General features: G+C 39.8%; 5 protein-coding genes, 1 long non-coding RNA gene and 2 pseudogenes across 61 annotated transcripts; 5 read left to right on the forward strand and 3 right to left on the reverse strand.

The window, feature by feature from the left end:
* The first annotated feature begins 30,216 nt into the window (after nucleotides 1–30,216).
* Nucleotides 30,217–306,570, forward strand: TTN (titin). 50 transcript variants are annotated; one of them, XM_070798610.1, is made up of 352 exons: nucleotides 30,217–30,431; nucleotides 32,630–32,733; nucleotides 34,985–35,188; nucleotides 36,619–36,906; nucleotides 37,373–37,458; nucleotides 37,553–37,797; nucleotides 41,880–42,195; nucleotides 42,752–42,904; nucleotides 43,548–43,685; nucleotides 45,176–45,307; nucleotides 47,278–47,415; nucleotides 47,891–48,028; nucleotides 51,869–52,162; nucleotides 52,259–52,381; nucleotides 53,796–54,077; nucleotides 54,331–54,396; nucleotides 55,099–55,357; nucleotides 55,547–55,610; nucleotides 55,726–55,941; nucleotides 56,862–57,004; nucleotides 58,112–58,317; nucleotides 58,867–59,100; nucleotides 59,211–59,455; nucleotides 60,555–60,796; nucleotides 60,916–61,080; nucleotides 61,180–61,348; nucleotides 61,450–63,143; nucleotides 63,286–63,567; nucleotides 64,769–65,035; nucleotides 65,131–65,403; nucleotides 65,505–65,768; nucleotides 65,861–66,121; nucleotides 67,729–67,989; nucleotides 68,741–69,004; nucleotides 69,097–69,357; nucleotides 69,467–69,727; nucleotides 70,065–70,325; nucleotides 70,833–70,974; nucleotides 71,063–71,228; nucleotides 72,325–72,556; nucleotides 74,033–74,317; nucleotides 74,548–74,673; nucleotides 79,359–79,547; nucleotides 85,097–85,141; nucleotides 99,942–100,220; nucleotides 101,995–102,558; nucleotides 103,093–103,374; nucleotides 103,474–103,752; nucleotides 104,329–104,607; nucleotides 104,699–104,977; nucleotides 105,095–105,382; nucleotides 105,495–105,773; nucleotides 105,859–106,140; nucleotides 106,235–106,513; nucleotides 106,623–106,901; nucleotides 107,004–107,282; nucleotides 107,397–107,684; nucleotides 107,810–108,088; nucleotides 108,223–108,504; nucleotides 108,605–108,883; nucleotides 109,003–109,281; nucleotides 109,395–109,673; nucleotides 109,775–110,062; nucleotides 110,307–110,585; nucleotides 110,799–111,080; nucleotides 112,207–112,485; nucleotides 112,607–112,888; nucleotides 113,633–113,911; nucleotides 114,025–114,312; nucleotides 114,464–114,742; nucleotides 114,835–115,113; nucleotides 115,217–115,495; nucleotides 115,613–115,900; nucleotides 116,023–116,310; nucleotides 116,854–117,135; nucleotides 117,394–117,672; nucleotides 117,792–118,073; nucleotides 118,226–118,504; nucleotides 118,599–118,886; nucleotides 119,077–119,355; nucleotides 119,450–119,728; nucleotides 119,828–120,106; nucleotides 120,246–120,533; nucleotides 120,675–120,962; nucleotides 122,321–122,602; nucleotides 123,044–123,322; nucleotides 123,878–124,159; nucleotides 124,276–124,554; nucleotides 125,258–125,545; nucleotides 125,656–125,934; nucleotides 126,048–126,326; nucleotides 126,416–126,694; nucleotides 127,430–127,717; nucleotides 127,855–128,142; nucleotides 128,663–128,953; nucleotides 130,681–130,968; nucleotides 131,693–131,785; nucleotides 131,906–132,191; nucleotides 132,966–133,149; nucleotides 133,385–133,474; nucleotides 133,568–133,835; nucleotides 133,944–134,204; nucleotides 136,155–136,364; nucleotides 136,573–136,650; nucleotides 136,757–136,783; nucleotides 137,191–137,250; nucleotides 137,790–137,873; nucleotides 139,729–139,803; nucleotides 140,951–141,004; nucleotides 141,852–142,256; nucleotides 142,715–142,777; nucleotides 143,136–143,213; nucleotides 143,823–143,900; nucleotides 144,486–144,578; nucleotides 144,807–144,887; nucleotides 145,911–145,988; nucleotides 146,385–146,468; nucleotides 148,697–148,780; nucleotides 149,005–149,085; nucleotides 149,231–149,311; nucleotides 149,486–149,569; nucleotides 149,818–149,919; nucleotides 150,349–150,450; nucleotides 152,240–152,320; nucleotides 152,509–152,577; nucleotides 152,807–152,890; nucleotides 153,049–153,132; nucleotides 153,692–153,775; nucleotides 153,998–154,081; nucleotides 154,835–154,915; nucleotides 155,218–155,433; nucleotides 156,352–156,429; nucleotides 156,634–156,708; nucleotides 156,916–157,008; nucleotides 157,785–157,862; nucleotides 158,060–158,212; nucleotides 158,422–158,505; nucleotides 158,879–158,956; nucleotides 159,460–159,564; nucleotides 159,821–159,904; nucleotides 160,344–160,427; nucleotides 160,622–161,014; nucleotides 161,344–161,427; nucleotides 162,506–162,580; nucleotides 162,742–162,825; nucleotides 163,354–163,428; nucleotides 164,055–164,147; nucleotides 165,002–165,079; nucleotides 166,048–166,116; nucleotides 166,270–166,374; nucleotides 166,515–166,808; nucleotides 168,112–168,192; nucleotides 168,967–169,044; nucleotides 169,584–169,667; nucleotides 169,819–169,893; nucleotides 171,231–171,314; nucleotides 171,423–171,506; nucleotides 171,627–171,710; nucleotides 172,037–172,111; nucleotides 174,439–174,513; nucleotides 174,630–174,713; nucleotides 174,830–174,904; nucleotides 175,054–175,137; nucleotides 175,249–175,332; nucleotides 175,438–175,521; nucleotides 175,633–175,716; nucleotides 175,800–175,883; nucleotides 176,092–176,175; nucleotides 176,335–176,412; nucleotides 176,524–176,607; nucleotides 176,723–176,806; nucleotides 176,920–177,003; nucleotides 177,119–177,202; nucleotides 177,317–177,400; nucleotides 177,515–177,598; nucleotides 177,712–177,795; nucleotides 177,911–177,994; nucleotides 178,110–178,193; nucleotides 178,307–178,390; nucleotides 178,482–178,565; nucleotides 178,681–178,764; nucleotides 178,878–178,961; nucleotides 179,077–179,160; nucleotides 179,273–179,356; nucleotides 179,468–179,551; nucleotides 179,663–179,746; nucleotides 179,858–179,941; nucleotides 180,051–180,134; nucleotides 180,246–180,329; nucleotides 180,439–180,522; nucleotides 180,634–180,717; nucleotides 180,828–180,911; nucleotides 180,995–181,078; nucleotides 181,212–181,301; nucleotides 181,432–181,515; nucleotides 181,640–181,723; nucleotides 181,857–181,934; nucleotides 182,324–182,407; nucleotides 182,867–183,037; nucleotides 183,312–183,389; nucleotides 183,595–183,672; nucleotides 183,886–183,969; nucleotides 184,944–185,027; nucleotides 185,263–185,343; nucleotides 185,829–185,906; nucleotides 186,361–186,474; nucleotides 187,950–188,018; nucleotides 189,876–189,956; nucleotides 190,858–190,932; nucleotides 191,536–191,625; nucleotides 192,064–192,126; nucleotides 192,455–192,544; nucleotides 194,280–194,330; nucleotides 194,881–195,282; nucleotides 195,452–195,730; nucleotides 195,973–196,248; nucleotides 196,379–196,518; nucleotides 197,042–197,168; nucleotides 197,261–197,524; nucleotides 197,968–198,234; nucleotides 198,368–198,631; nucleotides 198,721–198,860; nucleotides 199,027–199,153; nucleotides 199,272–199,538; nucleotides 199,650–199,916; nucleotides 200,853–201,119; nucleotides 201,211–201,350; nucleotides 201,760–201,886; nucleotides 202,694–202,836; nucleotides 206,600–206,723; nucleotides 207,446–207,712; nucleotides 209,559–209,656; nucleotides 210,609–210,777; nucleotides 210,867–211,133; nucleotides 211,235–211,501; nucleotides 211,591–211,869; nucleotides 211,961–212,369; nucleotides 212,476–212,600; nucleotides 212,705–212,971; nucleotides 213,715–213,984; nucleotides 214,075–214,377; nucleotides 214,476–214,778; nucleotides 215,056–215,243; nucleotides 215,333–215,447; nucleotides 215,554–215,838; nucleotides 215,929–216,080; nucleotides 216,772–216,919; nucleotides 217,199–217,376; nucleotides 217,668–217,789; nucleotides 217,884–218,171; nucleotides 218,282–218,578; nucleotides 218,700–218,886; nucleotides 219,344–219,459; nucleotides 219,551–219,850; nucleotides 219,966–220,265; nucleotides 220,360–220,465; nucleotides 220,554–220,750; nucleotides 220,834–221,139; nucleotides 221,235–221,513; nucleotides 222,057–222,356; nucleotides 222,466–222,768; nucleotides 223,099–223,461; nucleotides 223,745–224,047; nucleotides 224,178–224,477; nucleotides 224,970–225,266; nucleotides 225,370–225,654; nucleotides 225,748–226,041; nucleotides 227,112–227,411; nucleotides 227,522–227,830; nucleotides 227,919–228,109; nucleotides 228,503–228,932; nucleotides 230,515–230,823; nucleotides 230,957–231,105; nucleotides 231,192–231,224; nucleotides 231,321–231,450; nucleotides 231,540–231,839; nucleotides 231,927–232,244; nucleotides 233,295–233,591; nucleotides 233,701–234,000; nucleotides 234,086–234,400; nucleotides 234,487–234,635; nucleotides 235,843–235,993; nucleotides 236,082–236,363; nucleotides 237,589–237,891; nucleotides 238,386–238,688; nucleotides 238,792–239,073; nucleotides 239,178–239,477; nucleotides 239,571–239,873; nucleotides 239,969–240,277; nucleotides 240,392–240,673; nucleotides 240,795–241,094; nucleotides 241,178–241,471; nucleotides 241,579–244,545; nucleotides 244,873–245,193; nucleotides 245,289–245,573; nucleotides 245,671–245,970; nucleotides 246,281–246,583; nucleotides 247,013–247,288; nucleotides 247,392–247,691; nucleotides 247,784–248,086; nucleotides 248,246–248,545; nucleotides 249,030–249,317; nucleotides 249,679–249,975; nucleotides 250,064–250,366; nucleotides 250,463–250,768; nucleotides 251,717–252,004; nucleotides 252,099–252,389; nucleotides 252,481–252,768; nucleotides 253,122–253,709; nucleotides 253,810–253,914; nucleotides 254,342–254,539; nucleotides 254,646–254,942; nucleotides 255,043–255,630; nucleotides 255,722–256,024; nucleotides 256,126–273,231; nucleotides 273,821–274,117; nucleotides 274,222–274,809; nucleotides 274,902–275,204; nucleotides 275,318–275,614; nucleotides 276,934–277,221; nucleotides 277,333–277,632; nucleotides 278,318–278,620; nucleotides 278,710–279,015; nucleotides 279,125–280,891; nucleotides 281,197–281,490; nucleotides 282,180–282,467; nucleotides 282,587–282,886; nucleotides 282,982–285,048; nucleotides 285,172–285,474; nucleotides 285,572–285,877; nucleotides 285,976–286,266; nucleotides 286,362–286,658; nucleotides 286,795–287,100; nucleotides 288,387–288,692; nucleotides 288,779–289,060; nucleotides 289,245–289,838; nucleotides 289,962–290,249; nucleotides 290,351–290,650; nucleotides 291,124–291,426; nucleotides 292,012–292,314; nucleotides 292,416–293,000; nucleotides 293,129–293,434; nucleotides 293,523–293,822; nucleotides 294,450–295,025; nucleotides 295,127–295,432; nucleotides 295,797–296,390; nucleotides 296,513–302,265; nucleotides 302,412–302,568; nucleotides 303,305–303,996; nucleotides 304,089–304,242; nucleotides 304,817–305,119; nucleotides 305,256–306,570. In XM_070798610.1, the coding sequence occupies exons 2-352, from the start codon at nucleotides 32,643–32,645 to the stop codon at nucleotides 305,552–305,554; spliced, it is 103,809 nt and encodes a 34,602-aa protein (XP_070654711.1). In that variant the 5' UTR covers nucleotides 30,217–30,431; nucleotides 32,630–32,642; the 3' UTR covers nucleotides 305,555–306,570. The 50 variants fall into 50 exon arrangements, with proteins under 50 accessions (XP_070654711.1, XP_070654912.1, XP_070654719.1 ...); XM_070798811.1 differs by lacking the exon at nucleotides 304,817–305,119; XM_070798618.1 differs by lacking the exon at nucleotides 189,876–189,956.
* On the reverse strand, nucleotides 194,247–253,525 carry LOC139185806 (uncharacterized). The gene is made up of 3 exons (XR_011569328.1): nucleotides 253,396–253,525; nucleotides 253,152–253,233; nucleotides 194,247–252,606 (listed from the first exon to the last, which is right to left on the reverse strand). It is a non-coding gene; the product is annotated as an uncharacterized lncRNA (long non-coding RNA).
* An 11,771-nt stretch (nucleotides 306,571–318,341) lies between the features above and the next one.
* LOC109576334 (oxidation resistance protein 1-like) lies at nucleotides 318,342–321,477 on the forward strand (annotated as a pseudogene).
* Nucleotides 321,478–357,607: 36,130 nt separating this feature from the next.
* Nucleotides 357,608–384,885, reverse strand: PLEKHA3 (pleckstrin homology domain containing A3). Of its 3 annotated transcripts, none has more exons than XM_019970055.2 (8): nucleotides 384,743–384,885; nucleotides 379,174–379,290; nucleotides 373,717–373,872; nucleotides 371,255–371,391; nucleotides 369,589–369,753; nucleotides 364,399–364,442; nucleotides 362,668–362,783; nucleotides 357,608–358,905 (listed from the first exon to the last, which is right to left on the reverse strand). In XM_019970055.2, the coding sequence occupies exons 1-8, from the start codon at nucleotides 384,780–384,782 to the stop codon at nucleotides 358,778–358,780; spliced, it is 903 nt and encodes a 300-aa protein (XP_019825614.2). In that variant the 5' UTR covers nucleotides 384,783–384,885; the 3' UTR covers nucleotides 357,608–358,777. The 3 variants fall into 3 exon arrangements, with proteins under 3 accessions (XP_019825614.2, XP_019825623.2, XP_019825629.2); XM_019970064.2 differs by lacking the exon at nucleotides 384,743–384,885 and adding an exon at nucleotides 381,432–381,462; XM_019970070.2 differs by having other exon boundaries at nucleotides 358,773–358,905; nucleotides 362,619–362,783.
* On the forward strand, nucleotides 377,724–378,435 carry LOC109574811 (small ribosomal subunit protein eS26 pseudogene; annotated as a pseudogene).
* A 3,593-nt stretch (nucleotides 384,886–388,478) lies between the features above and the next one.
* Nucleotides 388,479–396,213, forward strand: FKBP7 (FKBP prolyl isomerase 7). 4 transcript variants are annotated; one of them, XM_019970087.2, is made up of 4 exons: nucleotides 388,479–388,793; nucleotides 390,123–390,274; nucleotides 394,635–394,765; nucleotides 395,879–396,213. In XM_019970087.2, exons 1-4 carry the CDS (start codon nucleotides 388,585–388,587, stop codon nucleotides 396,038–396,040), a joined length of 654 nt encoding a protein of 217 aa, XP_019825646.2. In that variant the 5' UTR covers nucleotides 388,479–388,584; the 3' UTR covers nucleotides 396,041–396,213. The 4 variants fall into 4 exon arrangements, 3 of the variants coding, with proteins under 3 accessions (XP_019825646.2, XP_070659088.1, XP_019825639.2); XR_011570694.1 differs by lacking the exon at nucleotides 395,879–396,213 and adding an exon at nucleotides 393,287–393,400 and having other exon boundaries at nucleotides 388,480–388,793; nucleotides 394,632–394,769; XM_019970080.2 differs by having other exon boundaries at nucleotides 388,482–388,793; nucleotides 394,632–394,765.
* Nucleotides 396,214–399,363: 3,150 nt separating this feature from the next.
* On the reverse strand, nucleotides 399,364–407,535 carry PJVK (pejvakin). Its single transcript, XM_019970099.2, has 6 exons — nucleotides 405,474–407,535; nucleotides 404,552–404,747; nucleotides 403,890–404,031; nucleotides 402,690–402,807; nucleotides 399,965–400,063; nucleotides 399,364–399,776 (listed from the first exon to the last, which is right to left on the reverse strand). The coding sequence occupies exons 1-6, from the start codon at nucleotides 405,682–405,684 to the stop codon at nucleotides 399,484–399,486; spliced, it is 1,059 nt and encodes a 352-aa protein (XP_019825658.2). The 5' UTR covers nucleotides 405,685–407,535; the 3' UTR covers nucleotides 399,364–399,483.
* A 100-nt stretch (nucleotides 407,536–407,635) lies between these two features.
* Nucleotides 407,636–424,626, forward strand: PRKRA (protein activator of interferon induced protein kinase EIF2AK2). 2 transcript variants are annotated; one of them, XM_019970111.2, is made up of 8 exons: nucleotides 407,636–407,843; nucleotides 408,380–408,549; nucleotides 411,904–411,985; nucleotides 414,433–414,511; nucleotides 415,551–415,668; nucleotides 417,164–417,258; nucleotides 420,875–421,049; nucleotides 423,960–424,626. In XM_019970111.2, exons 1-8 carry the CDS (start codon nucleotides 407,779–407,781, stop codon nucleotides 424,115–424,117), a joined length of 942 nt encoding a protein of 313 aa, XP_019825670.1. In that variant the 5' UTR covers nucleotides 407,636–407,778; the 3' UTR covers nucleotides 424,118–424,626. The 2 variants fall into 2 exon arrangements, with proteins under 2 accessions (XP_019825670.1, XP_019825678.1); XM_019970119.2 differs by lacking the exon at nucleotides 407,636–407,843 and having other exon boundaries at nucleotides 408,415–408,549; nucleotides 411,904–412,034.
* Nucleotides 424,627–450,383: the final 25,757 nt, after the last annotated feature.

Genomic DNA, 450,383 nt, shown 5'->3' on the forward strand with positions numbered 1-450,383 from the left:
ACATCCTGGAATGCGAAGTCAAGTGGGCCTTAGGAAGCATCACTACGAACAAAGCTAGTGGAGGTGATGGAATTCCAGTTGAGCTATTTCAAATCCTAAAAGATAATGCTGTGAAAGTGCTGCACTCAATATGCCAGCAAATTTGGAAAACACAGCAGTGGCCACAGGACTGGAAAAGGTCAGTTTTCTTTCCAATCCCTAAGAAAGGCAATGCCAAAGAATGCCCAAACTACAGCACAATTGCACTCATCTCACACACTAGTAAAGTAATGCTCAAAATTCTCCAAGCCAGGCTTCAACAATATGTGAACCGTGAACTTCCAGATGTTCAAGCTGGTTTTAGAAAAGGCAGAGGAACCAGAGATCAAATTCCTAACATCTGCTGGATCATCAAAAAAGCAAGGGAATTCCAGAAAAACATCTATTACTATTTTACTGAATATGCCAAAGCCTTTGACTGGGTGGATGACAACAAACTGTGGAAAATTCTGAAAGAGATGGGAATACCAGACTACCTGACCTGCCTCTTGAGAAATCTGTATGCAGGTCAGGAAGCAACAGTTAGAAATGGACATGGAACAACAGACTGGTTCCAAATAGGAAAAGGAGTATGTCAAGGCTGTATATCGTCACCCTGCTTCTTTAACTTATATGCAGAGTACATCATGAGAAACGCTGGGCTGGATGAAGCACAAGCTGGAATCAAGACTGCTGGGAGGAATATCAATAACCTCAGATATGCAGATGACACCACCCTTATGGCAGAAAGTGAAGAGGAACTAAAGAGTGTCTTGATGAAAGTGAAAGAGGAGAGTGAAAAAGTTGGCTTAAAGCTCAACATTCAGAAAACTAAGATCATGGCATCCGGTCCCATCACTTCATGGCAAATAGATGCGGAAACAGTGCAAACAGTGGCAGACTTTATTTTCCTGGGCTCCAAAATCACTGCAGATGGTGATTGCAGCCATGAAATCAAAAGACGCTTACTCCTTGTGAGATAAGTTATGACCACGTACACAGCATATTAAAAAGCAGAGACATTACTTTGCCAACAAAGGTCCGTCTAGTCAAAGCTATGGTTTTTCCAGTAGTCATGTATGGATATGAGAGTTGGAGTGTAAAGAAAGCTGAACGCCAAAGAATTGATGCTTTTGAACTGTAGTGTTGGAGAAGACTCTTAAAAGTCCCTTGGACTGCAAGGAGATCTAACCAATCCATCCTAAAAGATCAGTCCTGAATATTCATTGGAAGGACTGATGTTGAAGTTGAAACTCCTATACTTTGGCCACCTGATGCGAAGAGCTGACTCATTAGAAAAGACCCCGATGCTGGGAAAGATTGAAGGTGGGAGGAGAAGGAGATAACAGAGGATGAGATAGTTGGATGGCATCAGCAATGCAATGGACATGAGTTTGAGTAAACTCTGGGAGTTAGTGATGGACAGCAGGCCTGGCGTGCCGCAGTCCATTGGCTCACAAAGAGTCAGACATGACTGAGCGACTGAACTGAACTGAACTGATAAAGGACCAGCAGCATCAGCATCACCCAGGACCTTGTTGAAAATGAAGAGCCTCAGATTCCACCCCAGACCTACTGAATTGGAATCTACATCTTAGCAAGACTCTCAGGTCATTTTTATGCATATTAAAGTTTGAGGAACTTTAGTTTTTAATGACTTCAAGCCTTGTATACAGTAACTTCATGTTGGTGACATCTGTGCTCCAAATTTATAATATTCAAAATGGAATAATTCAAAACTGTCATAGGAATATTAAATAGCTTTACCAGTTTTATAGTATAAACAGTAAAAGAAGTTAGAGTGGTAAGGACCATCCTGGAATCTGTAGAATCCTCTTTGAAAATTAATTAGGTTGAGGGCTTACATGTTTAATCAAAGAGTTTTGACAATGTGTGTGCTCTAGGCAATGCCACCAAGAACTCTGCAAAATAGATTCCAAAAGAATATGTTCTATTCTGTGTTCTAAAGCCCACAGTGCTAGTCAATAAAGTCCTTGAGGGCCATAATAGGTCAGGCAAATTATTAGACAAGGCCAGTACTTGTCTATTTGAAAATATGCCAAAGATTTACTCAGAATGGATAAAATACTCTCAGCATTTAGAAATTCTTTTGGTGGGGGATGGGTGCAGGAAATCAGAAACCATTTGCAATTATATTCAGAGTTGTATGCCCCACCAATGAGCGTAAATAGCCAACAAGTCAATGCCAACATTAAATGCCCTTTGGAAAATTTAGCAATGAAATCCCAGGGCATACTATTTCAAGTGACCTAAAAACTTCAGTTATACTGGGATCACTTAAATTTTTTGCAGTAAAAGTAATCTAAGTCTTAGTATATTGTTAACATTTATTGCTGCCATTTTTATAATCAGACATTAACAAGGAAATTTTGCTATTCATGTTATAAGAATTAAAGTATATTTTTGATGCCAAACACAGTACAAAGTTAATATGGCTATTTTGATAACATTGACAAATATATTAAAATTTGGCATTATTAATATTTAAATTATATGACCTTGGCTGTATACTGCATTGTCAGAAATAAGCAAATTATAACTAAAGTTCATTCTCATTTTAACTATTTGGTGATAGATATGACTTTCAATATCTAATCTGAAATTGCCATTTGGCAATTCTAGATTCAGTTCAGTTCAGTTGCTCAGTCGTGTCTGACTCTTTGCGAGGCCATGGACTGAAGCACGCCAGGCCTCCCTGTCCATCGTGAACTCCCAGAGTTTACTCAAACTCATGTCCATTTTGTTGCTGATGCCATCCAACTATCTCATCCTCAGTTGTCCCCTTCTCCTCCCGCCTTCAATCTTTCCCAGCATCAGGGTCTTTTCTAATGAGTCAGCTATTCGCATCAGGTGGCCAAAGTATAGGAGTTTCAACTTCAACATCAGTCCTTCCAATGAATATTCAGGACTGATCTCCTTTAGGATGGACTGGTTGGATCTCCTTGCAGTCCAAGGGAACCTCAGGAGTATCCTTCAACACAACAGTTCAAAAGCATCAATTCTTTGGCGCTCAGTTTTCTTTATAGTCCAAATATCAATCCATACAAGATGACTGGAAAAACCATAGCTTTGACTAGACAGACCTTTGTTGGCAAAGTAATGTCTCTGCTTTTTAATATGCTGTGTACGTGGTCATAACTTTTCTCCTAAGGAGCAAGCATCTTTTAATTTCATGGCTGCAATCACCATCTGCAGTGATTTTGGAGCCCAGGAAAATAAAGTCTGCCACTGTTTGCACTGTTTCCGCATCTATTTGCCATGAAGTGATGGGACCGGATGCCATGATCTTAGTTTTCTGAATGTTGAGCTTTAAGCCAACTTTTTCACTCTCCTCTTTCACTTTCATCAAGACACTCTTTAGTTCCTCTTCACTTTCTGCCATAAGGGTGGTGTCATCTGCATATCTGAGGTTATTGATATTCCTCCCAGCAGTCTTGATTCCAGCTTGTGCTTCATCCAGCCCAGCGTTTCTCATGATGTACTCTGCATATAAGTTAAAGAAGCAGGGTGACGATATACAGCCTTGACATACTCCTTTTCCTATTTGGAACCAGTCTGTTGTTCCATGTCCATTTCTAACTGTTGCTTCCTGACCTGCATACAGATTTCTCAAGAGGCAGGTCAGGTGGTCCGGTATTCCCATCTCTTTCAGAATTTTCCACAGTTTGTTGTCATCCACCCAGTCAAAGGCTTTGGCATATTCAGTAAAGTAGTAATAGGTGTTTTTCTGGAATTCCCTTGCTCTTTCGATGATCCAGCAGATGTTGGCAATTTGATCTCTGGTTCCTCTGCCTTTTCTAAAACCAGCTTGAACATCTGGAAGTTCACGGTTCACATATTGTTGAAGCCTGGCTTGGAGAATTTTGAGCATTACTTTACTAGTGTGTGAGATGAGTGCAATTGTGCTGTAGTTTGGGCATTCTTTGGCATTGCCTTTCTTAGGGATTGGAAAGAAAACTGACCTTTTCCAGTCCTGTGGCCACTGCTGTGTTTTCCAAATTTGCTGGCATATTGAGTGCAGCACTTTCACAGCATCATCTTTCAGGATTTGAAATAGCTCAACTGGAATTCCATCACCTCCACTAGCTTTGTTCGTAGTGATGCTTCCTAAGGCCCACTTGATTTCACATTCCAGGATGTCTGGCTCTAGGTGAGTGATCACACCATCGTGATTATCTGGGTGGTGAAGGGCATGGCAAACCACTTCAGTATTCTTGCCTTGAGAACCCCATGAACAGTATGAACAGTATGAAATTCTAGATTAGATATGTAGATATACTAGATGAGATAAAAGTAGGTGATAAAACTCATGTTGTAGATAAAGTAGATGAGATAAAATTCAGCACATCTTTTGGTATTGCTCTGAGGAACCTAGAGGCATCAGAATCTTTTTTTTTAATTCGATAAACATAGGCTTTTTGTTGAGGTTGTCGTGTATCTTCTGACCAAGTTAATTGAAATCCTTGAATAGTGCTTATTAAAATAGTGGAACACTGATTTTATAAAATATAGCATGCATTTGAGCCTGTCTTAATCATCTTGCATTCAGATAGAAATAGAAATGTTTTAAAGCACTTGTTTTAAAGATATGGGCTATTCTGAATTACTCTTCTCAAATGTTACTGCTTTGAAGTGCCAAAGACCTAAATTCTAATCCTAGCTCTGCTACAGAAGAGCTCTGAGGATTTAGGCAACTAAAAATCTCTGTCCCTCATGTTCTTTGCCTGTGAATAATGATGGTATAAATTAAACCATCTCTAAGAGTGCTTTCAGCTCTCACTGATCTCTAAGGTGTATTAAACACACAAGTGCATCCTTGGTTTTCTCATTAGAACAGACAGATGATATTACCAAGGACTTGATAGGTAGGGGCCAAATGATCGAGAGGCCAGCCAAGTTTTAGAATAAAATTTCAAGAAAATTTTTCTGGGAAGCAGAAGGCAAATAAGAACTTTCTTTGCTGGGAATAGTATACACTTGGAAGTCATAAAATATTCTCTTTATTCAACAGAGAAGAAAAGAAAATAAATTACAGTAAGACTCCAAATAGAGTCAGTTAAAAACACAGTTAAAAAGCAGTCAGGCTCCTATTCAGTCCCTATAAGTCCCAGCCTCAATGCCCTCTAATGCAGAAATGCTGTTAGCAATCTATGACTCAGTTGAATGATAAAATAATTGAGAACATAGCCCATAGTAACTATTGACAAATTATCCCTATGTTAGAGAAGAGAAAGTTAATTGGCATAGATGTTGTCAATTTTCTGAAAAAATGCAACCTTATATGGCCATCGTCTTTGTATGGAGTGAATATGAAATCGAATAGTAGCATAATAGAACATAAAAAGTCATTTGGACATGTTTAGCATGTGGAATCTTGACCTTCATAGATAGGTAACCTCAGAAGATTGTAACACTCAAAACAGTGTTGTCAGTATGTCCACCCACACAATACCTGCTTTCAAAGAAAGGTCCATGTCAGTTTCAGGAATTACAAATTTTTGGCTTTTATTATATTGAAATGAATCAAATTCTTTTTCTATCATCTCTTTTGAAATAAGCTTGGCTTCCCTGATAGCTCAGTTGGTAAAGAATCTGCCTGCAATGCAGGAGACCCCGGTTCAATTCTGGGTCGGGAAGATCCACTGGAGAAGGGATAGGCTACCCAGTCCAGTATTCTTGGGCTTCCTTTGTGGCTCAGCTGGTAAAGAATCTGCCTGCAATGTGGGAAACCTGGGTTTGATCCCTGGGTTGGGAAGATCCCCTGAAGAAGGGAAAGGCTACCCACTCCAGTATTCTGGCCTGGAGAATTCCATGGACTATACAGTCCATGGGGTCACAAAAAGTCGGACATGACTGAGTGACTTGTACTTCACACATTATATATATCTAATGTTTTCTTCTAAATGGTTCATGTATTTTTTTAATGTATCATTTGATTTCACTTTGATCTATTTTAGCTCTCATTCTCAGGGAGAAGCAACTCTGCTACAGTCATTTTTTTAAACAATGTCTTTTTATTGCATTTAGAGTAATTACAACTAGAACATTTCATAATTTTATTCTAGATTGAACTAAGTGAAAGTGAAAGTCGCTCAGTCATATCCAACTCTGCCACCCCATGGACTGAGTCCATGGAATTCTCCAGGCCAGAATACTGGAGTGGGAAGCCTTTCCTTCCTCTGGGGGTCTTCCCAACCCAGAGATCGAACCCAGGTTTCCCGCATTGCAGGCAGATTCTTTACCAGCTGAGTCACAGGGAAGCCCAAGAGTACTGGAGTGGGTAGCCTATCCCTTCTCCAGGAGACCTTTCCGACCCAGGAATTGAACCGGGGTCTTGTCTTCTGCATTGCAGGTGGATTCTTTATCAACTGAGCTATCATGGAAATTAAGAGAAATTGAATTAAAGCCTGGACATAAATATTTTCAAGTGCTCAACATGTTCAGATATGATTTTCTTATATTTAAAGTTTCACAGGAAGAGATTATATTTTTAGTTAAGAGTACAGATTCATGTTGATATATGTCAAAACCAATACAATATTGTAAAGTTAAAAAAAAAGAGTACATATCTAAAAGGAAAATCTGATTTTGTGAAATTATACTTTCTGGTTTTCAGAGCAAAGATAATCCTGACAGAGAAATAATCTGAGCATTGTCTGCAGCCCCATTCCCCTCCCCCCCATCACAAACAAGACCACACATGCGCACACACAGACACACACACTCACTCACTCACCAGTGTGACCAGTGTGACCAAACGGTGGAGAATGAGGAGCAGGCACATAGTCACACAAGTCAGAGCCAAATAAGAAGAATAAAAATAGCACATTAAGCTTTCAGAAGCACCAGTTTTCAAAGTGAGCCAGTAGACAGAGCAATAGCTTTATTTTCAAACACAAATGTCTTCAACTTTCTAATCAGTCGCCCTGTGATAGAACATAAACTGTAGTATCCCATAAACGAGGGCGGGGGAGTATCATTAGTGTGCTTTACTTGATGAATATGCTTATGCAGATGCTTCATAAACAGATACAATAAATATATTCTACTGTGTCTTTTAATTTAATAGAAAACTTAAAAAAAAACTAGTATGTACATTGACTGGAACATGTTCTACATGGAAACTGCATTTTTCTTGGGTTTTAAGAAGAGTGTTCCATAGCATATCTGTATTGTTACTGAAGTTCCTTAAAGATAAGGGAATGTGGTTTCATGGAATATTCCTCTAAGACTGAGTTTCTCAACCTTGGCATTACTAACATGTGGGGCCAGATACATCTTTGTTGTGGGGATAGTCTTGTGCATCATAGGATGTTCAGCAGGATCCCCAGCTTCTACACAGTAGACACCGTTACCACATCCACCCTCAGTTGTGACAACCAGAATGTCTCCAAATATTAAATATGCCTAGCATTCTATCATCCTCAGCTGGGAACCACTGGTCTAAAGCACAAGTTAGGGTCAAACTATGGTGCTTTGTTAGCAAAATTTAGAAAATAAAATCCAGCAATTAACGTGGCCTTCACACAATAATTTTACTGGTATATCTTTATTTCACCTTTTCTTTTATCAATTTTTGTTTCTTAAGTGGATTACACTATCCTGAATAGATTAATAATGTTTTTGTTTAACAAATTTGTTACAAGAGCTGAAATTTCCAACGTATCACCCCTGCTCCCAGTATAATGATTATGTTCAATCAAATATGCCAAGTAGAAGCCCACAAAATTCATCAGATTAACGTCCCACATCCTCTGGGATTTGAGAGGAAAAAAAAGTGGAGAATATAATTCTTTGGTAGAGAAGTTAGTGGGTGTCCATTTGCCATCAAAGTTTACATGCACACTTCTAAATGTCATCAATATAATTCTATTTAAGTATGTTCCTATAGTATAGTCTCTGAGGATGTGACTTTTTAGTCTGTAAACCCTTAAGTCCACCATAAAGCATCAAAATTTGTAGCTTGTCAAACAAAATTTGTTTCTTGTCAGTTCCTTCCCTCACCCTCCTATGTGAAGAAAACAGAATTTGACAAGATGACTATAGTCAAGAGTATTGACATAAAGTCACTTTAATAGGGTTTTTTTTACTTTTGCTTTTGATTTTTCATTCAGGAAACCTATTGGTGGTTGCTAGATATTAGAAACTGCAGTAAAAAGAAAACTGATGTTGTTTATAAATACTTCTGAAAATAAACACATTTAAAATATTGCACATGTGTGGCTTCTATCAGCAATTGCAAATATCTTTGTATTTTTTAATACTAGACAAAAATTCCAGCATCTCTAGAAAGTGTTGAACCTGCCTACCTCCAGGGAGGAGATTTGATTGCACACTAGTGCCTGCAATATTGGCTTATCAGTGTGACAAACATATATAACAGTAAGGCAAGATGTGCATGGTATGGGGGTATATGGAAACTCTCAATTCTTTCCTCTTAATATTTCTATAAACCCAAAACTTCTCTTTTAAAAAAAAGTCTATTCAATTTTTAAAAGGCTCGGAAAACAAAAAGCGCTTTCCTAGTGGCTCAGTTGTAAAGAATCTGCCTGCCAAGCAGGAGAATCGGGTTCAATACCTGGGTCAGGAAGATCCCCTGGAGAAGGAAATGGCAACCCCTTCCAGTATCCTTGCCTGAGAAATCCCATGGACAGAGGAGCCTGGCAGGCTGTAGTCCATGAGGTTGCAAAGGGTCAGACACCACTTAGCAACTGAGCATGCAGCAGGAAAAGAAAAAACACTAATTTTTGAAGAGATAAAAAAGTGAAATCTAATCAAATTGTGGTTCTTAGGTATAAGATGGAGTGATTGTTTTAAGCATTAGCTTTTACAGTTGTGACACTTTAAAAATAAACAAACCTAGTAAGAGAAAAATATTGCAGGTCTCAAATATTTTGATTAACATAATTTTTAATACTTGATAATTTAAATTTATGCAAATATTAAACTAAATATAAATCCCTTATGTTTATAAACCTAGGAAACAGAAAACCACAAACCAGAGAGAAACAAATCTAATAAAATTATACTTACCAGCATTTGTTAGTGTGCCAGATGACATATTGTTGAAACTAATCACCGCTTATAATGTGAATATAGTTTTACAGCAAGCTACAAGGGAAGAACGACCATTGAAAAGGTTGTTTGGTGAGCATGGAGTTAGAGAGGTAAGTTTGAATTCATTATCATGTGGTTCAGATGGTCTGACATGCTACCCTCACAGTACGATGAGGGTTCTGTGAATGTGTGGGAACTGCCTGCCTTCTTTCAAGGTGGTGCTGGAAGTCATGAGGAGAGCCCCCGCTTCCCCTGGTAACCCCGCTACTGCACTGCATTAATGAACGATGTGTTCATGACTTACTAAAAGTCTTTTGTTCCTTTGCGTTCTCTTATAGCCTGAAAGCCATTCTCATTAAGGTAACTGAAAATCTATCTACCAAACAGGACCAGTCTACTGCTTAACTGTTTCCTAATAGCAGCCCTGCTTCCCTGATTTTTGAGTTCTGGGGTCTGCCTCAGTGTCACCTTCATGCCTCACACACACTGCCACCCTCTCCCACTCAGGGTCAGTGGAGGTCTTTAATAAGCCAACATATGTTCAATCATTTCTCATTCAGTGTCAAAAACCCAGTTAAAACGTTGATTGTCTACAAACAGTAGCAACTGTGATGTGACACTATTCCAGTCATTGGAACTGGGATAATACATGTCTTATGTATTAGAGCATCCACATGTCCTGTACTTTGGGGTGGTGCACCCCTGACATTCTATACAGAAACTGAGCTAAATACCTGAAACAGAAGTAAATGAACTCATCGTAGATGTAGATGCTGATTTTTCACACATCTCTGGGAAAAGTTGGTCGAATGCCTATTTCCTATGAAAAACTCTCCACCTACCCTTCTGTTTTTTCTTCCCCTTCAAAAAAGAAAAATTTTGACAAAGGTTATACACTTCTATCTCCTACCACTTCGTGGACGCAACAGCTCCCTAATGTTAAAATTTTTGACACTGGATCCAAATGGCACATTCCAGCAACATTTGGAACATCTTCCTTATTCTTAAAGAATTAATTTCCTTTGGCTTTTGTGCTACCATTCTCAACCAGATTTCCTCTTATTCATCCTTAATCTTTTGGCATGTCTCCTCCTCCTAACTGTTGTACTTTCTCGGTTATCCATCCTTGTTCTTTTCACTTTCAGGCCTCCCTGTTCTCCTGAGTGACAGATCGCCCAGTTTCAGGTGCCAACCAACTGAGTTAAGAGATGCTGAAGGTTTATTTCCAGTCCAGACTCCTATTATAAGCTCCAGATTCTATCATCTACTCTGCACCTTCAGCTGAATCTCCCACCAGCCCCTCAGTTCTGCCTATATTACAACTTCTTTTTTCCCAAGACGAGCCTGCTTCTCTCTTTAAAAGGCATTATTGCCAACCCACTTGTTTAAGCCAGAAATCTTGGCGTCATCCTTACATGTGTTTTTCTCACTCTGAGTTCTCTAATTCTTAACAAGTCAAAACTCTCAACTTTGATCTCTTCTTTTATCTTCACTGACACCATCATGCTCTGGCCTGGTGAGACAGCCTCCCTACCTGGTCCACCTGCTCCTCAAAGAAGGTCATTCTTGCCCCTCCTTGGGAGATACAGACCCAGAGGGGTTGTGACACAACTGGATAGAAATTAAACTAGGGTAGAACCCAGATTTCATAACTTCCGGCTATGCCATGTATCTGGAGATTTTCCTCTGTTTTAGCCAGAAAAGAAGGATCTCTTCCCTACCCCCGTTCATCTCTCCTTCCCCTTTTCCAGCAGGGCGTCACACTCCAACTGTCCCAACATGCTCTTAGATCCAACTTCTTGAATATCACACAGACTCCTTTCACAAGGGAAGAGATGTTTAAAGACATTGATTATATTCACAGAAGGGACATTATATTTGGGACAGTGGGAAGATGGTCCATCTTTGGCGCAGCTAAAGTATAGGCCGTACTTAAAGATATCTCAGTTCTGAATATTCTTGAGTCAAAGCCAAGTCTGTTTGTGTCTGACTGTCCCAGAAGGGTGACTTCTGCTCATACCCACATCTCATAGCCAGTCTATCCAGCAAGTAGAATTGAATCCACGCTATTTCTGAAGTTATGGTGAACTATTTAACTTAAATTGTTGGCTTTATTAATTTGGAACTGCAAATATATTAATCTTATTCTTACCTTAGTAAAAGTTTATTTCTCTTAAATGTCTTAAATGTAAAAAAAAAAAATCATTTAGTAGAGGAGGTATTACAGGAAGTAACAACTATTTATAGGAATTTCAAGGCAATAAAACAATAGGGTGAACTGTTCTTTACCCTTCAACTCCTATTTTAATATTATTACATGTTTCTATTCTTAATTGGGTCACTGACCTGGAATCATTGAATATAGAATGGCTAAGAAGGAAAAAACTATCGAGTTAGACCTGGAACATTCTATATGAGGTAATGTTAAGTAAAAAAGTGGAGACATGGTTTTAATTTCTGTATATTTATCAGATACTACTTGCAGAATAAAGATGAGGAATGTTGGAATCTGATGAATTAATCAACTTGAACAAAGCTTTCAAAGGACACAGCAGGGGAAGGAATAATCAGAGAACAAGTTGAATTAAAAGATATTAATTATTGTGAGCCATCACCTCATATTTTTATTGTGTTTTTTTATAGTGAAATCAGTAAAATCTAGTTATATTCCATTATAAAACTATCTATTCATTGTGGTTTGGATTATGATTTAAATAAATTTAGATTCATCTAATTCCATTGTAAAGGCTATAATTTCTGAACATGAATGTTTCATTTTTTCAAATACTTTTGAAACATTTTTCTAAAGATAAGAAATTCCTTTCATGTGTATTTCTCTATTTTAAATAGCTTTTCCTTTGTTATATGTAGCAATAATCTTTACTGTAGAAAATGCAAAGAATATAGATAAGCAAAAAATAAGAATATCAAATTAACCCATAATCTGCCACTGAGAGACAATTATTATTAGCATTCTCATATTTATATTTCCAGGCTTTTTGCTGTACATGCATGCATACACACATACACAGGTGTTATAGCTAGCTATAAACATATGGATCATCAATTCTCTCCAGCCAAAGACCATCAGGAGCATATCCAAAGTTAAACATTTTGGGCTTATTGCTTGTTGCAATAACCATAGGGAAGGGAAGCTCATGGCATCTCAGTAACAGGGAGTTTGAAGGGACTTAAGGAGAAGGCAATGGCATCCCACTCCAGTACTATTGCCTGGAAAATCACATGGATGGAGGAGCCTGGTGGGCTGCAGTCTATGGGGTCGCTAAGAGTTGGACACGACTGAGCGACTTCACTTTCACTTTTCACTTTCATGCATTGGAGAAGGAAATGGCAACCCACTCCAGTGTTCTTGCCTGGAGAATCCCAGGGACAGGGGAGCCTGGTGGGCTGCCATCTATGGGGTCGCACAGAGTCGGACACAACTGAAGCAACTTAGCGGCAGCAGAAGGGACTTATGATAGGATTTGGGCTTATGTTATGTGACTTGAGGACTTTTAAGGGAATACGGCCTTGCTGTAGATTGGAGGCAAAGATAAGTCTATGTTTGGGTATCTTAATAAATGTTACCTATAGGGCAGGAATAATGAATAGAGATAGAAGCTACAAACTGGTAAAGAAGCCCCAGTCACTCATATTAGCTAGGATGGGTTTCTGGGTCATTTTTGTGGCTTGGACAACGTTTATGCTTGTGTTCAGACAAGGTGATGGAGTGGTTTTGTTGTTGTCTTGATCCATCATGGTCCCAGAGTGTTTGTGTTAATGTTCGGTGATCTTGTTTACGTTCAACAGGAGGACACAGATTGAGCTGGGAGTGCCCAGCCAGTTTCTGGCTATCAGGGCCTGCTTTCTTCTCTTTCAAAGTTTAGAGAGTTTTGAAACTTCCCGAGGGTTTTATACGTGATACTCCTTTAACCTCTAATGAGTATAGTTTCTGTAGGGTTAATGATTCTGTTTCCCTCCTGCAGCTCCCACAAGCGTCCCCAGCCCATCCCACACTCTACGTACGTGGATGGAAGGAGATGAAGGTTCACATGTGGTTGATAGTGTTTTTTCATTCTGGCCAAGATGAAAAGAACTTGCTAAATATAAAACTTAACTGCTAATGCTTTAGCTTTTTATTGTATTCTATTCTATAGAATATAGATATATTTGTGGGGTTTTTTTTTTTTTTTTGTCTTTTTTTAATGGCCTCACTGCACAGCTTATGGGATCTTAGTTCACCAACTAGGGATCAAGCTCATGCCCTGTGCAGTGGAAGCAAGGAGTCTTAACCACTGGGTTGCCAGGGAAGTCCCTGCTTTAGTTTTTTAAATGGGGGCATAAACATTTGCCTTGGAGGTGCAATGGTAAAGAACTGCCTGTCAATATAGGAGACTTCAGGAGACGAGGGTTCGATCCCCTGGTCGGGAAGAGCCCCTCAAGTAGGAAATGGCAACCCACTCCAGCATTCTTGCCTGGAAAATTCCATAGACAGAAAAGCCTGGCTGGCTACAGCCCATGGGGTTGCAAAGAATTGGACACAACTGAGCACAACTTCCCTGGTGGCTCAGATGGTTAAGCGTCTGTCTACAATGCAGGAGACCCGGGTTCGATTCCTGGGTCAGGAAGTTCCCTGGAGAAGGAAATGGCAATCCACTCCAGTACTATTGCCTGGAAAATCCCATGGACAAAGGAGCCTGGTAAGCTACAGTCCATGGGGTCGCAAAGAGTCGGACACAACTGAGTGATCTTCACCACCGAGCACGCATGCACGTAACATTTAAGACTAAGGTCCACAGTGAGGGTCAAAAGCTGGGGGATGTTTTGCTCCTGGTAGGGAGCCAGGGAGGTCTGTCTTCCTGACCCACTACAACCTCATTTCCTTAAAATGAATCTCAGGTTTCAGAGAAAGTCAGTCACCACATAGTCATCAATGTATTTCTCTGATAAAGTTGTTCATTCCTTCAAGAAATATCTCATTGCATACTGCATTTGTGTGCTGTGGTGACTGTAACCCAGCAGCACAGACTGCATGGCTTAATAGAAATTAACTTTCCCATAGTCCTCGAGGCTACACATTTGAGATCAAAGTGTCCACAGTGTTGGCTTATCGTCTTCTTCCCAGATCTTCACATGGTCTTTCCTCAATGTACGTACCTCAGTCTCCTCTTTTTACAGAGATACCTAATGACCTCACTATTATTTCATTACCTCCTTGAAGACTCCAGCTACAGTCACATTTTGAGGTACTCAGCGTAAGGATTTCATCATGGAAAGGGAGAGGCACACAGTTCAGCTCGGAACGGACGCCCATGATGTGTCATCACGGCCCCAGGCAGAGTCCCTCTCCTGTGCTGGTCAAAGTCAGGAGAGGAGCCAGAAAATTGAGAGCGGAAGGCGGTGGATGCACTCAGTAGCTCAAGTGATGCAAGGTTTTCAAGGGCTGCTGAAGATTGAAATCAAAGAAGCGATGTCAAATGTGTACTGTGTATTTGTATTATTTGGATTTTGGTGTGGAATTTAGATTGGAGGTAGAAAGAGCTAATCCGATAGCACGGTGAGGAATAAGGCGCTGAGGATGGCAGTGGCCACAGAACTGTAACGGTTCAGGATGTATTTAGCTGGTAGAATTAAAGGAATATATTGGCCTCTCAGAAGCAGATATGAGGGAGAAAGAAGAATTGGAAACAATTCCCAGAGCTCTAACTTGGGTGATTGGATAGATTGTGGCATGATTAACTCAGATGGGAAAATTAAGAGGATAAATAGATTCATAAGGAGTTCAACATTGGTGATACCCAGTAGATGGTGAAATGTGAATGTGCAGATGAGAGAGCCAGAGACATCATTTTGAAGTCATCAGGATGTAGCTGAAGCCTTGAACGGAAATGAGTTGACACAAGGAAAGCACAAAGAGTAAGAAGAGACAGAAACTGAGAAAAATCAGCACTTAAAGAGAGGCAGAAGGAAGAATGCTCAATGAGGCAAGAATGTGTTGGGGATTCTCCAGAAAGACTGGCACCTTGGAGTTCAAGTTTGGAGAGATTCTCAGAGGAGGAAGTGCAAACGTTGATAGGCGAAATGGTGAAAGTCATGGAATGCATGAAAACCTTAGTTCTTCATTGATAAAATGTCCTATTAAAGAATCTGAGGCCAAAGGAAGACACAGTCTGGGAAACACTTCAAGGTCAGTGCTATGAACTAATTGATTTTTCAATCACTTGACATAAATAGTTTTCCTTTGAGTGGATTTTATTTGAAGTTCTATACATCATATATTACTGCACATTATAAAAATATATTATTTTTTAGAGTACTCATTGCAACCTGCCAGGGATGTATCAGGAATTAATAACTCATGACAACCAAAAATGTTACATATAAGTAAAAAATGCTCCTTGGACTTAGAAATAGAAATGCCCTAGATATTTTGACTTGAGTATCATCAGAAGAATGATGAGAAAAGCAGCTAATGAGATTCAGAAATGAATAGGAAATGAAGAAATGGACCTAGCAATAAACCCAGATATAAATTAAATGATGAGAAAATGTATATAATGTGTTAACTATCAGAAGTGACACAAAATAGGGACAGATCTTCAATTAATGCAGATTGCTGTTATAGTTGGAGCAGTTACTGGGAGGGAAAAGAGATTGGCACCCACAAGGCATTGCAGAGTCATGGGAAAGTCTGTCTTTTATTATTTGTTAATTTTTAAAACAAGCAGGACCATAATATACTTAACAGCTAAGAAGCAGAAGCTACTAAAAAGAAATGGTTAAACATATCATATGGGTAAGCAGAGACAAGAGGGGAAGGATCCAAAATATTTGTCTAGACATGAAGAGGAAGAGGTTATTTCCCTGTGAGCCTGGAGGAGCAAAGATAAGCATATGTATGTTTATGGGACAAATGTTTGGGCTTTGCCCTTGATGACAATGTTTATAAGGGTTGTAGCTTCAACTTGTCTGTGGATATTAGAAAAGAAGCAATGCCACAGAGAAGAGACCTGGAGAGGGCAAGACATAAAGCACAGCTATAGGGAAAGGAGGGAATGTCATTCAAGACTGGGTGGATAGAGGCTGTGTGGCTGAGGTGTGGAAAAGGCCTTCAAAATAATAACAGTAACCAATACACTATGTTCTGTGATGTGAACAAAGGCTCTTTAATGACTATGATAATGAATTAAAAACCAGCTATAAAATTTAAAAAGTAAATGAGAACTTATAAAGTGTAGTTCAGTTCAGTTCAGTTCAGTTGCTCAGTCACGTCCGACTCTTTGTGACCCCATGAATCGCAACACGCCAGGCCTCCCTGTCCATCACCAACTCCCGGAGTTCACCCAGACTCACGTCCATCAAGTCAGTGATGTCATCCAGCCATCTCCTCCTCTGTCATCCCCTTCTCCTCCTGCCCTCAATCCCTCCCAGCATCAGAGTCTTTTCCAATGAGTCAACTCTTCGCATGAGGTGGCCAAAGTATTAGAGTTTCAGCCTCAGCATCAGTCCTTCCAATGAACACCCAAGACTGGTCTCCTTTAGGATGGACTGGTTGGATCTCCTTGCAGTCCAAGGGACTCTCAAGAGTCTTCTCCAACACCACAGTTCAAAAGCATCAATTCTTCAGTGCTCAGCTTTCTTCACAGTCCAACTCTCACATCCATACATGACCACTGGAAAAACCATAGCCTTGACTAGACAGACCTTTTGGCAGTGTAGTTAATAAACAGTAAAATAAAAATTCTCACTATGAAGAAGTGAGTATTCTCATTTTACAGAGAACAAACCAAGCTTCAGTGATTAATTCAAAGTCATTCTGCTAATAACTTGCACATCTGAGATTTGAGTTGAGGTCTGCCTGCTCCAGAAGCTGTGCTGTCCATCCTTTCCTCTGCTGTCATCACACATGGATGTTGGAGTCCCTCGGGGCAGCCGCAGGGCTTAGAGAAGTAGTGCTAATGTCCTTAATGAAGGTAGAAGAATGACCTGAAAGTCTGGAGGAGAAGAGTAGAAAGAGGTGGTCAAAGAACCTTAGCTTCAAAGGCAAAGTAGACTATGTTCATGAGTCAAAATGCAATGTGTAGAGGTGGTGATGGGAAGCTGAGGAGACCCAGGACACGGCTGAGTAGACACTAAGCAGTTTCTACCAGGTGAGCCCACAAGGAAAGCAGCATCCTCCAGGGAGACCCACATTTCAGGTGTAGCAAGGAGGTGAGACAGCCCTCTGAAAAGACCAGTTATGCAGAATGTTTACAGTGGAATGGAGGTTCCAGACAACCATTCAATAGAGACAGACAGAGCACCAATAGCGAAGAAAGACTTTTCCAGAAGGCTTATTTCCTACTCAACTGTCTTATTTATGTCAGCTATGGGATGATGTCCAACAGCTTTTTGTCAGTGTTTGAATTTTCTTTGCTGTTTATAAAAGTAATTCAGGCTCCTTGTGCCCAGATAACATAGCTTATGCTTCAATACACAAGGCCTCTTTGCCTCTTTTTCCCCCTGCATAGGTGTGATTTCCCTTGTTTAGACTTCTTCAGCTTTTGGTGGCCTTCATACATAGAAAAGCAGTGTACATGGGTATTTTTCATGGAGAAAGTTTTTTGTTTATTATTTGTTTTGATTTTGTTGACTAGATTTTATATTTTTAAATTTCACAACTAGTTTTGGAAAAACTACCATGATAGTAATTAGAGGGTTGTGTGTTTTGTTTTGTTTTGTTTTTTCAAACAAAAGTAATAAATGCTCATGGTGAAAATACAAACTCTTCAGGCAGGTGTAAAGGAAAACTGGAAAGTTATTCATCCTTGTTAGGGAACAACTAGACTGAAGTCAGGAGGAGAAGGAGACAACAGAGGATGGCATGGTTGGCTGGCATCACCAACTTAATAGACATGAGTTTGAGCAAGCTCTAGGAGTTGGTGATGGAGGCCTGGTGTGCTACAGCCCATGGGGTTGCAAAGAGTCGGACAGGAGTGAGCAACTGAACTGAACTGAGGCCCAACTATCTAAAGGAAATCGCTCTTAACAGATTTTTAGTGTCGTTCCAAAAGTTTGCTATAGATTCTCATCAGACAAATATTTAATGAGCAACTTCTACCTAGTACAGCACTGGGTCAGAATTCAGGGATTTAAAGGCCAACTAAACAGATTCTGTTGCTTAAAAAAAAAATGTACAGAATTTATAGCCTAGTGGAAGAATCAGGAGAAAGTTAAGAAAACATTAAAACATACAAACAACAACAAGCAAATAAGAACTATGACTGAAATAAAGATTGCTATGGCCAAAAATAATATGCATTTTATATTATTTTGGAACTTGCTCTTCATCTACTGCCTTAGCCATCTTTGTGGGGCAATATGGTTCTAACTCACTATCTGTAGTTGCTGGATGATATTTTTATCATGGTTATATGATCTAGCATTCAACCATTCCCTTGTTGATCGATGTTCAGGTTGTTTCCAATATTTTTCCACTTAAAACATTACTAAACTAATCATCTTTATACTCATACCTCTACATTTTGAAGCATTTGACCCTTTACTGACACATGTATGCAAATATTTCCCTCCATCTTTGGAATTTGACTAGGATAGATCGTGCCATCCAATTATTTACTTGGTGACTCATTCAGGCCTCTGAGTTTCCAGTCTTGCTTAAGATTGTCTGTCCAACCTGAGAGGTTCCACAAGTATTTTTCTTTGTGTAGCTAGTTTATTATGATCTTTTTACTTTTAGATATTTAATCCATTTGAGATTTATGTTACATGGCATGAGGTGCTTTCTTCTGAATAAATATTCAATTATATCAGCACCATGGTGAACTAAACCATCATAGATTCATTCCTCAGATTTCCTTGGATCTAGTTCTGGATACTCTATTCTATTTAATAATTTATATTGCTGTGCCAATACCTGGCAGTTTGCTATAGTTTTATTGTAAGGTGTAATTTCTGATAAAGCAGTTTCCCTTTTCACCATTCTTCTTTTTCAAGAGCTACCAAATGGTCTACTGTATCAGTTTAAAAACTCCCTATTGGCAGACATACTTTTTCCGTTTATATTTCCTACTGCTGCTGCTGCTGCTAAGTCGCTTCAGTCGTGTCCAACTCTGTGCGACCCCATAGACGGCAGCCCACCAGGCTCCCCCGTCCCTGGGATTCTCCAGGCAAGAACACTGGAGTGGGTTGCCATTTCCTTCTCCAATGCATGAAAGTGAAAAGTGAAGTCGTTCAGTCGCTCAGTTGTGTCTGACTCTTAGCGACCCCATGGACTGCAGCCTATCAGGCTCCTCCGTCCATGGGATTTTCCAGGCAAGAGTACTGGACTGGGTTGCCATTGCCAAATTTCCTACTACAGATTTCTAAAACAACTGTTTTTTCCATCATTTAATATATTTCTATGTTGCAAAAATAGAGAACAAAAGCCACATATTAATGTGTGTCTGACCTGCTATGGCCCACTTATTAGTAGGTGACACTGTCATACATAGCTGTATTATAAACAATTGAAATTCACATTTTCCCAAAATTAACTGCCATGATTCTGTAGCGTTACTCGCAATGTGTCAAACCCACAAATGTTAAACCCTCAATGTCATGAACCTATGTAAACAATTTTCATCCCACTGGATTTATTTTACTGGTATGCACAGCCTTCTGACCCTTAGAATTTCAAGGATCAAATGCTTAAACTGACTAATCCCTTTAATATCTTTTTCTAGTGGTAATTCCTGCTCATACCCACTGCCAAATATTAACCCCTAAAATCTTTAAACAAAACTCTTAGAAACAGAGGTATGAGGCAGACAACTTGGCTGGTTCTGATATTGACATGCGACATGGTTTCATCTTCAAAGCCCTTTTGTGTCACTAACTCATGGAAAACAATGTGTAGCTAGAACCTTTAGCCTTCTCCTATAGCAGCAGATTCTTACTCTGAGAGAGAGATTTGCGTTCCATGCTGACCTTCCCCAGGGTATTTGCTTGCCTCTTACACATGTACAAAGAGAAGATCTACTCAATGTCCTTAAGGACTGTTCTATGTCAATAGTCTGCAATCAAAGAACATGATTATTGAACTGGATTTGCTTACAAAAATGTAAATGACTTGGTAAAGTAGTAATTGTTGTTCGTGCCGGTGAAACAACGTGGGAAATTTTCAACGGGGAATGTGAACTGTGTTTAAAAAAATACTCTTAAAAATAATGATAATAACCTGTCAATCAAACACACAGACAACCAGGATCCCAGCCGGAGTACTCCTAGCTTTCAGTCTCAGTGCCTGTCAGAGGAACACCTAAGAGGTGATATTAATAGTTACCAAAGATCTTTTGAATATTATAAATCCTATTCATGGGTCAAGAGGTAGAGCCCCATTTCCATTTTTTTTTTAAACTTGCCCTATAGCTCCTCTATGCCTCATTCAGTTGCATTTAGTGAGTTACCTTTTAGTGTTATGTCCTTGACTTTAATTAAAAGCTTCTACCAAAAATATCAACTTATAAATCAGTTCACTACATCTGCAAAAGATATATTATTAAATACTTTATGTTCTATATTATCACTCAATACCCTCTCTGTAAAGTTGTACCTCATAAATTTTTAAAATTCAGCATTAAAAAAATTGCACTTCCCCAAGGAACTGATATGCTTCCCTCTGCAGATTGACAATCATGTCTCTTTATTCTTTAACTTTTAGGAAGCTCACCATCAAACATAATATAGTAAGTAGAGTTGCCTTTTTGGTATGTGAGCTTATGTTCTTCTTGACATGGGTTTAGTTTTCTACTCTGTTTTTATTTCTCTGAAAGGCATTCTTCATTTCTGTTTCTGTTTTGTCATATTTTACCTGATTTTGCTGAAATGCCTCAATATTGGGGCGGCAGGGGCGGGGGGTGGTGATGAAATGTAAAGTTTCTGGCCCAGGTTATCCTCTCCATGAGTGGTTCTACTTTTATTGCTCCTTTCAGTGGCCTCCTCCATCTCTGGGTTCCTGAGCACTTAGTATCTTAATCAGTCATTTTTGGCTCTTCCCTTCCACTGTCTTTCCTTGAATTGTTACATAGCTCTCTTGTCTTTCCAATTAGTAAGGGAAGGATATTACCCTTTCCATAGCCTCCATAGTTCTTGGTATATGGAAGACCCTCAAAAATAACTTGAGAAGAAAAGATATGAGAGAGAAGAAGGGAGGAAGAGAGAAGGAACAGAATAAAACTCTGAAGTTAATATTAAGCCTGTCAGGTAAAGGAATAAGTCTGTTGGAAATGGAAACAATTATCTAGTAATAAGGTAAAGGCTTGGTTGGTTTAGCTTGAAGTTGGAAGAGAAGTTTTTATTTTTTTTAGTTTATTTTATTGAAGTATAATACAATGTGTTACTCTCTGCTATACAGCAAAATCATTCCATCATACATACATATTTTCATATGCTTTTTCATTATGGTTTGTTACAGGATATTGAATATAGTTCCCTATGCTATACAGTAGGACCTGTCCTTTATCCATTCTATATATAATAGTTTGCATTTGCTAATCCCAAACTCCCAATCATCCCTCTTCCAACCACTGTTCCCTTGGCAACCACAAGTCTGTTCTCTCTCTGTGAGTCTCTTTCTGTTTCATAGAAAGAGGTCATTTGTGTCATACTTTAGATTCCACATGTGATATCATATGGTATTTGTAAGAAATTTTTATTGTTGTCTCTATACAGGTAGGTTAGGTCAGAGTTGGGCAGGAAGCACATGCAACCCTGTAGCATAACTGAAGAGAGTTGAGTCAAGGGACTCTTACAAGGTGTGGACAGGTTTGTGAGCACTAACCTTGGATGGTGAAGAGCCCTGGGAAAAGGCCAGCTAAAAACCCACGGGAAAAGAGCAGTTACCAGAAGCCAAAGAGTTTACCTGTAGGAAAGGGGTCCCCAGTAAGAGCATGGTCACAAGTAGGACAGGGCCAAACTACAGCCAGACAAGGAGGGAGCCAAAGGAATACATACCCCAAACTCTCTGCTGCAAGTACATCCCATAGGATGGAAGGAGGTGGGCAGTGGATGCAAGGGCAGCCAAAGAATATTCACCATCCTGCCTTTTGCTTCCACAGTAAGGCTTGCTTCAGAAGGACTCTATGTTTATAATTAGGTGAGGAAATGTGGGTGGAGGGGATGGTATCTGACTCGGAATTTAAAATAGATAGGGTAAAGCAGAGGTAGAAAACCTACATCTCTTCAACAGACATAAAAACACTTCAGAATTCCAAAAGAACATAAATCATCATTTAAGGCTCAAAGGGTCTTTAAAATACTTCAAAGCTCACTTTTATCTTTGAGAGAGTAGAGATGCCTTCCGGGTCATTTTTAGGTTTCTGTCCCACACAGGCTCTTTTACTTTTGGAGAATCCATCCCTTAAATATCAACCATATTAAAAAATGAAAAATAATAGATGTTTATCCCATGCCTAAAGGCTAAGAGTTCAGCCAAGAGAACGCACTGGTCATAGCAAACACCCTCTGCCAACAACACAAGAGAAGACTCTACACATGGACATCACCAGATGGTTGGCACCAAAATCAGACTAATTATATTCTTTGCAGCCAAAGATGTAGAAGCTCTATACAATCAGCAAAAACAAGACCGGAAGCTGACTGTGGCTCAGATCATGAACTCCTTATTGCCAAATTCATACTGAAATTGAAGAAAGTGGAGAAAACCACTAGACCATTCAGGTATGACCTAAATCAAATCCCTTATGATTATACAGTGGAAGTGAGAAATATATTTAAGGGTCTAGATCTGATAGACAGAGTGCCTGATGAACTATGGATGGAGGTTAGTGACATTGTACAGGAGACAGGAATCAAGACCATCCCCAAGAAAAAGAAATGCAAAAAAGCAAAATGGCTTTCTGAGGAGGCCTTGCAAATAGGTGTGAAAAGAAGGGAAGCAAAAAGCAAAGGACAAAAGGAAACATATACCCATTTGAATGCAGAGTTCCAGAGAATAGCAAGGAGAGATAAGAAAGTCTTCCTCAGTGATCAATGCAAAGAAATAGAGGAAAACAATAGATTGGGAAAGACTAGAGATCGCTTCAAGAAAATTAGGGATACCAAAGGAATATTTCATGCAAAGATGGGCTCAATAAAGGACAGAACTGGTATGGACCTAACAGAAGCAGAAGATATTAAGAAGAGGTAGCAAGAATACACAGAAGAACTGTACAAAAAAGATCTTCATGACCCAGATAATCACGATGGTGTGATCACTCACCTAGAGCCAGACATCCTGAATGTGAAGTCAAGTGGGCCTTAGAAAGCATCACTACGAACAAAGCTAGTGGAGGTGATGAAATTCCAGATGAGCTATTTCAAATCCTGAAAGATGATGCTGTGAAAGTGCTGTACTCAATATGCCAGCACATTTGGAAAACTCAGCAGTGGCCACAGGACTGGAAAAGGTCAGTTTTCATTCCAATCCCTAAGAAAGGCAATGCCAAAGAATGCTCAAACTATCACACAATTGCACTCATCTCACACGCTAGTAAAGTAATGCTTAAAATTCTACAAGCCAGGCTTCAGCAATACGTGAACCGTGAGCTTTCAGATGTTCAAGTTGGTTTTAAAAGGCAGAGGAACCAGAGATGAAATTGCCAACATCTGCTGGAACATTTAAAAGCAAGAGAGTTCCAGAAAAACATCTATTTCAGCTTTATTGACTATGCCAAAGCCTTTGACTGTGTGGATCACAATAAACTGTGGAAAATTCTTCAAGAGATGGGCATACCAGACCACCTGACCTGCCTCTTGAGAAACCTGTATGCAGGTCAGGAAGCAACAGTTAGAACTGGACATGGAACAACAGACTGGTTCCAAATAGGAAAAGGAGTATGTCAAGGCTGTATATCGTCACCCTGCTTATTTAACTTATATGTAGAGTACATCATGAGAAACACTGGGCTGGATGAAGCACAAGCTGGAATCAAGATTGCCAGGAGAAATATCAATAACCTCAGATATGCAGATGACACCACCCTTATGGCAGAAAGTTAAGAAGAACTAAAAAGCCTCTTGATGAAAGTGAAAGACAAGGGTAAAAAAGTTGGCTTAAAGCTCAACATTCAGAAAATTAAGATCATGGCATCCAGTCCCAGCACTTCATGGCAGATAGATGGGAAAACAGTGGAAACAGTGGCAGACTTTATTTTTCTGGGCTCCAAAATCACTGCAGATGGTGATTGCAGCCATGAAATTAAAAGATGCTTACTCCTTGGAAGGAAAGTTATGACCAACCTAGATGGCATATTAAAAAGCAGAGACATTACTTTGCCAACAAAGGTCCGTCTAGTCAAGGCTGTGGTTTCTCTAGTGGTCATGTATGGATGAGAGTTGGACTATAAAGAAAGCTGATCACTGAAGAATGGATGCTTTTGAACTTTGCTGTTGGAGAAGACTCTTGAGAGTCCCCTGGACTGCAAGGAGTTCCAACCAGTCCATCCTAAATGAGATCAGTCCTGGGTATTCATTGGAAGGACTGATGTTGAAGCTGAAACTCCAATACTTTGGCTACCTGATGTGAAGAGCTGACTCATTGGAAAAGACCCTGATGCTGGGAAAGATTGAAGACAGGAGGAAAATGGGACGACAGAGGATGAGATGGTTAGATGGCATCACTGACTCAATGAACTTGGGTTTGGGTGGACTCCGGGTGTTGGTGATGAACAGGGAGGACTGGTGTGCTGTGGTTCATGGGGTCGCAAAGTGTCAGACATGACTGAGCGACTGACCTGAGACAGCATATTAAAAAGCAGAGACATTACTTTGCTAACAAAGGACCATCTAGTCAAGGCTATGGTTTTTCCAGTGGTCATGTATGGATGTGAGAGTTGGACTATAAAGAAAGCTGAGTGCAGAAGAATTGATGCTTTTGAACTGTGGTGTTAGAGAAGACTCTTGAGAGTCCCTTGGACTGCAAGGAGATCCAACCAGTCCCTCCTAAAGGAGATCAGTCCTGAATATTCATTGGAAGGACTGATGTTGAAGCTGAAACTCCAGTACTTTGGCCACCTGATGCAAAGAGCTGACTCATTTGAAAAGACCCTGATGCTGGGAAAGATTGAGGGCAGGAGGAGAATGGGACGACAGAGGATGAGATGGTTGGATGGCATCACCGACTTGACGGACATGAGTTTGGGTGAACTCCGGGAGTTGGTGATGGACAGGAAGGCCTGGCGTGCTGTGGTTCATGGGGTTGCAAAGAGTTGGACACGACTGAGTGACTGAAATGAACTGATCACTTGCCGACAAAAAAATACATGTTAACTACTAAAGTGCAGAGCTAACATTTCTTTTTTTTTTTTTTTTTTTTTGGTAGGCATGTGATAAACATCTATTATTTTTCATTTTTGCAATGTTTTTTGGAACAAAACTTATTTTTCATCTCCAAAGACATTTTTGGCCCCAAAAGAGCCCTTAATCCTTAGGTCTGTGCCTGCAGTAGTTACTGGATAAAATAAGCTTATCTCTTTTTGGTGTATGTAAAGCTTATTATTTGACAATAATATTACCACCTGTGAGCATCTGCTTGTGGTTGGGTTTGATCTGGTTTAAGGTTTCCTATGCCAAGGTCCCAGAAACCCAGCTTATTTCTTCTTTAAGATACCAGTAGTTCTTGAGTTTTGCTTTAATTCCGCATATAAATGTCATGTCACCTTCTGAGATCCTTCAGGGACAGACATGATGTGTTTCTATGAGCTAACTTTTAGATTTTTCAAAGATTCCTTGGAGAACACTATTTTGGATATTCAGCTGGGTAGATAATGGATTAAATTAATATTACCAAACACAGAAATGATTTTCTTTTATGTCATGGTTGGCAGCAGCAAACAAACTAAATGCTTATAATCTGTCACATTCTCACTGTCCTGGACCCTGTCATGTTCATTCTGTCATTTAATCTTCCCCCCAAACCCTTTGAAGTAGATATTATAATCCCCAATTTACAACTGACAAATCTGAGACTCTGAGATTCAAGCGAGCTGCCTAAGCCCGTGTAGGGTGAGACTAAAATGCCACATGTCCCTGGAGTCAGGGCCACCAAGAAACACAAGAACAACTTTTTGATCTTTCTTATTTTGATAGAAGTGCCACACGTGTCTAAAATAAACTTTTTGTACTTAAGGTGCCATTAAATGTGTGCGTGACTACTAGCACACCTGTAAACAATTGTAGAAAGCCAGTTAATTCAATCTTACTCCTAAAGCAATTGTAACTGCTGCTGCTGCTGCTAAGTCACTTCAGTCGTGTCCGACTCTCTGCGACTCCATAGACGGCAGCCCATCAGGCTCCACCGTCCCTGGGATTCTCCAGGTACGAGACAGCAAAAGAGACACTGATGTATAGAACAGTCTTATGGACTCTGTGGGAGAGGGAGAGGGTGGGAAGATTTGGGAGAATGGCAATGAAACATGTAAAATATCATGTAGGAAACGAGTTGCCAGTCCAGGTTCGATGCACGATGCTGGATGCTTGGGGCTGGTGCACTGGGACGGCCCAGAGGGATGGTATGGGGAGGGAGGAGGGAGGAGGGTTCGGGATGGGGAACACATGTATACCTGTGGTGGATTCATTTTGATATTTGGCAAAACTAATACAATTATGTAAAGTTTAAAAATAAAATAAAATTGGAAGAATAAAAAACAAAAAAAAAAAAAAAAAAAAAGAACACTGGAGTGGGTTGCCATTTCCTTCTCCAATGCATGAAAGTGAAAAGTGAAAGTGAAGTCGCTCAGTCGTGTCCAACTCTTAGCGACCCCATGGACTGCAGCCTACCAGGCTCCTCCGCCCATGGGATTTTCCAGGCAAGAGTACTGGAGTGGGTTGCCATTGCCTTCTCCAGCAGTTGCAACTAGAGGTAGTAAAATATCAGACAGAGAAGTCTGGAATTTCAAGCAGCACTTCCTTGCTCCCATGTCTCTGCTGTAGCTTTGCCTCCCTTTGTAATTCAAGGACCACAGATCTTAATCCATCAGAATGGGTTTTTTGGGTCAGCAGATTCTTTCCTATGCAATTCCTGAATTTGCTTTTCTACTTCCCTATGTAAAAATAGCTCAATGATAAGCCAATATTTCAACTTTGAAACACTTTATGAGTGGAAGGGACTTTATAATCTCTTACTAGATATTACTGTGCTTGCTAAAATGCAGACTCCTTGAGAGCAGAGATTCTGTCGCACATATTGCTATAATCACAGTGCTTGAGTTGTGTTTAATACAGTAAGAACATACACACACACACACAAATTTAATGGATTATAAGAGACATCAATTTTACTCTTTTCTGTCAGAAATGACTCTTACATTAGCCTTAAAAACTGTATTCATTTCTCAAATAACCCCCAGTAAGTCCTTCCTTTGGTAACTTGTCCTATGGAATATAAATAAAGTCTGACAACAACCACAGTTGTGTAGATGGAGATACTACCTGAGTTTTACACACATCCTAGTCCAGGTTTCAGTTGTAGAATACTGAGAATTTATTAGGAGTTTATATGGACCATAATCTCCAAAAGTACAGGAACCAGAACTTCTTGTTGGTCACCACTGTTTAGCCATCATCTAGCACAATGCCTGGCAAAAATCACCACTCAATAAGCAATGTTTGTTGAGTAAATACGCAATGATAGAATCCCAAATTATAATAATTTAGCACATTATTCAGCACTGAGCATATACTTAATTATTTATTGAGTAACCTTGACTATAATGTTCAAAAAGCGAATCACCCCACGCATTCCAAAACTAAGTAGGCATTATATTTGAATTATCAGCTGTTTTGGATTATCTTTGGGACTCCTCTCCACTGTTAGGGTGATAAATTAAGATCTTACTGCATCAGCAAGCTCCCCCAATCTGAGTAGTATTTAGTTTCCACTGGGATAGCTTACTATATTACAACTATGGAAGATTTCATTTTAAAACTAATGCTTACCATAATACCATGTATTGTCCACTGTTCTTCACTAATCCAATAACATGGCCTCTTGCCAGAGTAGTAAATTAGCTCTTTACCTACTGGTCTCTTCTTCCTTTCCTTTCCTTCTTTTCTTCCTTCCTTCTTAGCTCTGAATGTCATATAAGGATGGACATGCCAAAAGGCAAGTATCTTGATAATGCGGCAAAGTCTAAAAACATCCAACAGCAGTGAATAGATAAGCAGCTTTGGAGAACACCTGACCTTATGTCTATAATACATAAGGTCCACTTTCCCCGCTCTTGAACTCTCGGTTTTACACCAGGTCAAAATGACATACGCTTCAAGATTCTATTTATTCACTCCCTCTAATTCCCATAAGAATTAAAGTGGTTTGATTTCGGTTCTAGCAAACCTAACAACACATTAACGTGCTTCACATTAGGTCAAGTGAATCTAAGAGCGTATATACATACACAGACTCACCATACACACACGTGCACAAACACATTTTAAACAGATAACCAGCTGGTGAACACTGCAAATCAGAAAGATCACATGACATTTCTGGTCTTGCTTTGCTTTATGACTGGCCAGTTTCCTGTAACATAGTCTGTAATTGGGAATTATATGTAACATGAAACTAGTTGTTTCTGAGTAAAGCAGTCAAACAGGATTTTGGCAGATAGCATCTATAGTGGGAAAAGTAATACCAGCAATATAGATATCACCGCTTAAGAAAATAAAACAAATGTTTAAATATGTCACCTTGTCTATATAACTATATTACATAAGTTGTCCCGTATATTTTAGTGCTGTTTTGTGTTAATAAGTTCAAATGTGTTAGTCACTCAGTCGTGTGTGACTCTTTGTGATCCCGTGGACTGTAGACTGCCAGGCTCCTCTCTCCATGGAACTCTCCAGATAAGAACACTGGAGTAGGTAGCCATTCCCTTCTCCAAGGGATCTTCCCAGCCCAAAGACTGAACCTGGGTCTCCTGCATTGCAGGCAGATTCTTTACTTTCTGAGCCACCAGGGAAGCCCTGTTAATAAGTTAATCACAACTCAGAAAGTTGAAAAATCTAATGCATGGCCTTCCACAGCAGGGGACATTTTAATTACAGACATAAACTTAACTTAAAATTTAAAATTTTAGTCTATTTTATTAAGAAAAGTCTTTTTTATTATCAACAAGACAATTTTCTTCCCTTTTAGTGAAGCTTTACAAATCTCTCAGCTGAACTATTATAAAGCTCTTTGGGTATGCTCTTTTGTATTTGAAATATCTCTTGCTTGAAATTAAATTCGGTCTTAAAATAGCAACTATATCATCTCCTAACTACTTCCCATTAGTAACAGCAAACTCCAGAGATTAGTAAGGCAGCTTTCATGTGCCTGAAAAAGAACCCTATGGATGATTTAAACAAAACACTTGGCTACTCAGTAAGGATCAGTGCATGTATATTTGTAAATATTAATGCCAGAAAAAAAAGGAATCTGAAAAAAGAAATCATTACACTGTACAGGCTAAGCTTAAGCCAGGTTCAGATTTTGTCTTTCAACTGTTATTTCTTGCAGGGCTGTAACACACAGCTCATTAACACTGGCCTAACTCTGCAAAGCACAAGTAGACTCTGGAGAAGATAGCATAAATTAACTCTCTTCATTGCTGAGGTTTTTAGACACTGATTCTTTAAAAAAAAAAAAAAGGTGAAGTCTTATGCATGAGATAAACTCCCTCATCTGCTTGTGATGATTGACAGGTCCATTTGGTTGATTGTAAGGGGGAAGGGAACAGGCACCAGACCTGACTCAGGGCAGAGCCCTCATGTTTGGAACTGTTTTGTATAATTGCCCACAAGTGTTTTCTATTGTTAAAAATTCTCCTCGGACTCATATTTTCAGATAGTATCAGGGGCGACAAGGGCTCTTCCCCAGGCCTCAACAGAGTTATTCTTTAAGTACGGTTGTTTCCTTGGTAAAGCCCCTTTGGAGATGCTAAACTTAGCACTGCCAATCAGAAGAACAGGTGGTCTGCACCCCTACCAAATAGGCCCCGCTCCCATCATGCTTTCCTCGGACGGCCAATCAGCCGGCGCCCTGCCCTGAGACGTGGGGCTGTCAGCAGATGTAGCAAATATAAGACCCGACCCGCCCCTGGCTCTTGAGCAGTCGTGCATTCCCAGCCTCGCCTCGGGTGTAGGGATTGCATAGAAAAGCAAAACTACACAGTCTTGACTGTGTAGTTTTGTTTTTAAGTTAGAGGCTCACCGATTCATGTTGGAGATGGTCGAAAAAACCAACTCTAAATAGGACGTCGTTTCAGAAGCAACCTTGGGCTTAGTCCCACCCTTTTTGGGCACTCCTGAGAAATCAGGTGAGCAGCATCTTTTCTTTCTTATTCGTAGAGGCCCGTCCTTGTTAGTTTCTAGTTCCCTACTATCTTTGTGTGCTCAATGCCTATGAAGGTGTTTGTCGGACTACTTGGTGCTATCTACTCTGCTTTTAACTTCTGTTTTAAAATATGTAAACGCTTTTCTTTTAAAAAGTTCAATGTTTTAGCATATCAGCAGTTAGTGATTCAAATTGTTTAAAAGTATTTAATTCTAAAAGTATTAAAAGTTGAGGTCTGAAATGATGTAAAACGTTTGCGTGTTTTATGGACTTTTTTTTGTTGAGAATGTTCAAGGTTATATTACTCAGTGATAAAGTGAGACACACCAAGAATAGCTCTGATAAAATGCATGTGGTATCAGCTACACCCGATGACTTTTTAAGGGAATCCACTGCTGAGGTATCAGTTGCAGAGCGGTGACAGAACACTTGCCTGCTGTCAGTCATCTGCTGAAGAGTTTATTTTGGGAGCATGACATTTTATATGCCTACCTTCAGCCCTAGTTAGACAAAGGTCTCTCAAGACCAAGTGCTAAAGCAACAAATTTACCTAAATAATGGGAATAGAAGACCCCTTTAGGCCAGTTAATTGCAATATATTTAGAAATTTTGAAAACAAGAAGAGCTATATAATTGTTTTCTAAAACACTCAGAATTTCATTATGTGTTTTAATTTAACTCATTATCAAATTATATGATATGAAATAAATGTTTGATGTTAAGGACAAGAAGTAGTGTTTTAGAGACTTATTTCAAATTATGCCTTGATTTCTCATCTTCCTGAAATTAGATGACTAACTGTAAATGCCTATAAATACATAGGTATATAAATGGTACAAGAATACAGCTATTTTTAGAAGATGCACTCACTTGGAAACAGAAAAAGTGAGCCACAAAAAATTGTTTTTGTGTCCTAAAGAGAATATGCTACACTAAGGAATTCTTGGCAACAGTTAAAAAAAAAAAAAAAAAAAAAACCTTTTGGATATTATCAGAATCTTTCAAATATAAATGTTATTATCTCAGAATTCTAGTTTTATTTTCTTTTTAACTCAAGTAAAAAGTTACAAGACAGTAATTATGACTAGAAAAAGTATTGCTCCATAAGCTTTTAATTAATACAGAATTGTATGAACACTAGCAGTGAAACAGTTGACAGCTGAGAATCTGCTTTTTATGTCAGAATAGTGGAATAGTGACGTTGAATAAGAAGGTATTTATGCATCAGAAAATGCTTCTCATAATCTAAAACTAATAGGCAAAATACTTTCTTGCACTTAACAAAAGAACTTAACTGCCAGTTTCATGTTATTTTCTTTGATTTTTTTTTTTTTAATATTTGTGCTGTAAAAGCAGAGGTGCTTTCACTTCAGCTACACTTCACTCAGCCTTCCATTTTTGCATTCTGGACATTTGTTCTTTATTAAGAACTCAAGTCAGTATTTTTCAGATCTGTAATAAATTTTGGCCTGCTCAGTTAAATTTAAACTTTGTGAATATTTACTTCAGCAGTAGCAACATTTAGTGAGCAATTACAATATGAGGAAATATTAAGAAATAAAAAGCACTGTATGCTGTCTACAGAGGGTTTGTGCTTGGTTGACAAAGCTTTCCAAAACTTTTCAAATAAGGAAAGAAATTATAAAGTTTAAATTTTAGTTTTGGTTATGATTTCAAACATTTACCTGGATTACTTAAATTCATAATGCCTGAATCTGTGTCAACTTTGTAAATAACAGTGTGTGAAAAATCCTGGGAGGAAGGACATTTTAAAAAAATAATTCCTTCAGACATTGATGGGATGCAAAAATTCATTTTATACTTTTCACACGTTTGCTTTTATTTGTCATGATCCCTAGTTTCCTCCAGCTTTCCCTTTCTCCTGACTCTCTCCCGGGTTTCCCACCTTTCATAAGACTGAATTGCCCTCTTTGACCACTAGCATACATTCCTTGGTCTGCTTTCTTCAATTTTTTCCTCCATCTCCCCTTAGACTTGCTTACTCTGTTAAGCTGCAGATCAACTCAGAAGCCAAATTCAAGCCACCAAAGAGACCACTCTGGGCCCACAGATGATCTGAGAAGCAACCCATTTGGAAAATGTGTGTTTCTGCCGTCGACAGAGTAGCTCCACAATGGCCCTCAGTTGTGACCCTCTAACTTCTTTTCTCTTCCTTTCCAGAGTGCCTGAAAAGATGGCAACTCAAGCACCGACGTTTACGCAGCCGTTACAAAGCGTTGTGGTACTGGAGGGTAGTACCGCAACCTTTGAGGCTCACATTAGTGGTAAGCTCACACATTCGCATGTTCCTCTGTCTTCTGTGCCTCCTCTCTGTTAACTTTTTTGTAGGACTCAACATTAAGCCTAAGCCTTGCTTTCACTTTGTGAAATTGGCCCAACTCTCTGGAAGGGTCATTATAAGAGTATACCATTCCCAGAGTGCTGACAAAATCTGACAGTATAATAGTTAGAAAATGTTTTCTGCATATTTATAATTCCACAAAGCAAAATAATTAGCATTGGATTAAAACTGTTGTCAGAATCCAGCTTCTGAGTAGGACCAAATTTGGTCATTCTATATTTGGATTCAGCTGCAGAGCCAGAGTGGAAGCCAAGTACTCCAGACTGATAGGGGCCGGTCATGGAGCTACCGGGCGAGCAGCCTGGTGCTGACTGTTCCGTGTGCCTGAGCCTCTGTGGTTTCACGTGGAAAATCACAAGACAACTGACTTCTCTCAAAGGCAGAACTTTCAGTGACGAGCTAACTCCTAAGTATTTCATTCTTGTATTCTCAATCTCTAGTCAGTGAAAAGAGTTTCCAGTCATTTTGAAATGAAACTCCAAAATAATATCTGACACTCGTTTCACGTATTAAAGAGAAACAAACACTAACCCTAGAATTATATTTAATAGAAAGTTCTTTTGTCTCATTTTTTCCCCTTCTCTTTTTTCTTTATAACTCAGTTAAAGGATGATTTTGAAAATGGAAGATTTCTGGGACCTGTCATCATGTGACAAAATGGTGGTAGTCTATGAACCATATTGTAAATAATCTGAAAATTATTTAATCCACATTTTCTCCTTTTGTAATATAATTGGTTATGTAAGATATGAATTAAAAGTTGGAGATGTTTGATGCACCTCCATGGTACATGGTTCCTCTTTTTTTTTTTTTTTTAACTTTATGGCTTATAATAAAGATATAAAATAAGATTTCCTTTTCCTTTCTCTTTCCACATTTTGTTTTCTATTTTATGTGCCAATCTTATTCATAACTGGGTAACACTTTTATAGTACACAAATACCATATGTGATATTTTGACATATCATATGATTTGACATAAATATCATAATCATTCTTCGGTTTCTATTGTATATGTATATAGAGACCCATTCAATTCTTCTCATACATGACAAACTCTGACTGACTTCCAAATAATTTACTTATTCATCTTGTAACACTCAGTAACTCTTGAACAAGCAGATCACATGTAGCTTTACTAGGAAGTTCACCTGCTTGTGGAGTAATGGAATCTGGCTTCCTCACAAGCTTCTTGTTCCTTCACACTTTATGCTAGTAGAATTCTTAGGAAAACACCACTGAAAATATTTGACACCTATGAATTCGTCAAATAAACTATTCACTCGGCCACAGTGGGAGATTGACTAATGTAAAGACAACAAGATAAAGTTTCTCTTGCTCATCTTCACTTCCTCAGTTGAAAGAGATCATCCACCTTCATGCCAAAGGCAGAGTAAACCATGCTCTGAATTTGCCTCATGTTTCTGAATGCAGAATTTTAGTGTATTTAAAACATCCAGCCGCATACATTTAGTCCCTAGTGCCACGATCCATGGTGGGTAAAGAGAACTGTACTTTTCTACCTGTGACTCCAAGTATCCATGTTGTTCTGAAAGACTGGGTTCAGCTTAGCCTCTTACTGTATGAGCATGGCATTTTTACTGAAGTGTGTTTGAAAGGCAGGAGACGTCAGGCAGACTGTGTCCCCGTAACCAAAGAGGAGGTAAAGAGATGAGCGTGTCCTCTTGTGCCTGTTAGGCTGAACTTTCAGATCCCTTTGCTGCTTTTGTTCTTATTTGTTTTTGAAGAGGACAGCAGTCACTGTTTTTCTCAGAATTTCCTTGGCTCTTCACTTTAATAAATCTCTTTTATGATTTTAATGATGTCTATTAAATTGTCTTAGATAGACCCCTGGGCAGGAGGGCAGGTGATAGCAGTTCTAGCCCTCTGTGTGCCACTGCCCGCTGAGGGACCTTGAAAGTATTATTGAGATTTTTTTGGCCTCAGTTTCCTCCCCTGTAAAATGAAGGTGCTGGCCTCTATGTGAACCCACAGACCTTCCTAATGGTCTGCAACTTTGTACTTTTCTCACACAGCTGTCAAATTTTCACTGTCATGGAATAGCATAACACTCTGGGTCGCTTTTGTGGTTTAAGATAAGGGAGTGGACATACGGGACAGAATGGAGGGCTTGGCAGTGCCCCAGACATAAAGATGAATTCTTTGTTTCCTAGGTTTCCCAGTTCCTGAGGTGAGCTGGTTTAGGGATGGCCAGGTGATTTCTACTTCCACTCTGCCCGGCGTGCAGATCTCCTTTAGCGATGGCCGCGCTAAACTGACGATCCCCGCCGTGACAAAAGCCAACAGTGGACGATACTCCCTGAGAGCCACCAATGGATCTGGACAAGCGACTAGTACTGCTGAGCTTCTCGTGACAGGTAGGCAGGAGGGGCCCTGCCCATCCCCTGAAACACGCCGCCCAGAAGGCCTCACCAGGACCTGGGGTGGGGGTTGTCCACCAAGAACTAGTGAGCACAAGCAGCTGGAATCCAGAGCAGGGCTCCCCGGACGCTGCATTGACGGCAAAGTTGTTTGTCTTGTGGAATGTAAGTTTCCTCAAAAAGTGGCTGACAACGACTTCCTTTATGCATGTATCAGGCACCTAAAAGTAGACTAAGGACATGTTAAAATTGTGTTTCTGAGCAAGTAGAAAGGCTTGGAGCCTTGTGTACGCACCTACTAAGGAAATACGCGTATCTCCAAGAATTCCCACTTTAACAGGCACCTATGATTCTGACGCTAGTTGTCCACAAACTACCCATTTAAGAAGTACTGCTGTAGGTTATGATGTTTAATAATTCTTCATTTACTTCCTATTTCTAAAAAAAATTGCACTGCAAGCATAGAAAAAGGGCAAATTTATGATTCAAGTGCATGACACAGTTTCCCCATAAAAGTTACCACCCAATCTTTATGGCCTCTGTCATTTTTCTCCATCCTTTATTTTGTAAGATATTAATACATAGAACATCACACTACTTTACATGTTACAGAACAATATCTTTCATGAACTGCATAACATTACATATGTTTATCCAATAAACTATGTATTTAGCACTGTTTAAGTATAGGGCTATCATTGACCAAAACAGACGGAACATCAGGTATGAACTTTAACTTTTATCCAGAAAATTCAGAAGGGACAATGCACAAGGTTGACAGCATCTGCTATTGTTTATTACTCAAAAACATGTCAAAATTAATCCCACTCACCGTTCACATCTATTTTATTAAAAACTTCCAACATAATTTTAAAAATCCACTTTCTGTAGCATAACTAACATTAAAGCATGTCATTGTTTGGATTAACATTTTAAATGCAAGTAAATATTTGAGTTATTTGAATATTGATTAAGTTGGAACCAATTTAGGATTTTATGTTTAAATTAAAATGTAATGATTCTGTAAGTTATAGGTATATCCAGCAAACCAACCATTGGAATTTATTTTAATGCAACCTACTGAAATATGTAAAGTTACCTTAACATATTAAAAAGTGCTAGATGTGAAGTTGGGAGTAACTGGTGGAAAAATTCTCTGAAAATATAATAACATGATAACATTTTTAAAATGTGGTGACCTAGAACAGCTAAACAAAACAATAAAGTATGGTGGTGGGTGCCCTCTGCCACCTCTTGGCTCCACGCTTGCGGTCATCTGATGGATGAGCTGGGCTCAAGGACAGTCAAGGATGTTTGAGTCAGCGAGTCATGACCTGGTTTCCGAAACAAAGCTGTGATTACTTAAAAATAGCTTGTTGGGAGTACCCCACTGGCACTGGTCCTGATTTTCTACCCTTCTGCTGCAGCGGAGACAGCGCCACCCAACTTCACTCAACGGCTGCAGAGCATGACTGTGAGACAAGGAAGCCAAGTGCGACTCCAAGTGAGAGTGACTGGAATCCCTACACCTGTGGTGAAGTTCTACCGGGACGGAGCCGAAATCCAGAGCTCCCTTGATTTTCAAATTTCACAAGAAGGCGAACTCTACAGCTTACTGATTGCAGAAGCATACCCAGAAGACTCTGGCACTTATTCAGTAAATGCAACCAATAGCGTTGGAAGAGCTACTTCCACTGCCGAATTACTGGTTCAAGGTATGCCCCGGAGGTCGAGGAACAGGAGGCGGGAGAGGGGACATTTAGGACCGAGTGGGACCAGGGGTCCACCTGCCCCCACTCTGAGGTCATGGAATACTGTGAGCTGAAATCAAAGCTGGCTTTTCAATACCCATGAAAAGGAGGAGTTTAGAATCATTGAAGCAATCTGTAATTTTTACCACCACTAGAAATTGGAAAGTTTTTCAGTTAAGTCATCTACATTTTCAAATTATTGGCAAATAATGAAATTTTTCAAAAGGATTCTAAGCAAACTCATATCTAATAATAAATATTTTCATTGTTTAAACCTAATTTCTATTTATACAAAATCAAAATCTTACTGCAATTTTCCCCATTGGGATACCTAGAAAATCCTATTGACTTTGTAGTCAGAATCAACATAACCCCTTTAAAACTGGGTCCTTGTGCTCCCTCCTAAATATTTGTCTTTCCCTTCCTACAGGTGAAGAAGTAGTACCCGCTAAAAGGACAAAGACAATTGTTTCGACTGCTCAGATTTCAGAAACACGACAAACTCGAATTGAAAAGGTTTTCTTGAAATATATACTATATATACTGCCTTTTAAATTGTTGCTTCGCCAACTATTTCTCCTCACCGTGGTCTTTGTTTTTCTCTTTGCAGAAGATTGAGGCCCACTTTGATGCCAGATCAATTGCAGCAGTTGAGATGGTCATAGATGGTGCCGCTGGGCAACAGCTGCCACATAAAACACCTCCCAGGATACCTCCTAAACCAAAATCAAGGTCTCCCACACCACCATCCATTGCTGCCAAAGCACAGTTGGCTCGACAGCAGTCCCCATCGCCGATAAGACACTCCCCTTCCCCTGTCAGACACGTGCGGGCACCGACTCCATCTCCTGTCAGGTAAAGCTTTTTAAGAGAGATCAGGTCATTATGCATTTTAATTAGGTTTAATCTGATAAGAAGAGATGTAAAAGGAAGGAATAAGGAATGTTGTGTGTGATAAAAAGAGTTAAACCAAAAAGATATCGTTTATGATTTTCACAAATCTTTACTGTCCATGGGTAAATTGGAAAACTTTATAAGCTGTAATTCTACAATCTTATTTGTATGCCATTCAATATCTGCTGTAGGAGCTAAGAGAATGCACAGTGAGATGAGAAGAGCACAGAATTTAAGGTTGGAAGCCCTGGGTTCAGTCTTCTTGATCACTGGCTAAAATGTGACTTACAGAATAATTGTAATAATAAAATATTAATATATATTGACCAGTTTCTCTGTCAGACATTCGATTGCACTCTGTGTATATTATCTCATCAAATAATCATAGCAACCTCTAAGAAGTATCACCCCTAATTTTTTAAATAGGTGACCAGAAGTTAAAGAAGTTTAAAGAAGTTAAATTGCTTAAGGTCTTAGTCATGTCATTTGTAAATTATAGAGAATCATAGGAAGAATGATTTCAAGATGTGAGGGTTCAATGAGATAATTAGTTGAAGGAATCTTCTAAATAGGAGTTATACAAATGTTCTTATGCTCTAATAGTAAGTAAAACCCTCTAAATATTTTGCATGTGCTTATGTTATTTTATCCAGAATATAAGCTGGATTTCTTTGCTTAGTTAATATGGAGATATTTTAGAAAGTAAGCATGTATCATCAGAACTCAGAAACTATATCAGCAAGTGTAAACTATCCATAGCAAATTTGAACTTTTGAGGTTTAGCTTAACATGCTGAGGTGTTTTTTGTTTTTGTTTTTTTTAAATATTATAAACTAGTAAAAGGGGGAAGTTTGTGTGTTTTTTTTTTTATAAAAAAAACAGTGTTTCTTGACCAATTAAAATTTTTTTAAATGTAGAGAAAGTTCCCCTGCCAAGAAAAATTTTAAAAGAATAAGTTAATAGTTGATTCAAAAAATATTCAAACTTATTGTGACGTTACTGTCATCAAAAAGTGTGATATTGGTAAATAGAATGTACATGGGGAAGCGGAACAGAGGATCCACAAATTAATCCAGGTACCCAGGACATTCAATTTTTAATCCAAGTGACTTTTCAGTTCAGTGGGGAAAAGAACATTTTGTACAATAATGCTGGCCCAATTAGCTATCCATTTGGGAGAAAACAAATGTAAACCTGTATCTCTCACCATTTACAAAATAAGTTTCATGTTGACCACAGAGCTAAATTTTTAAAAAATTAAAAAAACAAGAAAAATGAGGAGAAAATTTGAGAAAACATTTGTTGGGCAGAGCTTTTAAAAATAGATTTACAGATTCAACTACATAAAAACAAAAATTTGTATATGGCAAAAGCAAAATCATTGCTACACCAAATAGTGCATTTGTTAAAAAAAATTTAAGGATGCCTCTTCCTCAAGATATGTCATTGCCTCTGCCATAAAATATTTAAAGTAAACATACAAGGCCTTCAGTGTGAACGGTACAAGTCTAGAAACCATGCATAACCTACACAACTGAACATGTTGATGCTGGCTAAGACCCCATAAGAAATAAGCAAATACAAACAGTAGATCTTGGGAGAAATATTTGCAACATTTCATGGCAAAGCTCTAATATACCAGATGTATCAAGAACTTCCACAAACTAATTATTAAAGGAAAAACAAGCAACACAAATGAAAAAAGTGGAAAATAACAAGTATTTCATACCAGAGGCAATGTCAATGTCCAGCAAATATATGGGAAATGCTAGATATTTTCCAGTCTTTATTATAGTGCCCACTTTAAAAATTAAAGATACTGATAAATACTAATGTGAAGCCTTGGCCAAAAAGCTCAGTTTTTAAAATGGGTCTGGCTATCAAGTTTTAAAAGTGTTCTGTTTCAGGCTAACTCCAAGTTTGCACACCACAAAATCACAAGACAGGCCAAATGTGATTGCTGAAGGAGATAACAACCTCACCATATATTTAATCCAAGCCCAAGAGTCATTTAGAATTACAGAGTTTCCCTGATTCTGTGGAGCGTTTTGACTGTCTTAGAAGTACTGAGAATTCATTAATAGCAATTCCAATTATTTAGCCCCCCAAATTTACTTTAAAATGATTAAGAAATTAAAATGTCAATTTCTGGAGAAAATAACAGTTATACAGGATGGACAATTTCCTGAATCTTGATTTTTGTTGTAAAGTAAGGCAAACATATTTCACTGAATAAGGTGCATTATATCTCGCTGTGACCAGATGATTATTTTTTGTAAGAGCAGAAATAAGCACTTTCCTATAATGACTCAAATTACGTTGATTTTCACAGTTACAGGCTTACCTGCAACCTGCTGCTAATCATTCATGTCATGCTAATCATGTCTTTAAGTCTATTTGAATTAGACCCATTTTACTAGGACAGCAAGAACAAGACATAGGTCGAAAATTGGAAATACATGTCACTTTGCTTTTCTTCAATTAGTGTAAACCCTACATTATTCTAAACTGGTCTTTGTTATGTTCAAAGGCAGTCACTTTCAAAATAGAGACATGTTCCCCTACATCTCCCTTTTGTTGATTACAACTCCATTTATAAAATGTAAATTGATTTTCACCCAAAAAACCCTTCTTCAAGAAAATGATTAAGCATTTCTTCATGAAACTCATCAATATTGTAATGTACTATTAATTTACTCTACAATTTAGAGTATATATCAACTGTACCTTGAGTCTTAATTATAATAATTGTTTTATTTATGATTTATATAAGTTAAATACCCTATGTAATGTCAGAATACATTTATAAACATTTTTCCTGTATGCAGAAGTAGTTAAATGCAATGATAAGGCAATACTGCCACCTAGAGGGAAAAGTATATTAAACCCTATCAATTAAAAATTAAATTATGAAAAATTTCATCTTAAAATAGTTGACTGATGCCTGGAATTATTATTGTCAATTAGAAGCTGTCTCTTATTTTGACTGTAGATAGATTTATTCAGTACCCAGATTCTTGAGCTGATGCTGTTGCATTTGAACACAAATAAAAAATGATGAAAACTGTTTTGGAAGAAACTATCAGTTTAACCAAAAACTATATAATCCTTACTTTAGTCACTAAGTCGTGTCTGACTCTATGCGACCCCAGCCAGTCTCCTCTGTCCGTGAGATTTCTCGGGCAAGAATACTGGAATGGGTTGCCATTTCCTTTTCCAGGGGATCTTCTCAACCCAGGGATTGAACCCGAGTCTCCTGAATTGGCAGACGGATTCTTTACCACTGAGCCACCTTGGAATTATGGAATCCATAGGTTTCAAATTATCCACTATAAGGATATTCAAAAGAAGTTCAGAGTACAATACAATGAGGATGTGAGGGTGAACAAATACAGAAGATATTTAAGACAGCAGTGCACCACACTTGGACCAGAACAGTTTCCAAAGCACAGCTATAGCCCTAGAATTCTGCAAAATGACTAATGTGAAAGCCTTGCAATTCACAAGGGCGTGAGGGGCATGATGAAGGCTGTGGGAAGTCTTACAAGAAAATGAGAAAGGTTTATCGTGTTTTAACCTCAAGTTGCACAAGCACGTTGATTACAGAAATCTTGCTTCCTTCAACACCTGTTTGACATCCCCTTGCCCCCCAGAATTGGGAGTACAGAGAAATTTAGAGTTATGTTACCATATTCCCAGTGCCCTTTCTTTAACCGTATTTTGAGGAAAGACCTGCTGCTGTCTTGACTTTTCTAAACATGAAATGGTAGGGCAGGGCACGGAATTCTTGAGGATTAAATCTGATTCTCATACAGAATTACAGCAGATGAGAATAAGGCTGACTGAAATTTAAAACAAATTACTTTCAAGTACAGTACTTGTCTCTGTGTAGGTTAAGATCCATACATGGCTCAATGCGGAGCCATGGATTTTAAAACCCTGCCTTAAACACTTCCAGATTGTTCTTCCTTCATTCAAATCTAATGACCCAGAGAGTAGTTCCTTGCCTTGGCACTCTTTGACCTCTGCCATTTGACTTTCAGGTCCGTGTCTCCGGCGGGGAGGATCTCCACATCCCCCATCAGATCCGTCAAGTCTCCCTTACTCGTCCGGAAGGCTCAGACACCCACCATGCCCCCAGGCCCTGAAGTGCCCCCCCCTTGGAAGCAAGAGGGCTACGTGGCTTCATCTGAGGCTGAGATGAGAGAGACCACGGTGACCAGTGCTACTCAGATCAGGACAGAGGAGAGATGGGAAGGGAGATACGGGATCCAGGAGCAAGTGACCATCAGCGGAGCTGCAGGCGCCGCCGCCAGCACTACCTTCGCAGCAGGAGCTGTCGCCGCTGGGGCTGCAGAGGTACTGCTGAAGCTTCCTCCTTCCTTTCCTGTTCTGCTTTCTCCCACCAGAATCCTGCCATGAAACAGTCTGTATAGGTTGAAGGAAGATGCATACGAACATAAGAATACAACAGAAAGTGAAAACCAAATGTGGCTTATACTCTGTGAAATTGCTCTGCGTGCATGCATGCTCAGTCACTTCAGTTGTGTCTGACCCTTTGCGTCCCTATGGTCTGTAGCCCGCCAGGCTCCTCTGTCCATGGGATTCTTCAGGCAAGAATACTGGAGTGGGTTAGCATGCCCGCCTCCAGGGAATCATCCCGACCCAGGGATCGAACCCAGTTCTCGGCAGGCACTTTACCACCAGGGACACCTGGGAAGCTCCACAAAAGCTGTGTTCTGTGAGATGTTTATAAATGTAGAGTTTAGCAATACATACCGTATCTCTCTTCACGGTGATAGGTGCTCATGCACGTGTCTGTTTTACTCTTGATGACTTCGTTTCCACTGTGTTTTGCAGTTTCTACTAGGCATGTCATTTCAGAAGGTAATATGCTTGCTCATTGCCCATCCAGGTGAAACAAGAAGCTGACAAAAGTGCAGCTGTGGCCACCGTTGTTGCTGCTGTTGATATGGCCAGAGTGAGAGAACCAGTTATCAGCGCTGTAGAGCAGACTGCTCAGAGGACAACCACGACTGCCGTGCACATCCAACCTGCTCACGAACAGGTGGGCGTGCGGCCGCGCAGACCGAGCTCTGTGTGCAGATTTCCCAGGCTGAACCAGGGTTCAGATTGTTTTGAGGGCTGAGCCCTCCATGGCCCAGACTTTTAGGACATTCTGAGCTGGTGGTCTGACACCAGAGGTGTTCACGATATAAATACTCTGTGTCAGGTCTCTGTCAGGCAGCTCGGCAGGTAAGAGGTACCTCTCAGGAGGTCAGACAAGGGGCATCCCTGAGTTAAGACGAGTAAAGGGTGGCTGAGAGGTTAAGCTGAGCAAACAAGGTACCCGGCACCTGGAGCTGTAGTTCCAAAATGGTCCATCCAGAGCTCCATCTTTCCAGGATCCAGGCAGGGAAGCCATTATTTGAGGGCTACCGTTAACGTTTCTCTAAGCTTTCCCTAAAGAGCTTTGCTTTTACTTTCCTCAAAACCTATGTGACATTTGATTCATGGCTGGAAGGTGTTATAAATCCAAGATAATTTCCCACCTCGTATTTGAATAGATTTTCTGTTATAGTTTAAAATCACTCTAGCTTTCCTCCTTATCCTCTCCTGTGTGACATTTATGTCTTTATCCTGATTTATCATTGTACCTTTTTATATAAGGCACATTACAGTGTTTCTTTTCTCTCCCCTTTGAAAATCAGATAAGAAAGGAGGCAGAGAAGACTGCTGTAACTAAGGTGGTAGTGGCCGCCGATAAAGCCAAAGAACAAGAATTAAAAGCCAGAACCAGAGAAGTAATTACGACAAAACAAGAGCAGGTGCACGTAACTCATGAACAGGTGAAGATGGTTTTTGATACGAAATCGTTGCTGCTGCTGTTATCAGTGTCAACCCAGATAGTGCTGTTTACAGGGAAAGGTGTTTTGTGGGCAACATGGTTGATTCACAATGTGGTTATGTCCCTGGGTACTAGACACCAAAGTCTCCTAGAGTCCCCAAATGCTTCCCTTGTGTAGACAAGAGGGGGCTCCGGGAACACACACTGGAAGTGGAAGCAGGGGTCTCTTCTACACTGACGTGGAGATGCACCGACTACCTGTGAGACTACGAGGGAGGGAGAAGCAGATGCTGAAGCGGGAACTGGGAGGAGCGGCAAAGGACACCGAACCCACAGTGCTTTGAAAATAGCTTCGCAACTGCTTCCTGAGTCTTTGGAAAAACATTTGAGCATGGATTTGAAATGAGGTGGAGAATCTGGCCCTCTCAGGTCAAATGACCAGACAAAAAGCGAAAAAGACAGCCTCGTGATTGCAGGCACTCAGGAGCAGATTAGATAAGACCACCTGATAGGGCTGTTGGCCGGCACTGCCGATTGTCAGTGGGGTGGTTTGGGAAGATAACTTCCAAGCCTGTTTTAACCCTGAGATCCTGAATTTCAGTGATGATGGCTGAAAATGACAAAGAGGAAAATGGAGAAAACTGCCCCTCCCCAAGTACCCCACTTTCCCCTCGCATACACCTTAGGTGTCCAGATCCAAACACAGTATTTCCTGGGCTCCCCAGGTGGCACTAGTGGTAAAGAACCACCTGCCAGGGCAGGAGACTTAACACACGTGGGTTTGACCCCTGGGTCGGGAAGATGCCCTGGAGAAGTAAATGGCAACACGCTCCAGTATTCTTGCCTGGAAAATCCCACAGACAGAGGAACCTGGCAGGCTATAGTCCATAGGGTTGCAAAACGCTGGACACGACTGAAGCAACTTAACTCACAAGGGTTTGGAAAACATTTTACCTGGGATATGGACAAAAGTGTTCTCCCCATAATGTCTCAGTTTTAGAAAGGTTAAGTCTTGATATTCCAAACCTTCATAATATTTAGGACGTTTTCAAAGCAAATGCAAAAATATTGTATGAATGTGGATTACAAATCATCTATGTTTGATTTTTCATTTGTAAAAGAATCAGACAGTATTACTTATAAAGTCTTCCATTCTTATAGCCTATGCTCTAGGATTTCCTTTAGATGACAGAGTGGCACAGAATAATACTGCCATATACACATTTATAAACATTGGAAGTCTTTTTAAAGAAGACTACACTCTCTAATTCAAAGCAAAGGGTGTTGAATCCATTTCTTTTTCTCTGAGCAGCATAACTTACGGTTTAGACAAAGAGCATGGCTCTATTAATGAAAATGAGATCATTTCATTTAGTGGGCATCTGGAAAAGGACTTCTTTGATTTCCTATTTTGTTATATTTATTAAACATTATGTCAGCTTTCATTAGAGATCAGCAGACAATAAGGTTTGTTTTTATTGTTGATTTCAGATAAGAAAAGAAACTGAAAAAGCATTTGTACCAAAAGTAGTAATTTCCGCAGCTAAAGCCAAAGAAAAAGAAACTAAAATAACTGGAGAAATTACTACAAAACAAGAACAAAAACAAATAACTCAAGAAACAGTAAGTCCAGTTTTGTAAATGCCTTGTAATTTGTTGACAAATATCACATCCCAGACAGCTACATGTTCCCTCTAACCAAAACCTCTAAGTGGAGGAGTCTTCTGTGTATGTTTTCTTTTTGTTGTTTCTCTATGTCTAGTATTGAAATTCTTTCATGATGGAAATTCTGCTCTCATTGCATAATTTTCCACTCAGCTGATCAGTTTCAAGAAGATTACCTATCGACTAGAATAGTTTGGGGCACATCAATGACATTTCTAGAGCACACTTAACCAGAAGATAGTGATCACTCCAGCCTAGTTACCCACTGGTACAATCAGTTTTTCCATGCATAGCCCAAGCCCTTGGGCACTTAACCTGTAACACACAAACTTTACATAGTTGTAAGGCATGCATGCATGTCCACGCCACTGCCCCCCCGCCCCCGCCCCATACACACACACACCAGCCATGAACACTTCAACTAAATATCAAGTGAAAGTGAGGAATTTCAACGTCAGGGAAAACCAGTACTTGTGAAAAAAGTGAATTCCTGGTTGATCGACAGTGACGCAGACGTGTTTGCTGGTTTTATGCCATAGACCCAAGTTGGAACAACCTCAATGTCACCAAAATCAACTTCTCTCCCATGTATTGAATCAAGCCTTAAAGGGTCTAGGAAGAGGCCCTTTCTTGTTCAAATAGATTCTTTCATGTTCAAGTAGATTTCAGTGACATTGAGGTTGTTCCAACTTGGCCAGCCTCTCTTAATCTCAAGCTTTTTGTTCATCTCAGAACTACTTTTTTTAAAAGGCGCAACTCAGACTTAAAAGGCTGGTCAGAGGCCATTGAATGAACTTTTCTCTCCTACAGTGAGTGAAAGAGTTTGAGTGCACAAGAACCTAAGTTGCATAATCAAGAGCATAGAAATCCTTGTTGCCATTGCAAGGCTGATAACTGACAAGTTCAGTAACCGTAGTTGTTTAGCCATTTGCCAGTGAGTACTCACTAAGTTCCCTAATGTGTCAATATATCTCAAAGATGAGGACTTTTCAGTTTCCAAGACAATTTACTAAGGGGCAGGTGGGCAGAAAAGAAATCCATTTCTGGGTGTTAAACACAAGTGTAGGCCCTTAAAACAGAACCATGGTAGTTCCTCTCTCACCACTAAGCATTCTATATCCTCCTGAATGTTACAAAGTTAACTCACCATTTCTCCTGTGCCTTTTGAAACTCAAACCTTTACTTTACTCTGAAAATCAGATAATACAGAAAGCTGAGACAGCTGCTGTGTCCATGGTGGTAGTTGAAACTGCCAAGCCCACAACACTAGAAACAATTCTGGGAGCCCAAGAAGAAATTGTCACACAACAAGATCAAATGCACATAACTCATGAAAAGGTGACAGTTCTTGCTGGTGTGAAATTCACTCTTGTTTCATTCCGTTTACAAGCCACCTACATTTTCATCCTGGGTCTTAAAATGATCACTTTTTCACCTTCTCCTCTTCTTATAACTCACACGGGAAGCTTCACAATCTCTCAAGAACCTTTTGCTATCTGTCTAGCTTTCACCGCCACTTTTCATTCCTAACTTTTGTATTTCCTTTGGACTGTTACTAATATAATATTATAATTCATTTTAATATTTAACATGTCTCTATTGAAGATTCCAGTGTACAAGTCAATTGATATAATGCAAAGTTATGTGTTATTGATGGCTCCATTGGCATTTCCCATAAATTATGAGAATAATGTGGATAATGCATCCTTTTATTGCTCATCATATTTTTTTGTTTTAGACTGAACTTACTTTGATATTGCTACTAATGAAACAATATTGATGATCAAAGCAACTCAAATGACAAAATGTCCTTGAGTAGGAAGAAATGTTCTTCCTTTCTCAACTTTGACTTACCTTTTTTTTAATTAGAGCTGAATGAAATTTAATGACCATTTTCTCACCTTTTTTTTTTTTAATCATATGACCAGATATTGAAAGAAACTAGGAAAACAGTGGTACCTAAAGTCATAGTTGCCACACCCAAAGTCAAAGAACAAGATGTAGTATCAAGAACTAGAGAAGGCATCACTACCAAAAGAGAGCAAGTTCAAGTAACTCACGAAAAGGTGAATACAGATATTCAAGATGGGAAAAGTTCATCTTTAAACTAATTTCGAGTAAACCATTAACTGCGATGTGATATGAATTATTAATCTGTATTTTCCTTTTTGAATCCCCAACTAAAAACCACATGGTGAATGTATGACTTTTTCTCATTATCTTTATCTGCACCTTTGATTTTCATTCATCTGTAACATTTGTGATTCATTTTATTCACCATTATCCTTTGCATGAAGATTAGCCTGATTTCTAGAAAGCAATATAGGGAATCATCTGGAGATTTTTTTTTGTAGTTAACATTTCTAAGGTTTGTGATTCCCAGTCAGTGTGTGCACACACTGCCCCAGTGAAAGTTAACTTCTCTTGTGTAGTTAACCCTGAATAACTTCGTCTTGCATCCCCACTAAGAGGGGGGAAGGGTCATCCCATATTCATCTAAAGCCCTGTGCAATTTAAACTTGATTTTACTGTGATAATCAGATGAGAAAGGAAGCTGAGAAAACTGCCTTGTCTACAATAGCAGTTGCTACTGCTAAAGCCAAAGAACAAGAAACAATACTGAGAACTAGAGAAGAAATGGCTACTAGACAAGAACAAATCCAAGTTACTCATGGAAAGGTGATTATTGCTATTCCAAGTGTGAAATCCCCTGTTATAATACACTGATACTAAATCTCATGTGAAATCCTCTATTATAATACTTTAATACCAAGTCTCAGAATTTCTTATGAGACTCTATTAACCTAGTTTATTTTTAGTTATACAATTGGAAAATTAAATAACAAATTATTTATTATTGTTAATATTACTACATGATCCTTTCCTCACTGACTGCTTTACTATTATTTTCCACTTTTTATTATTAATGTCTAGAATTCTCCAGAAGTTGATGATGGAAACTGCATGCAGACTGTATAAAATTATAGTATTTTTATCTTTAGACTTGTACACATGGACTATTCAAAACTAAAAGCAGGGGTTTCATTAAGGTAGTCAATTTATGAATATATTTTTTTCACTTTTAAATGTGTTTTTTTCTTGGTTTTATGGGTATGAAGTTTCAGTTATGCAAGTTGAGTAAGTTCTAGAGATCTATTGAACAACATCATGCCTAGAGTTAACAATACTATATTATGCGTTTAAAGAGTAGACATCATGTTAGGTGTACTTACCACAATAAAACATGAAATCATGGGAAATGGGGAAAAAAAGAAATTTCATGCAGGCTAATTTTAAGAAATGCCATGGACATTTAAAATATATATATATATATATGTAAATAATGACTTTTACTGTTAAGAAGATATAGATTTTGAGGGGTTCATAAATTCGGTATCTTGCGTTGTATAGTATGGGGTTATTTTAAGAAATAACCTATAATTTTCATCATGTGAAACTTTATCTTTTTTCTCTCTGCAAATATCAGATGAGAAAAGAAGCTGAGGAAATCATAGTGCCTGCTATAGTTACTCTCACTAACACTGAACAAGATGCAATATTACAATCTTGAGAAGCAGTTATCCAACCAGAATAAATACACACAAGCTATGAAAATGTTGTTTATAACATCTATTTGTGGCTATGAAATTTCCATGAATTAACCTTCTTCCCATAAATCCATGCCTCGGGTACTGAGTAAACTATTCACCTGATTTTATTCTTCATTGCTAATATAGTAACTGGATATTAGCAACTAAAGCTTTTCAATCTCTTTAGTATCATAACATTCCTTTCTGTATTTCCCTCAATGCTGTTTTCTATGTTTACATCTTTGGATTTTTTCCTAAGACACAATTTAGGATGAGCTGTTAAACATTACCAAAGTCTAATATTGGGCTTCCCTCATAGCTCAGTTGGTAAAGAGCCCTCCTGCGGTACAGGAGACCCTGGTTTGATTCCTGGGTTGGGAAGATCCGCTGGAAAGGGGATAGGCTACCCACTCCAGTATTCTTGGACTTTCCTGGTGGCTCAGCTGGTAAAGAATCTGCCTGCAACGTGGGAGACCTGGGTTCAATCCCTGGGTTTGGAAGATCCTCTGGAGAAGGGAAAGGCTACCCACTCCAGTATTCTGGCCTGGAAAATTCCACGGACTATATGTATAGTCCATGGGGTCACAAAGAGTCAGCCATGACTGAGTGACGTTTATTCCACACTCAAGTCTAATTTTGAATGGCATATCAACCTTTTCGAAGTCTCATTGACATCAGAAATTCCAATATGTAACATAATCTCATTATTTTGTTTGTTCTGAATCCCACAAATTTGACTATCTTATTTTTGTTATTTAAAATTACCTAAGAATGGAAGCTAAGAAAATGTCTACACCCAAAATAATAGTTACTAGTGCAAAATCTACTGAATCAGCCACACTGCCAAGAACTAGAAAAGGATTTGCTATTAAGTAGGAACAAATGCATCTTTTTCCTAAGGAGATGAAAACTGATGCAGTGGAGGTGAAAAGCATTGTTTCATCCCATTTCATCATCAGTTCTCCTGCCTTTTCATCTATCAGGAGTCACTGTGCTCCTGCTGTTCCTTTAATTGCTTAACTGATCAACAAAACATTAGCGCCAATTAGATTCAGTCCAGTTCTTTCAGTGGAACAGCATTTCTAGTTATGAAAAGTCAGATTAAATCACACTATTCTAATTATTCTCAGCTTAAATTGATAGGAATTGAGATCTCCAATTCTAGTCCAAATCTTCCTGATTATCTAGTTTAGAAAAATATGAGGGATATTAGAGTCAGAAAGAAATAAAAGTGGCTATCAGCCTAGAATATTCATTTGTGATTGTCCACCAAAATGAGGGTATGGGTCCACCAGCGTATGTATATAGAGTTGAAATATGTTAACCCAGAAAAAACATATAAATGCTTCCCCAATTTAAAATACCTTATCATAGTTAGGATTCTTTTTCTGCATAAGTTTTAAATTAAGAATGACATCCGTCTATGTCAGTTGGTGAGTGACAGTTTCTTTGAACCTAAGGTTTCTCATTATTAAAATAGAACAATTTATTTCATAGTCTGGTTGAAAGATTCAGATGAGATATAATGTAAATATAATCATTTTACAGGCAAAGTTATTTATTTATATAAACAAATATAAATCTGTTGAAGATGGTAACATTTTAAAACATCTCTAAAATTAAAGTCAACTTACGGCCCATGTGGTTTGAAAAAAGAAACAACCAGATAAATTAACTTAAACCACCTAATCCTCACGTGTATCTTACAGTTTATTTTAAGATGCAATCTAAAGTGAAAATGGTATCTATCCTTCTTCAAGGCAGATTAGGTTGTTTGTGGCTTCCTAGAAGGAGAGCTGGATGAAGCCTGTGATCACTAAAGGCCCAATTTTATCTCAAAAATACCTCATTTATATATTAAATGGTTCAGATCATTTACCATTTGAACAGATATGTAGAGGTAGTACACTTGAAAAACATTTCAGATGCAATCTAGGTTCTACTCACAGCAGCAGAAAACTGGACGTTAATAAAATATTCCAGCATTCTTTTAAACAGCTCTGATGGACATGGTGATGTGATGTTTGCAATATGCTGTTTCCAAGTATTGCACAGAATCATAATATATGAGCCATATCAACTGGCTTGCTTTCTATAAAAGAGAAACTCCTTTGCAAACTGTGTTCGCATTTGTGATAATCATATTCATGGAAATGAGAAAACAACATTTCGTTTTCCTTCTTCACTTTAACTTTCTGTGGTAATAACAGCAAATTGAACTTTGCTGTGAAAGGTTGTTTTCTTGAATCCAAATAGGATAACACTTTGATTTTCATCACAGCATCTTCATTCATGTGTTTTAAGAAAGATACTGTCTAATAAATTAAAAATTTCTTATTCCTGGGGAATCATAAGTAAATTAATATGTTCCCTGTCTGTTTACAAGCTTTCTTGTTATCTCAGATTTGCATGTGAGTGTACAATGCTGCAGCAGCTGATGTTTTCTGGATGGGACTGTGACAATATTTGAGGGCATTTTTATCATCACTGTCATTGCACCTACACCAGACTGAATGATTGGCAATAAAGAATAATCAATTAAGATAACCAGCCCCAAAGTTCTGACTTCACAAGTGCTATCTGTCTGCCATGGACAAAATACTGGACAAACTCATAACTTCTTTCCTATTTTATACACATATTGTGTTGTCCTGTGTTGTGTTTGTGTGATTTAATGTCTAATTAAGCCAGGCTTCATAGAGTGTATCTAACTAGACATCTATGCATTATAATGATCAGTGAAACATTAAGTTCCTAAATGCAATTCTAAGTCACATTTCTAGAGACATTAACATAGTTTTGTAACATAGGCACCATCTGCCCATCACGCCTTATAGGCATTGTCTCTTCTCGATGACTATCCCAGGAGGAAAAGTCCCAACCTGACTTTGACATTACTGAGTGTTCATTCTGGAAACCTTGTCTGCAGGTGGGCGTTGGGAAAAAGGCGGAAGCTGTAGCAACAGTGGTTGCTGCAGTCGACCAGGCCCGAGTTCGAGAGCCCAGAGAACCCAGGCATGTTGAAGAATCATACGCTCAGCAGACCACTTTGGAGTATGGATATAAGGAGCACATTTCCGCCACAAAGGTAGCTGAGCAGCCCCCACGTCCAGCCTCAGAGCCCCAAGTTGTCCCTAAAGCAGTCAAACCTGGAGTGATCCACGCTCCTTCTGAGACTCATATCGCAACTACTGATCAAATGGGAATGCACATATCATCACAGGTGAGTTTGGGCCCACTGCCTGTTTCTGGGAAGGCACGCATAACTGCTGTGGTCATCTGGTGAGCAAGGGCTTCACTGAGTTCCATTTCCATGCAGATCAAGAAAACTACAGATCTAACAAGCGAAAGATTAGTCCATGTGGATAAACGCCCCCGCACAGCGAGCCCGCACTTTACTGTTTCAAAAATTTCTGTTCCTAAGACAGAACATGGATATGAGGTAAGAAGTTAAAGAGCATGACAAAGAAATGTTAGAGTTAAAGGAAGACAGTAGGTTGTGTGATATGGAGTATCTTTGGTGAAGGCAGTACAGGCTTGTTTTTGGTGATGTCTGTTTACCCTCATGTAGACTCAGAAACCCCTAAGGTTGGATTACTGGAACTTGCCCAGCAGAGAGAGCCTAGACTCTCAGATAGTTTCCTGACACCTCTGAGAAGACACAAATCCATACCGGCTTCTCTCTGTTTCACATTCTGTAAAAGGTTCAGTTCAGTTTTCCTTATGCTGTGAGATATTTCAGAATAACATAAATGAGAATGGATACCAATACCAAAGACAGACACTGAGAAGTCATGTGTTTATATACTCAGGATAACAAGATGGAGACGTGTTACCGTGTGGTGGTTGGGCTGGACTGTGGGGTCACACAGGCCTGGATTAGCACCCTAACTCTGCCCCTTATTAGCTCTGTCATCAGGAACAAGTTAGTACAAGTGAAAACCTTAGTAAGTTGACAAGATCTAATAATCCTCAATATTAGTCACAGCTATTCTTATTTTGAGGTTTTTCCCAGGTGGTGCTAGGGGTAAAGAAGCCACCTGCCAATGCAGGAGACATAAGAGACAAGGATTCAGTCCCTGGGTTGGGAAGATCCTCTGGAGGAGGGCATGGCAACCCACTCCAGTATTCTGGCCTGGTAAATCCCATGGACAGAGGAATCTGGTGGGCTAGAGTCCATAGAGTCACAAAGAATCAAACATGACTGAAGTGACTTAGCAGGCACACATTCTTATGTTACACACCCGAGTCGTAGAATCCAAACTGCATGCTTCAGAGAATTATAAGGTATATTTAATACCTGCATTTGGGATAATCTCAAATACCCAGACAGCAACAGAGTAAAAAGAGTAAGGAAACTCTTAAAATATTCTTCTAAGCTTTTTCACTTTCACCTCTCACACAGATTTGTGGCCGAAGCCTAAATGTTCTATTTTAAAGTAGTTCTTAGGAATTAACCAAGTAGTTAAAATTTTTATTATTTTTGAATTTCCCACTGTTGTATTTTCAAACACAGCTTCCTTGGCATGATTTAATTGAAAATTCATGACCAAGTTTTAGAAGACCTTCATTCCCTTTATGATAAGAGCCTAAAATAAGAAGTTCTAAATACAACTCTATTAGGAAGACTTTCAAATTTATTTTAGAAGCTGGCAGGAATGACAGTGAGCTTTATAACTAGCTTATCTCTAACTTTTCATTAACTATAAAAGTGATAATGAGAACATTAAAAAGGGGACCACATAGAAATTTGACTCAGACTTACCACAAGAGCGGTAGTGGAGAAGGACTTCTGGGAGGCAACTGGGATGGCAGTTAAGTGACTATTTTCTGACTCTGTTTCTGATGCTATTTAGGCATCAATAGCCGGTAGTGCTATTGCCACACTACAAAAAGAGTTGTCAGCCACACCTTCTGCTCAGAAGGTCACCAAATCTGTGAAGGCACCCACCGTGAAGCCTGCTGAGGCTAGAGTGAGAGCGGAGCCCACTCCTTCACCCCAGTTCCCCTTTGCGGAAACACCAGAGACTTTTAAGAGTCAAGCTGGCATTGAGGTGAAGAAGGAGGTTGGGGTGAGCATCACCGGTGTTGCAGTCCGTGAAGAGCGCTTCGAAGCACTGCGTGAGCGTGAAACCAAGGTTGGTGGTCACTGGAGCCCCTGCTGTCACTTAATCCATTCCCAGGGAGCAGCACCAGGCTCTAGGCCAATCTGTGCTACAGAAGAGGTCAGCCAGATGCCCTGCCTTTCTCCATTGCTCAGACTTCATTTTATCGAGCATGGTGTGGGTCAGAACTCTTCTCGAATTACTTTTATAATTTTGCATGTGCTAAGAGTTTGAGACTTCCCCTAATTTCCTGAGCATTTTGTAACATCCTTTGTCAAAATTGTAGGTAACAGAAACAGCAAGAGTACCTGCACCTGTTGAAATCCCTGTTACTCCACCAACTTTAGTCTCGGTGAGTAAAGTTGATAGTGTTGGATCACATGCATATCTAGTCAAATAATGTTCATATATGCAAAGATCAGCTTCTCAAACTTGAAAATTCCATGAGTGTGTCTGCAAGTATGTAAGACCATATACTATTAGGCAAGGAGAGGGGGAATTCTGTGTGACAGCCTCAGTCACATAGCCAGCAGATTCGATGAGTTTCTGTTATGTGTAAGGCATGATTGCAAGACTAGTCTAGCCCTCTTTGAAATCTGTCTTACTATCTGAAAAAATGTACGTAAATAAGCATAATAAAATATAAAATGTGATAAGCACTTCAGTAGAGGGAGGGTGCAAAGGAAAGTTTGATTACTTCTAGTTGAGGATAACATGGAAAGCTTCGCTGAAGAGACAACATTCGCTGCTGAGACTTCAAGCTTTGTTAGGATTTGAATATGTGCAAACAACGGAGGGTACAGGGATGCCCTCTTATATGACATCAGTACAGTTCCACCTTATGAAGTTGGAAACACCTTACATTTATTTCAAATTGGGAGTATTCCAATTTCCAAAGGAGTTTCTTTACGGATAGTTCCACAGTCTTGATGTTAAGAAAGCATTTTATGACAGTTAGAATGTACAAGGTCAAACCTCCACGTTTGGTACAACATATAGAGATGATTCATGCATCTGCACACGTATCAATACTTCCTGTTTCTTCTTTCTTTAGGGCTTGAAGAACGTGACTGTTATTGAAGGTGAATCTGTCACCTTAGAGTGCCACATCTCTGGATACCCATCCCCCAAAGTGACATGGTACAGGGAAGACTACCAGATAGAAAGTTCCATTGATTTCCAGATAACCTTCCAGAGTGGAATTGCTCGCCTTCTGATTCGTGAAGCCTTTGCAGAAGACAGCGGGCGGTTCACTTGCACTGCTGTGAATGAGGCTGGGACCGTCAGCACATCCTGCTATCTAGCTGTGCAAGGTCAGTGGTCACACCCCCACGGACCTTCCACACACTCCTCACTGCCACCTGGCACTTCTTTCTACACACCTGGTAATGGAGCCCCCTTTTAGAATTGAGGGTCAACTTAACTGTCATGCTAAGGAGAGGTCAGTAGTGAAGCGAACTAAATACCTGACTTTAACCAAAGAACCGTCTGTCTTCTTCTAGTGTCAGAAGAATTTGAAAAGGAAACAACAGCTGTGGCTGAGAAAATTACCACAGAAGAGAAACGGTAACACCTTCTTTTGCTAATGATTTTTCACTGTAGCACAGTTTTGCTTGGTTAGTCCCTTTCGTGTTGGCAAATGGCAGTCTGGAAGCTCACATGAAGGGCATTCTCTTTCCAGCTTCGTCGAATCAAGAGATGTGGTAATGACCGATACTAGCATCACAGAGGAACCAGCAGGGCCGGGAGAACCTGCCGCTCCTTTCTTTATTACAAAACCAGTGGTCCAGAAACTGGTGGAAGGTGGGAGCATTGTATTTGAATGCCAGGTTGGGGGCAACCCGAAGCCCCATGTCTACTGGAAAAAGTCCGGTGTTCCTCTAACCTCAGGATACAGGTATTTTCATGGTTGAATGACAGAGTTTTCTGTGATTTGTCTGATGGGTCTATGACGCCAAGAGAGAATAGAATATACTTACCCCACCCTCAGAGGTAGGGTCTTTTGTTATAGAGCCTTCATGGTGTGCTTTGAGGAGTTTTCGTGTTTTTCACACAAAGTTTTATTGAGAAACAGAGTTATGTGACAAAAGTGGATGGGAGATATATATTTTATATTCTGGTTTGATTCATTTATAGTGCTGCTGAAATAGAGAAAATGATGTGGAATTTTTACACATACAGAACATATTTTCCTACCAAGGATCTGAAACAACATTCAATAAAAAGGCATAATAATTAAGTCACTAAAAGATAAAAGAAAAAGGGTAATTTTTGAAGAAAGCCAGTTATATGTGAAAAATCTATGCTAATAAATTTGCAGTTGAGTATAAAATTCAGCTTTAAATTTACTGCAACTTAATCTAAAAATGTATCCATCATATCTTAATAAGAAGAAATGTAGTGTACCAAAGACTTAATATCGAAATGTTTAAAGGAGTTTATTGTTTTCATTATTCATTTGATCTTCACATAAAACAGGGAACAAAATAATGAGCAAAGAGAAGTATCTTAGTATTTAAATGACCTCATCATTTGCAAACATAAACACTGAGGTCTCTTATTTCCATAAGTAGTGTTATAGTCTATTATTTATTTTGAAGAATATATGACTATTATTTAAAATGAAAAATTTAACTCGTTTGGCCTTCATTACTCATGTCCATGCATGTCCCTCAATTTTTAGCGATCTTATATTCTATGGTGGAGCTTAGTGCCATGTTTAGGATCATTGAGTTTTATACCACAGATCCACAGAAGGCTTATTTTACTCACATAAGGGTTATTTATGAACTCTCTCATTTGTTCATTTCCATTAAGATACAAAGTGAGTTACAACAAACAAACTGGCGAGTGCAGACTGGTGATTTCGATGACTTTTGCTGATGATGCTGGAGAATACACTATTGTTATTCGTAACAAGCATGGAGAAACGTCTGCATCTGCCTCCTTGCTTGAAGAAGGTGAGTGCAGCACTAAGTAGTTCCATGTGCATGATAAGAATGGAAATGCAGGGAGGAAGCAGCGCTGTGTGACCGTCAGCAGTCCTGCTGCAGCATTCGGCTGTGATACTGGCTCTGTCCACATCTGCCCTCCTCTTGGCCTCAGCTGTATAGGAAATGTTTTAGACCACATGGCCTCAAAAACCGTACCAGTACTAAACTTCACAGGTTCTGACAATAGTTTATTTTTGGTGCATTTATTTCTAAGTATATAATGACTTTGAAAATGCAGGAGGAACTTTGCAAGCAGTTCCGTGGTTAACACTCTGCCTTCCAATGCAGGGGGTCCAGGTTCAATCCCTGGTCAGGGAACTAAGATCCCACATGCCATGTGGTTTGGCCAAAACAATTACATTAAATTAAAAAATGAAAACGTAAGGATTCTAAATCCCATGGCCCTCTAGATCCAGACAGATATTAGTGAGTGCAGTGAAGACAGTGGAGAAATTGAAGAGTATATGCCCTGCCCCAAGGGGTCAATAGCTCCCCACCTCCAGTATGTTGTTGCCAGGCACACACGTACCAGGCTCAATGTTGCTAGAGCTTCCAATTTTTTTTTTAAGCTAGAAATCAGGATTTTCAATATTCATAAGTAATTTGAAAAAAAAAAGTGAAATAGCATTTAAATTAAACAAAACGTACCTGTGGGTCCCTATTATCTTTGCCAAGATGTTCACATTTATAGTAGACCATCCTATGTTCTGTACAAAATCCCTTAGGGTTAGGATGCTGTCCCCATTTTGCAGATGAAGCACTCAAGACCAAGGAGGATAAATGAATTGCCAGAAGTCACATGACAAATTAGGAAGACCTCTAGGGTTGATCCCAGAGGACTGACTGCTAATATAAAATTTTTTTCTATAATAGTAGTGGCTGCTCTGACTTATTAATGTAAGTTTGGGTTTGAAATTCAATCTACTTAGTCTATCCTGAGCACTTTTCATAAAATTTGGAAAATCTGGCTTTTGTTTATCAACTTTCCATAGGGTAGGACTTGCTTGAATGAACAGTGGCATAAAGGCTTTTTCATAAGAACATGAAAAATTCACGCATATTCTTAACCCCTAGCTGATTATGAATCACTGATGAAATCCCAGCAAGAAATGCTTTACCAAACACAAGTGACTGCATTTGTGCAAGAACCTAAAGTTGGAGAAATAGCGCCTGGATATGTATACTCTGAGTATGAAAAAGAGTATGAAAAAGAACAAGCCTTAATTAGGAAGAAAATGGCCAAAGATACTGTAATGGTCAGAACTTTTGTGGAAGACCAGGTAGGTATGACAATAATGACCAAGTAAATCACTTCACACATTATTCTTTCCTCCTGCGGTGCCCCGGTTTTTGTTTGATATTTTCATTTTTGAGTGATGGGCCAGGGTTATATTACTATAAGCAGATGCAGGTGCACTGCCGATGAGCTTCCTTAATCTTCATAATATTAATATGTTGCACATATGACTTTGGAAATAAAGATTACATGTAAGTAGGAAAAACAATTACTAAAACAACAAAGCTCATTACTGCCGACATTTTTTCATCGGTAGGATAGACATCACACGTATAACCCATACTCTGAGAATACCATTGTTCAAGACACCACAGCATGAACTTCCAAAGATGACTGGGAGGCAGATTAAAAAATAATGACTCATCTAAGTCTCACTGAAAAACAGATAAAAAAGCAAAATTAAACACTTCTAGATGTTTCTTCCTGTTAAAAATTTTAATCAAACCTTATTTCTGAAAACAAATACTCTTAAAGAATTTCTGTCAGTCAGCAGTTATCTTTTTAACAGACTGTCATCTTTTTTACTACATAGGAATTCCACATTTCTTCCTTTGAAGAGAGACTTATTAAAGAAATTGAATACAGAATAATAAAGACTACATTAGAAGAACTTCTTGAAGAAGATGGAGAAGAAAAGATGGCAGTTGACATTTCTGAATCTGAAGCTATTGAAGCAGGATTTGATTTAAGAGTCAAGAATTATAGAATTCTTGAAGGGATGGGTGTTACATTTCATTGCAAGATGTCTGGGTATCCATTACCCAAGGTAAAATATAAGCATTGATCATACCTCCATGCTACAGTAAAGACACGCATAGGTTATAGTGTAAATCCTTTATGTAAATCTTACTTACATGTGCATGATATTATTCACAGATTGCATGGTATAAAGATGGCAAGCGCATCAAACATGGAGAGAGATACCATATGGACTTTCTACAAGATGGCAGAGCTAGTCTGCGAATACCTGTTGTTCTTCCGGAAGATGAAGGCATCTATACTGCGTTTGCCAGCAATATGAAAGGAAATGCGATTTGCTCAGGGAAATTGTATGTGGAGCCCGCGGCACCTCTTAGTGCTCCGACTTACATACCCACGCCAGAACCAGTGAGCAGAATCAGGTGAGAATCATACTAGTTCAGGTTGATCAGTATTTAAATCGTTTAAAACACCAAATATCTCAGTAGCAAATTGCTGTCATGTAGTGGGGGGTATGAAGGCTAAAATAACCCAGAAGTATACCATTCTCCATACTGGCAATTACCCAATTTTTATTTCTTACCCCTGTGTAGAATGAGCAAAGCATCTTTCATCATGTATCATAATATCTGTTTTGCCAGTGCCATAGCTAATACAGTGAAAGCCATAAAGAGTTGTTTAATGTCTGATTTTACGTGTATTATCTCTAGTTTATGAGGAAGGCATGGCAACCTGTCCATGGGGTTGCACAGAGTCAAACTCGACTGAAGCGACTTAGCATGCAAGCATGCACTCATGGCAATCCACTCCAGTGTTCTTGCCTGGAGAGTCCCAGGGACAGAGGAGCCTGGTGGGCTACAGTCCATAGGGCTGCACAGAGTTGGACACAACTGAAGCAACTGAACACAAGCACACATCAGTAATTTAAACAACAACCGTGCAATGGAGGGATTATTATTGCTATTTTGGGAGTGAGAACACTAAGTTTCCCAGACCCTGTGAAAATTGCCTGAGTTCCCCCAGCCTGTGTGGTGGTGTCAGCACTTGAAATCCAATCCAAGCCAATCTGGCTACAATGTATAGGTAGAGTTTGGGACTTTTTTTCAAATACCTTTCATTTGTTTTTTCTCTTCTGGGAATTGTAAGTTATTTTTCTTTTTCCATATTTATGTTGGTGGTATTTAACCAACCAAGATTCATTGAAATATTTTGGTAGTTGAATCAAAAAGGTTCAGTAACTCATTAAACCCAGTTGGTGAGGGAGGGACAGTATTAAGGACCAGTCTAAGATTTTGAGGATGGGTTCCTGGCTGTGTTGAATAATTCCTGACTGGGATTGGTGGTATATGAACAATATAGTTTTGGGAGCAATAATAATGTATTCTGTTTTGGATCCCAATGAGTTTGAGGTACCTTTTAATACACAAAATAAATTCTAAAATAATGTTAAGAAAGAGATTTATTGTGGTGAGTTTTCTCTATGCCTCATGAAAACATTCTTTTTTGCATTTTGTTTTTCAGATCCATCTCTCCACGTTCAGTGAGCAGATCTCCAATACGCATGTCCCCTGCTAGGATGTCCCCTGCACGGATGTCCCCTGGACGCAGGCTGGAGGAAACAGATGAGTCACAACTCGAGAGACTGTATAAGCCAGTCTTTGTGTTGAAACCTACTTCTTTCAAGTGTGTAGAAGGACAGACTGCCAGATTTGACTTAAAGGTTGTGGGTCGACCCATGCCTGAGACCTTCTGGTTTCATGACGGTAAGTGTAAGTTTTCGCTAATAAGTTATTAAACACAAAAATAAACTTATCTGTGTGTCTAACCACTTTTAAAAACAACTATTTTAACGTGATTCCTTTTTTGCTTATTTTTCTGATAGGCCAGCAAATTGTCAATGACTATACCCATAAAGTAGTCGTTAAAGAAGATGGGACCCAATCACTGCTTATTGTTCCTGCAACACCCAGTGATTCTGGGGAATGGACGGTGGTTGCCCAAAACAGGGCAGGGAAATCTTCAATTTCAGTGATTTTAACTGTGGAAGGTATTTGCTCCGAAGACTCAAAATAAATAACCTTATCACTTGGGTTTTACACAAGTAGTTCAGCCCTACTCACTCAGAATCACAACCTTTCTCTTTCAGCTGTGGAACATCAGGTAAAACCAGTGTTTGTGGAAAAACTGAGGAATCTCAACATAAAGGAAGGTTCCCGACTTGAAATGAAAGTCAGAGCTACGGGCAACCCCAATCCTGACATTGTATGGTTGAAAAACAGTGAAATCATTGTACCTCATAAATATCCCAAAATCAGGTAAGTTGGCTTAAAAAATAATTAAACTCATTACACAAATCCAATACTCGAGGAAGTAACAACTACTTTTGTATTGATGATTTATTTTCTACTTTTTATAGAATTGAAGGAACCAAGGGAGAAGCTGCCCTTAAAATTGATTCCACTGTCAGCCAAGACTCTGCCTGGTACACTGCAACTGCTATTAATAAGGCTGGCCGAGACACTACACGATGCAAAGTAAATGTTGAAGTTGAGTTTGCAGAGCCTGAGCCAGAGAGAAGATTAATCATCCCACGAGGGACATATAGAGCAAAGGAGATTGCAGCCCCAGAACTGGAGCCTCTCCATTTGCGATATGGCCAAGAGCAGTGGGAAGAGGGTGACCTCTATGACAAAGAAAAGCAACAGAAACCATTTTTCAAGAAAAAACTCACTTCCTTAAGACTCAAGCGCTTTGGGCCTGCCCACTTTGAATGCAGGCTGACACCAATTGGCGACCCAACGATGGTGGTAGAATGGCTCCACGATGGAAAGCCACTGGAAGCAGCCAACAGGCTCCGCATGATCAATGAATTTGGGTATTGTAGCCTTGACTACGCAGTGGCGTATTCCAGAGACAGTGGTGTCATTACGTGCAGAGCTACTAACAAATATGGAACAGATCACACATCTGCTACCCTTATTGTCAAAGATGAGAAGAGTCTTGTGGAGGAATCTCAATTGCCAGAGGGGAGGAAAGGCTTACAGAGAATTGAAGAGTTAGAGCGAATGGCTCATGAAGGTGCCCTTACTGGTGTGACAACCGATCAAAAAGAGAAGCAAAAGCCAGACATTGTCTTGTTCCCAGAGCCAGTAAGAGTACTGGAAGGGGAGACCGCCAGATTCCGTTGCCGGGTAACAGGCTACCCTCAGCCCAAAGTCAACTGGTACCTTAATGGGCAGCTCATCCGCAAAAGCAAACGGTTCAGAGTCCGCTATGATGGCATTCATTATCTGGACATCGTGGACTGCAAGTCTTATGATACAGGTGAAGTCAAGGTCACCGCAGAAAACCCTGAAGGTGTGATAGAGCATAAAGTAAAGCTTGAGATCCAACAGAGGGAAGATTTTAGGTCTGTCCTTAGGCGAGCCCCTGAGCCAAAGCCCGAGTTTCACGTCCATGAACCTGGAAAACTTCAGTTTGAAGTACAAAAAGTAGACAGACCTGTTGACACCACTGAAACCAAGGAAATTGTGAGGCTGAAAAGGGCTGAAAGAATCACCCATGAAAAAGTGTCTGAAGAGTCAGAAGAGCTGCGTAGCAAGTTCAAGCGCAGGACTGAGGAAGGCTATTATGAAGCCATTACAGCTGTGGAGCTCAAGTCTCGTAAGAAGGATGAATCCTATGAAGAGCTTCTAAGGAAGACAAAAGAAGAACTTCTCCACTGGACCAAGGAGCTAACCGAAGAGGAGAAGAAAGCCCTTGCTGAAGAAGGCAAAATCACTATTCCAACTTTTAAACCTGACAAAATTGAATTAAGTCCTAGTATGGAGGCCCCCAAAATATTCGAAAGAATCCAAAGCCAAACAGTGGGCCAGGGCTCTGACGCACACTTCCGGGTCAGAGTGGTGGGAAAACCTGATCCTGAATGTGAGTGGTACAAAAACGGTGTGAAGATTGAGCGCTCTGACCGAATCTACTGGTATTGGCCCGAAGACAATGTTTGTGAGCTGGTCATAAGAGATGTGACTGCTGAGGACTCTGCCAGCATCATGGTGAAAGCCATCAATATTGCTGGGGAAACCTCAAGCCACGCATTCTTACTCGTCCAGGGTAATTTGAATTTCTTTCATTTGATGGATCTATTTTTATTTATCTGTGAATATCCAATAGTGTATTGTCTTAATTTTCTTTTCCATTACCCAAATTGTGTATTCAATTTAATGTGCTTTATCCCCCCCTTTTTCTCTTGTAGCCAAGCAATTGATCACTTTTACACAGGAATTACAAGATGTTGTTGCTAAGGAAAAAGACACCATGGCAACCTTTGAATGTGAAACCTCAGAGCCATTTGTCAAAGTGAAATGGTATAAAGATGGTGTGGAGATTCACACAGGAGATAAATATAGGATGCACTCTGACAGGAAAGTTCACTTCCTCTCTGTGCTAATGATCGACACATCTGATGCTGAAGACTATAGTTGTGTACTTGTCGAAGATGAAAACGTGAAAACAACAGCTAAACTTATTGTCGAAGGTAGTAAATAATGCTTTTGTTGTTTACTCAAGTTTTAGAGTTACTTTTATTATGTGATAAAATTAGCTATGCAATTGTCACCCCCTAAAAAGGATTCAGTTCAGTTCAGTTCAGTCACTTAGTCATGTCCAACTCTTTGCAACACCATGAACCGCAGCAAGCCAAGCCTCCCTGTCCATCACCAACTCCTGGAGTTTACCCAAACTCATGTCCATTGAGTTGGTGATGCCATCCAACCATCTCATCCTTTGTCATCCCCTTCTCCTCCTGCCCTCAATTTTTCCCAGTATCAGGGTCTTTTCCAGTGAGTCGGCTCTTCACATGAGGTAGCCAAAGTATTGGAGATTCAGCTTCAACCTCAGTCCTTCCAATGAACACCCAGGACTGATCTCCTTTAGGATGGACTGGTTGGATCTCCTTGCAGTCCAAGGGACCCTCAAGAGTCTTCTCCAACACCACAGTTCAAAAGCATCAATTCTTTGGCACTCAGCTTTTCTTTCCAACTCTCACATCCATACTTGACCACTGGAAAAACCATAGCCTTGACTAGACAGACCTTTGTTGGCAAAGTAATGTCTCTGCTTTTTAATATGGTGTCTAGGTTGGTCATAACCTTCCTTCCAAGGAGTAAGCGTCTTTTAATTTCATGGCTGCAGTCACCATCTGCAGTGATTTTGGAGCCCCCCAAAATAAAGTCTGCCATTGTTTCCACTGTTTCCCCATCTATTTCCCATGAAGTGATGGGACCGGATGCCATGATCTTAGTTTTCTGAATGATGAGCTTTAAGTCAGCTTTTTCACTCTCCTCTTTCACTTTCATCAAGAGGCTCTTTAGTTCTTCTTCACTTTCTGCCATAAGGGTGGTTTCATCTGCATTACCTATGAATTAAATATAAGCTTCATACCAAGAATCATGACTGTATAATACTAGTTAAGAATGTTGACAATTGGGATATTTTTAAAGTGAGGTTATTTTGATGTCTTGTTTTAAAATTTTTTTTGAATTATAATTCCTTGCTTTATTAAAAATAATTTAAAACTTAAATCCTTTTATTGACAATTTATTTCTCAATCCAGAAGTTAGATATTAAGAATATGCCTGATGGGGGACATAAGAGATTTACAGATAATTTAATTTTTCGTCTAAGTCTAGATACGTAACTCTCCAGAGAAATTAACTTCTCCTTATCTCGTAATTCAGGTGCAGTTGTTGAGTTCGTGAAAGAACTTCAGGACATAGAGGTTCCAGAATCATTTTCAGGGGAGTTAGAATGCATTATAACCCCAGAAAATATAGAAGGCAAATGGTATCATAAGGGTGTGGAGCTTAAATCCAATGGTAAGTACACGATTACATCTCGCCGTGGACGTCAGAACCTCACAGTCAAGGACGTGACGAAAGAGGACCAGGGAGAATACAGCTTTGTTGTCGACGGGAAAAAGACAACCTGTAAACTAAAGATGAAACGTAAGCCACCTCCTTCTTTTCAGCCTGTAGCAAGCAGCATTATGGTTTATTGATAATAAATCATACCGTTCTTTTCTCTCCCCATATTTTCACAGCTCGCCCCATCGCCATCCTACAAGGACTCAGTGATCAAAAAGTCTGCGAGGGTGACATTGTTCAGCTTGAAGTTAAAGTCTCCTTAGAGAATGTGGAAGGTGTCTGGATGAAAGATGGCGAAGAAGTGCAGCCGGGTGACAGGGTTCACATTGTGATAGACAAGCAATCCCACATGCTGCTTATTGAAGACATGACTAAGGAGGACGCTGGCCATTACTCCTTCACCATTCCTTCCCTTGGACTGTCAACCCATGGGCGCGTCTCTGTCTACAGTGAGTGCGACTTACATGGTCTTATATCTGTGCTGTCAAGCGAGCACGTATTTCCGACAAAAATTTGTATTCACAAATCTTTCGTGTGTGTGATTTTGCAGGTGTTGATGTGATAACACCTTTAAAAGATGTTAATGTGCTTGAGGGCACCAAGGCTGTGCTCGAATGTAAAGTCTCAGTCCCTGATGTGACTTCTGTTAAATGGTACTTAAATGATGAACAAATCAAGCCTGATGATCGCGTGCATGCCATTGTCAAAGGCACGAAGCAGCGACTTGTGATTAACCGGACCCACGCTTCAGATGAAGGACCTTACAAGCTGGTGGTTGGCAGAGTTGAAACCAGCTGTGATCTCTCTGTAGAAAGTAAGAATTCTTCCATCTCACTTAATATTGTCTTAAGCATTCTATTTTCCCAGTGTAATAGTAACCAAGTGACGATTATATTTTTCCCCCAGAAATTAAAATTATCAGAGGTCTTCGTGACCTTACCTGTACAGAGACCCAAAATGTGGTCTTGGAAGTTGAACTGTCCCACTCAGGAATTGATGTCTTGTGGAATTTTAAGGACAAGGAAATCAAACCCAGTTCTAAATATAAAATTGAAGCTCATGGGAAAATATATAAGTTGACAGTTCTAAACATGATGAAAGATGATGAAGGAGAATATACATTTTATGCTGGAGAAAATAGGACATCTGGAAAACTTACCGTGGCAGGTTAGTACAATTATAAATTATAAGTTCTTAAATGGAGCAGTTGTTTTAACTTAAGAAACCATTACCCGTTTCCTTCCTTATTCCCCGCAGTTTCCTGCTTTTGTTGTTGTCAACCAGTAATACCTTCAACACTGCTCTCATCAGCCTAAATTCGAAATATTCTTCCAGGAAGTCATAACTCAAATGCCATCTCCTCTGCACAACCTTCCTTGATCTTCTCATTTGTAGATCTTACTCCTCCAACCACAGTATCGCTCTCTGTGTGTTTCTTTCATGACCCATACTCATCTACTTGCTTTATTCTCCATTTCTTCTTCCCACACTTGAGCAGATACCTCCAAAGTCTGGAGTTGCTTCTTCCTCATCTTCATATAATCCAATACGTTGTACATGATAGATTGATAAATGTTTGTTGGATCAAGTTTGATTGATCAAACTTTCCTACTGTAAAGATGTATTCATTTTTTATGCCCTGTTTCATTCATTTTTGTTCCCTTTACACTATTACTGGGCCCAATGAATATTTTAAAAATATACCTCATTGGGTGTGTCTATATGTCTTTTTCCTTAACATGAAGTAAACCATTCTCAGCAGAAGTCACTAGCTTTAAAATAAGGAATCAAAAGTCTAAACCAATTGTCAAGAAACAACTAGAAGTCATCATTAATTTGGTGCATTACAATTTAGGTTTTGAGGAGATGGAATATGACATTGAGATTAAATTATACAGTCCGTGGCATCTGGTGTATAAGCAAGTCAAATGGGAATGGTGTGTCTTCTTTGGTATAAAAATTTTATGGCTTATACTTTATCACATTATATGATTTCCTCAGAGATTTGACCATGAAAACTTCCAAAAACAAAATTTCAGATTCTGTACTTGATACATGTTTTTAAATGTGTGAAAACAAGAAAAAACTCTGAGCCTGTATGTGATCTTACCCAACATTTTTAAAGTAACTGCCACAGGCCAAATGCTGCTAGGAACTCAGGATACAGAAATTAATAAGGCATGCTATTTCTTTTGAGGAATTCACAATTCAGAGAGGGACAGATACATTAGCAACTAACTTGCTGAAGGAGTAATTATTTCTGCCAGTAGCTGATGGCATTGGAGGCAATGGAGCTTCACGGAAGAGGTAACAGTGACTTTCAGTATATGGGAATCCCCAATCTTTTACAGACGTTGATGACTATAGTTTTGTTGAGCAGATTTTTTTCCCAGTCAAATATTAGACATGTTTTAAGGAAATCATCCTTAGAAGACTAAACAGAATGCTTTTGAAGAATAAACTGAGTTACAGGCCATCCATGAAGTGTGCCTCACATTGGAGTTCTCAGAATTCTGTATAAGTTAACAGTTGCTTTTCCGTTTGCAAACCCTTCCTGATTCTAGTAGTTTCCCTGGGTACATACTTAGAATACATACTTACTTAGAATGAGAGGTTTCTATGATATCTTCTCAGTGTGGGTAAAAATAATTTTATTAGAAATTTTCATGATGTGCAAAATTATGTTTTAAAACTTGTTATTTAGTTGTGCAAAGATCTCTTTATTGTTAAAATATTTTTTAAAGACTCACACTTGTATTTCTCTTGTTCCAAAGGAGGCGCCATCTCTAAGCCACTCACAGATCAGACTGTAGCTGAGTCCCAGGAAGCTGTGTTTGAGTGTGAAGTTGCCAACCCAGATTCTGAAGGCGAATGGTTGAAGGATGGCAAACACCTACCGCTGAGCAAAACCATCAGAAGTGAATCTGATGGCCGCAAAAGGAGACTTATCATTGCTGCCACCAAACTAGATGACATTGGAGAATACACCTACAAGGTGGCCACTTCCAAAACATCTGCCAAACTCAAAGTTGAAGGTCAGTGATATAACAACAGAGTGACCCATTTCAAATCATGTTGGGTTTTTGACAGTTATCTAAAAGTCAAACAGTTTAATCATTTTGGATGCCATAAATCCTCATTTTGTAAAATCATTATAAACTCTTGAACTTTCTGAGCCATATACCACAGGTGCAAAATTGCTTCTGAGTTTATGTGAAGAAGCCATGTCTTAGGTTCCAACTCTATGAAACAGCAAATTAGATGCTCTTATTCTCTAGTCTTCTTTCATCCTCCTCCAATCCATTGACTAAGCTATTGGTATACAGCTAAGTGAAGTTGCTCAGTCGTGTCCTACTTTTTGTGACCCCATGGACTGTAGCCTACCAGGCTTCTCTGTCCATGGGATTTTCCAGGCAGGAATATCGGAGTGGGTTACCATTTCCTTCTTCAGGGGACATTCCCGACCCAGGGATTGAACCCACGTTTCCCACACTGCAGGCAGACTCTTTACCATCAAGCCACCGGTAAAGCCCAGTATACAGCTAAACAAACTTCATCTCATTCAAGTATAGAAAAATCATTGTACAATGTACTTTTCAAACTGTACCCTAGGTTTTCCAGAGTAATAGCAAAGTGTCTTTTAAAAACTCTAGAGATGCTGCATAACTACAAAAATTGTTGATAACCATTTATTTGCAAGATGGCCAGGTAACAATCTTATTCAGGAATTTTCTTACTTGATGGTATCATCTTTATTTCCTAAACCAATCATAAATTTGTCCTCAGCTGTCAAAATTAAGAAGACTCTGAAGAACCTCACGGTGACAGAGACACAGGATGCTGTTTTCACGGTGGAGCTCACACACCCTAACGTAAAAGGTGTCCAGTGGATCAGAAACGGAGTTGTGCTGGAATCCAGTGACAAGTACACTGTCTCAGTCAAAGGAACAGTTTACTCTCTGAGAATTAAAAACTGTGCTGTGGCGGACGAATCTGTTTATGGCTTCAAGCTTGGAAAGCTGGGAGCCAGCGCCAGACTGCACGTTGAGAGTAAGTTGACTTATAAGCACTTGACAAGTCGCCACCTCATGGTTACCATGAAGTGAAGCGTATCTCTAAATGGCTTCATCTTTTCCCATCAGCCGTCAAGATCATTAAGAAGCCAAAGGATGTGACTGCCTTGGAAAATGCCACCGTTTCCTTTGAAGTTAGCGTTTCCCATGACACAGTGCCAGTAAAATGGTTCCACAAGAATGTGGAGATTAAGCCGAGTGACAAACACAGGCTGGTCTCAGAAAGGAAGGTCCACAAACTGATGCTGCAGCATATCTCCCCCTCGGATGCTGGGGAGTACACAGCTGTGGTGGGGCAACTGGAATGCAAAGCAAAGCTATTTGTGGAGAGTAAGTATGAGACAGCCCTGGCTGCATTGCTAGGTGGTCTTATTTGTTTGCTTCATCTTAAAAAAAATTACATATATATTAACCAGAGTGCTCTCTGATTTTTCCCAAGCATTACATATTACAAAAACCATGAAAAACATTGAGGTGCCTGAGACCAAAACTGCCTCCTTTGAGTGTGAGGTCTCCCACTTCAATGTACCTTCCATGTGGCTGAAGAATGGCGTGGAGATTGAGATGAGTGAAAAGTTCAAGATTGTGGTGCAGGGAAAACTCCACCAGCTAATCATCATGAACACCAGCACGGAGGACTCGGCAGAATACACGTTTGTCTGTGGCAATGACCAAGTCAGCGCCACCCTCAAAGTGACCCGTAAGTAAATACATATATATAGAGAATACCCAGTGGACTCATCACCCCATAGCCTGCACTTTTTCTTCCTCATCTGCTGTGTTCACACTGAGTTAGGTATCTGGATAAAATTTTTGCTTAGCATTCAAAGACTGTCTATAAAGATGCTCCAGTGTCTGTTGCTTGCTTTTTCTGTTCCCCTGTCACTTGGCATAATCCTGTAGAGTGGTACCTCTCTGAACTGTGATCACTTAAACAGATGTGTTAAAGACATTCCAAGTTTTTGCTCTGTGCTTGTTATAACCCATGCCATACTGACATGAGATCTCCTTGGGTATATTTGCTTCCCCTTTTGCAGCAATCATGATTACATCCATGCTGAAGGACATCAATGCTGAAGAAAAAGACACCATTACCTTCGAGGTGACAGTGAACTATGAAGGCATCTCTTACAAATGGCTAAAGAATGGTGTGGAGATCAAATCAACTGACAGGTGCCAGATGCGAACCAAAAAGCTCACCCACTCACTGAATATCAGGAATGTCCACTTTGGGGATGCCGCTGAGTACACCTTTGTGGCTGGAAAAGCTACCTCGACAGCCACTCTTTATGTGGAAGGTATGGTTTCATAAATGTCATATCCATAAAAAGAAATGTCAAACACACTACATAAAAATGTTAGTGCGTCAGCTAATGAATGAATAAATAAGGTATATCTATGCAATGAAATATTACTTAGTAATAATAAGGAAGTACTGATAAATATTACAACATGAATGAACCTTAACCTTATACCAAGTGAAAGAAGCTAGTTATAAAGAAGCACATATTATATGAATCCAGTTACAGGAAGAGTTCAGAATGTGCAAATCAATAGAGACATAGATTTGTGCCTAAGTGTCCGGGAAGAGCAGTGCACGGGGTCTGGAAGGTTATGACTAAGAGATACGTGGTTTCTTTTGGGAGTAATGAGTATGCCTTGAAATTGATTATGGTGATGGCTGTACAATTCTAAATATACTGAAAGCCCCTGACCTATGCTTTCAGTGGGTGAATTGTATAGTATGTAATCATATCTTGGCAAAGCTGTTAGAAAGGTTAATTCTTTTACATGCTATCCTGCAGCTCGTCATATAGAATTTAGGAAGCACATTAAGGACATTAAGGTTCTCGAGAAGAAGCGAGCCATGTTTGAATGTGAAGTTTCTGAGCCTGACATCACCGTGCAGTGGATGAAAGATGGCCAGGAGCTGCAGCTAGTGGACAGGTCCGTTGGTGTGTTGTGCCACCCCCAGTGATTCCCAGTTCCCTTTGAGTCATCATACATTAAACCCCAATTTCCATCTCCTCCACAGAATAAAGATACAGAAGGAGAAGTACGTCCACCGCCTGCTGATCCCATCCACGCGGATGTCCGACGCCGGGAAGTACACAGTGGTGGCTGGGGGTAACATGTCCAGTGCCAACCTCTTTGTCGAGGGCAGAGATGTTCGCATCCGAAGCATTAAAAGGGAGGTTCAGGTAATTGTCCACGTGCTGAATTTTTAGAGGTATCATCAATAGCACCTAATCTATCATTTTGTCAAATTTTTTGACTTTAAAATTTTCCAACCACTGTCTTCTAAAAAAATGCAATTAGCTTATCCCTACTGGCTTAACGCTCTTATACTGATAGCAACTTAGTCACAGTTTCCTCTCACTTAGGGGAGAAGTGTGTCCTTCACAGCTGTCTAAATACTTTAATGAAAGCATCTGCAGAAACTTCACTGTCTGATAAGTGGCCACTTGCCAAGCAGCACCAACTTGAAAAGAACTGAAATTTAAATTGTGGTGTTTGCACAGCAACTGGAATTTAGGGACTTCAGAACAAGGTGGCTTTTTCTAGAAGCCTTCTACTGTGGAAAGGCAGTTCTTTAGGGACTTAGCTGGGGACACACCCTCTGAGCAAAGCTGGATTCTCAGCTGGATGCTGAGAAAACACCTTCGCTCTTGACTGCCCGTGTAGAGCTTGTCCTCAGGGGTGCCAGTCTTCCGACACGGTGTAATGTGGGTAATATGTGAACAGAAGCAGTACTTGAGTTCACATTACGATATTGCTCATCCACTAAGAGCCGGGCATCACAGGCCTTAGTCCATAGTGAAAACGCCTTCAGTGAAGACTCAGATGACCTGGATATGTCCATCCTCCTCTGCTGTCCAATTCTGAGCCTTTATTTCCTCACTTTAAAAAATGAGGATAATAGTTCCTGCCTAAGTCACAAGGTTTATTGTTTACATCATATGAAATCAAATTGAGTAGAAACTTAAAAGGGCTTTGTCTGTGATGACAGCCCTCGGAGGTAAAGTGTCATTTCTGTTATGATAAACTAAGAAGGGAACATTTAAGGATGAAATCATTGTCTCTGTGAAGACATAAGCATAATTCTCTGCAAAAGAAGTGTGGGCTCCATTTGTCCAAGGACAGGGAGGGAAAATTGAGAGAGTGCTATAACAAGTCAACTTCCTATATCATCATGTGTGGGTTTGAAATGCTCTTCAAATGAGCTGGTTTAGAAACAGGTTAAAACCACGAGGAAACCAGGACTTCAGTGTTCTTTTTCTGTTGCTCCATCCAAAGGTTATTGAGAAACAACGTGCTGTTGTTGAGTTTGAGGTCAATGAAGATGACGTTGATGCCCACTGGTATAAAGATGGCATCGAAATCAATTTCCAAGTTCAGGAACGACACCAGTATGTGGTGGAGAGAAGAATCCACCGGATGTTTATCTCTGAGACCAGGCACAGTGATGCCGGTGAATACACCTTCGTAGCAGGAAGGAACAGGAGTTCCGTTACTCTCTATGTCAATGGTAGGTGGAGATGTTAATATGTCTGTTCATCCATCTGTAGTGATCCCCCATACTTCAATTTACTAAACTTCTGGTAGTTCCTGGGCAATTTCTCAAGAACCCATGGTGCTTGTGTTTGGGGCTACATGTATTTTCATGTTACACCTGTGGAAAAGGGATGGCAGCTTTGAAAAGGGCTAAAATGTCATTTCTAGAAAGCACCTAATGACTAGGTTCTTATTCGGTCAGTCAACACTGTCAAACCTTCTCTGCGTGTCAATTATACTAGACCCCACATGTCTAGTATAGACCCCACGTGTCTTGCTAGACCCCACGTGGGTCTCTAGGTCGAGCAATCAGTGTTCTGGTTCTCTGCCCTTGGCCCTAACTGCTTGAGCACTCGTAGCTCTAACAAGCAATGGGGCATTTCCACCTCTAGTAGGGTGTGCCAGGGAGAATCTAGAGAGCCACAGGGGAGTTCCAGGGGCTCTGACTTTAGAGGGGAATTTCACATGCTGCCAAATCAGAGGAGCACCGTTAAACCACCGACTTTTCTTAGGAGGAAACTTTGAGCTGAATGAGGCTGGAGTTCTGAGGCTAGCCTCCATACACACAGAAAATGCAACCTCCGTTCCTGTCCTGACCGTGAGTCCTATCTGTCTGAACAAATACTCCTGAGACAGATGAAGGAACGCTAAGAGAAATCTCAAGTTTCATAAAAATGAACCATACTGCCAACATTCCCTCAGGCCCTGGAGGACCAGTCATGGTTCGGTTATTATTATTTCTGTATTAGTGGTAGAGAATCCGAGCACAGGGTAATAAAGGTCTTCCCCCATGACTGTGTCAGAAACCAGCCTCACAGAAGTCATTTCTAGGCTCATGAGCCTCTCAGTTTCCCTCAGTCATCATGACACCAAGAATATGTTCTGATTAGCCCAACAGGAAAGCTGATTTTTTTAAAAATTACCTAATTGCCTTTAGATCTAAAATGACATTCATTCATTCATAATGATTGCACTTCCTTGGCATCAGTATCTTAAAAAATGACTATGACACATACACAAATACTTGCAAAACAGACCTGAATGGGATAAACTAGCTCACCATGGGATTTGCCCAATGACTGTTAAAAATAGGTAGCGTGTGGAAGTGTTCCAGTATTCTTTAGGGGACTGTCCACTGCTCCTCCCCCTCAATTCAGATCCCGGCCAGGAAAGGGGTGATCATATTATATTGAGAAACTCAGCACTTGCAAGCACCTACCTACCCCGAAATATCAAAAGTATTTTTCTAAAGGTATTCCCTCAACTTATGGACAGAATTCCTTTTTTTTTTTCCTTCTTAGTGTGAAGAATATTCTAACATTCTAAGACAATTAAAGATACCACAGTTCCAAACTTCTGTTTCAGGGTACATAACCACCAGGTAGTGAACTAACGTGGATTTTCCAGTGCTTTCCCGTGTTTTCATGGGTTATCTGTCTTTTCTTCCCAGCCCCAGAGCCACCCCAGATTCTGCAGGAACTCCAGCCTATTACCGTGCAGTCTGGCAAGCCTGCCCGCTTCTGTGCTGTGATATCCGGCAGACCGCAACCCAAAATTTCCTGGTATAAGGAAGAGCAGCTGCTTTCCACTGGTTTCAAGTGCAAATTCCTTCATGATGGGCAAGAATATACACTTTTGCTCATTGAAGCCTTCCCAGAGGATGCGGCCGTCTACACCTGTGAAGCCAGGAATGACTACGGAGTTGCCACCACCTCAGCATCACTCTCTGTGGAAGGTAGAAATGCCTTGGTACTTCTCAGCTTAAACTGAAACCTAAGAAACTTGTTTTTGCATTCTCCCAGGGCATTTGAAAAATACAGCTTGGAGGTCCTAAAAGTAGATTGCTATACAACTTGGAAACTTTGGGCTCCACGGCCAGATAAATTAAGAGAAATTGACATGCTTCATTCTGGGAGGTCTGTAGGGTGACTTAGTCCTGACGAGTCTTGTGGTCCCTTTCTTTAGTTCCAGAAGTTGTGTCTCCTGATCAGGAAATGCCAGTTTATCCTCCTGCCATCGTCAGTCCACTTCAGGACGCTGTCACTTCTGAGGGACGGCCAGCCCACTTTCAATGCAGAGTTTCTGGAACAGGTAGGTTTACCAGGAAGGGTAGAGTTGCTAATATTTAAAAAGAATGATGTAAGTGAAGAAAAGGTTTTCTCATCCCTTCCTCCCTTACAGTTATTCATAATTTGAAGTTTTATGGGCATCTTGCAGAACATTTACTTGAATTACTGAATTAAGAATTAGATCAGTGTTTTCCACTACTATTTTTAGGACTATACACCTGAATATGGCAAAGATGATAAATTGCATGCTATGTGTTTAAAAGAAAAATTCAGTGTTTTTCAGTGTTTTACACTTGCAAAAATGCCATATTTTCTTTATGGTTGTAGTTAGACTTTTGTTATCTCTTGAAAAAATACAACAAAACCTACAATCATTATTAAATTAATTATAATAGCATCTATATATGTTTTTAAAAAAGAGTCTATTTATATTTAAGATGTTCAATCTATGGACAGTGCTTGTGGGAAAAGGCACATCCATTTATTTTTTTTAATATAAATTTATTTATTTTAATTGGAGGTTAATTAGCTCCACTGTGTGACCTTCGGCAAAGACATGATTCCTCTGGTTCTCTTTCCCTCATGAATAAAGTGAGGATAATATTGCTGTCATAAAATATACATTTCATGAGGGCAGGGATTCTTAATACTGAAAACCTGGTGTCTGAAAAGCAGTAGTTACTAGAAGGAAAGCTCTGTGAAAGCAAGGGGTAGATCCTTGTCCTAGAATAGCTCTGGACATAGTTGATGCTCAGTAATTGTTGATTGGACAACAGCATGCTTGTTTAATGGCTGATATCCACTGCTTCAGATCATTCATCATGATTGTGTCAGATAACCCACATTAGCACGTCACACAGTGCCCATCCAAAAGTAATCCCTCAGTCTGTTAGCTGTTATGATTTTTCAATTGCTGCAAGTTTCCCAAAGACCATCAGCCCCTCCCGTTCCCCCAGGAGTCTGACCTTAGTAGAGTAAGACAGAATGTTTGGAGCTGTTTTTACCCAATGATGATTTTAGACTGACAGGGTAAGCCAACTTTATCCCAGATGAAAATCCTTCTCTCATTTCCTTGGCTTTTATATGCCACCACAAAGGGAAATTCTCCCAGCTTGGGCATCTCACAGCACTCCTAGTAAGTTTGTTTTGTTTATAGTGCTTCTCCCATTCGTTTATGACCCAGTCTCTACCTTGCCAGAAGCCATTTTCCTTAACAAATTAGTATTTCTATCATACTTCTATCACCTAATGATTTCCTCCTCTGATTTGGAGATGCCGATCTAAAAACCAAATAGACCCATTTGATTTTATGAGCATAATTAAAGGATACAAAGTATATAAAGCACTTATAGGTATGACGTGGCTGACAAGTAGCTGGTACTCAATATATTAATTTTATTACAACCACTGGAAGGAATTATAGAAACATAAAAGTCTGGTAAGGGGGGACCAACATAGATAAATACTATAAACTTTATTACTTCACAACATAGTGTTTGAGAAACCCTAAATATTAAGAAATGAGAATTGAGTTGATAATATCTTACTAACACAAGAAAGAAAAAATAATTTTAATTTTAAATTCACCAAAGTCACACTAAGTAATTTATCAGTTTTTTGAATTTTTAGAGAAATATTTTGATTAATTATATGTAAATATGGATTATCTAAAGTAGTAGTCTTAGATATGTTTATATAGTACTTTTTTAGGTAAGTCATTTTATAGTTTGCTTTTAGGATGTTGTAAAAATACATTCTAATCTTTACCAGACCTCAATTGGGATAGCAAAAGAAAAATCTTTTTTATATGGGCAATGTCTTTAAATGTTTGGACAGACTTTATAAATTCATGTGATCATTAACTCTCTCTTTGTGGTAATATTTAGATATATACAGAGGTTTTAGCATCCTGTCATAAATGTATTTTCTATGTAACAAAAATTAAATTCATTGCATAAAATGCCTTTTTAAAATAAAAGCTTACTGAATCACATTGTTTCGTGCCCCTCGGACTGAAAATATTTACACAGCTTGTCTTAAGAAAGTAAATGCAGCTCTACTTTCTAAAACTGGGTGGGGGAAATGTAGGCAGAAGCCCCAGTCTCATGTTATGGGAAATCAATACTTAGCAAAGCACAGAATGTGGTCCGAGGTATCTGGTCATGCTTTTATGAGTGAAAATGTTGTCAACTGAAGGTCTCTGGTGCCACCTACTGGTAGCAGAGAAATTTGGAAGAGTAGAATTTTGAAACAATAAATCTAGCTCTTTGCTGCTGTTCATTCTGTAATGAGTCAGTATCCTGTGGAGGCTCACAGAGTGGCAACTAGCTAAGTGAAATGATAAAAAATTAGTTAGGCAGTGAGGAATGCCCATCGCTCATTTAAGCATCTCTTTTGTTTTATTCCACCAATATTTGTGTCCTGCTGTTGAGACATCATGCTAGGTTCTAGGGCTGCCACACCTGTCCCTGGCTTCCTGGAGCTCAGTGTGTAGGCGAGGAGATGCACGGCTAGATTCCAAGGTTGTGAGTGCTGTGACAGCCCACCTACTCAGTGCTGTCTGGGGGACAGGTGGGGAAAGATGCATGGATGGAACACTGAAGAAGTAATAGGCTTATTCAGCACATTGGTACTTCAGACAGAAAATGCATTTGCAGAGCCGTAAAGGTTTACCAGAACACTTATGCCATCAACAAGTGGCTTAAATATGGTCTTGTAATGAGGAAGCTGAGAGGCTAGAAAAGAAGGCAAGGGCCAGATACCAATAAAGTATTGGTAGTCTATGGTTAGTTAGGACTCCTGTTTCCTTTGAGGAATCACTGAGAGATTTTTTTAAATCCCTCAGTAACATGATCAGGTTTGCTTTTTAGAAGCAACACTGATAATGAAAGGAGGAATGGACAGTTGTGGGAGATGAGACTGGAGGGGAGGAACCAGCAGAGAGGCTGGTCTCCTTTCATTTCATAAGGATAGGCTTGGAAAGTGTTGCCAATGATGGGAGTCAGAAGAAAGAAGTGGGTAGATTGTGCAAGAGTTCAGGAGGTAGAATGAGTGAGACCCAGGAACCAAATACAAGGGTGTAGTGGGGGTGAGGAGCAGAGGTTGTGGGGCAGCCTCACAGAAGCCAGGGGAAGCCAGTGGCTGACGCAGGTAGTGAAGTCCAGCAGGAAGCACTGGGTCCGCTACCAGGACAGACCTTGCCTTTAGCTCATTTCTTACAGGCAGTCCATGCCTGTCCTCCTGCTTCATTCGGTTCACCAAAGGAAGAAGTTGTCAGGAAAAATAAGCTTTCTTGTGAAGACGAATACTTTCTACCCTTCCCTTTCTGTTGAGGACTAAACAATCCAAGTGTTTGTAGGATGACTTTTACATCCTATGTGATAATATTACTTTTATATCCTATGACCCTGTTTTTTTGGCAAGTTGTTGAAGGTATTGCTGATCCCTTGTGAGGTTAGCTATTCTTGCTTTAATGACTGACGGTGCGTATTGTTTATAAAGCCCTTTCCTCTATGTGTCATGGAATTCACACAGCAATTTTATAGCCTATGAATTATTATGCTTCTTATTTTACAAATCAGAAGACTTATTCAGAGAGTAGCTTGCATGTCTAAGGTCACATGGCTTATAAATTGTATTGTCAGGATACCATTTCCCATCTCACCTTGCTACCTAAGGAAGTGGAAAGATTTGTTTCTTTAAAAGGGGCACTTGTTTATAAAGTGGGGGAAACCATCATAAACTAGTAGTTAGGCAAGAATGCAAGCAAACGCTAAATGATTGGACTGTTGGAAGATCCCCATGGATCATATTGAGATAAGGAAGTAACATAATGACCACATTGCAAAAAGAAGATGCTTTTGATTTTGGCTTTTAAAACAAGTAACTGAATTTGAATCTACATTTGACTTACAAGGTCATTGCTTTAATGAAAGGGTACTAATTTATTTTAAAAGTACACATCACCTTAAACTATAACAGCATATATTATTTTATCCTTGGTTTGGGTTTTTATTTTCTATCATATTAAGATGGTTCAAATCCTGTGTGGAAATAGCTAGTTATATTATTATTTATTATTACTGCTACTTTGAAAAAAGCCACATTTATCTAAGATGCCCAAATTTCATGAATCTTTCTTTCAGTTTTAAAAATTATTTTCTGATGAGTTGAGACCTTCCAATGCTTGCCCATTGGTAACAAAATAGTGGAGGTTTTTTTCTTCAGCCTTCAGTGGTATCTCTTTTAGACCTTATGGAGTGTTGATCGTTTCAGCTCTAATTTTGATGGCTCTTTCTCCCTAAGCAGATTTTCCTCATTTCCTGTCTCAGTAGGCAACCACAGTCTCGGTCACCTTGAGAGGTCACTATTTCTCAGGACAGGCTTTCTCTCAAAGTCACCAAATGTGTAAAAATCTCATCTTTGCTTCCATCGCACGACATGCAAATAATTACAAAGAATATAACTAAAATTGTAAAATTTCAAACATTCTAACCCATCTATAAGCTGGATTTCTCTAAAATCATGTTTCCTTCTTTAAAATGACAAGAAATCATGTACGATCAGATGTGGCATGCCCAAAAGAAAAGTATCATATTATTTAGATAAATATAACATTAGTCAGCTATATAGTCCATTTTGTGTTTGCAGGTAAATAAAAACACCCACTTTGGGTAATTTAAAGATCCTTTTCCTTTTGTGTTACAGATCTAAAAGTGTCTTGGTACAGCAAAGACAAGAAAATCAAGCCATCTCGGTTCTTTAAAATGACTCAGTTTGAAGACACTTACCAGTTGGAAGTTGCTGAAGCTTTTCCAGAAGACGAAGGAATTTATACTTTTGTGGCCAGCAATGCTGTAGGTCAAGTCTCAAGCACAGCCACTCTGAGACTGGAAGGTATGGCAAAACAGTTTTAAGAGCCACATTGAAACATAGACCTCATCTTACAATGTGGGTAACAATCACTAAGGATTTCGTGTAAATCGTCATCAGTCCTACCTTTCTGTTAATGCAACTAATTGTTTCCCTGTTACATGCAATGTTCTCGCTTTTCAGTTACCCCTCTCATTATGAATCACAGAGCGTATCATTTTTTATTTCGCCCTGCTTTGTCTCCATAGTATTTTTTAATGTATTGCTCTCATTACCAGCTTTCATGCTTCCTAAGCAGCATGTATCAGAATGGGGAGAAACATATGCTAAAGAATTGGGTAGATTTGTTTTCTCATCTGGTGAGCATGAACATTTTTAAAAAGAAGTTTTCCAGTGTAAGAGTGTTCCTATCCCACCGTGGTATTGACAAAATTCTGATTTCCCAGAAGCTACTGTGGATGAGTTCGGGTCTGTACATCAGCTGGATGTGTTTTGCCATCATTCAAAGAATGCGTGAGGATTGAGAGGCTCAGTTGTGAGATGGTTTAACATTCTTCTATAACTTGGGGCTCTTAAATTGCATTTAGAAATACTTCCTCAGTATCTGGGCAAGGGAGGGCGCTTTGATTCAAAATGAGATAGTATTTTTATACAGTCAGACTATTTTTCCTGAGCAATTTAGTCTCTAATATTTTTTCGAATGTATTTGTTTTTGGCTGCATTGGGTCTTAGTTGCGACTCGCTGGGTCTTTGTTGAGGCGCGAGGGCTTCTGGTTGTGGCACTTCAGCCCTGTGGTTGTGACACACAGCATGTGGGACCTTAGTTCCCGGACCAGGGATTAAACCCAGGTCCCCTGCATTGGAAGGTGGACTCCTAACCACTGGACCACCAGCAAAGTCCTTAGTCTCTGTAATAGTAAGCATATACAAATACATGAAGAGTTAGGGCAGCTCTCACTTTTTTCCTCAATTTTAAAAACTTCATTTTGATAGCCAGAGGGTTTTTTTAGTAAACAGTGTAATGTGGTTTACCAAAAATAAGAGCTGGTCTTACACCCGGAGGGGGAAAAAATAACAGAAAACAAGAATATCTAACCTGAATTGCATACTCTGCTACTGCCTTCATGAACAATGTATGAAATTCCTTAGACTGTTTATGCCCCAGCGTGTCTGGAGAATGGAAGGGAACTTGTGTGATTTTGAATCAATAGTGGCATATGTTGATAAGGCATCAAGATTGGATTGGATTCTAGTCCGCACTGAAATTTGCACCCTAATGAGTTCTGGTTTCAATGCAGGGTATGCACGACATTAAAGGTTGGCATGCTTCTTTTCAGGATTTAGCACACTTGGAGAAGTTACATCCAACTCTCAATGGCATATCTCTTCATCAGTTTCATTTAAGAAGGAGCCCCTTGGCCAAAAGCCCATCTTCATCCAGCCTCTATCCAGCCTCAGGGTGCACAGCGGGGAGACAGTCAGATTTCATGCCAGGGTTTCTGGCATTCCCAAGCCAGAAATCCAGTGGTTTCATAACCAACAATCAATTCTACCAACAAAAGATGTAGTTTTCTACTTTGAGGAGTCCACAGGCTTGGCTTTAATGCTTATAGTTGATGCTTACTCTGAGCATGCCGGGCAATACTGTTGCAAAGCAGCCAATAGCGCTGGGGAAGCCACTTGTGCAGCTACACTCACAGTGACTCCAAAAGGTAAAGGAAGCCCAGCTTGCTTCAAAGACTTTGACCTGCTGCATCCCTGCTTCTCCCACTGTTACTAATGAGAGTCTCTGCTGTGTGTCTCAGTGCATATGGTGGCTGGTCCATCATTTACTAACAGTTCCCCCTAAGTCCTCAATTATGGTTTAACCAGTATACTTGAAATCTCACTGAAGTATGTGTTCAGGGCATTACACTAGTTATTTTGGGGGAAGATCCCCCGGAGGATGGCATGGCACCCCACTCCAGTATTCTTGCCTGCAGAATCCCATGGACAGAGGAGCCTGGTGGGCTATAGTGCACAGGGTCACACAGAGTTGAACACAACTGAAGCTGTTTAGCATGCAGGCATCAAATTTGCTTGACGTTTTTACTTTTCTAAGCAATATCTCATCATTGCATCATTAAAGATCTATTTGCTACCTATTGTTGATAAAGTATATGGGGGAGGGAGGACAAACGATATCCCAAATAGAGTCAGGAAAAAAGAGTGCTTATATCACTCTGGGAAGCTGCAATGACAACAGAAGGAAGGAAGCAGATACTTCACGGCATCTGCGCGAGCCCCCGTCATCCATTCAGCACTGCATCACTGGGAATGAACTCTCTTTTGTGTAATCCTGACACCCTGGAGCACACTGCATCTGGCAGGCTGCTTCTGAGCGACAGTGATGCCTTTCATCTTCATCTTCCATGCCATTTTATTTTATTAACCTAGCCAAGTGATGAAGCTTAGATCTTAATATTCTTTTCTTTTTCTTGTCACTTAGCATACAGTGCAAGCCCTAGCTAGGCAAAGTTCTGGGAGAGATGTAAGTGTCCCCCAAGTCCCAGGCAGTGGCAGAGCCACTCTTTCACAAGGCAGGACTGGCAGAATATTGCAGAGTGAAATGAAGTCATTTCAAGGATCATCATATGAATATGAATTGCAGGTTTTTGAAAGTATATCTCAAAGTTCCACCCACACAGCTGCATCCGTTGAAGATGTACAGTTGCACCAGGCTGCATCCCTTTCACAAATCACAGAAAGCACTGAGTTATCTGAGAAAAGTGCTGAAGAGACAATGGGTGAAGTGCCAAAGATAATCCTACATCTTCAGGACCTCTCTGTAAAGTGTGGTGACGTGACTCAATTCCTCTGTGTTTTAGAAGATGAGTCTTCTGTTGATATAACCTGGATTTATGAAGCTAAAGGAATATAAGAGAGTGAAGCAGTCACAAAATGGAAATATTCAGTCTCTTACCACATGTAATGTTCAGCTGGTAGACCAAGGATTGTACAGCTGCATTGTACACAATGAGTATGGAGAGAAGACAATGTCAGCAAGATGGCTATTGGATTTTTAGCTCTGACTTGGTTCATTTCATCCTCATCACTTCACACAGCTTTTCCATCATGCAAATTGTATCGATGAATGTATTAATTAAAACACCCTTAAATTAGCACTCTATTCATAAATGACTTATGAAAGTCAACCAACTCATTGGCTAAACTTACGAACATGTAACTTTCCACTCTAGATTCACGGAAGCTTAACTTTCAAATCTGAGTTCAGGAAGTTAAGATTTGTTTCATAGGTGCCATTTTTTCAAATGTTTACCAAACATACCACCTAGGAAGTGTACCAAAGTAGTTTAAGGTATATAGAGCATTGAGTTTTTATTGAGTATTTATTACTGTGTCTGACATTGTCTGGACCAAAATGAGTAATCTTTAGACATTTCTCAACCAATGCTGCTGCTTTACAATCTCAGCTCCTTGCAGAATTGTAGAATTATCTCATAGCAAGATACTATTTTTGTTGTTATTGTGCTTGACTCACCACTGTGTCTAGAAGGACATGAATGTATTTATCTGCGCAGAGGATAATGTCTTCCTTTCATCCTTGGATTGTCTTCTTCACTATTAATGAAGTGAGAAAAGTATTCTTCATGTACTCGAATCCTGTGCTGTGTGTCTGCAGGCAAAGGACCTTCACTGAATCCCATGGAGGAAAGTGGGGGGAAGAAGTTGGGACATCTCCAGGAGTCTGTGGAGCTGTGCCCTTTAGTTCTTCCCCGATCCAGCCATGCTATTTTTGAGGGGTTAGAACTGAACGGGGGGCAACAGAGTGCTATGTGCGTGGCCATCTTTGTGCTGCATTTTGAAACAGATTAATTAACTCACTTAAAGTATCTGCAATCCTCACTCATCAGAAGGAGGATTTTTTTTTCTTTCTTCATCTGACAGTTTGGGTCTATAGCTGTTTCTGATTAATTTTCAAAGCCTAAGAAAGGAATAGTTCAAGAACTGAGGTCTAATTATGCAAATTAGATGAAAATTAGGTAGAAAATTCCACCATCCTGAAAGTCAACCCACACAGTCATCAGACAGGTAACTATCTACCTGGATATGTTGTCTACAAGCCATGTAGGTGACAACTGGGACCATTCCTACAATAAAATAATTGGGAGCTGGCTGTGTTTTGGAGATGAGAGCAATGTAGGCCTTTCAACTTGCTTCCTAAAGAACATAGTGCCCTATGACAGTGCTTGATCACTATGTTCCCAGAGTGGATTTGAACTGGACATTTTTGCCTTGGAATTTCCAATTCACTCAGTTCCAGCAGATTATATTATTAAAATGTTCTTGGCACATGAGCATTTTTTCCCCCTTGGCAAGTCCAGACTGCCGTATTTAAGAAAATTAAGAGATAAGCCATTTTAAGTGTATGAAGAATAAAGGATCAGGCACAGTTATCTAATTATCCAATATGAGCCAGTCTTTATCTGGTCATCTTCTATTTTGCCCTAATGACTTTATATAGGCTACTGAGTTAGCCACGAAAGTCAGGTAGGAATGTGAACCCCCATAAGTCTGTTTGGGTAGAGTTCTCATGTGCATAGTAAGCATAGATAAATATCAGTTTTGAGACTAACATGCTGCTTTCTCTCTCATCCTAACGACATTCCATCTCCTCTAAATTCTGCATACATTTTACAAACACAGCTAATTTATTCCTTTCCCAAACTTTATTCTTACCTAGCAAAAGTATCGCAAATCCAAGCATTTACAAAATTACCCTTGGTTCAGACACTAAAAGTATTAAAACACTCAAAGAGCCCCAAATTAAAACAACCCATGAAATAAAGAGAGCATCATCAAAGAAAACATCACATTTGTCAGTAACTTTATGCCAGAGTCCACAAGGAACTGAGAAGCCAGGGCAGCAGACCTGCGGACTTGTGTCATGCAGACAGAAGAATGAGAGCGGTACCTGGATATCTGCTTCCTCCAGAAGCCACCCCAAGATGATTGTGTCTAAAGGCTGTGACTTTTCCTTATATAATAAAAGCAACTTTGAGCTGACGACTCTCTGTTTTGCTCTTTAATATATAATCGGACTTTGCATCACGTTTTAAAGGTGGTTTCAAATCAAAAGAGTTTTTACTAGTAGGAAACACTGAATTCTTTAAGGAAAGCTGAGTTAAAAGTGGCAAATTAGAAAATGCATGTTTCTTCTAAATGTGATATTTGTCTCTTAGCAAGTATTCAGTCAATAAGACAATTAAAAGAAATATTCCTATCGTTTATGGACTGCTTTTCTCAATGCATGTAAAAGGCATGGGGAATTGTGGAACTAAAAGTGGAAATTTCACCAGAGAACCTAAAATAAAAATGTTATAAAATCTTTCTGTCATCATCATGTACCTTACCAGCTCATTGATTTGTTTGGCATGGATTTTGAGGGGTGCATTTGGGGTATGTAGTTTTCTATTATTATAATAAAGAGAAAAGTGTAATTATATGAATCATGAATTGAGGCAGAAAGTATATGGAATTAATCATGAAAACCTCCTGTTTTTCCATTCTAGCTCCTGAAGCAATGTTGCATGAGCAGATTGAGATGGAGATGAAAGGTATTGTTACATTGAATGTGAGATTTAAATAGAAATTCTGAAGGATTAATAAAATCCTTGAGCTTCCTTCTGTTAGTATTATTGAGGAAAAATGACATAGATGTACAAATATATCTCTTAGAGTATATATTACTATGTCGCATGCCTGGTTTAATATGCTGATGGTTACATGCATTTCACAGTCATTTTTTTATGGTAATTTAAACTTTGTATTTAAAATTTATCAGCCATATTCAACTTCTTGTTTGCAGACATTTTCAATAGCGTGTATTAGAAAAGGTTTTCATCTTAATGCATGAAATCATAAGTAGAAGTTTGTCTTCAAAATCACAGTGAATTAAATTGAACAATAGATAATAACCTAGCTGTCATTCTCAGAATGCAATGTCATGAATGAATCATAATTGAAATGCTTATTTGTTTAGGATGTGTGAAAATGTTACATCCCCATTCTGGTTCACACTTCATGTGCAGACATCATTTTAACATTGATATGTCTCTTACACTGGCTTGCAGATAGCTGCCTTACGTGATCCTTATTGCCTGCTTTTCTTTGCATAACATCGTGACTTTATGGCTGTATTAGTTCGAATAAACGCCTTCTCATTTTATTTTATTTTAGCTAATTATTTATGGTCGTAGTTCTCATATATATTTCTTAAATAGTTAATTCTCCAAAAAAAATAATAATTTAATCTATAATCAAAAGGATCAGAAAGGGCGTTTATTCCACTCTCTGCAAGTCAGGTAAGATTTTCCCCTTAGCCATCAAAAGAACAAAGTTTTCCTGCTCTCAAAACAAATATGTACAGGAACATGTTATTTTGAAATGCATTTTTGCTTGTTCAAGAAGAAATTTCAGCAGTTTGAAGAAAAGACCAGACAACGAACGATTTTCGTGTCAGAATCTTTTAAACAGAGCATGGTGTTGCGTTTATTCGAACAAATATGGTGAGTGAATTTTTTTTTATGGATTTGTGAGAATCTGTAGCATGCACTTTATTTCATTTTCTATTTCGCAATTTCATTTATTTTCAACTTTTTCAGATACTGTGGAAAATAGTAAAATGTTTTCTAATTGAACTCTTCTTTTAGAGTCATCCTCTGAGGAAGAATCTGAGCATTCAGAAAGAGAGACCCGCGATGCCTTCTCAGATTCTGAAGACAGAGACCACAGCTCCATGGCTGCTAAAAGATACGCGAGTAGAATATCATCAACAAGCTCCTGGCCAGAATATTTCAAGCCTTCTTTTACCCAAAAACTTAGATTTAAATATGTTTTTGAGGGTGAACCTGTTGTTTTTACATGTAAATTAATTGCCTGTCCAACTCCCAAAATGACTTGGTTTCAAAACAATCGACCTATCGCAACAGGGCTTCGACGGGTCATAAAAACAGAGAGTGATTTACATCATCACTCTTCCAGCTTAGAGGTTAAAAGTGTTCAAGACCGAGATTCCGGAAGTTACAGATTATTAGCAATTAATAGTGAAGGCTCTGCTGAATCAACTGCATCATTGCTTGTAATTCAAAAAGGGCAAGATGAGAAATATTTAGAATTTCTGAAAAGGGTAGAACAGACGCATGGAAATGTGGCAGCTTTAGCTGAAAGGAGAGAAGGGAGGTTGAAGGTTGACCTGAGGTTTACTGGTTCTCCCTTTAATAAGAAGCAAGACGTGGAACAACAGGGAATGATGCGAACTATACACTTTAAGACAGTGTGCCCTGGCAGGAAAACAGATTTAATGTATGAGGAAGAATATTTAGAAAGTAAGTCTGACATAAGGGGATGGCTTAATGTAGGCGAAAGTTTCTTGGACGAAGAGACCAAGATGAAGTTGCACCGTTTACGGGAGGCTAGAAGAATGTTGATGGAGAAAAAGAAATTATCTCTGTTAGACACATCATCTGAAATAAGTTCAAGAACTCTGAGAAGTGAAGATAGTGATAAGGATGTTCTGTTCTCTAGAGAGGAAATAAAAAGCAGTTCTATGCCTGCTCTAGCTGACGATAGGGAAGAGGTAGATAATCCAACCGAGGGCACTGTCCAGGATCTGCAGGTCCTTCCTAATTTAATGGATCAAAATGTGGAATCTGGAGAAGCTCCCACAACCTTTCAAACTGCTGTCAATGAGGAAATTCTCCAGACTGAAATGAGAATGAGCCAAGAGGCATTTCTGAGAGAAAGTCTATCAAGAGAACATTTATACAGTAAGAGTGTAGTAAATGAGACTACCCAAGCAGGAGAACAACTTGAAGCCATTATGACCCAAACCAAAACTGTAGAGTCATCTGAAGATACCATGAATGTAAGTAAGAATGAGGAAATATTTGAGACCCCTGAAAAGGAGTCTCAAGTTACTACACCATACACTGGTGAATCTTTTGGCTCAATTGTAAATATCCAAGAAAGTGAAGCATTAGATACTGAAATAAGAAAAGATGATGTGAGAGAGTTACAACACTCCACGTCTGTTAAAGGTGATGAATTTGAAACTGAACAGGAAGAAAAAGCCACAAGATATTTTGAAAATCCTTTCCAAAAACGTCTGCAACATTGCCCACCTTCGTTTCTTCAAGAAATAGAATCTCAAGAAGTTTATGAAGGTGACAGCTGTGAATTTGTGTGTCATTTTCAAGGATACCCTCAACCCATAGTAACATGGTATAACAATGATATACCAATCCCACATAATCAAGGCTTTATCACTCAGACCTTCGAAAACTATTCAGTATTAACCTTTTCTTCTGTTCTTCCTCAAAATGAAGGTTTCATTACCTGTGTGCTATTTAACCAATACGGAACGGTAAAAACAACGAGTGTACTTAAAGTGAAGTCAAAACAAAGGCATGATGTGGAAGCATATAGGGTCCCAGTGTTGCAAGACTATACTGATGAGGAAGAGGAACTGATGTTGGTGTTTGACCAAGCAAAAGGCATCCCTCCTTCTCTAAGACAAGAGGGCCAAACAAACCTCCATATGTTAAAAACTAATGCACCAGTTCCTCCCTCTGAAGACACAGATTTGCTTTCCTTTCCTGTAGAAATTCAGATAACGGCAGCTACTCCTACCCCAGAACAGGATAGAGAGTCAAGAGACTTGTTTCAACTGGAGGAGTCAGAACCTAAGGCAACGCCTCAGGATGAGGCGACTCGCTCACCAAAACACAAGTTCGTATTCTCTTCTGACATTACTAACGAGCCACCAGAAGTGTTGCAGGAAATGCCACAACATGCCAGGTGTAGAGAAGGGGATTCCATAGTCCTTGAATGTTTACTGTCTGGTGAGCCTAAACCAGCGGTGACGTGGTTCCACAATGGAGTCCTGTTAAGGCAGAACCGGAAGTTTCAGTTTGAAGAAATTAATTGTTGCTACAGGCTATATATTAATGATGTCAATTCTCAAGATTCTGGGAATTATAGATGCATCGCTGAAAACAATTCAGGCACGGTTGAGAGTGTTTCAGACCTAACAGTGGAACCTGTCACTGACAGGGAATATAGTCAATTAGAAAATATGGGTGGAATTTATGCCAGATATTCCAAAGAACAACACATTCAGGGAGAATCTGTAAGGGCACATTTTTATGATTATCCAACTGGTTCTTTTACTCCCCAATCCAATATAAAAGAATATTCTGTAAGAGAGTATTTTCAAAGCCCTGAGACAGTTGAACAGATAGAGCAGAAAGTCCACGTTTCTTGTACATCTTCTAGAGAAAAACTGCCCAGATTTATGCAGTGCACTTCTAGATCCTTAAGAATCAACCAGCCTCTCCGAGCTGAACTCATACAATGGCAAGATGAAGGGGAAGAGGAACACATAAATGAAAAATCAAAGCCACAGCAAGCAGAGGGGACTGTTTATCCATTTGGTGATGATTTCAGTGAAGTTAAAAATAGAAAAGAAGTAAGAAATTATTTTGAAAAATTCAGTGGACCGGAGAGGGAAAACGTGCAAGAATATGCCCAGACTGACTATTTATCAAATATCCCCTCTGAGAGACGTTCTGATGGTTACAATACAAAAGAATCATCTATCATTGTATGTGAAGAACCCTTTGGTGAAGAGAGATACTCCCCAGGAAAAAAGGTGAGGCATAGAGTCATCGCATTTGAAAAGTTACAACAGGTAGAAAAAGGTGTTCTAGAAAAAAGATCTACCAAGAAACCATTTGTGAATCCTCCTCAAAAGAAGCTTGGTGACAAAGACTTTCCATTAAGACAAAGAAAATCAAGACCAAGTAACCTACACACAAATGTGCATGAGGCAGAGGAAATGTCTCCAAACACTGAACAGGATTCGTCTAATACTGCAATGAGTTTAAAGCTACTTTCTTCTCAAACTCATAAGGAGTCTGAATTACAAGAAAGGGGACAACAGAAGGAAATAGCTCTTACAGATCAATCTGCAGCTTCTGAAAGGGCTGAATATGAAGCACCTGTTACATTTGACCTTAAGCAATTTCATGCTCAAATAGAAACTGCAGATGTAAAATTTCAAGAAGTAAGATTACATGGTGATCAACCAGAAGAAACTTATTTTCAAACCCAGCATCCTGCTTCTGAAGCAGCCAATGCTGAGAACCTTGTATTTGATCTGAAACAAATATATTCTCATTTAGGAGACCCAGCTAAGGAGTTTCAAGGGCAAAATCCTAGTCAAGAGCAAACAACACCATATAAAGAGGGAGTTCCTAGCCCTGAAACCATACAATCTGATACACAGGATACCTCTCAAAGCGTGCAAAGTAACATACTTGCAAATCCAGAGATTTCTTCCAGTAAGGAGTTTTCAGATAGGACTCTGAGGGAGAAAAGTGGCAGTGATGAAAATGCCTTTTATTTGGAAAAACATACACAGGAACAAAATTTAGAAATTTTAAATACTGATATTTCTCTTAAAACTTTTTCTGAAGAGATCTATAGTGAATCATGTACCCTACTTCAGAGCTCATCTGCTGATGCAGGAGAAACTGATACATCTGAGAAAAATGGAGATGGGAGTTTCATCTCACATTTGAAAAAAGCTGCAAGTGAGGAAAAGCTTTTAAAGATTTGTGAAACGGAAGAAGAACATACCTTGGAACCAGAGTTGACATCATTTCAAAAGCAAGATGGAGGCACAGAGGCCTATACCACTGGAATTCTGGGAGACCACACAGGTGATGTTCAGGAAGCAGACGCACTGCACAGGAAAGTGCCCTTCAGTCAGCGCTTTCCCTTCCTGGCGACTGAGGAACAGCAGCATCCAAATGGACAAGTGAGGGAAGAAACGGATGCCCCTGAAAAAGAAAAATGTGGTGAAGAAATTCAAGTACAGGATGAAACTTCTTTCTCCACCACTGAAAGAGAAAAGGTAGAAACTTGTTTTTCTGAAAACCCTCCTAAGTTGGATGAGGCGCATACAACGGAGGTGACGGAATCCGAGACTTCCCTGACACAGTACTTACTTGCTGCTGGAAAACATGAAGTTCCTGAAACTAAAGACACCAGGCACAAGGCAGAACGTGTTCAGACTGACTCAGTCACATCAATGGAGGTGGAAGAAGTAACTTTCAACACTGTGTATGAGTATTACAGCCAACAACAGGAGTCCCTGGGACGCCCATTTTCTCCTGAATCTGATATTTCCATTGATGTGGGAAGTGTCAGCAGTGAAGAAATCTCTGAGCTAGATCAGTTTTATACCCCACCATCCTCTGTTGAACATTTTGAAACTCCAAAGTCTCCTGATCTGTATTTTCCTCCTTTAGATACAACTAAAAAATCCTCAAGAGATTTAGGGGATAAGACTACTGAAAGAACCACAGCTCTAGAGGAAACTACTGACAGGTACTCAACACCTTCTGAAGGCGAGGTAGCAGAAAGATATTCCACACCCCCAGGAGAGACACTAGAGAGATATTCCACACCTCCTGGGGAGGCCTTAGAGAGGTACTCCACACCCCCAGGAGAGACCCTAGAGAGATACTCCACACCCCCAGGAGAGACCCTCGAGAGATACTCCACACCCCCAGGAGAGACCCTCGAGAGATACTCCACACCCCCAGGAGAGACCCTCGAGAGATACTCCACCCCTTTAGGAGGGAAAACAGCTGAACAATACTCTATTCCTACTGGAGGACCAAACCCCACTGAAAACTTTAAAAGGCACCCATCAGAGCTAGGAAGCGAGGACAGTCTGTCAAGTGAACAATTCCACACACCTACAGAAGACAGAAGCTCAGTCTATGAATTATGGCGTTCTGATTCCTTTGGCACACCCAGTGAAGCCGTTGAACCCAAAGACAATGAGATGCCTCCATCTTTTATTGAACCGCTGACCAAAAGGAAGATATATGAAAATACAACCTTGGGCTTCATTGTTGAAGTTGAGGGCCTTCCAGTTCCCGGCGTGAAATGGTATCGAAATAAATCTTTGCTGGAGCCAGATGAAAGAATCAAAATAGAAAGGGTGGGTAACGTGTGCTCTTTGGAAATTGCTAGCATTCAAAATGGAGATGGGGGAGAGTACATGTGCCATGCTGTGAACATCATAGGGGAAGCAAAGAGCTTTGCACAAGTGGACATTGTGCCCCAACAAGAGAGAGCAGTGGCACTGCCGCCTCCAGTAACACACCAGCATGTCATGGAGTTTGATCTGGAAAACTCTGCGTCAAGGACCCCTTCTCCTCAGGAAATTGTCCTGGAAGTTGAATTAAGTGAAAAAGATGTTAAAGAATTTGAGAAGCAAGTGAAAATAGTCACAGTTCCTGAATTTACTCCTGACCATAAAAGCATGGTTGTGAGCCTAGATGTTCTCCCATTGAATTTAGCAGATCCGAGTATGGCTTCAAGGGAGGCAGAGGACAAAGATTTAAAAATCGACTTAGAAGTATTCGAAATGCCTCCTCGCTTTGTAACACCTATTTGTGATTTTAGGATTCCAGAAAACGCAGACGCTGTGTTCAAATGTTCAGTCATAGGCATCCCAACTCCCGAAGTAAAATGGTATAAAGAATACACGTGTATTGAGCCAGATGACCTTAAATATGTGATTAGTGAGGAGAAGGGAAGTCACACCCTGAAGATTCGCAACGTTTGTCTTTCTGACAGCGCGACATATAGGTGCAGAGCTGTGAACAGTGTAGGGGAGGCGATCTGTCGGGGATTCCTCACCATGGGAGACTCCGAAATGTCAGCTCTGGTGTCACAGAGAAGCAAAGTGATGTTAAGCAGTGTGAGGGAAGAGTTAGTCTTAAAGAGCAAATATGCAGACAGCTTTTTTGAATTTCAGGTGGTAGAAGGGCCTCCCAGGTTTATCAAAGGTATTTCTGACTGTTCTGCACCATTAGGTACAGCAGCTTATTTCCAGTGTTTAGTCCGTGGCTCTCCAAGACCCATGGTTTACTGGTACAAAGATGGGAAGTTAGTGCAAGGAGCAAGGTTCAGTGCCGAGGAAAGTGGCATAGGATTCCACAACCTGTTCATAACAAGCTTAGCGAAAGAGGACGAAGGTGAGTACAGGTGTGTAGCTACGAACAGATCGGGCATGGCTGAGGCCCGTGCTGTGCTCACCCTCATTTAAAGTTCTCCATGCGGTGTGCTAGTGCCTCCGTGATGATGAGAACTGATGAGTGCTTTCACTTTTTCCAAATCATGTAGATCTGATAAGTTTCCAAATACATCTGCTCTATTTGAACACACTGCTTTGAAAAAAACCCTGGGAAAACACTTTCTGTATGTGGAAATCTCTTGTTTGTAACACATGTAAATATTCTGTTATCTAAACTGCGGGATCATCACCTGTGTCAATTCTGCCGTGAAGCATCAAGCACTATTAAACATCTCCTTGGCTACTACTTGTTGGCATTTCTGCTTTATCTCCCTTCCTCCTCCATAAAGTATGTCAGCAGCATGCATTCTCTTTTAGCAGATAAACTGTCTATGTAAACTGTGAAATGGAAGACCATGTGAGATGACCACACAGACAAATGGTAAGGTAAAATCTCTCTGCTCGGAGTAGAGGTCATTCTTGAAATAATAACCCCTTTTCATCCAAATTCATGCTTATTTACTCAGACTTTGAATAAACCAAACAGCAATAGAAACCAGCTTTGCCCCAGTTGGTAACTAATTCTATAATTTGTTTTACCTTGTAGTCTTAATATTTACTTTTAGCTCTTTAAAAAATATTTTCCTTATTAATATCCCTCCTCTTAAGCATTTTAACTCTTGCTAGTGTTGAAGGGACCAGTGGTACTCTCTTGGTGATTAGAGTTCACCTAGACATTTGTAGAATATGCAAATATCTTTCCACTTTTGAAACTGCTTCATTTTCTCAATTTTTGAGATAACATTAAGTATAAAAATGCAGCTTTAATTTGATACTGGCCTGGGATGAGGAAAGTACTACTGTATCTCATTTACATATAAATTTTAAGCTGTAGCACAATTTCAGAATCTTTAAAATTAGAAAAAGAAGGTGGGATACTTTTAATATTGAGGCAGTATGGTAATTTGTATTTCAGATTATATACAAATAGTAAGATAATTAGCTTTCCTGTCATTTTCCTGAATTTTATTTTTAAAACGAGAAATTAATAAGCATTCAAATTTAAGATATGTCAACATATATGTTTCTAAAGTGACTCTTTTGGTTTTTCAAAATTATAGTAAATTCACAAAATCCTTAATGTACCTAGGTGCCACTGTGAACTAAATTTTCTCTCGTATAAGATATAATAAATACAAAGAAATTTAGTTTTCCTGTATAAAAACAAAGGGTTAGCCCAAAAGACCTCAGAGGCAATCATTGAACTCTGATTGTATGTCATTCCAGTCAGTAGTAACTTCTCTTAATATAATTCAGAATGCATTTTAGCTTTGCCACAGTTGACAAGAGGAATAATAGAATGTAGTAATTAGATTGTGAAACTTTTCTTCTTCCCGCTCTATAAATTACTCACTATTAGCTTATGGCTGTTTTCCACCCTGAGTTGAGCAATGTTTACATACCATGATCATATTAAGTATACTAATTTTAATTGAATTGTAAAACATTAGTCATTTAAATTTTCAAAAGAATCCGTATATCCAGTTAAGTTTATTATGTTTCTTTCATTTGTCACATTTTTTATTCTCACTGTGGGAATTCCCTAAAAGCCTTTGAAATTAAAGAAGAAACCGGGGAGTATATGTAGGATCCAGACAGAGCAGTCAGGCTTGTACCCCACCCTCCTCACTGCCCCGCAGAAGAGCATCGGCTTTGCTTGCTTAGAATCACCCATAACTTATCAATATAGATACACTGTTGTGGACCTATCATTTCTGTTTCAACCAATGAGCACACAGTATCTGTGGTCATAATTATAGAGATGGTGTTAATATATCACATCATAAATCCCTGAAATTAAAGTAATTCTACAGTTTAGAGACTTGGGGATTTATTCTACTTTTAGTCACACAATGGATGTTTAAATAAATTACAAATTCAGGTTATGACAAGCACACTTTACCCACATGTTATACAGCATCACAATAATTCAAACTTGTTCTTAAAAAAAATAATAAGAAAAGTTTTATTGCCTTTTAGATTGGCAGAAAGAGCTTAAAACTATGCTTTTATGCTTATGAAAAGGTGGGTTTTATTTGATTTTGCTCATTAGAATTCTGTTAGTCTCAGGAGCATTGAACTTGAGGATATTCAAAATAGCAATGACTGAGTAAAAATAAGCCTTGCCACAGTTGGCTTAATTATTGTTACAGATAATTAAATGGAATTTTTTATTTTCCAGCTCAATGGCATATAACTTAAAAGCCTGAGATATTAATTTCTCTTCTGCTAGATATAAAATTCATTGTACTACACATAGTAGAATCTAGACATAATTATTAGGTGTTACTACTGCATGTATTTTTAACTACACCTTTCATGTTGCAGCACTCTTGAATTTCACATAGTATCTTTTTATGGTTACTATACCACGTTTAGAAGAAAGGGAAAACACTGAAAATATTTCAACATGTTAGTGAGTAGGGGATTTTCACTATATTGACCTTCACTCCATTTACAGATACTTTGGGAGTATAAATGAAGGGAAAGCTGACATGAGTGATAACATTAGAGATTAAATGTGAAGTTAAGTGGTCATTGTGAAAGTAATCAATGTTTTTACAACTTACTGATTGAAATGATAAATAATTGAGTATTTATAGATAAGTTTTATCAATATATTTATAGCCAACAGACACTGAAGTCTTGCTCTTTACTGCTTATACATTTGTATTAAGACATAAGACTGTTCCCTGTAATGCAAGTGGAGTGAACTAATACAATAGTCAAACCACTTTTAGGTAAAGTAATAAAACTATTATTAACAGAGCTGTTCTACACACCTAACAAATTTAATGAAAAGCTAATCTCTTGTTATCAAATTACATTTCTTTCATTCTGTTCATGAAACTTTAAAGAATATCTGTTATTCATTGCTTGTTTTTCTGTTCAGTAAGACTGTATAGGTATTTCTTGTGCAATAAAATATAATCAAATTTTTAATGCTGGAGTTTTCTCTCATTTCTGACTCTCCCATTTTCTTAGCATAAGCCTCATTATAAAAGCTTTGCTGAAGTGATGTGGCAATTCACACAGGCAAAAGAAGCCCTGCATTTCTAGTAACTGAAAACAGTGGTTCTCTTACAAATTCAGATCAACCATTTTCTGTAGCCACTTATTTTTAATAATGGCTTCAGTTTATAAGCAGTAACTAAAACATAGATGTTTTATTTTGGAAATAAACAGTCTTCAATTTGACAATGATCATTCTTAAACTCAAGAAAATTCTAAATGTAAGAAATAATTATGGATCTTTTTAGTCATTTATTTAAATAAGTAATATTAAATGATATTAGTTACTTAATATTTGTTGGAATTTTTAGTTAAAGAAAAATATTTGGATCCAGAATTCTTTTATTATAAATATTTAGCCAGCAGTTTTGCAAACTTTAGAATTGAGACTATCACAAAGGAAAACTCATAAGAACATCTTTAAAATTTATAAACTCTAACACTAATGAAATGGATTGAAAGTTGCGTCAGTACAGTATTGATAATCATATGATATAATAAGCTAAGGTTAAAATTTTAGAAATGTGCTTTTTGATAAATCTCATGATAATTAACAATTTCAGGAATAAAGCAGAAGACGACTGTCAATTGGTGTGTAATTCTTTGACTTCTTCGTTTAAGTAAAATTGATAGTAAAATAATAATCATTTTTTCCCATACAGAGTTTTCTATTTCTCTTCTGTCTGCCAAAGAAGAAGGACCTCAAACCTCTAGCTGTGACCTTCAGTTATTTAATAGAAATGAAACACTTGAACCTTTGTCTGAACCTTCAGTTTATTCACCTAAATTTGATTCCAAAAAGGAGGGCAATGCCCCAGTTTTCATCAAAGAAGTGTCAAATGCTGAAATAAGCATAGGGGATGTGGCGAAGCTGTTTGTTACTGTCACCGGCATTCCCACACCCCAGATACAGTGGTTCTTTAATGGAGCAATGTTAACCCCTTCAGCTGACTACAAATTTGTGTTGGACGGTAATGATCACAGCTTAATCATTCTGTTCACCAAACTGGAGGATGAGGGAGAATATACATGTATCGCCAGTAATGAATACGGGCAGGCAATGTGTAGTGCGTATCTGAAAATAAATTCTGAAGCCGAGGGCCATGAAGAGCCAGAATCGGCAGAGAAGTCTCTGGAAAAGCTCCAAGGTCCTTGTCCTCCTTACTTCCTTAAGGAGCTAAAACCAGTGCATTGTGTGCAGGGACTCCCTGCCATCTTTGAATACGTGGTACTCGGAGAGCCTGCACCTACTGTTCTGTGGTTCAAAGAAAATAAGCAACTTTGTACCAATGTGTATTACACTATCATTCACAATCCTGATGGTTCTGGGACATTCATCGTCAACGATCCTCAGAAAGAAGATGGCGGTCTCTATGTCTGTAAAGCAGAGAATGTGTGGGGTGGGTCCACCTGTGCAGCAGAGCTCTTTGTGCTTCTGGAAGACACAGACATGACTGACGCCACCTGCAAAGCTGCGCCCACACCAGAGGCTCCAGAAGGTTTTCCACACACATCGGTAAAGGACCCTGCAGTTGAGACGTTTGACTCAGAGCAGGAAGTTGTAACTTTCGTAAAAGATGCCATTTTGAAAGCTTCTTTAATTGCAGAAGAAAAACAACAGTTTTCTTATGAGCATGTGGTTAAAACCAATGAACTAAGTAGTCAAGTTACTTTAAAAGCTGAGCAACTGCAATCCACAGTCATACTGGAACACGATATGCCCACTCCTGAAAGCACCAGAGAACTTCTTTCCATCAGTGGTACTATTCATGTCCAGCCTATCAAGGAACTACCTCCCAGTTTACAGCTGCAGATTGCCCAGTCCCAGGACACCCTCCCCAGAGAAGATACTCTGATGTGTCAAGAGCCTGAGTCACAGGTAGTTCTATCAGATACGGAAAAAATCTTTCCAAGTTTCATGTCCATAGAGGAAATTAGTTTGTCAACAGTTGAGTCTCTGCAAACTTTATTAGCTGAACCTGAAGAGAGTTATCCACAGCCATTAATAAAAGAAACACCAGCCCATTCATATCCGACCTCTGTGGCTGAGGAAGTACTTTTATCAAAAGACAAGACAGTGTCTGCAGTGGACAGAGGGCAAAGAGAGACTTCTCAAAAGCAAGAGTCGCAAAATGCTCTCTTCCTGAATCAGAACTTAGCTGAGGGACACGCACAAAGTTTACAGGGTCCTGACGTCACAGTCTCCAGAGTCTCTTCAGAACACACGTGCACAGAAAGTGAAATTTTGATGGAAAGTGTGGATCAACTGGATAGTGCAGGGCAAGATTTTGCAGCCAGGATTGAGGAAGGCCAGTCCTTAAGGTTTCCATTAGCATGTGAAGAAAAGCAGGTACTGCTCAAGGAAGAGCATTCTGACACCTTGGCATTGCCCCTGAACCAAACCACTGAGTATAAAAAGGAGCCTATGGCAGTAAATGGTGTGCAGGAGGTGCAGGGAAGTGATTTTCTTTCTAAGGAAAGTTTGCTTCCTGGTATTCCAGAAGAGCAGCGATTAAACCTGAAAACTCAGATCCGCAGTGCTTTGCAAGCAGCAGTGGCCAGCGAGCAATTGAGTCTTTTCTCTGAATGGTTAAGAAACATTGAACAGGTGGAGGTCAAGGCCATAGACTTTACCCAAGAGCCCAACTGCATTATGTGCACCTATCTGATTACCTCAGTGAAATCTCTGACAGAAGAAGTAACCGTCACTATTAAAGGCATTGATCCTCAAATGGCTGACTTGAAAACTGAACTGAAGGAGGCGTTGTGCTCTATATGTGAGGAAATGAACATTTTAACAGCTGAGGAGCCTGGAATTGAGAAAGGAGCCACAGTAGTCTTGCAGGAAGATGTTTCTTTTTCCAGTTCACAGAAGCTTGAAGCAATCACTGAACCAGAAGCTGAATCTAAGTACCTTGTCTCGAAGGAAGAGATCAGTTATTTTAAGGTGGAGAGTCAGGTCAAAGCTGTGGGTACCACAACTGCTTCTGCTGCTGTTTCTGATGAAAAACAGGATGAGCTACCAAAACCATCAGAGGAAAAAGAGAAAGTCTCTGAAGGTGGTACTGAGGAGGTTGGTACAGTAGAGATACAGGAAGCTGAGGATGAGGAAGACAGGAAGCTCGGAGAAGATGGTCCTGATGTACAGACGCCCTTGGTGGACACAATTGCCGAGGAAGGTGACATCATAAGCCTCACGTCATGCATAACAAACGCCAAAGAGGTGAATTGGTATTTTGAGAGTAAACTGGTCCCTTCAGATGAAAAGTTCAAGTGTTTACAGGATCAAAATACATACACGCTAGTCATCGACAAAGTAAATAGAGAAGAGCATCAAGGGGAATACACGTGTGAGGCCTTGAATGACAATGGAAAAGCAACAACGTCAGCAAAACTCACTGTAGTCAAAAGAGGTTGGAATTTTAAGGATTCAGTGGATCAAGCTCTAACATTCACTGGGTTGTAGTGATTTAGGTTTCATCACTGAGTTTTCACTTACCTGCCATTGCCAGAATTTATTTAGAGTAAAAATGAAATCACAGACATAATCATGGTTAGTAACTCTTCTCCTTTTTCCTTACTGCCTTGCTGGGTGGTACGTTATAGTTATCCTGCTATTTATTTTAAAAAATTAATGTATTTTCATATATTTCATAAAACTGATAAATGTTTTCAGTCTATTTCTATATGAAAATACTTTAATGATATGTAATCAAAAGCTGTCAGTGAACACCTAGTTACCCTGAAATCGTCAGTCTCGTTGTTAAATTCAAAATAACCATGATTAATTGTCTGTGTTTCTCATTTTGATGTCTTTTTTTTTTTTTTGCTATTGTTTCACTACATCACTTTATTTAGTACATCATGTTTCTTTCACGTTATTCTGAGTTTTCCTAGTCAGCATGGTATATTAAAAAAAAATATCATGTTGTTATGCATGTAAGCCAAAGCATCACATTTTTCACAATTCACTGGAAAATAACAATTGAATATGTTGAAAGCTGCTCATTGTCTTCTTTTGCCTTCAATGATCTTTCTCATTTTCCAGTCACTTGTCTTAAACTGCTGCAATCCATCTCACCAATTTTCAACTGTTTTACTCCATTAACAGCAACCAAAGTTAGAAGGAAAAGAAAAATGTGAGGTGCCTAGTAAGGAGGCGTGCTAACAGCCTCTGCTTCCCTTTGCAGCTGCTCCAGTGATCAGGAGGAGAATTGAGCCCCTGGAAGTAGCCCTGGGCCACCTCGCCAAATTTACCTGTGAGATCCACAGCGCCCCCAATGTCCGCTTCCAGTGGTTCAAAGCTGGACGAGAAATCTATGAAAGTGACAAGTGTTCTATTCGGTCTGCAAATTACGTCACCACCCTGGAAATCCTGAGAACCCAGGTTGTTGACTGTGGCGAGTACACCTGCAAAGCTTCCAACGAGTATGGCAGTGTCAGCTGTACAGCCACACTGACTGTGACAGGTAAATGCCAAACGCTGACACAGATGTCGTTCCATTTCATATTATTGCCTATTTGACTTCCATACAGGTGCAGGAAGTGTGTGTTCTACCAACTGGAGAGACCAACAGCAACGTGGTAACACAGTGGCTCCTGCAGAGCCTATGAGAGATGAGAAATGTTTGTTTCTCATTGTTTCTCTTGTTTAAGGTCCTATTTCTGACAACAGCTAAAGAAAAAAATAACTTTTTATTTCAAGAGGATGTCAAGGAATCCTACAAGCAGTGACTCCTGATAGTTTGGTTTAGGTTTTTTGTTTTGTTCTCTTTCTTTTCTTTAAATAGTCTGGCTTGCCCCTTAGTATAAAAAATTTTCAGGACACTTTGGTGCTGCTAAAAAAATAAATGATGTCCCAATATATTTCATAACTTGGAATCAATTAACCAATTAAGAACAGGAAAAAGCAGAACAGAAAACTAAGGACAGAGCATAAGACTAAAATTAAACAAATCCTAATAAGAGATAGGGAGGTATTACAGGACTCCAAGCTAGGATTCTCACCCTAGGCTTTATTACTAATTTAAAAATAAGAATAACTACACAAATATTCTTTTCTTAGTTTCCTAATAATATACAGGATGACTGTCAAGTAGGTAACACTCAGGTGTTTGAATTCCCTTATTCGCAAAAAAGATTAGTAGCTCTTTCCTTTCTCTCCCTTCCTTCCCTCTCTGTCTCTCTTGCCTTCTTTCTACTAAGGGAAAATGTGACCGTGAGCTTATGAATGATGGTTTGGGATCAGGGGTAGCAATGATTTGTGCTGTTGATAGAAGCCATGCACAAGTGGGCCTGTCTTTGCTCTTCTTTTTCTTTTTGAAGTTTAGTTGATTACCATATTACCTTGATCATCTTTTCCAATGAGAGCATGGAGGGGAAAGACAAATGCAGCACCTGTCATTGACTTGAAAAAGACGACGTTACCCACAGCTTCCTCTCCTCCACAACTCTTCCATCGGAAACTCCACACCCCAGGCCCACAGTGACCCATTCAGTGGTTTTTGCTTTGTGATCAAAGAATATCTGCACCACCAAGTGCATGGCATTATTCTTAATGACACTTTGGGAAATTTCTTTATCCAAAATAGGACTGTTCAGTAATGGAACTAACACTGTTGCTTCAAGTCACAGAGGAAAGAAGAAAGAGGAGGATTTTTTATTTTTTAACCAAAAAGAGAGGTTCCTAAAGGCTTTCTTCCAAATGCAGAATGGACATAGAAAATTACTGCTATATGTATTTTTACAAGTTTGAAATGGTTTAGCAGATGCATTTATAGTTGAAACATGAGGGTTAGATTTTAAAAAACTATTCAGACCTTTTCTATTATTCACTTAATATCCCTCCTCTTCAGAAAAGTCAAGAACATTTTCTTTATATTCCTTATACAGTCTTCTGATTTGCAGAATTAAGTACCAGTTGAATTGCTTATCAGATAGTTCAAACAATTAATCAGCTACTAAAATGGACAGATCTTTAGCAATTGTAAGTTAATGTTGTGAAATAAAAGAAGAACAAATCTTTTATTTAAAGTTTTAAGTGCTGTCTTGCTCCGCTATAAAAAAAATTCTCGTCCCTTTCCTTTGATGCATCTTTTCATTTTCTTAATAGATTACCTTACTTTAAATAATGTCTCAGGTCTATCTAAAGCTATAACTCATCTCTTCTCTTTCTTGGAATATGTAATTACAGAAGGAGCTTTGTGGGGACAAAACATAACACTGAAAACATTTCTCTTACAGAGGCGTATCCACCAACCTTCTTCTCCAGACCTAAGTCCGTAACGACTTTTGTGGGTAAGGCAGCCAAGTTTCTCTGCACAGTGACAGGCACTCCCGTGATTGAAACCATTTGGCAGAAAGATGGAATGGCCCTCTCACCTTCCCCTACCTGCAAGATTTCAGATGTAGACAACAAACACATTTTAGAGCTCTCAAATCTTACAGTTCATGATAAAGGAGTTTACTCCTGTAAGGCTTCTAACAAGTTTGGAGCTGACACCTGCCAAGCTGAGTTGGACATAATTGACAAACCACATTTCATTAAAGAACTGGAGCCTGTACAATCAGCTATCAATAAGAAGATCCACCTTGAGGGCCAAGTAGATGAAGACAGAAAAGTCACAATTACGTGGAGCAAAAATGGGCAGAAGCTCCCCATTGGGAAAGATTATAAGATCTATTTTGAAGATAAAATAGCTTCACTTGAGATCCCTCTGGCCAAACTCAAAGATTCAGGAACCTATGTTTGCACAGCTTCCAATGAGGCTGGAAGCAGCTCCACTTCAGCAACAGTAACTATCAGAGGTAAGAAGTGTGTGAACGATGTTTCACTCCCTTCTCTGCAGGGATGCCTCAGTAGACAAATTGTTGACACACTGCAGTCGGCGCATTTTGTGATGAAAATGATTTCATCTCAGCAATTGTTTTGGTTTGGGGAAATCCTGAAATTGTTTATATTTTTTAGTCTTTTTCAGAATTCACTTACTCTTGTTCATTTCAAGCTGTCTGCCATTAACATAGCTTGCTTAAAACTACTTCTAAGAACTTTGAGTGTCTAGACAATCCTTAAATATCTTCTTTCATAAAATTGCTCTTTGTCTAAGTAGAATTTGTTTAGTTTAGTTTTTGTTTATTTTTTAAATCAAGAGTCTGGGAAAACATTTTGGAGTCATAGAAATATGGAAAGCTATTAAGTATACCACAACCTGTTCAGGAATTTCATGAAGATATTGTGTGTGTGTGTTGTGTGTGTCTTTTTATTGTGTGATGTCTACTTTGTTTGTGTGTGCTTTATGCTTCAGATGTCTTTTCCTTTTCTTTTCTGTTAACCTCATATAGAGCCACCATCCTTTGTGAAGAAGGTGGATCCTTCTTACTTAATGCTCCCAGGTGAATCAGCACGCCTCCACTGCAGGCTGAAAGGCTCACCTGTGATCCAGGTTACTTGGTTTAAAAATAACAAAGAACTTACTGAGAGTAACACAATCAGAATGTCCTTTGTCAATTCTGAGGCTGTCCTTGACATTACGGATGTAAAAGTTGAAGACAGCGGGACTTACTCGTGTGAAGCAGTGAATGACGTCGGCAGTGACAGTTGCAGCGCTGAAATAGTTGTCAAAGGTTTGTTGACTTGGTCATAGCCCATTGGTTTTTGAGACAAGGTTTTCTTTTTACCTGTTTGTAACAAGTAACTTATACAATCCTTTCATGCTTTTGTAGAACCTCCTTCTTTCATCAAAACTCTTGAGCCTGCAGACATAGTGAGAGGAACAAATGCCCTCCTTCAGTGTGAAATCGCAGGCACTGGACCATTTGAAATTAGCTGGTTCAAGGATAAGAAGCAAATTCGAAGTAGTAAAAAGTACAGGTTGTTTTCTCAGAAGTCCACTGTGTCCCTGGAGATCTTTTCTTTTAATAGCGCGGACGTTGGTGACTATGAGTGTGTGGTTGCTAATGAAGTTGGGAAGTGTGGCTGTGTTGCAACCCACTTACTAAAAGGTTAGTGCTTGAAAAATTCATCTCTCTTTGATAAATTGTCAAAATAGCTTTCTTAGCTCAAGGAAGTAAAATGGGTACATTCTCCTCTTCTCCTAATTTTTGAAAATACGTTTTGCCTTCAGTTTGACCTAGGACCCTGGGAACAATGCAGTCTTTATCTTGAGGCCAGTGTAAATATTGAGTCTCTGATGGTGGTGGTGATTTAGTTGCTAAGTTGTATCCAACTCTTGCAACCCCATGGACTGTCGCCCACAAGGCTCCTCTGTCCATGGGATTTTCCAGGCAAGAATACTGGAGTGGGTTGCCGTTTCCTTCTCCAGGGGATCTTTCAGACCCAGAAACTGAACCCAGGTCTAGAAAAATGAATTATGCAATAAGCGATTTTGTCAGCTGATAGCTGTGTATCTTTGCATCTTCTTCTTGCATGGAAGTGTAATACCTCTTAAATTGGATTTCTTTTTCTAATCAATCAACACTATGGACTAGATAAATGTAATCGAGATAAAATTCTTGCATGCACATGGTGTCAAAGTGTTTGGGAATGATCAATTTTATATGCTGTCTTTCTTTAACTAGAACCACCAACCTTTGTAAAGAAAGTAGATGATTTTACTGCGCTGGCAGGACAGACGGTTACTTTACAAGCTGCCGTGAGAGGGTCAGAACCCATTTCTGTCACATGGATGAAGGGACAGGAGATCATTAAAGAAGATGGAAAGATCAAAATGAGCTTTGCCAATGGTGTGGCAGTCTTGATAATCCCTGATGTGCAGATTAGTTTTGGTGACAAATACACATGCCTGGCTGAAAATGAAGCCGGAAGCCAAACGTCTGTTGGGGAATTAATAGTTAAAGGTTCGTGGAGGAACATTTTGAATTGATATTTCTTTTAAAAACGAAACCTTAATCAACACTGCAGAATTCTAACTATTTAATACCATTGTAGAACCTGCTAAAATCATTGAGAGAGCAGAACTGATCCAAGTGACCGCAGGAGACCCAGCCACGCTGGAGTACACAGTCGCAGGCACCCCAGAACTCAAGCCAAAATGGTACAAAGATGGGAGACCTTTGGTCGCCAGTAAAAAGTATAGGATAAGTTTCAAAAACAACGTTGCCCAACTCAAATTTTATTCAGCTGAACTGCACGATAGCGGCCAGTACACGTTTGAGATTTCCAATGAAGTGGGCAGCAGCTCCTGTGAGACAACCTTCACTGTCTTAGGTTAGTATCCGTAAAAACCTGTGCTCCCATATTCCTTTGAAAGCCAACTGACAACCAACACTAAAACCACTGCGCCTTTCCACATTGTTCTTTCTTCTCTTCTTGTACCATGAACAGATCGAGACATTGCTCCATTCTTTACCAAACCCCTTCGAAACGTGGACAGTGTGGTTAGTGGCACCTGCAGACTGGACTGCAAAATTGCTGGCTCCCTCCCCATGAGGGTGTCCTGGTTTAAGGATGGTAAAGAAGTAACCTCCTCTGACAGATACAGAATAGCCTTTGTGGAAGGCACAGCCTCTTTGGAAATAAGCAGAGTAGACATGAGTGATGCCGGGAATTTCACCTGTCGAGCCACGAATTCCGTGGGTAGCAAAGACTGCAGCGGAGCCCTGATTGTGCAAGGTTGGCTGGAGACTGTGCCTTTCATTCTTATGTAAATGATGTTCAAATTAAGGTATCTTCCTTTCAGTGGCACCTCTTAACTCTTTGAAATTCTTTCTTTACACTCCTTTAGAACCACCCAGTTTTGTAACTAAACCTGCATCAAAGGACATCCTGCCTGGCTCAGCTGTGTTCCTGAAGAGCACCTTCCAGGGGTCTACCCCTTTCACAATCAGATGGTTTAAGGGTGACAAAGAGCTGGTTTCTGGTGGAAACTGCTATATCAACAAAGAAGCTTTAGAAAGTTCCCTGGAACTATATTCAGTAAAAACCACCGATTCAGGCACATATACCTGTAAAGTCAGCAACGTGGCTGGAGCTGTGGAGTGCAGTGCAAACTTATTTGTAAAAGGTTTGCAGAATTTCCTTGACATCTTTGAGCTACCGTTGTTAGTTCTTGCCTCTTTCTCATGTCTCTGAATGACTTCCTTCCACAGAACCTGCCACATTTGTTGAAAGGTTAGAGCTGTCCCAGCTCTTAAAGAAGGGAGACACCACCCAGCTAGCCTGCAAAGTCACGGGCACCCCTCCAATTAAAATAACATGGTTTGCAAATGATAGAGAAATTAAGGAGAGCAGCAAACACAAAATGTCTTTTGTGGAGTCCACTGCGGTTCTACGACTTACAGATATTGCTGTCGAAGACAGTGGTGAATATATGTGTGAGGCTCAAAATGAGGCTGGCAGTGACCACTGCAGTAGCATTCTGATAGTCAAAGGTTTGTGTTCACGTTGTCTCTTGTGTTACCAAAGTTATGGCCCGGGGCACCGACTCCACTCCCATTAACTCAAAATAATTCCTTTCCCCTGTAGAGTCACCTTACTTTACCAAGGAATTTAAGCCCATTGAAGTGTTGAAGGAATATGATGTCATGTTGCTGGCTGAGGTGGCAGGCACGCCTCCCTTTGAGATCACTTGGTTCAAAGACAACACCACACTGCGAAGTGGCAGGAAGTACAAAACCTTCATTCAGGATCGGCTGGTTAGCCTGCAGATCCTCAAGTTTGTTGCTGCGGACGTGGGTGAATACCAGTGTCGGGTCACCAATGAGGTGGGCAGCAGCACCTGCAGTGCCAGGGTGACTTTAAGAGGTTAGTGTCAGTGCTGATGACAGACTGGCTTTTCTTTGGAGTCGATGCTTTTTGTTAAGCTGGTTTCGCTCTGGAGTTGGTATTGATTGAGAATTCGTTCTTCCACTAGAACCCCCAACCTTTGTAAAGAAGATCGAGAGCACCAGCTCCCTTAGAGGAGGCACCGCTGCCTTCCAGGCCACGCTGAAGGGCTCCCTGCCCATCACGGTGACTTGGCTAAAAGACAACGAGGAAATCACTGAAGACGATAACATAAGAATGACCTTTGAGAACAATGTGGCAAGTCTGTACCTCAGTGGCATTGAAGTCAAGCACGATGGGAAATATGTTTGCCAGGCCAAAAACGATGCAGGAATACAAAGGTGTTTCGCAGTACTCTCAGTAAAAGGTTGGTTCAGAAAGCTCACTGTGGGTTCTAGGGAAAAAATGCAGATGTAAGCCTTTAACCAGAGCCATTCACAACCCACACCTATCCCTTTGTTTTCCATAGAACCTGCAACAATCATTGAAGAGGCTGTGTCTATAGATGTCACCCAAGGAGACCCTGCCACTTTGCAGGTTAAATTTTCAGGGACTAAGGAGATTACAGCCAAATGGTTTAAAGATGGCCAAGAACTGACACTGGGCCAAAAATATAAAATCAGTGTCACTGACACTGTCTCTATACTGAAGATTATTTCTACAGAAAAGAGAGATAGTGGTGAATATACTTTTGAAGTCCAAAATGATGTCGGGAGGAGCAGCTGCAAGGCTAGCATTAATGTCTTAGGTTGGTACAGCTTTTCTATGGCGAGGAACTGGGCATTTCTATGCTCTTTCATCTCTTTCAATTTTAGAAAAAAAGTATAAATCAGTAGATTGACTTTTTTTTTTCATTGCATAGATCTTATCATACCTCCGTCATTCACCAAAAAGCTGAAGAAAATGGACAGCATTAAAGGGTCTTCCATTGACTTAGAATGTATAGTGGCTGGGTCACATCCCATAAGCATCCAGTGGTTCAAAGATGACCAAGAAATAACAGCTAGTGAAAAATACAAGTTCTCTTTTCATGACAACACTGCCTTCTTGGAAATCAGTCAGCTGGAAGGTTCAGACAGTGGCACCTACACTTGTTCAGCCACTAACAAGGCCGGACACAACCAGTGCAGCGGCCATCTGACCGTCAAAGGTTGGCAAATTTTGTCTCTGCCTCTTGAGAACTTGCTGCTCTCTGATTTCTTAATTCTTTCCTTGACTGATCAGTTCTAAAATAAACCTTCCTTTCCCCTTTCGCTTCTTCTTCTTTCACCCCAGAACCCCCTTACTTCCTGGAAAAGCCACAGTCACAAGATGTCAATCCCAATACAAGGGTTCAGTTAAAGGCACTTGTGGGTGGCACTGCGCCCATGACAATAAAGTGGTTTAAAGACAACAAAGAGTTGCACTCCGGAGCGGCTCGCTCAGTCTGGAAGGATGACACCTCCACCATCCTGGAGCTCTTTTCAGCCAAAGCTGCCGATTCGGGGACCTACATCTGCCAACTGAGCAATGATGTTGGCACAGCAACCACTAAAGCCTCTCTCTTTGTGAAAGGTCTGGTCTCTCTATCTTCTCACTGTCTTGCTTGCCTAGATTTTCTTCAGGGTAGCGGGCTTGAGAAAACAGTTTTGCTCATTGGTCTTTAGTATAAAAAATGTTCACCATCACACGTTTTTCCCCATCTTTAGAACCTCCTCAATTCATTAAGAAGCCCAGCCCAGTGCTAGTGCTGAGGAATGGACAGTCCACGACATTTGAATGCCAGATAACAGGCACGCCTGAAATCAGAGTTTCTTGGTATCTGGACGGGAACGAAATAACAGCTGTTGAGAAACATGGCATTTCCTTCATTGATGGTTTAGCCACTTTCCAGATATCTGGGGCCAGGGTGGAAAATAGTGGGACTTACGTCTGTGAAGCTCAAAACGATGCAGGCACTGCAAGCTGCAGCATTGAGTTAAAAGTGAAAGGTGCGTTACTGCTTCTCATTTCCATTCTGGCTATGCTCCTGGCTGGTCCTTGGGTCTTCCCTGGAGTAAACGGTTCTCTGTCCCCTTTTTGAATCTTTAGAGCCTCCCACCTTTATCAGGGAGCTGAAACCCGTGGAGGTAGTCAAAGATAGTGACGTGGAGCTGGAGTGTGAAGTTATGGGAACATCTCCATTCCAAGTCACTTGGCTGAGGAATAACAAGGAAATTCGGAGCAGCAAAAAATATACCCTGACTGACAGAGTGTCAGTGTTTAATCTCAACATAAACAGATGTGACCCTTCAGACACTGGTGACTACCAGTGCATCGTATCCAATGAAGGCGGCAGCTGCTCTTGCAGTGCTCGAGTCTCTCTGAAAGGTCAGTTGGATGCAAAGGAGCTGGCTGCCCAGTAAAAATTCTGTAAAGTTTTCATCTTATGATGATGGGTAGGAGTTCAGATAAACTTCCTCTTCTCATACTGTCTACTTTAATCACAGAGCCACCCTCGTTCATAAAGAAGATAGAAAACATCACTACTGTTTTGAAAAGTTCTGCCACCTTTCAGAGCACTGTGGCGGGCTCTCCTCCCATTTCTATCACCTGGCTCAAGGATGACCAGATTCTGGATGAAGATGACAATGTTCACATCTCCTTTGTGAACAACGTGGCCACACTTCAAATTAGATCTGTGGATAATGGACACAGTGGGAGGTACACGTGTCAAGCCAAGAATGAGTCAGGAGTTGAGAGGTGTTACGCTTTCCTTTTAGTACAAGGTGTGTGAGCTAGCCCCTTTCAGAGTTATTCTCTGGAGACAGTTTCACAAGCAATAACCCTTTTTCCATGGAATTATGAGTGCAACTCATCCATGTTTCCATTCTTACTACAGAACCCGCTCAGATCATAGAGAAAGCTAAATCTGTCGATGTAACTGAGAGAGACCCAGTGACCTTGGAGTGTGTTGTGGCCGGAACACCAGAACTCAAAGTCAAGTGGCTTAAAGATGGGAAACAGATTGTGCCTAGTAGATATTTTTCGATGAGTTTTGAAAACAACGTGGCCAGTTTTAGGATTCAGTCAGTAATGAAGCAAGACAGCGGCGAGTACACTTTCAAGGTGGAAAATGACTTTGGAAGCAGCAGCTGCGATGCCTACCTGAGAGTGCTAGGTCTGTACTCTCGGCCCCCGTCAGATCCCTTATGTATATTATGTCCTTGGTAAATGAGTGGCAACGATTAACGGGTGTTTTTTGTTGTTTGCATTGGACAGATCAAAATATTCCTCCATCATTCACCAAAAAGTTAACCAAAATGGATAAAGTACTAGGCTCTTCCATTCATATGGAGTGCAAAGTTTCTGGCTCACTTCCTATTAGTGCTCAGTGGTTTAAGGATGGAAAAGAAATATCTACAAGTGCAAAATACAGACTCGTCTGTCATGAGAACACTGTATCACTGGATGTGAACAACCTGGAATTAGAAGACACTGCGAATTACACATGCCGAGTATCAAACGTAGCAGGGGATGCAGCGTGCAGCGGCATCTTGACTGTAAAAGGTTAGACTTTCTTAACTTCTTCTGGCTCTTCTCTCTGGTTGCTTTTAAATGTAACACTCTTTCCTGGTGTCCTTTAAAACTAAAAATCGCCATAATTCTGTTTCTTTAGATACATCTGTATTGAGTTCAAGAAATATTCAGTCATTACCTCTTTTCAGTAGTGTTTTCTTACATGGCCTTAAAACTGTTGAAATAATCCAACTACAAGGCATTTAATCATATGCATTTCTCTTCAAATCTATAGAACCTCCAAGCTTCTTAGTGAAACCTGAGCGACAACAAGCCGTACCTGACTCTACAGTGGAATTTAAAGCTGTGCTAAAAGGAACACCACCATTTAAAATCAAGTGGTTTAAGGATGATGTGGAACTTGCCTCTGGACCTAAATGTTTCATTGGCTTGGAAGGGTCAACTAGCTTCTTAAATCTCTACTCAGTGGATGCCTCCAAGACTGGACAGTACACTTGCCAAGTTACCAATGATGTTGGTAGCGACTCTTGTACCACAACATTGCTTGTGACAGGTGTGCAAGTTTGATTGTTTTATGTTTCTGTCTGCCTGTGGCTCTGGTCCTTTCTCTAATCTTTTACAATGCATCTACCCAGTCAAGAAAATACCCTTCTATTGGCCAGGCATTGTTCATGTTTCATGTTTTTCTTTTGTACTACTTAACTGAACTTGTGTTATTTATATCTGTTATGTTCCCTCATAATCTCCCCTTTTCTTCACTCTCTAGAACCACCAAAGTTTGTAAAGAAACTAGAAGCGACCAAAATAGTGAAAGCAGGTGACTCAGCACGACTTGAATGCAAAATAACTGGATCCCCAGACATCAGAGTTGTGTGGTACAGAAATGAACATGAACTCCCAGCCAGCGATAAATACAGAATGGCTTTCATTGATTCGGTGGCCGTCTTACAGATGAATTATCTTGGTACTGAGGACACTGGGGATTTCATTTGTGAGGCTCAGAATCCTGCTGGCAGCACGAGCTGTAGCACCAAGGTCATTGTAAAAGGTAGAAACCTTTCTTCTCTTCCTCATTACCTGAAGCCCACCTTCTTCTCCTCTGGCTATCAGAGCTCTTCATTGTTTTACGGTCATCTTTAGCTTCCATTTGAGATCATAGGACATTTTCCCAAATAGTATCATTTCTGTTTTTAGATGTTTTTCTTAAGATTTGCTCACATATAGATAATCATTCTGAGATATTTTTCTTGTTATGCCAATATCATAATTCTTTTTTTTTAATTTTATTTTATTTTTAAACTTTACATAATTGTATTAGTTTTGCAAATATCAAAATGAATCCATCACAGGTATACATCACCTCAACATATTAGCCAAGCAGTTCAAATTTGATGTTTCAAACACTCAAAAAAGGAAGGCATTTTAAAATTAACTTTTGCCTTCAGTCAACTTATAAATATATCATCATCCTCAGCATGATCTTTATCTTTTATTTAAAACAAAGACTATTTGCCACATATATCCCAAGTTTCAAGCAATAGAGGTTTTAACCTTACATTTACAACAGGATAATTATATTGTTTTTTCGCTCTCAAAACTAGTTCCTAGTTTTTAAAATAAGATCACTATACTGTGTTGTAAATAGTACTAGTATTTTCCAGAATTTTTGTCACAGAATCTAAGTTTGTCATATTGTGAGGCAATTATTGCAAAAACCATTTGTTGATGTGGAAGACTTAGAACACAGATGGTGTGATAACTTCCAAGTATCCCAAGAGTAAAGCACATGCAAAAAAATTTCATCCCTGAAGTCAGGACCCCATACCTCATACAGATCATATTAATCCTTACACTTGGCTTTAGAGGTGTGTTTGGTTTTTGTTTTGTTTTACAATTTCACATCAATCTTTACTAAATTAGTAAAGTGGTGTAGACAGAATGTTGAGCTGCTCAGTAAAGTTGTCTGGGGTCTGGTCTGGGTCCTCAGCCAGTGAAGCCAAGTGATTCTGTAAAGGCCCTATTGCTTCTCTGAGGCTATTATTCTTCAGCACTAAAGTCATAGTGCCAGACCTGTGTTAGTAGTTTGACTCTTTCTTCCAATTTTTAAACAAAGAAATAAAAACATTATATGAAGTTAAGTAGCCTAGTTCATGAGGAATTCTTGTTTTTTACAGAACCACCTGTTTTTAGCAGCTTCCCTCCTGTGGTAGAAACCCTTAAAAATGCTGAAGTTAGTATTGAATGTGAACTTTCGGGAACACCACCATTTGAGGTGGTTTGGTACAAAGATAAGCGACAACTCCGGAGTAGCAAGAAATACAAGATTGCATCCAAAAATTTCCATGCAAGCATTCACATTCTCAATGTTGACACTTTAGACATTGGTGAATACCACTGTAAAGCACAGAATGAAGTGGGAAGCGATACTTGCATTTGCATTGTAAAACTAAAAGGTAAGCATTATTTCCTGCACGTGGCAGAAATGGCAGGAACATGCAAAATGGTTATTTGTTTTCTCTTTTTCATTATCTGGACAATCTTTCCAACAATCTCCATCCATCTTTCCCTGTTCAGAACCACCAAGATTTGTCTCCAAGCTGAACAGCCTCACAGTTGTAGCTGGTGAGCCTGCTGAGTTACAAGCATCCATAGAAGGCACCCAGCCTATTTCTGTCCAGTGGCTTAAAGAGAAGGAAGAAGTGGTTAGAGAAAGTGAAAACATCAGAATTACATTTGTGGAAAATGTTGCCACTCTGCAGTTTTCAAAAGCAGAACCAGCTAATGCTGGGAAGTATATCTGCCAAATCAAGAATGACGGTGGAATGAGGGAGAACATGGCCACGTTGACTGTTTTAGGTTGGTACAATATGGTGCAGTAGTTCTCCGATATAAGGAGGTGCCAAACACTGAGATGACTTACTAAGAGATAGTGGCAGAATTTCCTTTTTTTAATTTCTAGAACTATATCAATCCTCACCTATCTCAAAGGTTTATGGAAAAGGACCTTTCAGGCACTCTTTTCTGTGTCTGTGATCCTAACAAAAATTAACCATTTTTATTATTTTCTTGATGAATTAGCAGAGAAAATCACGACTGTCTTTTGTTTAACCATGAAAAAAATGAGAGTCCAACATATGCTACAAGGAGATTTTTTTCTCAAGTGTTACTATTTAAGCTGACAAAAACTCCAAAGATCAAAGTTTGATAAGAATGACTTGCACTTTCATCTTTGGGCATATTCATTTTTAATTTTGCAGTTGTTTGAAAAACAACTTTGAAAAAGCTGTCTTTAGCTCCTTAAAGTAGAGCAACAATACTGAACAATTCATAGGAACATGTGGGCTTTGTTCTAGAGAGGGTCAAGTACAAATCAATATATGACATTAAATTATTTCAGAAGTTGAATAACGCAAAAACATATTTCTTAATAATTCCTATAATTTCATGACAGCATGTAATTATGGATTCTCATTTTAAGGTCTAGAGAAAGAGGGCCTGAAGATATCCATATAATTGAAAGAAACAGTGTTAATGAATTTGATAGTAGAGACAAGGTGAAGCTAACATTTTTTAACAGATGGCTATCACGTTTTATTTCAGAACCTGCGGTCATTGTCGAGAAAGCAGGTTCGATGACAGTTACTGTAGGAGAAACGTGCACTCTGGAGTGTAAGGTGGCTGGCACTCCCGAACTCTCAGTCGAATGGTACAAGGATGGAAAGCTGTTGACCAGCAGCCAAAAACACAAATTTAGCTTCTACAACAAAATCTCTTCCTTGAAGATTCTCTCTGTTGAAAAGCAGGACGCAGGCACATACACTTTCCAGGTTCAAAATAATGTTGGCAAAAGCAGCTGCACAGCCGTGGTCGATGTTTCAGGTTAGTTGTGACATGTTCTTCCCATTGCTTCAGCAAATTCCTTTCACAAGCTTTCTTCCCTCGAGTCTCTGCTGTTCTTCCAAACCTCAAGTCTCTTGCCTCTCCTCATGCAGACCGAATGGTTCCTCCCTCTTTCACACGAAGACTGAAAGATACCATTGGAGTGCTGGGTACATCTTGTATCTTGGAGTGCAAAGTAGCCGGATCATCACCAATCTCTGTTGCCTGGTTTCATGGGAAAACCAAAATTGTCAGTGGAGCGAAGTACCAAACTACATTTTCAGATAACGTCTGCACATTGCAGCTCAATTCTCTGGACTCATCAGATATGGGCAGTTACACATGTGTGGCTGCTAATGTCGCTGGGTCTGATGAGTGCCGTGCAGTGCTGGCTGTACAAGGTCAGTGTCAGACACTCACATCCTTTCTTACAAGTTCTTCTTTGGGTGCCCATCCCTGCTGACACATTCAAAAGGCATCTTCTTTTTGATAAAAATCGCAAGTAAATCTGAAACTTACAGGATCTTTTCATTGTCCTCCTTGCTTGTATAGAACCACCCTCTTTCGTGAAGGAACCTGAACCTTTGGAAGTACTACCAGGCAAAAACATCACCTTCACAAGTGTTATTAGAGGAACCCCTCCATTTAAGGTCGGCTGGTTCAGAGGTGCCAGAGAACTGGTGAAAGGAGACAGGTGCAACATCTATTTTGAAGACACTGTGGCAGAACTGGAATTATTTAATGTGGACATCTCTCAGAGTGGGGAATACACCTGTGTGGTTTCTAACAACGCTGGCCAAACATCCTGCACTACCCATCTCTTTGTAAAAGGTTTGCTCCAGTCTTTGTGCTTCCTGCTTTTTAAGTGGCATCTTTGTTCGTGTTTTTACTGTGTTTAACGGCTATGCTTTGTCACTCCCCAGAACCAGCTGTGTTTGTGAAGAAACTGAGTGATCACTCTGTAGAACCAGGGAAATCCATCATTTTGGAAAGTACCTATAAGGGAACACTCCCCATTTCAGTTACATGGAAAAAGGATGGTTTCAACATAACACCGTCTGAAAAATGCAGCATAGTCACAACAGAGAAGACCTGCATCCTGGAAATTCTGAACAGCACAAAAAGAGATGCAGGACGGTATTCCTGCGAGATTGAAAATGAGGCGGGAAGGGATGTTTGTGAAGCCCTGGTGTCTACATTAGGTGTGTTTCTTATTCTCCAATGATTGGCATTTGTCTAACGTGAGGCGTGGTTTGTGTGGTTTTCTTTAATCCCAGTTGCTGATCGTGAACCTTTCCTCTTTAGAACCACCTTATTTTGTTACGGAACTGGAGCCTCTGGAGGCATCAGTGGGAGATTCCGTTTCTTTACAATGCCAAGTTGCTGGGAGCCCAGAAATTACAGTGTCTTGGTACAAAGGCGATACGAAGTTACGGCCGACTCCTGAATACAGGACTTATTTTACAAACAATGTGGCCACACTTGTTTTTAATAAAGTGAACATCAATGACAGTGGAGAGTACACATGTAAAGCAGAAAACAGTATAGGAACTGCCTCTTCTAAGACTGTCTTCAGAATTCAAGGTGATAATTTTATTTTACGAGTTAAGGAATTTCTTCTTCCTTATCTTCACACTTCCCTTTATGGGGAAATTTTTGTTTCACGTACTAATGCCTCCAGTATTACTTGTCTTCCTGCAGAGCGCCAGCTCCCACCTTCCTTTGCAAGACAACTAAAGGACATTGAACAAACTGTTGGGTTACCAGTTACCCTCACTTGTCGACTGAATGGCTCCGCACCCATCCAAGTGAGCTGGTACAGAGATGGGGTACTTCTACGAGATGATGAAAATCTACAGACATCGTTTGTAGATAATGTGGCAACCTTAAAAATTCTGCAAACAGACTTGAGTCACTCTGGCCAATATTCTTGTTCAGCTTCTAATCCACTTGGAACAGCGTCTTCCAGTGCTAGACTGACAGCGAGAGGTTTGTTCCGATGTTACTCTTTTTCTCTTTGTAAACCATGACTTCCTATTCATTGTCAAAGTAGAAATAGCCAATAAAGAACAACAGCAAAAAGTATGCTGATTTTTCTTCTCATCTTCCAGAACCTAAGAAATCTCCCTTCTTTGACATCAAGCCTGTATCTATAGATATTATTGCTGGGGAAAGTGCTGACTTTGAATGTCATGTTACTGGTGCTCAACCAATGCGAATTACTTGGTCAAAAGATAACAAGGAGATCCGTCCTGGAGGAAACTACACAATTACATGTGTGGGAAACACTCCCCATTTGAGAATTCTTAAAGTAGGCAAAGGAGACTCTGGTCAATATACTTGCCAAGCAACCAATGATGTTGGCAAAGACATGTGCTCAGCTCAACTCAGTGTAAAAGGTATCTCTACATGGCACTGACCAATACTTATTCTCTCCCATCTTACATAATTTTCTTCAGAAAAGTTTCTTTATTTTTTAAATGTTTGGGATGAACTAACTAGATCATATTAGAATTTGTATATTAGTGTTGGAGGCAACATTAATCAAAGTTCTATTTTCCTTTTTATTTTGTTTTTTAAATTAGTGTATCTCTAAGTATAATCTTATCAGAGTGTTGTTTATGTGAAATTTGTTAAATGTCATTTCCTCTCTTTTTTTCACTCTTTTCCTGTTATATGGCATTCTGAATTATCATTTTGATCAAATACTTCTATAATACATTAACTTACATGTTTTAGTTTCTATATCCAGACTACAAGGTTAACTTGTCAATTAAATTCTCTATTAAAAATAGTAAAAGTTTATTTAACAGAAAAAAATATATATTTTATCATGAAATTCTCAGAAAGTACATATATTCTTAATAATAAACAAGATAAAATTAGGTATTTATAAAATCTTAAGCTACAAACATAAGCTGTTTCTTCCTTTGACTTACTAGAACCTCCAAAGTTTGTTAAGAAATTAGAAGCTTCAAAAGTTGCAAAGCAGGGAGAATCCATCCACCTGGAATGCAAAATAAGTGGTTCTCCAGAAATCAAAGTTTCGTGGTTCCGAAATGACAGTGAACTTCATGAGAGCTGGAAGTACAACATGTCTTTTGTGGACTCTGTGGCAGTGCTCACCATCAATGAAGCCAGCGCAGAGGACAGTGGGGACTATATCTGTGAAGCCCATAACGGAGTTGGGGACGCCAGCTGTAGCACAGCCCTGACCATCAAAGGTTAGATACACTAAGTCCCTTGCTTTCTTCCTTCTCCTCTGCTCTGGATTCTTTCTCAGCAGTGTTCTGAGCTCCAAAACAAAAAGGCCAGTGAAGGGGATTTGCTTGCAATTCTTAAACTAGCTTTTATGACTTGTCATTTCTTATGTTCGTTTACTGTCATATGGTCACTCCAGGCACTGAATGATTTAAAGTCTAACATATTTTCCCTTTTCTTAGGCAAATGCGCTCATTGTTTATCTCCTTTTCTTCTGGTAGCACCTCCTGTTTTCACCCAGAAGCCTTCTCCAATAGGAGCCCTTAAAGGTTCTGATGTTGTATTCCAATGTGAAATTTCGGGAACTCCCCCATTTGAAGTGGTGTGGGTTAAAGATCGAAAGCAAGTTCGAAGCAGCAAGAAGTTTAAAATCACCTCAAAAAATTTTGATGCAAGTCTTCATATCCTTAACCTGGAAGCCGCCGATGTGGGCGAATATTACTGCAAAGCTACTAATGAGGTGGGGAGTGACACATGTGTTTGCACCCTCAAGTTCAAAGGTTTGTATCCATGGGCCCCAAAATATATGCCTCTTGCTTTCATCTTTTCTTGCTTGACCAGTAATGTATTTGGCTGTGATTCTCATCTTTCTTCTCTAACCTCAAATTTCTTTCATTAGAACCCCCACGATTTGTGAAAAAGCTTAGTGACACCTCAACCCTGGTTGGGGATGCTGTTGAGTTGCGGGCTGTAGTGGAAGGCTTCCAGCCCATTTCTGTCGTCTGGCTGAAAGATAAAGGTGACGTCATCAGAGAGAGTGAAAACACTAGGATTTCATTTGTTGATAATGTTGCAACCCTCCAACTTGGGAGCCCAGAGGCATCTGACTCTGGAAAATATGTGTGTCAAATCAAAAATGATGCTGGAATGAGAGAGTGTTCAGCAATCTTGACTGTCCTAGGTTAGTAACAAAGTGCAGCCTGAGGGGGAAAATGTCCATTTGCTTGACCTATGACATCGCCTGCAAATCTTATTCTTACCCAGTAATATACTGAGTATACTCTTGGTTTGAAAGATGACTTTGTGTTCAATGCAATATACTTCTTCTTTTAGAACCAGCCAGAATCATTGAGAAACCAGAACCCATGACTGTCACTACTGGAAATGCTTTCGCATTAGAATGTGTAGTGACTGGAACACCAGAACTTTCAGCCAAGTGGTTCAAAGATGGCAGAGAAATAGCTGCAGACAGCAAGCATCACATCACATTCGTCAACAAAGTGGCTTCGCTTAAAATCCCGTGTGCAGAAATGAGTGACAAGGGGTTATATAGCTTTGAAGTGAAGAACAGTGTTGGTAAGAGTACCTGCACTGTTTCTGTCCACGTTTCTGGTGAGTAATATGAGGTTTTCATGAACATATCATTTTCCCTGGGGGAAAAAATAAAGCTTCTCTTTCAACGGAAAACTACGCTTCATCCACACAGATCGGATTGTGGCTCCTTCCTTCATCCGCAAGCTGAAGGACATCAACGCCATCGTCGGGGCCTCAGTGGTTTTGGAGTGCAGAGTCTCCGGCTCCGCCCCCATCTCCGTGGGTTGGTTTCAGGATGGCAATGAGATTGTCAGTGGGCCTAAATGCCAGTCCAGCTTTTCGGAAAACGTTTGCACTTTGAATCTGAGCTTCTTGGAGCCCTCTGACACAGGCACATACACATGCGTGGCCGCCAACGTGGCTGGGTCAGATGAATGCTCGGCGGTCCTGACTATCCAAGGTCAGTGTTCAGGGGCCAGACCGCTGCTTCTCCAGCGCCTCCACCACGTGACTTAGTGCCTGCCTTGTGGGGGATTTCTGTATTTTGTCTTTGTGCATAGTCTTAGTTCCTTTTTCTTCAAGTAGCAAAAAGCACTGCTTACTTGGATTCCTTTTTTCTCTTGATCTTCCCCCTTCCCTGGGGTCTCTAGAACCACCTTCTTTTGAACAAACCCCTGACTCTGTGGAAGTGCTCCCTGGAACGAGCCTCACATTCACCAGTGTCATCAGAGGCACCCCGCCTTTCAAGGTCAAATGGTTTAAAGGCAGCAGGGAGCTGGTGTCCGGGGAGTCATGCAGCATCTCTCTGGAAGATTTTGTCACGGAACTGGAGCTATTTGAGGTGGAGCCCTTGCAGAGCGGGGACTACTCCTGCCTTGTGACTAATGACGCTGGCAGTGCCTCCTGTACCGCACATCTTTTTGTGAAAGGTTTGCCCTTTCCTCCTAAAGCACATATCTTTAACATTTTTTCTGATTCTTCACTTGAAGATGTCAATTCTGCCTCTGTGTTTTCTCCTCATAGAACCGGCCACCTTTGTGAAAAGACTGGCCGATTTCAGTGTCGAGACAGGAAGCCCCATCGTTCTTGAGGCCACGTTTACGGGTACCCCTCCCATCTCGGTGAGCTGGATGAAGAATGAGTTTGCCCTTACACAGTCTCAGAATTGCAGTATTACCATGACAGAAAAATCTACCATCCTGGAAATCCTCGACAGCACAATAGAGGATTATGCACAGTACAGTTGCCTAATAGAAAATGAGGCCGGTCAAGATATTTGTGATGCTGTGGTGTCTGTCTTAGGTGTGTTGACAGTTACCTCTTCTTCTTGCTCTTTTCTTTCTTTCAAAACATCTTCTTTTAGTTAGTGCGCCTGATTGATTATCATCCTTTCTACCTCAGAACCGCCTTATTTCATTGAGCCTCTGGAACACGTGGAAGCAGTCATCGGAGAACCTATAACTTTACAGTGTAAAGTGGATGGAACCCCAGAAATCAGAATTTCTTGGTATAAAGAACACACAAAGCTACGGTCAGCTCCTGCATATAAAATGCAATTCAAAAATAACGTTGCCTCCTTGGTGATCAACAAAGTGGATCACAGTGACGTGGGAGAATATACCTGCAAGGCAGAAAACATTGTGGGAGCGGTGGCTTCTTCATCCGTGCTTGTTATCAAAGGTGATGACAGTTTTCTCTGCAAGTCTCACTGTGTGTTGACAGATTCATTTTCTTAAAAACATCACAATGTTAATGGATTGAAATACGCCATGGTTGTTTTCTCTCTTGTAAATAAGGATTGTCTATAACTTCTTTACAGAGCGCAAACTTCCACCTTCCTTTGCAAGAAAACTGAAGGATGTTCAGGAGACTCTTGGCTTCCCAGTTGCATTTGAATGTCGCATCAATGGCTCAGAACCTCTCCAAGTGTCTTGGTACAAGGATGGGGTACTTTTGAAAGATGATGCTAATCTGCAAACATCTTTTGTTCACAATGTAGCAACTCTTCAGATTTTGCAAACTGACCAGAGCCACGTAGGTCAGTACAATTGCTCGGCTTCGAATCCCCTTGGGACTGCTTCATCCAGTGCGAAGCTCGTCCTCTTAGGTGAGTAACTCATCACATGACCTCTTCGTTATAAAGCAGCTTCACTGCACCCAGCCACCAAGGACTGGTGCCACATAGTGTCTGCTCCACGTCTGAGAGCACGGAAACTGAAGTCACCGTGTTGCTCTTCATTCTTTCCAGAGCATGAAGTACCTCCTTTCTTTGATCTCAAGCCTGTGTCAGTAGATCTGGCTCTTGGAGAAAGTGGTTCTTTCAAATGTCACGTAACTGGAACTGCACCAATGAAAATCACTTGGGCTAAAGATAACCGAGAGATTCGTCCTGGAGGCAACTACAAGATGACTTTGGTTGAAAATACCGCCACTCTGACGGTTCTCAAAATAGGCAAAGGCGATGCTGGGCAGTACACCTGCTATGCAAGCAATGTCGCCGGAAAAGACTCTTGTTCTGCTCATCTGGGTGTACAAGGTACTTGTTGGAGCAAAATAGCAAGGGCTCATTTCAACTTCTAACACTATAGGAGGAAGTGTGTACTTGAAAAATGTGTTTAGGACTAGGGTTTAGGCTACAGTCCATGGGGTCTCAAAGAGTTGGACATGACTGAGCAAATTCAGTTTCATGGGCCAGGCTCTATGGGAGGTGTTGGGCAGGCTACAAGTTTATAGTTTACAGTTTACAGCAAATCTAGGGTCTTCTAAATGGGAGCAAGTTTTTAATTTAAAAAAAAAAATATATAAAACTGGTCAAACATGGGCTGAGGGTCCATTTTCAATGGCTAAAAATAGAGACTAGAGAGAGAACAGGAACTTTTCACAGAATTGTAAGATAATCCAAGTTTGAAAGAAACTATCTTAGGACAATAAAAGGAAGTTGTCTTGAATGATATATTTTTCCACAGTAGTTTGTAAATTAATGGTTTTGTTCCTCACCTCAAACTATAAAGCCCTTCAAGAAGAGTCAGATTGTGTCAAATTCTTCTCTTCTGCTAGCCTCACTTAAATAATAGTGGAAGTCAGGGGACTGGAGAGTACATTAATATCTTACATCATGGAAGGCAACCATGTCTCAAGGTAGCAAAAACAGTTCCTGTCTGCTGTGGTCAGAAATTAACTCAGTGAGCTGCTGGTCTAACTCATGAGAGCATTTTTAAAGACTTTTTGTGGTGACAATTTATAAATAACTTGAAATTAAAATAGAGTTAGATTCAGCAGCCCATGTGCCCTGTGACATATTGCTAATTATTTTATCTCCCTAAACTTGAATTTTCTGATTCAGTTAATGAAGAAAGTGTTGCTCTCCCCACTTCAAAGGGCTATCATAGAGGTTGAAGAAATATCTATTAAAGTCCTATAGGAGAAAATAGCACTTTAAAATATTAAGATATCTGACCCAGTTTTGCTACTCTGACTCTTCCTGGCACATAACTGGTATCTCTGCAGCCATAGGAAACGACAGACCTGTACTGGTTCACATACAAGAAAGTAATCAAATGCTCTTAATCCCTGTAAACCATAGAGTGCTTTCACCAACAGATGCACACTCTGCCTCTCATCTTGCACAAAGAAGTGATTCTTTTTCTGGTAGGATTGCACAAGGATTAATGTCTCTTCTTCCTTCCTTTTGCAATAATATTTAATGTGGGTGCTTACAAAAGTAAAGGCATTTTACTTCAGGATTTAGATTTCACTTACCTATTCTTTCTTGAACTATAGCAAATAAATATGTTTTCCAGAGCTAAAGACCTCTCTTTTTGAGTTTTCCCTTCATCCTGAATTATACATGTCTTTCCCATCTCTTCCCTTGTGTTTTCTTTCTTGCTTCCATAGAACCGCCCAGGTTCATTAAGAAGCTAGAACCTTCAAGAATCGTGAAGCAAGATGAATCTACAAGATACGAATGTAAAATAGGAGGGTCTCCAGAAATCAAAGTTTTATGGTACAAGGGCGAGACTGAAATTCAAGAGAGCAGTAAATTCAGAATGTCGTTCATGGACTCAGTGGCAGTGTTGGAAATGCACGGGCTCAGCGTGGAAGACAGTGGCGACTACACCTGCGAGGCCTGCAATGCCGCCGGCAGCGCGAGCAGCACCACCTCCTTGAAAGTTAAAGGTCAGCTCTTCGCTCTCTTTGTAAATTGGGATATAATTGCTTTGCAGTGTGGTGTTTGTTTCTGCTGCACAACAGTGTGAATCAGCCATAAGTATACAAATACCCCCTCCTTGAGCCCCATTCCCCATCCAACCCTTCTAGGTCATCCCAGAGCACCTAGTTGAGCTCCCTGGGCTATATATACAGAAGCTTCCCACTAGCTATCTGGGACAAAGTGGGAGAGTAGCATTTACCCATCTTTTATGTCTTGCACATCCTAGCTGTCCTCTCAATTCCCTGTTGGACTCTCCAAGGTTCTAAAAGTTTTAAAGGATACAATAGAAAATTGGAAGTGATACTCTCTATGTTGGACTAGACAACTGATTTTTACTTGTAAATACATACTTAGAGAATACAGCCTAATTCCCCTTTCTTTCTAACTTGATTTTCTTCCAACTTTAGAACCACCCATTTTCCGCAAAAAGCCTCATCCCGTTGAAACACTGAAAGGAGCTGATGTTCACCTTGAATGTGAGCTTCAGGGCACTCCCCCATTTCAAGTTTCATGGCATAAAGACAAGAGAGAACTTAGGAGTGGCAAAAAGTACAAGATCATGTCTGAGAACTTCCTGACGAGTATTCACATTCTGAGCGTCGATGCTGCGGACGTTGGGGAGTATCAGTGCAAAGCCACGAATGATGTGGGAAGTGACACCTGTGTGGGCTCCATCACTCTGAAAGGTTAGAGTGACTTCAGCCTCTCGTGCTTACTAGTATTTTCCTTCTAACTTTAATACCCTGTTGACTCCTCAGCTCTGGCTCCATCCTTCTCCACTAGTGTCTCTTCTACTTTCCCCCTTTCTCCTTTCCTAAATCTTTTTATGTTTAGTGTGCATTTCAAATCCTACTAAATACCCTTTTAAACAGTTTTCCCAGTAGATTTTGATTGGATTAGAAAGCTAGAGAAGCAAAGGTGTTCAACTCCTTCTGCTTAACACAAACTCTAGGAGGGTTCCCTGGTGGTCTAGTGGTCAGGACACGACACTTTCACTCGGTGGCCTAGGATTCAATCCCTGGTCAGGAGATTAAGATCCCACAAGCCTTGTGGCAAGGCCAGAAAAGTACAAAACTCTAATGCATTCTTGCTCCCACTCACCAGAAATGCCTCTTTAAGAAATGCAAGGAGTGCATGGTCACTAGTTTGATTCCTGGCATTGATGGCTTTGAGGGAAATACTCTTAGCCCCACACCTTTTAAATCTCTTTTTTTTTTTTTTTTTTGCCCCCTTTTCTTCAGCGCCACCAAGGTTTGTGAAGAAGCCCAGTGATGTTTCTACCATCGTTGGTGAAGAAGTTCAGCTTCAGGCTACTGTTGAGGGCGCTGAGCCCATTTCCGTGGTGTGGTTCAAAGACAAGGGGGAGATCGTCAGAGAAAGTGACAACATATGGATCTCTTATTCAGAAAACACTGCAACCCTACAGTTTTCAAGAGCGGAAACAGCCAACGCCGGGAAATACACCTGTCAGATCAAAAATGATGCCGGAATGCAAGAGTGTTCTGCCACGGTGTCCATCCTCGGTTAGTGCAGAGAGAATGTCATCATGAGTAGAAGGCATACACTTACCAGAACCTGTGTCTTCCTTAGTTTTTCCATGGGGTTTTAACACTTGAATGCAATTTGTATCTCATTCCAGAGCCTGCAGCAATTGTGGAAAAGCCAGAATCCATAACAGTGACCACAGGAGACACCTGTACCTTGGAATGCTCGGTCACTGGCACACCCGAACTCACGACCAAGTGGTTTAAGGATGGAAAAGAGCTGACAAGTGACAACAAATACAAAATAAGCTTCTTCAACAAAGTGTCTGGCCTTAAGATCATTAATGTGGCCCCCAGTGACAGTGGGGTGTACAGTTTTGAGGTGCAGAACCCTGTGGGCAAAGACAGCTGCACAGCCTCAGTGCAAGTTTCAGGTTGGTTGGTTGGGTTTTTGTTTTGGTGTGATCATAGTATAGTTCCTGCTTTACATGTATGTGTATGAGAAGCTCCACATTCTACAGTGTGACATGAGTCTGACATTCTGCAACAGCAAAATTAGAGGTAATATGCCTATCCTGTTGTTGTTCCGTTGCTAAGCCATGTCTGACTCTTGGCAGCCCCATGGATTGTAGCCTGCCAGGCTTCCCTGTCATTCACTATCTCCCGCATGCCAGGCTTCCCTGTCATTCACTGTCTATCTCCCAGAGCTTCCTCAGACTCATGTCTATTGAATCAACAATGCCATCCAACCAGCTCATTATAGAGATAGGAGAAAAGCAAGCCCAAAAGTTCTATTCCTTTCTCTTGGAGGAATTACCACAATTCAGGGTGGTAGGAATAAAACTTAATTCCTGAGTAAGGAATGAGGATACTGTGGTTTTCTACTGTTGGTTATGCTGGAATAATTCTCCACATAATGATACACAGCAAAGAGAGACCAAAATTCCTAAGTCAATTAGCACATCTTGCCCATTGATTCTCAAGGCTCTCCATTGTGTGAAGCCTCGGGCAGTTCTTTGATTCCCCCACAAAAGAGCCAAATGGATCTAGGGATATTCCATCAAAAAGACAATAATTCTCTCTTCAAATCATTTTATAACTGATGTCCCTTGTTTGTTTGATTTTTATCACATTCAGACCGAATTGTTCCTCCTTCGTTCACGAGAAGATTGAAAGAGACAAATGGTCTGTCTGGTTCCTCGGTGGTAATGGAGTGTAAAGTCTATGGATCACCTCCAATCTCCGTCTCCTGGTTCCATGAAAGAAACGAGATTAGCAGTGGAAGGAAATACCAGACCACCCTGACAGATAACACATGTGCTTTAACTGTGAACATGCTGGAAGAATCAGATGCTGGCAACTACACGTGTATAGCTACTAATGTGGCCGGTTCTGATGAGTGCAGTGCTCCTTTGACTGTGAGAGGTCAGTCCAAAATACAGTAAAATATCATTGCATTTCATTATGCATTAAACACTTTTATAATCAAAATTCAAAATTGTTAACCTTTTTCTGATATGTGCTTTTTTGTTTAGAACCACCATCTTTTGTTCAGAAACCTGACCCCATGGATGTTTTAACTGGAACCAACGTAACCTTCACAAGCATTGTAAAAGGAACACCCCCTTTCAGTGTTAGCTGGTTCAAGGGAAGCACTGAACTAGTACCAGGGGACACATGTAATGTGTCTTTGGAGGATTCAGTTGCTGAACTGGAGTTGTTTGACGTGGATACATCACAGAGTGGGGAGTATACCTGCATCGTTACTAATGAAGCTGGCAAAGTTTCTTATACAACACATCTCTACGTAAAAGGTTTGTTTGACTGCTATTCTGCATTTGTACAGTTAACATAGGTGAAGTACTAGATATGCCCATATCCATGTGTATATGTGTTTGATATCGTATTTTCGATTTGTCTGCTACAGCCCCAGCCAGATTTGTAAAGAAGCTCAATGATTACAGCATAGAGAAAGGAAAACCTCTGATCCTAGAGGGCACATACACTGGAACTCCTCCCATTTCCGTGACATGGAAGAAAAATGGCATAAACGTAACTCCATCTCAGAGGTGTAACATAACCACAACTGAAAGATCTGCGATCCTGGAAATCCCAAGCAGCACAGTGGAGGACGCAGGGCAGTACAACTGTTACATTGAGAACACTTCCGGAAAAGACTCCTGTTCAGCACAGATCCTGATACTAGGTTTGTTGTGATTGCACATTCCCATCTTTGCATACACGTAACCCCTGCAGCATGCCTCCTTCATGACTGATTCTCTCTCTTGTCTGTAGAACCACCATATTTTGTCAGGCAGTTGGAGCCTGTGAAGGTGACTGTTGGAGATTCTGCCTCATTACAATGCCAGCTTGGCGGGACCCCTGAAATTGCGGTGTCCTGGTTTAAAGGGGATACAAAATTGAGACCTACTGCTACCTACAAGATGCATTTTAGGAACAATGTTGCTACATTGGTTTTCAACCAGGTTGATAGTAATGACAGCGGAGAATATATCTGCCGAGCTGAAAACAGTGTGGGAGAAGTTTCTTCGTCAACTTTCCTGACTGTTCAAGGTGATTGCAATATTTTTAAAGTGAATGAATGTGTGTCTTTTGAACAAGATTTTAAATATCTGGTGAGGGTTTTCTTTTTGGAGAAATCTTTCCAAATGCAAAGTTTTCTGCTTAAGTAGTTCTACCTACAAATTAGATTATCTTTTTCAATCACCTTTACAGAGAGAAATAAAATGACTAAATCTTCAGTTAGAAGGATCATGTCATCATTTGCCTCTATAATTACATCTTTAAGAAAAACAAATAACCATATTTTTAAATCCTTACTCCCTGAGTGTCTCATTCAGATTGCTGGAAAGCAGTCTTTAAAAGTAAGAGAATCTGCTACATGCCAGAAATATACCTTAAAGTAATCAGTTTTTCTATTGGTTTACATATTTTTACACCTACCACGCATGGGTGTCAGTCACTCAGTCATGTCTAACTCTTTGCGACCCCATGAACTGTAGCCCGCCAGGCTCCTCTGTCCATGAGATTCTTCAGGCAAGAATACTGGAGTGGGTTGTCATTCCCTTCTCCATAACATGTATCAGCATGCCATCAAATTAAAACTTTTGCTCCAAAAATTTACCTGCTTTTCCCTGAGTCCAAGTTAATTTAAGAGTTGTGAATATCTCCTGATATCCTGATGTTTTTATAGGAGTTCTATTATCTAGGTAACAATAATTGTGAGAAGAATATTCAGTAAATTCAAAATGTCCAGAAGTATTCATCACTTTAATTCTCTTCCTACAGAGCAAAAACTTCCACCATCATTTTCTCGACAGTTGAGAGATGTTCAGGAAACAGTTGGGCTGCCAGTTGTTTTTGAGTGTGCCGTCAGTGGATCAGAACCTATCTCAGTGTCTTGGTTTAAAGATGGCAGGCCAGTGAAAGACAGCCCCAACATACAAGCATCATTTTTAGATAATGTGGCCACTCTAAACATTTTCCAAACTGATCGGAGTTTTGCAGGCCAATATTCTTGCACAGCTACAAATCCTATAGGTTCTGCTTCTTCCAGTGCCAGACTCATTCTCACAGGTGCGTGAATCCCTAAAGCTTCTATTTTTGTAAGTAAAATTGTTAGAACCAAATTTGAAATTAGGGGAGGACGATTTGTGTGACCTAGGACGGTCAGGTATGGAGCCTGAAAACTTGTCTTTCTGCTGTCCTCCCAGAGGGGAAGAACCCCCCCTTCTTTGACATCCCTCTGGCCCCTGTGGATGCTGTGGTGGGAGAGAGTGCAGACTTTGAGTGCCACGTGACTGGGACACAGCCGATAAAGGTCGCCTGGGCTAAAGACAACAGAGAGATCCGAAGTGGTGGAAACTACCAGATTAGTTATCTGGAAAACAATGCCCACCTGACCATCCTAAAAGTGGACAAAGGAGACTCTGGACAGTATACATGCTATGCTGTCAATGAAGTGGGAAAGGACTCCTGCACAGCTCAGCTCAATATAAAAGGTATCTTTGCATATCAGTTTTGTTAGAACAGATAATATTTAGGATTTTTTTTTTCATTTAGGACATTTTTGAACCACTGACATAAAAAAAAAATGTTTCAGAAGAAATAAGTTTCTCTAGAGAAAAAAATGATCTTTTAAAATCTGCATTTCTCTAAAGTTTCTCTCCCCCTGCTTTTACTTTTTACAAATATCTGGTTCTGTAACTGGCCATAAGTTATTCTTATCATCCATCCCATAAATCAGAGAACAGTTTAAAATAAACTTGTTAAAACTAAAACATACAACATTGTTAATCAGCTATATTCTGATATAAAGTAATTTTTTTAATTTAAAAATAAAAATAAATACAATAAGCTTGTGGAGGGAGGCAAAATATTTAGGAACATTACACTAATATGCTGTATTTAGTTGGTCAGCATTGATTTTGAGCTTAAAATATGGCTTCTCTCTCTTGAAAAGCCTCCTATTAATAACTTACTTCTGGATTCCACTTCATATGTCCTTGAACTTTCTTACAGAGCGGCTGATCCCACCAAGTTTCACGAAAAAACTCTCAGAGACAGTAGAAGAAACAGAAGGGAATTCTTTCAAACTTGAGGGCCGTGTTGCTGGTTCCCAACCCATCTCTGTTGCTTGGTACAAAAATAACATAGAGATCCATCCAACATCTAACTGTGAAATCACCTTCAAGAACAACACACTTCTGCTGCAAATCAAGAGGGCAGGCATGGACGATGCTGGTTTGTACACATGCAAAGTGTCGAATGATGCAGGCTCTGCTTTATGTACATCTTCGATCGTCATCAAAGGTAAGTCTCCTTGACTGCCCCAGCATGATGCGTTTTTCCTTTCTGTCCATTAGACAGCCATGTGTGTTTCTTCTGACATCTCAACCTACTTCTGGATTCCAGATATATATTATTTAATTGGCTTGCTACAATTTCACTTATGTTTACTAAGATATATATATGTATGTATATGTATTATTTGTCATTTAATTACATGGCCTAGCACAGTAGGTGTCATATTATAGACTATGTATCTTAGCTTGTAAATCACATCCCAAAATGTTGCCAGGTAGTTAGAAGTCTAAGGCTACTTTGAAATTCATGCATAAGTGACTTACAAAATTTTATGAAGCACACTTGTTTTTAAATTTTGAAAAATTTTCATCATTGAATACTGTATTAGCTTTGCTTATTATGAGGTCTATCACATTCTGAAGCATTCTCTTTTCTAAGGATATTTCTAAAGCATTATGTCTGACATATATTTCCCAAAGCATTTATCCTGTAAATTAATATTAATCTCATGTAAAAGGATAAAATTTACTCTAAGAGAAAAAATGGGTGGAAAGATGTATATCATTACAAATATACAGTCATAGCTTGAGGCGAAGAAATAGACTGTATTGTTTAAGGAGATTGTCTCAATCTGATCTTCTAACTGTAATGGCTTCATCCAGATGATTATGAGGCAGTTCATCAAAATCACTTTGCAATCTAACTTCATTGAACAGCTGGGAGTTAATTACCAACTCTGATCATCTAGCTGGCCATTTCAGGGTGCCCAGACAATAGGCTAATATCATCAGTAGGTTAATATTACTAATAAGGTAATATCATTGAATTAACTTGTAATTCAGATTTTATCATTCATTTAATAGGACTTAAATGCATTTAAACACATTTAGTAAGATGAATATGTGCTTAGTGGTGGCTTTTATTCATGATTTACATTCATGATGGTTTTGCCATGGAGTAGATAGATAAATACTTTCTGTAGAATTCTGAGGCTTTTTAATACATAGAATTTTAAAGAGTAAGGCATCAGAAGTTTTCATCTGTGCAATCATAAATGTTGCCTTATTCTTCTTAAATGTAGGTCTCAGAACAGTTCAGTAAAATCATTACATAACACTGAGCTGTACACAGCCTTCCTGTCATGTTACTGATGTCTTCTTCATTGGTTTTCAGTTGAGCACTGAGCTTCAACTCCTCATTCCTTTGGGCAAAGATTGGGTTTTTAAATGCTACTGTAGCTACATATAATAACTAAATCTGAACATCAAGGAAAATCACATATTAAGATGTGGGCTCATGGATCACTCAAATGTTGGCTTTCTTTCCCAAAGGATAGCCAGCATTGCATATCATGCACAGAATTCTCCAATAGGCTCTTAGATTTCAGGGTCCAGTGAAAATACAGCTGCACCCAAGTTTGAGAGAATCAATAGTATACTATGTGACACCGAAGTTTACAGTAACTGCCAGTGCGGTGTTTGTAGTGCTGAATCAGGACACAGACACTTGGGTAATTCATGGGCAGCATGGCATCTGTTCTTTGCTTGTTTTTAAACCTTTTTCTATTTTTAAAATCCAACACGTGTAACCAGTGTTTTCAGAAATAAAGGCACGCGATTCAATTCTACTATATATAGCAATCAGTGCTACCTGTTAGAGGCAAAACGTTCTTTTCTAGAATTTAATACTTTTTTGTTGTTATGTTCCTCATGAAAATACCTTTTTAATTCTAGAACCTAAGAAGCCACCTGTGTTTGATCAGCACCTTACCCCAGTAACAGCAAGTGAAGGAGAATTTGTGCAACTCAGCTGCCATGTCTGGGGATCAGAACCCATCAGGATCCAGTGGTTGAAGGCTGGCAGAGAAATAAAGCCCTCAGACAGATGCAGCTTCAGCTTTGCTAATGGGACTGCTGTGCTAGAACTTAAGGATGTGACTAAAGCAGATGCAGGAGATTATGTGTGTAAAGCTTCTAATGTGGCTGGAAGTGACACTTCCAAATCAAAAGTGACCATTAAAGGTACAGATTTCTTGACACTATTGTTTAGATCAACTGCTTATGTTTGCTGATTACAATTTAAAAAAGAATGAAATTAGATTTTTAGAAGCATCAGTTATTGCTCATTTGCAATTTATAGCCTCTTCATTGTAATTGAAATACTAGATCATTTCATGGCAATAATTTCCAGATGAATTTTCTGAAAGTGCCCAAGTTCACCATCACATTTCTTGACATTTTTTTCACCATATCCAAAAACATAACTAAATGGAGTTCCAGAAATGATCCTGTGTAATAATGTGACATAAGGTAGCCTGACTTGTTGTTACTGTTCAGTCATTAAGTCATGTCCAACTCTTTGCAACTCCATGGACTGCTGCACACCAGGCTGCTTTATCTTCCACTGTCTCCCAGAGTTTGTTCAAATTCATGTCAAGTTGCAATGCTAACTAATAATATCAGATAGCCTGATATTATATCCCTAAAGGAAATCTATGTAATGAAACCAAGTCTAGAGGTATAAAACTTGATGCTATTGATGTGATTGTAGTTCAGTCTGCTTGCGGTAGCTGTCACTGGTTATAAATGTCTGTGAAATTGCTTTATCTTCTGCAATCCACTCATATAGAGTTCATAATATTTGTGACATTGCCAAACTCTTAAAGTCTACTTTTCAAAGAAAATTATTTATTGCAATTTTAAGGTAATTGTGATAACAAAACATGTACATGTGGTTTTTTTTTAGACAAGCCAGCTGCCGTCCCAGCAGCTAAGAAAGCAGCAGTAGATGGAAAACTCTTCTTCGTATCAGAACCTCAGAGTATCAGAGTTGTAGAAAGTAAGTACTTCATGAAAAGTATATCTTCATCTATCTTGTACATTTTACCACTGATTTAATTTCAGAAAAACTGGTTTTGGAAAATTAAATTTTTATTGAATTGTTTTCATTGTTCCTTAGAAACCACTGCAACATTCATTGCAAAAGTTGGAGGTGACCCAATTCCAAATGTTAAGTGGACAAAAGGGAAATGGAGGCAACTGAACCAAGGAGGTCGAATACTGATCCACCAAAAAGGCGATGAAGCAAAGCTGGAGATCAGAGACACCACAAAAACCGATTCTGGCTTATACCGATGTGTTGCATTTAATAAACATGGTGAAATTGAAAGTAATGTTAATCTACAGGTGGATGAAAGGAAGAAACAAGAGAAAATTGAAGGAGATCTTAGAGCAATGCTGAAAAAGTAAGTTCCGTAAAACATCACTTTTGGTAATATTCCCTTTGTGGACCGTCCCCTCCAAGATTCAGATTGTGAAAGAAAATAAGCACAAAGATGTTTTAACAGCTAAGGAAATATATAGTATTTGAGTGGAAGCTAGTGGTACCTTAATGTCAGTTTCTAAATAATCATCAGAAAGTTTTGAGAACGAAGTAAATTTTTATTAAAACTTTGAACAAAGGAAATGGCTTATAGAAAATCTGTGTCTAGACATCAAATTTTTGGTTCTACCTGTAATTTTCCTTACTCTGAATGGCTTTCTAGATCAACTGTTTTAAACATTTTCCATGATTACCAGTAATATCAATACCAATTATGTTTCATCATGATCAATCAATCATTTAATTTCTACACATTTCCCATGATATATATGTGTTCGTTATTAATATTTTCCATGATTGTTATCATTTTTCCTTTTTCTTTCAGTAGCCTCTTTTGTTGTACAGTTTACAAGAATACTTGTTTTCTTTCCTTTCTTTAACTCTTTGATCAATCTCTGTACCTGGCACTATGGTCCAATCTTAATCCACTCCGTCTCCAAACCCACATTTTTTGTTTGTTTGTTTCACAGTTTTGTTTGTTTGTTTAACATGGTAAAACTGGTAGTTATTAAATAAAGAACACAGAACTATAACTTTGTGAATAAAATGTAATTATATTTATAATCATTGAATGATGGTAGACAATTCAGAATAAGTAGAAGAGAGGTAATTCATGTTTATTTCTTATTTCATTTAGGACTCCAGTCTTAAAGAAAGGAGCTGGGGAAGAAGAGGAAATTGATATCATGGAACTTCTCAAAAATGTTGATCCAAAAGAATACGAAAAATATGCCCGCATGTATGGAATCACTGATTTCCGGGGTCTTCTTCAAGCATTTGAACTGCTAAAGCAAACTGAAGGAGAAGAGACACATAGATTGGTATGCTCTTTTGTGTATAGTATAATCTCTAAAAATTCACACTTGAAACATCTAGCTTACACCTTTTGAATTTCCAGACCCTACAATTGTATAATATCTTAATATAACCTAAGCAGCATCAAGAATGGAAGCTGAAAAAAAAAACAAAAAAAAAAGAATGGAAGCTGAATATAATCATCCATCTTCTAATTCAAAATCTTTTCCATATGTAATAATTCTACTGTTTTCTCCTTAGGAAATTGAAGAAATAGAGAAGTCAGAGAAAGACGAGAAGGAATTTGAGGAACTTGTATCATTTATTCAGCAAAGGCTGTCACAGACAGAGGTAAAATGAATCATGCTGATGACAAAATGAACAAATTATTGGAAATTACAAGGGAAGGAGTGACTAATGCATTTTAATTTTTTATTCTCCTAGCCTGTCACTCTGATCAAGGACATTGAAAATCAGACAGTTTTGAAAGATAATGATGCTGTGTTTGAAATTGACATTAAGATTAATTATCCAGAAATCAAGCTTTCATGGTACAAAGGAACTGAAAAACTGGAACCCAGTGATAAGTTTGAAATAAGCATTGATGGTGATCGACATACACTCAGAGTCAAAAACTGTCAACTTAAAGACCAGGGCAATTACAGATTGGTGTGTGGTCCACACATTGCTAGTGCTAAACTAACTGTAATTGGTAAGTAAAATGAGTTTTATTATTAAAAAAAAAACTGATGAGATGAATTTACTTTTGAATACATCACATGTGATATCAAACAAAATATGTACTGTATTATACCCACAGAGCCTGCCTGGGAACGGCATCTTCAGGATGTAACTTTGAAAGAAGGCCAGACTTGTACCATGACCTGCCAGTTTTCAGTGCCAAATGTAAGATCTGAATGGTTCAGAAATGGCAGAATCCTTAAACCCCAAGGTCGATACAAAACAGAAGTGGAGCACAAAGTCCATAAGCTGACCATTGCAGATGTGCGAGCAGAGGACCAGGGTCGATACACCTGCAAACACGAAGACCTCGAAACTTCAGCAGAGCTCAGGATTGAAGGTGGGTGAAAGAGTATGGCTGGAGTGACCACAGCATGAGTCAGAGGCAAATACTATGCACAACCCCTGCAGCCTTGCCTCTCACGTGCCTAAAGTGCTTGTGCGATCCCATTTCCCAACACACTCATGGCAAACCATGCACTCATGTCTCAAAGTCTATACAAAATCAAAAGGGAAGTATTCCCATAAGTGCCGATTCATTTTTATAGCTGGTTTGGACCAGTAGATTTCAATCTAAACAATGACACGACTTTCTAACAGTTATTTCTGATAAATTTCATGATTTCTTCTAAATTCAATTTTTTGCAATTCTACTAAATGCCATAAATCTCACGTCTCTGATTTTGAATCCTAGAAATAAATCTTAGAGAAAGGACCAGATTTCATGGCTATATGTCTTCACTAGGAGATGACATTTTGTTTATAGGCATCAGTTTGACTCTATCTGTATGAAACTGTATAGATAGAATTAATAATATATGTGATATATGATTAGCACTTATTTTTCAAAAACAGTTATTTCACATGAAGATCACATTCCAACCTTCTGAATCTCTGAAATGAAATGGAATGTCAAGATTTAGAAGCAAAGAGTTTTCTTTCCTAAAGACCTACAGCTTTGGACTGTATTCAGCAACATTTGGCTCTAAGGATGGGCTCTACTTCCAGGCATTGCTACCCATTTATAGCTGCTGAAATAACAACTTATGTGCCTTCTTATTTACATAAGCATTTCAAAATCTCTGACTTGCTTTACAGTGGATATCAAGGTCTGGTTGTATTTTAAAATTCAGAAATTTTTAATAGTTTTCCATTTAAAAGTTGAAACCACTTATTTTTAAAATAATTGCCTATTTTTTATATGATCCTATGGTAACAATAACCCTGTGTATGAGACAGCAAAAGAGACACTGATGTATAGAACAGTCTTATGGACTCTGTGGGAGAGGGAGAGGGTGGGAAGATTTGGGAGAATGACATTGTAACATGTAAAATATCATGTAAGAAACGAGTTGCCAGTCCAGGTTCGATGCACGATACTGGATGCTTGGGGCTGGTGCACTGGGACGACCCAGAGGGATGGTATGGGGAGGGAGGAGGGAGGAGGGTTCAGGATGGGGAACACATGTATACCTGTGGTGGATTCATTTTGATGTTTGGCAAAACTAATACAATTATGTAAAGTTTAAAAATAAAATAAAATTAAAACCAAAAAAAAAAAATAAATAAATAAATAGCCTAAAAAAAAAAAAAAAAAAAAAAGCTCACCAGACTATATATGATATCTAAGCTGCTCACAATGCTGTGACACATTGAATTCCAGATGAAATTTTGCCGGAGGATCTCCACTCCAGCCCTGCCTCCTCCTGTACACCTTGCCATTTGCAAGGGGTGGACTCCATGCCTGCCCACTGGTGCTTGCAAAGCAGGTTTCAGAACTCTTCAAAATGAATCCTGTGAAACTTAGAAGAGCAGATTTCCTATTGAGTTTAAAATTATTTCACAAGAAAAGTTATAAAGGTCGCGTAATAAACAGTTCTAGAACCTGAAAGGCAGAATTCTTTTACAGAGGAAAGAATTTCAAAAGGGAATAAAGTGTATAGTAAGATGAAGTTTATGTTCCCTTTCTTTTGAAGCCCCCATTTCACTAGCATCTTTAAGTTTTATCTGGATTATAAGCACCTTGACTATTTTCTTCATGTGAATATTATAAGGACTTGCAGAATTCCTTTACTTTTCCACATTAATCTTACAAGAGTACACTTAAATATTGAGTTAATTTTTTGGTACTGATGCAAAGAAGTGTACTTTCTTCTTGTTTTATATTTTCAGCCCCTTTCGGCTATTCTCCAATCAGATAAAAAGATAAGACACTTTGAACATCTGAGGGAAAAGCACAGTGAAAGAAATTCCTCCCAAACTAAATTTGAACTCTTTTTTATTTAAACAGCTGAACCGATTCAGTTTACAAAGCGCATACAGAACATTGTTGTGAGCGAGCACCAGTCTGCCACCTTCGAATGTGAGGTGTCCTTCGATGACGCCATCGTAACTTGGTACAAAGGACCGACGGAACTGACCGAGAGCCAGAAATACAACTTCAGGAACGATGGGCGCTGCCATTATATGACCATCCACAACGTGACCCCAGATGATGAAGGTGACTTAATTGACAGTGTCCCTGTGAATATATAATTTAAGCTTTTCCTGTTTTATGTATTTCTTCTCTAGTTTACACTTATACTCTATGACTCTGTCTAGGGTAGTTTCCTAGGAAAGAAAAATATAAATGAATACTATGTTTAAACAAAGAAGTGTTGTTTGCAAACATATCAGAACACACAGTTTTCATCATCTTTTTCCCTTAGGTGTCTATTCAGTAATTGCTCGACTGGAGCCCAGAGGTGAAGCGAGAAGCACCGCAGAGCTGTACTTGACAACCAAAGGTCAGAAAACACCCCATTCAAATCACACTGCGGTTCTGGCGACAAAGTAACCTGCCAAGACAATTCTATTAAATTTTTTAATACATCATTTTTTTTTATTTTACAGAAATAAAACTTGAGATGAAGCCTCCTGGTAAGTTAAAAAAAAAGAAAAGAAAATCAATCCTTGCTTACAATACATTCAGTGTAATTTTGTAAGTGATAGAAGCCAAACTAATATAAAATATTATTCAGTAAAATTATCATCAGGAAAATAATACCAACGTTAGGCTTTATGAGTTTGGGAAATTAGAGGTAATGAGGTCACATTCAGCTGACTTCTAGGATCAGGTCAAACAATGTGGCCATAGAACAAAACAGATTGTCACAGGGAATGAATTTGCATGTGTCACTGCTTACAGAAGAATCTTAATATCTTTGATTCTATATTTTAGATTCTGCTGTTGGAAATGCCTAACAACCAAACACATCTTAGTTGTCTAATAAATATCTGAGCTTTCAGTCTTTTGGTTCTTATCATTATTAAATGTCTCTTTTCAGATATTCCTGACTCCAGAGTTCCAATTCCAACCATGCCAATCAGAGCAATACCACCAGAAGGTAAGAAAGAAACCACCACCCCCACCCCCAGCCCCGGTCTTGAATATGGTAGCAGCAATATGCTACCACTGGGCTTCCCTGTGGCTCAGCGGAATCCACCTGCAATGCAGGAGATGCATGTTTGATCCCTGGATTGGGAATACTTCCCAGAGGAGAGAATGTCAATCCATTCCAGTATTCTTGCCTGGAAAATCGCATGAACAGAGGAGCCTGTCGGGCTACAGTCCACAGGGTCACAACAGTCAGACACGACTTAGCATGAGACAAACAAAAAAGAAGCAATGTACTGCCTACCACTAGAAAGTTACCAGTGCCAAACCATAGTATCCTTCTACTTTATCTTCTTCACGGTGTAATTAAAAATCAAAGCAAAAGAGTAGTTGCAATTATAAATAGATGCTATTTTTATGTGGTCTGACTATTGAACTGCTACTATACCACCTTTGAAGAACTGAAAGAAATGCATGAGACTTTTCATTGTATTTCACACAAAATGAGAAACCAAACCATGTTACTTATGATGGCATTTATTTTTTTAGAAATTCCTCCTACGGCTGTTCCTCCCATCCCTCTTTTGCTACCATTACCTGAAGAAAAGAAACCACCAGAAAAACGTGTTGAAGGTATTATATGTTAGCTACCTAAATGCCAGAATATAGGATTTAATTATTGAATATACAGACCTGGAAAATGTTGTTTAGTGCAACTTGTTGGCCCTCTAGTGGTCAGCAGGTTGGATTGCCTTTCAAAATGTAAGTTACATGATTTTAGTATTAATTAAATGTGTTGGATATGTGCCTAAAAGTCTGAAAATAATTAGAAAAAAATATTTTTTAAAAATCACTTAAGCATTAAGTATTCTTGCCAGTATTCTTGCCTGGAGAATCCCATAGACAGAGGAGCCTGGCAGGCTACAGTCAGTCCATGGGGTCGCAAGAGTCGGACACGACTTAGTGCACTGTCTAAGCATTAATAACAAGCTGATTTCCCATTTCATATTTTCCTAACTACTCTGTATAGCAATAAAATAATAAAATCAAATCCTAGTGAAACTTATAGAAATAAAAAATGCTAGTGTATAGTCAGGTTTAAAATTGTGTTTTTCCTCAATTACACTGTTAACTACTCCTTAAAATTCACTATTTCATTATAAAATATGAGTTAGAATATCTTTGATTTTTTTTTTTTTCTAAAGCTAAGGAAAGAGCTCTCCAATAAACTCTTGAGTGTGTCAGGGAATTGTCCCTCTTAAATAGTTCAGTAGATAAATTGTACTGTTTGTGCCTGGAACCTTCTCAACTAATTAATCAACAGAGTGCCTGGACTTTCTAGAGTTCTGAGGAGTTCAGAACTGTTGTCAGAATTCTCCCAGCAACATCAGGAAAAAATTCTGCATGTCAAGGTCACATTTTCCCAAAGTCAAGCCTCCAGGCTAATCCACTAATAGCCATTACAATTGGTGTCAAAAGCTTGAGAAAATTTTCAGCTAGCCTTAGGGGAAATCTAGTTAAAAGACAAAAAAATAAAAAACACTTCTAGTTTTATGATTAAACTATCTCAATAACAAAGAAAAGTATTTTTATAACTTACATAAACTTAGTTAACTATATTTCATCTACTTTCTGATAGTAAAAATGAGCAAGAATCAAATACCAAAAAATAGATTTCTGCTTATATTAGTTGTCAGGAATAATAATTCATCTCAATGAGTGATTTATGCTTTGAGCACTACTGTCAACACGACTAAGTACCCACTGGGAAACTTGAGAAATTAAATCACATTTAAAAAATTCAAAACAGTGTCATTATTCACGAATACTAGGAGCCATAATCAAGTTATGGTCTGGGGCCAGGATCAAGGTATATGTTAGCATTAACAAAAGAAAATTACCACGATATAGCGTAGGTGGAACTTTAATGTTACTAATTCACTTGTTATTCTTATTCCTGACAAATTTAAAGCAGTCTTACCTAAGTGAAACAAAGATGAAATAGTGTACCTTTTCTATACATGACATCACCTGGGTTTGCCCTGGATGTTTCAAAAACTTGAAGCAGGCATAAAATCAGTGTGGGCTTCCTGGTGGCTCAGATGGTAAAGAATCTGCCTGCAATGCAGGAGACCGGGGTTCAATCCCTGGGCTGGGAAGATCTTCAGGGGGAAGATCCCCTGGAGAAGGAATTGGCAACCCACTCCATTACTCTTGCCTGGAGTATTCCATGGACAGAACAGCCTGGTGGGCTACAGTTCATGGGATCACAATCAGACATGACTTTCACTTTCACTTACATATTCTTTCTCCTTCCCCCCAAATTTTTCTACTTTCTAGTCCAAAATCTTTCTGAAACAGGCATCTTACAATAATGTACAGAGTCTCTTGTTATCATCCAAGCATATGGAAAAAATAAATTTCAGTAAGCCTCCCAGTCTCCTGAAAACATTTTAGTAAAATTTACATCTGACATCTTATTTTTTAGTGACCAAAAAAGCTGTGAAGAAAGATGCTAAAAAGGTTGTCGCAAAGCCCAAGGAAGAGGCACCGCCACCTAAAGGTATTATGATTTATCAAAATTCCAAGAATTCCCTGGCAGTCTAATAGTTAGGGCTTGGCACTTTCAGTGCTGCGGGCCAGGTTCAATCCCTGGTCGGGAAAGTAAGATCCTGCGAGCTGCACAGCACCACCCGACCCCACCCCCCAAAATTCAGTCTTTCAGCTTTTCTCTTAGTTAAAAAAATTTAAGTCCAGATAGGGAAGGACAGAGGAAGATTAAGAGTGTGACTTTATAAAATAGTACCTCTTCATTTACTCACCCTCACAGTCTTCTTTGACTCACTCCTCACCTTCTCTTTCTCAACTTTATTTTCCCATTTTTTTTCCTCCCCTGTCCTCCTTTGCCTGTGTCTGCCCTTGACACCCAATGGCCACACCAGAGAGTTCTTATTATCTCTGGATGGTGATTTAAAGAAGGCACTGCCCTCTGGTCCAACATTTGGTCTTACTCTAGTCACTCAAATAGAATGTTTTAAAGGGCTGGTGCTAGCTTTGAGTGGTTGCTCCAGACCAGTTCAGCATCTTTCTGGGTTCAGCTGAGCTAAATGTCAATACCCACAGAAGAAAAATACTTTTTACAGGGGCATCAATTTACCTACCTTAAGTTTTTGTTGTAACTTGGGAAATTTTTAGAAAGAAAAATAGATAGCTAAATTTATGCAAACAGTTTTATCCATCTGGCTAAGATTAGAGTGCAGCAAACTCCTAAAAAGAAGGAAAACTCAGGAGCACAGGGTACCCCTTCACTGAGACTTTTTTCTGAGTGGTCATTTATGAAGTGTAATACAATAAGGAGAAGCTCAAAAGCCATGGATAGTTCCTGAACTTTATCATTAATCCCTGAAAAAAATTATTTTCTTTTAGCATTATGTTTCAGCATCAGACATACTGAATATTCTCTTTATGTTTCATATTAATTGAAATTGTTTTAAATCAATCTAAGCTAGAAAAAAAGTTTTACCCTTCTCATATTTTCGTTTGCATGGCATTGCAGACCATTTCTGGTGAGCAAATTTGCATCTTATAAAAGCATTTGGTATACAAATAGTTTTCACAGATCATACAAATGACTAACAAGGGTATATAGGATTAGTAAGCATTAAAAAATGCATAATCTGAAAATAAACTTGTATTTTATGTTTTCAAAGTTATAGAGGTTCCCAAGAAGCCACCACGTCCTACTGCCTTAATTCCAGCAGAAGGTAAATGAAATTATTAAATATTCTATTTCTTGCTGAGATTTTTATCCCCGCATTGTATTCTTATGTACTAGGCTTCCAACTTATTATAAAATTGCAGTCTCCTCTGCTACAGTAAAATTAGCAGTAGAAATAATGGCTATTTTATATTGGTCAAATTCCAGGAAAGAAACCTTGGCAGATGTTTATGTAGCCTCTTTGCAGTAGACACAGGGAAAGAAGTGGTTAGGGCTAGAAAGGAGGGATCACCTCTTACTATTTCAGCTGTAGCTAACACAGATATTAAGGATCATATGAATAATGTTAGCCTTAGTATTTTTAAAGTTGTCATACAAAAGAAATTAATTGATTTAGTTACAGAATTTCAAATATTATCTTTATTAAACTGACTAAAGAGTTATATTCAATATTAAAAAATGTAGCTTTACAATTAGTACTGTTTTTGAAAGAAGAATTGGAATTGTAAGTAGCTGCAGAAATATTAAATATAAATTCCATATAATGATCAAAGATTAAGATATTCCATGGGAAAAAAAGCTAAGAGTTTTACAAATTGGAGCTCCCACAAAACAATGGAAGATGTGTTCATTTAAGAATATTTACTGAATGCCATTTTGTACACATGGGAAGAATTCTCAGATTAAGAGTAGACTGTCTCTTGTCCCTCCTGATCGTGTTCCATAATCAACAAAAATTTAAGCAGCACCACAACACAAAGAAAACATAAATAATCAAATTGATGCTAAAATCCGAGATGCTGATATTGCTAAATGACATCGACTTTGTTTAGTGAAGTAATTTGTGTGGATATAATTAATATGCTAATCTTTTCTTTTTAAATTTATTTTAGCACCTGAAATTATTGATGTATCCTCCAAGGCTGAAGAAGTGAAAATAACGACCATAACCAGAAAGAAAGAGGTTCAGAAAGAAAAAGAAGCTGTGTATGAGAGAAAGCAAGCAGTCTACGAGGAGAAGAAAGTTTACATAGAATCTTTGGAAGAACCTTACGATGAGCTAGAGGTGGAAACGTATACGGAGCCATATGAAGAACCTTATTATGAGGAACCAGAGGAAGATTACGAAGAGACCCAGGTAGAAGCTAAGAGGGAAGTTCATGAGGAATGGGAAGAAGATTTTGAAGAAGGGCAAGAATACTATGAAAGGGAGGAAGGTTATGACGAAGGAGAGGAAGAGTGGGAGGAGACTTACCAAGAGAGAGAAGTCGTCCAAGTTCAAAAGGAGGTTTATGAAGGTATGTATCAGTTGGGTGATTTATTTTTCTCTTTTCCTCATTGTTGCTCAGTTCTATTTTCAAGGTTATTAACCTGATTCGTAATGAATATGAAATAGATGAAAAGACCGTTTCCATTTTTAAAGTTAGAAATCTCTAGAATCTTTAAAGAATTATTTTCTTCAGAGTTACTTTCATGCTTTGTTATTGTAAATTGAATCATTTAGTCCTGTTACTAAGACTGAATTCCAAGTGCTCTTTTCTAGTGTGGAAGTTCAAGTTTTAGTTTTACTACCTTGCTATCTCTGCTTGATCTTGCTTCTAAATCTGGCCTGAGTAATCCTGTTAGCAATAAAGATCCCAAATGCAATAATTTACACAGTTGTATATTATTCTTAATTTACATCATTTGCAAACTGATACAATTTATTAGAATTTACGTATTCAACCACTCCTTTTTATTACTGTTTTTGTTAAAGAATCACGTGAGAGGAAAATTCCAGCAAAAGTACCTGAAAAGAAAGAACTTCCACCTCCTAAAGGTATGTAATTGGAATTATTTAAATAGATCATATCATCAACACCATGATCATGGCTTGCTGGGCAAAGATGTATGAATCACAAGTTTAATCCAATAGACACAACTTCTTCTCGAAGCTTCATTGTATCAATGATTTTTTTCTAAGAATATCTACCTACTTCATTTAATGTAAACATAAAAAAGATGATAAACAGATTGTTGTGGTAAGCATAAAATAAAGCCAAAATACTTGAAGTACAGAAGCTTGTACTTGAAGTTCAGTGCAACAAACTTATCTCTCTCTCTAAAAATGAAAGAAGAAGAGAGACTATTTTAATAGAAATTCTAAAAGTACTGCAATTTTTTTAAAATGCTTACAGTTGTAAAGAAGCCTGTAGTTGAAAAAATTGAAAAGACTTCTCGAAGAATGGAGGAAGAAAAAGTTCAAGTCACCAAAGGTATTATTATTATTTAAAACATTTCATGCTTCTGGGTAGTAGCTGAATTGGTGATTTTTTTTTCCCCACCACATTATATTTTTTATACCTTCCAAATATTCCATTGTTGTTATTCAGTCACTAAGTCATGTCTGACTCTTTGTGAACCCATGAACTGCAACACACCAGGCTTCCCTGTCCTTCACTATCTCCCAGAGTTTGCTCAAATTCATGTCCATTGAGTCGATGATGCCATCCAACCACCTAATCCTCTCTTGCCCCCTTCTGCTTTTGCCTTCAATCTTTCCCAGCATCAGGGTCTTTTCCATTGAGTCGGCTCTTCGCATAGGTGGCCAAAAGTATTGGAGCTTCAGTTTCAGCATCAATCCTTTCAATGAATATCCATTACGTACATCTATTTTTCAAAAAAAATTTTCTCTGTAAATTGGAAGGAATTTGACTTCAAAAAACTGATAATAAAACATTTCAAGTACCATGTACACAAGTAATTGTTTACTAATATATAGTCACATGTTAGTTATTTATATAGTCCTCTAAATTAAGATTTTTAAAATTTTGTGCAAAACAATATTCTTCACAATACAAATATATTTGTACATATTTTTTAAGTACCTGAAGTTTCAAAGAAGATTGTTCCACAAAAACCTTCTCGGACTCCAGTGCAGGAAGAAATTATTGAAGTGAAAGGTATACATCTTTGTCTTTCAGCTACAAATTTTAAACATTTTTATTTATGTGTATGGATATGTGTACATATATTACTGAACAGTACACAAATATGAAATCACCAAAATAAATACATGTTATATATTATATAATATACATTTTATGTTGCACATTTATATAATTTATGTAAATAATAACTTTGTTTTTAGTTTCACTCTAAAATTGCATAATTTCCTAATTAAGGAAGGATTTGTGTTTAATCAGTAGTTCTCTAACTTTACTTTGCAGTGTTTTCTATTACATATAATATTCCCATCCTCTCATTTATGTAAATAAGCCCTAATGGCTTTGGGAAAACACCGCATCACATGTGAAGAAGTTGTCTCTATTTGATTCCAATTTAATAGTATTTGATAAAGGCTGCATGGTTGTTTGTCCCTATAGATCAAAACATGATTTGTTTCCTCGTCAATACTGAATTTGTTCTTAAGCTATCACATTAACCCACTCATTCTGCAACTAAAAACTTAAATATAGTATACACGCCATGTATTTGATGTCTTTTCCTGGAAAAAGAAATACTAATGTGAAATACTCTCTTTGAAGTACCTGCTGTACACACAAAGAAGATGGTTATTTCAGAAGAAAAGATGTTCTTTGCTGCTCACACAGAGGAGGAGGAGGAGGTGTCAGTCACAGGTACAAGGCAAATTTGAATATGGGGCTCAATTGGAAGGGCTTCAGATGGATTTTTATCTCTCTTCTTATCTAATCTGTGTTCATGTAGATATTTCTGTCTCCTTGTGAATCTTTGTCATCTTTTCATTTCAGTTGTCTGTTTTAATTCGTATTTCAATATTCTTTGTAAATTGCAATATCACCTACAGTACGGCATACCAGGAACTAATATGTACATTTTTTTTAAAGTCCCTGAGGTACAAAAGAAAACTGTTACCGAAGAGAAAGTTCATGTTGCTGTTTCCAAAAAGATTGAACCTCCACCCAAAGGTATTAGTGATTTATTCCAAGTTTAAAATCCTTTAAAAGTGTCAAAGTAACATTTTTTAAAAGTTCCAAATATCTGAATCTGTTACTATTAAATAATAGATTTAGTCACAGTCCACAGACCTACAGCCACTATATACAAAGGAAATCATAGGCAGGTGAGAAGACCCATGAGGAGGATACTAGAGGAAAGAATGACAATTCACAGCAGCTCTGTTTCCCACTTCACTAAGCTTATGATCCAGTGACCAACCATTTAGAAATAGAAATACAGTGTCCTGGAGCAAGCTCCTACCAGCTCACGAGAGCTGATGTTAAGTTTTCAGGAATTGGCTACCCAGCATTTAACACCTCCATGATTAAAAAATTATATAAAATTAAATAAATTATATTTAAAACTATGGTAATAAATGCTCAAAACTCATTAGTTCCCCCTTTTACTATGACTATGTTTCCGAGGTTATGTGGATTGCCTCTGAGTTGTGAAAATACTGGATCATTTTGCACTACTTCCTGTCCCTTCCAAACTCCATGACAGTGACATCATTATCAGTAGCCAGGATGCATGTATTTGCACCACCATGAAAATTGGAACTTGGAAACTGATCCAGACTACAAATTAGGGCTCCCGTCCCCGCCACCACTGACCCTCTTCTCTGCCCAGGCAAAATGTTAAACATTTAGGATACAAACATTATTTAAGATAATTGAATGCAATTGTTCTAGTGCAGTGACTTTATAAAAGTAAAATTTCTAAAACTGGTGTCTGAGAAACTGGCCCTCATACCTCTGAGGAAGGGGCATTCCAACCTGTTTCTGGGAAAGAAGAGATTCCATAGGTAAAAGTGAGTGACAGGCACATTTTCTAACTAGCCCCTAGCCCATTGCCCCTAACCCTTGATTATGACACGTAATTTTGTTGCCTTCAATTGGTGTAAAACCAGAATATATTTTCTTTAAGCCTCAGAACAATATATGCCTTGTCAAAATGCACAGTTTCTCAAAAACAACCCATTTTTTTTGAAGTCCCTGAGCCACCCAAGAAACCAGAAGAAGTGGTCCCTGTTCCTGTTCCTAAAAAGGTGGAGCCCCCACCAGCCAAAGGTAGAATCACGTTTTTGAAAAATATTTGTAGTGTCTATCTTCTTATAGCTTTTTCTGTTGGATCTGTGTGTTAATGAGATAGCATCTGTAAACCAGTTGTAATATAGTTTAATCCTGTGTATATTGATTTCTTTAATTTGTGGTATATGTTATACAAATGTCAGTAACACTTTTAGACTCCAGACCATGCTAATTTGGTCTTTGTCAACTTCATGTAATATATGTAATGTCTCTACGGTATCGTACTTAGCATGTATTTTCATCACAGGTAGAGAGAATTAAATTACTTCCTAAATTCTTTCACTCTTACTGAGGATTTATGATTTAACGTAGTCTTAAGTGTCTCAGAAGGAGACTAGAGTTCTCAATATTGTTTCAACAATCGTGTCTTTCAAGTTCCTGAAGTTCCCAAGAAACCTGTGCCAGAGGAGAAAAAGCCAGTTCCCGTGCCCAAGAAGGAGCCTGCTGCTCCCCCAAAAGGTACACCAGACCTGATCACAGGCTGCCCCTTTGCTCCAAATGCCAGTGCTTCGTTTTACACAGTCTTCGTACTTACTTTGCTGTCTCTCTGGTGTCTTTGATGTCCCTAGTGTTTTTCGTTTGTTTGTCAGCTTTGGGGCTCTACTCTTGACATACATTATTTATGATACTGAACGACAGAAGTCACTTTTAAAAAGTAGCTATATCACACTGCTATCTTAAATTTTTAACATCTTCCCTTAGAGAAAGAAAAAGTATTTGTGAAATTCATTTTCTACAGGGCATGTTTCTAGGAAAAGCTCTTTCACTCCTCAGCTATGTGACCATTTCTTAATTTAAAAAAAAAAAAAAAACACTTTCATGAGTTATGAGAAGATAAAGATTAATAGGAGGGAGTTTGGTAGAACTGAATGTTAACAAGGTAAAGATGTTGCTGTGTTACTGGTAACAGCCACTCTTCTGAAAAGTCAATAAGGCCTACTCTTAAATAATTGGAAGCATCAACTTTGGGCAGTTACTTTCACCATATTTCTCTAGACATTAATTGAGCATAGGCACTTGCCACAAATGTTGCAATTATCTAATTAGTGAGTGAAGGGATCTTGCATACATGTGTGTTTGGATTGAAATGTGTTAATTCTGGCTTCGATTTTGGATTTGGTTGGCGTTGGGGGTTTTAGTGATGGACACTACTTTATGGAGGTGAGGAAGCAACAAAACTGCACACATCTGGTCAGTTATAGAGATCCAGTATCATCCAGCTTGAAAGAAAGCAGGCTCACACATTTTATGTAGTGTTCTCTTTTGCCTGATTTCTCAATTTTCCATTTTCTTCCTGAATCAAGTCTGCTTCTCTGTTTCTCAAACTCTTGGCTGTTTCAGCATCCTGGGGGGAGGAGAGGTATTCTTTTTTTTTTTAATTGAAGTATAGTTGATGCACAATACTATATAACTTTCAGGTGTACTATAAAGTGGTTCACAATTCTTAAAGGTTATACTCCATTTATAGTTATGGAATATTGGCTGTATTCCCTGGGTTGTGCACTGTATCCTCGTAGCTTATTTTATATATAATAGTCTGTATCTCTTAATCCCTACCCCCGTATTGCCCCTGCCTTCTTCCCTCGCCCCACTGGTGACCACTAACTTGTTCTCTATATCTGTGAGTTTGTTTCTTTTTTGCTGTGTTCACTATTTTGTTTTTTAGATTCTACATATAAGTGATATCATACAGTACTCATTGCTGACATTTCATTTGGCATAATACCCTCCAAGTTCATCCACGTTTTTAAATGGCAACATTTCATTCTTTCTTTTATGGCTGAGTAGCATTCCATTGTAAAAATATACCACATCTTTATTCATTCATCTAGAGATGGACACTTAAATTGTTTTGCTATCTTAACATTATAATTCTGCTATAAACATTGAGGTGCATGTATCTTTTCAAGTTAGTATGTTTGTTTCTTTATAGTCTTTTTTTTTTTTTTAACCAAATGAACACTTCAGTGTCATATTGAGAGGACTAGCCTAGCACAAGAGTGTTTCCTGAGTTTTGTAAATACTACAGGTGCACAAGCAAATTAAAAAAAAAAACCCAGAAGAGAAATATAAAAAATTAATAATGATATATATACAACCATTCTAATGACTTATTGGTCTAAGATGTGAAAATGTTAGTCACTTAGTCGTGTCTGACTCTGCAACCCCATGGACTGTAACCTGCCAGGCTCCTCTGTCCATGGAATTCTCCAGGCAAGAATGCTGGAGTGGGTTGCCATGCCCTTCTCCAAGTCTAAGATAGTCTTGGGTAAAATATACTCAAAATATATATGTTGTTACAGATTCCAGTTCTCAATACAAAGCATAAAGAGATTTTTCTGTATACTGTATCCATACTCTATATTGTTTCTGTAATTACTGATTTTTTATCAAAAGTATACCAATATATAAAGAATAAATTGTGTATACATACTTCTGTGTATATAACTCTCCTTTTTAGTTGCCTAAATGTCTCTGTAATATCACATAAGACATTTATCATAGCCTTTAGAACACTGTATCATGGCCTTTAGAACACTGTATTTTAATTTTTTGCATTATTTTGCCTATACATAAAAAAATCTATAACAGCATTAATGAACTACATAAAGATTTGTGTTCATGCTTATATCCATTCATGAAAGTGATATCTATCTGAACTAACATTGTATTTTAACACCTTTAAGTTCCAGAGGTGCCCAAAAAACCTGTTCCTGAAGAAAAGGTTCCTGTTCCCATTGCAAAGAAGAAGGAAGCTCCACCAGCTAAAGGTACAGTGACTTGCTTAGTAAGGAAGCCCTATCTTTATGTCTTGAGTATAAAACATTTTTGTGTTTAATTATCTGTTCATTTAGTTTAATTCAAAATGAATGTTTTATGGTGTAAGAATTCAACAACATTGTCTGTCTACCTGCCTACTTTCTTACAAAATAACTGTGCATAAGCTACTTTGGAAAATTCAAAAGGCAACTCTAAAAATTAATGTCTTTTCAAGTTCCTGAAGTACAGAAGAGGGTTGTCACAGAAGAAAAAATAACCATTGTCACTGAAAGAGAGGAATCTCCACCACCAGCAGGTACCCCATCCCGTCTCCATGAAAGAAATGTGTCTTTTCTTCAGGCTTCTTTAGTTGCATGTCTTCATTAGTGGGCCTGCCAGTTCTATGTTGCTCATTTTCTTTGCCTTTCTGAGAATTTTAAAATCAAATACTATCCTTTAAGTGCCAGAAATACCAAAGAAGAAACTTCCCGAAGAAAAAAGACCTGTCCCTCGGAAAGAGGAAGAAGTTCCACCACCAAAAGGTATTGTCTCTCTCTCTGTCTCTCCAAGAACCATCTTTACAATTTTATGTTCCAAGGCAAATGATGATTTTGTTAGTTCTGTGATATGTGTGGATCGTGAGTGTGTATCTGTGTTTGGTGTTGAGCTTCAGTGAAATAACACTCAAGTTCTGAAAGTGGACCATGTTTTTAAAGTACCAGCTGTGCCTAAGAAACCTGTCCCAGAGGAGAAAGTTCCCGTGCCAGTTCCAGTCGCTAAGAAAGCCCCTCCTCCTCGAGGTAGGATTTGTTTCATGCCTCTGACAAAAATCTTTGAGCCAGTGAATTCTTTTTCCTACCTGATGTCTTCTTGTACTGACCCCTTGTCTCTCTTCGGATAGAATTTCTATGTGCATATACTTGTGATACGTAACTCGTTTCCGACTGTTAGGGAGAGTGGTATACTGGGCAAGTCTTCCCCTAACTTTAGGGAGACTCTTGATTAAGACTCTTGCTTTTTAAGCTCTAATTTCAATGCTTTCTTAAAGCCGAAGTTTCTAAGAAAATGGTCATGGAAGAAAAAAGATTTGCTGCCGAAGAAAAACTATCGGTCACAGTTCCTCAGAGAGTGGAGGTCATGCGGCACGAAGGTATATAAACAGGCGTGAGGGGAGAAATGAGTTTGCGTGTGTTCCCTGCAAGTCTTTTCTTCTTGCCACATCGTTTACTTTAGAAGTTGTCCTGAGTATTGTCTGTCTATTGTAGCCTCTAAGACTGTTTTGTGTCTGCATTGGTCCTGAATCATTCTAAGAAAGTGAATGGGATGGTGAATGTGGGATAAACGTGAACGGGGCCACACTTGGGCATAAGTTGAGTATTCTTCTCGGTCGTGGGCTCTAGCATCCCCTCTTCTGAAACCAGCTCTCTCCTTGTTGCAATGAGGAAGTCCTATGAAGCTCCACCCCTAAGCAGATAGAAGGACATCATCCACCCGTAGGGAACACATGGTTATTATCAGAACTTCAACGGACTCTTCCGGTGGAATTTAAATTAAATCTCATCTTTTAAAATATCTGCAGAGAAGGAATGGCGTTATTCAGAAGAAGAGGAAAGAGTATCCGTTTCAGTTTATAGAGAAGAGGAAAGAGAGGAGGAGGAAGTGGAGGTTACAGAATATGAAGGTAAACAATGCAAATAAGCTAGTGATGACCTGGAGTCTTGATAAGCTGTTTTCCTTCACAGATTGTGTACTCAGATTAATGAAAGTGATACAAATTCAGTGAACATCTACTGGCCTTATTTGATGTGTCTTTTGATCAAACTGCAAGATTTAGAAGCATTAATTAAACATCCAGTGTATTTATTGTCCACCCCCTCTTAACTTGGCTATGTAGGAGACAGGGCTTCATATTTAAACAGGTAACTAAAGGTCCAGGTATCTTCATATACAGTTACCCTTTCAGTAGATGGGACTTGGTTTCAGTATGGTGAGCTGAATGTAGACTAATGTCTAAAACATAGGCAACACAAAACAGTGTTGATAGCACAACTCAATAATGTGGCCTGACTCACATATTTTAAATGAACAAGGAATTAGATGACCTTATTGGCCAGGTTTGAGAGTGAAGCACTGAGCACGTAGGCCTTTCCAGCGATCCATGTATGGAGAGAGCAATCATGAAATATCTTTTATTAGATCAGCCTGTTATTTAGATGTTCGCATGCCTATAATGTTAGTTCTCTATGGTTTAAGGACTGAGCAACAAGCTTTATTTCAACCTTTTTAATGAATTAAGACAGCCCTAGGTTTGCTGCTAAAGTTCAGCATTGTGGCTAAAGCAGTATATCTGAAAAAACTTTACTAAGAAAGTTTTAATGTACCTCTGCTTTAAAGATTAATCAGCAAGTTTCTTAATAAATGTACTGTCTTCCTAATGAAACGGTGAATAGAACTGTACAGTCAGATGCCCTTGAAATACTAATCAAAGGGGTCCGGCCTCTTCCCCACTTGGAAGGAGACACCATGTGAAATCCAGATGTGCAATCTTGATGGAAAGCCTTAGAACAGAGAACACTTGACTCCCTGGAGGAAGCCCTCCAGTTCTGTTGTGCTTCCTGGGAAAGGCCGAGACGTCAGGCACAAGTCAGGAATCTGATGGATCCCAAGGGCCCTATCCCTTCTAGAAATGTTTGGGAAAGCTTAACATGTACACAAGGAAAGTTCTCATTGCATGAATCTAATTTCAGCCTTTGACAGTATGCATTATAAATTTCTTTTAGTACTATAGACTCTAAATTAAAAGGAAAGACACCGCAGGATATTCTTATGCTTTCATTAAGTCCAGAAGATTTAGGGGAAAGATAGGTAGCCTATTCAGTTTACTCCTAATGTTCATAACTAGATCTCTCTATTCTGTAATTAACCTTAGACACCCAGACTCAAAAACCACAGGAAGACTGTTAACCTTGTTCACCATCCCTACTCTTGTAAAACTGGGCAGTGGGGAGTCCTGATTCCAAGTTCTCAGCAGGTTTTTCCTATGTAATCCAGGTCTTTTCTTTCTTATAAACCTACTTACAATTCTTCAAGTATATATTTCTGCCCTGCGCCTTCAAATCTAGTGTCATCGTATTTTTAATACTTGTCTTCAAATTCCTGTGTTCTTGTTAATTCAGCCACTAGAATTGTTCTATGTCTTGTGCTTGTCCTGTTCTTCCTGTGAATACAAGCATTGTTATCTTTATGATACACTGTAAAATTAAGTTACCGAAACAGTCTCTGTACTCTTTATGAAGGCATGTGCTTTGATTAAAGTCTTCTTCTTTGGGTATTATAAATGAGAACACCCAGGGATTTGGCAAGTGTTAAACTTTCACTATTTACTTATTCTTTGACTTAATAAAGTACAGCTAAATTTGAACATGAAAAACACGACAGGCTTATCTTCTTTAAAATTGGTATCTTTAAAGTGATGGAGGAGCCTGAGGAATACATTGTAGAAGAAGAGGAGCACTTTATTTCTGAGGAAGTGGAAGCTGAACCCGCCGAAGGTAGACCAGCTCTTAGATTAGCTCTAGCCCCTGTGTGTTGGGCTTGTCCCATTCTAAATGTTCTCTTATAGTTAATTCATTGCCTGTATTGCAAACATCAGTAAATATGTTTAATTTAAAAATTCCTTAAATTTTTATTAAAAATAAATCTGGACATTTCTACAAATATATTTTATAATCTTTTCAAGTGCCTGAGAAGAAAATCATACCCAAACCGAAAATTCCTGCTAAAGTAGAGGAGCCTCCACCAGCTAAAGGTACAATTCTGTCTCTGAGAAATGGGACCCATTTGTCTTCATAGCTATAATGCTTTTAGTTTGAGTAACTGCCTCAGTTTTGCCAACTTATGTGTAAACATTTTAACTGACTGTAGTCACTAATGTTTGTGTAAATGTTTGATCTTTCATAAAGTGAGCTCTTTGCCCCAAAAGAATGGCACTTCTTCTGCAATGCAGACTAATATTCTTAAACCTCATATTTCTAAAGTTCCTGAAGCACCGAAGAAAATTGTGCCAGAAAAGAAAATTCCTGCTGCAGTTCCCAAAAAGGAAAAGGTGCCACCCACCAAAGGTATATTGGGTTTTCCTTTATTCTTAAGTAATGCCTGTGTTTCAATCTTAAACTGATACATTCTTCAAATTTTTATGACATTAACAAGAAATAAGTGTGCCTGTGTTTAGTGTTTTTCACACTTTTGTGTCTGACCGTGTCGTGCAATGTCTTTTAAGTGCCAGAAGAACCAAAGAAACCAGTTCCTGAAAAAAGGGCTCCTCCCAAAGTGGCTAAGATAGAAGAACCTCCTCCCACCAAAGGTAAACGAAGCCCCCAGCACGGCAACTGGAGACATGTCCTGTCTTTCGTCCTCTCACGGCTGTCCTTCAGTCTCTCCTTCTATATGGAGGTTATTGGTGTATGTTGGCCGCAGTGATGTATTATTGCCTTGTCTTTGGTGGGTTATTACTCACTTGTTGTGAAGCTTATTTGTGTGTACCTTGTAAAACTGTATTCTAAAATCACATAAGCCTCTGGCAAATATACTTAATATAAGTGATGCTGAAGCTGAAACTCCAATACTTTGGCCACCTGATGCGAAGAACTGATGCATTTGAAAAGACCCTGATGCTGGGAAAGATTGAAGGCGGGAGGAGAAGGGGACGACAGAGGATGAGATGGTTGGATGGCATCACTGACTGAATGAATGGACATGAGTTTGAGTAAACTCTGGGAGTTGGTGATGGGACAGGGAGGCCTGTAGCCCATGGGGTCGCAAAGTCAGACGTGACTGAGCGACTGAACTGAATATACTTAATACACTTTTTAAAATTCCACTTAAAGTAATACAACTCCATAATCCTAAAATTATCTTTCAAGTGACTGAGAGGCACATGCAAATTACCCAGGAAGAAAAAGTTCATGTTGCTGTTACTAAAAAAGTGGAGCCTCCAAGACCAAAAGGTACATGCGGCCTTTTGATACCCAGAATGTTCTGCTTACCCTCTTCTCTTTACCAAATACACTAGTTATGGGTGTTGGTTTTTTGTTGTCACTGTTATCATTGTTTTCTGTTTGAAATCATGAAAATGTCAAGTCTTTTATGTTTGAGTTGCTGTTACACAACTACCATTTTGTGATTTGAATGAGGAAAACAATTCTTTAAAGTGAAATCTGTCTTTAAAGTGCCTGAGGAACCCAAGAGAGCTGTTCCAGAAGAGAAATTTCCAAAACTCAAGCCTAGAAAAGAGGAGGAGCCACCAGCAAAAGGTACACCAACTTTTCCAAAAATCAAAATAAGCTTATAAGTATTGAAACTCATCTAGTGGAATTGAGATCCTTAGACAAAATAATTTATGTATTACAAAGTAATTAATATACATATGCTACTCCATATCATCTCAAAACTAAACATTTCTGAATCCAGAAAATGTACTGAAATCTCTCTCTCCTCAAAAAAACAAAAACAAAAAATGAAACCTCACCCAAACGTGTAGATACTTTCCCTTAAAATGTACTTGTCTTTTAATGACTTTTTTTTTTTTTGGTCTATATACTGATTTCCTTTGCTGAAATGCTTGTTTTGTGTGGCAACCTTGGATGAAATTTAAAAATTTTAAAATCCTCAATCTTCTACATTGTGGTGGTAGAAGTTATGGAAATACCTCAGAATTAAAATGAAGAAACTATTCATGTAACATAAGTTTCTGTGTAATGGTTGTTTGATAGTCATTGTTTATGCTGTCAGTTATCTTTTTTAGTTCTCTTATAATTACTACTTGATCTTCCTGAAGTTATTCAATGTCTTTTAAGTATTAAGTAGCTTAGAAAAAAGCATTTATATATATGTTAGACCATGTTTATTTCTGAGGCCATTGAGCTTTCTTACCACTTAAATGAAACATTTAAGCAAGGAACATGGTTATGGTTATCTTTGTCATTGGATTTGTGCACACACAGGTTCTCTTAACACACATTATTTTGAATCTTGCAATTCACTTTCAATAATTACTCTTTTTAAAGTGACTGAACTCAGGAAAAGAGCTGTTAAAGAAGAAAAGGTATCCATTGAAGTTGCAAAACGAGAACCTCCGGCTGCTAAAGGTATATTGTGCTTTGACTAAATAATAAAATGAAGCACGAACCTATACAGCTCTTTGCCTGTTAGTTTCTAATTTGAGTCTCATCCTTCTGGCTTATCATTGACTAAAGGCAGGGAATCTAACATTTGAATTTGTAACTAGCAACTGTACACTCTGTAATACCTTGGCCAGCGAAGGACAGTCAAGGTCTCCTATAACTAGTGCATGAGACCATTACCAGGACATGAAATCACAGCACACTTTCACCATGGTCCCTGTGGGCTTCAAGTACAATTGAAGCTACTGTTGTCAATATTGTTCCAGAAGTTACTGTAACAGCAGAGAAAGAATGGGCTTACACCAAAGAGGAAGAAGCTGTTTCAGTAGAACGGGAAGAAGAATATGAGGAATATGAAGAATATGACTATAAAGAATTTGAGGAGTATGAACCAACAGAAGAATATGATCAGTATGAAGAGTATGAGGAACGTGAATTCGAACATTATGAAGAGTATAAAGAACATGAGGAGTATGTCACAGGTATGAGCAGAACTCTATACCACATTAAATATATGCAAATGACATTAGGTCAGGATAAAATTTTGAATACCCAAAGAAATTTGAAAAGAGCTTTGTTTTGTCTGGGAAACTCAGAATTTTCTTTCTTGGATAACTTTTAGGAAAACAAAATTCTCTATAAACTGTAAAGTTACTGTTAGAGTTTGGTTCTGGGCATAATCTGTTTCCCCTCTCCTTTTTGCTTTTACAAATATCAAACAAATGAAACTAAATTTCTTTCTCCAAAAGGCTAAGTCTGCCTGCAAGTGCCCTTGATCATTCCAATACATGACCAAAACTTTCTGAACTTCTCTCATCCTGAAGCTTGTTATTAACAAGCAGGATAGCCTATTGAGAAAACATCCTACCCTTAGAGCTCCCCTCATTAAGCATAACAAAGATTCCTTCAAAAATAAAGACAGGAAAGTCCAACACAAGCAATTGTGTTTTATCATTGTGCAGGTCAAATTTGTAGGAATAGGATTCTATTGGATTTCAGAATGCATCAATATTATTTCATTTATTCAATTTTTGGTGTTTCATAGCCTCACTTAGAGAATGTTCTATGTAGTTTTACAAATAGAATTAAAAACAAATATTATATGGAGAGGAGTTTAACCATGATGTTGTCTACCTCAAGTGAAATGATAATATGTAAAAGAGTCACAGTTACCTAGCTGAGGTAAATTAGCAAGGAGGAAATAGCAACAAAAGCTTGTTTAAGTCTTTTATACCTTATTCTACTTGAATCTCTAATTCTTACTCACCTCTCAAGGCTATGGCTATGCTGTAGATAAGATATATTATTTTAATCCTTTGTGTCCATTGAAGAACTATCATTTTTTTATGTCCTAACATAAAAATGTCTAACATTAAATACCCTGTATATATTTTTTAAAGAACCCGAGAAGCCCGTCCCAGTAAAGCCTATCCAGGAAGAACCAGTTCCCACAAAACCAAAGGCCCCACCAGCTAAAGGTAGAGTGAGAAAAACATTATTAGTGGTGAGACCTGTGGTTCTCACATGTCTGTCCAGCTACAAATCCATGTTGAAGTAGCAGTGTGCCAACCGTGTGTGTGTGGGATTCCTATGTTGTACGTCGTATTTCTTCATTGTTTTTCTTACTGCTCTTGAGAAGTCTGGATCAGGTTTTTAAATCTGTTAATGTTGATATTTTAAAGTGCCAAAGAAAGTGATCCCTGAAGAGAAAGTGCCAGTGCCCATTCCTAAGAAACTCAAACCTCCACCTCCCAAAGGTACATGGCAGCATGATGACTACCAGAAACATCTTTGTCACTTACATCCTATAAACGTGTCTTACTACCTTGTCTGATGTTCTTTGTTTTTACTGAATGTATTGTTTGGTGCTGATTCTTACCTTTCTCCATGTTTCGTAAATTTTTATTTACATGATATTCATGTGGGTTGGTTTTAATGGTCTTTAATAATTAATATCTTTAAAGCACGTGAAGAAGCAAAGAAAGTTGTTGAGGAAAAAATACAAATTTCAGTTATCAAACGTGAAAAAGAGCAGGTGACTGAACCCGCTGCTAAAGGTATAATTTCCTTCCTCAATTGTGGCCTTTTATAATGTCTCTCTTAAAACTTAAGCAGCTATGTTTTGCTTTTTTCCCTCACTGTTTTGTATCTTTTATATTAATTGTTAGATGGATATTGGATAGAAAAATCTATAAATACAGAATAAAAAGATAATGTTATCTTAAAAGGAAAAGTTATCGCAGAATATATCCGTAACTCCTTATGCAATGGCTGTCCTAACAGACAGCTGCAATGAATATAAAATACAATGTTTGGATTTAAAATCAGTGACCATTTGGCACATTCCTGACTTATCTAAATTGATGTAATGATATAACAATATACACCACCGTTTAAAATCTGTTTGTTGACCCTAAAGTCATTTTGAAGATTGAAGAAAGAGTTAACCCAGTATCTAACCATTTTCCCCTGCTTTTTACTAAGTAGCTCCTCTGCAATTTCAGACAGTATACTTACCCAGAAGTAAATTTAGCTTTTCAGTAAAGGATGTTTCATACAAGAAGAGATATCAGACACTAAGCACTACTTCACAATCTTGGGGTTTCCCCAGACCTCCTTGAGTACTTTTGTATGTTTTTATTCCAGTGAGGTTCAGAATCTGTTCCATGGAAAATATACAGTGTCTTTAGTTGAACAATATATATACTACTATATATCTACTATAGGAGAAACACTAGCAAAATCATTTTATGTCCTTAAAGTACAATAGAGCAAGCATTAATTGGGTGACCTGTTTCTGAAAATAAAATTTCCTTATACTTACTGTTTCAAGTGCCCATGAAGCCCAAGAGGGTTGTCACAGAAGAAAAAGTACCTGTTCCTAAAAAAGAAGTAGCAGCACCTGTTAGAGGTACCTATATGTACTCTTCTTAATGTGTCGTTTGTCTTTTTTGGTATGAAATTCATGTTCATTTCTATGTGTAAAGTTCTTCTGTGGGAAAGATGAAGCCTATTCCTTCTTCTATTACAAATGGCCATGTTCCTAATGTATCTTCATTTTATCAAGTAATTGGAAAAATATCCAACCTAAAAATAATGTCTTTAAAGTGCCTGAAGTACCTAAAAAAGAAGAACCAGAAGAGATTGCCTTTGAAGAGGAAGTTGTAACCCATGAGGAGGAATATTATGAAGAAGAAGAAGAAGAGTACATTCATGAAGAAGAGGAAATCATAACTGAAGAAGAAGTGGTACCAGTCAAAGGTAGATTACATCTCCTACCAAGGGATAAGCAGCAACATCTTTAGGGTCCAGTTTGGTTAAATTCTGGGGTATATTAACACCAATGACCAATTCTGCTTGTTATTAGGAAAAGACACTTATAGGGGCTGAAGCATGATTTCTGCAGTTGCTTTTCACATTTTATATCTTTTTCTGCAACATTTCCAAAATTCTTCATAATATCTTTAAAGTGCCTGAGGTACCCAAGAAACCTGTCCCAGAAGAAAAGAAACCTGTTCCTGTTCCCAAAAAGAAGGAAGCCCCACCAGCAAAAGGTACACCACCACTCATATCATGAGTGTATAAAAAACTTAGTTGCTTGGTCATGTTCAACTCTTTGCAACCCAGTGGCCTGTAGCCCACCAGGCTCCTCTGTCCATGGAATTCTCCAGGCAAGAATACTGGAGTGGGTTGCTGTTCCTTTCTCCAGGGGATCTTCCTAACCCAGGAATCGAACCCTAGTCTCCCGCATTGCAGGCGGATTCTTTACCAGTTTAATCTGCATCTAAATAGCCATCTTCTGAGTTCAAAACTTTTGAGTTGTTACATATCTGTTGTTTGAAACTGTCCTGTTGTTTGTTGCCTGTCCTTTGCGTGGATATGTTGTTACTGGTAGCAAGAACTTATCAATAAACAATATCTTTAAAGTGCCTGAGATTCCTAAGAAGCCTGAGGAGAAGGTTCCTGTGCCTGTTCCTAAGAAAGAGAAGGCTCCACCAGCTAAAGGTACATCTCTTTGTAACACATTAGTGGAATAATGTAATAATTTACCCATGTAGTATCACTTGGTGAGCCACATCTGTTCTTACCCCATAATGATATTAACAGTATTAATGCCAAGACAAAGACCTCCCAGCTGGTAACTGGAGCAGTTTATTGTGTATTCATCTCTGAATTTTACCATCAAAGCATACTGGTGATTGATGTTTGACTCCTCCTCTTTAGTGTCAAGTTCTTAGAATAAAATAAATTTTTATTGTAATATGAAGATGGGCAAAAATCATCATTTACCAGACATCGTGTGTTGTCTTTAATAGCAGTCTGCGTTTATTCAGTGTTCTTTATCTTAATTTTTGTGCATTTCCAGGCCTTTGTTTTGTGGCTATTATTATTTTCAATCTTCAAGTGAAATTGTTCAAATATCTATGATACTTCAATAGGCCTGAAATTACTAAATTCTTACCTATGGGTGAAAAATGTGACACTAACCCAATTTTATGTCTTTAAAGTTCCTGAAGTACCCAAGAAACCTGTACCAGAGGAGAAAGTGCCAGTACCAGAGGAGAAAGTGCCAGTACCAGTTCCCAAAAAGGTGGAAGCTCCACCTGCCAAAGGTACATGAACTTACAATTTCATAAACATTTTTTACACTTAAAATTTGCACATGAGTAAATAATTAAACTCTGTGTTACTTGGAGATGCAATGCTTTAGTATTCCTTCATGGAAAAGAAAAGATTTTATTTTAAAAGTAAAATGCTTCCTGAAACAATGTGGTCATACTCTTATGACCTTGTCATAATCTTTTTGAGACTATGCTTGGATTCAAAGTTCTAGGTTGGATAAACTGTTTCTCTAATTATTTCTTAAAGTGCCAGAAGTGCCTAAGAAACCTGTGCCTGAGAAGAAGGTGCCGGTTCCTGCTCCTAAGAAAGTAGAGGCTCCACCAGCAAAAGGTACATCACTTCACCATGTAAACTAAAGTCCATGGGGAAAAAAAACCCTTACATTTACATATGCATGCTCAGTCACTTTAGGTATGTCTGACTCTTTGCGACCCCATAGACTGAAGCCTGCCAGGCTCCTCTGTCCATGGGGATTCTCCTGGCAAGAATACTGGAGTGGGTTGTTGTGCCCTCCTCCATGGAATCTTCCCAACCCAGAGATCGAACCCAAGTCTCCTGCGTTGCAGGCGAATTCTTCACCATGAGCCACTGGGGAAGCCCAACATTTATATATATTCATATATAAATTCTCCCATAACATTATGTGGTTTAAACAATTGTCTGTCTTGTTAGAAATATTTAAGTCAGATATTTTGTGATTCTTTTTTATGTCTGTTGCTCTAAGACACATAAATGAACACATTCTTAAAGAAAAATAATATCTTTAAAGTGCCAGAGGTGCCCAAAAAGGTCCTCCCAGAAGAAAAGAAGCCAACACCTATTCGGAAAAAAGTGGAGCCTCCCCCACCCAAAGGTACATTAATCTCTAACAAACCCAAAACAAAAAGGCTAACTAACTGGCATTCTACAGCCTCACTAATTATAGTGACTTATGTGGGTAACAGTTGATGCTTTTTGACTACAGAATATTAGCTTTTCATGTTGTCCCACTGTTTTGAATATTGTACATAAAAGTGATGCTTGTCCAATTGACAAATATCTTTAAAGTGCCAAAGAAACGTGAGCCAGTTCCAGTTCCAATTCCTGCAGCTCTCCTCCGGGAAGAGAAAGTTGTACATAAAGAAGAAATTGTTGTTGAAGAGGAATTTATCCATGAGGAAGAAGAAGTTATCCTCGAGGAAAAAGTTCTGCCAGAGGAAGAGGAAATTTCACCCGAGGAAGAAGTTCCGCTAGAGGAGGAGGAGGAGGAGGAGGTTCTCCCAGAGGAAGAGGAAGTTCCTCCTGAAGAAGAGGAAGTTCCTCCTGAAGAAGAGGAAGTTCCTCCTGAAGAAGAGGAAGTTCCTCCTGAGGAGGAAGAATTTGTACCTGAGGAAGAAGTGGTACCCGAAAAAGAAGAAGTTCTTCCAGAAATTAAGCCTAAAGTGCCAGTACCTGCACGAGGTATAGCAGCTCTTCTTGAAGTCCTCAGACCTCTTTTGTGTTGAATTCTGTCTTTCCATCCTGTTGTTCATCTCTAATTTTATCTGTGATGCTATACTCTTTGTGTTTCCTACCATCTAAATCTTAGAGAACAGTCCAGACATGTGTGCTCTTACTGTTTTGTGTCTGTCTTATGTGTCTGTTTTTTGTAAGTAATCTGAGTGTCTTTTCAGATTCCATGGCATAGAACGTTATTTTGCTGTTTGTGGTCCTATTCTCATGTGTCTTTTCGTTGCATATCCAGTACTGCACATGTGATTTTTTAATGTTTTAAAATGAATGTTTTAAAGTGCCTGAAGTGCCAAAGAAACCGGTACCAGAGAAGAAAGTCCCTGTTCCAGCTCCTAAAAAAGTGGAACCTCCACCGCCTAAAGGTACACCTCCCCCAAGTACATACACATTCTTCATCCATAGTTTCACCAGGAAAATTATAGCAGAACTGGGATTTAGGAAACTTTATAAACTAGTCACATTAACTGCTGAAAATGTTCAAGAATTCTGGTATCCACTTTTCATTGGCTATAAAGCAGTATTCAGGAACAAAGATGAAGAGAAGTGTTAAAATTTCCCCCAAAGTTCTACCCAATTCCCTATAATTTTATTAAACATCATAATTTCCATATAGATATTTTACAAGGCCAAGTTATCAATGCAAAAAGCACCTGAAAAATGTGATAAACTGATCTTCCTAAACATCATCCTTCAATCATTTATATAAAGTGTCTTTAGAACATCAAGATGAAAATATAAAAGATAATGCATTTGTGAAAACACTGATTAATAGCGTATGTCTTCTGATACATACATATAAATGGTAGCCCAGCAGGTTTTGATTTTAGCCTTGAATATGTATCTTGCTGTGTTAGCCTGAGCAAGTCCTTTAACTGATCTAAGCCTAAAAAGTGAGGAAACTAATATCAGACCTAGTGGGCTCAGATATTATTGTGAGGATAAAAGAAAGTACGGTATATAGACGGACTCTATGATTGAATAAATAGTATCCAGATTTATCATATTCAATCAGTGCATAGTGTGCGACAATATATATTTATGCCTTAAAGCTCAATATTTTCTGCAAAATTTATGATATTACTACTTAAAATAAGCATGACCTTTCCACTACGTTAAATAGTCTTATAACCAACAAAACAGTAAAGCTGATCCTTTATTGGATTGTTAGAATTTAGAAATATTTTATAGATAATGATTTAATAAATTTCTAGTGACATTTAAGTGGATGAAATGATAGCGTCTATCCTCTGGTATTCAAATAGGTTGCTGATCCCTTCCTCTAAGACACCTAATTCTATCCTTACCTTTGGGGTCCTGACTTACACTACATCCCTGTCCTGAGCGACTGTTGCATGTTAGTCTCTCTCTGTGTGAACTTCTTGTGTTCTCTCTTTTTTGTCCTTTACAATAAATTCTTATCATTAAATGATGTCTTTAAAGTGCCTGAGGTTAAGAAGAAAGTGCCAGAGAAGAAAGTGATCATTCCCAAGAAAGAGGAGGTTCCTCCTGCCAAAGGTACTGCTCTTCCCAAGCAAATTAGACACTGCCATTTCTTTCTTCACCTGTAAATGCCAGAATGGCCCGTTTCCCAGTCTTGGTTAACATAACTTACAATATTGTGGTGTCCATTGTCTCTGTGTTCATGAAACTGAACTTACAAAATAATATCTTTGAAGTGCCCGTGGTGCCTAAGAAACCTGAACCAGAAAAGAAGGCGCCTCCACCCGGTCTTAAGAAAGCAGTGCCTCCTCCTGCCAAAGGTACATCACTCCCAACAGGGATGTGTTTGCGCCCCTCCACTGTGGAACTGTGATGCTCTTCACGTAGGGATGGATGTTCCACATAAGCGTTTGCTCTGTGTGCTCTGTTCTGTAGCCATCACTTGAAACTCTGCGGCACCCATATTTGTTCTATGTCAGTTCTTCTACTCTGTTTCCGTATTTTATGTTGATCTGTCCATGTATGTTGTCTGTAAAAAAAAAAAATAAAAATACTAAACATATATCTTTAAAGAGCCTGAGATAACCAAGAAACCAGTCCCTGAAGTACCCATTGCTCTTCCTAAAAAAGTAGGGGCTCCAGCAGTAAAAGATAGAATGGTGTTTATCTTGAACCACCAGCCTTTGATTTTTGTCTCATTAACAATGCTGTGAAATGTCAGTGTTTCATCTGGTGCATGTGTATTCTGTTATTAGTTCTCTTGTGTTGAAAACTGGGGAACTTGGGTCTTTATGTGCTCCTCCTGGTTCTTGCATTTTAAGTGCCTAAAACAATCAATATCTTTTAAGTTCCTGAGGTGCCTAAGAAGGTGGAAGAAAAACGAATCATTGTCCCTGAAGAAGAGGAAGTTCCACCAGTTGAAGGTAGATGACTTTTTAAGAAAACAGCATTTTCAAAAGCGTTACCATCTTATTTTGTCTAATATTTTCAAGAGGTATATGCATACTTCACTCCAGAAAATAAACATATTCGGACTCTACCAGAAAATATTCTTTACCTAGTAGAAATTGGATAGGCAAAACAAAACCATTTGAATCTCTTTTCTTACATGTGTGATTGTTTGTTGTTTGTTTGTTTTACTTTAATGAAAATCTTTGAAGGGAAACTGTTTGCCATCACATGACTTGGTTGGTAATTGTGGGATTAGCTTCTCCAAGAGGAGTGCTTAGTTAAACCTGAGTAACTGGTACAGAAAGTCTGACTTTGACTCCTAAGTGAATGTTTGACTTCAAAAAAATCCACCTCCATTAAAAATAATAATTTAAATTGAATTCTTTCTGAAGTCCTAGAATTGTAAAATTCTAGGAAGGGCCTACTGTATTTTGAAGACTCAGTAAGGCTTTTTTCAAGGATGAATGAATTTTCACATGTGTTTAGAAGGCTGAGTTACCTATGCTGATCACACAACCTCAGTTTTCAGATGTATCATTTTAGTCTAATATCCAAATGGGTTAGAAAAATAATTTACAAAATAATAATCTTTTTAAAGTGTTTGAGGAGCCTGAAGAGCCTATTCCAGAAGAGGAGATCCCAGAGGAAGCACCTATCGTAGAGGAGGTTGAGGAGGAGGCGCCACCTAGAGGTACAGCTGATTTTATGGATTGGACATTTCGTACGCTATCTTTCCCAGAGGTCATCTAAACCTAATATTCAATGGCACCCCACTCCAGTACTCTTGCTTGGAAAATCCCATGGACGGAGGAGCCTGGTAGGCTGCAATCCATGGGGTCGCTAAGAGTTGGACACGACTGAGTGACTTCACTTGCACTTTTCACTTTCATGAGTTGGAGAAGGAAATGGCAGCCCACTCCAGTGTTCTTGCCTGGAGAATCCCAGGGATGGGGGAGCCTGGTGGGCTGCCGTCTATGGGGTCGCACAGAGTTGGACACAACTGAAGTGACTTAGCATATTAGCATACTTTACTTACATCGTATCTGTGATAAATTGAAGATTACTTATGATAAGCACCTGAAACTCTGTGTCCCTTTTCTTTGCCCAACTTGTTCCACTGCATTTGCAGTACAATTAGAATGAGAGAGAGAATTTTATGTTACTGACACTTTGATTTTTTCTGGTCAGCTGCTATTGTAATACTTTCTCCTAGTTTTCAATCCTTAGTTTTTTTCCTTCAGTAGGAAAGTGGGGGAAAACCTATTTCTATGGTGTTTGCCCTTGAGAATAATTCTTAGGCTTTCATTGCTAAAGACTATGACAGTCCTTTGCGTAGTTTATGCAAACCTTTGTTTGCTTATAGGATTTCCAAGTAATATTCCTCTCACCTTTAGAGTCAGTACTTCATATGTGTAATTACCATGTAGGTTGCTAATATCTTTTGTAAAATAAATCAATGTTTTGTGTTTGGATTTTTTTTTTTGTATATGGTAGTTCTGTTTATTGCATGTCATTTTTCAAAATGTCTGTAAAATATCTTTTAAGTGCCTGAAGTGGTTAAGAAGGCAGTACCTGAAGCACCTACTCCTGTTCCTAAAAAAGTGGAGGCGCCACCAGCTAAAGGTATAACAAATCCTTTTACGAAAGATAATAATATCTTTAAATTCTTATCCATCTTCTTTTTAAAAAACAAAAGTATCTTCTTTCACTGCTTTCTTAGAGTCATTTAAATAGAGAGCTTATGAAATTAATTAAGAACCTGTAAAAATATAATTCATTCGATTGTTTTAGCATTTTGCAATGTTAATGAATTATTATTTGTATGTATGTATGTGTGTGTGTGTGTGTGAATTATTCCAGAACATTCTTATTTTAAATAGCTGGGAATTTTAATGTTAATAGTACATCTCTCAATACTTATATACATTACAGTGGATCTTTATTCTCAACATTCCATTCCTAGATTTTATTAATTATATAAGTAGAATGTTCTCATATAATTATTACAATAATTATATCTGCTGTATTTTTTATGGGGGATATCTATTCTAATACTTAGATAATAATTATTTTAAAGAGCCTAGTGTTCCTTTTGTGATATCTGACCAGAGTATTCAAGGTTATTACAAAGCAACTATTTCTCTTTGCCTCCTAATTAGGCTGATGCTTCAGTAGCCTCCTAATTGTTTAGGTTATGCTGTCTCTATCACAGTAGAGAGCCTCAGCAGACGTGATAGTGCCCAGCAGAATGTGACACCTGTATTGAGGCTTAAGTACTTCATGAGGATAATCACTTAAAAAAAGCCTTCATGAAATTAAAAATAGTAGAATCAGGCTCAATATTGATAATCCCTGCTATTAAAAACAAAAAGATGGCACAGGTTTCTTGTGGACATGCCTTCTTCTAAGGTATGAATAGCACAAATGAGTGAAGACATCTTTATTGCCTCTAAATTTGGTGTCCAATTTTACAGTACAGAGTGACTTCTTAAACTTTGATTGTTGTAATATTGATGCCAATTCTGATGTTTTTATTTCATGTTTATCATTGAGTATTATCAGCTAACTGTAAATGCCTAATATCTTTAAAGTGCCGAAGAAAGTTCCTGAGGAAAAACCACCAGTTCCTGTTCAGAAAAAAGAGGCCCCTCCAGCTAAAGGTACATCTTTTCTTTTTAACCTCAACTTTCTTATAATCTCTTTTCATTAAGAGTTTTATGTTTTATGTCAACGTGTCTTGATTGTACTTGATGTCTTTTGCTTATGAAAGCTTGTTCTTCACAGTCTTAAATATTAAAACTATGTCTTTAAAGTGCCCGAAGTACCAAAGAAAGTCCCAGAAAAGAAAGTCCCAGAAAAGAAAATCCCAGAAAAGAAAGTCCCTGTGCCTAAAAAAGAAGTTGTTCCCCCAGCTAAAGGTACTTTGGGGCAGATCTTTGATGTCCTTGTATCGTTGCATGAAAGCTTTTCTCAGTTGTTTCTCTTTATATTTTGAATTTACATCTTCATTTTTCCTGTGCTTAAAAAAATGAGCCTCTTAAAATAGATGCTTTTTCAGGGAGAGCTGTCCTTGAAGAAAAAGTATCTGTGGCTTTCCACAAAGAGGAAGTAGTAGAAGAAAGAACAGAATTAGAAATAGTGGAAGCACAAGAAGAAGCTCTTGAAGAAGAGTTCCATGAGGTTGAAGAGTATTTTGAAGAAGAAGAGTTCCATGAGGTAGAAGAATTCCTCAAAGTAGAAAAGTATAGAGCAGAAGAAGAAGTACACAGAGCTGAAGAAGTCCATAGGGTAATAGAAGTTTTAGAGGCTGAAGAAGAGGAAGTGTATGAAAAACCCAAAGCTCCACCGAAAGGTATAGAGAATTGTACAGATATTCAAATTGTTATATGTTGCCCTAACTTCTTTTTTTAAAAGTAAATGTCATGTTCAGTTTGGACATTAGAAATTCACTTATTTTCCTTGACAAAATCATGAAATACTTGAAGTATGAGTTTACTTGATAACAATGATTGACACAGAGTAAAGATTAACCAGAGTATAGTTTTAGGCAATTAGATACTAATATCTGATATCTACTTTCCTGAAGAGATAAGAAAATTCACTGTATGAATTTGTGGATTCTTTTTAAATTCCAAGTAAGAATATTACATGATTGTTGCTACTGCTGCTAAGTCGCTTCAGTCGTGTCCAACTCTGTGCAACCCCATAGACGGTAGCTCACCAGGCTCCCCCGTCCCTGGGATTCTCCAGGCAAGAACACTGGAGTGGGTTGCCATTTCCTTCTCCAGTGCATGAAAGTGAAAAGTGAAAGTGAAGTCACTCAGTCGTGTCCGACTCCTAGCGACCCCATGGACTGCAGCCTACCAGGCTCCTCCGTCCATGGGATTTGCCAGGCAAGAGTACTGGAGTGGGGTGCCATTGCCTTACAGGTTCCAAAATAACTAGCCAGTGTTATCAGTTGAATAAAAAGAAACTCCTCAGTGCACTGAGGAACTTATAGTCGAGGCAAAACAGCTGTTGCTTTGTTAGCAATTCAACCAGCTATTCACACACGGATAATTACATATCCAAAGCTTCCACCATTTTATATTTTCAAGAGAAACAACATTAAGAAAGGAAATGAAGTGTGGTAGCAGCACCTGCATTCTAGTATATTCTGAGAATAAACTTACAAATATTTCCTCTACAAGACCACTCCAGTTTTTGAACAAGTTAATCATATGTGTATAATAGGAAGGAGGGGCTTCCCTTGTGATTCAGCTGGTAAATGCGGGACTCCTAGCAATGCGGGAGACCTGGGTTTGGTCCCTGGGTTGGGAAGATCCCCTGGAGAAAGGAGCGGCTACCCACTCCAGTATTCTGGCCTGGAGAATTCCATGAACTGTATAGTCGTTGGGGTCATCAAGAGTCGGACACAGCTGAGCAACTTTCACTTTCAATAGGAAGGAATGTGTATGTGCTTAGTATACATAGTAAATTTACAATCTAGATGAAAGTTAGCAAAATCAAGTCTTTTTTGGAAGTAGGTCTGATGTAAATTTTTAAAATATAAATAGAGAAAGCATCTTACGAGCCCTCATTGTACTAACTTTGGTCATTGAGCACAATTACACTTCAGAAGTTGGTTCTAAACCGAAACACTAATATCTTTAAAGGGCCTGAGATATCTGAGAAAGTCATCCCTCCAAAAAAACCACCCACTAAAGTTGTTCCTCGAAAAGAGCCACCAGCTAAAGGTATTTTATTGGTGAAAAATTACTTACCTAATTTTACATGCAGTAGCAGCTTGGCAGCTTTACAAGTTTGCATTCTCCTTGATGTTTTTCTTCTGTGTTTTGTGTTTTTGGAATGTCTAAAACAAACTAATATCTTTAAAGCAGGTGAGGGGTTAAAGAAAGTTCTATCAAAAAATAGTCACTGTTAAGAATACCCAAAATGAATATCACTACTAACCAAATAGTGAACCCAGTTTTCCTCTTTTGGTGCTCTTTGATTTTATATTCACTAATATGCTTATTGATAAATCCCTGTCTTTATGTTGATTATTAATTTTAATGACCCACTAGATATAAATATATCATGACTTTGTGTTTGATGTCCTTGCTTTGTTCAGGTTTTTAAACTTCTTGAATTTCACAACATAAATAAGAAATAGTATTTAATAAATAATATATACTTATATCTTTAAAGTCTCTGAAGCATTTAAGAATGTTATCACTGAAAATGCCAATTATTCCAACAAAACAGGCGAAAAAAGCAGAGAAGATGTCTTACTCATTTTTCTTATCAAGTTCTTATGACTCTTACATGAGAAATTCCCTTGGATTTTTTTGTTATTGTTTGTGTTATCAAAATTCAACTCATATTAATTACTGTAATGTACCTGATAAAGCGATGTCTGTATTTTATATTGTGGCTGTGTTCTGTTCTGTGTTTACATTTCTCGTGTGCTCTGCTTGTTAAAAATCTTTATGAATGTTCAAAAGTAAATTATTGCTATATCTTTAAAGTACCTGAAGTACCCAAGAAAATCGTGGTAGAAGAAAAAGTACATGTTCCTGAAGAGCCCAAAGTTGCACCAGCTAAAGGTATCTGCCTTTGCTGATTCACCACTAACACAAAACTCCCTTTTATTCACTTATTGCAATGAAGAATGAGAAAGCTCATTCTCCCCTCAACACCACAAAATGGCTGAATGATGTAAATTTCAATTTATGTCCCACAACATAATCCTACCTTTTGCAACAGCCTTCAGGGAACACAGACCTAATCCTAAATGTTGTTATTATCTGTACTGAACCTCTTCTTAAGCAGTATTTAAATGTTGACCCCTCAACCTCTTTTTCAAAAATAATTCATGTCGGAAGCTATTGTCAAGTAGCTTTAGAAACAAACATGTTCCGAATGACGATAGAAAATGATGCTATATTCAAAGGGCGAAGTCTTTCTAATATGGCAAATCAAGGATTCATCAACAAGGCAATCCAGAGAGATGCACTCACTGTGTTTGGATGACTCCTAATTTGGGGATTTTTGATATTCTCCTTGTTAAATGCCCCTTTTTGTCTTGATATTTTATACCCAATGATGCACTTCTTAAAAATAAAATGAACAAATATCTTTAAAGCTCCTGAAGTACCCAAGAAAATTGTTCCAGAAGAAAAAGTTCGTGAAGCTGTTCCTAAAAAGCCTGAAGTTCCACCAGCTAAAGGTATACAGTGATGCTAATCACAACAGGAAATAACACTGTGTCTAAGTATTCATGGTTTACAGTGAGTGTGAGTGATATATTTGTATTTTGTGTCTTTATATTCTTGCTATATTAGTTATTTATTGCAATTAATATACTAATATCTTTGAAGTTCCTGAGGTGCCTAAGGAAAGAATTCAAGAAGAAATATCACGCATAGTTCTTTCTGAAGATGCAACAACTTACAGTGAGTGTAGAAAAATTGGTGGTTCTCTTTGGTTTGTCTGAGTTTGTCTTCATAGCTTTTAAAAGTAAATGTACTAATATCTTGAAAAAGCCCAGCATGCCCAAAATATTTGGCTCAAATTAAATAGTTTGAATGACTGTTTGCCTCAGACAAGGTATATTTCCTTGCCAATTTAAAAAACAAATAGTCCAAAAAAAAAAAAATCCTTTATGTATACCATTGCCCAATTTTAGAAAGTCATTTGTCTTGTTGAATTTATCATTGTCTTGTTAATGTGATCTCTGTAAAAACGTCTTCTGTTTCTAAGCAATTCATTTTCTCAAACCGTAAGGTAACTTTCCTTAACTTCATAATAATATTTTACTTAGATATTGTAGAATCAAAATACTTCACCATTAGTATTTTTTACTTTTTGCAATAATTGTTGGAAACACTTTGGCAGTGCTGCTCAAATACCCATAGATTTATAAGGCCATTATAATTGCAAAAGAATCCTCAAGTCATTTTTGGTTTTGCTATTATGCAAAATTATGATTAATTTAAACAGTAAAATAATATGAGTAATAAAATATTCTAAGTAGAATGCTATTTAATAATCTGAAGAGTGAAAATGCCAGTTTCCACTTATTTGAATCTAAAATTTAAATCCAGTTTTTGTCAACCTATAATAATAGGTTGGGATAAAAATATATGACGACTCCCTTGTTTGAATACCCTTGGTGTACTTGAATTTGGTTATTATTATCAACTAGTCTTCCTTTCTAAAAGCTGGAGAATTCTTTATTTCTTCAGTTGCCTAATTTTTCCAAATATTTAATCATTTTTATTTTTATTTTCTTCTAATCCCTAAATGGTTTTCACATTTATATTAAATATGAAGCCAAGAACTAGATTTGGTTTATATTTTTAAAATATAAGTAACTAGGTTCCTGGAACAGGAAGAGACTTAGATGAATTTCCAGTAGGTCAAATATTCAAGAATTCTTGATGTGCAACTCAACATCAATCCCATTCTTTAAGAAAAAAATGCATAAAAATTAACCATAGGGAATATTTACCAGTAGCTTTCTGCAGACAAAGTAGAAGAATTATATAGTAGTCCCTGACCAGTGAATTCCTCAATTTACCATCATGCTTATAAAGAAGTGACGAGAGTCCTGTACCAGAAACCTGGAAATGAGAGTTTTTCCAGGCCAGTGCGTTATTGTCACTAATTTGGGTCTATGTGCTACTGTTGTTTGAGTTATGAATGTGTATGGTGTGTTATATTTTTCTTAATGATATTCTTCATCCACTTTGAAATGCCTCTAATTATATATATACTAATATCTTTAAAGTTTATGAAGTGTCTGAAGAATCATTTCTGGAAGAAAAAGTGCTTGTGACTCATCCTCAAAAAACAAAAACCAAACCAGCAAAAGGTATATAATACCAATAACCCAGTGAAGAAAATTTACTTTTGGCTCATTTTAAAAACTCAGTACTTTCCTTCACTGTTAATAAACATAACTGTACTCATATCTTTTAAGTGCCTGAACCACCCAAGAAAGTTGTTCCAGAGGAAAAAATATATGTGACTATTCCCAAAGAGAGAGAAACACCAGCAACTACAGGTACATTTCAGCAACATCAAACTTGGATGAATATCTTTGACTTGAAGACTCAAATATTGCATGTTACATAATTTACTGTTTTTACAACTTCTAAGTATAAACCTACTAATATCTTTAAAGAACCTGATACAGCCAGAGAAGCATTTCCAGAGGTGGAGTTACCTGAGGCTATTCCCCAAATTCCAGAGCATCTTCCAACCGAAGGTATAATTCTTAGCTATGAAAATCTAAATAAAATCTTTCCTCATCAGTCTGCAAAATACGTTCACTGCTTTATGTAGATTTTCACAATCTCTAATGCTAAAATACTAATATCTTTAGAGTCCCTAAGGTACCCAAGACAAGGAACTGTCTATGGTTTGCCCCTAAAAAGTCAAATCCCATTCATACAACAAATAATGATAAACTATTAGAACAAAAAAAAATCTCATTTAAAGTTATAATGTCTGTTAATATACCTAACTTTCTTTGTAAGTCATGTCTTCCTGTCTTTGCCTTTTCTCAATTAAAAAATACTAATATCTTTAAAGAGGTGGAAGTCTCTGAGGAAGGTGTTCCAGAGAGACAAGCTCCTGTTACCAGAAGAACAATACCACCACCAAAAGGTACAAGTGAGAAGACAGTCGGCCTTCTTATCCCCTGATTGTTGTTGTACTTAACACCTGTGAAAATACTAATATCTTAAAAGCTCTAGTTGCTACCAGGGAGGCCACTTCAAAGTGTGTCCCCCAAAGTAGCGGCTTGACTGGGTATTATACATGTCTCCATGAGTCATAAGCGGGAAAAGTCCATACCTTTATACACAGGGAGATGCTTGGGCTATAAATTTTATCTATAAGGCCTCTAGGAAAAATATATGTCCATATAATATGCAGATGTGACCCAGGTAGTTTCTTCAATAGGAAATAGCTATTGCTGTTGCCTTAAAAAGTAAAATTCAGAGTACTAGAAAAAAATCTATATGAGAGATCACCTGTAACATCTATATCCCTGAAGCTAGACTGAATAGGCTCACCCCACCCCTCTTTAAAGTGAAAATCAGTGTTGTCAAATGACAGAGGTTCTTGGCTGTAGACTGTAAGTCAGTAATTCAAACGCTCCATGGGATTGAAATTCCAGGATATGGTACCACTACCTATTGGAATTGCTTTTCTATTAAAATAAACTTACCACCAAAAACAAGCACATGAATTTGAAATAATTGATATCCCCTAGGATTTAAATATCAGAAATACTTTCAGAAAACCATGACCTAAAGAAAATAAAATATTAAATTCACTGTGGAACTGTTCTGTGTGTAATATCCTCTCTGAAACCATCTGAAACCAGGGCAGTTAAAACCAAAACCAGTTAGAGTTAGAATTCTGCCCTGAATAATTTATTTGCTCCTCTCCTTGTCTTTTATTTTTAAAGAATCTTAAGTTTTCCCATTTGGAACATTTTCAGATTAATTAAAACATGAAAATGTTTTAGAACATCCAAAATGACAAATTCTTCAAAATGCCCATGATATTCTATGATTTGAAGAATATCTGAGCACTTTGACACTATTTTTTCAGTCTAGAATTTTTAGTTGTTCTCCTTTCTCCTAAAAACAATTACCCTTTTAAAGTACCTAATGTCAGGGTACAAAATAAAGCCATTTCAGATAAGAAAGGAGCTTTTTTATTTTCCCCAAACTAATAGCAAAAGGTACATTGTTAATTATTCAAAATTTAGGGTTTTTTCACCTAAAGGTAAATTTTTATAACCTAATTTTCTATACTCCTACCATTCAAAGAAATAAAATTACTAGCATTGATACTGTCTGAGGTGACTAAGAAAACAGCTCCTGATAATCAAACATTCATACTATTTCCAAAGAATCAGATTCAGGGAGCAAGGAGGTCACCCAGTCTGGAACATTCCTGTAGGTGGGTTATGAGTAAAACTCTTCACTGCTCTTCGTCACTTTGAAGTACAATGCATTAATATCTGTAAAGTGCCTGAATCTCCTGAAGAAGTTGTCCCTATAAAGAAAATACTCATGGCTGGTCCTCCTGAAATTGAAACACCATCCCCTAAAGGTATCATTTATTCTGTCGTCCTTCCTTCATTTAAGGAAGGAAATACTCATGACTAGTCCTCCTGAAATACGCATGGCTAGTCCTCCTGAAGTTGAAACACCATCCCCTAAAGGTATCATTCTGTCCTCCTTCCTTCATTTATTTAACATATGCCCATGTGTATGGTGGTAGGGAGAAGGGAAATAACAAAGACAAGATTTCGCTCCTTTCTTCAGGACTTTATCCCTCATCCAGTTCTTGAAAGAGGCACCCTTATAGTCATAAAGTCACTTTGGTTAATGTCATTAATGTCTCCACTGATTCCTTAACCTCTAAGTAGAATACTAACATCTTCAAAGTAGCTGAAGCTGTGAAAGAAGTTTCTCCTGAAATGAAAGGATCTAAGGATGTTCCTAAAGAGCCAGAATGTCCACCTGGGAAAAGTGCACATCACCTCTGAGAGATATTGAAGAAATTGTCCACCCTCAGTTCTTAAAACTGTTTTTCTAATGTTCTTCCTAACTCCTGAATGTAAACATACCATCTTTAAAGCACTTGAAGCTCCACAAGAAGTTCCCTCTCAGAAGAAAACGTGTGTGACCATTCGTATCAAAACAGAAAATGCTTTTATTAAAAATATTCATTCAACACATATTTCATAAGGAGGGTCTAGTGTCATAGCACCTCAACTTGTCGCTAGAGAAGGGTGAGCCCATCTTCGCAAGGATGCTATTAATACTAATCCCATTCAACTTAGATGCTTGGTGGGGCAAGGGGACAACAGGCAGAGAAGAGATGTCTAGAAAACTACATTTGCTTACTTAGCGTGGTTACTGTTCTCATTAGTCATTTTAACTCCTAAATGTGAAATACTAATATCTTTAAAGTGCCTGAAGCTGCTCAAGAAGGTGTTCCTGCAAAAAGAGTTCCTTCCAAAAAAAGAGAGCCTCCATCAGTTAAAGGTACAAGTTCCCATGCCCTCAAATTCAAGAAGAAATAGCACTTGTAGTCTTGAAAATATTTTGCTGTTCCTATTGACCTTTGAAACACTAAATGTTGAAATACTGATTTCTTAAAGTGCCCAAGACTCTCCAAGAAATTGTCCCTGAAAAGAAAACATACGTGGTTCGTCATGAAAAGGCTGAAGTCCTTGCTGATGAAGGTATATGTTGCCAGAAGCTTAGATGTTTGGGAAAATGTCTTTTCCTATATAAATGTGTTTCCTGTTTGCGTTCATTCTTGTGACTCCTAAATGTGAAAATATTAATATCTTTGAAGTGCCTGAGGTGCCCATAGAAGTTGTCTGGGAAAAAGTCCATACTCTCCAGAAGCTTGAAGTTTTATCTGTCAAAGGTACATCCTAACAGCCCCTCAGGAGGGAATAGGGAGGGCTGTGGAAAGAATTGCCTTGCTAGCCTCTAAAGTGCTGTTGCTATGTAAACGTGATTCTTGTCTGTGTTGATCCTTGTGACTCAAATGTAAATTTACTAATATCTTCAAAGTGCCTGAGGCTCCCAAAGAGGTTTTCCCTGAAAAGAAAGTGCCTGTGGCACCTCCTAAAATGCCAGAAGCTCCACCAGTTACAGGTACTTGTCTTGGATCTTAGGCTTAAGAAGATAAAACTCATCTGCTCTTGAAAATATTTTGTTCTCGTGGTCCTATAACTCCTAAATATAAATTTACTCATCTCCTTTAAGTGCCTGAGGCTCCAAAGGAAGTTGTCCCTGAAAAGAAGCCACCAGTGACACCTCCTAAAAAGCCAGAAGTCCCACCTGCTAAAGGTATTTGTCACTGATCTTAAAAAGACATAATGCTTCTGCTCTGGAAAATATTTGTTCCAGTGAACTGCATAGCTCCTAAATATAATTTTACTAATGTCTTTTAAGTGCCTGAAGCTCCCAAGGAAGTTGTCCCTGAGAAGAAAGTACCAGCAGCACCTCCTAAAAAGCCAGAAGTTCCACCTGTTACAGGTACTTGTCACAGACCTTAGGCTTAAAAAGATATAACCCCTCTGTTCTTGAAAATAACTTGTTCCAGTGCTCTCATAACTCCTAAATGTAATTTTACTAATATCTTTTAAGTGCCTGAAGCTCCCAAAGAAGTTGTCCCTGAAAAGAAAGTGCCTGTGGTACCTCCTAAAAAGCCAGAAGTGCCACCAGCCAAAGGTAGCTGCCTGCATGTTGCTGTGTTTGACAATGTCTGTTTGTCTTCACTCAGTCTAATCCTGAAAATACTAATCTCTTTAAAGTACCCGAGGTGCCAAAGGCAGCTGTGCCAGAAAAGAAGGTGCCTGAAGCTATTCCTCCCAAACCGGAAAGTCCTCCCCCTGCAGGTAATGGCAATACTATACATACTGGGAAGGAAATAATTGCTCTTTTAGCTAGAAGAAATTATGTGTATATATCCCACTATATAAAGGTAAAAAATTCTAAAGAAAAAAGAGGTTTGGGAGTTATCCAAAATATCTTGGTGTATGATTGCATGATACAGTCATTCATTATTTCCACCTTTCTAAACACAAATTATGAATATTTTTTAAGTGCCTGAAGTGCCGCCAGAAGTCATCCCTGAAAAGAAAGTGCCTGTGGCTCCTCCTAAAAAGCCAGAAGCTCCACCAGCTAAAGGTATTTATCCTTCCATGTTGTGGGTCACCTGTTTGGGGGGCTGGGGAAAGGGTGTTTAGAAGTATCCGTCAGTTTTATAAATGGTATTTGCTTGGGCAAGTGTGTTGTCGATATTCCCATTTGATAGTTTCTAACTAATAGATACTAATATCTTCAAAGTTCCTGAAGTTCCTAAAGAAGTTGTGCCTGAAAAGAAAGTGGCTGTGCCCAAAAAGCCAGAAGTCCTACCTGCTAAAGGTATTTATTCCCACTGCTGTGTTAAGAATGTATATTGTCTTGTCTCTTCATAATCATTGTAACATATACCTTCAAATTTCCCAAATTCTTAAACTACTAATATCTTTCAAGTGCCTGAGGTGCCCCAAGAAGTTGTCCCAGAAAAGAAAGCTCCCAAGGCGCCACCCAAAACACCGGAAGCCCCACCTGTCACAGGTACATGTTAGCTCTGACCTCATTCTTCAGAAGAAATGTCTCTTCAGGTTTTGAGTGTGATTCAAGCCCATTGCTATTCATTGACCTAATCATAAAACTACTAATATCTTTCAAGTGCCTGAAGTTACCAAGGAAGTTGTCCCAGAAAAGAAAGTCCCCAAGGCACCACCCAAAACACCGGAAGCCCCACCTGTCACAGGTACATGTTGACCCACAACATTCTTCAGAAGAAATGTCTCTTCAGTTTGTGAAGATGATTTTAGTCCATTACTATTCATTAACCTAACCGTAAAACTACTAATATCTTTCAAGTGCCTGAAGTTCCCCAAGAAGTTGTTCCAGAAAAGAAAGTCCCCAAGGCACCACCCAAAACACTGGAAGCTCCACCTGTCACAGGTACAATTTAGCTCTGACTTCATTCTTCAGAAGAAATGTGTCTTCAATTTTTGAGGATGATTTTAGTCCATTGCTCTTCATTAACCTAACCATAAAACTACTAATATCTTTCAAGTGCCTGAAGTTCCCCAAGAAGTTGTTCCAGAAAAGAAAGTTCCCAAGGTGCCACCCAAAAAACCGGAAGTTCCACCTGTCACAGGTACATGTTGACCCAGAGAAGATTCTACAGAAGAAATGTCTCTTCAGTTTTTGAGAATGATTTTAGTCCATGCTATTCATTAACCTAACCATAAAACTACTAATATCTTTTAAGTGCCTGAAGTTCCCCAAGAAGTTGTTCCAGAAAAGAAAGTTCCCAAGGTGCCACCCAAAAAACCGGAAGTTCCACCTGTCACAGGTACATGTTGACCCAGAGAAGATTCTACAGAAGAAATGTCTCTTCAGTTTTTGAGAATGATTTTAGTCCATGCTATTCATTAACCTAACCATAAAACTACTAATATCTTTTAAGTGCCTGAAGTTCCCCAAGAAGTTATCCCAGAAAAGAAAGTTCCCAAGGCACCACCGAAAAAGCCAGAAGTCCCACCTGTCACAGGTACATGTTGACCCACAACATTCTTCAGAAGAAATGTCCCTTCAATTTTTGAGGATGAGTTTAGTCCATTGCTATTCATTACCCTAACCATAAAACTACTAATATCTTTCAAGTCCCTGAAGTTCCCCAAGAAGTTGTTCCAGAAAAGAAAGTCCCCAAGGCACCACCCAAAATACCGGAAGTCCCACCTGTCACAGGTACAATTTAGCTCTGACTTCATTCTTCAGAAGAAATGTGTCTTCAGTTTTTGAGGATGATTTTAGTCCATTGCTCTTCATTAACCTAACCATAAAACTACTAATATCTTTCAAGTGCCTGAAGTTCCCCAAGAAGTTGTTCCAGAAAAGAAAGTTCCCAAGGTGCCACCCAAAAAACCAGAAGTTCCACCTGTCACAGGTACATGCTGGCTCTGATCTCATTCTTCAGAAGAAATGTTTCTTCAGGGTTTGAGTATGATTCAAGCCCATTGCTATTCATTAATCTAATCATAAAACTACTAATATCTTTCAAGTGCCTGAAGTTACCAAGGAAGTTGTCCCAGAAAATAAAGTTCCCAAGGTACCACCCAAAACACCAGAAGCCCCACCTGTCACAGGTACATGTTGGCCCACAACATTCTTCAGAAGAAATGTCCCTTCAGTTTTTGAGGATGATTTTAGTCCATTGCTCTTCATTAACCTAACCATAAAACTACTAATATCTTTCAAGTGCCTGAAGTTCCCCAAGAAGTTGTTCCAGAAAAGAAAGTCCCCAAGGCACCACCCAAAACACTGGAAGTCCCACCTGTCACAGGTACAATTTAGCTCTGTCTTCAGTTTTTGAGGATGATTTTAGTCCATTGCTCTTCATTAACCTAACCATAAAACCACTAATATCTTTCAAGTGCCTGAAGTTTCCCAAGAAGTTGTCCCCGTAAAGAAAGTCCCTAAGGCACCAGCCAAAAAACTGGAAGTCTCCCCTGTCACAGGTACATATTGGTTCTGACCTCATTCTGCAGAAGAAATGTCTCTTCAGTTCTTGAGAATAAGTCAAGTCTATTGTTCTTCATTAACCTAATCTTAAAACTACTAATATCTTTCAAGTGCCTGAAATTACCCAAGAAGTTGTCCCAGAAAAGGACGTTCCCAGGGCACCACCCAAAAAACCGGAAGTCTCACCTGTCTCAGGTACATGTTGACCCACAACGTTCTGCAGAAGAAATGTCTCTTCAATTTTTAAGAATGATTTTAGTCCATTGCTCTTCATTAACCTAACCATAAAACTGCTAATATCTTTCAAGTGCCTGAAGTTCCCCAAGAAGTTGTTCCAGAAAAGAAAGTCCCCAAGGCACCACCCAAAATACCGGAAGTCCCACCTGTCACAGGTACAATTTAGCTCTGACTTCATTCTTCAGAAGAAATGTGTCTTCAGTTTTTGAGGATGATTTTAGTCCATTGCTCTTCATTAACCTAACCATAAAACTACTAATATCTTTCAAGTGCCTGAAGTTCCCCAAGAAGTTGTTCCAGAAAAGAAAGTCCCCAAGGCACCACCCAAAACACCGGAAGCCCCACCTGTCACAGGTACATGTTGGCTCTGGACTCCTGCAGAAGAAATGTCTCTTGAGTTCTTGAGAATGATTCAAGTCCTTTGCTCTTCATTAACCTAACCATAAAACTACTAATATCTTTCAAGTGCCTGAAGTTCCCCAAGATGTTGTTCCAGAAAAGAAAGTTCCCAAAGCACCACCCAAAAAACTGGAAGTCCCTCCAGTTTCAGGTATTTTTCACCCCAGTCCTTTTTCTATAGAAGAAATACCTCCTCTGCTCTTGGAAGTACTTTTAATTCATTGACCTCTTTAACCTAAGCATAAAACTACTATCTTTTAAGCGCCTGAAGTTCCTCAAGAAATTGTCCCTGAAAAGAAAGTGCCAGTGGCACCTGCTAAAAAGCCAGAGGCCCCACCTATTACAGGTACCTGTCATTCACCTTCGATTTAAGAAGATAAAACTCTTCTGCTCTTGAACATATTTTGTTCTGGTGGTCACATAACTACTAAACATAAATTTACTAATATCTTTTAAGTACCTGAGGCTCCAAAAGAAGTTGTCCCTGAAAAGAAAGTACCTGTGATGCCTCCTAAAAAGCCAGAAGTCCCACCTGTTACAGGTAGCTGTCACTCACCTTAGATTTAAGGAGATAAAACTCTTCTGCTCTCAAAAGCATTTTGCTCTAGTGCTCCCACAACTTCTAAACGTAATTTTACTAAAATCTTTTAAGTGCCAGAGGCTCCCAAGGAAGTCGTCCCTGAGAAGAAAGTACCTGTGATGCCTCCTAAAAAGCCAGAAGTCCCACCTGCTAAAGGTATTTGTCATGAAACTTAGGCTTTAAAGCACATAACTCTTCTGTTCTTGAAAATATTTGCTCCATTGTTCTCATAATACTAAATGTAATTTTACTAATATCTTTTAAGTGCCTGAGGTGCCAAAAGAAGTTGTCCCTGAAAAGAAAGTGCCTGTGACACCTCCTAAAAAGCCAGAAGTCCCACCTGTTACAGGTAGCTGTCACTCACCTTAGATTTAAGGAGATAAAACTCTTCTGCTCTCAAAAGCATTTTGCTCTAGTGCTCCCACAACTTCTAAACATAATTTTACTAAAATCTTTTAAGTGCCAGAGGCTCCCAAGGAAGTCGTCCCTGAGAAGAAAGTACCTGTGATGCCTCCTAAAAAGCCAGAAGTCCCACCTGCTAAAGGTATTTGTCACTGATCTTAGGCTTTAAAGCACATAACTCTTCTGTTCTTGAAAATATTTGCTCCATTGTTCTCATAATACTAAATGTAATTTTACTAATATCTTTTAAGTGCCTGAGGTGCCAAAAGAAGTTGTCCCTGAAAAGAAAGTGCCTGTGACACCTCCTAAAAAGCCAGAAGTCCCACCTGTTACAGGTAGCTGTCACTCACCTTAGATTTAAAGAGATAAAACTCTTCTGCTCTCAAAAGCATTTTGCTCTAGTGCTCCCACAACTTCTAAACGTAATTTTACTAAAATCTTTTAAGTGCCAGAGGCTCCCAAGGAAGTCGTCCCTGAGAAGAAAGTACCTGTGATGCCTCCTAAAAAGCCAGAAGTCCCACCTGCTAAAGGTATTTGTCACTGATCTTAGGCTTAAATGACATAACTCCTCTGCTCTTGAAAATAATTTGTTCCAATGATCTCATAACTCCTAAATGTAATTTTACTAATATCTTTTAAGTGCCTGAAGCTCCCAAAGAAGTTGTCCCTGAAAAGAAAGTGCCTGTGACACCTCCTAAAAAGCCAGAAGTGCCACCAGCCAAAGGTAGCTGCCTGCATGTTGCTGTGTTTGACAATGTCTGTCTGTCTTCACTCAGTCTAATCCTGAAAACACTAATCTCTTTAAAGTACCCGAGGTGCCAAAGGCAGCTGTGCCCGAAAAGAAGGTGCCTGAAGCTATTCCTCCCAAACCGGAAAGTCCTCCCCCTGCAGGTAATCATGAAACTCTCCAAACTAGTATTTTTAAAAAGAAAAACTCTCTTCTGAGCACTGTAAGAATCATTTTACAAAATGTTTCATATACTTGAGTCAGTTCTAGCATTCAAACAAGCTTGTGTCTTTAAAGTGTATGAGGAGCCTGAGGAAATAGCCCCAGAGGAGCCTCCAGTTGAAGTCGTAGAAGAGCCAGAGCCTGTTCCTGCTCCTCCTCCAAAAGGTACTGGCCAGCTGCTATGCAGCCTTAGCCAATCTTTGCCCTTCTTGTCCCCCAGATTCTAGGCGTTATGACTTTTATTGTTTCTCACTCTTCTTCACCGATTCTAAAACATAAATCATAATATCTTTAGTGACTGTCCCACCTAAGAAACCTGTCCCGGAAAAGAAACCACCCGCTGTTGTTGCCAAGAAACCTGAACCACCACCAGCGAAAGGTATTTCCCACTGCCACTGCTTCATACAGAAAAATGTGTCTCTAAAATGCTATGTTCCACTGCTCAGCTTAATGATTTCCGTATGTCATTGAAACAATGAGCTAAATACTAATATCTTTTTAAGTGCCTGAGGTGCCCAAGGAAGTTGTTCCTGAAAAGAAAGTGCCTCCAGTGGTTCCCAAGAAACCAGAAGTCCCGCCTCCTAAAGGTACTTGTAACTGTCTACTGTCTAAGAGAGGTGGATACAACCTCTAGCTCTTGAAAAGCATTTTGTTCTGTGTAAATGTGATGAATGTTTTCACGTGATTCTTCATAATGTTAAAATACTAATATCTTTAAAGTGCCTGAAGTTCCAAAAGAAGTTGTTCCAGAAAAGAAAGTAGCTGTTCCCAAAAAGCCTGAAGTCCCACCAGCTAAAGGTACATGTCACTAACCAATAGATAAGCACTCACTCTTGGTTTCACTTCCAATAGGAAAGCCTTTTGTTTGTCAAATATCTTATATTAACAACTACAAACCTAGTATACTGGCTGTTTAGAGTTTTAAATGTTTTTAAATAGCATCATTGATTGAAAAAAAAAAAAAAAGACTGGTACGTTTGTTGTAAGTATTAGAAGAGTTTTCTAACATGGTTTTGTTGATGTTAATAGGCTTTGTTTTCTTCCGACCATGTGGATCCAAGAACAGATCACTGGCCTCATTGTGAATTTTGTTCATGGATCTGTCCCTGGGTTATTTGAACTAGATATAGTATAAATTTCATGTACTTCTCAACTACCCAGAAGTAAAACTAACTCTTTCTTTTAAGTGCCAGAGGTACCAAAGAAACCTGTCTTGGAGGAGAAACCAGCCATCCCTATTCCTGAGAAAGTAGAGTCTCCTCCTCCAGAAGGTACATGTAATGCTGTTTATGAGCTTACCACTTTTGACTGTTTTTAATGTAGGCCTTGTTCCTCTTCTAATTCAGTATCTCTTGGTCATTTTCTGTCCTTTAATTATTTGTCTTACTTCACGGTTCTTAATTAGCTCCAATCTTAAATCTATTTGAGTCCATAGTCAGCAACTACACTGGCCATCATAAGCTGTGTTACACAAAGCTTCTCTAATGCACACACAAAGCGGGACAGGTGAACTAATGACTATAAATGACATTAAACACTAAAGGGTTTTTCAAACATTCAAAGCAATGGAAACAGAAATCAGTCAAACAAGATGGATTTCATCTTAATATAAGTGATGATATTAGTAGAAACAAGGGAAGAAATCAAGATGACTATTTATTGTGTTTCACATTTGTGCATTTTAGAATACTGTTCCACACATTCAATTAAAATTAACTATATCTTTAAAGTTTATGAAGAACCTGTGGAAATTGTTCCTGAAGAAGAAGAGCCAGTTCCTGTTGTAGAAGAGGAAGAGCCCGTTCCTGTTGTAGAAGAGGAAGAGCCTGTTCCTGTTGTAGAAGAGGAAGAGCCCGTTCCTGTTGTAGAAGAGGTGGAACCGGAAGCCCCCCCACCAGCAGGTACAAGACAAGATTCACTGAATGGAAGAATACACCATTTGATTTTTTATATCTATTATTTATCTTGTTTAAGGCAAACATTTCAGTCTTCTATTTCCTTCTTTAACATTTGACCTTATTGGCAAGAACAAAAGTCAGTTGCACACATAAAGCTTTTGTCCTACAGACACAATGCAGCATAGCAAAGAAATAAGTGTTATCTTTTTTATTCATTCATAGCATTAATCTTTTCATTGTAATCATTTGACTCTAAAAGAAATCCCTATCTTTCAAGTGCCTGAAGAGCCCAAGAAGATTGTTCCAGAGAAGAAAGTTCCTGTCATCAAAAAACCAGAACCTCCACCTCCTAAAGGTACTTACAGTAAAATAAATATTTACTTCTTTTTTGTGTGTTGTCAGAAATTTGGCACTCTTTCTTGTTTTATATCGTGCTATATTATGTGCTGTATTATGAACTGTCATCTGTATGTTACAGTTCTGAGCAGACTTGTCAAATTAATGTGTACATATTGCATCTTGCAATTTTATATTATTAAATACTACTAATATCTTTAAAGTACCTGCGATGGCAAAGAAAGTTGTCCCAATGAAGAAAGTCCCAACTATTAAGAAGCCAGAAACACCAGAAATTAAAGGTATTCACATCATCATTGACATTATATATTTTTTAAGTATTCTGATATCTTCAAGTGGAATCCAATAAGTTGTCTTCAGTGTTAGGGACAAAAATGTCCTTATTTTGCTTTCATTAATTTTAATGCTGCTCTTTAATTATAAGTTCTTTATTCTTAACTCTTTTTCCAATGTCTTTAAATACTCTTTCTAAAATAAAACTAATATCTTCAAAGTGTCTGAGCTGCCCAAGAGACTTGTTCCAGTAAAGAAAGAACCTGAGCCTGTTACCAAAAAACCAGAAATCCAGCGAGTAAAAGGTATCTACCGTGAAGAAAGAAAGAATGTATTTATCTGAATGCTAAGCATCTTAATAGTAGTTCTTATAACAAAAATATGAAGTATAAGTTTATGCAAGAACAGATTTTACGGAAAAACGGGGGGAAATAATGAAGGCAAGGAGAAAATAAGACAGACAAACAGGAGAAACCTAGCTTATCCTGAAAGATAAGGCTGGACGTAATGATGCCAGTCATGTTTTGGAGTTCTTTGAATGCTAATATAAGGCATGTACTTTAGTCTGTGGGCAATAGGCTTCAGTGGTGTATAAATTAACAGGAGTCGAGCTTCAGATAACTGGCAGAAGGTCAAATTCTTAGGACAATAATAGAAAAGAGCCATTGCAATTTTTAAGGTCTTCAAAAATTGAGTAAGATCAGTGGTGACAGAAATGGAAAGGATTGGATTTAAGAGAAGTGGAGATTGAGTGGGTGTCTATTCTTAAAGTAATGAAGGAAATAGATGAGCCCAAAATGATTATAAGAGTTGAAGCTAGGCCATGAGAATGGTTCACTGAACCCCCAAACTAATATTAGAAAGAAGGCAGTGAATATATGTTTTACATTTCAAGTATGGAATTTGAGAATATGCATCTGGAACTTAGGAGAGATTGGGGCCAGAGATGTAGATCCATAAGTCATTACCATGGAAATAAGAGTTGAGAATGGAGTGATTGCTCAAAAAATGTAGATTCAGTTTTTAAAATCATCAAAGTTAGACCAGTGGAAAACATCTATATTTAAAGGCACACAGAGGATGAGAAATAAATGAAGAAGTCTGCAAGGACTTATTTATGAAATTAGGATGTCCAAAAGGGTGCCTTGCCTCTAAAGCTGTTTTCCCCACCGAGTCTTATAAGATGAAGTACCGTACCCATGTATTCTTTGCCTGCTCTTTGCAGTATCTTGTACATCTTCTAAATTCTTAATAGTAAACAAAATCAATATCTTTAAAGTGCCTGAAGTTCCCAAGGAAATCGTCACAGAAGAGAAAGTGTCAGTTCCTATCCCTGAAGAACCAGAAGCTCCACCTGTACAAGGTACATGGCTGTGCTCTAAATCTTGGAAAGATGATAGTCGTCTCATCATCTTGCTTTGGTTGTAGATGGATCTTTTGTGTTTATCTGTTGCCTGTCTTATGTAGTATAGTTATTGGCATTTTGAAATCTTCTGAAGAATATGTTCTAGTGTGTAACTAAGTTGATACATTGAAACTCAGCAGTCACAGTATTCTACTCTGAATTCAGTCTAAAATAAAATACTGTGTTTTTTAAGTTGAAGAGTCGCCTGAGGAAATAATATATGAAGAAAGAGCATCCATAACCATTGGTAGAAAAGAGACTCCCCCTGTTGAAGGTATATATATATGTATAAATATAAAATTTTTAATCTCTTGAAAACTCCTATTAGAAATACAAAAGTATTTATAGGCTAACATTCCTTCTTGAAATTATATGTAAAAGCATTCTAGCACATATTTGACTTGTTTGTTTTTCAAATCATTAAACGTCTTTTGAAGTATAATCTTTGATTATTCTTGATTGTAATTATAAATTCCAAAAGATACAGTTTACTGAGGCAAAACTGGAATCATTGCATTGGATCTTCCAATGATAACCCAACATCAGATTTTAAAAATCATTTCATTTGCCATCAACATACATCAAACAGTAGAAAGCTTGAATATAATAAAATAGAAATATTAACCTCTTTTTCTATGTAAGTGAATATGTATATTTTTGTTTCTGTGACTGTCATCTTTGCATCTGTGTGAAATTTGTATGAGTCTTGTGAAGAACTTTACATTACAACCTCTTATCCTTTGTCAACATTCTCTAAAGAACGTGAAATTGAAAAGTATGTTAAACCTGAAGAACCCGAAGAACCTGAACCACAGCCGGAAGAAACACCAGTACAAGGTATTCAGTTAGTTGGACTTAAATCTTCATCACCATATTCTTCCTCTTGATATATATGTATATGTTTTACGTTGTTCGATGTGTACAGCATGTCTCTCTTCACCTGTATGTAAGGTATTGTTTTAAATGTGCATCTCTGTCGTCTGTGTTCATGTGATTTGTACTATTTATTTCATGTCAGTGTGGCTTATATGGATGCTTCCTTTGTCATTTTCATTAGTGCTTGTGCTGTACTTGTTATCTATGTACAGTGTTGACATTCTTATGTTTTATGTTGAACATTTTTATGTTTTATGTTGGATACCAACATTATGTATCCAAAAAAGCAAACTTCTTACTTAAATATGCTTCTTACTTCTTACATAAGTATCCTTATATTTCTGCTGAATATACTGTAAGTCCACATACCAATCGTTGTATTCATATACTAATACTCCTGAAATACTCTTTTAAGAACCTGAACCTGAAAAGAAGGTTATTGAGAAACCAAAACTCAAACCAAGGCCCCCAGCTCCTCCTCCTGCTCCACCTAAAGAAGATGTAAAGGAGAAAATATTCCAGCTTAAAGGTACAAAATGATAGTTGCAAAGTTTTATTAACCTGCTCCAAACTTCCATCCAAACATCTGAAGTGGTGCTTGCAAGAAATGTATTTTTAAAATGTGTACTTTTGGACATGATCATGCTGGGGGATTTCATACAGACTTGTATTTTATGCTGCCCCGGGTGCGTTGTCAGGCCACGCTTGCTGCCCAAAGTGTCAGAAAGTGCGCCATGGTTAGCTTCATCCTGACCATCTGGATGCAGGGGCTGTCCAGCTAACTTTCTCATGCAGAGTGGGGTGAAAGGGTTTTCTGATTTCAAAGTGTGATTGCTGTGCATATCTTTGGGATCTTGTGCATGTGAAATGTAGAAGAAAACTTAGCAGGATATTTTTAATATTGCACTAATGAATTTATACAAAAGCCAAAACTTTGTCCTTAAAGAATGACATATGCTTTAAAATATACTATAGGCATTATATTTATGGGATCCAATAGCTGATGTGTTCATATACCATGAAAAGAAGGTATATGAACAACTTATCACTGCTTCCCTACTTTTTTTTTTTTTTTACAACTTGATAAAAACCCAACTGTGTTCTGTGGTTGTTCCCCTTGTTAAACTTTCTTTCATTCTCTTTGCATTTAGATTTTTCTTTGAATTCAGTATTCTTAGGCTTTCCTTGTGGCTCAGCTGGTAAAGAATCTGCCCGCAATGCGGGAGACCTGGGTTCAATCCCTGGGTTGGGAAGATCCCCTGGAGAAGGGAAAGGCTACCCACTCCAGTATTCTGGCCTAGGGAATGCCATGGACTATAGTCCATGGGGTAGCAAAGTGTCAGACATGACTGAGTGACTTTCACTTTTACTTTGAATTGATTCAATATTATTTAATTCTTAAAATAACATCTTTAAAAGCTGAAAAACTAGCAAAATTGTATCATTCTTTCTATTTTTAACAATATGTTGTCTATTTGTGGTGTCATGAGATTTCCCCATTTAAAATAATCTAGATATAATCTTAGGTGAGCACTTTTCCCTTACCTACACATGTACACAAAATCAGAGTTTTCCATAGGAAAGCTTGTTTCTTGCCTCTCTGCAACACTCCTGGCCTGTAGGGAGAGTCTTTGGCATTTTAAATCAGACATAGAAAAAGCAAACACTTCTTAAAAGGTTACCCATCTGTTGATTAACATTTTATGAAGACACACACTTAAATATGTTTCCCTTCTTGTAAAATCTATATGCAAAGGAAGATTTCTTACCCCTACAAAGAGTAAAACTTATCTTTCTTCTCAGCCAGACTTTAACTTACTACTCCACTTTGGAGTAAAACTTGAATCTGTTTTCATGGTTTGAACGCTTCTTGTATGTTCTTCAGTGGCTGTTCTTGGCTGTTATTAATGCTTTTGGGTATAGACAATAAAGCAGGTATTTAATAATTTGCTTCAGATCAGTCTAAATAAACAAATAATAAAAGTAAGATCATCTTCTTTAAAGCTGTTTCGAAGAAGAAAGTTCCTGAGAAACCTGCGGTTCCAGAAAAAGTGGAGCTTACACCTCTGAAAGGTATTTCAACAGTCTAGAAAATGCTCATATTCAGTATCCCTTGCTCTAACTCCTTGCTCTTCCTGCTGTCTTCAGTGTTCTTCTTTTTCTTCTTCTTTCCTTTAAAAAAAAAAAAAAAATCAGAGTAGTCTCACTGATTTCTTGTGTTTTTGTAGCTTTTATAGTCCTGGTTCATGAGTGTTGCTTTCATTGTCTCTCATCAGTTTCATGCATTCATGGATAGTTGTTGTTTTGTCTCATCTACATATATCTTTTTGCATTTTCCTAAACTAAAAAATAGCAAATTTTACCGGTTAGCTGACATTAATATCAGGACACATCTTAGATTAAAATGCTGAGAGCTAGCAATAGAAAGCCCTGCGATTTCACTTGAACAACAGTATTTTAGCCAGTGTTATAAGCACCAAAAATAAGTCCTGTTTTCCTTCTATACTGTTAATATGATTCATAGGGATTTCCTTATGGCGTTCCTATCACTCTCTTCTCAGGGACTCCAAAACATTCTCTTGGGTGTACAGATCTCATGTTGTAGGGAAGTTTCTTTCTCCCCGCAGGTCATCTTTTCACAACGCATTTCTCTTTAAACAGTATTTTTCTCTATCTAGGCTTGGACCGAAAAGAAAAATAAATGAATCATAAAGGTTTATAAAACATCTATTGAGAATAAAATTGTTCATTTTTCCAGTGAGCGTAGTAGGGAACAGTGTTCTATTTAAGTAATTAACACATCCAGACTCATAAGTTGAATCTGTTCCTGATTCACTCTGGGATTTTGGAAAAATCACCCATCTGAATATATATTTCCTCATTTATAAAACAGAGATTACAAATTAGTGTTGCTGTGGATGTTAATGTGGATGCAGAGGATGTAATAATCCTCTGCAAAGCCATGCAAACGTTAAATGACATGCAGTGACATATTAGTATATAATGACTTTAAAAATAACTACAATGGTGTGTTCTACACCTGAGTCTCATACATAAGATCTTAAAAATGAAATAATAATATGGAAAAACAGATACAAAGATACATTTTCGCTATATTCATTAGATAAGTAAATGATATTACTGATGGAAATTAAATGTATAAGCATCTCTCCAGCTTGATCAATGAAAATGGTTTACATTACAAATACTGGTAACTCTAAAATAATTATCATGGATAAAAACATTTAATGTTTGTGAAATTTTACTTAAAATACTTGACAGAAAAAATATTTTAAATGAAATATTTACATATTTGCTCTGTATGTTTAAAATTTCAAGAGTTAAGCACATCTATCTTTGTCACATAAAATGAAAGTTATTTAATACATTGCAAATGTCTTATTTAAAACACCAAATGTGAAATTTTATAGAAATATCCAAAAATTCAGATTGTTTAAGTATTTCTCCTTTCCTAAGTCAAGTTCATAATCCATATTATTTGGCTTTCTTCTCTCGTTAGTGGAGAAGATTTGAATAATGTCATTCATGCCACCTATAATTAATGGTCAAGGGGATATCAGTGTAGATTTGAACAATCTACAATTGCATATTGGGGCAAAGATGCTGTCAAGAACCTTGCATTGAATGAAAAATTCATAAAGTCAATATAGAATAACATCTTCTACACCCTTTTAAGGTGAATGAATATATTTGCCTGAAGTTAATGCAATTGAATTTCATCACAAGGTATATAGATCTATGCAGAGGAAACAACTTGTGTGTTCTTGCTTTTAAATTCTGTGATATTTATATGCAACAAGAATTATTACTTATGCATCATGGTTAACTAGTTTTGAAAGAGACAGTTTCTTGTTGAAATTTACTTTTTATATGAATTTACTTCAAAATTTAAAATCATATTTTTTTAAGTGGCTGGAGGTGAAAAGAAAGTTCGCAAATTACTTCCTGAACCTAAGCCTCAACCAAAGGAAGAAGTTATTCTCAAAAGCGGTATAGTATTTTTCAAACATTGTATCAGCTTCAAATAACAAAAAAGAACTTGAAAGCTTACAAAATACTTCTGTTCCTTGGTTTTCTCTTAATTAGATTCCTAATATATCAAAATTCATTTCTAGTTGCTTTGAAAATTAAATATGATCACTTTCATATCTTTTTAAAAAGACAGAAATTTTGTGAGCATTCAGAGTATCTTGAAATTTACAACATTAGTAGACATGACTAAATTGATAATATTCTAAACTAATAACAATGACTATAGCTGCCATTTTCATAATCAAATTATGTAGTAAAATACACTAAACCTATTAAATACTCTAAATTACACCAAATGATTTAAGCCTAAACTCAAAATTCAGTTTTAAAGTGTGACACAGGATTACCACAACTAATAAATAACATTTTCTAAAACCTGAGCATTTCTTTCTACTAATAAAGTATTAAAGAATTAGAAACAAGATATTTGAATGAAGAATCAAATTCTGACTTTCCCTCCACATAGAATTACTTATTTCTTGGCTACATTTCTTTGGCCATCTCCACTTCTGTTAACTTTGTACTTATTTAAATTCTTCTTTTCTCATTAAATTATAACATTGAATTATTAGAATTTTTTGCTCTTTAGGTTATTCATTTTGTGTTTGGATATTTCTGCCATGGATTTGTCTCTGAAGAGACTATCTATATAAAGTGACTCTGAGTGCTGTTTTAATTACCTTAACAACACTTGATCTTTTTCTTAACAGCATTTTTAATGTAAAAGCCAGTTTCCCGGTGCGCTTGATCTCATGCTTTTCACTTTCCTTGCTTTGTACGTTATTTGCATTCATTAAGCTTATTCAACATCTTCATTCGTTTGTCTTGGTTTACATATAAACCTTTTTGTCTTTTTAAGTTCTAAGAAAGAGGCCTGAAGAAGAAGAACCTAAAGTAGAACCTAAAAAAGTAGAAAAAATCAAAAAACCTGCAGGTAGGAATCTCAGTAAAAATCTGTGAAATTATCTTTTAACAAAATTGAGATTTAACAAAAGGTTTATCTTGTAAACATAAATGGAGTTAAATATAAATGTAGCTTCATATTTCATCTGTCTATGTTTTCCATTGTCTGCTTTCTGTTTAAACATTTTTATAGTATTAATAGTTCTCAAATCCATTCATGCATTTCCATGCACTTCATCATCATTATTGTTATTATTATTTGTGAAATAATCAAGTTGGCTGCAAAATAACTTCATGGGAAGGTGTCAGAAATGTTTCATAAAATTTGGGGCTTTTAGTGGGCTGATTTTTATGTATTCTCAAAGAGTATATTTGCTATTTAAGAAGTGATTTAGAAAGGGAGAGCTCACTAATGGGGTTGGGAGGCAAATAGGTGAAATAAGAGAAAGAAAAAATAAATTGAAGCAGAGTCAAGAAGAGAAAACAGAAATTAATTGATAGAATATAAGGGTTTTCTTTCTAAAGTCAACAACAGAGCTTCAGAAAATAGTTTGACCTAATTATTTCAGATTAGCTGATTTCTAAGGATTCAAATCCTAAAATAACACTAGAAAATCATCCTATTATCTTAAAGTGCCAGAACCACCTCCAAAAGCTGTGGAAGAGGTTGAAGCACCTCCAGCTGTTACCAAAAAGGAAAGGAAAATTCCAGAACCAACAAAAGGTACAAACTTCCAGTTGTCTCTAAAAATACAAATATGCATCAATTAAAATATCATTACACTGGCATTAAGATTTGAACACATGACCTCTACTCCTCTTACCAGCTTAATTTTCTTTACAATTCACTCTCAGGTGCAGTTGCCTCATGCCCATCCATTTGTTACATAAATTACTGAGTTTTAAAAACTAAGAAAATTGTATTTATGGGCAGTGAGATGAATAATAACATTAGAAAATCAATAAACCTGACTTGCTGTATTTTCTAAGTACTTTGTTTAAATGTAAGAATAAACTTGGGTCAAGTATTTGACTTGGTGACTGTTTGTGTATAAATTCTAGTATCTTCCAAGATACATTAAACCTGTCCAATTTTGGTTTGACTTTGTGAAAAACTTCAAAAACTCTGTGATAACTTGCTTATTACTATGAATTGTTTTAGTGCCTGAAATTAAGCCACCAATACCTCTCCCTGCCCCTGAACCAAAACCAAAGCCTGAAGCAGGTAAGCAAGCTTATCCTCAATATCAACAGCATATACCTTCATGTTTCACACAAACAATATATAGTTAATAAGAAAAGAGGAGTAAAAGTGTGCATGCATCAAATGATTTCTAATGCCCCAATGTCTTAGATTATACTGTTATATTTTAATATAATGTCACATATTTTCAAATGTTATTATCTTGTATATAGATGTTATTATAATTAGAATATATTGTTCTTTGAAAACCAGTTTATTAGATTTTAAAATTCATTAGGGGAGGCAAATAGGCAAATGGGTTTTAGGAAGTGACAAACGATACATTAATGCAATGAACATCTTTTTGCAGAAGTGAAAATAATCAAACCACCTCCCGTGGAGCCCCCACCCACTCCCATCGCTGCCCCAGTGACGGTGCCAGTAGTTGGAAAGAAAGCAGGTAATTATTCTGTTGTTTTCTTTTTGCTTGTTTGTTTTGGTGGCTTAATGAAAACTTCATTAAAAATCAAGCTTTCTTTTTGTTGAAACAAAGCATCATTTCAATTGTGGGAGCTTATAAATTAATGATTAAATTTTCTTTATCTGCTACCCTGTACCAACCTACTTTCTCATCATGGATGCATATTGTGCAATTGAAATGTGTAATTTTGATTGAAATGTGTATTTCTGCAAAGCATCGTTTATTTATATGCTTTTGAGATTAACTAATGAATATATTCAAAGTTAAGACATATAGATATTCTCTAAGGACATACATATAGGAATCCCATGGAGATTCAAATTTCCCATGTGCCCTGTAAAAATCATTTCTCACTTTTTAAAAAGACTGCATTTTGGGATAAAGAAAAAGTTCTGGAAATGGATAGTGTTGATGGTTGCATAATATTGTGAAGTATTTAATGCAACTGAATTGTACACCTAAAAATGGTTAAACTGGTCAGTTTTATGTTAGGTATATTTTACCACAATGAAAAGAAAAAAAAAGGACTGCATAGTTCTGCCTTTAAATCTATATAAGAATTTAGATCAATAATAATTTTCTTAAATGTACTAACTCAGTATCTTAGGTACAAACTTAAAATACATATTAGTTGAACTACTTAGGAGATAATCTCAAAACCAAAATGATTTGACATGTATAGATCGTTGATAAACATATGTCCTAACTATTTGATCTTTGGCTACTTCCTTCATTTCTTTAAATTTTAATTTCCTAGTCTGTAAAATCAGAATACTTAATAACTCTACTTATTAAAACTATTATGAGGATTAACTATATGCAAAACTTTTAGCACAGTGCTTGGTACATAGCAAGAAATATTTGGTTTTTTATTATGTTTAATAACATGAGGATATACTGTGTTCTTTCATCTATGGTTTAACTTTAATATTATATAACATATGTTGTCACTGATATGGTTTGGGCATTATTCTTTTAAACTTTTATGATTTTTATGTGATACTTTTTTTAGTTCAGAAAAAGATAAGAACTGCCATTGAGATAATTAAGTATGTGTAAGAGTACAGCTTTTCTCACATCCCCAGGGTCTGACACTAAAGAACTGGTTCTACAATTTATACTGCCCCATATTAATTGAATTAAACTCTTAAGTGTGGGAACTGTCTTGGTTTTGCCTTAGTTCATTGTCTAATTAAGGGAAATCGTCAAAGAATTCGTACCTTTGTAGTACACAGACCCTTTCTTTTTCTGGAGTCTTCCCTGGATTTATTTACCCAGCTTAATAAAGAAAGGCTTTGGTAACTTCTGGGTTATTTCCCTTTTGCCTACATTGATTCCTTGTTGACATAAAAAGGTATTTCCTTGATTCACAAAACCAGCACGCACATTAACATACAAAATATTTTACACAGCTAGGTAAGAGTAAAACTCTTCCTCACAAGGTAAGAGTAAGCCTTCCAGAAATGGGAGAATTACTTGCTGAAGGTAATTTTTTAATCCTAGAAACATTGGCAATTTAGCGTGGTCACAGCATTCAGAATATGCCTTGCTGGAAATATCCAGATATTCTCAGTAAAAGTCACATAAATAAGTCCAGTTTTTCTTCATGCATTCATATTTATAATAAAGAGCATTATTCAGCCCACATGGTTTACTACTAAGCATGAAATAAGTCTGAAAATTGTTTAAATCCTGGGTTTTATTTTTATTCCAGAAGCCAAAGCACCGAAAGAGGAGGCTGCCAAGCCAAAAGGTCCCATCAAAGGTAAGATTCATTTCCCTGTACCTGAGTTGTAAAACCTTTCACTCTTTGGAAACTTTACATTCAAGGGCAGTTTTCTGTTTAAGGGGGAACATTTCAAAATTTATATCAATCTTTATGATTTCTAATTGATTCTGCAAAAACTAGTATGTCTTTTGATACCACAATGAATACACCTCTAGTATTACTCAAGTGGATATTACATATGTAACATATACACTTTAGGATAATGAACCCTACAAGTTCCAAGTTTCATTCTCCATATACATGATATTTATACATGATAGATAAAATAATGAGACATTAATCTGGACATTATACATTTGGCTTTCAAACTTGAGAAAATGAGTGTTTATTACCCATGGATTCCTTTTGCCACCTCATTTTCTTTCTGAAAGAAAGCAGGATAAATTCAACTGACCTCTCAGTTGCCTCATCTTTAATTTTCCCCTCTTGTCTCATGGTCACTGGTTTTACCCAGCAGACAGCCAGGTATGCACTTTCTGACCCTTATGGAAATGCCAATTCAACTTTTGATTTTATTTTGAATTAGGTGTAGCCAAAAAGACTCCTTCACCAATAGAAGCTGAAAGGAAAAAGTTAAGACCAGGAAGTGGTGGAGAGAAGCCGCCTGACGAAGCCCCATTCACCTACCAGCTGAAGGCTGTGCCACTGAAGTTTGTGAAAGAAATCAAAGACATTGTCTTGACTGAAGCAGAGTCAGTTGGCTCTTCTGCAATCTTTGAGTGTTTAGTCTCCCCGTCCACTGCAGTTACAAGCTGGATGAAAGATGGTAGCAATATCCGTGAGAGCCCAAAGCACAGATTCATCGCTGATGGGAAAGACAGAAAGCTGCATATCATTGATGTTCAACTTTCTGATGCTGGCGAATACACCTGTGTTCTCCGTCTGGGAAATAAGGAGAAGACCTCCACGGCTAAACTGATTGTTGAAGGTAATTTCCAGTCTTCTGAATATGGCCCCCATGAAGTGTTAACACAGTAAACCTCCGTAGCAATTTTTATTGTCCCTTAAACAAAATTTATTCCCAAGTTTTATCTCAATGAAAATATTGTATGTATTGAAAAGTCTCTGCCACTTCTTAATATCACAATTCTCCATAGAACTTCCCGTGCGTTTTGTAAAAACGCTTGAAGAGGAAGTCACAGTGGTCAAAGGACAGCCACTGTACTTAAGCTGTGAGTTAAACAAAGAACGTGACGTGGTCTGGAGGAAGGATGGCAAGATTGTCGTGGAGAAACCCGGCAAAATTGTGCCCGGCGTCATCGGCTTGTTGCGGGCTCTGACCATCAATGATGCAGATGACTCCGACGCTGGGACATACACAGTGACTGTGGAAAATGCCAACAACCTGGAGTGCTCATCCTGCGTGAAAGTAGTAGGTCAGTACTTCGGTGGGAAATAAGTTCTACTTACTATTAAGAAAAGAGAAGCGAGATCTTCAATTTCCAGTATCAGAATATCAGCAGTCTTACACCTTACCTAACAGGGAGAATATCAAATCATAGCAGACTAATTATGTCCAGTTTTGAGAATTTTTTGCTATTTCTGAAATTTACTAAGGAAGTTTTTGTATTGCTTATTCAGATCATAATTATCTTTTCTGACCTCTTTTATCATACAGAAGTCATTAGAGACTGGCTGGTGAAACCCATACGAGATCAGCATGTGAAACCCAAAGGGACAGCTGTTTTCACCTGTGTTATAGCAAAAGATACTCCAAACATTAAGTGGTACAAAGGATATGATGAAATCCCCTGGGAACCAACTGATAAGACTGAGATAATAAGAGATGGAAATCATATACACCTCAAAGTTAAAAATGCTATGCCAGAAGATATTGATGAATATGCAGTGGAAATTGAAGGGAAAAGATACCCTGCAAAGCTGACACTTGGAGGTATAAAAATCTTACCATCTATTCTTAAGTTTTGTATGTGCCCAAGGCAAAATAACATACACAGGTACACTCACAAAAGTGTCATTAGATTGTTTAACGCCTGATGGTTTTTCATCCTTTACCAATACAGAACGTGAAGTTGAATTGCTTAAGCCAATAGAGGATGTTACCATTTATGAGAAAGAAAGTGCAAGCTTTGATGCAGAAATCTCAGAAGTAGACGTTCCTGGACAATGGAAACTGAAGGGAGAACTTCTAAGACCCTCACCTGTGAGTAATTTCTTCTTTTAAGTTGTTAATCATATACACAAATGAACCTGTCTACAAAATAGAAACAGTCTCACAGACATAGAAAAGAGACTAGTGGTTGTCAAGGGAGAGAGGGGGTGTGGGAGTTTAGGGTTAGCAGACACAAACTATTATGTATAAAATGAGTAAACCACAGATCCTACAATGTAGCACAGGGGACTATATTCAGCATCCTGTGATAAACACTACATTGTAAGTCAACTATACATCAATAAAAAATATTCTATATGACTACATTCTATAACTGATTCTGACACTCGGATTTGGTTCAGTAATGATGGAACTATTTCTGGCTTCTAAAGTCTCAAAGAGGGGAAGAAATTTGATGCACTATTTGTAGACAGCTCAGCAATTTTTTAAAAATGTTTATGACAATGTACTTTATTTTCATTAGTAGTATTACAGTTATTTTATGGCTCTATAGACATCTGTATCTGAAACAATCTATCCCATTCAAATGCTAACTAAAACTATCCTTTTTCAGACATGTGAGATCAAGGCAGAAGATGGAAAACGCTTCTTGACTTTGCATAACGTCAAACTGGACCAAGCTGGTGAAGTTCTTTACCAGGCGCTGAATGCAGTCACGACTGCCATTCTGACAGTGAAAGGTATGGGCCTTTGGAACTCATGGAGTGGGCTCAACTTCATCTGACAGCCCCCTGCATTCTGAAAAGCCTCATTCTTAACGTTTGCCTTCCAGAAATCGAACTTGACTTTGCTGTGCCCCTGAAGGATGTCACAGTCCCAGAAAAGCGACAGGCTCGATTTGAATGTGTCCTCACTCGAGAGGCAAATGTTATATGGTCTAAAGGACCTGATATAATCAAGTCATCGGACAAGTTTGATATCATTACTGATGGAAAGAAACACATTCTTGTCATCAATAATTCTCAGTTTGATGACGAAGGAGTCTATACTGCTGAAGTGGAGGGCAAGAAGACCTCAGCACGATTATTTGTTACAGGTAAGAGCTGGTGAGCTCTGACTCTAACATCCTATAGTTAGGCACATGAATATCTGACTTTACATACAGAACATCAGGAAAAAAAAAAAAAAAAAAAGGAACACCAGGTTTTAATAGCTGTAAGTGACCATCAGCCCCACAACTTTATTTTCACATTGCCATCAAAACAAGCCCCTTAATTTTTTTTTAATGGAGGATAGATCCTTTTGAAAAGGTGACTCAATAAATGCTATGTGGAGGAGGGAGGAGGGTTCGGGATGGGGAACACATGTATACCTGTGGCGGATTCATTTTGATATTTGGCAAAACTAATACAATTATGTAAAGTTTAAAAATAAAATAAAATTAGAAAAAAAAAAAAAAAGAAAGATTCTTTTTGCCAGGGAAAGTGGAATATTTCTGAAAGTAAATTGTATTTCTGAGCATATTACCTTGTATTGCAGGTATAAGACTGAAATTCATATCACCTCTTGAAGATCAGACAGTGAAAGAAGGTGAAACAGCGACTTTTGTCTGTGAACTTTCTCATGAAAAAATGCATGTGGTCTGGTTCAAAAATGATGCCAAACTCCACACGAGCAGGACTGTACTCATCTCCTCGGAGGGCAAGACTCACAAGCTGGAAATGAGAGAAGTGACAATGGATGATATATCCCAGATCAAAGCCCAGGTTAAGGACCTCAGCTCCACAGCAAACCTGAAGGTCATAGGTAAATCTGACCAGCTATAACCAGAGAGCTGACTTTTGGATGGTGGGAGTGGGTAACAGTTAACATTTTGCAATGTGTAACCCTTTAATTTCACTTTGACGTTCTCTGATCATCTGCCAAATGTCCCTTACAGAGGCTGACCCCTACTTCACTGTGAAATTGCATGACAAGACAGGAGTCGAGAAGGACGAGATTGTTCTCAGGTGTGAAGTGAGCAAAGACGTGCCGGTGAAATGGTTCAAAGATGGGGAAGAGCTCCTACCTTCACCCAAACACTCCATCAAGGCAGATGGCCTGCGCCGCATCTTAAAAATCAAAAAGGCAGATCTGAAGGACAAAGGCGAATACGTGTGTGACTGTGGCACAGACACGACAAAAGCAAACGTCACTGTTGAGGGTGAGTTACACATAATTTCTAAAGGTACCCCATCTGAATCTGCGATTGCTTTGTTCAGTCATTCTTACAAAACTCTGTATAAATTTCAGCCCGACTAATAAAAGTGGAAAAGCCTCTGTATGGAGTAGAAGTGTTTGTGGGTGAAACAGCTCGCTTTGAAATCGAACTTTCTGAACCAGATGTCCATGGACAGTGGAAGCTAAAAGGAGAGCCTTTAACTGCTTCCCCTGTAAGTCGCAATGATCTGATCACATAGGTGGGGGTGGGGCGCTTGCTTGCTCAGTGGTGAAAGATGGGTACATTTCTGGTACAAAATCTCTTGATTATTTGTAGGAATAACCAGTTATGAAAATGATGTTTTTCTTTCTCTTTCCTCCTCACCTCACTCCAAACAGGACTGTGAGATCATTGAAGATGGGAAGAAGCATATTCTGGTCCTTTATAACTGCCGGCTGGACATGACAGGCAAGGTCTCCTTCCAAGCTGCCAATGCTAAATCCGCAGCCAATCTGAAAGTGAAAGGTACGTTCTGCTTGCCAGCCACCCTTTTGTATTTTCTTTGCAAGGCTTCCTTTTGAGACCCAGAACTGATGACTGGAAGCATATTCTGGCTTCATCCACACCCTTTTCTTTTTTTCAGAATTGCCACTTATCTTCATCACACCTCTCAGTGACGTTAAAGTCTTTGAGAAAGATGAAGCTAAGTTTGAATGTGAAGTATCCAGGGAGCCCAAAACATACCGTTGGCTGAAAGGAACCCAGGAAATCACAGGTGATGACAGAATTGAGCTTATCAAAGATGGTACTAAGCATTCACTGGTGATCAAATCTGCCGCTTTTGAAGATGAAGCAAAATACATATTTGAAGCTGAAGATCAGCATACAAGTGGCAAACTGATCATTGAAGGTAAGCATTCTTATCAAATAGGTTACCTTTAAACGCTTTTATTTTTATTCTTGCTTTTATATATCTTCCTTTAAGGATTGGAATTAGTAAATTGTTGTTTTTTCCTGATAGGAATCCGACTTAAATTCCTCACCCCACTCAAGGATGTAACAGCCAAAGAGAGGGAAAGTGCTGTGTTTACCGTGGAGCTGTCCCATGATAACATCCGTGTTCGCTGGTTCAAGAATGACCAGCGCCTGCACACCAGCAAGTTCGTCTCAATGGATGATGAAGGGAAGACCCATTCCATCACATTCAGAAACCTCTCTATTGACGATACCTCTCAAATTAAAGTGGAAGCTATGGGGTTAAGTTCAGAAGCCAAACTCACTGTGCTTGGTAGGTGCTTTTTTTAAAATTTAATTTTATTGTATTCATCAGAAATGTATGTAGTATCTACTGTGTAAAATCTTTCAAGTGTTAAATTGCATGAAAGCAATGCCTGCCCTTAAGAAATGACCACATACATTATTAGGCTTGTGTCTGAAATATTTTTACCTAAAACTATGAGGATTTTAAAGGAATAAAGACTCAGGCTCACAAAATAGCCAGTTTAAATCAGAATTAAAACTCAATTAATTATGGAGCCTTGTCATATTTAAAATTAGGAATATAAATACTTCCTCTCTCTTCACTTTATCAAAATTATTTCAGAACAATGTTTCTCAAGTCCCTAAGAAACACAGAACTTACGTCAATAAAGCTCATTGTTTTTCCTGGGCTGCTAGTCTCAGGCAGATTATATACGAAGTCTAACATGTATAATGACTATTAAAGGCAAACTATTAATTGATAGAAGAAAAACTAATAATGTGAACTGGAAAGCTTACAGGTAAACTAGTCATAAGAGATTTGCTAAGAAATTTAAAATTTAGCTGAATGATGGAGAAACATATAATCATTTGAAGCTAAATTTCATTGTGTCTTTCATACTACTGTTAATGAAATACTTCAAAATATAATATAGATTCAGTTCAGTTCAGTCGCTCAGTCGTGTCCAGCTCTTTGCGACCCCATGAATCACAGCACACCAGGCCTCCCTGTCCATCACCAACTCCCAGAGTTTACTCAGACTCACGAGATCTTGATAAATCCCAGGCATCAATTCCTTTTCTAACTTTTAGAGAACTTTTGAACATACATGTTAAGTGAGTGGAAGCATGGTACATTTTCTAAATACACCCAGACTTCTGTGAGCTGCCCCTTAAACTTCCCAAGAGATTTTTATCTCCTTAGGCGGTTAATGAATTTTTTTCAATTATACTTTACTTGCAGAGGGAGATCCATACTTTACAGGAAAGCTTCAAGATTACACTGGTGTAGAGAAAGAAGAAGTGATTCTACAGTGTGAAATTAGCAAAGCGGATGCACCAGTGAAATGGTTTAAAGATGGACAGGAAATAAAGCCATCTAAAAATGCTGTTATTAAGGCAGATGGCAAAAAGCGCATGCTAATCCTAAAGAAACCCTTGAAATCAGATATTGGACAGTACACCTGTGACTGTGGGACAGATAAGACCTCAGGAAAGCTTAACATTGAGGGTAAGGAAATTTCCACAAGCTTTACTCTTGAAGCTGTTGGAGTTATTTCTGCCAGAGGCTAATGACACATGCTGACCCTGCACTTTTCTAGATCGGGAAATTAAACTGGTGCGGCCCTTGTACAGCGTGGAGGTGATGGAGACCGAGACAGCCCGCTTTGAAACCGAAATCTCGGAAGATGATATCCACGCCAACTGGAAACTCAAGGGAGAGGCCCTGCTCCAAACACCTGTAAGGCTATTTCTGAACTTGTCAATGCCCAGAGGAGCTGTGTGAAATAGGAAAAGGACAGGAGAAAAGTCAGAGTGCACACAAGGCATTTAAAACATGATATCAAGTTCATCAGAACTCAAGCCAATGAGAGCTATTAGGGTCTATGAATGGGCTCAGATAGGCACACTTGCGTTATTTTTGATCCAGCATTGGTACAAGGTTCTAGATATTCTGTAAATGCTGCTAGTTGGTGTAGAATGAAGCAGATAAAATAAGTATTGCCATCATGAATAATATTTGTTAGCTTTCTCTCACAAAATAGTCACCTCAAGAGTTTTCCTCGTAAATTCCTTTAATTAAGGTATTTTATCCTCAAACCAAAATACCAAAGATGACTTCCTATGGAATCTTTCCTCTTTTGACACAGGAATGTGAGATCAAGGAAGAAGGCAAAACACACTTCCTTATTTTGCACAATTGCCGCCTGGACCAGACTGGAGGGGTGGATTTCCAAGCTGCCAATGTTAAATCTAGTGCCCACCTCCGAGTAAAACGTAAGTATTATGTCTTTCTGCTGAAAGTGAATCGTATACTCCTACAGCAACTGGATGTGAGTGAAATTAGTTAGATTTATTTAGTTAATTAGAAAACATTATTAAAGTATAGAAACTAGCTTTCTGGTATTTACTTCTTTGTCATCCTCGTATACCTGTGGTTCAAATTCTAAAGTTTGGAAATTTCATCAACCATTCTGTTTGAACCAAAGAAAATTAAGTCTCACACTCCCCCACTCCCTAATTCTTTCAAAGTAGAATATTCATAGAAAAAAGAGTCTAACTCAGAACTCTTAAAGACCCTTAAAGAAAATTTTCAAGTGGCTGTACAACTTTCACACAAAAAAGAAAAACTCTGCTGTGTGGGCATTTCAGACTCAGGAAGGGAGGCGGGAAGCATCAGGCTAACAGTTTTGGAAGGTGCAGAAGTGTTTATGGATTGGACAGGCTGTGTGATTGAGGGGCCCTTGTCCTCTCCCAATCAGAGTCTTAGTTATTTTGGAAGTCACATACCTTATGTAGCAAGAGGAACTCGATGCCTGGCAGAACAACAGATGCAGCACAAACTTCTCGCTGACCTTGCAAATCAGAACGAAAGGGCCCCTGCAGATAGACACCCACTCCCTGGCCACCTGCTCTCCCCTTCTCAGCACCAAGGGGCCATGTTCACATGGGAGTGAGAACAGCGGGCAGTCCTGTGGCTCTTTCCTCCTCGGAGAAAGCATGAAGATCAATAACTAAATCTGTATTTATCCTTTCGGAATTACAAAATGAGTCACCGGGAGCTGTTTCCTTCCCCTCGCACAGCCCGCGTCATTGGTCTCCTGAGGCCTCTGAAGGATGTCACGGTGACCGCGGGGGAGACCGCCACTTTCGACTGTGAGCTGTCCTACGAGGACATCCCAGTGGAATGGTACCTCAGAGGGAAGAAACTGGAGCCCAGTGACAAGGTCAGAGGCAGATGGGTGGTGGCCTTGCCTGCACTTCTTTCTCCCTCGGTTCTTTCATCTTGACATGCGTGCTCTTGTTCTGCACTTTCTTTCTGTTCCCTTGCCTCCCCTTCCCTTTCTTTTCCCTACTCAAGCATGATTTCTGTTGATGTTGTAAAGTGGGTTCTTCTCATTTTTGTCGGGTTTAACCTGATGATATTTCTATTGAAATGGAAATTAAATTTTAAGTATGATCAAGTTTTAGGTTTTTGCAGAAAAGGCAAACATTAATTAATGATCAATGATAGTTTAATTCATTGAAGACAGGAGGGATCAAAAAGGCTTTCTGATTTGCTGTGCAGTACAAGGGTACAGATTAGGTTTCATGGAGAATTCTCTCCATGCTATTTCGTGTTCTGCATATAAGGGGATTAAGAGGAGAGGATGGAAATTCCATTTCAGGCAGTTGATCAAGTAGTTGAGATAACTTCTGGGTGGATCTGCTCTTCAAGCATTTCTCCAAAGCTATTTTTAACCCTCAAGTGCTTTGAGCTGTGCAAATTCTGGAATGCAAATGGACTATTTAAAATGCACCCGATGGTGGTGGCAAGAAAGAAGGACTCTGTGATTAGCCACACGTATGAACAAATATACTTTAAGAAGTTTTAGGAGGTAACTAGCTTGTGGTGGGTATTGAGTATCGAGCTCAATATCCAAATTGAACTATGTATTTTGCTCCCTAAGACAACATGTGTTTAAATTATCTTGATAACTCACCATTACTTTTGAATTCTTGAAATAAAATATATAGAAAACATCCAATGTGTGTTGGAAATAAGCACAGGCCATTATGTCCCTTTTTTTTCCAGTATTTTTAGAAATAGTATCAAATGTGGCATCAAGTCTTCAATATAAATCAAACTGTTAAGAATTATAGGAATATAATTTAAAAGGGATTCAGTTTAATTAAGAGCCATAAAGTTGATTAAAGTATTAGAAGGAAAATGCCTTTGGACAACTATTCTTGAACAAAAATAGTAGTATTTTAACAAAGGAATTGAAGGGTAATCAGTTAACATTTATCTGGGAAACAAAATCTGCCTGCTATACAGACAGTAATGACCAGTTAATCTCCTTTGTTACCAAGGATAGAAAACAGTCATACATTCAATTTGCAGCAAGAGAATTAAGTTAAATGAGGAAACTGTCCTCACTGTGAGGTCTTCAATATATACTGAACTGGGTGATGAAGGCATCTCCACCTTCAAGTTTGCTTTTTCAAAATACACATTTGTCCAGTTAAGTGTGGTTTAATTGTTTCATGTCTAAAGGCAGAACATTGGTTGATTTTTCAAGATCCTTTCATGTTTTGAATAAAGGAACACAAGAGAAAGTGTTAGTCGCTTCAGTTGTGTCCAACTCTTTGAAACCCCATGAACTGTAGTCAGCCAGGCTCCTCTGTCCATAGAATAGTCCAGGCAAGAATACCAGACTGAGTAGCCATTCCCTTCTCCAGGGGATCTTTGACCCAGGGATTAAAACCTAGTCTCCTGCACTGCAGGCGGATTCTTTACTGTCTGAGCCACAAGGGAAGTCCCAAAGGAACATTGCTTAAGGACAAATGATATTACTCTTTTGCTACTACATATCTTTAGCTCAAATTAAGAGCTTTTAATTAAAAGATTAGTCTTATTAGTTCTAATGTAAAACTAGACCATTTTATTTTGAAAAATTTTTGGAGTATAGTTCATTTACAATGTTGTGTTAGTTTCAGGTGTACACATGATAAAACCATGTGTCAACAAATAAGATACATCTGTTGGTAGATTAGAACGGGAGATACTTTTAAAAATAGCCCTAAATCACAGCCAAATTTTTAAATGCACAATTTATACTGAAACATCATCACAAAAACAATCTTTGTCCCATTCAAGCACCATGTCCTTGAATAAGTAGCTGTGTCTCTAGAACATATCTTAATTTCTTTTTCCTACTTATTTTCCCTTATTTTGTTTTGGCTTTCCCAATTATTAAGGTAGTTATTTTAATAGCCCAGCTCTTCATTAAGGAAAAACCTTCATATGAAACCTTATTCCTGACTCTTTTCTTTATACCACCATAATAAACAGTTCTACTGATAAAAATGTTTACATTATTCTTAACTGTAAGTGAACTCTTAAGCAAAATCAATCTCTATGACAGGGCACAATGTCTTGAGGAATTTGGGATAGTTGAACTAGAAGAACCGCCAGTTGTCTTATAATTTACTGTCAAGATAGCTCTGTCTATAGCCTGATAATCAGTTGGCACAAGCCAGTTATGGGACCTAATTGCAGCCCATATCAAGCCAGTGTATTTTTTTTGACAATTCATTTTCCTACAGGTGATACCCCTTCAAACCACCTAAGGTTGCATTTACAACAATAATATAAATCAGATATTAACGGTAGTGGCAGCATTTGTCTTCATACTCTAAGATCGCAGTAGTCTCCTGCTTTCACTAGTTCTGAAGTCTCTTTATCCGTTTGTGCTCTGTGAACAATCATAGCTCTGTCTGATACCTGCTTTTCCCAGTCATAGGTGCAAATACATGACTTTGATATATGAAATGAAGAGCCAACATCTTCATTTGTGTTTTCTAACAAAATTAAAAGACTGTACAAATTATTTTACTTATGTTTAATTGCTAATTTAATCACATTTGGTTTGCAAATAATTGCTAATTTAATCACATTTGGTTTGCAAAATAGTTGCTAAATAAATGGGAAGAATTCTAGTTCATTGCAAGGCAAACACCTTGCATTTAGAACATAAGGTTTACTTTCAGCTAACTATATGTGATCATTTTTCTCCCTTCCTTTCATGATTTAGCTATTATAAGTTCTTCCTTTATATATGTAAACCCAGTAGTAAAATGGAGTCAAATATATATGTATACATATAAATACTTACACACATATAAATTCGCCAAGGCATTTCAACATAGAAGTCCTCCCTGTAATTATATAAAGGTAACTGCAAACTATACAAACCTAAAATGTCCTCAAAAGATTCCAAACTATTGGTTTAAATTATTTTCAAATACATATATGCTATACAAATTACTATAAAGCATTTTGGAAAGCACTATTTCAGACTCTTTACCTGAATGAACTAAATGTACCTACATATATGTGTGTGTGTGTGTGTGTGTGTGTATAGAGAGAGACAGAGGAATGTTATTTCATATATTCTTTTTTATTCCAGTTTTATTGATATATAATTGACATACAGCACTGTATAAGTTTAAAATGTACAGCATAATAATTTGGCTTATGTGTATCATGAAATGATTACCACAATGTTTTGTGAGCACTCATCTCATATTAAAGATAAAGCAAAAAATTTTGTCCTGTGGTTAAGAACTCTTAGGATTTACCTTCTTAACAACCTTCATATATAACATACAGCAATGTTAATTATATCTGTTATGTTGTAGTACATTACATCCCTAGTACTTATTTATCTTTAACAAGAATTTTCTACCTTTTGATCAGTTCATCCAATTAGCCTCTCCCCACCACCCCACCCAGCTAAACAAAGATCTGATCTCTTCTTCTATGAGTTTGTTGGGTTTTTTTGTTTTTGTTTTTGAACTATAATTGACCTATAACACTATATTAATTCCTGATACACAACATAGTGATTCTTATTTCTGTAGATTTCAAAATGATCACTGTGATAAATCTAGTTACCATTCATATATCCTTAAACTGAACTTTTTTTTTTCCCCAAAAAAAACTAGGTGGTTATGCGTTCAGAAGGAAGAGTTCATACACTTACTTTGAGGGATGTAAAATTAGAAGATGCTGGAGAAGTCCAACTAGTAGCAAAAGATTTCAAAACGCAAGCCAAACTCTTTGTAAAAGGTAATAATCACACAGCTTATTTGTTTAAAAACATGTATAATACAGAGTTTCATAAATAATGCCAACTCTTAACTATCTGTATATGATAAGTACCACCTGGTGGTCAGACAGTAAAGTGTCTGCCTGCAATGTGGGAGACTTGGGTTCAATCCCGAGGAGGAAATGGCAACCCACTCCAGTACTCTTGCCTGGAAAATTCCATGGACGGAGGAGCCTGGGAGGCTTACATACAATCCATGGGGTCACAAAGAGTCAGACATGACTGAGTGACTTCACTTCACTTTACTTCACAGATCTCTCAAATCCACCGAATATCAGAAAGGCTAATTTTACTTTTTGGCCTAACAAAATTAGACCAAAGTTTAACTTAAAAAAAAAAAAAAAAAAAAGCCAAACTTGGCTAGAATAGGTTTCACTGCCTTTTTCCATCCCACTGTTTTTATTGCATTCAGTAAACAGTTGGAGGAAATCTCATTATCAATGGGTACCTATCACTCTCTTAACCAAGAGTTGGCTATTATTTCCTTGTTGTTTCATATTCTTTGCTTTTCCTCTGTATATAAAAATAATGATGAAACATCATTATTAGAGGAAAACATCCAGGTGGAATCAAAACTTACAAATGAAACTTAAAAACAGAAAAGCCCTCGAGATACAAGAGGAGAATTGAGGAGGTGCTGAAACTCTTGGAGAAGTTTGGCTAATTAGTATGATTCTTTCAGAACCCCCAGTTGAATTCACTAAGCCTCTTGAGGACCAGACGGTCGAAGAGGAAGCCACAGCGGTATTGGAGTGTGAAGTATCCCGAGAAAATGCTAAGGTGAAATGGTTCAAAAACGGGACAGAAATTCTCAAAAGCAAGAAGTATGAGATTGTTGCCGATGGTAGAGTCAGAAAACTTATTATACACGGCTGTACCCCAGAGGATATTAAGACATACACTTGTGACGCTAAGGATTTTAAGACTTCTTGTAACCTGAATGTCGTGCGTAAGTATTCTTCTTACACAGGACTTTTCACTTGTAACTCTTTGATAAGAACAACAAAACCACTTTTTGCATGCCCTTCTTGGCCTAACTGCATTTCTTGGAGACTTACATTATTGGTACTAATGTAACATGATCTTTTATGTGTTTAAAAAAAGAACTGTCCTTCTGCTATATCTGGTCTGAGAAAGGCAGAGTGATCACTTTTTGCTATGCTTCTCACTGAGTAATGAGCAGATGTGCTCTTTGCCTATGTGGAGTAAGCCTACTGCAGGAATATCCCAATACAGATAAGGACAATTTAAACTTAAAAAGACAAGAAGGGAGTCAGAAAAAAAAAAAAAAAAAAGGAAAGGAAATGAAAACAAGTTCCACTTGGAAGGAAAATGAATTCTCAGGTGTGAGAAACCACTAGAAAATGAGCTTGAAACTTCAGTTTGAAAAGGAGCACCCCAGAGGTCTGCTGTAGTGTGATAAAACCCATTCACATAAAGCTGTCTCTGAGAAGAAGAACGGAAAAGAAGATGGAGTGGAGCCTGGATTGAGCCCTATAAGTGAAGAGAGCACTAATGGTTTTTACCCTTATTTCTTTCTCTGGTGGAAAATATAACATCTTTTTTCAAAATGCCACATGCTGGCTCATTTTTTTCATTCATTCATTGGTCGAGCGGTAACTTTTTTAGACTGTCTTTATTTTTGTGTAGTATTTGCTATTTACTCACCTTAAGATATGTGGGCACCCCCCACACACACCCCTACCATGCCTAATCCATCAAGCTTACTTTCTGCACTCTGCAAACTAGGGTAGTCCCTGCCCTAGCATGGAAAACAGTTTTATTTTTAAAGAATCAAGCCCATTTTTTAATTCTTGTGTGGAATTAGAAAACAATACACTTGCTGTTTGGTTTAGTTGCTTCCCATCTGTTAACAGCTCGTAATGGCTTTGATTGTGCTTCCGTGCATCTTAGTCAGTTTCATTCTTTCCACATTGTGGTTGCTCTACTTTCACTTAAGACAGAATAGCTTCTTGGGTCACCTTCTTCTCTGTCCTCTACTTTGTCTCCACTCCAAGAAGGCTCAGCTACAATGAGCATATCTTCAAGCCTATTAGCCAGCACTTGTGTCCCAGAATCTCACTGATCAAGAAAGGTCATCTTGGGAAGGACTCACAAAGAGCCCTGGAAAAAGGAAGGACATGTTGGCAGCTCTTCAATCCTATAAATCCACCAACTTAATTCTGGAGATAAATAAAACTATAAATAAATAAATATATATATATAAAAGAATCACCCCCTCCCACTCAAAGCTTGTTGCTTAGTTGCACTAATGAACTTTATGCCTTATATTTGACTTATTTGAAGCTGACACACCAAAAAAGCAACGTATATGATTTCAATTGCAGACTTATGCCTCTTAGCTATAGACAAGATTGGCCATAGCTCTCCAAGCTGTACTACAATTGAATTCTTCTAATTTCTCAAAGATTATTCTGCCTGCCTTAAATAAGATAATGATTCTTTGCTACTGGTATTTTCTTTGACAATATCAACTTTCAACTCTGGAGAAGTATCAATGAAGATTTTTCCTTCCAGCTATCATTCAGAAGAACTAAGCTGGTGATAGGAAGAATTAGTTGGGCATATAATATGCTACATAATTTTATAAAAACTACAGAGATGTGTAAAATGCAAAGCATCACAACTGAATGGCAGCTCCAAGTGACTTGCAAATCAGTGGTAGCCTAATATGAAAAAGCCTGCAAAAGACTCACTTTTTCTTAATATGCACTATAGTAATGTCAGAATGAATTTCTAGAAACCTCATTTTGAATTCTGACCTTCTCTTACAGCTCCTCATGTGGAATTCTTAAGACCACTCACTGACCTTCGAGTTAAAGAAAAAGAAATGGCCCGATTTGAGTGTGAAATTTCCCGAGAAAACGCCAAGGTCTGTGATTATGTGGTTGCTAACTTGTGTTCGCCAGTAAATTTGTTTACTTTTGGTCAGCCAAAATGAGAAGAAAAAAAAAAGTGAACCAAACCTATCTCTAATCATTTTACTTTTAGATTAATGGTTTTTTCTCTCGTATGACAAACATACTTGATTTAATTGTTCTCTTAGTAGTATTCACTTGCTATTACTTAAAAAACGCTGGATTTACAATCAGGGCATTTAGATATAATTAATTTGAACCATAGGAGAGAGATTTTTCTTAAGTTAAAAACAATCAAATATCAGCAATGTCCTATCTCTCAACTAAATACTCCTGGTAGCCATTAACTACCATGCTATGCTATGCTATGCTAAGTCGCTTCAGTCGTGTCCGACTCTGTGCGACCCCAGAGACAGCAGCCCACCAGGCTCCCCCGTCCCTGGGATTCTCCAGGCAAGAACACTGGAGTGGCTTGCCATTTCCTTCTCCAGTGCATGAAAGGGAAAAGGGAAAGTGAAGTCGCTCAGTCGTGTCCGACTCCTAGCGATCCCATGGACTACAGCCTACCAGGCTCTTCCATCCATGGGATTTTCCAGGCAAGAGTACTGGAGTGGGGTGCCATTGCCTTCTCTGTTAACTACCATAGGAGAGTCAACTTTAAGTCTCAGTTTACACATTTGGAAAACAAAGGAGTTGGTCTGCATGAAATCCAAAGCCGTCTATGACTCCACACTTATATGATCCCATTATTTTTAATACCTGATAGCAGTGTCACAGCTGTTCACATAATTGTGAAGTTTGTTCTTGTTTTGGGGGGTTTGGTTATATTTATCACTTTAGTTCATCTTAATAATATAAAGTCTTACTGACTGCTTTTAGAAGAGCTTAGGATCATAGTTCCTCTCAAGGACATACATGTGAAGGAATAAGAAAACTGATAAAGGTATTTGTTTATCTTAAATAAAGGTTCATTGGTTTAAAGATGGTGCTGAAATTAAAAAGGGCAAAAAATACGACATCATATCTAAGGGAGCAGTCCGCATTCTTGTTATCAACAAATGTCTACTGGATGATGAAGCAGAATATTCCTGTGAAGTACGGACAGCAAGAACTTCTGGCATGCTGACAGTTCTGGGTAAGAGTGAAGCCTTTCTCTGCAGAAGTATATGTGTTGGGGGAAAAAAACTCCAGTTTAATTCATTTTTTAAAAAATTCTTCTTGCAGAAGAAGAAGCTGTCTTTACAAAAAATCTTGCCAACATTGAGGTTAGTGAAACAGACACTGTAAAACTGGTTTGTGAGGTCTCCAAGCCTGGAGCAGAAGTGACTTGGTACAAAGGGGATGAAGAGATCATTGAAACAGGAAGATACGAAATACTTACTGATGGACGAAAGAGAATCCTGATCATTCAGAATGCTCACCTGGAAGATGCTGGCAACTATAACTGCCGACTCCCAAGTTCTCGAACTGATGGCAAAGTCAAAGTTCATGGTAAGAAAATTACAGTGAATGCTATTTTAAGAAAATCATGCTTGTTGCATTCAAGGTAGAAATGCTAAAGTTTTCAATATCTTGCAACTTTTTCTTTCCAGAACTTGCTGCTGAATTTATCTCAAAGCCTCAAAACCTTGAAATACTTGAAGGAGAAAAGGCTGAATTTGTCTGCTCTATATCAAAGGAAAACTTTGAAGTCCAGTGGAAGAGAGATGATAAGACTCTTGAATCTGGAGATAAATATGATGTCATTGCTGATGGCAAAAAGAGGGTTCTAGTTGTGAAAGACGCCACATTACAAGATATGGGCACTTATGTAGTCATGGTTGGGGCCGCCAGAGCAGCAGCTCACTTGACTGTAATTGGTAAGTGCGTTTGTGCTTCTTGAATTTACTTACATTTGCATCTACCACTTTGGTCCTTCATACTATAAAGTCTTGCTGATTGCTTTCAGAAAAACTCAGGATTATAGTTCCTCTGAAGGACACCCGTGTGAAGGAACAACAAGAAGTCGTCTTTAACTGTGAGGTCAACACCGAAGGTGCCAAAGCCAAATGGTTCAGAAATGACGAAGCCATATTTGATAGTTCAAAATACATTATTCTCCAAAAAGACCTGGTCTACACTCTCAGAATTAGAAACGCGCAATTAGATGATCAAGCCAACTATAATGTGTCTCTGACCAATCACAGAGGTGAAAATGTTAAGAGTGCAGCCAATCTAATAGTAGAAGGTAAGTCACTTATTTGACATCAGAGATTTTAAAAATCAGTTTCTATTATGAGAACAACTAAAATCCACATTCTTCTTCTCCTTTCCAACAGAGGAAGATCTTAGGATCATTGAGCCTCTTAAAGATATTGAAACAATGGAGAAGAAATCTGTCACATTCTGGTGTAAGGTGAACCGGCTCAACGTCACATTGAAATGGACCAAAAATGGAGAAGAAGTGGCTTTTGACAACCGTGTCTTATATAGAATTGACAAATATAAGCACTCTCTAATCATTAAAGATTGTGGCTTCCCAGATGAGGGTGAATATGTTGTCACTGCGGGACAAGATAAATCTGTTGCTGAGCTTCTCATCATAGAAGCCCCTACAGAATTTGTGGAACACCTTGAAGACCAGACAGTCACTGAGTTTGACGATGCCGTCTTCTCCTGCCAGCTTTCCAGAGAGAAAGCAAATGTAAAATGGTACAGAAATGGGAGAGAAATTAAAGAAGGCAAAAAGTATGTGAGAACATCTCAATCTCTTCTTGGCTATATACACATATACATGTTTGGCAATATAGTGGTCCTTATGAAAGCTAACCAATAATTCAATCTCTTCTTTTAGATACAAATTTGAAAAAGATGGCAGTATACATAGACTCATTATAAAAGACTGCAGGCTGGATGATGAATGTGAATATGCTTGTGGAGTAGACGACAGGAAGTCTCGAGCTAGACTTTTTGTGGAAGGTACCTATTAAATGAAAGGACGATGTTTAATATTAGCACCAGTCTTCAAATGTTGTTAACCCCAATACAAACATGTTTGTATTAATTTCATATTTTCTTTTCAGAAATCCCTGTTGAGATCATCAGACCTCCCCAAGACATCCTTGAAGCCCCTGGTGCTGATGTTGTCTTTTTAGCTGAGCTCAACAAAGATAAGGTGGAAGTCCAGTGGCTCAAAAACAACATGATTATCGTCCAGGGTGACAAACACCAGATGATGAGTGAAGGAAAGATACACAGGCTACAGATTTGCGACATCAAGCCCCGTGACCAGGGCGAATACAGGTTTATTGCCAAAGACAAAGAAGCCAGAGCTAAGCTTGAACTGGCAGGTAAGTCCCTTTCTTGTATCTTCAGATAGCCTTCTAAGACTACAGATACTGTGCTGGTTTCAGACTTCATAGTTGTGAGACCCTTTTATTCCTACTAAGCCCTGTCCACATGTTAACTATTCTTATTCCTCTTACCACCAAGACCCTTGCTCTTTACTTGCCAAAACCCAGCACAGTTCCTGGCATGTGGCAGCTGTTCATTAACTCCTAGAATTAACCTATTGCCCTGTGAGTCTCCCCAGCAAACCCAGGCCTAGAGCCAGCCCTATTCTTTTGTACTTTCCAAGTCCCTGTGGGGCCCCTTAGGTCTGTTCTTATTCTGACTCAGGCTTCTAAGACATCCCTGTAGGCTGACATTTTGAAAAAGCCATTAATACACCTCTTGTACATAACAACAAGTTTGTCTGATTTATCTTGAACTAAGTATGAGGTGCCTACTCTGTATAAAACAAAAAGCATGTTTTATGCACTACATTTAGGCCTGATATTATTAACAGCAAAGAATGGAGATTTTATGGTTTCATATCATCCTTAATCCTCTGTTCTTCAGAGTCTGATAATTTGTCAAGTAAGCTGTTGAGAATGCAAAGTCAGCTAGTGTTCTCTCCACTGTGAAGTTACTGTGATATGCTTCCAAGGTTATGTAACTAGTATTTGCTGACAAATGCATAGTAAAACAGCTAGGGCATCTCTGGGCTACAATAAAGCACTCCAGAACATTCACATGTGATTTTTCTCACTAGCTGCACCTAAAATCAAGACAGCTGACCAAGACCTGGTGGTTGATGTTGGCCAGCCTCTGACGATGGTGGTGCCCTACGATGCCTTCCCCAAAGCAGAAGCTGAGTGGTTTAAAGAAAATGAACCCCTGTCTTCAAAAACAGTTGATACCACAGCTGAACAAACTTCCTTCAGAATTTTAAAAGCCAAGAAAGAAGACAAAGGAAGGTATAAAGTTGTGCTTCAGAACAAACATGGAAAAGCAGAAGGATTCATCAATTTAAAAGTTATTGGTAAGCCCTTGAGTCACTTGGACTTTACTGGCAACGCACAACTAAAAATGTGATAATACACTAAAAAAAAATTGTATATGTGAATTTCAGATGTTCCCGGGCCAGTACGTAACTTAGAAGTGACAGAGACATTTGATGGTGAAGTGAGCCTTGCTTGGGAAGAACCACTAACTGATGGTGGAAGCAAAATCATAGGTTATGTTGTCGAAAGACGTGACATCAAGAGAAAGACGTGGGTTCTGGCCACTGACCGTGCAGACAGCTGTGAGTTTACTGTCACTGGTCTACAGAAAGGAGGAGTTGAGTACCTGTTCCGTGTGAGTGCAAGGAACAGAGTTGGCACTGGTGAACCAGTGGAGACTGACAGTCCTGTAGAAGCGAGGAGTAAATATGGTAAGAAGACTTTTTTAAGTCGATTATAAAGTAGCTCATCTCTGCTTTTATCCCTGAGATAACTGAAAGCCCATGTTTTCTTCTGTGATGAAATGCAGATGTTCCAGGCCCTCCTCTGAATGTAACGATCACTGATGTGAACAGATTTGGTGTCTCTCTGACATGGGAGCCACCCGAGTACGATGGAGGTGCTGAGATCACAAACTACGTCATTGAATTAAGGGACAAGACTTCTATCAGGTGGGAAACTGCCATGACAGTGAGAGCCGAAGACCTGTCCGCAACTGTCACTGATGTGGTGGAAGGACAAGAGTATAGCTTCCGGGTCAGGGCCCAAAACCGAATTGGAGTTGGAAAACCAAGTGCAGCCACACCTTTCATCAAAGTTGCTGATCCCATTGGTAAGTTCATCAAAAAAGGAGAAATAAGTACTCCACTAAATCAAGAAACTAAGCCTATCAATTAAAATAAAAGTTAATACAAAGCACATCAGAGAAATTTGAACAAAATTGTAGAAATGCAGACTGTGCCTGCTTTTATCCAGTAACTACGGGGATGATCGAAATGATGACTGCATTGTCTTAATAAATCTGTCACTGAACTAAATGGTGGGTTTCCCAGGTGGCACTAGTGGTAAAAGAATTAAATGGCATACTCCAATTCTTTCTTCCAATCCAGAGAGACCAAGTCCTCCTGTGAACCTAAATGCCTCAGATCAGACTCAGTCCTCAGTTCAGCTCACATGGGAACCTCCTCTGAAAGATGGAGGAAGCCCAATTTTGGGCTATATAATTGAACGATGTGAAGAAGGAAAAGACAATTGGATTCGTTGCAATAAGAAACTTGTCCCTGAACTGACTTACAAGGTAGGGCATGTGTATCTAACATAAATAGTTTATGATTGTGGACTTAAATGTATATATATTTTTTTACAATTATTGTTTCCTAATTTTAGGTTACTGGATTACAAAAAGGAAATAAGTATTTATATCGCGTATCTGCAGAAAATGAAGCTGGTGTTTCAGATCCATCTGAAATTCTTGGTCCTCTAACTGCTGATGATGCTGATGGTAAATGGATATTTCATTGTTAGATTTGGGAACAGCACGTAGCTTCTTTAGGGGTACTGGGATTTAAATATAGTACTGGAAAGTCATTAATTTTTCTCTTTGGTAGCTGAACCAACAATGGATTTGAGTGCATTTAAAGATGGTCTGGAAGTTATTGTGCCAAATCCCATCAAGATCCTGGTTCCAAGTACAGGCTATCCAAGGCCCACAGCTACCTGGTCTTTTGGAGATAAAGTACTAGAAGCAGGGGACCGGGTGAAAATGAAAACCCTGTCTGCCTACGCCGAGCTTGTCATCTCTCCAAGTGAACGTCCAGACAAGGGCATTTACACGCTGAAGTTAGAAAATCGTGCAAAGGCAATTTCTGGGGAGATTGATGTCAATGTAATTGGTAAGGAACTAACCTTTTATCATATAAGGTGATTTGACAGTACTAATATTGGTTCAAGCTATTAATGATTCTGACTGAATTTTTTTTCAGCTCGCCCAAGTGCACCCAGAGAACTGAAATTTGGTGATATAACCAAGGACTCAGTACATTTGACTTGGGAGCCACCAGAAGACGATGGAGGAAGTCCATTAACTGGATATGTTATTGAAAAGCGTGAAGTCAGCCGGAAAACATGGACTAAAGTAAGTTTTGAGCAGCAATGCACCAACTCCAGAAAAGAGAATGGGGGAAATCCTGAGATGCCTTGCAAAGTTAAATGTTTTTACCTTTACACTGCTGAAAAAGTACCTCAATCTTTTTTAAAATGTGTTGATGCTAATGCTTCCTGAGATAGTTCAACCAAGGTATGGTGTAATTGCCTCTTTCTATGAGCTTTACCAGATCTTTTTCAACTAGGTTTGTTAAAAAAAAAATAAAGCAAAACCTACTTATTTACTTAGTACCAGATTAGTATCCAGTATGTCCTTTTAAAAGGGCTATAAGCCATTCTAAGGACACTAAGTACTAAATTAACTCTCTGGTTGTCATACCTCTCACTCCACTAGATAACCTTAGTTGGCCTAACTGCCCTTTTCTCTCCCCAGTTTATACCATTACTTTCCTTTAACCTTGATTTATCATATTTCTACTGGCCAAGCTGGTAGAAAGAATCAACACCTTATTTGCCAACTTTTTAATACATATAAATTATGAAACAATTCCACCTTATATTAAGGGTCAGATATTATTTTGTATCTTTCTTTGCAACTTTTTCCTTAATATGAAATTAACACAGTCATCCTTAGCATTCAAAACTCTGCTCGTGAAAAAACCTTTTGACTTGGGCAGAGAGTTTTTGGAAAACAACTAATTAATTATATTGCTTTGTCCCAGGTTATAGACTCTGTGACTGACCTAGAATTCACAGTTCCTGATCTTCTTCAAGGAAAAGAATATTTATTTAAAGTCTGTGCTTGTAACAAGTGTGGCCCCGGAGAACCTGCATATGTTGATGAACCTGTAAATATGTCAGCTCCTGCAAGTGAGTACATCCTTGATAATTTCTTACCTAACCTCTTGTTACCTGTTTTTGTTTTTATTTTTCACTTATTTATTTTTTGGCCACACTTGTGTGGCTTATGGGATTGAACCTAGGTTATAGCAGTAAAAATGTGGAGTCCTAACCCCTGGACGACCAGGGAATTCACACTTGTTTTTGCTTTAGACCTGGAGTTGAAGTTATGAGGGAAAGACACAGGTTGGCAACAGAGAGATTTCATAGATGGTCTAAGACTGACCCTATCTCTTTAAAACGCTATAGCGGTACCTGACCCACCAGAGAATGTTAAGTGGAGAGATCGAACAGCCAAGAGCATCTTCCTAACATGGGACCCACCTAAGCACGATGGTGGTTCACGCATCAAAGGGTATATAGTTGAAAAATGTCCACGTGGTTCTGATCGATGGGTCGCCTGTGGAGAACCAGTGGCAGACACAAAGTAAGTGTTTAAATTATTTGACATAAGAGTAAATATTTACTCTTACTACATGAGCTTTATTTTGGAAAGTCTAAATGTTAAGTTTAGAACTTCTTTGGTGTGCCTAATTTGTTAAAAGTGCTGCTGAACTTACCCTTTAATCAAGATTTTTATTAATTAAAATACTGACGCAATCCAGAATTAAAGGATAGTATTATACCAGGGGTATTAATTTTGGAAATATTATGAATACTACATAATGGGACAGATGAAATGCCCTAAAGTAAAATATCCTCCTTTGTTTCCTGACAGAATGGAAGTGACAGGTCTTGAGGAAGGCCAGTGGTATGCCTACCGTGTGAAGGCCTTGAACAGGCTAGGAGCCAGCAAGCCAAGCAAACCCACAGAAGAAATCCAGGCTATAGACACACAGGGTACTCACTTTAGGTTTTTGCTTTGTTAGTCAAGACTTCTGACTTTAACTCCACCTGAACTTGCTAACATCTTAAATAATCTTTTCCAATTTAGAGGCTCCAGAAATTTTCCTGGATGTGAAGCTCCTCGCAGGTATCACTGTAAAAGCAGGAACTAAGATTGAACTTCCTGCCACTGTAACCGGCAAACCTGAACCTAAAATAACCTGGACAAAGGCTGACATGCTTCTGAAACAGGACAAAAGAATCACCATTGAAAACATTCCTAAAAAATCCACAGTGACGATCATGGATAGTAAGAGAAGTGACACCGGCAGGTACATCATCGAGGCTGTGAACGTCTGTGGTCGGGCCACCGCCGTGGTAGAAGTGAACGTCTTAGGTGAGGGAGGTGCTCGTTTTAAAAATGAGCAAACTCATTCTAGCTACTTTTGAAAATAAAACATGATTTAAAAATGTGGTTTTTTTCTGAGTGTGTAATGCCATCCACAGATAAACCCGGACCCCCAGCTGCTTTTGACATCACAGACGTGACCAACGAGTCGTGTCTTCTCACATGGAACCCACCACGTGATGATGGTGGATCTAAAATCACAAATTATGTTGTGGAGAGAAGAGCCACTGACAGTGATATGTGGCACAAGCTCTCATCAACTGTCAAGGATACCAAGTTCAAGGCAACCAAGTTAACACCCAATAAAGAATACATCTTTAGAGTTGCTGCAGAAAACATGTACGGTGTTGGTGAGCCAGTCCAGGCCACTCCAATAACAGCCAAGTTTCAGTTTGGTAAGTTTCTCATTAACCAGTTAGTTTAAAGGGAAAAAAAAAGGATACTTATGTTAAATGTATATTTAGTTGTCATATTTATATAAAGGCTATATAACCCATACAATTATCCTGTCTATAGATCCACCTGGACCTCCAACTCGCCTAGAACCTTCTGACATCACTAAAGATGCAGTGACCCTCACGTGGTGTGAGCCAGATGACGATGGTGGCAGCCCCATCACTGGATACTGGGTTGAAAGATTAGATCCTGAAAGTGATAAATGGGTTAGATGCAATAAGATGCCAATAAAGGACACAACATACAGGTACGCCCAAGCTCTCCATCACAGTGTTAAAACAGCAGTGTATACAAATTTTCATTCTTTAGCATTCCTTTTGAATATATCTGATTATATATCACTATAAAACTTTTAATTATTTTTACTTATCTTTTCTGTTACCACATAATTTCAAAAAAGACATAAATTCCATTGAAGGACACAGTTCATAATTTCTTACCATAAAATATCAACTTTATGGAAGTTCCAAAGTGTTTGGTCCTCCAGTATATTAATGATTATTATTATAGATATTATAATTAGATTGGTACATGTGACCAAATCTTGTGTGTGACCATGAAAAGGCAATTTTTAATTTATATTGAAATATTTTCATTTAAATTGCCAAACCAATTTTTAAATAAATTACCTTCTTCTATGTGAAATAAATAGAATTTTCTGCTTTTCATCATGGTATTCAACTCATACTTTGTTCCTAATTCAGAGTGAAAGGTCTCACAAATAAGAAAAAGTACCGATTCCGTGTGCTGGCTGAAAATCTTGCTGGACCTGGAAAACCAAGCAAATCAACTGAGCCAATCTTAATAAAGGATGCCATAGGTATGATTCATTTATTTTCTGTGATTGTTTTGAAGCTTATATTAATTCCTTTGACAAACCTAAATAATGATTTCATTTCATTGGCTTGCAGACCCTCCATGGCCCCCTGGAAAACCAGTTGTGAAAGATATAGGCAGAACATCATTGATGTTGAACTGGACAAAGCCAGAACATGATGGAGGGGCAAAGATAGATTCTTATGTCATTGAAATGCTAAAGACTGGCACGGAGGACTGGGTCCGAGTGGCTGAAGGGGTTCCCACCACCCAGCATTTGCTCCCAGGTCTCATGGAAGGGCAGGAATACTCATTTCGAGTTAGAGCCGTGAACAAGGCCGGGGAAAGTGAGCCCAGTGAGCCCAGCGACCCTGTGCTTTGCCGGGAGAAGCTCTGTAAGTCACTTTTGATTGTTTCATCTTTGCTATCTGGGTTCTTAGTGACTACTAGAAATTTTAGTGAAGACTGAATATTGGACAATAAGAAACGGACTATTCTTTTTTCCTTCAGATCCCCCATCACCACCTCGCTGGCTTGAAGTGATCAATATTACAAAAAATACAGCAGACCTAAAGTGGACAGTTCCTGAGAAAGACGGTGGGTCGCCCATCACCAACTACATTGTGGAAAAGCGAGATGTGCGACGGAAAGGCTGGCAGACAGTGGACACGACCGTAAAGGATACCAAGTGCACAGTGACCCCGCTGACGGAGGGCTCCTTATACGTGTTCCGAGTTGCTGCAGAAAACGCCATAGGCCAGAGTGACTACTGTGAAGTTGAGGACTCTGTCCTGGCCAAAGACACCTTTAGTATGCTCTCTAACTTCATTTTTGTGACACCATTTTATAGTAGATTGTCACTTTTCTCTCTGGTGTTTCTAACCAACGAAAATGTTGCTTTCAGCCACGCCTGGACCACCCTATGCTCTGGCAGTGGTTGATGTGACGAAACGACACGTTGACCTGAAGTGGGAACCACCTAAAAATGATGGTGGAAGACCAATACAGAGGTAGGACCTTAATTAACTCATAAAGAAGAAATTACATCTGGCTGAAGAGTCTTTATTAGTGTTAACAAAATGCTTGTTGTTTCAATAGATATGTCATTGAGAAGAAAGAAAAATTAGGTACCCGTTGGGTGAAAGCTGGAAAGACCTCAGGACCTGACTGTCACTTTAGAGTAACTGATGTCATTGAAGGAACAGAGGTCCAGTTTCAGGTTCGGGCAGAGAATGAGGCTGGAGTTGGTCACCCTAGTGAACCAACAGAAATCCTGAAAATTGAAGATCCAACAAGTAAGTAGTGCTGATTTTACAAAGGATATTGTCCAGAGTCTGATGATGAGATTATGGATGTAAACATTTCACTGTCTTTTAAGGTCCTCCTTCACCTCCTCTTGACCTGCATGTTACTGATGCTGGGAGAAAGCACATTGCCATTGCTTGGAAACCTCCAGAGAAAAATGGTGGAAGTCCTATTATAGGATACCATGTTGAAATGTGTCCAGTAGGCACTGAGAAATGGATGCGAGTTAATTCTCGCCCAATAAAAGACTTGAAATTCAAGGTTGAAGAAGGTGTTGTGCCTGACAAGGAGTACGTGCTGAGAGTGAGAGCTGTCAATGCTGTTGGAGTCAGTGAGCCATCTGAAATCTCTGAAAACGTGGTTGCCAAAGACCCAGACTGTAAGAACACAGTTTCTTTTTACAATTAATAAAGCAAACTTTACTCCTGCATTGCATTTTGACATACGATTTTTTTTTCCCCTTTTGGATTACAGGCAGGCCAACAATTGATCTGGAGACTCACGACATTGTTGTCATTGAAGGTGAAAAGTTAAGCATTCCTGTTCCCTTCAGAGCTGTCCCAGTTCCAACTGTTAGTTGGCATAAAGATGGCAAAGAAGTGAAAGCAAGTGACAGATTAACCATGAAGAACGATCACATCTCTGCACACCTCGAAGTTCCCAAGAGTGTCCGTGCCGATGCTGGCATTTACACCGTTACCCTAGAGAATAAGCTTGGCTCAGCAACCGCCTCAATCAATGTCAAAGTCATAGGTAATCATTCTTTGATGAAATACCAGGCACGCTTTACGTGTTGGGAAGATTGGTTAACTCTGCAGTGCTAGTAGAAATGGCTTCATGAATTGACTATTTGTAAACTAAATGTCCTTTCAGATTATTTCTTACCATATGAGAAGCAAAGCAATTCTAAAATGAAATTGCTAAACTCTAATTGCATTTGTTTACTTCTGTTGTAATTATTTGCATATGAAATAGCAATTTGAATAAGAGATATACCCAAAGAATGTTTAAATAACCAATATTCATTTATTAATTGTATTTTCAAGTTTTCATAGTGTTCTTAACCAGGGGTGGTGACATTTTCTGCCCCTTCCCCCAAACATGGTGGTGAATCGTGTTTGGAAATTTGGGAGGCCGCTTTTGCTTGGAACAAAACTAAGAGGGAGCTACCGACACTTAATAGTTCAGAGTCAAGGATGCTAAATGGCCTGCCGTGTCCTACACAGAGAAAGTGTGTGCTCTTAATACCAAGCCTTTTCAGGTTATAATAATAATTATCATTTTGATTTTTAATAGGCCTACCTGGGCCATGCAGAGATCTTAAAGCAAGTGACGTGACCAAGAGTTCTTGTAAATTAACTTGGGAACCTCCAGAATATGATGGTGGAAGCCCAATTCTTCATTATGTCCTGGAACGCAGAGAAGCTGGGAGGAGGACGTACATACCAGTCATGTCTGGTGAGAACAAACTGTCTTGGACTGTCAAGGATCTCATACCAAATGGCGAATACTTCTTCCGTGTTAAAGCTGTCAACAAGATTGGTGGAGGCGAATATATTGAACTGAAAAATCCAGTCATTGCTCAAGATCCAAAGCGTAAGTTTGGGTGTGAACATCATAAAGCTAGGAGTTGTGTTTTTTTGTTGTTTTTTTTTTTAAGATGGGTTTCCCTATATTAACATAAGGTTTTATTCTTGTACTCCAGAACCCCCTGATCCACCTGTAGATGTTGAGGTACATAATCCTACAGCTGAGGCAATGACTATTACATGGAAGCCACCTTTGTATGACGGAGGAAGCAAGATAATGGGTTACATCATAGAGAAGATTGCTAAAGGTGAAGAGAGATGGAAGAGATGCAACGAACACCTGGTCCCAGTCCTGACCTATACAGCAAAAGGCCTTGAAGAGGGAAAGGAATACCAGTTCCGTGTGCGAGCAGAAAATGCTGCTGGTATCAGCGAACCCTCTCGGGCCACTCCTCCAACCAAAGCTGTGGATCCTATTGGTAAGTTGTGTTTAATGGGTGTGCCATCTTCCCATCATGGAAGAGATGAGAATAATGTTCCGTCAGACAGGGCTTCCCAGGTGGCTCAGATGGTAAAGTGTCTGCCTGCAATGCAGGAGACCCGGGTTCGGTCCCTAGATCAGAAAGATCCCCTGGAGAAGGAAATGGCAATCCGCTCCAGTATTCTTGCCTGGAAAATTCCATGGACGGAGGAGCCCGGTAGGCTACAGACCATGGGGTCGCAAAGAGTTGGACACAACTGAGTGACTTCACTTCACTTCAGACATTTCCATCAGAACTGAAAACAATTATTGCTTTTAATCATTACAGATGCTCCGAAAGTCATTATGAAAACAAGCCTAGAAGTCAGAAGAGGTGATGAAATAGCACTTGATGCAATTATTTCTGGGTCACCTTACCCAACAATTACATGGCTAAAGGATGAAAGTATTATCACACCAGAGGAGATTAAGAAGCGGGTAGAACCCTTGGTGAGGAGAAGGAGGGGTGAAGTTCAAGAAGAACAACCGTTTGTCCTGCCTCTGACACAGCGTCTGAGTATCGACAATAGTAAAAAAGGAGAATCTCAGCTCCGTGTCCGAGATTCTGTCCGACCCGATCATGGCCTATTTATGATCAAAGCTGAAAATGACCATGGTATTGCAAAAGCTCCATGTACCGTCTGTGTGCTAGGTAAGTAGATAAAACTACACTTTCCAATGGAAGAAAGTTAATATAAGAGTTCGTGGGGGCAGTTAAAAGAAGTGGGAAATAGCTTCAGTCAGGTGTCCTCATTCCCTTTTTCTTCTGGCTTCGTCAAAGAAAACTGACGCTGTTATTCATTAGCTAATGTGATATGAAGACAGATGTAGGAAAAACAGAAGTTGATGTCACTGAAGCACATTCAACATTTATATTTTCCGTTGCGAGCAGTGCTACAAAAATTTTTAACCACTTCTCTGTTTTAAAATATCAGATATACCAGGACCACCAATCAACTTTGTATTTGAAGATATGAGAAAGACTTCAGTCCTCTGTAAATGGGAGCCACCCCTTGATGATGGTGGCAGTGAAATTTTAAACTACACTTTAGAAAAGAAAGACAAGACAAAACCTGACTCAGAATGGATGGTTGTCACCTCAACGCTTAGGCACTGCAAATATTCAGTGACAAAGCTGATTGAAGGAAAAGAGTACCTCTTCCGTGTGAGAGCTGAAAACAGGTTTGGGCCTGGACCACCGTGTGTTTCAAAGCCATTTATGGCTAAAGATCCATTTGGTAAGGTTCTTTAGCATCTAAACTTTGCCTTTTTATCATATGTTGCTATACATTATCCCAGCTTATAAACTTGAATTTTTATGTCATACTAGGGAATTAGTTCAAACTTGCCTTTTTTAATTTTAATCAGAACCACCGGATGCGCCTGACAAGCCCATTGTGGAAGACGTCACCAGTAACAGTATGCTAGTGACATGGAATGAACCAAAAGATAACGGAAGCCCCATCTTGGGTTACTGGCTTGAAAAACGTGAGGTGAACAGCACACACTGGTCTCGTGTGAACCGAAACCTTCTGAATTCTTTGAAGACCAAGGTAGACGGCCTACTAGAAGGACTCACCTATGTCTTTAGAGTATGTGCTGAAAATGCAGCTGGACCTGGAAAGTTCAGTCCCCCCTCAGACCCCAAGACAGCACAAGATCCAATCTGTAAGTAATTCCTTAAGAGGAAAGAGGGTATAGTGTGGTCACTATAATTAACACTACTGTTTGCTGCTACTGTTAATTTCTAGTTTTCAAGTTTTGTATGCTTGAAAGTTGTTAAGAGAGTAGATCTTAAATGCTACCAAATAGTGGTATTTATGTGAGGGAATGGTGGTGTTAACTAACATTTCTGAGGTAATCATTCTGTAATATATACATATATCAACTCATCACGCTGTACACCTAAAACTTACATACGTTATATGTCAGTAATACCTCAGAGCTGGAAAACAGACTAAATACTAGCAGTAACTACAGATATATGTTGAGGTTGCAGTGTAAAATTATAAACATTTGTATATATACCTTAAAAGTTTCACAGAGCAATATTTACCCACATTGCATGTAACATATGTGGGGGGAAATGGGCTAGCATAAGCTACTGCGCATTTTCAAACCATCAGCGGGTTTTGATTTCTGTGTGTGCATTCATTCTAGCTCCACCTGGGCCACCCGTCCCCAGAGTCACTGACACAAGTTCCACAACGATTGAACTGGCCTGGGAGCCCCCAGCTTTCAACGGTGGTGGGGAAATTGTTGGCTACTATGTCTATAAGCAGCTGGTTGGCACAAATGAATGGTCCCGCTGCACAGAGAAGATGATCAAGCCCCGTGAGTACACGGTCAGAGAAATCCGAGAGGGTGCCGATTACAAACTTCGAGTGACTGCCGTCAACGTTGCAGGCGAAGGGCCGCCTGGAGAAACAGAACCTGTTACTGTGGCTGAACCACAAGGTACTTAACCAGGGACCTGAATAAGATGATGGATATTTTCCCAGGATGAGATTTTTCCTCCCCATCTTTCTGGAGCTAATGTAGGACTGTTCTCTTTCAACAGAGCCTCCAACTGTGGAACTAGATGTTTCTGTCAAGGGTGGAATACAGATTATGGCTGGGAAGACTCTCAGAATTCCAGCTGTGGTGACTGGGCGTCCAGTGCCAACCAAAGTGTGGACCATTGAAGAAGGCGAGCTGGATAAAGACCGTGTTGAAATAGAGAACGTTGGAACCAAGTCTGAGTTAATTATCAAGAATGCATTGAGAAAAGACCATGGCAGATATGTGATTACAGCTACCAATAGCTGTGGCTCCAAATTTGCAGCAGCCCGGGTAGAAGTTTTTGGTAAGAAATGTTAACGTGGATTTCCATAAGATTTTCCCTAAGCAATACTATCTTACTGCATTGATTTTCTGTTGTTACTGTTTTATTTTTCAGATGTCCCTGGCCCCGTTCTTGACTTGAAACCTGTTGTAACAAACAGAAAAATGTGTCTGCTTAACTGGTCTGATCCAGAAGATGATGGAGGAAGTGAAATCACAGGCTTCATTATTGAAAGAAAGGATGCTAAGATGCACACTTGGAGACAACCCATAGAGACTGAGAGATCTAAATGTGACATCACAGGTCTCCTTGAGGGACAAGAATATATGTTCCGTGTGATTGCCAAGAACAAGTTTGGCTGTGGCCCTCCTGTTGAAATAGGACCAATTCTTGCAGTTGACCCACTAGGTAAGAGAGAAAGTTTTGTGTTTATAAAGTGAGTATTAATTGCTTGTAGTTACGTCATTTATGTATGGAGTTTTATGGCTTCAAACTCCCAATAGTCTCCAGATTTATATTTGGAGTAATGAGAAAGGTAAAAACCAAATAACTACAAGCAACTGTAAGGATGCCATATTTACTGTAATTTCAATGTAATTTTGGGCATGGTTTTATGTGCTGAAAAACTTAAATCATTGGAGCCTAGCACAAATGAAAAAACCAAAGGAAATCTCCTTGGCTGGTATGAACAAATATGAAGCCCTAATACTGCACACAGCTGGTAATGCCTGCTGACGTCCCATTCTAGACAGCAAAGTCTTTGTGGTTCCACAAGAGACAGAGGAATTATTCCTCCTCCACCACCACCCAAAAAAAGAGACAAAATTACCTTCTCACTGTAACAGCCCATCTCAAAATGTCTGCTGCAGCTCAAGTTGTGCCAGAAAAAACAGAACAGAGTTGGACTTAGACAGTAAAGCTCTGCTTCTGGTTGTAATAATAGTCAAGAATGGATTGGGTCTAGTTTCGCCATTCTGAGCTTATTCTTTCTATCTTATCCTTCAGTACACAAAACTACAGCAGCATCACTTAAATTATCTTTCCAGCCCTAAACCAACACTTGAGGCAACATGGTTCAAAGTGTATTCAGTAGACATATCCATTTTCTGTTAATGAGACAGGAATACTTTGCTCTCAGCTAGTCATTCAAAGCAAAATTTCACAGACAGCCCTCCTAGGTCATTAAAATTAGCTTTCTCAGTGACAGAGGTAAAATATGTAAAATGCTAAATATAAAAAAGCATACATGCACCTCAATTTATTTTTAATCAATAATCTTGACTATAGAGTTTACTAAAAAAAAAAATTCTGCCTATATGAATGCCTGTAATTTTGGTAATTGAGATATTTTGAGGATTTTAAAGACATGTAACATTATGCCAATAGAAACCTATTTTTCATGTAATTTGGAGTGAAATGTGACTTCATACATGAATATTTGTCTCATTCTTGTCATGTCAACCTACCTCTGGTTAAAGGTCCTCCAACGTCTCCTGAGAGGCTCACATATACAGAAAGGACCAAGTCCACCATCACCCTCGACTGGAAAGAGCCCCGCAGTAACGGCGGCTGCCCCATCCAAGGCTACATCATTGAGAAACGGCGTCATGACAAACCTGACTTTGAACGAGTTAACAAGCACCTCTGCCCAACCACATCTTTTCTTGTTGAAGATCTCGATGAACACCAGATGTATGAGTTCCGTGTCAAGGCCGTCAATGAGATTGGTGAAAGTGAACCATCCCTGCCTCTTAATGTGGTCATACAAGATGACGAAGGTGTGGAACCTAAACATAATAGCCATTTGAATGCACTTTATCTCACAGGCTGTGTAAACATCTTTATGACTGTGCTGTTTTTTTTCCCCCACGTTCCCTTCTCTTTGCAGTGCCTCCAACTATTAAGTTGCGCCTGTCTGTTCGCGGAGACACCATCAAAGTTAAGGCGGGAGAGCCTGTTAACATTCCCGCAGATGTGACAGGCCTTCCGATGCCTAAGATTGAGTGGTCCAAGAATGAAACTGTGATTGAGAAACCCACCGATGCACTTAAGATAACTAAGGAAGAAGTTTCCCGCAGTGAGGCAAAGACTGAGCTTAGCATTCCCAAAGCAACTCGGGAGGACAAAGGCACTTACACGGTGACTGCTTCTAATCGCCTTGGTTCAGTGTTCCGAAATGTCCATGTGGAAGTATATGGTAAGCGATACTCTTTCTTATAAAAGAATGAACTCCAGCATCTGTTTAAGAATTTCCTTCTCAATCTCCTCCATGGGTTCCTTTTCAGATCGTCCGTCCCCACCAAGAAATCTTGCTGTTACTGACATTAAAGCTGAATCTTGCTACCTAACATGGGATGCCCCTCTAGACAATGGTGGCAGTGAGATCACCCATTACATCATTGACAAGCGCGACGCAAGCAGGAAGAGAGCTGAATGGGAAGAAGTTACCAACAGTGCTGTAGAGAGGAGATACGGGGTAAACTGTTCTAAGTATTTTCTTATGCACATTAAAAGGACTTGAGTCTGAATAAACACCATTCTGGCATGACCTTGGAATTTAATGATTAAACTTAAAACACCACACAAAAATCCTTAGTTTTTAGCACCTTGCACATAAGGCCCCTTAGTAATTTCTGTTTGATATACGGATTCTCTTTTACTTGAGAGACAAATTATTAGGTTCAATAAATGTACACATTCTCATTTTAAAAGACTTTCTCCACATGTGAGTGTATGTACTCAGATAATTGTGTCTATAGATTTATTTCTTTTTACAGTCTTCCCCTACTAAATGACTTGAATATTAAATCAAGTGAAAATCAACATAAGTATGTGGTTTTTAAGAAATTATTATTCATTTGATTTCTAGATCTGGAAACTTATCCCCAATGGTCAGTATGAGTTCCGAGTTAGGGCAGTGAATAAATATGGAATCAGTGATGAATGCAAATCAGATAAAGTGGTCATTCAAGATCCTTACCGCACTCCTGGACCTCCGGGAAAACCAAAAGTTCTGGAGCGCACCAAAGGGTCGATGCTAGTGAGCTGGACTCCTCCTCTGGACAACGGCGGCTCTCCAATTACTGGTTACTGGCTGGAGAAGAGAGAAGAGGGAGGTGCCTACTGGTCACGTGTTAGCCGAGCACCAATAACCAAAGTGGGCTTGAAAGGCGTGGAATTTAATGTTCCCCGTTTGATTGAAGGTGTTAAATACCAGTTCAGAGCAATGGCAATAAACGCTGCAGGAGTTGGCCCTCCCAGTGAACCATCAGACCCAGAAGTTGCAGGAGATCCCATATGTAAGTATGCTTCCATCTCTGGAATATATCAAGGACAAAGCCACTAAATAGATAATTCTGCTCTTAAATTTCTTGTATTTATTCTATGCCAAGTTATTTTATTTATTAAAATTAAAAGTTTCATACTTATGTAGACTGTCAAAAGTATATATGGATGTGTGTATATCCATATACACACACTGCTGCTGCTGCTGCTAAGTCGCTTCAGTCGTGTCCGACTGTGCTACCCCATAGACAGCAGCCCACCAGGCTTCCCGTCCCTGGGATTCTCCAGGCAAGAACACTGGAGTGGGTTGCCAATTCCTTCTCCAGTGCATGAAAGTGAAAAGTGAAAGTGAAGCCACTCAGTTGTGTCTGACTCTAGCGACCCCATGGACTGCAGCCTACCAGGCCCCTCCATCCATGGGATTTTCTAGGCAAAAGTACTGGAGTGGGGTGCCATTGCCTTCTCCGATACACACACTAAGCACACATATCTAATACGTATTAGATATATATACATATATATATATACACATATATATACATGTGTATGCATACACGTAGAGAAACTCATATGGTTTTTAAACACTTAGATTAAACCTAGTATTGTATGAGGAATCACAATAATAAAGACCCTGGACTATATAGCTCCTCTTTGCTCCCATACTTAAAATAAACCTCCGCCTCTTTAATCAGCTACTGTGGAAATTATCTCCCTCACCAAACAGACCTTCCAGTAGGAGTTTAACAAAAACAAAAGGTTGTTAAATTTTCAATAATACATTGAAACAAAGATGTAAGATCTTCAAGCATAGTCTGTGAAGTCTGTCAAATAAAAAGCAATTCTGAAAGATCTATAAGCATATCAGTTCAAAAATTAAAATACTGTGGCCTTAATGATTAATACCATGTGTTGTAATGTATAGATTTTCTGTGGAAAAAATTCAGTTATTTGTAAAAAAGACTTAAAATAATCTAAGTCCTATACGGAGCATATATAAAAAATGAATTATTCATTCTGCAAGCTAGTATTAAATATATGCTATGTGTAAAGAACTGTCTTAAGTGCTGGAAAGACCTATCATTAAAATTTCCATAATTGTAAAGCACTGTCAGAAATATAATGGATTGTTATGTGATTAGGGACAGGGTCAATATCTACAATACAAGGCATTAAAAATCAGTTTGTGTTCAAAAGTTTACAGCTAATGATGAAGTCATTTTTTAATTTTATGGTAGGTTATATTAAGTTTTTAGTATAGAATATTGCAGAATCTCTTCAAAGAGATCTCAAAAGTAAAATAGCTTTTCACCAATCATGTGTAAATAGAATAATAATCTATCAAGCGCTAGCCAGTAGTCTTTCTACTCCCGGTTAGTTGTTTGCAGATAGTTGTTTGCTTTCTTTGTTTTAGCATTAATGCTAAATGAAAATAGACTTTCTTATATTTCTCTTCTCTAGAAGGTAATTTATTCCTTTGGCATTCCTATTTTAATATTTTAAAAATAAAATATGATCAGGCAAAGTAAAATATTCTTACAGTACATAAATCTAGCATCTCATCAGCTTCACATTTTGATTTTTTTTTTTTTTTTTTAGATCCACCTGGGGCACCTTCTCGCCCAGAAGTCAAAGATAAAACAAAGTCAAGCATCACGCTAGCATGGAAACCTCCAGCCAAAGATGGTGGCAGTCCAATCAAAGGATACATTGTAGAAATGCAAGAAGAAGGTACTACAGACTGGAAAAGCGTAAATGAACCAGACAAACTTCTACCCACCTGTGAATGTGTGGTGCCAAACTTGAAAGAGCTCAAAAAGTACAGATTCAGAGTGAAAGCTGTCAATGAAGCCGGTGAATCTGAACCAAGTGATACAACTGGAGAGATTCCTGCCACTGACATTCAAGGTACTAGTCCTTAATCCATTTTTGTATTCATCTTTTGATCTTATTATGAAATTGATTCATGTGCCGAAGATGTGTCAATTACTTTTTTGAAAAAGGTGAGCTAAATCCTGTTATATTATCCATGGTATTACAGAGGTACCAGAAGTTTTCATTGACATTGGAGCACAAGACTGTCTGATTTGTCAAGCTGGCACACAGATTAGGATTCCTGCCGTCATTAAGGGGCGCCCAACACCAAAATCATCTTGGGAATTTGATGGAAAGGCAAAGAAGGCAATGAAGGTAAGAAAATTATAATTCTCTGCATCTCCCACGGAATGACTCTAAGGAATACTTACACTATAACTGATTATCTTATTTTCTAATAGGATGGGGTTCATGATATACCTGAAGATGCACAGGTAAGAAAAAAGAAAATTGAAATGATCTCAGAATCTGATTGACTTCAATACTGCTATTATTTCATTCATTGTATGACTACTGCTTTCTTTGTACAGCTGGAGACTGCTGAAAATTCATCAGTAATTATTATTCCGGAATGTAAACGATCTCATTCAGGCAAATACAGCATCACAGCCAAGAATAAAGCAGGACAAAAGACTGCAAATTGCAGAGTTAAAGTCATGGGTAAGAAAGGCTTTAAAAGTTATTATAGAATAAGAACAAATTATTTTAAACAAGATAGCACTGTTTACATTGTGATTTGCATCCAACAGATGTACCAGGGCCACCCAAAGATCTGAAAGTCAGTGACATCACAAGGGGCAGTTGCAGACTTTCATGGAAGATGCCAGATGACGACGGAGGAGACAGGATCAAAGGCTATGTTATTGAGAAGAGGACTATTGACGGAAAAGCTTGGACTAAAGTCAATCCCAACTGTGTAAGCACCTCATTTGTCGTCCCGGACCTCATCGCCGGACAGGAATATTTCTTCCGCGTGCGGGCAGAAAACCGTTTTGGTGTTGGTGCTCCCGCGGAAACGATTCAGAGGACCACTGCCAGAGACCCAATATGTAAGTTTTTAAGTCAAAGATTAAATTAGCTTCCTAATTGAAACCTGAAATGTATTGTTGTAAACGATTCATACTTTATTTTTAAAGATCCTCCTGATCCCCCTATTAAACTGAAGATTGGCCTTGTAACAAAGAACACCGTACACCTGTCATGGAAACCCCCAAAGAATGACGGGGGCTCCCCTGTCACCCACTATATTGTTGAGTGCCTTGCATGGGATCCTACTGGGACAAAGAAAGAAGCATGGAGACAGTGCAATAAGCGTGACGTGGAAGAACTGGAATTTACCGTGGAAGACCTCATCGAGGGTGGGGAATACGAATTCAGAGTCAAAGCCGTCAATGCTGCAGGAGTCAGCAAACCTTCAGCCACTGTTGGCCCCGTGATCGTCAAAGACCAGACATGTACGTACCAACATGTGATTGGAGAAGGTCCTCTTTATGGATGCCTTCCTAGATACTCAAAAATCCAAAATAAAAAGATGTGTCTGTGCATTGGAAGCTCCCATGGGTTGAGTCTGGACACGGGCCTGTTACCTAAACACTGAACTCCCACAGAATTATCACATTTCCTTACAGGTTACCTTTCCTTTACTAAAAGGAGATACTGTGTGGAGTTTCCTTACTCTGATTTTTCTCCACAGCAGGCTGTTTTACTTACCAAAAGATAAAACAGCTCCTCTGCATGCTCCTCAAAAGGGGCAAAAAGTAACCAGTTATTTTGTTAGCAACTGCCAGGGCCCATTTATATTCATAGTCAAGTCTCTTTCTACTTGAGAAAAAGAAACTTGTTCACATATCATGATAACCATGAATACTCTGATAACAACATCAAAGGAAATGACATTGAGTGTCCTTGAGTAAAGATTACATGGGTTTTATTAAAACTATATTGATTCTTCTCTGAGAAAAAGATACATCCATTTTAAGAGATAAAATATCCACAGAAATATGCTAATAATTCTTCCTGTAATTATTGTTACCATCTCTACTGCTGTGTGTGTGTTAGTTCTCTCTTCTAAACTTAGGAAAGTGGTAGTCACCAGCCACTTTGCATATTCTTATACTAAATTCATGAAAAAGGGAAAATTGCTCTGCCTCTACTAGCAGTTATATTTCTTAAAAGGAGAAGTCATCTCAGAACAAAATAGGTCCCTTCATTACTCTGAATAAATATTAGGGAATATCATAAAAGAACTCCCAAGCCTAAACTACTTACTACAGTTGCACTTCTTTCAGTATCTACAATCATAATGATGCCAGGTAAGAGACAGGCAATAGCTGATACATAGCTACATATAGATCAATAAAGGATGATGACCACCTATGCCTGTCCCCCAAACTGGTACAAATTAGCTGAAGACAGATCTGTTCTTTATGAATTCTATTCAATACGTCTGATCCTTTAGTGTTTTATGTTTCTAATGACAACATTTTTTTTTTTTAATAATCTAGGCCCACCTGCAATTGAGCTAAAAGAATTCATGGAGGTTGAAGAAGGAACTGATGTTAACATTGTGGCCAAAATTAAAGGTGTGCCATTTCCGACACTGACCTGGTTTAAAGCTCCTCCAAAGAAGCCTGATAACAAAGAACCCATTGTCTATGATACCCATGTCAACAAACTGGTGGTGGATGACACTTGCACCCTAGTGATCCCACAGTCTCGCAGGAGTGACACTGCCTTATACACCATCACAGCTGTGAATAATCTGGGAACAGCATCAAAGGAAATGAGACTGAATGTCCTTGGTAAGGATGACATGATTTTATTCAAACTACATGACTTTCTGTTCATAAACGTAATATTTGGTTTTAAGATCTTTCCCTTAAAAGCGTTTCTCTTTTAAAACCATTTTAGGTCGCCCTGGCCCTCCAGTGGGACCAATAAAGTTCGAATCTATTTCAGCAGATCAGATGACATTATCTTGGCTTCCACCTATAGACGATGGTGGGTCTAAGATTACAAACTATGTAATTGAGAAAAGAGAAGCTAACAGGAAGACATGGGTGCGTGTCTCCAGTGAGCCCAAAGAATGCACGTACACAATTCCCAAGTTGCTAGAAGGCCATGAGTATGTATTCCGAATCATGGCCCAGAATAAATACGGCATTGGGGAGCCTCTTGACAGCGAACCTGAAACAGCGAGAAACCTCTTCTGTAAGTATCACATAGTTCACATTCAAAGTCATTATTGTCTTTGTCTTTCATAATTTCTTATAAATCACTGTGATTTTTGTCACAGCTGTCCCAGGAGCACCAGATAAGCCAACAGTTAGCAGTGTGACTCGAAACTCCATGACTGTCAATTGGGAAGAGCCAGAATACGATGGAGGCTCTCCTGTGACCGGATATTGGCTAGAAATGAAAGACACCACTACAAAGAGATGGAAGAGAGTTAACCGAGATCCTATCAAAGCCATGACTTTGGGTGTTTCCTACAAAGTGACTGGTCTCATTGAAGGTTCTGATTATCAATTCCGGGTATATGCCATCAATGCTGCTGGTGTGGGGCCAGCAAGTCTGCCATCAGACCCAGCGACTGCTAGAGATCCAATTGGTAAGCCTTCAAACCATTCCTGTTTCTTTTTTCTTCCCAAAAGTACCATGGAAAAGTCAAGAATAATGTCTACTGGTTCTTTCCAGCACCTCCTGGCCCTCCATTTCCCAAAGTTACAGACTGGACTAAATCATCTGCGGATCTGGAGTGGTCTCCCCCACTAAAAGATGGTGGGTCCAGAGTAACAGGATATATCGTTGAATATAAAGAAGAAGGAAAAGAAGAATGGGAAAAGGTAGCTAAACTTGGCATGATGGGAATATACTGTAAATAAACTGAACATGTATAGTTATTCTCATTCTTACCTGTATTTTTTAAATTAAGAAATCAGAAAAATAGTTTAACTGATAATCCAGACATCTTATATCAAAAATTTAATCAAAATTTGTCCTTAAAACAATTATCCTTCAATTAAAAATAAATTTAATTATAAAAAACTTAAGTTTTATTATGATGAACCTTTTGGCTCTAAAGCTTAAAAAAGTAGAATAAGTACAGTACAGTTTTTTCAATCATTTGACAATATTGTAAAATATAATTGCTTCCATTCAGTATTTACCTATAATATCTGATCCATTAAACCTAAATTGACAATAATTTTCCCAAAGAGAGTGAAGACACTATTGTTACACTTTGGAAAGCTATTAAAAAACTACAGTAGTCCCCTTCTATCCCCAAGGGATACATTCTAAGACGCCCCCCCCCCCCAGTGGATGGTTGAAACCAAGAATTATACTGAGCGCTCTCTATATACTATGGTTTTTCTTATACTAATGGGCAGGTTATTGTTTAGGGGCTGCTGTTTGCTCAGTCATGTCCGACTCTTTATGATCCTATGGACTGTAGCCCACCAGGCTTCTCTGTCCATGGGATTTCCCAGACAAGAATACTGGAGGGGGTTGCCTTTTCCTTTCCAGATCTTCCTGACTCAGGGATTAAACCTGCGTCTCCTGCATTGGCACACGGATTCTTTACCACTGAGCCACCAGGGAAGCCAGATGGTTCACTTCCCAAGCAGAGATGGAGCAGGATGACCCAAGATATCATTATATTGCTCAGAATGGAACTCAGTTTAAAACTGATGAATTGTTTATTTATGGAAACTATTTTCCATTTAGTATTTTCAGATTCCCAATGACTTCTGTGGTAAATAAAACCACAGATAAGAAAGCATTACTGTATTCCAGGGGCTTCCCAGGTAGCACAGTGGTAAAGAACCCACTTCCTAGGCAGGAGACATGAGACAACGGGTTAGATCCTTAGGTTGGGAAGATGCCCTGGACGAGGAAAGGCAACCCCCTCCAGTATTCTTGCCTGGAAAATCCCATGGACAGAGGAGCCTGGCAGGCTACAGTCCATAAGGTCACAAAAAGTCAGACATAACTGAGCACGCATGTCACACACTGTATTCTAATTATAAAATGGCTGTGACTTTTCCCTAGGCTAAAGATAAAGAAGTGAGAGGAACAAAACTTGTTGTGACAGGATTGAAAGAAGGAGCATTCTACAAATTTAGAGTTAGAGCAGTCAACATTGCCGGCATTGGAGAACCTGGAGAAGTCACAGATGCCATTGAAATGAAGGACAGACTTGGTAATTACTGATGTTTCTATTGTTTTATCAATGTTTGCATTTTGGATTGGAAATGAAAGCAACTTACTATTTTTAAATTGTTTTCCAGAATTACCTGACCTTCAGTTAGATGCCAGCGTCAGAGATAGAATTGTGGTCCATGCTGGAGGGGTGATTCGGATCATCGCCTATGTCTCTGGAAAGCCTCCTCCAACTGTTACCTGGAACATGAATGAAAGAGCTTTACCTCAAGAGGCCACCATTGAGACCACAGCCATTAGCTCATCCATGGTCATCAAGAATTGCCAGAGGAGCCACCAAGGCGTCTATTCTCTTCTTGCTAAAAATGCAGCAGGGGAAAGAAAGAAGACAATTATCGTTGATGTATTAGGTAAAAACTCAGTTTGTCCACACATCTTTTAAAAATAACATTTTATTTCATCTACAAGAAAGATGTACTATTAAGAAAACTATATTACAAATATTTTGGAAAATAAGAAAAATTACCCACAATCCCGTTAACCTCTATTATTAGCATTTTTTTAAATTCCCTCCTTACTGTTTATCTAATATATACTTTAACATGGCTGTACTCCTACTATGAAGTCCTGTATGTTGCCTTTTTTGTATAGCATGCTACCATAAGCATTTACTGTATTATTATATAGTCTTTATAAAAGCAACTTTCCTGTAAATGTCCAAGAATGTTTAACAGTTTGCTAATAAGATTGACCATTTTTCACATCTAGGACCTGCTATTTATTATAATAATGCAAAAATCCCTTGGAAGCTGTCCACATGCTAATCAAAGAGAAGCATCATATTGGATTATCAATATTGCATTTCTAGTCCCTGAATATTGAGTTGAACTCTCTCTGACTGCTCTCTTCCAGTGATTTGCTCAGAAAGTGAAGCCTTCCCACTCAGATCTCTCTCTCAGCATGTCTCTAGGCTCAGCCATACTCCAAACACCCAGTTCTAATGTTAAAATAACCAGTTCTCTATTGAGCATAACTCATATTATGAAACTGGTTTATTAATGAAAATGGCATGAAGAAACAATCTCATTGAGCAATTCTTCTGTCCAATGGCTGTTACTTTACAAACTGGTGTATTTCCAGGTTAAACTGCAACTGTCTCACTGGTCATTCTGAGATTTGGGGTCTTCTGTGCTACTCAGATTCACTGATCACCCTGAAAAAATTCTCTCCCCCTTTTCCTTCTGGAGAGTAAACTAAACACAAAAAATAGTCATGCCGCTCCTCACCCTTCTCGCATCTCCCTCTGTGCACTTTCCTCCCAACATCACCCTCTTATCTGACTCACAAATTACTAAAAAAATTGTATATATGTGTGTGTATATATGTAAAGCTGTTCCATAAGTCTCCGTTAAAGCAGGGGCAATCAGTAACTACTGCAAACTTACTTTATTTTAAAATATGGTTGGATATAGACATCAGGAAAGAAAGGAAAAAATAAAAACCTCAATAAACACAAAATCTTGCTTTTTTCGTAACAGTATTTTTGTCTCCCTTTTAAAAACAGAGGGTAACAAATGTTGAGCCCTGTAGTTCATTGAAGTCAAACAACTAGAAACCTTCCCCTCTTATTTCTAGATGTACCAGGTCCTGTTGGAATACCATTCCTGGCTCACAACCTGACCAATGACTCCTGCAAGCTGACGTGGTTCTCACCAGAAGATGATGGGGGCTCTCCCATCACCAATTATGTAATTGAAAAGCGGGAAGCTGACCACAGAGCATGGACCCCAGTGACATACACAGTTACCCGACATAATGCTACCGTCCAGGGTCTCATTCAAGGAAAAGCCTACTTTTTCCGAATTGCAGCTGAAAATAGTATTGGCATGGGCCCATTTGTTGAGACCACAGATGCACTTGTCATAAGAGATCCAATCAGTAAGTAAAGTTTAAAACAGTTTCATCCTTAATCACTTCTTCACTCATTTAATCAAAGACTGCAGTGACAAAAGAGGTGTATAAATAAATGCCAAACATTTCTTTGATTTGACAAATACTGAGTATCTGATGTTGGTTCTATTTGAATGTGACTGTGAAAGACATTATGGGAATACATATTCCTCAGATCCTTCCATATAATACTGCACTTTTAAAATTTTCACTTAATGGCATAAACATGAAGTAGTTTACTAACTCTGAAACTACCAGCTCTGGAGAACTTTCCTGAATTATCTGGTCTCAATTAACCTCGATTTTGTCATCTGGAAATCAGAGTGTATTGGATCCCTTTTAGTTACTCATTTTATGTTGAGATCTCTTTTGTCACTTACCAAACAAATAGTTTAATGTTTAAATGCAATCCTCAGAAAGTAATATTTACCACATTCTCCTACATTTTTAACATTTGTCTCACTGTCACTCCACACTTGTAGCTGTACCAGAGCGTCCTGAAGACCTGGAAGTCAAAGAAGTTACCAAAGAGTCTGTCACTTTGACTTGGAATCCCCCTAAGTATGATGGCGGATCTGACATTATCAACTATGTCCTAGAAAGCCGTCTCATTGGAACTGAGAAGTTCCACAAAGTTACAAGTGACAACTTGATGAGCAGGAAATACACCGTGAAAGGCTTAAAAGAAGGTGATACCTACGAGTACCGTGTCAGTGCTGTCAATATTGTTGGGCAAGGCAAACCATCATTTTGCACCAAGCCAATCACTTGCAAGGATGAGCTGGGTATGTGTCAAATGCAGCGTACACTTTGAAAACTTGTACACACATACAGATTGACCGTAAGACATCAGTCAGACTGATTTGCCTTTATCATTATACATTTCAGCTCCTCCAACGCTTGACCTCGACTTCAGAGATAAGCTCACAATTCGAGTTGGTGAAGCTTTTGCCCTCACTGGCCGTTACTCAGGCAAACCAAAGCCTAAAGTTTCTTGGTTCAAAGATGAAGCTGATGTGCTGGAAGATGACCGCACTCATATAAAGACCACCCCGACGACACTTGCTCTAGAGAAGCTCAAGGCCAAGCGTTCAGATTCTGGCAAATACTCTGTGGTTGTGGAGAACAGTACAGGCTCCAGGAAGGGTGTCTGTCAAGTTAATGTTGTTGGTAAGTAATTTAGAAAGTATTAGAAACATTCTGTTCTTTCCGAAGCAGAAATGGAAATAACATTTTGTGCTGTGTTCTTTTTTTTTTTTTTTTCTTTTATTCAGACCGTCCTGGACCACCAGTAGGACCAGTTATTTTTGATGAGGTGACAAAAGATTACATGGTTATCTCTTGGAAGCCGCCTTTAGATGATGGAGGTAGTGAAATTACCAATTACATTATTGAGAAGAAGGAGGTGGGCAAAGACGTTTGGATGCCCGTGACATCTGCAAGTGCCAAAACAACATGCAAAGTTTCTAAACTGCTTGAAGGAAAAGATTATATTTTCCGGATACATGCTGAAAACCTGTATGGAATAAGTGATCCTCTGGTGTCTGACTCAATGAAAGCCAAAGATCGCTTCAGTATGCATCGTATTTCTTGTCAGTGATTTAATGTTTGCTGTTGTTAACAGGAAGAATTAAATGTCTAACACATTGTGCTAATGTTTGTTATAGGGGTTCCTGATGCACCTGACCAGCCAATCGTTACAGAAGTTACCAAAGACTCTGCATTAGTCTCCTGGAACCCGCCACATGATGGAGGAAAGCCCATCACAAACTACATCCTGGAAAAGAGAGAAACTATGTCTAAAATATGGGCTAGAGTTACCAAAGAGCCTATCCATCCATACACTAAATTTAGGGTTCCTGATCTTCTAGAGGGGTGTCACTATGAATTCCGGGTTTCTGCAGAAAATGAAATTGGTATTGGAGACCCAAGTCCACCATCCAAACCAGTCTTTGCTAAAGACCCAATTGGTATAGTACTAAAGCATTCTTTCAGCTTTCATTTTATCTGAGTTTGTTTCCAGCTGTATTCTAACTCTGTTTTGATTTTCTCTTTTATTCTGTAGCTAAACCAAGTCCACCTGTTAATCCTGAAGCAATAGATACAACATGTAATTCAGTCGATCTAACCTGGCAGCCACCACGTCGTGATGGTGGGAGCAAGATTCTGGGTTATATTGTTGAGTACCAGAAAGTTGGAGATGAAGAATGGAAAAGAGCCAATCACACTCCTGAGTCTTGTCCTGAAACTAACTATAAAGTCACCGGTCTTCGGGATGGTCAATCCTATAAGTTCAGAGTAATAGCAGTCAACGCAGCTGGCGAGTCAGATCCAGCTCATGTTCCTGAGCCAGTGCTAGTAAAAGACAGGCTCGGTGAGTACAGACATTCTCAGTTGCCTCTGCAAGGAAGACAGGTTTCATCGTCTATGCTTAACTGTAAAATACACAAACAAAGCAAATCTGAAAGTACCATTCTCTTTATTCTAGAACCCCCCGAGTTGATTCTTGATGCCAACATGGCAAGAGAACAACACATAAGGGTTGGTGATACTCTGAGGCTTAGTGCCATCATCAAAGGAGTGCCATTCCCAAAAGTAACCTGGAAAAAGGAAGACAGAGCGGCTCCAACTAAAGCAAGAATTGACGTTACTCCAGTTGGCAGCAAGCTTGAAATTCGTAATGCTGCCCATGAAGATGGTGGCATTTACTCCTTAACAGTGGAGAATCCAGCTGGTTCAAAAACTGTCTCAGTAAAAGTACTCGTATTAGGTAAGAATTTTAGTGCTTGTGATGGCCTTAATGCAATAACATATAAAAGTAACTCAATACGTTTTGAGTTCTTAGCTGGATTAAATCACTTACAATAACTGCATTGTTTAACACTTTTCAGATAAGCCTGGGCCACCTAGAGATCTGGAAGTCAGTGAAATAAGGAAAGATTCTTGTTACCTTACTTGGAAGGAACCCCTGGATGATGGTGGTTCTGTTATTACAAATTATGTGGTTGAGAGGAAAGATGTTGCCAGTACCGAGTGGTCACCTCTTTCAACTACATCAAAGAAAAAGAGTCACTTGGCTAAACATCTTAATGAAGGCAACCAGTATGTCTTCCGAGTTGCTGCTGAGAACCAGTATGGACGTGGTCCCTTTGTGGAAACACCTAAACCCATCAAAGCTGTGGATCCCCTACGTAAGTTGCTCTCTTTGGATACAAAAGTACTGTTTGACTGTCTTTGAGAATATTGTTTATTCATCATAACTTCTTCTGAAAAGATCCCCCAGGGCCACCCAAGAACCTACACCATGTGGATGTTGACAAGACTGAAGTCTCCCTTGTTTGGAATAAGCCAGACCGCGATGGTGGCTCTCCAATCACAGGATATTTGGTAGAATATCAGGAAGAGGGCACCCCAGACTGGATTAAGTTCAAGACCGTGACAAACTTAGCGTGTGTTGTTACTGGACTACAACAAGGGAAGACCTATAGATTCCGGGTAAAAGCTGAAAACATTGTGGGTCTTGGTCTCCCTGACACAACTATCCCAATAGAATGTCAAGAAAAACTAGGTAAATTTTAGATTGGCACTATTTTCCTTCTTTTTAAAATTATTCATGTTGTGATATTATCCATACTGTCAAAAGCAAAATCTAATTTCCTCATGTTTACTTTCCAGTGCCTCCATCTGTGGAGCTGGATGTGAAATTAATTGAAGGCCTTGTGGTAAAAGCCGGAACTACAGTCAGATTCCCTGCCATCATCAGAGGTGTGCCCATTCCTACTGCAAAGTGGACAACCGATGGGAATGAGATTAAAACAGATGAACACTATACGGTTGAAACTGACAACTTCTCATCAGTACTCACCATTAAGAACTGCTTAAGGAAAGACACTGGGGAATACCAGATCACAGTGTCCAATGCAGCCGGCACCAAAACAGTAGCCGTACATCTTACTGTCCTTGATGTTCCTGGCCCACCAACAGGCCCTATTAATATACTGGAAGTTACCCCTGAATATATGACTATATCATGGCTACCACCTAAGGATGATGGAGGAAGCCCTGTGATAAATTACATTGTTGAGAAAAAAGACACAAAGAAAGATACATGGGGTGTGGTCTCTTCAGGTAGCAGCAAGACAAAGTTGAAAGTCCCACACCTGCAAAAGGGATATGAATATGTCTTCCGAGTGAAAGCAGAGAATAAGATTGGTATTGGCCCTCCTCTTGACTCTGTACCTACTGTTGCTAAACATAAATTTAGTCCTCCATCTCCTCCTGGTAAACCAGTGGTTACTGACATTACTGAAAACGCTGCAACAGTGGCATGGACCCTGCCAAAATCTGATGGTGGGAGTCCAATAACTGGTTACTATCTGGAGCGTCGAGAAGTAACAGGCAAATGGGTACGAGTCAACAAAACTCCTTTAGCGGACCTGAAGTTCAGAGTAACTGGACTCTATGAGGGAAATACATATGAGTTTAGAGTGTTTGCCGAGAATCTTGCAGGACTAAGCGGTCCATCCCCAAGTTCTGATCCAATAAAAGCTTGCCGGCCCATCAAACCACCTGGACCACCTATTAATCCTAAGCTGAAAGACAAGACCAGAGAATCAGCTGATCTGGTATGGACAAAGCCTCTCAGCGATGGTGGTAGCCCCATTCTGGGCTATGTTGTAGAATGTCAGAAAGCTGGGACAACACAGTGGGACAGGATTAACAAAGATGAACTCATTAGGCAGTGTGCCTTTAGGGTACCTGGACTCATAGAAGGAAATGAGTACAGATTCCGTATAAAGGCAGCTAACATTGTGGGAGAGGGAGAGCCACGTGAACTAGCAGAATCTGTAATTGCAAAGGACATCCTTCATCCTCCAGAAGTAGAACTTGATGTAACCTGCCGTGATGTCATCACCGTCAGAGTGGGCCAGACTATCCGCATTCTTGCTCGGGTCAAAGGCAGACCTGAACCAGACATAACTTGGTCCAAGGAAGGCAAAGCATTGGTCCGAGATAAGCGGGTTAACATCATTCACGAACTACCTCGTGTTGAGTTGCAAATTAAAGAAGCTGTTAGAGCTGATCATGGCAAGTACATCATCTCAGCCAAGAACAGCAGTGGACATGCCCAAGGTTTTGCTATCGTTAATGTCCTTGACAGGCCTGGGCCTTGCCAGAACTTAAAGGTCACCAATGTAACCAAAGAGAACTGTACAATTTCTTGGGAAAACCCACTAGACAATGGTGGCTCAGAAATAACAAACTTTATAGTGGAATATCGCAAACCAAATCAGAAAGGCTGGTCAATTGTCGCCTCAGATGTCACTAAGCGATTAATCAAGGCCAACCTCTTAGCCAACAACGAATACTATTTCCGAGTTTGTGCAGAGAATAAAGTAGGTGTTGGGCCAACCATTGAAACCAAAACTCCAATTCTGGCTATTAACCCTATTGATAGACCAGGGGAGCCTGAAAACCTTCATATTGCAGATAAAGGAAAGACATTTGTCTATCTAAAATGGAGGCGGCCTGATTATGATGGTGGTAGCCCAAATCTATCATATCATGTTGAAAGGAGGCTGAAGGGCGCTGCTGATTGGGAAAGAGTGCATAAAGGAAGCATTAAAGAAACCCACTACATGGTTGACAAATGTGTGGAAAACCAGATTTATGAGTTCAGAGTGCAAACAAAGAATGAAGGTGGGGAAAGTGACTGGGTAAAGACAGAGGAAGTTGTTGTGAAGGAAGACTTACAGAAACCAGTACTCGACCTGAAGTTAAGTGGTGTGCTCACTGTCAAAGCAGGAGACACCATTCGACTTGAGGCAGGTGTTAGAGGCAAACCGTTTCCAGAAGTTTCCTGGACCAAGGACAAAGATGCTACAGACTTAACAAGATCACCAAGGGTCAAGATTGACACCAGTGGTGATTCGTCTAAATTCTCTCTCACTAAAGCAAAGCGAAGTGATGGTGGTAAATACGTAGTTACAGCAACTAACACAGCTGGCAGTTTTGTGGCCTTTGCCACCGTGAATGTTTTAGATAAGCCTGGTCCTGTAAGGAATCTGAAAATTACTGATGTGTGTAGTGACAGGTGTTCTCTTCGCTGGGATCCACCGGAGGATGATGGTGGCTGTGAGATCCAAAATTATATTTTAGAAAAATGTGAGAGCAAGAGAATGGTTTGGTCCACCTTTTCCTCTACTATCTTGACACCTGGTACTACAGTAACACGTCTCATAGAAGGAAATGAATATATCTTCAGAGTCCGTGCAGAAAATAAAATAGGCACAGGGCCTCCAACAGAAACTAAGCCAGTCATTGCAAAAACCAAATATGATAAACCTGGTCGCCCTGATCCTCCAGAAGTCACTAAAGTAAGCAAAGAGGAGATGACCGTGGTTTGGGCGCCACCTGAATATGATGGTGGAAAGTCCATCACAGGATACTATTTGGAGAAAAAGGAAAAACATTCAACGCGATGGGTCCCTGTCAACAAGAGTGCAATTCCCGAGAGACGTCTAAAAGTACAGAATCTCCTTCCAGGACATGAGTATCAGTTCCGTGTCAAGGCAGAAAATGAAGTTGGAATTGGAGAACCAAGTTTGCCATCAAGACCAGTGGTGGCAAAAGACCCCATAGGTATGATGTTCTTGTTTTTCTCTGGTATTATATCAACTCTTAATCTCAAACGCAGAGGTATTAGACAAGTAAGTTAAATCCACAACATCAAAACTTTATCATAGCCAGTATTTTTCCAAATAGATCTTTTACCAAATCACCTAAAATGTACGAACAACGGTAGATTCTAAATTTACAAAGGAACATAAGGAGGACTTAGTTAGCAATTGAGAAATTGAATGTACTATCTGTGGTTAATTAAGAATAGACTGTATAAAATTATACATTAACATATCACTAATTGTGGTTAACCATGTGTAAATTTATTCTTACACAATTTACTTTCAGAACCACCTGGTCCACCAACCAATCTCAAAGTGGTTGATACAACCAAAAGTTCCATAACTCTTGGGTGGGGAAAACCAGTGTATGATGGTGGTGCACCGATCATTGGCTATGTTGTGGAAATGAGACCTAAAAAAGCAGACATGTCACCGGATGAAGGCTGGAAAAGGTGCAATGCTGCAGCGCAACTTGTCCGCATGGAATTCACTGTGACCAGCTTGGATGAAAACCAGGAATATGAGTTCAGGGTTTGTGCCCAAAACCAAGTTGGCATCGGGCGCCCTGCAGAACTAAAGGATGCTATTAAACCTAAAGAAATCCTAGGTGAGGCCCTAGGTTATCACTTGGTTCACTGTTTCACTTCTCACGTGACTTCCCCACATTCTGAAGTCAACTAATGGCCTTTGTGTCATTTGTAGAACCTCCAGAGATTGACTTGGATGCCAGCATGAGAAAACTGGTCACCGTGAGGGCAGGATGCCCCATCCGACTATTTGCCATCGTGAGAGGGCGACCAGCCCCTAAGGTCACCTGGAGAAAAGTGGGTATTGATAATGTGGTCAGAAAGGGACAGGTCGATTTGGTTGACACCATGGCCTTCCTCGTCATCCCCAATTCTACACGTGACGACTCAGGAAAATACTCCTTGACGCTTGTGAACCCAGCGGGAGAAAAGGCCGTGTTTGTGAATGTCAGAGTATTAGGTGGGTGGTGAACAACTGTCTTCCTCCCCTTCAGAAACTCCTTAGTTAATCAGGAGGCTGAGGGAACTCATATGTCTAATCTTGTGGTTCTTTACAGACACCCCTGGGCCCGTGTCTGATTTAAAAGTCTCGGATGTCACTAAAACATCGTGCCACATTTCCTGGGCCCCTCCCGAGAATGATGGCGGGAGCCAGGTGACACATTATATCGTGGAGAAACGTGAGGCCGAGAGAAAGACATGGGCGACAGTCACCCCAGAAGTGAAGAAAACGAGCTTCCACGTCACCAATCTTGTCCCTGGGACAGAGTATTTCTTCAGAGTGACTGCTGTCAACGAGTATGGCCCTGGTGTCCCAACAGATGTCCCCAAACCAGTGCTTGCGACAGACCCTCTAAGTAAGTCACATCCTTTCTCCCCTCTTAACCCCAGTCCCCGATTTCAATCAAGTCAAGACACAAACACTTACCAAATACCAAAACCCTAAAGGGCTTTAACTCGTAGAAACCTACACAGCACAAAAAAATATCTCACTCACTCACTGAAGACTTCTGATCTGCCTCCTCGAGTACTTTTTACTTTCAACAGCCCGAACCACCTTTCCCACATAACTTTGAAGCAGGTGGCATATGAAAACATTGATGTATATTACAAAGGGATGGATTTGGCGACCTGGACAGTTTTTTCTTAATCATGTTTTTCTTCCAGGTGAGCCGGATCCCCCCAGGAAACTCGAGGTTACTGAAATGACAAAGAACAGCGCTGTATTAGCCTGGTTACCACCCCTGCGTGACGGAGGCGCTAAAATCGACGGCTACATCGTTAGTTACAGGGAAGAGGAGCAGCCTGCAGATCGCTGGACAGAGTACTCAGTGGTGAAAGACCTCAGCCTGGTAGTCACTGGCCTCAAGGAAGGGAAGAAATACAAATTTAGAGTAGCGGCCAGAAATGCCGTGGGAGTCAGTTTGCCGAGAGAAGCTGAAGGCGTGTACGAAGCCAAAGAACAGCTATGTACGTGGACACTGAGTCATTTTTATCATGTGATAAAAGTTTACAAGAATTTTCTTTTGACATGGAGACATTTACCCCTGAAGAATCTAATTCCATAAATACCTGAAATATAGGAGAGAATAGTGGTTTTAAAACATTTGCACCCACAACACATGGTAAAACAACTTAAATCATGACACAGCACACACAGACATATATATAACCTTAAAAAGAAGTTTCTTAGAGCAACACCCATCCTTATTATGTATGCTGGACTCTGGTATTTTCAATTCAATCTCATTCTTTTTAAAAAGTATTAGCAGTGATGCAAACATCACCTGGAACCTGCTAATGGGTTATTATTCACCACTTGAAAAACACTAGTATAGTTCCTCATTAGAGGAAATTTAACCTCCCCACAAAATTAATGTATCTTCATCTTACTTTCAGTGCCACCCAAGATCCTCATGCCAGAGCAGATTACTATCAAAGCTGGGAAGAAACTCCGAATCGAAGCCCATGTGTATGGAAAGCCTAATCCGGTCTGTAAATGGAAAAAAGGAGAAGATGACGTTGTCACGTCCAGCCACCTGGCTGTGCATAAAGCAGAGAATTCTTCAGTTCTGATCATAAAAGATGTTACTAGGAAAGACAGCGGTTACTATAGCCTCACTGCAGAGAACAGTTCTGGGACAGACACTCAGAAAATCAAAGTCATCGTCATGGGTAGGTTCAGCATTAGACAAACAGCCATCCACATGTGAAGATCAGAAGCATTTTTTCCAGTCCCAGTCCTGTCCTTACCTTTCTCTCCTCTCGGTTCACGCAGACGCTCCTGGACCCCCGCAGCCTCCGTTTGACATTTCTGACATAGACGCCGATGCCTGCTCCCTGTCCTGGCACATTCCTCTGGAGGATGGAGGCAGTAACATCACCAATTACATCGTGGAGAAGTGTGACGTGAGCCGAGGTGACTGGGTGACAGCTCTAGCTTCAGTGACAAAAACTTCCTGCAGGGTTGGAAAACTGATCCCAGGCCAAGAGTACATCTTCCGGGTCCGTGCAGAGAATCGATTTGGCATTTCAGAGCCTCTTACATCTCCGAAGATGGTGGCTAAGTTCCCATTTGGTATGTTCCTTTTAGGACGAAAAACTGAACTGTTTTCTTTCTCATTTGTTACTTAGGCTAGAAACTGACATCTCCCTGGTTTTCATCTCCAGGTGTTCCAAGTGAACCCAAGAACGCACGCGTCACTAAAGTCAACAAAGACTGCATCTTTGTGGCATGGGACAGACCCGACAGCGATGGAGGCAGCCCCATTACTGGCTACCTGATTGAACGCAAAGAAAGAAACAGTTTGCTCTGGGTGAAAGCCAATGACACCCCTGTCCGGTCAACTGAATATCCCTGTGCTGGCCTGGTAGAAGGCCTTGAGTATTCATTCAGAATCTATGCCCTAAACAAAGCTGGATCCAGCCCACCCAGCAAACCAACTGAATATGTGACTGCAAGAACTCCAGTTGGTGAGTAATTTTTTTTTTTTAAGTATTATGAGGACACATTTAAATCTTAGCATCTCTAAATGTTACTATTTCCATTCAGGAATATGTTCTGGGTGATACAGTGAAATAGAACATTTCTGCTGTTAAGACAAATGCTGAGAATATCTCTTTTGGTTCTAGATCCTCCTGGCAAGCCTGAAGTCATTGATGTTTCCAAGAGTACTGTATCTCTTGTCTGGGCTCGTCCTAAGCATGATGGGGGCAGCAAAATTATTGGCTATTTCGTAGAAGCTTGCAAACTTCCTGGTGATCAGTGGATACGGTGTAATACTTCACCTCACCAGATTCCCCAGGAAGAGTTCACAGTGACTGGCTTAGAAGAGAATGCTCAGTATCAATTCAGAGCAATTGCCAAGACCGCAGTAAATATTAGCCAACCTTCTGAACCTTCCGATCCAGTGACTATCATGGCAGAAAGTGGTAAGATTCTGTTGGACATTCTAGGCAAAGGAAGACATCACTCATAATATATGTTTCCCCTAATAAAAAACTAAATCTACATCTATGAAAATAAGGACAAATAAAATGATAGGTACTTTGTATACAGACATTAAAAATTATGATTATAGAGAATAACATGTTAAACTAAAAAGATAGCGAACTGTGAAGACCACATACTTTTAACCATACACATGCACAGAAAGATGCCCCCCAAAAATGCACCAAAATGATAAGAGTGAAGCTTTCAGGATGCTGGGATGATGAGTAATATCTTTACTTTTTTCTTTATACTGTCAGCATTATCAAATTTTGGCATTAAACTTGCATTTCTTTTATAATGAATAGTTACTTTAAGAAAATCCCATCTTGAAAAAGATAGCCTATTTATTTCTCACTTTTACAAATAAGCATTATATAATATAGCTTTGCATATATTAAATCCCTTTATCTTACTTCTTTCCAGTACCTCCCAGGATAGAGCTGAGCGTGGCTATGAAATCTTTGCTTACCGTGAAAGCTGGAACCAACGTTTGCCTGGATGCTACAGTTTTTGGCAAACCGAAGCCCACAGTCTCTTGGAAGAAGGATGGCACACTGCTGAAACCATCGGAAGGGATCAAGATGGCCATGAAGCGGAACCTGTGCACCCTGGAGCTGTTCAGCGTGACCCGGAAAGACTCAGGGGACTACACCATCACTGCTGAAAACCCAAGTGGCTCCAAATCAGCCACTATCAAGCTCAAAGTGTTAGGTAACTAAAGCATTTCACTAGACTCTCAGGCTTCACATTGGTTAATGTGATGTCATAGAATTTACAAAATAACATGTGAGAAAAGATACCTAACTTGATGTTTCTTTTGTCATCATGGAATTATTCTCAACACAGAACAGTAGTGTTTTACAGCTGAAAAGACCATTAGAGATCACATATTCCAGATATATAAATTTAGATATGAGGAAATTAAAATCTGGAGAAAAGTAACTTCCAAGGTCATACAGGAAGTTAATGATAGTATAAAGACAGCAGCCCAGGTCTCCAGTCCTCCACTCTGTTCATCCCCTATTTCATATGTTTGGGTGAAAGACTTAACTTTTCTTTCGTATCCTTTCAGATAAACCAGGTCCTCCAGCATCTGTTAAAATCAACAAAATGTATTCGGATCGTGCAATGCTTTCTTGGGAACCTCCTCTTGAAGATGGAGGCTCAGAAATCACCAACTACATTGTTGACAAACGTGAAACGAGCAGACCCAACTGGGCGCAAGTCTCTGCTACCGTGCCCATCACCAGCTGCAGTGTGGAGAAGCTGATAGAGGGCCACGAGTATCAGTTCCGAATTTGTGCTGAAAATAAATACGGAGTGGGTGACCCGATCTTAACTGAGCCAGCAATTGCCAAAAACCCATACGGTAAGAACGTTTTCCTGCAGTTTTTCATTCTGCTTTTTAAATATTACCTTTTAGACCAGGACATAAACCTGCCGGTTAATCTCTGCAGACCCTCCCGGACGATGTGACCCCCCTGTTATTAGCAACGTAACCAAAGACCACATGACAGTCAGCTGGAAGCCTCCAGCAGATGACGGTGGCTCCCCCATCACCGGCTATTTAGTTGAAAAGCGGGAAACCCATGCAGTTAACTGGACTAAAGTCAACAGAAAACCTGTGATAGAAAGAACAATAAAAGCAACAGGTCTCCAAGAAGGCACAGAATATGAGTTCCGAGTTATAGCCATCAACAAGGCTGGACCAGGCAAACCCAGTGATGCCTCCAAAGCTGTTTATGCCCAAGATCCTCTGTGTAAGTTTTCATGGAAGAGTCCCACAGATGTGTGATAATCAGCATTCAACAACTGGGAATGAGGTCTGCATGAAATTTTTCTATTATTATCCTCAGATCCTCCTGGACCACCAGCTTTCCCCAAAGTATATGACACAACCCGGAGCTCTGTGAGTCTAACGTGGGGCAAGCCAGCCTATGACGGTGGCAGTCCTATCATTGGTTACCTTGTTGAAGTAAAACGAGCTGATTCAGATAACTGGGTGAGGTGCAATTTACCACAGAAGCTCCAGAAAACCCGCTTTGAGGTTACCGGCCTAATGGAAAACACAGAATACCAGTTCCGCGTGTATGCCGTTAATAAGATCGGATACAGCGACCCCAGTGATGTGCCAGACAAACACTGTCCCAAGGACATTTTAAGTAAGTATTACCAGGAGAAATATACAGAACTCTTTTCATCAGTCATACTGTAAGGAGGAATATATAGAACTCCTCTATGTAGATTAATTTATTTACAAGTTTTAGGGTTGGTAACTCTAGAAGTATGTTGTAGGAGGGCTGGGTTGGTACTTTATGGTACTGTATAACAAGCCAATGGAAGGCAAGGTGATTTGTGGTTTTGAAATGCTTTTCTTACTTACCTGAGAATTTCCTGTCTTCAAAAGATTATGGAATATAGAGATTTTATTGAGAATAAAAAGTTGTTTGTTTTTTTTTTAAACTAAGTAGTGAGCTATTTTGGAGAAGGAAATGGCAACCCACTCCAGTATTCTTGCCTAGAAAATCCTGTGGACAGAGGAGCCTGGTGGGCTGCTGTCCATGGGGTTGCACAGAGTCTGACACAACTGAAGCGACTTAGCAGCAGCAGCAGTGAGCTATTTATCATTCTTAGGTTTTTATTTTCTCTTCCAATCCACCCCTCTCCATCTTAATTTCTTTTCCCACCATTTCTTCTTCACTTATTCTCCCTAATCAATGCTCCTATTGCTTTGAATTACACTCCACCCACTGTGTACTTTTCTTCCTACAATGAAACAAAGAAAGCCAGAGTGTACAGCAGAGTGCTTTCACTGGAAGAAAGCCCCAAATCAGTCATCTACTTGTAATATACAGAGAGTTTAAGAGTATGTAAGGTTCATGAGATAAGGAGATGCAGATCCTCCAGGGAAAACGTGGGCTGGCCCATAGGATACTAGAAAATAGAAAGGTCAATAATTGCTACAGAGTCTTAAGATAGTTGGCAAAAGTTCTGAGGATTATATTAAGGATTTTTTTAAGAACTAGAAATCAGAAACATATTTTAGGAGTTATCAGGCCAGTCCTTGGAAATACACATTACTCTAACTTTCTTCACTCCAACTTAAACAGTTCCACCTGAGGGAGAACTTGATGCTGATTTGAGGAAGACACTCATATTGCGTGCTGGAGTTACCATGAGACTGTATGTGCCAGTAAAAGGACGTCCACCTCCCAAGATAACTTGGTCTAAACCAAATGTCAATCTAAGAGAAAGGGTTGGACTGGACATAAAGTCCACTGACTTTGACACCTTCTTGCGCTGTGAAAAGGTGAACAAATATGATGCAGGAAAATACATCTTGACTCTGGAGAACAGCTGTGGTAAAAAGGAATATACCATTGTAGTGAAAGTGCTTGGTAAGTCTACATGGAAAAACAATCTATATATGTTTAAAATGCAGCCAATGTGTTTTTCAGGTATTCATTTCTTATTTACCCACTATTTATTCAGATACTCCCGGGCCACCCGTCAACGTGACTGTCAAAGAAATATCCAAAGATTCTGCTTATATTACTTGGGATCCTCCCATTATTGACGGTGGAAGCCCCATCATAAACTATGTGGTAGAAAAGCGTGATGCAGAGAGGAAGTCCTGGTCTACTGTGACAACAGAGTGCTCAAAAACAAGCTTCAGAGTATCTAACCTGGAAGAGGGAAAATCCTACTTCTTCAGGGTGTTTGCTGAAAACGAGTATGGCATTGGTGATCCTGGTGAGACACGCGATGCTGTCAAAGCTTCTGGTAAGCAAATGAAGCTACCACCCCATCATTCTGAGTCACACCTTACCTTGGTTTTCTGGGGCTTGGACTCATCATTTGTCCTTTGCTTTAGAAACCCCTGGACCAGTGGTGGACCTGAAGGTGACCTCTGTCACCAAGTCATCTTGTAGCATAGGCTGGAAGAAGCCTCGCAGCGATGGCGGAAGTCGAATCATTGGATATGTCGTTGATTTCCTGACTGAAGAAAATAAGTGGCAACGCGTCATGAAATCATTAAGCTTACAGTACACCACAAAAGACTTGACTGAAGGGAAGGAATATACCTTCCGAGTGAGCGCTGAGAATGAAAATGGAGAAGGCACCCCAAGTGAAATCACTGCTGTGGCAAAGGATGATGTCGGTAAGCCCTTAGCTATCATCTCCATTTTCCCTTTGTCATCAAAAGTGCACTCTTGGGACTTCCCTGGCAGTCCAGTGATTAAGACTTTGCCTTCCACTACATGGGGTTCTCAAATTCAATCCCTGGTCGGGGAGTTAAGATCCTACATGCCTCATGGCCAAAAAACCAAAGCATAAAACAGAAATAACCTTGTAACAAATTCAATAGAGACTTTTAAAATGCTCCATATAAAAAACTAAAAGTGCTCTTGAGCCCTATTCCTGGGCTTACATAAAAATCCTCTAAAAACTATAATGATCTGAAAAAATTAACTGCCTGGCATTAAAAAATGTCTTATCTCTGCTGTTTTACAGTGGCTCCCGACCTTGACTTAAAGGACCTACCTGATTTGTGCTACTTGGCCAAAGAAAACAGCAACTTCCGTCTTAAGATCCCCATAAAAGGCAAGCCAGTTCCATCCGTGTCCTGGAAGAAAGGGGAAGACCCTCTAGCAACAGACACAAGAGTCAGTGTCGAGTCGTCTGCAGTTAACACCACTCTTGTCGTATATGATTGCCGAAAATCTGATGCTGGAAAATACACAATCACACTGAAGAATGTGGCTGGCACCAAGGAAGGGACTCTCACCATAAAAGTTGTCGGCAAGCCTGGCATCCCCACTGGACCGATCAAATTTGAAGAAGTCACAGCAGAAGCCGTAACCTTAAAGTGGGGTCCTCCGAAGGATGATGGAGGTTCTGAGATCACCAACTACATCCTGGAGAAGAGAGATTCTGTAAACAACAAGTGGGTGACTTGTGCCTCGGCTGTGCAGAAAACCACTTTCAGGGTCATGAGACTCCACGAGGGGATGGAATACACCTTCCGGGTCAGTGCCGAAAATAAATACGGTGTAGGAGAGGGTCTGAAATCGGAGCCAATTGTTGCCAGACACCCATTTGGTAAGTGTCTCAAGGTCAGAAAACATAAAGCAGAACATGGTTCTGGTTCATTTCGAATACATTCCTGATTATAAATCTTGAATTATCTGCTTTTTCCTAGATGTGCCTGATGCTCCCCCACCTCCCAATATCGTGGATGTCAGACATGACTCCGTGTCTCTAACATGGACCGACCCCAGGAAAACTGGAGGCTCTCCGATTACAGGTATTTTCTTGGCTCTTATCCTAGAGCATTTACATTAATCTTCCTCCCCGAAAACAAGCTGAATCTGTGCTACTTACTTATAGTACTATCTGCACATCCAAAAGTATATGTTCCTTTTTTCAGTTCATCATGCATTCAGAACATTAAGAATTAAGCTAATTCATTAAGCTAACTTCATTTGAATGAAAAACTCCTAATGTAATAGTTAATAAAGGCTTTCTAAATGATAGTATCTATTTTTATAAGTTAAAATGTTTCAACAGAAGGTGCCATAAATAAGTCTATTCCAGGAGATAAAAATATCCCTAAGGCTAGGTAATAAAACTGTAGATACAGGAATGATTATTTGTTCTGTGTGTGTGTATTTAAAAATCAGGCTACATTTGTGCTTTCTATGTGAACTGACACATCACTGGGTCTTTTATAGGGTATCACATCGAGTTCAAGGAAAGAAACAGCCTTTTGTGGAAGAGAGCTAATAAGACTCCTATTAGGATGAAAGACTTCAAAGTGACAGGACTAACTGAAGGTCTGGAATATGAATTCCGAGTTATGGCAATCAATTTAGCAGGAGTAGGCAAACCAAGCCTGCCATCAGAGCCAGTTGTGGCCCTTGATCCAATTGGTAAGTCATTATACAGAGACTTTGTATAATGTCTCTTTGTATTTCCTCATGAAGAAAACATTGGTGTGTGGCTGACTGGGTTGGTTGGTTTGTTGCTTTATTTTAGATCCTCCTGGCAAACCTGAGGTTATCAGTGTAACAAGGAATTCAGTGACTCTCGTCTGGACTGAACCTAAATACGATGGTGGCCATAAGTTGACTGGGTATATAGTAGAGAAGCGAGAGCTTCCCTCTAAATCCTGGACGAAAGCCAACCATGTTAACGTCCCAGATTGTGCCTTTACTGTTACCGACCTTGTCGAGGGTGGAAAATATGAATTCCGAGTTAGAGCAAAGAATACAGCAGGTGCTATCAGCGCTCCATCAGAAAGTACAGACACCATTATCTGCAAAGATGAATATGGTAGGTCTATTTTTTTTATGCATATAAAAAAAAAAACAGTAAATTAAGCCACCTTCCTTTTCTGATTACAATGTTTGTTTTTCTTTTTTTTCCTTTGCAGAGGCACCAACCATTGTTCTTGATCCCACAATAAAAGATGGCCTGACAGTTAAAGCAGGAGACACCATCATTCTGAGTGCCATTAGCATTCTTGGCAAGCCTCTTCCAAAGTCAAGTTGGTCCAAGGCAGGAAAAGACATACGACCATCAGATATCGTTCAGATAACTTCAACCCCAACATCTTCCATGATTGCTGTCAAGTATGCCACTAGAAAAGATGCTGGTGAATACACCATCACTGCGACTAATCCTTTTGGCACAAAGAGTGAACATGTGAAGGTGACGGTACTTGATGTACCTGGTCCCCCAGGTCCCATCGAAATCAGTAATGTTTCTGCTGAAAAAGCAACACTTACATGGACACCTCCCTTGGAAGACGGTGGCTCACCAATTAAGTCCTATGTCCTGGAAAAGAGAGAAACTAGCCGACTTCTGTGGACAGTGGTTGCTGAAGATATTCAGTCTTGCAGGCATGTGGCAACCAAACTTATCCAAGGAAACGAGTATGTCTTCCGGGTCTCAGCTGTAAACCAGTACGGCAAAGGAGAACCCGTACAGTCTGAACCTGTCAAAATGGTAGACAGATTTGGTAAGTACAGCATAGAAGGGAACTGATTCATAAACCTTTGCAGCAGAGCTTAGGAAATCATAGATTTCTCACAAATTTGCTTCCTTTTCAGGTCCACCTGGCCCCCCTGGAAAGCCAGAGGTTTCCAATGTCACTAAAAACACTGCCACTGTCAGTTGGAAAAGACCAGTGGATGATGGTGGCAGCGAGATCACAGGGTATCATGTAGAAAGGAGAGAGAAGAAAAGCTTGCGATGGGTGAGAGCAACAAAGACTCCGGTTTCTGATCTCAGATGCAAAGTGACAGGACTGCAAGAAGGAAACACCTACGAGTTCCGCGTCAGTGCAGAGAACAAAGCAGGAATTGGCCCACCTAGTGATGCTTCAAATCCTGTTCTAATGAAAGACGTTGCCTGTGAGTATTTATCTTTTTCAACACAGCTCTTTGGGGAGTGCTGGTATTTAATTTTTACCAAATCCAAACCCTTAACATTTTTGTGCCTGTTTCCTTTCCAGATCCCCCAGGACCACCTTCAAACGCACGTGTCACCGACACTACCAAGAAGTCTGCTTCTTTGGCATGGGGCAAGCCTCATTATGACGGTGGCCTTGAAATCACTGGCTATGTCGTAGAGCATCAAAAAGTAGGCGATGAGGGCTGGATAAAGGACACAACAGGAACGGCCCTCCGAATCACTGAGTTTGTGGTCCCTGATCTTGAGACTAAAGAAAAATACAATTTTAGAATCAGTGCCATCAATGATGCTGGTGTTGGGGAGCCAGCAGTGATTCCAAATGTTGAAATTGTGGAACGGGAGATGGCCCCTGACTTCGAACTAGATGCTGAGCTTCGAAGAACTCTTGTTGTGAGAGCAGGACTCAGTATTAGAATATTTGTGCCCATTAAAGGTCGACCTGCCCCTGAAGTGACGTGGACCAAAGATGATATCAACCTTAAAAACCGAGCTAACATCGAAAATACAGAGTCGTTCACGCTCCTGATCATCCCAGAATGTAACAGATATGACACTGGTAAATTTGTGATGACCATAGAAAACCCCGCTGGGAAGAAGAGTGGCTTCGTTAATGTCAGAGTCTTGGACACACCGGGACCTGTCCTCAACCTGAGACCTACTGACATCACAAAGGAGAGTGTCACCCTGCACTGGGACCTCCCTCTGATAGACGGGGGCTCACGCATCACAAACTACATTGTGGAGAAACGAGAAGCAACACGGAAATCTTACTCCACGGTCACCACGAAGTGCCATAAATGTACTTATAAAGTCACTGGCTTGTCTGAAGGATGTGAATACTTCTTCAGAGTGATGGCAGAAAATGAGTATGGAATTGGCGAGCCAGCGGAAACAACAGAGCCTGTAAGGGCCTCCGAAGCACCATCACCACCAGATAGTCTTAACATTATGGACATAACTAAGAGCACAGTCAGCTTGGCATGGCCTAAACCCAAACATGACGGGGGCAGTAAGATCACTGGCTATGTGATTGAAGCCCAGAGAAAAGGCTCTGACCAGTGGACCCACATCACAACCGTGAAGGGGTTGGAATGTGTTGTGAAGAATCTGACCGAAGGGGAAGAATACACCTTCCAGGTAATGGCAGTGAACAGCGCAGGGAGAAGTGCCCCTCGAGAAAGCAGACCCGTCATTGTCAAGGAGCAGACCATGCTTCCAGAACTGGATCTCCGTGGCATTTATCAGAAATTAGTCATCGCTAAAGCTGGTGACAACATCAAAGTTGAAATTCCAGTGCTCGGTCGACCAAAGCCCACGGTTACATGGAAGAAAGGAGACCAGATCCTTAAACAGACACAGAGAGTTAATTTTGAAAATACAGCAACTTCTACCATCTTAAACATCAACGAGTGCGTCAGAAGTGACAGTGGGCCCTACCCATTAACAGCAAGGAACATCGTGGGAGAGGTTGGTGATGTCATCACCATTCAAGTCCATGACATCCCAGGGCCACCTACTGGACCAATCAAATTTGATGAAGTTTCATCTGATTTTGTCACCTTCTCTTGGGAGCCACCGGAGAACGATGGAGGTGTACCCATAAGCAACTATGTGGTGGAAATGCGGCAGACTGACAGCACCACGTGGGTTGAACTAGCGACTACTGTTATACGCACTACCTACAAAGCCACTCGCCTTACTACTGGAGTAGAGTACCAATTCCGGGTAAAAGCTCAAAACAGATACGGAGTGGGACCCAGCATCACGTCAGCACCAGTAGTTGCCAACTATCCATTTAAGGTCCCTGGGCCTCCTGGTACCCCTCAGGTGGCTGCAGTCACCAAGGACTCAATAACAATCAGCTGGCACGAGCCTCTTTCTGATGGTGGAAGCCCCATTTTAGGATACCACGTTGAAAGGAAAGAACGAAATGGTATTCTCTGGCAGACTGTAAGCAAAGCATTAGTACCTGGCAACATTTTCAAATCAAGTGGACTAACAGATGGTATTGCTTATGAATTCCGAGTGATTGCAGAAAACATGGCTGGCAAAGGCAAGCCAAGCAAGCCATCTGAACCTATTTTAGCTTTGGATCCCATTGACCCACCTGGGAAACCAGTTCCTCTCAATATTACTAGACACACAGTGACTCTTAAATGGGCTAAGCCTGAATATACTGGAGGCTTTAAAATTACTAGTTATATAGTTGAAAAGCGGGATCTTCCTAATGGACGGTGGCTAAAGGCCAACTTCAGCAACATTTTAGAGAATGAATTTACAGTCAGTGGACTAACCGAAGATGCCGCATATGAATTCCGTGTCATTGCCAAAAATGCTGCTGGTGCTATTAGCCCACCATCTGAGCCATCGGATGCTATCACATGCAGAGACGACATTGAAGCCCCAAGGATAATGGTGGATGTCAAATTTAAGGACACAATTACATTAAAAGCAGGTGAAGCGTTCAAGCTGGAAGCCGATGTTTCAGGTCGCCCACCTCCAACAATGGAATGGACCAAAGATGGAAAGGAGCTTGAAAACACAGCGAAATTAGAAATTAAAATTGCAGATTTCTCTACTAATCTGGTAAACAAGGATTCACTGAGAAGGGATGGGGGTGCCTATACCCTTACAGCAACTAATCCTGGTGGTTTTGCCAAACACATCTTCCATGTCAAAGTTCTTGATAGACCAGGCCCACCAGAAGGACCTTTAGCTGTATCTGAAGTGACGTCAGAAAAATGTGTGCTGTCATGGTTGCCTCCACTGGATGATGGAGGGGCCAAAATTGAGTATTATGTCGTTCAGAAACGTGAAACCAGCAGACTGGCATGGACAAATGTAGCCTCAGAAGTCCAAGTAACAAAACTGAAGGTCACTAAACTCTTGAAAAGCAATGAATACATATTCCGTGTGATGGCCGTAAACAAGTATGGCATTGGAGAGCCACTGGACTCAGAGCCTGTGCTTGCAGTGGATCCTTACGGACCTCCTGATCCACCTAAAAACCCTGAAGTTACCAGTATCACTAAAGATTCCATGGTTGTCTGCTGGGGCCATCCTGACTCTGATGGTGGCAGTGAAATCATCAATTACATTGTGGAACGGCGAGATAAAGCAGGCCAACGCTGGGTGAAATGCAACAAAAAGACCCTTACCGATTTAAGATACAAAGTGTCTGGGCTGACAGAAGGACATGAGTATGAGTTCCGGGTCATGGCTGAGAACAGGGCTGGAATCAGCGCACCAAGCGCTACCAGTCCATTTTATAAAGCTTGTGATGCTGTGTTTAAACCCGGCCCACCAGGTAACCCACGTGTTCTAGATACAAGCAGATCATCCATTTCAATTGCTTGGAACAAACCTATCTATGATGGTGGCTCCGAAATCACTGGGTATATGGTTGAGATCGCCCTGCCAGAGGAAGATGAATGGAAGATCGTCACTCCACCATCGGGGCTCAAGGCAACTTCTTACACCATCACCAACCTCACAGAGAACCAGGAATATAAAATTCGCATCTATGCCATGAATTCTGAAGGCATTGGGGAACCTGCACTTGTTCCTGGAACTCCAAAGGCTGAAGACAGGATGCTGCCTCCAGAGATTGAACTGGATGCCGAACTGCGCAAAGTTGTTACCATAAGAGCTTGCTGCACTCTGAGACTTTTTGTTCCCATCAAAGGAAGGCCAGCACCTGAGGTGAAGTGGACCCGAGAACACGGAGAATCTTTAGATAAAGCTAGCATCGAGTCCACAAGCTCTTACACCCTGCTTATTATTGGAAATGTAAACAGATTCGACAGTGGCAAATACATACTAACCATAGAAAACAGCTCAGGCAGCAAGTCTGCATTTGTCAATGTCAGAGTACTAGACACACCAGGCCCTCCACAGGACCTGAAGGTAAAGGAGGTCACAAAGACATCTGTCACACTGACATGGGAGCCTCCTCTTATTGACGGAGGTTCGAAAATAAATAACTATATTGTTGAAAAGCGGGAATCGACAAGGAAAGCATATTCAACTGTTACAACAAATTGCCACAAGACTTCCTGGAAGGTAGACCAGCTTCAAGAAGGCTGCAGTTACTACTTCAGGGTCCTCGCCGAAAATGAATATGGCATTGGGCTGCCTGCTGAAACCGCAGAATCTGTGAAAGCATCAGAACGACCTCTGCCTCCAGGAAAGATAACGCTGGTGGACGTCACAAGAAACAGCGTGTCGCTCTCCTGGGAGAAACCTGAGCATGACGGAGGCAGCCGAATTCTAGGCTACATCGTAGAGATGCAGAGCAAAGGCAGTGACAAATGGGTCACGTGTGCCACAGTCAAAGTCACCGAAGCCACTATTACTGGATTAATTCAGGGTGAAGAGTACTCTTTCCGTGTGTCTGCTCAGAACGAGAAGGGCATTAGCGATCCGAGACAACTGAGTGTGCCAGTAATTGCCAAGGATCTTGTCATTCCGCCAGCCTTCAAACTCCTGTTCACTACTTTCACTGTCCTGGCAGGTGAAGACCTAAAAGTCGATGTTCCATTCACTGGACGCCCTACGCCAGCCGTAACCTGGCATAAAGATGATGTGCCACTGAAGCAGACAACCAGAGTAAATGCCGAGAGCACAGAAAATAACTCACTGCTGACAATAAAGGAAGCGTGCCGAGAAGATGTTGGACATTACATCGTTAAACTGACTAACTCAGCTGGTGAAGCTACTGAAACCCTTAATGTTATCGTTCTTGACAAACCAGGGCCTCCAACGGGACCAGTTAAAATGGAGGAAGTGACAGCTGACAGTGTTACTTTCTCCTGGGGCCCACCTAAGTATGATGGTGGAAGTTCTATCAACAATTACATTGTAGAAAAACGGGACACTTCCACAACCACCTGGCAGACTGTGTCAGCTACTGTTGCAAGGACAACAATAAAAGCTTGCAGGTTAAAGACTGGATGTGAATATCAGTTTAGGATTGCAGCTGAAAACAGATATGGAAAGAGCACCTACCTCACTTCAGAGCCTGTTGTAGCCCAGTATCCATTCAAAGTCCCTGGCCCTCCTGGCACACCGTTCGTAACACTGTCCTCCAAGGACAGCATGGAAGTACACTGGAACGAGCCAGTCAGTGACGGAGGTAGCAAAGTCATTGGCTATCACTTGGAACGCAAGGAAAGAAACAGCATCCTCTGGGTTAAGTTGAATAAGACACCTATTCCTCAAACCAAGTTTAAAACAACTGGCCTCGACGAAGGCATTGAATATGAATTTAGAGTCTCTGCAGAGAACATTGTGGGCATCGGCAAGCCAAGTAAAGTGTCTGAAAGCTACGTAGCCCGTGATCCATGTGATCCACCAGGAAGGCCAGAGCCAATCATTGTCACAAGAAATTCCGTGACTCTTCAGTGGAAGAAACCCGCTTACGATGGTGGAAGCAAGATCACTGGTTATATTGTTGAAAAGAAAGAACTGCCCGACGGCCGCTGGATGAAAGCTAGTTTTACCAACGTCATTGACACTCAGTTTGAAGTAACTGGCCTAGTTGAAGACCACAGATACGAGTTCCGGGTTATAGCCCGAAATGCTGCAGGAGTATTTAGCGAGCCTTCAGAGAGCACAGGAGCAATAACGGCAAGAGACGAGGTAGAACCACCACAGATTCGCATGGATCCAAAATACAAAGATACAATTGTGGTGCATGCTGGTGAGCTATTTAAGATTGATGCAGATATTCATGGCAAACCGATACCAACCACTCACTGGATAAAAGGTGATCATGAGCTCTCCAATACGGCTCGATTAGAAATTAAGAGCACTGACTTTGCCACCAGTCTCAGTGTAAAGGATGCAATACGCATTGACAGTGGAAGCTACATACTAAAGGCCAAAAACGTCGCAGGAGAGAAGTCAGTCACTGTCAATGTCAAAGTTCTTGACAGACCAGGGCCACCCGAAGGACCTATTGTTATATCAGGAGTTACAGCAGAAAAATGCACACTAGCTTGGAAACCCCCACTCCAAGATGGTGGGAGCGATATCATAAATTATATTGTGGAAAGGAGAGAGACCAGCCGCTTGGTTTGGACTGTGGTTGACGCTAACGTACAGACTCTTGGCTGCAAGGTTACTAAGCTGCTTGAAGGCAATGAATATATTTTCCGTGTAATGGCTGTCAACAAATATGGTGTTGGTGAACCTCTTGAATCTGAGCCAGTAACTGCCAAGAATCCATTTGTAGTGCCAGATGCACCAAAGGCTCCGGAAATCACAGCAGTGACCAAGGACTCGATGATTGTTGTATGGGAAAGACCAGCATTTGATGGCGGCAGTGAAATTCTTGGGTATGTTCTTGAAAAACGTGACAAAGAGGGCATCAGATGGACAAGATGCCACAAACGTCTGATTGGGGAGCTGCGCTTGAGAGTAACCGGACTCTTAGAAAATCACAATTACGAGTTCAGAGTCTCAGCCGAGAACGCTGCTGGACTTAGCGAGCCAAGCCCACCTTCTGCTTATCAAAAGGCTTGTGATCCTATTTATAAACCAGGACCTCCAAACAACCCCAGAGTCACTGATATTACCAGATCTTCCGTCTTCCTTTCTTGGGGCAAACCAATATATGACGGTGGCTGTGAAATCCAAGGATACATTGTTGAAAAATGTGACACAAGTGTTGGTGAATGGACAATGTGCACTCCACCAACTGGAATCAATAAAACAAACATAGAAGTGGAGAAGCTATTGGAAAAGCATGAATACAACTTCCGCATCTGTGCTGTTAACAAAGCTGGAGTGGGAGAACATGCTGATGTCCCTGGACCTGTTATAGTTGAAGAAAAGCTGGAAGCACCAGACATTGACCTTGACCTGGAACTGAGGAAAATTCTAAATATAAGGGCAGGTGGCTCCTTAAGGTTATTTGTTCCTATTAGAGGTCGTCCTACACCAGAAGTTAAATGGGGCAAAGTGGATGGTGAAATCCGAGACGCAGCTATCATCGACAGCACTAGCAGCTTCACCTCCCTTGTTCTTGACAATGTCAACCGATATGATAGTGGAAAATACACTCTCACCTTAGAAAACAGCAGTGGGACAAAGTCTGCCTTTGTGACTGTGAGAGTTCTGGACACACCAAGTCCACCTGTTAATCTGAAAGTCACAGAAATCACTAAAGACTCAGTGTCAATTACATGGGAGCCTCCTCTGTTGGATGGGGGATCCAAAATTAAAAACTACATTGTTGAGAAACGTGAAGCCACAAGGAAATCATATGCTGCAGTTGTGACAAACTGCCATAAGAATTCTTGGAAAATTGATCAGCTTCAAGAAGGCTGTAGTTACTACTTCAGAGTCACAGCTGAGAACGAGTATGGTATTGGCCTTCCCGCCCACACTGATGATCCAGTTAAGGTCGCAGAAGTCCCACAACCTCCAGGAAAAATCACTGTGGATGATGTCACCAGAAACAGTGTCTCTTTGAGCTGGACAAAGCCTGAACATGATGGTGGCAGTAAAATCATTCAGTATATTGTGGAGATGCAAGCTAAACACAGTGAGAAATGGTCAGAGTGCGCTCGAGTCAAGTCCCTTGAAGCCGTAATTACCAACCTAACTCAGGGAGAAGAGTACCTTTTTAGAGTTGTGGCTGTAAATGAAAAGGGGAGAAGTGATCCTAGGTCTCTTGCAGTTCCAATAGTTGCCAAAGATCTGGTCATTGAGCCAGATGTGAGACCTGCATTTAACAGTTACAGTGTACAGGTTGGCCAAGATTTGAAAATAGAAGTACCCATTTCTGGACGTCCTAAGCCAACTATTACCTGGACTAAAGACGATCTTCCACTGAAGCAGACTACAAGAATCAACGTCACTGATTCACTTGACCTCACCGTACTCAGTATTAAAGAAACTCATAAGGATGATGGTGGACATTATGGAATCACAGTTGCTAATGTGGTTGGTCAGAAGACAGCATCCATTGAAATTATAACCCTAGATAAGCCTGATCCTCCAAAAGGACCTGTTAAATTTGATGAAGTCAGTGCTGAAAGTATTACCTTATCTTGGGAACCTCCATTATATACAGGGGGCTGCCAGATCACCAACTATGTAGTTCAGAAGAGAGATACAACCACCACAGTATGGGAGGTTGTTTCTGCTACTGTGGCCAGAACGACACTCAAAGTGACCAAACTGAAAACTGGTACAGAATATCAATTCAGAATATTCGCTGAAAACAGATATGGACAAAGCTTTGCCTTAGAATCTGAGCCGATTGTAGCTCAATATCCCTACAAAGAACCAGGCCCTCCCGGTACACCATTTGTCACAGCCGTTTCCAAAGATTCCATGGTTATACAGTGGCATGAACCAATCAATAATGGTGGCAGCCCAGTCATAGGTTACCACCTTGAGAAAAAGGAAAGAAACAGTATTTTGTGGACAAAAGTCAACAAAACTATTATTCATGATACCCAGTTTAAAGCAGTCAATCTTGAAGAAGGCATTGAATATGAATTCAGAGTGTATGCTGAAAATATTGTTGGTATAGGCAAGGCAAGCAAGAATTCCGAATGCTATGTAGCCAGAGATCCCTGTGACCCACCAGGAACCCCAGAAGCAATAATCGTTAAAAGACACGAAATCACTTTACAATGGACCAAACCCGCATATGATGGTGGAAGTGTGATTACGGGTTACATTGTAGAGAAGCGTGATCTGCCTGAGGGTCGCTGGATGAAAGCCAGCTTCACAAACGTCATTGAAACTCAGTTTACTGTGTCAGGTCTTACTGAAGATCAAAGATATGAATTCAGAGTCATTGCAAAGAATGCAGCGGGTGCAGTAAGCAAACCTTCTGACAGTACTGGACCGATAACTGCCAGGGATGAGGTCGAACTCCCAAGAATTTCAATGGATCCAAAGTTTAGAGACACAATTGTGGTAAATGCCGGAGAAACATTCAGGCTTGAAGCCGATGTCCACGGAAAGCCCCTGCCTACCATCGAGTGGTTAAGAGGAGATAAGGAGATTGAAGAATCTGCTAGATATGAAATAAAGAACACAGATTTCAAGGCTTTACTTATTGTAAAGGATGCCATTAGAATTGATGGTGGACAGTATATTTTAAGAGCTTCCAACGTTGCAGGTTCTAAGTCATTCCCAGTAAATGTAAAAGTGTTAGACAGACCAGGGCCTCCAGAAGGGCCAGTCCAGGTTACTGGAGTCACCGCTGAAAAATGCACATTAACATGGTCTCCACCACTTCAAGATGGTGGCAGTGACATTTCTCACTATGTTGTTGAAAAGAGAGAAACAAGTCGGCTTGCCTGGACTGTTGTTGCTTCAGAGGTTGTAACCAATTCTCTGAAAGTTACCAAACTCTTAGAAGGGAATGAATATATTTTCCGTATAATGGCTGTCAACAAATACGGTGCTGGTGAGCCTTTGGAATCTGCACCAGTACTCATGAAAAACCCATTTGTGCTTCCTGGACCACCAAAAAGCTTGGAAGTCACCAACATAGCCAAGGACTCCATGACCGTCTGTTGGAACCGTCCAGACAGTGATGGTGGAAGTGAGATTATTGGTTACATCGTAGAGAAGAGAGACAGAAGTGGCATTAGGTGGATAAAATGTAATAAACGCCGCATTACAGACTTACGGCTAAGAGTAACAGGATTAACAGAAGATCATGAGTACGAATTCAGAGTCTCTGCAGAAAATGCAGCTGGAGTTGGAGAACCAAGTCCAGCTACACTTTATTATAAGGCCTGCGATCCTGTGTTCAAACCTGGCCCCCCCATCAATGCACACGTTGTAGACACCACTAAAAATTCAATTACACTTGCCTGGGGTAAACCCATCTATGATGGTGGCAGTGAAATTCTGGGATATGTAGTAGAAATCTGTAAAGCAGATGAAGAAGAATGGCAAATAGTTACTCCCCAGACTGGCCTGAAAGCCACTCGATTTGAAATTTCAAAACTCACTGAACACCAAGAGTATAAAGTACGGGTCTGTGCCCTCAATAAAGTTGGTTTAGGTGAGGCTACAGCAGTTCCTGGTACTGTGAAACCAGAAGATAAACTTGAAGCGCCTGAACTTGACCTTGACTCTGAATTAAGGAAAGGAATCGTTGTAAGAGCTGGTGGATCTGTCAGAATTCACATTCCATTCAAAGGTCGCCCAACACCCGAGATCACCTGGTCTCGAGAGGAAGGTGAATTCACAGATAAGGTCCAAATCGAAAAAGCAGCAAACTATACCCAACTATCAATAGATAACTGTGATAGAAATGATGCTGGAAAATACGTTCTCAAGCTGGAAAACAGCAGTGGGTCTAAATCTGCTTTTGTAACTGTGAAAGTTCTTGACACCCCAGGACCACCACAGAATCTGGCAGTCAAAGAAGTGAGAAAAGATTCTGTCCTTCTGGTGTGGGACCCACCCTTAATTGATGGGGGTGCAAAGGTCAAGAACTATGTTATCGACAAACGTGAATCAACCAGGAAAGCATATGCTAATGTGAGTAATAAATGCAGCAAAACAAGCCTCAAAGTGGAGAATCTTACAGAAGGAGCCATTTATTACTTTAGAGTAATGGCTGAAAATGAATTTGGAATTGGTGTTCCGGTGGAAACTGTTGATGCTGTGAAAGCATCTGAACCTCCTTCCCCACCAGGAAAGGTCACACTCACTGATGTGTCCCAGACCAGTGCGTCCCTGATGTGGGAGAAACCTGAACATGATGGTGGGAGCCGAATTCTGGGGTATGTTGTTGAAATGCAGCCCAAAGGAACAGAAAAATGGAGTGTCGTGGCTGAATCCAAAGTCTGTAGTGCAGTTGTTACCGGTTTGAGTTCTGGGCAAGAATATCACTTCCGTGTCAAGGCTTACAACGAGAAAGGACAAAGCGATCCGAGAGTGCTTGGTGTTCCCGTCATAGCCAAAGACTTGACTATACAGCCTAGTTTTAAGTTACCATTTAACACATACAGTGTCCAAGCTGGTGAAGATCTTAAAATCGAAATTCCTGTTATCGGCCGGCCAAGACCTGAAATTTCATGGGTCAAAGATGGCGAGCCTCTTAAACAGACGACAAGAGTCAATGTTGAGAAAACAGCTACTTCAACTATTTTGCACATTAAAGAAAGTAACAAAGATGACTTTGGGAAATACACTGTAACGGCAACAAACAGTGCGGGTACCGCAACCGAAAATCTCAGTATTATCGTTTTAGAAAAGCCTGGACCTCCGGTTGGACCAGTTCGGTTTGATGAAGTTAGTGCAGATTTTGTGGTCATATCTTGGGAACCTCCAGCCTATACTGGTGGCTGCCAGATAAGCAACTACATAGTAGAGAAGCGAGATACAACCACCACCACTTGGCACATGGTATCCGCAACAGTGGCAAGAACAACAATTAAAATAACCAAACTAAAAACGGGCAGTGAGTACCAGTTTAGAATTTTTGCAGAAAACAGGTATGGAAAAAGCGCCCCCTTGGATTCTAAACCGGTTATTGTACAATATCCATTTAAAGAACCTGGACCGCCTGGCACTCCTTTTGTGACATCCGTCTCAAAAGATCAAATGCTTGTGCAGTGGCACGAGCCTGTTAATGATGGAGGCAGCAAAGTTATCGGCTATCATCTTGAACAGAAAGAAAAGAACAGCATTTTATGGGTCAAATTAAATAAGACTCCCATTCAAGACACCAAATTCAAAACAACTGGGCTTGATGAAGGCCTTGAGTACGAGTTCAGAGTTTCTGCTGAAAATATTGTTGGCATCGGCAAGGCAAGCAAAGTGTCAGAATGTTTTGTTGCTCGTGATCCTTGTGACCCACCAGGTCGCCCTGAAGCCATCGTTATTACACGAAACAACGTCACACTGAAATGGAAGAAACCCGCCTACGATGGTGGCAGCAAGATAACAGGTTACATCGTAGAAAAGAAAGATCTACCTGATGGCCGTTGGATGAAAGCCAGCTTTACCAATGTATTAGATACTGAATTTACAGTGAGTGGACTTGTGGAAGACCAAAGATATGAATTTAGAGTAATTGCAAGAAACGCAGCTGGCAACTTTAGTGAACCATCCGAGAGTACTGGCGCCATTACCGCAAGAGATGAAATTGACGCACCAAATGCCTCACTGGATCCCAAATATAAAGATGTCATCGTTGTTCATGCAGGAGAGACTTTTGTCCTGGAAGCGGATATCCGTGGCAAACCTATCCCTGATATCGTTTGGTCAAAAGATGGAAGAGAGCTTGAAGAAACAGCTGCCAGAATGGAAATCAAGTCTACTATTCAGAGGACAACCCTTGTTGTCAAAGATTGTATACGTAGTGATGGAGGACAATATATCCTGAAACTCAGCAATGTTGGTGGTACCAAGACTATACCCATCACTGTAAAGGTACTTGACAGGCCAGGGCCTCCTGAAGGACCTCTGAAAGTTTCTGGGGTTACTGCTGAAAAATGTTACCTGGCTTGGAACCCACCTTTACAAGATGGTGGTGCTAGTATTTCACATTACATCATTGAAAAGAGAGAGACCAGCAGACTCTCTTGGACCCAGGTTTCAACTGAGGTGCAGGCCCTTAACTACAAAGTCACTAAACTTCTTCCTGGTAATGAGTACATTTTCCGTGTCATGGCTGTGAATAAATATGGGACTGGAGACCCGCTGGAATCTGAGCCTGTTATAGCCCGTAATCCTTATAAACCACCAGGTCCTCCTTCACCACCTGAAGTCTCAGCAATCACCAAAGATTCTATGGTCGTAACATGGGCACGCCCAGTAGATGATGGAGGTGCTGAAATTGAGGGCTATATTCTTGAAAAAAGAGACAAGGAAGGCGTTAGATGGACCAAGTGCAACAAGAAGACACTAACAGATCTTCGATTCAGGGTAACTGGCCTTACTGAAGGGCATTCCTATGAATTCCGAGTTGCTGCTGAAAATGCAGCTGGTGTGGGTGAACCCAGCGAGCCTTCTGTCTTCTCTCGTGCATGTGATGCTCTGTATCCACCAGGACCACCAAGTAATCCCAAAGTGACAGACACTTCCAGATCTTCTGTCTCCCTGGCATGGAATAAACCAATTTATGATGGTGGTGCGCCTGTTAAGGGCTATGTTGTTGAGGTCAAAGAAGCCACTGCTGATGAGTGGACAACGTGTACTCCACCAACAGGACTACAAGGAAAGCAGTTCACAGTGACCGAGCTTAAAGAAAACACTGAATATAACTTCCGTATCTGTGCCATCAACTCTGAAGGCGTAGGTGAGCCTGCAACTATACCTGGTTCAGTTGCTGCTAAAGAGAGACAAGAGCCACCAGAAATAGAACTGGATGCTGATCTCAGAAAAGTGGTCATTCTGCGTGCGAGTGCTACCTTACGCTTATTTGTCACCATCAAAGGTCGCCCAGAACCTGAAGTGAAATGGGAAAAGGCCGAAGGTGTTCTCACTGACAGGGCCCAGATTGAGGTGACCAGCTCATACACAATGCTGGTAATTGATAACGTTACCAGATTTGACAGCGGTCGGTATAATCTGACACTAGAAAACAACAGTGGCTCTAAAACTGCTTTTGTAAACGTCAGGGTTCTTGACTCACCAAGTGCCCCTGTGAATCTGACTGTAAGAGAAGTGAAGAAAGACTCTGTGATACTGGCCTGGGAACCACCGCTTATTGATGGCGGAGCTAAGATTACAAACTACATTGTCGAAAAACGAGAAACAACACGGAAAGCATATGCTACTGTTACAAACAACTGCACAAAGAACAGTTTTAAAATCGAAAATCTCCAAGAAGGGTGTTCTTACTACTTCCGAGTCTTGGCTTCCAATGAATATGGAATTGGTTTGCCAGCTGAAACAACCGAACCCGTTAAAGCTTCTGAACCACCCCTCCCACCTGGAAGAGTAACTCTTGTCGATGTGACCCGTAACACAGCTACAATTAAGTGGGAGAAACCAGAAAGTGACGGTGGCAGCAAAATTACTGGTTATGTAGTTGAAATGCAGACTAAAGGGAGTGAAAAATGGAGCATCTGCACACAAGTGAAGACTCTAGAAGCAACTATATCAGGCCTAACTGCTGGAGAGGAGTATATCTTCAGGGTAGCTGCAATTAATGAAAAAGGAAAAAGTGATCCAAGACAACTTGGAGTGCCAGTAATTGCAAGGGATATTGAAATAAAGCCTTCAGTTGAGCTTCCTTTCAATACTTTCAACGTAAAGGCCAGAGACCAACTGAAGATTGATGTTCCATTTAAAGGAAGACCTCAAGCTACTGTAAGCTGGAAAAAAGATGGTCAGACCCTTAAAGAGACAACCAGGGTCAATGTTTCTTCTTCAAAGACTGTAACATCACTAATAATTAAGGAAGCTTCAAGGGAAGATGTTGGCACGTATGAATTATGTGTTTCAAATAGCGCTGGATCCGTAACAGTTCCTATTACTGTAATTGTGCTTGACAAACCAGGACCTCCCGGACCTATACATATTGATGAGGTTAGTTGCGACAACATAACCATTTCTTGGAATCCTCCAGAATATGATGGCGGCTGCCAGATTAGCAATTACATCGTTGAAAAGAGAGAAACCACTTCTACAACATGGCATGTAGTTTCACAAGCAGTTGCGAGAACATCCATTAAAATAGTTCGTCTAGTAACAGGAAGTGAGTATCAGTTCCGCGTTTGCGCAGAAAACCGCTTTGGAAAGAGCTCCTACAGTGAATCTTCTGCTGTAGTTGCCGAGTATCCATTCAGCCCCCCGGGTCCTCCTGGTACTCCTAAAGTTGTGCATGCCACAAAATCCACCATGTTGGTCACCTGGCAAGTGCCAGTTAATGATGGAGGAAGTCGAGTACTTGGTTATCACCTTGAGTATAAAGAAAGAAGCAGCATTCTTTGGTCAAAAGCAAATAAAACCCTCATTGCTGATACGCAAATGAAAGTCTCCGGCCTTGATGAAGGACTGATGTATGAGTATCGTGTATATGCTGAGAATATTGCTGGAATTGGTAAATGCAGTAAATCTTGTGAGCCAGTCCCTGCAAGAGACCCCTGTGACCCTCCTGGACAACCTGAAGTCACAAATATCACAAGGAAATCAGTGTCACTTAAGTGGTCAAAACCACATTATGATGGCGGAGCTAAGATCACCGGATACATCATTGAACGTAGAGAACTACCAGACGGCCGGTGGCTGAAATGCAACTTTACTAATGTACCAGAAACATATTTTGAAGTAACTGAACTCACTGAAGATCAACGTTATGAATTCCGGGTTTTTGCAAGGAATGCTGCTGACTCAATTAGTGAGCCATCTGAATCCACTGGACCTATCACAGTTAAAGACGATGTTGAGGCTCCAAGAATTATGATGGATGTCAAATTCCGAGATGTCATTGTTGTCAAAGCTGGAGAGGTCCTTAAGATCAATGCAGACGTTGCAGGGCGACCTCTGCCAATAATCTCCTGGGCCAAGGATGGTGTAGAAATTGAAGAGAGAGCAAGAACAGAAATTGTGTCAACGGACTACACTACTTTGCTAACAGTGAAAGACTGTGTCCGACGAGACTCTGGGCAGTATGTGCTAACAGTGAAGAATGTTGCTGGAACTCGGTCTATGGCAGTTAACTGCAAGGTACTTGATAAGCCTGGCCCACCTGCAGGACCACTTGAAATAACCGGCCTCACTGCTGAGAAATGCTCTCTTTCCTGGGGACCACCCCAAGAAGATGGCGGTGCAGCTATTGACTATTACATTGTAGAAAAACGTGAGACAAGTCGCCTTGCTTGGACTATATGTGAAGGAGAGTTAAGGACAACATTTTGTAAAGTGACCAAGTTACTCAAGGGCAATGAATACATCTTTAGAGTAACAGGTGTTAATAAATATGGTGTTGGCGAGCCCCTGGAGAGCATGGCTGTAAAGGCCCTTGATCCATTTACAGTTCCCAGTCCACCTACATCTTTGGAAATTACATCTGTGACCAAAGAGTTCATGACACTTTGCTGGTCAAGACCAGAGAGTGATGGAGGCAGCGAAATCTCTGGTTACATCGTTGAGAGGCGAGAGAAAAACAGCCTACGATGGGTACGTGTAAACAAAAAACCAGTTTATGATCTGAGAGTGAAATCCACAGGACTTCGTGAAGGGTGTGAATATGAATATCGGGTATATGCAGAAAACGCTGCAGGCCTGAGCCTTCCAAGTGAAAGCTCTCCCCTAATTCGGGCAGAAGATCCTGTGTTCTTACCATCTCCTCCATCCAAACCCAATGTCATGGACTCGGGCAAGACCAATATAACTATTGGCTGGGTTAAGCCCTTATTTGATGGTGGGGCCCCAATAACTGGATACACCGTGGAATTCAAAAAATCTGATGAAACTGACTGGCAAACTGCCATTCAGAACTTAAGAGGCACTGAATATACAGTAAGTGGACTAACCACAGGAGCCGAATACGTTTTCAGAGTAAGATCTATCAATAAGGTTGGTGCTAGTGATCCCAGTGATAGCTCCGATCCCCAGATAGCAAAGGAAAGAGAAGAAGAACCTGTATTTGATCTTGACACAGAAATGAGGAAGACCTTGATCGTCAAGGCCGGTGCCTCCTTTACCATGACTGTGCCTTTCCGAGGAAGACCAGTACCCAGTGTCTCCTGGAGTAAACCAGACACTGACCTCCGCACTAGAGCTTATATTGACTCCACAGAGTCTCGAACATCACTGACTATTGAAAACGCCAACAGAAATGATTCTGGAAAATATACATTAATGATTCAGAATGTCTTGAATGCTGCCTCACTGACCTTGGTCGTCAAAGTTTTAGATTCTCCTGGTCCTCCAGCCAACATTACTGTACATGATGTCACCAAAGAGTCTGCAGTATTATCCTGGGATGTCCCTGAAAATGATGGTGGGGCACCAGTGAAGAACTACCACATAGAAAAACGGGAGGCCAGTAAGAAAGCATGGGTCTCTGTGACCAACAACTGTAACCGCCTCTCCTACAAAATTACCAACTTACAAGAAGGGGCAATTTACTACTTCAGAGTCTCTGGAGAAAACGAGTTTGGTGTCGGTGTACCAGCCGAAACGAAGGAAGGAGTAAAAATAACAGGTATGTTTTAAGAACAAAGAAAATCTACATATCCATATTCATTTTCCTTGAATAGTGTGAATCATTTTAATTACTGTTTAAATGCTTTTGGTTCACACCTCAAGCGATTCATACTATGGCACAAAAGGAATTCTTACTAATAGAGAAAGTTTTTCATTGATTTACAAAAAAAGTAGAAATTTATATAGATTAAGATGGATATGTTGGATTTAAGTATAACTGAACTTGACTGCACATATATATGTACATATATATATTGTTTATGTGCAGAAATTACATGATATTTTATAACACTTCATCTCATTCCTCATTTTTTACCCATAATAAATTTGGGATAAATTTAATCACTTAATTGGGTCATTTGATGCTTATTTGATCTGAATGCTATGACATGCTGTGACATAAAATGACAAAGCCTGGGAAAGTTTTGCTTGACTCAAAAGCTAAACTGATCATATAAAAAGTAAAGAAGTCTCAAAGTAATTGTATGCCTTCATTAAAATTTTTCCTTTTGACAAGGCAGAAAGAACACATGTGGGGAAAAATGTTGCAATAATCTTCCCTTTCTTCTGATGTTTTACTTTCATAGAAAAGCCAAGCCCACCTGAAAAACTTGGAGTAACAAGTGTATCCAGAGACAGTGTTTCCCTGGCCTGGTTGAAGCCAGAGCATGACGGTGGAAGCAGAATTGTGCATTATGTCATTGAAGCACTAGAAAAAGGACAGACGACCTGGATGAGATGTGCGGTGGTAAAGTCAACCCACCATGTTGTTTCTGGTCTGAGGCAGAATTCTGAATACTTTTTCCGGGTGTTTGCTGAAAATCAAGCTGGCCTGAGTGACCCCAGAGAGCTTCTGCTTCCTGTTCTTATTAAGGAGCAACTAGGTACGTTTAATTTTATGTAGAAGCAAAATTTGAAATTATTTGCGTTAAGTCAACTTGGAAAAAACACTTTTTTCACCTTCATCTTCTCTACTCTTATTTTTCAGAACCACCTGAAATTGACATGAAGAATTTCCCAAGCCATACCGTCTACGTTAGAGCTGGTTCAAACCTTAAAGTTGACATTCCAATTTCTGGAAAACCACTGCCCAAAGTGACCTTGTCAAGAGATGGTGTCCCACTGAAAGCAACCATGAGATTTAATACTGAAATTACTGCTGAAAACCTGACCATCAATCTCAAAGAAAGCGTTGCCGCTGATGCTGGAAGATATGAGATCACAGCTGCCAACTCCAGTGGAACGACCAAAGCTTTCATTAACATCGTTGTACTGGACAGACCTGGTCCGCCAACTGGCCCTGTTGTGATAAGTGATATAACTGAAGACAGCGTGACTCTCAAATGGGAGCCACCTAAGTATGATGGTGGAAGTCAGGTTACCAATTACATTGTACTTAAGAGAGAGACAAGTACTGCAGTATGGACGGAAGTGTCTGCAACAGTTGCAAGAACCATGATTAAAGTCATGAAACTGACCACGGGAGAAGAATACCAATTCCGCATCAAGGCAGAAAACCGCTTCGGCATCAGTGACCACATAGATTCAGCTTGTGTGGTTGTCAAACTACCATACAGTAAGTTGTCGAACTGCTCAAAGATCCCACATTTCCAAATACAAAAATGTCTGAAATGTCTATATTAACCATGGGATTTCTGTCTTTCATAGCAACACCTGGACCACCATCTACACCATGGGTCACCAATGTCACTCGAGAAAGTATCACCGTGGGCTGGCATGAACCAGTGTCCAATGGAGGCAGTCCAGTTACAGGCTATCACCTGGAGATGAAAGACAGAAACAGTATCTTATGGCAAAAAGCCAACAAAATGGTCATCCGCACAACTTACTTCAAAGTCACAACAATTAGTGCCGGATTAATCTATGAATTCAGGGTGTATGCAGAAAATGCTGCTGGTATTGGGAAACCCAGCCATCCTTCGGAACCAGTCCTAGCCATTGATGCCTGCGGTATGTATTTGTCACAAGAAGGACAGTTCTGACTACCTAGCGATGCAAACCTTCTTTCTGCAAAGTAAAATAATGATCTAAGTGCCACTAATCTGCTTTCTGTCTTATCACAGAACCCCCAAGAAACGTCCGTATCACTGACATTTCAAAGAACTCTGTCAACCTTTCATGGCAACAACCCGCTTTTGATGGAGGAAGCAAGATTACAGGCTACATGGTTGAGAGACGAGACCTTCCAGATGGCAGATGGGCCAAGGCCAGCTTTACCAATGTTACCGAGACTCACTTCACTGTCTCTGGCTTGACTCAGAATGCCCAGTATGAATTCCGTGTCTTTGCTAGAAATGCTGTCGGGTCCATCAGCAATCCATCCGAGGTTGTAGGCCCCATTACGTGCATTGATTCTTATGGTAAGCATTTTTAGTACTTTGAACCACAGCAGTAATTTAACTCAATATTCTATCTTACTTTTTCTGGTCCTAATCTATAGGATAACTTTTACTATGTACCTTGTTAAATATTTAGGAGAAATTATGAATTACCTGGGGGTGGCGGGTGGTCTTAGGAAAATTCCATAACACCCCAGGCCTTTTGGCTTAACTGTAAAACGTGAGATTTGGACTACAGGATAGCAAAAGGCCTTTCTGATTTCAGTCTTTTATGATTCTTTGATTATATGAATTAGTTTATGTTTCATGTTTCTATTTAAAAATTTCAGCATCAATAATTAAAGTGATGGTTGGATGCTCAGAGAATATTCCTCTTAAGTGAAAAACTAAACAGAGGTGTTAATGATGATAAATATTAGCAGTAGCTAACATTTGCTGTGTACCTTCCATGAATTCTCTCCCCTAGTTCTAACAGCCTTAAGATTAGCTCATTTTACAGAAGAGAAAGTGAGGTTTAGAGTGCGTACATAACTTCCCCAACATCAAAGCAGCTTATGAATGATAGAGGGGAAATTCAAACAGACTTCAGAATTCTCTCGACATTGCTGTTGTCCGAAATACACATACACATCCCAAAATACACTACTGGAAATTAAGTAGCACATTCAACTCAACAGTAGTTTAAAAACTAAAATTTCATGAGAGTTAGGTACCCAGTGATGCTGTTTCTAAAAGTCCCCCATTTCCAAGGGGGAATCTCTGTGGTATCCGGGCAGAAGTACCCACTTCCATCTTCATGATGAGACTCCTCGGGCCTCTCTCTATGAACCAGGCTTAGTAGACACTGAGTCAGTATTTGTGAGACTGTGAAGCAAGTCACGTTAATTCTGTTTCTCAAAACTTGTAAGCAGCCTGGCACAAAACCAGTCCAGGGGAGTATACAGCCCTGTGAGTAGAGAATTCAGCATTAAGGGTCTGCTGTAAACTGCCCCCACTTGGATACCAGTGAACTGGGAAGGGAAATAAAAACAAGAGGTCATTGTTCTGTGTCCCATTTCATTCCTGGAATAAAACACGTAACGGACTTTACATTTCACAGGCACTTAAATCCCTGTGCAATTAGTGCTGTCACTGGGGTTCAGAGCTTGCTCACAATCTTTCCTCCTCATCTGGGATAGAAGAGTAGCTTATAAAATTAAATATAAAATATAAATGGGATTAGAACTACCGTGTGTACATTTATTATTTAATAAAGGCCAGTGAGCTTACTTTGAAGTTGCCGAGATTATTTTCTTCATCCTTGTGATCTTTTAAATATTTATGATCTGTTTTTCTTACAGGTGGACCTGTAATTGATTTGCCTCTAGAATATACAGAAGTTGTCAAATACAGAGCAGGGACATCTGTAAAGCTCAGAGCTGGCATTTCTGGCAAACCTGAGCCTACAATTGAGTGGTATAAAGATGACAAAGAGTTACAAACCAATGCACTGGTGTGTGTCGAAAATACCACTGACCTTGCATCTATACTCATCAAAGATGCAACTCGCCTTAATAGTGGAACCTATGAATTAAAACTAAGGAACGCCTTGGGCTCAGCCTCAGCCACAATTAGACTGCAGATCCTTGGTAGGTGCTGAATGCAGGCCAACATCATATTTCATTGCCTAAAATTTAATGATTTTCAATTAGAAACCTTTCTAAATTTATTAATATACCATTTTGTTCTTTCATTGACAGACAAACCAGGACCTCCAGGTGGACCAATTGAATTTAAGACTGTCACTGCTGAAAAGATAACTCTTCTCTGGCAGCCTCCGGCAGATGATGGTGGTGCAAAAATCACTCACTACATCGTGGAAAAGCGTGAGACAAGCCGCGTTGTGTGGTCTATGGTGTCTGAAAATTTGGAAGAGTGCATCATTAAGACCACCAAAATTATCAAAGGAAATGAATACATCTTCCGGGTTCGCGCTGTGAACAAATATGGAATTGGTGATGCGCTGGAATCTCACCCAGTGATAGCAAGGAATGCGTTTGGTGAGATACGATTTCATTAGAAAACTAAAATCAAATACATGAAAATTTATTTACTTATTTTCATTGTATCAAATCCTACCAGGTGATCATTTTATTCCTTGAGTATTAGTTGTAATTGCTTTGAAATAAATGAGACCTTGTTTTGATTCAAGGCACTAAATAGTATCTCCAACAGCAAGTTTGGTAAATTTTGGCTTAGATTATCTTCAAGACTCTTCTACTGTTCACGCAGCCATTACTAATCCATTTACAAATGTCTGTATGCTCAGATAGCATCTCATCTCTCAAATTTCTATCATTACTCACTGAAATGAATAAAATTCATGAAAACTTAAAAATAAACTGGGATGTCCCTGGCAGTCCAGCAGTTAGGACTTGATGCTTTCACTGGCAGAGATTGAGTTCAGTCCCTGGCCAGGGGAACTAAGATCCCACAAGCTGTGTGACATGACCATAGATAAATTAATAAGTAAACAAATACTATTCTGCTAGCTATTAATAGTTTCCAGAGCTTGACTGACTTATTTTCTTGCTCATCATATCACTTCTCATAATGATCCTTTTCACCAGGTGGAAAATATAATAAATGAGACGAATGTTCTTAAGTAGGACTTGAAGATTAAAAGGTAGAATCTATCAGTAATGTTGATTCTTTTAACTCATTTTCCTCTTCCTTTTCAAACAGTCACACCTGGGCCTCCAAGCGTGCCAGAGGTGACAAAGATTAACAAGAATTCGATGACTGTTGTCTGGAGCAGGCCAGTTGCAGATGGTGGTAGTGACATAAGCGGCTATATCCTGGAGAAACGAGACAAGAAGAGTCTTGGATGGTTTAAAGTCCTAAAGGAGACAATCCGTGACACCAGACAGAAAGTGACAGGACTCACGGAACACAGTGACTATCAATACCGAGTTTGTGCTGTAAATGCTGCTGGACAGGGTCCATTTTCTGAACCCTCTGACTTCTACAAAGCTGCTGATCCTATTGGTAAGTGTGGCCTCTTCACCTGTGTCATCTTTCACGTCGCCCAGTTGTACATCATTGCATAATTACGGTATTCTGACTGTCCATTCCAGATCCACCAGGCCCACCGGCTAAGATAAGAATTGCAGATTCAACTAAATCCTCCATCACTCTTGGATGGAGTAAACCTGTCTACGATGGGGGCAGTGCTGTTACTGGATATGTTGTTGCCATGAGACAAGGAGAGGAAGAGGAATGGACTGTTGTCTCTACCAAAGGAGAAGTCAGAACTACAGAATATGTGGTATCGAACCTGAGTCCCGGAGTCAATTACTACTTCCAGGTGTCTGCCGTAAACTGTGCCGGACAAGGTGAACCTATAGCAATGACCGAACCCGTACAAGCCAAAGACATACTGGGTACGTGCCTACTGATATGATTATGTTTTTATTTTAATAGAGACCCTCCAGGAAATCACTCATTTCCTTGCTTTAAAATTCACTGTATATGTCTGTTTTATGTCTACAGAGGAACCAGAGATCGACCTGGACGTGGCTTTCAGGACCTCCATTATAGCTAAAGCTGGCGAAGATGTACACGCGTTGGTTCCCTTCAAAGGCAGACCTCCACCTACTGTCACGTGGAGAAAAGATGAGAAGAATCTTGGCAGTGATGCCCGCTACAGCATTCAAAACACGGACTCATCTTCAATACTCACTATCCCTCAAGTCACTCGCCATGATACAGGCAAATATATTCTCACAATAGAAAATGGTGTTGGTCAACCAAAGTCTTCAACTGTGAGTGTTAAAGTGCTTGACACACCAGCCGCCTGCCAAAACCTACAGGTTAAACATGTTTCTCAAGGCACAGTCACTTTGTTCTGGGACCCTCCTCTCATTGACGGAGGATCTCCTATAATTAATTACATCATTGAGAAGAAAGATGCCACCAAGAGAACATGGTCTTCTGTGTCACACAAATGTTCTAGCACATCCTTTAAAGTAACCGATTTGTCAGAGAAAACTCCGTTCTTCTTCAGAGTTTTTGCAGTGAATGAAATTGGAATTGGGGAACCCTGTGAAACCACAGAGCCTGTGAAGGCTGCCGAGGTACCAGCACCTATACGCGATCTCTCAGTGAAAGACTCAACAAAGACATCTGTTACGCTGAGCTGGACCAAGCCTGACTTCGATGGTGGTAGTGTAATCACAGATTATATTGTGGAAAGGAAAGGTAAAGGTGAACAAACGTGGTCACATGCTGGCATAAGTAAGACATGTGAAATTGAGGTTGGCAAGCTCAAGGAACTGTCAGAGCTGGAGTTCAGAGTGTCTGCCAGAAATGAGAAAGGGCTGAGCGACAGTGTCAGTATTGGGCCAGTCACAGTGAAAGAACTGGTAATTCCACCTGAAGTTGACCTGTCAGAAATCCCAGGGGCGCAAGTCGCTGTGAGAATCGGACATAATGTGCACCTCGAATTACCTTACAAAGGGAAACCCAAGCCATCTATCAGTTGGTTGAAAGACGGTTTGCCACTGAAAGAAAGTGAACTTGTTCGTTTGGGTAAAACCGAAAACAAACTTACTCTGAGTATAAAGAATGCGAAGAAGGAGAATGGAGGGAAATACACCATTATTCTCGATAACGCAGTCTGTCGAAACACATATCCCATTACAGTCATCACACTTGGCCCGCCATCTAAGCCCAAAGGGCCCATTCGATTCGACGAAATCAAGGCCGATAGTGTCATCATGTCCTGGGATGTGCCTGATGATGATGGAGGAGGTGAAATTACCTGTTACAGCATTGAGAAGCGAGAAGCTTCACAAACTAATTGGAAGATGGTGTGTTCCAGCGTTGCCCGGACAACTTTCAAAGTTCCTAATCTAGTCAAAGATGCCGAATATCAGTTTAGAGTTAGGGCAGAAAACAGATATGGAGTCAGCCAACCACTTGTCTCAAACATCATTTTGGCCAAACACCAGTTCAGGATTCCTGGCCCCCCAGGAAAGCCAGTTACATACAATGTGACTTCTGATGGCATGTCACTCACTTGGGATGCTCCAGTTTATGATGGTGGTTCAGAAGTTACTGGATACCATGTTGAAAAGAAAGAAAGAAACAGCATCCTCTGGCAAAGAATTAATATGTCACCAATATCTGGAAGAGAATATAGAGCTACTGGATTAATGGAAGGCCTGGATTACCAGTTCCGTGTATTCGCTGAAAATTCTGCTGGCCTAAGCTCACCTAGCGACCCAAGCAAATTTACCTTAGCTGTTTCCCCAGTAGGTAAGTGACTGAAGATTATTCCAGTCTATTTCATTCAGCAACTAATGTGTTACTAATTTTCTTCCACGTATCACCTTCTCACATATTTTCTTGACACTAGAGTTGGTCAGGTAAAGCAAGGGGAATGATTTTAAATCAGTCTAATAAAGTAATTAAAAAAAATTTTTTTAAGATTCTGATACCAAAAAATTTCAATTAATGGCTATAATGAGTTTGGGGAATTTATTCATTTTTCCCCCCTTCCATTGAAGATTAAGAGTTGATTACAGAAGTAATGACACCTTTAACTTTCATATAATTTTTAGACCCACCTGGCACTCCTGACTACATTGACGTCACCCGGGAAACCATCACACTGAAATGGAACCCACCGCTGCGTGATGGAGGCAGTAAGATAGTGGCCTACAGCATCGAGAAACGGCAAGGGAGCGATCGCTGGACCAGATGCAACTTTACTGACGTCAGTGAATGTCAGTACACGGTAACAGGACTCAGTCCTGGGGATCGATATGAGTTCAGAATAATCGCAAGAAATGCTGTTGGAACCATAAGCCCGCCGTCACAGTCTTCTGGTGTTATCATGACCAGAGATGAAAATGGTAAGCATTTACGACTGATTTCCAGTGTAACTAAGAACATTCATGTTTTTAAATATATATATTTTTGGTCCCTGGTGTGTAAAGTGAGAATAAAACCAATATTTCATACAGATTACCAAAGGTTGTTAGGTAGGTGAATTAGATTTTTCTACCTCTCAGATGAAGAGAAGAAAAAGATGTGATTAGCATCAACTTTTTACTGCGTCTATTCTTTCATTTCCACATAAATAGCATGCAAATGGGGATGGTTTTTAGCTTTGTAATTTCAGTCATTTATAATAAAGAATAAAGTTCTCAAGAATAACAGTCCATTTCTATTGAAATCACAAAAATACAACACAAATTCAACAGCACAATTATTATTTTGCCTGAGTGCAGCTAATGGCGTGGAACAGCAACTCGTTTGAATATGCAACAGCATTAGGAAGTAGATGACCTACAAATATTTCATTCCTCGTTTTACAAGTGGAAATTCAAGAGTAGTAACATGACAGACATAACAAAGGAGATAACAATATGCAAATGTTTAACCTTAGAGTCTAAATTCTCAACCGTCAATCATACTTTCAAAATAGCCTTTGGTATAAGGATTACCCTTCCAGGCTTTATGATATGGTGCTAATGAAAAACATGTTTGTTTCTGTCTTTATTAAACCAAGTTAATGTATATAATTCTATTTCTTTTACAGTTGCACCAACTGTAGAGTTTGGCCCTGAGTACTTTGATGGTATCACTATTAAGTCTGGAGAGAGCCTTAGAATTAAAGCTTTGGTACAAGGACGACCAGTACCTCGAGTAACCTGGTTCAAAGATGGAGTAGAAATTGAGAAGAAGATGAACATGGAAATAACCGATGTCCTTGGATCCACCAGCCTCTTTGTTAGAGATGCCACCCGGGACCATCGTGGTGTATACAGAGTGGAAGCCAAAAACGCATCTGGCTCCACAAAAGCAGAGATTACAGTGCGAGTACAAGGTAAAACTCTAGAATAGCTTCTTACTCTTACAATGTACAGAACTTGGATTAAAGACAGGCCTGATTGCATTTTAATGGACAAGGGAAAAGAAACTAACTCCAGAATCTTTTTCTTATAGATACACCAGGAAAACCAGTTGGGCCAATAAGATTCACCAATATAACTGGCGAGAAGATGACCTTGTGGTGGGATGCGCCACACAATGACGGCTGTGCCCCCGTATCTCACTACCTGATTGAAAAACGGGAAACCAGCAGACTTGCTTGGGCACTCATCGAGGACAATTGTGAAGCCCTCAGCTACACAGCCACGAAACTAATAACTGGCAATGAATACCAATTCCGTATTTCTGCAGTTAACAAGTTTGGTGTTAGCAGGCCACTGGATTCTGACCCAGTGGTTGCTCAAATACAGTACAGTAAGTGACCATTTTCACTAAGTGGCACTATGTCATAAGGTCAGTTTCCAAGCAAACATGTCTAATTGGTTTCTTTCTCTGTTTTTATCTCACAGCTATTCCTGATGCCCCTGGCACTCCAGAACCTAGTAATGTAACAGGCAATAGCATTACTCTAACATGGGCCAGGCCAGAATCAGATGGTGGCAGTGAAATTCAACAGTACATCCTTGAAAGGAGAGAAAAGAAGAGCACGCGATGGGTGAAAGTGATCAGCAAACGACCCATCTGTGAGACAAGATTCAAAGTCACAGGTCTGACGGAGGGCAACGAGTATGAATTCCACGTCATGGCTGAAAATGCCGCAGGGGTAGGGCCTGCAAGCGGCGTCTCACGACTAATCAAATGCAGAGAGCCTGTCAACCCACCAGGCGCGCCTACTGTGGTCAAAGTGACAGACACATCAAAGACAACTGTGAGCTTAGAGTGGTCTAAGCCAGTGTTTGACGGAGGATTGGAGATAATTGGGTATATTATTGAAATGTGCAAAGCTGACCTGGGAGACTGGCACAAGGTGAACGTAGAAGCATGTGTGAAAACGAGATATACAGTCACCGATCTGCAAGCAGGTGAAGAATACAAATTCCGGGTCAGTGCTATCAATGCTGCTGGAAAAGGAGACAGCTGTGAAGTAACTGGCACCATTAAAGCAGTTGACCGGTTATCAGCTCCTGAGTTAGACATCGATGCCAACTTCAAGCAGACTCATGTTGTGAGAGCTGGGGCCAGCATTCGCCTCTTCATTGCCTATCAGGGTAGACCAACTCCGACAGCTGTATGGAGCAAACCGGACTCTAACCTTAGCATTCGGGCTGACATCCACACAACAGATTCCTTCAGCACCCTCACTGTGGAAAATTGCAACAGAACCGACGCAGGGAAATATACCCTTACTGTAGAAAACAACAGCGGTAGTAAGTCAATCACATTCACTGTAAAGGTGCTGGACTCTCCTGGCCCACCTGGCCCGATTACCTTCAAGGATGTGACCCGGGGCTCTGCTACATTGATGTGGGATGCCCCTCTCCTTGATGGAGGTGCCCGAATTCATCACTACGTGGTAGAGAAACGAGAAGCCAGTCGCCGTAGCTGGCAGGTGGTCAGTGAAAAATGCATTCGTCAGATCCTCAGGGTCAGTGACCTGCTAGAAGGCGTTCCATACTATTTCCGTGTTTCTGCAGAAAATGAGTATGGTGTTGGTGAACCCTATGAAATGCCAGAACCAATGGTAGCCACAGAACAACCTGCTCCACCTAGGAGACTTGATATTGTTGACACAAGCAAGTCCTCTGTAGTCTTAGCTTGGCTTAAACCTGACCATGACGGAGGCAGCCGAATCACTGGCTACCTGCTCGAAATGAGACAAAAGGGATCTGACTTCTGGGTTGAAGCTGGTCACACCAAACAGATGACTTTCACAGTGGAGCGCCTCGTTGAGAACACTGAATATGAATTCCGCGTGAAGGCCAAGAATGACGCCGGCTACAGTGAACCCAGGGAAGCCTTCTCTTCTGTCATCATCAAGGAGCCTCAAATTGAGCCCACTGCTGACCTCACTGGAATTACCAATCAGCTCATAACTTGCAAAGCAGGAAGCACATTTACCATTGACGTGCCAATCAGTGGTCGTCCCGCCCCCAAGGTAACATGGAAACTTGAAGAAATGAGACTTAAGGAGACAGATCGAGTGAGTATCACGACGACAAAAGACAGAACCACCTTGTCTGTAAAGGACAGCATGAGAGGTGACTCTGGAAGGTACTTCTTGACCCTGGAAAATACAGCTGGTGTTAAAACATTTACCATCACAGTTGTGGTCATCGGAAGGCCAGGTCCAGTAACCGGCCCCATTGAAGTCTCATCTATCTCAGCTGAATCATGTGTCCTGTCATGGGCTGAACCTCAAGACAACGGAGGCACTGATATTACCAATTACATTGTTGAAAAGCGGGAATCGGGTACAACAGCTTGGCAGCTTGTCAATTCCAGTGTCAAGCGCACTCAGATTAAAGTCACTCATCTCACAAAATATATGGAATATTCTTTCCGTGTCAGTTCAGAGAACAGATTTGGTGTCAGCAAGCCTGTAGAATCAGCACCAATCGTGGCTGAGCATCCATTTGGTAAGAAAATTAAAATCATATTACCAAGTCTCTATGATTAAACATTTCCCCTGAATGTTATTTATATTCTGTATTTGTATTTTGAAACTCAATTTATATTTTGATACCTCTGTTTATATTTAGTCCCACCAAGTGCACCTACCAGACCTGAGGTTTACTATGTGTCTGCAAATGCCATGTCTATTCGCTGGGAAGAACCCTACCATGATGGTGGCAGTAAAGTCATCGGCTACTGGGTTGAGAAGAAAGAACGTAACACCATTCTTTGGGTCAAAGAAAACAAAGTACCATGCTTAGAGTGCAACTACAAAGTGACCGGTTTGGTAGAAGGACTGGAATATCAGTTCAGAACATATGCACTCAATGCCGCAGGCGTTAGCAAAGCCAGCGAAGCTTCGAGACCTGTGATGGCTCAAAACCCAGTGGGTAGGTGTCAAAATTTAAGGGTACATTTGTTTATCATCATCATCAGTACTAGCAGAATTCAGAGTTGTATTTAACCTCACGTTTGCCTCCCTTCCAGATGCACCAGGAAGACCAGAGGTAACAGATGTCACCCGATCGACAGTGTCACTGATCTGGTCTGCCCCGGTGTATGATGGCGGCAGCAAGGTCGTGGGCTACATCATAGAGCGTAAGCCAGTCAGCGAAGTTGGAGACGGTCGCTGGCTCAAGTGCAACTACACCATCGTATCTGACAATTTCTTCACCGTTACTGCTCTCAGTGAGGGAGACACTTACGAATTCCGTGTGTTGGCCAAGAATGCAGCAGGCGTAATTAGCAAAGGATCAGAATCCACAGGCCCCATCACTTGCCGAGATGAATACGGTAAAAATAATAATAATAATCCACGTTCTCCTTTTAAATGATCACAATTTCTGTGACAACAGACTATCACGCATTCATTCACATTTTGTCTATGACAGCTCCACCCAAAGCCGAACTGGATGCCAGATTACAGGGTGATCTGGTCACCATCAGAGCAGGCTCGGATCTTGTTCTTGATGCTGCAGTTGGTGGCAAACCTGAACCCAAGATTATCTGGACCAAAGGGGACAAAGAACTAGATATGTGTGAGAAAATCTCTCTGCAGTATACGGGCAAACGAGCAACTGCTGTGATCAAGTTCTGTGACAGAAGTGACAGTGGAAAATACACTTTAACAGTGAAGAATGCCAGCGGGACAAAGGCTGTGTCTGTCCTGGTCAAGGTTCTCGGTAAGAGGGTCAAACGATTTTTGATCTCCATAGCTTTCTCAAATGTGTGCAGAAAGAAGGACCTTCCTCATTGCTCATTCCTACATCTGTTTTAGATTCCCCGGGCCCATGTGGAAAGCTCACCGTCAGCAGAGTAACTGAGGAGAAGTGCACTTTAGCCTGGAGCCTTCCTCAGGAAGATGGAGGAGCAGAAATTACTCACTACATCGTGGAACGACGCGAGACGAGCAGGCTCAACTGGGTGATTGTGGAAGGCGAATGCCCCACCCTATCCCATGTGGTTACTAGACTCATCAAGAACAACGAATACATATTCCGAGTGCGGGCAGTAAACAAATATGGCCCTGGTGTGCCTGTTGAATCAGAGCCCATTGTTGCCAGAAACTCCTTCAGTGAGTATTAACACTTAACTTGCCAGTGGAAGTGTCATGGGATCAGGGGATGGGATGGGCAGGGGGCAGACAGTCATAGAAATAGTGATTTTGTGCAATTCTGATCAACCTTTTATTCTCATAAAAATATAAACAGCGATTCCATCACAACCTGGCATACCTGAAGAAGTTGGGGCTGGCAAAGAGCATATCATCATTCAGTGGACGAAACCTGAATCTGACGGTGGCAACGACATCAGCAACTACTTGGTAGACAAGCGTGAGAAGAAGAGCCTGCGCTGGACGCGTGTCAACAAGGACCACGTGGTGTACGACACCAGGCTGAAGGTGACTGGCCTGATGGAAGGCTGTGATTACCAGTTCCGGGTGACTGCAGTAAACGCTGCTGGTAACAGCGAACCCAGCGAAGCTTCCAACTTTATCTCCTGCAGAGAACCATCATGTGAGTTCCAAGACTCATTCATACTCCTAATGCCCATCAAAATCATATTACAAAGAATTGTCCAATATGTAATTTCCAAGAACTCGTAGAAGTTATGACTGGCCTAGAAAGGCATATGCTTATTAGAAGGACTTTACAGCCTAAGACAGAAAATATTTCAACAAGTACTTCTGTTGATAAGTTAGCAGTTACATTGCTGGAAATTATTGCTGTTATTTTCTAATCTGTGAAAAAAAATTTTTTTTCCTACTACCAATATGAAAGGGATGTCTTTTTCAAATCTTCCTAAGGATGGAGATAATTTTGTTGTAATGATAATAACTACTGAAGAGAAAAAAAAGGACAATGTCTCCTTTAAGAGGCTTAGCAGAACAGAAAGTTTCTACTTTCTTAATAAGTACCTAACAAAATAATTGTCACAAGAGCCTCAAAAATAAGTTGGCAAATCCTTGTACAAAGTTTAAGCCTAAGAACTAAAAGGAATAAATCACTGGAATGGACTGAGAGGAAGTAGAAGATATTTATTCCTGTACTTACTGGAAATGTAGAGGTGACAAGAATATTGACCTTGTTGAAAGCTGAGCTACTAAAGAAAGGTCCCTGGGACTTCCCCAGTGGTCCAGTGGTTGAAATTCTGTGCTTCCACTGCAGGGGGCACAGGTTCAATCCCTGGTTGGGGAACTAGGTTCCTATATGCCACTGCTGCTGCTGCTGCTAAGTCACTTCAGTTGTGTCCGACTCTGTGCAACCCCATAGACGGCAGCCCACCAGGCTCCCCCGTCCCTGGGATTCTCCAGGCAAGAACACTGGAGCAGGTTGCCATTTCCTTCTCCAATGCGTGAAAGTGAAGTCACTCAGTGGCGTCCAACTTGTAGCAACCCCAACTGCAGCCCACCAGGCTCCTCCATCCATGGGGTTTTCTAGGCAAGAGTACTGGAGTGGCTTGCCATTGCCTTCTCTGCCTATATGCCACTGGGCACAGCCAAAAAGAGAAAAAAAAAGTTCCTGAGAATGGGTACTGTAAGCAATGAACTTAGCAGGACACAGTGTATCTAGCCAAGGTGGCCAGGGAGAAACATCTGCCTTTCTAAAGAAGTTTTTAACTCTTAAAATAATAAAAATAGTAACTCCAGAACACAGTGCCATCTTGCAATATCAGAAGACCTTAGTTACAAAGAACATCTCAGTGAGTGTAGACAAAGAACAGCAATGCCTGAGTGAATCTTACAAATCAAAAATACAAATCTCAAAGCTTCCTTATTTGTATAATATCCTTCTTTCTACAGACACCCCTGGACCACCTTCTGCTCCACGAGTTGTGGATACCACCAAACACAGCATCAGTTTAGCCTGGACCAAGCCCATGTATGACGGTGGCACTGACATCATAGGATATGTTCTTGAAATGCAAGAGAAGGACACTGATCAGTGGTACCGAGTGCATACCAACGCCACAATAAGAAACAATGAATTCACTGTGACAGACCTTAAAATGGGCCAGAAGTACTCCTTCAGAGTTGCTGCTGTGAACGTGAAGGGCATGAGCGAATACAGCGAGTCAACTGCAGAAATTGAGCCTGTGGAAAGACTGGGTATTTATAATTCAAGGTTTTAGGTGAATTATTTTTCTCATCACACTTGTTCATAAATTAATTAAGCTTTGACATTTACTTTCCAGAAATACCAGATCTGGAGCTTGCAGATGATTTAAAGAAGACCGTGACCATCAGAGCTGGGGCCTCACTACGGCTGATGGTGTCTGTATCTGGAAGACCACCACCCGTCATCACATGGAGCAAAAAGGGCATTGACCTTGCAAGTCGGGCGATCATCGACACCACTGAGAGTTATTCTTTGCTTATTGTGGACAAAGTTAACCGGTACGATGCTGGAAAATACACCATTGAAGCCGAAAACCAATCTGGCAAGAAATCAGCAACTGTCCTTGTTAAAGTATACGGTAAGTATTGGTCTTAATACTATGCAATGAGTAGGTTCTTTAAAAACAAACACCTTGACTTCTGATTGATCACCTCTCTAGAAGGGACTATGTTAAGTATATTTTCCTAACCCCTTTCCCCCCAAAATCTATCAACTAATCTGTCAAATAAGAAGTATGCATCCTTCATTCTCTGTTTTTTTAGATACTCCTGGACCCTGTCCTTCAGTGAAAGTTAAGGAAGTATCAAGAGATTCTGTGACCATCACTTGGGAAGTTCCCACAATTGATGGTGGAGCACCTGTCAACAACTATATTATTGAAAAGCGTGAAGCTGCCATGAGAGCATTCAAAACAGTAACTACCAAATGCAGCAAGACACTGTACAGGATTTCTGGACTTATAGAAGGAGCCATGTACTATTTCAGGGTGTTGCCAGAAAATATTTATGGCATTGGAGAACCTTGTGAAACATCTGATGCAGTTCTGGTCTCAGAAGTGCCTTTGGTGCCTACGAAGCTAGAAGTGGTCGATGTCACCAAATCCACTGTTACCCTTGCCTGGGAGAAACCACTCTATGACGGTGGGAGCCGACTCACTGGCTATGTTCTTGAGGCCTGCAGAGCTGGCACTGAGAGATGGATGAAGGTTGTCACCTTAAAACCCACAGTCCTAGAGCACACTGTTATTTCCTTAAACGAAGGTGAACAGTACTTATTTAGAGTAAGGGCACAAAACGAGAAAGGTGTGTCAGAACCAAGAGAGATCGTCACAGCCGTGACTGTACAAGACCTCAGAGGTATGTACCAAAACACCAAGATAACAGTAATAGTAAAGCAAAATGAAGGAAACACTCAGAATTCATTACGTCCTGTCATTAGAAATTATACTTAAGAATAAATTTCTACTTTCTTTCTCATAGTGTTGCCAACAATTGATCTTTCTACAATGCCTCAAAAGACCATCCATGTCCCAGCTGGCAGACCGGTAGAGCTGGTAATACCAATCGCTGGCCGCCCACCTCCTGCTGCTTCCTGGTTCTTCGCTGGTTCTAAACTAAGAGAATCAGAGCGTGTCACAGTTGAAACTCATACTAAGGTAGCTAAATTAACCATCCGGGAAACCACTATCAAAGATACTGGAGACTATGTACTTGAACTGAAGAATGTGACCGGAACTACATCAGAGACCATTAAAGTCATCATTCTCGGTAGGGACATGGGAAAAGGCACAAGCAAATTGTTGATGCTCAGTCACCCAATTTTGATTTGAAGTGAAAATTAACATCTGGAATTTCCTTTTCTTTTGTAGACAAGCCTGGTCCACCGTCTGGGCCTATCAAGGTTGATGAAATTGATGCTACTTCAGTGACCATTTCCTGGGGACCGCCCGAACTGGACGGTGGCGCTCCGCTGAGTGGCTATGTGGTAGAACAACGTGATGCCCACCGCCCTGGATGGCTGCCTGTGTCTGAGTCAGTGACCAGATCAACATTTAAGTTTACCAGACTCATTGAAGGAAATGAGTATGTGTTCCGAGTAGCTGCGACAAACCGCTTTGGGATTGGCTCCTACTTGCAGTCTGAAGTCATAGAATGTCGCAGCAGCATCAGTAAGTCCTGGGCCCTTCTGCCATTCTCCTCACCTCTAAATGTTAACAAGAAGGAATTTGTTTTTAATATGCCCTTATGTAAGTAAAAAGAGGTCCAAAATTAATCCCAGGGTCGTTCTAAGGTTTCTATGCCTCCTTTTCTTGGAGGGGTTTTCAACATGGTTAAGGTTTTTGTTTTGTTTTTGTATGAAAGAAAGAGAGGAAGGAGTTAGGAAAGGATGGGTAGAAGGAGAGGAAGGAGGGAGGGAAGACTGGCTGTTACAGTGAGGAAAAAATACAGAATACACGTTTAATAAATGTTTATGAAATTGAAGAAAATGAGGAACAGCAAGAAAGGTACAAAAATGAAAACACTAGAAAAATAGTCCTAAGAGTCTTACATACCTTTTTAAAATGGTATATACGAGACACACAATGTATGAGTCTTTAATTTATTCATGGTGCATGGTGTGTTTACCTCCATCTTGCTGCAGACATTCCTGGACCTCCAGAAACATTACAGATATTTGATGTCTCCCGTGAGGGCATGACACTTACTTGGTACCCACCAGAAGATGACGGTGGCTCCCAAGTGACTGGATACATCGTGGAACGCAAAGAAGTGAGAGCAGATCGATGGGTCCGCGTAAATAAAGTGCCAGTGACAATGACACGATACCGTTCCACTGGCCTTATTGAGGGCTTAGAATATGAGCACCGTGTCACAGCCGTCAATGTGAGAGGAACTGGAAAACCAAGCCGTCCTTCCAAACCCACTGTGGCCATGGATCCAATCGGTAAATACCTTTTATATAAAAGTTCAGTGAGATATAATTTAATATAGTTATTCACCTTCCTGAAATAGAGAATTCTGTGAGTTTGGGGAAATGTATGGTTGTATAACCACCACCACAATCAAAATATAGAATATTTCCATCAGCCCAAAAAGTTCATTTGTGTCCTTTGTCGTCAATCCTCTCCCCACTCCCAACCCTTAGCAGTGTTGGGAAAGTAACTTCTTATATTCTTCTCTTGAATCTACTTCTCCCTCTTTAAAATAGAACTCATGATAGACACCCTATATCACAGTTAAAATTTTTAAGCAAGTTAGTATTTCTCGAAGCAGTTTAAAAACTGATGTTAAATGTAAGATAGAATTAGTGATCATAAACTAAGCACATATAAGACAAAGGAAAAAGCAAGAGTTTAAAGTAGTTTTAACTTATAAAATGAATTAAATATTTACAAAACGAAAAATATCCTAATGTTACATTCCACGTCTCCACAATTCACTGAAATCATTAGGTTTTTAGTATCTGATTTAGTATCTGATCAACTTTGCAGAAACTTTTAACAAGTATGTTGTTACTCTTATTTTCCAGCTCCTCCAGGAAAGCCACAAAACCCAAGAGTTACCGACACAACAAGGACATCAGTCTCCCTGGCCTGGAGCGTACCAGAAGATGAAGGAGGATCTAAAGTCACGGGCTACTTGATCGAAATGCAAAAGGTCGATCAACATGAATGGACCAAATGCAACACCACCCCAACCAAAATTCGGGAGTATACTCTCACACACCTACCTCAGGGTGCTGAATACAGATTCCGTGTCCTAGCCTGTAACGCTGGTGGACCTGGGGAGCCTGCTGAGGTACCAGGAACAGTCAAAGTCACAGAAATGCTTGGTAAGAGATGGGATCACTTCCTTTCTGCTATATTTGCCTTTAGACTTATTTCCTATGCCTTTGTCCCAAAATGCTAATTGTAACCTTACCTTTCTCCCCAGAATATCCTGACTATGAACTTGATGAAAGATACCAGGAAGGTATCTTAGTAAGACAAGGTGGAGTCATCAGACTTACCATACCGATCAAAGGAAAACCATTCCCAATATGTAAATGGACCAAGGAAGGCCAAGACATTAGTAAGCGTGCCATGATCGCAACCTCTGAAACTCACACTGAGCTTGTAATCAAAGAAGCAGACAGGGATGACTCTGGCACTTATGACCTGGTTCTGGAAAACAAATGTGGCAAGAAGGCTGTCTACATCAAGGTCAGGGTGATAGGAAATCCCAACACTCCAGAAGGGCCACTTGAATATGACGACATACAAGCTCGCTCTGTGAGGGTCAGCTGGAGGCCCCCTGCCGATGACGGTGGTGCCGACATCTTGGGGTACATCCTGGAGAGACGCGAAGTGCCTAAATCCGCCTGGTACACCATTGACTCCAGAGTCCGAGGTACATCTCTGGTGGTAAAAGGCCTCAAAGAAAATGTGGAATACCATTTCCGTGTTTCAGCAGAAAACCAGTTTGGAATAAGCAAACCCTTGAAATCGGAGGAACCCGTCATACCAAAAACACCACTGAGTAAGTGCTCTTCCAACCACAACACTGTAAACTTCCTCTCAGTACTCTTTTGTTTCAAAATGAAAATCACCAGCTTACAAGAGTTGGAACTGTACGCTAACATGTGTGTTTCCCACTTACATTCCTAGACCCTCCCGAGCCTCCAAGCAATCCTCCAGAAATACTCGATGTGACCAAGAGTTCCGTCAGCCTGTCCTGGTCCCGGCCCAAAGATGATGGTGGTTCTCGGGTCACGGGCTACTATATTGAACGCAAGGAGACCTCAACTGACAAGTGGGTCAGACACAACAAGACTCAGATCACCACCACAATGTACACCGTCACCGGGCTTGTTCCCGATGCCGAGTATCAGTTCCGCATCATTGCACAGAACGACGTTGGCCTAAGCGAGACCAGCCCTGCATCTGAACCAGTTGTTTGCAAAGATCCATTTGGTAAGGAAAGAATTTCTGAAGGGGCTAGAATCACAGAGTCAAGCCATCTTTGCTCTCTTTCCTTTACAACTGTTTTCAAATATTTCAGATAAGCCAAGCCAACCTGGAGAACTCGAGATTCTTTCAATATCCAAAGACAGCGTCACTCTGCAGTGGGAGAAACCTGAATGTGATGGTGGCAAAGAAATCCTTGGATACTGGGTTGAATACAGACAATCTGGAGACAGTGCCTGGAAGAAGAGCAGTAAGGACCGCATCAAAGACAGGCAGTTCACAATAGGAGGGTTGCTGGAAGCTACAGAGTATGAATTCAGGGTTTTCGCTGAGAATGAGACGGGGCTGAGCAGACCTCGACGAACTGCTATGTCTGTAAAGACCAAACTAACGTGTAAGTAGCCGTTAGTTCTCTGCTTTCATTTACAAACTAAGCAACATGTAAAGGTTAATTCTTCCTCTATACTAAGTAGGTCTCCAGAAAGCTTTATTAGAGAGCAAGTGTTTGGAAAGAAAGAACTGTTTGGCATATGTGCACAAAGGGAGCAGTTGATATGTTCTAGAGGAAGTGATTCCAAGCACAAAGCCTCAGCAGTAAACCGTTAGATGCACTGAACTGAGCACATGCCTAGAGCAATTTCTCCCATGAATACAATGGATTTTAATACTCCTAATAAGACAAAGTGTCAACAAATGTACCCCCCTTCACTGAACCTCAGGGCAAAGATACAACGGTTTATAGAGAACTCACATTTTCCCCAAACCCCATACATAGTTAATGCCTCCCAATCATAAAAAAGTCACTCTACATAATAATATGATGATATCCTCATTGAATCTCTACTTTCCAGATGATCCTCCAATCACTGTGAAGACTTAAGAATTAGACTCGTGTAAATCATGGTGTCTAATAAGAGTATCAATCAGTGCGATGAATTCATTCCCGATATACAAGGACAGTGGATTATAGATCCAGTAGTGACGATAATGCACTAATATTATGCACTTTCATACCCTTTAGCTGGAGAAGCCCCAGGAGTACGCAAAGAAATGAAGGATGTTACCACTAAACTGGGCGAAGCTGCTCAACTCTCATGCCAGATTGTCGGAAGGCCTCTGCCTGACATTAAGTGGTTCCGATTTGGTAAGGAGCTCGTACAAAGCCGCAAGTACAAAATGTCTTCAGATGGACGCACACATACTCTAACAGTAATGACGGAGGAACAGGAAGATGAAGGTGTTTATACCTGTGTAGCTACCAACGAGGTTGGAGAAGTAGAATCCAGCAGTAAGCTTCTCCTGCAAGCAACCCCGCAGTTCCATCCTGGTTACCCACTGAAAGAGAAGTATTACGGTGCTGTGGGTTCAACACTTCGAATTCATGTCATGTACATTGGCCGGCCAGTACCTGCCATCACTTGGTTCCGTGGCCAGAAACTCTTGCAAAACTCAGAAAACATTACTATAGAAAACACAGAGCACTATACCCATCTTGTCATGAAGAATGTCCAGCGTAAGACTCATGCTGGGAAATACAAAGTTCAGCTCAGCAATGTCCTCGGAACGGTCGATACCATGCTTGATGTGGAAATACAAGGTATTTTGTTTTCCTTTTCAGTGGTTTTTCTTCTTTTAAAAAAAAAAAGGTCTTGGGAGGCACACGATAGAGACCACTACAATTGTATTTTCCCCCAACAGATAAACCAGACAAACCTACAGGACCAATTGTGATTGAAGCTCTATTGAAGAACTCTGTGGTGATCAGCTGGAAACCACCTGCAGATGACGGAGGCTCCTGGATCACCAATTATGTGGTGGAGAAATGTGAGGCCAAGGAAGGGGCTGAATGGCAATTGGTGTCTTCAGCCATCTCAGTGACAACCTGTAGAATTGTGAACCTCACAGAAAATGCTGGGTATTACTTCCGGGTTTCGGCTCAGAACATGTTTGGCATCAGTGAACCTCTAGAAGTCTCCTCAGTTGTGATCATTAAGAGTCCATTTGGTGAGTACAACCTCTACAGACAGTCTTCCTATAGCAAAATTCCATCTGTATGTAAAACTTTTTTTTTTTTAACAGAAATGACTTTTGAAAGGAGACAGCAAAGATTCAGCTAAAGTACAAGTGTCTTTTATGTCACTTGAATTTCGCTGATCTAAAAGGGTATATATACCCTCTCCCCTTTTTCTTTAAAAAGGAACTTTCTGTTTTGATAAGTTTCTTAGCATAAAGTAACCAATTTCATTTTTCTGGATTAGCTATCATTAGTAGAGCTTTGGGTTCGTAACATTTTTTTTTTTAAATAAGCTCTTCATAGAGCTGTCTGTTTCATCTGACGAGGCAAATGCTTTTTCTTTGTTTTAAACAGAAAAGCCAGGTGCCCCTGGCAAACCAACTATTACTGCTGTCACAAAAGATTCTTGTGTTGTGGCCTGGAAGCCACCTGCCAGCGATGGAGGTGCAAAGATTAGAAATTACTACCTTGAGAAGCGTGAGAAGAAGCAGAACAAGTGGATTGCTGTGACGACAGATGAAATTCGAGAAACCGTCTTTTCAGTGCAAAACCTTATTGAAGGTCTTGAATATGAGTTCCGTGTGAAATGTGAAAACCTAGGTGGGGAGAGCGAATGGAGTGAAATATCAGAACCTGTCACTCCCAAATCTGATGTCCCAATTCAGGCACCACACTTTAAAGAGGAACTGAGAAATCTAAATGTCAGATATCAGAGCAATGCTACTTTGGTCTGCAAAGTGACTGGTCATCCGAAACCAATTGTGAAATGGTACAGACAAGGCAAAGAAATCATCGCGGATGGATTAAAGTACAGGATTCAAGAGTTTAAGGGTGGCTACCACCAGCTCATCATTGCAAGTGTCACAGATGATGATGCCACCGTTTACCAAGTCAGAGCTACCAACCAAGGAGGGTCTGTGTCTGGCACTGCCTCCTTGGAAGTAGAAGGTAAAAACATATCAGTAGACATCATCTTGGTGCAAGATTACATATTATTAATGGGGGGGGGCGCTCTTATATAGTTTTGAGTGTTGCTAAATTATATTCTTCCTTCTTTTGTTCTGATACAGTTCCAGCCAAGATACACTTGCCTAAAAATCTTGAAGGCATGGGAGCAGTCCACGCTCTCCGAGGTGAGGTAATCAGCATCAAGATCCCATTCAGTGGCAAACCAGATCCAGTGATCACCTGGCAGAAAGGACAAGATCTCATCGACAACAATGGCCACTACCAAGTTATTGTCACAAGGTCCTTCACATCACTCGTTTTCCCCAATGGAGTGGAGAGAAAAGATGCTGGCTTCTATGTGGTCTGTGCTAAGAACAGATTTGGAATCGATCAGAAGACAGTTGAACTGGATGTGGCTGATGTTCCCGACCCACCCAGAGGAGTCAAAGTTAGTGACGTGTCACGAGATTCTGTGAACTTAACGTGGACTGAGCCAGCTTCTGATGGTGGCAGCAAAGTCACCAACTACATTGTTGAAAAGTGTGCAACCACCGCAGAAAGATGGATCCGGGTAGGACAGGCCCGAGAAACACGTTATACCGTGATCAACTTATTTGGAAAAACAAGTTACCAGTTCCGTATAATAGCAGAGAATAAATTTGGCCTAAGCAAACCTTCTGAGCCTTCAGAACCAACAGTAACCAAAGAAGACAAGACCAGGGCTATGAACTATGATGAAGAGGTAGACGAGACCAGGGAAGTTTCTATGACCAAAGCTTCTCACTCTTCAACCAAGGAGCTTTATGAGAAATATATGATTGCTGAAGATCTTGGGCGTGGTCAGTTTGGAATTGTCCATCGTTGTGTTGAAACATCCTCAAAGAAGACATACATGGCCAAATTTGTGAAGGTCAAAGGGACTGATCAAGTTTTGGTAAAGAAAGAAATTTCCATTCTAAATATAGCTAGGCACCGAAACATGTTATACCTCCATGAATCATTTGAAAGCATGGAAGAATTAGTTATGATCTTTGAGTTCATATCAGGACTTGACATATTTGAGCGCATTAACACAAGTGCTTTTGAACTTAATGAGAGAGAAATCGTAAGCTATGTTCGCCAGGTGTGCGAAGCACTTGAGTTCTTACACAGCCATAACATTGGACACTTTGACATTAGACCAGACAACATCATTTACCAAACAAGAAGGAGCTCCACCATTAAAATCATAGAATTTGGTCAAGCCCGTCAGCTGAAGCCAGGGGACAACTTTAGGCTTCAGTTCACTGCCCCTGAATACTATGCACCTGAGGTCCACCAGCATGATGTTGTCAGCACAGCCACGGACATGTGGTCTCTTGGAACACTGGTGTACGTGCTGTTGAGTGGTATCAATCCATTCCTGGCTGAAACTAACCAGCAGATCATTGAGAACATCATGAATGCTGAATACACCTTTGATGAAGAAGCATTCCAAGAGATCAGCCTCGAAGCCATGGACTTTGTTGACCGGCTATTAGTGAAAGAGAGAAAATCTCGCATGACAGCATCTGAGGCCCTTCAGCACCCGTGGCTGAAGCAGAAGACAGAAAGAGTCAGTACTAAAGTGATCAGGACATTGAGACACCGACGCTACTACCACACCCTAGTCAAGAAAGACCTCAACATGGTTGTGTCTGCAGCCCGGATCTCCTGTGGTGGTGCAATTCGATCTCAGAAGGGAGTGAGCATTGCTAAAGTTAAAGTGGCATCCATTGAAATTGGCCCCGTTTCTGGGCAGATAATGCATGCAGTTGGAGAAGAAGGAGGCTATGTCAAATATGTATGCAGAATTGAAAATTACGATCAGTCGACCCAGGTGACTTGGTACTTCGGTGTCAGACAGCTGGAGAACAGTGAGAAATATGAAATCACATATGAAGATGGAGTGGCCACCATGTATGTCAAAGACATCACCAAATTTGATGATGGTACCTACAGATGCAAAGTAGTCAATGACTATGGTGAAGACAGTTCTTATGCAGAGCTCTTTGTCAAAGGTGTGAGAGAAGTTTACGACTATTATTGCCGTAGAACTGTGAAGAAACTTAAGCGCAGAACAGATGCCATGAGACTCCTGGAAAGACCACCTGAATTCACCCTGCCTCTCTATAACAAGACAGCTTATGTGGGTGAAAATGTCCGGTTTGGTGTAACCATAACTGTCCACCCAGAGCCTCGAGTAACGTGGTACAAATCAGGTCAGAAAATCAAACCAGGTGATGATGACAGGAAGTACATATTTGAGTCGGACAAAGGTCTTTACCAATTAACAATCAACAGCGTAACTATGGATGATGATGCCGAATATACCGTTGTGGCAAGGAACAAGTACGGTGAGGACAGCTGCAAAGCAAAGCTGACTGTAACTCCACACCCACCTCCATCAGATACGACCCTCAGACCCATGTTCAAACGGCTACTGGCAAACGCAGAATGCCAAGAAGGCCAAAGTGTCTGCTTTGAGATCAGAGTGTCTGGCATCCCCCCACCGACGTTAAAATGGGAGAAAGATGGTCGGCCACTGTCCCTTGGGCCTAACATTGAAATTATCCACGAAGGCTTGGATTATTATGCTCTTCACATCAGGGATACTTTGCCAGAAGACACCGGTTATTACAGGGTGACAGCCACAAATACAGCTGGATCCAGCAGCTGCCAGGCCCACCTACAAGTGGAACGCCTGAGGTATGTCAAACAGGAATTCAAGACAAAAGAGGAGCACGAACGACATGTGCAGAGGCAGATTGACAAGACCCTGAGAATGGCTGAAATTCTTTCTGGCACTGAGGCGGTGCCGCTGACGCAGGTTGCCCAGGAGGCGCTGAGAGAAGCTGCCATCCTCTACAAACCAGCTGTCAGCACCAAGACCGTGAAAGGGGAATACCGACTTGAGACGGAAGAAAAGAAGGAGGAGAGGAAACTCCGCATGCCTTACGAAGTACCAGAGCCACGCAAGTACAAACAGACCACCATAGAAGAAGACCAACACATTAAGCAGTTCGTGCCCATGTCTGACATGAAGTGGTATAAGAAGATACGGGATCAATTTGAAATGCCTGGGAAGATTGACAGAGTTGTTCAGAAGAGGCCCAAGCGCATCCGCCTTTCAAGATGGGAGCAGTTCTACGTGATGCCTCTCCCGCGCATCACCGATCAATACAGACCTAAGTGGCGGATTCCCAAACTGTCCCAAGATGACCTTGAAATGGTGAGACCAGCCCGCCGGCGCACACCTTCTCCGGATTACTACTATTATTACAGACCCAGGAGACGTTCTCTTGGTGACATCTCCGACGAAGAATTACTCCTGCCCATTGACGACTACCTGGCGATGAAGAGGACAGAGGAAGAGAGGCTGCGTCTTGAAGAAGAGCTGGAACTGGGTTTTTCAGCCTCACCCCCGAGCCGGAGCCCTCCCCGTTTTGAGCTTTCGAGTCTGCGTTATTCTTCCCCACAAGCTCACGTCAAGGTGGAGGAAGCAAGAAGAGACTTCAGATACTCAACCTATCACATCCCAACCAAGGAAGAGACCAGCACAAGTTACGCAGAGCTGCGGGAGCGGCACGCCCGCGCCTCGCACAGGCAGGCCCATCAGCGGCAGAGGATCATGGCCGAGAGAGAGGACCACGAGCTGCTGCGGCCCGCCACCACCACCCAGCGCCTCTTGGAATACAAGAGCGAGCTGGACCACCTGGCGAAGGAGGCGAAGTCTAGAAAGAAATCAAGACGCCAGAGAGAAGTGACCGAAATAACAGAAATCGAGGAAGAATATGAGATCTCCAAACACGCGCAGAGAGAGACGTCCTCCTCGGTGTCCAGGCTGCTGAGACGCCGGCGCTCACTGTCTCCCACCTACATCGAGTTGATGAGGCCCGTGTCTGAGCTGATCCGGCCGCGGCCACGGCCAGCTGAGGAATATGAAGATGAAGAAGAAGAAGAAGAAGAAGATGTAGAAAGAAGGTCTCCTACCCCAGAGAGGACTCGTCCACGTTCCCCCAGCCCTGTGTCTAGTGAGCGATCACTGTCAAGATTTGAGAGGTCGGCAAGATTTGATATCTTTTCCAGGTATGAGTCCATGAAAGCTGCTCTAAAGACTCAAAAGACATCGGAAAGGAAGTATGAGGTTTTGAGTCAGCAGCCTTTTACACTTGACCACGCGCCTCGAATCACGCTGAGGATGCGTTCCCACCGGGTTCCCTGCGGCCAAAATACACGTTTTATCTTAAACGTTCAGTCAAAGCCAACTGCTGAGGTCAAATGGTACCACAATGGTGTAGAACTCCAAGAGAGCAGTAAGATTCATTACACCAACACCAGTGGGGTCCTGACCCTAGAAATTCTGGACTGTCATATTGATGACAGTGGAACATACCGTGCTGTGTGCACCAATTACAAAGGTGAGGCTTCCGACTATGCGACCTTGGACGTCACAGGAGGGGATTACACTACCTATGCTTCCCAGCGCAGAGACGAACAGGTTCCCCGATCTGTCTTCCCTGAGCTGACAAGAACAGAGGCATATGCAGTTTCGTCCTTTAAGAAAACATCTGAGATAGAAGCTTCCTCTTCCGTCAGGGAAATGAAATCATTGATGACGGAGACCCGGGAAAGTCTCTCCTCCTATGAACACCATGCATCCGCAGAAATGAAAAGTGCTGCAATCGAAGAAAAGTCGCTGGAAGAAAAGTCCACACACAGAAAGATTAAGACGACTTTGGCAGCAAGAATCCTCACAAAGCCAAGGTCCATAACTGTCTATGAAGGTGAGTCTGCAAGGTTCTCTTGCGATACAGATGGTGAGCCAGTACCAACGGTGACATGGCTGCGTGGGGGACAAGTCATAAGCACTTCTGCCCGCCACCAAGTGACCACCTCAAAGTACAAGTCAACTTTTGAGATCTCTTCAGTCCAGGCTTCAGATGAGGGCAACTACAGTGTGGTGGTGGAGAACAGCGACGGGAGGCAAGAGGCGCAGTTTACTCTGACTGTTCAGAAGGCCAGGGTTACTGAAAAGGCTGTGACATCACCACCGAGAGTCAAATCCCCGGAGCCTCGGGTAAAATCCCCAGAAGGAGCCAAGTCTCCAAAACGAGTGAAATCCCCAGAACCAGTGACTCCTCACCCCAAAGCTGTACCGCCCACAGAGACAAAACCCACACCAACAGAGAAGGTTCAGCAGAAGCCAGTCGCTGCCCCACCTAAGATAATTCAGTCCTTGAAGGCAGAAGCCTCTAAAGACATAGCCAAGCTGACCTGTGTGGTTGAAAGCAGTGCATTATGTGCAAAAGAGGTCACCTGGTACAAAGACGGCAGGAGACTGAAGGAAAACGGGCATTTCCAGTTTCACTATTCTGCAGATGGCACCTATGAGCTCAAAATCCTCAACCTCGCCGAATCTGATCGTGGAGAATATGTTTGTGAGGTTTCTGGTGAAGGTGGAACTTCCAAAACTAACTTCCAATTTGTGGGACAAGCCTTTAAGAGTATCCATGAGCAGGTGTCAAGCATATCAGAAACCAAGAAAGCAGCTCCAAAAACTGCTGAGCCAACAGAAATCAAGAAAGCAGCTCCAAAAACTGCTGAGCCAACAGAAACCAAGAAAGCAGCTCCAAAAACTGCTGAGCCAACAGAAACCAAGAAAGCAGCTCCAAAAACTGCTGAGCCAACAGAAACCAAGAAAACTGAACCCAAAGCTCCTGCGCCAATTTCCACAAAACCAGTAATTGTTACTGGTCTGCAGGATACCACTGTTTCTTCAGACGGTGTTGCTAAATTTGCAGTTAAAGTTACTGGAGAACCCCAGCCGACTGTCATTTGGACAAAGGATGGAAAGGTAACTGGTTCTTAAATGACCTTATTTTCTAAAAAAAAAAAAATAAATAAACAAAGAAAACTAACCCTGTTCCTTTTTTCCCAACTCCCAAAGAAAGTTTAAGAGTAACTCAACTTTTTAAAATTCAAATCACTTGCGTTCCACAGGCTATATCACAAGGAGGTAAATACAAACTCTCTGAAGACAAAGGAGCATTCTTCCTAGAAATTCATAAGACCGATACTTCTGACAGTGGTCTTTATACCTGTACAATAACAAACTCAGCTGGATCTGTGTCATCTAGCTGCAAATTAACAATAAAAGGTAAGTTGGCTTTTATTCTTACCAACAGTTTTCAGAAGACTCTATTAAGGAGACATTTCTAAACATGCTTGCTTACACACACACAAAGTATTAAAATAAAAACTGTTTTACCAAGTTACAGAATACCATTTGTACACAAATGTACAAATACCCATATTTGAAGTTAGGATATAATTTATATTTATTAAGTGCATAATTGTATGCAGTGTTATATAAGAGTCCCAGATATTATGTAAGATTCCTGCTCCCTGTAATGTTTAAGAATGAATAGTCAGGTGAATATACCAAATGGTACTTCTTCCTTAAAACTTCGCTCTTGCTAATTTTCCAAAGCAGTGGAAAGTTAATGATACAGTCCAAAGCTGTATCAGTTCTCCCGATTAAAATGAGTTTACCTTCATCTGAATCTTCTAAAACATAATTAAATTGTTTTAATCAATCAAAATCTCCTAAATCCATCCATCTCCTAGATCCTTTAACTATTCCTTTCAAAACTTTTTCCCCTTAAGCCACAGAATTCATTCTTCAATTTAGTTTAGTTTAAATAATCATTACACTGACCTCGAAAGTCATGCATGACAACTTTCCAAGATCGGGGCTGAGAAAGTATCAAGTATTACCTACACTGCATGCATAAGTCAGTATTTTTTCTTTGTGTATTACTTGCAGAATCCACAAGACAAAAGGGTAGGACCACTTTTCCATTCAATTTGCTTTACGGAGCTTTCTTTTTCAGTTGTAGAAGACACTGAGATACAGAAAGTATCTGCACAAAAGACCTCCGAAATTACATCCCAGAAGAAGGCATCTGTCCAAGAGGAAATTTCCAAGAAAGCCCTCATTTCTGAAGAAATCAAGACATCAGAGGTAAAATCTCACGAAAAGCTAGCCCTCAAGGAGGAAGCTTCCACAGTTCTGATTTCCGAGAAAGTCAAGAAATCAGAAGCCGCCTCCCTGGAAAAATCTGTTGTCCATGAGGAAATCACTAAAACATCACAGGCATCGGAAGAAATCCGAACTCATGCTGAGATCAAAGCATTTTCCACTCAGATGAGTATAACTGCTGGTCAGAAAGTGACTTTGAAAGCCAACATTGCTGGTGCCACTGATGTGAAATGGGTACTGAATGGGGTGGAGCTCAGCAATTCTGATGAGTATAGATACGGCATCTCAGGCAGCGACCAGACCCTGACCATCAGACAGGCTGGTCACAAAGACGAAGGGATCCTCACCTGCATCGGCAAAACCAGCCAAGGCATCATTAAGTGTCAGTATGATCTGACCCTAAGCAAAGAACTCTCAGATGCTCCAGCCTTCATCTCACAGCCCAGATCTCAAAATGTTAATGAAGGACAAAACGTTCTCTTTTCTTGTGAAATCAGTGGTGAGCCATCGCCTGAAATCGAATGGTTTAAAAACAACCTGCCAGTAAGTTTAATTATGAATGTTACTGAAGAGAACTTTCAATACTTTACTCCTGAAGAGCTCAAAGAAACACTTATTTTTTCTCTTCTTTTTAGATTTCTATTTCTTCAAATATCAGTGTAAGTCGCTCCAGAAATGTATATTCTCTTGAAATCCGAAATGCATCAGTAAGTGACAGTGGGAAGTATACAATTAAGGCCAAAAATTTCCATGGCCAGTGTTCAGCTACTGCTTCCTTAACAGTCCTTCGTAAGTATATGTTTACCACTTTCCTTACTTGCTTAAGGCCATTGTATGGTTTTGTTTTTTGCTTTTGTCTTTCTGAGCACAGCAAACTCTCAGGAGCCTCTTTAAGAGAGGCTCCTGTGTAAGAGGATGTGTAAGAGACAGGCTTCCTGCGTAAGGCATGTGTAAGAGACAGGCTTCCTGTGTGAATTCATTCTTAACAGCCAATGTTTCTTTACAGCTAGATAGAAATATGGATAAGTTAACTTTCAAAGCAAAGCTACCAGCTGTCCTGTTACTTGTATTTTCAGAATGCACAATATAAAAATTGTTTTCTATATGATTAATCATTTTTTTCCTAGTGATTCTAGCACCTGCATGAAATGTAATAATAGAAATATAAGGATTCGTTTCTGGGAGACACTGGGCTAGCTCTTGACAACTGTATGTATGTATCTGCTTATGCTTTCACAGCAAATTGTTTGGGTTATGTTTCTGTGTGTGCGTGTCTAAGTTTCCATTTCTGCAAGTCAATGTCAGATGTCACAAATTAACCAGATGTCACTGATGTTCACTGTGTATCTGCTGTGCTCCACAGCTCTAGTTGAAGAACCTCCCAGAGAGGTAGTATTGAGGACAAGTGGTGACACAAGCTTGCAAGGAAGCTTCTCGTCTCAGTCAGTCCAAGTGTCTGCCTCTAAGCAGGAGGCCTCCTTCAGCAGTTTCAGCAGCAGCAGTGCTAGCAGCATGACTGAAATGAAATTTGCAAGCATGTCTGCCCAAAGCATGTCCTCCATGCAAGAGTCCTTTGTAGAAATGAGTTCCAGCAGTTTTATGGGAAAATCTAGTATGACACAACTGGAAAGTTCAACTAGTAGAATGCTTAAAGCAGGCCTAAGAGGTGAGCAATCCAATTATTGGTAGAGGTAGACAAGCCTAGTAGCATGGTAGAATCTTTAGTACACACAATTCAGTAGAATGCAAGTTTTTATTTCTTTTCAGTGATTCTAAACGTTTGTTGTTGTTGTTCCATAAAGGAATTCCACCTAAAATTGAGGCTCTTCCCTCTGACATCAGCATTGATGAAGGAAAAGTTTTAACAGTAGCCTGCGCTTTTACGGGTGAGCCTACCCCGGAAATAACATGGTCTCGTGGTGGAAGAACAATTCACGATCAAGAACAGCGAGGGCGATTCCATATTGAAAACACAGATGACCTGACGACTCTGATCATCATGGACGTACGGAAACAAGATGGTGGACTGTATACCCTGAGTTTAGGGAATGAATTTGGATCTGACTCTGCTACTGTGAATATAAATATTCGATCCATTTAAGAGGGCCTGTGCTCTCACACTCAGACTCATTCTTAACCTTTCCCAAATGATTCACATGGACTAATCTTTCTATCTTTCTGATCTGTAAATACTTAAAAAAAAGAGTAGTTTTGTATCAACCTAAATGAGTCGAAGTTCAAAAATAATACATTTCAGTCTTTTCATAATTGTTGACCTAAGAAGATTACACATTTTCTAGTGACATGTACATACTGTATATAGCCGGATTAACGGTTATAAAGTTTTGTACCATTTATTTTATGACATTTTACACTGTAACTATTGAAACTAACGGTTGGTAGGAGAAAGTTTCTTATGGAACGAATACCCTGCTCAACACTTAATCAATCTTTGTGCCTCAACATAATGTTGATGTCTAAGTATGCCTCAGTGGGTCGAGGAATTCCCCATTGAAGATGTCCTATCCACCGAAAAATGCTGTGCACATCACCTGATATGCACCGATACTTATGGAATCAGAAATGTAAGGCATTGGTGATGTTTGCATTTACCCTCCTGTAAGCAACACTTTAACGTCTTACATTTTCTGATGATGTCACACTCAAAATTATCATGACTTAAATATTACCAGAACAAAGTGTAACGGCCAACACTTTGTTCGCTCATTTCACACTGTCTCTGACCATAGAGAGTGCCTGGGTAGCTTGGAAAAGTAACATCACCTGGCCATCCCCTCAGTTAACCAAGTTATTCATGCATTCCTATGCCAGAGCAGTGTCAACTCTTGGAGGTTCAGGGGTGCAGCCAACGCCTTCGTGTGGTAGTTCTAAATTTAAACCAGAAACTGGGGCAACTAAGCAATGAGCCACAGCAAAAAATAAAGAACAAAATAAAGCTGTCGTTAAATTTAAAAACAACAAAATATTACTAACTGCCCAAAATATCAATTTGATGTAGTTCTTTTCATGCAAGTTTAAATTCAGTTGTTAGTTATAATTGTTGGACCTCCTTGAGATAGTAACAACAAAATAAAGCAAGCTATCTGCACCTCAAAATGTGTGGCTGGTTGTTTTCTGTGAAATTCTGTGGTTGGGGAGGTATGTGCCTTTGAAAATCACAGAAATGATGATAGAGAAGAAAAAGCAACTCAAGTTCTCTACAGCAAATATTTAAATTATCATGTTGAATGTACTCAACAATTTTTTAAAAGCACAGATATGATTCTCATGGATATATTTATCCCCAGAAGTTAACAAAAATCCCCCAAAATAAGAAATCTTCTAAACATATTATCAAGAAAAATATTTTTAGAGGGACTGATTCAACTAAATCCAAAGGTACGGGAACATCAAAAATTCACAATATTTTGTGCAAAGATGAGCAAGATGAGATAGACCCTGTCCCTTAAGAAACATACAGAAGAGAAAATGACCACTTCAGGGAAAATGATCAACTGTGCAACTGAATCCATTACTGACTATTGTAGCTCCAAGCTGAGACAGAACAAATCAGTCTTCAAAGCTAAAGGACTTTTTTTTTTTAAAGAACTCATTTTAAATTGTATAGTCCTACCATGCTTTTCAAAACAACTGATCTATACTTAATAATAAAATACCTACCTCCAGAAAAATCTGTATTTATCCATCTCAATTAGATAATCCTAATTGTAAAACTATACAGTTGATTCTTTGCCTAAATTACCTCCTAAATGTAAATATAAGCGGCCAAAGTTGAAGCAAATGCACAGTCAATTCCTACTCCCCAAAGAAGATCTTGGGTCTGCATTAGTTTATTCAGCAAATATTCTTTCTTAAGGCTTCCTTGGCGCCTCAGCGGTAAAAGAATTCACCTGCCAATCCAGGAGACTCAGGTTCAATCCCTGGGTCAGGAAGATCCCCTGGAGAAGGGAATGGCAACCTGCTCCAGTATTCTTGCCTGGGAAATCCATGGACAGAGGGCCACATACAGTCTATGCGGTCACAAGAGTCAGACACGACTTAGCAACTGACAAAAACAACTGCAACAAATTCTTTAAGTCAGATTTCCTAAAAGCAGACTCTAGTTGTTTGAGGGACTGCTCTCAGAAAGTCAGATTCCCTAAAAGCAGAGTCTAAGACAGAGACTGGAGATTAATAGTTTGAGGAGCTGCTCTCAAGAAAAAGAGTGAGGGGAGCAGAGCAGAGGAAAAAAGCTAAGCAAGAATGTGGTCTCGGCAGGAGCTTCAGCCCCATCCCATGAGTACCATAGTTGGTTCCACCTGGGAACAGGGACGCAGACCATCTGCATCCCCTCATCAGTGGCTACATGCTGTGAGCTTGTGGGGGTGGGCACGGGTGAGGGAAATAATCTCCAGGGTGAGGGGCACCCCTTGGCCAGACAGCTCTCTACAGACTAGGGCAGCTCAACAGCCGATGCTCACGAAACCGGAGTGGATACGCATAACCTGGGTCTGGGCAGTACCGACAGCACCCACAACACCATCAAACAACTTAATACCTATTCTTGAGACAGGCTGGGACCTGGGACCTTTTGCTGTAGTGCCTGCACCTGGACAAATGTCTCCTCAAGCAACAAAATACAGAGAAACTACAAAGGACTAAAAATAACTGCATGCATGTGCAGTTGGGGCAAATTATGAACAAGATACAGAAAAGACCAAAAACCCACACAGCGCCATCAGGTAGGTGGGCAGACCACCTAAGCCAACCCCGGACCCACTGCTACCCTCACCCCGTATAAGGAACCAGCTCACCCGTGCTGCCCTCCAGGAAGCAGGCAAGGGAAACCGTCACTTGTTTCTGCTCCTTCCTGTTGCAGCAGGGGCCCCAATAAAGCCTTGCTGGAATTTCCTGTCTAGCCTCTTATCAATTTCTATTGACTAAGGAGGCCACGAACTCTGGTCAGTAACATACTTTTTGGGGACACAATGAAAGGACAGCTGTCCCTGTCCCAGGAGAGGATCTGGGCACCGCCAGGGACCACCGAATGCGGCTTCCCCCTGGGTGACAAGTGCTCGCCTGGATCTCATTTCAGTGTCACCACGTTTGATAAGTCTGCCTTCCTGGTCGCTGGCGGTCCCAGAACCCTCATTCAGGCAACACTCTCCCCCTTACCTTTGTCCCTTTCCCTCTCCTGAAATCTCTCTACTTCTCCCCTCTCTGTCCTCTTACTTCTGCCCCATCCTTCCCAGAGAGTGGACATCGGGCAGCTGCTGCATCACTCCTCTTGGCTTGTGAGACCCTCTGGCCAGCAACAGCTCCCCTTGACCAGTGACAAACAGGTGGGAGAGGCCTGCCTCACACCGTGCAGACAGACCCTGGTCCAGTAGGCTCTCCTTTACTGGAGATTTACAAGAGTGAAGGAGATTCAAACCTAATATCATGTAGTGGCTGGAAGTCTGAGCGCCTCACAATATTCTCACCTTTATTTTCCTGCTGCCAAGAGATGTCCCACTGGGAACAGGCTGAAATGGCAGATTTCTGGATACTGGTGGACGCATGGGTAGAAGTCCCATCTGTGGGTTGGGGACCCAGAAATGATGCACAACTGGCTGGTTTCCAGGCTTGATCACCCCGGTGGACAGTGGACAGGGTGCTCCCTCCATCACCGGCCCTTTCTGGAAGCAGATGGGTTGGTACCTGAATAGACGTCTGCAGGGGGCAGGTTGAAATGGCAATCTCTTTCTGTCTCTTTCAGTCTCTTCTGTCCCTCTCCCTTTGCCCCTCCCTTGGTCCTCAGCCCTACACTCCTGTGCCCTTCATCCTGAAGACTCTTTGTGTCTTTAAGTTTCCGTCATTGTCCATGGTTTTAAAAGGACCTTTGTTTTATGTCTTTTTGTCTGTCCAACTGATCCTGCGAGTCTCTGCAAACATTGTGGACCTGGTGGAGCACTTAGGCCTTGAAATGCAAAAACAACCCACAGGGCCTGAGACTCCAGGCTTGGGGTGCTTAGTAGGACTTTAAAGACCACCACTGGCAGAAAAGAAAAGTAGCTTGCCTTTCTCCCCCCTGCCTCCAATGTTAACTGTTCTGCCTGGCTCTAGGAACTATCTGATCTACCTAAGGTCCCCCAGACGGAGGAAAAAAAGAGGACTTTTAAACTCTGACGGGAAAGCTATTGGATCTCTGGTTCTGTCTGTATGTAAAAATTAACTTGTAAATGAGCTGTTTTTAATTGGCTTAAAGGAAACTGAGCACTTATATGCATTCTCAGAAATATAAAAGAAACTCGCCAGTGTACATTTCAGATTAATGTAAATATGAGAAATGCCCAGGGTATCTCTGCATTCTTAACAACTGGAGACAGTTTAAATAACACAGTTTAAAAAGAAATAAACTGATTTTCTTTTACAGTGCAGCCTGGTGCCAATATGTACTGGGTGACCAGGAGAAGTGGTCACAGAATGGATCCCTTAAGTGTGTTGTTTTGGTTCTTTTTAAACAGAGAATAACTTAATGAAAACGTTGTTGTTGAGTCGCTCAGTTGTGTCCAACTCTTTTCTGACCCCATGGAGTATAGCCGGCCAGGCTCCTCTGTCCGTGGGATTTCCCAGGCAAGGATACTGAAATAGTTTGCCATTTCATTTTCCAGGGTAGCTTCCCAAAATACAGGGATCAAACCCGTGTCTGATACATTGCAGGCAGAGTCTTCACCACTGAACCACCTGGGAAGCCCCAATAAATACACAGAATATTATAAAGGCTTTTGAATCCTTTTCTTGCCATCCAATAGTAACCACTAAGGTCAAATCAGCTGTTATGATTTCCATGTGTTTGTTTTTTCTTAAGCATTTACCACAAAAGTATAAATCTATAAAGTCTATTTTTCTGTTTATGTTTTCAACCTTGATATAAATGATACCACATTGTACATCTCTCACAGCTTGCTTTTTTAAGGAAAGCACTTTTGTTGTGGAAAAATTCAAATGTATACAAATAAACAGAATAGTGCAATGAAACAAGTATAAACAACAAGGCCCCGTTGTGCAGCCCAAGGAGCCACACTCTATATTCTGTGAAAAACAACAGTGGAAAAGAATACAAAAAAGAATATATACACATGTACAACTGAACCACCCTGCTGCACAGCAGAAATCAATGCAATGCTACAAATCAACTATACTTCAACAGAAAAAAATACAAATCTTTTCAAAAGAAGAGTATAATGAACTCCTATGTATCCATCACCCAGCTCCAATGATCAACTGGATCTCTTAAACTTTAACACCATTTTACTACTGGATCTATTTTTGTAAGCAGTCCCCAAAATGGAGAAAGGTCCCGTGTGTGCAGACCTTTATACTTAACCGAGACTCAGGCCTGAGGGATTTTTATCATGTGTGTGGAGCCTCTATGCCTATGTTGTTCCCAAAGATTGGGAGCCAGACGTTCTCACAGACCCCCCGTCTTCCAGTCTCTTAATTAGTCATCGGCACTCTAAGCCTCCTTCTTGAGCCCCTTTTTCTTCCCCTTCACCACCTCCTTCAGCTCCTGGACTCCCACCTCACCACCCTGACAAATCGAAACCCCCAAATCAGTGCCCCAGTGCTTTTCCCAGCGGAGCTCTGATCAGGTTCAAAGTTAACCCCCCACTTTTGTCCCACAAAGCCTTTACCCCCTTCAGGAAGCAGCTAGAATGCACGTCCCCTTTTCAGTGGGAGACTTGGGAATCTGTAAGCAGAGATGTGGCAGGTTCTCAGAGAACCCTGACAAGTTTAGGACCAAATTTGTCAGGCTGGGGTTGACACACTCTCACCTGGCAGAACATCACGGTCATTCGGGCCTACTGTTGCAAGCTGAGCATATACTGAGAAACACCAGGGAACAGGCAGATGGCCTACTGGCCACCAACCCGCATCAGCAAATTTATCAGGGGAGTGAGGATGCAGTCCCAGAACATGACCCACGCTGGGACTATGAAGATCAAGTAGGCCACGCTAGGATGAGACATGTTATTTGTCTATCGGAAGGAATGAAAAAGTGTATGGTAAAGCCTGTAAACTAGGTAAGTTCTAAGAGGTTACAGAGAAGAAAGATGGAAAGCTGCAATCTTCCTGAGCCAGCTAGTACATGAATATACACCCTCAGTCCACAGAAGGGAGACACTACTGGCTATGCTTTTTATCAAATGGTTGTCTAAGGAGTCCTTACAAATAGCTACAAAAAGAGACATGAAAGGCAACGGAGAAAAGGAAAGATATATCCATCTGAATGCAGAGTTCCAAAGAATAGCAGACAGAGATAAGAAAGCCTTTCTAAGTGAACAATGCAAAAAAATAGAGGAAAACAATAGAATGGGAAAGACTAGAGATCTCTTAAAGAATATTAGAGATACCAAGGGAACATTTCATGCAAAGATGGACACAATAAAGGACAGAAATAGTATGAACCTAACAGAAGCAGAAGATGTTAAGAAGAGGTGGCAAGAATACACAAGGAACTATACAAATAAGATTCTTAACCACCCAGATAACCACAGTGGTGTAATCACTCACCTAGAGCCAGACATCCTGGAGTGCAAAGTCAAGTGGGACTTAGGAAAAATCACTACGAGCAAAGCTAGTGGATGTGATGGAATTCCAGCTGAGCTATTTCAAATCCTAAAAGATGATGCTGTGAAAGTGCTACACTCAATATGCCAGCAAATTTGGAAAACTCAAAGGTCGGTTTTCATTCAATCCCAAAGAAAGACAATGCCAAAGAACACTCAAACTACTGCACAATTGCACTCATCTCACATGCTAGCAAAGTAATGCTCTAAATTCTCCAGGCCAGGTTTCAACAGTATGTGAACTGAGAACTTCCTGATGTACAAGCTGGAGTTAGGAAAGGCAGAGGAACCAGAGATCAAATTGCCAACATTCATTGGAACATAGAAAAAGCAAGAGAATTCCAGAAAAACATCTATTTCTGCTTTATTGACTACGCTAAAGCCTTTGACTGTGTGGATCATAACAAACTATGGAAAATTCTAAGAGAGATGGGAATACCAGACCATCTTCCCTGCCTCCTGAGAAACCTTTATGCAGGTCAAGAAGCAACAGTTAGAACTGGACATGGAACAAAGGACTGGTTCCAAATTGGGAAAGGAGTACGTCAAGGCTGTATATTGTCACCCTGCTTATTTAACTTATATGCAGAGTACATCACGTGAAATGCAGGGCTCGATGAAGCACAAACTGGAATCAAGATTGCCGGGAGAAATATCAATAACCTCAGATATGTAGATGACACCACCCTTACAGCAGAAAGTGAAGAGGAACTAAAGAGCCTCTTGATAAAAGTGAAAGGAGAGCGAAAAAGCTGGCTTAAAACTCAACATTCAAAAAATAAAGATCATGGCATCTGGTCCCATGACTTCATGGCAAATAGATGGGGAAAAAACAGAAACAATGACAGGCTTTATTTTCTTGGGCTCCAAAATCACTGCAGATGGTGACTGCAGCCATGAAATTAAAGGATGCTTGCTCCTTGGAAGAAAATTTATGACAAACCTAAATAGCAGAGACATTACTTTGCTGACAAAGGTCGATCTAGTCAAAGCTATGGTTTATCCAATAGTCCTGTATGGATGTGAGAGCTGGACCATAAAGAAGGCTGAGTGCCAAAGAATTGATGCTTTTGAACTGTGGTGTTGGAGAAGGCTCTTTAGAGTCCCTCGGACAGCAAGGAGATCAAACCAGTCAGTCCTAAAGGAAATCAATACTGAATATTCATTGAAAGGACTGAAGCTGAAGCTCCAATACTTTGGCCACCTGACTGGAAGGGCCGACTCATTGGAAAAGACCCTGATGCTGGGAAAGATTGAAGGCATGAGGAGAAGGGGACAACAGAGGATGAGATGGTTCGATGGCATCACTGACTCAATGGACATGAGTTTGAGTAAACTCTGGGAGATGGTGATGGACAGGGAAGCCTGGCATGCTGCAGTCCATGGGGTGCAAAGATTCAGACATGACCAAGCGAATGAACAGCAACAACTCCTGACATTAGGAGAAAAATATGAAAGCTCAAGGCTGGGCCCCAAACCTCATTGTCAACCTTGATAAAGGAGGTCTTTCAAGGTCTATAACAACCAAGACTTAACAGACAAGACCAATAAGGATAAGAGGTTAATAAAGAAAACAGAGCTTTTGGCTGCTCTGACTCACCCACCACCTTGAGGGGACCCCAGAGGGCTGAGAAGGCTGGACAGGCTGCCAAGAAGCTTCCTGGACCCGGATCAGAGTACCTTTTGTCAGAAGGAGGTCACTGGAAGGGGAATGTCCTGAGTGCCCTCCTATGGGATGATCCAGGGGCAACTTGATGGGCCCCAGTTCCTCGTAATTTATGTCTCCCCTTGCCTATGAAGTCGGGTCCATTAATATTACTCACTCCTTTTAGTATATGCCAGAATGCCTTCCTTGGGAGAGAGCTGCTAAATAAGTTCAGTTCAGTCGCTCAGTTGTGTCCGACTCTTTGCGACCCCATGAATCGCAGCACACCAGGCCTCCTTGTCCATCACCAACTCCTGGAGCTCACCCAGACTCACGTCCATTGAGTCAGTGATGCCATCCAGCCATCTCATCCTCTGTTGTCCCCTTCTCCTCCTGCACCCAATCCCTCCCAGCATCAGTCTTTTTCAATGAGTCAACTCTTCGCATGAGGTGGCCAAAGTACTGGAGTTTCAGCTTTAGCATCATTCCTTCCAAAGAAATCCCAGGGCTGATCTCCTTCAGAATGGACTGGTTGGATCTCCTTGCAGTCCAAGGGACTCTCAAGAGTCTTCTCCAACACCACAGTTCAAAGGCATCATTTCTTCAGTGCTCAGCCTTCTTCACAGTCCAACTCTCACGTCCATACATGACCACAGGAAAAACCATAGCCTTGACTAGATGAACCTTTGTTGGCAAAGTAATGTCTCTGCTTTTGAATATGCTATCTAGGTTGGACATAACTTTCCTTCCAAGGAGTAAGCATCTTTTAATTTCATGGCTGCAGTCACCATCTGCAGTGATTTTGGAGCCCAAAAAAATAAAGTTAGCCACTGTTTCCACTGTTTCCCCATCTATTTCCCATGAAGTGATGCCATGATCTTCGTTTTCTGAATGTTGAGCTTTAAGCCAACTTTTTCACTCTCCACTTTCACTTTCATCAGGAGGCTTTTGAGTTCCTCTTCACTTTCTACCATAAGGGTGGTATCATCTGCATATCTAAGGTTATTGATATTTCTCCCAGCAATCTTGATTCCAGCTTGTGCTTCTTCCAGCCCAGCATTTCTCATACTGTACTCTGCATATAAGTTAAATAAGCAGAGTGACAATATACAGCCTTGACATACTCCTTTTCCTATTTGGAACCAGTCTGTTGTTCCATGTCCAGTTCTAACTGTTGCTTCCTGACCTGCATACAGATTTCTCAAGAGGCAGATCAGGTGGTCTGGTATTCCCATCTCTTTCAGAATTTTCCACAGTTTATTGTGATCCACACAGTCAATGGCTTTGGCATAGTCAATAAAGCAGAAATAGATGTTTTTCTGGAACTCTCTTGCTTTTTCCATGATCCAGCGGATATTGGCAATTTGATCTCTGGTTCCTCTCCCTTTTCTAAAGCCAGCTTGAACGTCAGGAAGTTTACGGTTCACATATTGCTGAAGCCTGGCTTGGAGAATTTTGAGCATTACTTTACTAGCGTGTGAGATGAGTGCAATTGTGTGGTAGTTTGAGTATTCTTTGGCATTGCCTTTCTTTGGGATTGGAATGAAAACTGAGCTTTTCCAGTCCTGTGGCCACTGCTGAGTTTTCCACATTTGCTGGCATATTGAGTGCAGCACTTTCACAGCATCAGCTTTCAGGATTTGGAATAGCTCAACTGGAATTCCATCACCTCCACTAGCTTTGTTCGTAGTGATGCCTTCTAAGGCCCACTTGACTTCACATTCCAGGATGTCTGGCTCTAGGTCAGTGATCACACCATCGTGATTATCTGGGTCGTGAAGATTGTTTTTTGTACAGTTCTTCTGTGTATTCTTGCCATCTCTTCTTAATATCTTCTGCTTCTGTTAGGTCCATACCATTTCTGTCTTTTATTGAGCCCATCTTTGCATGAAATTTTCCCTTGGTATCTCTAATTTTCTTGAAGAGATCTCTAGCCTTTCCCATTCTGTTGTTTTCCTCTATTTCTTTGCATTGATCACTGAAGAAGGCTTTCTTATCTCTTCTTGCTATTCTTTGGAACTCTGCATTCAGATGCTTATATCTTTCCTTTTCTCCTTTGCTTTTCACTTCTTTTCTTTTCACAGCTATTTGTAAGCCCTCCCCAGACAGCCATTTTGCTTTTTTGCATTTCTTTTCCACGGGGATGGTCTTGATCCCTGTCCCCTGTACAATGTCACAAACCTCATTCCATAGTTCATTAGGCACTCTATCTATCAGATCTAGGCCCTTAAATCTATTTCTCACTTCCACTGTAGAATCATAAGGGATTTGATTTAGGTCATATGTGCATGGTCTAGTGGTTTTCCCTACTTTCTTCAATTTAAGTCTGAATTTGGCAATAAGGAGTTCATGATCTGAGCCACAGTCGGCTCCTGGTCTTGTTTTTGCTGACTGTATAGAGCTTCTCCATCTTTGGCTGCAAAGAATGTAATCAGTCTGGTTTCGGTGTTGACCATCTGGTGATGTCCATGTGTAGAGTCTTCTCTTGTGTTGTTGGAAGAGGGTGTTTGTTATGATCAGTGCATTTTCTTGGCCAAACTCTATTAGTCCTTGCCCTGCTTCATTCTGTATTCCAAGGCCAAATTTGCCTGTTACTCCAGGTGTTTCTTGACTTCCTACTTTTGCATTCCAGTCCCCTAAAGGGTGAAGTCCAAACAGGCAGAGAATTCAAACAGAGAATGCATCTATTGGTAGCCCTCAATGACCCACCTGCTGGTCATCAAAATATTTTCCAAGACATCCCCCAAGAAATTACAGAGCAAGTAGATAACAGCAGTTTAAGATACTTCAGTGCCAAGCAGGGCAAAACATGTTCCCCTGTACAGAAATAAGAGTAAGGCCTGGGAGGGAACATCCAGAGAGAATATCCTTGAAAGTAAGAAGCCCTGAGGGGACTCCAGCCACCGGTCACCAAGTTTCTAAAATGCAGACTCATTAGGCCCTGCCAATCCCCTTGAAACACCCTGATCCTCCCCAGTCAGAAGCCTAATGGACAGCATCGTCAGTTTGTGCAAGACTTAGAGCAATGAAGGAGGCAGTCATCCCTGTTCACCCACGGATGCCAAACCCACACACCTTGTCACCGCACGCTGCGGAGCGCTCGGTATTTCTCTGTTTGGTACCTCAAAGATGCATTTTTCTGTATTCCCCTCCATCCATACTCCCAGTATCCTTTTGTCTTTGTATGGAGGGACCCTGACACCCTGGAGGCTACCCAATATACATGGACAGTGCTTCCACAGGGTGTTCAGGACAGCCCCCATTATTTTTGGAAATGCATTAGCAAGGGATGTGATCCTTGAAAAGGGAACTCTGCTACAATATGTTGATGATTGATTGATAAGTAGTGAGACCGAACAAGACTCAGATCAAAATACTGTTAAGGTCTTAAATTTTCTGGTCAAAAAGGGATATATCTCATCAACCAAGGCTCAAATATCACAGCAATGGGTTCAATATTTAGGATCTGTTTTGACCCCTGGGGCCACAGGTCAGACAAGAGCAACTGGTGATTATGATCTCCAACCAAAGAGAGGCAACTCCAAGGCTTTCTCAGGATGACTGGGTTCTGTCACATCTGGATTCCAAATTATGGCCTTAAAGCCAAAGCCTTCTCTGAGGCTCTAAAGGAAGAAGAAAGGGAATCCCTTCGTTGAAAGAGCAACCACCAGTGACTCTAAAGACTGTGTTAAGCAGAGCATTAGCACTGAGACTTCCAAATTTGGACAAGCCCTTTACCCTATACATTCACAAGAGATCGGGGATAGTACTATGAGTCCTGACCCAAAATCTGGGACCACATCAGAGACCAGTGGCTTATTTTTCAAAACAACTGGACACAGTGGCCTTGTAATGACCAAACTGCCTGCTGGCAATAGCAGCCATAGTCTTGCTGGTTAATGAGGCTTCCCAGCTTACCCTGGGTCAACACAAAGATGTGTTAAGCCTTTATCAGGTACAGTCAGTGCTGGAAGTCAAAGATCATCATTGGTTGACTGGAGGAAGGTTAACAAGATATCAGGCCCTCCTAACAGAGACCCTCAACATTATAAGTGTGCCAAACCCTGAACCCAGCAACTCTGCTTCCAGTAGTTGAGAGTGGAGACTTACTGCATCATTGTATAAACACCATAGAACAAACTTACTCCAGCAGATCTGATCTTCTAGATGAATCTCTTGACAGCCATGAGGTCAAATGGTTTACTTATGGGAGCAGTTTTATAGAAATGGGAACCTGAAAGGTGGGGCATGCCATTGCTAGTCTAGATCAAGTCACAGAAGCAAAGGCCCCACCAACCCAGACATCAGCACAGATGTGGAACTAATTCACTAATGGGAGCTTTGCAGTTAGGGAAGGATAAGAAATTAAATGCTTCTATTGACTCTAACTATGGGTTCCACATGCTACATGCTCATACTACCATTTGGAAAGAAAGAGGAATGTTAACCACTAGAAATTCTCCTATAAAACATAAAGATGTGATTCTGGCTCATTTAGATGGGGTGCAGCTCCCAACCCGGGTAGCCACTGTAGGGGCCATCAGAGGAATGGATCTCTTGTGAGCCAAGGAGACAGCAAAGTTTATCAAATTGCAAAAAAGGCAGCTCAACTGCAAGAGCCTGAACAAGTTATGGCCCTAGTGATTGATCACCCTGAACTCTGTAGCCTTCCCCAGTATTCTCCAAAAGAACAAGAAAATGCTGAGAAACAGGGCTATGAGAAGGGAAGCACAGTCTGGTATAAAAAGGAGGGTAAGGTTCTAATTCCTGAGTCCCTACAATGGAAACTAAGAGTTTACATGATGCCACCCATCATGGGAGGGGTGCACTATGGGACTTGACACAAAAGGCTTTCTCAGGGAAGGGGCTTAAAAGAACAGAAAAACAAGTAATGCTTGCCTGTGATTTATGTGACCAGAATAACCCACAGACCCACTCAATACCCCCATCATTACTTAGGCCAATCCAATGCCAAGTGACATATCTGGGGTGGAGGTGGGCGGAGACTGGTAGATTTCACTTAAATGCCCCCACAATCAGGATATAAATATCTTCTGATACTTTTCACTAGATGGGTTGAAGCCTTTTCTGCCTGATCTGAAAAGGCTATGGAAATCTATAAGTCCCTTTTAAAAGAAATAATCCCTTGATTTGGACTTCCAAAGTCCCTCCAGAACAGTAACAGGCCCTCTTTTATAGCCCAAATCTCACAGGGACTTACTATGCCCCTAGGGATACACCGTAAAGTAAACATCTCTTGGCTGCCCCAGTCTTCAGGGAAGGTAGAGAAAATGAACCACACTTTAAAGAAAACCACAGCAAAGCTCTGTCAAGAAACTCATGAACTTTGGACCAACTTTCTTCTTATTGCACTACTAAAGGTCCATGTAGACCCCAGGAGTGGTCTGAGTCTTAGCCCATTTGAAATGATCTATGGAAGGCCTTTTATTACTATTGATATTCGAGAATCGTATTTCAAGCGGAACATTTAAAAGAGTCTTGTCCAATTCTTTGTGAACCAATGGACTATACAGTCCATGGAATTCTCCAGGCCAGAATACTGGAGTGGGTAGCCTTTCCCTTCTCCAGGGGATCTTCCCAACCCAGGGATGGAACCCAGGTCTCCCACATTGCAGGGGGATTCTTTACTAGCTGAGTCACCAGGGAAGCCCAAGAATACTGGAGTGGGTAGCCTATCCCTTCTCCAGATCTTCCCAACCCAGGAATTAAACTGGGATCTCCTGCATTGCAGGCAGATTCTTTACCAGCTGAGCTACCAGGGAGGCCATTTAAAAGAATGCTGGATACGCCATTAACAACCCCAGCTGGCTATTACCCTCTTCATGCATTTCCCCTGAACCTGCTGGGTCCAGCGGTAATTAACAATCTAAATGGGGTAAAACTGCCACCCCTTCACCTCCACTAGTCACACACACACACCTTCCAGGGGGCTATTCCAATGCTTTATCCTGACTCCCACATACAACTGGATCCAAGGTGTGGGGCACGCTACATTAAACTGTACATACAGCACTTGTTTCACATGCTCCGAAAACTCTTCCGAGGCATAATACACCAGATATCCTACAACCTTACCCACTGATGCCATGTTTCAAACTATGGCCCCACATCCCTAAACAATGCAGAAGGGCGATGTGAGTGATGGGAAGGCAACATTCCATCCACCCGGTCAATCCAAGTAAACCCACCTGTGGGATTCCAGACAAACAGTGATCAGGCCTATGGAATGCAACCCCCAACTGGTGTCAGCAGGATCATGCATGAGCATCTAGTTTAAAATGCTGTAGAGCGTACACAGAGAGGCTAACAGTGAAGGCTCCACATGCTGCACGCGACTCAGCAGTAGGGCTCTGCCTCTGGGACAGCCTGGCTTTCCTCCAAAAGCATTTCCCACCACACTCTCCTCCCTCCTGTCTCCTCAGGCCATCTCCCTGCACTCAAAAGTAGTCCTCACTCTGGGATTGCTCTCCAATTCCTACACTCCAGCTCCCACCCCACCACACATTCTGGTGGACTTGCATTCCTGTCTGGGACACTGGCCAAAAAAACTCTAGACAAGAAAGATGAGAGAAGAATACCTTTTCAGAAACCCAAAGGGACTATTGAATATACTGTTGAATCAAAGGATTCTTTGAATAGTATAGCCCTGAAATTTGATACAAGCTCAACAAACTTGTTCAATTAAATATTCTCCCTAGCAGTTGTTAATGGACAGGTTTTATAATGTTCTCAATTCTGAATAAGTCTCCAGTGTTGAGCACCCTCCATCTCTAAGCCCCATAAGTCCTCTGTCACAAACATCATCTGAGGCTGAATTTGATAAGACTACTAATCCTGATGTAGTCCACTCAAAAGAAGGAACTCCCTCAACTGCTTTTACTGGTATTCGACCTGCATGAGTTGTATCTTCCACTTCTGAAGAGGAAGAAACACTTAGTGAGAAATTTCTTAAAGTTAACTGCAGATATACTACCAGTGGCAAGAGCACAGTCAGTGGTATGTTGCTAGTTACACCAAATAACATAACATTTGATCCACATAAAACAGACCCCTTGGTTCAAGAGAACGGCTGTGAGGAATATGGCATCATGTAGCCAATGGAATTGTATATCTGCAATCTACAAAGAAAATTTTGGATGGAAAAATAAAGGCATCCTTACTCATGGAGATAGATCAGTCATCAGGAAGGGACTTCTGCCACCTAAAGAAAATGACAAGAAGTAACACTGATGAAATAGACTCAAGAATCCGTGATACAGGCAATGATAGTGCCAGCACTGCTCCTAGGAGCACCAAGAGTCTCTTTCTGAAGACGCTGATGGAATCAGAACTCTCTCCTTTACAAGAGGAGAGAGTTTCTTTCTTTTTTATTTCTTCAGATGAGCTGCAGCAACATAAATCACCTGGTGCATCAAGTCTATGCAGACCATCAAACAGAGTGCAGCAGAATGTTCGACAGTCATATCAGAGGCTGCTAGAACTCCTGGTCACTTAAATCTGATTCTGGACATACTACCAATGAAGTGGGGACTCTCTCCTAAAACTGGCTTAAATAATCTTGAAATGGCCACTAAGGAAGGAGAACAGGCTACAGAAGGTCTTCAAGAAACATCAGGTCCTAAAGAACAAACTTAGGCATAAAAGGTAACCAGGATTTTCCTCTGAATGAGAATTCACTACGGCAAGAAGGAGTTGAAAAAGAAAAGTATTCCTTGTCAGGAAGCAATAGGATTTAAACAAAAGTAAACTGTCAACCCTTCTCCAGTGGACCACATTTTGTCTGAACTCTCCACTATGACCTGTCCGACATGGGTGGCCCTATACAGCATCGAAGAATTGATGCTTTTGAACTGTGGTGTTGGAGAAGACTCTTGAGAGTCCCTTGGACTGCAAGGAGATCCAACCAGTCCATTCTGAAGGAGATCAGCCCTGGGATTTCTTTGGAGGGAATGATTCTGAAGCTGAAACTCCAGTACTTTGGCCACCTCATGTGAAGAGTTGACTCATTGGAAAAGACTCTGATGCTGGGAGGGATTGGGGGCAGGAGGAGAAGGGGACGACAGAGGATGAGATGGCTGGATGGCATCACTGACTTGAAGGATGTGAGTCTGAGTGAACTCCAGGAGTTGGTGATGGACAGGGAGGCTTGGTGTGCTGTGATTCATGGGGTCACAAAGAGTCGGACACGACTGAGCGACTGAACTGAACTGACTGACACAGCATGGCTCATAGTTTCATTGAGTTAGACAAGGCTATGGTCCATGTGATCAGATTGGTTAGTATTTCAGCCTGATGCCCTTTGATGGAGAAGGATAAGAGGCTTATGGAAGCTTCCTGATGTCAGTAGGTGCCCAATATGCTACTGGAGATCAGTGGAGAAGTGACTCCAGAAAAAAGGAAGAGATGGAGCCAAAGCAAAAATACCACCCAGTTGTGGATGTGACTGGTAATGAAAGTCCGATGCTGTAAAGAGCAATATTGCATAGGAATCTGGAATGTTAGGTCCATGAATCAAGGCAAATTGGAAGTGGTCAAATAGGAGACAGCGAGAGTGAACATCGACATCTTAGGAATCAGCGAACTAAAATGGACTAGAAGAGGTGAATTTAACTCAGATGACCACTATATCTACTACTGTGGGCAAGAATCCCTTAGAAGAAATGGAGTAGCCATCATAGTCAACAGAAGAGTCCGAAATGCAATACTTGGATGCAGTCTCAAAAATGACAGAATGATCTCTGTTCATTTCCAAGGCAAACCATTCAATATCACAATAATCCTATGCCCTAACCAATAATGCTGAAGAAGCTGAAGTTGAACAGTTCTATGAAGACCTACAAGACCTTCTAGAGCTAACACCAAAAAAAACATGTCCTCTTCATCATAGGGAACTGGAATGCCAAAGTAGGAAGTCAAGAAATACCAGGAGTAATGGGAAATTTGGCCTTGGAATACAGAATGAAGCAGGGCAAAGGCTAACAGAGTTTTGCCAAGAGAACGCACTGGTCATAGCACTCACTCTCTTCCAACAACACAAGAGAAGACTCTACACATGGACATCACCAGATGATCAATATGGGACCAGATTGATTACATTCTTTGCAGCCAAAGATGGAGAAGCTCTATAAGTCAGCAAAAACAAGACCAGGAGTTAACTGTAGCTGAGATCATGAACTCCTTATTGCCAAATTCAGAGTTAAATTGAAGGAAGTAGGGGAAACCACTAGACCATTCAGGTATGACCTAAATCAAATACCTTATGATTATACAGTGGAAGTGAGAAATAGATTTGAGGGACTAGATCTGAGATAAAGTGGCTGATCAACTATGGATGGAGATTCATGACATTGTACAGGAGGCAGTGATCAAGACCATATCCCCAAGAAAAAGAAATGAAAAAGGCAAAATGTTTATCTGAGAATGCCTTGCAAACAGCTATGAAAAGAGAAGCGAAAGGCAAAGGAGAAAAGGAAAGATATACCCATTTGAATGCAGAGTTCCAAAGAATAGCAAGGAGAGATAAGACAGCCTTCCTCAGTGATCAGTGCAAAGAAATAGAGGAAAACAACAGAATGGGAAAGACTAGAGATCTCTTCAACAAAATTAGAGCTATCAAGGGAACTTTTCATGCAAAGATGGCCACAATAAAGGACAAAAATGGTATGGACCTAACAGAAGCAGAAGATATTAAGAAGAGGTGGCAAGAATACACAGAAGAACTGTACAAAAAAGATCTTCACAACCCAGGTAATCACAATGGTGTGATCACTCACCTAGAGCCAGACATCCTGGAATGTGAAGTCAAGTGGGCCTTATGAAGCATCACTATGAACAAAGCTAGTGGAGGTGATGAAATTCCAATTGAGTTATTTCAAATCCTAAAAGATGATGCTGTGGAAAGTGCTGCACTCAGTATGCCGGCAAATTTGGAAAACTCAGCAGTGGCCACAGGACTGGAAAGGTCAGTTTTCATTCCAATCCCAAAGAAAGGCAATGCTAAAGAATGTTCAAACTACTACACAATTGCACTCATCTCACATGCTAGCAAAGTAGTGCTGAAAATTATCCAAGCCACGCTTCAACAGTACATGAACAGTGAACTTCCAGATGTTCCAGCTGGATTTAGAAAAGGCAGAGGAACCAGAGATCAAGTTGCAAACATCTGTTGGATCATTAAAAAAGCGAGAAAGTTCCAGAAAAACATCTGCTCTATTGACTATGCCAAAGCCTTTGACTGTGTGGATCACAACAAACTGTGGAAAATTCTGAAAGAGATGGGAATACCAGACCACCTGACCTGCCTCCTGAGAAATTTGTATACAGGTCAAGAAGCAACAGTTAGAACTGGACATGGAACAACAGACTGGTTCCAAAAAGGAGTACGTCAAGGCTGTATATTGTCACCCTGCTTATTTAACTTATATGCAGCATACATCATGTGAAATGCTGGACTGGATGAAGCATAAGCTGGAATCAAGACTGCCAGGAGAAATGTCAATAACCCTAGATATGCAGATGACACCAAAGTTGGCTTAAAACTCAACATTCAGAAAGCTAAGATCATGGCATCCAGTCCCATCACTTCATGGCAAATAGATGGGGAAACGGTGACAGACTTTATTTTTGGGGGCTCCAAAATTACTACAGATGGTGACTACAGCCAGGAAATTAAAAGACGCTTGCTCCTTGGAAGGAAAGTTATGAACAACCTAGAGAGCTTATTAAAAAGCAGAGACATTACTTTGCCAACAAAGGTCCATCTAGTCAAAGCTATGGTATTTCCAGTAGTCATGTATGGATGTGAGAGTTGGACTATAAAGAAAGCTGAGCACTGAAGAATCGATACTTTTGAACTGTGGTGTTGGAGAAGACTCTTGAGAAGATCCAACCAGTTCATTCTAAAGGAGATCAGTCCTGCGTGTTCATTAGAAGGACTGATGTTGAAGCTGAAACTCTAATATTTTGGCCACCTGATGCGAAGAACTGACTCATTTGAAAAAACCCTGATGCTGGGAAAGATTGAAGGTGGGAGAAGGGGACGACAGACAAGGAGATGGTTGGATGGCATCACCGACTCATTGGACATGAGTCTAAGTAAACTCCGGGAGTTGGTAATGGACAGGGAGGCCTGGCATGCTGCATTCCATGGGGTTGCAAAGAGTTGGACGTGACTGAACTGAACTAGATGGTGTTCTTCTGTTGAACCTATTGTGGTATATTATCTTTTAAACCATACTGACCGGGAGAAATATCAATAACCTCAGATAAGCAGATGACACCACCCTTATGGCAGAAAGTGAAGAGGAACTAAAAAGCCTCTTGATGAAAGTGAAAGAGGAGGGTGAAAAAGTTGGCTTAAAGCTCAACATTCAGAAAACTAAGATCATGGCATCTGGCCCCATCACTTCATGGGAAATAGATGGGGAAACAGTGGAAACAGTGTCAGACTTTATTTTGGGGGGCTCCAAAACCACTGCAAATGGTGATTGCAGCCGTGAAATTAAAAGACGCTTACTCCTTGGAAGGAAAGTTATGACCAACCTAGATAGCATATTCAAAAGCAGAGACATTACTTTGCCAACAAAGGTCCGTCTAGTCAAGGCTATGGTTTTTCCAGTGTTCATGTATGGATGTGAGAGTTGGACTATAAAAAAAGCTGAGCACCGAAGAATTGATGCTTTAGAACTGTGGTGTTGGAGAAGACTCTTGACAGTCCCTTGGACTGCAAGGAGATCCAACCAGTCCATCCTAAAGAAGACCAGTCCTGGGTGCTCATTGGAAGGACTGATGCTAAAGCTGAAACTTCAATACTTTGGCCACCTCATGCGAAGAGTTGACTTATTGGAAAATACCCTGATGCTGGGAGGGATTGGGAGCAGAAGGAGAAGGGGACGACAGAGGATGAGATGGCTGGATGGCATCACCGACTCGATGCACATGAGTTTGGGTGAACTCTGGGAGCTGGTGATGGACAGGGAGGCCTGGTGTGCTGCAATTCATGGGGTTGCAAAGAGTCGGACACGACTGAGCGACTGAACTGAACTGACTGTTTTACTAAAGTAATCTAACTTAAGATAACGAGGGAATGAATACTTGATATTGTCGTATCTGTGAGGTTGGCACAAATGACTTTTCGAAATGCTCAACTTAATCTTAGAAAGAAAAAACACATGCCAAACCAATGCATACTTCTTAGATCACTGAGTTCTAGCTTCAATCCACACTATAGCATCCTCTGTATTAATTTTGCCTGTATGTTCAATTTCACTTTAATAAAAATGTAATTTGAGGAGAATTCTGATTGTAATAGGCCACAATGCACATCGTCCGCAGGTCTTGGCATATGCTTTCATAATTCAATTATCTGATAAAGAGTTATAAAATGACAAAGGAGATTGAGAACTTGATTCTACTGGATTTAATATATAAATAAAATATACTATTTACATATTGGTAGCTTAGCAGGGCATTATCATAACTACAAAAACAATGAAATAGATGTATATTTTGTCAACATGCTATTTCAGGTAAACTATTTTATAGTCCTGTTGTTTTAGCTTTGTTGCACAACTCCCAAAATATAGGTTCCTATTCAAAAGGAAAAAAACAACTTGGTTTTTTTTGAGTGGTATATGTTATTAATTACCATTAGCATTTGCCATTATAAAAGGGCAATGATTATAGGGGAATATTATAACTCACTAGATTTGCTGAATCTGAAAATTAATGCCAAGTGACCTCAAAGAAGAGAAAAGATATAATATATCAGTAGTTCTTATCCTCTTTTGTAGGAAACCAATAATAAGGCATTAAGGCAAGAATTCATCAGTAATTTTGAAGCCTCATTTACATAAAAAAGAATCCTGCTGTTATACACATGATAGTGACCTTGTGCTGAAATTTAAGCTCTTCCAGATAAATGTTGTATATTGTAAATTAATGTTTAAAGGTAAGTTGTTTATAGCACTTTATTCTAAAAAAGAAATTATAAGCCAAATATTTGGCTTAAGTAATTTTAGTTGTATAGAACTTGAATATATTTTGGTCTTTTGAAAGTTTAGATAATTATCTAAAGAAAGCATAATGCTAGTGAAAAAGAAAATCTGATATTCTATTTAATATGCTTTTGCCAAATATGAATAGAAATGCAGAGTATTGTTTCTTTGTCTGTGTAAAGCTCTCATTAAAAGTTGCTAACAGTGTATAGATCAAATCTTTACAATATAGAGAACTGTAAATAAATATATCAGTTTTTTTCCCCCTCAGTGTTCCATGGCAGTATATTGCCTCTGTGGAGTTGACTAATCATTAAAAAATTCCATATTGGATTTCAATTACCAGAAGGTCATACTGGTGCATACCAAATAAAATTAAATACATAAATATTTTTTTAATGTTGTAAAGCTTTATATGCTTAATTATCAACATAATGTTCTGCTGTCCCCTAATTTTTTAAGTATAATAACAGTTACGTCCCTCAAGGAGTGTCCATTCTTAACAACTGTCAGACAGACATTTAGGTCTGCACACCTGAAGGGTCTGTTTTCCTCTGCAGACATGCAAACCATGCGTTACAGAATTATGGCCAGGCCCTGTTCTTTTCCAACCAAGCTAGAGCCTATAAATGTACTGATAACGTCCACTTTATAGGAGAATAGCCCACCCTGTAGTCCACCATAGGGACTACAGGATAAGAGGGATTTTTATCTGTAACAGGATCACTCCAGCTCACCACCGAACCTGGAGAGCACTAGGAATGATCTTAAGAGGGGCAGAGCTGGCCATAGGACTGCAGCTCCATGGGGAGGCTTTACTTACCATGAAGCAAAATTGAGAAATCTCACCAGACACCTTGGTTATATGATGGAACAGATGGGACAAGCCTTAAAGGGATGAATACTTCTCTCGTTTCTTTGGCTAATATAGCTCTTGACAATCGTCTAACTCTTGAGAAACTTCTGGCAGAACAATGTGGAGTTTGTGTGATAACTAATACTTCCTACTGCACCTGGATCAATGTGACAAGACAGGTAGAAGTTAATATTAAGGAAACACATGCTCAGGCAGAGTCACTTCACAGTTTTGCCAAGGATGATGTCATTTTTACTATCTGATCAATACTTAAGGGAGTCCTCCTAAAGTTAACCTGGTTCCTTCCCTTTCAAGGCCCTTTAGTGGCTGCTGTTGTTCTCCTTTTAGGCCCTTGTTTGTTCAACCTTTTGGCTAACTTTGTGTCTGCTAGGCTCCAACAGTTTCAAGTAAGACTCATGACGGCTCAAGGAATTCCCACCCATTACAGCAGACAGTGGCCCAAGTCCCTACAGGTTCTTGGAAAAGTCAGCAAGGGACTTCTACACCTCTAGGGTAGGCTACAGTCTGTGGCTTTTGTCCAGAAGGAAGAAGTTACAGAAGAATAAATGTTTGGCCCCTTACCCCTTAAGAATAAGGGGTGTAGAATTTCTTGGGGGGAATGAGACGGGCTGGGACCTGGACCCTTTCATGTAATGCTTATACACGGCCAATCATCTCCTCAAGCAACAAAATACAGAGAAACTCTGTGTGCATGCACAGTTGGGCAAATAATGAACAAGATACAAAAAGACCAAAGGACTGACCCTCTTGTTTGTATCAGGTTGTAGATGGGGAGCAATGAAGGAAATCAAGGGGCGATTTTACTGTGCAGACCTGGAGTAAACAAGAATTAATGAATCAGATTTCTGGACAAGATGGTGGAATAGAAGGACTTGAGCTCATCTCCTATCATAAAAAAATCAAAATCACAACTAACTGCTAAAACACCATCAACAAAAAAGACTCAAATCTACGAAAAAGCATATTCTATACCCAAAGACTAAGAATAAGCCACAATGAGATGGTAGGAGGGGGGCTTTAGCAATATAATCAAATCCCATGCCCGCTAAGGAGGTGACCCACAAACTGGAAAATAATTACATCACAGAGGTTCTCCCACAGGAGAGAGAGTTCTGAACTTCACAACTGGCTCCCCAGCCTGTGGGTCTGGCATTGGGAGGAGGAGTTCCCAGAACATTTGGCTCTGAAGGCCAGAAGAGCTTGAGAGCAGAAGCTCCACAGGACTGGGGAAACCAAAGACTTTACTCTTAGAAGGGTACACACAAGGTTTCATGTGTACTGGGACTTGGGGCAAAGCAGTGAGCTCATAGGAACCTGTCAGACCTCTGTGTGGGTCTTAGAGGGTCTCCTGGCTAGGTGGAAGTTGGCTGTGTCTCACTGTAGGGGCAAGAATACCGGTGGGAGATGCCCAGGGGAACGCCCTTGCCATTTTGGCACCAAGACTTAGCTGCAACCAACTGGCTGCAGACTCCAGTACTGCGATGCCTCAGGCCAAACAACCAACAGGATGGGAACACGGCCCCACTCATCAGTGGACAGGCTGCCTAAAGTGGTCCTGAACCAACAGCTGCCTGCAAACATACTCTGTGACATGGCCCTGCCCACCAGAGGGAGAAGATCCACTTCTACCCACCAGTGGGCAGGCATCAATCCTTCTACCAGGAAGCCTGCACAGTCCCCTTGGACCAACCTCACCCACCAGGGGGCAGATTCCAAACAAAAAGAAGAGTTACAACACTGCAACTTAAGGAGCAGAGAACACATACACAGAATGTTAGACAAAATGAGCCAGCAGAGGAATATGTTCCAGACAAAAGAACAAGTTAAAACTCCCAGAAGAATAACTAAGTGAAGGGGAGATAGGAAATCTACCTGCAAAAGAATTCAGAGTAATGATAGTAAAGCTTATCCAAGATCTTGGGAAAAGAAGGGAGGCACAGACCAAGAGGACACAAGAAGTGTTTAATGAAGAGCTAGAAGTTTTAGAGAACAAATAGAGATAAATTATACAATAACTGAAATGAAAATACACTACAAGGAATCAATAGCAGGGGGAAAAAAAAGGAGGCAGAAGAACAGATTAATGACCTGGAAGACAGATTGGTGGGAATGACTGCTGTGAAACAGAATAAAGAAATAATGAAAAGGTGAGGACAGTCTAAGAAACTTCTGCTGCTGCTGCTGCTGCTGCTGCTGCTAAGTCACTTTAGTCGTGTCCGACTCTGTGCAACCTCACAGACGGCAGCCCACCAGGCTCCCCCATCCCTGGGATTCTCCAGGCAAGAGTACTGGAGTGGGGTGCCATTTCCCTCTCCAATGCATGAAAGTGAAAAGTGAAAGTGAAGTCGCTCAGTCGTGTCCAACTCTTAGTGACCCCATGGACTTCTGGGACAACATTAAACGTATCAACATTCACATTATAAGGCTCCACAAGGAGAACAGAGAAAGAAACAACCTGAGAAAATATGTGAAGACATAATAGCAGAAAAATTCCCTAACATGACAAAGGAAACATTCAATCCAGTCCAGGAAGCTGAGAGTCTCATTCCATACAGGAAAATCCCAAGGAGGAACACACTGAGACACACAGTAATCAAACTGACAAAAATTAAAGACAAAGAAAAAACATTAAAAGCAAGAAGGGAAAGTAACATAACATAGAAGGGAATCCCCATAAGGTTATCAGCTTATTTTTCAGCAGAAACTCTGTAGGCCAGAAGGGAGTGGCACAATATTTCTGAAGTGATGAAAGGGGGAAACCTTCAACCAAGAATACTCTATACTCAGCAAACTGTCATTTGATGGAGAAATCAAAAGCTTTGCAAATAGGCAAAAGCTGATATAATTCAGCATCACCAAACCAGCTTTACAACAAATGCTAAAGGAATGTCTCTAGGCGGAGAAGAAATGGCCACAATTAGAAACTAGAAAATTATGAATGGGAAAGCTCACCTGGGAAAGTAAGCATACAATAATGGTAGGAAATCATCCACACACAAATAGATCAAGACCAACCATTATGCTGCTGCTGCTGCTAAGTCACTTCAGTTGTGTCCAACTCTGTGCGACCCCATAGACGGCAGCCCATCAGGCTTCCCGTCCCTGGGATTCTCCAGGCAAGAACACTGGAGTGGGTTGCCATTTCCTTCTCCAATGCATGAAAGTGAAAAGTGAAAGTGAAGTCGCTCAGTCGTGTCCAACTCCTAGCAACCCCATGGACTACAGCCCACCAGGCTCCTCCATCCATGGGATTTTCCAGGCAAGAGTACTGGAGTGGGGTGCCATTGCCTTCTCTGAGCCCTTATGAGGAGAGTACAAACGCAGGATGTTGGAACTGCATTTGAAATAAGATGCCAGCAACCTAAAAAATTCTTGTGTATATATGTGCTTAGTAGCTCAGTTGTGTCTGACTCTTTGCAACCCCATGGACTGTAGCCCACCAGACACCTCTGTCCATGGAGATTCTCCATGGACAAGAATACTGGAGTGGGTTGTCATTTCCTTCTCCATGTGTATATAGAGAGATGGCTATATCAAAACTTCATGGGAAAAGCAAACCAAAAAACAGCAGATACAGACACATAAAAGAGAAAGCAATCCAAATACGACACTAAAGTTAGCCATCAAATCACAAGCGAAGACAACAAAAGAGGAAGAAAAAAGATCTACAAAAACAAATTCAAAATAATTAACAAGATGGCAATATATATATTGATAATTAGCTTAAATGTAAATGGAATAAATGCTCCAACCAAAAGATACAGACAGGCTAAACGGATACAAAAATAAGATCCTTATATACTCTGTCTTCAAGAGACCCACTTCAGACCTAGGGACACATACAGACTGAAAGTGAGGGAATGGAAAAAGGTATTCCATTCCATTTCTTCCTGGAAAAAGGAAGATGGAAATCAAAAGAAACAGAGTAACAAATCTCCTATCAGACAAATAAACTTTAAAATAAGGACTGTTGCAAGAGACAAAGGAGGACACCACATTAATGATCAAGTGATCAATCCAAGAAAAGATACAGCAATTGTAAATATGTATGCATCAAACACAGCCAGCACTACAAATATATAAGGCAAATGCTAGCAGCCATGAAAAGAGAAATTGACAGTAACAAAACAATAGTGGAGGATTTTAACACCCACTTTCATCAATGGACAGATCATCCAGACAGAAAATTAATTAGGAAACACAAACGTGAAAAGACACATTAGACCAGACAGACTTAATTGATATCTATAGGACATTCCATCTGAAAACAAAATATACTTTCTTCTCAAGTACACATGAAACATTCTCCAGGATAGAGCACATGCTGGGCCACAATGCAACCCTTGGTAAATATAAGAAATTGGAATCATATCAAGCATCTTTTCTGACCACAGCTATAAAATTAGAAATCAATTACACAGAAATAAAACTGTAAAAAAAAAACTTGTGGAGGCTAAACAGTATGTTACTAAACAATCAATAGCTCACTGAAGAAATCAAAGAGGAAATGGAAAAATACCTACAGACCAATATGAAAGCACAATGATGGAAAGCGTAGTGGCTCAGTGGTAAAGAATCAGCCTGCAATGCAGGAGATGTAGGAAACCCAGGTTTGATCCCTGAGTCAGGAAGATTCCCTGGAGGAGCATATGGCAACCCACTCCAGTATTCTTGCCTGAAGAATCCCATGGACAGAGGAGCCTGGTGGGCTACACTCCAGAAGGTTGGAAAGAGCTGGACATGCTTGAAGCAACTGAGTACACCAAAGCAGTTCTAAGAGGAAAGTTAATAGCAAAACAATCTTACCTCAGAAAACAAGTCACAACTAAACGATCTAGCCTTACTTCTAAAGTAACTACAGAAAGAAAAACAAAACAAAACCTAAAGTTAGTGGAAGGAAAAAAATCATAAAGATCAGAACAGAAATAAATGAAATATAGATGAATAAAACCATGGTAAAGATCAATGAAACTAAAAACTGTTTCCTTGAGAAGATAAACAAAATTGATAAACCTTTAGAGAGACTCATCAAGAAAAAAACAAGGAGAGGGCTCAATTCAATAAAATGAGAAATGAAAAAAGTTACAATGACACCACACACATAAAAGTTCATAAGAGACTACAAGTAACTATATGCCAATAAAATAGACAACCTGGAAGAAATGAACACATTCTTATAAAGGTTCAATCTCCCAAGACTGAACCAGGAAGAAATAGAAAATATGAGCAGACCAGTCACAAGTACTGAAATTGAAACTGCGATTTAAAAGCTCCCAACAAATAAAAGTCCAAGACCAGATGGCCTCACAGGCAACTTTTATCAAATATTTAGAAAAAAGTTAGCACCTATCCTTCTAAAACCCTTCCCAAAAATTGCAGAGGAAGGAATACTCCCGAACTCATTCTAAGAGTCCACCATAATCCTGATACTAAAACCAGATAAAGATACCACACAAAAACAAAAGAAAACTACAAGCCAAGATCACTGATTAACACAGACATAAAAACATTCAACAAAATACTTGCAAATTGAATCTAACAACACATTAAAAGGATCATATACCATGATCAAATGGGATTTATCCCAGGGAAGCAAGGGCTCTTCAATATATGTAAAATCAATGTGATACTCCACCTTGATAAACTAAAAGAATAAAAACCATATAATCACCTCAATGATGCAAAAAATCTTTTGACAAAATTCCACACCTATTTATAATAAAAAAAAATCTCCAGAAAGTGAGCACAATGGGAATATATATCAAAATCACAAAGGCCATATATGACAAACCCACAGCAAACATTATTCTCAATGGTGAAAAACTGAAAGTACTTCCTCTAAGCTCAAGAACAAAATAAGGATGTCCATTCTTATGACTTTTATTCAACGTAATTTTGGAATGCCTAGACATAGCAATCAAAGAAGAAAAAAGAAACAAAATTGAAAAAGTAAAATTGTCACCATTTGCAGATAACATAATAAACATAGAAAATCCCAAAGATGCTGCCAGAAAACTACTAGAGTTCATCAATGAATTCAGTAAAGCCACAGGATACAAAATTAATATGGAGAAATCTCTTGCATTTCTATACACTAACAATGAAAGATAGGAAAGAAAAATTAAGGAAATAATCCCATTTACCATCACATCAAAAAGAATAAAATGCCTACGAATAAACCTACCTATGGAGGCAAAAGACCAATACTCAGAAAACTTTAAGACACTGGTGAAACAAATCAAAGATGATACAAACAGATGGAGAGCTATACCGTGTTCTTGGATTGGAAGAATCAATACAGTGAAAGAGACTATAATACTCAAAGCAACTTATAGATTTAATGTAATCCCTATCAAATTACCAAGGGCATTTTCTCCAAAATTAGAACAAAAAATTTTACACTTTGTATAGACAAACAAAAGATCCCAAATAGCAAAAGCAATCTTGAGAAAGAACGGAGCTGGAGGAATCAGGCTCCTTGACTTCAGAATATACCACAAAGCCACAGTAATCAAAACAGTATAATGGCACAAAAACAGAAGTATATGTACATTAATGGAACAAAGATAGATGGTATAATAGAGATAAACCCACACAGGGCCACCTAAGCTGTAACAAAGGAGGCAAGAATATACAACAGAGAAAAGACAGCATCTTCAATAAGTGGTGCTGGGAAAACTGGACAGCTACATGTAAAACAATGAAATTGGAACACTCCCTAACAGCATGCACAAAGATAAATTCAAAATGGATCAAAGACATAAGTGTAAGGCTGGACACTATAAACCTCTTAGAAGAAAACATAGGCAGAACAGTCTTTGACATAAACCACAGCAAGATCTTTATTGACCTACCTCCTAGAGTAATTAAAGTAAAAACAAAAACAGACAAATGAGACCTAATTAAACTCAAAAACTTCTGCACAGCAAAGGAAATCATAAACAAAAAGACAACCCACGGAATGGGAGAAAATATTTGCAAGCAACTGACAAGGGATTAATCTCCAAAATCTATAAACAGCGCATGCAGCTCTCTCTAAAAAAAAAAAAAAAAAAAAACAATTAAAAATTAGGCAGAAGATCTAAATAGACATTTCTCCAAAGACATATAGATGACCAAAAAGCACATGAAAAGATGCTGAACATCACTAATTAGATAAATGCAAATCAAAACTAATGGGAAGCACTACCTCACACCAGTCAGAATGTGCTGCCCGTGCTGTGCTCAGTCGTATCCCACTCCTTGCGATCCCATGGATGGTACCCTGCCAGACTCCTCTGTCCATGGAATTTTCCACACAGGAACACTGGAGTGGGTAGCCATTTCCTACTCCAGAGGATCTTCTGACTCAGGAATCAAAGCGCCATCTCTTGCATCTCCTGCACTGGCAAGAGGATTCTTTAGCACTGTACCACCTGGGAAGCCCACCAGTCAGAATGGGCATCATCAAAAAATCTGCGAACAATAAATGCTGAAGAGAGTGTAGAGAAAAGGGAACCCTCCTACATTACTGGCAGGAATGTAAACTGCTACAGTCACTATGGAGACACGGTAAGCACCTAACAGAGCAGAAGAGATTAAGAAGAGGTGGCAACAAACACAGAGAATACAAAAAAATAGGTCTCAATGACCCAGATAAGCAAAATTATGTGGTCACTCTTTTAGAGCCAGACATCCTTAAGTCAAGAGGGCCTTAGGAAGCATTACTACAAAGACAGTGGAGGTGTCCGAATTCCAACTGAGCTATTTAAATCCTAAAAGGTGATGCTGTTAAAGTGATGCACTCAATGTGCCAGCAAATATGGAAAACTCATCAGTGGCCACGGGACTGGAAAAGATCAGTTTTATTCCAATCCCAAAGAAGGGCAATGCCAAAGAATGTTCAAATTACCATATAATTGCTCTCATTTCACATGCAAGCAAGGTAATGCTCAAAATCCTTCAAGCGAGGCTTCAGCAATACATGAACTGAGAACTTCCAGATATATAAGCTGGACTTATAAAAGGTAGAGGAACCAAAGATCAAATTGCCAACATTCCTTGGGTCATAGGAAAAAACAAAGGAATTCCAGAGAAATACCTACTCTTTTTCATTGACTATGCTCAAGTCTTTGTGTGGATCACAACAAACTGCAGAAAATTCTGAAAGAGATGGGAATACCAGACTACCTTAACCGTCTCCTGAGAAACCTGTATGTGGGTCAAAGAGCAACAGTTAGAATCTGACATGGAACAATTCACTGGCTCAAAATTAGGAAAGGAGTACGACAAGGCTATTTATTGTCACCTTGCTCACTTAACTTATATGCTGCTGCTGCTGCTGCTGTTAAGTCGCTTCAGTCGTGTCCGACTCTGTGCAACCCCATAGATGGCAGCCCACCAGGCTCTCCCGTCCCTGGGATTCTTCAGGCAAGAACACTGGAGCGGGTTGCCATTTCCTTCTCCAATACATGAAAGTGAAAAGTGAAAGTGAAGTCGCTCAGTCGTGTCTGACTCTTAACGACCCCATGGACTGCAGCCTACCAGACTCCTCCGCCCATGGGATTTTCCAGGCAAGAGTACTGGAGTGGGGTGCCATTGCAGAGTACATCATACAAAATGTCAGACAGAATGAATCACAAGCTGGAATCAAGATTTCAGGGAGAAATACCAACAACCTCAGATATGCAGATGATACCACTCTAATGGCAGAAAGTGAAGAGGAACTAAAGAGACTCTTGATGAGGATGAAAGATGAGAGTGAAAATGCTGGCTTGACCCTCAACATTGAAAAAAACTAAGATCATGGTATCTGGCCCCATCACTTCATGGAAAATAGAAGGGGAAAAGTGGAAGCAGTGACAGATTTTATTTTCTTGGGCTCCAAAATCACTGCAGATGGTGACCACAGCCGTGAAATTAAAAGATGCTTGCTCCTTGGAAGGAATGTGATAACCAAACTAGATAACATGTTAAAAAGCAGAGACATTCACTTTGCCAACAAAGGTCAATATAGTCAAAGCTACGATATTTTTCAGTAGTCATGTACATATATGAGAGTTGGACCATAAAGAAGACTGAGAGCCAAAGAATTGATGCTTTCGAATTGTGATGATGGAAAAGACTCTTGAGAGACCCTTGGACTGCAAAGAGGTCAACCCAGTCAATCCCAAAGGAAATCAATCCTGAATATTCATTGGAAGGACTGAATGTGAACTTGAAGCTTCAATATTTTGGCCACTTGATTAGAAGAGCTGATTCATTGGAAAAGACCTGATGCTGGAAAAGACTGAAAGCAAAGGAGAAGGGGTCAGGCAGAGGATGAGATGTTTAGATAGCATCACCGACTCAATGGACATGAATCTGAGCAAACTCTGGGAAACAGTGGAGGACAGAGGAGCCTGGCACGCTGCAGTCCATGGAGTCGCAGAGTCAGACACAACTTAGCAACTGAACAACTGTGAGCATGGAGGTTCCTTAGAAAACTAAAAAACTGAGCTATCATATGATACAGCAACTCCACTCCTGGGTATATATCCAGTGAGAGTTGTTCAGTCATGTCCAACTTTGCAACCTTATGGACTACACAGTCCATGGAATTCTCCAGGCCAGAATACTGGAGTGGGTTCCCTTCTCCAGGGGATCCTCCCAACCCAGGGATCGAACCCAGGTCTCCCACATTGCAGGCGGATTCTTTATCCTCTGAGCTACCAGGGAAGCCAAAGAATACTGGAGTGGGTAGCCTATCCCTTCTCCAGCAGATCTTCCCTACCCAAAATCAAACCCAGGTCTCCCGCATTGCAGGCAGATTCTATACCATCTGAGCCGCCAGGGAAGCCCTATATCCAGAGAAAATCATAATTCAAAAGAGACATGAACGCAAATGTTCACTGTAGCACTATTCACAATAGCCAGGACACGAAAGCAACCTAAATATCCATCATCAGAGGAATGGATAAAGATAAGGTACATATATACAAAGGAATATTACTCAGCCATAAAAAGAATGAAATAATGCCATTTGTAGCGACATGGATGGACCTAAAGATTATCAAACTAAGTAAAATAATTCAGACAAAGACAAATATCATATATTACACATATGTGGAATCTAATTTTTTTAATGAAACAAATGAACTTATTCATAAAGCAGAAACATTTTTACAAATATCAAAAACAATATTTTGGTTACCAAAGGAAAAACAGTGGTAGGGGAGGGAGAGTAATAAGGAGTTTGTGATTAACACACACATACTTCTATAGATAGATAACCAATAACCAACCAAACTAGATAACCAACAAGGACCTACCGTGTAACACGAGGAATTCTAGCCAATATTGTGTGATAACCTACATGAGAAAATAATCTGAAAAAAATGAATATATGTATATGTATAATTAAATCACTTTTCTGTATACCTGCAACACAACATTGTAAATCAATTATACACCAATTAAAAAAGAAAAGAAAACACTTGACAACAATGCAAAGATGAGCAAGATGATACAGACTGTACCACAAGGAGTGTAGAAGAGAAAATGACAACTTCAGAGACGATGGTCAATTGTGCAAGCAAATCCATTATTGACAACTCCAGCTCCAAACTGAGACAGAATAGACGTCCTCAAACTAATAAACTCACTTTGAATGGTATAATCCTACCATTCTTTTTTAAACAAAAGACCTACAGTTAATAATCTAGCACCAGAAAAATCTGTATCCACCTGAATTAGATAATTGTAAGCCTATAAAGTTAATTCTTTGCCTAAATTTACCTTCTAAATATAAGCACAAGCGGCCAAAGGTGAAGCAAGTTCACATTAGGGCACATTCAGTGGTTTCTGACTCTTTGTGACCCCTATGGACTGTACCGCATCCGGCTAAAAAGATGAAGCATATGCACTGTCCATTCTTACACCCCAAAGATCGCGTGTGTGTGTGTGTGAGTCACTCCGCTGTGTCCAACTCTTTGCGACCCACGGACTGTAGCCCACCAGGCTCCTCTGTCCATGGAATTCTCCAGGCAAGAATACTGGAGTGGGTAGCCATTTCTTCTCCAGGGGATCTTCCCCACCCAGGGATTGAACCCAGGTCTCTAACGCTGCAGGCAAATTCTTTACCATTAGAGCTACCAGCAAAGCCCACAGAGAATATCTTGAGTCTTCATTAACTTATTCAGCAAGTATTAAGTCAGATTCCCTAAAAGCAGAGTCTAAGACAGAGACTGGAGATAAATAATAGTTTGAGGAGCTGCTCTCAAGAAAAAGAGAGTGAGGGGAGCAGAGCAGAGGAAAAAAGCTAAACAAGAATGTGGTCTGGGCTGGAGCTTCAGCCCCATCCCACTGGGAGCGTAAGCACCACAGTTGGTTCCACCTGGGAGCAGGGACACAGACCATCTTGATCCCCTCATCTACCATCAGTGGCTACAGGCGTGAGCTTGTGGGGATGGGAAGGGGAGAGGGAAATAATCTCCGGGGTGAGGGGCACCCCTTGGCCAGACGGCTCTTGAAGACCAGGGCAGCTCAACAGCCAGTGCTCACGAAATCGGGGCGGATACGCATAACCTGGATCTGGGCAGTACCTACAGCTCCCAGGACACCATACTTGAAATGCTGTTTTTACCTTAAAATGAGAGAGGCAGGGATTTCTGAGGACGACTCCCAGCTCTGACACGCTCGTGTTCTAAGGAGTCCTAGCCACCGCTGAGGCAGAGTTCGTGCTGCTAAGAATTCTGAAGTTGAAAGGAACTCTGAAGCTGAAAGTCGGAACTCCCAAGTCCAGAGGGCCATTTTGAGCCTGGGAGAAAGGGGCGGGGCTACGATTTATCCCGGGAAGAAAATCCGCTTTTTAAGCAGTAGCAGAAGCCCCCGCCTCTGAAGGAGTGGCCAACTGGTCGCGTAGGGAGGATCCCGAGAAGTCCATCAGAGGTACTCCAGCTAGGACGACAAGAACCCCTTCCCGGGTCTACTAGCCAGCCTCCATCTGCTAGCTCCTCCAAGAACCGTACTACCCCGCGGAGAGGGTATGGGGATTCCTGCTCAATCTGTCCTCACCTTCAACATCGCCACGAGTGTCTTCCCAGTATCTTTGCATTTCTGGTTCAGACCACCTTTTCTCTCCCCTTGTCGGCAGGGGACGCTAAAGAGCAGCAAGCAAATGCCTTCTTGATTCAACCATCCAATCCACAAAACCTATAAGAAATCTTCACTCTTATGCTGCCCCTCTTTTTGCAAAATCCTTTCTGTATATTTTCTAAATCCCACACCTGGCTACAGTGGAAAGTGACATAATATAGGAAGTATATATACACACTCAAAACCCAGAATACCAGCTCAAATCCAGCCTCTGCTATTTGCTAACTTGTGTCACCTGGGACAGGTAACCAACTTTCTACATCCCTTGTTATTACTCATGCTGCTGCTGCTGCTGCTGCTGCTGCTAAGTCGCTTCAGTCGTGTCCGACTCTGTGCGACCCCATAGACGGCAGCCCACCAGGCTCCCCCGTCCCTGGGATTCTCCAGGCAAGAACACTGGAGTGGGTTGCCATTTCCTTCTCCAATGCATGAAAGTGAAAAGTGCAAGTGAAGTCGCTCAGTCTTGTCTGACTCTTGGAGACCCCATGGACTGCAGCCCACCAGGCTCCCCCATCCATGGGATTTTCCAGGCAAGAGTACTGGAGGGGGGTGCCATTGCCTTCTCCGGTTCTTACTCATAAGATGGGAAAAATAACAGCAGCAGCCTCACAGGTTTTGTGAGGATTCAATAAATTACATGTGAAACTCATAGAACTGTGCTGGCACAGCACCCAATAAACACCAGCAATCATTATTATATTAGGGACCACCATGCAAAACATCCAATTTAGGGACCAGAGGAGCAGCATTTTAGAGCAGACCTAACACAGACCTCACTCATGATCCCTAGATGGTGTATATTTCTAGGGCTGCTGAAACAAAGTAACACAACCCTGGGGCAGAAGTTGAGGGGTGGGGTGGGGAGGGGAGGGCAGTAATCAAAGGCTAGAAGTCCAAAATGAAAAGTGTCAACAGGGGTGAATCCGAGTTGTTGGGAAAGGATCTGTTCTGGGCTTCCCTGCTTGACTTGCAGATGACCACTTCCGTGTTCACAGAGCATTCTCCCTGTATGTGTGGGTCCAAGAGCCCCTGAAACAAACTAGAGGGGTGGGACGGGGTAGGAGATGGGAGGGAGGTTCAAGAGGGAGGGCACATGTGTATCCTATGGCTGATTCATCCTGATGCATGGCAGAAATCATAACAATATTATAAAGCAGTTATCCTCCAATTAAAAATAAAAATTTTAAAAAAGGACACCAGCATGTTGGATTAGCATGTGTGTGTTCATTCACTTGAGTCCGACTCTTTGCAACCCCATGGACTGTAACCCACCAGGCTCCTCTGTCCATGGGATTCTCCAGGCAAGAATAATGGAGTGAGTTGTCATTCCCTCTGCCGGGGGATCTTACCAACCCAGGGATTGAACCTGTGTCTCCTACAACTCCTGCATTGCAGATAGATTCTTTACCACTGAGCCACCATGGGAGCCCCATATTGAGTTAGGGTTACCCTAATTTTACCTTAGTTTATTATCTGTATAAAGACTTTCTCCAAAGAAGGTCACATCCTGAGGTACTGGGATTTAGGACTTCAATATGTCTGTGGGAAGGGGTACACAGTTCAATCCATAACATGGCTGGCATGAGAGAACACATCTTTAACTTTTTTTTTTAATTTTAATTGGAGGCTAATTACTTTACAATATTGTGGTGGTTTTTGCCACACATACATCAATCAGCCATGGGTGTACATACATTCCCCATCCTGACCCTCCCTCCCACCTCCCTCCCCATCCCATCCCTCAGGAACATCCCAGCACACCAGCCCTGAGCACCCTGGAGAGAACACATCTTTAAAAGTGTTTTGATGTAGTTTCTCAAAAGATGAATTTATTATATCTAACCCATAATAGCCAATTATATAGATGAATCTGGTAAAGATAGTAAAAGTGAAAGTGTTAGTTGCTCAGTCATATCTGACTCTGCAACCTCATGGATTGTAGCCCACCAGGCTCCTCTGTCCATGGAATTCTCCAGGCAAGAATACTGGAGTGGGTAGCCATGCCCTTCTCCAGGGGATCTTCCCGACCCAGGAACTGAACATGGGTCTCCCACATTGCAGATTCTTTACCATCTGAGCCACCAGGGAAGCCTATGTAGAGGTAGTGAAGTGTTAGTCATTCAGTCGTATCCGACTCTTGGCAACCCTAAGGACTGTAGCCCACCAGGCTTCTTTCCATGGGATTCTCCAGGCAAGAATACTGGAGTGGGTTGCCAGGCTCTGCTCCAGGGCATCTTCCCAATCCAGGAATCGAACCCACATCTCTTTCAAAACATCTCCTGCATTGACAGGCGGGTTCTTTACCACCAGCACCATCTGGGAAGCGTCATGTAGAGGTAGAAGGTAGGTAAATCAGAAACAGCCAGTGAAATAACAGGTTAAATTGAGTCTCCGTGGTGAGACATTATTCTTGAAGAATAATGTTTTATGATTATGCTCCAGGAAGAGAAAGTAATTTGTATTTGTTTATTCTACTTCAAATGTTAATTTTGAAAAATTCAAGCACAGAAAATTCAGTTTCCTTGCAATAGGAGAAAACAGTGTCTACTAGGTATATATAAGGACTTTTGAAAATAGATTGTCCTGTCAATTTTTATTCTAAGATTATAAAAATAGTTTTATACCTTTGGTATGTCTGGATCAGTATTTTCCAAACTCGTTCTCAAGATGCTGTTCGATATTATTGTAGATATTGTGGGGGAAATTGTCATCTCTAGATTCCACGTAATGCCTAACATAATGTAAATGCTGTGTAAATCGTTGTGAATACAAAGTAGTTCTATGTGAAGATTTGCCAATGAAGCAAATTCAAGTTTTGCTTTTTGGAACTTTCTGGAATTTTTTTCAAATATTTTCTACCTATTTGTGGGTTTAAATTGAAACAAAGTATGGAAAATTCTGAAAGAGATGGGAATACTAGACCACCTGACCTGCCTCTTGAGAAACCTATATGCAGGTCAGGAAGCAACACTTAGAACTGGACATGGAACAACAGACTGGTTCCAAATAGGAAAAAGAGTACGTCAAGGCTGTATATTGTCAGCCTTATTTAACTTATATGCAGAGTACATCATGAGAAACGCTGGGCTGGAAGAAGCACAAGGTGGAATCAAGATTGCTGGGAGAAATATCAATAACCTCAGATATGCAGATGACACCACCCTTATGGCAGAAAGTGAAGAGGAACTAAAAGCCTCTTGATGAAAGTGAAAGAGGAGAGTGTAAATAGTTGGCTTAAAGCTCAACATTCAGAAAACTAAGATCATGGCATCTGGTCCCATCACTTCATGGGAAATAGATGGAGAAACAGTGGAAACAGTGTCAGACTTTATTTTTCTGGGCTCCAAAATCACTGCAGATGGTGATTGCAGCCATGAAATTAAAAGATACTTACTCCTTGGAAGGAAAGTTATGACCAACCTAGATAGCATATTGAAAAGCAGAGACATCACTTTGCCAACAAAGGCTTTGCCAACATTACTTTGCCAACAAAGTCAAGGCTATGGTTTTTCCAGTGGTCATGTACGGATGTGAGAGTTGGACTGTGAAGAAAGCTTAGTGCCAAAGAATTGATGCTTTTGAACTGTGGTGTTGGAGAAGACTCTTGAGAGTCCCTTGGACTGCAAGGAGATCCAACCAGTCCATTCTGAAGGAGATCAGTCCTGGGATTTCTTTGGAGGGAATGATGCTGAAGCTGAAACTCCAGTACTTTGGCCACCTCATGCGAAGAGTTGACTCATTGGAAAAGACTCTGATGCTGGGAGGGACTGGGGGCAGGAGGAGAAGGGGACGACAGAGGATGAGATGGCTGGATGGCATCACTGACTCGATGGACCTGAGTCTCAGTGAACTCCAGGAGTTGGTGATGGACAGGGAGGCCTGGCGTGCTGCAGTTTATGGAGTCGCAAAGAGTCGGACATGACTGAGCGACTGAAATGAACTGAACTGAATGGAACCTGTGGATATAGAAGGCCAATCGCACTTACCTAAAAGCACTCCTGAGGCAGCAGAGATAAATGCTCCTTGCTAAGGAATAATCAGCACAAAAATTCCCTGAGTTTATAGGGGAAATCTCAGAGATGTTGAGGGAAGCTGGTCTGACACCAGCCCCAGCCTCAGCAAGAACATGGGGGCAGAATTCTTTGCTGCAATTTTAACACAAGAATGAAGTCAGCTTGTTGACAGCTGCCAGATCATCTGACATCACTGCAACTGGTTTTGGGGATTTTTAGTCAGGACACGCGCCTCTTTGCTCCGCTACATGCTGAGAACCCTGGTCCACATCTCTAAGGGAGGCTGGCTGCCCCCACTCTACTCCCACTTCCCTTCCTCCAACAACCCAAAGAAGTTGAAGCAAACCCTTCAGGCCAAGGGCAGGAGGGACAGCGAGAAGCCCTGTCCTGATAAGTAGGAGGGCCACCACAAGGAAGAGAATGAGGCCTCCTGGAGAGATCCACCAGTAGGAAAAAAGAAAAGGAAGAAACCTGAGATCCAGGGGCTTTCAATAACACGCCCAAATTCACACAGCTAGTAGCAGACCTGGATTCAGGTCTCCACCTATCAACTGTGGTCTTGCCACTGCTTCACAGCTTCAAAAATCAAAATTGCCAGAGGGTGAGACAGCAAGACAAAGTGTTTAAGAAGAGGGTTCTTCCAGGGCAGGGTAGACAACAAAATCCTTTCAGGTTACTCCCTATAAAAAGGCCCCACATAGTCCATTTCTATTCTCAGAAAGCTAAAGCCAGAAACACTTAACCTTTTATTGGCATTTGCAACATAGCTAGGAAATAGGGTGATTTTCTGACCCAGGATATCATGGCCTTCAGCCTGGTGACCATTTTTTGAGCTCCATTCTCTTTTCCCACAGTAAAGAGAGGAGAATTCGATGGTGATGGTGATAGTGATGGCTGTTTCCTTCACATGTGGTCTTGATCAGAAAATCATCTCTACTTATCAACCTGCTGACATGAGCACACAGTACTAATTTCATTTTCCAACCCTGTGTGAAAATGTCTTAAGACAGAAAAACAGAGATAGAAAAAAAGCGCAGGTATATCAAGATCAACCTTGCCCTAAAAGCCGCCTCCAACAGAGCTTCTCAATGTCTGAAGTGTATGGGGATTACCTGCACTTGTTCAAATGCAGAATCTTCTTGGGCAGACCTGGGGTGGGGACCTAAGGGTCTGCATTTCTAACATGCTCCCAAGTGAAGACAAGGCTGATGATCCTCAGACCATGCTAAGAATGATACAGAAAAATGTTTGGCCTTTCCACCTGTTAGATGATGGCCCCAAACTTTAATGCTCCCTATACACCTCTTCTTGGGAGAAGGCAATGGCACCCCACTCCAGTGCTCTTGCCTAGAAAATCCCATAGAAGGAGGAGTCTGGTAGGCTGAAGTCCATGGGGTCGAGAAGAGTTGGACACGACTGAGCGACTTCACTTGCACTTTTCACTTTCACGCATTGGAGAAGGAAATGGCAACCCACTCCAGTGTTTTTGCCTGAAGAATCCCAGGGACATGGGAGCCTGGTGGGCTGCCGTCTATGGGGTCGCACAGAGTCAGACACAACTGAAGCAACTTAGCAGCATCAACAGCATACACCTCTTCTTAAACTCAAGTCACGTAGCTCAGTGGTCTTCAATCCTGGCTACCCACTGGAACTACTGAGGAACTTTAAAAATACTGACAATCTCCCAGAGATTTTGCTGTAATTATTTTTGGGCAACCTGGGCATCCAGAAGTTTAAATGCTCCTGGAGGTTTCTAATGTGCAGCCAAGGTGAGCAACACCAGATCAAACAACGTTTTCACTTAAAGGTTAACTGTTATTCTCCTGACATCGTTCCTCATATCACAGCACTATTAGCCAATTTGATTTTACATCTAAGTGTGCAGCAAACCAGTTGTCTTTTTCTTAAAAAAAGCAAAGGTTACCCTTCCTTAATCTTTCAAAATTTTTCTTAGTGACATGGCAAATTTATTACATTTTCTCCCACATTGTTGACATAGCTCAGTTTTACTGATTCATAAAATTGCTACAATACTTTAAACAACCAGGATTTTCATTAAAAAAATATAGAGTACACCTTTTGGCATTTGGAAGGAAAAAAGAATACTCACAAAATAATTATATATTTTTAAATGAAATTTATTTTTCCCCTGGGAATAAAAATCCTATTCTGAAAATGTTTCAAAATTAAAGTGCTTAGTTATATCAATCTAAAGCCAGTTTTGCTATTAGGTTACTAGGTTTATTTAGAGACTAACTTTTCTATCAATTTTAATATTTCCATTTATTTAACTTCTAAATTTACAAACTATTCATTTAAATACCCATAAACTCTTGTTGTGGAGAAGGAAATGGCAACCCACTCCAGTGTTCTGGCCTGGAGAATCCCAGGGACAGCAGAGCCCGGTGAGCTGCCATCTCTGGGGTCGCACAGAGTCAGACACGACTGAAGCGACTTAGCAGCAGCAGCAGGAAATTCTTATTGAAAGAAGCATATGTATTAGTTAAAACTAACCAAAAATAAAGACATTTAAAAGGCAAAAAAAAAAAAATGTGTATACACACAAAGAAAAAACTATTTTAGAACAATCATATTTTCCAATGCTTGCTTATTTATGTTAGTGTGCAAATGTGAATAATTAATACCATTCAACTAGTTAACTAAAAAAGTGAAAATTTAAGGAAATCCAACTATAGTTAAGATAGTCAATTTATCTAAATGATTAAAAATAAAACAGTAAATTTTAAGTACACTGGATAATTAGAAAGTAAAAATTAATACTAGCAACACAGAACTCAGTAACTAGACAATACTGACTGGATAAAATTTTTTGAAGGGGTGATTAAATATAGGACCTATCCTAAATGTACATGCCCACTATAATTTTCCACACTTTCAAAATGATTCATTTTCCACAACAGTCCACCAAATATGGAGACACTGAGAAGACTATTTGGGGGAGAGGGGAGGGTGGCTCTGTTAGGTTGGTGCAAAAATAATTATGATTTTTGCGTTGTTGACTTTTGCTGTTTGATATTGTAATGTAATATCTTAAATAAATGTGGTTATACATAATTTTAATTGTGTTTCTCACTCTATGCTTCTTTGTTAATGACTTATTACTTGCTGCTTATTTTATATTTATTTTAGACTAGGGAAGTGACATTAGAGCAAATCCAAAGAAACTGTCATTTTGAAGTGTCATCTTCTTATTCTACAAAACAGCAATGAACCATATCTCAATAGGATCATGATATGTGACAAAAAGTGGACTGTATACAACAACTGGTGACGACCAATTTAGTGCTTGGACCAAAAAGAAGCTCCAAAGCACTTCCCAAAGCCAAATTCGCATAAGAATAAGGTCATGGTCACAATCTGGTGATCTGCTGTTGGCCTGATCCACTACAGTTTTCTGAATCCCAGGGAAGCCGTTACATCTGAGAAATATGCTCAGCAAATTAATAAGATGCACCAAAAACCGCAACACCTATAGCCAGCACTGGTCAACAGAATGGGCTCAATTCTGCACGACAACGCCTGACTGCATTTTGCACAAAAAAAGGTTCAAAAGTTGAACGAATTGGGCTAGGAAGTTTTTCGTCATCTGCCATATTTACCTGACCTCTTGCCAACTGACTACCACTTCTTCAATTATCTCACCAACTTTTTGGGCGGAAAATCCTTCCACAACAGGCAGGATACAGAAAATGCTTTCCAAGAGTTCACTGAATCCTGAGGCACAGATTTTTACACTACAGGAATAAACAAACATTTCTCACTGGCAAAAATGTGTTGATTGTAATGGTTCCTATTTTGATTAATAAAGATGTGTTTGAGTCTAGTCATAATTATTTAAAATTCATGGTCTGAAACTGTAATTACTTTGCACCAACCTAATATAACATCAATCAAAAAATTACAAATATTGACTCCTATTTTACACCTGCAACTAATTGATGCTATATACATCAATTATACCTAAAAAAAAAAGTTTTCTGTTTTGTTTGAGCCGTTAAAAGAAGAGAGGAAAAAAGTAAATACAAAGGAAAAAAAAAAGGAAAATTAGAATTGGAAAAGTTCATATGACTTTCTCTTTGGCTAATCATAGATAATACTGCAAAGTTCTTAGAAACTTACTTGTAACATTCAACCATAATTTTAACACTCAACCATGACTTTTATAACATAGAGCCATGATTTCTTCAGAGCCAATTGAAAGGCTGAGGAAATATATAGAATTTTGACAGACGATAAAAAAAAAACCCCACATAATGAGTCTTTTACTGTCTCTAGAGCAAGCTAGCCATGAACCTGAACTTAAAAATACCATCTAAAATATTATATCCATTCCCCTACTCCCCTTCTCCATTCTCCCCTTCCAAAAGAAAGAAAAACACCTGCAGGTGTCAATCTGAAAGTGACAGGTGCAGACACTACAGCTGAGGAAGCCATGTGTCCCTCAGAGACTGTTACGAAGACAAAAAACAACAGGTCATTGGTCGGTACATTTTGCTAGGCCTCATGATTCATGCCAGTTAACGACACTGTGTGGACAACATAGCCTGATTTGCAAAATCAAGAAAGAAAACTTACAACCTGTACATTTCCCCCAAAAAAGTCACAGCCTGCATTTTTAAAACACAGCAAAGAAAAAGGGCAATTTGCCGAAGGAGGTTTGTTACTCAAAACCACAAATGAACTCAAACTCCTCTCTCAAGTGATGGCTAAGGGTGGTTTAAACACAAAAGGTGACATGTGAGAAAGCATGCTACAGAATTCCACTTCCTAAACTCATACTTTAAAAAAGTTTTTAAAGAAGGGCACTGTTTTTTTTTAATTTTCCCCCAAGCACCATATCAAGGTTGCAAAGGTCTTCAAATTCACAAAGGCATGCTAGGAAGTTAATGGTGTGCATTGCTCATGCACACATAAACACATGGCCTGAAGAGGGAGATGACAGGTTATTTTTGTTTCCATTGAAAAATATATACATTTGATTAAATTCCCCCTGTGTGATAGTGGAACCTGAAAACAGGGAATCAATTATGAGTTGTTCAACTTTGTTTATTGTGAGTGATTAAAAAAGTAATCTAGCAAATTTCTGCAAAGTCAGACCATAATCATTGCCCCATATTCTGGACAACAGAATATCCTTGCTACCGTTCCTGCACTTTCCCCACCAAGCCCACAGCAAGCAGGTCACTCTCTGCTGATCTTAGCCTCAAATTCAGAATCCCCAGAAGCCACAACTGACTGGAACAGAATTGGCACAGAAGGAAAAAAACAAAAGGACAGTATGCCAATGTCAGGTACATTAAATCACAGGTGTTTGCTGCCACTCACTTCCCTCTGGTCAACAACCGCAAAACAAGAAAAACAAAATAATAAAGTCAAATTACACTTGTACATGTGACTTACATTCCAAGGCATCATCCAAAACGGGGTGTCCCAGCAAGGGGCTCTAAACACTGGCTGGGCACGCCAGCTCTGCAGGCACGCTGAAACACTTGTATAACCTAGTGTCCACAGACACCAAGGGAAAGGGCAAGCATGGAGATTTCCTACCTAATTCAAGTACGCGGTCTGACTCGCAGGGGAGACTTAAAACGTATCTGCTGTATGCTCATTTACCATATAAATTTGTCAAATGAAGATTTTAAATCACGTACACATTCCAAGACAGAAATCTGGATGTTTAACTCTTACTGTCTCTAGGTCACACTTTTGATTGCTGCCAAAGAACACAACTCTTTTTAGACTGAGTCATGGTAGCTTCTAGCGCAAACTTACTATATTCTTTGTAACTCAACTTATAAAATCAATTGTAAAACTAAACATAAATGACTAAATGTATCTCAAAACAAAATGGTTCCAAGTTGCACTGTCCACAAGCAAAAAACCATGCATACAGAACTGTATACACATACACACACACACACACACACACACACACACACACAGGATTAAAGAAAAGCACTAGAAACCCCAGGATGGTCTTTCAAAAGGAAATGGCCTCATTCTAGCTACACAGAAAAAGCAGTTCTTTGCACAGAATGATTAAAAAGAAAATAAAGGAATTAGAATGTCAGGTCAAAAAGGGCAGAGGTCAGAATTATTCTGTCATACACAAGAAATACTTAACAAGATAAGTAGAGTCATCTCCTTCTCTATTGCCAGCTGTACCACACACATGTGCCACCATGTACTTAACCACCTTGCTCTCAATGAGCTGATCTGAATGACTGCCTAAAAGTCACTTACACTTACACAAAAGTCAGTGTACAGAGGAGAGGCCTGGGGGACACATGCCAGAAGGGTGGTTATCCCTGGGAGAGCAGGGGGTTTCAAGGCAAACCTTCACTTTATTCACACTGTCTAAATGATTACTTTATATACAGTCACAGTAACTGAACATATTTAAATAAAGTAAATATATTCAGGTACTACTTTAAAATGAATGAGACAAAGAGGGGAAAGAACACAGCTCTCTGAGTCTGAAGCTCAGAGTGCCGGGAGAGAGAAATGATAGCCCTGAGGGGCCTATTCTCCTAGAAGCCCTCCTTTTCATTACACATAAGTATTCTTCATTATCTTCATTCCTAAACTGCTGCCTCTCATCCAAAATGACCACCTCTGCCTACTAATACCAAGAGGGTGGGAAAGAAAAGAGCGTGTGCGCCCAGCTCCTGACAGCTACTGATCCTTTCACCACACTGCTCTCTCTCCTTTGTTCTTAACTGTCCCCAAATCTGGCAATACACTTTACACTGAGATTCAAGTGAGTGAAACCATTTTTGTGACAGCTTTCAAAACCACAGCTGTCAACAATGTCCTCCTCTCACTCTGGACACTAGCAAGGAAATTCATTCAGTCATACATTTTATTCTCTGGTGTTCTGAATATAGTACCCCTTACTGATGTTGGCTCAGTGGTAAACAATCCTCCTGCCAAGCAGGATAGGGGTTCGATCCCTGGGTCAGGAAGATCACCTGGAAAAGGAAATGGCAACCACCCCAGTATTCTCGCCTGGGAAGTCCAATGGACAGAGGAGCCTGGTGGGCTATAGTCCACCAGGTTGCAAAAGACTCGGACATGACTTAAGGACTAAATAACAACTGATGTTAAAGGAATTGCTAAATTTGTTACTATTCCTGTGCATTAATTCATTTGTTTTATCTATCAAAATTAATCAAAATGTAATCTTCCCTTCCATAAATTCTGGATTTCATAAATTCTGGATTAGTTATTTGTTCAGCAACTAACCTTAGTCCAGCAACATATGAACTAAAATACTAAATGAAGAGGTAATTTAAACACTTGGGTGTTTCAGGATATAGAAACAAAGTATTTATCATTCCAGTCAATCCCATGTGAGTTAATCCTGGTTCTGTTTCTCCTGGTTGCTCCTGTATCCTTGTACTTTAACATCTTTGTTATGAAGTGAAAATGAGGTAAAGCTACTGGCCCAGGTTAAGTGTTTCCTTCTCAAAGACATCAACAGCAGACTATTTGAGGGAAAGAGCACAGTACAGGACACAAAGGGGAAATGCCATCCTGTGAAAACACACCAGAGTAGTTGATGTATTTGGAAAAGAGGGAGCATAAGGGCTCTAAAGATGTAGACGTTAAAGTTCCAGAGATGAAATATCAACGCAAATAATAAGGGGACACAATAAAGAAACGATATTCACATCTAGGGACGGGGAAATGCCAGCATCAAGCTGTAACAGCAGGCACTGTTTGACACTGGCCATGGCTACCCATTTCATCTATCCTACCAAAGTCATCCTGGTAATATATGTAAAGAGGTTTACTCACACTCAGCAACTGACCATTCTTTTTGTAGAAAAATTTCTAGCATCTCTAGTGGTATTGATAGTTACAGCCATTCATCCCAACCATGAGACTCTACTTTAGTGAGAGAGAATGCAAACCTCCTTACAAAAAAAATTCCCTTCCCCAATATAGGCAACTCACTATCTGTAAGAGGAGTAACATGAGCACCTACTCACATTTCACCTCCAAGAATCAGAATTCAGTTTTATCACATATACTCTTAATCTAGACACAAAGGCAATACTTAAAATAACTGAGTAAATGCAGATATTCTGCTTCATATAAGTTCACAATATTTTCTGAAAAGTATATAAACATTCACTAGGTCAGAGGCACGATGACTAGAGTCCACTGTTTATTTCTATATACATTCAAAGAGTATCTCATCTACCGGCCATAAAAACCTCATCTCCATAATTTTGTTTTCTATACTTCATATTTAGATGACTAAAATAAAACACAATACAGGGATTTCCCTCACAGACCAGAGGTTAAGACTCCATGTTTCCAATGCAGGGGCTTTGGCTTTAATCCCTGGTCAGGGAACTAAGATTCCACATGCCGCACAGTGTAGCAAAAAAAACCCAAACACAACGCAATACCAATAAAGCTTAAAAAGCACATCAAAATTGCTATTATATGTTTTAAAAACAGTAACTATTACCGATTGGATTTTTAAGGCTTTAATGTGTCTTAGATAACATTTAATACTTGAACATTTCATATGAAGTCTAGTTAAATGTAGAGTAGTAGCAAACACTAGATTTTCCCATATATCAATAATTTTTCCTTTGGTGAAAACATCTTTATTCAAGTCTAAATGGATTATTGAATTAACAGTGACAGTAATAATGGTAACAATATTAATAGCTAATACTTATTAACACATACTATGTGTCAGGCACTGTTCTAAGTACTTCATATGTATTGACTGTTCTAATCCTCATAACAACCCTATGAGGTAGGTCGTACAGTAAAACCATATTAACTGAAAACCATTAGAGTGTGGAAAGAAGAATTATAGAATAATACTAAAGAAATTTTACTTTCTACACATTACTATGATTTCAGTCGAGACTTCCAGTTAAATATGGTAGACTGATCAACTTGTCAGAACAGACTACATAGGTATGAGATTTCAACAAAGTTTAATAAAAATAAGAATCAGGAAGGGGTGTGATAACTAACCAAGCAGAGTAGAGGAGGTTAAAACCTTATGTACCCAGAAGGAAGGAGCCAACAAATATACTCCACCAAACACCTAACAAGCTCAGGACTTGGAAGTAACAGCTACTGCAGAAAAAGGTTTAGGGCTGAAATCAGGACTAGACATCTGTTAAAAAGAGCAACTGGACCCTAAGTCCTCTCCCCACTCTCCACAGCCAGACAACCCACTCACCCCAAACTCCACAGAAGAAACTGAACCTGAGGGTTGGAAAACACAGAAGATGACTGAAGTGGGGTAGGGCAGGGCATGGAAAGGCCAAAAATAGAAAGATTTTAAAGTAAATACCAACATACAAACTATAAGGTCCTCAGCCTTTTCTTCATATCCTGCTGCTAGAAACCAGGAATCTTTTCTAGAGAAAATGAACAGCTCCAAAGAAAAGACCTACTCTGAAATTTAGGGAACTCCAAGAAAAAAGGCCAGCTCGCTCCTAAAAGCAGACAACTGATAAACCCAGCCCACACATAAAAAAACATTTTTCTGAGAGCCTTTAGAATGGAAGACACAATCCAAAACAAATGAATACAACAGGAAATGATGCAGGAAATAAGACATGGGGGAAAAACCATAATCATCCTCATGAAAACGGAACAGACAAGAAAGATACCTTAGAAATTAAAAGATACAGCTAGATGAATAGAAAAAGGACAATTACAATATAACTTAGGAAAGATTTTTAAAATTAAAGGATCAATCTGGGAGGTTCAACATTCAAACAACAGGAATTCTACTAAAAGATTATTAAAATTATCAAAAAGATAACAGAAAAAACTTCCCTCCAGAAATGAAGTTGACAAGTCTACAAATTTAAAGTTATGTACTATAAAGTTAAATACCCATCAACAAGAATGAATAAAGATCCGTGCATCCTCATGAAATGTGGGAGGTAAAGAGACGTTCTTAAAAGCTTCCACAGTGTAAAAACAGGTCCTGAATAAGAGAATGGTACCAGCATTTTCACAGGCATCATGAAGGCTTTAAGACAATGGAGCACTGCCTTCAACACTCTAAGAGAAAATTTATTTTCAACAGAGACTCAAAACTACCAAACAATCGAGACAAGAGACATACTCAGACCTGTAAAGCCTCAAAAATCTTTGCCTCTCATCCACCTTTCCCCAGGAAGCTTTTGGTAGTGGATATGCTTTGGCAAAAAAAAGTAAAGCAAATCTCAACAAAGATCCAATGAACAAGAGATCCAACATAAGACTGATAAACAACAAGACCCCAGAATGACCACCAAATCACGCACGGGTCTGGAGGGCAACTGTCCGGATGGGAGAAGATGAAGGACTGTGGAAAAAATGTCCCCACAGGGAAAAGAAGAAAAAAAGAAATTGACAGATCATCTGATTTTTTTTTTTTACCATTTAAGCCTTTGGATAATCATTGTAACAGATACATAAAAAAACTAAGCAAATTTTAAAAGCAGGCAATTATCAATTAAAGGAAAAATAAGATTCTAGTAGAAAGGAACCAGAGATCAAATTGTCAACATCCTCTGGATCATCGAAAAAGCAACAGAGTTCCAGAAAAATACCTACTTCTGCTTTATTGACTATGCCAAAGCCTTTGACTGTGTGGATCACAACAAACTGTGGAAAATTCTGAAAGAGATGGGAATACCAGACCACCTGACCTGCCTCCTGAGAAATCTGTATCCAGATCAAGAAGCAACAGTTAGAACTGGACATGGAACTACAGACTGCTTCCAAATCGAGAAAGGAGTACATCAAGGCTGTATATTATCACCCTGCTTATTTAACTTATATGCAGAGTACATAATGTGAAATGCCAGGCTGGATGAAGCACAAGCTGGAATCAAGATTGCCAGGAGAAATATCAATAACTTCAGATACGCAGATGACACCACCCTTATGGCAGACAGCAAAGAACTTAAGAGCCTCTTGTTCAAAGTGAAAGAGGAGCGTGAAAAAGTTGGCTTAAAGCTCAACATTCAGAAAACTAAGATCACGGCATCTGGTCCCATCATTTCATGGCAAATAGATGGGGAAACAGTGGAAACAGTGACAGACTTTATTTTGGGGGGCTCCAAAATCACTGCAGATGGTGACTGCAGCCAGGAAATTAAAAGACACTTGCTCCTTAGAAGAAAAGTTATGACCAACCTAGATGGCATATTAAAGAGCAGAGATATTACTTTGTCAACAAAGGTCGGTCTACTCAAAGCTTTGGTTTTTCCAGTAGTCATGTATGGATGTGAGAGTTGAACTATAAAGAAAGCTGAGTGCCGAAGAATTAATGCTTCTGAACTGTGGTGTTGGAGAAGATCCTTGAGAGTCCCCTGGACAGCAAGAAGATTCAACCAGTCCATCCTAAAGGAGATCAGTCCTGAATATTCATCAGAAGGACTGATGCTAAAGCTGAAACTTCAATACTCTGGCCACCTGATGTGAAGAACTGACTCATTTAAAAAGACCCTGATGCTGGCAAAGATTGAAGGCGGGAGAAGGGGACAACAGAAGATGAGATGGTTGGATGGTATCACCAACTTAATGGACATGAGTTTGAGTAAACTCTGGGAGTTGGTGATGGACAGGGAGGCCTGGGTGCTGCAGTCCATGGGATTGCAAAGAGTCGGACATGACTGAGAGACTGAACTGAACTGGGTAGAAAGTAAATAATGATAGGAAAAACTGATAATGATCAATAAACAATATTTATATCCATAGATTTAACAAATAGTTGTGATTAATCTACACTGGGGGTATAGGGGAGGTGAGGATATAAGCAAAGTAATCCTGCCTGCCTGCCATAAAAGGAATTTAAAAAACATTTCAAAAATCGACAAATCAAGAAAGAGTAATAAAACGTATTTTAAAATAGGAAGGTAAATACTAGAACCAACCACTGAGAGCTAGAAGTACTTGCCTCTAGGGCACTAAGAGGAGGAATTACTTCTTTTCACTCCAAGCCTTCTAGCTTCTATTTGATTTTTTTAACTATGTGCATGAATTACTTAAAAAACAAAAAAGCTAATTTAAAAAAATAATTCAAATTTACAAACTCAGTATGAATTCAAAGAAAGGAGGACTGTGGAAGTGGAAAGCATGAGAAGGAAGCCCCATCTACCAGCTCCAGTTACTTACCTGATCAGGGCTATTCAGAGAGACCTCCTCCAAGGAGCTCCTGCAGCCTAACCAGGCTTTTTTACAGGCCAGCACATACCCTCTGCACCAAGAGGCAGGAGCAAGGTTCAAAGGACAGACCCAGAGGCACTTCATGTAGTAAGTCAAGAATTGGTGGAGTCCAGATTAATAACATGCACGGAGTCACATATTACAAGACTGTATTTCCTGAGATCTTATGATAACTTCTAAACACTAATTATAATAACATACAGAGAAAACCTACAATTCAAGGTGAAAGGTTCCATGGAGATTGTCAAAATGAAGATACTTTATCTCTTGCCTTGGAATTTAAGTTTAAATAGCATCCATTTCTGGACTTGTCCTGACTGAAGATAACATAATAATTCAGTGTAATGTAACAAAGTTCAAATTTGGTCCACTTACAAAAGAACTCTCATCAGAGTTGTTTTAAGCATAGAAGCCTTGGATTCCCACACAACAGAAAGCAAGCACTGGTTCTGCTTAGATCATTGATATACCAAGAGTCTCCAAATTTCTCAACCCCAAGGCCTAGATAAAGTAAAACAAGAACAACCAATAATTAGACACTACAAAAATCATAACAAACCAAAATTCTTATGAAATTTTTCTTATTTGGTTCATCTTTTTCTTAAGATTCAGAAAAGTCAGGCACCCTTGAAAATACACTGGGCTCCTCAAAATGCAAGGTTCCCTGAAGCTTTGCTTCATGATACCAACTCACTGGTCAAAACCCAGGTGTAATTCCAGATACACTGATATTCCCTAAAAAAAAAAAGATTTCACAAATGAGTTGATTCCTAAGGGAAAAAAGGTGATTCCAGTCACAATAAAAATCCATATTTAGGAATATAGCAAACTTGTTCAAAGCACCTACTTCAAGGAGAAAAAAATGATATGAGCCGGAAATAACTGTATTTTATTTTTAAAAATATTTACAGAAAACTGTTCAGGAACTCATATTTTTGGATAAAGCAATATAAAATGGATTTATTTTCCATGAGTTCAAAAGCTTTGTTATAGTGTTTCCATTATAAACCTATTGATTAAAAAAAAAAAAACTACTAGAAAAACTCCCACACTCAGTAGTAGCACCTTGATCTCCATGGTCTTATCACTACTCATTCCTATTACAAAAAATAAAAAAAGAAACCAAAAACCTGATAACTCACTCAACATGAAAGCTTACTATATTATCAAACTTCTTTTTTCTCAAACTAGACATATGAAGTACAACATGAGCAGAAAAGATTCCTCCTAATATAGTCTAATGACCTGTGTGCTATTTAAAATTTCAAATACTTTAAGTAGCATACAGTTTATCTAAATGTATATTAATGTGTATAGATTGTTTATGTCCATTTTAAACTTAAGAAAGCCTATAACTACACTTATTTTAATAAGGAAATAACAAATTTTTTTTAATTTGTTTAAAAAATATTTTAAACAAATCTTTTAAAACAATTCCCACATAAACTTACAAGAGAAATTTAAAATGAAATAGGACATAACATTCTAAGCTCACAGGCAAAAAAGCTAAAAATATGCCTTACTTGTGTATTTACTATGAGATCTAAATATACAAACAAAATCAAAGCAATAAAGAATATTATTACCATTTGATAAAGATTAGACAAACTACCAATAAATGTAAAAAATACAATGTATTATATGATGAGTTTGAATGCAAAAACCACATATTTATTAAACATATGATTAACTTAAAAACACCAAACCAGTTTGTTTTAAAGTGCTCCTCATCTAAAACCTTGGACAAAACCGTCACTCCAAAGTGAATTGAAAAAACAGTTTACAAGGCAAACACTGACGGCGTGGACAGGCACTACCAGAAAACGCTATTTGTTCTTTAAATAATGCCATTCTCAAGTTACGTAGGGCAGTCACCTTGACAGATTCCTCTTTTTATAAATATTCATAAATAAAAAAGTCTAGATATTCTAAAGAGCTGCAAATATCAATACCTTACAACAGTAGCTTAATAACGTCTATTCTGGGAAAAAAGCACTAAAATCCTCTTCCATTGCAAGTCGTTTATTTCTCTGGTGAAGTGAGCAAGGTCACTACAACATTAACTTCTTTCTAGAACAATGTAAATAACAATGCACACACATCTTAAATTTGGTAGGTCATAAAAGTTAGGATGCAATCTTTTTTTTTTTTTGATGCAACAGAAAAATAAATAAGTAAAAATTAAATACTTTAACACAACATTTGGTATTGATAAGTCAGTAGTGTCAACTTCATATACGAAGGACAGCACAGTCTGGTTTTTTAAAAATCCTCAATGTCATAGTATTTGGGGTAAAAATATCTCGAATATTAAATGTTTCCTTTTTGCTTAAAGGAATATAATACAAACACCATCAAGCTGCAACCGTAACTCATTTCAACCGGGGTAAAGTGACCATTTGGTCCATGGCACAAGTTATATATATATCACACTTCTGTCAAACTGAAACCTTAGGTTTATAAGATTTCATGTTTATAAGCTACAATACACACTGACTAAGCTGTCAGTCCCTCACAGTTTTTTAGAAAAATATCTACATTTGTCCTTATGGATGTCAAAATGTTACACCATCATTTGTTTAAAAAAAAAAAAAAAGATGCACATTCATACTGTGAAGTTATTAGGAAAATACTCTTGCAAATAAACTATATAAAGATAAAATACACTTCAAAGGTATGTGGGTTGTTTTTTTGTTTGTTTTACAATATTCTATAAAGTGCAGAGAAATCCTAAGGGAAAAACTACTCCCTATAACATAGTTTAATTACAGCAGCTTTTGCATAGCAATACTTCGCGGAAGTTGGACACTTCCGTTTCCTCAGGAAGAGAAGGATAGAAGAGGATCTTCTGATTCAGATTTCTTTTTGGCCATAAATCTGCTTTCTTCAGGAATGGTTGCTGATGCCAAATCTCCATTAAGTGTATTTCTTGAACAGTGAACAGGTCCTATTAAGAAATTGATTAAAAAGGTAAACATCCTACCAGTATAACTCCAGTCCTCTGTAAAAGAACATTTTCTATTCAGGGACATGAAATCACTGTAGCTTCCTGCCAAGCTTTTGATGGTTTGCTTAAAAAAGTAAAAATCTAACTTTTATAATACTGGCAGTTTTAAGGAGAAACCGAAAAATTCATGAGAAGTTATGAAATTATCTGAAGTAGTAGAGATACTTGTTTTGTTCATTGCTAGAACCAAGGTTCACAAATAATGGAGTAATGAATAAGGATTTGCTGAATTTGAATTTAGTCTTCATTAACTATTGCTTTTTCAGCCTTATCGTTTTAATGCTGCTGGCATCCTCCTGATTTTCTGGGCAAAGAAACCAAGTTCTGAAAAGATCACAGGCCTAACCCAAGATCAAACAGTTGGTAACAACAGAACTTGGACTAACTCAGGTCTTGGTCTTTTCATCACAAGACTTTGTTTTCCTTAATATTTTGATTTTATTGGCGTATAGTTAATGTATCATGTTTTGTTAGTTTCAGGTATACAGCAAAGCATCACAAGACTTTCTGAGCAAAGTTGACCAGGTACCTCACACTGCAAGTTCTCACATCTCCATTTGGGATGCAGCTCACAAAACTAGAACTGCAGCTCCAAGCGAGCACATGAAACACACTGGCATGGTCCTGTTCATTTTCACATGAATATATTTTTAATTTAATATAAAATTTATAAATTTTTCAGAAAAGGCAATGACACACCATTCCAGTACTCTTGCCTGGAAAATCCCATGGACGGAGGAATCTGGTAGGCTGCAGACCATGGGGTCGCTAAGAGTCGGACACAACTGAGCGACTTCACTTTCACTTTTCACTTTCATGCATTGGAGAAGGCAATGGCAACCCACTCCAGTGTTCTTGCCTGGAGAATCCCAGGGACGGGGAAGCCTGGTGGGCTGCCGTCTATGGGGTCACACAGAGTCGGATACAACTGAAGTGACTTAGCAGCAGAAGCAGCAGCTGCATCTCTCAAAGGAAAGTATGTGCTGACATAAAGACTTTCAACTAAGACTTGTCTATTTGCCCAGTACACTTTCTAAAAAGTGAAAGTCGCTTAGTCACGTCCAACTCTTTGCAACCCCACAGACTATGCAGTCCATGGAATTCTCCAGGTCAGAGTACTGGAGTGGGTAGCCGTTCCCTTCTCTAGGGGATCTTCCCAACCCGGGAATTGAACCCAGAGTCTCCTACATTACAGGTGGATTCTTTACAGCTGAGCCATAAGGGAAGCCCAAGATCACTGGAGTGGGTAGCCTATCCCTTCTCCAGGGGATCTTCTGGACCCAGGAATCGAATCTGGGTCTCCTGCATTGCATGCAGATTCTCTACCAACTGAGTATCAGGGAAGCCCACACTTTCTAAGAAACAGAACTAATACAGTCTCTGCTTTGTCAGCTAACTGGGACACTAATTTTAGGGTAAAAAGAAGGAAATCTAAGGCTAAAATTGACCTATCCTATACTTGCCAACTTTAAAAAGTTTTAAAGAGTTGAGATATATGTATGGATATAAAGATTAATGCATGTGCACATATTAATGCAGGTATGTGTGTGAGTGTGCATACATGGGTGTATAACTAATTATGTTACACTCCTTAACAGCTAAATTGTTAAATGGAATAGGCCATTTACTCTTAGATCTTATGAAAACAGTTTTCAACAATTCAGAACCAGAGGCTCTAAAAGAAAAGACAGCTAAGGAAAATGGCTGGCTTAAAAAATTAATTTAGCTATCACAAATGAAATTGACACCCTTAAAAAAGAGAAATGGCATTAAAAAAAAAAAGTACAAGGCAGTACAAAACTGCTTCATAAGCTCTAGATGAAAAGGGTCATGTATTTTTAAAGGCAGAGGTAAATTGCAATGTATAGAACCTGCCTCAGGTGACATTTTTTCCCCCATACTTAACCTCTTTAACCATCTCTCTCTTGTTCTTATCACTTCAAAGATGTACTAAATTGGCCTAGGAAAGTTTCTTTCTCCCATACCCTTCCCCTACTCAATCCATTTCCTTCTTTTGTTTATTCACTTGTTGCCCCAACATAAATTCAAAATCATAATGAGTACACAGTAGTGTTCTACATCAATAAATAGATTAGTTCTGTAAGAAAAATGGGCATTAAGAAAAAAAGATGCCAACAACTTCTTGAGATCTGAAAGTGAGCAGCAGTTCCTTCTAGAATCTCAACCATGTTCATGAACTTCACATTCCCCTCTACTTAAACCTGTTTAATATTCTGATTAAGTCAAACAACTCTATATTAATGAATGTTTTCAATATAATCAAATACTAGAAATCCAACACTATTGTTTCATCTCATTTCAGCCACACTACAAATTAGCTGGGCTCCTCCATGCAGTCTAAAGAATCTAACTACCATTCACCATTTCATTTCCATAAGGGAAATAAAATCTTATTCCAAGCAGCTGACTTACAAATAAACCCTTGGAACACAACCTGTTCCTTAACTGAGAATAATATGTAATTTCTACCCCACATGTTTCGTGGAAAAATAGTAAAGACTTTGGAAAGCAAAAGTCTATTAATGGAGTTGTAATAATAATACCATATTTGCATTCACTGGAAATCATGGTCACTACTGTCTAAGTATATGTTCTGACAGACTTTCAAAGCTTCTCCTCTGAAGAAAAAAATAATTAACAGAAATCACAAAATCTTTCCTATTCAATCATAGTATGCTGTCTCTTTAATAAGAAGGAAGAAAAAGGCACAGGAATAAATGTTAGTATAATTCACCATCACCACCAGAAAATAATTATTTACCTTGGCCATTTCAAATTATTTAAGTAACAATGCTGATTTATTTGGAGAAGGCAATGGCACCCCACTCCAGTACTCTTGCCTGGAAAATCCCATGGACGGAGGAGCCCGGAAGGCTGCAGTCCATGGGGTCGCTAAGAGTTGGACCCGACTGAGCGACTTCACTTTCACTTTCATGCATTGGAGAAGGAAATGGCAACCCACTCCAGTGTCCTTGCCTGGCGAATCCCAGGGACGGGGGAGCCTGGTGGGCTGCTGTCCATGGGGTCGCACAGAGTTGGACATGACTGAAGGGACTTAGCAGCAGTAGCAGCTGATTTATTTTTCTCTGAACTTAGAACTTGCCTTTATCCTTCCCTAGAATCCAACTCACAATTTATGCTTCCTTCTAAAATGTTTTTTAAATGCAAATATAGTGGGAATATAAGATTAATAAGAAATTACTAAAATGCAATGGGAATAAAAATGTTGATATTACATATGTAAATCTAAGATACAGTATTTACAAAGAGATATTTAGTACTTCTTAGTACTGACCCTTGGAGAAGGAAATGGCACCCCACTCCGGTACTATTGCCTGGAAAATCCCATGGATGGAGGAGCCTGGTGGGCTGCAGTCCATGGGGTCACTAGGAGTCGAACATGACTGAGCGACTTCACTTGCACTTTTCACTTTCATGCATTGGAGAAGGAAATGGCAACCCACTCCAATGTTCTTGCCTGGAGAATCCCAGGGACGGGGGAGCCTGGTAGGTTGCTGTCCATGGGGTTGCACAGAGTTGGACACGACTGAAGCGACTTGGCAGCAACAGCAGCAGTACTGACCCTATTCACTGCCAGTATTCTTCATTTCAACAATTACAGAGCCCCTTACCTATTTTGCTGAACAGGCCAAAGGGAGAGTCATACCCCTTCTAACTTACTATCTGGGTCTTCAAGAGGAACATCATTACAAGAGTCTGTATCGGAGTAGGTTCTTCGGCGTCGCTGGGAGAGTCGGTGAAGTGCAGACACGGGTTCTTTTATAGAGTGGCTACTCCTGTAAATAAATTAAAAGCATTAAGGACTTCCAACAAATGAAAACACCCTCAACTGCAGTTTTCAGTGACTTCTCTTTAAATGAAAGAGGAACTGTTTTTATACTCAAAGTTCTATTTCAGCAACATTCTACTCCTTCAGAGGTCAGACCATAAACAAGTCAAAGCACTTAGAACCCAGCTGGTAAGCTGGGGAATATAGCCTCTGAGCCAAACTGAAAGGAAAAGAGGCACAATGAAGTGACTACTTATAGAGGAAGGTCCAGCTAGAGAGTAACATGTTTTATGGTTAACAAGTACTTGAAAACTAAAAGTTACCGACTTCACAAGTATATGTATCTGGTGTCACCCATACCCAATCTAAAACAGCAGAGCAAAGGGGATGGGCCAGCAGTATGGGAGTGTGCTAGGAGCCAACTCACTGACAGCAGCAAGTGAAGGCTAGAAAAACTAGTTTTCACAAATCAATCTGGAAAACCAGAAAACTAGAAAAATTAAACTAAAAAATTCAACGCAGAAGCAAATCACCACCCCTCAACAGCATTATCACTGGATGACAGCCCAACATTACTGTTCTTAATGACAAACTTGATTCACCAAGAAAAAATAAAGTTTAAAGACTCATATTGTAGCTTATTTAATAAGGCAAAATGGATAAAATACAGGTCAAAAAATTCGATCATTAAGATAAAAATTTGAAAAAATTAAAACTTTGTTAAAGGAATCAAGCTTTTATTTTTCTGGAAAATTCAGTTGGTGAAATATTTCATTTCCTGATAGAATTAGATACAATACTGGACTCCTATGAGCACATAATAGTTCAATCAATAACATAATCATGAGAGGGTAAAAAATAGTGACAAAATAATAAGGGGTCTCAGCTTTTATTCTTTTTTTTGGTAGCCACTCAGACATTTACTGAAAGAAAGATTCATTAAATTCTATAATACTTTACAAATTTCTAAAGTTTCACATACATGACTTCATATAATCCTATAATAACCATTTTTTGCCTCTACCCCATATTAATGTAGAGACATAAATGCTAATGTCACTATAATTTCATCACTTTCCAAAGAACCAATAAGACAACCATAGCAACTCGAAAGAATATTACCTGCTAAGATAAACAGCATGGGATATCCTGGCAAGATCAAAAAGGTAAATTTTTTACATGTGTTGATATGAATATATACTTTAAAATATCAATTGCTTTTTCTCTCTTTTCAGTAACAGCCTTAGCTCCAAATAAAACAGCTCAGAACAAATATATGATTCTATAATAAACTATAGTAAAATAAGCCTAAGTTTGAAGCCTTAATACATTGAAAATGGATTTCTATTAACCGTCACTTGTTATAATTTACAGCTTAAAAAAAGTATGATAGCTGCCAAGTTGCTTACCTTACTGGCAATTTTATTCACTCATTATTGTTCTTTACTGACTATCTAGTGGGGCCAGGCTCTATACTAAGCAGTAAGAGAAACAGTGATGAGCAAATCAGAACAAGACTCTGCCCATACAGAGTTTATATTCCATTTTATGAAAGACAAAAAAAATTTCCCTAAGTAGGTAGAATTTTGAGAGAATTTGGTCAAAAGAAAAGGTTATTTTACCTCTCTGTACTGCAAGAACCAGGATGGCTGACAGAACGCTTCATCTAGAAATTTTAAAAGAAAATAAGCTTAATCACAGGTCAAGTAGAACAAGACAGCTCTAATACATTTTTATGGTGATGATAATTAACATAAATTTACTCAAGGAAAAGATAGCTGGCCAAAAAATTTGTTTTTTTACAGACTCAAGTAACATTAGCACAAGATGAAGCTTTCTCCCTAGTAACTAATAACTGAAATCTTTCTCAAAGCATACAAAAACATGCTGGATTATTTTCTCAATATTAAAAACCAAATTTTATTTTATATATGTATCTAGGTGGCATCAGTGGTAAAGAACCCGCCTGCCAATGCAGCAGACATAACAGACACGGGTTCAACCCCTGGATCAGGAAAATTCCCTAGAGGAGGATACGGCAACCCACTTCAGTATTCTTGCCTGGAGAATCCCATGGACAGAGGAGCCTGGCTGGCTACGGTCCATAGGGTTGCAAAGAGTCGGACACGACTGAAGCGACTTAGCATGCATGCACGCACGCGCGCGCGCACACACACACACACACGTATATATATAAATATATATAAAACGGTATACCTAACTAGACCCCTCAAAGAAAATCACACTATTTATGATGAAAAGAAGTATTTAGAAAGTCAGAAAACAGTCTAATAAATGTCTCTCTCTGTCTCTTTTTTAAAAGGCAGAGCTTCTCCTTGCCATTCATTATTCACGTAGCTATTACACAGATGTTCTAAAGTGTGGGTGGTTTTCATGGAAAACAGCATTAATAATTCAAGCCTTTAAAGAAACCAGAAGAGAAACCCTAAGCCTTGACTAGGTTTCTAAAATCATATACTTAAAATATAAATAAATAAAATCTGATTCATCAGAAAGTTATTATGAAAAATACAAAACACAATTTAACTACTCCCCCCAGAAGACAGAAGCAGCTAAGTGGATTATTTCAATGCTTGGCGAGGTAGCAGAAAAGCAAACTTTTTACTAAAACTAAGGATACTTCCTTTAAATACAGGAGCTCAAAAGTCTTAGAAGTAAGTTCAAGTCTAACAGTTGTGTTACATAAAGGCCTTCTACAGTTGCTCTGAGAAATCCATGTTGAAATGAGAATTAAGACCCATCCAATTTGTAGTCCAGGGATACTTAATATGATTAAAATAAAGATTCAACTGGACATTAACAGCTGCTTTAAGAGAAATCATTTCCTTTAGGATTACTCACCCAGCAACACTCCCACTACAATTATCACTCAATTTATGGATCAAAAATGACAAGTGTTTAAACCTCCATGATGATTTGAGATATAACTGAATGCAAGCTAATTTAAAGAGAGACATGAGATTAACTATGCTAAGCAGTTACAAAGATCAAGTTAATTTTTGAATTCTCAGATCTTTCAGCTTTTTCGTTTACTCATGTCATTAAAAAAAAAAAAAGAAAAATTCCCCTTGAAGACTATCTGACCTTACTTTCTATGCTATGTGTCTCCAGAACTATTTACCATAAGCCACAATTTTTGCTTTAAGAATGAAGTAAAATGGCACAGTGAGGAAAAATAAGTAACCTCTAACCAACACTTTCTAGATTACTTATTGGATTTTTTGTAATGTTTCCACTGATAAAAGACTTTAGTTTAAAAGAGACAGTTATTATGGTTTACATAAAATACACATATGACTTCTCTGGACTATAGAATATTTCTAACAGAAAGCATTTTCCTCAGAAGTTTGATGCAGAAATCAGGTAGGTCTGAGGTGTTTTCATTATATTTGACTCTATAAAACAAAAAACCTTATACAAAAATAATTGAAACCTTAAAAGAAGTACTGTGTACCCCTTGTATATCAAGCTCAGGAACACACTACATCCATCCCAAAAGATTAGGGTTTTCTGTTCAATTATAATGTTATTTAGCAGTTCACAGTATACCTAAAATTGCTCTAAAAAGCAACACTGTCAAACTGCATTCTATCAAATGCCACAATCCTGTGGGTTGTTATTTAAAAATAAACAGAAGGGTTCAACCATCAAATAAATTTCAGAAACACACCACCTCTCCTCAGAGAGTCACCTCTCCTCAGAGAGTCACATGCATTTGAGCATAAAAGAGGTTCTAGAGTTCCAAAGAATAGCAAGGAGAGGTAAGAAAGCCTTCCTCAGTGATCAATGCAAAGAAACAGAGGAAAACAATAGAATGTGAAAGACTAAAGATCTCTTCAAGAAAATGAGAGATACCAAGGGAACATTTCATGCAAAGATGGGCTCAATAAAGGACAGAAATGGTACGGACCTAACAGAAGCAGAAGATATTAAGAAGAGGGGGCAAGAATACACAAAAGAACTGTACCAAAAAGATCTTCACAACCCAGATAATCACAATGGTGTGATCACTCACCTAGAGCCAGACATCCTGGAATGTGAAGTCAAGTGGGCCTTAGAAAGCATCACTAGGAACAAAGCTAGTGGAGGTGATGGAATTCCAGTTGAGCTATTCCAAATCCTGAAAGATGATGCTGTGAAAGTGCTGCACTCAATATGCCAGCAAATTTGGAAAACTCAGCAGTGGCCACAGGACTGGAAAAGGTCAGTTTTCATTCCAATCCCAAAGAAAGGCGATGCTAAAGAATGCTCAAACTACCACACAATTGCACTCATCTCACATGCTAGTAAAGTAATGCTCAAAATTCTCCAAGCCAGGCTTCAGCAATATGTGAACTGTGAACTTCCAGATGTTCAAGCTGGTTTTAGAAAAGGGAGAGGAACCAGAGATCAAATTGCCAACATCCGCTGGATCATAGAAAAAGCAAGAGTTCCAGAAAAGCATCTATTTCTGCTTTATTGGCTATGCCAAAGCCTTTGACTGTGTGGATCACAATAAACTGTGGAAAATTCTGAAAGAGATGGGAGTATCAGACCACCTGACCTGCCTCTTGAAAAACCTATATGCAGGTCAGGAAGCAACAGTTAGAACTAGACATGAAACAACAGACTGGTTCCAAATAGGAAAAGGAGTACGTCAAGGCTGTATATTGTCACCCTGCTTACTTAACTTATATGCAGAGTACATTATGAGAAACGCTGGGCTGGAAGAAGCACAAGCTGGAATCAAGATTGCCGGGAAAGATATCAATAACCTCAGATATGCAGATGATACCACCCTTATGGCAAAAAGTGAAGAGGAACTAAAAAGCCTCTTTAAAGTGAAAGAGGAGAGTGAAAAAGTTGGCTTAAAGCTCAACATTCAGAAAACGAAGATCATGGCATCTGGTCCCATCACTTCATGGCAAATAGATGGGGAAACAGTGGAAACAGTGTCAGACTTTATATTTTTGGGCTCCAAAATCACTGCAGATGGTGATTGCAGCCATGAAATTAAAAGACGCTTACTCCTTGGAAGGAAAGTTATGACCAACCTAGATAGCATATTCAAAAGCAGGGACATTACTTTGCCAACAAAGGTCTGTCTAGTCAAGGCTATGGTTTTTCCAGTGGTCATGTACGGATGTGAGAGTTGGACTGTGAAGAAAGCTGAGTGCCAAAGATTTGATGCTTTTGAACTGTGGTATTGGAGAAGACTCTTGAGAGTCCCTTGGACTGCAAGGAGACTCAACCAGTCCATTCTAAAGGAGATCAGTCCTGGGTGTTCATTGGAAGGACTGATGCTGAAGCTGAAACTCCAATACTTTGGCCACCTCATGTGAAGGGTTGACTCATTGGAAAAGACCCTGATGCTGGGAGGGATTGGAGGCAGGAGGAGAAGGGGGACGACAGAGGATGAGATGGCTGGATGGCATCACCGACTCGATGGACATGAGTTTGGATAAACTCCAGGAGTTGGTTATGGACAGGGAGGCCTGGTGTGCTGTGATTCATGGGGTCGCAAAGAGTCGGACATGACTGAGCGACTGAACTGAACTGAACTGAAGAAGTCCTATGACAGAGAAACCCAATTTAACTTAACCTAGCACTCCCAGACTAATCTGGCCATAAAACTCACTTTCATGGTACATTTATCTCAGAGGATGCTGTTAGTCCACCATAAATTAATTAGAAAACTATGATCTAAGTGGGGTTTCCCAGGTGGCACTCCTGGTAAAGAACCTGCCTGCTAATGCAGGAGACTGAGAGATGCGGGTTCAATCCCCGGGTTGGGAGGATCCCCTGGAGAAGGACATGGCAACCCATAATACTACTCCCGTAGTCTTGATTGGAGAATCCCATGGACACAGAAGCCTGGTGGGCTACAGTCCACAGGGTTGCAAAGAGTTGGACACGAATGAAGCAACTTAGTATGCACCCACGATCTAAATAAATGTAAGTAATAATCGTTACTAATTCTCATATCATTAAATTTGCTGTGGTGGGTAAGAAAATCTTGGAATAAGTTGTACCCTATTATTTCTGCCAACAATTAAGCCTTCAGGTAACTGCTAAAATATAAGCCAGGTGGCATTCTTCCTCCTAAAAAAGGGCTCATGAAAATAGTTTGATTTGAAAAAATGTAAGGTTTCATCAAAACTTATCTCATCTCCAAGTTCCCCCACAGCATGCTCGAGTAAGTTTATTACCTTGAAAAGCTCAATGAAGCCACCACCCTTGGCAAAAAGAGTACTTGCTGTTCGGAGTAAGAACCTAATGTTTAACCTAACATTTAAACAGGTTAGATCTCCTCTGATGTAAAAATAACACATGTATTTTAGAGATGAGAAAAATAAAGTCCAGAGAGATTAAGTACCTTGCCCCTTTGGAAGGTTCAAATCCAAATGCCAACTACAAAATACTGTGTCCCCTGTAACATGGTGTTTCAAACTCTTACAACTCCTTTAAAGATCTGCTTAATTTTAACCCCTTATGAGTAAGTCGTCACCCTCTTGCAGTGCTTTTACCAGACAGAAGCATGCTTCCCAATCTTTAATGTCACAGCTGCCCAGACTTCTATATCTTCCTGGTATGCTGGGGTAAATGGCACAGCCCTTCCAAGGAGAGGGGGTCAGGACCCTGGCACACATGGAGCCTGTCAACTGAGAGGCTCCCATACAAAATCTGAGTACAGTCAAAAGAAGTTCAACCTGTTGACTCTTTCCCTCCCACTGCCGGTTTCCAGCCTTAAAAATAAACACAAAAACAAAGCTACATGCAGTATCATTGGAAGAAAAACCACAAGTCCTAACCATTTGAACAGGGGAAGGTGACACAGGAGAAACCAAGGGGTCCGGATGGGACAGCTGAAACATCTCGGGTTTAAACTTGGCATTTGCTATCTTCACACATTCCTCAAGCGTCGTGATGAATGTATTACACGTGGCACTAAGTAGAGAAGAGGCTTCATTCATGTTCTGAAAAATAATATGCCAAGAGTTTAACAGACTCATACACAATTATGTGGATTCATATACCATCTTATAATCAAGTAATAATCATTACCTTCAATAGACACCTTATTAGATTATGTTCAAATCTATTTAAAATACATTACCTTAGAAAACTAAATCAGTGAACGAATAAAAATTCTCTCAGGCAAACAATATATGAAATTAGACTCCATGAAAAAATAACTCTTACACTTAAACCAAGCATCATATTGAAAAACCGTGTACAAAAATTTATCTTAAAAAAACCTAACCTAGACTGTAAGCCTCTAAGTATCAGAATTCCGAAGGTGATCACCGTAGTGGAGACAATGACTGAAGAGGCAGGCAGAATTCATGTCTCCCCCACGCACATTATCATACCATTTCCCTCTTGGTAGAATACAAACTCCCAAGGTTTTTTGTAAGACAGCAGAGTGCCCTGCTCCTGGGGGATGAATATAGACTGGTATAAGTCAGTCACGTCGATTCCACGATCCTTTGTCAAATACTCATTTTTCCTAGTTTCCACTGACTCAGACCAAAAAGATAATGAGAAGTCTGCTGGGGTTCAGAATTTTCATCCTCTGATAAAAGCCAAGGTAGAGAGACTCTCTCTCTACTATGGCCACCCACTGCCTCCTGCTTCTATGAGACCTTGCAGTAGCATAGAAGGCTCAGCATGAGGAGAAAAAACCAACACACCAAGAACGGCAGAATGGAAGGAAGGAACAAGACTGGGTCCCTGACACTGTCCCTGAGCCACTGGAGCAGATTCGAGGGCACCTGCCACTGGAGAGCCTGCAATGAAGCAGCAAGTACCTTTAAGTTTAACATACCTACATCCAGAGACAACTGCCATGATCCTTCCCCAGTAGAAGGCCACAGTAGAAGCAGAAAGGTTTTGTGTTCCACTTCTCCCAAGTCAGGCAAAAGGGGACTGGGAACCATGCTGGCCTTTCACCCAGAGAGCAAGAAATAAGGCTCACTGTCCTACTTTATCAGAAAGAATGAGACTATTTCATAGACAGGTCTCATAAATCTGAATTTTGATTCTTACATCACTGTTCTAAGAGGATAAGAGGATTTTTTTTCAAGTTCTTTTATAAAGCCAAATTATTAACCCTCAATAGCTAAGCTAGAACCCTATTACAAAAGAAAGAACATAGCAGCTGTCCAGTGAACTCACGCAGTCAGTCTAGGGAACAGAGCCTGTAATGCTTCTTCCCCACCCCACCTATCAAATTATCAACTGGCTACAAAGACAGACCTTGATTCCTTGGAGAAATGTGCTGCCTGCTGCTTTATTCTGGTTCTACAGACCAAATCTAAAAGATCATACATGTTTCCAGAGAGTCTACAGTACAAGAGGTCTGAAGCTGAGAATAACTTGTCTTGAAAGTGCTCCTCGGTCACCTTACGTGAAGGTGCTCACCCACCGTGTGTCAGGAAAGCACAACCAGACAGGAAAGGGCCGTCTTGGATGTACCTCTATGCTGAGCGATGAATGACTCTCATCGTGGTGAACAAACTCTTGGATCGTATGAACTTGCTTCATTAGGAGGTCACAGTAGAGGCGAAGTTCAGACATTTTGGTTTTCAGAGACTCACTGGTTTCACTTATTTCTGAAAGGAACACGTGCAAACATTCAAACAGACCATTTTCATATTTTAGGGGCTAAGCAACAAAATGGAATCATTAAAAAGTAAGGCAATAGATATAAGTACCTATAGCTTAGGAGGTATGAGATCTTGAAAATAGAATGTAAAGTTTTTCCCTTTAGAGGAAACATCATCTTTTTGGATAACTAGAAAAAGCTGGCAGTCATATATCTGACACGAAGTTTAGGTAGATTAATTTCCAGAGAGGAGCTGATGACAATGAATGCCTTATACAGGATATTTCCATTCCATTATTCGTCTTTCATTTAATAAGTGATTGTATTTCTTTTTTTGTAAATTGGCTTTTCTTGTCCTTTACAATTGTCCTTTACAGTCCTTTTTCCAGTTCTGATTTTTGTTTTTCTCTTAATAATAAATAAATTGAAAATCTGTAAAAGTGCTTATGCATTAATAATAGCAATCTTTCATCCATTCAAAATACTTACAGATATTTTTCAAGATCTTTCAGCTGTCTTTCACTTTTCTTTATTGTATTTCGGTATATAGGAGTTTTTAACTTTTATGTTGTTAAACTGCTCTATGTAAGCATTTATTTATTTTCTTTTGTTCCTTTCACAGCTTTATTTTCACCTAATATTGTTTTAAGAATCTGTTTTAACTAAGAACCTACTTTTCTTTATTATCTCCAGACACACTAAACATCAGCCATAATCTTGGCCACTCACTTAGCAATACCTTCTAAATAGATGTGTGGGCAGCAGAGAAAGGAAAAGTAGTGCACACAGCGGATCCTGGTGCTTCTGCATATTCCTGGAGCCAGTGGCACTGCTTTGGTGCTAGCCACAAAGCCCCTGTAGCCAGACTGGACCACAGCAGCTCAGATCTGGCTGCCCATGTAACCTAACGTAAGTTAATTTCTACCCAAGTTTAAGGCCATTTTTTCTTTTTTATTGTAGTTATATTATATACAAACACACACACATATATATAACAAAATTCACTATTTTAACCATTTTTAAATATACAATTCAATGGCATTAAGACCATGCACATTATTATACAACCATTACTACCATCCATCTGCAAAATGTTTTCATTTTCCCAACTGAAACTCTACACACGTTAAACACTAACTCACCTTTCCCCCCTCCCTTAATCCCTAGAAATCACCATTCTTTCTGTCTCTATGAAACAAAGACACAGATGTGGAATTATACAATATTTGTCCTTTTGTGACTGGCTTATTTCATTTAGCATATATTCAACACTCATCAATGTAGGATTCATGGGAATTTCCTTCCTTTACAAGGCTGAATAATATTCCACTGTATGTACATATCATATTGTGCTTACCCATTCACCCAACTATAAACATTTGGGTTGTTTCTATCTTATGGCTATTTTGACTACTCATTCTCTCTTATCCTACCCTTAACCATACTTTATCCATGATGTTCTTCCATATATTTGAAAAGTGTTTAAATTCAACCCTTAGCCTTCATTTTGCAATATCCATATTTAGTTGCTTTCACTAATTTAAATAACTTCTGTTTTTAATTATAGAAATAATACATACTCTGAAAATTTTTGAAAATCGAAAAATATATAATAAAAAATACATAGGAAAAAACCCTGCAATCTCACAACCAAGATATAAATACTGTTATTATTTTCACATTATATTTGCACATAACTGAACCAATACCATAAAGTATATGCTTGGCTTTTTATTTTTCTTTTTGGCCTTGCTGCGAGGCTTGGGGGATCTTGGTTTCCTGACCAGGGCTTGAACTTGGGGCCACGGCAGTGAAAGCAGCAAGCCCTAGCCACTGGACTGCAATGGAATTCCCTTGCTTGGCTTTTGAATTGGCAATATGTGAACATGGTAAAGTCAAAAGGTACAGCCACAGGGTATAAAGTGAAAAGTGAGTCTTCTTCTACAAATTCCCTTTGAAAAGGTAAGAACTTGACCAATACTTACATATTTTTCCTGAGCTGGCCAAGGAATGGCTATGTAATTTTGAATATTGCTCTTTTTAATTAATTATCATATGACTTTGGGCATTTCCTCACATCATCAAAATCCCTCCTAAACATTTTACAGGCTACAAAATATATCAGCCTACAGAAGCACTATATCATTTACTGAACCTTTCCCCTAAATTTAAACCTTGGCAATATTTAGAAATTTTTCATTATAATGAACACTTATGTACACAGATCAACATTTCTGATTATTTATCTGGAATGAATTACTATAAATGAACATAACAATTTACATTTATGTTTAAGAAATATTTCCACCATGAAGGAAAAATGTATAGTTACCTTTTTCTTTTTTAGTCCTTGTATCAGTCAAACAGGCTTTGGAGCTCCCCAGAGCAACCAGCCACCTCTGTCTCTCAGCTGCATTCACCGCCTTCATGTAGAAATGCTGCTCTCCTGGAATGATTAATTCCATTCTCGTGTTGTCAGCTGAATGGACTATGATGATAAACAAAGGCGAGATACAGTCACGGACTTAAGTATTTGGGGAAAATCAAATCATCACTTACTGTTAGAAATTTGAGACCTAAAACAACAAACTTTGATTCAAGATGCAGGCAGTACCACCTCCCTAAGGGGCTATCCAGGGGCACCCTCCAAGCCACCATTCTCACATATACCCAGGTGGGCAGTCAAGTGGTGGTAGCACATGAAGAGAAAACAGCCAACAAATTAACTACTGAATGCGAGATCTAAGAACTCCCTCCCTTGGGGCCACCTGTACCACTGTCACACTTCCCATACTTTTTACTAATTTCTCTGAAAGCAGTTTGTGTTTTGGAACACTCCCCACCCCCCACCCAAACCTAGGATCAATTCAATTCAGTTCAGTCACGTCCCTCTTTGCGACCCCATGAATCACAGCACGCCAGGCCTCCCTGTCCATCACCAACTCCTGGAGTTCACCCAAACTCATGTGTATAGAGTCAGTGATGCCATCCAGCCATCTCATCCTCTGTCGTCCCCTTCTCCTCTTGCCCCCAATCCCTCCCAGCATCAGAGTCTTTTCCAATGAGTTAACTCTTCGCATGAGGTGGCCAAAGTACTGGAGTTTCAGCCTCAGCATCGATCCTTCCAATGAACACCCAGGACTGGTCTCCTTTAGGATGGACTGGTTGGATCTCCTTGCAGTCCGAGGGACTCTCAAGAGTCTTCTCCAACACCACAGTTCAAAAGCATCAATTCTTTGGTGCTCAGCCTTCTTCACAGTCCAACTCTCACATCCATACATGACCACTGGAAAAACCATAGCCTTGACTAGACGGACCTTTGTTGGCAAAGTAATAGCTCTGCTTTTGAATATGCTATCTAGGTTGGTCATAACTTTCCTTCCAAGGAGTAAGCGTCTTTTAATTTCATGACTGCAATCACCACCTGCAGTGATTTTGGAGCACCAAAAAATAAAGTCTGGCACTGTTTACACTGTTTCCCCATCTATTTCCCATGAAGTGATGGGACCAGATGCCATGATCTTAATTTTCTGAATGTTGAGCTTTGCTTGGCATAAAGTGCAATAAATGGTTAAGTAAAGTAACCTTCCATCAGAACAATAGTCCTCAAGCAATGAGCATCTCATAATAACTGGGAAAACGTGAGCATTTTGAAGATCTCCTCTTCCTCTCCACCCTCCTCCTCCTCTCCTCCATTACCCCCACCCTGGATCTCAGACAAAAGAAAGCTAACCAAGAATTATACTGAGCCAATCCTCAATCTTTGCTGTAAAATTAATTTCTGTTATATTGTCATTAATCAACAAATATTTACTTTGCTCAGAGCAGTGCTTGTAGAGAGGAAGATAGAAGAGGGGAAAAAAAGGTGTCTTTGCTCTAACAGAGGAAATAATTTTATCCAGGCAACAAACTAATACACTAAAAATAAAGCACTGAAATGTTGAACTCTTTGGTACAGAGACACCACGTGTGATTACAACGAAAGGTAAGAAGCAGCAGAAAGCGAAAAAGTTTAAGGATCTGATGACAGCAGAACTTGGTTAAGAGAAAAACAGCAAAAGAAAAGGCCTAGATAACGAACTGAACACAATATGTACTGAGGATATCAGGAGACAGGCCTAAATAGAGCCTTGTGTTGGATTACAAAATGATATATTCATGAATAAACAAGCTGGGTGGAGTCAAATGATGAGGAGCCCAGAAAGTTTGGCAGAAGCCCTAACTTAGATGATCAATTACTGAAAATACTGACCAGATGCTCAGTGTACAATGGCAAATAAGTGCCACAAAAGTTCTGTTATCCTATTATTCTACTTATAAAGACCATTCTTGGATATTTTGTTGTTGGTCACTAACTCATGTCCGACTCTTTGCGACCCTATGGAATGCAGCACACCAGTCTTCCCTGTCCTTCACTATCTCCCAAGTTTCCTCAAACTCATGTCCATTGAGTCAGTGATGCCATCCAACCATCTCATCCTCTGTCACTCCCTTCTCCTGCTCTCAATCTTTCTCAGCATCAAGATCTTTTCCAATCAGTCAGCTCCTCCCATCAAGTGGCCAAAGTACTGGAGCTTCAGCCAAGCATCAGTTCTTCCAATGAATATTCAAGGTTGATTTCCTTTAGGACTGACTGATTTGATCTCCTTGCTGTCCAAGGGACTCTCAAGAGTCTTCTTCAGCACAATTCACAATTCAAAAGCATTAATTATTTGGAGTTCAGCCTTCTTTATGGTCCAACTCTCACATCCATACATGACTACTGGAAAAATCAGTTTTGACTATACGGACCTTTGTCAGGAAAGTGATATCTCTGCTTTTTAATAAATTGTTTAGGTTTGTGATAGGTATTCTTCCAAGGAGCAAGCACCTTTTAATATCATGGCTGCAGTCATTGCCACAGTGATTTTGGAGCCCAAGAAAATAAAACCTGTTACTGCTTCCACTTTTTCCCCATCTATTTGCCATGAAGTGATGGGTCTGGATGCCATGATCTTCGTTTTTTGAATGCTGAGTCTTAAGCCAGCTTTTTCACTCCTCTTTTACCCCCATCAAGAGGCCTTTCAGTTCCTCTACTTCCCTTATAGTTATTATAAAATATTGGCTACGTCCCCTGGCTGTACAATATATCCTTGTAGCTTATTTATTTCATACACAGTAGTCTGTACCCCTTAATCCCTTACCCCTGTTTTATTCCTTCTCTCTCCCTGCTCCCCAGTGGTAACCACTAGTTTGCTTTCTACATCTCTAAGTCTGCTTCCTTGTACCTTACTATTTTAACAAAGGTCAAGAATAATCTTTTCTAGGACCTCCTGGCAGTCCACGGGTTAAGACTCCACATTCCCAATGCAGAGGACACAGGTTCAATCCCTGGTCTGGGAACCAAGATCCCACATGACTCATGGAGGAGCCAAAAAAAGGACAGTTTCTTTAATATCCATTAATGTTGAATGTTTGAATAAGAAATGCCTCCCTCAGCAACTCCACTCCAGTTCTAGATATATACTGAACAGAAACACAGATATATGTTCAACAAAACAAATACATGAGAATGCTTATGGCAGCTTTACTTATTACAGTCCCTAAACTGAAAAAACAAACACCCATCAATACTAGAATGGAGAGCTAATCACACAATAAAAATATTACATATCAATAAGAATGGTGACTGTTACACAGAACAATTTAGATGGCTTTCACAAACATAATATTTAGTTAAAGAAGCCGGACACACAAAAAAATACTGATCTATTCCATTTATAAAATGCTCAAGAGCAGACAATACTTTATCTATGGCGATAAAAGTCAGATTAATGGTAACCTTTTAGAGAGATTAGTGGCTCAGGGAACATGATTATTATCCCAGCATCTGGAATGCTGACAATATTCTAATTCTTGATTTGGACTGTAATTACACGATTATATTCAGTATTTTGGCATTCATAAGGCTGAATATTGGAAGATTTATGCCCACTTCTGTATCTTACTCTTTAAACAAACAAGGACAATAAAAATGCTGCCATGGCTTGAAAAAGTTCTAGAGTTGCCTCAGAATTCTGCCACTAATAGTCTTTAAATATCCTCAAGGTTGTCAAATCTTTGAACTTTGAATGCAATTTGATTTATGACAAGAGTCAGTATCTCATTTGGAATCAAATCTGAGGAATAAGATTAAATAAAACCATCATTTTAAAAATAAAAATTCATGCTTTGAATGTGCTTTTCTTGTGTGATTTATAAAAATAAACAAAATTAGTTCGGGGATAAACCTCATATAGTTCAGGGACTACGCATGTAACAGGCCCACCAGGGTGAAGTGTTCCTATATCTTACGTAGCCATGAACCCCTGTGTGGTTTAACACTCCTTGCTCTAGTGCTTTATCTTTTCCTTCAATTCTCTTTAAAGAATTCAATACTTTTCATTATCATTTTCTCTGCTCTCTCCTACCTGCCTGTACCCCACATACCCCAACTATGCACACAAATGAATCAATGGTCCACAAAACCTTCCTTTATGAAAATTACAGCAGGACTTAAACTGCTTTATTTCTCCCCTTTTGAAAAAGCACAGTATGGGGAAAAAAAAAAAATGGGGAGGGTAACTTTACAGTAGAGAAATCTGATAGACACTGCTTTAGCCAGGTGGTCAAGGTTAATGTCAAGAGTAATGTGTCAGCTCTCTCAGGTCCTAACTACCAAGATGACCAAAAGAGAAGGAACAATAGCCGTTCCTAAAAGGGCTATAGCCACGTGCAGCCTATTCACTGCACCAGCTCTGCCCATTGTGTGCCCAACGACACCATTAAGGCCATTCAAAAGTTCATCACTGAAAACACAGTAGAGGCCACAGCCATCAGGGACATTTCAGAAGCACGTGTTCTATGCCTATGTGCTTCCCCAGCTGTACTTACGTTGAAACTACATTCCTGCATGAGTTGTGCCAGTCAGAGGCACAGGACTCATTCTCGTGAAGCCCAGATGGACCAAACACCCCGACCCCAGTTTAGACCTGCAGAAGCTGCCCCATGACCTCCACCAAAGCCCATGTAAGGAGCTAGGTCCTTATACACTGAAGAAAAACCATCCTCTCCAAAAAAATTAAAATAGAAATTATACTTTGGGGGAAAAAAGTGGGCTATCATGTTGATAGCAAGTACTCCTGGTACAATGTGATGAGAAGGGCACTTTACCTCTGTGATCTTCCTCCCTAAAACCCAGAAGCCCAGTCTAATCATGCGGGAAACATCAGACAAATTCCAATAAAGGGACTTCCTAAAATATTCCTGATAGTACTCCTGGAAACTCTCAAGATCATAAAAAAAGAAGAAAAGGAAAACATCTCTATAACCCAGAAGAGCTTATCTGCAGTTTAGCAAAAAACCAGAGTTTACAACTCTGAGTTCATACTTCACAAATCTACTTCGCTGGCCTCATCTTCTTTGAGTTGAGCTCCCAATCTTTACAATACCTTTCAATGAGAATGAGAAAAAAAAAAAAAAAACACTTGTAGACTTAGCATGGACGCTCAAAGTGGCATCCACAAGAAACTGTTATTCAAGTCCAAATTGGAAGACTAACACTTGTACTTTGAATTTCATGTCTAAGTATTTTTATAGAGGGAGAAACATAAAAAACTCGAGCTTAACAACACTAAGTACCATTTCTGAATGCTATGGAGATAAATGGCACTAGAAAATACCTACCTGGTTTTCTCCTCTTTTTGCAGTATGCTGAAGAAACTATCACTTACCTAACTTCAGATTCATCTAGTTCAATATATTCACTTACCTTTAATTTCACAAACTGCCATCTTTATACTTCCTTTGCTTCCTTTGCAAACGTCATCTTGAGAATCATAGTAGGACAGGATTCCATTATCTAAAACAAACCAACGAGGCTGCCAACCTACAAAGATCATAAACAACAAAAGATTGATAAAAAGTTACATTCCTCACACTGAAAACTAGGATTGCAAAATTTACTATCCATGTCATTTCTTGATTCTAAAATAACATTCTAACAATGAAATTTTTAACTGCCAAGATCTGCCCAAAATACTTTTGCATCAATCTCCATTTTGTTGGGAGAGATTTCTGGAGAAACCTCTAGAGCAGCATAAATATGGGGAACGACACCTTTATTCTGCCTCACAATCCTCTCATCAACAACCCATCAGATCCATCTTTAATAATCGCTCTACATACAGAGTGCAACACAAACTGCTCATTTTTTCTAATGGAACGAGAGTTATGATGTAATGGAAAAAGCAACAGAAGACATGGATGCTAGTTCCAGTTCTACTTTCATTTTTCAGTTGAGTTGCTGTTGTTGTTTAGTTGTTAAGTCGTGTCCAACTCTTCTGCAACCCCATGGACAGCAGCCCGCCAGGCTCCTCTGTCCATGGAATTTCCCAAGCAATAAAACTGGAGAGGGTTGCCATTTCCTTCTCCAGGGGATCTTCCCAAGCCAGGGATTGAACCAACGTCTCCTGCCTTGGCAAGCGGATTCTTGAGCCACCTGGGAAGCCCTTTAGTTGAATAACCTGGGAAAAATCTTTTCATCTAATAAATATCAAAAATTTCCAATCTTCAAAATAAGTGGATTGAACAAGAAGTCCTCTCAGGTGCCATCCAGCTGTCTAATTCTGCAATGTGATCTTCCTCTCTTCTATAAAACACTTTGCCTAAGCAAACTCCTAAGAACTTCAAACTATGGTACACTTGCACTCATTTCACATGATAGAAAGGTAATGCTCAAAATCCTTCAAGTTAGGCTTCAGCAGAACATGAGCCAAGAACTTCCAGATGTACAAGCTGGGTTTAGAAAAGGCAGAGGAAACTGCCTGAGATCAAACTGCCAACATTCATTGGATCATAGAGAAAGCAAGAGAATTCCAGAAAAACACCTGCTTCATTGACTACACGAAAGCCTTTGACTGTGTGGATCACAACAAACTGTGGAAAATCTTAAAGAGATGTGAATACCAAACCACCACCTCACCTGTTTCCTGAGAAACTTGTATGCAGATCAAGAAGCAACAGTTAGAATTGGACATGGAACAATAGACTGGTTCAAAACTGGGAAAGGAGTATGACAAGACTGTATATTGTCACTCTGCTTATTTAACTTATATGCAGAGGACATCACATGAAATGCCAGGCTGGATGAATCACAGGCTGGAATCTAGATTACTGGGAGAAATAGCAATAACCTCAGATATGCAGATGACACCACCTTAATGGCAGAAAGTGAAGAGGAACTACAGAGTCTCTTCATAAAGGTGAAAGAGGAGAGTGAAATAGCTGGCTTAAAACTCAACATTCAAAAAAACTAAGATCATGGCATCTGGTCCCATCACTTCATGGCAAATAGATGGGGAAAAAGTCGAAGCAGTGACAGACTTTATTTTCTTGGGCTCCAAAATTACTGTAGAAGGTGACTTCAGCCATGAAATTTAAAAGACATTTGCTCCTTGGAAGGAAAGCTATGACAAACTTCAACAGTATATTAAAAAGCAGAGACATCACTTTGCCGACAAAGGTACATACAGTCAAAGCTACGGTTTTTCCAGTAGTCATGTACAGATGTGAGAGTTGGACCAAAAAGAAGGTTGAGCATCAGAGAACTGATGCTTTCAAATTGTGGTGTTGGAGAAGACTCTTGAGAGTCCCAATCCTAAAGGAAATCAACCCTGAATATTCACTGGATGGACTGAATGTGAAGCTGAAACTCCAATACTTCAGCCAACTGATGCGAAGAGCTGACTCACTGGAGAAGACTCTGATGCTGGGAAAGACTGAGGGCAGGAGAAGGGGATGGAGACAGAGGATGAAATGAATAGAGAGCATCACCGACTCAATGGACATGAGTTTGAGCAAACTCCAGGAGACAGTGAAGGAGAAGGGAGCCAGGCATGCTGCAGTCCAGGGGATGCAAAGAGTTGGACACAACTTAGCAACTGAACAACAGCCAGAACACCACCACCAACCCCCTTGCACACAGTGAGTGCCAAAAGAATTCCAGTCTCTTACAGAGAAGTTGCATACCCTGTGGTGAGAGCATGGGTTCCCATCACTCCTCTCTCTTTGCCCTGCTGACACAGCACAGGCAGAAGTGCTAGACACTGAAAATAATTCATTTAATTAGTGTTTATTCAGTGCTACAGAACACAACTTATCACAGATTTGGCTCCAATGCAACGGTGGGGATGAGGATGAGGGCTTTCCTTGAAGCTTAACTTCTACTCTTTGCAATCAAACTCAAGTGTTCCCTGAAATCTTATCAAGCATGCACTGATTTACAACGGTTCACTGATTAATAACAGGGTGACCATGCTGGAGGCAGTATGACTGCCCTTGTTCTTTCTATGACTATTAAATCACCATTCAGCCTAGTCACTTTAGACACTGACTGCTATATGATTAATCAGTTCAGTTTTTATGGGTCAAATAGTACCAAGACAGAGACAGATAGGGAATTCATTCTTAAACCCTGATATAGACTCAGGATTTACCTCCCCAAAAGGTTTTACCGGTTACGCTTTCGAAATGACAATGCTGAGTTATCATAAAAAGATTAAATTTCACAGTAGAGAACATGGTAATATCGTTCAGAGGGATGGATATCCAAAACCAAGTTTCAGATGCTTGGAAAATTCTTTTTATGAAACACTATATTCCTTAATGAGGCCTAGCAAATTGGTACATGAACTTTATCTTGTTCATCACTACATTCCCAGAACGTAGGAAAGATGCCTGGCAGATACCAGGTGCTTTAAAAAAAAAAAAAAATGTGATTGACTGAATGAATAATTAAATACTAGAAAATTAAGATATTGCCTGTTACCCATGAGAGTATGGGGCTTCCCAGGTGGCTCAGTGGTAAAGAACCCACCTGTAATGCAGGAGAGGTGGGTTCAATCCCTGGGTTGGGAAGATCCCCTGGAGGAGGAAATGGCTACCTACTCTAGTACTCCTGCCTGGAAAATTCCATGGACAGAGGGGCCTGGTGGTCCATGGAGTTGAAGAGTCAGACACAACTGAGCGACTGAGCGCACATATGAGAGCAGAGATATGCAGTTTATCCACGAGAGTATAGTGTACTGGGCATGCATAGAAATGATGAAAATGGTTTCTTTCCAAACATTAATTCAGCCTGACAAACTGTAAGCAGCGTACGGTGAAAATGCACTCCTCTACCCCAGGTCCATTGTCTTTATGGAACACATTGTGATTTTGTAAGCTTGCGTTATTGTGATTCAGAATCTCTTTCAAATAAATATTGAGCAGAATGATTCATTTAGAATTTATACCAACTTGAGAGGTGACTATAGTTAAATATATTAATCTAATTAAGACTGCTATTAAGAGCGTCCCTGGTGGCTCAAATGGTAAAGACTGCTATTGACCTTCTCTACATACCTCTTCAAAGAAATAATTAATAAAATCATCTCAACTGATTCACACATATATATGAGGACTATATCTGCAAAAAAGATTCATAGGTATTCCCTTTTTTACTACTTTTTCAAAACACATGTTTTTTAATCTCAAACTATCAAATGTTACTGAAATTCTTATTCTCTACAAAGGATTCTCAAAGAACACTGTCATGGAACTGGAAGGTTCCTTAAAGATCACAGTATGAACAGTCACTCATCCTTCTGACCTAAGATGAACTAAAAGTAATAATAAGCATGCCACTGAGCCAAATTTAAATATTAAGAAGAGCTCTTCCAAATAAAAGATTTCATTTTATCAAGCTCCTATGCGCCATACTAGCAGTGAACTTAAATGCTCTACAAAGATAAAAACTTCAAGCACACAAGGTTAAAAGCACAACTAGCTGGAGGGTCACTAGACTACACTTCGTTCCTGGAATAAATTATGACTTATCTTAGTAATCACCCATTGCTCTGGGCTACACATAAGAGGTTCCTCACATGAACTCCCAAGACACTGTGCTTATGCATATTTGCAATGAGATGATTCATTTGCATCTCAAAACATAGTAGCTAGGGTCTCAAAGTTAAACTCAACAGTATATCTGTTCTCACAACTGCCCATGTGAAAATTCGTAATAAAAAAAAATTTGCATCATTTTTCTAATGTTTTTCCTTAAAACATGTTATAGAAATAAAGTGTTTGACATTTTAATGCAACAAAACATCTATGTATCATATAAAGCATTTGCTGCTATAAATGTTTTTAGCATTCCAATTAATAAAAAAAAGAGACAATTGTAGCTCAGTGCTTATGTCTTAAAAAGTGTTTATGTGCAGATTTTGCACAAGTTTAGATGTACACAAGATGAACGTACCATACAATTGCTTTTGGCTGAGTGAACAAGCAGGCAGCAAATACTGGCCTATTACACTAAACCAAGATACCTGTTTGCCATTTAACCATATTTTAAATCCATTCCTTTTCCTCTAATTTAGTGAGATCATAGAATTCTGGAGTTGAAAAACACCTTCAGGATAAACTAGTTGATCACCCTGGCACTATCAGTCTCAGATCTTGAGAGAAAAAATGATTTGTTCTTACCATTAGTTGATGGCAGGGATGGGACTACAACTCAGATTTAAGTCTCTTTTAATAAGCCAGACTGTTGGTGTTACGGAAAAGGGCCCTTCCCGGCTGGTCTCTCATTGCTGCAGAAACACCTAGCTTTTTGGAATTATTCCTTTCAATCCACTTCACGAGTGAAACTGACTTGCCGGCTCCACCTTCTTTCCTGTACTTTCTCCCACAATTTCTCGCACACTTAACTGAATTCCAAAGCACAAGCATAACTCATTGACAATCAACCTCTAAGAGAATATGATCTTGGAACAGCTTCCAAAATCTTGCTTGTTATGCTCGAACGACTTCAACAAGAGAACTTTTAAAATAAACCGTGTTGCTAAACAAAATTAAAAGATATAGTGAAAAGATTTCTTAAAACGAAAACTTGATCTTAAAGGGTTCATTCCAGTCCTATGTCCCAACAACTCAGTTATTAACAGAATACTGAATTAAGTGCGAGTAAAGACAGAGATTGCATCAACGTATGTAGAGTAAGAATGGTTCCGGAAGCTAGAGGAGGAAAGAGAAGTATTATTACACAGGCAAAGAAGTGGTCAGGTGCACTTCCCACCGTCAGGAGGATGGTGCGCAGTCTCGAACTATCCCCTCAAGAAGCCAAATGGGTACTTACAAGGGACAGAGAGAGGGATTAAACCCGGAAACCAAACAGCCGGTTTCGCTGTGGGGTTCCCCCTGGCAGGCAAAGGAAGGAGGAGTCCCTGATCCGCCTTCTCCTCAGCCTGCCCGCCAGAGCCCCCCGCCGCCCCCCGGGACACCCGACCCCATCATACCCGTCAGATAGTTGGTCCACTTGTACAGAACCCCCTCCATGCTTCACAGCCCTGCGCCGAGCATCCTCCTGGCCCAGCGCCAGCCGAAGTGATGCGGGAAACGCAGAGCCTGGGCAACCCCTCCCCGCCCGCCCGGGCCCCGCCCCCGGCGCCCCCAGCGCCCCCAGCCGGCACCAAGCCGCCCTCAGGCCGCGCGCGCCGCAGGGACGTGGCGGCCCTCAAAGGCCCGGACGGCGGCCGCTGCGTGGAGCTCGGGAGCCGCGAGACGTGGGCTCAGGCATCCCCGGGCTAGCCCCCGAGGAGGCGGCGGCAAAATCGCGACCCCGGCCGGCCTTCCGTTCGCGTTTCCGCTGCCGAGCGCTCCCTCCTTCTAGCCCGCCTTCCTTCCACCCCGGGTTGCCCGTTTATTTTCATTGACCCCGACGTCGCTTTCACTTCCTGGATGAAAGGGGCCGGCGCGTCCCGGGAAACCCCTCCCCGGCGGCGGGGCTGGAGAAGCGGGCGCGGCCTACAGCCCCTTCGTCGAGCCAGAGGCTACGCGAAGAGGGCGGGCCAGAGTCCTGACTCCTCCTCATTCTCCTACAGACCCTCGGCTGGCGTCTTACGGGATCCCACTCTCATCCCGGACGCTGAGTCCTGGGCCGACCGCTCCCCGGTATCCTGGGGCCTAAGCCTCAGGGCCCAGAACTAGCGCACGCAGACTCCACTGTGCTCGCAGCCCCTGAGCCAACCCGAGGACTAGCCCCCAGCGCATTCGTCAGTCAGGCGCTGATTTAGGCCTCTCAGGTTTTCCCGTTATTGAGCCTCCGGTCCCTCCGGTGGTTGCTTTTAAAAAAATTAAAGATTTCCTATTTATGTTAACTTTGCATCTTCTTCACATTCGGGGGATCTGAGAAATTATCTCCTAGGAAGGTGGTGTGCCTCTGAGAGTCTTCCGGCAGGGAACAGCGAGGGGCCCCAAGGAATTGTCACCACGCAATATATCGTAGCCACTACTTCATTTAGAACATAAAACATGGGAGCAAGCTTTGGAGTTTATTTAAAAAATGAAAGTCTCCCCTCGCTTTTAGGATTTTTTAAAATTCTATTTGGAAATGACCATCCTTATGTATGCTGCTGCTGCTGTTTAATCTTAAACTGTGTCAACTCTTTGCGACCCATGGATTATAGCCCGCCAAGCTCTTCTGTCCACAGGATTTCCCAGGCAAAAATACTGGAGTGGGTTGCCATTCCTTCTCCAGGGTTATCTTCGCGACCCAGGGATCGAACCCACATCTGGAGCCCTATCCCCATGTATAACTGACAATAATTTTCAGATGTATGGAATTTTGCACACTTTAAAGCTTAAAGCAGCCTCACTGATGGTGCTTTTCTTAGCATCACCGAGGTAGGTAATATCTCCCATTGGAGAACCAGGCTTTAGCTGAAGTCCTAGTTTGGGTAAGAGTATTCGCCTGGAAATACAGTGAATTGATGGTTAGATGGCCAGATGGATATGATAATATACAAGTAGTGGGTTTAAGACCGCGGTGATGGGATAGTAAAATTCATTGTATATATTATAAAGTTTTTCTACTAAAATGTCGAAGGTGAGCATATACGACTCAAAAACTCATATACGACTTTTGTGTCAGACTTGGTCATATCCCTGCTGCGTGTTAACTGTGTGAGATTAAAATAGAATGCCCAAGACTCAAATTACCTCGTTTTCTCGTCTGTGGAATGTGGATAATGACATCTCAAAGAGTTGGTAAGAAAAGCAACAGCATGAAATTTACCCGCACCTCAGTTCAGTTCAGTCGCTCAGTTGTGTCTGACTCTACACAACCCCATGGACTGCAGTACACCAGGCTTCCCTGTCCATCATCTCCCATAGCTTACTCAAACTCATGTCCATTGAGTCGGTGATGCTATCCAACCATCTCATCCTCTGTTGTCCCCTTCTCCTCCCACCTTCAATCATTCCCAGCATCAGGGTCTTTTCAAGTGAGTCAGTTCTTCACATCAGGTGACCAAAGGACTGGAGTTTGTTTCAGCATCAGTCCTTCCAATGAATATTCAGGACTGATTTCTTTTAGGATGGACTGGTTGAATCTGCTTGCAGTCCAAGGGACTCTCAAGGGTCTTCTCCAACACCACAGTTCAAAGGCATCAATTCTTCAGCGCTCAGCTTTCTTTATAGTCCAATTCTTACATCCATACATGACTACTGGAAAAACCAAAGTTTTGACTAGACTGACCTTTGTTGGCAAAGTAATATCTCTGCTTTTTAATATGCTGTCTAGGTTGGTCATAACTTTTCTTCCAAGGAGCAAGTGTCTTTTAATTTCCTGGCTGCAGTCACCATCTGCAGTGATTTTGGAACCCAAGAACATAAAGTCTGTCACTGTTTCTATTGTTTCCCCATTGATCTGCCACGATGGGACCAGATGCTTAGTTTTTTTAATGTTAAGTTTTAAGCCAACTTTTTGACTGTCCTCTTTCACTTTCATTAAGAGGCTGTTTAGTTCTTCGCTTTCTGCCATAAGGGTGGTGTCATCTGCATATCTGGGGTTATTGATATTTCTCCCAGCAACCTTGATTCCAGCTTGTGCTTCATCCAGCCCAGCATTTCTCATGATATAAGTTAAATAAGCAGGGTGACAATATACAGACTTGACATACTCATTTCCCAATTTGGAACCATCTGTTGTTTCATGTCCAGTTCTAACTGTTGCTTCTTGACCTGCATACAGATTTCTCAAGAGCCAGGTCAGGTGGTCTGGTATTCCCATTTCTTTCAGAATTTTCCACAGCTTGTTGTGATCCACAGAGTCAAAGGCTTTGGCATAGTCAATAAAGCAGATGTTTTTCTGGAACTTTCTCGTTTTTTCGAAGATCCGACAGATGTTTTCTATTTGATCTCTGGTTCCTCTGCCTTTTCTAAATCCAGCTTGAACATGTGGAAGTTCACAGTTCACGAACTGTTGAAGCCTGGCTTGGAGAATTTTCAGCATTACTTTGCTAGCGTGTGAGATAAGTGCAAATGTGCGGTAGTTTGAGCATTCTTTAGCATTGCCTTTCTTTGGGATTGGCATGAAAACTGATTTTTTTCCAGTCCTGTGGCCCCTGCTGAGTTTTCCAAATTTGCTGGCATATTGAGTGCTGCACTTCCACAGCCCTCAAATCAAGGGCGACCCCAAGTGGGGAAGGAAGGAAAATGCAAACCTGTAGCCGGTCCCAAATCGCTAGTCAGCTCTGCGGAAAGGCTTTTAACCAGAGGGAGCAGGGGCACCTGTTTACTAGTATGTGGCTTAGCCTGAAACCTCTTAATGTATGACTCTGACCTTAAGAAGGCGCTTCAGGGAAACCCCAAAAACAAGATTGCCTCTCCCGATGCGCACTAGTTCTCTAGGAATCTGAGGAGAAGCTTTTCACTGCCAATCGTGTATTCCTGATTACAACCTCCCACCGTAGTCTTTTTATTTCGTTTTTCGCCAGTTTCAAAAAAATAAAAGAGAGAACTTTACTATCGAACCCTGAGGAAACTGGCTGTAAATATGAGGACTTGGAAAGGAGATGCGATGCAAAAGTACAGTGTTGCCTTAGGGACTGAGAACCGTCCGTGAAAGCGCGGGGTACCACAGGGGTGCAGCCAGCAGCCAACAGACACAAATTCCAAGGGTTGGGCTCGCCGCAGGGGGAAGGGGCGGTGCTACGCTTCACCCCGCCCCTGGCCCTTTGTGACGTAGGACAATGCTCGCCTGCCACGCGTCGGAAATGGGCTACAGCTGCTACCACCCGCCTGCAACTGACACGCTTGCGGGAACGCAGTTATCATCTGGGGGGTGAATCCAGGAATCATGCATTTCTTATTCAGATTAATCCTTTTCTTTTATGTGTGGGGCATTTTTACTGCTCAGGGACAAAAGGCAGAGGAGACCACAGAGGAAGTGAAAATAGAAGTTTTGCATCGTCCAGAAAATTGTTCTAAGACAAGCAAAAAGGGAGACCTGCTAAATGCCCATTACAACGGCTTCTTGGCTAAAGACGGCTCGAAATTCTACTGCAGGTAGGATATGATGAGAACAGCTCCGAGTCCAGTTGATGCACTAAATCTAACCTCCCTCCACCAACCAGAAGCCTAATTTACTGGGTTGTTTGAGGTTGATTTTGAACAGTAAGAGTTCAGCCTTTCTGAACTTTCTAGGAGGAAAATAGGATTTGACACAGTATTTCCCTATTATGTGGAATATTATTTTTTAAATTACGGAAAATGTTGGCCCAAGAAATTATTAAAAATACACTACATCTATACGCTCTCCTCACCACTGCCTATCGTAGTAAGTCAAGGTACTGTTTTTAAGAATGTTCACACTTTTCCTTTGCTGTGGGTTGGAGTCTCCTTACAGAGGATTATGTAGAATAGTTTATCTGGCCTTCAGAAGCACAATATTTACTGACTGGAGGCCGCTTTCCACTACTAGAAGCCACTACAATGACTTTTCTCTGGTGATTTTCAGACCCTGTGTCTCTGTGCCCTGCCCCTTCGTCCCACCACTACTTACTCTGATTTAATTGATGTTTTATTACTCAGAGATAGAATGTCTTTTCTCCTTCTGTGCTACTTCCCTATACAAATAAGATTGGGGAAAGTTAATTCTTTCCATTTAGAAGAAAATAGAGAGATTTATTAAGAAGATACAAATTTTAATCGTGATTCAAATGACTTTTTGAGGCTAAACCTGGACCATCCATTTTTTTTTGGAATAAATACAGAATGGTTAAATCTGTAATTTGGACAAACTATGCAGTTAGGGGCAGGAGACCCATTAAAAAGTTAACTGTTGAGTAGTTTTTGTAAAGATGACAAGAAAAAAGAAAATGAGATGACTCCTAATGACTGCTGCTGCTGCTAAGTCACTTCAGTTGTGTCCGACTCTGTGCGACCCCATAGACGGCAGCCCACCAGGCTTCCCCGTCCCTGGGATTCTCCAGGCAAGAACATTGGAGTGGGTTGCCACCTCCTCCTTCAATGCATGAAATTGAAAAGTGAAAGTGAAGTCGCTCAGTCCTGTCTGACTCTAGCGACCCCATGGACTGCAGCCTACCAGGCTCCTCCGTCCATGGGATTTTCTAGGCAAAAGTACTGGAGTGGGGTGCCATTGCCTTCTCCGCTCCTAATGACTAGCTTTGGGCAAATCAAACCTCTGTCTGGCTATTATGAGGGAAGTTTGAGCCAAAGACCCCACAATGGGATTCCGAATGAGTCTTAATATAGGAAAAGACATGGTTAGAGAGGTTTCCAGTTTTACATAGGAACTAAATATTCAGCTGTATTTTAAAGTTTGATTTTATTTTCCTTCAAATCAACTTACCTGGTTGCTGTTTTTAATTACAGCCGGACACAAAATGAAGGCCACCCCAAATGGTTTGTTCTTGGTGTTGGACAAGTCATAAAAGGCCTAGACATTGGGATGATGGATATGTGTCCTGGAGAGAAGCGAAAATTGATTATACCTCCTTCATTTGCATATGGAAAGGAAGGCTATGGTAAGGTAAAAATATGGTAAAAATAAATCATACACTTCTGGGTATATAGTCAAAAAAATTGAAAGCAGACTCTCAAAGTTACTATGAGTAACTCATCGTTACAACTATGTTCACAGCAGCATTAGTCAAAATAGCCAAAAACTGAAAATAACCCAAATGTCGATTGGCATAAGAATGGATAAACAAAATGTGGTATATACATTCAGTGGAATATTATTCAGCCTCAAAAACGAAAGAAATTCGGATATATGCTACAACATGGATGAACCTTGAATACATTATGCTAAGTGAAATAAGCCAAACACAAAACCAATACTGTATGATCCCACTTATATAAAGTACCTAGAATAGTCAAATTCATAGAGCCAGGAAGACCAGGGTGGTTGCCAGAGCCAGGGGAGAGAGGGTGGAATATAGGCAGTTGTTATTTAATAGGTGTAGAGTTTCAGTTCTGCAAGATGAAATAGTTCTAGAGACTGGGTGCAATGTGGATATACTTACCACCACTGAACTAATTCTACACTTAAAATGGTTACAATGATAAATTTTATTTTAATTGTGTTTTCCCACAATTAAAAGTTTTGAATCACTAAAAAAATGAAAGATCATAACAGGGAGGCCTGGCGTGCTGTGATTCATGGGTCACAAAGAGTCAGACACAACTGAGCAACTGATCTGATCTGATCTGATCTGATAGGGTCCAATAAACTTTAGCTATATGGAATCCAGTCCAGCCCAGTTCTCTCTTTTTACATATCGAGAAATTAAGCCATTGTTGCAATACAAGTCTCTGGCCAGAGTTCTTTACTCCCCACAGAGGCAATATTCATAATTACAGTGTATATTTTATAAACTCTACCTTAGTCATTTAAGTATAAGTTATTTTATTAATTATTATATAAATGTCTATAGAAAAAAACTTTTTGTAAGGAGTACCAAAGTCAAATTCATAAAACTCAGGAAACTGGAACTTATGATTTTAAAGTAAAAGGACAGCATTGGAACATTGTAGAAAGAACATCTGAAACATAACAAGCTATTAGTCACTACTATCCAAATTCAGGAGAAGCCTTGAAATATAGAAAAATGAACAGCTTCTTTCAATATATTGCTATTTTTAAAATCCTTGAGTAAGCTATGAGAACCTAGGTTAAGCAGATACATGAGGAAAATGTTTGCAACATGTATAAACATATATGATGACCTGTCCTAGAAATAGGCAACTTCATAAACAAGTGGCCCACTCACCAAAAAATATAAATGAGTGGATAAAGATGTGCTATAGATACACACACCACACACACACACACACACACACAATGGAATATTTCTCAGCCATAAAGAGGAAAGAAATCTTGCCATGTGCAACCACATGGATGGACCTAAAGGGTATTATGCTAACTGAAAATAAACCAGACAGACAAAGGCATGTATTAATTTTTCCAAAATTAAATTTTTAAAAATCACTAAAGTGGGGCTTCCCAGGTGGCTCCAATGGTAAAGAGTCTGCCTGCAGTGCAGGAGACCTGGGTTCGATGCCTGGGTTGGGAAGATCCCCTGGGGAAGGAAATGGCAACCCACTCCAGTATTCTTGCCTGAAGAATTCCATGGACAGAGGAGCCTGGTGGGCTACAGTCCATGGGTCACAAAGAGTCAGACACAACTAACCGACTACCAAACACAAAAGTGGAGCAGAACAGAAAAAAATTTTTAAGAGGGGAAAATGGGTGGTATGGGTGGTATGGCAGAGAGCTGGTCTCTAGCATTCTCAGTTGGGTCCTTTCTTCCTTTTACTGTGTGAAAACTAGAAAGATTTTTTTTTTGGCTGTGCCCTGTGGTCTGCAGGAATCTTAGCTCCCGGACGAGGGATCAAACCCTGTGCTCCCTGCAGTAGAAACACAGGATCTTAAACACTGGACCTCCAGAGAATTCCCTAAAGAATTTTTACCACCTCATTTTAGTTTGAGTCCTTCTTAACCCCAGCTATTTGAAATATTTAGTATATAATTAAAGTAATTAAGGGTTTCTAAATGAAATATTGTCTTTACACTCCAATATTTCATTGAAATGGCAGGCCCTCTTTAAGGCTGTTGTTTTACTCATTAGAAGAGCTGGTTCCCTTGCCTATTCTTTCCAGCAGGAACAAGGATCACTGCCCCCAAATTGGACTGGAGGGATGTTAGTGATACAAATCAGACTCAGATTTAAAACTCCTAAAGAGACAGTCCAGATAACTACATCTTCACTTTCAAAGTTTTTTGCCACTCATTTGATTCCATCAAAATAGCTCCCACAAAACCATAATTAAGGTATCCTATTTTTAGTTGTAAAGGAGCCTAGGAGAGAGAGAATTGAAGATAAGTTAAATTGAATGTAATCTTGTCCTAAAAACGGTGTCATAGACTGAGCCCAATTCTAGATAAACTAATACAGGCAGAGTTCGCCTTTCAGCCTCCTTAAATCTCATTTTCAGAGTTTCCCTTGCTCTCTTGTAGACAAGAGAGCATTCTACCTGCTACAAGAGCACCCACATCTCTTGTCAACTGGTGCTCATACTAGGTCCTGTTACCACATGGCAAATGATTACTAATTTTATCCTTATTGTAAACTAATTTATGCTTATATATGAATGACTACCCAGGCAACCTAAGCTATTAATAAGCTAGACCCTTGTAGCAAAAATGTATAAATTTGACGTGAAGAAGTTAGTTCATACTCAGTTTGAGGTGTCTTCAATAAATATAATGAACCTCACTAGTATAACAATGTCACCAAAACCTCCATCTTACATGTAAGGAAACTGAAGCCCAACAAAACTATGTTCTTTGGAATGTAGCTAACTGCTAGTTTACCTGTATTATTTATAATAAATTACTAATAGCTTGAATTCAATAATTTTAAAAGCTGCTGTGCAGACCATAAGCAACTGCTTAACACACAATATCTTGATTGAATAAGCTTTTCTAAATAAGTTGTTATTAAGACCTAACCTAAGCTGTAACTTTATTTTAGGTAGTACTTGAAGAAGTCTTTTCTTCTGCACTATTCTTGCCTAATGTCACAGAGCACCTCTGCATGTCTTGAAATGCATGTGATTTGTTAGTGCTTTAACTAACAGTACATGTGGTATGTATAGATTCTTTACATTAACTCCTAAGTCTTCTGATCTTCTAAATACAAGTAATTCTATAGTAAATGCATGTTTTTCTCTTCTTTATACTATCATTTTTTAGTAAGATAAAACTAACTGGCAATTTATTCTATGTTTACAGTTGAATTTGGGGGGAACTTCAACTTGTAATAGTTTTCCTTAAGAATTTTGAATTTGTTTTTAAGTATTGTCAGGAAAAGTTTTTCTTCTGTCATAAAGAGATCTTAATGAGACAGAATGGGGATGGATCTTGTAAAATTATCATTGACTCAATCTTTTACTCTAAAAGTTAGGTAATGTATGTTGGTTGGGATGGTCACATTAGTCATGTGATATATGGGTAGATTTTTGTGTGTCCTGGTTTGGAGATGACTGATCTACTTCCGGAGAAGGCGATGGCACCCCACTCCAGTACTTCCTTTGGCTGTAACTTTCGAGCTTTTTTCTTTGAATTATATAAATATTTTAGCAAGAATCCTCCACTTTTTCATTAAAAAATTAGTTTTCATTGAAGAACAAACAGCCATTTTTTAAGATAAGTGATAGACACCATTCATTCAACAAATATTTGAGTAACTATATTTTTGAGTAGCTATATATTTGGTGACAAAAGCCACCCACTGCCAGTCACTTTTATGAATGGCCATCTGAAGAGGCCATAGCTTGCTAAAATCATCTGTGACATTACTTAATTGGCTAACTTTATTAAAGGGAACTATTTAACTTAATACTTAAAAGAGTTTTTTTGTGATTAGAATTTTCTTCATGAAATTGTTACTGGTTTGTTCTGTTATTGCAGTATTTTTTGTCTATATGACAAATCTGACAAACAGGTATATTAAGACATATATTTTATTCATATTTCCAAATAACTGAACAAAATCATTTTCTAAAAGATACTGATCTTTGAAATATTTCTGACTGTGAATTTCTTCTCTGCACTAGCTCTTTCTTGTATAATGCTGGAGTATATTATTAAAAATTACATGAATTATATTTATTTAAATTTAATCAGGAAATGGTCCCCTAAGTCTTTAGAACTTACATGTTTTGAAAACATATGAGAAAACTGTTCCTAAGAAATATTTAGAAAGCAATTTTTATAAATATGAAATAATACAATCGTAATGCTCTCATGGCTATTTGTAAATAAATATTTGACCATTATCCTCATGAAAGTTAAACTGTTAAAATTCATACCTTTAGCAGAAGGCAAGATTCCACCTGATGCAACATTGATTTTTGAGATTGAACTTTATGCTGTGACCAAAGGACCACGAAGCGTTGAAACGTTTAAACAGATAGACGTGGACAATGACAGGCAACTTTCTAAAACTGAGGTAATTCAAACAGACTTCATATGGACAGTACTCTAAATTGTTATTCCCATTTAAATACATCTGTGTTAAAGCTATTATGTTTACTTCTATCTAGCATGGGCTAATTAATTTGCTTTCATAGAGCTAATTACAAAAATATTAAATTCTAAGAAGAAAATGTTCTTGTTTAATATAAAAGTTGAAAGGGAGTCAACCTGTTTAATTTCCTTTCTTCCCTGCAAGAGGGTCATTAAAATACCAGACTAATCTCTACAGGCATCATGACTCTAAAAATAGAGTCATGTGACCCAGCAATCCCATTCCTGGACGTAGATATAGACAAACCTATAATTTGAAAAGCTAACAGGCACCCCTGTTCATTGCAGCACTATTTACAATATCCAAGACACAGAAGCACCCTAAATGTCCACTGACAGACAAATGGATAAAGATGTGGTATACATACATACATACAATGGAATATTACTTAGCCATAAAAAAGAATGAAATAATGCCATTTGCAGCAACGTAAGTGGACATAGAGATTATCATACTAAATGAGCTGAAAGACAAATATCATATGATATCACTTACCTATGGAATCTAAAAAAATGATACAAAATAGAAACAGACTCACAGACATAGAAAACAAACTATGGTTACCAAAGGGGAAAGGAAGAGGGAAAGGATAAACTGGGAATTTGGGATTAACAGATCCACACTACTATATATAAAATAAACAAGGACCTATTGTATAGCATGCGTGTGCATGCATGCTCAGTTGCTCAGTCATGTTTGACTCTGACCCCATGGACTGTAGCCCGCCAGGCTCCTCTGTCCATGGAATTCTCCAGGCAAGTACAGTGGAACAGGTTGCCATTAACATTCAGATGTTAATCTCTGAGTATGTACCATTAACCATCTATAACCTCAGGAGAAGCTAATTTGAAGATCTGTTTCTCTTCAGAAAATTGCTTCAAAGGTTGAAAAAAATAAAACCTCAAATAGCCTTTAAAATTTTTATATCACGTATAATAAGTAGTCTGAGATATGTTTCTTGAAAGTTTTCTCAGAGTTTCTGGAAATTTATTGTGGTGTCTTTTTTATTAAAGCAACATTATTTTGGCCCTCTAGATAAGTCATTACCTGAAAAAGGAATTTGAAAAAGATGAGAAGCCACGTGACCAGTCATATCAGACTGCAGTTTTAGAGGATTTTTTTAAGAAGAATGACCATGATGGTGATGGCTTCATTTCTTCTAAGGAATACAATGTCTATCAACATGATGAACTATAGCATATTTTTATTTCTAAATTTTCTTAGCTATTTACTGTATTTTATATATAAAACAAAGTCACTTTTCTCTGCATTGTATTTTCTGTTTTTCCCTCATGAACATATTTTGATCCTTCAATACATGTAATATTGGAATAATAAATGTGAGGCTTTTTTGCAAAATTTAACTTTCACATAGGCATGATTGTGTTTCCTATTGCTTTATTCTGTTAACATGAATTGCAGTACCATGAAATCGACCTCTGTGTCGTATTAGGCAATTTTTTCCCCTTCAAGTTATAGGAAGACACCTCTGTCATAATTTACAAGTTCTTCCCAACTCTAACCTTAACAGCATGTATAGATATGTAAATACTTAAAGTACCCCATATTTTAAACATATTTAATAGGAACCCAAGAATTAACATTTCACTTGTTTTATACATTTCATAGCATTACAGACAGTAAGATATAAAAATCTACCAGGCTTCCCTGGTGACCAGTGGTTAAAACTCTGAGCTTCCACTACAGGGGAAATGGGTTCACATTTCACATGGCACAGCCAAAAGTAAAATCATATGACCGAGGAATCTTCCTTTAGGATGCGTGCAGGAAAGTACTAGTTATAATAATATGTCCCACAGCGAGCCTCAACACAGTGTCTGTACTTTATGGTGCAAGCTTCTGGCCTTGGGTATTTGTTCCAGTGGCTAATGTTTGAAAGAGACTTGATCAGACCAAAGGCTCTGTGCCTCTGTCTTAGAGCATGCGTCATAAAGTCTGCACTGCTCTGACTTGTGCACTCCCTCAGACATCATTATGAATGTGCTACACCGCTTCCTTCTCGTAGGCCTTTATATCTACCATCCCTAACTTTTTGTCTTGATAGTTTTAAATTGATGCTATGGCATTTCTCAAGTCTCCCTTTCTCTGGGTTTTTCTATCCGATGTCATTTCATTTCACAATGTTCTTATTATTAACCATGAGCGAACAGCACAAACTGGTATGCCATCAAATTTTTGGTAGATGTGTAGAACTTATTTTACACATGAAGGATACATGAGGATATCTACTGAGGATATAAAGTGCCATGGCAATTTTGTGTCATCATCAAATCATTGTGGTCTAACATGTTGAGAATAAGAGGTAAGAGATGCTGTAGAAGATCATGCTGGTACCCAAGAAAGGACACATATTTATTGGATCAAGTAAGATTTGCCTACTGTGTATGTAGAAAATCGTGTGTGTGTGCGTGTTAGTCGCTCAGTCGTGTCCGACTCTTTGTGACCCCATGGGGTGTAGCCCACCAGCCTCCCTGTCCATGGAATTCTCCAGCAAGAATACTGGAGTGGGTTTCCATTTCCTTCTCCAAGGGATCTTCCTGACCCAGGGATCAAACCCAGGTGTCCCGCATTGCAGGCAGACTCTTTAGCATCTGAGCCACCAGGGAAGCCCATAGAAAAGTGTGCTTAGGTAGTAAATAGCTCTATTCAAAACAAGTAAGTTTAAAACAGTTTTTTCCATTTTATGAAACTTATACTCCTTCTAAACCACTGTTTATTGATTATCTTTTAACCTCTTTATATATACAGCTAGAAATCCTACAATTTAAAAGTATAAGGGGACTTTCCTGGCCATTCAGTGGTTAGAATTTTGCCTTCCAATGGAGAGTGTGGGGGTTTGATCCTTGATCGGGGACCTAAAATCCCACTTCCTGGTCAAAAAAAACAAAACAGAAAACAGAAACAATATTGTAACAAATTCAATATAGACTTCAAAAATATTCCACATCAAAAAAAAAAGTCTTACAGCATAAGGGCAACACAAATCCCACTAGGTTAGTGAATCTCACATATGTGTAGCACAGAGCTGGACACTTCAAAAAATAAAAACATTTACTATCTTTTCCTGTCTCCCAATATTTCTTCATTCCCATAACCCAGTTTTATACCTCCTCCTCACTTAATCTTCGACTTTCATCCCTTTACTTTCCTCAGAAAACCCTGCTCAGTAGTAAACTTAGGTTGACAACACAATATTATACTTTGGTTTAGAAACTGTCCCCATGTCAATATTCATATAAAAAAAAAGTCACTAGAGCCTTTTTTGATCAGTATACTCATATTTGCATCTGAATTATATACTCTACAAAATGAAAATGTCATGAAAGCTACACTGGAAATTATCCTATGACACTGTTTCTAATTCTAACCTTTCTATCCCATTGTTTTCATACCAAGTACTTTTAGGTTTTAAAAAATCATAGATGATGTCATATGAATATGGAAATTTACTTGAAAACTATTCACGTTTAAATAAATAAAATTTTAACCCTTCTACATACATACAGTAAACAAGTAAACATTTCATATTTACACAATTGCCTAACACCTTCATTGGCATATGCCTAGTAGTGACTGCTGTACTATATACTTTGAGTTCTGGAATTTTAACAGTACTTCTGTAATTATTTTAATAATGCAAGTAAGTGCAAGTGCAAGTCACTCAGTTGTGTCTGAGTCTCTTTGACCCCATGGACTATACAGTCCATGAAATTCTCCAGGCCAGAATACTAGAGTGGGTAACTTTTCCCTTCTCCAGGGGATCTTCTCAACCCAGGGATAGAACCCAGATCTCCCGCACTGCAGGCGGATTCTTTACCAGCTGAGCCAATTATTTAGGTTTGTGTATGAAAAAATTTCATACGTCTTACAGACTAGATGAAAAAGGTCTCTGAGAACCAAGTATGTTAAATGTTTTAAACACTTTCATAGAAGAGAAGTAAATGTGTCCCAGCTGCCTTAACTTTAAAATGACCATAGTGAGTTCTTTTTTTTTTTTTTTTCATAGTGAGTTATAAAGACAAAGCTGGTGCGCACATATATACCTACATCACTGAATGGCAGCCCATTACTACTATCAGTCACACTTAACTATGTACACAAAACCCCATACTGAGCTCAGTGTGCTTTTAATTTGATACCACAATTAAACATTTAGGATTACATTAAATTATTAACACATTTTTCTCATTTTACCAGACCTAGGGCAATAGTTAAAGCATCAAAAAGTTGCCACTTGTGCCTTCCTGTCATCCTCAAATATTGAATTAAAAGTCGATTAAAAATAACACATATCTCAAAAGTTTTATATGTAAAATGGTAGACTAAGTTCCAAAGTATATGCAACTGGCAGATTTTATGAAGGAATGTCTATATTCCGAATTTTATATGTAAGCCTTTGCAATATAAACAATATTATTAATCTTCATGACAATTTCTGAGGTAGACACTATTATCATCTCCGTGTTATAAATGGGAAAAATGATGCCCAGACAGGTTAATTTCTCATTCCTCTTCCTCTTTAATTTGCTACAATTCATCAAAGTGAACCAAGATAATTTTGGAAAGGTGTGTGGCACAGTTGCACCCAAAACACCAGCAAGGTACATTCATTTTCCATTTTATTTCATTCTCTTGTGCCAAATATCAAAACAAGGAACTGCATGAAGTCGCACGTACTTCTGCCCATCAACAGAGCACTGAAAACACCCGTAAACTGTCTCCCTTTTAAAGTTCCCCATTCCACAGAGTATGCAAGGTCCTTTTGGAATGTTGTGATTAAGTAAGTTAACACGGATGTGAGTACCTTCTTTGAGTGAAATATCACTCATGCTGAGAGGTTTGTCATAATAGTCAGAAAAAAGATCATCTAAGTAAAGCTGTGAACGAGAAATGGCATCCATCACTCTTCTATCTAAAAGGATAAAAACAGACACGTGTTAAAAGTCAAATAAAAAAATGTATAGCCAGACTGCATTTATAACTATGTGTAAATCTAAACAATCAGTCGTGAAATTTGGCTTTAAAATTTTTAAAGACAAGATTAATAAAGAGAACCTCAAGTGTTAATCTGAGAAGGAACAAAATCTTCAATGGACATACTTCTTTCAAATAGTATATTTCTCAATCTGTAGAGCAGTGCAAATGTTGCTGTTTCTTCCCTTTCAAATCCTCCTTTTGACACTGAAGTGACACAAAGGTCTATAAAAAAAAATTTTAGAAGATGTTATAATCTGAACAACTCATATTTTATTGGGAGTTTTAATTGTGGTTGAATTCTGGCACATGCCATTCACTTTATTTTTTAAGTTAAATTTCACATATTTTTAGAAAAGGTAGCATTTTACATGGTACAAAATTCAAAGAGTACAAAAAGAGGATACAACGATAAATAAGTCTCTTCACTGACCCCAGCTTCAGCTTTATACCCCAGGGGTAACTACTGTTGTGTGTACTTACAGAAATACTCCGTATATTTCACAGGCATAAAGGCTATGTACCTATGTATGTAAGTATGTACATATATAAAATTTTAGGTTCCAAGATTAATAGATATACATCTCTTTAAAATATCATAGAGATTATTCCATGTCAGTAGTATCTTTAGTGCTAATTCTTAACAGCTTCACAGTATTCTATTGTGTGGAAGTACCTTAGTTCACTAAAGGGAACAGGTTTTTACAATTATACTGATCATTAGAAGTATAAACTGATAGAATTGATACAGTCATCAGAATTTAAAATTACATATATTTTAGTCTTATTTACACTTCTAGGAATTTATCCTATAGACATATGTACACACATGTGAAATTTATACTGAGGAACAGACTGCTGTAACATTGTCAGGTTTTGAAGGATTCTTCCTCGCTACTATATCACTGTCATTACTGGCAATCAATTTAAACCAAAAAGCTGCTGAAAAACACGTGTCATTCCAATTCTTTGCAAGCATTACTTATTAGCATATTAGCATGTCTGGGGTCATAAACAGAGCAAGTACATTATTATCTACTTCTATTGGGTCTGTGCCACATTTTTTATTAACTTTAACGGTGCTTTCATTTTCTGATGAGTTACCTCTATGTTAAATACCTGTGTTAAAGGATATTTTCATAATTCCAGCCAACATGGTGATCTAGGAATTAATAAGCAGGTAATGAAATAGAAGGTGTCTCAAAAGACTCAGTGCAATTTTAAACTTTAATACACTGTGCTTGGATACCCCAGGCTGCTGCTGCCGAAGTAGAAATGCTACAAACTGGCAAAACATTACTTGATAGTTTACTTGAATTTCTTCTAAACTCATTTAGTTTTGTAAATCTTAGACATTAAGCTTTTTAATTTTTTGTTTCAATCCCTCCATCTTAAGGTTATTTCCAAGCTTCTACTATTACGAACTATCTTTATACACGTCATTTCACATATGTGTAAGTATATGTGTAGGATAAATTCCTAAAAGTTTAAATAAGACTAAAATATATGTAATTTTAGATTCTGATGGACATTATCAATTGTATCAGTTTATACTCTAATGATCAATATAATTGTAAAACCCTACACCCTTTAGTGTCCCAAACAAAATTTACTTAACATGTTTTGTTTTGTTTTTTTGACTCCACATTCTCTCTTCCAACAGAACTGCAAAAACAAAAACAGGCCTAAAAATGTTTATAAAAGTGTTTTTACGGACTTATGGTTGCCAGGGGAGGGGTGGGGAAGAATGGGAGGAAGGATAGTTAAGACAGTCTGGGATGGACATGTATACTCTGCCGTATTTAGAACGAATTACCAACAAGATCCTCCTGCATAGCACAGGGAACACTTCTCAGTGTCCTGTGACAGGATGGGAGGGGAGTTTAGGGGAGAATGGATACATGCATATGTATGGCTGTGTCCTTTTGCTGTCCACCTGAAACTGTCCGTATCGAAACATTGTTATAGTATAGTATTGTTATAGTTATCGCTATACTCCAATACAAAATCAAAAGTTTAAAGGAAATAAAAAACAACAAAAATGTTTATAAATGGCCTTGCCTAATCCTTGGGTTATACCTAGACTTGAGCTGATTGGTCTCCTAATACTAAAACTTGATGCAATGTAGAAATTTAAAGTGACCTGAACTGCGGCATCATATACGATGACGGTTTAAGGTTTTAGGTAGTCCAGGGTCAGGAGAGCTGGGTCTATGAAAAGAAAACCTGAAGAAAGGTTGTCTTATGCTAGCTTGGGTGCCCTGACACTTTCCTACTGTGTATACCTCCTCTATTTGCCATCTTCAATAACTACCTGCGTGAGTCCTAAATCACTTCAGTTGTGTTCGACTCTTTGCGACCTCATGGACTGTAGCTTGCCAAGCTCCTCTGTCCACGGTAGTCTCCAGGCCAGATAATGGACTGGGTGGCCATGCCCTCCTCCAGGGGATCTTCCTGACCCGAGGATCAAACCCGTGTCTCTTAATGTCTCCTGCAATGTTAGGCAGGTTCTTTACCACTAATGCCACCTGAAAAGCCCAAAAACTACCTTTTAGAAGGTTATTTTTTTTATTTTCCCATGTTAGTCAAGGAAATACTTTGCCAGTGGATTGCATTCTAGCTCTCAACTATAACTGGAAGTGGGGTGTTGGGAAGTCTACAGCTTTCCCCAAGAAACAGGAATGAGGTTATGGGGAAGGAGGGACTGTTGGGTCTTTCCCAGTCATTTCACCCAAGCATAATATCGACAGTGCTGACAGCATCACTCTGCATCACTAGACACTCAGGGAAAGATAGAGACAGAGATTTTCACTACAATAATTTCAGTGTTTCACGTAAATCATTCACTCACCAAAGGCACCATCCAAGTAAATGAAGAGTTCAAAAACACTGAAAGCTATGGTTGTATGTGCTGGAAAAACAATAGCTTTGTCCCTTCCCTTGGGATTCTGTTCATCCATAAAATGAAACTATATTAAATAAATTAAACAACATTGTTAAGGAGTATAACATGTAAAGGATATATTTTTGGAAAAACAAAACATTCCCTACAATCCTACCAAAAACAAACAAACTCTTCCACCCCTCCAAGTAAAGAACTATCCTACTTGAATTCAACTATTTATAGCAGAGGTTCAAATAAATGATTCAATGGGGACTCCTGATCTATATTAGGAAATACTTACCACTTTCTCATTTGCTTTGTATCCAAGCCAATGACTAGTGCTACCACAAGGGTGATGCTTTGGGTCATAGGAACCTTTTCCTTTCAAGGTAAATCCACTGCCTTTAAGGGCTACATTTGTTTTTAGCCTATTGTATCCACTGTTTCAAAGCCCCCAGAGCTGTCTGCAGCTTTCCAAAGCAATCACCAACAATTAAGTGTTTCATTCAGCTCATGCCCCCAAAACGATCCAATATTAAACAATTTGGTGGGCACTTAAATGTAGCCACTTCATTTGCAAAGACTTGAAAAGATTATCACTGTATTCTATCTTTCTAATAATTCATTTTAATAAAACAAATCATCATTATGTGTCATTATTAGGTGAATGGCAATGACAAATAATGTCATAATTGAGCTAAAAATTAAAACACAAATAACTTTCCAAGATTTTTTAAAGGACTTAACATTGAATGAAGCATGTTTGGCCATTGACAATGTTATTTTAGAAAAATTAATATAAAAATATAAACTCAACTTTTAAAATTCAAGTATAAACTCTATCACATAAAAATAAAATCGAAGAGTTCCATAAACACACTCAGTCTGTATTCTTAAAATAGCATTTAAACAGTACCCTGAGGGACTCCATTGTGCACATTATTTCACAAAGATTAGTGTTTTTTTACATTACTTTACATGTTTATAATTCAAATTTTCTTGGATTCCTTTCTTCATATTCTAAAATAAAACCATTAGCGTGCAAAATCCTATATACAATTGCAGCTCTTTAATTTCAACATTTGACAAAATATACAAGGCTCTTGAATACTTAAATTCCCATTGCAGCTTTTGAGTACGAGAAATCCAAGGCATCTAATGGTTTACCCTCATGGCTTCCCCACGAATTCCAGCGTGCACAGACAGTGAGCACTGCCGTGTGGTTCGGATGCTTTCCATGACCACACACAACACTGCCTTTCTGCTGCTCCTTGACTGACGTATCAAACTGTGGTCAAAATTAATTTTTCTAAAATCAAGAAGACAGACATTCACAAGAATCTGTGTCATCTAACTATGTATAATCAAGTACACTTTTGCTTAACATGTGTTACTATTCATGATCCACCTTAATTAAAAGTAAATCAAGGCAGTCCTAATACAAATCAGAAAGTATGCTCAAAAGAAATTTAATAATCTGCCTCTCCTATTTCGTTAAAACATGTGTACTAGAGGAGTCTGTTGGAGGAAACTTTTAGTGTATTTGTTGCAAGCAGATTCTTGAAGTCTTGTAATCTCATAATTTAGCAAATGTGTGCAGAGTCGAAGCGATCTTGCAGAACAATTAAATTTTGTTTAAACCAAATGATTCTGGATATCTACACTTATCCAAAGTTTGAGTGTATGACTAATTTGTAGAATTTCAAATAAATCAAACAAATTACTCTAGTAAAATATAACTGGAATGTTTTAAACACTTTGTAATGAAGTTTATATAATTAAAATGTTTAAAGAAAACATGGAAGTCTATTAAGGATTATTATACTGACCGTGTAGTAATTTCCTTGAGTAACGTTGATACTTCCACTTCATGTTTGGTTACTACACCAAATGAAGCTTTTACAGCAATGGAATCTGATCCAGTAACGTTAATCCCAACATCATTCACAATATGGTTGCCTCGTCTTCCATAGAGTGAAACGTCTGATTCATCTTCATAATTCAGTAGCTGATAAGATGAAATACCTTTAAAAAAAAGAAATCAATATTTTAAATGTCTCGAATTCATCTAATGTAAATATAGAGTAATACATTAATTTATCATTTAAAACTTGATTACCCAAATGTTGAGAATGGTACCATCTCAAATCAAGATGAAAAAGAGCAATTCAATTAATTTGACAAGAGAAATAAATATCCAGAGTACTTTAAACGAACTCAAATTTTCTTTCAGCCAACAGAACACTTAAGCATCAAGATCCAATGACTAGTTGAAAGAAAAACAAGTGTTTATAAGAAAAGTTTGGCAAAATGTCAATTTACTTTCTAAACTAGCCTGTTAATACATTTCAGCTTACCAACCATAATAAGAGAATTAAAAAATAAACACAAATTAATTTAATCTCATTTAACCATGTGAGACAGGTAAGACTGAAGAGCAGCCCCATTTTATAAATGAAGAAATATATTATTATGCCATATTCTAAACTGATCTGATTAAAACAACTTATAAAATAACTAAAATTAAATTATACAATACTTATACATTTGAAATTATTCAATCAATAAGAGATTTGCTACTATACAAACATTAAGCATTGTTAACATTATTACTGCTACAGTAATAAAAGTTGCTTTCATCAATGAAAATGTGTAAATATTACAAACATAAGTAGCACAGACCACCTTCATTTAGATTATGAATAATATACATGAATGAGAAATCACTCCCAAACAAACATTGAAACTTACCAGCTGAAATTTCTCTGTCTCCTAGAAGAATATCTTTCAGTGTAAAAGGTGTTGAGGTAAATTTATATCTAGGAAACAGAAAACATCGCTTCTTTTTTACCACCAGACTTAGAGGTTGGTATTTGTCAGCCTCACTGAGGCTTGGAACAGGAACTAATCTCCCTCCATCTCCAACTTGTTTGACAAAGCTCTTGGTAGCAGCAGCAAACATATTAATACTGAATCAAAATGTCATCCACTGCAACCCTCAGATAACAAATCCATATTTTCAAAGAAAATCGGGCATAAAACTCAGCCTTGCTTGATTTTAAATATAATTGTACACGTAAAAAATACAAAGCGTGGTCTCAGCAAGTAGCTTACCACTATACAATTCACAACACTGCCTCCCTGGTATGCTCAGGCAATGAATTATAGATTAACAGTGTAAAATGATACACTAATAGCAAGTCAATTTGGAATTGCAGTCTATAATACTAAAATATACACAGAAAACTAGTGATCTTTAAATATCACCAATGTCCTTGATGAGGCTCACAGTTGATAGTGGTTTGCCAGGTTTGAAGGAAGCAAATAGCCCTTTGGGGAACAATACAATTTAGCCACTAATATTAGCCCTGGACACCATCTACAGTGGACCCAGTCCAAAGGGGAGTCCTTCACAAATCCATCATGCCAATATTGGCAACAGAAAAGTACTGTTTCTGTTATAGTCCAGTTTATTCTTTGAACATTTCATTCATTTTCCTTGTATGTTTACAAAACCAAGTGATTAATATAAAAATAAATTCACAGAATATAAGGAAACAAATGCATGCAGAACTTTATAAAATACTAAATGAAACATATTTAATGTAACTGCATCAACTCTGACAGGGGTTTCTTATCTTAAGCTATTACATAGTAGCTCTTTGAAATAGAGTCCTGCTGCATTTATTTTCGTTTCACCATTATTATCCCAGTTACTCAACATTTAAGGAGAGCAGTATAAAGTTGAGGCTTGTTCTTAAGGAATTTTATGGCTAAAAATAAATTTTATAAACAAATCTGAGTGCTGAAATAATGTACTGCCACAGCTACGTGGATGTTAACATTCTGAAATAGTGGCTACGTGGTATTTAAAGTAAGATATTCGTTAAAATATATCCATGAAAAGCAATTGATAAACTAACATCTATACAAGGGGGAGGTGGAGGAAGATAAAAACAGGCTTAATTCAAGCCTCAATCAGCTTGATTAGATTCCGGGTAATTTTTTTTTCATTTGATCTCTAGTATCCAGGGTTCCAGAGTAACAAACAAAAAGTTTCTAATAATGTCCCTTCGTGTGAATAGAATTGTGCGAGGCAATCTCCAGAAATGAGAAGACACAAGGAGTCATTTCTGCACGTGGCAAGCAAAACCCCTAGAAGCCATAGGACACTTAATGTCGCTGTCTGATCCCCAACAAAGGTGGTACATCCCAGGCATATGCCATCACAACCAACATAGGTGTTCAGAAACAGCATTAATTAGAAACAGTTCCACAGAAAATCCTTCGTTTACTCCTAACGTGCCTTGCTGGGATCCGCTGGCCCAGCACTCACCAGGCGACGAAAGCCTAGAAGACAATGGAGCCCACCCCGGGTGAGAGGCGCGGGTCTCCGGACGTCCCCGGGAGCACCTAAACGCGGGGCTCCAGGACAGGAGGACCCACCCGAGCCCTCAGGAGCGGATATACTGCGAGTTTTAGGCTTCGGGCCCAGGCCCGGGGAGGCTCTCCAGCAATTCTGCACTTGGAATTTTGAAATTATTTTCTTAAAGTGACGTACCCCTCCTTTCCCCCGTCCCCATAACCTGGCCAAAAAAAAAAAAAAGGCTGAGCTTAAGGCCTCAAAGACTCAAGCCTGCCTGCCTGGCGACAAGCCTCTTTCTGGCCAGGGAATGGCCTCCTTTTAAGGACACAGAACCGCGGTCTCCCCGAGCCGGTGGGCCGAAGGCTGGGCACCAGTTGCAGCCGAGGAAGCCCGGACTAGGAGAGAGGGAGGGACCGGGCGCCAAGGAGCCCGGCGAGCCGGTGGGCGGGGCCGCTAAGGAACGCGGCCGAGCAGGGACAGCAGGGGGCGTGGCTGGGAGCGGGACCTGCGCTGCCGCACCGAGGCTCCGCCTCCAGCCCCGCCCGTCCCCGGGAGGAACTCTAGCAGTGAGGAGAGGGGAGGAGGTAGCGGCGTCGGCGTTGCATCCCTCCTCTCGGGCACCAGCCCACCGGGGAAGCGAGGACGTCGCTCTGCACTGCTCTTGCTCCCGCAAAGCTGTCCCTTCTTGCCATGTCTCAGAGCAGGCATCGCGCCGCGGCTCCGCCGATGGAGCGCGAGGACAGCGGAACCTTCAGGTCAGTTTCTGAGCGGTCGTGACCGAGCCGGGCAGGGCCCAGAGTGGTGGGCAGCAGGGGGCGGGGGAGCCGGCTATCCAGCAGCATTCTGGGTAAAGCCCCTTCCCGGCGCTCGCGTCCTAGCGGCAGCAAGGAGGCGGGCGGGCGGACCAGCGAGCGCTCCACCCCGTCCTCTCGGCCGCCAGCCGGCCGGGGACCCCGCCCCCCCTGCGGCCTCGGGCAGCGCCGGCTGGACGGAGGTGGTGAGCGGCTGCCGTGGAGGGAAAGGGATTTGCAGGCTGGACCTGGGAGGTTGCAGCATCAGCCGTACCTCTCGATTCCCCTGCGAATCCCTCCTACCCGCATTCAAGTTATCTTCTTTAAGACCTCCGCAGCGGGGCCCGGAGACTGGCGCGCCTCGCCAGCTCTAACCCTGTCCGACCAGAGGCTCGGTGCCTCCGGCGTCACCGGTGATGGCTGTTAAAACTAGTCTCTGCTTGCTTCTGCTTCCCTCCCCGCTTTGACATGCAACGCACAGCTTTTTCTGATTTTTGCAGTTTGGGGAAGATGATTACAGCTAAGCCAGGGAAAACACCAATTCAGGTATTACACGAATACGGCATGAAGACCAAGAACATCCCGGTTTATGAATGTGAAAGATCCGATGTGCAAATACACGTGCCCACTTTCACCTTCAGAGTAACCGTTGGTGACATAACCTGCACAGGTCTGTATTAACCCCATGACCATGTGGGCTGGTGGTCCAGACTTGGGTATTGCTTCTCAGTTCGGAAAAAGTGCCCTTTTTGCCAGAGACGTCAGTGAGGAGCAGTCTCTTGAAACTGATGCCTTTCTCAGGTTATTTGGATTTTGCAACTTTCTGATTCTCTCCCTAATTTTCTCTTCCCTAGATATCAAGAGAAGCTCAGGAACATACCCTAAGATCCTCCTAAGGTTCTTCCAAGAATTAGGGAGAAGCAGGAAAGGTTCTTGGAGCAGCCATAGGTGAATCAGAAGGTGCTGTCAGATTCCATAGGTTATAGCAGATGCCAGGAGGCACGACCCCAGAATTTTCTGACCTGCTCCCCTCTTTGTACGGACTCGTTTGGCACTCTGGGTCCACAGTACCACACTTGGTCCTGTATCCAAGCAAAATGAGGAAGGCGGAAGGCTCAACTACACCGTATTGCAGAGTAGCTTCTAGTTCCTGACACTATACAGATATTTTAATAAGATGTTATCGCCTGTATTATATATGAGGAAATAGGTCCAGAGAGATTATAAGAAACATGCCCAAGGTCACATGGCAGCGAAGTTTCAAAATTCAGATTATGGTCACTGAGCTTCAGCAAATGATAACTGAAGTAGCCCATTTGTAAATGTAGACATTTTACTTCTTATGTATCTATTTAATTGCAAACATGAAATATTGAATACTAAATTTAATTTGGAAGAATGCCAAGAAAGAAATTCAGTAAGAAGGCTGAAGTTCCACCATCTGGTAGCCTGAAGGCATCATTTGTGTCCACGAAAATCTGGAGTCCGCTATTTTCATTGAAGTCCCTTTAAGAAAATTTTGAAGCTTTTTTGTCTATGTGGGGCAGGTGGATTGTAGTTAGATTCTAGCTGGAAGTTTCTCATATGAATGACAGACTCAACATTGCACTACTGCTTTAGCTGGTCTGTCTTTAAGTATTCAGTGAAAATTCAAGAAAAAGTAGCATTTTCCCCCTCTCAGTGTGTTTTATGTGAAAGATTAACAACCTGTGGCAACTGCTTAGTCCCCCTCCTCTTCTCAGCCTGGCCTGTCTTTCTGTGCAAGCTTATCTACCTCCATGGTTTCAGATACTATCTAATGGCTAATAATTCTGAAATCTCTGTCTTTAGCCCAGGCGCAGTTACAAAACAATGCATCAGCCTGAGTTTGCTAGACATTTTTGCTTGGATGACCCAAAGACACCTCCATCTCTCATTGTCCCAGACTGAATCCATCTTCTCTCTCAAATCCATTTCCCCTGCATTCCCCAGTTCAGTATAGGCACCACCATCATTCATTTGCTCACAGTGGAGATTGGAGTTTCACCTTCTGGATTCCTTCTCTTCCCTCTTTGTGCTGTCCATTATGCCACCAGATCCTACTTCTAAATATCTCTTGAATCTGTCTGCTTCTCTCCTCTTCCTGTTGCTATTGTCTGAGCCACTTGGAATATAGCTGCAGTCTTGTAGCTGCTCTTTTAGCTTCTGTCTTGTGGTATCCATTTTCCACACAAAAAAACAGAGTATTTTTTCTGGCATTCAAATCTGTTCATTTGAAGTATTAAAACTCTTATAATCCATTCAGTGGTGTTTCCATCACCCTCTGGATGAATACAAATCTCTTAACATGACTGACAACCTTACTTCACACAGTGTGGTCAGCAGCAGCCTTGCTATCACCCAGGCACACCTACTCTTAGTATGTGTTCTAAGAAAATTCCCAGGCAAGTCCTAAAGTTAGAGAAGCACAGTTGAGGAGACTGTTCTTTGAACTCTCCTTCTGCCCTTCAGCTCTCTGACCTTTTATCTCGAAGGTCCCTCCTTCAAGCTCGTACTGTCCCAGCAACTTGGGGCTTGAGAACACGTGCTCTGTGTTGCATCTGAGCCTTCACAGTGGCTCTTTCTCTGCCTCCAGTGCTCTTCCTGTCCCCCAGCTCTGCTTACCTCACTGACTTACTGGTCTTTCAGATCCTGGTTTAGTTATCTCCTCCTTCATGAAACCTTTCTGAGTCCTTAGTAAGTAGGGGAGCTACCCCTTCTGTAGGCTACCCAACAACCTGCACTGAGGCCGACTGATGCTTCATATTTCAGACATCGTTCTTATAGACAAAATCTCACACATTAGGCTGTATGCTCTTTAAGGACAGGGACTCTGCTTAGTTCTCTACTACAGTTAGCTCTTGAACAACACAGTTTGAATTGCACAGGTCCACTTAGATGTCAATCTTTTTCAGTAGTAAGTACTATAAGACCACACAATCCACAGTTTGTTGAATCTACAGATACCGAGGAAGCTAGAGATGGAGGAACCACAGATATGGACGGCTGACTGTAAATTATGCATGAATTTTCAGTGCAGAGGGTCGGTGCCCCTAATTCCCATATATTTCAGTGCAAAGCCTCAGTGCTCCTAATGCCCACATTTTTCAAAGGAATACAGTATCCATAATACCTATGTGAATGGATAAATGAGTGTGGTTTCTGTGTTCTCTGATGCTTGAGAACCACACCTGACATTTGTTCCATGTGCCTTTTCTTTACTCTGCATCAGAGAAATGAATATTGCCTTTCTGACACAACTTTGGACAGGTTCTCAACACCTACTTTGAACTCAGAAGGAAAAAGACTGAATTTATAATTTACTTGTGTGGTTGCTTACTGATATTAGGCGTCAGTCTCAGTGATTATTAGTCAGGCCTGGTCTCTTCTACCCGCTTAGCTACTCATGTAAGGGATACAGATTGTATGAAAGACCGTAACAATGTAATCTCTCACATTCCCTATATACACCTTCCCCTGCTGTATCCAACAGGTAGCCAGTGACTGCTTAGCCAAGCGGAGGGGTTTCATCCAGTATAGGAGGGGCTGTTAGAGTAAAATGTGTACATTTTGCTGTTCAATAATGTTGCTCTAAGTGCCTCTTTTAAAGAAAATTTCTTCCTGTAGAAGAATTTCCTCTCTAGGAATAATGGAAGTAAGTTGCCTTTCATTAGCATACATAGTGACAGTCTACTGTATTATCATTTTATGTAATAAACATGTACAAAGTAGACATAATAAAGATTTTTATATAAGTATACTTAGAATTAAATACTTAGCACTTTTAAAATCAAAGGGATTTTTAATATATTAATTTTTATGATATTTTATTTCAATGTATAACTGTATGCAGTGTATGTTTTTATTACCCAGTGTGTATACCTAGTGTGTATATATAATACATGTAGTGACTTTGTTTTGTACTATGCAAACCGCTATGCAAGCCTCACATTTTTTCAGCATGTAAAGAGTTGTTTTTGTTGTTTTTTTTTTAACCTTAATTCAGGTGAAGGTACAAGTAAGAAGCTGGCGAAACATAGAGCTGCAGAGGCTGCCATAAACATTTTGAAAGCCAATGCAAGTATTTGGTGAGCTAAATTTCTTTGTATTCTGCAGCTCAAAAATATCATGGCTGAGGTAAGATTAAAAGTTTGAACGTGCTCACAAAAGCAACAAAGTAAACAGTTGATAGTGTCTAGCTCTATTAATAAAATTCTATCTCCTTGTGAAGACCTGTCATCCCCTAAAGACACTTTATCCGTAAGAAATTAAATCCAGCTTTTATTAGATGACAAAGAAGGAAGTGGCACCCCACTCCAGCATTCTTGCCTGGGAAATCCCACGGACACAGGAGCCTGGTGGGCTACAGTCCAGGGGGTTGCAAGAGTCAGACATGATTTAGCAACTAAACAACAATATTATTAGATGAAGGCTCTCATAAACTAGGTTTTTTTCTTTTTTCCAGATGAGGTACAGGAGTAGAAAACCAGAGTGCTTCTGACAAATATCTTATTGTATTAAGAGTTTTGTTTCTACACTGAAGAAAACAAAGTGTGAGACAGAAAAATATCAGCTAAAAGTACTCTTTTAGAAATTTGAATTTGTAAGGAGACAAAGAGATTTCCTTCTACTAGAGACCGTATACCAAATATAGGAGGATGCTAAATGGGATGTTTATTCTTGACATATCTTTCCAAAATAAACTTGTTATCACATTATTTGTTTTTGGAGCCAGGCCAAAAACAGTGCTCCAGGAGCACTGGCCCTGGAGCATCTCTTGTATCATTAAGTGGTGTCTTTTGGTTTCTATTGGGCATATCCAAGAGGAGCATGTTTTGCCTTCACATTCTTCACTTTACATGCATTCAAGTATACTTGGGAGTGCATTCTGGTGTGTCTGCTTATAGCTGACAGCAGAGGCCTATGAGAATTTAGGATGGGTTTTTTTGTTTCCCAGTCCTAGAAAAACTTTCTGTTTAGGGATATGTTTAGGTTCTCCTGCAGTGTTCTTCCTGTGTACTTAGTAGTTCTAAACTGTTCAGGTCGTTTAGAACCAACCAGTGAAAGCCTTGGATCTCATAACATGATTTTTGATTCTCTAGGGTCATACATTAAAACTGGTTTATGCTAGTTTTCTGGACATGCCAGATGGCATGGTGGGTTTTAGATTTTCTGCTTGCTTGTGATGGCCATGCCATTTTTATGCAACCCAAAGGTCAACTCAGAGTGTTGCATATATTTCTAGAAATGAACATACAGAGTGTCCTTTCTGCACGCAGGCACTTTGTCTGCAAAAAAAGGCTAATAAACTTTACTATGTATTTGTGCTTCTTGACAGATAAGATGGAAATACTAAGCTATAAATCAGGCCTAAAGTGGCCTGATGGGATAAAGAGACTTTCTCACTTCTCCATCATAATTATTTGGGTAGCTTCAGTGTACAGCATTGTAAATGAATGTTCGTATCTCATCAGCCTATGTAAAGCTTGAAATTCTGGCAGGTAGAAAAGAAACTTAAGTATGGAAGAAATGACTCTAGCTGCCAAGGTGGCAATAATCTTGAAATGCATCTTGTTCCACGTTAGACACCCATCATCCACATAACTAGTAAGCTCACACTACTCAGAAGAGATTGTTCTGTTTTTCCTTAATCACAGTCCCTACATGTTCAAATCAGATTCATGCCAGCCATCAAAAAAAAAAACCACCTGCAATGCAGGAGATGCGGATTTGATCACTGGGTCAGGAAGATCCTCTGCAATAGGGAATGGCAACCCCCTCCGGGATTCTTGCCTGGGAAATCCCACGGACAGAGGAGCCTGACAGGCTACAGTCCATGGGGTTGCAAAGAGTTGGACTCAACTTAGCAACTGAGCACACATGCGTAAACTTTAGGAAGATTATCCTAGCGAAGAGCAGATGGTAGATCAACCCAAGTCTTTCTTCTATAGTTATCTGGATGAAAAAGCTACATTTATGATGTGTATGGTTTACACTGCCGAGCTATAAACATCCTGTTAGTCTTCCCTTTTCATGTGGTTGTAACAGTAGTGTGTTTATTTAAATACATTTTTTATTGAGCATCTGTTTTATATAAAGCACAGCAAAGCTTATGAAGGTAAGTAATACATAGGCCCTACCATCAAGGATTTTACAGTCTGAACAGGAGAGTGGTATGGTGATGGATAGACAAATAGCATGTATTTGTAAGAGTATACAGCTTAATGGTAAAATAATTGCTTAAGAAAGTATCAAACCAAATATTACAATGGTTCAAAGAAGGGAAAAATTATGTCCCATTGGGGTAAAAGAATAGGCTTCTGAGAGAAAGTTGCATTTGAGGTGTACCTTGGCTGAGGTGTACCTTGGCTGAGGTATAGATCAGATTCCCATAGAAGAGGTGGGTGAAAAGGGTATTCCATGTGGAAGGAATGCAAGAGCAAAGGCATGGAGAGCTAAATAGAAAATGCTTATCCTTTGTGTAATAATTTGGGGAAGATTATTTTGTTTTATAACCCTTTATAAAAATGTTCAGCTTTGCAGTTCCTGATCCCTTAATGCCTGACCCTTCCAAGCAACCAAAGAACCAGCTTAATCCTATTGGCTCATTACAGGTAAATGGCACAGTTTTTCCATACTTAACTTTGTGTCTACTGGAAAAAAATGTCATAAATGTTGATTATATCATAAGGGCTAAGAGAAGGAATTAATATTTTAAAGATTAGGTGGTACAACATTTTGTGTTCCAAGTTACAATCATTAGATATTAAAGTGCTAACTTGAAGTTATTTTCATAATTATTTATGTTTTGGATTTTCTTCCATATACAGTATCTGCCTTTGGTTTGTGGAATTCTCATTTGAGATCAACAGGACCTCAGTGCATATGGGTAGAGTGTTTTATATTTTAAGAATATTTCTTGCCACTCTTGTGACAAATCTCTTTCTACTTCTGTTGAGACAGAAGACTATAAAGAACCGAAATTGATTTACCTAACACAGGACAAGGGAAGTCATCCACTTACTTGCTTATTCTACCAAAAAATATATTCAGCTTTGAATTTCTATGTGAGAATATCCTTCTTGCAGATTATCCATGTGCTCTGCTGGACAACTCCCCTCCCTGTTATCCAGCCAGTCATTTGGTCTCTTTCCTGCTCCATGAGTTTTTCTGTAGTTTTCGTCCCCGTCTTTCCTCAGTCTCATCCAGTGCGTGTGTTTGCTCTCTGCTCCTCACCTGCTCTTGATCGAATGCAGTCAGTTAGGCAGCCATGGGTATAGAAGGTTAGTTAGGAAGAGACTCTGGGGACTGATGGCCATGAGACCAGTAATGTCCTCTCCCATGTTCCCAAAGAGGGTGAGAGGAGCTTATCCTTCTGCCTGACCTCTTTGATAACCAGCTCACTATAGCTTAACGGAAGAGCACCATTCACAGCAGGAAACTGCTTCAGTTTTGGTGTCGTGGGCTTATAAGATGTAAAATGCAGGAATATCTGGGGGGGATAGAGGACCTTCTCTTAAATACTGCAGAATATCATTGTTCTCTGCCAACATATAAATAGAAATGGGATCAAAACCATGAGAGAATATCATTAATGTGATTGAGCCATTGCATAGTAAAAATTACTACTAAAGGCTCATCTCGATTTTCTAGGAATTGGCTATTCATCATGGCTGGAGACTGCCTGAATATACCCTTTCCCAGGAGGGAGGACCTGCTCATAAGAGAGAATACACTACAATTTGCAGGCTTGAGTCATTCATGGAAACTGGTATTTGTTTGTTTCTACTCTGATACAGTTGAAGACCTTGGAAATATTTTGAGAGGATGAAAAAATTTCTGCTGTGATTTTGTCTCAAATACTTCTTTGGGGGAAAAAAAAATTGACACACTACTAGTCTACTGTCTCTAACTTTCTGCTGTTGAGTTAATTAATAAGTATAAATAGTTGGCTTAAGAATACTTCTTAATTTGATTTTTAAAAAAAAATCATGGGTTGGTAATGGAAATACAGATAAATAATTGACTCTTTAAACAGTCTTCATTGATATAATAGGGAGTTAAACATCATTTTGGAGAAAAAAGCAGTAGTAAATCTCTTGGAGCTTCAGTAGCTGTTCCAGAAGATGGAAGGACTAGGAGAAGATTACATTTAAAAACAAGATAATCGATAAGAGGCTGCTGCTGGTGCTAAGTGTCTTCAGTCATATCCAACTCTGTGTGACCCCATAGACGGCAGCCTACCAGGCTCCTGTGTCCCTGGGATTCTCCAGGCAAGAATCCTGGAGTGGGTTGCCATTTCCTTCTCCAATGCATGCATGCATGCTAAGTCGCTTCAGTCGTGTCCAACTCTGGTGCGACCCCCACCCAGGCTCCTCTGTCCACGAAATTCTCTAGGCAAGAATACTGGAATGGGTTGCCATTTCCTTCTCCAAAGAGGCTGATAGTGAAATAAAAATAAAGTAGAAATTAACCTTTTGTCTTATAGCAACTTTGATGTTGTAAAGGCCACAAATTACAAGGAAAAAAGTCACTTAATAAAGTACTCCTAAGGATTTCTATTTTAATTTCTTGAGCAGTTTTTATCATTTTAAAAGTGGCTTGAAATGAAATTTTAAGTTGCTTAGATATTAGTCTGAAGTACTAAGAAGCTGTTTGCCCCCCAAGAGGTAGTGTGGGTCAGTGCAGGAAGCCCTGAGCCAGAAGCAGAAACCTCACCTCTGTTCTTGATGCAGTCCTTGATTTGCAAGGTTAGGCAAATTGCTTAATCTCCATGCCTAGGCCTGAGTTTTTAAATCTCTAAACATGGAAATAGATTATGGTATCTTTCAACTCCAGCCTCTCCTATGCCCTTCTTATTCATGTTGAAGAAATTCCACATAGTTATCAGTGTGCAGGAGATTATAAGCCAGGAGTAGAGGTTGAAAGATGGGAGATGTAATTCAAATCTGCCTTGGTAAATTTGAATATTTCATCAGAATTAAACCAAATACGGTTCATTAAAGCTAGTCATAGGGAGATACATCTGTTGAAGAAAAACAGAAAGTTTAACTATTAAAGGTAAACTGCTAAAGAAATGCCTTCAAAAATGTAACAATTAATAATTGCATGAAGCAGAACAAGTAAAGATGTCAGGTCAGTAAAAGAATAGTATATAAAAACCATGAGATAGTTCTCTGATCAAACATAGTACTTTAAATATTTGGTCATTCTCTATGGACACTAATTTATTTTCTAAGCTACTGCACTTTTTTTTCTTTATTTAGGAAAGGGGGCATCAAAGAAACAAGCCAAGAGAAATGCTGCTGAGAAATTTCTTGCAAAATTCAGTAATATTTCTCCAGAGAACCACATTTCTTTGGTGAGTAATGATCAGAGGTCTGTCATGTTAATGTGATTAAACATGTGTTGCTGTCAGAACAACATGTGATTGTAGATTTCATTTTGTATAGGTATACTACAGAGTCATGGTTTTTCAAAAATCTCTCAACTGTTGAGTAATACACTACCCCAGTTTTCAGCTGCTTGCTATATGTGAGCCAGAATCACAGGGGTGGCCAAGAAAGAGAGCTTGGGAAGAACAGTCAAATTCAGAATAATATGATGGTTTCTAAAGATGGTAGGTCAGTAGTGCTGTTTTTGCCTTCAGATTGACATTTCACTCCCATCGCTTGATGTCCATTCATTTATCCACTCAGCAAACATTTAGGAAAGTGATAATATTTGCCCAGATTTATGCCAGAATCAAGATTGCCGGGAGAAATATCAATAACCTCAGATATGCAGATGACACCACCCTTATGGCAGAAAGTGAAAAGGAACTAAAAAGCCTCTTGATGAAAGTGAAAGAAGAGTGAAAAAGTTGGCTTAAAACTCAACATTCAGAAAACGAAGATCATGGCATCTGGTCCCATCACTTCATGGGAAATAGATGGGGAAACAGTGTCAGACTTTGTTTTTTTGGGCTCCAAAATCACTGCAGATGGTGACTGCAGCCATGAAATTAAAAGACGCTTACTCCTTGGAAGGAAAGTTATGACCAACCTAGATAGCATATTGAAAAGCAGAGACATTACTTTGCCAACAAAGGTCTGTCTTGTCAAGGCTATGGTTTTTCCAGTGGTCATGTATGGATGTAAGAGTTGGACTGTGAAGAAGGCTGAGTGCCAAAGAATTGATGCTTTTGAACTGTGGTGTTGGAGAAGACTCTTGAGAGTCCCTTGGACTGCAAGGAGATCCAACCAGTCCATTCTAAAGGAGATCAGCCCTGGGATTTCTTTGGAAGGAATGATGCTAAAGCTGAAACTCCAGTACTTTGACCACCTCATGTGAAGAGTTGACTCATTGGAAAAGACTCTGATGCTGGAAGGGATTGGGGGCAGGAGGAAGAGGGGATGACAGAGGATGAGATGGCTGGATGGCATCACCAACTCTATGGATGTGAGTTTGTGTGAACTCCGGGAGATGGTGATAGACAGGGAGGCCTGGCGTGCTGCGATTCATGGGGTCGCAAAGAGTCGGACACGACTGAGCGACTGAACTGAACTGAACTAAACTGATGGCCAGATACTGGCATATAGTGAATAAGATAGTCTCTGGCCCTAAGGAGTTTGCAGCCAGCCTACTGAGAAAGAAAAGAACCCTACAGACTAGGCCTTACAAGGGCTTCTTGGGAACATAGATGAAGAATCCAACCAAGATAGGGTTTCAGGAAGACTTGACTGGAGAAAGTCATATCTGAGCTGAGACCTATAGGATGACAGCAGTGAAAAGAATTCCAGAGAGAAGGAGGACCATGTACAAAGGCCAGGAGTGAAACATTTTATGTTATCCAGAGTAATTGTGGATGGCTGGAGCATTGAATTTGGTGGGAGGGATTCTCAAACAGTGAGGCAGAAAAGGTAAAGAGGGGTTGAATCTTGCAGGAAGTACTGTGTTCAGGAGATTGAACTTTATCCTGAAGGTAGCATAAAGTCATTAAATAAATTTAATATAGGAAGGAGGGAATCTAATTTATACATTAGAAGGGAATGACTGGCTGCATTATGGTGGATGAATGAATATTAGAGTCATAGAAACCTGCTATAATGCTGTTACAGAAGAGCAGATGAGACATGATGGTGACCTAGACAAAGGTAGTAGCAATTGAAATGGTCAATTTAAAACTTACTTAGAAAACTGAAGTGAATGGGGGCATAATAACTGGATGTAGAGAATAGGGAAAAAGGAAGAAGTAAACAGTTTTAGCTTGGCAGCTACCTAGATGGTGGTACCATTCAGTGATATGGGGAACACAGAAGGTGAGTAGGGTCTAAGTGGGGAGCAGATAATGAGTTAAATGTGAGATATATTGAATTTGAAGTGTGTGTGGAGTAGCTAAGTGAAGAAATTGAGTAGGCAACTGGGCATTCAGATAGAGAGCATAAGAGATTGGGCTACACAAAATGTAGGTAGGTATGTATGATGGTCCATTATCTGAGAATAGGATGTTAGGTATGAAATGAGAAGTGAAGACTATAGGAGTGTCCTAAGCTTATGATTTATAAAAAGGGCTTGTTCTAGGAAGAAACAACTATATCTAGGTAAGTAATATAATTTTGGTTTCACTTTTTTAATAGAAAAAATATAAAACATTGCATTCATTTCTTTTAAGACTGGATCAGAGATGACACCACAGTCACAAAACAGTTAGGTTGCTGGTGAGTTCTGTTAAATCTTCAAGGAAGAGATAATCTTCAGTGCTGTTTAAACTCTTCCAGGCAATATATATAATGTGAGAGAAATTTCTATATAAATTCATTTAGGAACGCAGGGGTGTTTCAACATTGGTAAATCTATTGCTATAATGAATTACATTAACAGGTCGAAGAAGGAAAACATAATCCTCTCAGTAGATGCCAAAAAAATATTGGGTAGTCACTACTGATAAATGCTTCAGAAATACCCCTATTGTAATTTAAAATATGGATCAGGTGTTTGATCCCTGGTCGGGGAACTAGGTCTCTCGTATGCCGCGACTAAGATCCTGCATGCCACTACAAAATTGAGGATCCTAGGTGCTGCAACTAAGACCTGGCACAGATAAATAAATATTTTTTAAAAATTAAATATATACCTCAGAAAAAAAAATCAAAATCTTGGGTACATGTTTATATGTTATATCCATTCCCATTAATTTCAGAAATAAGGCAAGGATGCCCACTGATACCATTTTTTTAAACCTTGTTCTAGAAGTATCAACCAACGTAACCAGAGAAGAGAAAACAATAAGAGGTTGGAAATAAGAGGAGATAAAAATGATCGTTAACTACAAATAATATAATTGTATCCCTATAAAGCCCTAGAGAAAAACTACTAGAAATAATAAGAGAATTCATCAAGGTAACTGACCAAAAGTTAATACACAAGATCAATAGCTTTCTCATTTCTGTTACAAAGGTAACCACCAGAATAATTAAAAATAAAAAGTTGATATTGCTTCTGGAAAGGGGACTAAAGGTAGGTGTGGGGATTGTTGCTTTTATAATTCTGTATTACTTGATTTTTTGTTGTCTGTGTATTATTTTGAATAACAAAATTTATTAAGCTTGATAACATTGAAATTTGTATTGGAATAGAGGATAAGTATAAATGCCAATCCATATATAGGAAGATAGTACGTGACATTGTTCAAGGGTCAGCTGTATTTGCAGATTTGTTTATCATGCTCTCAGATATGTTATATGTATTAACAAGAACGTTATGCTATATAAAAGTATTTTGAAATACTTCCAGTATTTCATTGCACATTCTTTTTTCTTTAATATTGTGTTGTTTGATAAATGCGTGAGCTTATTAGTGCTGCCTAGTTTAAATTGGAAAGTTAACCAAATGGTATTCATTTAAATATGCTTTATAAAGTGCTGATTGCTTAATTAATACTCATAGTAGCATTGGAACCCAAACTAAGAGTCTTAATGTTAATCTCTGTTTTTCAGACAAATATGGTAGGGCATTCTTTAGGTTGTACGTGGCATTCCTTAAGGAATTCTCCTGGTGAAAAGATCAACTTACTGAAAAGAAGCCTCCTCAGTATTCCAAATACAGATTACATCCAGCTGCTTAGTGAAATTGCAAAGGAACAAGGTTTTAATATAACATATTTGGATATAGGTATGATTTTTTTTTCCCTTTGGCTTGTCCCCAAACTTGTTGTTTCTTTTCAAAATATGTTTGACAAACAAAACGTCTATTATAATAGAGGATTCTGACTATATACAGTTACCAGAGTGGTAATATATATCACTGATGTATCCCATTCTTATAAATAATAAAAATAGAGATAATATCTGTACAGTTGTAATAATAACAATAGTGAAGATTTATAGAGTTAGTGTGTGCCAGGCACCTTTCTAGAGACATTACATATTTCAAGTCACAGAATCCTCAAACTAATCCTGTGAAGAACATTCTATTATCTTCAGTTCAGTCACTCAGTCATGTCTGACTCTTGGCGACCCCATGGACTGCAGCATGCCAGGCTTCCCTGTCCATCACCCACTCCCGGAGCTTGCTCAAACTCATGTCCATCAAATCGGTGATGCCTTCCAACCATCTCATCCTCTGTCATCTGCTTCTCCTCCTGCCTTCAGTCTTGCCCAGAATCAGGGTCTTTTCAAAAGAGTCAGTTCTTCGCATCAGGTGGCCAAAGTATTGGAGTTTCAGCTTCAGCATCAGTCTTTCCAATGAATATTCAGGATGGATTTCCTTTAGGATTGACTGGTTGGATCTCCTTGCCATCCAGGGGACTCTCAAGAGTCTTCTACAACACCACAGTTCAAAAGTATCAATTCTTCGGCCTTCAGCTTTCTTTATAGTCCAACTCTCACATCCATACATGACTACTGGAAAAACCATAGCTTTGACTAGACAGACCTTTGTTGGCAAAGTAATGTCTCTGCTTCTTAATATGGTGTCTAGGTTGGTCATCGGAGAAGGCAATGGCACCCCACTCCAGTACTTTTGCCTGGAACATCCCATGGGCGGAGGAGCCTGGTAGGCTGCAGTCCATGGGGTCGCTAAGAGTCGGACACGATTGAGCGACTTCCCTTTCACTTTTCACTTTCATGCATTGGAGAAGGAAATGGCAACCCACTCCAGTGTTCTTGCCTGGAGAATCCCAGGGACTGGGGAGCCTGGTGGCTGCCATCTGTGGGATCACACAGAGTCGGACACGACTGAAGTGACTTAGCAGCAGCAGCAGGTTGGTCATAACTTTTTTTCCAAGGAGCAAGCATCTTTTATTTCATGGCTGCAGTCATCATCTGCAGTGATTTTGGACCCCCCAAAAAGTAAAGTCTGTCTCTGTTTCCATTGTTTCCCCATCTATTTGCCATGAAGTGATGGGACCAGATGCCATGATCTTGGTTTTCTGAATGTTGAGCTTTAAGCCAACTTTTTCACTCCTCTTTCACTTGCAACAAGAGGCTCTTTAGTTCCTCTTCACTTTCTGCCATAAGGCTGGTGTCGTCTGCATATCTGAGGTTATTGATATTTCTCCCGGCAGTCTTGATTCCAGCTTGTGCTTCATCCAGCCTGGCATTTCGCATAATGTACTCTGCATATAAGTTAAATAAGCAGGGTGACAATATACAGTCTTGACATACTCCTTTCTTGATTTGGAGGTAGTCTGTAGTTCCATGCCCAGTTCTAACTGTTGCTTCTTGACCTGGATACAAATTTCTCAGGAGGCAGGTTAGGTGGTAGTATATTCCTATCTATTTAAGAATCTTCCACAGTTTTTTGTGATACACACAGTCAAAGGCTTTGGCATAGTCAATAAAGCAGAAGTGGATATTTTTCTGGAACTCTCTTGCTTTCTCAATGATCCAACAGATATTAGCAGTTTGATCTCTAGTTCCTCTGGCTTTTCAAAATCCAGCTTGAACATCTGGAATTTCTATTATCTTAGGTATAAGTGAAGAAAGTAAGACAAAGAAAGGTTGAGAAACTTGTCTGAGATGACATAGCTGGTCAGTAGAGCCAGGTTAGAAGAAGAGTCCCTCCCGGTATAATATCTGTTAAACTAGCCCTGATGGACAGCTTGACAAATAAAAAGGTACCCACCTTTCTAAAACAAATACCAAGTCTGTGGCGGCTGGGCCAGACATCTTCTCTCCACTTATCACTGTGTTCCAGTTCTGGTAGATAAATGGGGACAGTTTACAACTTTATCTCATTCCAGCTGTCAACTTCTATATTTTTTCTAGCCCATGATCATTCAGATAGACAAATGTGGACATATTGGAAAGCAAGTCAGCGTGGATTTTCTTTTAATGCAGTGGATAACTGGCTAATTTGTGTGTTCATGTGTGTGTTTGGTATCTTGATTTAACATCAGTATTGTATGTGAGGAATTTGGTATCCCTTAGCCCAGCCTCGGACACAACTGAGCAACTTCACTTTCACTTTTCACTTTCATGCATTGGAGAAGGAAATGGCAACCCACTCCAGTGTTCTTGCCTGGAGAATCCCAGGGACAGGGGAGCCTGGTGGGCTGCCGTCTATGGGGTCACACAGAGTCGGACACGACTGAAGTGACTTAGCAGCAGCAGCCCAGCCCCAGTGACCTGGGGGGAACCTAGCTCATCAGAGCTACTACTACTGAGAAAATATTTAGGGGCTGAAGGAACTTTTGATTTTGTCTGCTACTTCGGGATTGAATAATGAGTCAGGTGCAGTGTCTTAATATACTGGGAATGATGCAGAACCTGAGGATGAATGCAGAAAGATGATCAGGAAAGGTGGTTGATGAAGAGACCATGCATTCAAAAATATTTATGAATTTGGGAAAAGGAAACCTGAGATGATTTTTAGATAATGAATTAATGATGACTTTGAAACGCTTCTTACTAATTTTAAGAACTAAGTGGTTCCTATGAATAGAGACTAGCACCTGATATGTGAAGTAGCAAATAAAAAGGTGCTTGGGGAGAGGGACAGTAACAAAAATTGTTTTTACAAAAAAAAATCTGCTTTCTCTGCATGCGGCCTTAATCATCATGTTTGAATGTGTCATTGCAGAAGAACTGAGTGCCAATGGACAGTACCAGTGTCTTGCTGAACTGTCCACCAGTCCCATTACGGTCTGTCATGGCTCGGGGATCTCCTGCAGCAGTGCGCAGAGTGATGCAGCCCACAATGCTTTGCAGTATTTAAAGATAATAGCAGAAAGAAAGTAAACTTGGAACAACTGAGAAAACCCTTCAGTAGCACCTAAGAAGTTCCCCTTTCACCTCTTCCCAAGGAAAACATGTATTATAATGTTTGAGTTTGTGTGTTGGTTTTAAATCTCTTCATAGATTCCATCAACACTCCAGATTTAATTATCTCCCAGTAGTTGTTACTAAGGTGTTTTTAATGGCATCAACTTTGTACTGGTATATTGTATTTATAAACTTTGTACCATAGGCAGAGTGTAGCACCCATTTTCCAATGCCATGTACATAGAAGGGAAAAACTGCATGTTTGTTGTTGATGATGATGGTGAAATAAAACTGCTAGCAACAGTCTTTACTACTGGTGCTTAACCTCTTTGCACAAGGCTTTGTAAAGGGATTTCAAAGGAAGCCCCTTAGAATTAGTGTTGAGGAATGCACTAACAGGTTTTAATTGAATGCAGTTGTTAAATATCAGAGAATACGATTGGTCTGTGTATTTGAATCCATGTAATAAAGAGCTGTTGTTATAATGGGTTCTGTTCATTTTATTAAAGTACTACTGACTTGACTGTGGCCCTGCTCTTTTCAGCCATTCCTATGAGTAACGTTATAATGTAGACCAAAAAAACAAGCAAAACTTGACAAATATATAATATGTGATGAATCACGTCCATATTTTCTCTAGTCATACACAGTACTGTCTTTTGATATAACCATTCATAGATGAATGCGTAGTTGAAAAAGCATTAGTATTACTAAAACAAAACTTTCCAGCGTGTTCAGTTCAGTTACAAGAATGTTTCAAACAAAACTGAGTCCCTAAAAGGTTAGGAAATGAGTTTCATGAGCCCATTTTAATTTTGCCTCTCATGTTTTCGTATATCACCCAACAACTCAAGTCTGGCATCTGTCAGTACCAGCTGGTAGTGCTACCTCCGTAGATCAGGGAAAACCTCAGAGAGGAAGAGAGCTCTCAGTGATGAAGGTAGCTTTTGATAATCTCAAGTGTTAATCTAGCAGGAAGTACGTAACAAGTGTTTTTCTATCTGGGGGAAAAAAAAAATCCTGAGTGCAATCCTTTGAGAATAATAAGCTATCTAATAAAGGGAAAGCAGTATGTGTAACTTATTTAAAGCTCTAAAGAGCATTTCACTTCAAATTATAAGCCTTATACATCAGTTAAATCAGTTAAAGGGTTTTAGGCATTTTGGGGGGTGAGGTTACACACAGGAACACACAGACTGGAGACAAAGTTTATCCATACAGCAGAGCTTATGGGTCATTAAGACTGAATTAGCCTTGGGTGGTCATCAATGTTCTGGAATATAGAGAGGGCACAATGAACTCACTCTAGAGATAACTTCAGACTCCTGCGCAGGAAAATGCTCATTGTAGAGAGAACAGGTTGGGGAGAGTTTTCATGAAAGAGTTTTCGTAAGATGAAGAGGATGAGGTGCAACTGGGGAAAGAACAATGTAGTTGAGTTCTAAACAGTCAAATGTATTGATAAAACGAGATCTGTGTAAGTTACCCAGAAGTCATGCCCTTCCTTCTGCTATGATTTCTCTGCTTCTCGCTCTGGAGGAAGCAAGCATTCTTCAAGATAGCATTCAAATGTCACCTCTGTCAGACCGTCCAGTGTTCTAGGGAGTTAGCTGCACCATCCGGTGCTATTAACTGCATTTTGTCAAGGCTCTTAACCAATCACCATTAGCCATGTTAGGTGAGTGACTGAAATAGGCTGACACAGGCAACTATGCCTGTTGTATTAGATGTATCAGTAGTGGGGAGACGTCGTGTGGAGTTTATGCCAAGTTCCAATGGGAAAGTCACAATGTAGATGCCATTCTGGATGAAGATCATGCCATCTATAGTGGAGAAATGAACACCTTTCAACAAACAGTTGTGATGTGCTAGTGTGCCCTGGTAGAGATGGAGCGCTTGATGACGGGATACTTGGTAACCATGTAACCAAAACCACCAATAATGAGCTGGGTTCTATCTGTCCCATCAAGTCATAAGGTTGGGTTGAGTCATGCCGCAATCCATTGTAAAATAGAAGCTACATCTAGGATCAAACACAAGTATGGCCAGAGGGCAAGCAGGCAGGCTGGACTCCCATGTCACCCACCACTGTCGCACCAATACCTCTCCCTCAGTTCACACCTGTTGCCAAGGATCCTCTATGGCCAACTGATGGAAGAGAAAAATGCCTGAATTTGACTCATGGGTAGGTAAGGCTGTACATGGTACAAAGCAAAAATACATGATGGTTATACTACAGCCCACAAAGGGGTGGCCTTGAAAGTTAGAGAGGAGCCGAAATCCTCTAAAAAGCACAGAGTTTCAGGCAGTACACCTTGCCATCTATTCGTGTGGAAGGTGGCCCAAGATTAGAATACACTTGGGCAGTGGCAACTGGCATGACCAGTTGGCCTGGAGCCTGAAAAGAAATAGACTCGAAGATTGGGCACCAGTAGATCTGAGATAAAGGTATGTGGACAGGCACAAAGAGGGGAGAGCTTGGTCCTACGTGTGATCCATACCATAATGAATCCACAATGGAAGAGGCCCCGAAGAGCCAAGTTGACAAAATGACATCAGCGTCTGGGATGAAGAGCCACGTAGCAGGATTGGAGTTGACCAGTGGGATGGGTGCCCACCTACCAAGGCTGATCTAGTTTCACTCACTGCTGAATGTTCATCCTACCAGTAACAGAGACCAGTGCTGAGTCCCCAATCCTTGAGGAAACCCATCAGTCACTTGGTGGCATGTTGCCTCACAGTGGTATCAGGAGAGAGATGATGATTTTCAGTTGTGGCCCCAAAACCAGTTTCAGTGTTAGGGACTGTAATTTATTCTGCTTTCTTCTAAGGATAAGTGGATTCAAGCCATGCAAGGTATGGGCTGTAGTGAATACTGGTCTGTCACGCAGATGCCACTTTAGGGCTGAAGGACTTACCCCAGTTATAGAGTGTGCTGTGGCCCTCAGCTGCCAGCAGAACTGATTACAAAATGTGTAGCGCCCAGTGCCAGATGAAAATATAGGGCTCCTTGGCCAAAAGTCAAGAATTTCAAGACAGAGGCAGCAGAGTGCTAAACTAAGTGTGGGGTCCTGTGTGACTACATGAATTGCATGTATATGAAGCCAATTCTGGCGATCAACCCTCTTCAGAATGGCTTCACTTGAGAAGAGCCACTGCATCCAAGGTCACATCCCCTTTTCTGGGCAGCCTGCTTCCTTTGACTGGTCAACAAAAACCTCATCCTCTTGCTCCAATCTGCAACAATTCCAAAGGGCCCACCAGCTTCAGAGTTTCCTAGGAGTTCAGCTGACCACTTTGTTGAGACTGTATCACAATCCAACTTCTCCTCCTGTCCAATCCCAGTTTATTATCCCTTCCACAGATGGTGGTTCCCAAAGAATCCCCTAAAGAAGCCTCTGCCACTGTCTCTTCCTCAGAGTCTGCTCCCTACAGAGCCCAACCTGAAATACACAGTTGAGTTCAAGGTGAAAAGATAATAATAGGAAAATAAGATCAATCACGTTATTTATATGTAAAATTACAACTCTTACTTTTCTCTTTGGATTATGTATCTTTAGCTTTTCATTACTTTTTTTTTTTTTTTTTTTTTGCAGATCTGTGTGGTTGGTGTATGTATTACTTCAGTGGCAGGGTATACTTGGATTTTGAAAAGACTCTTCTTTACATCCAAAAGGATATATAGGAAATGAAATAGATCCTAATTTGAGAACAAAGCCTACTATGAGTAAGGCTACATCTAGATTAACACTACACTTAAAGAGTCAAAGGACAGTTAAAAATCATGGAAGAGTCCATATGAGTTCTAAAAAGTAGAGAGAGACACCAATTCTGGAAGCTTGTGAGTATTGGAACTAAGGGCTTCCTAGGTGGCGTTAATGGTAAAGAACCATCTGTCAATGCAGGAGACACAGGAGACGCGGGTTCAATCCCTGGGTCGGGAAGATACCCTGGAGGAGGAAATGGCAACCCACTCCAGTATTCTTGCCTGGAAAATCCCATGGACAGAGGAGCCTGGCAGGCTCCATAGGGTCGCAAAAATTTGGACATGACTGAAGTGACTTAGCACATGAGAGCTAATAGAGTAATATTAATAGAGTAGAAACAATAAATTTAATGCATTAAAGTACAGTTTACTTGAACATTTTACTAACTGGACATCTGAGAACTATTGACAGATAGGAGATAATGATGATTTTCCACCACAGATAAAGCTGATCCCAGAAAAGGGAAGTTTGGGCTTGTGGGAAGTTAATAAACCTAGTCTTACATTTATTTTACTTAATCTACCATTTCCTGATTTTTGCATTTCCCTTTGTAAATTTGTTTAGGTTCGAACTTATCAATTCTAACCATCTACGGAGAACAATGTGCAGTGAAGATCTGGCAGCTCCTATTTAGAGAGGTCAAAGTTGATGGATGCTTATGCCTGTGGGCTTGTCTGATCTGAGGCAAGAGGGGGCACCATGGAAAGAAGCCCAGAATAAGCTAGTTCTCCTTCCTGTGCTAATCAGAGTGAATGGACAACTGCAAAGTGTTTGTTGCATTTTTTTGCTAGTAGATATAACTGAAATTTGGAAAAAATTTGCATGTATCTCAGGGGGGAAAAAATAGCACAAGACAGACGCAAACTATTTTCAAGTACACGGGCTAAAACCAAAGAAAGGCCCGGGCTTAATGACATCTCCATTATACATTTTTTTAGATGAAAAGTTAGAGCACACATAGGGTAGATTAAACATTAAGAATTAAACAGTAGATTCGGTGCTGGATGCTATTACAGATATTTGTGTTCCTATTCATGAGCTTGTACCTTCATTCCACTGCAATCTCCTTCATGGCCAGATGGGTGTGTTATACTATACAGTATTTATTGATTTGAACTTCAGAAATTGATAGGAGTATCACCTAAGCCTGGTTGCTTGGAGCGTTTTATTTTTTGCTCTATATTTCTAATGAATAAAGATTGGTTTCAATGGCAAAAGAAAGCCTCTGCTCAGATGCTCAGTTGTGTCCGACTCTTTGTGACCCCATGGACTGTATCTCACCAGGCCCCCCTGTCCATGAGATTTTCCAGCCAAGAATACTGGAGTGGGTTGCCATTTCCTTCTCCAAGGGATCTTCCCCACCCAGGAATTGAACCTGGGTCTCCTGTATTGCAGGTGGATTCTTTACCAACTGAGTCACCGGGGAAGCCCCAAAAGAAAGCATAGTAAGGATTTAATATTTCCTGTAAATAAATAGTGCTTGAGCAGTAAAGGACTTAAGTAAATGCCCTTTTTTCACTAGTGGTAGGACAATGATAACGTTTAGTACTCATCAAGAATACCAACTCCTGTGGAGGTGCTTCTGTCCTATCCACTCTTTCCTGCTTCTAAACACTGTGCTAAGAAAACATTTATACTGACCTTTAGAATTTTAAAGGATAAAATACCCAGACTTACTGTGTTTCCTGACACTAGACAAAACATTTTACACCTGTATATACATAAAACCATTTTTCTGAGAAGCCACATGGTACAGTAATTAAGTGAGGAGTTCTGAAATCAGACTACCTAGGTTTGAAATGCTGTGCGATTTTGGACAAGTCGCTAAATGTTTGCATCCCTCAGTTTTCTCATCTCTAATACAAAAATAATTGACTTCTGTTTCCAATATGAAAGAGTAACAGATCCAGGTCAGTGCTCCCTCAGTAAATAACTATGAAAGTGGACAAAAGACACAAGGCAGGTCTCTCAGACACTGGACATCTGCACAGACTGTGAACCTGAGAGAGGCAAAACAGATGCAGTGAACCCAGGGGCACATTCGAGACGGTGCATGTAGAAGATTTTCAACTTATTCAGTAAGGAGGGGCTGGGAAGATGCCCTGCCCAGTTCAAAGAGCATTTGTAGAGCTAGGGTATTTCTTTATGGGAGAATGAGATTGGGGGGTGAGACACAAAACTGTTGAAAGCATAACTTGGGGCTGTCTGTTCCACTAGATGGAAATCTGCACTTTTATCAGGAAAAAAAAGTCTACAAGTTAACATGCATCATCACTAAGTCTGGAACCTTACATCAAGAATAAGTAACAAGGGACCTTCCTGGTGGTGCAGTGGTTAGAAGTCCACCTGCCACTGCAGGGAATATGGGCTTGATCCCTGATCTAAGAACTAAGATTCCACATGCCGAGGGGCAGCTAAGCCCCTGTGTGCCTCAACTACTGAAGTCCCAATGCCCCAGAGCCTGTGCTCCACAGCAAGAAAAGCCACAGCAAGAGAAGCCTGCACAAAGCAACGAGAGAGTAGCCCCCGCTCCTCCCATGAGAGAAATCCTGCGCAGCAACGAAGACCTAGGGCAGCCAAAGAAAGAGAATAAATAGCAAGCTGAAGTACACCATCCCGGCTAATCCTGGAGGAGCCTTCACCTCCATGTCACTGGAAGGATGTGCCACTCACTTTTTTTTTTTTTGTCTCGTATCCAAGTATTAGATAATTTATCTTAACTTCTATTTCCTCATTTGGAAAAGGAGGCATATTCGTTTATAATTCTCTGAATCCTGTTGTCATGCTTGCAAAGTAATTCTGAATGGAAATTTTGCTATCAGATAAGGGGATCTGCAGAACAGTTTTGGAAAGCATTTAGAAGGATTACCTCCTGGACTGAAACACTAAAGAATAGTACTAGAACCTAGCTACACCCATGTATTTATCCTTAATTTGGATGACACTAAAATATAACTTCATGCTGCTGCTGCTGATGCTAAGTCGCTTCAGTCATGTCTGATTCTGTGCAACCCCATAGACGGCAGCCCACCAGGCTCCCCCGTCCCTGGGATTCTCCAGGCAAGAACACTGGAGTGGGTTGTCATTCCTTCTCCAACCCATGAAAATGAAAAGTGAAAGTGAAAGTTAAGTCATGTCCGACTCTTAGCGACCCCATGGACTGCAGCCAACCAGGCTCCTCCATCCATGGGATTTTCCAGGCAAGAGTACTGGAGTGGGGTGCCATTGCCTCTCTGAACTTCATGCTACATAATACTAATAGTTAAATGACCAAGAGTTTCCTGGGATTTAGTTGCTATGTCAAATGTTTTACATGGATTATCTCAATTAATGCTCACCTCAGCCCTCTGTGGAAAATTCTTAAAGAGATGGGAATATCAGACCACATTATCTGCCTCCTGAGAAACCTGTATGCAGGTCAAGAAGCAACCATTAAAACTGAACATGTAACAACAGACTGGTTGTCAAAACTGGAAAAGAAGTACATCAAGGCTGTATACTGTCACCCTGCTTATTTAACTTATATGCAGAGTACATCACGTGAAATGCTGGGCTGAATGAATTGCAAGCTGGAATCAAGATTCCTGGGAGAAATATCAACAACCACAGATATGCAGATGACACCACCCTAATGGCATAAGGCAAAGAGGAACTAAAGAGCCTCTTGATGAAGGTGAAACAGGAGAGTGAAAAAGCTGGCTTAAAACTCAAAGTTCAAAAAACTAAGATCATGGCATCTGGTCTCATCACTTCATGGCAAATAGATGGGGAAACAATGGAAACAGTGACAGATTTTATTTTCTTGGGCTCAAAAATCTCTGAAGACAGTGACGGCAGCTGTGAAATTAAAAGATACCTGCTCCTTGGAAGAAAAGGTATGACAAACCTAGACAGCGTATTAAAAAACAGAGGCATCACTTTGCTGACAAAGGTCCATAAAGTCACAGCTATGGTGCATAGGTGCACGTCCACATGGTGCATGACTACACAGCCAGTAGTCATGTACAGATGTGAGAGTGGGACCGTAAAGAAGGCTGTGCTGAAGAACTGATGTTTTCGAACTGTGATGCTGGAGAAGACTCTTGAGAGTCCCTTGGACAGTGAGAGATCAAACCAGTCAATCCTAAAGGAGATCAACCCTGAATATTCATTGGAAGGACTGATGCTGAAGCTCCAATCCTTTGGCCACCTGATGCAAAGAGCCGACTGATTGGAAAAGACCTTGATGTTGGGAAAGATTGAGGGCAGGAGAAGAACGGGATAACAAAGGATGAGATGGTTGGATGGCATCACTGACTCAATGGACATGAATTTGAGCAAACTCCGGGACATGGTGAAGGACAGGGAAGCCTGGTGTGCTGCTCTCCACAGGGTCTCCAAGAGTCAGACACTACTTAGCAACTGAACAACAACTCTCTGAAGCAGGTACTCTGGTTATCCCATTTTACACTTGAATAAATGAAACTTTGCTAAGAATATCTGTTTAAAGCCATCTATCTGGGAAGAACTAAACTTTCTGACTCCAAATCCAGTGTTTTTTCTAGGACCTCGTAATATTTGGTCACTCTCAGTCACTGTCCTGCAGCATCCATGATTCCAATGTTCTTTGCATCACACTGACTCTTCGAGGCTCAATTTCCTCGTCAAAATAGAGATAACCAGTTCTACCTTCCTCCCAGATCATTAAAAAGATGAAATAATGAATGTGCAAGTACTTTGAAAACCTTGAAGATACACACAGTATAAAGCATTCTCTTTACAAAGTTATAAAATTGGGGTGACTCACTCAAACAAATTCCTTCTATAACATTTCAACAAGCCTTGAGGTATATGCTTATGAGATCAGCAGAGAATACATTAAAAAGTCTGGCCCAAAGACAGGACCCAAGTTTATTTATAGCATTGTCTGATTCTCTGCAGCACTTCCTCTTCTTACAATCTGCACTGTACTGTCTGATGATTGGCCTTTTTCCTTAAATGATACCGAGCACTTTGGTTGCTATTTAACAGTTTAGATCAGCACTGGCCCCCAAAAAAGCCATATTACAAATCACATATGTAAATGTTCTAGCAGACACATTGCTAGAGTAAATAAACAGATGAAATTAACGTTAATATTTTTATTTAACCCTACATATATATAAAATATTATTATTTCAACTGGGTTAAATACAAATATTAACGTTAATTTCACCTGTTTATTTTAATAATGTGTCTACTAGAACATTTACATATGTGATTTGTAATATGGCTTTTTTGGGGGGACAATGCTGCTGATCTAAACTGTTACATTTTTATATACTAAGTTGCTGAAATCTGCCCTGTAATTTACATTTACTGCACATGTCTGTTCAATCTAACCACATTTCAAGCGCTCAACAGTCCCATGTAACAAGTGACTAGACTACAGGGCAACTAAGGCTCACCTCTCACATGGAAATGCCAGTTCCCTGGAGGCAGGCCTCCTATGCTCCGCTCCTGTGTGCTGTGCTAAGCTGCTTCAGTCGTGTTCCACTCTGTGCAATCCCATGGACTGCAACCCACCAGGCTCTTCTGTCCCTGGGATTCTCCAGGCAGGAATACTGGAGTGGGTTGCCATGCCCTCCTCCAGGGGATCTTCCCAACCCAGTGGTCGAACCTGCATCTCTTAAGTCTACCACTAGCCCCACCTGACTTCCTCTTATTCAGCCTTCACTACTTCCAAAGGAGTTTGTGCAACTGCTCCTACAGAATTTTCCTGTGCTGTTTAGGACCCCAAATAACACTTAATTGCAGACAGATGCTTCTATTATCACAGAGAAGATTGAGATTCTGGATGGACTCTTTCCCACCACAGTATATTGCTCTAGGAAAGCGTTTAGTTGTAGTATTAATGAGATGTCTTAGAATCAACATGTTAAGCAGTCACACTTTGCAATACACGGATGGCTCCAGTTACTTACATTTCTTACACCACCTCAAACTTTATACTTTCTCCTAGTCACTCTTCCTTTGCTCATGTCTCAGAGGAATCTGGTTAAATACTCTAATTGCAATGTTGACTCTGCATCCTACTCTTCCCTCATGGACCTTGTGGCATCAGTAAGTCCATTTCTCGTCTGAATCATCAATTCTTCTTTCTCCCATTAGCTGGGTTAGTTAGTTCTCTTCTGACCCAATAAAACACTGCCTTGTGTTAGTCAGGGTTCTCCATAAAAACTGAATTAACAACAGGAGATAGATGATACATATACATTCCATAAGAAAGGATATATATTCTTCTTAATTACATGTGAGACATTCACAAAAAATTTCTAAGCCACACACACAAGAAGCAAAACCCCACAACAAACACCCAATAAATATGGGTGGGGTGGAGTTAGGGGGGGTAGATTTATTTTAAGATATTGGCTCATTAGACTGAGAAACTTCCTGAATGCAAAATCTGATGGGGTTGGGCCAGCAGGCTTGGGAACTCAAGGAAGAATCGCATAGTTTAAAAGCAGTATGCTGGCAGAATTCCTTTTTTCTTGGAGAAGTCAGACCTTGCTCTGTGAAGGGCTTTAACTGATTGGATGAGACCCACCCACACCAGAGAGCACAATCTGCTTGACTCAAAGTCTACAGATTTAAATGTTAATCTCTTCCAAAAAGTATCCATACCTTCACAGAAAGGCTCAGAATCATATTTGACCAAATAGCTAGATACCATGGCTCAGCCAAGTTGACACATAAGAATTAACCATTACATCCCCTTTAATTTCTGTCTCATCTCTTTCTTTCATTGGGAACTCCAGCCTACAGGTTATAATCACTGTTATTTCCTCACCTTATTCTTTCATCTTAATAACAGTTTAATCCCACCATTCTCACAGTTTTCCTCAGGGTCACTCACTGAGCTTCTTACTGCCATATACAATGGTAATTCTAGAACTGTGTTTCAGAAAGCCTGTTCCACAGCTTAGGTTTAATAGATTTTATACTACTATTACTACTACTAATAATACTTTTTAAAAGAATCCACATATGTAGATTCCACATATAAATACATCTGGTAAACTTTGGGTTAAACAAACTTATTTATCAGGTCCTTTAAAAAATATCACAGCTGGGAGAATTTTCCAAATTTATTTTGATGCCAGAGTTCTTTAAACACCCTGTCAGATTAGCTGAGAGGAACAGACACTTTGGAAAACACTCTCTTACCTCATTCTCTAAGTTTTTATAATTCTTATTAGCTCATAACACAGTTTTGACACAGTATGTGCACATTTTGATTGCATTTTTTTCCTAGCCTTACTCCTAAGATCTAGTCTTACTCCTGGGTATCTGTATAGTGTGTCGTATCTTTTCACATGTCAAGCTTCTAGAATTGTTGCTATACACACAGGGTGTGTTCATACTGGTGAGTATTACCTTGTTGTTGATAACTTAGAATATAGCAACTATCCTTTTTTCCCAAAATTTATTTATTTTTTAATTGAAGGATAATTGCTTTCCAGAAGTTTGTTGTTTTCTGTCAAACCTCAACATGAATCAGCCCTGGATAGCAACTGCTTTTTACCAGAGGAACTATACCACACTGGTCACTTAGGGGAGACACACCGCATGTGGGCCACCCCAAATGGGCCTCCTCCAATCCACTGAACCCGTCAGTGTTTACTTCACCCATTCACAAACGATACCCCGTCTTAGGTAGAAGATACCAGCTACCTTCTGCTTTGCCCTCTTGTGGTCAGTGTGCTCAGACAGGAATCAGGCAAGGTGGAGCTCATGCAAGAATGACCAAGCCGAGAACAACAAGCTAGGGGCCCCGGAGGGAGCAAAACATTGGGGTTCATTAATAAAACCATAGACAAGCCTGCTACACAGACCTCTGGCAGAATTTTAGAGAAAACAGCAAACAAACCAGCCTAAAGAGAAAAAATGGCAAGAAGCAAAATGTATAATAAAAAGGGGGAAATAATTTCAGATACGGCAAATTCTAAGAAATAGTAAATCAACATGAACAATTGTACAGCAATAGCTTTTTCCCAAGGTAAGGTTAAATCTTGTGTCTCAGTTTGGAGGTAAAAGCCTGCTGCTGCAAGTTGTCCTTGGTCAGAGGCATTACTATAGCTATGCCCTCTGGGTGATACGCTAGGAAAGACTGAGGGCAGGAGGAGAAGGGGACGACAGAGGATGAGATGGTTGGATGGCATCATTGACTCAATGAACATGAGTTTGAGTAAACTCTGGGAGATAGCAAAGGACAGGGAAGCCTGGCATGCTGCAGTCCGTGGTATTGCAAAGGGCTGGATATGACTGAGCGACTGAACAAAAACAGCAATGCCCTCAGTGTGACACTGGATGATATGCATGGAGAGAATCTGAATTACATTTTATGGTTTACTTTTGGGCAATATTGGGCATTTGACATGTGGGGAAATATTGTTGAGAACTTTGCTCAATAGGAAGCCATTATCAAGGTCCCAATGCCAAAAGGAGAGCTTGTTAATGCAATTTCCCTTGGCGGCTAATAACTCGTAATAGTCATTACATGGGTTACTTGGTCCTGCTGAGTCTCAGTGTGTAAGCTTCTTTCTGATCAAAGTTATGTCCCTGGGTAAGCTGTGTTTAAACACTTTAATCTCTGTCTTCATGAAGTTCTATTATCCTAGTCCAAGAGATTGAATTGGCAGTCTCTAAATTCCTTATTTTTTTTAAACACAAGAATATAATTTTTAAAAACTTTCCTTTGAAGCAATAAAACATTCACAGGAAGTTGCAAAGATAGTACAGAGAGGTCCCCTGTACCTTTAACTCAGTGTCTCTAAATGATTACATCTTACATAAATATAATACATTATCAGAACAAGGAAATTAATAATGGTACTGAAGGAGGAAACAGAACAGGCTCCATCTTGACAGCAGGACTCCATCTTGGGCCAGACTTGGGTGGACTTTGAGCTAGATGCCCAGTATCTATGGAAACGACAAACCAACTGGAAAACCAGGCCCCCTGGATGGAAGAGCCCCAGGGCTGGTACCTAGACTCTCTGTTGCCTAAAAGAATACCCTAATTATCTGTGTAACCAGATAGAATCATAAATTCTATTATGCTTATTGGGATATGACCACAGGCCTATTGATAATTGTCCACTGTTAACTACCTAGGCTTTGGCAACCCACTCCAATACCCTTGTCTGGAAAATCCCATGGACGGAGGAGCCCAGTAGGCTGTAGTCCATGGGGTCGCACAGAGTCGGACACGACTGAGCGACTTCACTTTCACTTTTCACTTTCATGCATTGGAGAAGGCAATGGCAACCCACTCCAGTGTTCTCGCCTGGAGAATCCCAGGGATAGAGGAGCCTGGTGGGCTGCCGTCTATGGGGTCACACAGAGTCGGACACAACTGAAGTGACTTAGCAGCAGCAGTAGCAGCAACTACCTAGGCTTAAGGCATATGAATCATGGGTTAACTTTGATTGTATCTTTCTTTTCCTTTGTTCAGACTAGTTTCAGGGAACTTGGGGAGGTGGGTTTGGGCATGTACACTTAGGGTATATCAGGTTTTCAGAAAAACTGGTCAGGGTCCTTGGCTAAGAGGAGACTCTGCCTTGGGCCCCTGGTGTAATAAACCGCACTCCACTATCTGCCTTGTCCCTCTGAGTGAGTTTGTTTCCCAGAATGTGTGGCTACAACAGTACAACATGTATATACAGCTCATTTATGCAACTTTTAAAGTCTAAGCAACATAAAATTCACCACTTTACCATGTTTAGGTGTACAGTTGAGTAGTGTTAAGTACTTTCACACTGTTGTGCAGCCAATCTCGAGAACTCTTTCACCTTGCAAAACTGCAGTTTCATACCCATTAAACACTAACTCCCCATTCCTCTCTCCCCCAGTCTCTGGGGACCACTCTGTACTTTCTGTTTCTATTAACTGTATAGATGACTGATGTAAGTAGAATTACAATATTTGTCTTTTTGTGACTGTTTCAGATCACTTAGCACAATGTCCCCAAGGTTCATCCAATGCTCTATCACGTATCATTTTCTTTTTAAGACCATAATGTTCCATTGTATGTAGATACCTCATTTTACATCTCTTTGTCTCCTGAAGGATACTTGGGTTGCTTCCACCTTTTGGCTATTGTGAATAATGCTGCTATTGAATACCCATATTCATGGGTGTACAAATATCTTTGAGATCCTGATTTCAGTTATTTTGGGTATTGTTAGGGACTGAGTTGTGCCCCCTTCAAATTCATGCTGAAGTGCTAACCCCTAGATGTCAGAATGTGGCAACATTTTGAAGATAAGTCATTTTAAGAAGTAATTAAATTAAAATGATATTTTGGGGTGAACTCTAATCCAATATGGCTGGTTTCCTTATAAAAAGGAAATTTTGACTGAGAAATTTTCTGAAGCATATATTTTTTAGTATGTCTTACTATTTTTCATTTTTTTTCCTTAAATTGCCTATAGTATTCTTTAAGTTGCAGTTTACAGTAAATACATTTATGATTGTTTACCTCTTCAATTGCTTCTTCCTCATAGACCATGGTATTTTTAATTGAGAAAGTACTATTCTCTACAAATGCTGAGGTACTTGGTAAATTTGGGGCAAATTCTAAATGGAAGATATTCTAAAATCTAACACTTTTTTGTGAAATATGTAAAACTTCAGCCCAAATATTTTCACAGGTACTGTCCCTTTGCCATAAAAGTGCCTTATGCAACAAAAAGAGTTCATAAGACAAAATGTGTCTAATAAATGGTCTCTATAATTATTTTTAATATTTTGCCAAATTTAAATACTGTAAAACCATTGGTTGTTCTTGTTCATTCCATTCAAATAAAGAATGTAAATTTATCCAATTAAAAAATATTAATAGGAGTGCCATCAAAAGGCTCTTCTTATATGTCTAGATTTCCAAAAGCTCAGAGAATTTAAAGATTACATCTACTTTGTGTGAACTCTCAGCATTCAATTTGGTCAGTTCCTTCCTTGTGCTTGGAGGGATAAAATTCATTGTCTTCCTGTTTGGAAATTTTATTTTCAATAATTGCAATTCACTAAAAACTTCAAAAGCTGGAAGTTTTTGGCACTTTCTACTTGTTGAATTTTTTTTTTTTAATTTTTTTAAATTTTATTTTATTTTTAAACTTTACAATATTGTATTAGTTTTGCCAAATACTGAAATGAATCCACCACAGGTATACCCACGTTCCCCATCCTGAACCCTCCTCCCTCCTCCCTCCCCTACCCTCCCTCTGGGTCGTCCCAGTGCACTGAATATTTAAATTAACAACTTCCAATTAACTTTGAGCAAAGTGAAGCCAACATTTAGAGAACTTGTTGTAAAAATGTTTGATACCATTGCAAGATACTTAGAATGATTTACAAAGTAGTACTTCAAAGTACTACTCAAACATTTTAAAATTCAATTGATGCTAGTGAAAATAGCATATAACCATCTGAAAACTGTGAATTTTTTATTCAACATCAGTTTTGTTACAAAAATTTTGTAATTTTGGTATTTTGAGTATATAAAAATATTTGTTAAATTTGATAACAAATTGGTAAGACAAATCTTGATTTGTCAGCTTGCTTGAACACAGTTATAAATTAGATTGTACAATAGCCAATTCTTTGCATATTTCTATTCTGGAGGTTTCATAACTTATTAAGAACTTTATTTTTATCACAGTACCGTACTCACCAATATTTTCATTTTCATAGCAAAGTTGAATTTTTAGACTGAATTTATAATATTATTCACAAAAATGGGGTCAGATGTTATAACTGATTCACTTTGCTGTACAGCAAAAATGCAATATTGTATATGACCTATACTGCAGTAAAAATTAATTTAAAAAAACCCCAAATATCTTCATAGATATAGAAAACAAACTTATGGTTACCAAAGAGGAAATGTCAGGGGGAGAGATAATTTAGGAGATTGGGATTAACATAGCCAACCTGGTATAAATAAAATAGATAAACAACAAGGACCTACTGGATAGCAGAGGGAACAAGGATAGCAGAGGGAGCTATATTCAATATCTTGTAATAACCTATAATGGAAAAGAATCTGAAAAACAGATATAGATAGATGGATAACTGATTAAATTTGTTGCATACTGAATCACTGTAAATCAACTATACTTCAGTTTTTAAAAATTGACGTTAATTTAATTATCTGCAAAATTCTTTTGCTAATAGAGCCAACACACTGAGAGCTGTGGCTACATGCTAGTGTGCAGGTAAGATATCTGGACTCAACATGAGTAAAAGTACTTTAGAAATAGATGCACATGACCTGAATAAAAGTAATGCTTCTCAGAGTGATGTGAAAATGCGCCTTCTGCTGCCGAGTATGAAATCGTCTTCAGGCATGACATTCTTAAAGTAACAATCAGCTTTTCAACTGTATGTTGCCTTTTCAGCAGATTTGAATCATCTGACTTTTTGTGGTTTTCATATTCTGATTTTCATGTTGAGAGATGGAATGGACAAACAGGCAACAGCCATACCCTTTATGAGAACAGAACTCTCGTCCACAACCTCTGCAGCAATTGGCCCAGAACTGTCAGGACTTAGTCAATGGCTGCCAACTTGCCTATTTTTGCCTTGGTTTCCAACTCAGACCAACCAGAGAAAGCCAAATACACTTTCCAAGTTAAGCATGTGAGACAGAGTACTTCTAGTTAGCCGGCCTCCGTCTTCCTCATGTCAACAGTTTCCAATCCAAGCATATCAGAAAAGTTTTTTCACTATACAACATTCCCCCTCCCCTATCTGTCTTTGGATTTCTGCCAAAGCCAAGCGATGGTGGCTCCTTTGCTACAGCAAGCTCTGAATAAACAGCTTGTGTGCTCATGTGGATGGTCTTCACTCATTTCCACAGTGTGGTCACTGATTTCATGGTAGATAATACCACCAATGGTGGATGATAAATGGTTGATAACATTTTGTGTGTTACTTATTCTTCATCAACTTTGCTGAGAAACAGAAATTTGGTACTTAACTTTCAGTCCTAGTTACTGCTTTACAAATTCTTTCCTATCAATCTTTGAATTCTGTGAGTGATTGTGCACCCAATAGTAAAATTTTCTTCCTGGTATGGAATAGTACCTCTTAATTTCTCTAAACATTGATAAGTAGTCACAACAAATCCTGAAGAATCTGTCTCTTTAAGTAACATTCCTGAAAATTCCTATTCATGTTTTGACTTCTCATGAAGGAAAGATAATCACTTGGAATAAAGAGCGCTCAATGAGAAATGCATTAGTACAATTGCTCTGAGCAGTAATATACAGAGTGGTAAAGGCAGTGTGCACAACAAAATGTACAGCTCTACATTCTCTGATATCATTTAGAAATGCTTTTTGAAGTCTCTCACCTTGCTTGTATTTTTCCCAAAGGAAAATGTGCAAAGGAAAAAATAAAAACCCATTATCTTTTAAACATCATCATTTTTATTTGTTTCACGAACAGGTCATCAAAACAAAACCCATTGGCACTGGCAAAAGTGTTCAGATTTCTACTCTTGATGGTAGGGACCGCATAGTCTTTGGCTGTGTGGATCACAACTGCAGAAAATTCTTAAAGAGATGGGAATACCAGACCATCTTAACTGTCTCCTGAGAAACACGTATGTGGGTCAAGAAGAAACAGAACTGGACATGAAACAACTGACCGGTTCAAAATTGGCAGAGGAGCACTATAAGGCTGTTTATTGTCACCCTGCTTATTTAATGTCTATGCAGAGTACATCATGCAGAATGCTGGGCTGGATGAAGCACAAGCTGGAATCAAGATTGCCGGGAGAAATATGCAGGTAACACCACTTAAATGGCAGAAAGCAAAGAGGAAGTAAAGAACGTCTTGATGAAGGTGAAAGAGGACAGTTAAAACATCTGGCTTAAAACTCAACATTCCAAAAATGAAGATCATGGCATCTGGTCCCATCACTTCATGGCAAATACATGGGGAGAAAGTGGTAACAATGACAGATTTTATTTCCTTGGGCTTCAAAATCACTGTGGATGGTGACTGCAGCCACAAAATTAAGACATTTGTTCCTTGGAAGAGAAGCTATGACCAACTTAGTATACTAAATAGCAGAGACATCACTTTGCCCACAAAGATTTGTATAGTCAAAGCTACGATTTTTCCAGTAGTCATGTACGGACATGTGTTGGACTGAAAGATTATTGCTGAACCACGAAAGACACCAGGATTCTTGGCCTCTGGAGGAGAAGAATTCAATCTGGGGCCAGTGACAAGGCTTGATCACTCAGAGCTTTTGTGTAATAAAGTTTTATTAAAGTATAAAAGAGATATAGAAAGCTTCTGACATAGACATCAGAAGCGGGCAGAAGTCTTTAGTCAGATGTTATATAGCTACTAGCAAACTGTTAATTATAGAAAGATGTCTCAAAACTCAGAGTGGCACCGGGCCCCTCACCTACAACATGCATTTTGAGATAACATTGGCACCAGTGAGTCATCCCAGGCCATAAGACAATTGACATGAATCTTGAAGAGGGGCAGGTTTCCAAGTAAATATATAGTTTCATTAACATAGATTAGGAGAACAATGTATGAGTAAAACATACTGGCTTGTTGAGCCCTCATCAGCTCTGAGTCTTAAGTGGAGCTGACTAGAAGGAAAACAGAGTCTAGGGTAAATACACAGTTCATTAACATAGCTTAAGACAAACATTTCCGTAAGAAAAATGCATTGGTTAGCTCAAGGTTTCAGAAAAGTTTAGGTGGAACCAGGTGTCATCACAGCAACACAGAATTTTAAGAGAACCCTCTTTTTAAATTTGTATAGACAAGGGGAAAATATCTAACGTTTGTTTCCTCCTGCCACTTAAGACAGAGATAAAAAATGTCTGACACTTGCAGCCTATTTCCTCCCTTTGGAGACCCCTGGCCTTCCTGCCCGTTGCCCTCTCAGGACCATAAAAAGTCTGAGCGCAGTAGAATTGATGCTTTTGAAAGGTGGTGCTGGAGAAGATTTTTGAGAGTCCCATGGATAGCAAGGAGATCAAACCAGTCCATCCTAAAGGAAATCAACCCTGAATACTCATTGGAAGGACTGACGCTGAAGCTGAAGTTCCAATACTTTGGCCACCTAATGTGAAGAGCCAACTCATTGGAAAAGACCCTGATACTGGGAAAGATTGAGGGTAAGAGGAGAAGGGGGTGACAGAGTGATGGTTGGATGGCCATCACTGACTTAATGCACATGAGTCTGGGCAAACTCCAGGAGATAGTGAAGGACAAGGACTCTGGGTGTGCTGCAGTTCATGAGATCAAAAAGAGTCAGAAATGCCTTAGCGACTGAACAACAACTTGTTAAGGCACCAATAGGAAACTAATAAAAGGGACTTCCTTGATGGTCCAGTGGCTAAGACTCTGTGCACCTAATGCAGGGGGCTTGGGTTCGATCCCTCCTCTGGAAACTAGATCCCACACAGTTAAAGAGTCCACACGCCACAACTGGAGAGACTGCACGCTGCAATGAAGACCGAGGATCCCACCTGCCACACCTAAGGCTGGTACAGCCAAAGAACAATTTTTTAAAAAGAAACTGATACAGGTACAGGCCTAGGTTTTGAGTATAACTGTAATTTACACAAGTGGAATCAGGGTGTAACTAAAGGCGCTAGTATCATCCACGAGTTAGCAGTTTTGCAAATTTACCCCACTGAATAGAAAAAAGTAAAAGTTTTGCCTGTGGGTCCTCAAATCTACTGAGAAGGTGGTATCATGTGACATGGCCCTTTGGAGACCGGCTTTTCCAGAATCTGTCAGATTTGAAGTGCAAAAAAATAGCTGCACTGATATATTGTCAGGATTTGTCCCAGATACTAACAAATTAAAGATAAAACATTAAAATTTATAACCTAAGGGCTTCTGTTGTGCTGCACCTCGCAGGCTTGCAAGCCCTGTACTTGCCAGGGAAGAAGAGAGAGCTGGGGTGGGGTTGGGGGAAGCTTACCTGTCTGAACCAAGGTCCTTAAATGGACACCCCACTGTGTGCACAGCTGGCTAGGAGATGATGGGCATCCTTGCTCCCAGAAAAGGAGGCCGAGGTTACCCCTTACAGGAGACTTGACTTCTGGTTGGCTCATTGATTACCAGGGGAACTAGCAGAGGGACGCGCCTCTCACTAAGCCTTCCATAACTATCCAGGTGGAGATGTTTTGAAGAAAACAATTACCAGCTGGGGCCTGGGGCAAGTATGTAGGAAATGAGTATTAATCATGTGAATTGAATTTAGGTGAAGCAGGCACTGAGGAGTACTGAGCGCACCCAAGCCATCTTGAACAGCCAGATAAGACAGATTCTCACCTAACGCTAGATATAAGCACTTGGGCCAATTCAGCTAGACTGTGGAAAAATATCTTGTTCAATGAACAAAACTTAAAAGTTCAGAATGTTTCATTAAGTATTGGTAACTATATTCGGCAAAACTGTGAGGAATTTAGAAGATAACTTTGACCTCTTGGGACTGATACTGAGTCTGAAAATTACTGACTGAAGCAGCTTTGCTGGGAATGCCATCGTCCTGTGTGGTCACCTAGGTAGGTGCCTGCATATCTAGGTACCACCTCCTAGAAGAAAATGTACACAATCTAAAAGCTAGTGCAGGGGCTTCCCTGGTGGCCCAGTGGTCAAAAATCTGCCTTGCAATGCAAGGGACAGAAGTTGAAGCCCTGTTCTGGGACGATCCCACATGTCTCTGGGTAACTAAGCCCATGTGCCCATGTGCCACAGATAGTGAGTCTGAGCTCTGGAGCCCGCAGGCCACAGCTACTGAGCCACATGCAGAACTACTGAAGCACAGCACAGCTAAGCAACAAAGGCCCTGCCCAATAAAAAAAGCTAGTGCAGACCTACACTGGTGACCAAGTGATGGTATTTAAAAGGATCACTGAGACCCAGTCTTGGATTCGTTACTGACTAGGGTCTTCAGCATAGGCTACTTCCCTCCTCTTTATCATCAGCATGACATTATTTCAAGAGCCTTCATTCTGGATTCCTATGGCTTTGTCAGGGATCCTTTCACTACAAACAAGAGAAACCACTTCCCCAGGGCTTCCTCCGCACTGCTAGCAAGTTCAGTGTTACCATTATTCTGGACCCCAAAACGATGGAAATGAATTGACTTACACGACTATTTTGATGTGAAAAATAGTTTGCTGTTTTCAAAGTATTTTAAATCTAAAAGTTTTTAACCAACCTAGAACTTAATGAGATCTTTCTCCTGCAGTATGTTACTATTTAATGGTGGATACTGAAGTGGGGGCATGGGAGGGGGTTGGATGCATATGCACAACAGCCTTCTAGAAAACTTCCACATGCAATTAACACAAGAAAATCTGCAGATTTTGAAAACTGATAGAAGCAGATGAATTACTGTCTCAAGATGAAGGATGGTGTGATGGAGAAGAGAGGGGTTAGTAAGAGGCAGAGAAAATGATTAGTGATGACGGATATGTCCATTATTGTAACTATGGTGCTGGTGTCAAGAGCACATGCGTATGTCAAAATGCATCACATTGTACAGTTCAGATATGTAAAGTTTATTGTATGTCAAATAAAGTCAATAAAACTTTTAAAGTTAGCTTGAAATGACTGGAAGAAAAGTTTCTATTAACTATATTAGTTCCTAAAGAAATAACTTAATGAAGATAATTAAAGGGGCAGGGATTAGCTGTTAATACCTAAGATAAAAGAAGTAATCTAGCATTTAGCATTATTATCTAGCATCTAGCATTAGTAATTTAGCATTATTCTGTCTTTAATAGTATTAAGTTGTGCTTACCCTATTAACTCAGGGCTTCCTACATGGTGCTAGTGGTCAAGAACCTGCCTGCCAATGCAGGAAACGTTAAGAGATGCAGGTTTGATCCCTGGGTCGGGAAGATCCCCTGGAGGAGGTCATGGTAACCCACTCCAGTATTCTTGCCTGGAGAATCCCACGGACAGAGGAGCCTGGGAGGCTACAAGTCCACGGGGTTGCAAAAAGTTGGACACGACTGAAGTGACTTAACATGCACACGTGTACCTTGTTAACTAAGAGTAAGAAGAAACAGAACTCAAACAGGGTTATACTTTGCTTTCTGAAAGCTAAATATTCCTCTCTCCAAAACTGCTCTAATTTATATTTAGAAGGAAGAACTGAGAGAAAAAAAATTTTTTTGCAGAAAATAAATTGTTCCTTTTAAAATATTTTTTTCCTACCAGTCTGGAGATATTGAGGAAACTAATAATACGTAATAACGTAGTAATTTTTAATCCACAAACATTTAAAAGTAGTGTTCCAACAGGAGCTAAATGCAATGGTTCTAATATTGATACACTAGCCTGCAACTCGGAGAAGGCAATGGCACCCCACTCCAGTACTCTTGCCTGGAAAATCCCATGGATGGAGGAGCCTGGTAGGCTGCAGTCCATGGGGTTGCTAAGAGTCGGACACGACCGAGCGACTTCACTTTCACTTTTCACTTTCATGCATTGGAGGAGGAAATGGCAACCCACTCCAGTGTTCTTGCCTGGAGAATCCTAGGGACGGGGGAGCCTGGTGGGCTGCCGTCTATGGGGTCACACACAGTTGGACACGACTGAAGTGACAGCAGCAGTAGCAGCAGCCTGCAACTGTGCATAAATGTTGCATATTTTACAAACCCTCAATGGCATAGTGCAACTTACGCATGTGCATTCCTGCCCCTCATTATTTCAGGACCAGAGGAAAAGATAAAATGCATCAAGTAAGATAGTTATTTTGGAAAACAAAAGGATGCACATGACTAACAGGACTGTAAGCTGGAAATTATGGGGTAAAGTAACCCATGAAAAATAATGACTTAATTTTTTTAAAAGCCAATTCAGTTCAGTTCAGTCGCTCAGTCGTGTCCAACCCTTTGCGACCCCGTGAATCGCAGCACGCCAGGTCTCCCTGTCCATCACCAACTCCCGGAGTTCACTCAGACTCACAGTCCATCAAGTCAGTGATGCCATCCAGCCATCTCATACTCTGTCGCCCCCTTCTCCTCCAATTAAAGGCCAGCAAAACCTGGGAGTAAATTCACAAAACTCTGAGAGTAAATGGGCAGCAGCATAGCGCCACCTGTCAGCTGCCTTAGTCACGGCGCTTCCGCTGGCTTAAGATACTGGGGATACTGACTCACCACAGCCATTTAAATTCATTCTTTTGATTTCACTCTGGAAGGATTAAAACTAGTCCTTTCTTGAACAATTTGCCATTTTCTCTAATAAGTGAAGGCTACAACATAGGTTTTACAATTCAGTCACAAATGTGTGTTTGTATAATCATGCATTAAACAAAGTCAGGTTTAACAGAATGATTCATGCAATGTATAGTTTAAAAAGATCAATCTTACAAAAGAAATTCAATGAAAACTTAGAGAACCTAATCCTAGTTTGATAAGCACTATTTCTAAATCACTGGGAAGCCTTTCGGAAAAAGAAAAAAAAAAAGAAACCCAAATAGTTTAATCTTAGCTCCCATGACATTTTTTCCATCTTTCCCCCAAAAGAATATTTCTAGAGCACAAAACAGATTCATAATTGTTTAATCAGATACAGTTTATATATCCTGAACATAATGGCTGCCATAGAAATAAATATTTTGTACACAAGCTTTATTTACTGTGCCACAGTCATAATGTATCAACTTGAGTCAAGTGCAAACATTTATTACACCCCCTGGTGTGTGAGGAGCTCTGCTCCCACAAATACTTCATTATCTGGATGACAGAGTACTAGATGAGACAAGATGGATAATTAAAACCCAAGGTACTAACAAAATGTACATTCAATCATGATTATAAACTCTTCTCCAGCCAGAGCCATAATCAGAACTAAGCAAAACAGTTGGATCAGCTTCCTCTTTAACTCTGTACCCCCCTAGTGCTCCTTGGGGCAGGACCTAATATAATGCTTAATTAGTGGAATCACTGGAAGTCCTAGGGGCCAGATTAATGAAGAGGAGCACAAGGTTTAGAAAATCGACAACCTGGCATCCTTTGTATGAGAAACTCCTTGATTTCTCTTACCAAAGTACATCTGGTAGTTTTCATGATATGTAATATTAAAATATCTCAAATGAGGTTTGTTTTTACAATTGTCTGGAATTTAAAGTAACCTGTGAAAAGTAATAACTTAATTAAAAAACCCAATAAAATAACAGCAAAATCTCAAAGTAAATTTGCACCCTTGGTAGCAGCATATGGAAGCAAAATAACTGGTTCCTGGTTGGCCTCTGCACATGCTGGTGTGTGCCATTGCTCTTTTCTGTCTAGCCACATCCACAGGACCATCATTAATTATTACTGCTTTCCTTAAAGACCGGCTCAAAAATATGCAGGAGCTTAAATAAATCACAGGGGAGGTATAAAGATATATTAAGTCCTCCTCTATTCTAGACTGTTTTAGGGGGGAAAAGTGCCCCTGAAATGTAAAGGTTTATATCAAATTCTAACAAATAAGTCACGTTTTTATCAAGAATGATCTACTATCTAGTCTCTCCTTTTGGTGTTGAAACTAGTCTCAAAAGCCCTCAAATTATGCAGATGAATACAGAGTCTCACAATTCTGCAATTATCAAATAAATAAAAAGTGAGAAAGAAATGGGGATGGGGCCATTACACTGGTGTGAATGTTTGAAGGGAACTGTTGTGAATCAGGTACTACAGAAGCATTATCTAAAACTTGATCACTTGAACTGGAATTCTACTCAGTATATCTGAATCTCAAAAGAGTTACAAAGAATGTGGTGATTTTAATTAATTTGACACTCTTCTCATTCTCATCTTGAAATCCTAGGAAGAGTTTCCGGTTAGGTCTGACCAACATTCACCTATCTGATTTGTACCTTTAACTTATTAGGTAGTAAAGGTCCATCCTCAGAGAAGGCAATGGCACCCCACTCCAGTACTCTTGCCTAGAAAATCCCATGGACGGAGGAGCCTGGTAGGCTGCAGTCCATGGGGTCACTTAGAGTCAGACATGACTGAGCGACTTCACTTTCACTTTTCACTTTCATGCATTGGAGAGGGAAATGGCAACCCACTCCAGTGTTCTTGCCTGGAGAATCCCAGGGATGGGAAGCCTGGTGGGCTGCCGTTGATGGGGTCGCACAGAGTCGGACACGACTGAAGTGATGCAAAGGTCCATCCTACTTGCAGCAGCTGCAAAGGTCCATCCTACTAGTTATCCTCTTTTTCAAAGCCCATTGCGAGGTACAGCAGTTGCCTTCCTCTTGGGTCATGGGTCCTCATCCAGTCGACTGATTGATATGATCGTTGGTCACCTTGGGTCTTACCTTCCTACTTGTAGTATCTTATTTACAGTACCTTTATTTTGCAGAATTTATCTTTAGGCTAAAATTCGGAGACTCTTCAGGGACATGCTAGTAAATACAGACAAAAACCACTGTAAATAGTATCTAAAATTTTACCAATTAAGGGAGAACAGACTTCTTTGAGGAAGCCCACAAAATTCTAATTAAAATTTAATCAAAGGCATGTATCTCAGGACGCATATAAAAGGATGTCAAGATGAATGGGCAGAAAAAGAATCAATAATAAGGAACATGTTACTGCCATGGGGGAAGCCACCAAAGACTTAAAATAGGAATTAAAGGCATTGAGAAACTGAGGAAGGGTTCTGCTTACATGCTCAGAGCTGGGAGTGTGCTTGATAATGAAACTGCATTCTGAACCAGTGCATGCTGTACATATAAGGTATGAAAGGGAAAGTGAAGTTGCTCAGTCGTGTCTGACTCTTTGCGACCCCGTGGACTATAGCCCACCAGGCTCCTCCGTCCATGGGATTCTCCAGGCAAGAATACTGGAGTGGGTTGCCATTTCCTTCTCCAGGGCATCTTCCTGACCCAGGGATCGAACCCAGGTCTCTCGCATTGCAGGCAGACGCTTTAACCTCTGAGTCACCAGGGTATAGACTCAGATAAAAGGAGGAATGAGTTTCAGATAATTAAAACCTGCTCCACCTAGTGGAGACTTCGGAGTTTTCCCATATGCTCTCAGCAGTCTTGGTTTGATGTAAAATAGCCATAATTAGGAATTCTTAGAGGAAAAGAAACAAAACTAAAATCAACACCTCATAATAAAAAAATCAGTAACCTTTTCACTGCTTAAAATGACACATAAAATCTGATAATAAGAGTCTAAGAATAAAAATTTAACAGAATAAAATACATGTGATTTTATAATTCTCTAGGAAAATCTCTAAAGAGATTTTTAAAAAATATATAAGCATTTATATAATTATCTATATGCAGAAACTCAGAAATACTGATGCAAATTCCTACAAAACTTCTATATATCAGTGGAGGAAAAAAAACAAATTCTGAAATATGCAAAACACATTTCTGCCCCTCATCTCCCTCCTTTTTTGTTGGGATAGATAAATTCCTTAGCTTCAATTTTATATTTTTG

Source organism: Bos indicus, chromosome 2 (genome assembly GCF_029378745.1).
Source record: "Bos indicus isolate NIAB-ARS_2022 breed Sahiwal x Tharparkar chromosome 2, NIAB-ARS_B.indTharparkar_mat_pri_1.0, whole genome shotgun sequence".
Taxonomy (NCBI): domain Eukaryota; kingdom Metazoa; phylum Chordata; class Mammalia; order Artiodactyla; family Bovidae; genus Bos; species Bos indicus.

What these genes read in the sequence shown, in the direction of transcription:
- PLEKHA3 (XM_019970055.2), bottom strand. Translation starts at nt 384,782, where the DNA reads ATGGAGGGGGTTCTGTACAAGTGGACCAACTATCTGACGG. An exon ending in CACCTTCCCCTGTTCAAATG is followed by an intron (nt 364,443 to 369,588) that starts GTTAGGACTTGT and finishes TAAAATTTCTAG; the next exon opens with ATGAAGCGTTCTGTCAGCCA. An exon ending in TCCTCTTGAAGACCCAGATA is followed by an intron (nt 358,906 to 362,667) that starts GTAAGTTAGAAG and finishes ATTTCTTAATAG; the next exon opens with GACCTGTTCACTGTTCAAGA.
- TTN (XM_070798610.1), top strand. Translation starts at nt 32,643, where the DNA reads ATGGCAACTCAAGCACCGACGTTTACGCAGCCGTTACAAAGCGTTGTG. An exon ending in AACAGCCAAGTTTCAGTTTG is followed by an intron (nt 218,579 to 218,699) that starts GTAAGTTTCTCA and finishes TCCTGTCTATAG; the next exon opens with ATCCACCTGGACCTCCAACT. An exon ending in GGAAGGAGTAAAAATAACAG is followed by an intron (nt 273,232 to 273,820) that starts GTATGTTTTAAG and finishes TTACTTTCATAG; the next exon opens with AAAAGCCAAGCCCACCTGAA.
- FKBP7 (XM_019970080.2), top strand. Translation starts at nt 388,585, where the DNA reads ATGCATTTCTTATTCAGATTAATCCTTTTCTTTTATGTGTGGGGCATT. An exon ending in ATATGGAAAGGAAGGCTATG is followed by an intron (nt 390,275 to 394,631) that starts GTAAGGTAAAAA and finishes TCATACCTTTAG; the next exon opens with CAGAAGGCAAGATTCCACCT. An exon ending in GGCAACTTTCTAAAACTGAG is followed by an intron (nt 394,766 to 395,878) that starts GTAATTCAAACA and finishes TTGGCCCTCTAG; the next exon opens with ATAAGTCATTACCTGAAAAA.
- PRKRA (XM_019970111.2), top strand. Translation starts at nt 407,779, where the DNA reads ATGTCTCAGAGCAGGCATCGCGCCGCGGCTCCGCCGATGGAGCGCGAG. An exon ending in TGGTGACATAACCTGCACAG is followed by an intron (nt 408,550 to 411,903) that starts GTCTGTATTAAC and finishes ACCTTAATTCAG; the next exon opens with GTGAAGGTACAAGTAAGAAG. An exon ending in AAAGCCAATGCAAGTATTTG is followed by an intron (nt 411,986 to 414,432) that starts GTGAGCTAAATT and finishes AAAAATGTTCAG; the next exon opens with CTTTGCAGTTCCTGATCCCT.
- PJVK (XM_019970099.2), bottom strand. Translation starts at nt 405,684, where the DNA reads ATGTTTGCTGCTGCTACCAAGAGCTTTGTCAAACAAGTTGGAGATGGA. An exon ending in AGACAGAGAAATTTCAGCTG is followed by an intron (nt 404,748 to 405,473) that starts GTAAGTTTCAAT and finishes TTTTTTTTAAAG; the next exon opens with GTATTTCATCTTATCAGCTA. An exon ending in AAATATACTATTTGAAAGAA is followed by an intron (nt 399,777 to 399,964) that starts GTATGTCCATTG and finishes TTATCCTTTTAG; the next exon opens with ATAGAAGAGTGATGGATGCC.